Source organism: Nothobranchius furzeri, chromosome 4, assembly GCF_043380555.1.
Source record: "Nothobranchius furzeri strain GRZ-AD chromosome 4, NfurGRZ-RIMD1, whole genome shotgun sequence".
Taxonomy (NCBI): Eukaryota; Metazoa; Chordata; class Actinopteri; order Cyprinodontiformes; family Nothobranchiidae; genus Nothobranchius; species Nothobranchius furzeri.
Genome location: NC_091744.1, coordinates 50313811 through 50890526, shown reverse-complemented (window position 1 = coordinate 50890526; position 576716 = coordinate 50313811). Strand labels below are relative to the sequence as shown.

Sequence of the window (576716 nt, the reverse complement as noted above, 5' to 3'; positions counted from 1 at the left end):
GCTCGACTTCGTTCGTACTTGCGTGCCTGCTGGGGCCCTACGCAAGGACGGATAATGGAGTTGCGTGTCTCCGCACTGACGCAGGAGAAGCATGAATCAGGCTTAAGATCAACCGTCCTATATTCATGAAACCAAAGAAGTCCAATTGCCTTCTTTAAAAATCCATTTGATGTCATACTGAACAACTGTTGTATTTGATTCTAATTTTAATGATTCTGTTTCAGGTGGGAATGCTGTGTGATTCCTTTGCCATGTGGCCCATGACCTGTGTCAGCCCGGTTCTGGATGTGGCCTTGCTGAGTTCTCTGTAGCAAGGTTTTCTGGTGCTTGGGGCTGTTCCAGAGTGCACCTGATCCTTCGAGGTCTAACACTTCACATCCCAGCACACGCACGAACACATGCTTGTTGATGTTTGTTGTTCATGATGTTTGTGGTTCATGGTTTACATGTTTATAGTTGTTAATCCCACGTTTTCTTGATGACTCTTAGAAATGTTTCTTCACAGGTGCAGCTGCTGGTTTTATGTTGGTTCCCTAGTTGTATTAATTTTTCTCTTATTTACTTTTTATCCTCTATCAGCAGTCTTTATTCCAGATTGGTTCAGCATTTACATGCTGATGTGGCGATACATAACCCAAATCCATATTACTCAAAGGGAACCTCGAACACATTAAGGCTCCTCTTGATAGAGCAAATCTGTTCAGCACATTCTGACAGACAGACCACCATTCTTCTGTCATGTTGCTGTACAGGACATTTTTAGTTGTTCTATTCAAAAATAAGTAGTATTTCATTTAAAGAGCAATACTTTCACGTTATCATTTCCCCACACTTTCTGTATACCAGTATTTTGTTGTTTATTCAGTAAAGAACGACAAATTCTTTGTTTGTTTGTTTTTTGCACACAAATATCTATCTGTAAAAAATATCTACAAAGCGATAATTTACATAACAAGTATGATTTGGTTTTGCAATACAGCACTCTATTTTAGTAAGATTTTTAAACCAAGTAAAGTTAGTAAAGAACACATTTCTATTGGCTGCTAAGAAACTGTTGGGATTTAAAATGGGCCTGTTGTACAAATAACTTGTAAATGATTATTCCTCACTTTGTAGTCTTAACCAAAGAAATTCCAGTAATTGAGCAAAAACATTTATTTTTTACACTACATTTTATAAAACAACAGGGCACAAAGTGTCGACACATTAAAAAAAACGTAAAATATTAAAAGGTTGTCTCCGACGGTCTCTGCAGCTCTCTGGGCACCACGCCTCACGTAGCTGTCTCCAATGATCCAAATGGCTATGGAGAAAAAATAACAGGTTTGTCATAATTGTTTAAAGTACAAAACCACACATGAAGTGGTCAAGACAGGTACTTGGAACTTACACTTGCTGCGTTGTGTAGCTGATGTTGGAGGCACACAGGCTGCCATGGTGACCTTTTAACAGATCTAAGAAAAAAATGTAATAAAAGAATGAAACTTAAAAACTCCCAGAACTCATGTCATATTTACTAATCAGCTATGGCTGATTTATTGTTTGGATCACAGTGAGTTACACTAATTCTAATATGTTTTTTATTTCTATTACACATACATACTTTTTAACTGTTATTTTCACATGACTGTTATCAGGCTCTCTTGTTCTGGTTCTCATGATAATTCCCTGTCTTCCAGTGCTTGTGCTTTCTTCATCTGTATAATGTCTTTTTACTTTTGGTAAATTGTACTGAGTCCAGAATAAAGGCTACTTGGCTGTACAAGATACAAACAGGTATTACATTTTGGAAATATATGAAATGTATTTAGGCTGCTAATTTAGCTCGAATACTAATAACTGCCGTATTTTCCGGACCATAACTCACACTTTTTTACATAGTCTGGCCGGTCCTGCTACTTATACTCCGGAGCGACTTATATAACAAAATATGTAGGCTACACCGCGCTGCTGCGGGCCGACTCCGACCCGCCCAAGAATGAGTTCCCCGTCCCGCTGGGAGGGTTTCAAAAACCGCCTTCCTCGACTGGAGAATGTGGTGCGCTGCTGCGAGCCGACTCCGACCCAAGAATGATTTCCCCTGTCCCACTGGGAGGGTTTCAAACACCGCCAGCATCTGTTGGAGCCTGTGGTGGGGTGCTGAGGGCCGGCTCCAGCCCAGGAATGAGCTCTCCTCGCCGGCCGGGAGGGTTTGAAACACCGCCATCCTCTCCTCTGCTGGCTGGAGACCATGGCGTGGTGCTGCGCCCGCGTTGTTCATTCTGTTATGGTTACCGGTGCTTGTCTTGCAATGTGAAACGCTTGGTCTCAGATTTTGTAAGAAAAATAATAAAATGTCCCCCCAAAATACGACTTAAATATATTTTCTCTTCTTCATTATACATTTAATGGCTGGTGCGACTCAGGAGCGATAGCCCGGAAAATACGGTACTGAAAACTTGCTCAAAGCAAAATGTTTTCATTACGGAAATAAATTATAAACTTACCGATTTAATACTTTTTTATTGTCCAGTATGTCTATGGTGTAAACTAGATAATTTAAACAAAAAACATGTTTCGGTACCAGGCTGTAAACATGTCTATTTCTGCTGTGAAATTGGTATTTTTAACATGGGAGTCAATGAGGATTTGATCGCTACTGACACCAGCCCCCAGCGGATGAGGGTGGAACTGCAATTTTTGGTACTTCTGCGTTGAGACCATTTTTAGAGTCGCATTGTGGGGCGCAGAGAGGTGTGAGATGCGCATGCGCTGACGGCCGATCACCGGACACAGCAGCGTTTGAAGTTGATGGCAGCTCGTTAGCAAACATCCACAAACAATTTAGATGCATTTTTGCCTAATTTAACCACTGACAACGAAAATATCATCTGGTAAGTATAACTCACTCAATCTGGAGGTAAGTGAAGGAAATTTAGAAAGTTTGTTAAATTATATTGACAAAGTTTTTGAGTTATTCGTTATGGGTCCGAAGAAATCAGCAGCTGAGGCTGAAACACCTGCTGGGACCAAGAGGAGACGTCCTCAGGACTCGCCTGAGGCCTCATCTCCCCGGAAGGACATATTAGAATTATTAGATTCTATTGATAAACAGCTTCTGGGATTTGAGGGGCGACTTCATCTGCTCGAGGTTCTACACCAGGAGTTTCAAAACCTCCGAACATCTCTGGAGTTCAGCCAGGAGCAGGTTGAGCGGCTCGCTGCTGAGAACGCGTCTCTGCGGGAGTCCGTTTCTTCCCTTGAAGAGGGAATGACGCAGATCACCCAGGACAACAAGATTCTGAAGAAGACGGTTTTGGACCTTCAGGCCCGCAGCATGAGGGATAATCTGGTGTTCGCAGGCCTGCCGGAGCAGGCGGGAGGGGCGGAGAACTTTGAGCAAACAATAAAGAACTTTCTCCAGACAGAAATGAAGGTACCCGAAGAAAAGGTACAAAACATCACCTTTCACTGGGTACATCGCCTTGGAGCTAAAAAAAGGGACAGCAGAAGACCTCGTCCCATCGTGGCTAAATTTGAACATTTTAAGCAGAAGGATCTTGTTAAAAGTCACGGAAGAGAGCTCAAAGGGAAAGATTTCAGCGTCAATGGTCAGTTCCCGAAGGAAATTCTGGATCGGCGCCGGGTCCTCTTTCCGCTGCGTAAAAAGTTTATCCAGGATCGGAAGAGAGCTGTCATCTCGGTGGATAAGCTTTATGTGGACAATAAGCTTTACAAGGAGCGAGGAGTGACTGACTGGCTGTATTAGCCCAACATCAGGTCAGACATTTATTATTCTTATCAGGATTCACTGGGTTTGATCACGTCAGGATTAAACAGCTGCTAAATCCGTATTGTTGATGATAAGATCACCTGTTCTTCACCACCTCACACCCCATCACCTTTTCTTTTTAGTTCTTTCTTCTTTTTTAACCTGTATCTGTATTTTCCCTTCCTTTTTACCTGCTTCTGCACCTTAACACCTGTACGGCACAACCACACAACTTTCCAACACTGCGTCAGACTCAACACACACACACGCACACACACACACACGCGCACACACACACACACACACACAGATATATTTAAATTCACAGCACAATAAATATCATAATTTATGCGTCAAATAAAACAACCACAAACACTGTTGGATCTTTATTATTATTATTATTATTTACTTTTCTGTTATTTATTAACATACTATTTTATTCATTTAGATACTTATTCCATCTTATTCACATGAAGGCGTCATAATTTAGCTACTCACACACACATCTATGGGTGCACTAAGATTTGTCTCATGGAACGTACATGGAGCTGGCTCCATAGAGAAAAGATTAAAGATTTTTGATCAGCTAAAGAGAGTGCAAGCAGACGTAATATTGTTACAAGAGACTCATAGATCTGCCACATCCGCAGATGAACTTAAAACACCTGAGTTTCCCAGCATGTTCTCTGCCTGCTATAACTCTAGGCAAAGAGGTGTAGCTATTTTAATACACAAAAACATCAATTTCACAGTACTGGACACAGTCTTTGATCCAGAGGGTAGATTTATAATGTTAAAAATATCTGTACAGAACCAAAGCTTATGTATTGTCAGCATATATTGTCCAAATATTGATGACCCTCCATTCTTTCATAATTTTTTCTCTGTACTCTCCGAACACTTGGACTGTCCACTTATACTTGGAGGTGATTTTAATTTTTGGATGAATTCCTTAACAGACAGGCTCAGTACAGCTGGGACTCAGCGCAATTGGCAATCCACTAATATAGTTAAACAGTACATGAGTGATTATGGGCTTTGTGATGCATGGCGATCTCTTCATCCTAACCGTAGAGAGTATACTTTTTTCTCGCACGTCCATCACTCTCATTCACGTTTGGATTATTTTCTAGTCAGCAGCTCATTGTTGGCTGACATTTCAGACACTGAGATACACCCCATAGTTGTCAGCGACCATGCTCCGGTTTCTTTAACTCTGGTAAATAAGAAGACAATCCCACCAAGCAGAAACTGGAGGTTTAATACATCACTGCTTAAAGACGAAGGTTTTATAGAATTTTTTTAAAAGGAGTGGGCTTTATATTTAGAACATAATGACCTGCCTGGAACATCAGCATATATTCTCCGGGAGGCAGGAAAGGCAGTGATGAGAGGTAAAATAATCTCTTTCTCATCACATAGGAAAAAAACAGAAAACAAACGTATTCAGGAGTTAGAGGAAATCATCAAGTCTTTAGAGGCATCCACAGAAGAAGAGTCAATGAGCAAATTACGTAAAGCTAAACTAGAACTTCATGGAATTATTGACAAAAAGACACAATTTTTAGCACAAAGACTACGAATAGAAAACTTCGAACATAGTAATAAATCAGGTAAATTCTTAGCTAGCCAATTAAAAATAAATAAAGAGAAAACTACCATATCTGCTGTTAAAGACTCAACCAGGAATATAGTTAATGACCCTGAAAGAATAAACAACACCTTCAGAGACTTTTACCAAACGTTGTACTCACCACAGATAAACCCATCAGATAATGAGATCAATGAGTTCCTTGACAGGATAACACTTCCTAAATTATCAGACAGCCAAGTTACAGTCCTGGACTCACCACTAACATCAGCGGAGCTCCAGGAAGCCCTTAAATCCATGAGTAATAGGAAAGCTCCAGGTCTAGACGGGTTCCCAGTAGAATTCTACAAAGAATTCTGGATCATTCTGGCTCCAACATTTTTCAGAATGGTGAGGAAAATCGAAGAGAGCGGCAAATTACAGCCAAACATGAATTCAGCCAATATTAGTCTCTTGTTAAAACCAGGCAAAGACCCAGCATTTCCAACCAGCTATCGCCCAATTTCTCTTATTAATGTTGATCTCAAAATAATTTGTAAAGCCCTGGCCAAAAGATTAGAGAAGGTAACCCCCTTCATAATACACCCTGACCAAACTGGTTTCATTAAGGGTAGACAGTCATCCACAAACTCACGTAGATTACTTAATTTGATTGATTTCTCTTACAGTAGAAACATAGAAACTAGTATTGTCGCGTGCCCGTCCCATTTCCCGGTTCCATTAAAACCCAGTTCCGTTAGAACTTATGAGACGGTGCATCCATCAGGGTTCGGGGGGATGTCGGCGAGTTTAATCGTACTAGACCCGGGTTTGGATTATCTAATTAGAATCTTGTCTTTTATTTAAAAGGTGAAATGACTTGTACGAATAGCCAGCCTCAGAGTACTCCACTTCTTTTAAACTCGTTACCTTTTGGTTAAGATACTAGAGAGAAGTCTGGAGGCAAGCCAAGCCTCTCAGCAATTGTTTGGATTACCCGGAATTAATTGCGCCTCTAACAGTTTATGTGGGAGATTGGTAACTATAAAATCATTTATGCTAGTTGATCAGGCTATCATAATTTTATCAATTTATTTATTAATCCAACCTTCCAGCTGATTAGAGACTTTTTCAACCTGCAATCAGAGCCAAAATAACCTCTAATATCCTGTTTTTATCGCCCTTAAGACAACTCGTTACTCGTAAGGAGGGGGAAGTTAAAACTTCCCTTATCTTAAGGTTTCTTTATATTATTCTATTATAAACTGTAAAGTAAGTCCTGACAATTCAGGGACCGATGATCGATATGCTTACCTCTGTGCAATTTATGGCCAGGGCTCCAAACGTGAAGCTTTAGAGAAAACCTGAAAGAATCAGAATTATGTTTCTTTTTCAAAAAAGGTTTATTACAAAATCAAAATACAAAAATGGGTAAATAAAAAACAACTGCTATCCCCCAAGGAGGAATTAGTTCAAAATGATTAAATAAGAGTTAGTTTACACCAGCTCTTGTCTTCTCAGAATCTCCCCAAAACTCTCCCAAATCTCCTCTTCCAAGAGTCCTGCCTCTAAGCTCTGCTTCTCTCCAAAAAACTGCCTGTCATCCCCCATCCTGGGGGACAGGGGATGACCCCTCCAAGCCTGCTCTGTCTTTTCTTGTCGCCTGCCCCAGCTGCTGTCGAATCTTTTTTTTGCTGTTCAGAGCTGTTCTTATATACCCTTCCTGGGCCAGCTTAAGGTCATGGGGTCATTTACCAGATACACACTTTGTAGCTCAACACAAAATATTTGGTGTCATTTTCACTACATGCAGCATTCTTCTTAACACAGGTCATTACATCATCTTTTGCAGCATTCTTCAGTTTCTCGCCAATGTTCCCGAGAGGGCTTCTGGATCTGATGGGCTTGTCTTCACTCTGTTCTCCTCCAATCCCATCTTTCCAAGCCAGGGGTGGGGCAAAGAGGTTGGGTCAGTCAACCTGACCTTTTGCCCAGTTCTGTCCTCTCGTCCCTGTGACCCTTGTGTGACCCTTGTTTCTGACCACAGTTTTTTTGACCTGCAGCCCAGCTCCTGTCGGCTGGCTGATTTTGCTCGCACAAGCCAGTCCAGTGTGGCTCACCTTTTGACCCCGTACTTGCCACTGTCTTTGGCATGTGGGGACTCGCAACAGTATATTATCTCTAGATGCAGAAAAAGCTTTTAATAGAGTTAACTGGAAGGTCTTATTTGCAACTTTACATAAATTTGGTTTTGGGAACTTCTTCATAAACTGGCTACAAACATTATACAGTTCACCAACAGCACGTGTCAGGACGAATGACCAAATATCAGCTAGATTCTGTCTTCAGAGGGGGACCAGGCAGGGATGCCCACTCTCCCCCTCACTATTTGCTATCTTTATTGAACCACTAGCAGCAGCAATTAGGCAAACAACAGATATTAAAGGGATAAAGTGTAAGAAAATAGAACATAAGATCAGTCTTTATGCAGATGATGTTTTACTCTTTCTCCAGAATTCTCAATCCTCTCTCTCCCAAGCAATATAACTGATAAACTCTTTTTCCAGAGTTTCAGATTACTCTGTAAACTGGTTAAAATCCACAGTTCTACCAATTAATTTCTCATTTGTCAATTTGCTTAATACACAATTGAAGTCAGGGAATATCACATACCTGGGAATTAATATCTCTCCCAAGTTAGCAGATCTAACCAAACTAAACTACATCCCACTTTTAAGGAAAGTGGAAGATGATCTTGCAAGATAGAAATCCTTACCAATATCACTCATGGGGAGAGTGGCTACAATTAAAATGATGGTCTTACCCAGAATAAATTACTCATTCTCGATGATCCCAAACAAACCACCAGCTGACTGGTTTAAATCTCTGGACTCCTCAATTACTAAATTCCTTTGGCAGGATAAACCTCCACGAATTAGCTTAAAAACGCATCAGAAGACCAAAGACAGAGGAGGACTGGATTTACCCAACTTTTATTATTATTTCTTAGCCAACAGGCTGCAATATATACCAAGATGGTTGCAAGATAACCCACTAGATGAGTCCTGGGTAGATATAGAACAGACACTTTGCAATACGATAGAGCTTTCAGACTTACCATTTATTAGCTCAAGCATAAGAAAACATGAAAGCTTCAAAAGTATTAGTATCAGCACTTCTCTGACGGCATGGTGGGAGTATCTTAAAATGACAGAGTCTTCACTAGTACCATGCAGACGCACACCTATCTGGAATAATCCTGACATTTTGCAAAACAACAAAATGATGAACCTTCCGGACTGGAAAAATAAAGGAATCCTATACCTGGAACACATATATGAAGGATTGGACTTCATTCCATTTAATCAAATAGTCTCCCAATTTGGAATGGATAAGAATAGCTTTTTAGAATATCACCAAATTAAATCTGTAGTCAAACAAAAATTTAAGCTCAATAAAATAGAATTACAAACACCACCAAGGGTATTAGACTTTTATAATCTCAAACCCCCCAAACTACTGTCTAAAGTATATAAGACACTGTCCAAAATAGACGATAAAATTGCAATCCCTATTGAAAAATGGGAGGTGGATCTATCAGTTAGCTTTGACCAGGACTTCTGGTCCCAAACTTGTTTAAAAACTTTTAAAATGATCAGACACCCCAATTTACAATTAATTCAGTACAAAATTCTACACAGAGTACACTATACAGGTCATCGGATGTTCAAGATGGGGTTTGTGTCGTCTGACACCTGTACACACTGCACAAACAACATTCCTGACAATTACATTCATGCACTGTGGTCCTGCCCACCTGTCCAGGAATTTTGGGGTAGAGTTTGTGAGGATCTGTCAAAATGTCTGAAATGTCATATCCCAACTTCCCCCTCTCTTTGTTTACTGGGAAACCTGGACGATGTCCCGATTGAAACATCTTTGGTTCACGTCGTTCTGACTGCCATATGCATCGCTAAGAAAACTATCCTCTTGAATTGGAAAACTAGAGAAACTCTCTGCATTAACCAGTATAGAAATCTTTTGTTAGATCATATTGCACTTGATATAGCCTCTGCTTCCACTTCAGATGAATCTCTCTGGGCTCCTTTGAATGGTTTCATCACATAGCGAGGGTGGGGGGTCGTTGATGTTGTCCTACGGGATGGTGTGGGTGGGGGGGTGTGGGGTCTGAGTTTGGAGTATCCGGATGTTCCCTGGAGGTGGGTTCACTGGGGGTGTCTGGGACTGGGGGGCCGTTGCCCCCCTCTGGAGGTGCTTGGGTTGCCTCGGGGGGTGGAATACTGGCAGTTGTGAGTGGGGCCCCTTGGGGGGCTTGGCGGCGGCCATGGGTCACTGCCTGGCGGCTGCAATGCCCCTGGGCGGGTCTGGGTGGGGGCCTGGGGGCTCGGGGTTTGGGGGTGGCCGGCCCCGTGTGGGGATCTGGGCGGGGCCTTGGGGGGTCGGGTCCTGACATGTATGCTGCCGGGAAGAAGGCAGGAACATGCAGCAGTGCCTGGCCCGGGTTCGGGGGCCTCAGGAAGACCTTGGCTCCTCTGCCGTTCCATCACAGGGGAGGGGGAGGTTCAGGAGGGGGAGGACCCAACCTTACCTGGATGTCCCATGTCTTATATATTCTGGAAGTTGTGCAAATGCAGGGATGGGCATAGATATTCTGATGGGGTGGGGCTGGGTTGGTGCCCTCGGACTCCGTGAGGCTCTGTAATGCTGCTGCTTTGGGTCCTGGCAGGATGGGCTGGGGTCTCCATGCCCTGGGTGGCAGTTTGACAACAGAGGTGCCTATTGGGGCCAGTAGGGGAGCTGGTTTCCTGGAGGGCTAAGCCCAGCCAGCCATTCCTCCCCATCCCCGCATATTTCTCTCCTCCTGCTCCCTCACATCATCACACAAACATACACATTGGACCTTGGGGGGTGGGCAAGTCAGGGAGTGTGGGTATGGACCCCATTTCCACATTCCTGTGGCAACCTGCCCCCCAATTTTATTTTCACCTTATACACTTCCACTGACGACATTCCACACAAACACACACTTAGGGCCTTGGGAGTGAGCACATTCAATGGCATTTGGCAGGGGGGTATTTCAGCCTCCTCCCGGGTGCCGGTGCCCACTTCCAATTTTAAACCGCACTTAGACACTGATGGCTGAGGGTGTAAGTGGGGTGGTGCGGTGGCACCAGCTGGCATAGGCCGGATGATGCCCGCACTGCCCACTCACCACAGCCATGGGATACACCTCATGATCACACAACACTATATTGGAGCAGGCTGAGGGAAACTAGGGGTCTTGGCCACCTCTGTTGTTGCTAGGCCTCCTGGGGCTGGAGGCTAGGAGGGAGATCTGGCCATCTGGTTGGGGTTTGGGGTGGTGGGTTGCTGTGCTCAGCGTTGGGCGGGGGAGCCTGCTCATCAGCACCCCAGCAGAAAGGGTCAAACTCTGGTTACCGGTGATGGTTTTACCCAGTGTGCAGCAGTACCGGGACCAGAGTGAATAGGGTGTGTATGGGGAGCATGAGTGGGTGTCCGGCGTGCATTTTTGTAAGTCTTGGGTTGTATGTGCATGTGTGAGCATGAGGGAGGGAGTGTGTGACTGTGTTTGTGTATGACTGTATATGTCAGGTGGGGCCTTTGACTCCTCCCTTCTCCTGGAACCTCTCTTGACGATATAGATCTTTGTCCCCCCTCCCCCTGACACACCTGGTGTGAGGGGTTGTGCCATGGTCTTCCTGAGTGTTCGTGGCAACCGGGTCTGGGGGTTTAAGTTTCAGGCATCTGCCTGATAGATCCCGGTGGCTGCCTGGTGGGGTCTGGGTCCCTGGGCTCTGCTGGCTCCCCGGCGGGGGTGGTCGCCCCTGGGTCCCGGGTCGCTGGGTCCCGGGCTCGGCCGGCTAGAGGGTGGGAGGCTGCGGGCGGGTCTGTGGGCTTGCCGCTGATATCTCCCGGGACTCTGCCGGCTGCTGGTTGTGGCCCCCCGGGGCGATCCTCTGTGCCTCTCGAGGGGGGGGGGGGCCTTCCTGGTTGCAGTCTCCTTGGGGTTCCTGTGTTCTGGGGCAGCGCCTGGATCTCTGGGACTTGGAGCTCCCCCCGTCTCCTGCGCATCTTTGGGGGGCGGATCTGTGGTCCCTCACACTCTCTGTTGGACGCTCCTATAGAGAAACCTTAAATAAACAAGTGCGTGTACACACACAGGTGCTCACATGGTGCTCTCAAAAGTATGGGCTTGGGAACGTTAAACACAGGTCTTAAGACTATGGTGGGCACTTAATGCACTGTGATTTATTATCGTGATTCTTCAGTTAAGCAATGTTGATTATATATTTTCTTCATCAAGTTGACGCAGTGATAGCTAGATCTTGTTGTATTGTTGTTGTGTCCCTTTTTTTTTGACTTTTTCTGCAGGTCTAGAAGCAGACTCTTGTTCATTGTTTATTTTTGTGGAACCCCCCCCTCCCCCCCTCCTCTCTCCCCACCTTTTCTTTTCCTTTCTCTTTCACCTCTGTCTCCGTGTCTGGTCGGAATTACAATGCATTCAACAACAATAACAATAAAGTTTTAAGTATCAGGCGTGACATTAAAAGCAAACGCTTTGATGCTCCACCTGAGAGTAAATCTGTAAGGCTTGTCACCAGCATTCAGACATCAATTCTGCTTGCTTCACAGCCAGACAGGACACGGTAAAAAAAATTTTAAAAAAAAAGAGTTGCATTGTGGGGGCTTGGTTTTAGCCAAAAATAGAAACACTACTCTAGTTTTGATACAGAAAACTGAGTGAAAAATGAATTGGTTTTGTTCACCGTGAAATGACTGGTAAACAGATTCCCGGAAAGCTGTATTGGCTTGGTATTCATTTTAGCCAAAATTGGAAATGCAACTCTGGTGTGAGAAATAAGTAGACCGGTGTGGTAACTAGAGGTGTGAATCTTCACTTGTCTCCCGATTCGATTCGATTACGATTATTGGATCAACGATTCAATTCGATTGGATATCCCGATGCATCACGATGCATCACGATTATTTCATATTGATTTGTTTTCATCGATAAATAGAATATGTCAGATAATTGCTTTTTTTATCTAAAACGTAATTGACACAACCTGCCATCCCTCAAAAGCTCTCCATTCACAACAGGTTAGGACAAAACATTTTAAACATTTAAGAAGATTTAACAAAGTAAAATGATCTGTTTCCTCGTTCAACACCACGCCTCACCCCAGCTTTCCACGGGAGCCGTCAGCAGCACGTTACTGCAGCAGCACGTCATAGCTGCTCATAGGAACCGCTGTGGTCAGCAGAACCTTTTCCACTAGAGCCGTCGGCAGCCGTCAGCAGCGCGAGTCGGCCGCGTCTCAGGAGCAGCATGTCGCGGCCTTTACGCGCCGGTTCTATTTTCTACGCGCGACGCCTCTGAAACGGGTCAAGTTCGACATTTTTGGGGAAGGAAAGACAGGAAATCGAACGCGGAAATGGGGAGAAGCTCCAGAGATTTTCAGAATAAAGAACGTACTGCCTTCCGGTTGCTTTATTTTTAAAAACAGTTACTAACTGTGCGGCCCCGTGAGAAGTTATCACACAGCTAGCGGTCTCCTTTGTTTTTCAGGTCCGTATTGGCGATTATAAAACGGACAGAACATAAAACACAAACCATGTTGTAGTTTTCTCCTGCTTGTTGTTGTGTTTACTGACGAAGTCACTCGTGTGACTTCGTGCTCGGTCGGTGACAGCTGCTCCCCTGCTGCTTCGCGTCTCGTGGGAAGGGCCAAGCAGCAGCTTACGCGAGCAAGACGTGCTGCTGCAGTAACATGCTGCTGACGACTCCCGTGGAAACCCGGGGTCAGTCTGAGAAAAACACGCTTTGCAAAAACTCACAAAATCTAAAAAAGTACTGAAAACCTACAGGACACATAATGTAATAATAAAATACATAATTGGTTCATATATGAGTGTTTAATGTCTCTGAGCAGCTCTAGAATCAAATATTTATGCTGCAGTTCAAGGGTGTCAGAAATAACACCAAATGAAATGTTTGACTTAATTTCATTTGAACCCAGTGGTTCGTTTCTGAAATGTTGGAGAATGAATCAAGTTCTGTTTGATGCAGAAAATAATAAAACATAAAACAAATTCTACACTTCCAATAATATTTAAGATGTGTGTATTCTTCCTGATAATAACCCCAGCAGGAGGCTGTGGGCTGGATTAGGATTAAATTACCCAGCTGATGGATCTCTTTCACTAAACAGCTAACTACAAACCTTTCCACTAACCTGTCCTGTGTAACCCTCGCCATGTAACCCTCATGTCCATGCTGTCTCTGGAGGAGCAGGTAGGAGACAAGTCTCCTGTAACCTAAAATGGACCAAAGCTTCCTCCCAGTTTCTCTTTAAGCTGAATTTAACATCAGTTTATCATCATGAAACAAAAGAATAAAGTGGAACAAGAATTCTATCTTCTATTTCTCTCTCCTTTTAACTTCTCCGTGACCCTAAATTAAAGAGACAGACGATCACGCTGCAGCCGCCGTCATTGACCCCTCCCCCTCCCCAAGACCGGATCTCCCTACATTACAACAAGCAGTCTGACTGAGCACTTCCAGGAGAAATAATAATTAAATTATGAAAATAATAACGCGTGTTTGGAGCATCGGTTTGGAGGAGCGTCCTCCGATCCTCTCTCTTGTGTGAGCAGACAGTGTCTCTCTCTCTCTCTCTCTCGGTCGCTGATAGAGCGAGCGGAGCGCGCCGCACAACAACCCGCTCAATTAACATAGTTCATGGCCCAAATCCAACAGAACCGGTCGGGCTGATTCGGTTCCGGTTTGGTCTCGGGTGACAACTCTAGCACTCAGCCCTACAATACCTCATTAAGGCGGAGGTAAATGTGGAGAACGCTCACTCTGACAGATTTGGATGCAGCGCTGGTGCCGCCGTTAAAAAAACAAAACTACATTCCACTATAATCGATTATGGCGTACTCTTCTACGATGCAGAATCGTTTATGTCCGCATCCCGATGCATCGATTATTTGATTATTTTCCTCAGCTCTAGAGGTAACTATGATGTTCTAAATTGGTTTCGTCTACCGTATTAGGACGGTTTTTGACAGATTCTCAGAATGGTGAAAGTGGTGATGGTTTTGACAGGTTCTTTGCATGCTGTCTGTATTTGGCTTGGTTTTAAATGTTATGCCGGAGAATTAGACACATGCTCTAGTTATCTTTGTTGTTTGTTATCTTAGATGTTGTCTGCTTTAACTGTTGTTTGAATGGATGAGAGTGTCTGGACTTGCTTATTCGTGTAGAAAGAAGGATATGGCAAATCATTTGCACACGTCTCAAGTTGGTGGTCAGACTTTTAAACAGTGAGTCCCACTGTGTTTAGAGACACAGTTGGAGGGCAGATTTGTGAGCCTAAATCTGACTTCATGCCGAAGAAGAGACAGTGTGGTTACTATATGGGGAAATTAGAACTCACAAAATACCTTTTGAGTAAATATTATACATTGATGGAAATGTCAATCCAGGAAACGTGGAAATGATCTGAAAATTATCAGAGGATTGATGGAAAACCTGTTTTTGATAACCGCTGACGTGTCACAAATGTATTATGCTGACGAGGAAGCACAGAGCGGTGGAGAGATAAAAGGGTCGAAGATGTGAAACAGAGAGAGAGAGAGCACAGCCAGGCTCAAAATAACCCAAACAAGAGCTGCTGTGCTCGGAGCTAATAAGGTCTTATAAGTCGAGGCCTCAAAGGTAACTTAAACTAGAACATAAAAATGAGAAATTACCGTAATTTCAGGACTATAGAGCGCACCTTAATATAAGCCGCACCAGGCTAAAAGCCGCAGATATCTACTGAATTGAAAATGTAGTTTAAGTGAACGTAACTGAACTGATCAGTATCAAACAAAACAAAAAAGTTATTGATTAGTTTATTCATCATCCTCCTGTGCACTGAAACCACTGAAGTCATCATCTACTTCAGTGTCGGAGTTGAACAGCCTCAAAAGAGCTTCGTCACATATCTTTTCATCTTTTCTGTGGCGATGTCAGTATCGCTCTCCGTGTTGCTGTCATCATCCCAGGGTGAAGCTGGGAAAACAAGCAGCGCCATTTTACTGTGAAAAAAAATCCTCCTGGGCGCTTTCGGTAGCACTCCTTTACCCATTTCCTCATTAGACTTTCTGGCATCCATCCTTTCTGATTGATTCAAGCCGCACTTCATTATAAGCCGCATGGTTCAAAGTGTGGGAAAAAGTAGCGGCTTATAGTCCAGAAAATACGGTTACTCCTTGATGCAAAGTGGTCATTACAGTGGACAGGTTCTCAAAATTGTAATTTACTTATTTGTTTTTGCTATCAAGCACAGCTGTTGAAGACTTTGTTGCATTTGAGCCCCTCCATGTGGACTTCAATAAGTCCAGCCAACATATTACATATTCAGAATGCACGCTGTCCACTGTGGTGGACATGTAGTAAATTATATGCAAATTATTAAATGTTACAAAAATATGTGTTGAAATTTGTTTCATTCACACCTGAAGATAAATGAAAGACATTGTTAAATAATCATGGTTGAAGATTTCATAATTCATTCATCAAAGGGTTAAGCACTGACCAAATATTTAATTCCTGGTATTCTGGTGACCAATATAATTTTAACTATAAACTGTGTCAGTATTGGTGGCTGAAAGGGAAAGGGTTTTAGTGAAACCCCTCAAACTGAGAAACTGACTGTTTATCAGTAATTGGTAGTAAAACAGAGCCCAAATAAAGGCTAACCCCCAAATTCCACTACCTCCGCTCCGGTCCGCCCCCGCCTTCCGCAGCCGCTCGCTTCCGAACTCAATTTTTACTGGTACCCGCTCTACAACGGCTCCGCTCCGGTGCGGAGACCTGAGGTGGGCAAACAAGCATGCGCGGGATTTTCGAGATCTTGCGATACAGTCCGAGCAGTAAACGCGGAAGTTAGATCCAAACACCCGTTGTGTGGGAGAAACATCGGCATGAGCTGTTTAATCTGCCCATCATTTGTGTTGACAGATCAGCAGTGTTTGGATCAACAAAGTGTGACTACTTTGATAGTAGAAACTGTGTTTATGGCTTACTTTTGTACATTTAAACTTCAGCCGCCATTGATAGTTGTTAAAAGTTGTTAAACCTGTGCATATGAAACAAAAAATGCCTTTTGTTTATCGATTTATTGTGAACAACGGAAATTGTGCTCGCTCCTTTTCCTGTTGGGCCATTGTGATTTCTGTCCATTTACTGCGGAGGTGCTCCGGCGTCCGGCGAAAATAGGATCGATTCTATTATTGCCGGACGCCGGAACAGAGGGTGGCGCACGGCGCCGCACGGCCGCAGTAGTGGAATTGCTCTGATTGACTACAACGGGACCGATTTTGCTCCGGCGTTCGTGTCGGAGCGGAGCGCAGCGGAGCGGAGGTAGTGGAATTTGGGGGTAAGAGTGTTTATTTTAGTCAAAACCTCTTGGACTGGGAGATTGACTGTGTGGTTAACAGTAATCCCAGACCAACAAAAACTAGTGACCATTGTCAAATTGCATTTTATCTCCTTATTTTATTTTTTTAAATCTTTGTCTCTGACATTTTAAATAAGACAAGGGAGTTCTCAGCGAATGACAACCGAGCCTGGGCAACAGCAGATTTGGTGTGCAGTATCTATTGAAGTCGAAAACTGCATTTTGAACACTAAAAAATATTGGTTGTCGTGAACTGAATCTCTTGGTGTCTGTCAAATGTAGGAACTTGTTCAAATCTCCGATTAGCGGACATTGTCATCAGAACAAGGGGGGAAACTGTCTGGAAGTAAAATAAAAATGAGACAGCAGATTAAAGCTGTTGTAGGGAATTCACATTTAAAAAGTTAAATGGGTTTCATTCTTCATGTATTCTCAGCTTGGGATCTTTGAAATGCTTTGACACAGATGTTCACGCTCCTCTGTGTCTGGGTTAAATGGCAAGGTCATGTCAAAAAGTTAACACTAGGGATGAGCGAGTACACCACTATCTGTATTTGTTCAACCAACTAAATTATCTGTATCTGTATCTGTACTCGGAAGTGGGTGTGGTTTACATCAATATATTATTTTAAGTCTGAAATTGATATGGATTGATCAGAAGTTGATATGTGTGTGGTTTATTTGAAAACTATTTACAGAGCAGCCTCAGAATAGAGATTAAATATTTTTGATCACAATAGTAAAGAAACTATTACAGAACAAGTGTTTCAATAAAATCAGAACATTAATATTTAAGTGCATGGATTAATACATCTGAACTCATGCAGTAGGAACTAGGAAATATGAAATGCTAGAACCAGACACAACTTTATGTATATTTTTTAATTTTAATTTGATTCAACAGATTTTTTTCTTAACGTTCTTGGCATTTTCCCACACAAAGTTAAACAAAACAATGTTGATTGAGGTGTGTGTGTGTGTGTGTGTGTGTGTGTGTGTGTGTGTGCGTGTGTGTGTGTGTGTGTGAGATAGAGGGAGTTAAATAAAATAAAAAACCCGACCAGAGCGGAGGTAGAGACACAGCACGTCAGCTCTGTCTTGTCAAATGCACCATGTAAGTTACGAAAAAAGTAACTAAATATTCAACCAAAAAAGAGGCGAGCTGAAGAAAACCTAGGGAAAACTGAAGAAACGTGAGCAACAGTGAAGCAATCACAGCGAGATCCGTTACTGTCTGTGTGTGTGCATGGATGAGCCGGACGGACTGCACTCTCGGCCAGCTAGAGAGTTTTTTGTGTAGGGAGGGGCGGGCGCTCTATGTGACTGGCCAATCACAGAGCGTGAAGACAGTCAGTTACCCAATGAGGATTTTCCTTCAGCACGATTACAGATATTTACGAGGTTTACTCGTTTCATGCTCGTATTTGTCAAAAATGCTTTATCCGTACCGCATACTCGTCTGAAACGAGTATCCGGCTCATCCCTAGTAAACACGCATATCCTAACAGCCTTGGTCTCAAGTAAGACAATATTCCATCAGTCATGCGATTCTTAAGCAGAAATCAGGAAAGGCTTCAAAATACAATTCCTGAAAGAAAAACAAAACCAAAACGTAAAGAGTAACTATGAAGCTGCTGAACAATGGATTTGTGTTCACCCGTCCTCTCTGGAATGTATACATTTGCCCATGTTTTGGGACCGTTTGAGATTAGGCTACAGTTGACACAGCTTGCGCAACCTTGTACACCTTAGAATCTAGAGAAATAAGTTATGTAGTTTCTGACTTATTGCTGAACACATCAAATAGTAAATTTTTGTCAATGCCCAAATATCTGATTCATTGATGGGGCATACAGTATGATCTTGACTACATTTCATAACTCGGATTCCAGAAAACATGATAGAATCTAAAAAGTCTGTTACACACCTAAATTTATTTTATAAATGGGATTTAGATGATGAATGTTCATTTGGCTTTACTGAGTGATTTGGCCGTTTCTTAGTATCATTTTTGGAATTTAAGTGTTGAAGATTCAGTTGTTTTTTCCTGTAACTGGGTGCCAAGACCTCACTGTTTCCTTATCTTAACCCAAACAACGGATAGGCTGCGCAGACCTATCCACGCACACAGAGTGTGGCCTGACATTTCCCAGAGTAAAATAATTAGCTGATTGCTGTAAATAATCTGCTAACTATCTGACGCTTGTGCGCCTGTTAAATACCAATAAAACTTGAGTATGAGAGTAAACAAAAATAATATTAAGCAGTAGGGATGAGCCGAATACTCGTTTCAGACGAGTATCCGGTACGGATAAAGCATTTTTGACGAATACGAGCATGACACGAGTAAACATCGGAAATATCTGTAATCGTGCTGAAGGAAAATCCTCATTGGGTAACAGACTGTCTTCACGCTCTGTGATTGGCCAGTCACATAGAGCGCCCACCCCTCCCTACACACAAAACTCTCTAGCCGGCCGGTTGCTCAGTCCGTCCGTCTCATGATCATCCACGCACACACACAGACAGTAACTGATCTCGCTGTGATCGCTTCGCTGTGATCGCTTCACTGTTGCTCACGTTTCCTCAGTTTTCCCTAGGTTTTCTTCAGCTTGCCTCTTTTTCGGTAGAATATTTACTTTTTTCGTAACTTACATGGTGCATTTGACAAGACAGAGCTGACGTGCTGTGTCTCTACCTCCGCTCCGGTCGGGTTTTTTTAACTCCCTCTCTCTCCCTCTCTCACTCTCACACACACACACACCTCAATCAACATTGTTTTGTTTAACTTTGTGTGGGAAAATGCCAAGAATGTTAAGAAAAAAATCTGTTTCATCAAATTAAAATTAAAAAAAATATATATAAAGTTGTGTCTGGTTCTAGCATTTCATATTTCCAAGTTCCTACTGCATGAGTTCAGATGTATTAATCCATGCACTTAAATATTAATGTTCTGATTTTATTGAAACACTTGTTTTGTAATAGTTCCTTTACTATTGTGATCAAAAATATTTAATCTCTATTCTGAGGCTTCTCTGTAAATAGTTTTCAAATAAACCACACACATATCAACTTCTGATCAATCCATATCAATTTCAGACTTAAAATAATATATTGATGTAAACCACACCCACTTCCGGTTAAACCACGCCCACTTCCGGGTTATGCCACGCCCATTCCGAGTACAGATACAGATAAAGATAATTTTGTTGGTTGAACAGATACAGATACAGATAGTGGTGTACTCGCTCATCCCTATTAAGCAGAATGTAACCCCTGTTAGGAGATTAGTGAACAAAATTGAAATGTCAAATTTAGGAGTGATGATAAATGATTGTTTTTTTTTTTATTCTGACTTACCTTATAATTAGGACATAAGGGATAATGTGTGATGTCCTAGACTTTCAAAAGTAGTGATTGTGCCTTTTTAAATGATCATCTATGAACAGTTTATTATATGGAGTTTCTACTGTTGGCCGGGTGCTATGATGTTACTGACAGTTAATTTTTAGGGTTGCCAACCTTCCCGTAAAAAAACCGAATCGGCGATATGAGTTGAAACAGAACGTGATTTGTCCTGTAGTTTAGCTAGACTGAAACAAAAAAAAAAAAAAGAGAGAGAGAGACAACGCTGTGGTGTCTTTATTTATGCTGCTCAGCCGGCCGTCTCCTCAGTCATTCCCCACCATTTTTTCCTTCTTTTTGTTTTACTGGCAATAAAGGTGGGTGACATCTAAACTCGGGTGCATTTGATCATCTGCGGATCCATTTATTAGCCGATGTTTGCTGTAAAAGCTGCTGGTCATGGTGTCAGTTTGGATCTGATGAGAGAGAAACATCGAGAAGAAATAGGAGATGTCCAGACTCAGTCCTCCGAGCAGCTGAACAGTTATTGGAGAAACTGTTTTCATTTTAGATTACACGAATGACTTGAAGAAAAGTTATGAACAAATGTCACCAGGGTTCTTTTTTACATAGCTGATAGAAGGCTGGTGACTGTGCAGGGGAGGCTCTAACAGTTTTGTCTGGGTGCAGGTATAAGGCAGAGGGGGGAGACAGAAATACTTTTATTTCTTATTTTCATTTTAAATGTGTAGAACTTAAATCGCCTGGCAGAAGAACCTGTCAAGACGGTCTTCAACTCCCACCTCCGGCAGAGCTTTGACCACGTCCCGAGAGCAGTGGGGGACATTGAGTCCGAGTGGGCCTTGTTCCACTCTGCGATTGTCGAGGCGGCTGTTGCTAGCTGTGGCCGTAAGGTGGCCGGTGCCAGTCGTGGTGGCAACCCCCGTACCCGCTGGTGGACACCAGAGGTTCGGGGAGCCGTCAGGCTGAAGAAGGAGGCCTACAGGGCGTGGCTGGTCTGTGGGTCTCCGGAGGCAGCAGACAGGTACCGGATAGCCAAGCGGGGTGCAGCAGTGGCAGTTGCCGAGGCAAAATCTCGGGCGTGGGAGGAGTTTGGTGAGGCCATGGAGAAAGACTATCGATCGGCTCCAAAGAGGTTCTGGCAAACTGTCCGGCGCCTCAGGAGAGGAAGGCAGCAACTCGCTCACACTGTTTACAGTGGGGATGGGGAGCTGCTGACGTCAACTGAGGCTATAGTCGGACGGTGGAAGGAATACTTTGAGGAGCTCCTCAATCCCACCAATGCGCATTCCGAGGAGGAACCAGAGCTGGGAGGCCTGGGGATGGACTGTCCGATCTCGGGGGCAGAAGTTGCTGAGGTAGTCAAACAACTACACAGCGGCGGAGCCCCGGGGGCGGATGAGGTTCGTCCTGGGTATCTCAAGGCTATGGATGTTGTAGGACTGTCATGGTTGACACGTTTCTACAACATTGCGTGGTCATCGGGGGCAGTTCCTAGGGAGTGGCAGACCGGGGTGGTGGTCCCCATCTTTAAGAAGGGTGACCTGAGGGTGTGTTCCAACTATAGGGGGATCACACTCCTCAGCCTCCCTGGAAAGGTCTACTCCAAGGTACTGGAGAAGAGGGTCAGATCGATAGTTGAATCTCAGATAGAGGAGGAGCAATGTGGTTTTCGTCCTGGCCGTGGAACTGTGGACCAGCTCTATACCCTTGCAAGGGTGATGGAGGGGGCATGGGAGTTTGCCCAACCAATCCACATGTGCTTTGTGGATTTGGAGAAGGCTTATGACCGTGTCCCCAGGGGCACCCTGTGGGGGACGCTCCAGGAGTATGGGGTGGGTGGCTTTCTGTTAAGGGCCATTCAGTCCCTTTACCAGAGGAGCGTGAGTTTGGTCCGCATAGCCGGTAGTAAGTCGGACCTGTTCCCAGTGAGGGTTGGACTCCGCCAGGGCTGCCCTTTGTCACCGTTTCTGTTCATCACTTTTATGGACAGAATTTCTAGACGCAGCCGTGGTGTGGAGTGTGTCGAGTTTGGTGGCAGGAGAATCTCGTCTCTGCTTTTTGCGGATGATGTGGTCCTCCTAGCTTCATCCAGCTCTGACCTTCAGCTCTTGCTGTGTAGGTTCGCGGCCGAATGTGAAGCGGCTGGGATGAGGATCAGCACCTCCAAATCTGAGACCATGGTTCTCGACCGGAAAAGGGTGGCTTGCCACCTCCGGGTCGGGGGAGAGGTCCTACCTCAAGTGGAGGAGTTTAAGTATCTCGGGGTCTTGTTCACGAGTGAGGGTAGGAGGGATCGGGAGATCGACAGGCGGATTGGTTCGGCGTCTGCAGTGATGCGGACGCTGAGCCGATCTGTCGTGGGGAAGAGGGAGCTGAGCCAGAAAGCCAGGCTCTCGATTTACCGGTCGATCTACGTCCCAATCCTCACCTATGGTCATGAGCTTTGGGTAATGACCGAAAGAACGAGATCGCGGATACAAGCGGCCGAAATGAGTTTCCTCCGTAGGGTGGCCGGGCTCAGCCTTAGAGATAGGGTGAGGAGCTCGGACATTCGGGAGGGACTCGGAGTAGAACCGCTGCTCCTCCGGATCGAAAGGAGCCAGTTGAGGTGGTTTGGGCATCTGGTCAGGATGCCTCCTGGACGCCTCCCTGGGGAGGTGTTTCGGGCATGTCCTGCCGGCAGAAGGCCCCCGGGTCGACCCAGGACACGTTGGAGAAGTTACATCTCCAATCTGGTCCGGGAACGCCTTGGGGTCCTGCCGGAGGAGCTGGTGGACAAGGCCGGGGAGAGGACGGCCTGGAGCTCCCTAGTTGGGATGCTGCCCCCGCGACCCGGACCCGGATAAGCGGAGGAAGACGAGACGAGACGAGAGAACTTAAATCAGGGATGTCAAATTCATTTTCACTTTTGGCCACATAAAGATCATGAATTTAAAGGGCCAGTTATGCAGAAAGTATTGAAAAAACTACTATTAATAGACTAGTAAAATATTAATAAATATGTATCTGCATTTTAGCAGTGCTACTTAAAATGAAATAATTGTGAAAATCTTCTCCCAATGATGTGATTTACGACTATTCAAATAAACACTAATTTGATTTGACTATAAATTGGACATAAATAGAACTTCAAAGTTCTATTTATATTGTCCTCCATGAGATGCTGTTTGTAAAGTTACACAGTTAAAATTAACAATAATTTAGGTTATTTAGCCTGTCATATGAGAAATTAAAAGGGAATTATTTTTTCGAAGTCATTGTTTATTCATTAAGAAATGTTTCAACTTCAAACTATTTGGTAAAACATTTAACACTTATAAAAAACATTTATACTTAGTTTACAAGTGAAATACTTAGTTAAAAAGTTAAATATTTTGGTAAGAAGATACATATTTGGTTTGTAAACTAAATATTTAGTTAAATAGTTAAATATTTCGTTTGGATGCTAAATATATATTTAAGAAGGTAAATATTTAGTTTGTAATCAAAGTATTTAGTTAAAAAGTTAAATACTTTGTTTGGATGATAAATATTTACGTAAAGTTAAATGTTTAGTTAAGAAGGTAAGAATTTCATTTGTAAACAAAATATTTCATAATTAATTATTAATAAATAATTATTTTTCAGAACACATTTTCAGAAATGTACAGTAGATTTAAATATAAATAATCATAAGTTCTATTTCGTCTAGTCTTAGCCCTTGAGCTAGCTGCTACTGGAAGGATGATCTCAGCATCAGCCAATCATGAAGACCTTAAATGTACGCCCGCCAATGGGGGGCACCCCTGTGGGTATATAAGTGGAGCGACTCCACTGTTCGCCTCCGTTATCTCTTCAAGCCAAGCTTAAGAGATTCCTTTGAAGAGTAATTATCTAAGAAGCATTCAACTCACCTACCATGTCCAGCAACGCCAGGAACTGCCCGGCCTGCCAGACGGGCTCCATCTCCAGCGGCGACCTTCACGCCAAGTGTGAGGTCTGTCACGGGGCTCATCACGCTGGCCTGGCTTTGACCCCCCAGTTCTCGTGCCCGTTTTGTGCCGCTCTGCACGTGGCTGAAAAGATCCGCCGGGTCAAGTACTTCACCCCCGCCGCCGACGAGGAATTTCCGGTGGCTGACACGTACTCGCTGGACAAGGCCTTACAGTTCTTCAACATCGGCCAGGAGCCGGCTGGCTTCAACCGACTGGACGATGTCATCGACAGTGAGGAGTACAACGAGGCTGGCTGCCATAGCCCTTCTTCCCTCCTGGACAACATGGAGGTCGATGAGCCTCACTCAGCGAGTCCTTCTGCTCCACTTACTTCTCGCTCCTCCCTGCAAGCAGTTAGAGCACTGCTCCAGGAGCTGCCTGCCATCATCTCCCGCGGTTGCGGTCCGCAAGGGGCTAGCCATGCCAGAAACGGCTTCGCCTGATGCAGATGATTTGGCGGGAATTTTTGGGGCAACACAGACGTGCTGTCCAGACCCCATCTGGCTGCGCTTCCCCGCTGCCATGAGCTGCTGGTCCGCCGCCTTCTCCGAACCTGCTAAGCTCAAGGCGCCAATTTCCACATATGAGCCCATTACGAAGGTTGAGGGCTTCTCCGACCAAGGTTGGCCATCCGTTCATCCACTGGAGCCGGACTTGGCCTCGCTGTTTGGAGCCAACAACCACCTCGCTGGCCCGCGAGCAGTTCCCGCTTCTAAGCATGACCAGCTGCTGACGCGGCTCACCGACCGCGCACACCAGTGCACATTCCAGACCGGCGCTGCAGGAAATAACATCGCCCTTCTTGCCTTTGGCGTTTCCAAAATGGTGGAAGAGCTTGACGCTCCTGACGAGTGAAAAATCATCATTACTAAAACTGCTGATGCCATTCTCAATCTGTGCGCTGCTGTACTCACCGGTTCTGCTCGCATTGCTGCCTGGCAGACCCTTATCCAGCAGGCCTTGTGGCTCAAGGCCCTGCCCTCCATTCCTGAACAGCTGCACAGGGAGATGCTGGAAGGCCCAATCACCTGTGGCGTTCTGTTTGGTCCCCATCTTAGGAGCGTCATCGAGAGGGCTCAGAAGACGGCTGAACTGTCAGCCACGGTGCGAGACCTGGTCCACCCTCGGTCCGCCTCTCACTCCAGCTGTTCCTCCAGAGGATGGGACGCACGGCGCGGAAACTTCAGGCACCCAGCTGCACCGCCCGCCCCGCGAAGCCGGCCTCCCGCTTCGGCTCAACCTCAGCTGGACCAGAGTTGGCGGCCAACGGTTCTGAAAGCAGCCAGCAGACACCGTCTTGGCAGTCACAGTCGCAGGAACCTCGCCGAAAGCAACCATGAAAATGACTCATTGGGGGAATGTGTGTTCTTCTGGCTGTAATGTTAACTCTGTGCATAATTTTGGTTTTGAAATAAAACCCAAAAACATCACATAGAGAGCACAATCCTACAGTCCTCTGCAGAATCCTCTGCCAAATCCTCACACATGTTCCCCACACCAAGCACTGCGACACATCTGCATGTTCCTGCAGTCATATTACACGGCCAGCTGTACAGGTGCGCTCCATTTGCGCACCGGCCCTAGCTTCCAGCCAGGCCTAACACATCCCACTCCCCCCACAACGTAGGGTGGGACGGGATGTCATGGCGCTGTCGCGACCACGCACGGCGACACAGTGCGCGGCTCCATCCGCTGGCACTTTGTCATCCCCATGCACAGGCCCGGCTCCCACTCGTCCTATATCTTTGGACTCCACGCTCCGCGGTGCGGATCAGCCTTTTCCAGCTGTTTCACACTCGCCCTTTCGAGCGCAGCCCTCCATGGGTCGCTCCCAGTTCTCTGGGGCGAGTGACGGTGGTAAGGGCACGAACCCAGTCCTCGATGTCGTTCACGTGACCTCGAACACGCGTCCGCTGTTGGAATGCGCGCAAGAATGGCGCTGCCTTTGTCTCATGAGCAAATGGATATCGGACACCATTCATTGCGGTCACATACTCCATTTTCAGTCCGCTCCTCCTCCCTTCAATGGGATCGTGGAGACGACGTTCACGTCACAGGAACAATCTCAGGCCCTGGAACTGGAGCTGCGGGAACTTTTGTCCAAGGACGCCATTTCCCAAGTCCCTTGCGGACAAGAGCTCTCGGGCTTCTACTCCCGCTACTTCTTAGTACCGAAGAAGTCGGGAGGAATGAGACCAATTCTCGACCTTTCCCTGTTCAACTGCTCCATAGCAGTGATGCATTTCCGCATTTTAACAATGAGGCAAGTCCTAGAATACGTACGCTCCGGGGACTGGTTCATGTCAATAGACCTGAAAGACACATAGTTCCACATCCCAGTAATTCCCAAACATCGGAAGTCCCTGCGCTTTTCATTCAAGAGAGTTCAATACCAGTTCAATCGTCTCCCTTTCGGCTACTCACTAACACCGCACACCTTCTCCAAATGTCTGGAGACCGCTCTGCAGCCATTGCGCACGGTGGAAATGAGGGTTTTATTTTAACTGGACGATCTGCTCCTATGCGCCCAGTCCAAGGACGAGGCGTCAGAGCAAACCAGTAAGTTAATAGAGCATCTGTCAACCCTGGGGTTTTCCATAAATGGTTGTTGGCTCTTTTATGAAAGATAAACCATTCTACATAATAATCTGGAATATTAATTTTTACAAATTAATAACCAAATGTTATAGAGATAAGAAGACTCAAAGGTTGTTTTCATCGATAAACTGACGATCATATCCGTTTGTCTGTGTTTCAGTTCAATGAAAAGACAAGTTTAAAATTTAAGAGTTTTAATTCTTCAATTTAAACTAACGATTTGAAATGACAATCATAGGAAAAACAATAAACATTGGCACCCTTGTTGGACAATCTTTAACAGTTGATATTTTAAGCTTGCACAAATAGACCTTGTGTTGGATGTGCTAAGATTGAGTATGATGTAATTATGAATGCGTGCATGTGTCTGAGATTGCTTCAGGGTGTAATGATTTGGCGTTGTATATTTATACACTGTAATTAGATAATTTAATGATCTGATTTTGTATATTTATACACTGTAATTAGATCTAAGTAATCAATCAGAAGTGGTTGTTTTTATCATCAGGGAGTTTACCTAAACACTGTATGGACTGAGAGACAAGAAAAGAGAGAATTGGGATCGTTTAAGAATCTTTAATTTCTATAATTATAAATTCTTACAATCTACCAGGACTATCTCAATGATGAATGAGTTCGGAATGTGAGGCTTTCTTATCGTAATAAGTTTTTCTGCCTTCAGACGACTTCTCCAGAGATGCCTGTGCGAAGAGAATGCTGCAAGCTGGTGAGTTCCCAGGTCCTGGTCGCAGTAGTGGTGGTGGTTTAGAAGAGTCTGTGTCATGATCGCAGGAAGCTTCCTGACCCACATGAAAGAATCACCACAAGACAGGAGGTAAGAAAATATGAATCTGATTTTATTAAATGAAAAAATAATATTAACGGAGGATGCAGCTCCAAACGGGTGCTGGAAAAGCCAACCGGAACTAAGGGCGAACTTAGACGAAGCGGAAACCGGGTCGGGGTCTAAAAATAGAAACAAACACACGGAGGTTAAACCAGGAACGAGAGAACCAGAAACAATAGAGGGAAGGGAGGTTTTACGGAGCCAGAACAGTGGATGAATGTGAGGAGAGGGTAGGTCAGGTCTGGTCGATGGAGAATTAGGTTGAGGCTGGATGGATGTGGTTGACGAATATCCAGAGCAGGTGAACGGCGGAGAGCAGATGACCAGGGAAGAATGAGTGGCGAGGCTGAGGTACACACTCCAGGACAGAAGAGAACTCAGGCTGAGACTTGGTAGTAGAACTGGGGAAGGCAGGACAGGTAATTAAACAGGACAAGCAGAGCAAGATTGCAAAAATTGTACAATTTCAGGACAAGGCTGGAAGCTACCCAGGTGAGAGTATCAACCGGCGCTGGAGTGTGGACACACCACTCCTTAAATCCCCTGGCCTTGCTGATGGGAAATCAGCAGCAGCTGAGGCTCTCCGACACGCCCACCTGCAATTAGACTCAGAGGGAAAAACAGCAGACTCATGACAGTCTGAGGGGGACTGGCTGGCGGGACTGACGCGATGGCGTCGTCCGAGCAGTGTTGGCACGCAGCCAAACCCATGCCAAGAGGGCTACGTCGATTCTGGGCGTAGCGCACCTCCATGTCGAAGCTTTGAAGAGCCAGCAGCCATGACGCGATCCGCGAATTGGTCACCACACCATCTCTGATGCGCTGACTGTTAAGGAAGGTCACCGGCTGGTGCTGTGTCTCAATGATGATTTTCTGGCCACCAATGTAGTTCACAAAGTACTTAACTGCCCACATGGTGGAAAGCAAAGCTTTTTCACAGTCTGAGTACTTCAACTCAGGCCCAGACAAGAGCTTACTAGCATAGACTACCACACGCCTGTCGCAGTCGTGAACTTGGTAGAGACCGGCACTCAAACAGTGAGCTGAGAAACCAACCTCAAGGTGGAACACCTTGTCACAGTCGGGGAGCGCCAAGCATGGAGCCGAGCACATCGCGGCCTTCAGATCATCCATGGCCCGCTGGTGCTGCTCTGCCCACTCGAATGCCACATCCTTCTTCAACAGATTAGTCAGAGGTCGTGCTATGTCAGCGTAATGTTCCACGAACTGACGCGAGTAGTTGCAGACCCCCAAGAAGCTCCGATGTTCGGAGACGTTTGTCGGAGGGGTGATGGTGGCAATGTCCTGAATTCTGCCAAGTTGAGGCTGCACTCCCTGTGGTCCCACCAGGAGGCCAACGTACTGAACTTGCAACCTGCACCACTGTCCTTTGGCGAGAGAGATCTTTGCACCCGCCGCCGCGAGCTGACCCATGACATGGTCCAGCTCGGACAGGTGGTCATCTAATGTACGCTGACGAACAAGAATATCGTCGACATAGATGAGGGTCCCTCGCTCTCGAGCATCGGGGCAGGCTTTGTTCAAGAAGATGTTGAACTCAGCAGGTGAGTTGGATTAACCAAAAGGACACCGGGTGAAGGTGTACTGCCGGTTGGCAAAGGAGAAGGCAAGTTTGTGTTGGTCCGATTCGTGGATGGGGATCGTCCAAAATCCGGACGCAATGTCAAGTGTGGAAAAGTACTTAGCATCTTTCACACGTGGAAGCTCCTGCTCCAGGCGTGCCATAGGCCACCTAGACAAGGGAACTTGTTTGTTGAGTTGCCGGTAGTCAATGGTTAGTCACCACTTACCATTAGGCTTCAGTACCGGCCACAACGGAGCCGAGTAGGTGCTGTTGCAGGGTCGAATGATCCCGTTAGCCAAGAGGCTGTCAATGATTTTCTGGACTGGTCCTTGGGACGCCAGGGGAATCTTGTATTGCCGCACAAAGGTCGGCGGTGCATCTGGCCTTGTAGGAATCCGGACTTCATGGATAGTGGTCAGACCACAGTCCAAGGAGTCAAGTTAAAGAAAATCCGAGTACTTCAGCAAAAGTTGTCGTAGTTTGTCTCGCTCGACCTCGTTGGTGAGAGCATCAGCCTGGTCCATGACATTCTCAATCTGGGACAGAACTTCAGGTGGCTTTCCGGGTGGCTTTGAGCATGGTGGTGAGCCCGTAGTCGCGGCCTCACCCGAAAGGCTTGCCACAGAGTAGCGGAAGTCCTTGTCAGGCGGCGGCTTGTACGGGTTAGGCTTTTTCACACGCGCAAACAGTTCCCTGGACTTGTAGCTGATTTTAGCGTTCAGGCGCTGTAGACAGTCCAACCCTATGAGCATGGGAATGGGCATGTTTTCATCGATGTACACGGGGTGTTTAAAGGACATGGCCCCTATCGAGATGTTCACCTCAGTCTTCGAAGTCGCGGTTGCTGGAGCGCCACCGAAATCAGTGAAAATCGTCGGGCCTGTAATGAGTGGGGGGGGGGGGGGGGTGAGAGACCCTCCCCCCTTTTGTCGTACATGCTGTTGTAAAAGTCCCCGCTCATGAGCGTAATGTCCGCACCTGTGTCCAGCAGCGCAACACAGCGATGTCCCTGATGTACAGTGACCTCAACTGCGGGCCTATCAGACCCCGTCCTCACGACCAGAGGTGCGAGGAAAACCTTGTCAGTCATGGCGATAGCGGTACCGGGGCCGTCACCCATGGGTGCATCGCCTAACATCGCCACGGATGGAACGACCGGTGAGGTGTTGTTGCTGTCCTTCGAGGTGTTGTTGTTTTCCTGCGAGTCAGAACCTGTGAAAACATCAGCCTGCAGCATCTTCGTCTCATCCGGCGGCGTCTCGGCCAAACACGGGGTTGCTGCTGTGTCGCCCGAAAATCACGCATAAACTGTTTGACGTCCTCGCCGTCTTTCTGAAGAGCGCAGATCATGTTCATCATGTTCCTCATCTCAGTCATCATCGGTAGGAAAGCGCTTTGCATCGCCGCCTGAAGTTGTGATGGAAATTGCATTGTTTCCTCCGAGCCCATCTTCCAAATCAGTAATGTGTTCTTTAATTTTTTAATTTCTCCAGAAACAACCTTACCTGTAGACTTATTAAAGAATTAGTTACAGGGAAGCTTGGCTTTTGAATGAATATTTTGGGCAAAATCGTTTAGTAATGCCAAAAATAACATTCTCTTTTGACCTACCCAAGATGGCGGGTCAAGCTACGTGTCGGGTTACCTAAGATGGCGGATCGCCGCGCATGCGCCGTCCGTCACTCGGCGTTTATCCCAGTAGCAATTCGCGGTGTTACACACCGGAGCGGTTGACAAGAATCACCGCTAATTGTACCGACTGTACTTTGTACCGGAAGGTCCAGCGGATTTTAGGACGCAGAATCGCTGCGTCGGGACGGTTTTGACAGCTTATCGGGACGCGTACCCGAGGCTAAACCGAGGCGGCTAGTTAGCTCTTCGGCTAATGCTAGCTAGTGTCTGGCGCGACCAGACCAAAATGCCCGAGTAACCAAACGTCTTCAGCGATGAGGTAATTAGGGACTTTAGCGACTGCACTTTGGTGTGCAGATGCGGTCCGCGGTCTCTAACCACGGCTTACAGCTTATAATATTAGCGAGTTAAGCTAACTATCATGCTAGCGAGGTTACCGGAAAGGAATAGGCTTTGATCAGTCGCCGCACCGAACGGAATTAAGTCCGACGGGGAGCAATATCTCAGATATCACAAAAAATGTTCACACAGTGTCACAAACACAGCGACAAACAATAAAACAGACAGTTTTCAACGTACCAAGACAGGAAAAATATACCTTCATATGTAGGCCCCAAGATGGCCGCTCGCCACGTCATCTTTAAGGTGTATTGATGAAACAGCGCCTCCTGTGGAGGGTGACGAATGTGCAACCCTCCTTCAAGATAAAAGCTGTCTCTAAGCTGAAGGAGGAAAGGCTCGCCTTTTCCTTTCTCTGAACTCACACTGAACAAAAATCCCAAATATGTCTCAAAATCGGCACAAAGTGTAACAAACTGTGCAGATATCAGGCTAAGCTCGCCAAATTGTAATGATTTGAAGTTGTATATTTATACACTGTTATTAGATAATTTAATGATCTGATTTTGTATATTTATACACTGTAATTAGATCTAAGTATTCAATCAGAAGTGGTTGTTTTTATCATCAGGGAGTTTACTTAAACACTCTGTATTGACTGAGAGACAAGAAAAGAGAGAATTGGGATCGTTTAAGAATCTTTAATTTCTATAATTATAAATTCTTACAATCTACCAGGACTATCTCAATGATGAATGCATATGGATTTAGATGTTTCGTGTTGGTGTGTGTGTGTGTGTGTTTTGTTCAGAATCTCTAGGCTGACATAGCGAATCTGGTTTGTTATGACTAGGCTACCACGAGGCTTCAGAAGCTGATGACATGAGCCGCCATATTGCCGTGACCACGTACCGTAGATGGAGTCTCCCGTGTAGATCAGGAATTGCCAGGTCCTAAGACCTCGGTTGTACTGGAGCTGGTGGAACAGCGGTCGCAGCACACAACGCCCGTCTGAGGATAGCTCCGGTAGCAGTCGGCAGGCGTCAGCAAGTTCACTCTTATTTTGAAGGAACGTCGTCTCAGTTGGTTCAAACGACGGAAATCTCCAGCTTGACAGTTCTCAGCTTAAAACAGAGAGTACAGCTGGCCAGCCTGTACTCCTCTTTAGCGGTCATGAATTGAGAGCTGGTTGAGAACAATGTTGAGAGTGTGATGTAACTCCTTTGGAGCTCGGATCGAACAGAGCTGATGTTAACGTGGAACTCTTAACGTGGAACTGAATATAAAATGGCGTTGCCTTCTTTTATATCTCCTAATTGTTTACCAATCTTAGTAAACCGGATTGGACACATTAAGTAAACATCCCAGATTCTCTCTACGACAGACGAAAGTTCTGATTGGTTGAGAATAATGTGTCATGCATTTCCATGGTAATGTATATCAGTCTGTCTGGTGCAGTCCTGTTTATTCATTTAAACACATAACTCATGACATCTTTATTTCACAGATCATTCACCTGATTATTAATGATCAACAAATGCTTTGATTAGCTTATCACAAATAAAGTACATTGATTAATCAATGAAAAGCGTTCTTCTGTTCTTCTGTCTCTTCTCCTGGAATGTAAACATACTGAACCAAGCGTCCGACCTTGGTGATGTTACTGTGTGAAGGGGCAGCTGTTAAGGGCAGACCATTATAAGCTTCATAACGCTACAAGGGAGAGAAAAGGTGTCTGAGTGAAAAGTGATGTTTTGCAATTAACTTTAGTTCTTATTGGAAAACCTGCATCAGAACGCTATCTATTGTGTTCTGCCTCACCGTACTTAGGACCCCCTTTCAGATTCGGACCTCAGAGGATGTTATATCCAAATGACACCTTGGCTGGCAGAGAAGACGAAGGTGTGCTGACGGTCCAGTCCAGAGTTGACCTCGGTACACATTGCTGAAGCGTTCGGCAGATGCGCTTTCTCAAGTTTAAATTAACTCAGAAACCAAAAGACTCTGGGACGAGTCTGCGTTAGCTGGTTGCATTTCAGCTATTCTGTCTGGCTTGACAGAAATAGCGTGGTGGGAGAAAAGAACCGGCAGGCTTCTTCCCCGTGGAGTTCATTCCGCACTTCCTCCCTCTTTCGTTCACACTCTCGTTCTGGTAACTTACCAAAACCACTTCTCTTCCCAAAGCAAACTTGTTGTGCGTCAGAGCAAATGTGTTTTGAGTTACTGTGAAGTGGGACCTGTGTGAGAAGTGTGAAGGTTGTAACGTGAGGAAATATGGGTTTTCTATCACAAAGGTGGTGCTGGACGCAGCTAGGTCAAAGCTGGGTCATTGAGAACTTTCACCCACAGATTAAGTCCTGAACGCCAGCGAGTCTGGGAGGAAACCATAACATCAGCCACCTGCAGTCTACCAGAAGATGTGTTTACATGAGTTGTACCCAGACCAAGTCAAAACATAAAGTTTAAACTTCTTTTTCTTGATTTTAATGTTAGAATAACCATAATCATTTTGCTCATTATAAATGTGTTTAATCAAATGAATGGTTCTTATGCTTTGGGGTAATTATAATGGCTTAATGAATCCATAATTAGATAGTGTTGAGAATGTTTGGTACTGACCTTCACACTCAAGCACACAAACATTCACACACACCCACACACACCTTCCCACAGTAAACTCCAGACACATTTGATGACGCACATGTTTTGCTTTGAGAAGAGAAAGGTTTTTGGTAAGTTTTCAGTCTTTTAGTGCAGTTCGTGTTGGGCAACGAGAGAGGAAGGACTTGTGAACAACCGCTAACGGGGAACGGAGCCCATGGGCTCAATCCCCCCCCCCCCCCCCCCTTTTCTCTCACGCTGTTTCTGCCACGCCAGGCAGAATAGCTGAATCGCAACTTCTAACGCAGACTCATTACCGAGTCTTTTGATTTCTGAGTGAATTAACTTAAGAAAGCGCGTCGACAAAACGCTTTACCATCAACGTGTACCGAGGACAACTCTGGACCGGTTCGCAGCGCATCTTTGTCTTCTTTGCCAGCCAAGGTGCCCTGGATGAAACATCCTAAGGTGACGTCCCGGGTCCAACAGAGGGTCCGATTTTCGGTGAGGCAAAACACGACAGATAGCGTTTTGATGCATCTTTTCCACTAAACCTAAGTTTATTCAAACCATCACTTTTCACACAGACACCTGTTTCTTCCTGAAGCAAAATCAGATGCACACACGCATCCATCTCATCTCATATCACCAGCACAAATCACAACATTCTCAATCTTCATAAATTCATCAGAAGGTCTATTTGAGCCAAAACAGCATATCAACTGTTAAAAAGATTGTCCCACAAAGTTACCAATGTTGATTGTATTTCCTGTTTGTCAATTTCAAAATCATTAGTTTAATTTGATGAATTAAAACTTTTAATTGTGAAACTGGTTTCCTCATTGAACTGAAACACAGACACTCAGATATTATCGTCAGTTTATCGATGAAAACAACCTTTGAGTCTTCTGAACAATATAAAATTTGGTTATTGATTTATTAAAATTAATATTCCGAATTAATACGTAGCATGGTTTCTCTTTCATAAAAGAGCATAAATCCATAACGCTACATTAATGGCGAGCGTATCCAGTCTTCTATATCTGCGATATGTCTGATTCCTAACGTCTAAAAGCTACAAACAACGCTTTTCTCTGTGTTTCACTTTGATATCTTATTTTGAAAAACCGGAAATTGTTCCGCTGAAGTCACTCTTCCGGGAGACGTCCGGGTGATAACTTGACGGAGAAGAACTCCGATCTCAAATTGACCGCAAATTACAGACCTAACTTTGATTTATCCCATCTTCGCCTTCGGAGCGAACGTGTGAGTTGTGCTTTTGACTAAATTCTGTCCATTTTGACGCGCCGCCGCGTCTCTAATCTAACCTCAGGTCGGAAAGCTACGTTTCCGCTCTGACCATTGCTGGGTGAGCTACCGTGAGCAGCTTATCCTCAGTTCCTAAAATTATCACTAAATTCTCCGAACCTCAGAACCGAGACTAAATTCTCGGACACCTTTCGTCTCAGTGTGTTGACACTGTGGGCGAGCTATTGTGGAAAATACTTCCATTGCATGGGCGACTGATAGAAGCCAAATCTAAACGGAATGCCCGGTGACACCTACCGTAGCTTGATCGCTAGGTAAACGTCGTAAAGCGAAGCATGGCCGTCACGCGTTACTGCATTCAGATTGCGTACGCTTTTTAAAGTCCGTATTAAAAGTGGAGCGAGATGCCTACTTGTTAATCGGGAAAATTTAAGTCTGGCCGCTACAGACAAAGAACGCTAGGCCTGGCCGGAGAGCTAAGCTAGCAAGCCACAGTTAGACAAATAGGGCACGCGTCCCGTTAAATTGTCAAACCATTTCTGGCACAGTCAGTCTGTGTCCTCACAAAACCCGCATTGGCGGTGATTCTTGTAAATCGCTACGGTGTGTAGAATCTACAGTTTGCTACGTTTGTCCGTCTGATACCAACACGGCAGCGTAGGGTTTATTTTTTTTTATTTTTTATTTTGGACCGGTGGACGGGTCGGCTTTCACAGCCTCCGTGCTCGGTTCCATGCCTTTTTCTTCCATCTTGTGAAGTTGTGTGTATTCATTTCTCTATCAACAATTCCTTGTTTTACCCTGTGTCATAAAGTTAAGTAGGCTACGGACAGTCCTTGTTTGTGTGAGACATATTAAGGAATCTGCCCGGAGTTTTACGTCGGCTCAGAAGGTAAAAACGCGAGTTGCTCTGAACTTAATGGGAGATGGACGGGACACGACAAAATCTTTCTTGCACTGTTACACCTGGTGTAAGGTTCTCTGACGTTCTGCTTCCAGAACATGCAGGAGACTGTTCACCGGCCAAGCATCGCTGGTCCCTCCGCCCGCCCGAACGGGCCCGTTTTAGGCGGGTGCCGCCGGTCGGGAGCAGTGGGGACTAGTGGCTGCGGTTCGGTGCCAGCTGCACTGGGTCGGAGGTGGTTCTGGTCTGCAATTCATGACGTGAATTCAAACAACATGCTGTTTACAGTCATAACGCTTTTTCTTTACTTTTATTTCTTCCAGGGGGTCAAAAACCCACCATCAACATCAAGGTTGGAAATAAACAACACTTTCTCTGCTACTTTTAAGCTGAATAAATCTCTTGATCCTATGGTTAACCTCTCTGACAAACAGGTTGTGCTTAACCCTTTGGTTCCTAATGCTTCTCCTCTGTCATTCATGTTAAAGGCTGAACATCTCTCCAGCATGGGTGTGAAATCTTCAGGCTGTGACCCACCGCTTCAGTCAGAGGTCTGTTTTACTCGTCTTTCCGCCTCATGCACAAACCAGCTTCTTTATCGGGACGTGATGGGAACGTCAGCCGCCGTGAAACACTTGTGGTCTCCGGACGGAGCTACCATGCCATTTAAGGGGTTTGTGCCCGGACATCTTGACCTTTATGTGAATGACCTTGTCACTTTTCAGTTTGTGACCTCTGCTAATACGGTGGCCAATTCCTTTCTCCTTTCACAGGGGTGTGACTTAGTCTCGGGCCTCTGTGCTCTCTTTCCTGTGATTTCTCTTACAGGTGACCACGACGACGCAGAAAACCCTGCGGTTTCCAGCAGTCCTGTGGTCAGTGGCGATATTAAAGGTGGCTCGGTGGTTGCTGCACACACCTCTCTCACGGGCTCGGGAAGGCAACCCAGCCCGGGAGGTGTAGGTGCGTGCAGTGATGCTCTGCTCGGGGCCCCTCCTGACAAAGGGGGGGTGCTGAGTGGCTCTGAGTTTTCCGTTGCGGACTTCAACCGGTTCGGGGGAACGCCTCCTCCGAGCGGGCGGGTCATTGCAGAACTCGACACTGACCTTCCTCCAATTCAGCTGACAACATTGACCTCCGACCCGGAGTTAGGTGCTGCACCTTCTACGGGGCGGAGTTCTAGTCAGTCTGTAAATACTCTGGTTAAACCGGGTTTTTCTGATTCAGTGTGGGAACCTCCATCATTCTTGGGAATGAAGTATTCTTGGCTTCAGTTTTCAGGACAGACCATGTTCCTAAAGCTAGTGTCATGTCTGTATCTGATTCTAAACATAGCTAGGTTTGCTTTGACACCCGTGACACAACCATCCTTGGATCACTCCTTTTCAGAACCTCCAAGTCCAACACCTCCAGGTCTTTGGACATCTGAACACCTACTCTTTCAGCACGATTCAGGTGACAATGTGCATCTTCTTGGTAATAGGGCTTTTAAGAGCTTAAGAACTGTTTGTTATGCTTCTCCTGTCTCACAGACATGGCATAGGTTTGAGCAACAAAAGGGGGGTGGAGAGCCTCCTCCTGCTTTGCGAGCATCATTTTCGCATTTCCAGTTCACTACTATTTCTGATCACAACAAAGTCGCCTCCGTAAAGCTGCAACACAACTTTGAGCAGGTAAAATCAGGTTCTGATCTAACAGCTAAACCATCAGCTTCGCTCCAGTTCCAAACGGGACCCTCAGGTAAATTCAAACAAGTTTCCCTGTGGGTTCGTAACACAAGATACAAACAGTTTGATAACCAAATCGCTTATGAGCCTGCTCCCACATCCAAACTCATGTCTCTGTGGGTCCGCAATACCAGATTCAAAACGCTTACTGCACAACTCTATTCTGACCGACTCTATTCTGACCGGATTCTTTCCACTGACTGGTGGACCGTTACAAATTCTCTCGTTTGTGGGATGAATTTTTAACACATGTGATATCCTTTGAGGTTTTTTTTTCAGGTTACCTGCCTCCAGCCAGGGTCCTGTTACTAACTCATATTTTTGGGGATTACTAACCTACTGATTTACATTTTTAGAACTGATTTACATCTCTATCTTTTTATTAGTGCTTTGTGTAGCATGATTATATTTGATTACAAATTTAATTTTATTTTGTTGCTGTTTCCCTTAAAGGGCCACAAGCCAATTTGCCCTTCATTTTCATGATTTTTTTTATATACATGCCTTTAATTGGTGCAGCCTGCTGAGTTTCACATATCAGTTAGGATTTGCTTTCTTTTATTTGTGTTTTCTCTACATCACGTTTTTACATGACACGTAGAACAGGGTGCAGTACATTTCTTCTTTAGATAATTCACAAAAGGCACCCACATTTTCCCAGAGGCACCCATAGATAGGTTTTGATTGATTTCTTTGTTTTGCATCAAATGCTATCTATCGTGTGGGCTGTCTCACTTTGTCTCCTTCTCCGAGCTCGTATGGACTACATTCCATCAGAGGGGTCGTCTTCACCATCCTTCAACTGGTTTCTATCGCATGGGGCTTCGGTCGTGGTTCGAGATGGGTCGAGGTCTGCGCTGGACTTCGCCTGGACTACGCCTGAGGAATACATCACCTGCCCAGCTCCGTGTAGCACACGAGCTGCTTATCCTTTGAATACCTTTGCATTATTGCTGATGAAAATTAACTGCTATTGAAATAGCTCTGCTTTCAAGATTCCCTAAGTGGATTACTTTACAATGATTGCAACAGTTTTGGCCTTAATCATCTGATCAGGATAGACTCCCTTCTACACGTGACCTGTGGTGACGCTTCATCGTTCCTGCCTTCATCTGGGATGTCTACCTTCACGAGTACATCACGTTATTGTGGTTGTGACGTCAGGTGGCCTCTGCTTGACCACCATGTCGTCACAAAAAGGGGGGACTGTAACGTGAGGAAATATGGGTTTTCTATCACAAAGGTGGTGCTGGACGCAGCTAGGTCAAAGCTGGGTCATTGAGAACTTTCACCCACAGATTAAGTCCTGAACGCCAGCGAGTCTGGGAGGAAACCATAACATCAGCCACCTGCAGTCTACCAGAAGATGTGTTTACATGAGTTGTACCCAGACCAAGTCAAAACATAAAGTTTAAACTTCTTTTTCTTGATTTTAATGTTAGAATAACCATTATCATTTTGCTCATTATAAATGTGTTTAATCAAATGAATGGTTCTTATGCTTTGGGGTAATTATAATGGCTTAATGAATCCATAATTAGATAGTGTTGAGAATGTTTGGTACTGACCTTCACACTCAAGCACACAAACATTCACACACACCCACACACACCTTCCCACAGTAAACTCCAGACACATTTGATGACGCACATGTTTTGCTTTGAGAAGAGAAAGGTTTTTGGTAAGTTTTCAGTCTTTTAGTGCAGTTCGTGTTGGGCAACGAGAGAGGAAGGACTTGTGAACAACCGCAAACGGGGAACGGAGCCCATGGGCTCAATCCCCCCCCCTTTCTCTCGCGCTGTTTCTGCCATGCCAGGCAGAATAGCTGAATCACAACTTCTAACGCAGACTCATTACCGAGTCTTTTGATTTCTGAGTGAATTAACTTAAGAAAGCGCGTCGACAAAACGCTTTACCATCAACGTGTACCGAGGACAACTCTGGACCGGTTCGCAGCGCATCTTTGTCTTCTTTGCCAGCCAAGGTGCCCTGGATGAAACATCCTAAGGTGACGTCCCGGGTCCAACAGAGGGTCCGATTTTCGGTGAGGCAAAACACGACAGATAGCGTTTTGATGCATCTTTTCCACTAAACCTAAGTTTATTCAAACCATCACTTTTCACTCAGACACCTGTTTCTTACTGAAGCAAAATCAGATGCACACACGCATCCATCTCATCTCATATCACCAGCACAAATCACAACATTCTCAATCTTCATAAATTCATCAGAAGGTCTATTTGAGCCAGAACAGCATATCAACTGTTAAAAAGATTGTCCCACAAAGTTACCAATGTTGATTGTATTTCCTGTTTGTCAATTTCAAAATCATTAGTTTAATTTGATGAATTAAAACTTTTAATTGTGAAACTGGTTTCCTCATTGAACTGAAACACAGACACTCAGATATTATCGTCAGTTTATCGATGAAAACAACCTTTGAGTCTTCTGAACAATATAAAATTTGGTTATTGATTTATTAAAATTAATATTCCGAATAAATACGTAGCATGGTTTCTCTTTCATAAAAGAGCATAAATCCATAACGCTACAAGGTCATTGCTAAACATCTTCAAAAACATTATTTAATTAAGTACTGATTCATTATAGTTCATTATGATTACCCAAAGCATAATAATCATTCATTTGATTAAAATACATTTATAATGAGCAAAGTGATCAAATGATTATTTAACTTTAATAATGAAGAAAGTTTAAGACTGTTTTATTATTATTAGACTGTGGAGAAGTCCTTCTTCTGAAGCCGCAGGTGTTGGATGTTGTGGAGTCCTTCAGACTTGCTGTCGGCTCAGGTCTTAATCTGTGGGTGAAAGTGCTGCGTGACCCAGCTCTGACCCAGCCGGGCAAATACGACCTTTGGCACAGAAAACCCATACTTCCTCACGTTACACTGGGAAAAGAGCTCCATCCTTCCATCCCAGTCGATTGTGTTTCTCAGGGTGGAGCTGAACGCCTCCCTAATGAGAGCATGTTTGTCTCCGGCGAGAGCGGCAAATCTCACCACGGTGATCTCCCGCGTGCAATCCCGCAAGATCGTGAGAGCCCTGTTAGTCATGAAACTTCTGGGCATGATGGCTGCAGCCCACACTGTGGTGCCGTTAGGTTTACTGCATACGGGACGCCTACAGCGTTGGTTCATCTGCCTCCGGGTACACCCGATACGTGAGAAGAGACGTATGTTGAGGGTTCCCCCTTCAGTGGGTGGGGACCTCGCTCACTGGGGGAATCCCTGCATCCTCTCACACGGGGTCCCCATCGGACGTCCTACGTCACACGTATCTGTGTTTACGAATGCGTCACTGTTGGGATGGGGGACATGTGCTTGTCCCATACGGTGGCAGATCGCTGGCCCTCCCACCTGCACGAGCACATAAATGTGTTGGAGCTTATGACAGTGAGGAATGTGATCAGACACTTCGCTGTCCTTCTCGAGGGCCGTCATGTCGAAGTTCACACAGACAACCAGGTGGCGGCAGCCTACATAAATCGCCAAGGGGGAGTTCGATCCCTCCCACTATTGCGCGTAACCACAGATTTACTGTGTTGGGCACATGTCCACCTGCTGTATATCAAAGCCACCTACATTCCGGGGGTCCTGAATGTGGCAGCAGACATCCTGTCGAGAGGGGGACCCCGCAACTCCGACTGGCGTCTGCATCCTGCACTGATATCACATATCTGGATCAGGTTCTGGGAACCATCTGTGGATCTGTTCCCGGCTCTCGGAAACGCACAGTGTCGCCTGTGGTTTTCCCTGAGTCCCCGGGACCACCCCCCACTCGGAGCGGACGCCTTCTCATACCAGCCCTGGCCTCAAATGCTCCTGTATGCGTTTCCGCCAGTCCCACTGATTCCCCGTCTCCTGGACCGAGTTCGGTCGGAATAGCTCTCGGTAATTCTGGTAGCTCCCAGACGCTTGTCCGCGTCATGGTTTCTGGACCTGCAAGCGCTTGTGTCCGGCTCCCCGTGGAGGCTCCAGTGGAGGGCAGGCGCCCTTCACCAGGCAGATGGGATAATCAAACATCCTCCGGAAATAGGCCAATGGCTGTGGGTCTGGCCGCTGAGCGGTCACGCTTAGAGGCTTCTGGGCTGCCGCATGATGTGGTCGCCACGATTCAGAGTGCGCGGGTGCCTTCTACCATCACATCTTATGCTGCTAAATGGGCAGCTTTCCAGAAATGGTGCACAGAGCGGAATGTTCAAGCGCTCTCCTGCCAGCTGGCGGATGTCCTATCGTTTCTGCAGATGCTGATGGACAGGGGCCTCACATTTAGCACTATTAAAACATATGCTGCAGCTATCTCATCCTGTCACCAGGATTTTGGAGATAGATCTGTTTCAATCATCCCCTCACAAAACGTTTTCTAAAAGGTGTCAGAAGGAACAGACCTGTGTCCCGCCCGCTATTCCCCCAGTGGGACCTAACGGTGGTTCTGCTCTGTTTATCTGAAGCCCCATTTGAACCCTTGGACCAGGTCTCACTCAAGTTCCTGTCACTCAAAACTGCCTTGCTGCTGGCGCTGGCATCAGTCAAGAGGGTGAGCGACCTAACCGCCCTCTCAGTGGCTCCCGCATGCCTCAGGATCAGGGAAGATGGCGGGTCCGCTGTTTTATGCCCCAACCCAGCCTTTGTGCCCAAAAACATTAATACTTCCTTCAAATCCAGGTCAATTTCATTGGCTGGACTTTTTCCTCCTCCCCATAATTCTGATGAGGAGGCGGCTTCCCACCTTCTCTGCCCGGTGCACGCGCTCGCACGATATGTGTCACACACTTCAGGGATTCGCCACTCACAAAGCCTGTTTGTGCACTACAGAGATTCTTCCCTTGGGCAAGCACTGTCGACCCAGCGTCTTTCACACTGGCTGTGTGACGCCATTTCACTCGCTTACACATCATCAGGGCGGGATCCTCCTGAGACACTCAGGGCTCACTCAGCCAGAGGGATTCCCTCTTCTGCTTGGACCTCAGCAGGCTGAGTGAAAGCATTATGGCACCACATCAGCCCTACCTGAATGAATTTTATCCTCTTGTGGATGATATTTTTAGTGGGGGCCCCACTCTTCTCTTTCTGCCTCAGCCTTTTAAGCCCTGGATTAAGGCTGAGCGACCCTCGCTAAAAGGAGACATGTTGGGTGTGTCCATTGGTTGAGCTAACCAGTGTGGCGTAAGCCCATCCAGCTGCACATTATTCCAATAGCAGCTAGCTTAAGGGCTAAGACTAGACTAGACTAAGCCAGTGGCCCCACTGGTTATGTTAGGACTAAGAGCCATCGAAGGCGAACAGTGGAGTCGCTCCACTTATATACCCACAGGGGTGCCCACCATTGGTGGGCGTACATTTAAGCTCTTCATGATTGGCTGATGCTGAGATCATCCTTCCAATAGCAGCTAGCTTAAGGGCTGCGACTAGAGTCATAGAATCTGGGGTTACAATACGTAACCAACGTTAGTGTTTGTGGAGACTTTAATATAGATATTCTAAATGCACACAATCATACACAAATAATCTATTAATTATGTGTTTTGTTAAAGATTCCGTCCAACAATTACACACCCTAACAGGATAGCTATAAATACTGCAACTCGTATTAACAATATATTAACAAATAGTTTTGGGCATTGATGTTATAACTATGGGGTCACTCAACTTGTAACCTTAAATAGTTAAACGTTCAACATGAAAGTATTGTATTTGGTATAATATTGTTATATTGATACTATTTCTTATTTATGTTTGATATTATCAAACTTGAAACTTAGTAATATCCTAAATAATTGTCATCCAGTCTCTGATCACCTTGTTGAGGTCCTCAAAATCTCATTAAATTGTCTCAACAGGAGAGTGACATCCAAGACAGATTGATGCAAGAGCAAGAAAATGAGATGCAAGACAGAGAGATGCAAGAGCAGGAGAGACTTGGAAGAGGAGAGTGAGAGCAAAGGCATAGATTACTTTGCTCACCCTGAACCTGCCATGTTACAAGCGTTCTTAGATTACCACCCACAGCAGAACACCAGCAATGCAGTTGCGATGAGGGTGTTCAGCCATAAAGATGGCTCCAGCAGGAAGTGGCTTACTTATTGCAAAGAACGGCATTTATTGTTCTGCTTTGTGTGTCTGGCATTTGAAAGGCGGACTGACACCAGCACATTTATAACAGGCATGAGTGGTTGGCGACATGTACATGTGCGTACAGAGGAGCATGAAAAGAGCACTACACACAAGACCTGTGCTGAAACTTTTTTCTTAAGGTGCTCAAAAGGCAACATCAACAGCTTGTTTGCTGGCAGTCAGTTGTCAGCTCACAGAGCACAAGTGAAAGACGACAAGTTTTGGAGCATATAGTGGATGTAGTCAAAGTACTAGGGAAGAGGGGGCTTAGCTATAGGCATGTGGAGAATGAGGCTGCATACACTTTGAGCGATAACACTGTTGATCATGGTAACTTTCTGGAACTGATTGTGCTATTAGGCAAATATGATGCATGCCTTAAAGAACATCTGAATGACTGCATTGAAGCAAGCAAAAAGTTGCATCAGTCCATTGGGTCAAGAGGTAGAGGATCTCTCATCACCCTACTTTCCAAAACAACTGTCAACTCTGTCATTGATGCACTTGGCCATCTCATTCAAGAGAGTATCACTAGTGATGTGAAGAAAGCTGGGATGTTTTCTATTCAGCTAGACATAACCCAATACATCACAGGGTATGATCAGTGTTCAGTAATCATTAGATATGTTACTGAGGCTGTGCAGGAGAGGCTTGTCTCCATTGTGAGGTGCGAAGCATTCACAGGGCAGTACTTTGTAAACTTGCTTTGTGGAGTTCTAGAGCATCTGAAACTGGACCACGCCATGTGCATTGGGAATGCAATAGACGGGGCTTCAAATATGCAGGGCCAGTATAAAGGCTTGTCAGCACTTATGGCTGCCCAGTCTCCAACTCATGTGCATATGTGGTGCTATGCCCACATACTGAATCTTGTGCTTGCTGACACAACACAAAGTGTCATTGAAAGTGGATCCCTCTTTAATTTACTGAATGACATAGCTGTGTTCATCAAGAAGTCCTATCACAGGGTTAATCTATGGGAGAAACAAACCCATGAAAAGGCAAGATGGTCCAATATGTGAAACACGGTGGTGGGTCAAGCATGATGCCCTACAAAAAATCTTGGCCTCTTCCTTGATGTAGTCCTCACACTGGAAGCTATTGAAAAGAGGGACAAAGAAAAGCCAGCTGTTCATGCCAAAGCCTGAAGCTTTAAAGAGTCTCTCTTGAAACACGAAACTGTGTTAACAGCACAGATATTTCTTAAGAGTGTTTGAGCAAACAGCTCTTTTGTCAAAGTACCTCCAGTCAAAGGGGATGGATATTCTCTCCGCCCATCATATGGTGACTGTCATACAAGATAGCCTCAAAAGTATCGTCAGGGACTTCCCAACTGTGAAGGAAGCTGCAGACAGATTTGTAAAACAGACAAATCAGAAACTCGAGGAGAAGGAGGAACACACAGACATGGAAGTGGAGGCTGCACTAACTGAAAAGAGAGTCAAGAAGAGAAAAAGCATGGCTGGTGAGATGTCTGAAGATGAGTCGCAAATTAATGCTGAGAAAACGTATGAGGTGAAAGTGCACAACATCATCCTAGACACAGTTATTGGGGCAATCCACAGATGTTTTGACACACATGGCCCCCTTCTTGTGGATTTGGCATGGTTGGACCCCAGAAAGTTTAGCCAAATAAGAACAGGTTCTCTTCCTAGAACTGCACTTCAGAACCTCAGCACATGTCTCCTCAAATTTGACAGCAGTGCTACAGTAAATAACCTTCAGTCAGAACTGATATGTTTTGCTGGACAGTGGGAAAGGCTGAAGACATCACTTGTAGATTACTACAGGACCAGAACAGCAAAAGACAGAAGAATTGGAAGACAGTGACGTTGTGACCAAAAGCTGTAAATCTTGCAAAGATTGCCCACTGTGCTGCTATCAAATTCTCAGGTGCTTCAACCTGCTGTCAGATGCTTATCATCTCCTTGGGCTGGCATACAAGTGTAGGAGCCAAAACTGTGTACGTGAGGTTTAACATCCTGTTTTTCAGTAGGAGCCAAGATGTGTTACATAATTTCCAGTAAGACTAACATTCAGGAGTGTTTACTGGACGCCAGCGCCAGATGGTCCTTGTCTTGTTGCATGGGAAAATCTCTCCAAACAGTTTCCAAATCATGTGTACGTGAGGCCCGTTTCCTGAAATATACAGGAGTGACGTCAGCAAAGAGTATAACTGAAATGCATTCTTGGTGTAAACAGGGCTTTTGCTGGAAGACTCAGCCAGAGGCTGTCTCAGATCCTAGCTGGACGCTGTTCCAAAACTGGTGTTGTATGAACCTGTGTTGCACAATAAAGCCCCACGCTGTTGAGGACAAAGTTGTCTCATTCTCTTGTGTTTTGACAAGGAAAAAAAACACACAAGTACCTGCTGACCCTCTCTCTCACTCAGGTTGCCTGTGAAAGAACATTCTCCACACTCAAGTTCATCAAAAGCAGACTACGAACCAGCCTGTCTGCAAACAAGCTGGAGATGTTTATACTGATGGCCACTGAGAAGGATATTCTTATGTCAATGGACTCTGACATGGTCATTGACAAGGTAGCTGAGAAGAGTGGCCTGCTGAGAAAGCTTCTTTTGTAACCTGGTAAGGGGGAAATAAAATTATCAAAACATTCCAAACTAATGCTGTGGTTTGATTCAAGTTTCAAGAATCAGTTCGAATCAATTCTGATTACCTGGAGTTAAAATCCATTACTGCAATCCCAATCAATTCAACCTGTTCAAATTGAATCATTGTAATCATCAGTCTTAATAAAAATATTTTGTTTGAGCAGTTACCTTAATGATATGGCTGTAATTCAATTATGCAACACCTCATAACAACACTTAATAAAAAACTTCATTAACCCTTTCAGAACTGCCATTAACTGTCTGCATGGAGTTATAATTCCAATTTTGCTGTAAAAACAGTTACACTGTGTTAAACAATTGAACCAGTTTTGGACGTGTGCACCAATTCGACTCTTAGAATTAATTTAGAATTGATTTTTTTCCCCAATACTGCAATGTTCCTAATTTATCAGTTAAAATTAAGTTCTGCTTTATAGTTGTTGTGTAAAGTACAGTCAGAAGAATAGGTGTAGTGTCTAGAGTATCTTCACTTCAAACAAGTCATATGGTCAGAAAATACAACCTAATACAGCCAGGGGTGGACTGGGACCAAAATTCGGCCCTGGAATTTTCTCTTCAGACCGGCCCACTACATTAGCCGCGGAAACTACATAGAAGTTGGCAAATTTTTCAGCATCTCCTCTCTGTATACTACAAAGGATAGTCATATTCTGTGATAGTTAACAAATAAAGAATGTAAATTAACTCATGGACTAAAATTGACACCTATATCAATCAATCAACCAATCAGTTTGTATTCATTATATTGTCAAATAACAATAGAGGTTGTGTCATCATGACTAAGGGTGGGGCAGCAAGACTAATGGGAAGAGCCCTGGTGCTACCTTTCAAGTTTTTAGTCTGTGACTGTAAAAATCTTGTAGTGTACACCCAGTGTTAAAAACAGACCCGGACAATAAAAACAAAATATCCTGATAAATGATCTAAATAAATAGCAGCATTAGACCTGAAACTTCTTTGATTTAGCGATGACTCAGTCATAAAGAAATCATCACTAGGGAACTGAAAGGAACGTGGGATGCATCATTAAGTCTCTAATCATCCCAGATTAAGTAGGATTTTATAGAACATTATAAACTTACCATTCAACAGCCAAACTATGGTACAGTGGAAGCAGAGAGAAAGCAGGTCCTCATACATGGATGAGGGGGACAACTCCTCAGGATTTCATGTGTCAAGAGGTTAAACTGTGAGGGACATGGCAAACATTGGTCTCTAATAATCCACAATTAAGTATGATTTCAAAAAGCAGTATAAACTTACCATTTGAAAGGAGACTCAACAGCCAAACTTTGGTACAGTGGAACCAGAAAGCAGGTTTTCGAACAAGTTCACAATGAACAGAGGGATAACGACTCCTCAAATATATCAGAACAGCCTGTAATAGTGATGGTAAATGGTCTGTATTTGATATAGCGCCTTCTAGAGTCCTGGAACCCTCAAGGCGCTTTACAACACAATCAGTCATTCACCCATTCACACACTGGTGGGGACGAGCTACAATGTAGCCACAGCTGCCCTGGGGCGCACTGACAGAGGCGAGGCTGCCGAGCACTGGCGCCACCGGTCCCTCCGACCACCACCAGCAGGCAACGTGGGTTAAGTGTCTTGCAAAAGGACACAACGACAGCGACAGACTGAGCGGGGCTCGAAACTGCAACCTTCCGATTACGGGGCGAGCACTTAACTCCTGTGCCACCATCGCCCCACAAAATCACACAAAATTAAGGATTAATACCCATGCACAATAAATCTGTTAAGGATCATTAAAACAACAAATAAGGAATTACAAAATCTATAATGTGTGATGATGACTTTATTAAATATTTCCCACCTTTTCAGTGGAGCAGCTTTTTAAGCAGCTCACTCTTCTCTGCTAGTCTATCCATCACAGAGTCAGAGTCCAAAGCCATGAGAATGTCTTTCTCCGAGGCCATCAACATAAATGCCTCCAGTTTATCGGATGAGAGGGTGCTTCTGAGCCTGTTTTTAATAAACTTTAAGATGGAAAATGTGCGCTCACAAGCCACCTGCGTAAGGGATAATGTGAGGAGGTATTCATAAGCAAGGCCTAGAACAGGGTATGCATCTGTTAGCATGTTGAAACAACGAAGTATTTGGTAGCAGCACAGAGGGCATTCTTTGCAGGAGCAACAGCTTATGGGAGTTATCTCAACCTCTTCTGTGTTGTCCTCTTCACCATCTAATCCATCTTGTACTGTTCTTGCCTTGTATTCTGCCAATGGGGATGCCTTCAACCTGTTCTGCTGGAGTGCAAAGCTTTTCAATTCAGCCTGTATATTTTCCTTAGTTGCCCTGCTGTCAAATCCTTGCAAGCACTTGCTCAAATCTTGAAGAGCAGACTGGGGAAGAGCATTGGTACAGAGCTGAGGGAAGTGTCTGGGATCCAGACATGCCAAGTCGTCATGTAGATTGCCATGCATTAAAAAGCATCTGAATGGCTTCAATTGCGGTGTCCATGATCTGGTTATGCACATTCACCTGATAGAATTTTTCTGCATCATCCAGGGTTTCATCTTGAGCCATCTCTCCAGGCAAGACTTTCTTCATCCTCTTCCTCTTTTGTGGCAATGTGGCCTCCACTTCAATGTCCATGTCATCTTTCTCTTGGATTTTTGTGTTTGTCCACTCGACAAATGTGTCTGCTGCTTTTTTTTTACAGATTCAAAATCTCTTCACAAGCTTTTCAGTGTATACTGTGTTGATACTACTGTTGGAGTTATTAGGAGCGAACAATTAGTAAGCTTCAACTTACTTTTGGATTCTTCAATAAATTCTGTAAATATGGGAATATTTACTGAGTTATTAATTAATTAAGATACAATTAAGTATATACGGGGCACCATTCCCTTCAAACGGGAAAAAATTGAATCCAAAACTCTTATCAGTCTTTCTTTAAGTTCGTAGAATCCTCGGAGCAGAGACTTCTCTTCGACACAACAAAGCTACTGGAGACGAAAATCTGAATTTTATAACGTTTAATTAACAATTTGTCAAATGAATAAACAGTGGCATAAATGAATAATAACCATGTGATATAATAAAAGGATGTATATTCAAAATAATGTTCAAGGTGTTTTGTGTGTATGTATGTGTGTGTGTGTGTTTCTAAAATGGAGTCTGTATACAAGATAGAAGACCCCTTTGTCTGGCTAAAGTGTGGGTGGCAACTTGCACTTTAACTTCCAAGGCACTTAGAATCATAAGTAACTTAACCTTAAATTCACTCAAAACATTTCAAAGGATCATGAAACAACACAAAAGATTAATCACGAATAATATCTTTTAGTTTAACCACGTGGCCAAGCAGAAAACATTTAAAGATACCAAACAATGATCAATAAGCAGTTTATTCTTTCAAAATGACCCGACGGACGTATTGGGAGCGAAAGAGGAAAACACGAAGCTACTTTTTAAGCAATAGCGTGGTTTTATTGCTTATTCTGGACTATAGAGGAAACGGAAGAAGGAAAGAGAGAGAAGGAGATGAGTTTCTGATCACCAGAACAGTGAAGCGTCCCTCCTCACTGTTTGATGGTTCTCCGTGTTTCTCCGCAGTTTGGCATCGTCCGTCGGTTTGATGGTTTTCTCCGTTGTTTCTCCCCACGAGTGTTTCTCCAACGGGCTGGACACAAAGAGAACGAAGTTTCTTTTGTGCTGAGTTTGACAACTTACGGCGTCTCTGAGAGCTGGATGGAGCTCCGCTCGTTCCCAGTCAGGTCCTGATGGAGTTGGAGTGGCTTTTTCCAGCGGTCCCGTGGGCTCAACTTGGGCACTTAGAGCTTCCGCGTGCTCAAGGGAGTCGGAGCGTTCGACAAGCGTGTCCTTACCGCCAGGTATCCTGGGCAAAAGAACGAGGTTTCTTTGTCTTTGCTGAAGATTTATGGTCTTAGTTCGCGGGAAAAGCTCCACGGCCTCCCGCACATGCGCAGAACGTGTTTCTGGTATTAGGCGGTGACATCATCACAATGCTTCCGTGTGCAAAGCATCATGGGAATGGAAGTTTCTTCTTATTTGCTTTTCAGAGCAATTTAAGCACAGTCATTTTGGAGAAAATCGCTGCATAGTAATTTCCTCATGAGGTCAGACCCTCAACACTACCATTCTGTGGGCAGAGAGGATGTCCAATCCTGCTGTCTGAAGGTACTTAGACAATGGAGAGGTATGCTCAAATATGCGAAGGAAGATTTGAGCCGTTAAGATCGTCTCACACTTCAGCAAAGACTCAGCATATCTTCTGGCCATGACACGGATGGAGGGTTTTACTGTTGCCCGTTTCTGGATGGCTGATAATGTCAACAGTACATCGACATACAGACCATTTTCCGGCTTTCCAAAGGAGCCATACACCTTCTCCAGGGCCTCGTGCTTGGCCCACCAACGTGTCTCACCAATAGGAGCAAGGATTCTCCCTCTTTTGTTTTGGCTGTCTCTTCCCACACATTCATCCTTTGATGTGACTCTTTGATAAATACAGCAATGCCATTGAGGAGCGCAAAAAGGGACACACTCTCAATAACAACCTGGGTTGTGTTTGCAAGCACCAGATTTAGCACATGTGCATAGCACCAGACATGCACCTGGTTTGGTGATTGTGCAGACAATAGTGAAGACAATCCTTTAAAATGGCCTTGCATGTTTGATGCCCCATCGGTCACATTTCCAATGCACATTGTCTTGCTGAGGCCCATTTTTTTTCAGAACATCTGACAGCATGTCAACAAAGGCCTGTCCAGTAGATGAACAACACTTCAGCACTGCAACAAGCCTCTCATTAACAACATCAGTAACATACCTCATAATAATAGAGCACTGGTCCTGAGAGGAGATGTCCTGTGTTGTGTCCAGCTGAACTGAAAACATTCCTGCTTTCTTGATCTCATGTGATACGTTTTCTTGAATCAGATGCTGAATTGCATCTATCACTGAGTTGACTGTGGTTTTGGAGAGAAAAGTTACAAGGGAACCTCTGCCTCTTGTGCCTCCAGACAAATGTAACTTTCCTCAATGCAGCTATCCAGGTGCTCTTTTAAACAGAAACCATACTTCCCCAGTAGAAGTATGAGTTCAAGGAAATTTCCATGGTCAACTGTGTGGTCTTCCAGGGTATATGCTGCCTCATTTTCTGACCCCCTCTTCCCAAGAACTTGATGACATCTATTATGCGCTCCAAAGCCTGTCATCTGTTTTTGACCTGCTCTCTGTGTGCGGTCATCTGACTGCCACGAAACAAACTGCTGATATCAGCACTGGCAGATTTCAAGAGGTATGCTTCAGCACAGTTTCTGTGTGCACTGCTTCTCTCATGTTCCTCGGTGCGCTGGTGTATATGCTTCCATTCTGACATTCCACTGACGAACAGACTACTATCAGTTCTCTTATCAAATGCCATGCAGATGAAGCAATACAGCATGTGACCCTCTGGACAGTACGTCAGCCACTTTCTGCTGGTACCATCTCTGCTACAGAACACTTTCTGCACCACAGGATTGGTACTTTTTTGCTGAGGATGGTAATTTAGAAACGATAGGAGATTTTTCTGATCAGGTTGTGAAAAAAAAATCTGTTATTTCACTGTCACATTCTTCGTGCTTTAGAGCTGTTTCCCTCTCAGGTGGTGCTGTCTTTGGGCTGGCATACTCCTCACTCTCTACTGTCTTTTCCTTCTCAGGTGGTGCGGTCTTTGGGTTGCCTGTATTGGTTTGGCCCTCTCCCTGAACTGACCAGCTGGACTTGCCCATGACCTGTGTCTGGGCAAATAAGAAAAGCATTTTGCATTGTAAGGGAAAATAACTTCAAACCACAGAATAATCCACAATAGAAATATTAGTCCATATTGAACTAAATGTTCATGTGCACAACAACACCAATGGCTGTCATGTTTTCATTATGACACCTAGGCCTACTAGTGCTTTCCTGTGCAAACAACTCGGATGCTGTGATGACAAAAAAAAAAACTTGAAAAAACGTTAAAAATTGATTCTGAAGTGATTCTTATAACACATTTTAACAACCAAAACAATTGATTCACGTGTCAGAATCAGTTTAATTATTTAACGTTGTTTGTCCTTTTCTTCACTAGAATGGGAGGGAAAAGGCTAGATAGCCACTTTAAGATTAAAAGGTTATTTTCCCAGTGAACAGTTACTCAGTGTTGGTTGCATTATTTCATATCAGACATATATTTAATGTAACAGCTCAAAAAGTGTTTTAAAAAAAGCATTGACCCATATCGATTTTAAATTAGAACAGATTGAATCAGACCGAATCAGATTATAATAATTGATTCATATTCCTAAGAATCAGAGTCAAATCACTTCTTGAACTTTAAATTGATACACAGCACAAATGTGACAGTACTTGAACATATTCAAGACCACACTATATGCATTCATTCAAACTGTAGTTCAAAGTAACACATTTACACAGAAATTAAAGTGATAAATACCAACAAAATAGTTCTTCCCTCAGTAAACAATAAATGAATTGAAACAATCAATTTCATACCAAATATTGGCTATTAAACTAATTATTCCCTACATGCGTACTTATATTTTGTGCTAAAATGCTAAGTATCTCATCTGTATTTACAATACAGCTGAGTCTGTATCTCTATTTACAGCTCATTGGTCGAGAAAATGTTTACTGTTGCTATGGCAACAGACAGCTGACATGTTGTTCAGTAAATCAATAGGTGGGTTTCACATTCTATAATACTATTGCAGTTAGAGGCCAGGTTCCAGGCTGTACAACTCAATGGGAGAAAAACTGTTTTTGGAAGAAATTTCCAAAAAGAAACTGTCCAAATGTTTTCCCTGAAGATTATTTTACAGTGATTGGATTCACAAACCTGCCATATTATTCATTCCTATGTTGCTGAAAGTCCTTTCTACTGGTCAACATCACACATGTTCTTTTGAATACTGTCTCCACTTGTACATCTTTAAGGGAAAATTTATTAGAGTTGTCCTCAGTCACCCCTGCTTTCCCCCCAAGTTTCTCCTCCAGCCTCGGGTGGCAGGAGAAGGAGAAACTGTGGCAGAAGGGAGAGTGACGGGCAGCGGGACAGTTCGACACACTTTTCCTCCATGATGCAACAAATAATAAATCAGTTGGCTCATCCTGCATTACCTAGAACAGGGATTCCCAAAGTGTGGTGCACGCACCCCCGGGGGTGCGCGAGCTGCCGCTAGGGGGTGCGCAAGGTAAAAAGTGTAATGGCTGCGGAGCTCAGAGAAGTCTGTCATATGTCACCATTAGGGTAGCCAAAAACTCATTTGTGGGTGGGCCAAAGAAAAAGTAAGTGGGCACAATAAATGTAATTGAAAACAAGTATATTTTTGCGCGCGCGCGTGTCCTCCACATGTGCCCTAGCTTCATAATAACAATGCGCCGAGCTTCAGCACTCTGGCCTGCGCACGCCGATATGTTCCGTATTTGATCATTTTTAACGATGTTGGAGAAATCTGAAGGTGGCGAGTCATTCTGGCAGATTGTAATTAAGTCTCAGGCAGGTGTTCTGACATTGTAAACCTCACACACAGAACATTGTGGATGTAACAAAATAAATCAAGAAATGATTCCCATTCAGGCTATTAACAGCGCGTTGAAGATCTGAAGTTCAGAGTGCGTCTGTCAGAGGTCAGACGCGTTCCAGCGGAACCACGGCTGACGGGTGCACAAGTGAGCACATCTGGGCTGGGCAGAAGTAATTTTACAACGTTGGTTTAAATAGCGCCAATAACGAGACACAGTGACTGGAGCGGCTCATGGAGCTGTGCCGCGCTCGCGCACACACACACACACACACACACAGATTCAATAAGCGTGCACGCTGCGCAAACTCCGGCGCGCAGTCAGACTGAAGGCAGAAATGAGCACTGCCTCCTCTGTGATAAAAACTTTTAAGAGGTTTTATAACAATATTTTTCATTCAAGGTCAAATTAAGATATTAGCTTCTATTTTGGGATGACGTATTAAAGTCGGGACCGCTCCAGCCAGTGACTCCGAACCTGAACTCATGTTACTGCAGCATTTGTTATTCCAGCCCGCGTGGCAGCGGATCGCAGATTCAGCCACACCATAAAACAGCAATAAGCCGGTCTGAGGCAAGAGTGAACCTCATGGCTTTTCCATATTTTCCCCTATAGACATTTGATTACGCACAAGTAGGTGATCAGCTCAGGTTTACGCAGAACAGAAGGAAGGAGAGCGCCCTGGCCGCACAAGTTAAACGTTCCTACTTTAAGAAAACCGTTAAATTGCATTGTTTATGTGCTACCTGGGCACTCTAGATATTTATTTAAAATTAAATCAAATGAAATTGTAAATTGTAATTGTAATGGTGTAATGCTTATTAATTTTCTATTTAAAAAATGAAAGTGACGGGGAAAAAGGTCAATCATATTTTTTTTACCCTGGCTGTTTAGCTTGACGTCTGAGATATATATATATATATATATATATATATATATATATATATATATATATATATATATATATATATATAGCCATGCCCTGATGTGGGGGCTGGGGGGTGCGTCGACATGGTCGAGACATAGAAGGGGGTGCGAGGCTAAATAAGTTTGGGAACCACTGGCCTAGAACAATGAGTTCTGATGATAATCCACGGAGTTTGAACATTAAATCGCTCCACCACAACCACGGAGGAGCTGTGAAAGAAATGGAGCAGAGCAGAGAAGAACAGGGGGCTGTTACCACAAATCCGCTTCATACAGCAGTGAATAAATGTGTCTGATCGCCATGCGTTAAGTAAAATAATAAGTGTTAATAATCTGTGCAGAGCATTAAAAGGATATTTTCTGATCTACCACGGGCGCTGTCGCGCTGCATTTGTGGCCAATGCACCTCTCATAAGCGCCCGGTAGAAAGGGACAAGCAGCAGAATATGCGAGAATGTGCTGCCCAGTAACACGCTGGCACTGCTGGTCCAGTCCGATGGAAAGGGGGTCACACTCACTGTTGAACTATGGGCTCTTTAGAATGTTGTGATGTCACATGAAACCAACCTAAAACTAAATCAACCCAAATATCAACACTCATGGCCTTTTTAGCTCATAATACATGATGACTGCTATAAATATGAAATGTTTTCTACTTGTTATTGAACACACACATCACGTTTTAAAATGTAACCTAGCCAGCCCTGTGCTAATGCTACTTACTGTAGTGTCACCCCTTCTTCTGGTGCACCAGCAGCACCTGCTGGGGTGGTGACTAAGGCTGGCCCAGGACCAAATAGGTCTGTCAACTTAGAACACTTAGCAGCTCCCACCTCTAAAGACTTCAATTTTTTTCGCCGCAACTTTTCTGCGCCACCCAAACGTTTCCTCGGCTTCTCCATTTTCCACATCAACTGTCCGACCTTAGCACTGTCCAACCACCACTCCCGCCGACTAGCGATGAGGCCCCGCCCACCCTGGTTTGTGCTGCCTGTGATTAACAGCCCTGTCGCAGCGCCCTGAACCAGTCTGCCCATGACAATGAGAAACAGACCAATAATACATCTTGATGTGGGCAACACACTGCTAGCCTCGATAACCTATTGGCCGGCCCAATTTGTAAGAAATCTGAGGGCAAGAGAGAAAGACGAACGCAACGAGTGGATGAATGAACGAATGAAATAATTAATAAATGCCAGACTGGCCCGGCGGCCCTGCCCACATTGTCGGCCCACCGGGACGCACCCGGTGCTCCAGAAAGTCAGTCCACCCCTGGGTGGACCTGATAGGGCCACTCCATTCTGATATATTTTTCTGTGAAAGACTTCTTTTAAACTCAGTTGATCTCAGAATTAAGCTGACAAGAGCCAGCGATGCTTTCTGCCTGATGGGGGCACGTGACTCCACCTACAAGCTGAAACTGCTGGGTGCATCACATTATGTGAAAAAAGTTAATATTTCACCCACCGTACGTTTGGGTCACAAATCTGCTTTACTAAAAGCAAACGCTTTGTATCCCCTTTCACGTGTTACCGTGAAAACTTCAAGGATATGCAGTCTGGAAAACCTCTTTCTCTGAGCCATCCCTAAATATGTAGTACTGGGATTAGTGGGTCATGAGGCCTATACGGGCAGAAGATACCTTTCTCCGTTTAATTTTCGCCACATGAATGTGGAATATCTTGCATTGTCCAGAGACGGCAAACAGATACCGTCAAAAACATTTCAGCCGACTTTTGATGAGGACATCCGTCAGAGAATTTTATAATCTGTTTACAGCCACCTCCAGACATTTGAAATATTTGCCTCTTGCGATTAACAGGTTAGATTATCAACAAGACTATATGTTGTTTGCCTTCAATCTGAACTCGCGGACGACGTGGAGGCATTGGCACCTGTTTCCAGTGACAACTTGAGAATGGAGATGCGCTTCAGCGCCCCGCTGAGAGACATGGCTACACTCATTGTGTATGCATGCTACGAATCCATTCTCGAGATAAACTCAAAGAGAGAGGTGCTGGTTGATTATTATTGATGGATTATCACGAACTGCACAGAATATTATCGAGCCTGCTGGGAGATCTTTTTTGTGGCGTGTATGCATCTGATCAGCTGTTTACAATCCCTAAAAAAATACAGCTCCCAGCCTATTTTGTGGTGAACACCCACACCTCTCATTTACTTGGCGAACAGTGGTTGGCGTTAGCTGTGGAGCAAGATGCCTTGGGACATTTTCGATTCTTACGTATTTTCACCAGAGTTTGAATATTACCCAAAAACCATCCTGAATTTTCTAAAAGAACGCTGCTCGGAAATACATTATCAGGATGACCAGCTGCAAAGTTTTGCATCCGACCGTTGCGGCCATCAATGTGTATTATTCCTGTGTCATAAAGCAAGCGGGGCTTCTCTCAAACAAATATGGATGAGCGAGTATACTACTATCTGTATCTGTTCAACTATCTAAATTATCTGTATCTGTACTCTGAGTGGGCGTGGCCTAACCCGGAAGTGGGTGTGGTTTAACCGGAAGTGGGTGTGGTTTACATCTACGTTATTTTAAGTCTGATCAGAAGTTGCTATGTGTATTGTTTATTTGAAAACTATTTACAGAGCAGCCTCAGAGTTGAGATTAAATGTTTTTAATCACAATAGTAAAGGAACTATTACAGAACAAGTTTTTCAATAAAATCAGAACATTACTATTTAAGTGCACGAATTACGAGAGACAGAAAGAGAGAGAGAGAGAGAGAGAGAGAGAGAGAGAGAGAGAGAGAGAGAGAGAGAAGAAAAGATTTTTTCTATAGTGCCTCTCAAGATAAAAATCACGGGGCGCTTCACAAAAACAAAACAAAATAGAAAAAAGAATTTAGAAAATTATTAAAATATATTTAAAATGGGCAAAAAATAGACTATTGTGATTAAAAAATGTAAAGAAAGAGAGAGAGAGTGAATGGGAAAGAGGGAGTGGATCCTGAGGAAGAAGAAAGAGAGGGGGGGGGGGGGGGAACCCGAACGGAGCGGAGGCAGTGACTGACTCAGCACGAGCCGTTTTCAGTTCTGTCTTGTTAAATGCATCACGTACGTTACGAAAAAAGTAACTTTAAAAAGAAGCAAACCGAAGAAAACATAGGGAGTACTGAAGAAACGTGAACAGTGAAGCAAGCACAGAGAGATCCATTACTGTCTGTCTGTGTGTGTGCGTGGATGGACCGGATGTGGACTGAGCTGTGAGCTCCCGGCTGCAGAATTTTGTGTGTAGGGAGGGGCGGGCGCTCTATTTGACTGGCCAATCACAGAGCGTGAAGACAGTTACCCAATGAGGATTTTCCTTCAGCACGATTACAGATATTTACGAGTTTTACTCGTTTCATGCTCGTACTCGTCAAAAATGCTTTATCCGTACCGGATACTCGTCTGAAACGAGTATCCAGCTCATCCCTACTAACAAATTTTGTCTAAATATCATAAAAATGTATTGATGAATGATGCTATGGTGGCGCAGTGGTTAGCACTGTTGCCTCGCAACACGAAGGTCGCAGGTTCGAAACTCGGCCGCGGCCTTTCTGCGTGGAGTTGCGTGTTCTCCCCATGCATGCGTGGGTTTTCTCCAGGTACTCCGGTCTCCCCCACAGATCACAACATGCCCTATAGGTTAAAAAAAAAATTGTAAGTCGCTTTGGGTAAAAGGGTCTGCTAAGCACATAAACATAAACATAACATATGGCTTATGATTTTGTTAAAAAACATAGAAATTGTATAAAATGTCATGATTTGCATTTTACACAGATGAATTGTACTCTCAAAATGTTTAAAGAATGTCATGGACTGTGAAATTTGTTTTGAATAAACGTTTTATTGAACAAACAAAAAAAAGTTGAACATGTGATTCATTTAAGGGGAAAAGCTGATCCATTTCTTCAAAGTGGGTAGATTGCTCCAACTTGGAGATAAAATTATTTGTCTCTTCTTTAAAGAGCAAGTAACGTCTAAATTAACTTTTTTTGCTGATGAACTGTATAAATGAGTGTCTAATAGTGCTTTAAATGTGTGTATTCATTATTTTAGCATTTTGGTGCATTTTCTTTAAAAATTAAAAATTCTGCCTAAATACCACAGTATAGCGCCACCTTCAGCTTAAAACATAGAATTTGACTCATTTTGAATAAATTTTAGCCAATGGCTAAAGAGTAAGATACTACGTAAACCAGTAGAGTACTACGTAGCAGCTCTGTGTCAAAGTTATAAAAGCAACGAGCGTCTCGGCCACGCCTTGTGGCGAGTTGGGAGTTGGATTTGCAAGCGAGCGTAGGACGGTTAGCGGTAGTTCAGCATTAGCATATAGCATTAGCATATCCTAGTCTTTAGCATAGCTTTTAGTGTTATACATACTTATTTAGTGTTAGCTTGGCTGTTGGATATTGTAGTTATTTAGTGTTTGGCTGTTAGTGTAATTAGGAAAGTAGTTCGGGTTTAGTGCTCCATATCGTGTTAGCATGGTGAGATGGTGTAGTGTAGTATGGTTGCGGTGGCTCTGTGGGCATTTTATCCGCGATTCTGTACGCCTCCATTTGAAGAAGGAGGCTGTGCCCACCGTGGCTCTTCCGCGATTTAGTTGCAGCCCACCGACTCTGCTCCCCCACCACGGCGGGCTCCAGTCTTAGGTGAGTCAGCTAAATAAAGTTTTAACATCTTCTAAAGACAATTCCCTACCTAAATGCAAAGTCCGAAAGACGTGGTTCACTTCATTTTGCTAGTCAGTCGGTAATTCTGCAACAGTGGCTCTAACGCAGCACTAGTTGACGGACAGCATTACAGCGTGAAATCCAGCTTGTGACCCGGTTTTGTGAGGAATTCTGTTCAGGAGGTCGCATTTCAGGCTCTCCACATCATATGTGACTGACTTTTACGTTATAACAACGATCACACACTAGGAATGTTATAAAGCGCCTATATAGGAGTTTCTTTTGTACATTATCTGACTTTATAAACTCCCAACAACAATGTGCTTCTATTTTTTTTTCAGGCTAAATCTACCCAAGACACTGGCTGTCAGACTGATTTAGCTGCAAGAATTCACTTGTCCAGGCTGACATGAAGAATTACCGGCGTAGCAAAGGTGAATTATTTTTAATAATCTTCTATGTAAACATTTTATTATTACCTTCTAGTTTTAATTTGTTTTACAGATTATTGTTACACGTGATTTTATGCTCTTTTAAACATTTATAAATGTGCTGCTTCTTTGTTTTTGTACATAGCCATCCAGAAGAGCTCACAGCCGCTGAGTGTCTTGTGACACGGGGACCATGACGGAAATTCACCTTCCAGAAAGTCCCAGAGCAGCGTCCACACCCCCTGAAAAGACCAAGATGTGAGGTGTCTGCTGTTGATTCCATCTTCCACCTCAGTGACAGTGAAAGCTCAGTGAACTGTTCAAGGTAAAAAAAATTAAAATATTTCAGAATTTTTAAGATATTAACAATTAAATTAGTATGTGATTACATCATGACATCATGAAGGAGGCTACTGATTGTGACCCTGTGACACTTGGTGGTGATGTGTGTGCTGATTCACCTGGTAAATAACTTTTACATTAAATATTTAGTTTTTGCTATCAAAAGTAAATTAACTAATAACCTGCATTATTGCAGGACACTCAGCAAAATATGGACTCTACACCATGAGGCAGGCACACGTTAATACTTATAAGAGCACATAAGGTGAGCAACACCACATATTACTGTACACTGTCCTGGATTTGTTTTCTTTCTGCATGATTTGTTTTCTTTCTGCATCTCATCATTAGCCTGGCTGATCACCTGATAACTCCTGTCATCTGGTTATGACAGCATGAGGATGTCCTCACACACCTGTAACCTATCAGCTCATCTGGCAGAATAGAGAGAGAAGAGACAACACCACATCTCCTGTTCCTGGAAAGCCTTCAGCCATCCTTCGATGACTGAGAACCTTCATCAGCTCTGTCTCCTGTCTGCCTACAATTATTATAATAAATATTGTGTTTGACAAGTTTTTTGTGCTCCCAAATATCTCATTTTGATTCCAGTTTTGATATTTTAATGGATATTTATAAATTACATTAATTGAATTATCACATTGTCACATGTTTAACTAGCTCTATTGTGATGAATTAAACTAGCACCTCACTGTTAAAAGCTCATTTTAATTTCAAGCATGTTTAAGTATTTATGGACATGAACAAAAATAGGAAATATATCAATTGAGATTTATTTAATTAATATAACAAATAAGGGGGAAAGAGTCATTGAAAGGCACATTCTTCTGGAAGCTCCTGATCCTGACGACACCAGCAGAGACCCGCTGCAGACACCAGAGGACCTAGAATCGAGAGAGCAGCTGTTATTAGTAAATAAAGAAATCAGTGCAGTTTTAGTGGGCTGAACACATTACAGAATAATTTTCTCATGGGGTATTTTCATAACTTTCTATGCAGTAGATTGTAACTTGAGCCCAAGGCTCCTGGAAACCTGCTATCCAGCACGTTTCAGTGATTTTCCTGCTTTAACAGGTTGGATAAGCTGTTAAGCAGCTCAGCTATTTGTTGCTGATTAAAACCAGGTGTGTTGAAGCAGATAAACCACTGAAACATGCTGAATACTAGCTCTCGGGCCGTGGAGACAAACCCTGCAGCTAATCTGATGCTATGGCTAACAGCTACTTACCATTCAGTGCTGGTTCTGTTGGGTCGGTCCACTAGTTTCAGGCAACTCACAAGCTCAAAACAATAAGGCTCAGGTCCGCTTGTCTCCTCCAAATAGACTTGGTCCCTTTCTTCTCGAGTGTCTGGGTAAGGAGGGGGAGAAACGTCCTCCACTTCTAATGACTGCTCACAGTGAAGGGAGCTAGCATCGTCTAGTTAACCGTCGTCTTCGTCACTGCCGCGGCTCCGCCCTCTCGGTCCTCCAGGCAACGCCTACTAATGTTGCATTTTTAAAAATTGATACGTGGGTGGAGTAAGACTCTGAGGGCGGAGTTACAACTTCTTTAAAATACTGGCCTGACAAGGCTTCTTCTTCTTCTTTTTTTCACCCGCAGCTGGAAGTAACCCCCCTTCGCTCCTGAGTTGTGTAATCTGCTGACGCACTAGTGGGTTTGTCACCGCTAAGAGCGGTACATTTTTCTCCACCAGAGTGTTTAGGAAATGAATCCACGCCATTGGTTGTTGTTGTTTTTTTAAAGGATTGGTAATGTTTCTAAACAAATCAAGAATGTGAGACCCTTTCTGCACATCGCCTTTATAGATAAATTCACCCGTTGGAGCCCAATTTAATCGTGTCATCTTCAGCAGATACTCAGCGTTTCTCCTGCCGCGTGCCGCAAACTCTGTAGCGCGTCTCAAATGACAACATCAGCTGGCTCAGCAGCGGGATCAGCTAATTCAGTATTCTGTTTGGTGTATGTGTGTGTGTGTGTGTGTGGGGGGGGGGGGGGGGGGGGACGACACTCTGTAAATCCTCTTTCAATCCGGTGTCGGTACAAGACCTGCTCGGGTGCAAGATCGGCTAGGGGTCCGTCCACTGCCGATGACATCAAAGTAGTTGATTGGCTGAACATGAACCTTACGGAATTACGTAATCACGTTACGTTGTTATCACGTTACGTTGGTCCAGGCAAATTTTTCTGTTGGAAAGATGGACAACTTTTACAAAGAAATCCATCATTATGTAAGGTTATGAAGTTCATTATTTTCAGCTCCACACAGCTGCCCCCTGTGCACAATAACACTGTGTAGAAAAGCCAAGGTCGGGTGTTCCTCAGACTGTTTACATTCCAGGAGAAGAGTCCGAAGGAGAAGAAGAAACTTTACTTAATCAAAGTACTTTATTTGTGATTAAAATTATTAAGCAAAACAGATGTTGATCAACAATAATCAAGTGAATGATCTGTGAAATAAATATGTCATGAATTATGTTTAATGAAAACAGGACTACGGCACAGACATACTGATCCTCATCTCCATAGAAACGCATGACACATTGTTCCAACCAATCAGAGCTTTCGGCTGCCGCAGGAGAATCTGGTGTTGACTTCAAGTGTCCAATCCACTTTACTACAACTTATCAACAATTCAGAGATATAAAACAAGGCAACGCCATTTTAAGTCAGTTCCATTTTGACTTCAGTTCTATTCACCGTCATCCTAAAGAAAAGCACAGCCTGGCCAGATGTGTTTCGTCTTTAAACTAAGAACTGTGAAGTTGGAGATTTTCGTCGTTTAACAACCAGACGACATCCTTTCAAAATAAGAGCACCTGCCAACGCCGCCGAACGGTACCGGGGTCGACCCTCCAGACGGGCTTTGAAATGTTATGATCGCTGCACCGACAGCTCCAGCGTACATCCGGGGTCTCCAGACCTGGCATTTCCTGATCTACCTGGGAGACCCCCACTGGGTACGTACACGGCAAAATAGCGGCTCATGTCATCACTTTATAAGCCTCGTGATATCTAGTCATAACAAAGACGACCAGATTCATTGACGTCAGCCTAGAGAGTCTGAACCAGACACACACACACACACACACACACACGCACCAACACAACATCCGAATCCATTTTCATCCATCACAGAGGTAGTCCTGGTAGATTGTTTAGAATTTATAATCCAGAAATTAAAGATTCTCAAACGATCCCATCTCTCTCTCTTTTCTTGTCTCAAAGTCAATACAGAGTGTTTAATTAAACTCCCTGATGATAAAAACAGCCTATTCTTCTGTTTATAAAAAGTGAACTACCTACAGTGTATTAAAATACAACTTTAGATAGTTACATCACTTCAATTGCGTTACAATTACCTCTTTGAAAATACACTTTTAGCATAGAGCTGCATGTATATTAGGGCTGAACGATTAACTGCATGTGCAATTAAATTGCGATGTGACAAAAGGAGATTTTCTAATCGCAAAGGCTGCAATTTGGCAGCGAGTGGTTAGCTCAATGCTAATATACACGGAAAAACCCATAGGAATGCTAATGCTAATATCACCGATTACATTCGTACAAATTATGAATTACAAACGTGCTAAATGATTACATTTGGAGTCTAATAGAAAGTAAAACTTCCATCAGTCAAATAAGTAAAGCCAGAAAACATTAAACTCCAGAGTTTTGGCTAGCAAATATGAGCGTAACTGAACTACGCATGGACAAGACGTCAAAACCTCTAAACACAAAATACTTCAATACACGGGACACACTTCTTTCCTGCAAATACAATTTCACAGGTGTTGCTAATACCTATGATCCTTCAAGGGATGTGCTCAAAGAGGAGTTCAACATTATGAATACAATATAGTGTTTTATTTTACAAATACCATATAAACACAAACTTACGTCTTAAGAAACAGTATTTTAACAACGAAACTGCTAAATTCTTTCCAACAGTATAGATGTGTAGTGTATTTTGTCTGAGTGGGTTTGCCGTACTTTGACGTCATCGGCAGTCGAAGGACCCCAAGCCGATCTTGCACCCGAGCAGATCCTGTACCGACACCGGCTCTCACCAGAACGAGATAATGCTGTAGCAGCGTGTTGTATTTTTTAATTTGCTCATACAGCGTTAGTCCGTCTCCTGCTTAATTAATTTCATATCGGAGTCGAGATCAGCTTCTGCCACGTCTCTGATTGTGGGCTTTGTGAGATGATGTAATTGTTGAGGCGTAACCATGAACATTTTTAGAGACGCCATAATCTATTTGTTTATTAACCCCTCAATGAGTTCTCCTATTTGAGGGGTGGCAGCTGCTAGGAGAATTGGCAGAAATCCGCCTTTTTGACTGATTAAAAGCTTTTTCTTTTTAAAAGCGCTAGTTTTGTTATCAGCAAACTTCCGCAGGAGCGTTTTGTTTTTAGATTATTTCTTATACTGGAGAGAAGAGAGCCGGATGTTGCCTTTCAGCACGTTTAAAGCAATCTCACACAGAGCATTCACAACATCAGTTTTAAAAACTCCTGATGTTTCCGTGGGTTCATGCGAGACAAAGCCTTGAGAATCCTGGTGTTGCGTTTTATCCTGGCCGACATTTCTCTATTTTAGGCAAATAGACCACCGGCATCTGACCCGGAAGTGCTCCGCTGCGCAGCCTTAGACGTTCTGGTGTTTCCTGTTTCAAATTCACTATTAAATAACTGTGAGGGTTCTGTGTTGCGTCTTGGAAACTCTCCAGAAAATATAGAGGGTAGATTTGATTTGCTAAAACATTTATGTGCAATTTATCTTGTAGATTTTTAAACAAAATCAAATAAGTAGTATTTAGTCTGAGTGATCTATTATTTTTTCCTTGATTAAAGACATTTTGTGTGAGTAAAAAAACACTCATATTCCGATGATGTCTGTACTGAGTGAATAATTTTACTACTTCCGGATGGTTGGACGTCTGCTGCATCCGGTCATCTAAAATGAGCAGATGAGTTTGCCCAGGTGGAAACTTTTTATAGTCATTGAATGAAGAAGGGAGACCTTGAAAAAATCTAATATTTTTATTACAAAGTTCAGATCATCATACATTTTCTGATAAGAAGTAAAAAACCAAATGATATTCTTAGGCATTTCAGTCATAAATTCCAGACATTTTTCCAAAATACTTTTTACAAAAAAAGTTTTCCCACAGCCTGATGGGCTTGCTTTCAGAGCGCTAAAAGGGACTTTCAGTCTGGGATCAAAATTAGTTTCCATTTTCACTAATCTAATAACCAAATGGCAAAGTTGATCCCTCAGGATATAACCTGCGTTTATCAAAAATCACATGAAACTTTTTCACAAATGAAGCACCACCAGCTGAACCAAGCTGTCAAAATTAATCAGATTAGATGATATAAAAGATTGAGTGATACCCTTAGCCTTTAGCACCACCTGCTGGCGATCCCAGGTTTTGTAAGCGTAGCTTTTGGGCCCAGAGGCGGCGAACTCTTGAATAGAGTCGCCTCCAAGTTCGTCAGTCAAATCCCCCAAAAAGGAACCTGTGGGTAGAACAGACTCACCCGGTTTTACAGCATAAATCACAGAATCTGTGTCAAAATAGAGCACACGGTTTTCCAATTTATTCAATTCTTTTAATAATTTGAGACATGCGTGGGCTGTTGTAAAGGCAGCGATAAAAACATTGTTACTTCTGCCAGGAGGTGACACACATCTCTCACTCAAGCTGTGCTGCACCAGAACCACTTCAGAAGTGATGAAGTGGAAAAATTTAACTTCATATTTATCTGAAAACAGAAGGTCAAAAAATCGATTAGGACTTTTAACGAAATTGGTCTGTTCAAGTTCATTTCGCTGTCCGAATTTTCCCCACAATGAATTGAGAGATAATTTTGAAATAGAACGTTTACCAGGATTGCCCTCAATTTTAGCCATATCTAAATGTATGCCCTGATGTCATTCATAGTCCTGTACATAATTTCCTTTTTGATTCATCGTCAGTCACGCCTTCAGGAAAACCCGAGGCGTGTTGCTTGTGTTTCAGAAATGTGTGAATGTAGCCGGCAAACACATCCGTACTGCTTTTGGCAAAATCCCATACCTCAATCATTTTTACCACCCGGTAGCCTGCATCCAGAGCGACATTGAATTCCACACCCACCCACACACCCATTAGCGCTCGCTGAGATGAGTTGTGCCTACAAAAGTCAGTCTGATTATTCACCTCAGCACAAGTGCGGCAGAGGGTAAAAACCAGTTTGTCCTTTGATGTTTTAAAAGGTAGAATAGGAAAAAACAGTTTTCTGGGTGGGCAAACCACAGCTTTAATGAAACAATAATAGGATTTTGGATCTCGGAAAATTTTCACATGAATTTGCGGATGACCGACGGGATAACTTTGAGTGGCGTTTACATAAGGGTAGAGACTTGTAAAGTCGACGTAGTAGACCTTTTCATCATTCTGAGCAGAATATCTGCGATGTACAGGGCATGTCCCCCCTCCGAACAGCGCTTCACGAGGTGAGAGCGGTGCTGGTGGGGGTTCAAATTGCTGCACAAACTGCTTCACCTCAGGATTTGTTTTCATCATCTCATGCCATTGGTGCTCCCAAATCACAGTCACTTTTAAACAGTGCACCGATTCCAGTGTCTGCAGTTTTTCAACGGGTTTGCTATAATTTTCACCAAAAGTGATTTTTCTTAGAAGACACATTGCAGACGGTAGGAAACATTTTGGACAGCCATGAAAAAAACACCCTAAAACTCAAACGCGTGTTCAACGCCAAAAATCATAGCATTTCCATCGAGAAAAAAACTCTCCAATTTTCCACTCCCCTGAAGGTTTCAAAGCGTGCTGAATCTCTACATTTTGACAATAAGATAGCCATTCCAACAACACTATACTCACTGCTGAATATGGTTTTTGTTGAGTGCGATAATTGAGTGGGCAAGGGATCGCCAACGTGTCGGGTTTTAGAAAATTAGCTCGAAAATACACGCATGCAAGCTGATGCTATGGTGACTGATTTAATAGGATCGATCCCCGTTTCAGTAAAACCTCCTCTCTGAAAATCGTACAAGCTTTACGCAGATTCTCCACATCATTCCTGCAGTAAAACAGCGCTTCGTTCTTAAAATCAAAAAGCTGCTGCTTACTCACTTCCGTGTACCATTCTAAAAATTAGGGATGAGCCACGGATAAAGCATTTTTGATGAATACGAGAATGAGTAAACCTCGTAAATATCTGTAATCGTGCTGAAGGAAAATCCTCACTGGGTAACTGACTGTCTTCACTCTCTGTGATTGGCCAGTCACATAGAGCGCCCGCCCCTCCCTACACACAAAACTCTCTAGCTGGGGGAGTGCAGTCCGTCCGGCTCATCCACGCACACACACAGACAGTAACGGATCTCGCTGTGATTGCTTCACTGTTGCTCATGTTTCTTCAGTTTTCCCTAGGTTTTCTTCAGCTCGCCTCTTTTTCGGTTGAATATTTAGTTACTTTTTTCGTAACTTACATGGTGCATTTGACAAGACAGAGCTGGCGTGCTGCGTCAGTCACTAACTCCGCTCCGGTCGGGGTTTTTTTTTTTTAACTCCATCTCTCTCCCTCTCACCCTCTCTATCTCTCTCAGACACACACACCTTAATCAACATTGTTTTGTTTAACTTTGTGTGGGGCAAAATGCCAAGAACGTTAAGAAAAAAATCTGTTTAATCAAATTAAAATTAAAAAATATACATAAAGTTGTGTCCGGTTCTAGCATTTCATATTTCCTAGTTCCTACTGCATGAGTTCAGATGTATTAATCCATGCACTTAAATATTAATGTTCTGATTTTATTGAAACACTTGTTCTGTAATAGTTCCTTTACTATTGTGATCAAAAATATTTAATCTCAATTCTGAGGCTGCTCTGTAAATAGTTTTCAAATAAACAATACACATATCAACTTCTGATCATTCCATATCAATTTCAGACTTAAATTAATATATTGATGTAAACCACACCCACTTCCGGTTAAACCACGCCCATTCCGAGTACAGATACAGATACAGATAATTTAGTTGGTTGAACAGATACAGATAGTGGTGTACTCGCTCATCCCTATTGCTTAGTATGAGGATTGCTGTAAAGTCACTGACACTAGTCAGTGACTTGATGCAATTTGCTGGGTTCCTTATAAAGGAAACATTTTTTCTGAGTGGCTTAATGAACTGGCCTGAATTGGAATATATTATATTATTTTGTGAAGTGCCTTGAGATGACTTGTCGTGATTGGTGCTATAGTAATAAAATTGAATTGAATTGAATGTACACAAGTAAATGTTACTTGATGTTCCTTTGCATTTATTACTCTTTTTTTTGGTAATTTTTTATGTATTTATTAAGTAATATTTATTATAATCTAGTTTATTTTAATCAACATATTTTACTATTTTAGTACAGGGATATTGCACCTCATAGTTAAATTTAATCTTTTTTCATATTTCCCAGAATTAGAGAAGTGTTAGAAAAAAATGGTAACCAGGTTGTAAGTGAATGGCAACTGTTTTCCCAATTCACTTTCATTTTTATGCTAAACTAAAGGAAATAAGATTGTTGTCAGATCAAGAGAATAACTGGGCTGGTTACAGTTCTTTTTTTTTTTTTTTTTTTTTTTACCGTGTCCTGTCTGGCTGTGAAGCAAGAAGAATTGATGTCTGAATGCTGGTAACAAGCCTTACCCCCAAATTCCACTACCTCCGCTCCGCTGCGCTCCGCACCGACACGAACGCCGGAGCAAAATCGGTCCCGTTGTAGTCAATCAGAGCAATTCCACTACTGCGGCCGTGCTCCGGCAATGCGGCGCCGTGTGCCGCCCTCTGTTCCGGCGTCCGGCAAAAATAGAATCGATCCTATTTTCGCCGGACGCCGGAGCACCTCCGCAGTCAATGGACAGAAATCACAATGGCCCAACAGGAAAAGGAGCAAGCACAATTTCCGTTTTTCACAATTAATCGATAAACAAAAGGCGTTTTTTGTTTCATATGCACAGGTTTAACAACTTTTAACAACTATCAATGGCGGCTGAAGTTTAAATGCACAAAAGTAAGCCATAAATACAGTTTCCACTATCAAAGTAGTCACACTTTGTTGATCCAAACACTGCTGATCTCTCAACACACATGATGGGCAGATTAAACAGCTCATGTCGATGCTTCTCCCACACAACGGGTGTTTGGATCTAACTTCCGCGTTTATTGCTCGGACTGTATCGCAAGATCTCGAAAATCTTGCGCATGCTTGTTTGCCCGCCTCAGGTCTCCACACCGGAGCGGAGCCGTTGTAGAGCGGGTACCAGTAAAAATTGAGTTCGGAAGCGAGCGGCTGCGGAGGGCGGGGGCGGAGCGGAGCGGAGCGGAGGTAGTGGAATTTGGGGGTTACAGATTTACTCTCAGGTGGAGCATCAAAGCATCTGCTTTTAATGTCACGCCTGATACTTAAAACTTTATTGTTATTGTTTTTGAATGCTTTGTAATTCCGACCAGACACGGAGACAGAGGTGAAAGAGAAAGGAAAAGAAAAGGGGGGGGGGGGTCCACAAAAATAAACAATAATGAAAAAAAGTCTGCTTCTAGACCTGCAGAAAAAGACACAAAAAAGCAAAAGGGCAAAAAAATGGGACACAACAACAATACAACAAGATCAAGCATTCACTGCGTCAACTTGATGAAGAAATATATAATCAACATTGCTTAACTGAAGAATCACGATAATAAATCACAGTGCATTAAGTGCCCACCATAGTCTTAAGACCTGTGTTTAACGTGCCCAAGCCCATACTTTTGAGAGCACCATGTGAGCACCTGTGTGTGTACACGCGCTTGCTTATGTAAGGTTTCTCTATAGGAGCGTCCAACAGAGAGTGTGAGGGACCACAGATCTGCCCCCCAAAGATGTGTAGGAGACGGGGGGAGTTCCAAGTCCCAGAGATCCAGGCGCTGCCCCAGAACACAGGAACCCCAAGGAGACTGCAACCAGAAAGGCCCCCGCCCCCCTCGAGAGGTAAAAATGATAAATGGCCTGTATTTGTTATAGCACCTTCTAGAGTCCTAGAACCCCCCAAGGTGCTTTACAACACAATCAGTCATTCACCCATTCACACACACATTCACACACTGGTGGGGATGAGTTACAATGTAGCCACAGCTGTCCTGGGGCGCACTGACAGAGGCAAGGCTGCCGAGCACTGGCGCCACCGGTCCCTCCGACCGGCACCAGCAGGCAATGTGGGTTAATTGTCTTGCCCAAGGACACAACGGTAGCGACAGACTGAGCGGGACTCGAACCTGCAACCTTCCGATTACGGGGCGAGCACTTAACTCCTGTGCCACTGTCGCCACGGAGGATCGTCCCGGGGGGCCACAACCAGCAGCCGGCAGAGTCCCGGGAGATATCAGTGGCAAGCCTACAGGCCCGCCTGAAGCCTCCCATCCCCTAGCCGGCCGAGCCCGGGACCCAGGGGCGACCAACCCCGCCGGGGACCCAGCAGAGCCCAGGGACCCAGACCCCACCAGGCAGCCACCGGGATTGATCAGGCAGATGCCAAAAATCTTAAACCCCCAGACCCGGTTGCCACGAACACTCAGGCAGACCAAGGCACAACCCCCCACACCAGGTTAGGCAGGGGGAGGGTGGGACGAAGATCTATATCATCAAAAGAAGTTCCAGGAGAGGGGAGGAGTCAAGGGCCCCACCTGACATATACAGTCATACACAAACACAGTCAAACACTCTCTCCCTCATGCTCGCACATGCACATACAACCCAAGACTTACAAAAATGCACGCTGGACACCCAATCATGCTCCCCATACACACCCTATTCACTCTGGTCCCGGTACTGCTGCACTGCTGCACATTGGGTACAACCATCACCGGTAACCAGAGTTTGACCCTTTCTGCTGGGGTGCTGATGAGCAGGCTCCCCTGCCCAACGCTTAGCACAGCAACCCACCACCCCAGACCCCAACCAGACAGCCAGATCTCCCTCCTAGCCTCCAGCCCCAGGAAGCCAAACGACAACAGAGGTGTGCTAAGACCCCTAGTCTCCCTCCGCCTGCTCCAATATAGTGTTGTGTGATCATGAGGTGTATTCCATGGCTGTGGTGAGCGGGCAGTGTGGGCATCATCTGACCTATGCCAGCTGATGCCACCGCACCACCCCACTTACACCCTCAGCCCTCGGTGTCTAAGTGCGGTTTAAAATTTGAAGTGGGCACCGGCACCCGGGAGGAGGCTGAGATATCCCCCTGCCAAATTCCGTTGAATGTGCTCACTCCCAAGGCTCTAAGTCTGTTTGTGTGGAATGTCGTCAGTGGAAGTGTATATGGTGCAAATAAAATTGGGGGGCAGTTTGCCACAGGAATGTGGAAATGGGGTCCATACCCGCACTCCCTGACTTGCCCATCCCCCAAGGTCCTATGTGTATGTTTGTGTGATGATGTGAGGGAATAGGAGGAGAGAAAATATGCGGGGATGGGGAGGAATGGCTGGTTGGGCTTAGCCCTCCAGGGAGCCAGCTCCCCTACTGGCCCCAATAGGCACCTCTGTTTTCAACTGCCACCCAGGGCATGGAGACCCCAGCCCATCCTGCCAGGGCCCAAAGCAGCAGCATTACAGAGCCTCACGGAGTCCGAGGGCACCAACCCAGCCCCACCCCAGCAGAATATCTATGTCCATCCCTCCAGGTAAGGTTGGGTCCTCCCCCTCCCCTGTGATGGAAAGGCAGAGGAGCCAAGGTCTGCCTGAGGCCCCCAAACCTGGGCCAGGCCCTGCTGCATGTTCCTACCTTCTTCCCAGCAGCATACATGTCAGGACCCGACTCCCAAGGCCCCGCCCAGATCCCCACACGGGGCCGGCCACCCCCAAACCCCGAGCCCCCAGGCCCCCACCCAGACCCGCCCAGGGGCAATGCAGCCGCCAGGCAGTGACCCGTGGTCGCCGCCAAGATCCCCAAGGGGCCCCACTCACAACCGCCAGTAGTCCACCCCCCGAGGCAACCCAAGCACCTCCAGAGGGGGGCAACGGTCCCTCAATCCCAGACACCCCCACTGAACCCACCTCGAGGGAACATCCGGATACTCCAAACTCACAAACCCACAAACCCCATCTTGAACATCCGATGACCTGTATAGTGTACTCTGTGTAGAATTTTGTACTGAATTAATTGTAAATTGGAGTGTCTGATCATTTTAAAAGTTTTTAAACAAGTTTGGGACCAGAAGTTCTGGTCAAAGCAGACTGATAGATCCACCTCCAAATTTTCAATAGGGATTGCTATTCTATCGTCTATTTTGGACAGTGTCTTATATACTTTAGACAGTAGTTTGGGGGGTTTGAGATTATAGAAGTCTAATACCCTTGGTGGTGTTTGTAATTCTTTTTTATTGAGCTTAAATTTTTGTTTGACTACAGATTTAATTTGGTGATATTCTAAAAAGCTATTCTTATCTTTTCCAAATTGGGAGACTATTCTATTAAATGGGATGAAGTCCAATCCTTCATATATGTGTTCCAGGTATAGGATTCCTTTATTTTTCCAGTCCGGAAGGTTCATCATTTTATTATTTTGCAAAATATCAGGATTATTCCAGATAGGTGTGCGTCTGCATGGTACTAGTGAAGACTCTGTCATTTTAAGATACTCCCACCATGCTGTCAGAGAGGTGCTGATACTAATACTTTTGAAGCCTTCATGTTTTCTTATGCTTAAGCTAATAAATGGTAAGTCTGAAAGCTCTATCGTATTGCAAAGTGTCTGTTCTATGTCTAACCAAGACTCATCTAGAGGGTTATCTTGCAACCATCTTGGTATATATTGCAGCCTGTTGGCTAAGAAATAATAATAAAAGTTGGGTAGATCCAGTCCTACTCTGTCTTTGGTCTTCTGAAGCGTTTTTAAGCTAATTCGTGGAGGTTTATCCTGCCAAAGGAATTTGGAAATTGAGGAGTCCAGAGATCTAAACCAGACAGCTGGTGGTTTGTTTGGGATAATTGAAAATAAGTAATTTATTCTGGGTAAGACCATCATTTTAATTGTAGCAACTCTCCCCATGAGTGATACTGGTAAGGATTTCCATCTTGCAAGATCATCTTCCACTTTCTTTAAAATTGGGATGTAGTTTAGTTTGGTTAGATCTGCTAACTTGGGAGAGACATTAATTCCCAGGTATGTGATATTCCCTGACTCCAATTGTGTATTAATTAAATTGACAAAAGAGAAATTAATTGGTAGAACTGTGGATTTTAACCAGTTTATAGAGTAATCTGAAACTTTTGAAAAAGAGTTTATCAGTTCTATTGAATGAGAGAGAGAGAGGATTGAGAATTCTGGAGAAACAGTAAAACATCATCTGCATAAAGACTGATCTTATGTTCTATTTTCTTACACTTTATCCCTTTAATACCTGTTGTTTGCCTAATTGCTGCTGCTAGTGGTTCAATGAAGATATCAAACAGTGAGGGGGAGAGTGGGCATCCCTGCCTGGTCCCCCTCTGAAGACAGAAGCTAGCTGATATTTGGTCGTTTGTCCTGACACGTTCAGTTGGCGAACTGTATAATGTTTGTAGCCAGTTTATGAAGAAGTTCCCAAAACCAAATTTTTGTAAAGCTGCAAATAAGAACTTCCAGTTAACTTGATCACCTCCCCATAATTCTGATGAGGAGGCAGCTTCCCACCTGTTGGGGTTATTAGGAGCGAACAATTAGTAAGCTTCAACTTACTTTTGGATTCTTCAATAAATTCTGTAAATATGTAAATATTTACTGATTTATTAATTAATTAAGATATTCTTAGATATACGGGGCACCATTCCCCTTTAACCGGGGAAAAATTGAATCCAAAACTCTTATCAGTCTTTCTTGAAATTCGTAGAATCCTTGGAGCAGAGACTTCTCTTCGACACAACAAAGCTACTGGAGACGAAAATCTGAATTTTATAACGTTTAATTAACAATTTGTCAAATGAATAAACAGTGGCATAAATGAATAATAACCATGTGATATAATAAAAGGATGTATATTCAAAATAATGTTCAAGGTGTTTTGTGTGTATGTATGTGTGTGTGTTTCTAAAATGGAGTCTGTATGCAAGATGGCTGACCCCTTTGTCTGGCTAAAGTGTGAGTGGCAGCTTGCACTTTAACTTCCAAGGCACTTAGAATCAGTAGTAACTTAACCTTAAATCACTCAAAACATTTCAAAGGATCATGAAACAACACAAAAGATTAATCACAAGTTAATATCCTTAGTTTATCAGCCTGGCCATGGCCGAAACATTTAAAGATACCAAACAATGATTAATAAGCAGTTTATTCTTTCAAAATGACCCGAAGGACGAATTGGGAGCGAAAGAGGAAAACACGAAGCTACTTTTTAAGGAATAGCGCGGTTTTATTGCTTATTCTGGACTATAGAGGAAACGGGAGAAGAAAAGGAGAGAGAGAAATGAGTTTTCTGATCACCAGATGAGCAGCAAGGCGTCCCCAGCTGTTTGATTTGACGGTTCTCCGTTTTCTCCGCAGTTTTCAGCGTCATCCGTCGGTTTAATGCTTTCTCCGTTGTTTGGCTCCACGAGTGTTTCTCCACGGGCTGGACACAAAGAGAACGAAGTTTCTTTTGTGCTGAGTTTGACAACTTACAGCGTCTCTGAGAGCTGAATGGAGCTCCGCTCGTTCCCAGTCAGGTCCCGATGGAGTTGAGTGGCTTCCAGCGGTTTCGTGGGCTCAACTTGGGCACTTAGAGCTTCCGCGTGCTCAAGTTGTCGGAGCGTTCGACAAGCGTGTCCTTATCGCCAGGTATCCTGGGCAAAAGAACGAGGTTTCTTTGTCTCTGCTGAAGATTTATGGTCTTAGTTCGCGGGAAAAGCTCCACGGCTTCCCGCACATGCGCAGAACGTGTTTCTGGTACTAGGCGGTGACATCACCCAATGCTTCCGTGTGCAAAGCATCATGGGAAATGAAGTTTCTTGGCGCTGATGTGATTATTTGCTTTTCAGAGCAATTTAAGCACAGTCATTTTGGAGAAAATCACTGCATAGTAATTTCCTCATGAGGTCAGACCCTCAACACACCTTTTCTGCCCGATTCGCGCGCTCGCATGATAGTGTCTCGCACTTCAGAGATTTGTTCCTCTCAGAGCCTGTACACTACAGAGACTCTTCCCTTGGGCAAGCGCTGTTGACCCAGCGTCTTTCACACTGGCTATGTGACACTGTTTCACTTGCTTACACATCATCAGGGCGGGATCTTCCTGAGACACTCAGGACTCACTCTGCCAGAGGTATTTCCTCTTCTGTGGGGCTCCACAGTGGTGTATCAGTGGAAGACATTTGTCATGCTGCTTCATGGGCTTCCCAATGTTCCTTTACTGGTTATTACTTATGAGATGTTTCTTCAGGATCCATCACTCGTTCAGTGCTTGTACCTCAACAGGCTGAGTGAAAACAGTACGGCCTCACATCGGCCCTTCTACAATAATACATATCCAGATAATAATAATAATAATACATTTTATTTCAAGTGCCTTTCAAAGCTCTCAAGGTCATTGTACAGGACAAAATATAACAAGCAAGCAATACAAACAACAAGAAATAAATGCTAAAAGTAATTCCCAAAGGTAGAGTCGGAGCAGTGCGATGGATAATAGACTAAAAAGAGTAGATGGAAGGAGGGCAGTAACAGTGAGTAAGCCAGGCGGAACATGTGAGTTCTATTTCGTCTAGTCTTAGCCCTTAAGCGAGCTGCTATTGGAAGGGTGATCTCAGCATCAGCCAATCATGAAGAGCTTAAATGTACACCCACCACGTGGGTACCCCTTGTGGGTTATATAAGTGGAACGACCCCACTGTTCGTCTCCGTTTTCTCTTCACGCCAAGCTTAAGAGCTTCTGTAACCCAGAAGCTAGAACCTTAATGAGGTATTAACTAATTGGCTTACTAATATGATCCATCCTCAATTTAGATAAAATATAAAATATAAATTAAGGAAATTAACAATACTAATTAATAGATATCTAATTAACTAATAGATAATTTCATAATGAATTATTGGAAGGGTGAATAACTAAAATAACGAGTTTAATATTAAACATCGGTTAAAACAAGAATCTTGAACATCACTAACAGAAACAGAAGAGGAAAGCTGTATACTATTGGTCCAGGTGGGAATCTGAAATTTCATTGGCTGAGAGAAATAAGTCCCGCCTCCGCGAAATAAAACCGTGCGACGCAGCTGAGCGAGAGGAGAGACAAACGGCTGTGCAGCACGCAGATACAGAAAGCAAAGACTGAGCGGTTAGAGAGAGAGAGAGAGAGAAAAAAAAACAACGGTCGAGGCCGTGAAGAACCCTGATTTGGGTGCCGCATAGATAGAGGGAGAGGCGGACTTGACTCCTTCTAATAAGAGCTAGGAACTTGGAGCCAACGCGGTGAGTAAAGAAAAAAGAAGAGAAAAAGCTAACGATGCAACTTAAAAAAAAAAAGGAAACTTAAATAGCTTATCAAATTAATTCCATTCTTATAGATTTGTGTGGAGACGACAGAGTGAACCAATCCTCTGTAGGAGGGAACCGTTGGAGCGCGTTGGTGAGTGAATGAGATTAAATTCAGTAAATTATTAAATTCAAAAAGCTAATTACAGCAACCGAGGTGACAGCAGTGGGCTGCTAGACGTTAGATCCCAGGAGTTAACATCTCAAACTACCAGTTAACGGTGGTAGGGCATATAGGAGTTAACGGCTCAAACCGCCAGTTAACGGCGGTAGGGCATATGGGATTCCCAGGAGTTAACGGCTCAAACCGCCAGTTAATGGTGGTACGGCCTAGATGTACAAGGTCCTCAGGGGCGTTATAGCTAACGCCATAGAATTAGCAATGCGTCCCTTAACCAAACATTTAATAATTAAAAAAAAATAGATAAATAAAAATAAATAAAAGCTAACTGATTAGGGAGGAATTATTTTACAAAGGTGGACCAAAGGACCAGAATTTATATTTTGTTGAATTTTGTTATAGAACATTTTATTTATTTATTTATTTATTTATTTATTTATTTATTGTGTTACAGATATACAAGGTGTCACAATGCTGTATAGAAACACAACTAAATGTATCCTTGTTGTCATGAATGTATTTCTTGTTGAATAGTGTAGAGTAATAGAATCTAACTGAGCCTATTGAGCTGAACAATTGTTGTCATATGTAATTATATTTCCAGAGCTACTGAGAATTATTTTAATAGACAATCAAATTGATGTTATGTTAGTTGAACTGTGAACCCAAACATGATTGGCTATGCCAATAGAGTGAAGCATTTGTTAAGTCTGTAAGACTTTATGCTGTGATGTGACGAGAAGGGTCGATGCCAACTCGCTAACAGTCCTGTTGTTTACAGGCTGGGTTTTTTTTTTTCCTTGGGTTTGATCCCGACTCCTATGATCACTCACTTGGAACGAGAACTGGATTTCTTCCTGACGAGGGAGATGGCGAGCCTTAACCACTGAACGAACCAGGACATCTCAAGTAACTGAAGAGCAGACTGCTCTCTTCTGTGAACAATCTCAACGGTGCGGTAGGAAAAAATCGCACCACCGGACTCTGACTTTCACCCCAAGCGTGGGGATTTGACTTGACGCCGGCTGACTTGTGACTCATATGATCAAATCTCATACCGAGCATTTTACTATTGTCGATTGTTTTCATCTGTTTTTGTGTGTTATCTTTATGTGTTATATTTCCCATTATTATTAAAATTTTGTATATAAACCGTTTCATGCTATACCCGTGACTCCAGTCATTCTTAAACAACCTCCAATTCTCCCCGAACCTAATTATTGGCCCATTTGTTTATTTTTTCTTTTAATTATCTTATTGTATCCTGTAATCCGGTTACATAAAACTTGGCGAGCCAGCCAGGAGAATTGTAGAGTTGTTACCTTAGCTAACCATTGACTGACATCATAAGAGTGCCTGGAGGTCACAGTGGTTTGCCATTTTGGCATTATTGGTACTTTTGAGTGTTTTAAAATGGAAGTTGTGAAAACAGAAAAGGTCAAAGTTTCAAATGCTGTTTTAATCAGTGGGTTAACTGATACAGACCTTGATAACGAAGTCTTTGGGTTTATGGAAGGATTCGGACCAGTTAACGGGCGCATTAAGTTACCAAACTGTGATCAGATTATTGTGGAGTTTCAACATGAAGCCACTGTTAAGGAATTAAAGAAACAATGTTTACCCTATGACAAACCTTGTACTAGGAACCCAGATGTTTTCTTTCATATTCAAGACCTAGCCAGCGCGTACAGTCTAGAAACTAGCACATCTGCCACTGATGCCTATCTGTCAGAGCTCAGGGACATAGCTGCGCGTAGCAATCAATCATTTAAAGACCTTCTAATGGAGGAACTGGCAAAAATTGGGGAATCTTTAGGAAGGGATACCCATGCATCTGAACCAGTCACTGAACCAGAGCCAATGCTCCATAGTGACCAAGTTACATATTCCCTGCCTTTAACACCAGAAGTTAACTATATGAACAACTCAAAGGACAATTGTCCACCTACAGAGACTGGAAAACAAAACCCTTGCATTCCACCAAATCTTTTAAACACACCTGAGGTTCAGCGAGTTATTGTGGAACACATTGTTAAAAGCAGTGAGGTTATCCCTCCGCCTACTTCACAATACAGACTAAAACCGTTCTCAGGGCGAGTTCCACACCCTTCTTTTGAAACTGACTATGATACTTGGCGTAGTAGTGTAGTGTTATGCATAAATGATCCTTCACTCACCAAGTCCCAAATTGTACGAAGAATCGTGGAGAGTCTGTCAGCCCCAGCAGCGAGCATCGTTAAAGCTCTTAGTCCAAAATCCGACCCGGAAACGTACCTTGAACATCTCGATTCAGCTTACGCAGCTGTCGAAGACGGCGACGAGCTCTTTCCTCGCTTCTTAAACACAAACCAGGACAGTGGTGAAAAACCTTCCGATTACTTTCAGAGGTTATACACCTTGTTAAACCTAGTTATTCAGAGGAATGGAATTTCCTCCAGTGACGCCGACCAGCAGCTGCTCAAGCAGTTTTGCAGAGGCTGTTGGGACAGCTCGCTGATTTCAAACCTGCAACTCGAACAAAAGAAAGACAACCCGCCTCATTTTACAGCACTTCTCCTCAAACTGCGCACTGAAGAAGACAAACAGGCTACTAAAGCAGCACGCATGAAACAACACTTAGGGGCACAACGAACTAGAGTGTATTCAAATGTGCAAACAACATGCTCTCAGAGTAAAAACACTTGTGAACTGGAAATAGATGATAACTGTGATGACTTACGCAAACAAATCGCTGAGCTCAGGAGCCAAATTGCACAGCTTAAGGTTAACAACACAGATAAAAAGGCAAAGAAAACTCAAAAAGAGTCAAAACCCCGTGTGGGGACTAAAATTCCAGATGAGCCCAAACAGATTCAGCAGATAACAGCAGTGGTGCCCAGACCAAAGCCTGGATACTGTTTTAAGTGCGGAGAAGATGGGCACATAGCTTCTAGCTGTAGCAACGAGCCAAATCCAGCACTAGTTGCAACTAAAAGACTTGCTCTTAGACAGAAGCAGCGCGAGTGGGAGATGTCAAAGCCAATTGCTCAGTCTCCTCCTTTAAACCGGTAGAAGCTCCTATCGTGGGACAGATAGGTGCTAAAGTAGAACCAAGTCCCTCTAAGGAAAGGACAGAGAGACTTTTTTGCAAGCCAGTTCATGCTCATTCAGTGCCAAAACTTCCCAAAAGATTAGTGGGTGGGCGATGCACAGCTACAGTCTCAGTTAACAGTGTTGAATGTAATTGTTTACTGGATTCAGGGTCCCAGGTAACCACCATTGCCAATTCTTTTTACCAAGAACACTTACCTGACCTCTCAATTAAACCCATCAGTAATCTGTTAGAAGTCGAGGGCGCAAACGGTCAAGCAGTTCCTTATTTAGGATACATAGAGATAAGTGTCACATTTCCAAAAGAGCTCGATCAGTCTGGACTTGAGTTACCTACCCTTGCGTTAGTGGTTCCGGATATAAGCTCAAACTCTGATACACCACTACTCATTGGCACAAACACACTCGATCCTTTGTATGAGCAATTGTCTGCCAATAACTTACCTGATTCCAAGGCACTCTCTTATGGGTACCAACACGTGCTAAAAGCCTTAGCAGTCAGAAAAAAACAAAGCAAAGATGGACGAGTTGGTGTGGTGAAGCTTCGAGGGAGAACCCAAGAAGTTCTCCCTGCAAATAAAAAACTGTTACTAGAAGGGTTTATGCAACCCAGCCAAAACAAGCATGAGCCTTATGCACTCATTGAACAACCCACCAATGGTTCTCTACCAGGGGGTATAATTGTAGACTGTTGCCTCATTTCCTTACCTTCACATGGTCCATACACTCTAAATAAAAGTGGTTCTTCATAAGTTCTCTAAAGCACTTTGAGTGCCCTGGAGAACCTTTTTCAGTTGAAGAACCTTTTCCTTGCTGTTTAAGGTTCTTTTGAGAACTGATTCATTTTTTGAAGAGAGGTTGTCACATTTATACTTACTTTTAGTGCTTTGAAGAACCTTTTTATTGTTTGAAGATCTTATGCCTAATCTTAATAACTCCTGGCTTTGTGTAACAATGCGCACAGGGCCCTTTTAATAGAGGGTGATTTTTTGTAATTACATTTTTTAAAGAAGAGTCAAAGAAATTTAATAATGTGAATTAATAATGTGTGGCTATACTTCATTACTTTGATACTGATACTGTAGTTGTACTCGTTAAAAGTTAACCAATGCTAGGACCCGATACCAATGCAGTTGTATGTTCTAATTAAAACTACTTCCTATAATATATTTCTAAACACTGATAAAAGGGTTGTAACCTACACTCACTTTAAAAGTTTATGCCTTTGTTTTGTTTTGTGCATGTTTCAATAAAGTTTGTGTAGCCACCCCTCCCCCACCTCCTCACAAACGTCACCATCGGTAGGTGGCGGTAAAATCCAGAAGAAACGTCACCATTTTGGTCTGCTGCTGCCGTTGCTTCTTGTTCCTTCCCGCCCTGACACGGAGTTGAAGATCGACCGTCAAGGTAAATTCAGTAGATTACATTTATAAAAATTATTATCTTGTTGTGAACTGTTCACTAAAGTTAGCTGTACAGAATCGCGGCGCCGATTTCTTCATTTGAAATGGCGGAATTTTTGCTAAACTGATAACTACTTAGCCACTTTAGCTTGTTAGCGTTAGCTAACACTATTCCTTGTAGGTAAATGAAACTCGGGACTGTATATTATGCTGCTTTTGGGGTAACAGAAAGCTGCGTTAGTATTGTAAGTTAGTTAGTAAAGCAGTTAAGTACTCCAACAGTTGTTTTTTTGTGCGCCACCTCCCTTATCAACTGGGGAATAGACTAGCTGCTCTGAGGCAAAAAAAAAAAAGATGCAGCCATCTTGAACAATGTGTGGTGTATTCCTGTTTAAATCGGCAGACTGTTGAAAGTAGGGCTAGATCACAGGTGCCCAATGCATGCCCTCGAGCCAAATTTAGCTCGCAGTCTATTTTTATTTGGCCCGCGAGATTAAATTAAAAAAATGTATTAAAACAGGCCCGCCGGTCTAATCTGCCGCGAAGACTTCAAATCCCACAGTGCTTTGCGGTGTTTTCGCGCCAGTCGAAGCGCCCCCCTATTTTCTGTTTACAGTCGTTAGCTTCAGTGATAGTAGTATCGGCATTGGCGTTACCCTCCGCAGTCTCGAACAAACTGAAAACAGTGCTCTTAGCTCCGAGTTTACTCAGCGACTTGCCGACTTTGAAACCCACAAACTGAGACCCCAACTGCTTAGTAGTCCTTTCGCGGTTGACATGGGAAGCGAACAACTTCCAGGCGGGGCTGACTCCAGCGTATTGACACGCTCAGGTCAGAGCCTGACATTGTTGCTGTTGCAGCATGTATCTTTCCTCTAATCCTCTTTGACACAGCCCTAGCTGCTGAAATGTTCTCCATGTGCACCAGCACTTATATATGTGAGCAACTGTCTTCTCTGATAAAGCTCAATTTAGAGCCTAACCTTCTGATGCAGGCATCTGGCTGGAACAGGTGAGCATCAGATTGGAGCTTGAATTATTGTGGTTTTTATGCACTTTTTCTGCTCCAAAGCATGCAAGTTAATAGCTGAGACTTTTCATTTAAGAGAATTACTTTTTTTCTTTTTGTTGGCATGTGAAAAAATATTGAATTCGGGGCTAACTTGGGGGGCTGTAGTGAGCTCGCGCATATTTGCCGCTTGCGCGCTGCGGAGCGGACAACGGGTTTCAACCTGGTTTCAACAGCAGAACCGACTAATCTAATTACGCTGGTACGACTCATCCCTCTAAATTACGCAAAAAGCTGCAGACACGTGAGTTTTGTAGCAAATATGCACGTGTGGTACCACTCATGTCTGACAAGGCGACTCAGCAGCGTGGTGAAGAAGTTTGATCCAATCTTTGTAGAAAAGGTGGAGGAAAAACAATTGTGCATAACCTATAGCAAATCGCCTCCTCCCTGCTCCTTCCCACATTCTGCCCAATGTTCTGCCGAGAATGGCATCCCCTCATTTCTTGAAGTAGTAGTGGATGCATATTTCGGCAGTGAAACATTTCAAGCTGCCGAATTATGCATCCCCATCTTTTAAAGTGTTACCAGCTATGCTCAAACCACAGAATGTATATAAATAAATATATATATTTAAAAAAACAAAACACAGAAATACCATAGCAGATCATTGAAAAATACATCTGGGACACAGTAAAGATTCTATTAACAGTCACGTACAAATTGTTAGGATAAAACCTGGTATTTCTGTGTTTATTTTAAACACAATGTTACCCAAGCAGCAATTTTCATGTGTGTCCCAGAAGCGGCATGCCGCGCTGCTAAATTTAGGATCAAGTTCTATTTTTTTCCCGTGAGCCGCTTCTGGGACACGTCAATTTCCACAGTTCACGTAGTGCGAGACAGGAAACCACACATGGTTTCAGTGTAAAATCCTCAGTTATTTTCAAAATAAAATGCAACGTTGCGATGTTGTATATAACTTACGTCAGCCCGTGTGACCAAACGGCTTTGTTTACCACCAGTTTCTTTCGAGAAGTGCAATGGTGTGATTCTCTGCATGGACGACGAGGCAAGTCGCGGGGGTTGTGATCTCTCGATGAGGAAGGATGGCTTAAATCTCGAGGGATTTTAGAACTCGCGAGTACAGCAAGGTGCAGCGAGGAAGCCATGCCGCGGCCAAGACTCCCAGTGTGAAAAGGACTGCTTTAAAGTTCGTAAGTGAGCCGCTCCGCTGCTGATCCGTTCCGCTGATGCTTGCAGTGTGAAACCGGGGTAAGCGGCAAAAACGCATGCGCTCACTACAAGCTCGCTCACGAGTTGCGCTGTGCTCACACAGTAGAACTGCAACCTCTGTGCAAATCAATATTTGATACTCGAGCTAATTCAATTGTTGAAGTTATGTGTACTAGGGGTGTGCATTGGTGAAATTTTGGCGATATGATATGAATCACGATACGGGGAGACTATACGATATATCGTGATATATTGTGATACATTTTGCCATAAGGTATTAGCGATTTCTTTAGACTGAATTTATTGCAGGGGTGGAAATTAACTACACAACCACCCGGCCAGCAGGGCCGGTAACTCAAAATAGTTAATGGCCCGGCTGAGAATCTACCGGCCCCGCAGGTCATCTGCTAAAAGGAGTAAAAATCACAACTGGGAAATAAAAATAAAATAAAATGAAAACTGAATAAAAAGGAAAGGTGAGGGGTTTTTTTTCAAACAGACATTTTAATAAAAATTTAAATCAACAAAAAAAAGAAAATTATGAAAGAAGCAAAAGATGGCAGTTAAAAAAATAAAAACAAAAAAAATTATAAAAATAAATGCAAAGATGACCTACTATACAAATCTCTTCGCAAATGGCTGCTTCCTTCAGGGCGTTGGAGTGATACAACAGATCAAATTTTTTACGGTTCAGATCACATCACGGTTTTTAGTCACGGATCAGATGGTTTTTGGATCAGCATAAAGAAAAAAAAACAAATAGCTTTACTCTCTCTTTTTATTATGTAGAAGTGCAACATTTTCTGCTCAATTTGAAACTTGCTATAAAAGCAGGAGTTACAGAGAAGTCCGATTGCTGTGCGTTTCTCCTTTAGATTGAACAGGTTACAGGTAGCGCATCCGCCCTCCACGTGACCGAACCGCGTGCGTGCCGAACTGTAGAGAGAGATTGTGGATCAATGATGATTTGTTGCACCCCTAGGGCGCGGCCACGATGTATCCCAAATGCGCGGACACAGGGGGAGGTAAACGATTGTGTGTAAATGACAAACAAAGCTTGGGTGCCACCCGAGCGGTAAGTTGTCAATTATTTACCGCCCGACAAGAAAATTTATCGCCATTGGCACTCGGGCAGTTTTAAGTTTCCACCCCTGTATTGTATTCAATAAACAGTCCAAACTGATGCGTAACTAACTAGCTGAGCTAACCCACAAAGCTAGATGGAGCTCTGGGGCAGCCGACCCACACGGCTGCCTGGTTTCCATGCAAGTCTGTTGTGCTGGTTGCATATGCATCTAAAATTTACAGTTAAAATACAAGCAGACCCTCAGACCTCTGCGATCAGAGCCACGCTACAGTGTAATGATTTAAAGTATTAGTTTGATTTAAAAGCTTATCTGCAAGAGTCATTTGTCTAACATAATGAACATTGTAAAATTCTGTAATATTACACAACTTCAACACGGATGAGCTGTAGGCTAATGGTTTCTATCTCATTCTCTTACAGGGATGGCAGATTTGTGGTCTGTAAACTGTGTCTGCTCATGGCTGAAGGTCAATGGATTTGAAAACTTCACAACATCATTCATTGGTGAGCTTTGGGTATGAATGACCGAGGTATTCCAGTGCCAGAGATGTCCTGTTAGGACCCCAACTCACACAAAGTGGCTGAAACATCTACAGCTTTACCATGAAGATGAGAGTGATTTTTCAGTAGTCTGTGGACTTGATGGTTGTCCTCGTCAGTATTCAAGAGTCAAATCTTTAAAAAATCATATTCGCCGGCATCATCACAGTGATGTGAACTGTGTGTCATCTTTTCAAGAAGAATCAAGTCAGTTTTCTGAGGAGACAGAGCCAGATTCTACTGCTGAGGGTTCAGTATCAACAGTGGGTAACATTGTTAACCAGCTCACAGACTCCATTCAAAAACAGTTGGCTTTATTCTGTCTGAAGTTGCAAGAGAAGCATATTGTTCAGAGAGCAGTACAGTCAGCTGTGATCAATGAGTTGGAGTTAATATTTAGTCATTTTCATCAAACCTATCAGGCTCTTGTTGCCACTTGTTTAGAGAATGTAAACATAGATGTCAATAATCCACAACTTGCTTTGCTCAGAGAGCCATTTTTGGTTGAACATTGCTTCAGTGCAGTCAGTAGTGTGTACAGGCTCGACAAGTATTGTCTTGAAACACTGTCATTAATTGAGCCGAAAGAGTATATTCTTGGTTGTGATTCTCGTGGAAAACACACTTTCCAATATGTTCCATTACTTGATGTGCTTAACCTAGTTCTGAGGAATAGTGCATATCAGAAACAAATTTTTGATTGTTCTCAAAAAAAGTGTGATGCTTTAACCAACTTCAGTGATGGAAGTATTTTTCAAGAATCTCAATTCTTTAATTGTGGCCACCCGTGTTTAACTCTTCAGTTATACAATGATGAATTTGAGATAGTGAACCCCTTGGGATCTAAGAGAACCTTGCATAAAGTTTCAGCTTTTTATTTTTCTTTGGGAAATCTGAAACCCCAATTTAGATCAGCTTTGAAAAACATACACCTTCTAATTCTTGTAAAACATAGTATTTTAAAACAGTATGGTGTAGCAAAAGTTTTAGAACCACTTTTAAGTGATGTCTTAACATTACAATCTGAAGGTGTAAGAGTTTGTTACAAGGATCAAGAATATTTTGTCAGAGGGACCATTGCAACTGTATGCGCAGATAATTTGTCAGCTCATGCCCTTGCAGGATTTTCTTGCTGCTTCAACAGTGGTAGAGTGTGCAGGTATTGCTTATGTCATTACAAGGACATTGCAGCAAAAACACTTGAGGAGGACTGTGTTCTGCGTACACGTGAAGTTCATGAATATCATTTGAAATGTGTTGCAGATGACTCTACAGCCACTACAGTGTATGGTGTAAATGGACCCTGTGCTTTCAGTGTTCTTCCTCATTTTGAAGTCACAAAGGCATTTCCTCCTGATGTTATGCATGATGTTTTAGAGGGGGTTATACCACTTACACTTAAGCTGGTGATCAAGACACTACACAAGGACAAAGTTGTGACTGTTGCGGAACTCCGTAATCTCCTGCAGGACTTTAGCTTTGGACAAAATGATATCAGGAACAAGCCACCTCCTTTTTCAGAAAAAGTTTCTGCCAATGGACATATAATTGGCAAAGCTGTTGAAAAGTGGACACTGTTTCGCCTGTTGTCTTTTGTAATCGGAGATAAGGTTCCCACTACTAATAAGGACTGGCAATTGTATATGCTTCTGCGTGAGATAACCGAAATACTCCTAGCTCCAACAATTGCAAAAAGCTGGATTAGCTACTTAGGTTTTTTAGTTGCGCAATTCATTGCTACTTTTAAAGACCTGTATCCTGGTGCTCTCACTCCAAAGGTGCATTATCTGTTGCACTATCCTCGTCTCATACTGGAATTTGGACCACCACGGTCCAATTGGTGTATGAGATATGAGTCAAAACATTTGTACTTCAAAAAAGTGGCCCAGGTTATGAATAATTTCAAAAACGTGTGTTACTCACTGGCCAAAAGACATCAACTCAGACAATGCTGGGAGTGGAACACATCAACATCATTTCTAACAGACACTGTACCTTATGAAACTACCAAAGTCAGTTCAGAAGAATTGCCTGATTCTGTGCTGACCTACTTCAGAAACCTGGGACTAACTGAGGAAGACGAACTCTGGATGACAAAAGCTGTGACAGTGAACACTACAAGGTATTGCACTGGGGACTTTTTCATCATCGACCTGTTGGAAGGTGAACAAATACCATTGTTTGTGCAGGTCTGTAAGATACTGCATTTTCGGGCAAACTGGTTTCTGGTGGCAAAAAGCTTTGCAACTGTTGCATTTTCCAGCCATCTACATGCTTTTCATGTGGAAGAAACTGATGGTACAGTCATACTGAAGCCTGGAGATGAAATTGACTTCCACCCACTTGACTGTTACCGCTGCGCAGGCAAAGACTATATTTCCCTCTTACATCGTCCATTCAAATCGCATGATTGAAGGTAATTTTACAGACTGGTACATCACACAGATATAAATTTACTGTAGGGACTGTTCTTTAGTTGCTCATCTCCTAACATTTTAACACCTGTGCTGTTTTTTTCTTTTATTTTTTTATTTTACTAACATTGGTATTAGGCTTGGGCAGTATCCAAATTTCAATACCGTCTATCTACCTCTACATTTTACCATGGTGTACGGTGTTACCGGGACTAATTTAAAATTTTCTGTTGGTCTTTCTCTTTTTATCTGTCTCAACCTGTCTTTTTGTACTTGTCTTTGTCTATTTTTTTTTCCCTAGAGAATGAAATTGATGGTGCAACACTGCTGGGATTATCGGAGCGGATGTGTGAACGGATATTTCCCAAAATAAATGACCAGGTGCGCTTTATGGCCATCCTCAGTACCCTGAAAGCGTAAGTTCAAATTCATTCTTTGACATTTTGTTTTTCCAAGAATAGGGAGTCTATTGGCGCTTACACATTAGTGTCGGCACAGTTGAGTATTGGGCCACACGGAACCGGAATTTGGTTTCACACATGGGTCAGATGTGCATTTTCTAGTCCAAGGCGAGTTTTTTTTTTCAGCCCTCCTCCCCAGCGGTCAGACTGGGACCAAGGTAACGCTACGGACTGATTGGCTGAAATTACGCCTACCACCTCCGATTAGCGAGTAGAATTAGCCAGCATGGGGTTACCGCATGTGCGATTCATTTTCATTCTGGATGCTGTTAAGTAAACTTCTCTGTCTGTTGCACATAGCTGCCGCTCAGTGGGAACGGGAAAAGCGAGAGAGAGCTGTGTATTTGCCTCTGCATCAGAGCTCTTGTCCCAGTAAAGCCGACAGACAGGTTTTAATTTTGAGATCCCTGCATATACCCTGAATAAGTGAAATTAGAAAATAGTTTTTAGCCCCACTGACTTGCATTAATTTTTTCGTTCTTCTGGGGGCACATTGTCCGGAAGCATACTGTTACACCCCTATACCTAACCAATCACGGAGAGTAACTGCTTAAAAAATGTTCTTTTTTTTCTTACACTAACAGAAAAGAAAAGAATATATCGCTACTGCATGATGAAGAACCAGATGTACCTGAAAATCCCACCGCAGGATGTTTTCAACTTCGGTTCCCTCAGTTCCTTGTCAGATCTTTGAACAACAAAGACCCAGACCTGAAGTCTCACCAGCGAAACAAATTGAAGAATGCACTCATACAGGCTCTCTATGATACACTGAGTGTTCAGACCATGTGAGTATTGGCCTGCATATTTTATTCGTTTTAAAACCAAATAGATAAATATTGAACATACTCCGTGGCGGCTGATGACTTTTTTGTCAGTGGGGCGCATTTTATCAGGTGCAAAAAAAAAGCATGCCAGCTGAGATTAGCATGATCTGAAGGTGCATATGAATAAAGACATTTTTTTAAAAATAAATTACCTTTCTAATCCATGTTTCTCCTGAAAAACCTTTGGTTTTGACTAGGGCTGCAGCTATCGAATATTTTTGTAATCGAGTACTCTATCGAATCTTTTTTTCGATTAATCGAGTACTCTAATAAATTACCCTTTTGTGTTTGTAAACCATTATATCAAATAGCATGTTATAATTATGAAAGACTCTAAAAATGAGCAAGCAATTGCCAGTTATTCTTCAAGTTTTATTCAAAATTAAGTTTGCAAAACTTCAGCACTTCAACTTAACTTCACAGTAAACAAATGGCTGTGCAAAAAATAAGTAAACAACCTGAGCCGATTTTCCCCTCGTGTGACAATCTACTAGCCTGCAAGCCAAAGGATAACTGTTGAAGTAGCGCTGCGAGCGGCTGCGGCCCAAACAGAACCAGAACCGCTCACGGCGCATGCGCAAACAGCTCGCCGGCTGTTTCCCTATTAACACACGTCCGTTTTAATTTCTACACTTTTTTCTCACACAATAACAAGGATTGTCAAAAGCATGTTTGCTGTGGTTTTGTCAAATTATACTGATCACAAAACATTTATTTACTTTCTTTCGTTTTCCTCCGCCACTCATAAAGACCCGTGTCCTCCTGCAGAAACCCCGAGGGACAACAGACATCAATAACACAATAAAAAGTCCGACGTGTTGTGTAAAACTGCTATTTTTAGCACATTTTAAGTTCGACGTGTTGCTACCAGATGTACGGTGTGAGCTGAAACAGTGCTACAAACGAAAAAGTCGCACAGTGTCTGCAGAATATATAGAAATACAGGCTAAAAAGCATTATCTTGTAGAGGCTCCGAGTCCAGTTGCAGAAGTGACGTTTACAGGTGCTGCAGCACGGAGGATGTGGTGTTGTGGTAGGCTAAATCCATTTTACAGTTTTTACACTGGGCTACGTTTTCCGCCTTACGACGTGAAAAATGGTCCCACACCTTTGACATTTTGTGTCTTTTTAGAACTTCACCGGGGTCCACGTTGTCCGCCATGGTTTAAGAGAAAGTTAAGTTACGTTCGCTACTCGCGTGTGCATTCAGTCCAGTGGACATGTGCGTCACTTATTTCGGTCCGGGTGAAACATGACCCCGGCGATTGCAAAGCCATGAATTAATTAAATATGAATTAAACGAATCCTCGAGGCAGAGAATTTGACTCGAGGATTTTTTGTACTCGAATTATTCGAGGTACTCGAGGAATCGTTTCAGCCCTAGTTTTGACTAGAAATGTGATGAAATAATGATGGAATATTAACAGATCATGCAAATGTCAGCTGGCATGCTATTTTTGGCACCTATTAAAATGCGCCCCTCCAAAATAAAAGTTCACCAGCCGCCACTGCAATCCAACTGAATGCTTGAAGTACTATAGGCAGAGAAGTCAGGTGTGCACACTGTTGTGTAATGTAGGGTGTTCACAGTGAAAATTTAACCTCACGGTTATTGTGACCAAAATTATCACGGTTTTCGGTATTGCGGTATTTTTTTAAACGTGCTACATTTTCAGACAGCTAAATAAACCCTGTATGTCAGGAAAATATTGTCCTCAGTTTGTGTCTAAATTTTGCCTAAAATGTGTTATTTTGTAATGATGTTGTTTATTTGTTTACATTTTTCCCTTTAGTCTTTAAAATACCAATATTTGCCCATAACTTCTTATTTTTTGTCTGTTTGATGTCATCATTTTAAAAATATTAGATCAGATGATACTCAGTACTCAAGTAGCCTTCTAATCAGATACTTTTTTACCCTTACTTGAGTAATAAACCCTATATCAGGAAAGTATTGTCCTCGGTTTGTGTCCTTCCAGTGAGCTTTGCAGATGTGGGAAAATGTCATCAGGCAGTAATCGTTGTTAAATTCATAATTATTCTCGGAGAGAGACCAACTCTTATCTGCCCCTGGGAGCCCCGTAATGCATAGTGTCATTTCAACATGGGGGTGTCTGCGACACGGTTTATATGCAGGTAGCGGCGCTGCGGCTGCTTTATATAGCGACTCATTGCATTCTCCCTCAACCCAAATCCTCGGATCACGCATTTTAGCTAAAACGCTAACGTTAGCTTGCCTTGCGTTGACTGTAGAGTTGTGGGTGATGGTCATGCAGAAGCGTTGCTGCCTGTCAGACACTTTTTCTGCACGTGCTGCAAACAGGATAGCCGTCTTCTATCAACTGTCCCTCGGCATTCTTCAAATATCCAAAAAATGTCCATACTTCCGACTTTGTCTTCTTTGAGGGATGGTAAATGTCCTGAGCCCTGCCGTCTCCTCCTTTGACCATTATTTCAGGTTGTAAGAAGCTAGCTTCAAGAAAGTTTTGGCTGAAATAACAAAGTGCGCATGTGCCGCCAGCAAATGATACGGTGGCTGGTAAGGGTCACCGCGCCTACACCACAGCCACAGTAATCCACCGAGATAATATATATAGTTTTTGAAAACAAGACGGTTATTATTATTGTCAGCTTTTTTTTTACCAGGGTTTACCGCTACACCAGTTACTGTGACAACCCTAGTGTGATGTAGCACTAGCTTAGTATGACCACCAAACACCCCAGAAAATGTATTTGTAATCTTTTTTCAAATTGCTGCTTCCAGGTATCCAACACATACCCAGTATGTGGATTTGATGCGAACGCTTCTCATGCAGTATCCATTTTTGCGTGAGAAATATGGATCAGGATATGTAAGTTTTCTTTGTCTATTCGTGTGTTTAATGCAATGTGGAAAATGCTGTTTTTGTCATTTCCACTTAGTGCAGGGGTGTCGAACTCATTTTAGCTCAGGGGCCACATTGAGGGAAATCTAGTCCCAAGTGGGCCGGACCGGTAAATTAAAAACAACTTCAGATTGTTTCCTTTGTTTTAATACAATCAATATAAAACAAAGCTGGAGCCTGCGGACAGTGTATCCAAAATAGTACAAGTACAAGTACCTGAAGTGTACTTGAAAATTTGAAGAAAAAAAATTAATTAATTAATTAAAAAAAACATTCCTTAGTGATTCAGAGCTTACAGATCACATGGCTAGATCAGTTTCATGCAGCACTTAAAGTATATTTGACTCATTTTACTTTAAATCTTTTAGCTTTCACCAGCACATCAATATCAGAAGTCACATCCTGAGTGGCGGCCAACTTCAGGATGTGATTCAAGATCTTGTGTGAGCCTTGGGTGCAGCTTTGTTTTATTTATACTCGTTACAGAGGAAACTTGCTCACAAAGATAAGTTTATTTTCACTCTACATTGTAAAGTATGAAAATAAAGTTTACATAACCATCTCGCGGCCCGAATTTAACTCATTTGCGAGCCGGATCCGGCCCGCGGGCCGCATGTTTGACACCCCTGACTTAGTGGTTAATGTCAGTCTTTTTATTATCACATTTCTGTCTGCATTTGGTCAGGATGCCCTGTTGGAGTCCCTGCGCAACAAATTCAAAAAGGAAAGAATTCCCCTGATCAGCAACAGTGAAGTAGCAAAAATGAGGAAGAAATTCTCATTACCAAATGGTGGAAGGAAGCTAAGAGCAGAGTCAGAGGGCAGTGACCCTTCTGTGAAAAAAATCAGGGCTGTAAGTCAGTTCAGATTTATATAAGAGTTTTTGAGCATAGGCTTATGAAAAAAAAATTAAACGCCTAAGTGGATTTGGGACATTTTCAATTAAGCTAAACACTAAATTTTGCTGTATAAAATTTAGATTTTTCTTGTTGATTTAGACCTTGGAGATGCACGATGGAGAAGCTGATGGAGAAGATGAGCACAGCATTCAACACCATAAAGAAGCAATGAAAAAAGAAGCTCTGAAACAGACGCCCAACTATGACCTCATAATTAATGGAATGGTTAAGACGCAAAAATACAGGGCAAACTTTATTCAGGAACACTCGACAGCTGCAGTCCTGGAGGAGTTCCCTTATCTACGCCATCCATTCTTGGTAAGGTCAATGCATACATGCTCAATTGTGAGCCATACCCATCCTTATAAAACACAAGTTTTACGTATGTCAACAAATGCACTAAACATAGTTTTGTAAATAAATGGCTATATTTTGTGTGTTTCTAACAACATATTTTGGTTCAACAGAAAAATATTGGCTTATTAGGGTAAACACGTCCTCATAGCTGGAGTTCCTTTTAAATTCTTGGTATCAATATCTTCTTCGTACTGTGTGTGTGTTTTAGATTCTAGAGGAAGTGAAGCTCATCAGCAAAGTGGACGTGGAGAAACGCATAGTCACCAACTTTGCCAAGATGTCCCAAAAAATTGTTGACAAGGCTCCTAAAAGTGCCCTCAAGGACAAGTGTTTGGCTGGGCTTGATGCCTCAGAGACAGAGGAGGAAAGAAGAGGTATGTTGTGCCTTTAACAACTTTACAGTTTAATAAATTGTTATGCATTTTACTTTACCATGCTCAATTACATGTTATTTGAGGCACTTATATTTTTCTTTACAATTCTTCTGTATATTTTTTAAGGTCAGATTGTCAACACTGCAGTGCTTCTACTACCTTCTGTCTTCAAAGAGGACCCACAGCAGCTATTTGTCATTGACAAGGTAAATATGACTTGCACTTGAACTCAGGCTTGCAACATCAGGACTTGAACTTGGACATGGACTCAGACTCCAACATGTGAAATTTCTATTGTTTGAATTAGGGCTGGACAATATAGGAAAAAAAAGCATATTGATAAAATTCATATTGATCCATATTAATAATTATTAAAAAATAGATATTTAAATAAAACTATAGAATTTATATTTTAAGTGCGGCCCTGGCCATTTTATGCTATTTGCTCATTAACTACTTTCAGTAAAGAACAGACAAAACCTGACTTAAATATATTATTCAAATATCTTTATTTTACTAGAACTAAACTATTTCAGGAAAATATTAAGTTGTGTTTATGTTTCTAGCACAAATTAAGATTTCTGTTGAATTTGTGATTTTAGTTTTCTAATCAAGGTTTAGCTGCAGCAGATTAGTCACAATTATAGTGAAATGTACAAACATACCATCCTGCTTTCACCAGGGCTGCCAGCTCGAACACAATGAGCATGAGACACATGCATCTGACCTTGTACACATGCTCTCACGCTACATCTCCAATACCTCCCGCTCTTGCGGACAAAGACTAAAGAGACTGCGCGCACCCCTCGACTCCCCCCTTTAACAAATGGTCAGGATTGACACACTTTGTTTTCATTTAGTTTTTAACCCTTTAACACCGATGCGTCACCATGCAGGATCACCGGTGACGCCTCGGCGCATGTGATTTCAAATAACTCCTCGCTACTTAAACTATAAAATTCTTAAAAAAAAATAAAGGAGAGGCCGTTTCATATTCTATTCAACTCTAATCAGGCAGTGATCGAGGTCGCTTTTGTAAGAGAGACCTGAATGAGAAATATTAACACAATCGGAGAAACACCTCCAAATGTCTGACTTGCCTTGCTTTGTTTTTGTGTCACAAAGACCTTGTTTCAGCTTCTTTTCAACATCAGTTGCCGACTCCATACTCATCCCGATCCTGCACTGTTTCTTTTAGCCGACCGTTCCCGCCCGCAGCAAAATTCACACCGCCCGCCCTCACAAGATTTGTGTTGGGTTCCGTGGGACCCATTCCCGATGCAGCCCTCTACTATGAAGTTTCGCTAGCTATGCTACACCATGGATTTCACACTTCACCATGGATGCCCTATCCTGGCAGCAGCCAGCCAGTGCCAGCTGGGCATTACCTTGCACGTCCTCGATCAATTCAAAATATTCTCTACCTGAGAGCCCTCCCTCTTTCAAACAGATTCTGCTGCAACCATTCCAGATCTCTGTGTAGACTCAACACGGGGCGGGGCTACTCAGATCTGGCTGCTGCCAGGTTAAAATATTTTCAACTTTGCTTAATTGGTCATTTTGTCTGACAAAGGGAGTCTTAAGAAATAGTCTTAGAGTCAGCAGTAGCTCAACAGGTTGAGCGGGTTGTCCAGTAATCGGAAGGTTGCAGGTTCGATCCCGGCTCCGGACAGAGAATTCTGCTGTTGTGTCCTTGGGCAAGACACTTAACCCACCTTGCCTGCTGGTGGTGGTCGGAGGGTCCGATGGCGCCTGTGCTCGGCAGCCTCGCCTCTGTCAGTGCGCCCCAGGGCAGCTGTGGCTACATCGTAGCTCATCACCATCAGTGTGTGAATGGATGAATGATACACTGTAGTGTAAAGCGCTTTGGAGTCCTTACTCTGAGAGGTGCTGTGCAAGTGCGGGTCATTATTTAAGGGCTTTTATATGATTGCATTTTACAGGATCCAGTGTTTCCAACACCAACTGTTGTCCTGACAGGCTGCAGGGACGAAAACCCACTGCAGAGTGAGGCCATCACTGTGAAGATGGATAATGAAGAGATACTCCTTGATGATGGCAGTGTGGACATCTCCCTTGCCCTGGCTGTTACTTTTTGTCTTTACCACATCTTCCAAGTTCAGTATCCCAAAAACTTGAGAAAGACTGTTGCCTTTCTGGAAACTTTTGTTTTCGAAATGAAGGGTTCTGTTCCAATTGCTGTGCAAAGGTTTTATAATTCACTGTGAAAAGCAAGCCTGGCACTGTCTGTTATGGTTTTCCGTTTGTTCTGTCAATGTGATTTTGCAAATGTGTTCAACTCGAGTTGCTCTTTACCGTCACTATTTTTCCAGCATTATAAAAAAAAAAATTCAGCACTTTATAATACCTTTTTGCCTTGCATAGGATTATATTATGCCTGCTTGTTTACACTGTTTGTTCGCAGTGCATGGCCCATGAAGTGACTTACATCACAAGACATTTAAGATGGCGTCTGTAAACTTGCGTGACAGAGCTTTCTTGCTTGAGAAGTTACTACTTTCCTGAAGCAAATAAATTGGCTGCATATTGGAACCTTGCAGTATGAGTTCTTTTTTTGACTTTCACCTGCTTAAGATTTTTGGTACAGATGTGGGTAGGGACTTTCTTTGAGAATGTCAATTTTATACATTTTTATGAAAAAATTAGATCGTTGTACCTTTTTTAATGGCACAGTTAAGCGATTTGCATTCAATTGTTTGCTTTGAAGGACATGTTATATGATCAGTTTTTGTTCTGGTGTTTAATTTTGTGGAAATAATTTTTTCAAGAAATGTAGAAACAAGAAACTTCCCTTTATAACCTCTAAAACAAAGTTTTGTCTGGGTGTAAATGAAAACATTTGACAGGAATGAAACAGTGATTTAATGTAATTGGGTCCAAAATTTCCTTTTTGGTTTAATTACTGCACTTAAATTGATAATTTCTGATTAAAACACCCAAAAAAACTTTTTCTGAAGCACCCAAATGAATTAGTTCTTCAGAGAACCCCTTGATAAATGGTTATTTAAGGAACCCTAAAAGGTTCTGATTTTAAGGTTCCACAGAGAATCTAATTATGTTCTTTAAAGAACTTTTTTCGGTTCTCTGAAGCACCCAATTGAATTAGTTCTTCATAGAACCTTTTGATAAATGGTTATTTGTGGAACCCTAAAAGGGTTCCACAAATAACCATATGTGAGGTTCCACAGAGAACCAAATAAAAGTTCCTCAAAGAACCCATTTATAAATGGTTCTTTAAAGAACCAATAGGCAAAAGGTTTCTTGGAGAACCGAAGAAGGTTCCCCTATGGCATCACTGTGAAGAACCGTCTTTGGTTCTAACTGGAACCTTTATTTTTAAGAGTGTACAAAGTACCTGTTGTACTAAGAAACGAAACTAACCATGACATCACATTACCCACTAACTGTGTGATCGCTGAGTTAGTTAAAGCCGATCGTGTTATGCCATATCCAGAACCTGACAAAAGTGATCAGAAAGTACTTGCGGCGTGTAGTTCGCAGCAACAGACTTCACCTTCAAACCCTCCTCTCAGTTTTGACTTCGGTACTTCGCCCTTGTCCGAAGAATGGAAAGGGAGGATCACCAACAAACTTAACACTTACTCCGATGTGTTTTCGCACCACGATCTTGATTTTGGTCATACACAACAGATAAGACATCACATCAACTTAAAAGACGAGACCCCATTCAAACAGAAATCTCGGCCGATCCATCCACATGATTATGAAGCCGTGAGAAAACATTTGGAAGCCCTCTTGGAAACCGGTATAATAAGAGAGTCGGAGTCTCCATTTGCCTCACCAATAGTGGTAGTTCGGAAAAAGAATGGTGAGGTACGTCTATGTATAGACTATAGAAAGCTTAATCTGCAAACCATTCGCGACGCATATGCCCTGCCTAACTTGGAGGAGTCCTTTTCTGCTCTCGCTGGATCACAGTGGTTTTCTGTGATGGACCTCAAGTCAGGTTACTATCAAATAGAGATGTGTGAAAAGGATAAACCTAAAACTGCTTTTGTTTGCCCGTTTGGGTTTTATGAATTTAACCGTATGCCACAAGGAATAACAAATGCTCCAAGCACTTTCCAACGGGTTATGGAAAAGTGTATGAAGGACATTAATCTGAAGGAAGTGTTAGTTTTCCTAGACGACTTGATCGTCTTTTCCAACTCCTTGGAAGAACACGAAACCAGACTTTCTCACGTTCTTGAACGGCTTAGAGAATACGGACTCAAGCTATCACCAGGTAAGTGTCGTTTTTTCCAGACATCTGTGCGTTATCTTGGACATATAGTATCTCGAGATGGCATAAAAACCGATCCAGATAAGGTGGAAGCACTCAAAACATGGCCGAAGCCTCAGACTTTGAAGGAACTCCAATCTTTCTTAGGATTTACCGGTTATTACCGACGCTTCGTTAAAGATTACTCAAATATTGTCAAGCCACTAACATCTCTCACGGCTGGTTATCCACCCAAACGGAAAAACTTTAAAACACCACCATGTAGATCAAAGTACTTGAACCCCAAAGAACCCTTTGGGAATCGTTGGAGCCAAGACTGTGAGAAGTCCTTTCAAACTATTATTGAAAAACTTACCACTTCGCCAGTTCTTGGCTACGCTGACGCAAAACTCCCATATCTAGTACACACAGATGCTAGTACGACCGGACTCGGTGCAGCGCTATACCAAGTGCAAAACGGTGTCACACAGGTAATCGCTTATGCAAGTCGCGGTTTAAGCTCTAGTGAAACTAGGTACCCTGCGCACAAGTTGGAGTTTCTAGCCTTAAAGTGGGCCATAACAGATAAGTTTCATGACTATTTGTATGGGAACACATTCACTGTCATTACTGATAATAATCCGTTAACTTACCTCTTAACAACGGCAAAACTCGATGCAACGAGCTATCGTTGGCTAGCTGCGTTGTCCACCTATAATTTTGACATCAGATACCGTGCAGGTACACAGAACGTTGACGCGGATGGCCTGTCTAGGAGGCTGCATGATAAACCTGAAGACAACTCAAAATTCACTGAGGAATGCCAACGACTAGATGAGTTCCGATCTCATCTTTTATCCTCTGTCAAAGAAGTCGAGCTTCAACTTCAAGCCGAAGCAGTGAAGGCAACATGCCAAAAGCACATGGTCTTGGATGAGACTGATTCTCCTTGTGGTTTAGTTCAGTCACTTGCCATGTCTGCAGCGGCCATTCCAGACCTATTCCAGTTGGAAGACAATAGTGACAGTTTCTTTGCTGTGCCCAAGTATAACCATGCTGACCTTGTCTCCTTGCAGAGGAAAGATCCAACCATTGGCCGAGTCATTCAGCTGCTTATGACTGACAATAAACCGCCAACTGATACTATTGCAGAACCCCCGGTGGTTCTTAACCTTTTGAGAGAGTGGAAACGGTTTGAGTTTCAAAATGATTTACTGTACCGGAGACGCCAATTAGGACCAGAGACATCATTGCAGTTAGTCTTGCCTGATTCATTACGTTCAACAGTCATGCAAAGCCTACATGATGATATGGGGCATCTTGGGGTTGAACGTACGACAGATCTCATTCGGTCCCGTTTTTACTGGCCAAGAATGGCTAGTGATATCGAAATCAAAGTTAAAACTTGCGAAAGATGTATCCGTCGGAAGGCCCTCCCTGACAAAGCTGCTCCAATGGTGAGTATTACCACCACCAGACCTATGGAGTTAGTTTGCATGGATTTTCTCTCCATAGAACCAGACAGTAAGAACACTAAAGATGTCTTAGTGATTACAGACCATTTTACAAAGTATGCAGTGTCCATCCCAACCAAAGATCAGAAAGCCACCACCGTCGCGAAGAACCTGTGGGAACATTTTTTAGTCCACTACGGGTTTCCTGAGCGTCTTCATAGTGATCAGGGACGGGATTTCGAATCACGTACAATCAAGGAACTTTGTTCTTTACTTGGTATCCGTAAAGTCAGAACGAGCCCTTATCACCCTCGTGGCAACCCCGTTGAACGGTACAATCGTACATTACTCAGCATGTTGGGAACTTTACAAGCCACTGAGAAACATCACTGGCGCGATTTTGTAAAACCACTTACTCACTCGTACAATTGTACAAAAAATGACGTGACGGGATACTCTCCCTACGAGCTAATGTTCGGTAGGCAGCCTCGGTTGCCTATAGATATTGCCTTTGGGTTACCGCATTTGAACAAGCCCTCTATAACTCATTCTCAGTATGTTAAAGAACTGAAGAGTCATCTGGAACAGAGTTATGACATTGTCATAAAAAACTCTCAAAAAACAGCGAGGAAGAACAAAGAACGGTTCGACAGAAACATTCGTGAGTCCACACTAGGTGTGGGAGATCGTGTTTTAGTCCGAAATCTTCGCTTAAGAGAAAAGCATAAATTAGCAGACAAATGGGAGCAAACAGTGTATATAGTTCTCAAACAGATGGAAAACTTGCCAGTATACACTGTAAAACCAGAGAACGGAGAAGGACCCAACAGAACACTCCACAGAGATCTTTTACTGCCTTGTGGTTTTCTCTCTTCATTAGAAAATGAAACAGAACGCGTTACGAAACCTAGCAGACCTCATACAAGACAGAGTTCAGCCTTAGAACCTGACCCAGATGAGCCACTTGACAAAGAGGTAGATGAGTTTTATTACTCTGATCTTCCACAAGTGCTAAACCGACCATCCTATCAAATAGCGGTCACCTTGCCAAATAGGGAACTCATAGCAGATTCAGGACCGGTAAATAATATTCAACAACAAAACACACTATCCTTACACACAGGGGATCGCAAGGAACCAACCTTAGCTGGTAATGAAAATGCTGAATTGTCCTTACTTGACAAAGGCATCAACACCGAAACATTCTTACCTGACAGAATGAGTGAAACTGTGACATTCTTACCTGAAAGAGTGAAAGAAGCAGCAACATACTTACCTGAAAAAACGAAAAAAAACGAAGTATACTTACCTGACGTAGAAACGGGGGATGAAACTAACACAAACCTACCTCAATTGGATGGTGTCCTAAAGTCGCAGCAACGTGATGTAAGTTTTGAACCCATCATACACGATCAGACACATACATCTGAAAAGACCAAAGTCTTAGAGAATAGCTCATCAGCTCTGTCGGAAACAGAGAGCTCACTTCGTCCTGTCTCAGTTGAGAATCAAACCGAAACGGATGAGCATGATACTGTGCAACCAGAGATGTATGTCAGGAGATCTGAACGAAGTAGTCAGCCTCCTCAAAGACTAACTTACTCTCAATTGGGCAATCCACTAGTGACCGTAGTTAGGTCCCTTTTCCAAGGACTTAATAAAGCTTTTATTGACTCTCTTACTCAAGAAGTTGTGTACCCCGTAGAAACAATGCACAGGGACGTGCATGATATTTAATGGGGGAGGATGTAACCCAGAAGCTAGAACCTTAATGAGGTATTAACTAATTGGCTTACTAATATGATCCATCCTCAATTTAGATAAAATATAAAATATAAATTAAGGAAATTAACAATACTAATTAATAGATATCTAATTAACTAATAGATAATTTCATAATGAATTATTGGAAGGGTGAATAACTAAAATAACGAGTTTAATATTAAACATCGGTTAAAACAAGAATCTTGAACATCACTAACAGAAACAGAAGAGGAAAGCTGTATACTATTGGTCCAGGTGGGAATCTGAAATTTCATTGGCTGAGAGAAATAAGTCCCGCCTCCGCGAAATAAAACCGTGCGACGCAGCTGAGCGAGAGGAGAGACAAACGGCTGTGCAGCACGCAGATACAGAAAGCAAAGACTGAGTGGTTAGAGAGAGAGAGAGAGAGAAAAAAAAACAACGGTCGAGGCCGTGAAGAACCCTGATTTGGGTGCCGCATAGATAGAGGGAGAGGCGGACTTGACTCCTTCTAATAAGAGCTAGGAACTTGGAACCAACGCGGTGAGTAAAGAAAAAAGAAGAGAAAAAGCTAACGATGCAACTTAAAAAAAAAAAGGAAACTTAAATAGCTTATCAAATTAATTCCATTCTTATAGATTTGTGTGGAGACGACAGAGTGAACCAATCCTCTGTAGGAGGGAACCGTTGGAGCGCGTTGGTGAGTGAATGAGATTAAATTCAGTAAATTATTAAATTCAAAAAGCTAATTACAGCAACCGAGGTGACAGCAGTGGGCTGCTAGACGTTAGATCCCAGGAGTTAACATCTCAAACTACCAGTTAACGGTGGTAGGGCATATAGGAGTTAACGGCTCAAACCGCCAGTTAACGGCGGTAGGGCATATGGGATTCCCAGGAGTTAACGGCTCAAACCGCCAGTTAATGGTGGTACGGCCTAGATGTACAAGGTCCTCAGGGGCGTTATAGCTAACGCCATAGAATTAGCAATGCGTCCCTTAACCAAACATTTAATAATAAAAAAAAATAGATAAATAAAAATAAATAAAAGCTAACTGATTAGGGAGGAATTATTTTACAAAGGTGGACCAAAGGACCAGAATTTATATTTTGTTGAATTTTGTTATAGAACATTTTATTTATTTATTTATTTATTTATTTATTTATTTATTGTGTTACAGATATACAAGGTGTCACAATGCTGTATAGAAACACAACTAAATGTATCCTTGTTGTCATGAATGTATTTCTTGTTGAATAGTGTAGAGTAATAGAATCTAACTGAGCCTATTGAGCTGAACAATTGTTGTCATATGTAATTATATTTCCAGAGCTACTGAGAATTATTTTAATAGACAATCAAATTGATGTTATGTTAGTTGAACTGTGAACCCAAACATGATTGGCTATGCCAATAGAGTGAAGCATTTGTTAAGTCTGTAAGACTTTATGCTGTGATGTGACGAGAAGGGTCGATGCCAACTCGCTAACAGTCCTGTTGTTTACAGGCTGGGTTTTTTTTTTTCCTTGGGTTTGATCCCGACTCCTATGATCACTCACTTGGAACGAGAACTGGATTTCTTCCTGACGAGGGAGATGGCGAGCCTTAACCACTGAACGAACCAGGACATCTCAAGTAACTGAAGAGCAGACTGCTCTCTTCTGTGAACAATCTCAACGGTGCGGTAGGAAAAAATCGCACCACCGGACTCTGACTTTCACCCCAAGCGTGGGGATTTGACTTGACGCCGGCTGACTTGTGACTCATATGATCAAATCTCATACCGAGCATTTTACTATTGTCGATTGTTTTCATCTGTTTTTGTGTGTTATCTTTATGTGTTATATTTCCCATTATTATTAAAATTTTGTATATAAACCGTTTCATGCTATACCCGTGACTCCAGTCATTCTTAAACAACCTCCAATTCTCCCCGAACCTAATTATTGGCCCATTTGTTTATTTTTTCTTTTAATTATCTTATTGTATCCTGTAATCCAGTTACACTTCCTTTAAGAGCAATTATACAAGAAAAATCTACTCACCGACCATGTCCAGCGATGCCAGGACCTGCCCGGCCTGCCAGACGGGCTCCATCGCCAGCGGCGACCTGCACGCCAAGTGTAAGGTCTGTCTCGGGGCTCACCACGCTGGCCTGGCCTTGACCCCCAGGCCTCGTGCCCGTTTTGTACCGCTCTGCCCGTGGCTGAAAAGGTCCGCCGGGTCACGTACTTCACCCCCACCACCGACGAGGAAATTCCGGTGGCTGGCACGTACTCGCTGGACAAGGCGTACAGTTCTTCAACATCGCCTTCTCGCCTTTGGCGTTTCCAAAATGGTGGAGGAGCTTGACGCTCCTGTCGTCAGAAACCATCATTAGTAAAACTGCTGATGCCATCCTCAATCTGTGCGTGGCTGTACTCACCGGTTCTGCTTGCATTGCTGCCTGGCAGACCCTTATCCAGCGGGCCTTGTGGCTCAAGGCCCTGCCCTCCATTCCTGAACACCTGCACAGGGAGATGCTGGAAGGCCCCATCACCTCTGACGTTCTGTTTGGTCCCCATCTTACGAGCGTTATCGAGAGGGCTCAGACGGCAGCTGAACTTTCAGCCACGGTGTGAGACCTGGTCCACTCTCGGTCAGCCTCGCACTCCGGCCGTTCTCCCAGAGGATGGGACGAATGGCGCGGAAACTCCAGGCGCCCAGCTGCACGGCCCGGCCCGCGGAGCCGGCCTCCCGCTGAGGCGGGACCAGGGAGTTGGCGGCCAACGGTTCCGAATAAGCCAGCAGACACAGCCTTGGCAGTCTCAGTCACAGGAACCTCACCGAAAACAACCACGAAAACGATTCGTTGGGGGGAATGTGTGCGCTTATGACTGTAATGTTAACTCTGTGAATGATTTTGGTTTTGAAATAAAACCCAAAAAACGTCACATCGAGAGCACAGTCCTACAGTCCTCTGCAGAACCCTCTGCCGAATCCTCACACATGATGTTCCCCGCACCAAGCACTGCAGCACATCTGCATGTTCACACAGTCGGACTCGGTCATGTTACACGGCTTGCTGTAAGGGTGCGCTCCATTTGCGCACCGGCCCCAGCCTATGGCCAGGCCCGACTCATCCCGCCATGACACCCCGACGGGATGTCATGGCGCTGTTGCGACCACGCGCAAAGTGCGCACGTTGCGCGGCTCCATCCGCTGGCACTTTGTCGTTCCCGTGCACGGGCCCGGCTCCCACTCGTCCTTCATCCTTGGACTCCACGCTCTGCGGTGCGGATCAGCCTTTTCCAGATGTTTCACACTCGCCCTTTCGAGCACAGCCCTCCATGGGTCGCTCCCAGTTCTCTGGTACGAGCGACGGCGGTAAGGGTGCGAACCCAATCCTCACGTGACCTTGAGCACACGTCCGCTGTCGGAACGTGCGCACGAATGCCTCCCTTTCGGCTACTCGCTAGCCCAGCGCACTTTCTCAAAATGTTTGGAGACCGCGCTGCAGCCACTGCACACGGCAGGAACGAGGGTTTTATTTTACCAGGACGATCTGCTCCGATGCGCCTGGTCCGAGGACGAGGCATCAGAGTAAACCAGGAAATTAACAGAGCATCTGTCAACCCTGAGGTTTTCTATAAACTGGGGGAAGAACTCCATCCTTCCACCCCAGTCGATTGTGCTTCTCGGGGTGGAGCTGAACGCCTCCCTAATGAGAGCACGTTTGTCGCCGCTGAGAGCGGCAGATCTCACCACGGTGATCTCCCACGTGCAAACCCACAAGATCGTGAGAGCCCTGTTAGTCATGAGACTTCTGGGCATGATGGCTGCAGCCCACTCAGCGGTGCTGCTAGGAATGTTGCGCTCGAGGTGCCTGCAACGCTGGTTCATCTGCCTCCGGGTACACCCGATACGTCAGAAGAGACGTATGTTGGGGGTTCCCCCTTCAGTGGGCGGGGACCTCGCTCACTGGGGGAATCCCTGCATCCTCTCACACGGGGTCCCCATCGGAAGTCCTACGTCACACGTATCTGTGTTTACGGATGCGTCACTGTCTGGGGTGGGGGTCACGTGCTTGTCCCATATGGCGGCAGATCGCTGGCCCTCCCACACGCACGAGCACATAAATGTGTTGGAGCTTATGACAGTGAGGAATGCGTTCAGACACTTCGCTGCCCTTCTCGATGGCCGTCATGTCAAAGTTCACACAGACAGCCAGGGGGCGGCAGCCTACATAAATCGCCAAAGGGGAGTTTGATCCCTCCCACTATTGCGCGTAGCCACAGGTTTACTGTGTTGGGCACATGTCCACCTGCTGTGCCACCTACATTCCGGGGATCCTGAATGTAGCGGCAAACATCCTGTCGAGAGGGGGTCCCCGCGACTCCGACTGGCGTCTGCATTCCGCACATCTGGATAAGGTTCGGTGAACCGTCTGTGGAGCTGTTCATGGCTCGCGAAAACGCTCAGTGTCGCCTGTGGTTTTCCCTGAGACCCGGGATCAACCCCCGCTCAGGGCGGACGCCTTCTTACACCTGGCCTTGAACGCTCCTTTATGCATTTCCACCAGTCCCTCTGATTCTCCGTCTCCTGGACCGAGTTTGGTCAGAACAGCTCTCGGTAATTCTGGTGGCTCCCAGACGCCTGTCCGCGTCATGGTTTCCGGAACTGCAAGCGCTACTGTCCGGCTCCCCGTGGAGACTCCCGCGAAGGGAGGACGCCCCTCCCCAGGCGGATGGGATAATCAAACATCCTCCAGGAATAGGCAAAAGGCTGTGGGTCTGGCCGCTGAGGGGTCACGCTTAGGGGTTTCTGGGCTGCAGCATGATGTGGTCACCACGATTCAGAGTGCGCGGGCGCTTTCTACCATCACATCTTATGCTGCTAAATGGGGAGCTTTCCAGAAATGGTGCACAGAGCGGAATGTTCAAGCGCTCTCCTGCCAGCTGGCGGATGTCCTATCGTTTCTGCAGATACGGACGGACAGGGGCCTCGCATTCAGCACTATTAAAACATATGCTGCAGCTATCTCATCCTGTCACCAGGATTTTGGTGATAGGTCTGTTTTCAGTCATCCCCTCACAAAACGTTTTCTAAAAGGTGTCAGAAGGAACAGACCTGTGTCCCACCCGCTAGTTCCCCAGTGGGATCTAACGGCGGTTCTGCGTGGCTTATTTGAAGCCCCATTTGAACCCTTGGACCAGGTCTCACTCAAGTTCCTGTCACTTACAACTGCCTTGCTGCTGGCACTGGCATCAGTCAAGAGAGTTAGCGACCTAACTCGCCCTCTCAGTGGCTCCCGCATGCCTCAGGATCCGGGAAGATGGTGGGTCTGCTGTTTTATGCCCCAGCCTTTGTGCCCAAAAACGTTAATGCTTCTGTAACGAGCTGACTGGCGGATCCGTAAAAACACCCAACACAGAATGACAGTTAAATGAGTTTATTAAAAGGAGAGAGGCAAAGGCAATGTCAGGAGGCAGTAGGTCGTTACCGGGAGATCTGAAACGGAGAATAATCCACAAGGGAATCCAGGAAGCGAAGTCGGGGACGGAGCAGAGTCGGAGCCAGAGGATCAGAACGGCAGTGGTGCAGATAACGTAATCCAAGAATCGGGGTCGGAGATGGAGCAGAGTCGGACCCAACAGGATAATCCAATAATCAAGGTCAGGGACGGAGGAAAGTCGGGATCAGGAGACAAGGTAAGAGAATGCTGGAGAATCTACTAGGAGAACGTTCGATAATCTGGCAATGGCTGGGTGGTTGAATGGATATTAAATAGCAGGAGGAGCAGGTGTGGTGAATAAGGTTGATGACGGAACAGGTGGAATGAATGGAGCTGATGAGGTGCGGCAGTGGTTGCTGTGGCAACAGGTTTTCGGCAGGAACAGGATCATGACAGCTTCCTTCAAATCCAGGTCAATTTTCATTGGCTGGACTTTTTCCTCCTCCCCATAATTCTGAGGAGGAGGCGGCTTCCCATCTTCTCCGCCCGGTGCGCGCGCTCGCGCGATATGTGTCACACACTTCAGGGATTCGCCGCTCACAAAGCATGTTTGTGCACTACAGGGAGTCTTCCCTTGGGCAAGCGCTGTTGGCCCAGCGCCTTTGACTCTGTCTATGTGACGCCATTTCACTCGCTTACACATCAGCAGGGCGGGATCCCCCTGAGACACTCAGGGCTCACTCAGACAGAGGGATTTCCTCTTCTGTGGCGCCCCACAGTGGTGTGTCAATGGAAGTCATCTGTCAGGCTGCTTCATGGGCTTCACCCTGTTCCTTTACTCGTTATTATTTACGAGATGTGTCTTCAGGATCCATCACTCGTTCAGTGCTTGGACCTCAGCAGGCTGAGTGAAAGCATTATGGCACCACATCAGCCTTACTTGAATGAATTTCATCCTCTTGTGGATGATATTTTTTAGTGGGGGCCTCACTCTTATCTCTGGCTGCCTCAGCCTTTTAAGCCCTGGGCTGAGGCTGAGCGACCCTCACTAAAAGGAGACTTGTTGGGTGTGTCCATTGGTTGTGTTAACCAGTGTGGCGTAAACCCATCCAGCTGCGCATTATTCCAATAGCAGCTCGCTTAAGGGCTAAGACTAGACGAAATAGAACGTTGGTTACATATTGTAACCCCAGATTCTATGAGTCTAGTCGCAGCCCTTAAGCCACTGGCCCCACTGGTTCTGTTAGGACTAAGAGCCATCGGAGGCGAACAGTGGGGTCGTTCCACTTATATAACCCACAAGGGGTGCCCACGTGGTGGGCGTACATTTAAGCTCTTCATGATTGGCTGATGCTGAGATCACCCTTCCAATAGCAGCTCGCTTAAGGGCTGCGACTAGACTCATAGAATCTGGGGTTACAATACGTAACCAACATTTTGAGTTGAGACTTGAAGGTTGAGAAGGAGTTTATATTGCGGAGGTCAGGCGGTAGAGTGTTCCAGATGGATATGTTCGTGATCACTACCTATGTTCCCCTCATTCAATTCAATTCAAGTTTATTTATATAGCGCCAAATCACGACAAGACGTGTCCCATTCAATCCATTGCCCTCTTGTCACCCCAGGCTCCTTATTATTGTATGGCCCCTCATGTATGAGCCGGTGATTACATCAATGAATTATTAAATTCATCCACTTGTGGATGATCATTTTAGTGGGAACCCCACTCATCTTTCTGGCTGCCTCAGCCTTCTAAGCCCTTAGGCTTAGGCTGAGCAACCCTTTCTAAGAAGAGAAATGTTGGATGTGTCCATTTGGTTTGAGCTAACCAGTGTGGTGTAAACTCATCCAGCTGTGCATTATTCCAATAGCAGCTAGCTTAAGGGCTTAGACTAAACGAAATAGAATGTTGGTTACATATTGTAACCCCAGATTCTACGAGTGTAGTCGCAGCCCTTAAGCCAATGGCCCCGCTGGTTCTGATAGGACCAAGAGCCATCGGAGGCGAACAGTGGAGTCGCTCCACTTATATACCCACGGGGGTGCCCACCATTGGTGGGCGTACATTTAAGTTCTTCATGACTGGCTGATGCTGAGATCACCCTTCCAATAGCAGCTAGTTTAAGGGCTGCGACTAGACTCATAGAATCTGGGTTTACAATACGTAACCAACGTTTTTTTTTCACTCATTTAATACTGGGGAATGTGACAAAATATTAAATTTAACTTGCAATATTCTTTTAAATAATACATTTTCCTGAAACAAATATCTGTTGCTTAAAGGAAAGTTCAAAGACATTTTTATTGAACATTAGAATTACGTTCTGATAAAACAGTGCACATGTACATACGTATAAAGCATTGTAGAACAAGAAAATCTATATTGCATCGTTCAAACAGCAGAACACCGACAAAATAATTTTTTTTTACCGTGTTCTGTCTGGCTGTAAAGTAAACAGAAGTAATGTGAATGCTGGTGACAAGCCTTACAGATTTTTCTCTCAGGTGGAGCATCAAAGCTTCTGTTTTTATTGTCACGCCTGATACTTAAAACTTTATTGTTATTGTTTTTTGATGCTTTGTAATTCCGACCAGACACAGAGACAAAGGTGAAAGAGAAAGGAATAAACAAAAGGGGAATGGGGGGTCCACAAAAATAAACAATCAATGATGAACAAAAGTCTGCTTCTAGACCTGCAGAAAAGGGACACACAACAGTACAACAGGAGCAAGCTATCACTGCGTCAACCTGATGAGGAAATATAAAATTAACATTGTTTTACTGAACAATCACACGATAATAAATCACAGTGCATTTAGTGCCAACCACAGCCTTAAGACATGTGTTGAACCTGCCCAAGTCCATACTTATGAGAGTACCATGTGAGCACCTGTGTGCGTACACGCACTTGTATATGTAAGGTTTCACTATAGGAGCGTCCAATAGAGAGTGTGAGGACCCACAGATCTGCCCCCAAAGATGCGTAGGAGATGGAGGGAGCTCCAAGTCCCAGAGACCCCAGGGAGACTGCAACCAGAAAAGCCCCTGCCCCCCTCTTAAATGTGTATTTAAGTTTCACTGGGTAACTTAGGTTGACTGCATAGATGACAAACAAACATAAAAAGTTTTACTTAAAACCTACTTTCGTTGTTCCCTTTTCACATTCCTTCCATCTCAGTCACAAATAGCTGTAGGAACGCACGTGGAACTTGTCTGATCCATTACGAAAGTGGGGAGGAGGGGCTTTGACGCCATGTTCCAAATACAGAGGAGGTTGTCAGATTCACACCTGTAACTCTATTAGATTTTACTTGAAATTATTAACTGATAAAGCCAATGAACTGGTTTAGTGAATATTACTTGGATTGAAAGATTCTATTTACATAAAAAAGTGAGGATACATAATTACAATGAACGAGTAATGCACTACATGAATACAAGCTCTTTTAAGGTACAACCGCTGAATTCCTTTTATTTTGTAAAATTTTATTTGATAATTGAAATAATAATCATAGAACCAAAAATCATTTTTATCAGTGGACCTTCACACTGTAAGGCAACAGCATTAACCACTGCACCATTGTGCAGCCCTTATAATAATAATAATAATAATAATGCTCCCACAACCCTGCTTGAACCAGTTCTTCAGAATGTTGCAGGTTTCCCAAAAAGCTTCTTGAAAATAACTTGAGAAGGTCTCTGTGTGACTGCAGATGGTAGACCTGAGAGTGCTGACAACAGCTACGGATCTGCACGTTTCACTGCCTGTTCTTTTCAAACATTGCTGCAGTTACTATAGTGGTCACCACTAAATGGCTTGGGAGATTCATCGAGTAAAGTTTTTACTTTGTGCCTCATCTTCTGTGCACACTCACCACTCAGATTTATTTGGATCTGCACTCTTTAATAATAATAATAATAATAATAATAATAATAATAATAATAATAATAGAAGCATGGATTGATTCTGGCACTTCAGTGAAAGCATACAAATATACAAAAAATATAACAATTATAATAATAATAGATAAACAATAATAAATGAAAAACTTCTGTCTTTTTCTTCTAAATACTCACCAACAACTTGTTTGTTGACTACTTCATTAATGCTTTCACGCCGAAGGAGTCTGAATAGTAGTTCCTGTCATCTGGATCCTAATAAAACATCACAAAATGAAGAAAACTCTAAAGATGATCTTCCTTGAATGTAAAGAGCTTAAAGGGCTTTGCGGGTCCACAAATGCTTATTGATGTCTCTGTTGTCAGTGCTCTTATGCTGCACATACATCCTACTATATGGATGTAACTTTCTGACAGCAATGTCTGTAGAGTATTTCAGAGAGAGACCTCCGGTCTCCAGTAAAAGACATGACAAGGCTGAACTCCTGCTGAGTCTGGGCTTGAAAAATAAAAGGCAAGAGACACGACAATGGGGAACATCTCTAAAGGCAGTTGAAGGCTGCGTCAGACTGTCAACTCTGAAATCTGCAGTTAAATAAAACTACGAGCACACCACAGAATTTTTACTGTAGTTGATAGAATGGGAAAAAGGGTCTGGTGTGCTTGTTCCAGTATAATTAATCCAGGGGAGAAAGTAGTTTCAGAAGGCAGGATTTGGAGTCTTAATTCCTGATATTTGGACATCTCACCTTGGACTGGCTTTTTTAGTTCTCCTTCCTCCTTAGATCATTAGTTATTTATCTTGCTCTTCTTGTCTTCAGGTTTTGTTTTTATTCTTAGGTCATGTTATTTTTCCCTCCTCAGCTCACTTTCCTCTCCCTGATTAGTTAATTGATTTCACTAGGTTTCTCTCCCCACGCACCTGCAGCTCATCTCCCAATCATCCTGCCCCAGTGTATTAGTGTGGTGTTGGTCCATTGTTCGTGTAGGCGTTGTTTTGACCTCCCCACCCCCACCGCACCCCCCCTAGGTCTCTAGGTTTTTTGGCTTCTGCCCTACTAGGTTTTCTTTGGCTCTGTCCTACTTGGTATTTTTGGCATCGTACTACGCTTGGTTTTCGTTGGGTAAAAACTGATTTTGCTGTGTAAACATCTGATGTTTTCTTTCAAACAGAGGTTCATCAAACTTATTTACATTTAAATTGTTGCAGGAAGGCTGACCTCTCTTCAGTACCTTTTATTATTATTAGAACTTCCTGAGAAGGCTAAAAGCCAGACCAATGTGTTGGTTATGACTAGCGCCTGCAGGCACCTTCTCTCGGTTGACTGTCTGTGAAGAATGTGTGTGTGTGTGCTTATCTTTAACTTTGTGTGTGTGTGTGTGTGTGTGTGTGTTCCTCCGTCTCTGGTGTGTATTTGATTTCTCTGACCCTTTGCAAAGTATTTGTTATTGTTTGTTGTCGGCTGATTACAATTTACCAAATTATCAATCTAATCCCTCTGTGTGTGCTTTGATCTTTCTTTGAGGTAATATGGGATCAATAAAAATTACCCAACAATCTTAATAAAGATGTTTCCTTTTACATCCTCTCCTGCTCTGTGTCGTTCTGAGTATCTGCACATCGGGTCCTACTCCTCCACGTCTCAACGTGACATAATGGACCAACCAACCCAGGACCCAGCAGCAACCCCAGGTAAACCAGACCTGAGCCAAGGAAAATACTCATTCAACGGTAACCCGGACACCTGTCGGGATTTTATTTGGGACTTTGTGCGCTTTATGGACATGGACTGTTTGGACATTGATTTAGTTATTTCTATGGTGTTCTGCTTAAAGGGTAGAGCCCTGCAATGGGCTGCTCGCTATCCCGAGCTTTACCCCATAGAGGAGATTAATTTTTGGTATTTCGCCAACTCTGCCAGACGCCTTCTGCAACCCACAACCACCCTCTTCACTCACCTCCACACCTTCATCTGGCCAAGGCAGCACTACTGACTATTCTCCGGTGGACTGCCATCTGTCAGCTGCCTCCATTTTATTAGGCGTCCTCTCTGCATCTCCCAGGGGCCTAACCTTCACACCTTCAACCGGTCCGGACAGCGCTGCCTCCTCGTCCCTGGTGGGCTGTTCTTCACCCTCGTCCTCTGCTTCTGACGGCGCCATCGCGGCACCTCCGATGGGCCGAGCCACCACACCCCCACCTGGTCCAGATAGCACTACCGGCGTCATCCCCGCACCTTCGATGAGCCGTACTCGTCAACAACGTTGCAACCATCGCCAGCTCCACCTACCATCACCTCCAGCTCAGTCCGAGCTCCAGCCTGTCCAAGAGGCTCCGGTCCAGCCTGTCCAAGAGGCTCCGGCCCAGCCTGTCCAAGAGGCTCCGGCCCAGCCTGTCCAAGAGGCTCCGGCCCAGCCTGTCCAAGAGGCTCCGGTTCAGCCTGTCCAAGAGGCTCCGGCTCAGCCTGTCCAAGAGGCTCCGGCCCAGCCTGTCCAAGAGGCTCCGGTTCAGCCTGTCCAAGAGGCTTCCCCTGCAGCGGCTCCGCCTCCAGTCAAGTCAGCCCCGCCTGTCCAAGAGGCTCCCCTGCAGCTGCTATGCCTCCAGTCAAGCCTGCAGCGGCTATGCCTCCAGTCAAGTCAGCACCGCCTGTCCAAGAGGCTCCGCCCCCGGCGCACCAGCCCGTCCAGGAGGTTTTGCCTGCAGAGTCTTCATCCCCTTCGCCTGCAGAGTCTTCGTCCCCTTCTCCTGCAGAGTCTTCGTCCCCTTCTCCTGCAGAGTCTTCGTCCCCTTCACCTGCAGAGTCTTCGTCCCCTTCTCCTCCAGAGTCTTCGTCCCCTAATCCTCCACAGACTTCGTCCCCTCCTCCTCCAGAGTCTTCGTCCCCTCATCCTCCAGAGTCTTCGTCCCCTCATCCTCCAGATTCTTCGTCCCAACATCATCCTCCAGAGTCTTCGTCCCTAAATCATCCTCCAGAGTCTTCGTCCCTAAATCATCCTCCAGAGTCTTCGTCCCTACATCATCCTCCAGAGTCTTCGTCCCTACATCATCCTCCAGAGTCTTCGTCCCTACATCATCCTCCTGAGTCCCTACATCATCCTCCTGAGTTCCTACATCATCCTCCTGAGTCCCTACATCATCCTCCTAAGTCCCCGTCTCCATTGTCCTCTCCAGTGTCCGCGTTTCCAGTGTCCCCTCATCATGCTCCGGCCTCTTCGTCCCTTCCTTGCCCTCCTCCAGAGTCTTCGTCCCTTCCTCGCCCTCATCCAGAGTCTTCGTCCCTTCCTCGCCCTCCTCCAGAGTCCCCTCTTCGTCCTCCTCCAGATTCCACGTCTCTTTTGGGCCATTCCCATCTGTACCTGGTCGGCCCGACCCGGATAGCATAGCTTGCTTACATATCTTGGTGGCCTGCCTTTTTTCAGGGTGCAACAAGACTGTTTTTCAGCCCTCTTTCTGAGGTGGTCTGCTTTAGGCTGACCAGGGCCAACACACCCACTGCTGACAGCAAATTCACACCTTCCATTAGAGCAAGCCTCTGATCGGTGGGTCAAATCAACCCACATGGGCTTAAAGCCGGGCATACACTGTGCGACTTTTTCACTTTTTTGAGCCGATTTTCCAGTCGTGCGAGAATCCACGAGATCGGGGCGAGTTTTGCGCCGAGCAGTCGTTAAGTGTACAGGGGGTTACGAGAGGCGATTAACACCACGTGACCAGCTGCCGATCAGCAGTCGTGAGGTTGCACGGACTTCTGGCATGTTTAATATTTCGCTTGTCCCTCGTGAGGGTATCACACTGTTGAAGCGGCGCTGCGAGCAGCTGCGACCCAAAATGTATCAGAACCGCTCACGGCGCATGCGCAATCCTGCATCAACACCGCTCCCCGCTATTTCCCTAATAACACACGCTGTTCGTTTTAATTTCTACACGTTTTTTACTCATAAAGATAGTCAAGAAAGCGTGTTTGTCGTGTTCATGTCAAATTAAACTGATCACAAAACACAGATTTACTTTCATTATTTCGTTTTCCTCATCCAACCCCCATAAATCCCTGTGTGTCCTCCTGCAGCACTCCCGAAGGACAACAGGCAAAACAAGAGCAAAAAGTCTAACGTGTTGAGTAAAAACTGCTCTTTTTAGCATATTTTTAGGGCCGACGTGTTGCTACCAGACGTACAGTGTGAGCAGTCAGGTCGCATCCGAGAACTGGGTCGTACAGTGTGAGCGCCTGGCTCGTGAGATCTGTCCTGCGAGGAAGTCATACAGTTTGAGCTGAAGCTGAGTGCCACGAGTGAAAAAGTCGCACAGTGTACGCCCGGCATAAGGCATGTTCAATTAATTATCATGCTGATTACCTAGAAGCTGAAAATGTCTCTGACTGCATTCCTTGCATACCTATGCAAGGATGTGTGGAATCAACCGGGCCAGGCTGGGGCCGACTGGAGCTATCCGGGCAGGGCCGACCAGGTAAAGATGGCGAGGAGCTGCGAACACACAGGCAGACCAAGGCACCACACTCATACAGATGGGAATGGCCCATTAGTCTCCCTCCTCCAGCGTTCCTCAGTCTTTCTCCTCCAGCATTCCTCAGTCTTCCTCCTCCAGAGTCGTCATTCCCCAGACTCCCCTGGTCCCGGTTCTTGGTTCCCTGCCCCTTGTGTGTGTGTGTGTGTGGGGGGGGGGGGGGGGGGGCATTAAAGAAGAAATAGATGAATTTTGATGGACTGAAGCATGTTTTAAAGGTGCAAAAACAAACTATAAACATGCAGCTTAAATTATTACAGTATTAATTTTATACAATCTATAATCTTAAGAAAGGATTTTAATAAAATGAAAACATTATTTTAAGTTTTGATCTTGCTTTATGCTCATTCAGGCTGTTATTGCCTCTGCTGAATCAGAAATTCTGTGTGAATTTTCTGAATGTGAACTTATTGTTTGTTATGCTATTTGAACATTAATAAAACATATTGGAAAAATAATTAATAAAACCAGCAACACTTACCAAGGAAACCATTTAGCATGCTCCACTCCAGAATAATATTCAGCCTTCCAGTATCACAGGCCTCAGTCACAGCAGAAACACGTCTAAAGAAATGTTCCTTGGTTAAGCTTCGGTTTATGTCTCCATATTTCCTCTGTGATGCAGAGAAATATCCAATATTTTGAGAGGGATGGTTTAGAGCAAAGTACTCACGCATCCTGTCATCAGTTTGGTACCACTTTGCAGGATCAGATGGGTAGCTTGTTAACACCCTTTCTGGGTCTAGAGACTCCTGCTGACAGCCTCTGCAGACCCTTGCAGCAGGCTGCTGTAAGACTATTTTGGGCTCACTTCTGGCTGGCTGCTGTTCTTCCAGTTCGTCCTTCTGTGGCGCCACAGCGTCTTCTGCTGCATCTTCGGGCCGTGTCTGCTCCGGGTCTGGCTCAGGCCCGGCCTCTGGCTCTGCTGACTTGTGCAGGTTCACAGCTGTCGGACAGCTGCCCGAGCAGCCCAACAGAAACTTCTGTAAAGCCCCCCGCTGTCTCTTCTTTTGTTCCTCTTCATTTTTTTTTCTTTTTACGTTTTACCACACCCGAAAGCATCAACCCCTGCTAGCTTTGTTGTGTCCCGCTCTGACTCTGACCGCTTCTCTGATGTCCTTAATTGGGTAGTGCCCAAGTTGTAGGCTACAGTCATGGGCTGGCGTTAATGTGACGTAGCTAATGTAACAGTCTATGGTTAAGATAAACATTATTTTTAGTTAATTAATACATATTGAAATAAATTGGAGATAGGAGTCCTATCCACAAATGCTGTCATAGGACATTGGTACATTTTATTTTCATTTATTTATTTTTAGTTTTGTCCCTTTGTCTGGGCCCCATCCAGCCAATCAGGCCCTAGGCACGTGGAAACTTTGCCTTTGCGTTAATCCGGCTCTACCGGCCACAGACCAGATGAGATGACAACAAAGTTGATCATCGAGCTGTGGTGTAAGGTATTCTGGTGCCAAGAGCACATGTGGACACCTTTACACCTGAACTCTTGATTATGAACAATCAATGACGAGCACAGAAGTCCAACAACAAAACTCCCACTTGAATTTAGGTCAAGATGCTGTTCCTCCCAACCACACCTCTTCAAGTCTTGCCCACCTGAGCATTAAAGTTAAAGTCCACCAGCAGAACAAGGAAGTCATCGGATAGATCGCTCTCCAGCACCCCCTCCAAGGACTCCAGAAATGGTGGGCAGTCTGAACTGCACTTTGGTGCATGATCACACACCACAGTCAGGACCCGTCCTCCCACATGTAGGCAGAAGGAGGCTACCCTTTTTCTCACTGGGGTAAACCCCAACATAGAAGATGGGGGTAACTAGTATGCCAGCCCCTGCTCTGCACGTCTCAGTAGTGGCAACTCCAGAGTGGGAATGTTCAGCCCCTCTCAAGGAAACTGGTAATGGAGCCAGAACCATATGGTAAGGTGAGTCCGACTATATCTAATCAGAACTTTTCAGCCTCACACACTAACTCAGGCTCCTTCCACACCAGAAAGGTGACATTCTATGTGCAAAGAGCCAGCTTCTGTAGCCAAGGATCAAACCATCAAGATCCCCTCCATCGGCTACCACCTGTTACACAATGCACCTAACCCCTTTAGCCCCTCACACGAGTGGTGAACCCATGGGAAGGAGGACCCATGTTCCCTTTTCGGGCTGTGCCCGGCCGGGCGAAATGGATATCGCGTCATACCCGTGTCAAAACCCGTGCACGCGCATTGGGTCCACAGCGCGCGTGTGAACGGGACTCGCGAGCGAAAATATACATGGCAGCGCGCGTGTGAACGGGACTCGCGAGCGGAAATATACATGGCGAGAGGTCATTTGTGCACTGAGAGGGAGCAAACTGTGTCTGTGAGCGCACAAGGATGTGCACAAGTGACAAACCTGCGTGCGCGCGTTGTCAACGAGCACACGGCAGAGGAAAACGTGCGCGCGCGGCAGCCTCTGTGCGCGCTCGGCAGCCTCTCTGCGCGCTCGGTTTCTGACTCCTGCTCGCTCGGCTGTAAGGGTTTTGGCACTCTGGAGGCGTGGCCTGTGGCAGATCTTCTCTGTCCTCTGATTGGTTAGTGTACCCCGCACTTTACCCTCTACCTATCTATACAAAAAAGTCTGCTATTCAAGCAGTTGCTGGCATAGCTCAGTTGGGAGAGCGGGTGACTCTCGCCCCGGAGGATCTGGGTTCGAGGCCAGGCAAGGAAAATGCAGTAGATGTCATGTTAATTTTTCTTAATTTCAGGTATTTTACAGTTGTGACCGTTCAACTGTCATTAAACGTCCGAATGTTTGCTGGGCAGTGTTTTAAAAAGTGCACATAAGCTAGATGGTTTTAACCATAGAAAATTACATTTTTTGTGATACTGGAAAAATACATACTGAAATAAAACTACTGATTGAAAACTTTATGACTGTGGTTGTACAATATATGACTCACTAATACACTGCAAACTCCCTTAGAGTGGGGCTTCCAGAGAGAGAGAGAGAGAGAGAGACAGAGAGAGAAAAGTTCTTGCCTCATTAATGAATTGTTTATTTTTTTCAGTATTTAATTGACAAATTATCCTTTCAAATAATTAATTGATGAGTTACATAATTGTCCATTTAGAATTGTTGAATGGACTGAGTCAAGTTTGGTGCACTTTATATATTTCAAAACATGTTTTTTTTAATGATGCATATAAATAATTTAAATGTTAATTTAATGAAATATTTCTATTTTTTCATTACCTCACCCTTGTTTTGACAAAAACGGGACCTTGCTGGATAATATCATGGAGAAACTATTTGTTCACAGTACATGGCTCAGTGAGGATCTGTGTACCAAAGGAGGAGATACTCAGAAATCTGTCTGCAGATTGTTACAACCCAGACTGGAAGTGGTGGGCTGTAATAAGAAAGGAGACCAAACAGAGCAGTGGGGGTTCAACAACTGATTTATTTAACAAAAGTAAGGATTTACTAAAGCAAGTTAGTGAACAGAAAATGGCCAGTGAGGACTCTCCACCACACAGGAGAGACCCAGTGAAAGCAGAAAAACAGTAGGCTTTGTAGGCAGCACCACACCCTGAGCCCAGGTGCCTCCAAGGCTGCTTAACCAGCTGCCTACAACAGAAGAAAAACACAATTAAACACAAATGAAAACCCAATGAGACGGTGGGGGCATCACAACACGTTCAGGACTACCCAAACACCAGTAAATCTTGACTGCACTGATCTGAGGTGTCAATGGCCATATTCCCCTCTCTTCCAGAGTCATATATTTTCCTCAAGTTCAACTGCACTCTGAAGAGGCTCATTTGGATTGTGCCACATAGGCCAGTGACCTTTGTCTCAGCACTGTATGCTGGAACTATCAGCGACCAACCTGGGAATCTGGTGTGATGAAAATGCTACAACTAGAGATGGTCATCTTGGTAGACAGGGGTTTCTTCATTGATGACATTGTGCCCTGCAAAGTGTACAGGCCAGCTTTCCTTTCTGGCAAACCTCAAATGTCTGCATGTAAAGTTATAGAAACAGAAGCCATAACATCTCTGAGTGCATGTGGAGCGCTCCATTCATCTGGTCCAAGAACACAAGCATTTTGATTGTTATTCCCCTCCTTGCATTTGTAAACAATCAGCTATATGCTGTGGTTTTTCTCCTTACCAACTTTTAAAATAGCCCACTAGTGAAGGCCTGGGCAAAGAAGCCTGATGTCTGAGAACCTCAACATATGTACGGCAACCATACTGTATATTTACACACTTTCATAAAGAAACTGCATATCAAGCTTTCATTCAGATGACCTTCAACAGTGCTGCACCCTGCTGAGGGACATCCGAGTAAAACCTTGAGATGGCCATTTTCTGTTCACTAACTTGCTTTAGTAAATCCTTACTTTTGTTAAATAAATCAGTTGTTGAACCCCCACTGCTCTGTTTGGTCTCCTTTCTTATTACAGCCCGCCACTTCCAGTCTGGGTTGTAACAATCTGCAGACAGATTTCTGAGTATCTCCTCCTTTGGTACACAGATCCTTACGGAGCCATGTACTGTGAACAAATAGTTTCTCCATGATATTATCCAGCAAGGTCCCGTTTTTGTCAAAACAAGGGTGAGGTAATGAAAAAATAGAAATATTTCATTAAATTAACATTTAAATTATTTATATGCATCATTAAAAAAAACATGTTTTGAAATATATAAAGTGCACCAAACTTGACTCAGTCCATTCAACAATTCTAAATGGACAATTATGTAACTCATCAATTAATTATTTGAAAGGATAATTTGTCAATTAAATACTGAAAAAAATAAACAATTCATTAATGAGGCAAGAACTTTTCTCTCTCTGTCTCTCTCTCTCTCTCTCTCTCTCTGGAAGCCCCACTCTAAGGGAGTTTGCAGTGTATTAGTGAGTCATATATTGTACAACCACAGTCATAAAGTTTTCAATCAGTAGTTTTATTTCAGTATGTATTTTTCCAGTATCACAAAAAATGTAATTTTCTATGGTTAAAACCATCTAGCTTATGTGCACTTTTTAAAACACTGCCCAGCAAACATTCGGACGTTTAATGACAGTTGAACGGTCACAACTGTAAAATACCTGAAATTAAGAAAAATTAACATGACATCTACTGCATTTTCCTTGCCCGGCCTCGAACCCGGATCCTCCGGGGCGAGAGTCACCCGCTCTCCCAACTGAGCTATGCCAGCAACTGCTTGAATAGCAGACTTTTTTGTATAGATAGGTAGAGGGTAAAGTGCGGGGTACACTAACCAATCAGAGGACAGAGAAGATCTGCCACAGGCCACGCCTCCAGAGTGCCAAAACCCTTACAGCCGAGCGAGCAGGAGTCAGAAACCGAGCGCGCAGAGAGGCTGCCGAGCGCGCACAGAGGCTGCCGCGCGCGCACGTTTTCCTCTGCCGTGTGCTCGTTGACAACGCGCGCACGCAGGTTTGTCACTTGTGCACAACCTTGTGCGCTCACAGACACAGTTTGCTCCCTCTCAGTGCACAAATGACCTCTCGCCATGTATATTTCCGCTCGCGAGTCCCGTTCACACGCGCGCTGTGGACCCAATGCGCGTGCACGGGTTGTGGCACGCTTTAAACGCCATAAATGGATGAAAGTTCAGGCGCCAGGCGCATGCGAGCAAGACCCACTGCCAGGCCTGGTTCCAGAGGGGGGGGGCCCGGTGACCCACGTCCAGGCAAGGGAATACGGTTTCCATTTATATTTGTCGTCATTAGAGGTCTTTGGGATGCACTATGTTTGATTCCTCCCCTAGGACAGTAATTATAATAATTACACAATTATATTAATAATAAATAATAATGACACTGTTGACCATCTCCTGCTACTGGAGAAGCTGAGAGACTGGGTAGGCCTATCAGGATCTGCTCTGGAGTGGTTCTCCTCTTATCTCTCTGAGCGCTCCTTTTCTGTGGCCGTCTCCAAGTTTAGGTCCTCCACCACCTCCCTTACCCATGGTGTTCCACAAGGTTCTGTGCTGGGGCCTCTGTTCTTCCTCCTCTATCTGCTTCCTCTTCAGCACATCCTGAGCTCCTTCAAAGGAATCTCCTACCATCTTTATGCAGATTACATCCAACTGCACATCTCCTTTAAGCCCCATGAGATGTCTAAGCTGCAGCTGTTACAGACCTGCTTAGACTCTATCAAAACCTGGATGGCTGGGAGCTTTCTACAGCTGAATGAAGATAAGACTGAGATCCTCATCTGTGCCCCAGACAAGCTGGTTCCCAAAGTCAGAGACTCTCTTGGTCTGCTTGCTTCTCACACCAAAGCTTCCGTCAGGAATCTTGGCGTGACCTTTGACCCAGCTCTCACCCTGGATTCTCATGTCAGTTCTCTTGTTCACTCTTCCTTCTTCCATCTCAGGAACATTGCTAAGCTGAGTCCCATTCTGTCTCGCTCTGAACTTGAGACAGTTATCCACACCTTCATCTCCTCATGCTTAGACTACTGTAACTCTCTTTTCACGTGTCTGAGCAGAACCTCCCTGAACCGTCTACAGGTGGTTCAGAATGCCTGTGCTCGGCTTCTGACCAAGTCCTCCAAACACACCCACATCACCCCGCTTCTCCTCCAGCTTCATTGGTTGCCAGTCAATGTCAGGGTTCATTTCAAGATCCTGGTTCTGGTCTATAGGGCCTTACATGGAAAAGCACCATCTTACATTGGTGATCTTCTTAGTCCCTACACCCCCAGCACGTCCCTGAGGTCCAGTGATCAAAGCCTACTGGTTGTGCAGCTCACCAGGCTAAAGACCAAAGGTGACAGATCATTTGCTGCTGTGGCCCCCAGACTCTGGACCTCTCTCCCCCTGAGCCTGACATCAGTGGACTCAGTGGTCTCTTTTAAAAAGCAGCTGAAAACTCACCATCACCCTCTCCTTGTTCTGCACTCCCTACATATTCCACCTTCCAACAACGGTAGTTTCTGGATCCTACTTCAGCCCTCTCCCCCCTCCCCCTGCGCAGCAGCTGCAAACTCACTGATGCGCCTGCAGCCTTTCCTGCTGCTCTAAACATTAAAATAATTATTTCATTTTTGTCATGAACTCCTCCTCTTGACCTCCTCCGCTGGCCTGGAGGGTGCTGCACTCCATCTCTCAGCATCCCCGTCACTGACGCAACACGGTGACGTCATCCCGCTGGACCTATTTAAGAACCTCTCACAGCTGAGCCGGCACTCAGTCATCATCTAACGATAGATGCCAACCCATTCTAAGAACTAAAACACTAACTCTACGAACTCTGAAAACCACACGGGAAGAGAACTTCCCACGCTGCCACAGAACAGTCACCATCCAACACCAGTCTCTCCGCGCCTGGGTCTCATAGCCACACTCCAGCTCAGCCCACCGTACCTGACAATTTTCTGTTCCTCACTTCTGATTACCTTCAATGGTGTCTGTTTGTTGCAACCACCTGGTACAAAAACTAACTTGTTTTTATTTGACTATTTTTCTGTCCTGCCTGTTTATTATCTTCCTGCATCTCCTCTCAATCCTAAAGAAAAACTGCTACCTGGGTTCATATATATTCACCTTATGAGTTACCTTTGAACTGCAGTTCTAAAAGATCTACCGACCGCAAAAACAGCGGAGTGCCGCTGCTCGCCGGCCGACTACAACGGGACCGTTTTTGCTGCGGAGTTCGTGCCGGAGCAGAACGGAGCGGGGATAGTGGAATTTTGGGGGTGCGTCACCGGAGAACAAAACAGGTGATGCGCCTCGCTCCGCAGCAGCGAAACGCATCAGGCACGAATAACAGACAGAAAACATTAAAGGAAATGAGCCGACATGAACGATTGCATGTTTTTTTTTTTTAACTTTTTATTTATCAACTTTTACTTTACAAACACATTCCCCTTCGTACTCAGCATTCATCATATTTTTAACATTGAGTTCTGTTCATTTCCCCTCGTTCGTTTTCTAGAAGTCTTTCTTTGTTTGTGCTCTTCCGCCGTTATTCTGTCCATTCTGTACCTTTGTCTTCTTGTCTTCTCATTCCCTTCCGTGTCCGTTGTTCTTCCTTCCCCGATTAACCTGTTTTTCTATTTCTATCTTCTTGGCTTGTTTTCTCTTTCTAATCATTCATTTTTCTTCTCCTTCTTTTGAGTACTTACAATGCATACAAAACGAAAAGAAAAAAAAGACGATAGAAAAACAAAATAAATAAAAAAGAAAAAATAATAATAATAAAAAGATTTAAAAAAAAAAAAAAAAAAAAAAAACATATATAAATAAATCAAAAGGTCGGCTCATCTGCAGATTTCTTCTTTCTCTCCAGTTCTATATATCTGTATGTCTCCATTTAGCCCATCGTTTATGCATTTGTTCCCCTTTCAGTCTTAGTCTAAATGTCAGCTTCTCCATTTCCTGTATTTCTCCAACAATTGTCTTCCATTCTTCTATTGTTGGGGTCTCTGGTCTGGACCATTTTCTAGTGATGGCTTTCTTGGCTGCTATCATGAGTATCCTCATCAGATATTGGTCTCCCCCCGCTATTTCTTCCCGTATGGATCCTAGGTACATTAATTTAAATGTCTGTGGAAAATAATATCCTAATATTATTTTGGTGTTCTCATATATTTGATTCCAAAAAGGTTTTATGTTCTTGCATTCCCAAAATATGTGGGCGTGATTGGATTCTATATTTCCACAATTCCTCCAACATCTCGTTTGTTTTTGTATTTGTTTACTTATGATTTTCGGTGTGCTGAAGTATCGTATTTGGTTCTGCCAGGCAAATTCCCTCCATTTTTGTGATTGTGTTGTCCTATTTTGTGTTTTCCACATCTCCTCCCATTCCCCGTCCAGTATTTCTTCCCTAATTTCTTTTGCCCATTTTTCTTTGATATACTGTGTTGAGTGGTTTTCTATCGTCAATAATGTTTTATATATTATGGATAATTTCCGTTTAGGTGCTGGATTTGTATATGTTTGGATCATCATTGTTATTATTTGATTATTCCCTCGAATTTTCCTTTGAATTCTATTAGTGTAGTAATCTCTTAGTTGTAAATATCTAAACATATCCTTATTTTCCACGTCAAATTTTTCTTTCAATTCTTGGAAACTGTTTATCATCCCTTCTTTCTGAATTATTCCTAATGCTGTCATTCCTGTCTCATTCCATTTTTTGAATCTATTATCCCTTTTTCCAGGTTCAAAGTCCGAGTCCCACCCTATCCATCTTAGCAATCTTAGCTCTCCCTCTATTTTTAGTTTCTTGCTTATGTTCCACCAGGTTTCTAAACTAAACTTAGTTATCGGGTCCAGTTTTTCAATATTTTTCGTCCAGTATTCTTTTCTGGTATTTTCCCCCAGTAATGTTTGGATTGGTATTTCCTTTCTCTTTGTCTCTATTATTTTCCAGTGGTTCAAGTTTTGCGGGTCACACCAATCAATGAGTGGTGCTATTTGTGCTGCCTGATAGTAATGGTATATATTTGGCACAGCCCTCCCTCCCTGTTCTTTTGCTAGTTGTAGGGTAGACCTTCTAATTCTTGGTTTTTTGCTTTTCCAAATAAATCTTGATAATTGTTTATTCCATTTATTGAATTGTATTGTTGGTATTTGTATTGGGAGGGATTGAAACATATATAAGAGTCGTGGCAAGATATTCATTTTGATAATGTTTATTCTGTCGTATAGTTGTAATGGGTAGGATGTCCATCTGTTTAGGTCTGCGTTAATCGTTTGATTTAATTCCTCATAATTTTGTTGAAATAGATTCTTCAGGTCTTTAGTTATGTTGACTCCTAAGTACTTAATGTGGGTATTATCCCATTTAATCTTATATTTGATCAATTCTGTTTTTAGTGTGTGATCATATAACAATGCCTGTGTTTTATGTATGTTAATCTTATATCCTGAGTGTTCCCCATAGGCTCTCATTAGTCCCAATAGGTTCCTTAGGTTATTAGTCGGACTGTTTATGTATATTAATATATCGTCTGCAAAGAGGCTTATGGTATGTTCCTTATTATTAATTTCTATTCCTTTTATTTCATCCTCCTGTCTAATTGCCTGTGCTAAAGGTTCAATATATAGCGCGAATAGAGTAGGGCTGAGACAACAGCCCTGTCTTGTTCCTCTTGTTATCTGTATCTCATCTGTTATTGATCCATTTATTTTAATTCGTGCTCTTGGTTCTGTATACAGGGCCTTAATACAGTTTACTGTCTGTTCATTAAATCCAAATTTTTTTAATGTTGCATATAGGAATTCCCAGTTTACCCTATCAAATGCCTTTTCTGCATCAAAGCTTATTATAGTTGCCGGTATTCTTTTGGAATTAATTTCTTGTATTATGTGCAGTGTTCGTCGTATGTTATCTTGCGTTTTTCTCTCTACAACAAAGCCACATTGATCCTCATTGATTATATCTGGAAGAAATCCTTTAATTCTATTAGTTATTATTGTTGTATATATTTTGTAGTCTATATTAAGAATTGAAATCGGTCTATAGTTTGTTGCTTCTTCTTTGTTTTTCTGTGGCTTAGGTATTACAGAGATAATAGCTTCTTGCCATGTTGGTGGTATTTTATTGTTGGTCATAATCCAGTTGTATGTTTTATGCATTATTGGTACAAGTTCCTGCTTTAATTTTTTATACCATTCTGCTGGGTATCCATCGCTTCCTGGTGCCTTATTTGTTTTAAGTTTATTTATTGCTTCTATTATTTCTTTTTCTGTTATTGTCTTTGTAATATTCTTATTCTGTTCTGTCCCTATTGATGGTAAATCTAAATTTTGTAAGAATTCTTCTATTTTGTTATTGTTGCTTCCTAGCGGTTGCGTATATAGTTCCTTATAATATTCCCTAAATATTTCTTCAATCTCTTTAGGTTCGTGTGTTATTTTTTTTGTCTTCGGGTTGCATATTTTACTTATGTTATTTTGTTCTTGTTGTTTTCTTATTCTTCTTGCTAGTAGCCTCATTGCTTTCGGCCCTGCTTCATAGTAGTTTTGTTTTAAATATTTTGCCTTAATTTCTATTTCATTTTGGTGCATTTCATTTATTTTGTTCCTGATGTTTTTTATTTGTTCCCGTGTCTTTGTTTCTGTTTTCTGTTTGTCTTTCTTTTCCATTTCTTCTAGTTCCTTTGTAAGTTTTTCATATTGTTTAGTCTTATCCCTTTTCATTTTGCTTGTAATCGCAATTAATTTCCCTCTGATCACTGCTTTCATCGCATCCCACAGTATATCTGGCTGTACTTCTCCATTATCATTTTCTCTCAAATATTCCTTAATATTTTTACTGATCTGTGTTGTCATTATTGTATTATTAAGTATTCCTGTATTCATTTTCCATAAAGTTTTCCTTTTAATTTTGTTGTTTAGTTGAATTTTGAGATATATTGCATTATGATCTGATAGATCCGACCCGCCTATTTCGCATTCCTTTATTTTATATCTATGTTCTTTTTGTATTAAAAAATAGTCAATTCTCGAGTAGGTTTTATAATGAGCAGAGTAGTGGGTATAGTTCTTTTGCGCTGGATTAATTTCTCTCCATATATCTATAAGTCCCATTTCTTTAGTTATTGTATTTATTAATTTGGTTAGTGTTTTTTTATATGTTGCAGTACTTGTTGTATCGAGTTGGGAATTCATTATTAAATTAAAGTCTCCCCCACATATACAAACCCCCTCCATTTCCATTGCTAACATATTTAGTATATATTCATAAAATTGTTTATTACTTTCTGGTGGTGCGTATACATTGGCTAGTGTTACCATCTCATTTTCTATCTTTCCTTTGATTATGATAAATCGGCCTTCTTTATCTCGGACCTCTTTTACATTTTCATAGTTCTGTGAATTAGATATTAAGATTGCCACCCCTCTTTTCCGGCTATTGGGACATGAACTATAGTATGTATTTTTAAACCCAAGTTTTTTAAGTTTTTCGTGTTCTTTCTGTGATAGGTGGGTTTCTTGTAGAAAACTAATTTGTATTTTTTCTTTTTTGATTTTATTTATTATTTTCGCTCTTTTTATTGGATTGCCCAGCCCATTTACATTCAGTGACATTATTTTGATTTCCTGGTTTTTATCATACATCATTTCTTATTCTTCTTGTGTCTTGCCCTTTCTCTCAGTAAGTTCTCCCTTTTGTCCTTGCAGATGGCCTTTCTAGTCTTGAGATACATAAAAAGAAAGAAAAAAATAAAAAAAATACTGATACAGAATAAGTAAATAAAGTACCCCCGCCCCCCTTTAAGAACCCCCTCCTTGTAACAACCAAACTTAGAACCTGTTGCTACAAGGTAACTGCCTTTGAACTTCCATGTTGAGATGCCCTCTTGTGACTCTCTACCCCTCCTCTGGGGGGAATACCTTCCTTTCCAGAAGGGCCCCCCTACCTCCCTTTCTGTCTCAGTCATTCCACTCTAAACCGTGCCTAGTGACACTCGTTAACCAACATTTTTAAACTTTTTACCTTTATACATGTTCGCCTCATTTTCCTAGAGCGATACTTCCCCTTATTTATTCCCCTCCCTCTGTCTTTTTTCTCCTAAGTTCGTATTCTTGCAGACGTTCTCTGACTCTGTTCTTCAGCATTCCGTTATCCCCCACCTTTTTCCAGCTCGCCGGCCCCTTCGCATTAGCCTCTTTATTCTTTTGCATTTCTTCCTCTGCCATCTGGAGTCCTTCCACTGCGCATCCTCGTGACTTCAGGTCCCTCACCGCCTCCTCCGCGCTGTTGTAGCTCTTCATTCCGTCTTCCCAGAAGATGCGCATTTTAGTGTAGGGCGTTTGGAATCGAATTTTCATGCTTTTTAATTTCTTCTTTATTGGGAGATACGCCTTTCTCTGTTGCAGTACTTTTGCAGTGTAATCATGATCGAAATACACTCCCTCTCCCTCAAACATAATTTTTTCCCCCTTCTCCCAGGCTTTGTTCAGAATCATGTCTTTCGTTTTACTTTGCTGGAATTGTATTATTATGGATCTGGGTGCCTGCCCTTCCTTCGGCTTGGGCGCCTGCGCTCTGTGTGCGCTTTGTATTTGCAGATCTTCTTCTAATCCTAGTTCTTTCTTGAGCCATTCTTCTATTGTCTCCTTCAATTCGGATGGTTTAACTTCCTTACTTTCTTTGATTCCATACACCCTTAAGTTGTTCCTCCTTGCTCTTGCTTCGATGTCCTCTAGTTTGTCTCCGATGTATTTCTGTTGTTGTAACATGTGCTGTATGGCCTCGTTAGCTTCACAGCTCCATTGTTCGAGCTCTTCCGTTCGTGTTTCTCCGTCTTGTATCCTTTTCGTTTGTTCTTTAATTTCTTTGTCCATATTATCAAGTAGCTTATTAATATCTCTCTTGAAGTCGGTCAACTCCTTTCTCATTTCTGTTGTAATCTCCTCTTTGTTCGCCTGGAGTTCGGTCTTCATTTCGGCAGTTAGTGTTCGTATCTGGAGGCTAATGCTATCCAAACTAGCTACTCGTGTTAGCTCTCCTGTAGCCCCCACTGTTAGCATCTGCTTTGTGTCCTTACTTGGATCTTCTGGCTGCTTTTTGCTCTTCCCTTTATTCGTTGTACCTCCGCTCATTGTTGCTTTTCCTTTTCCTTATTTTTCCCTTTACAGTTCAGGCGTTTTCTAGTTCGTGTTTATGTTGGTTATACGGAGCTCTTGTCACTTGCGTCTGTTTCACTCTGTCGCCATACCGGAAGTCTCGAACGATTGCATGTTTAATTTGTTTTTGAGGTGGTGACACCTGATTTGGCGGTGCTCAGGATGCAGATGTCTGCAGGGCTTCAACGATCAGAGCTTTGCATGAGCAAAATGGTTAAGATTAGGATGGGGGTGAGGGGAAGGTAAAATTGCAAGAGGGAAAAGGTCACAGTTTGGTTAAATGTCCGTTTTACCGCCGGTGTCAGTACCGACGCTCTGGCACAGCGCGTCGCCTCCGCCTCCCGACGCAGGGGCTCATCACCTGCTGTCTTTTCCGAGGACTGCATCTTGTCAGTCATTATCAGTGTTGGGAATGTTACTTTAAAAAAGTAATTAGTTATAGTTACTGATTACTTTGTCAAAAAAGTAACTCAGTTACTAACTGAGTTACAAGATCATAAAAGTAACTAATTACCAACAAAAGTAACTACTTAGTTACTTTTTTCATTAAAGCATGCAAGAATTACTACAATAGTAAAATATAAATGACTAATGACTGAACATAATAAAATGTATGTCCAAATGTTTTATATAAACCTGAATAATTTAAACAAATAAGCACTTAACAGGAGGAACTACTAATAGGAACAATTACACTAATCTAGACTATTAAAAGGTCACTGTGTGATATTTAACAAAAACCCAATCAGCTAAAATTTAAAATTGCAAATAGAAACACCTGTAAAGGTTCCCGAGCCTTTAAATGGTCTCTCAGTCTAGTTAAATTACAGAAATAAATGTAATTTTGCACAGCATTCTAATTTCTACAGCTTCACATAATTGTGTCTTTTTAGTAGCATTTCTGTTGCTACTGGTAACGGTTAAATAAATAAATAAATATCCTTTAAAATGACACTAGAAGAGGCACAAGCCTGATGGAGGACTTAAATGTACTAACATGGGTCAGACCCAAACACAGAAGAGCTGAAGCTGGGTGGTAAAGACACACAGGTCGTTCTGATAACACCTGAGCTCCATGCCGTCTGAGACTGATGCATCAGTGTTACAGCGGGACTAAAGACATGATCAGAAACAGGTTACAGCTGGATGATCTAGGAAGGTAGAAGATCAGGACGTCTGAGCGGTGAACAGGTGAGCGGACCTTCGGGACGTCGCGCTGTCACGCTAAGGGCACGGCTGCAGACCCGCAGATTCGCTGCTGCAGCAACAAATCTGCGGGTCTGCAGCCGTAGATATTCATCACGTCTTCCTCGTTCTTCACGGGCCGTGATGCTCTTAAACATCTGCCTCTTTAGCTCCTGATCAGCTGACGACAGCTTCAACACACCGCACTGCTTAACGCACGCATTTCCTTACCAGTAACAGGAACGACGTTTTGATAAAAGAAGACGTGATTAATTAGTTTGCTTGTTACAGAAAGACATATTTTTTATTAACGCGGTTATTTTAAACGGAGTTATTCCCGTTGTGTCTACAGAATGCAGCGACTGAGACGGTGAGGGTCTCCGCCCACCCGGCCAATCATCATCGTGTTTGTAAGCGCGTTACCGACACCTCTCTCTCCCTGGCTGCAGCTGAAGTGTAGCGGTCGGAAAGCCAACGTTCGACAAGCACATAGTAACGCACAGCGTTCCGTCCCCAGTAACGGTAACGGCGTTGCAACGGCGGAGAAGTAATTAATTAGATTATTCCGTTACCTATAAAAGAACGCCGTTAGAAACGCCGTTATACTTAAACGGCGTTACTCCCAACACTGGTCATTATCACATGACAGCGACTAGTCGATGACAGGCATAGAAAGTCACTACAGAGCCGTGAAGTGGACTAGTTCATACAACCCCTAGTGGTAGTATTGTCATAGCTATTTATTTATTTATTTATTTATTTTTTAATGGCCTGTATTTGATACAGTGCCTTCTAGAGTCCTGGAACCCCTCAAGGCGCTTTACAACACAATCCGTCTTTCACACATTCACAACCTGGTGGGGATCAATCAAATCAAATCAAAGACACTTTATCAATCCCAGAGGGAAATTAGAGTTTCAGTACACACAATTCAGAGATCAGACATACATGGGCAAGACACATGACAAGAATTGGTGACTGTGGTCATTCGCAACCCTGAGTCGTGCTACCTTAATAGAGATAAGAGGGTTACATGAGGGTTGGTTCAGGTGGAGGGGGGAAAAAAGGCACTTCAGAGCTACCCTCCACTGGGAGGGCAGCTTTGCTCTGCAAAAAAAAAAAATAAACACCTCAGACAGATATGTAACAGACTTCAGACAACACAACATAAGTTATGTTGGGTGGGCTGCATGGTGGCGCAGTGGTTAGCACTGTTGCCTCGCAGCACGAAGGTTGCAGGTACGAAACTCGGCTGCGGCCTTTCCGCGTGGAGTTGCGTGTTCTCCCCATGCATGCGTGGGTTTCCTCCGGGTACTCCGGTTTCCCCCACAGATCACAGCATGCCCTATAGGTTATAAATTGTAAGTCGCTTTATATATATATAAATAATGAAGAATACTGACTGTGACTCAATCATTTAATTAAAGTACTAAAGGCCTCTTATTCTCGAGTCTCCTATTTTATATAACTGGATAAAGAATGCGTGCATGCTGTAATGAAACCACCATTTATTTACTCACCATGATTTGACAACTAATGCTTCACATATATATTAAAATGCTTTTGACGTGTTTTTTTTATTAAAGCTGCTAATATGGTCACACTTTAAGTTGAAAGTAAAGTACATGTTTAAAAGCTGCATGAGAAGTTACACTCTTGAACTCAGCGGAAAGGACCACTAGAGCCCTACATGAGTTAGTGGTGGCCCAGGTCAATGTGCACAAAGAGATAGGGCATCAGACCCCATAAGGGTCTGGGAGACTTACGACCCTGTTTCATCAAAACACCAGGAAACAAAACAATTCAGGTTTTTCCCTCAGATTTGCCCTAATGTGCATCCCTAGACTTGTTCTTCTCCCATTACCCTGCCTGATCACTGCCTGAACCATCTCTTTAATTTGTTGCAGGTTTTCCAGAAATCTTCTTTAAAATAACTTGAGATGGTCTCTGTGTGAATGCAGATGGTAGACCTGGGAGTGCTGACATCAGCTACGGACCCACACGTTTCACTGCCTGTTCTTTTCAAACAATACTGTAGTTACTAAAATGATCACCATTAAATGGCTTTGGGAGATTTATCATGTGGAGTTTTTACTTTGTGTCCCATCTCCTGTGCACACTCACCACTCAGGTTTCTTTAGAATCACAAGAATGTGCCTGCACTCTGTGGAGGGCATATTTTAAGTGTGGATAAAGTGACACCTCACCAAATCTAACTCCTCTGCAGACATTCTGTTAGAGCCTTGGAAACGTGTTCTATTTTCCCTTTGGAAGTTATTTCTACATATTTATCTAAAAGATGGTTTTGTCATCATGTCTGGATCAACTTATAATTAGGACTCATGAGACAAAATATGGCAGCCTTTTGACCAGAAACATTAACACACACACACACACACACACACACACACACACACACACACACACACACACACACACAACACAAACATCCAACTGAAAATTGCAATATCTGCAGTTTTCTACCAGCAACATGTGCCTGGTGTGCTAGAATAGAAACCTATTGTTTTTTCACCCTTTTGCTCTTGAAAAATGTATATTCTATACAGAAATGTACAGTTTCATATCCGTAATAGTGTCATCAACAATCACAGAAAAAAATTTGAATTTTGTCCAATAGGTGGCACTGTTATACTTAAAAATTGTTTTGGGCCATTTTCTCCCCATTTCTTTGTTCAAGAAACAAATGATCTTATCCTGTATGTTCCTTGAGTCAGTCCGATTTAGAATATTATTTTGAAAAAAAAAGTACATTTATGCAAATTTGTAGAAAATTGCATAATATGTAAAACATACTTTTGTTAACTCCTCCCGGCCGTCAAACCCAATCAAATCAAAACTTTGCCTGACAAGAGGGGACGAGTGGCTGACCAAACAATGTGGACTGTTTTTTATATTGTCATGACTCCTACTCTTTCACCCTCCTCTGCCTCTGCTGCCACCTCATCAAGCCTTCAGCCACTTCATTCATCTCACCTGTCCCTGTCATCAGCTCATTACACACACCTGCTCCCCCTGCTATATATTCACCAGCCAGCCACCAGTCCCCTGCCAGATTATTGAACGCTCTTTGCCAGTAACTCTTCCAGCCTTTCACCTAGCCTGATCACAGCCTCCGGACCTCGTTTTCACGCCTGACCTCTGCCTTGAACTCTGCCTGCCACCACGATCCTTGCCTGTCTTCTACCACGTCTCCAGCCTGTTCCCTGTACCTGCTTGTCCCGATCTGGTTTTTGACCCACGCCTCCTCTCCGACTGTCTCCTGCCTCGCCCTCTTCGGGTAATGACACATCTAATAAAGACCTTTTATTGAACTTTTACTGTGTTTGGTGTCATCACGGGTCTTCCAAGTTCTGGTCGTGACAGATATATTATTTATTTTAGCAAATATGACCCTTTAAAATATTTTTTTAAATGAAAACGTTTTTTTAGTATAACTTTGAAAGATTTTGACATTTTTCAAAGCTCTTCATATCAACAGTATCTAAGGTCACTTCAAGTGTATGTGTTGATTTTCAGCTTCATCCAACAATAGGGGGCGCTATAAAGAGGAATAATTTATACTGTTGAACTGGCTAAATGGATCTGCATGAAACTTTGTGGATGTCATCATTATACAGTCTTAAGACAATAATAGCACAAAAATAAATAATGAACAAGAGTCTGCTTCTAGACCTGCAGAAAAAAACAAAAAAAGCAAAAGGACGAAAAAAAGGGACACAACAACAATACAACAAGATCTAGCTATCACTGCGTCAACTTGATGAAAAATATATAATCAACATTGCTTAACTGAAGAATCACGATAATAAATCACAGTGCATTAAGTGCCCACAATAGTCTTAAGACCTGTGTTTAACGTGCCCAAGCCCATACTTTTGAGAGCACCATGTGAGCACCTGTGTGTGTACACACGCTTGTTTAGTTAAGGTTTCTCAATATTAGCGTCCAACAGAGAGTGTGAGGGACCACAGATCCGCCCCCCAAAGATGCGCAGGAGACGGGGGGAGCTCAAAGTCCCAGAGATCCAGGCGTTGCCCCAGAACACAGGAACCCCAAGGAGACTGCAACCAGAAGGGCCCCCGCCCCCCTCGAGAGGCACAGAGGATCGCCCCGGGGGGTCACAACCAGCAGCCGGCAGAGTCCCGGGAGACATCAACGGCAAGCCCACAGGCCCGCCCGCAGCCTCCCACCCCCTAGCCGGCCGAGCCCGGGACCCAGGGGCGACCACCCCCGACGGGGACCCAGCAGAGCCCAGGGACCTAGACCCCACCAGGCAGCCACCGGGATCTATCAGGCAGATGCCAAAATCTTAAACCCCCAGACCCGGTTGCCACGAACACTCAGGCAGACCAAGGCACAACCCCTAACACCAGGTGTGGCAGGGGGAGGGGGGACAAAGATCTATATCATCAAGAGAAGTTCCAGGAGAGGGGAGGAGTCAAAGGCCCCACCTGACATATACAGTCATACACAAACACAGTCACACACTCCCTCCCTCATGCTCACACATGCACATACAACCCAAGACTTACAAAAATGCACGCCGGACACCCACTCATGCTCCCCATACACACCCTATTCACTCTGGTCCCAGTACTGCTGCACATTGGGTACAACCATCACCGGTAACCAGAGTTTGACCCTTTCTGCTGGGGTGCTGATGAGCAGGCTCCCCTGCCCAACGCTGAGCACAGCAACCTACCACCCCAGACCCCAACCAGACGGCCAGATCTCTCTCCTAGCCTCCAGCCCCAGGAAGCCAAGCAACAACAGAAGTGGCTAAGACCCCTAGTCTCCCTCTGCCTGTTCCAATATAGTGTTGTGTGATCATGAGGTGTATTCCATGGCTATGGTGAGCGGGCAGTGTGGGCATCATCCGACCTATGCCAGCTGATGCCACCGCACCACCCCACTTACACTGCGGGTTGCCGACCCCCGCCTTAGGTGGTTTATGAAACACATAAAATATAGTCCTGATTTGAGCACCCCCTTGTGTTTAATATTAGGACTTACTTTTATTGACAGCCACTAATGCAAATACAATTTTATTTTAAGATAAGTTTAACATTTATGATCCTTATAAAAATATAGGCAAATGTCACACATCATAAAGATCCAGGAATACTTAGAGATTTTTACAGTTTTAGTAATGATGGTTTTCGACTCGTCAGGAACGTCAAGCTCTTCCACCATTTTGGAAACGCCAAAGGCAAGAAGGGCGATGTTATTTCCTGCAGCGCCGGTCTGGAAGGCGCACTGGTGTGCGCGATCGGTGAGCCGCGTCAGCAGCTGGTCATGCTTAGAAGCGGGAACTGCTTGCGGGCCAGTGAGGTGGTTCTTGGCGCCAAACAGTGAGGCCAAGTCCGACTCCAGTGGAGGAACGGATGGCCAGCCCTGGTCGGAGAAGCACTCGACCTTGGTAATGGGCGCATATGTGGACATTGGCGCCTTGAGCTTAGCAGGTTCGGGGAAGGCGGCGGACCAGCAGCTCATGGCAGCGGGGAAGCGCGGCCAGATGGGGTCTGGACAGCGCGTTTGTGTTGCCCCGAAAATTCCCGCCAAATCATCTGCTTCAGGCGGAGCCAGTTCTGGCATGGCTAGCCCCTTGCGGACCGCAGCCGCGGAGATGATGGCAGGTAGCTCCTGGAGCAGTGCTCTAACTGCTGGCAGGGAGGAGCAAGAAGGCGCTGGAGCAGAGGAGCCCGCTGAGGGAGGCTTGTCGACCTCCGTGTTGTCCAGGAGGGAAGAAGGGCTATGGCAGCCAGCCTCGCCGTACTCCTCGCTGTCGATGACATCGTCCAGTCGGTAGGAGCCAGCTGGCAGACCTCACATTTGACGTGCAGGTTGCCGCTGGAGATGGAGCCCGTCTGGCAGGCCGGGCAGGTCCTGGCATCACTGGACATGGCTGGTGAGTTGAATGTTGTTTTTAGATAATTTGCTCTTTAAAGAAAGCTCTTAAGCTTGGCTTGAAGAGATAACGGAGGTGAACAGTGGAGTCGCTCCACTTATATACCCACAAGGGTGCCCACCATTGGTGGGCATACATTTAAGCTCTTCATGATTGGCTGATGCTGAGATCATCCTTCCAATAGCAGCTAGCTTAAGGGCTAAGACTAGATTAAATAGAACTTTAATTCATTAAAGTGCGAGAAATGCTAGTATTTTAATAGTTTTGACCGGCGTCATGCTGGTGATGTGATGCCACCATCCCTGGCAATCTCTGAGGATGGCTAGAGCTACTAGCTGAAACATGTAAAGTAAATACATAGGTTTCACTAAACTGTGTAAGAAAATAACTAAAAATGGATTAAAACACAGGATGCATGCACAAAAGACTTAAATTAGAGTCACATAAATGGGGTGGTGTGTTCTTGGTTTTGGCAAATTTACAATTGGCTGGCTGAAAAATCATTCTAGGGTGAATTTTAAGCTGCTTGTCTTTGATTTTATGTCCCTACAGTGTAGTGCTCCAACCTAACCCTCTGACCTGCTCACCAGAGATATCCCCTCATGTGCACTGATCATCACAACAGTTTTTAGGTGTTCCACATGTGAAAAGTATGACTAGAGGAGGCAGGGCCTTTTTGGTCTTGTTCCCTAACCTGTGGAAAGATCTTCCACTGGAGGTGGCTTAGGGATGATAGCCAACGGGAGGGTGAGAGTTCTGTAACCTTGTTTGTGTTTAAAAGCTAGCCTGTTTTGCAGATTTGCCATTGCAGCTTTAAAGAGACCATGTGTAGTTTTTACCGTTAAGCTCTGCAAACATCCATCAAAATGTTGTTGAAAATGAATTAAATGATGCCCACCGGACATGACAATGATGCCACTGGAGCTGCAACTACTGAGCAACTAACCAACCATAGATAACTTCTTTGGATCTTAAAAAAACATTTAAAATTAGTTGACTTACTTTTAAACTTGAAATGTGCCTCCGAAGTGGCTGCCTGCTTCTGATCCATTATCCTTTCGAAAATACTGCGGTGTATTCTGGGAAATTTTTGACCAAGGCTAGGCTACAAGACACCTCCCGTGCATCCTTGCTCGGCTAGCTAAACGGCTAATAAACAGAAAACACACACCTTGGTAGAACATGAACATTAGAAGACGTCTTGGCGGTTCCTGATGACCACAGGCGTCATTTTAACCGGGGACGCCGGGGACATGTCCCCGGCAAAATTTGTGATTGGCAGCTGTGTCCCCCCCCACTTTAAAAAAAGCCTGCTGATGAGGATTTTTGTTTTACCAGCTCAGATCTTATACCAGGGGTCGGCAACCTGTTCCCATCTATTATTACCCATTTCCCACAGTAAAGAAAACACCGCAGCATTCGCAGCGTTGTGGGCGGGGCCTACCCTCAGACAGCAGAGAGCTGCTCACAACAGGTGACAGCAGCAGGTACCGGTCGCTCGCATGGACATCGCACCCGTGGGGGATTCAACACCCACACTTTTCCAGCTGTTTTGCTCACCTCCACACCAGTCTGGTTTCTTTGGTCGCACTCACTCTGTTTGCCTCATCTCCTTCTTCACCTCCCGCTTCTGACAGCCGATGTCGGGTTTCCAGGAGAGCAGGAGAGGGAGGGACGGAAGAGCTCGACTGAATTCATAATTTTACATCTTGACATTAGCTGTACAAAGTCTGAGTTTGATAAAGTGAAGAACAACAATTTGCAGAGGTTACAGGCGCGGTGCCAGGTTTTCATTTTTGGGTGGGCTACGGTAATTTTGGACGGACCTTAATAAGCAGTGACTTAAGTGAAGCAGGCAGGTCGATCTAGAAAATTTTGTTTAAAAATACGTCATAAATGTTTTACCCCGTCATTTTTATTTATAAAATATGAAGTAAAAACTCCCAGTTTAATTTTCATTCATTTGTCATTAATATGTGGTCTACACCCGTGCGTTAAGTGGACCATCTTCCAGTGAAAGCAAAGCATCCAGCCCATCTCTCCAAATGCGTAAAATGTGCACCACAGCCGTTAGGCGCGCCGCGCGCACCATCAGCTACATCAGCCCAGACAAGAGCAGAGCAAATAGAGAAAGAATAGAGGATAATTGTGTCTGGATGTGGATGGAGATTACATTTTACAGCAGCCTGATCATCATTTAAATAAAACCATCACCTGTCTTCTAGTCCATGCTATCAGCATTATTTTAATTGTTGTGTGTGTGTGTGTGTGTGTGTGTGTGTGTGTGTGTGTGTGTGTGTGTGTGTGTGTGTGTGTGTGTGTGTGTGTGTATGTGTATGTGTATGTGTGTGTGTGTGTGTGTGTGTGTTTTCCACTTCAAACACTGGTCTAACCAACCAGACCAGCATGTCCAGTAACATATTAATGTTACAATTAAACAGTTTCACTTCATGTAGGCTACGTTTCACCTGCCGTGGCCCGACCGCTTCTGCTCCACATAAACTTTGTGCGTAATCAAATGTCTCTACAGGAGCTTTCTGAGCTGCTATTCTGCCTCAGACTGGATGCGTCATGCGTCTCCATATTAGAGACGGGAAAAAGCGCTGTTCAGCCAAAGTTTAATAATTTCATAAAAAGAACATTTTTCCAAGCTCATCCATGCGCATCAGTGTGCGTCGGGGTAATTCTTTCAAAACAGCCAGCATCCTTGAGTTTATCCATCAAAATAAACAGTCAAATGGAAATATCTGTAACCTGCCATTTAACTGTTTTGCCTTCTTGTGAAGATTGTTGCAAAGAGAAACAACTAAACTTGATTAACCCCAGAGCCATGCGCACTGCGCTGTACGTCGTGACTGTAAATGAGGGGAAATGATTTAATCGGATCCTTTTCTTTTCAACATGGTTTAATGTAAAGTTTCATTCAGTACAAACTTTAGTTACACCAATCTAACTAGACAGAGCCTCGATTTGTATTCTGAACAGTTTAAACATGTTTAAAACGGAGACATGCGTGACGCGTCTAAAATTTGCACCTGCTCCGCTATTATGGAAATTAAACTAACAAGGTGAATAACATCAAATTATTTTAGGCACAGACAACATCTCCCACACTTTTGAAAATCTTGCAACGCGCCTGGTCGCTCGTGTACGTCAAAGTTATCTTTCATAAGAAGATAATCAATAAAACGATTTATATAAAGATGATCCAGAAGTTGTAGCCCGTCTCTGCCTACAATATTTTGATATTTTTCACCTTGTTGGTGGTTTTACTGAGCAGGTACCACTTTTGTCATACGTTTCTTTTAAAAACATGTTTAGACTGTTCAGAATACAAATCCAGGCTCTCAGAACCAGAGCGCATGTGAGAAGGTTCCTCCCACTGAAGCGAGTGTTTTCCAAACCCTGTCTCTCAGAGACTTGTCACTTAGAAAATGTTCCCTGATTATGAAACTTTGGCTGAAAAGTGCTTGTTCCTGTCTCCAATGTGGCGACGCATCCAGGAGCCTGTCTGAGGAGAATCCCAGAATCTGACATCCTCCAGCTCAGGAAGCGCATATGATTACGCACAAGCGTGACGCGTCAACCCGGTCTCACAGTAAGACCGGGTTGGACCTGTTCAGGTTTACGCAGACAATCTTTACATTTAGAATTAGCATACAGATGTAAAATTAATGCAGTAAAATATAAAACTTTTTATTTAAATATCCATTCATTATTTTATAAGCACAGAGAGCCGCATCAGATGGATGGAAGAGCCGCATGCGGCTACAGAGCCGCCGACCCCTGTGCTAGCCTATATTGTCCCCAGCAGTTTTTAAACCCCACTCAAGTGTATGGTTATTGTCCCCAGCAATTCTGACAACAAACTGACGTCCTTGCTGATGACGTATCTCCTTGGCAACCAGGGCGGGGCCAAGACATCAAGGCGAGGTTCCTTGGCACTGCGAAACACCCTAAGTCTCTGGGCGACGCCATATTAGACAACATGTTTCCTTTTACAGCAGCCCTTGAGGACAAAATGTGTTCACTGATTTGTAACAGTTACAAAACTTTCGCCATTCAAAAAAATTGTTTTACACGTTTACCTCTTCACTTGTTGCCAGTGATGAAAGGGAGTTTGATGTGGTTGCCATTTTGCTGAAGGTTGCGCTCCCAGGGATTTTTGATCCTAATGGCCGTCTGTTGGTAAGGTCACTCTCAAACACAAAAATACCTCTTGCTTGCAATGATTTAGGTATGTACTGCCCCCTATCACCAGGAAAAACACACATAGTCACTTTTAATTCATGTGGTGTACAGCACTTGGTTTGACCTCTGTTCGATGGAAAGTGTTTTCTACATAAAGATGATGATGATTTGGCTTATACAGACAATGAAACCTCTGCTGAAAAGAAATTATCTTAACCAGTCTTAACATATATGCTGGAGCTGACAAAAATCTTCTAAAACACATTATAAAATGAATTATATTCAAAACAAACAGTGTTGTGGAGTACCGGAGTACTAGTACCGCCGTTACGTATTTAGAATACTAATTACGATGAACTGTTTTCCGGTACAGTTACTATTTTTTAAATGTGGTATTTAGAATCGATTTACATTCGTAATTTCATTGGAATACTTGGAATACTTGTGTGATTTTCACTTTTCACCCGAAAGATGAATAAAAAATTCAATAAATAAAGAAATTGTCGGGCAGTGTCTACTGTCCATTGATGGCTCTCAGCTCTCTTTCTAGTCTCTGCTCTAAGCGTGGGGTGGGACCCATGGTCTTTCTCCGCATGCTATTGGATACCAAACAACCAGACTACTCATGGCTACGGATGTCAAGTCAACAATGTGGTCTGCCCTACTCTGTCAAAAAAGATGCAGACACGTCCTTTTCTAAATAAACTTAAGTACCTCCATCTCCCCTTGACTCAAAGAAAACCCTAAGTCAGAAATAATAAAGTTGATGCCAACGCCATTTCAAATGATCCACCACTATCTTTATAACAGTAACATCCAGTCCACCAACAGAGTGCTGTGATTGGCCCACCAAACCAAAACAATGCTGTGATTAAACCACTACAGAGCAGCGGTCATCTTGGTTTGCTAACTTGCAGGTACATCCCGCCCATTTGGCTGAAGAGTGCTATGATTGGCCCATCAAACATATAGAGCACTGTGATTGGACTGCTTTGGATGTCTGTAAATGAGGTAGTCCACCATTCCATCATGGAAAAACTACAAAACACATAAAAAATAAAAATAATACATCGTTTTTTCTAAATAAATGCGCTGTGATTGGCCAGCCCCAATTATTTTGAAGTGTTTTTTCTAGATTACATTTTCTTGCAGAAAGTAACGCTGTGCAATGGTCAAGCACTTTCTCACAGAAACAGAAGTATATTTTCTATTGACTGTTTGATAAATAAAGTAACAAAAAAAATGTAATTGTTTTATTTTTACATGATATTTAGCATTAATATGCCCTGCTTTCCTGCGGGAGTAGCTATCAACACATATTGTGACATTTAATAGACCTAAATGCTGTTTTTATGGGAAAGTGTTCTAAGTATTCTGAATACAGTACCAAGATTAAACAAAGTAAGGGAATACATTACAGAATACATTTTAAAGCAAGTATCCAGTATTCTGTAACTAAATACATTTACAAAGTATTCTTCCCAACACTGAAAACAAATTTGTGTTTTCTTTCATTTCATAACTTGAAAAAGAAACAGACGGGCTGTAGCACCAAAATTGCTGTTGAAAACACTGATACCTCCTATGCCTGGAGTAATTCAGCACCATTGCCATGACCTGTCATTTGTGCCATCTAACTAGTAATGGGCTCGACACACGGGAGGCGACATCGCCTCTCCTCCATTCATTTTCAATGAGACATATGCAGGGGCGGATTTAGCAATTTGGGGGCCCAAGGCGAACACAGACATGGGGCCCCTTACACTAAATTTTCGACAATCTTACCTTTAACTGGATTTGCGAAACTCTCCCCTCTTCTGACATGAGTTATTTTCCCTTTTTATTAGTCCTCCTCTTTTTTCCTGTACTTCCCTCCCTTTGAGTGCCTTCAATATTTGCTCTGCTTTCTTCTTCCTGTCAGTGCTCCTGTGCTTTAGCCTTAGTTTTTTTTTTCAATTTTCCATTTTGGTCTATGTTTTCCTCCCTTTAAACATTTTCCATTGTCTTTCCTTTTCTGCTTCCTTTTGATGTTGACATCGAAAAACGACGTCACTTTCAGAAGTGAAAATAAAAGCTTTCATGAAGCATGATGCTTCTTTCTCTTATTGGAGCCACTAGGATAACTTTATGTCATGCTTAATGTTTTGACTATCACTTTGCGTTTGTTACGAACACTCCTGCCTCTCTTCTTCTTATTATTTGTGGTCTTATGGCACTTGGCAAACAACAATTTGGTGCATTACCGCCACCAACTGAATTGGAGTGGAATGACTACCAATCACTTCCTTGTTGGCAAAAGGAGATCTGAGGCACTCAGGAGGTACAAAAATAAAAAGCCTTTATTAGTACATGGCTTAAATTGTTAAAAACATCAATGCCAACGCGTTTCAGCCCACAGGGCCTTCGTCAGGGCTCAAAATGTTTGTATACTCACTCACCCCCATGTTAAAAAGGCCAATCAATGACACCTGCCAAAGCTGGGCAGGTAGACTGCATTCTGATTGGATGGCCAGTACAACACAAAAACTTTTTACATCTAAACAATCCTATTGTAAGGATGAATACTTACAAATATGAAATTTCACTTCTAGAATTTGAGAAAAAATTATAAATATGGTACACAAATTGTAAGAAAACATGAGATTATAAATAAGGAGCTAAATCTAATTCTCCATTAAGACCTGGGAAATTAGTAGCTTTTAGTGTGTAAATCCAAAATGATTCTCTTTGCAAGAGTTTTTTAAGCCTATCTCCTCCTCTAATTGAATTTTTTATATGTTCAATCCCTGTGATTTTAAGAGAGTTACAGCTTCCATGATTTGTGTCTTTATAATGCACTGCCATAGGATATAAAGGATTACCAGATCTGATTGCTTGTTTGTGCTCTGCAAGTCTTGCTTTTAACTTGCGTTTAGTTCTTCCAATATAGAAGCAACCACACGGGCATTCTAGTCTGTAGACCACAAACGAAGTATTACAGTTGATGAATGTATTAATGTAAAAAGTACGTCCTGTGAAAACATCAGCAAAACAGTTAGTGTTAGTCATGTTGTCACAGTGAACACAATTTCCACATTTATAGTTGCCTTTTCGAGTTGATAACCAGGTTTTTTGTTGCTGTGGAGGAAGGTGACTTTGAACAAGTTGATCATTTAATGTTGGGGCTCGTCTGAAGCTGATAGTAGGAGTATCTGGGAGAGCTTCCCTAAGAACACTGTCACTTTTCAGTATGTCCCAGTTTTTTGTAATTATTTTTTTGATCTTGTGGGCTTGATCACTGAATTGGGTCACAAAATAAACACCATCTGATCTTTGTTGGTTCTTCTCTTTAGGTACCAATAGCTGTTCTCTTGGCAGGCTTTTAGTCTTATTATACGCTTTGAGTATCGTTCTTTGCTGGTATCCTCTTGTTGTAAAGCTCTGGCCCATAACTGTAGCATTTCTTTCAAATTCTTCTTCTGTGTCACAAATACGTCTATGTCTTTGAAACTGACCAGTGGGAATGTTGTTTATTAACCATGATGGATGGAAACTGTCTGCTCTGAGGATTGTATTACGGTCAGTAGGTTTTCTAAAAATAGAAGTGTGTAAATCTCCATTATCAGATTTTGAGATTTTTGGATTTAGAAAAATTACAAAGGGAAGTTAAACAAGAAAAGCTGAGGAAATTCAATAGAGACGTATCAAACTACAAAGAAAATAAAGTTTACATGTGGAAACAAAGACAAAGCTTTCAAACTCAGTCACAACGAAGAAGAACTGTTTCCTTCCAACTGCCTAGCAGTGATGAGGATCACCCGGAGACATTAGAATCCTCACCATCTACTTTTTTAGGCACCAGATCCCAAAGAAACAAGCAGAGACAAAAAAACGTAAGACAAGAAGAGGGAGAAGCAAGTCATCAAGGATTCACAAGTTACAGTCGACATACCAGAAGCAGAGACAAGATGAAGATCAACAAGTAATTAACATTTCAGGGGTTCCTCTTTCAACCTGTCAGATCTCTGTTTTATCAAAAGGTCTCACGTTTGCTCCTAAGAACACGGCTAAATAATTCCAGACCAAAATAGATTTGTTCAAGTTTCACCGTAATCTTCAGCTGAAAGTCTGGTACCATACGAATCCAAGTCAAGCAGCTTCTCGAGACCATATACAGCAAGATGGTGGGAGAACCCCATTCAGACCCAAGTCCACCTTTATACCCAACATATGTAATCAGACTCTGAATGTCTTCTAAAAAAAAGTTACACAAGAAGTTGATCAACTCTTTGCATCTAAAAATAAAACGAAGCATAATCTCACAAACAAAGAAAGAGATGCAATTAAGAGGTTATCAGCTAATGAAGACATCATCATCAAGAGAGCTGATAAAGGAGGAGCGGTAGTTGTGTGGGGCAGAGACCAATATGTCACAGAAGCTAAGAGACAGTTGGATAACAGTGAATACTATGAACACATTCAAATGAATCCAACAGAGCAAATAAAGACTGAACTTAAGGAGATGCTTTTACACGCTAAAAATGAACAATGGATCTCACAAAAAGAACATGACTTTCTACTGAATGAGCACCCAAGAATTCCTTCCTTCTACATGCTCCCTAAAATCCATAAGAACTTGGAGAATCCACCAGGCAGACCAATAATTAGTGGCAATGAATCAATCACAGAACCAGCCTCACAGTTTGTAGATTTTTTCATTAAACCATTTGTTTCTGAACTGCCTTCTTTTGTTCAAGACACTACTCAAGTACTGAACAAACTGAATGATATAAGGAACATAGGACCTGGACTTCTTGTTACTATGGATGTGGAGGCGCTATACACTAACATTGACCACACAGAAGGACTAGAAGCACTAACCTATTACCTGGACCAAAGACATTCAGAAGATATGCCTCCTTCTTCTTTCATCCTTCAGCTGGCGAAGTGGACTCTATGTAACAATGTGTTTCTGTTTCAGAACCAATTTTTTAGACAGAAAAAAGGTACAGCAATGGGAGCATGCTTTGCACCCAATTACTCTAATCTTTTTATGGGACTTTGGGAAGAAACATATGTATACTCTGATCGTAATGTCTATGCTGATAAGATGATGTGGTGGGGAAGATACATTGACGACATTATTCTGCTGTGGTCTGGTTCAGAATCAGAACTACTTCAATTCCATTCATATCTTAACAAAACTAACAAAAGTTTGAAACTCAGCCTAGACTTCTCCTCATCAGAAATTAATTTCCTAGATATAAAAATCTCAAAATCTGATAATGGAGATTTACACACTTCTATTTTTAGAAAACCTACTGACCGTAATACAATCCTCAGAGCAGACAGTTTCCATCCATCATGGTTAATAAACAACATTCCCACTGGTCAGTTTCAAAGACTTAGACGTATTTGTGACACAGAAGAAGAATTTGAAAGAAATGCTACAGTTATGGGCCAGAGCTTTACAACAAGAGGATACCAGCAAAGAATGATACTCAAAGCGTATAATAAGACTAAAAGCCTGCCAAGAGAACAGCTATTGGTACCTAAAGAGAAGAACCAACAAAGATCAGATGGTGTTTATTTTGTGACCCAATTCAGTGATCAAGCCCACAAGATCAAAAAAATAATTACAAAAAACTGGGACATACTGAAAAGTGACAGTGTTCTTAGGGAAGCTCTCCCAGATACTCCTACTATCAGCTCCAGACGAGCCCCAACATTAAATGATCAACTTGTTCAAAGTCACCTTCCTCCACAGCAACAAAAAACCTGGTTATCAACTCGAAAAGGCAACTATAAATGTGGAAATTGTGTTCACTGTGACAACATGACTAACACTAACTGTTTTGCTGATGTTTTCACAGGACGTACTTTTTACATTAATACATTCATCAACTGTAATACTTCGTTTGTGGTCTACAGACTAGAATGCCCGTGTGGTTGCTTCTATATTGGAAGAACTAAACGCAAGTTAAAAGCAAGACTTGCAGAGCACAAACAAGCAATCAGATCTGGTAATCCTTTATATCCTATGGCAGTGCATTATAAAGACACAAATCATGGAAGCTGTAACTCTCTTAAAATCACAGGGATTGAACATATAAAAATTTCAATTAGAGGAGGAGATAGGCTTAAAAAACTCTTGCAAAGAGAATCATTTTGGATTTACACACTAAAAGCTACTAATTTCCCAGGTCTTAATGGAGAATTAGATTTAGCTCCTTATTTATAATCTCATGTTTTCTTACAATTTGTGTACCATATTTATAATTTTTTCTCAAATTCTAGAAGTGAAATTTCATATTTGTAAGTATTCATCCTTACAATAGGATTGTTTAGATGTAAAAAGTTTTTGTGTTGTACTGGCCATCCAATCAGAATGCAATCTACCTGCCCAGCTTTGGCAGGTGTCATTGATTGGCCTTTTTAACATGGGGGTGAGTGAGTATACAAACATTTTGAGCCCTGACGAAGGCCCTGTGGGCTGAAACGCGTTGGCATTGATGTTTTTAACAATTTAAGCCATGTACTAATAAAGGCTTTTTATTTTTGTACCTCCTGAGTGCCTCAGATCTCCTTTTGCCAACATTTATGTGGATCCCTTGGCTGAAGAGCACCAGTGAGAGCACCAGATAAGATTTCTCACACCCCTGCAGCACTTCCAGCATTTTTTCTATTTACCAATCACTTCCTGTTTGTGCATCACCGTCTTAATAACCCTCTTATGACCATAATTATAACAGGGCCGCCTGGTGTTTTTTTAATCTTATGGCTGTAAAATTGTAATAAAAAGTGCAAAGTGTGTGTAACTCTTCTCCTTTTTCAGAACAACCTCAGCTTTCAGTGTATGGTTTGTAGTTCCAAACCACTTCAACATTTCATGAAAAGAAACGTGAAGCCACTTCTCCTCCAGCTTCATTGGCTGCCAGTCAACTTTAGGATTCATTTCTTAATCCTGGTTCTGGTCTATAGGGCCTTACATGGACAAGCACCATCTTACATTGGTGATCTTCTTAGTCCCTACACCCCCAGTAGGTCCCTGAGGTCCAGTGATCAAAGCCTACTGGTTGTGCAGCACCAGGCTAAAGACCAAAGGTGACAGATCATTTGCTGCTGTGACCCCCAGACTCTGGACCTCTCTCTCCCTGAGCCTGAGATCAGTGGATTCAGTGGTCTCTTTCAAAAAGCAGCTGAAGACTCACTTGTTCAAGCTGGCTTTTGTATGACCTTCTTCACCCCTCTCTCTTTTTTCTGCTCTCCCCACCTATTCCACCTTCCTCAGGGTCCACTGATTTCCCTCTTTCCTATTCACTCTCTCTCTTTTTTAACATTTTTTCTTTTAAATCACAATTGCCTATTTTTTGCTCATTTTAAATATATTTTTAAACATTTTCTAAATGCTTTTTTATATATATTTTTTTGTTTATGTGAAGCGTCTCGTGATTTTTATCTGGAGGCGCTATAGAAATGATATTTTCTTCTTCTATTTAGAATTTATTTCTATTAAAGCCTTTAAAAATCAGCTTAAAAGTGAAAAAAGCAAAAAACGGATTTGAATTTTTTACAGTTATTACTGTAAATGAACTTCAAAATGACTGGGCAAACAATTTAAACTTTGAAATGTAATGCATCTATTCTTAAAAAAGTGTGAACCTTGGTATCTTTTTTAGCAGATTTTAAGACCATTTATTTTTGTAAACTTTCAGACGTTTTTGTTTGATGTGGTAGACCTTGAAGCAGTTTCTCTCCAGCTGCAGGCAGAGTGCTGCACACCTCACACCGCCATGGGGTGCTTCTCTGGCACACCGTGCACTGCTATACCAAAAACTTTTGTTTTAGCAAAAATAATTATTTATTGTAAAAAGATAAATAATGCTGGAATGAAGCTGAATCTTACAATTAGCAAATAGTTGAGGGTTGTTCAAATAAAAAAAAATAAAAAATAAAGACTGAACAAACGTTCATATCCTGGTTCACCGGAGATCTGTCTTTCTTCGTGGTCACTGTCTTCAGATATAAGCCTTCTGGGACACCTAACAGATCGTGTTGATTTTCTTTGAGGCATTTCCATAATTTCATGCTGGTTTTTATGCTGATTAGCTTCCCCGTTCCGTTATCCGCTTTCACCGCGGCGCTGCGCTTCGTTTCAATCAGGCTGTACAGCAGGATTTCCCCTCGTAGCAATATTTTCCCTAACTCTGATTGCTTCATGCTATAGATCGTTGGAAAGCTGCTTTTATGTACTTTTAGGAACCGTTTGAATTTCTTGGATCAGGTCAGACATTCAAAAGTTATAAACGTGAACATTTTGGATGACTAACTCAGCACGTCTCTCAGTCTGTGTTGTGATTCGTTGCGCTCAAAACAGGGAATCCCGGTGGCTACCGTAATGTATTGTATATGCACGAAAAGCCCCACTTTTAATCTTTTCAGCACTTTTGGAATTTTAATGATATCTTCAACGGTTCAGGAATTATGGTAATGAGAAGTGCGCATGTCCAATCCCGTCTGTGGCCACAGGTTGGTAATAATGTTGTGGCGTTAACAGAGGGGCGCCGGTGGTCAGGGCTAGGGGGCCCCCCAACACATGGGGGGCCCCCAGGCGGCCGCCTACCTATGCCTAATGGTAAAACCGCCTCTGGACATATGCAACAAAGCGATAATTGCGGGTCTCTCTCCTACTAAGCGAAACACAAAAAAACGTGCGTGTGAAATTTTGTGCTCGTGCACGTGTCGTGCACGGACGACCCAGCGACGTGATCCCAGAAAGTTGAAACATTTTCAACTTTTCATCGCTGTCGCTCGGATGAGGACCAATCAACGGAGGTTTCATTCACTGACCAATGAGCGGACAGGATGCTCCGCACATCTCCGAGCAAACATGAAGGAGAAGTTGATTATTATTATGTTTTATATTGTAAAATCAGAAGTAAGATTTCACATAACTCTAGCAGCACCTTGTGAAACATATCTACCACTTTATTAACTCTGAACCGCTTAAATAACCTTAATTCCCTCCAACCTGACACAGCCAAACAAAACAACGGAAGTTTCAATTTCGCCATGGAACAGAATGCGTAGACGGCTTTGCCGCTGGCCGCGGATTGCCTCCCGTGTGTCAGGTAATGAAAGCGACAGCGACAAATTTCGCTGATCGCGGTCATTTGTCGCCTCCCGTGTGTCGAGCCCATTATCAGCTACCTGACACAGAAGCATCTGTAAATAAATTATTGCAATGGGAATAGCGAAGACTACTGAGACGAAGTGGCCTTGCCACTGAATAAACTGTCGCTGTCTATGCCAAACGTTCATTGAAAGTATTCAAAAGCTGTAGGAAATGATGAGTTCCTTCCCTGACTGGGCATCAAGAAGAGCAGCAGTCAGGGGCTGTGACTAAGATGCATCTTTGTGACGAACGTCTTTCAAACCCAAACAAAGATAATTTAAGCTTCTGTGACTAGCCTGTTGAGCATCAGGACTTCAGCAGGCACAGAGCTAAGAGACAGGACACACGTGTGGATGAAACACTGAGGTAATGCCACAGTCTGGCTTTCTTACCCTTCACACAACCTACTCAGAAATTTTCATTTGTGTTGGGCATATTTGGTCTACAATTTCAAGGGTTTCTGGTAACATTGTGATGAACAAACACAGGCAGTTGTGGGCTGTATGTCGTTATCTACATGACCATATATTTTCATTAAGAAAGCAAATTGACCAGTTGAAATTTCGTTGGACGATTGCCATGACACAAAGGATGATGTGTGAGAGCCAGACATCAACAAACCTCCTTTTGATTTATATTCAAATGAGCTTCACTGAAGGAATTGAATTTTATGTTATCTCTCCAGAGAGGAGGGTGGGATGTCAATATTTCAGCTGATGGTTTCCAGTCTGATAAATGTTCATCTGTTCTTAGAATAGAAAGGGTGGAAGTGCAAGAGATGTTAACATAGATGGCAGCTTTGGGCCAAATTGTGGATTTAGCTTGTAAATACTTATGAATTATGATGCTGATTTTACACTTTTTCAGGATATAATGTCAGATTGATTTGAATAAAATGCAAAAAGATCAGGCATCTCTTGGTCAAGTGTTTCCAATTTTCTGTAGTTTTAAAGGCAAATGGCCTTCAGCAACTATCAAGTAGAAGTTTGGATGAAAACACATAAAGCTGGCTATTTTTGTGTTTTTAACATACCTTAAGAGGAAGAACATCTTGAGATGACCCCTGTAACTTTCAAGGAGGTCCTCAAATTAAATTTAAAACATCTTAACAGCAGAGCAGCACAACAAAGCATAAGAGTTCAAAACACACCCACACAACTGCTCACAATGTTCACCTCTCCCTACAGTTTCAAGACTTTACTAAGTCATTTTATGGTTGTGTAAATTAAAAATATGAATCTTCACACTAAAATTGTTTATCATAGAAAAACAAACAGATTGGGTGAGAAGCTCGGTCGTCAGGGAGGGGCTCCGAGTAGATCCGCTGCTCCTCCACATCGAGAGGACCCAGTTGAGGTGGTTCGGGCATCTAGGAAGCCTCTCTGATGAGGTTTTCTGGGCACGATGAACTAAGAGGAGACCTAAAGGGAGACCCATAGGGGGACCAGCACCCTAGTCTGCCAATCCAGTGGAACTGCCCCTGATGCCCATGCGATATTGCAGAGCTGCATCAGCCAACACAACCCTACAACATCCAAAGTCTTAAGGAACTTTGGGCGGATCTCCCAGAGCCTTGCTACAAGAAGCTTTTTGATGTGACCTCAGCACCAGAGATCAGAGAGCCCAACCCAATGTCCCCGGACTCTGCCTCCTCACTGGAAGACCTGCCGGTGGGATTGAGGAGGTCTTCGAAATCCTCTGCCCACCGATCCACAACGTCCTGAGAAGAGGTCTGCAGCACACCTTCCCCACTATAAACAGCACACTGCTTTCCCCTCCTGAGTCGTAGATGGTGGACCAAAATCTCATTGTTGTATAAAGTCTTGCTCTATGGTCTCACAAAATTCCTCCCACACCCTGGTTTTTGCTTCTGTGACCACCCAGGTGACATTGCACTTAGCCTGCCAGTACCCATCACCTGCCATTGGTGTCCCACAAGCCAAAATTGATAGGACTCTTTCTTCAGCTTGATGGCATCCCTGTCCACCAGTGGGTTTGGGGATTGCCACCTTGACATGCACCAAGGTCCCTGCCTCGACAATGGGGACATGGAACAGGGCGCATTTGGACTCAATGTCTCCGGCCTTCCCACGGAATGTTTTGGAAGTTCTGTCGGAGGTGAGAATTGAAGCTCCTTCTGACTGAAGACTGTTCCAGATGTTCCCAGCAGACCCTCACAAAACGTTTGGGACTGCCAGGTCTGACCGGCATCCTCCCCCACCATCAAAGACAAATCACCACCAGGTAGTGGTCAATTGACAGCTCCGCCCCTCTCTTCACCTGAGTGTCCAAGACATGCGGCCGCAGATCAGGTAAAACGACAACAAAGTCATCTAACTGTGACCTAAGGTATCCTGGTTCCAAGAACACATATGGACACCTTTATGTCTGAACATGGTGTTCATTATGGACAATCCATGGCAGGGGTATTCAATTCTGGTCCTGGAGGTCAAGGTATCCAGCATGTTTTAGTGGTTTCTCTGATTCAACACACTTGATTCACCTGTGCAGCAGCTCATCACACTCATCACACTCTGCAGAAGCCTGTCAACCTGCTGATTGAAGTCAGGTGTGTTGAAAAAGAGTTAAAACTAAAACGTGCTGGATACTTTCAGAGGAGCCAGGTTCTCCCCAGCTCCCCCATATTTCAAAACCTGAACACAGCTTTTAAATGGAACACATGATCTCTGATTTTCACTGAACATATAATTGAAATGTTGTTTTAAAAATGTACTTGAAATGTCTTGAAATTTGAAGTTTCCGGCTTGACTTGAAACTTGCTTGTCATGACTTGAGACTTGACACGATTTGATGAATGACTTGAGATTTACTTTAGACTTACAAAACAACGACTTCCCCCTCTGCAATTAAGACTTTATGCTACTTGCTAACATATTGTTGTTTAGGCTCTTTGCTGCATAACAAGCATTAGGAAACATTTGGAAGAAGTAATTCCACCCTGTCTGGGTTGGGTCCTCGTAGAGAGGGACATGCCCGAGTGGCTGTCATATGGGTGTAATTAAGATGTGAAACCACGATAAGAAATCTCTCAAAAAGTATACAAATTGAGGCAACATGAAACAGTACGGTTTAATTAATGAGTGTGCCTTTCACCGTCCAAAGATGTCCTCAGATGTTCTTTGAGAAGAAAAACACACAACTCACCATGCAAATGAGCAGACAACACAAACAAATACGTTAGTCTCCTGGATCAGCGCGTATCACACCACACCAGACGCTCAGATTATCCCAACGTCTGAACAAACATCCCCTCCTCTTCTTTATTCATTGCTTTTCTCTTTAGTTTGTTGCCTTGTTTGTTTGTGTAGAGTTTAATTCTGTTCCAACAGTGATCACGCCCATATTTTCAACTTGCAGCTAGCTCAAACAGGAAGTCGACGGTTGTGGAGGCTTTGAAAGATGTGATTTGATTCAAACTGAATGACATTTACTTGTCATTAACCTTCTACGACAACTGAGGAAATTGAATGCCTCTATTTGGCTTGAAAAGGTGTGATAGGAGAAAAGATAATCTTAACTGCCTCAGTGACAGATCGTTGGCCTTGGGGAATCATTGTTCTTCAATCTTGTTTGTAATTAGGAGATGAAGAAGCCGCTGATTAGTTAGTGAAATGGTTAATGGGAGACACTGCAGAGATTATGGTTGAGCTGCTGTTTGCACCATTAGTATCACGAAGTTTTAACCCTAACTTTTCTGATTACTGTGTCTTTTTAGGTACATTTTCTTTTTCTACTCACTTGCAGTCCCAAATAAATGTGTTCCCTGCACAGACACTCTGTCAGCACAATACCTTGCAGCAGCACTGCTGTCACCGGCTTCACCTGCAGACAGAATAGCAAATGAATCCCTTCTTCTCTATGGTTTCTATTGTTTACCAGTCCCAGAAACCTTTTAATTCAGTACCAACAAACCTGGCATAGCAATGGAGGCCAACATAATAGATTCCAGAGGGATTCTGAAGAATGAAGTGTTGAATCCTGTAGATCATCCCTGCTGAGACCACAAAGGGCTTGTTATGTTTGTGCTGCACAAATAAAGTTGGACTTGTGGTTTAATCAGAAGGAAATGGCTCAGGCAGGGCTAATTACAGCTCAAAAACTGGGTTGCAAAACCTCAAAGCAGAGAAGTAAGTAAAAAATAATGAGTAAGAGAAGACTGTCTCCTAAATGTTTTTACACATTTACGGCAGTGAAGTAATGCACTGAAGATATTTCATGCTTTTTCAAAGGTTGGGCAGAAAGGGGGACAACATGGAATGTGACACAGGGATAACAAAGGCATCGGTCTCATGTGACGTCTTTTAAATATTCAAATTTTAATGCACATTCTCTGTTTCAGAGCTGCAAAACATCTGTAAAATAGTAGAACTGAATCAAATTTGAGGTCTTAATCAGGGGTGCACATATGTTTTTCCAGCTCCATACCGACAAACTACTTTTAACAATAGTTTGTCCAAAATCACATTTTGCACATGCAAGATAAAGCTATGGGAAAAGGCTGAGTTTCTTGGACCCATGTTTTCTAGATTGGACTGGAGAACTCAGCAAGTGGAAACTCTTTGCTTTTGGAATTGAGGGAGGTCCAAGAAAATCTAAGTTAGTTACTCTACATTATCATCTCTAAAGAGAAAATTCATACGTTCTCTTAAAATAGGATCCTGTTGAAAAGTAACCAAGTATTCTCTTTTACTTATGGTGGATCTAAATGACCTTAGATTAGAGATACAAGATTTAGTTCTGACCAAACACAGAAGCCTATAACTAGTAAAAGCATAGTAGATTTCTGACATGGTTTAACACCCGAACGTATATATATATATATATATATATATATATATATATATATATATATATATATATATATATATATATATGCTTTTACACTTCTCTAAATCCTACTTTAGTTGTTTTGACAATGATGTCTGACCGTTGCTACACCGACCATGGTGTTACCTTGAGCTACGTCTGATGGAAATTTGCTACCACCAAAAAACAGAACAATAAATAATTCTGTTTTAAAAGATTTTTGGGCTGTGTCGTGGTTTCTAAAATAGAGCTCTCACAGACTGTTATGGTATCATGATTGTATGTCCCATCAAACAAAATCTCCACTTCTCCAAACTGAGAACATTTGAAGATCTTTAACAACAGCTGTGAGATTATTTTAATCATTTTAAAGAACCCCTGATCTGAGTCCTGTTGCTGCAAAATGATGGAGGCTCTCCTAACAGGACGATGACCAATCATTGTCGCTTTAAAGGGATATTCGGCAGTTTAGGCTTGCCTTTAGCACCACCAACTGTCCATTTAGTAGAACCAAAAGTGAAACCTTTCTCCTTGCTATGCGTTTGTCTTTTCAACACCTTAATCTAACAGCTGAAATGTCTCCCCAGCAGGTTAGATCCCGACTCTGACCAGAGAATGCTGCCTCACCTCTCAGTGCGCCCAATGGCAGCTGTGGCTACATTGTAGCTCATTCCCACCAGCGGATGACTGTGCGTGTGAATGGTTGAAAGACTGATTGTGTTGTTAAGTGCCTTGGTGGGTTGTAGAACCCTAAAAAGGCACTACACAAATACAGGTCATTTACCATTTCAATATTATTGACCATGTTTATTAAATTAATTAAAAATCTATTCTTTAAAAAAAAATCCAAAATATTTTTGGTTCATCGTAGGGTCATGAAAAATCAGGTTTTGTAATTTTATTGTTTCTAAATAAAAAAAATATTTCAATAAAAGTATATTGAGATTTATGATTAAACTGACCAAAATAAACACTTTATTATAAAATCCATATTTGGTCGAAAGATTACCAAACAATAATCTGATCATCAATATAATATTGAGAATAATATTAATACTTAATTTATCTAGATTTAATGGAATTTCAACAAAAACTATGAGTTTCATTTTATGACTTACTGATCAAATGATTTAAAAAAAACATAAAAATCCATAAATCACAAAATTACCAAAATGTTCTCACATGGCAATGTCAACTTGTGAAATTCAATGCTCTTGTTTTTGAATCAGTAGATTCAAAGCTTTTTTCAAGAAAAAATGGTACATATAATTTTAGGGTCACGCCCAAAATTAAAATATTCATAAATTTTTTTTCATAAAATTAGTAGGAATTTCACAGATCACCATAGGTACATGTGGCATGTTATATATGGTTTATATTTAGTCTAAAAAAGCATTCTAACAAATTATTTACATTTTTATTCAACAATACTGAAAAACTTACATGAAGTAAAAAAATTCATTAAAAATCTATGCTTTGTAAAAAAATCTCTAAGTTCCTGTCGCTCAAAACTGCCTTGCTGCTGGCGCTGGCATCAGTCAAGAGGGTGAGCAACCTAACCGCCCTCTCAGTGGCTCCCACATGCCTCAGGATCCGGTAAGATGGCGGGTCTGCTGTTTTATGCCCCAACCCAGCCTTTGTGCCCAAAAACATTAATACTTCCTTCAAATAATTCCTCCTCCCCATAATTCTGATGAGGAGGAGGCTTCCCACCTTCTCTAACTGGGGCGCGCGCTCACACGATATGTGTCACGCACTTCAGGGAATTGCCGCTCACAAAGCCTGTTTGTGCACTACAGAGACTCTTCCCTTGGGCAAGCACTGTCGACCCAGCATCTTTCAAACTGGCTATGTGACGCCATTTCACTCGCTTACACATCATCAGGGCGGGATCCTCCTGAGACTCTCAGGGCTCACTCAGCCAGAGGGATTTCCTCTTCTATGGAGCTCCACAGTGGTGTGTCGATGGATGACATTTGTCAGGCTGCTTCATGGGCTTTCCCATGTTCCTTTACTCGTTATTATTTACGAGATGTGTCTTCAGGATCCATCACTCATTCAGTACATGGACCTCAGCAGGCTGAGTGAAAGCATTATGGCAGCACATCAGCCCTACTTGAATGAATTTCATCCTCTTGTGGATGATATTTTAGTGGGAACCCCACTCTTCTCTCTGGCTGCCTCAGCCTTTTAAGCCCTGGGCTGAGGCTGAGCGACCCTCGCTAAAAGGAGACATGTTGGGTGTGTCCATTGGTTGAGCTAACCAGTGTGGCGTAAACCCATCCAGCTGCGCATTATTCCAATAGCAGCTAGCTTAAGGGCTAAGACTAGACGAAATAGAAAGTTGGTTACGTATTGTAACCCCAGATTCTATGAGTCTAGTCACAGCCCTTAAGCCAATGGCCCCACTGGTTCTGTTAGGATCAAGAGCCATCGGAGGCGAAAAGTGGAGTTGCTCCACTTATATACCCACAAGGGGTGCCCACCATTGGTGGGCGTACATTTAAGCTCTTCATGATTGGCTGATGCTGAGATCATCCTTCCAATAGCAGCTAGCTTAAGGGCTGCGAATAGACTCATAGAATCTGGGGTTACAATACGTAACCAACGTTTCTTTTTCATCAGAGTAGACCTATGGTGCTTTTATTTTGATAGTGGGTTAGCTAATTAGCATTTTGAAGGATCGTGAAGAGTAAAATCCAAACACAGACTGCAACATTTACAGTTTACGCATGATTATTTACAATAACAGACAACTTTAGAATATTTTTATTTATATTTCTAATATAAAACATTACAGGTGTTAGCTTTCTTCTCTGACGTTTGGAGTTTAACGGTTTGCGACACAATGCATTGTGGGAAACTTTGCTGTCCCAAGTTCGCAGAAGGATGATGCATCCTCGATACAATGGGTGGGGCAGAAACACATCCGGGAACTTTGAACTGGTATGGTCCATGGGCCATCGCTGATGACGTTTCACAAGGACGTGAGTACGCAAGTTCTGACAAGTATGCATATTGAGAAACGGCCTCTGTGTCTAGAATATTGAACCTTTTCACAATATTCTATTTGTCTGAGATTATGAATTTGGGGTTTTTGTAAACTGTGAGCCATAATCATCACAATTATAACAAAGGATTGAAATATCTGGCTTTGCATGAAATGAGTCTGTCTCATTAGTTTCACCTTTAAGGTTAACTTGTGGAAATTAATGAACTTTTGCATCATATTCTATGTTTTCAAGTTTAAATGTCTTGAAAAGAGTTTACATTCATATTGTTAAAATTTAATTCTATTCTCAGCACATCACTTTGTCCAAATTTTCTGTAACAGCCTCATTCCTAAATGGATTATATTACTTGTTTCACTAAAAATTTGTTCAATAACACCCCATACTGACAACATAAGAATTGAAACTGAGAAATTACATAAGTATCACAGCCTTTGCTCAATATTTTGTTGATTCACCTTTGGTAGAAATTACAGCCTCAAGTCTTTTTTATGGTGCTACAAGCTTGGCACACTTATCTTTGGGCAGTTTGGTCCATTCCTCTTGGCATCACCTCCCAAACTCCGTCAGGTTGGATGGGAAGCATCAGTGCACAGTCGTTAAAAGGTTTCTCCAGAGATTTTGAATTGAACTGAAGTCTGGGCTCTGTTTTTTCCACTCAAGAAAATTCACGGCCATGTGTTCACGGTCACTGTCCTGAACCCACTTTTTTGATATCTTGACTGTGTACTTAAACCTGTTGTCTTGCAGAAAGATGAACCACTGCACCAGTTTGAGGTCAATAATGCTCTGGAGCAGGATTTCATTCAGCAATGTCTCTGTACAAAGTTGAATTAATCTTTTCCTCTATCCTGACAAGTCTCCAATTTCGGCTGCTGAGAAAAATCCCTACAGCATAATACTGCCACCACCATGCCTCACTGTAGGGATGGTATAGGGAGCCTAAGCCCCCCCCTTCTGGTAAACTCCTGATCCCAGCAAAAATAAACAAAGCTATAAAAGTTATTTTCTGGTCCGTTTAGCCTTACACCCTGAATTACACATATGTCGTTCTTCAATTTAAATGATAAATAATTATGAGTTATTAGTTAGTCCATCATGTACTTTGAGATGTATTAACTTGTAAAATGTTATCATTTAAATGCCTCCAAATCAGGCGTCGCATATAGTATGACATCACCACAGAATCTCTTCTCCCCCACCATAGCTTCTAATCACTATGGCCAGATTTATGGTGGTGTTCTCCATGTTTAATGCTCCTTCTGTCAACCTGGAAGAGATGTGAACCTCATTAAACTTACAGCCTTGTTCTCTTTGTCTAGTTTCATTATATAAATTTGGTGAAACACGCAGTTATAGTCCATACGTCTTTTCACACAAAACCTAAAATACTTTTGCTGCCTGTCGAAAATAAGCATTCTCTTGGCACCTATTGACTCCCATTCCTTTTTATTTATTTTTTGGCAATAGAGGACTTGTGGACCACAAGTAGGTGGGCCTGACTTATGCCACTTACACATTGGCATCGGCTCTGCTCCGCCCTGCCCGCCCCAGCCCTGCTGTTTCTTCCACACTGCCTTAAGGCTGCCGCAAATGAGAGCAATCTGCTGAGCAAACGCCTTGAATGACCGTTTGCTCAGCAGATACCTCGCCGTGTGCACTCAATTTTCACTGAGTTTTCCGCCTCACGAGACGCTGAGTCGAATGTCTGACCAGTTAGATATTTTTTGCCTCATGGGGTGTAGAAACTCACCATGTGTGAATTAAACAGAGGACGAGTCTGGCAGGCAGGCTAAGGACGTAAGGCAGGGGTGCCCAATCCTGGTCCTCGAGGGCCGGTATCCATTATGTTTTAGTTTTAATTCTGCTTCAACACACCTGATTTCAATCAGCAGGTAATTAACAGGCTTCTGCAGGGCCTGATGAGAGTCTGCACAGGTGATTCAACCAGTTAATCAAGTGTAATGGAGCAGGAAAACCTGCTGGATACCGGCCCTCCAGGACCAGGATTGGGCACCCCTGGCGTAAGGCAAAGCGGATTAGAAATTTTGTTTACGAAGTCCCATGCAAACTCTGCAATAAAACATACATAGGAGAAACCGGATGCCAACTCAACACGCGAACAATAGAACATAGAAAGGAGTGTGAGAAAGAAACAAGTTGAAGACACACAAGAGCAGCAAAAGAAGAAGCAGAAAGCACAATAAAGAAGTCAGCCGTAACAGATCACTGCTTAAGAGAAGAGCATATAATGGACTGGGACAACACAAGGATCAAAAACACTGAACAACAGAAATACCAAAGATGAATAAAGGAAGCTATAGTGATAAGGAGACGTGGATGTGGGACCATGAAAAGAGACGGGGTTTACACATTGGACCGCGCATGGGACTGCATCATCGGAGAGGGGAGAGCGGGCAGCAGAGGGCGACAACGTCCTCTGCTGCCCGCGGATAAACGGAGAAGGAAGTGACGCCACCATCAGTGTCAGCTCTAAGGATGTTTGCAGCCGCAAATGAAACTGTTAGCAAGGTAAAGAAAAACCTTATCTGTGTTTTAAAAAAGAACCAAAAACGGAATTAGAAGCCAAACACAAAGAACGTACCAAAGATGGTAGCAGATTTATTTTAGACTTGTAATGGAGAAACGGCCCGTGGGCACCTTATACAGTTCCTGGGGGCACCAGGTTGATGACCCCTGCTTTATGGGCACCTTTCAGAAAACTAAAGTACAATAACTAAAAAGGTGATTAAACAATAATAAAATATATTAGTTTTTTTTTAAGTTTCAGAATTTAAAAAAGGAAACGTTTTAATGAGGTGGGTTTTGAGCGATGGTTTTGAAACGGAGGTGGGTACTCCAAAATATAATCAGATAAAAAATTCAAAATACAATTCAACCACATAAAGGTAAACTTTCTGTGGCCCATTTAAATGTGAATGAATATTTACTGCTAAGTCTACAAAGTCCCAAAGAGAGTGAAGCTTTCTCAGCCAAAATCTCATGGCTATGTATGAAATTCCATGCTGTAGTTCTTTTTTAAACACAGAACAGTTTTGTTACCTGTTTTCCCGCTACGTTTCGTTTGCGGCTGCAAACTTCCTCAGGCTGACGCTGATCTGTGTTTTAAAAAAGAACTACAGCATGGAATTAGAAATACGACACAGCAAGAACACACCAAAGATATGTATGAAATTGTCGCAGTTTTGTTGCAAATCGTGTCTACATTGTATGACAGCCTGCACCCAGAAGCACGCTCTTTTCTGTCCAACTGCAGGTGTTGTATGGAGCTAGGATTGGGACAATATTTTTTCCCAAAGCTGTAAAGAAAGCAGCAAATCAGAAACTGTGATGAAAACAGAAAACTAACAGGTGGACAATAGTTTTAAAGGTCCTTCAGCAGCAGAGCATTTTCTTCAGCCAGTAGCGATCTGTCTAGTGGGATAGTTCTGCTTCAAAAAAAGTGGTTGAACATCCAAGAAGCACAATTCAAATGAAACACCTTCTGCATGTGTGCTGTTGTCTGCCTTCTTTTCTTTCTTTCTTTCTTTGGAGCATCTTGTGTTTACAGCGAAAAATCCAACTTTGGATGAGCTACTGAAATGATTTATTTCTGCCTCATTTGTCCATTTCCGCAGAATACCTTTTAACAACACTCTGGTGTTTGGTGTGAAGTTGTGTGAGTGTAAGGAGATGACTGAAATCTGCCTTTAAACAACAAAAAGACTCAAATCTCTAAGAATCCTGAGGTCCAGCTCAATGTTTTCTACAAGAATGCTGCATTAAGCTGTTGGAAATGAACATTTTTAAGTAAGTATCATACGAAACATAATAAATCTGAATAAAGCTGAAAAAAGCTGAAAACAATAAGTGCAATCAGGGGCTGTGAACGAGCTGTTTCTCCCCTCCCTGAAAACACTCATCAGGTGATCTAGGTGGGCTGTCCTCTCACCTGAAGCAAAGCTTAAAAAGCAACTGCAAGCACTTTCAAACAGACTTGAATCTGCACCGAAGGGCCTTGAGTGTCTGTTAGTGCTTGCTTTTGTCTTCTTAAACTTTTGCTTTGGACTATCTTCCATTGTGAAAGAGAAGGAAACTCATCTGTGGGTAATCCTGTTGTCTAGTCGCTCCGGTTTGGGCCAACTGAAAACAATAAGTGCAATTAGGGGCTGTGAACAAGCTGTTTCTCCCCTCCCTGAAAACACACATCAGGTGGTCTAGGTCTCAATCATTGCAGTTGTTTCCAACTAGTAGCACAGCATAAGTTTGGTGGCATAACTGAAGCATCAGCCCTTGTGTCTCAGCCCCTCTGGTGTGAAGACACTCCGGGGTAAAGACATACGTGCCTACCTGCATGTGTCCACAGAGCAGGTACACAGAGCAAACAAACTTGACCCAGATGCTGCTCCATCGACACCTTGCAAAATGTGCCATTATCCTATACCTGTGATCACTGGTTTCAGAGGAAGGTCACACACAGCAAACCGCTTTCGCAACCTTCAAAACCTCCGCTCGCTAAAACCAACTCCCCCTGAACACATCCACCTGTCTATGGGACTGTGGAACTGCCAATCAGCTGTAAACAAAGCAGACTTCATTACCGCATATGCAAACCACCTGTCACTTGATGCACTGGCTCTCACTGAGACCTGGATCAAACCATGTGACAATGCTACCCCATCTGCTCTCTCAATTAACCACACTTTCTCCCACACTTCTCGTGCATCTGGCTGAGGTGGTGGAACGGGCATGTTACTTTCCAACAAATGGATATACAGTCAGTTGCTACCCATCACTAAATACAACTCCTTTGAATACCATGCCATCCAGGTAACTGTACCAAAAAAATTCTTTTTAGTTGTCATATATCGACAACCAGGTCAACTCGTAGACTTTCTTGATGAACTCGACACCCTGCTCTCCTCCATTCCTGAGCACGACTGTCCTACATTGGTCCTTGGAGACATGAATATTCACCTGGACAATCCCAGCTCATCAGGCTTCCTGTCACTAATGTCATCATTTGATCTAAAACTAGTACAAAGTCCTCCAACTCACAAAGCTGGAAAAGCACTTGACCTCATTTTCACCAGAAACTGTCATAGACACAACCTCTGTCACACCGCTACGTCTTTCTGATCATTACTTCATGCGTTTCAGCATGACTCAACAAGGGATGTCCACTGCCCCCCCCCACCCCCACCCACCCCCAATGGTCTCATTCCACCGCAACCTCCGCAATCTGGCACCCAACCACTTATCCTCTCTTGTTGCCTCCACTCTTCCATCTCCCAGCACATTCTCTGCTTATGAAGTGAATGAAGCCACCGAGTCACTCTGCTCTTGTCTTAATAACTTGTGCCCTTTAGCCACTAGACCTGCTAGATCCTCTCAGTCGCACCCTTGGCTAAAAGATACCCTCCGGTCTCTACGCACCAATCTTAGAGCTGCGGAACGGAAATGGCGCAAAACAAAAGATCCTGGTGATCTATTGAAATTTCATGATTTACTGTCCTCATTCTCTGCCAGCATCACTGATGCAAAGAAAGCTTTCTACACTGACAAAATTCTCAGCTCTACTGACTCTCAGAAACTATTTTCAACATTCAAAACTCTGCTCAACCCTCCGTCTCCACCTCCAACCAACAATCTATCAGCTGACACCTTTGCCTCATTCTTCACTGACAAAGTGGTGGCTATAAACAGTTTACTCAACTGGCCACTCCTGAACATTCGCTACCACAAACTCCTTCTAGCCCAACCATCTCAAGCCCTACTGCTTCATTTTCCTCCTTTTCCCCTCTCACTGATAACTGTGTGTCCAAGCTTCTCACGTGCAGCCGCCCTACTACATGCCCACTGGACCCCATTCCGACAAAGCTGCTCCAAGCTATTGCTCCTACGATAGCCGCAGCAGTCACACATGTGATCAACGCTTCACTAACATCCGGTACATTTCCCATCTCTCTCAAGCATGCTCAGGTTAAACCGCTGCTATAAAAAAAACATCTCTTCCTCCAAATCATGTGGAGAACTACCGACCTATCTCTCTCCTCCCTTTTCTGTCCAAAATCATTGAAAGGGTGGCTTTCAAGCAGATCACAGAATACCTCTCACAAAACTGTCTGCTAAACCCTTACCAATCTGGGTTCAAAAAGGGCCACTCCACTGAAATTGCTCTGTTAGCAGTGACGGAATCCTTAAAATAAGCTAGAGCGACTGCCAAATCCTCAGTGCTTCTCCTCCTTGACTTATCAGCTGCATTTGACACTGTCAACCATGGCTTCCTTTTGTCCACACTCTCTAGCATGGGCATCACAGAGAAAGCACACACCTGGTTTGAACTGTACCTCACAGGACGATCATTCAGTGCATCTTGGCTTGGACAATCCTCTACCGTGCACCATCTTGCCACAGGAGTTCCCCAGGGCTCTGTACTAGGACCTCTTCTCTTTGCCATATACACCACCTCACTGGGTGAGATCATTCGATCACATGGCGTCTCCTACCACTGCTATGCAGACGACACCCAGCTCTATCTGTCATTTCCACCGGACGACCACACTGTCTCTGCATGAATATCAAACTGTCTCTCTGACATATCAAAATGGATGAAATCCCACCATCTCCAACTCAACGTCTCTAAAACTGAACTACTTGCCATCCCAACAAAACCATCCATACAGCACAATATCTCAATCCAAAATGACTTCCCATCTCTGGCTCCTTCAAAGGCAGTTCGAAATCTGGGTGTTGTGATTGATGAACACCTGACCTTTAAAGATCATTCTGCCTCTGTTGCTCGTTCATGCCGCTTTGCGCTGTATAACATACGAAAGATCAGACCATACCTAACACAACATGCCACCCAGCTCCTGGTGCAATCTACTGTCATCTCCCTCCTCGATTACTGCAATGCCCTTCTAACTGGTCTTCCAGCCTGTACTGTGAGACCTCTTCAAATGGTCCAGAACGCAGCAGCGCGTCTGGTCTTCAATCAGCCAAAAAGAGCACACATCACCCCTCTGTTCATTGAGCTCCACTGGCTACCGCTAGCTGCATGCATCAAATTCAAATTGCTAACACTAGCATACAATGTCCTGGATGGTACGGCTCCCATCTACCTCTGTTCATTGAGCTCCACTGGCTACCGCTAGCTGCATGCATCAAATTCAAATGGCTAACACTAGCATACAATGTCCTGGATGGTACGGCTCCCATCTACCTGAATCCTCTTGCAAAGGCTTACGTCTCGGCCCGGCCGCTCCGGTCATCACAGGATCGTTGGCTAGCAGTGCCTACACCATGCTCAGAACAATCCAGACTCTTCTCATGCATTGTTCCACAAATGTGAAATGACCTACCAAGCACTACAAGAACAAGGGCTTCCTTTTCGACTTTCAAGAAACTCCTGAAGACCCTGCTCTTCAGAGAGCATCTTCTGAACTAGCACCCTCCCTGCACCTGTCCCCCCTCTCTACCGTCCACTCCTTGTTCCCTCCTCTCCATGATTCATCATGCTGCCTCATAGCCACCTACGACTGACTGGAAATTGGTTGTTGTTGTTGTTGTTATTGTTATTTTTAGCCTCAAGGGCAACATGCCGATTATCTCTTGTAAGTCGCTTTGGACAAAAGCATCTGCTAAATACATAAACATAAACATAAATATAAAATCTGTTTTACCAGAGCTAAATGAAGTGCTCTCTCATAAAACCTTACAGGCTATCATCACAGCCCCTTTTCTGCATGAAGAAATGTCTTTTTTCTGAATGTTGTCTAAAGGCAGAGTTTTTAGAGCTGAAAAAACTGGCACACAGCATGTTCCTTTGATAAATAGAGGCTTCAAAATGTGTAAGAAAGGTTATACCCATCTCAAAGGGAGACCAAAGGAGTATTTCATTCATATCTGACTGGATGTTTTCTGAAGGTCTGGGGTGAAACACAGGAGAAGCTAACAGGTAAACCTATTATAAATAGCTGATGTGGAAAGGTTTGAAATACGACCTTGTAAGTCCCTGGATAATTACAATACTAGAGCAAACATAATTATGTTGCTGTGGTCCAGCTTGAGTTATGGACAGCCCTCTATTTCTATGACCACATTGTTAATAAAGATACATACAGCAAAAAGGATTGATTAGGAAATGTACACAGAGATGTACCATAAAGGGCCAGACGTTTGGCCTCCTTCACTCAAAACAAGGTAGAAACAGAAGAAAAGTCACATGGCTGTAATTCTTGAAGCATCGGCCCTCCTTGTGCAGATTTGAAGCAAACTGGTTATTTCAAATGCTCTTTCTTACCCTGTCAAAAAGAATACACGCATGAAAAACAAATACCGATGCGTATACGTGTTTTTACTGTCAGTGTATAGCTACGCTTCTGTTGGTGCATTTAGTTTGTGAATGCAAACACCTTTAAACAGCCCCTGGAGCATGGTTTTAGCTGCAACAAAGAATAAAAGAATGCTTTCTTGTTTAATTTTTGTTAGAATCAGAATCAGAAGGTTATATTGCCATATGTGCGAGAACAACAACATTACGAAATTGCTGCAGTACTTGGTGCAAGAAAAATTAATGATAAGCAAAAATTATAATTAAGAAATAAACACAAATAAATGATAATGGTATAGGGAGGCAAGAATTAGAGAAGCAGCTACTATATGCAAGTCAGTGCAGATACTGGTCAGTGTGGGTCAGTTCAGCTGCAAACACAACTAATAAGCTAGAGATCCTTTCACCACTGTCATCTACACTGCAGTGATTTTGTCACACTTAACATAACCCAAATAAATTCAAGATGCTGTTTTCAAATGATGATTTCCTTAAATAAAGGAACAAACCCACCCTGGCTCAGGCCCAACATTAAAAAATCATTTCACTGAAGTAAGCCAAAAGATCAACACGCTGTGACTGAAGCCTGATTTATACTTCTCCCTCAGCTCGAGTGCGGAGTCGAGCACATGCATTGATGGAGACGTTTTCTTTTCAGACTTCTCTGTTCCCTGGAGAGTGTTGCAAAGCAATTCCCCGTCAGGACAACTGAGGGCTAGCACTTTCCTGAGGCTCCCTGGTCCACAATAGCTTATTTACTACTGTGTGTTTATAATGTGTTTATGTATTCAGAGACTTTTAGACAAGGTCATCTTTGTCCCTCATTCTCCTCTTTCCATACTTTCTTCTCCACCTTCAAACCCATGTTTCACCTAATTTCCTTCAGAGAATAAAAGTCTACCTTTGCTCTTCAGTCACTTCTGCATTAACATTTACATCGTCTGTCTTTTTCCTGAGTTGTTCTTCCATCTACTCTTGAATAACTCTGCTTCGAGATATCTTTGGCACTCGTTTTACATTAACATTGGGGGGGGGGGGCTGTTGATGAATTTAAATGAAGAGCCTTGCTTCCCTATCACAGGCTTTCACCCTTTGTAATTTTTCATGGACAGATTAAAATAGGGCCAATCTCTGTCTTCCTCTACAGGCCTGCTGCAGAGACCTTGCGTCGACACATCATGGCAATGAGTCTCTGTACACACGCAGACAGAAAGTTTAAATCAGCCTTCACCCTGTAAAGACATTCCAAAGGCAGAAAATAACATAGAAAAATGGCCTCCATGGGGAGTTCCAAGATTAAAACCAGACCTGCCCTTTTTAAAAATGTCTCAATCATCCAAAAGACTTCTGGATAACACATGGTGGTGGTAGTGTGATGGTTTGGGACTGATCTGCTGCTTCAATACCACTTGCTATAACTGATGGAGCCATGAATTCTGCTCTCTAGCAGAACGTCCTGAAGGAAAATACCATACCATTTCAGTTTATAGCACATTTAAAAATAGCATAGCAGCTAACCAAAGTGCTGTACAGGAGAGCGAAAGACACACACAACAGCAAAGACAGCATAGGAGCAGAATATAAATATAAAGCTAAAAACATATAACACATAAAAGCAGCACATAAAGCCAAGGCATACAGTTACATTAAAGATTTAACCATAAAACAAGTAAAAGCACTAAAATGAAAGAGAAACAGGTAAAAACTAACTGAGCAACGTTAATGAGATAAAAAGTACGGAGGAATGTCTGAAGCTGCCACTAATAGAGAAGCATCACACTGACGACTGAAGACAGTCATGTGGGAAAAGCCAGGCTAAAGTTGTGTGTTTTGAGGGCAGACTTAAACCTACAGAGGGAAGGTGTCTGACACATGGAGGGGCAGAGAGTTCCAGAGTTTGGGGGCAGTGTGTGAGAAGGCACGCTCACCCCGAGATTTATAGCGAACCTTCGGTACAATGAGCAGCAGCTGATCAGCTGAACAAAGGGCCCGAGTGGGTGTGTAGAAATGCAACAGGTCGGCCGAGTAAGAGGGTAATGGGCAGTTCAAAGCCTTATAGACAAACAGCAGGGTTTTGAATTGAATTCTGAATTTGACCGGGAGCCAGTGTAAGTCTGCAAGAATGGAAGAGATGTGTGTGTCTGTGTTGGTGTTGGTTAAGAATCTGGCAGCAGCATTTTGAATCTTCTGTAGTCTGCCCAAGGTGGAAGCACTAATCCCAATCAGGACTGCATTTGCATAATCTAGACGGGAGGTAATGAACGCGAGGATGACTGACTCGAGATGCGGGTGTTTGAGAATGGGCTGAAGGCGAGTGATCCAGCAAAGTTGGAAAATGTCTGACCTTTGACCTTAAACAGGCTGTCCATGCTGGAAAACCCTCCAGTGGGGCTGGATTCAAACCATCTCCATAGTGATGACAAACGTATCATGGGTTATCACAGACAGTGGGTCCAGTCACCTGTGAGGTAAAACCTGTTAGTAGGCAGGGCCAGATTAAGACTTTGTTGTACCCTGGGCAACAATATTCAAGGGCCCCATCATCACGACCCAAGGATCACCATAATATGGTCACATACAGAATATTTTACTGTAATATGCAGTAAATATACTCAATACTTGAATGCCTGACTTCACGTAACCCGCTCAGGGTAACCTTTGACCCACCTTGTGTGGAATGACCAATGAGGAGAGAGTCTTACCTTGAGGCCCTCTCTTCATTGGTCAGTCTGCATGAGACTGACTCTCAACTGACGTTCAGTCATAGGCAGCGAAGCGTCTTTGTGCAGCGCAAAAGCCCGGGTGGACAGTTTGTTTAATATAGGGTGATCATATTTCCATTTCCAAACAAGAGGACAGGGGATCTGTGCCTATGACATAACACTATGGCAACGCCACACAACGCTGGCACCCATTTTTTTGTAAGAACTAAATTAATATCAGATTCTGCCAATAAAAGGGCTCTAAAACAATAAATATTTAGCATATTTACTGCAAAATCTCATTTTTCTGCTTTAGTGCTGCAACAAGGTTTTATTAATAATAAATTATACCTTTTGTTTTACTACAGCATCGGTACGCTTCCTGTGCACAGATTATCAAGGATGCTTGTTTCAGCTGTGAGATTAGACGATAGGATCAATGATAAAATAAGTTGTTACACACTCCATGGAAACTTTCAGAGAATCCACAAATGGTGGCTTTCAGATGATTTTGTTACTTTTATTAAGTTTAGAAAAGAAGCAGATGAGACAGCATGTCTGATAATTTAGTTTTTCATCTGATAGCATTAGAACATGTCAGTAATATCTGAGGGGCTTTTATAAACACTGTATAACTAATACTCCTGGAGAGGGTATGGATTACACAGAGGCTTCTGGGGAGCCCAGCTATGGGGGTGGGGTGGTGGTGGTGGTGGTGGGGGGGGGGGGGGGTCATTTTACCTTGGCCCCCAAAATGTCTTGAAACGGCCCTGGGTGTGTGACTGAGATTTGAAGGTGATCTGAATTGTATCAGATGTATAAATATGACATTTGAATAACTTATTGTTTTATAAGGGGTAAAAACTTGTAGTGGAGATAAATCTATACGTACATTTTACTTTTCAACACTTTGTTTTGTTTTCTTGTTTTTATTTAACTATATTTTCCTGTCCTGTCTGTCTCTCTTCTTCCTGCATCTCCTCTAAACTCTCCAGAAAATCTGCTGCCTGGATTCTTACTTTTTCACCTCATCAGTTACTTTTGAGCAGATCAAAGGGATTTCCTGACCGCAAAGCGGAGAGCGCGTTTCGATGCGTCAGTGAGGTGAAATCACCGCAGCACAGGTGATGAGCTCTGCAGCGGCAGAGCGCTTCAGGCACAAATAAGACAGAAAATAGAGAACATGTGCGGACATGAACGATCGTGTGCTAATTATAGTTTTTTGGTTGCGCCACTTTGAGAATGGACCGTGCGCTGGACGCGGCAGCCTGGAGCGCTGCGCACCGATCATCGCTCTGCCGCTCTCTGCTGAAAAGAGTCCATGAATGATAATATAGTAATATAGGTAGAAAACTTTTTTCCGGCTCCCCTGGATGTGTAGGATATACAGCCCCCCCATCCCTGCTCCTGGATGAAAAGCCGGACATTTTCATCAATACAAAAACCCAGACATCCAGGATAGTGTGAAAAGCGGACATGTCTGGGGAAAACAAGACGTACGGTCACACTAGTTTTATATAAAGCGTGAGATTACAGATACAGTAATTTGCTCGTGCCCTTGCTGCCCTTGGCCCTTTAGAGTTTGTGGGCCCTGGGCAATTGCCCAGTTGCCCATATGGTTAATCCGGCCTTGCTAGTAGGTTTAAGGTCAATGAAATTTTCACTCAGGACCAGGTTGGCTCGGAGATATTTGTTTCTGTAGGAAATAAAATCAAAATTTGGAAATTACCGTACATTTTATATTTACTCAGGTTAACTTTTAGCCTGGCAATTCTAGATTTCTAGACTATTTAACTTCGGCTCATTTGAAACATTGAAATGTGACCAGATTTTTAAAATAAACACCTGATAAAATTTGTAAGGAAGAACATTTTTTTTCAGGTCTGTATGGTGTCTGATCTGCAGCTCAGAGACGTTTAAAAACGGAACCAAATGCAGATCTGGAGTTCTGCTGCGATCCTTATATCACAAGGTAAACACTCTGCTCAGCTTTAATGTCTGCTGAAAACATCTTGTTGCTAGTTTTTCAGCAGCAACAAACGTTCATTTTCACCCGCAAGATGAACATTTTCCTCAACAAAGCAATAATAAAGACAGAAACTGAAAAAGAGGTCAGAGAGAACAACATGATAGTGTTGTCATGGGTGAAACACACAGGTGTTTCATTCTGTCAGCAGGTTTTGAAGTTTGTGGTAATGAAAGGGGAAGGAAATGGGTTCCAGGAGGGTTCTGGACTCAGAAGACATCCTGAAGGATGAATAGAGCTGCAGACTCCAGCGGCAGGCTCATTCTGCCCTCTAGTGGAGAGATTAACCAACTAATATTCAAAGGCTGAGACCAAGTTTATGGGACCATAGGTGACCATCTTCTCACCAAGCACTCCAGTGGGACATGAAGATGTTCTAAGGTCAGCCTAGACACGTGATCTCTTTAGATGATGTGAAGATGTGCCATGGCTTTGGCTGGGTTTTTATACTAAAGATATTTAAGTAGTGCTAATAGCATTTCAATTTTTATTAATATGTTATAGATCATGGCTTTTTCATAGGTCACAAAAAGGATGCTGTAACTAACCATATATTGTTAGGAATCAATCACAGTAACCAAAATAGTTAACTTTTGACTCATTCAAGAGTGCTACATTTTATTCTTTCCTTTTCAGATGCCAGCAGAGCTTCATATTGTGCTTTATTTGTGGCGTTTGAGCCAGGAGGAGGTCAGGACCCAAGATGCAGAAACCCAGAACGACACAAGGCAGGAGCGTAGTAAAACGTAAAATCCTTTTATTAGGAGTCAATGTTCAAAAATCCAAGAAGGGGCAGGAAGCCAAGCCTAAAGTCAGTAACCTGACTGACAAAAACAAAAATCTCTTTGATAAGCAAAACCTAGAGTTTCACAAGGAGGAACAGAACAATACTGACAACAGCAATGGACCGACAAACACTAAGAGACACAGACAGGGTTATATACACAGGGCTGGGTGATAGGAGACAAGGAGCAGCTGCGTGGGCACAGGTGAAACTAATGAACTGAGGGAAGAAGCAGAAATAAGCAGGGGAGAAAACCAAATCTAAAGCCCTGTCCACGCGTAGCCGGGAATCTGCCAAAACGTAGATATTTTTCTACGTTTTGGCCTGTCATCCACACGAAAATGGAGTTTTTTCACACGAAAACAGATCTTTTTAAAAACTCTGGCCAAAATGAAGATCTGTGTTTTCTCCGTTTTGGGTGTCTGCGTGTGGACGGACAAAACCGATGTTTTAAGGTCCGCAACGTCACTTTCCGCGACAAAAAAATGCTGACATCACGTGTGCGACCTGTGTTTACACAAGCCAACAGCATGGATGCCCTCAGAGCTGCGCTCGCTTTATCAATTGTCCAAGCGCTTTTTGCTTGTTTGTTTTTGCAAGAGGAATTACTGCTCCTTACGGAAGACCACAGACGAAGGACGAGGTTAAGAACGGGGGAAGTACTGCCGCCTACAGGTCTGGCATGTCCTTAACAACGTATTTATCCGGGTACGTGTGGACAGTTTTTTTTTTTAAACGAGGTGGTGTGGATGCAAGTTTCTGGAGGGGTGGATATTCGTTTAAAAAAAACTGGCTACGTGTGGACTAGGCCTCAGACAAAACCTGAGTGTCAATGAATTTTGGGTGTGGCTGATATGGCTCTCTCCACTGTCCCTTGACTTCAGTGGCTCTCAGCTGTGTGTCCCTGCTCTGAACATCCTAAAAAGAAAAACAGTAACAATGTCACACAAGGCAAAGAGACTGCAGTTGCTACAAGCAGGAACCTCTATTTTTCCTTTTTTGGTTAAATATGAGTATTTGTCTACTCTCTGTGATCTAACTCAGATGAGTGCAGGAGTTATCATGAATCTATCCGCAGTAACTGTATGGAGAGCAATGAGCATTACTGTATGTTCACATTTACTCGGTTATATTAATGCCAATTGACTTTCAAAAACAAAATCTACCAAGTGGTGAAAAGGTAGCTTTTCAAAACATTTAGCATACTATTTTCTCATTTTCTCAGCTATCTAAAAGCACCTTGCTTCATTGAAGTACCTACCTGTAACTCAGCAGGTCTGGTTCTCCTTGTCTCACTGTCAGCTGTTTCCTGCTTCATCTGCTCTTGCTCTCTAATATGAAAACAGTGAACATGAATAAGAAGTTAAAAAAATACTGATTTAATAATTAAATTTTACAAGCTAATAAATCTCATATTATGTGACAGACAGTTGAAAGACACAAAAGTATCATTTAAATTGAAGTACAACGTATGTGTGACTCAGGGCGTAAGGCGAAGCCCAGAAAGACAAGAAAATAACTTTTATAGCCCTGTTCACTAACATTTTTTTTTTGATCAGGGAAAAAAGTGGCCATAATTACAGTCTAAAAGCACCAGAATGCAGAGTTTAACACTTATTTTTTCAAATATTTCTAAGGAAGCATGTACACAATTTATTTTATTCTGAAGCCGTACTGCCCAGCCCTACTTGTTATGGGATTAAATAAATTTAGCTGTGTTCACTTATCACATTCAAATCTCTCATCAGCAACCTAAAATCATCTCACTCTTCACTGTAGCACCTACCTAAACCTCAGCAGGTCTGGCTCTCACTGTCTCACCCTCAGCGGGTTCCTCCTAAACTTGATCTGATCTCTAATATAGAAACAGTGGACATGAATAAGGTGTAGAAATACTGTTGGGGGACCGGTGCAATATTAAAATCATGCTTGTTATCGTATTATTTAGCCGTGTTCAATTGTTATCATGCTTGAATCTTCCTCTCATCGTGGCATCAACCATCTAAAATCATCTCACTCTTCACTGTAGCACCTACCTGCACCTCAGTGGGTCTGGTGCTCTCTGTCTCACCTTCTTCAGCTTCCTCTGATCTCTTACATGAAAAAAGGGACATGAATAAGGTTTGAAAATAAAATGTGATGAGAATGTCACAAACAAGCAACAATCAATCTTACAAACTCCATTTTTATGTGGAGATTCTTCTTTTTTATGCATTTCGTGTCAAATGGTTTTTGTCTATTACTGTCAAATTCGCCATTTTTTGTTGACTAGTAGTGTTGTTTAATGTTTAATGCTACATAGCAAGATGTTTACGTTAGTCAGCCAGTCTAACGTTTGACCAAAAATACATTTATTCTCTTGGTCAAAAAAAAATTACCAACTCACATTTCCTTTCTTTCTTCTGTTGACCGTGAGAAAGAACGTTGGTTACGTATTGTAACCCCAGATTCTATGAGTCTAGTCTTAGCCCTTAAGCTAGCTGCTATTGGAAGGATGATCTCAGCATCAGCCAATCATGAAGAGCTTAAATGTACGCCCACCAATGGTGGGCAACCCTTGTGGGTATATAAGTGGAGCGACTCCACTGTTCGCCTCCGTTATCTCTTCAAGCCAAGCTTAAGAGCTTTCTTTAAAGAGCAAATTATCTAAAAACAACATTCAACTCACCAGCCATGTCCAGCGACGCCAGGACCTGCCTGGCCTGCCAGATGGGCTCCATCTCCAGCTGCAACCTGCACGTCAACTGTGAGGTTTGTCTCGGGGCTCATCATGCTGGCCTGCAGACTCCAATGTGTAATTTTTTCATGAGTGATTAACAAGTGCTGAAAAGATCCGCCGGGTCGAGTACTTCACCCCCGCCGCTGACGAGGAATTTCTGGTGGCTAACACGTACTCGCTGGACAAGGACTTACAGTTCTTCAATGTCGGCCAGTAGCCGGCTGGCTCCTACCGACTGGACGATGTCATCGACAGCGAGGAGTACGGCGAGGCTGGCTGCCATAGCCCTTCTTCCCTCCTGGACAACACGGAGGTCGACGAGCCTCCCTCAGCGCGCTCCTCTGCTCCAGTGCCTTCTCGCTCTCCCTGCCAGCAGTTAGAGCACTGCTCCAGGAGCTACCTGCCATCATCTCTGCGGCTGCAGTCCGCAAGGGGCTAGCCATGCCAGAATCTGCTCCGCCTGAAGCAGATGATTTGGCGGTAATTTTCGGGGCAACACAAACGCGCCGTCCAGTCTAGGGCTGCAACAACGAATCGATAAATTCGATGAAAATCGATTAGTAAAAGCGTTGGCAACGAATTGCTTCATCGATTCGTTGTGTTGCACAACTCTTCCAACCCCCCCCCCCCCACCACCACCCCCACCCAAACCCCCACCACCCCACCCCACCCGCCGTTGCCAGAGCAAGTCAGATCAGCGCGAGGGAGAGCGGCAGATCAGCGCAAGGGAGAGCCGGCAGACTTGCGCTGCTGCGAACCGGTTCCGCCCAAGGCCGGATTAACTGGGCAATTGCCCAGGGCCCACGAACTCTAAAGGGCCCAGGGCACGAGCAAAATACTGTATCTATAATTTCCCGCTTTATGAGGACTATGGTGACCGTACGTTCCGTTATCCGCGGACATGTCCACTTTTCACTCTCTGTCCGGGCGTCCGGACTGCGGGTTCTTGTATTGATGAAAATGTCCGGCTTTTCATCCAGGAGCAGGGATCGAATTATGGGGGAGCTGGATATCCTACACATCCAGGGAAGCCGGAAAAAAGTTTTCTATATTATAGCATTTTTGGACTCTTTTGAGCAGAGAGCGGCACAGCGCATTGTTGCGCAGCAATCCAGCTGCTTCCAGCGCACGGTCCATTCTCAAAGTGGCGCAACCAAAAAACTATAATTAGCACACGATCGTTCATGTCCGCACATGTTCTCTATTTTCTGTCTTATTTGTGCCTGAAGCTCGCTACTGCGGAGCTCATCACCTGTGCTGTGGTGATGTCACCTCACGCAGCATCGAAAACGCGCTCTGCGCTTTGCGGTCAGGAGATCCCTTTGATCTGCTCAAAAGTAACTGATGAGGTGAAAAGGTAAGAATCCAGGCAACAGATTTTCTGGAGAATTAAGAGGAGATGCAGGAAGATGAGAGACGGACAGGACAGGAAAATAGTTAAATAAAAACAAGAAAACAAAACAAAGTGTTGAAAAGTAAAATGTAGGTAGATTTATCTCCACTACACGTTTTTACCAGTAAAAAACAATAAGTTATAAACATGTCATATTTATACATCTGATACAATTCAGATCACCTTCAAAACTCAGTCACACACCCAGGGCCGTTTCAAGACATTTTGGGGGCCAAGGCAAAAAGCCCCCCCCCCCCCCCCCCCCCATAACTGGGCTCCCCAGAAGCCTCTGTGTAATTCATACCCTCTCCAGTAGTGTTAGTTATACAGTGTTTATAAAAGCCCCTCAGACATTACTGACATGTTCTAATATTATCAGATGAAAAACTAAATTATCAGACATGCTGTCTCACCTGCTTCTTTTCTAAACTTGCAAAAAGTAACAAAACTATTTGAAAGCCACTATTTGTGGATTCTCTGAAAGTTTCCATGGAGTCTGTAACAACTTATTTTTTCATTGATCCTATCGTCTAATCTCACAGCTGAAACAAGCATCCTTAATCATCTGTGCACAGGAAGCTTACCAATGCTGTAGTAAAACAAAAGGTATAATAATTTATTATTAATAAAACCTGGTTGCAGCACTAAAGCAGAAAAATGAGATTTTGCATTAAATATGCAAAATATTTACATATGAATTGTTTTAGAGCCCTTTTATTGGCAGAATCTGATATTAATTTAGTTCTTACAAAAAATGGGTCCCAACATGGTTTGTGTGGCGTTGCCATAGTGTGACGTCATAGGCACAGATCCCCTGTCCTCTTGTTTGGAAATGGAAATATGGTCACCAGTGTTGGGAGTAACGCTGTTTAAGTATAACGGCGTTTCTAACGGCGTTCTTTTATAGGTAACGGAATAATCTAATTAATTACTTTTCCCGCCGTTGCAACGCCGTTACCGTTACTGGGGACGGAACGTTGCGCGTTACTATGTGCTTGTCGAACGTTGAGCAGCAGCGTGAGGCTTTCTGACCGCCACGCTTCAGCTGCAGCCAGGGAGAGAGAGGTGTCGGTAATGCACTTACAAACACGATGATGATTGGCCGGGTGGGCGGAGACCCTCACGGTCTCAGTCGCTGCATGCTGTAGACACAACGGGAATAACTCTGTTTAAAATAACCGCGTTAATAAAAAATATTTCTTTCTGTAACGAGCAAACTAATTAATTACGTCTTCTTTTATCAAAACGTTGTTCCTGTTACTAGTAAGAAAATGCGTGCGTTAAGCAGCGCGGTGTGTTGAAGCTGTCATCAGCTGATCAGGAGCTAAAGAGGCAGATATTTAAGAGCATCACGGCCCGTGAAGAACGAGGAAGACGTGATGAATAGTCTACGGCTGCAGACCCCCCGCAGATTTGTTGCTGCAGCAGCGAATCTGCGGGTCTGCAGCCGTGCCCTTAGCGTGACAGCGGGACGTCCCGAAGGTCCGCTCACCTGTTCACCGCTCAGACGTCCTGATCTTCACCTTCCTAGATCATCCAGCTGTAACCTGTTCCTGATCATGTCTTTAGTCCCGCTGTAACACTGATGCATCAGTCTCAGACGGCATGGAGCTCAGGTGTTATTAGAACTACCTGTGTGTGTTTACCACCCAGCTTCAGCTCTTCTGTGGTTGGGTCTGACCCACGTTAGTAAATGTAAGCCCTCCATCAGGCTTGTGCCTCTTCTAGTGTAATTTTAAAGGATTTTATTTATTTATTTAACCGTTACTAGATTACCAGCAACAGAAATGCTACTAAAAACACACAATTATGTGAAGCTGGAAAAATTAGAATGCTGTGCAAAATTACATTTATTTCTGTAATTTAACTAGACTGAGAGACCATTTAAAGGCTCGGGAACCTTTACAGGTGTTTCTATTTGCAATTTTAAATTTTAGCTGATTGGGTTTTTGTTAAATATCACACAGTGACCTTTTAATAGTCTAGATTAGTGTAATGTTCCTATTAGTAGTTCCTCCTGTTAAGTGCTTATTTGTTTAAATTATTCAGGTTTATATAAAACATTTGGACATACATTTTATTATGTTCAGTCATTAGTCATTTATATTTTACTATTGTAGTAATTCTTGCATTCTTTAATGAAAAAAGTAACTAAGTAGTTACTTTTGTTGGTAATTAGTTACTTTTATGATCTTGTAACTCAGTTAGTAACTGAGTTACTTTTTTGACAAAGTAATCAGTAACTATAACTAATTACTTTTTTAAAGTAACGTTCCCAACACTGATGGTCACCCTATATTAAACAAACTGTCCACCCGGGCTTTTGCGCTGCACAGAGACGCTTCGCTGCCTATGACTGAACGTCAGTTGAGAGTCAGTCTCATGCAGACTGACCAATGAAGAGAGGGCCTCAAGTTAAGACCGTCTCCTCATTGGTCAGTCCACACGAGGTGGGTCAAAGGTTACTCTGGGCGGGTTACGTGATGTCAGGCATTCAAGTATTGAGTACATTTACTGCATATTACAGTAAAATATTCTGTATGTGACCACATTATGGTGATCCTCGGGTCGTGATGATGGAGGCCTTGAATATTGTTGCCCAGGGTACAACAAAGTGTTAATCTGGCCCTGGTTCCGCCATCACATTCCCGCAGAAACTGGTTGATCACACCGGGGCCAGACTACTAGCATGTGGTTTTACAACCACAATGTCCTCGGAAGCAAAAACGCTTTTAAAAGGGAGGGAGGAGTCCTAACTGCAGGCGTATGGTGTGAGAGTGCAGTTATATACTGGTTAATATAATTTTGGGTTCAGTTGCTTTCCTGTGGCCTAATGTGAGTCTATTTGGGATCATTGGAATGATCAGCAGCATTTCTTGATGGCAGTTGCCCAGGGCATCATCACAAGGAGGATGGCATTCATTTACTTTTGTTTTATTTGGTATTTTTTCAGTCATTTTTGGAAATAGTGATCAATTTTGATTAATTCACAGCCTATGTTTAATTACATTTAAAAATTAGTTGTTTGACATCCCCAGTTATAATAAATGTCAACAGATGAGATCAAACAAAACAGATGAGAATTGCCCTTAAGCTGTTTAACTTGGACCAAGCATTTTAGGCCACAGATAGATGTAGCTTAGGGTCTCTGTCTATACACCTTATAAGACAATTTAGGTGATGGCATGTTGTTTTTCTGCTATTGAACTGTTTTCTAATAATGTTGTGTTAAATAAAGTGAAGGAAGGAGAGAAATAACGTTTCCCTAGCAGTTTTTAAAAATTTCCCCATGTAATCCGATTAATCGATTAATCGTGTCGAGACCCCATCCGATTCATCGATTATCCAAATAATCGTTTGTTGCAGCCCTAGTCCAGTCCCCATCTGGCCGCGTTTCCCCGCTGCCATGACCTGCTGGTCCGCCGCCTTCTCTGAACCTGCTAAGCTCAAGGCGCCAATTTCCACATATGCGCCCATTACCAAGGTCGAGTGCTTCTTTGACTAGGGCTGGCCATCCGTTCATCCACTGGAGCCGGACTTGGCCTCGCTGTTTGGCGTCAAGAACCACCTCACTGGCCCACGAGCAGTTCCCGCTTCTAAGCATGACCAGCTGCTGACGCGGCTCACCGATCGCGCACACCAGTGCGCCTTTCAGACCGGCGCTGCAGGAAATAACATCGCCCTTCTTGCCTTTGGCGTTTCCAAAATGGTGGAAGAGCTTGACGTTCCTGACGAGTCGAAAACCCTCATTACTAAAACTGCTAATGCCATTCTCAATCTGTGTGCTGCTGTACTCACCGGTTCTGCTCGCATTGCTGCCTGGCAGACCCTTATCCAGCGGGCCTTGTGGCTCAAGGCCCTGCCCTCCAATCCTAAACACCTGCACAGAGAGATGCTGGAAGGCCCCATCACCTCTGACTCCACTGTTCGCCTCCGATGGCTCTTGATCCTAACAGAACCAGTGGGGCCATTGGCTTAAGGGCTACGACTAGACTCATTGAATCTGGACACACCCAACAGGTCTCCTTTTAGCGAGGGTCACTCAGCCTCAGCCCAGGGCTTAAAAGGCTGAGGCAGCCAGAGAGACGAGTGGGGTTCCCACTAAAATATCATCCACAAGAGGATGAAATTCATTCAAGTAAGGCTGATGTGGTCCCATAATGCTTTCACTCAGCCTGCTGAGGTCCAAGCACTGAACGAGTGATGGAACCTGAAGACACATCTCATAAATAATAACGAGTAAAGGAACATGGGGAAGCCCATGAAGCAGCCTGACAAATGTCTTCCATCGACACACCACTGTGGAGCGTCATAGAAGAGGAAATCCCTCTGGCGGAGTGAGCCCTGAGTGTCTCAGGAGGATCCTGCTGTGATGATGTGTAAGCGAGTGAAACAGCGTCACATAGCCAGTGTGAAAGACGCTGGGTCGACAGCGCTTGCCCAGAGTCTCTGTGGTGCAGAAACAGGCTTTGTGAGCGGCGAATCCCTGAAGTGCGTGACACATATCGTGCGAGCGCGCACACCGGGCAGAGAAGGTGGGAAGCCGCCTCCTCATCAGAATTATGGGGAGGAGGAAAAAGTCCAGCCAATGAAATTGACCTGGACTTGAAGGAAGTATTAATATTTTTGGGCACAAAGGCTGGGTTGGGGCATAAAACAGCAGACCCGCCATCTTCCTGGATCCTGAGGCATGCGGGAGACACTGAGAGGGCGGTTAGGTCGCTCACCCTCTTGACTGATGCCAGCGCCAGCAGCAAGGCAGTTTTGAGTGACAGGAACTTAAGTGAGACCTGGTCCAAGGGTTCAAATGGGGCTTCAGATAAGCCGCGCAGAACCACCGTTAGGTCCCACTGGGGAAATAGCGGGTGGGACACAGGTCTTTTCCTTCTGACACCTTTTAGAAAATGTTTTGTGAGGGGATAATTAAAAACAGATCTATCTCCAAACCCTTGGTGACAGGATGAGATAGCTGCAGCATATGATTTAATAGTGCTGAATGCGAGGCCCCTGTCCATCAGCATCTGCAGAAACGATAGGACATCCGCCAGCTGGCAGGAGAGTGCTTGAACATTCCGCTCTGTGCACCATTTCTGAAAAGCTGCCCATCTAGCAGCATAAGACGCGACGGTAGAAGGCGCCCGCGCACTCTGAATCGTGGTGACCACATCATGCTGCAGCCCAGAAGCCTCTAAGCGTGACCGCTCAGCGGCCAGACCCACAGCCGCTGGCCTATTTCTGGAGGATGTTTGATTATCCCATCCGCCTGGAGAAGGGCGTCCACCCTCCACGGGGAGCCGGACACTAGCGCTTGCAGGTCCGGAAACCATGACGCGGACAAGCGTCTGGGAGCTACCAGAATTATCGAGAGCTGTTCCGACCGAACTCGGTCCAGGAGACGGAGAATCAGTGGGACTGGCAGAAACGCATACAGGAGAGTCTGAGGCCAGGGCTGGCGTGAGAAGGCGTGCGCTCCGAGCGGGGGTGGTCCTGGGGACTCAGGGAAAACAACAGGCGACACTGAGCGTTTTCGCGAGCCGCGAACAGATCCAAAGAGGGTTCCCCGAACTCGATCCAGATCTGTGATATCAGTGCGGGATGCAGACGCCAGTTGGAGTTGCGGGGTCCCCCTCTCGACAGGATGTCTGCTTCCACATTCAGGACCCCCGGAATGTAGGTGGCTTCGATGGACAGCAGGTGGACATGTGCCCAACACAGTAAATCTGTGGCTACGCGCAATAGTAGGAGGGATCGAACTCCCCCTTGGCGATTTATGTAGGCTGCCGCCACCTGGTTGTCTGTGTGAACAACCAGGTTTGGAGAAGGCGGCGGACCAGCAGGTCATGGCAGCGGGGACGTGCGGCCAGATGGGGACTGGACAGCGCGCTTGTGTTGCCCCGAAAATTCCCGCCAAATCATCTGCATCAGGCGGAGCTGGTTCCGGCACGGCTAGCCCCTTGCGGCCCGCAGACGCGGAGATGATGGCAGGTAGCTCCTGCAGCAGTGCTCTAACTGCTGGCAGGGAGGAGCGAGAAGGCACTGGAGCAGAAGGACCCGCTGAGCATGGCTCGTCGACCTCCGTGTTGTCCAGGAGGGAAGAAGGGCTATGGCAGCCAGCCTCGCCGTACTCCTCACTGTCGATGACATTGTCCAGTCGGTAGGAGCCAGCTGGCTCCTGGCCGACGTTGAAGAACTGTAAGGCCTTGTCCAGCGAGTACGTGTTAGCCACCGGAAATTCCTCGTCAGCGGCGGGGGTGAAGTACTCGACCCAGCGGATCTTTTCAGCCATGGGCAGAGCGGCACAAAATGGGCACGAGGCTTGGGGGGTCAAGGCCAGGCCAGCGTGATGAGCCCCGAGACAGACCTCACATTTGACGTGCAGGTCGCCGCTGGAGATGGAGCCCGTCTGGCAGGCCGGGCAGGTCCTGGCGTCGCTGGACATGGCTGGTGAGTTGAATGTTGTTTTTAGATAATTTGCTCTTTAAAGAAAGCTCTTAAGCTTGGCTTGAAGAGATAACGGAGGCAAACAGTGGAGTCACTCCACTTATATACCCACAAGGGGTGCCCACCATTGGTGGGCGTACATTTAAGCTCTTCATGATTGGCTGATGCTGAGATCATCCTTCCAATAGCAGCTAGCTTAAGGGCTAAGACTAGACTAAATAGAACTCGCTAAGCTGCTGCTGCTGTCTCATCTCTGACACCTGCGCTGTGTATCCGTGCCCCGCCTCCGACTCCCTGAGGGGAGGGGCTGTGTCGGCGAGAAGTCCGCGGTGTCTTTCAAAATAAAGGCTCGCGAGTCAAATATTTCAAAATCAAGTTTGTTTTCATCTCCACATTATTGGGGATGGGGGGTGGGTGGGGGGGGACAAGTGTTTGTCCAATATTGGAGGGGACATGTCCCACCCGCCCCCCCGGTTCCTATGCCCTTGATGGAATAAACAGTCTGTTGTGAAGCAATCAAAGATGAAAGAACAAACCCTGGCAGATGAACACATGCATTTGACCTCCCTAACACTACTAAAGATGCATTTGCACTTACTTTTTATGGGACAAACGCATCAGAATGTATTCGTAATACAATTTTAAATATTTTCTTTTCTTTTTTCTTTTTGTGTGGTACTGCACAGAAAAAAAAATTCAAGATTATTCACATTTTCAATCCTTATCATCAATCTCACATGACAACCAAGTAATGTACAAAGTACTGAAATAGTATTTTTTATTGAAAAGCATATAAAATAGTTATTGTGTTAATGTATGAATTATACAACTATCACTGAGTGAACGTTATCTAAGTATCAGCTAAGTTTTGTCATTTTGAGCTATTTTGTCACAAGTAATGCTTTCTGTTTGGTCCCTGTATTGGGAACTAGTCTTTTATCAGGAAAATAGATTAAAAATTCTTTACCTAATCGGTGTGTTTTTTCTTTTGTACTCTATACGAGTCTTTGTGTCAATCAACGAAAGAGGGCGGTTATTATTGTGTAATGATGCGTCTCATTGGGTCAAATGCAATAACGTCAACGCCCTAAAACAAATCTTTGCCGTGATTGGTCAGCAATTACATAGCAACAAAATAACGACCAATGGAAATAGTTGAATTCCACGTAACTCCACCCCCACAAGGCTGCAAGCTAGTTGCTCTTTACTAGCCTGCTAACGCAAACAAACCTGCCAACCTTCGCAGTGTAGAATTGTGTTTGCAGGTATTCTTTCACGTTTAGCTCTCCTTGCATTCGTAGCAAAATTCGCTTATTTTGTCCAACCCATTCATTTCTTCTTGGGTAGTTACACAGCAAAACAAAACTGAAGTTGCTTAAGTGAAGGTAAGGTGTTTCATTTTTCTTCCCAACTCAACCGCACCGGCTCATCCAAAATGGCCTCTGCTAGCTAGCTGGCATTCAAGTGAATTCAGCATCAGCCTCTGTTAAGCTAACTAGCGCATATTAGCTTAGAAGCCGGCAGTTGTACCAGTTTACAGATGCTTTGACTGGTTTATATTCATGCAGAAAATGGCGTCGCCTCTTTACTGCTATGTGCTTTAATATCCGTTATATGTTATGTTGTTGCGAAAATGAGCTAGCACAAGAAATTTCGCTCAAAAACGGGCAATAGACCCATGTTGGCCTTACTACAGCAGTTGTAGGGTGGCAGTCGGACCACTGTCGAGTGGAAGGTCGACAGTCAGCCACGCTGCCCAGCCCCCGTACTTATGCGTCGCAGAGTGACTGAATTGTCGGTTTTGTTTTCTATCCACAGTTTCAAATCAGTGGATAACAACCAGAATCTAAACATCCAACCGCAAAACAGTTAAACTACAAGTATTCATCCTCCTCAAAACATCACAACTGACTGAATTCAGTCGGTCCTATTTTTACTGGTGGGATTGTCTCGATATTACGTGACATTGCCAATGTGTGGATTTAGCAACATAGTAATGTAGCTAATTATTTACTGGTAGCTTTAGCCGGTTAGATGACGCACCATTCGCTTTAAAAAGACCTGCACAGATTTTCACTCGATGTTGAATCGATGTAGTCTGTATGTGTTTATCCCTTTGTCTCCATACTAATTGCATCCCTTTTTTATCTTCCTCAGCACCGTTTCCCCCATCCCTTCCTATTATTCTTATTCTTTTGAATATTCTTCATTGTCAAGCCGCCAAAGTGGAGAGTGTGATTGAGGAAGGGGGTGCTTCTCGTTTCAGGTAATAATCCAACGCTGTTGCAGAGCATAGATGGATGAAACTCATTTTTATTTAGTCTAGAGTTACCCTCATGCTAGCGTTTTTGTCTGGAACTTCCGGCGTTTAGAACAAAGCAGGATGTTGGAATGCTTAAAATGGCTGTCAGGCACTTTTCTTTGTGAGACCTTTTGCAAAGGGGGGTTGGGTGCATGCACTGAGCCCTGGGAGGGCTTCAGCCTTCTTGGTTGGTTGTTACAAAATACAGAACATCAGAATTTCACCAGCAAGTTCTTGTTGGTTTTTCTTGGGTGTTAAAAGGTGTTGTAGAGTGGTTCATCCACACGTGGATCATACTGGCTAGTGACTGTTAACAGTTCCTGTGACATCAAGCCAACTGTATTTAGTTACATCTCTATTCGTGCTGTGCAAATTCATAGATCAAGTAGTCTTTGGTCAAGCAGTGACAGCAGAGTCTATTTAAAAATGATTTCCTCTGCACCCACTTCATGTTAGCTTTTGTTGATTGTATTTTTTTGGCCTTTGACCAACTCGCTGTCCAGCTGGATTCAATAAGGGGATGTAATGGTACAAAAATAAAGTGTGAACAAATCATTTGTAGGTGTGCATTAAGTGGGAGTGTTGCTTCCCTTTTATATGAGCAAATGCCAGTATGATAGTCATACATTGAAGCATTAAATGCAGTGGGGGTATGATTAACCTCCATCCAAGGTTAAAAGTAGCATTTCTGTCTGCTCTTATATTTTAAGCTGATTGGTTCTCAATTACTAACTTATTTTACCTCTGACCGTGAGTGCAGAATTATCAGATGCTGGGCAGCTGCTTGTGAAATAACCACTTTACTCAGATTGGTATAACCTACATTGTTTTCATCTCACCTCTTTGAGGGTTCATAACTGTTTATATGTTAGGACAGTGGTAGCTCAGAAGGTAGAGTGGGTTGTTCCACAAAAATAAACAATCAATGGTGAACAAGAATCTGCATCTAGACTTGCAGAAAGAGAAAAATAAACTAAAAAAGGGACACACAACAATACAATAAGAGCAAGCTATCACTGTGTCAACCTGATGAGGAAATATAAAATCAACATTGTTTTACTGAACAATCACATGATAATAAATGAGTGCATTTTGTGTCAACCACAGCCTTAAGACACGTGTTGAAAATGCTTAAGTCCATATTTGAGAGCACCTGTGTGCATACACGCGCTTGTATATGGAAGGTTTCTCTATAGTAGCGTCCAATAGTGAGTGTGAGGGGGCACAGATCCGCCCCCAAAGATGCATAAAAGATGGAGGGAGCTCCAAGTCCCAGAGATCCAGGAGTCGGTTTCCCCCAGCGCTTTATAAGCCAGGCGGCCCGCCAGGCTGGGCCAAGCATCATGCCCCTCCCCGACCCTACCGTGTCTGCTGACATGAACGGCGCAATGAAACTAGAGCCCTCCATCAGCTGATACTGGTGAGAAACAGCAGCGGAACGTGTGTGTGTGTGTGCGCGCGCGCGTCAGCAGGCGGAACAATAACCTGTAGAATATTTAAGAGGTTGTCAAGCCTGCCTCAAAGTCCTTTTTCACCCACATGTCAATTTAAAAAAATTGCAACATTAGTAGGCGTTGCCTGGCGGACCGAGAGGGCGGAGCCGCTGCTGTGACGAAGACGATGGGTAACGAGATGAAGCTAGCTTTTTTCATTCTGAGCAGTCATTAGAAGTAGAGGGTGTTTCTCCCCCTCCTTACCCAGACAGTCAAGAAGAAAGGGACCAAGTCTATTTGGAGGAGACAAGCGGACGTGAGCCTTATTTTGAGCTTGTGAGTTGCCTGAAACTCCCGGAACCGACCCAACAGAACCAGCTCTGAATGGTAAGTAGTCATTAGCCATAGCATTAGATTAGCTGCAGGGTTTGGCTCCACGGCCCTAGAGAGCTAGTATTCAGCATGTTTAAGAGATTTATCTGCTTCAACACACCTGGTTTTAATCAGCAGCAAGTAGCTGAGCTGCTGAACAGCTAATCTAACATGTTAGCAGGAAAACCACTGAAACGTGCTGAATAGCAGCTTTCTAGGACACGGCCACCTACCGTGGGCTAAAGTTACTGTCTGCTGTAAAGAAAGTTATAAAAATACCCCTTGAGAAAATTATCCTGTAATGTGTCCATTTATGTTATACAATCACAAACAGACCCCTAAAATATCCCTGATTTCATTATTTATTTACTGATACCAGCTGCTCTCTTGGTCGTAGGTGATCTTCGGTGTCAGCAGCTGGTGTCCTCTGGTGGTGTCGTCAGGATCAGGAGCTTCCAGAAGAATGTGCCTTTGAATGACTCTTTCCTCCTGTAAACCGTCATTTGTTATATTAATTAAATAAATCTCAGTTTATATATTTCCTGTTTTTGTTCATGTCCATAAATACTTAAACATGCTTGAAATTAAAACGAGCTTTTAACAGTGAGGTGCTAGTTTAGTTCATCACAATAGAGCTAGTTAAACATGCAACAATGTGATAATTCAATTAATGTCATTTATAAATATCCATAAAAATATTAAAACTGGAATCAAAATGAGACATTTGGCAGCACAAAAAACTTGTCAAACACAATATTTATTATAATAATTGTAGGCAGACAGGAGACAGAGCTGATGGAGGTTCTCAGTATCGAAGGATGGCTGAAGGCTTTCCAGGAACAGGAGATGTGGTGTTGTCTCTTCTCTCTCTCTATTCTGCCAGATGAGCTGATAGGTTACAGGTGTGTGAGGACATCCTCATGCTGTCATAACCAGATGACAGGAGTTATCAGGTGATCAGCCAGGCTAATGATGAGATGCAGAAAGAAAACAAATCCAGGACAGTGTACAATAATAACAATAATCTGTGGTGTTGCTCACCTTAAGTGCTCTTATAGAGTTAACGTGTGCCTGCCTCATGGTGTAGAGTCCCTATTTTGCTGAGTGTCCTGCAATAATGCAACTTAAGTTACTTTTGATAGCAAAAACCAAAATATTTAATGTAAAAGTTATTTACCAGGTGAATCAGCTCACACGTCACCACCAAGTGTCACAGGCAGGGCCAGATTAACACTTTGTTGTACCCTGGGCAACAATATTCAAGGGCCCCATCATCACGATCCAAGGATCACTATAATATGGTCACATACAGAATATTTTACTGTAATATGCAGTAAATATACTGAATGCCTGACATCACGTAACCCGCTCAGGGTAACCTTTGACCCACCTCGTGTGGACTTACCAATGAGGAGATGGTCTTAACTTGAGGCCCTCTCTTCATTGGTCAGTCTGCATGAGACTGACTCTGAACTGACGTTCAGTCATAGGCAGCAAAGCGTCTCTGTGCAGCGCAAAAGCCCGGGTGGACAGTTTGTTTAATATAGGGTGATCATATTTCCATTTCCAAAAAAGAGGACAGGGGATCTGTGCCTATGACATAACACTATGGCAACGCCACACAACACTGGCACCCATTTTTTTGTAAGAACTAAATTAATATCAGATTCTGCCAATAAAAGGGCTCTAAAACAATAAATACTTAGCATATTTACTGCAAAATCTCATTTTTCTGCTTTAGTGCTGCAACAAGGTTTTATTAATAATAAATTATTATACCTTTTGTTTTACTACAGCATTGGTACGCTTCCTGTGCACAGATTATTAAGGATGCTTGTTTCAGCTGTGAGATTAGACGATAGGATCAATGAAAAAATAAGTTGTCACACTGGAAACTTTCAGAGAGTCCACAAATAGTGGCTTTCAAGTGGTTTTGTTACTTTTAGCAAGTTTAGAAAAGCAGCAGATGAGACAGCATGTCTGATAATTTAGTTTTTCATCTGGTAATATTAGAACATGTCAGTAATATCTGAGGTTTTTTTTTAATAAACACTGTATAACTAATACTACTGGAGAGGGTTTGGATTACACAGAGGCTTCTGGGGAGCCCAGTGACAGGAGTGGGGGGTGTTCTGTTTTGCCTTGGCCCCCCAAATGTCTTGAAACGGCCCTGGGTGTGTGACTGAGTTTTGAATGTGATCTGAATTATATCAGATGTATAAATATGACATGCGTATAACTTATTGTTTTATACAGGTAAAAACGTGTAGTGGAGATTAATCTACCTACATTTTACTTTTCAACACTTTTGTTGTGTTTTCTTGTTTTTATTTAACTATTTCCTGTCCTGTGTCTCTCACCTTCCTGCATCTCCTCTAAACTCTCCAGAAAATCTGCTGCCTGGATTCTTACCCCCAAATTCCACTACCTCCGCTCCGACACGAACGCCAGAGCAAAATCGGTCCCGTTGTAGTCAATCAGAGCAATTCCACTACTGTGGCCGTGCTCCAGCAGTGTGGCGCCGTGCGCCGCCCTCTGTTCCGTTGTCCGGCAAAAATAGAATCGATCCTATTTTTGCCGGACGCCGGAGCACCTCCGCAGTAAATGGACAGGAATCACAACCGTCCAACAGGAAAAGGAGCAAGCACACTTTCCATTTTTCACTATATTTCAATAAATCGATAAACAAAAGGCGTTTTTTGTTTCATATGTACAGGTTTAACAACTTTTAACAACTATCAATGGCGGCTGAAGTTTAAATGCACAAAATTAAGCCATAAATACAGTTTCCACTATCAAAGTAGTCACACTTTGTTGATCCAAAACACTGCTGATCTCTCAACACAAATGATGGGCAGTTCATTTCGATGCTTCTCCCACACAACGGGTGTTTGGATCTAACTTCCGCGTTTATTGCTCGGACTGTATCGCAAGATCTCGAAAATCCCGCGCATGCTTGTTTGCTCCCCTCAGGTCTCCGCACCGGAGCGGAGCCGTTGTAGAGCGGGTACCAGTAAAAATTGAGTTCGGAAGCGAGCGGCTGCGGAAGGCGGGGGCGGACCGGTGTGGAGCGGAGGTAGTGGAATTTGGGGGTTACTTTTTCACCTCAGCAGTTACTTCTGAGCAGATCAAAGGGATCTCCTGACCGCAAAGCAGAGAGCGCGTTTCGATGCTGCGTCAGTGAGGTGAAATCACTGCAGCACAGGTGATGAGCTCCGCAGTAGCAAAGCGCTTCAGGCACAAATAAGACAGAAAATAGGGAAAATGTGCAGACATGAACAATCGTGTTAATTATCGTTTTTTGGTTGCGCCACTTTGAGAATGTATCGTGCGCTGGACGCAGCAGCCTGGAGCTCCCCAACAATGAGCGCTCTGCCGCTCTCTGTGCTCTCTGCTCAAAAGAACCCCCGGTACGCTGAGAGTCCATAAATGACGTAATATAGGCAGAAACCTTTTTTTCTGGCTCTCCCTGGATGTGTAGGATATACAGCTCCCCCATAATTTGATCCCTTCTCCTGGGTGAAAAACCGGACATTTTCATCAATACATGAAACACCCCGGACAGATAGTGAAAAGTGGACATATCCGGTGAAAAGAGTACGTATGGTCACCCTAGATACAGTATTTTGCTGGTGCTCTTGCTGCCCTGGGCCTGGGCCTTTTAGAGTTTGTGGACCCCTGGGCAATTGCCCAGTTGCCCATATGGTTAATCCAGCTTTGGTCACAGGGCCAGAATCAGTAGCCTCCTTCATGATGTAATCTAGCTCCAAGCTCACAGCAGTAACACACGTGTAGCAATAAGCTATGAAACAAAAATGTAGATGATGTTAAAACTCAAATGCTGTAATGAAGATTACATGATGATTAAAACAACTCACCTTTACTACACCTGCAAGGCTTCATGTTAATCTGGACCATTTGTAGCTGCAACCATCAGTCTGACAGCAGATTACTTGGGTTCATTTAGCCTGAAAGAAACTAATTATATATATAACATCAATGTTGTGGGAGGAAGCTTCCAGAGATGAGAAACATGTGGAGAACGGAGTGAGGATGGAGCTACAGGTGTTTGTTAGAAGATCAGGAGGCCCTGAGTTAAAATGGGATGTTAGTGTGAGTTTGGGAAGCTACTCCTCTCCAGTGGTGGTGGAGTAGCAGTGGGTCTGCTAGGCTGAGATGTGAGAAAAAAACAGAATACAGAGTACAATATTATTATAAAATTATTATTTAGAATGTTTTTACCTGGATCAGTTCATAGAGCTTGTCCTGTCATTCAGACGGAAGCTGCTCAGAAGCTCTCCACCACACCTGGGTCTGTTCAGGAGTGTAGAAGCTGCTCTGGGTGGAATTCCCATCATGGTCCCAGTGTCAGACACACAGCTGCTGGGAGGCTATGTGAAATATAAAGAAACAGCAAATATATTTATAGTTGTTTTTAAGAGCAGCACACACGTAAAATAGCCTAAAATAATTACATAATGTCAAAACTAGAAGGTGAAGAAAGACAGATGGTTAAAAATAACTCATCTAGCCTGGACCGGTGCAGACTGGTGGAGGACTACATCAGTCTGACTGACTCTGACAGCAGATTTATTGGGCAGATTTAGCCTGAAAATGGTAAAAAATGACATCACGTTGTTGTGGGAGTTTAGTAACTTAGGTTATGTACAAAACAAACTGTCTAATTGATGTACTTTATAACATTGCTGGTGAGTGATCTGACTGCTCTCAGAGCTAACTCCAGGTCCAGAATCAGACATGTTCTAATGAGAACCGGACTCTGCACCATGCAGTTCAGAGCCGGGTCAGGTCTGCTGCAGGAGGATTTCTCCTCAGGGTGCCTCCTGCTCTGCATCATCGCTGATATTACTAACTGGAACAAAAACTCAACCTGAACCCATCTATAACATTCACACACACAACACTCCGAGCTTGCTGCAGTGACTGATTACGTCTCTCTTCCTTTGCATTTATAAATATAGTAAATATAGCTGCAAAATTACAGGTAGGGAACGGTCTTTAGAAGCTGTTAAAAGTAATTATTTGGCTTACTCACCTCAGATTGGGCCCAAAATCTGTTTTGGGGAAGCGGCAGTCGGATCAGGCTAATTACTGGAATGGCTTGGCCTAATTTGAAACGCTATTGAAATAACCCGGTTCAAACTCCGTCCCGGTTAAAACTTCAAGTTGGTGAAAGAGTAACATGTAATAAACACTAAACTACAATATTAACAGCCAAGCTACTGGAACTAAATAATTATAATACTAGAAGCTTTGCTGGGACCCTGACTCAATGCTAATGCTAACTACATCTAAGCTACAGCATAATCACTCACTTGCGGCTAATCCGAGTCCACTACTACAATCCTGGCTGAGACCGCGATGCTTTTATAACCTATAGCCACAGGCTGTGACACCTTACATGGGACCTTTCACCCATTGGTCAGACAGATTTCAAACTGCTGTTGTAAATTTGTGTAGAATTATTTTGAGCTGAAAAGGTCGCTGGACTGAAGATTTTAGGCTGATTTTTAAGTTTTTAAAGAAAATGCAAAAATAACTACACATGTTTACAACACTGTAATGTACTTATTTATACAAATTATCAGCAAAAAATAAGTTGATTTTGGTGTGACTTACTCTTTAAAGTCATCATGCTAGAGCAGCTTCTCTGGGCGACCACACCAGCTTCTGCCACAATAAATAATAATAAATCACACACAAAGTTGTGAACATTTTAATTTCCTTTCTGAACTATTTCTGTTGAGAGTTTTAATGTTTAAAATCTGTTAGATTGTTACTGACAGCAGCTACATTTACGTTTCACTTCCTGTTGTGACTGAATGCTACTGCAGCATGGAGGTGTAGTTCTCAGTCATCCTGGACATGATCATCCTGAGAGTTTTAGCTGAAAACAGCTGGACGTTTCTGGATGTGTTGGAGACATTTAGCCTCTCATTCCAGAGGCTTGTTCCAGACTTTGGTTGTGGTCAGAAACAAACACACTGGTTGTGCTGCAAGTCTTTTTCTTTTTTTCTCCAAAACATGTTTTTGTCTGAAGGTGATGTTATTGTTCATAGAATTAAAATTCATGTTGAAGTTAAGATTATTTCATCAAGTAGGACCTGTGGTTAACTAGCTCATGTAAAACATGTCATGTCTTCAAAGAATCGGAATCGGGAATCAATAGGAACCGGAATCAAATCGAGGAATTGGAATCAGAATCGTTCAAAATCAAACGATGCCCAACCCTAGTTGCTGGCTGTCGGAGGGGTGCCTGGTTAAAAGCAGGATTTTTCTGCAGTTATACTAGTAAGCACTTGCTCAGGACTCCCTGGAGGAAGAGATAATAATATATCAGAATTGAGCCTTCCTGGTGCAACAAAGGGTGAATGAAGGCAACAGATTGTGTTGAGCTTGTCTCAGATGTTGGACTGAATGGCAGCTCTATGTTGATGTCAACTTGTTTACAACAAAAACAATCCTCAAATTCAACTTAAGCTTTAAGCAATTTGCTTGATTCAACAGGTTCTACCAAAACTACAGTCCGTAAACACCAGTAATGGTCTTTGAAAAGCTGTGTTTCTCAAATCGTGATTTTTTTTTGTTTGTTTAGTCAGATTTTACCACACAGAGGCAGATTACTCAAACATTGAGAAACTTTAGAAATAAAATGGTAATAAAATGATCTCAATAGTTAAAGCTTCCTTCCGAAGTATTTCTCTTATCCAGTGACACCATCTAGTGGCTGAAAAACGTATCGCACAAAATCACTGTTCCTCTTGTTTTTTTAAGATGGCGACTTCACGTTTCTGTTTATAAATGCGCTTCTGTAGCAGACAAAACGGAGCTAAAACATGGCTTATGAGTATTATTCTCATGTCATGCTGTCTTTTCATATATTTATATTTTAGAGACTTATTTGTCCGTGAAAAGTTCATCAACTCTGCATCAGCCGAGGTATTCCTTAAATTTGAAGCGTCTAGCGGTAGTCTAACGCTATTGGTTAGTTCTCGTCGGCGCTCAGTTTCCTATTGCACGGAGTTCTGCCAGGCAGGGGGCGTGCTTAGCAAAAATAAACAAATAAATAAAGATGTGTTGCTTATATTATATCATATTATATATAAGATAATCACTTTTACGGATTTCTGACAAATCATGCATAATTTCTGAAAGAGGAAAACTCGGAAAGCAGCTTTAACTGGGATCTAACAATCATCCAGTGGGGAAAATATGGCATCAACAGTGACAATACCAAGAACTGGATATCCCTCCAAAATTGATGAAAAGGCAAAGACAACTGGTCAGGGTGGTGACAAACGGAGCTCAGACGTTTCATTACCGCTGAAAATGTATCACTTGAGTAAATGTAGCACTACGTCAGCCTATTTATAATCAAGTAAAAAGTAGCCATCCAAAACATTACTCCACTAACGCAGGCGCTGCGCCTGGTTTTATTTCTGTATGGGCCATAAACAAGTTATTATCAATATAAGTTACAAGCAGATACAGAAACAATACCTACATGCTGAGGTTGTGCTAGTCATGTTTGTTTTCATTTTGACCGACAGTTTAAAAAACGGTCATGACCATTTCCTCCCGTCATTTTTATTTTTCATATTATAATAAACAAATATTGACGATTTCATTTTCATTAATGTAATTCTAAACAAGCTGACCAGAGTGTCCAACATTGTAATGATTTTACAATTAAATAATTTCACCTAAAGTAGGAACATTTTACCCGCTGCTTTCTGGTTCTGGTTCTGCTGCTGGGCTGTTACCCACAGACTCACCTTGAGCTGCTCTCACAGCTCCTCAGCGCGCCAATAGCGAGCTGCGCTGATCATGATGTCCAGGTCTGAGAAAATTGCTGTGATGTTCTGATGGGAATCGTTTTTGATAGATCTTGTTTCCTCCGTGATGTTTTCTCTGTGCGTAACTTTTAAAATGTCTGCACACCTGTATGCCTCAGAGTAATTCCTGGTTGTCAGAATGACCAACAGCCGTGAGATTTTTCTGCCAAAATAAACAGTCAACAAAGCAAAATATCCGGTTAACGCGATTCCTGCCTACACTGAACTTTTTTGCCTTCTAGTGAAAATAGCATGGCATCATACATTCTACGTCCTTCATACATCAGGAGTGAACCATTTTCTGCAGGTTTATAATCTTGACACACAAAGTGACCGGTGCCTCCTTTGTTTATACACCTAGCTATCCCATCATGCAACGTGCTACAGCACCCGTCACTTGACAGGGACTGATTGGGTAGGCTTGTGGTCAGAAACAAACACACCGATTGTCATTTTCTTAAAAGTAAAATCATGTTTTTGTCTAAATTAAGGTGATGTTATTTTTCATACAAATAAGATCCATGAAGAATTTCAGACTATATCACCAAGACCTCTGATTAGCTGACTCATTTAAAACATGTAAAGTGTAGAACCCTTTCTTTTGAAATAATCTAAATCGAGAATCGATAGGAACCAGAATTGAAACAAGGAATTGGAATTAGAACCAAATCATCAATCAATCAAATTCAAACTATGTCCAACTGTAATGGAGAGTTGTGCATGGACGCCCCTGTTCTGGTAGTGCTTGGTAAGTCATTCCACATCTGTGGAACAACACGTGAAGAGTCTGGATTGTCCTGAGCATGATGTAGGCGCCGCTAGCTGATGATCCTTTGATGACCGGAGTGGCCGATTGTGTTTAACAGGGACAAATTTTTTCCCCTCATTCTCCTTCACCTCTTCATGACACCTCTAAACTCATATTTCCTGTCATTTTCATCTATGAATAAAACACTTGCTGCATATCTTTTTACTTCTCCAGTCATGGGTGAATAAACATTCATATTTTTAGAGTTTTTCTGCGTGGTATTCTTAAAGCTGCTCTGTGTCTGCCGCTACATATCGTCAGCTCTTTATTTATTTGTTTATTTATTTTGAGGGCGCAGTGGCAGTTCTCTTGACTAATATAAAGGAAGCGGTGTCCTGACCAGTCACAAGCGATTGTGCTCCGTCTTGTTTGACGGATGTTAAGTAAAAAAAAAAGATACGTAGCACAACTCAGCCTGTCCTTGCGAGCCTGCCGGAGGGCCCTCTCAAGGACGGACCAAAGCAATGCGTGTCTCCGTACCAATGCAGAAGCATAAACCAGACAAAACCGCTCCAGCTGGTAGAACATTTAGAAAATTTTAATTGTAGGCCACTGTTGTGATTAAGGGTAAATATCTCAGCAATGTCCATTTTAATCCTTCAATTTTACATAAAATAAGTTTGTAGACTTGGAATGAAACAAAATAAATTTCCTAAAAACCGGGGCTGGGAGCTCAGCAGTTGCAGCGTATGACTGGCGTGGCGCCGGAGTGGTGGCAGGATGCACTCTCCTAGACAAACCTAGCTTCAGGGCCTCATCATCCCTCGAGCATAATCCACACCCTAGCAAGCAGCACGCATGAGGTGAGTATCCCACAAGGAGATTTTGTTCCCGCAGGGGCAGAGCTTGGGGCTCTCCTTGGCAATGTCAGCTGTAGTTGCAGTGGCCATTTTCGGCTACCACTAGTAAGCTGTGTCAGTGTTCTCAAAACTTGTGCAACTAATGAAAAATAAAATAATTCAATTCAATTTTATTTATATAGCGCCAAATCACGACAAGAGTTGTCTCAAGGCACTTCACATAGCAAACATTCCAATTCAGGTCAGTTCATTAAGCCAATCAGAAATAATGTTTCCTATATAAGGAACCCAGCAAATTGCATCAAGTCACTGACTAGTGTCAGAGTCTTTACAGCAATCCTCATACTAAGCAAGCATATAGCAACAGTGGAGAGGAAAACTCCCCTTTAAACAGGAAGAAAACCTCCAGAGAATCCTGGCTCAGTATAAGCAGCCATCCTCCACGACTCACTGGGGATCGAGAAGACAGAGCACGCACACACACACTTACACTCACACAACATATATACCAAGTAGCATATCTATGGTTGCATTCTGATTTCGTAGTAAATATTCTATTGAGAGATAAACTTTATTATATTTATCGTAGTGAATCTATAATTAAACAGATAAACTAGTAGTAGCAAATTAAATGTCAAAGAAAGTAAAAAGTTATCAGGAGAGGGAGAATGATTAAGTGGTTAGCAGCAGTGTGCTAGCCGATGGCCCCCTCCATGAGGCCACAGCTCAGCAGAACATCAGTGTAGCTTCTTCTGGGGAGAAAAACACTTAGAGAAAAAATAAAGTTAACAGCTAAAATTGCAGAAAATAATACAGTTAAAGAGCAGATTGTAGAAGAAAGTGTTGTAGAAAGTGTGGAAAGTGGTCAGTGTATCCTCCAGCAGTCTAAGCCTGTAGCAGCATAACTACAGAGATAACTCTGGATAACCTAGCCTTTTAGATGGAGGCATGTTGGAGGCAGGGCAAGGGAGAGTCGTCTTTACCGACTGTATTATCCACCTCCCTCTACTCCCCCACTTGTCCAGATGTAGGCTAACATCATATTTTAACCATAGGCCCTATCAAATAAAAATGTTTTAAGCCTAGTCTTAAAAGTAGACAAGGTGTCTGCCTCATGGACTAAGGCTGGGAGTTGGTTCCACAAGAGAGGAGCCTGATAGCTAAAAGATCTCCCTCCCATCATATTTTTAGATATTTACACCAGTAAACCTGCAGTCTGAGAGCGAAGTGCTCGGTTAGGAACATATGGAACAATCAGATCACTGATGTATGATGGAGCTTGATTATTAAGAGCTTTGTATGTGAGAAGAAGGATCTTAAAATCTATTCTGAATTTAACAGGTAGCCAATGTAGGGAAGCTAAGACAGGAGAGATATGATCTCTCTTTGTAATTATCATCAGAACTCTAGCTGCAGCATTTTGGACAAGCTGAAGACTTTTAACTACATTCTGTGGACTTCCTGAGAGTAATGAATTACAGTAATCCAGTCTTGATGTAATAAATGCATGAACTAGTTTTTCAGTATCACTCCTGGAAAGGATGCTTCTAATCTTAGCAATATTCCGAAGGTGGAAAAAGGAAATCCTACAAACCTGCTTAACATGGAATTTGAATGAAATGTCCTGGTCAAAGATGACACCAAAGTTCCTTACTTTTTTCTCTGAGATTAATGCCATTCAGGTCAGGTGATTGACTAAGCAATTTCCTTTTCTGAATTTCAGTATTACTATTTCACCCTGTTAATATACGATATTTCTACCAGAGTGTGTCGGGTATTGCTACTCGAAAATGAATTGTGTGGCTAGTCTAAAGGAGTATTGCTACTTCTATGAGCTAGCGTGCAACCGTATGGTTGAGAACTAGTGACAGAGTTGTGCACTCAGGCCCTGTCCACACGTAGCCGGGGATCTGCCAAAACGTAGATATTTTCCTACATTTTGGCCTGTCATCCACACGAAAACAGAGTTTTTTCACACGAAAACGGATCTTTTTAAAAACTCCGGCCAAAGTGAAGATCTGTGTTTTCTCCGTTTTGGGTGTCTGCATGTGGACGGACAAAACCGGAGTTTTAAGGTCCGCAATGTCACTTTCCGTGACAAAAAATGCTGACATCACGTGTGCGACCTGTGTTTACACTAGCCGGCATCATGGAAGCCTTCAGAGCTGCGCTCTGTCACTATCCGATCCATCAATTGTCCAAGCGCTTTCTGCTTGTTTGTTTTTGCAAGCGGAATTACTGCTCCTTGTGGAAGACCACAGACGAAGGACGAGGTTAAGAACGGGGGAAGTACTGCCGCCTACAGGTCTGGCATGTCCTTAACAACGTATTTATCCGGGTACGTGTGGACAGAGTTTTTTTTTAAAACGCTGTGGTGTGGATGCAAGTTTTTGGAGGGGCGGATATTCATTTTTAAAAAATCCCGGCTACGTGTGGACTAGGCCTCAGTCTACGGAAATTTCAGCTTAGCTCCCAGTGGTACAGTTGCATAAAGGCTTCTGAGAGAAGTGGGAAGAGGAATTTGAATGATGAGTGACACTATGTTAGCCCTATTTAGGGTGAGGGTCTGACTCCTCCTGTCATAGACGTCACCTACGCCAGCCAACTACAGCTGGAGTAATGATATTTAAGCTTCTGACGAGGTCACACAGGAGGCGTTCCCCACAGTGAGACACGAAATGAATGCTGTGAAAGAACTAGCATCAGCATTGCATTCCCTTGATGGAATGAACTAGCCTGGCAAGCCAGACTAAATAAATGCATTATTTAGTCTGGCAACGCTCCATTGACGGCTCTTGGTTGTGGGGCGGGATCTACCGTTGTCTTTCAAATGATCTCCGCATTCCACTGGACAATGAATGTGTCATACTCTTGTTTCACTCTATTGCATCATCCCACCCACCAGGCATATAGAGTGCCCTGATTGGCCCACAAAGCTGATAAAGCTCTGTGATTTGTTCACTAAGCAGATAGAGCACTATGATTAGCCCACCATTATGGACCAATCACAGCTCTTTATGTATTTGAAACCCCTCCAGAGAGCTGTGATTTGCCAGCCAGAGTCCTGGTAGGAGCTGCTGAGGTTCCAATGGAGCATGCCTAGACCAAACTTTGCAAAGCAAGAATTTGGTCTAGTTCACTAGGCTAGGAATTAACTGAAGGATCATCAAAGTCTGAGGAGTCATGCTGAGGCTGCATGCTTTCTGCTCCACATGTAACAACATTCATCATAATGTGTTTTTGAGCTAGCGATAGTCACATCAATACGGTGCCAACCTACCCTGAAATGTATGTATTGCCCCCCTAGCTACACACTGCCACTTTAACCATCGGACATCGCCAACTCTAGTCGTTACTATGCAGTGGGTTTGTTGGTTAGAAACACAGAATTCCTAGTGTGTGTGTGTGTGTGGGGGGGGGGGGGGACTGGTGAAATTCATGTCCACATTTGATTCATCCCTGTGGGGAGCTGTGGCTGCACCCGGGAATTATCTGGTGGTTTAATCCTCTTAAAGCTCAGTGTCAAGCAGGGAGGCATTGGGTCCCATTTTTAAAGTCTTTGGTATGATCCAAACGGGATTTGAACCCTGATCTTCCAGTCCCAGAGAGGACACTCTACTACTAGGCCACTGAGAAGGTGCTCCATTACAAGATCTGATAACTTTAAATAAATATTTATACTGAATTTAAATTAGGTTAATTACACAGATAGAACTAAAGTGAACTTGTGGGACTGTGTTTAGGTTTAGTGACTATTGCAAGGCGTGTCCTTCTGTATCAACCTCATTGTTGTCAGGCTGACTCTGACTGTCTCTCTGCAGCGAGTTCCTGGGGAAAACCCCAGGGCAAAGCGTTCAGAGATGGGTTCCTTCACGAAGCACTAGACGAGATGTCAACTCCAGCAACGAAAAAGAGCGACACGATGCAATCTTCAGGAAAGTGAGGGGGTAAGGTTGGCAAATCATTTCTAGTGGTAACTTAATAGAAAAAACCAGAACTTGTGTGCTTATCAAGAAGATACCAAGCAGCTTTTGGTGAAGCCATTCAAATCCTCGTGTGAGGCCAGAGAAACGTTTCTGTTGCTCTCTGCTGTTGTGTTTGCTAAACAAAGTTAAGGCTAGTCATTATAGCTGGCTCTGCTGAAGGCCCTTTAGTCCTTGTCTGCATCAGGGCATGTTTACCAACAGCAATGATGAGAGGAGTTTCCTCAGGAATGTAGCTCACCTCTGAAGACAGAACCATGTCGCTATGGACAAACCAGAGTATTTGGATCAGGTTAAGCATTTTTACATGCAGTTTCTTAACCCCTGCTGCTCCACCCTTCCCCTCCTGTTTTTGTTCATCCAGCATACTCAACAAACTCACGCCTGAGAAGTTTGACAAGCTATGCCTTGAGCTCCTGAATGTGGGCGTAGATTCAAAACTCGTCCTTAAAGGAATCATCTTGCTGGTGAGAGCAGAGTTCTGCTAAGTGGTGTATCTGTCTCTCCTTGGCAGGCTGTGCTGCGTGACTCATTCCCTCGTAATGGCCTCTGTGGCTGCGTTCTGATTTGTTTCAGATTGTAGACAAAGCCCTAGAAGAGCCGAAGTATAGCTCGCTCTATGCTCAGCTATGTCTGCGCTTGGCAGAGGACGCTCCAAACTTTGATGGCCCTTCATCTGAGATCCAAACATCCCAAAAGCAGAGCACAGTGAGTTCAGGAGCCAGGGTCGTGTTGCAGTAGCATGTTTTTTTTCCATGTTAACACCTTCTTTTAATTTGTTTTATTTTGTAGACCTTCAGGAGACTGCTGATTTCCAAGCTTCAAGATGAATTTGAAAACCGCACCAGAAATGTTGAAAGTATGATCTGAAAGTTATTTATGATGAATAAACATTAGAAAATTCTCAGTTAAACTCAGTATTTCAGTGCTAACATGCTTCACTGATGGAAACCATTTCAGTTCATCCTACATAATTATGTTGTTTCTGTTCCTACTCGACTGCTGCAGGTCAAACACCCAAAATAATAGTTTCAGTTACGTAACAAACATGATGTGTAAAGTCAGTCTAAACATGGACTACTGGGTTTCCTGCTGAGTGAGGACTTGTATTTTAAGGTTTAAGGTTTAGAAAAATCAGCTGAGCTGACATGGTAGAGTTAGCGCGGTGCCCTAGCTGTGGGGGCTAACCGCATCACGTCCTCAACAACTGTACTATTAAGGTTTTTGCTGTTCCTCTTTTCTCCCAGTCTATGACAAACATGACAACCCTCTCACCTCTGAGGAGGAGGAGCAGCGCGCTATCGCCAAGATCAAGATGCTTGGCAACATTAAATTCATCGGGGAACTTGGCAAGCTCGACCTCATCCATGAATCTATCCTTCATAAGTGCATCAAAACAGTGAGTTCTTCTTGTGTGTCAGCATACATCAAAGTAATGAATGTAGGAAGTGTTAGTCGGACTGACCTGGTGTGACCTTTTGTCTCAATGTTTGTGAAGCTTCTGGAAAAGAAGAAGAGAGTCCAGCTCAAAGACATGGGGGAGGATCTGGAATGCCTCTGTCAGATAATGAGAACTGTGGGGCCGAGACTCGACCACGAGAAAGCAAAGGTAGGGGAACCACCTGAGGTCCTTCTGGTTGGGTGAACTGTGTCTTAGTTTCAGGTTAGGTTAGCACTTGCTTAGCTTACCCTCTGAACTACTTGGGTCATTACTAATATCAGTTTAACTAGCACTTACTCCCTCCGTCTTCCTGTCCTTTCAGTCTTTAATGGATCAGTACTTTGGCCGTATGCGATCCTTAATGAACAACAAGGAGTTGCCTGCAAGGATCCGCTTCCTGCTGCAAGACACAGTGGAACTGCGTGAAAACAACTGGGTCCCCCGCAAGGCCTTCATTGATAACGGACCAAAGACGATTAATCAAATCCGTCAGGATGCAGTGAGGGTGAGTCTGGTCCTTCTCAACAACAGAGAGGTAGTTGGATCCAACAGAGATCCACAAAATAGAACAAAGATTATCTTTCCTAAAGTCTTTGGACTTGGTTTGTTTACACAGATTCTTATTTCTCTACTTAGGATTTGGGTGTTTTCATCCCAGCACCCATGTCTCAGGGGATGAGGATGGATTTCTTCCTTGAAAGCCCTTTCATGCCCAACAGAATGAAATTGGACAGGGAGACTCTGGGAGGATTGGCCGACATGTTTGGACAGATGCCAGGTACGTATGTGTGTTCCCTTTGGTCACGCTACACGAGAGGTCTGCAGCCTGTTTACCATTTCAAATCAAGTTAAGTTGATATCCAGACTCTTCATTTTCATTTTAAGTGTTGACCTAAAATAAACTAGCAACGTGTTCCTTTTGAAACTCATCTCTGCCTTGAAACTTCTAGTCATCAAGAAGTGAAACTAGAGAGTGATTCTGTGGTGGGAAAACTGCTAAATATAACCTCCTGAGTAACAAAGAGCTGAACCTTTGTTTTCTCAGGCAGTGGGATTGGAACTGGCCCGGGCGTTATTCAGGACAGGTACTCTCCCACGATGGGACGCCATCGCACCAATCCGCTCTTCAACGGCCACATCGCGCCACCTCCTCAGTCACAGTTCGACGTGGGGCCCAAGCCTTTCGTTAAGTCCAATCAGGTGAGCCACTTGTGGTTGTTTTAAAAAATAGATTTAGTTTTTATTTATCTTGGGAAACCCCTCCCACCAGACAGCTCCTTCAGAAGCAGACAGAGACATCCCACATGTAAACTGGAACGCTACTGTAGGTCATTCACCCCCTCTGCAGTAGGAGCGTACAACTCCTCAGGTTAACTGGTACTGGCATTATCCTGTTACGCAATAACATCAGCTATATTCAGTATGTGTTCAGTAGCTGGATTGTGTCTGTCCGGTATGTGATTCCTTCTTGGAAATGCAGTTTTCTACTTTTATTCATATTTTATTTGCTGAAGGTAACAATAACAGCTTTTGTGTATTTACCTGTACAAGTTGTCCTGCTCTCTGAGTGTGTGTGCTGCATTAACGTGAGTTTCGCCACTGTGGGATTCTTTTTTTAACCCCCCCCCCCCACACACACACACACACACACCCTCTACCCCCGCTGTTACTTTCTACAGGTTCAGAACCAGCATTTCCTTAACCAGAACCAGAGCCATATGAGCCAGTCGCAGGTGCAGTCCAAGGACATGCCTCCACGTTTCAGCAAGAAAGGACAGCTCAATGCCGACGAGGTGAAACGGCTAACAGCCTTTTCTTTTCCTGAGTCTGAATGCCCGGTGATTATAAAAAGACGCGTTATTCTGAGGAACAAAACCTGCTATTAGTGCTTCTCTCCTCTCTCCTCTTCCATTTCTTCTCCTTTACCCCTCCTCTTCCTTCCTAACTAGTAGCAGGTCCAATGATTGCGATTATGAGATATGAGGGCGTTAAGTCTATCAGCAACAAAAACTCTGAATGTTTGACTTTCTGCCACCTGAAGCCATGTTTTGCTGTTTGGTGGGTCCAGATCAGCCTCAGGCCAGCACAGTCATTCCTTCTCAACAAGAACCAGGTCCCAAAGCTTCAGCCTCAGATTCCAACCATGATGCCTCCCAGTTCTCAGCCTCCCCGCACCCAGACCCCTCCTCTAGGACAGGTGGGAGACACGAACAGAATCGATGCAGCTCATTTCAGACGTGAACATGAATCACATTGTAAAACCTTGTTTTGGGACACTTAATTCACGTTACATCTAAAGGAGTTCCATGACCTTTGCCCTCAGCCTCCACAGCTTGGCCTGAAGACCAACCCTCCTCCCATCCAAGAGAAACCTCAGAAAACGAGCAAGAAGCCACCTCCTGCCAAGGAGGAACTGTTGAAAACCACAGTGAGTCATTATTTGGTCTCCCTTGAAACACAAGATCCAACCCTGATTCCTTTCTCTGCACTTTCATCTCCAGGAGGCGGTAGTGACGGAGTTTTTGAACACGAAGAACCTGACTGAGGCTGTGAACGGCGTGCGGGAGATGAAGGCACCAAAGCATTTCCTGCCAGAGATGCTCAGCAAGATTGTGGTGTGTTCCCTGGACCGGCCAGATGAAGACAAGGAGCACGCCAGCACTCTGATCCACACTCTCCGTACTGAGGGTCTAATCACTGGAGAGAACTTCATGCAGGTCCGTTTAGCCACGGTTCTCCCACAACATACTCGTTCAGATACCTAAGTAGTCCCATTTTAGGTCTAGTCCGTTTCTGAACTATCCTCCTAATGCTGACAGGTTTTATAAGCTAAAATGTTCCAGATAATTAAACGCTACGGAGTTTCAGATCATTTTATAGGTTGTAAAGAACTGAAAATGGGCGTTGGAATTTGCAGCATGAAGTCTTGTTTTGAGTTTCAGCTCCCACCGCTGCTGTTTGGGTTTACTGCCAACATTCTGGTTCTCTTCAGGCTTTCCTCAACGTCCTGGACCAGTGCCCTAAGATTGAGGTGGCTGTGCCCCTGGTGAAGTCCTACCTGGCCCAGTTTGCTGCCCGGGCCATCATAGCCGAGCTGGTGAGCGTAACGGAGCTAGCTCATCCCCTGGAGAATGGAACCCACTTCCCCCTCTTCCTGCTCTGCCTGCAGCAGACAGCCAAGCTGAAGGACCGCGAGTGGCTCACGGAGCTCTTCCAGTTCAGCAAGGTCAACATGCAGAAGATGCTACCAGGTAAAAGCATAGTGGTGGTCAGTGTCACAACCATCAGACTCTAGTTTTATTGATTCACCATCTGTCTCTGTCTGACAGAAATCGATCAGAACAAGGACCGTATGCTGGAGATTCTGGAAGGGAAGGGGCTGAGCTTCTTGTTCCCGCTGCTGAAGCTGGAGAAGGAGCTGCTCAAGCAGATAACGTCAGACCCCTCTCCACAGTCCATCTACAAGTGGATTAAAGACAACATCTCGCCCAAGCTGCACACCGATAAAGGCTTCGTCAACATCCTCATGACAAGGTAAGTGATGTCAGGAAGGCTCGACCAGTCCAGGGTGCCCTGGTTTGTTCTGGTTAGATGTAGCTGGTGTGGGTTTGGTCCAAACTCCAGAGGTTTAACCAACCAACGTGATTGTTTCCCAGTTTCCTGCAGTACATCTCCCAGGAGCTGGGTGTGGCAGAGGGCGATGATCAGCTGGCAGCCCCCCCCAAAGAACATCTGGAGCAGGAAAAGCAGCTGCTGCTGGCCTTCAAGCCTGTCATGCAGAAGTTCCTGCACAACCACACCGAGCTGCAGGTCAGCGCCCTCTACGCATTGCAGGTGCACTGCAACGCCAACGGGTTTCCAAAAGGTACACCTCATATCCTCTAGGCTGCTCGGCTTGCTTTGATTGGGTTTGTTCCGTGTTTTTTATTTTTTGTAGTTTTTCGTCTTCACAGAGCAAATAGAGCTTGTTTTTACTTTTGCTGACATGTTTCAACATCCACCGCCGCCTTCGTTAGAGCAACCGCCGACGTTGGTGGTGTCACTTCTGTTTATGGATCAGAGAAGCGTGGACCCAGGACCGTGAACGGGGACGAAGAGTTTACACGCTGGACCACTCATGGGACTCGGTGATCAACAGAGAAGGCCCTCGTCCTCTGCTGCCCACAGATAAGCGGAAGTGATGCCACCAACATCGGTGGTTGCTCAGACGACGGTGGCAGTAGACGTCGAAACGTGTCAGCAAAGGTAAAAACAAGCTCTATTTGCTCTGTGTGATGAAGATCCACAGAAAATGAAACCAGGTTTTGTTTGTGTATATTAAGTGATGTAAGATGTGCGTTTGTAGAAAACGGCACTTTTTAAAATTCCTGTTTGTGTAAAATGATTTTTTCCAACCAGGCATGCTGCTGCGTTATTTTGTCAACTTCTACGACATGGAGATCATTGAAGAAGAAGCCTTCCTTGCATGGAAAGAAGACATCACCCAAGAATTCCCTGGAAAAGGAAAAGCTTTATTCCAGGTAGTCGCTGACACTTGTAGCCTGGGGACTTCATGTCTGAGTGAAACCTTTCCTGACCATCTGAATGATTTTCCTGCAGGTAAACCAGTGGCTCACCTGGCTTGAGACGGCGGAGGAGGAGGAGTCTGAGGACGAAGCAGACTGAATCATTGTGGCATATATCGACGTTGTTAACTCGCCTTTCCTTTTCTTGAACATCATACTTAATGTAACCACTAGCAGGTGGTGCTAGGCTGCTTCTGTTCTGTTGATGCAAACGGCTGCAGGGCCTGGTGAGTCCAGCGTCACCGCTGGGCCCAGAGGCATCGATCTGCTGCATCTCATCTGATCACACATGGTTCTTTTGTTTTCATACTTTTTCACTCCGCATGTTTTTCATGAAATAGTTCCTAACCTGAATCTGCTGTTTTAGGAAACTGCTTTATTTAAGGATGCGTCAGACTTCCCCTAATGGTTATCTTAACTAATGATGGTTAAGTCAGCAGCAAAGCAAAAGTAAAAATCAGGACTTTGAACCTGAGATCAGATGGAAACAGCTTGATAGTTTCTGGCCAGGATCTTCTCTTCTTGTTTTCTGATCCAGTTCGTCTCTGAGTGGCTGCACCCTCCAGATGTCACAACTTCAAACAAATTGACATCAGTGTGCCACTAACATTTCAAAATGGCCTGTTTCTACCTCTTAGTTAGATGGGCTTTTTGAGTTTGGGGTTTTATGCTGGGATGATAATGAAACAGAAGAACTGCGAGTCCAAACTGAAGATTTGAGTATGTTGTTTTGTCCTTTGATTGCACATGTGAGTGAAGCAGATGCGTTCAGAGGAGCTTCCTGTGGTTTACAAGTATTAATATTCACGAGTGAAAGGTTTTTAATTCGGCAGCTTAGCACCCTCGTAGAAACTGACCCTCTAACTGGAGTTTTGTTGCTCTGTTTGGAACGATCATTACCCAAGTGGCTTATTTTATTTGGATGTAGAAAAGGAGATGCGATTGTTAAAATGGTGATATGAAAATTAGAAACATTGTGTAATAACTTGTGATTCCCTAATCGTAACAGCAAAATAATTCAATAATGCTTAAGATTTGTGCTCACAAGTCTTTTTATGTGTCGGGCAGTGGATTTGGACCTTATAGTATGGTATTCAGAATTATTGTACACCTATTGCTTTAATGTCAATAAAGTCCAGTACATGAGCACCAGAACTGTTTCTTCTCTCATTCACAAATTTTCCCTCTCCTCTGCTCCTGATGGGTCTGAGTAGATGGGATGGAGGCATCACTCCTGGTCTGTTGGGATCCAGAAGTAATCCACCACCTTTCTGCTTCTCCGTTGATGAGCGGAGTCAGGCCGCTCTCCTCCAAAAGCAGGCAGCTCGTCAAAGTGACTCGGACCCACATCCCTCCCTACTTGTGGGGCAGAAATCCTCAACATGGTCCTGAAAATGGGAATTTTGTTAAAATCCAGTTTGTATTTCTGTAACAAACCATCCCAGTTAACAAATAATCTGAAGCTCCTTGGTGTCTGCAGGCTTGCTTACCTGGATGAACTCCTGTCGGCTTCCTTAGGACCAGACTCAGGAGTGCTGATGTAAACCGGATCTCCCTCCTGAGTTAAAGTGGCACAACAAAAGAAGTTAAATGGTACAGTTTCAAACCCATTCCAAGTGATTCAGTGATTCTCACCGTAAAATTCTTTGGACTACCATCTGGGTTTTTAAGGATTTTAACACGCTGGTCGCTTTCTGTCATACATAAGAAGTAGCTCTTGATGTTCACTTGACACTGTTAGGAAAAATATCGTAACGTTTAACTGAACAGAAGCAGAACACTTAAGACAAAAACTATTTTTTAAGTTCATGAATGGGAAAAGGTGAGACTGAATATGCTAACTGAATAACAAGTGTATATACATGTGCGGGTCATAAAATTAGAATGAAAAAGTTATCCCTTCATGACCACCATGTACCCATCCTCTGATGGCTACTTCCAGCAGGATAATGCACCATGTCATAAAGCTCCAATCATTTCAAACTGGTTTCTTGAACGTGACAATGAGTTCACTGTACTGCAACGGCCCCCACGCTCACCAGATCTCATCCTGATAGAGCATCTTTGGGATGTGGTGGAACGGGAGCTTCGTTGCCTGGATGTGCATCCCACACATCTCCATCAGCTGCAAGATGCTATCCTATCAAAATGGCTGACATTTCTAAAGATATTTTCAGCACTTTGTTCAATCAACGCCACATAGAATTAAGGCAGTTCTGAAGGTGACAGGGGGTCAAACACCGTATTGGTATGGTGTTCCTGGTAATCCTTTGGGTGAGTGTAAATTGGATTCATTCATTACACAGACTGATATATTTCAAATGTTTATTTTGTTAATGTTTAATTATACCTGACAAGTAATGAAAGTCCCAAATCCAGTATCTCAGAATATTAGAAAATCAGTTTAAGACCAATGCAAAAAGTAAAGATTATTAGAAATGTTGGCTGACTGAAAAGCATGAACATTAATAGTATGAGCATGTACAGCACTCGGTATTAAGTTGGGTCTTTCACCTGATTACTGAGCAATGCAGCGTGGCATGGAGTCCATCAGTCTGTGGTTCTAAGAGCCCGTGCTGCTCTGATAGTGGCCTTCAGCTCTTCTGAATTGTTGGGTCTGGATTATTGCATCTTCCTCTTCTCAATACCACACAGATGTTCTATGGCGTTTTGGTCAGGTGGGTTTGCTGGCCAATCAAGAACAGGGATACCCTGGTTCTTAATCCAGGCGGTTGCTTTGGCACTGTGTGCAGGTGTCAAGTCCTGTTGGAAAATTAAATCTGCATCTCCATAAAGTTGGTCAGCAGCAGGAAACATGAAGTAATCTAAAACTTCCTGGTAGATGGCTGCGTTGACCTTGGACCTCAGAAAACACAATGGACCAACACCAGTAGATGACATGGCACCCCAAACCATCACTGACTGGAAACCTCAAGCAAGGTTATGTGCCTCTAATCTTGATTTCCAAAAGAAATGTAAAATTTACTTTAATCAGAGAACATAACTTTTGAACACTCGGCAGCAGTCCAGTCCTGTTCGTCTTTAGACCAGGCGAGACGCTGTCTTTCGTTCAAGAGTGGCTTGACACAAGGAATGTGACCGCTGAAACCATGTCTTGCACAGTGGTTTCTGAAGCAACACGTTGAATGGGTTTTCTTTCACAGTCCTCTCCAGGGTGAGGTTATCTCTATTGTTGTACACTTTTTTTCTACCGCATCTTGTCCTTCCCTTCACCTCTCTATTTGGACCTTGGACACAGAGCTCTGTGAACAGCCAACCTCTTCAGCTTTCTCTGAGGTAATCCTGGAGTGATAAAATTACCCAACACCAGTGGTGAATTTTTGCTTTTTGGCTCGTGGCGGGGGCAGCAGTGTTTTTTTACCTTTACTCAGGATGTTGTGGATCAGTGGGCAGAGTAGAATACTTCGAAGACCTCCTCAATCCCACCGGCACATCTTCCAGTGAGGAAGCAGAGTCTGGGGACTTTGAGTTGGGCTCTCCAATCTCTGGTGCTGAGGTCACTGAGGTGGTCAAAAAGCTCCTCTGTGGCAAGGCTCCAGGGGTGAATGAGATCCGTCCGGAGTTCCTTAAGGCTTTGGATGAAGCAGGGATGCATTGGCTGACACGGCTCTGCAATATTGCGTGGACATCAGGGGCAGTTCCACTGGACTAGCAGACCCGGGTGATGGTTCAACTACAGGGGGATTACACTCCTGAGCCTCCCTTGTAAGGTCTATTCAGCGGATCTGGAGAGGAGGGTTCATCGGATTGTTGAACCTCAGGAGGAACAATGTGGTTTTCTTCCTGGCCGTGGAACACTGGACCATCTCTATACCCTTAGGGGGGTCCTGGGGTGGGAGTTTGCCCAACCAATCTACATGTGTTTATGGATTTGGAGAAGGTATTAGACCGCGTCCCTCGGGGGGCCCTGTGGGGGGTACTCTGGGAGTATGGGGTACAAGGCCCTCTGATACAGGCTGTTACAGTGGGGCAAAAAAGTATTTAGTCAGCCACAGATTGTGCAAGTTCTCCCACTTAAAATGACGACAGAGGTCAGTAATTTTCATCATAGGTACACTTCAACTGTGAGAGACAGAATGTGAAAAAAAATCCTGAATTCACATGGCAGGATTTTTAAAGAATTTATTTGTAAATCAGGGTGGAAAATAAGTATTTGGTCAATAACAAAAATTCAACTCAATACTTTGTAACATAACCTTTGTTGGCAATAACAGAGGTCAAATGATTACTATAGGTCTTTACCAGGTTTGCACACACAGTAGCTGGTATTTTGGCCCATCCCTCCATGCAGATCTTCTCGAGAGCAGTGATGTTTTGGGGCTGTCGCTGAGCAACAAGGACTTTCAACTCCCTCCACAGATTTTCTATGGGGTTGAGGTCTGGAGACTGGCTAGGCCTCTCCAGGACTTTCAAATGCTTCTTACGGAGCCACTCCTTTGTTGTCCGGGCGGTGTATTTGGGATCATTGTCGTGTTGGAAGACCCAGCCACGTATCATCTTCAAAGCTCTCACTGATGGGAGGAGGTTTTGGCTCAAAATCTCACGATACAGGGCCCCATTCATTCTGTCCTTAACACGGATCAGTCGTCCTGTCCCCTTAGCAGAAAAACAGCCCCAAAGCATGATGTTCCCAACCCCATGCTTCACAGTAGGTATGGTGTTCTTGGGATACAACTCAATATTCTTCTTCCTCCAAACACGACGAGTTGAGTTTATACCAAAAAGTTCTACTTTGGTTTCATCTGACCACATGACATTCTCCCAATCCTCTGCTGTATCATCCATGTGCTCTATGGCAAACTTCAGATGGGCCTGGACATGCACTGGCTTCAGCAGCGGAACACATCTGGCACTGCAGGATTTGATTCCCTGTAGTGTAGTAGTGTGTTACTGATGGTGACCTTTGTTACTGTGGTCCCAGCTCTCTGCAGGTCATTCACCAGGTCCCCCCGTGTGGTTCTGGGATTCTTGCTCACCGTTCTCATGATCATTTTGACCCCACGGGATGAGATCTTGCGTGGAGCCCCAGATCGAGGGAGATTATCAGTGGTCTTGTATGTCTTCCATTTTTTGATAATTGCTCCCACAGTTGATTTTTTCACACCAAGCTGCTTGCCTATTGTAGATTCACTCTTCCCAGTCTGGTGCAGGTCTACAATTCTTTTCCTGGTGTCCTTCAAAAGCTCTTTGGTCTTGGCCATAGTGGAGTTTGGAGTCTGACTGTTTGAGGCTGTGGACAGGTGTCTTTTATACAGATAGTGTGTTCAAACAGGTGCCATTAATACAGGTAATGAGTGGGGGACAGAAAAGCTTCTTAAAGAAGACGTTACAGGTCTGTGGGAGCCAGAGATTTTCCTTGTTTGAAGTGACCAAATACTTAATTTCCACCCTGATTTACAAATAAATTCTTTAAAAATCCTGCCATGTGAATTCATGGATTTTTTTTCACATTCTGTCTCTCACAGTTGAAGTGTACCTATGATGAAAATTACTGACCTCTGTCATCATTTTAAGTGGGAGAACTTGCACAATCGGTGGCTGACTAAATACTTTTTTGCCCCACTGTAGGTCCCTGTATGACCGGTGTCAGAGCTTGGTCTGCCTTACCAGCAGTAAGTTGAGCTCATTCCCATTGAGAGTTGGACTCCGCCAAGGCTGCCCTTTGTCACCGATTCTGTTCAAAATTTTATGGACAGGATTTCTAGGTGCAGCCAAGGTGTTGAGGGGAACCTTTTTGGCGGCCTGAGGATCAGGTCTCTGCTTTTTGCAGATGATGTGGTCCTGTTGGCTTCATCAGAACGTGATTTCCAGCTTTCGCTGCAGCGGTTTGCAGCCGAGTGTGAAGCAGCTGGGATGAGATTCAGCTCCTCTAAATCTGAGACCATGGTCTTGAGTCGGAAAAGGGTAGAATGCCTTCTTCTGGTCAGGGATGAGGTCCTGCCCCAAGGGGAGGAGTTTAAGTATCTAGAGGTTCACGAGTGAGAGAAAGCTGGAGCGCGAGATCGATAGGTGGATTGGTGCTGAATCTGCGGTGATGCGGGTGTTGTACCGGTCTGTCGTGGTGAAGAGAGAGCTGAGTCAGAAGGCGATAAGAGTAGATTCGCTCTACATCGAGAGGAGCCAGTTGAGGTGGCTCGGGCATCTGATTAGGATGTCTCCTGGACGCCTCCCTGGTGAGGTTTTCCGGGCACGTCCAACTGGGAGGAGGCCTAAATGAAGACCCAGGACACGGTGGAGGGACTATGTCTCTCATCTGGCCAGGGAACGCCTTGGGATTCCCCCGGAAGAGCTGACCCAAGTGACTGGGGAGAGGGAAGTTTGGGCCTCTCGATTTAGGCTGCTGCCCCCGCGACCCGATAAGTGGGAGAAAATGGATGCATGGATGGATGGATGGATATCAGTCTTTGTGTAGTGAATGAAACTAATAGACAAGTTTCACTTTTTGAATTGAATTACTGAAATAATAATCTTTAATTTTATATTCTAATTTTATGACCAGCACCTGTCTTAGAAGTTTCAAAGTCAATTTTATAACTGAATTTCAGTTCTGTAATGAAAAAGCTTCTGGCATGTCCACAGCTCCATTCTTACTGCTTTGTTGCGCCTCTGAGCTTTCAGGTCCTCCTGAATCCGGAAGACGTTTGCTAACTCGTGGTGCTTCTCTCTCCAGCTGAGGCACTCGGACATCTTTTCTTGCTTCTCCTTCTCTGACAGACGTCTCTGGTCCTCGGCCTCCTGCTGAGCCTGGTTTGCTCTTTTGCTTTCCTCCTCTGCTGCTGTTGCTCTGCGCTTCAGATTCATCTCACTGTGAAAACAATGCTAAGAATCAGTTTCAACAACAAATATGCATGATTAAACTTTTGGACTTTGTTGATCCACTCTCACTTCCTTATAGCTCCAGCAGTGAGCAGCAATGAACATTGTGGCATGAATTCATTAACTGAGCAGATAAGCAGAGGAGCCCTGAGGTGGACCCACAGGAAACAGACTGACTGTTCAAACAGTCATTAGTTCAGTCCTTTTGCTAGGGCTACAAGAGCATGGCTAGACCAACCGGCAGTGCAAACACTTTTGCTTTTACTACAATTATTGCTTCAGTCTATATTTGTAGGCTAAGAATGGTAAATGACCTGTATTTGATATAGCGCCTTCTAGAGTCCCGGACCCCCCCCCCCCCCCCCTCCAAGGTGCTTTAGAACACAATCAGATATTTACCCATTCACACCCTGGTGGGGACGAGCTATACCACAGCTGCCCTGGAGCACACTAATGGGCCATTCCCATCTGTACCGGGTCGGCCCGGGCCGGGTAGCCCCAGTCGGCCCCAGCCTGGCCCGGTTGATTCCACACATCCTTGTCTTAAGCCCATGTGGGCTGATTCTACCCACCAATCAGAGGCTTGCTCTAATGGAAGGTGTGAATGGGCTGATTCTACCCACCAATCAGAGGCTTGCTCTAATGGAAGGTGTGAATTTGCTGTCAGCAGTGGGTGTGTTGGCCCTGGTCGGCCTGAAGCAGACCCCCTCGAGAAGAGGGCTGAGAATGAGCCTTGGTTGGCCCGGAAAAATACCAGGCCACCCAGATATGTAAACAACCTACGCTACCCGGCCCGGGCCGACCCGGTACAGATGGGAATGGCCCATAACAGAGGGCGCCACCGGTCCCTCCGACCAGCAGGCAAGGTGGGTTAAGTGTTTTGCCCAAGGAAACAACGACAGCGACAGACTGAGCGAGCTTCAAACCTGCAATCTTCTGATTAAGGGGTAAGCATTTAACTCCCGTGCCATCGTCGCCCCAAGGATAGCCATGATCCCATAAAAAAGCCCAATTTCTCCTGCTGAAATGTATTTTGGAGCAGTGCATATAGCACCATTGTTTATGAATCTGATACTGAGCAGAAACTGATTGCATGAACAAATGATGTGCATAAAATGCTGCACAAGACAGGTGCAGTGCATTCTTGGTGAATCTGGACCTTAAATGTGTTATTGCCTCCACAAAACAGCTGATGGCATAGAGAACAAGTTTGCATTTCTTTCAACAAACCAAACCAACCTCTCCTTAATCTGAGCATTTTCTTGGGTGACTTGTCTGAGCCTGAGTCTCAGATCATCTCGGTCTCCCTCCAGACTTTTGTTCTCCTGCAGCAGGGCTTGCTTCTCACCAGAGACTCGGTCCAGCTTCAGCTTTGTTTCAAAGTAGTTCTTCTCTGCTTGTGCCAGTGAAAGCTGCAGATCGGTGTGCTGCAGAAGGAGGAGGTGGGTGTCAGAGATCATGACTGATTAGATTTCACTCACTGGTGATGCATGATGTTTACGCCTGAGGCTAATTCAGGGAAAATAATTCTGATTACAGCGAGCATCCGAAAACCCCACATCTGTTCTGTCTAAAGGCAGCTCCACATCAACGTATCATTATGAAGATGATCGTTTTACATAACTACTTCATATTTGTTCCTCACTATGACCCCACCCAGTTCTTTAGATTAATCTGCCATCATTTACCCCTGATTTTATTTCAGACATGCTGCAAATACTGCTAGTTGTTTCCGTTAATTATACAAGAAAATACATTTTCTGTCCAGCGATTTAATCCACATTTCACATCTGTTTTAATAGAAAGCATCTAAGTTGTATCCTCCCTTGCCCAGGGCACAAAGGTGCAGATCTGCTTATGTACCTCCTTTTTGAGCAGCTGCAGCTCCTCACTCAGCTGTCTCCTGTCAGCCTCAGCTGTCTCCTTGTCCCTCTGACAGCCAAGGGCCCGAGCCTCAGCCAAGGCCCTGCTCTTCTCAGCCTCCCCTCTGGTCTCCTCCGCCTCGGCTGCAACTCGAGAACATAACGTCGCCCTCTGCTGGCTCTGATGCAGCGTCTGCTTTAGCTGGAGACAAAACAGGGGGAGGGGTGAGTAAGCTGATTGTTTCAGGAAACTATAGAGGCCTGCCTTTGTTTTTGTCTGTAACACAACTCTGTCAGCTTTAGTGCATTCAGAGATGTAGCACACTGAACGATTTTAGTGTCTTTAACTAGAGTTAGTGTAAAAAACTGGTGAACCCCAGTTTCCCTGCAGACGACCTTGAAACTAATGTGTAATGGCTGGGGATCAGTGGGAGTCATTTTTATGCTGCTCTGTGACAAATAGCAACAACCAGAGAGAGAGCCAGGAAAGTGGAGCCCAATCAACCACTCATTCAACTGAAATCAATTGAACTTTGTACGTTTACTTTGTGTGTGCATGTGTGTGTTTGTGTGTGTACTTGTACAAATATCCTGCTTAGGACCAAAACCGGCATATTCATTAATCTTCTGGAGACCGATGGGCCTTATAGGACCAAAATCCAGTCCTAATAAGGCGGACCCCTGTTTCAAGGTGGGTGGTGTTTAGAGGTAAGATGTGGTTTGGACTACACTGGTTAGGGTTAGGCATAAATGCAGCTACTAAAATGAATGGAAATCCACAAAAATAAACAATCAATGATGAACAAGAGTCTGCTTCTAGACCTGCAGAAAAGGGACACACAACAATACAACAGGAGCAAACTATCACTGCGTCAACCTGATGAGGAAATATAAAATCAACATTGTTTTACTGAACAATCGCCATAATAAACCATAGTGCATTTAGTGCCAACCACATCCTTAAGACATGTGTTGAACGTGCCCAAGTCCATACTTATGAGAGCACCATGTGAGCACCTGTGTGTGTACACGCGCTTGTTTATGTAAGGTTTCTCTATAGGAGCGTCCAATAGAGAGTGTGAGGGGCCACAGATCTGCCCCCAAAGACGTGTAGGAGATAGAAGGAGCTCCAAGTCCCAGAGATCCAGGAGTTGCCCCAGAGCACAGGAACCCCGGGGGGACTGCGACCAGAAAAGCCCCCGCCCCCTCGAGAGGCGCAGAGGATTGCCCTGGGGGCCCACAACCAGCAGCCGGCAGAGCCCCGGGGGATATCAGCGGCAAGCCCACAGGCCCGCCCGCACCCTCCCACGCCCAAGCCGGCCGAGCCCGGAACCCAGCGACCCGGAACCCAACGACCCGGGACCCAGGGGCGACCAGCCCCGCCGGGGACCCAGTAGAGCTCAGGGACCCAGACCCCACCAGGCAGCCACCTGGATTTATCAGTCAGAGTCCAAAAATCTTAAACCCCCTGACCCAGGAGCCGCGAACACTCAGGCAGACCAAGGCACCACACTCCACACCAGGTGTGACGGGTGAGGAGAGTCGAAGAGAGTCAAAGGTCATATAATATTGATTCTTGACAATAATAAACTATAATGAGTGTTTGTCAGCTGTTTCATACTCGTTAATATCTGTTTGTCATGTCTGCGTCTGTGACTTCCCCATGTGTCTCCTTATGTCCTCCATCCCTCTTTAGATTCCCCTTTTGTTGTCCTCTAGCGCCCTCATGTGTCCTTTGTCTGCGTCCATTATGTGTCTTAAGTTGGTAGTCCTTTAAGTCTATTCCTCCCAGGTCTTGGTCTCATTTACATTCTGTGTCCTTGTAGTCCCCAGCTTCTTTGTCCCCAGCTCTGTGTGTGTAGTTCTGATGGTGTGTGTGTTAGTCCTTCCCGCAGCCTCTTGGTTTAGTTTTGTGTCTTAGTGTTTAGGTTATTTGGCCCTCCTCTGTTTCTGTTTGCCCATTTTGATTATTAGGTTCACCTGTCTTCCCTCCATCCCTCACTTCACACACCTGCCGCCATTTTCCCTAATCACTTCTCCCTGTGTATATAAGCTCTGTCTTGTCTGTGTCTGGTGTCGGATCATTGTCGTTTGTGCATGTTCGTTCGTCCTGTTGCTCCCAGTCTACGATTAAACATCTTTTTATTTTTTCATCCGTCTGCCTGATCTTCTGCCTCCTGAAACCCACCACCACACATGGTCTGCCATCTCCACCCGCAGAACATGACACTGTTCACGTAACGTAGCTTAGCGCGTTAGAGAGAAAGAGAGAGACATCTGTCATCCAAGAGAGGGTGGGTAGATCTGAGCCAGTTCCGACCCAGAAACCAGCGTCCCTGGTCCAGTAGGAATTTTTTTAAAACATCCCCTTCTGGAGGTTGGGGTGTGGGGGTTCTGAGCTGGTTCTGATCCAGAAACCAGATTCTCTGGCCTGCTAGGAGTTTTTTAAGCTGCCTATCTTCTTCTGGAGCTCAGCACAGACCTTCCTGAGCTGGATCAGACACTGATCTGGGCTCTAGGAGCTTGCAGGTATTTTTCAAAACTCTGCCACGGGGCTCTTGAGGCCAGCACAGACTTCCCTGTTCTGGTTCTACTCAAATCCCCTCGTGGATTTCTGAGCTTCTTAACTTCTCCCAGCCTGAGCAGGGAATGTGTGTGCGTGGCCAACTCCAGCCTGTTGTCTTAAAGTGACAGAGCCCTAAAACGGCTCATTCTGGAAGGTACGGAAAACGTCAAGAATCAAACTGCTAAAATTGCTTTTTGTGAGAGGGGTTTAGGGCAAAAAACATTTTTCATATTGATTATAGAACTCTCCTCCTTGAACCGTCACCTTATCGTGGTGGAGGAGTTTGAGTGCCCTAATGATCCTAGGAGCTATGTTGTCTGGGGCACTTAGTGCCCCTGGTAGGGTCTCCCATGACAAATTGGTCTTAGGTGAAGGGTGAGACAAAGAACGGTTCGAAGGATCTTTCATGGCGGTTAAAACGAAGAGTCGGAGTACCCGGCCCGGAGGGTTACCGGGGTCCCACCCTGGAGCCAGGCCTGGGGTTGGGGCCCGTGAGCGAGCGCCTGGTGGCCGGGCTTTCGCCCATGGGGCCCGGCCGGGCCCAGCCCGAACCGGATACATGGGCTCGTCCAACTGTGGACCCACCACCCGCAGGAGGAACATGAAGGGTCCGGTGCAATGCGAATCGGGTGGCAGACCAAGGCGGGAGCCTTGGCGGTCCAATCCCTGGACAAGAAAACTAGTTTTTGGGACATGGAACGTCACCTCGCTGGCGGGGAAGGAGCCGGAGCTTGTGGCAGAGGTTGAGCGGTACCGGCTAGATATAGTCGGACTCACCTCGACACATTGCATTGGCTCTGGAACCCGAGACCTGGAGAGGGGTTGGACACTCTACTTTGCTGGAGTTGCTCTGGGTGAGAGGCGGAGGGCTGGGGTTGGCTTTTTGTTAGCCCCGAGACTCTCTGCCTGTGTGTTGGGGTTTACCCCGGGGGACAAGAGGGTAGCTTCCTTGTGCCTTCGGGTCGGGGAACGGGTCCTGACTGTTGTTTGTGCTTATGGGCCAAATATCAGTTCAGAGTACCCACCCTTTTTGGAGTCCCTGGGACGAGTGCTAGATAGTGCTCCATCAGGGGACTCCATTGTCCTGCTGGGGGACTTCAATGCTCACGTGGGCAATGACAGCTTGACCTGGAGGGGTGTGATTGGGAGGAAGGGCCCACCTAATCTGAACTCGAGCGGTGTTTTGTTATTGGACTTCTGTGCAAGCCGCAGTTTGGCCATAACGAACACCATGTTCGAACATAAGGATGCCCACCGGTACACTTGGTACCAGGGCAGCCTAGGTCACAGGTCGATGATAGATTTTGTAGTCGTATCATCTGACCTGCGGCCGTATGTTTTGGACACCCGAGTGAAGAGAGGGGCGGAGCTGTCAACTGATCACCACCTGGTGGTGAGTTGGATCAGATGGCAAGGGAACATGCCGCGTAGACCTGGCAGACCCAAACGCATAGTGAGGGTCTGCTGGGAACGCCTGGCAGAAGAACCTGTCAACTCCCACCTCCGGCAGAGCTTTGACCACGTCCCGAGAGCAGTGGGGGACATTGAGTCCGAGTGGGCCTTGTTCCACTCTGCGATTGTCGAGGCGGCTGTTGCTAGCTGTGGTCGTAAGGTGGCCGGTGCCAGTCGTGGTGGCAACCCCCGTACCCGCTGGTGGACACCAGAGGTTCGGGGAGCCGTCAGGCTGAAGAAGGAGGCCTACAGGGCGTGGCTGGTCTGTGGGTCTCCGGAGGCAGCAGACAGGTACCGGATAGCCAAGCGGGGTGCAGCAGTGGCAGTTGCCGAGGCAAAATCTCGGGCGTGGGAGGAGTTTGGTGAGGCCATGGAGAAAGACTATCGATTGGCTCCAAAGAGGTTCTGGCAAACTGTCCGGCGCCTCAGGAGAGGAAGGCAGCAACTCGCTCACACTGTTTACAGTGGGGATGGGGAGCTGCTGACGTCAACTGATGCTATAGTCGGACGGTGGAAGGAATACTTTGAGGAGCTCCTCAATCCCACCAATGCGCATTTCGAGGAGGAACCAGAGCTGGGAGGCCTGGGGATGGACTGTCCGATCTCTTTGGCAGAAGTTGCTGAGGTAGTCAAACAACTACACAGCGGCGGAGCCCCGGGGGCGGATGAGGTTCGTCCTGGGTATCTCAAGGCTATGGATGTTGTAGGGCTGTCATGGTTGACACGTCTCTACAACATTGCGTGGTCTTCGGGGGCAGTTCCTAGGGAGTGGCAGACCGGGGTGGTGGTCCCCATCTTTAAGAAGGGTGACCTGAGGGTGTGTTCCAACTATAGGGGGATCACACTCCTCAGCCTCCCTGGAAAGGTCTACGCCAAGGTACTGGAGAGGAGGGTCCGATCGATAGTTGAATCTCAGATAGAGGAGGAGCAATGTGGTTTTCGTCCTGGCCGTGGAACTGTGGACCAGCTCTATACCCTTGCAAGGGTGATGGAGGGGGCATGGGAGTTTGCCCAACCAATCCACATGTTCTTTGTGGATTTGGAGAAGGCTTATGACCGTGTCCCCAGGGGCACCCTGTGGGGGACGCTCCAGGAGTATGGGGTGGGTGGCTTTCTGTTAAGGGCCATTCAGTCCCTTTACCAGAGGAGCGTGAGTTTGGTCCGCATAGCTGGTAGTAAGTCGGACCTGTTCCCAGTGAGGGTTGGACTCCGCCAGGGCTGCCCTTTGTCACCGGTTCTGTTCATCACTTTTATGGACAGAATTTCTAGACGCAGCCGTGGTGTGGAGTGTGTCGAGTTTGGTGGCAGGAGAATCTCGTCTCTGCTTTTTGCGGATGATGTGGTCCTCCTAGCTTCATCCAGCTCTGACCTTATGCTCTTGCTGGGTAGGTTCGCGGCCGAATGTGAAGCGGCTGGGATGAGGATCAGCACCTCCAAATCTGAGACCATGGTTCTCGACCGGAAAAGGGTGGCTTGCCACCTCCGGGTCGGGGGAGAGGTCCTACCTCAAGTGGAGGAGTTTAAGTATCTCGGGGTCTTGTTCACGAGTGAGGGTAGGAGGGATCGGGAGATCGACAGGCGGATTGGTTCGGCGTCTGCAGTGATGCGGACGCTGAGCCGATCTGTCGTGGGGAAGAGGGAGCTGAGCCAGAAAGCCAGGCTCTCGATTTACCGGTCGATCTACGTCCCAATCCTCACCTATGGTCATGAGCTTTGGGTAATGACCGAAAGAACGAGATCGCGGATACAAGCGGCCGAAATGAGTTTCCTCCGTAGGGTGGCCGGGCTCAGCCTTAGAGATAGGGTGAGGAGCTCGGACACTCGGGAGGGACTCGGAGTAGAACCGCTGCTCCTCCGGATCGAAAGGAGCCAGTTGAGGTGGTTTGGGCATCTGGTCAGGATGCCTCCTGGACGCCTCCCCGGGGAGGTGTTTCGGGCATGTCCTGCCGGCAGAAGGCCCCCGGGTCGACCCAGGACACGTTGGAGAGGTTACATCTCCAATCTGGTCCGGGAACGCCTTGGGGTCCTGCCGGAGGAGCTGGTGGACAAGGCCGGGGAGAGGACGGCCTGGAGCTCCCTAAATGGGATGCTGCCCCCGCGACCCGGACCCGGATAAGCGGAGGAAGACGAAGACGAAGACGAAGAAGATTATAGAACTGTTATAACTTAGAAGAAAGTCATAATATGTCCCCATTAAATAAGATTTGGTGACTCAAACTGTTGCATTAAAGAACAGACAATGCATTTGTTTTTATCGTGTTTTTGTACCTCTTAGAGCTTTGAAAACAAATCAACATGGACCGCTCCCATCATCACCATGTACTGAGGGTCATGTGAGGGTGTGTTTTAGTCTGTTGATTGATTTGCTGTTGGAGACCATGTGCAGTGTACAAACAGACCTCCTTGACTTGCATCTGCAGCTCCTGGTTCAGGTTCCTGAGGTTCCTCATGGTCAGCTCGTTCTCCGAACGCATCACGATCCGCTCCATGTGGATCTCATTTGATAAGTACTTGTTTTCCTTCTTCAGGTCTTCACATTCCTGAGGGAAGTGGATATCATCGGTGATGTGTGATAAGGAGCAAAAGCTGCTGAGTTTTATTTAGAAAATAGAAAATACATAAACGAATAAACTGATAAACCTTCAACTTCAATAAATCTCTATTTCAATTATATTCTTCATTCCATCCATTAGTTGACTTTAATCTCCCTACAGATTTAAAGCCATTTGTGTTTCTTGATCCTAACTACTCTGAAGCTTGAGGTGCATTCCAGACTGGCAGTAAGACGTCAACGCTCATCCCGCGGGTCTGGTTCACAAACCAGCATCATCTTCAGGACTTCTGCTTTTCTGTGGCACCTGGAGCAAATGAAAATCTCAGTAAAACCACAGTAACCTTTGTGAGGAGACTGAGACCTCGATGGCCTCCGGCTCAGAAGCAAAAGCCTGCAGATTGTTTCAAACACGAAGGCTGTCAGCTGTTAGGAGACTCTGCTCTCTCTCGTCTGAGAAGTCAGGATGACCTAACCCGGAAAATCCTGAGGGAAAGCAATAATGGGATTTGTCTTTCTGGAATGTTGATAAATGATTTAGCTGTGTTGGTACTGCCATCGTGGAACTGCTATTAACAGCGTATCCCGATAAAAGCCATGAAACCGTTCATCATTGGCATTCTCTGATTAGGAGGGATTCAGCTGGAGATAAAGAAACATTTAAAAGTTGTTTTTTTTTCTGTTAGTGTTGAGAGAAACAGAAAACTCTCAGAATGTTCAGACTGGAATCTCAGTTCTCACCTTCCTTTTTCGGACCAGCTCTCCTTGGAGGTGATTCAGCTGGAGGAATGAGCCACCAGAGCTGATGGCGCTGATGGGCCGGACCGCCCGCATGGGCCGCCTGGGGGTCCTGGGGAGAACTTTGACCTCTTCTGTGATCCCATACCCAAAGCGCCCACCTCGGTTTAAGCCACTGCTGCTCATGGAGAATGACGTGTGCAAGCTGTCGTCTCCTGAGGGCTTCCCGGCTGTCTGCAGGTCCGTGTGGGACCGGGACCTGTTTGGCATGTCTACATCTACAGGTCACAGCTCCACCAGAATGTCTTCGTTGTTTTTGTGAGGCTGCTCACAAAGACAGAAGACAGCTTCTTGTTTGTCGGTCCACCGACCATCAAACTGAACGGTGTTCTCAGTTTCATCTGGAGTTCACCGGGTGTATCAGATCACCAGCCAGGGCTCATTTATTAGTCATGAGGTAATGTGATCGCTCAAATGTGTGTGGATCAGAGCCAAAACATTCCATCTGCCATGGAAAAAGGAAAACTTCGGTAGCAGTTAAGAAATAAAAGACTTCTCAAGAAATCTTAAAATATTTATTCAAACGAAATATTTATTATAAAACATGTAAAATATTTTACCTGAGAGCAAAAATCTGAATTATCTTCAAAAAGTGAATTTGAATTCAGTTGTTTTAAATACACCAGTTCATTTTTGAAGCACAAAACCAAAACAAAGTTACATCAGGTCCAGATTCAAGCCAGTCTTCTCAATACAAACAAGACTAAGCTAATGTTTCAAACTCTAAGTATGTCCTCAGGGACCTCTGCTGAGGGGAACATCAATTCAAGTTTATTTATATAGCGCCAAATCACGACAAGAGTCGTCTCAAGGCACTTCACATAATAAATATTCCAATTCAGGTCAGTTCATTAAGTCAATCAGTAATAAGTTTCCTATATAAGGAACCCAGCAGGTTGCATCAAGTCACTGACTAGTGTCTGCGACTTTACAGCAATCCTCATTATAAGCAAGCATTTAGCGACAGTGGAGAGGAAAACTCCCTTTTAACAGGAAGAAACCTCCAGAGAATCCTGGCTCAGTATAAGCAGCCATCCTCCACGACTCACTGGGGATGGAGAAGACAGAGCAGACACACACACACACACACACACACACACACACACACACACACACACACACGCACACACGCACACACGCACACACGCACACACACACACACACACACACACACAGACATACACGCACACACACACGCACGCACGCACACACACACACACACAACATATATACCAAGTAATGTGTCTATAGTTATATTGTGATTTCTTAGTAAATATTCTATTTGGTGAGAGATAAACTTTATTGTATTTATCCTAGTGGATCTATAATTAAACGAGTAAACTAGTAGTAGCACATCCAACGTCAAAGAGAGTAAAATGTTATCAGGAGAGGGAAAATGATTAAATGGTTAACAACAGTGTTCAAGCCGATGGCCCCCTCCATGAGGCCACCACAGCTCAGCAGAACATCATTGTAGCTTCTTCTGGGGAGAAAAACACTTAGAGAAAAAATAAAGTTAACAGCTGAAATTGCAGAAAATAATACAGTTAAAGAGCAGATGGTAGAAAAAAGTAGCCGAGTGTGAAAAGTGGTCAGTGTATCCTCCAGCAGTCTAAGCCTATAGCAGCATAACTACAGAGATAACACTGAATAATCTAGCCTTTTAGATGGAGGCATGTTGGAGTCAGGGCAAGGGAGAGCCGTCTTTACCGACTGTACACTCCACCTCCCTCTACTCCCCCACTTGTCCAGATCTAGAACAACATCAGATTTTAACCATAGGCCCTATCAAATAAAAATTTTTTAAGCCTAGTCTTAAAAGTAGACAAGGTGTCTGCCTCACGGACTAACGCTGGGAGCTGGTTCCACAGGAGAGGAGCCTGATAACTAAAAGATCTGCCTCCCATCCTAATTTTAGATATTCTGGGAACCACCAGTAAACCTGCAGTCTGAGAGCGAAGTGCTCGGTTAGGAACATATGGAACAATCAGATCACTGATGTATGATGGAGCTTGATTATTAAGAGCTTTATATGTGAGAAGGAGGATCTTAAAATGTATTCTGAATTTAACAGGTAGCCAATGTAGGGAAGCTAGGACAGGAGAGATATGATCTCTCTTTTTAATTCTCATCAGAACTCTAGCTGCAGCATTTTGGACAAGCTGAAGACTTTTAACTACATTCTGTGGACTTCCTGAGAGTAATGAATTACAGTAATCCAGTCTTGATGTAATAAATGCATGAACTAGTTTTTCAGCATCACTCCTGGAAAGGATGCTTCTAATCTTAGCAATATTCCGAAGGTGGAAAAAGGAAATCCTACAAACCTGTTTAACCTGGGATTTGAATGACATGTCCTGATCAAAGATAACACCAAGGTTCCTTGCTTTGTTCTCGGAGATTAATTTAATGCCGTTCGAGTCAGGTGATTGGCTAAGCAATTTCCTTTTCTGGATTTCTGATCCAAAGATGAGAACTTCCATCTTGTCTTGATTTAAAAGCAAAAAGTTTAGAGTCATCCAATTTTTTATGTCCTCAAGACAAGCCTGTGATCTACCCAACCGATTAGGTTCATCAGGGTTAATGGATAAATATAACTGAGTATCGTCAGCATAACAGTGGAAGTGTATCCCATGCTGTCTAATGATTTTACCAATTGGGAGCATATATATAGTAAAAAGAATTGGTCCAAGCGCTGAACCCTGTGGTACTCCACAAGTAACCCTGGAGTATGAAGACGATTTGTCATATACATTTACAAAATGAAATCTGTCAGACAGGTAGGATTTAAACCAGCCTAACGCTGTACCTTTGATCCCTACAACATGTTCAAGTCTTTCTAAAAGAACATTGTGATCAACTATGTCAAAGGCAGCACTGAGATCTAACAAGACTAGAACAGACACAAGATTCTTATCTGAGGCCATGAGAACATCATTTGTAACTCTCACTAACGCAGTTTCAGTGCTGTGATACTCTCTAAAACCAGACTGAAATTCCTCAAACAGAGCATTAGTGTTTAAATGAGGTCAGAATCATAGAGGTGGTCCTTGGTGTCAGTCTCGATGACTGTCTCCTTCTAGCCCCACAGAGATAATCTTGTGAAGAAACTCAAATTCAGAAGGGGCTGCTATTTTTAAATAATAGTGTTCTTCTTTTGAGGTGATAAAACATTTTTGTCTGTTCTGGAGGAGACCATTTGTACATGAATGCCTCAGCACAGTGTCTTCGTAAGATTGGTGTGGTTCATCTTGCCTTGCTGAGATTCATTAATACCTACACCCTTCCTTCCCCCTGTGTAGTCTGGGTGTCATCCTCGACAGCACTCTGTCATTCAAAGCCCACATCAACATCATTCGCTCTGCCTATTGTCATGATCTCTGTGTTTTCCTGTCTCCCTGCAGCAGCAGTAATCTAGCTGATTTATTCCACCTGTGCTGCTCCCTATTTAAGCACCTGGCTCCTGCTGCTCAGTGCGAGATCGTCAGCTATCCTGTTACAGTCATTCGAGCGTTTGAACCTGTCTGTCTGTCTGCCTGCCTGCCTGCCTGCTCATTACTGACCCCTGCCTGCCTAACTACGGAGCCCGTCTGCCTGTTGCCCGACCTCAGTCTGTCTGACCACGGAACCCGTCTATTGCCTCAGTTCCAGCCTGAATCTGAGTACTCACCTTCATCGGCGTCCCTCACCACTGAACAGCGCTGCTGTTTTCAGAAGGCCACGCCACCCGGAACTGACTCCAGCTGGTCCCGATCGCTTTAACAAGGCCTTAAATAAACTCTTTAAAACTTTCTGTGTTTGGCTGTTGTTGGATCTGGCTGATCGTCACTAGGTCTGACCATTACACATATTTTCACTTATGCAATACTACTCAGTCATATTTAAGTCCACGGGGTTGCCGTCATTCAGTATCAGCACATCTAAATCGATGAGGAGCAGAGTTTTACCCTGAAGATGGTGACATAATTATGGTTTTGGGCTGAAATATTAAATTTAAAGTAAGTTGCACAAAACTGCCAAAATAATGATTACACATGTGTACAGCACTACTAGGCAGTCGTCATCAGCAAAAAAGTTAATTTAGGCGTTACTCGCTGTTCAAGATAGCCTGGTCTGCCAGACTCGTCCAATGTTTCATTCTGAACAGAGAACTAGGAAGCATGGAGCTGGTCAGGCTACTGGTTAGCAGCAACGGATGTAAATGACAAAGTGAAAGAAAGCTGATGATACAAAGGAGATAGGCTGCTTTTGGTTTGTGTGCAGTCAAGCAAAGGTTTGCTGTGGAAAAACAGAGGAACAGGAAAGGTGTACCACTTTTCTACAAACCTGATAAAGCAGAGGTTGTCAACGTCTAATAAGCACGTTTTTGAGGTGTTCTGTAAAAGTAAGCTCCTTTGTTTAGTTTCCTGTTCCTTTAAGCAAAACCTGTCATATTTCTGGTAAATCCTCCATATTCTCCGGACCAGACCTGGACGTGCTTGTTTCTGCTGACCAGCTGTTCCTACCGGCGATGGATGTGTGGACTGGGACAGGTCATCAGGCAGAGCTGACCTCGGTGTTCCTGTTTCCTCCACATCTCACTGGGTATCAGGCAGCACTGTCTCAGCACACTCAGCACAGACTCCTCATGTTTACCAGCTTTATGTAGACCTCACAGAACAACATGGCCAGATTTTACTGTTTGACCCTTTTTCTCATCCTCTCCAGTCCTGCTTTGATGCAGTTCTCTGAATCCAGTCTGAGTAAAGGTAAGAATTTGCTTTAAATCTACTTTTTCCAAATTTGATCTAGTGCTTCCATCTCTACTGTTTTGTGGTACGTCACCTTTGATGTGATCAGCTCACATTCTGCTTCCATATTCTGACAAAACTGAAACTAAATGTACAAATGAGTTTCTCATTGCAAAACTAGATGATGTTTTCTGGATGCTAACAGTATTTATCTCCTCTAACACCCCTGTGAGGCACATAAATCATGCCTGTTGTGTGCGTTTATTTCTTTTAACATTCTAGAAAAACATCAGTAAAAGTTATGAATAATTACAGCTGTAGTAGATGACTTTCTGAAAGGCCTCTGTTAAAAAATAGTGTTTACATCTCTCAGCACCGATAAGCTAACGGCTAGTCCATGTGCAGTCGAGATCAAAGTGTTTTGCCACCATCTTGAATAGTTTAAATCTTTTAAAATTTAAAACTGCTGTAAATTTGACATAATGTGATTATTTACAGAGATTAAGTGTGACAGTGTGAGTGTCCGGTCACTGTATCCTGATTGATCATGTGCCCTGGCTACTTGTCCCTTTGGCTGACTGGTCAGCGTGCATGACTCTCACCTGGGAGTCCGAGAATCGCATCCTGCCCGTGCCCTCGTTTCTCCACCTTACCACATCAGTATAAAGACAGCAATCTCCAAATGTTCTGAGAATAATACAAACAGTAGTTACCATAAAAAGATCCAATAATACACTTTGCAAAAACAATTTCTTTGTCACTCTTGAGACTTTTGGTGTCTACTGTGGCACTTCCTGTTCATCCAGAGGTCAGGTCCTGTCGGAATTCTGTTATCTTCCTGCAGCAATGACCACCATGTTGAGGTTTATAACATGATATGACATGACCTGCTATACAATTTATTTGTTTAATCTGGTTCAAACTAGTCAAAAGTTTATCAATCCTGCTGGACTTTAAAGGATCACTTGGAGCTTTGGCTTGCTTTTGGCACCCCACCAAGTACATTTTAATTCACCGTCGTAAAACCGAAACTGAAACTCTCCTCCTCGCTGTGCGTTTGTTTTTAACACCTTATGGGCTCAACACACGGGAGGCAACTTCGCCTCTCCTCCATTCATTTTAAATGAGACATGTGCGACAAAGCAATAATAGCAGGTCTCTCTCCGTCTAAGCGAAACGTGAAAAACATGCAAGTGAAATTTTGCGCTCGTACATGTGTCGTGCACAGGTGAGCCAGCAACGCAGTCCCAGAAAGTTAAAAAATATTAACTTTTCATTGCTGTTGCTCAGACAAGGATTAATCAGCATAGGTTTCATTGACTGACCAATGAGCAAACAGGATGCTTCTCTGTACATCTCCGGGCAAACATGAAGGAACAGTTGTTTTCTGCTGCTGATCACAGTCGTTTGTCGCCTGCTGTGTGTCGAGCTCTTTAGTCTAATTGGCTCGACACATGGGAGGCGACCCGCGGCGGCGGCCAGCGGCAAAGCCGTCTACGCGTTCTGTTCCATGGCAAAATCGAATCTTCCGTTGTTATGTTTGGCTGTGTCACGTTGGAGGGAATTAAGGTTAATTAAGCGGTTCAGAGTTAAAAAAAGTGGTAGGTATGATGTTTCACAAGGTGCTGCTAGAGTTATCTGAAATCTTACTTCTGATTTTACTATATAACCCCCCCCCCCCCCCCCCCCCCCCCCCCGAGAATGGGTTCTTTGGTAGAAATATTGTTAAGTTCTGGAAAATCCGTCACAGCAAGTATCAACCTCTCCTTCATGTTTGCTCGGAGATGTACGCTCATTGATCAGTGAATGAAACCTCCGTTGATTGGTCCACGTCCGAGCGACAGCGATGAAAAGTTGAAAATATTTCAACTTTCTGGGATAGCGTCGCTCGGTCGCCTGTTCATGACACGTGCACGAGCGCAAAATTTCACATGCATGTTTTTCGCGTTTCGTTTAGTTGGAGGGAGACCCGCGATTATCGTTGTCGCACATGTCTCATTGAAAATGAATGGAGGAGAGGCGATGTTGCCTCCTGTGTATCGAGGCCATTACTGCTGAATGTCTCTTCAGCTTTCATTAGTTTCTGTAGGAGTGGTTCATCACCAAATCGAACAAATCAGCATTGCTCATGATCTAAAATATGCAGGAGACAAGCTGGAAGAAGACTCCCACGATAGCATGTCGGCTCGGCTTTACTAACAGAGTTCCTGGTAAATATGACCAAGATTCTGAAAGGAGGAATCATGTGACCACGGGAAAAGGCTGTTCCATGTCAGCAGAGCGCTGGGTGATCACAGACATACATTTTATTATACAAGTTTTAAGCGGCTAGCCGACAGGACCACAGCCAGGAGCGGCAGCCGGATGGCAGGCAATGCTGCTCAGTGGCTGTCAGGGTCTGTGCTGATCTGAGGACTCGATGTTATGTGAGGATACCGAGACCTTGGACAGAGACAAGAAAGCGTCCATAACTGTGTGTTTGTCCGGTAAAGCAGGTGTGTGCTAAGGTGAGTGTATGATCGGTAATGGAACGAGGCATAATCACAAACATATTTAGAAGCATACAAACCCGAGGAAATCTAAAACATGGACAAACAAAACATACAAAAGTCGTAGCTACTGACAATCACAATAGGATGATTGTTAGACCTGTATCCAGTTTAAACCCATAATTGTCTCAGAGCTCTCGTGATTCACAAAAGTTCTGATGTTGCCTCATGTTTGGCCTCTATTGTGGTCAGATGCTCTTTTTCTTTTTATTTAAAATATCAATATTTTCTTTGTTTTGAGGCTCCACTGTGATAATAATAATCATCATAATAATCAAAGTGTTTTTATTGAGTTTTCAAAAAGCATATCATTCACACAGAAAAGCTCGAACTCAAGTCCTACAACACAATGCAAGATAAAACTATACCCAGACAAAAAAAAGAAAGAAAAAAAAAGGGTGGGGGTGGGGGTGGGGGGGGGGGGGGTAAAAAGTTGCCAGTTATGGAGTAGACGGAAACTCATCTTCAAAATAGGAAATGAAAGGCTGCCAGACCTTAGAGACTTTTTTGGTGTTGCCCTGAATAGTAAATCTGAGATGTTCTAATTTGAGGTGTGCCATCACTTCTTCCAACCAGCGTTTGTGGGATGGCGGTGTTGCCTTTATCCAGTTAAATAGAATCAGTCTCCTGGCCAACAATGAGGTAAATGCTATTGCCGTCCTCTGAGAGGCTGTTAGCCGAGTTTCCCTCGGTGCCACACCAAAGATGGCTGTCAGAGGCATTGGTTCCATGTCTTCATTATAAATGAGTGAGAACGTTCTAAAGATGTTAGCCCAAAAGTCTTTCAGCTTGGGACAAGACCAAAACATGTGGCATAAGTTGGCTGGCACCTGTTTACATCTGGGGCAGGTCGGATCGGACCCCTGGTACATTCTTGCCAGTTTCTCCTTTGACAAGTGGAGTCTGTGTAACACCTTGAACTGTTATCAATCCATGTCTTACACATACAGAAGCATAGTGTACTAGATCTACTGCCCCTCCCCAGTCAACCTCTGAAATGTCCAGCCCCAATTCTTCCTCCCATTTCCTTCTTACGTTGTCCAGGGAGGGGGAAGCCACATTCTGAATGCTTGCATATAACATGGAGATTGGACCCTTAGCGGTCAGATCTGTGCCCATCAGCTCATCTATCCATCCGCTTTGTGGAAGCTCGAGGGAGGGGCTGAATGACTTTTTCACAAAGTCCCGAACCTGGAGATATCTGAAGGAGTCCTTTTCCAGTTGAGCAGCAGACATAAAAGTACCATTTTTAAAAAGATGTTTGAAGCATTCCACCCCAGCTCTGTGCCATTCCCTAAAGGCTGTTCCCCCAAGGGCTGGGGAAAACAAGTGATTTCCATAGATGGGAGCAGCTAGGAGGGCATTCCTTTTTCCAAAATGTAATCTGAATTGAGTCCAAATTTTCAAAGAGTTAGATATCACCGGGTTATTTGTGTAAAGATGTTTGCTCAAGGGTAGAGGAGCGCAGACCAGGGAGCGCAGGGACACTGGGCTAGAGACATACCTTTCCATATGAACCCATATTGGGGTTTCATCCTCATCTAACCCTTTGACCCAAAATAACAACTTATGTATATTAGCAGCAAAATAATAGTGCATGTAATTCAGCAGAGCCAGGCCCCCTTCTTCTTTCTGTCTCTCCAGAAACTCTCTTCTTATCCTGGGGACAGTTTTTTTTTCCAGATAAAGGCAGATGTACATTTTTTCAATTCCTTAAAAAATGATTTAGTAATGAAAATTGGTATCGTCTGAAATAAATAGAGGAACCGTGGCATTATATTCATTTTAACAGAAATTATCTTCCCTGCTAATGATAAGGGGAGCGATGCCCACCTTTCCATATCTAATTTTGCTTTGTCCAGTGTAACCTTAAAGTTATTGTCCAGTAAATCTTTATATTTACTAGTTACATTAACACCTAAATATGTGAATTTGTCCTTATGTATTGCCAAGGGATAGGCCCGGAAAGAAAGTTTCCTCGCCTGTTTATTAATGGGGAAAAGAACACTTTTGTCTAAATTAATTTTATAGCCCGACACCCCCCCCCAAAACCCTTGATAATACCAAGTGCCTCCGGGATACTAATGTCAGGGTTTGACAGGAAGAGGGGGAGATCGTCCGCATACAAGGATAGCCTATGATTTTGCATCCCCCTTTGTATCCCCACCAATTCAGCAGCCTGTCTCAGCTTTATCGCAAGAGGTTCAATTGCCACATCAAAGAGCAGGGGTGACAAATGGCACCCCTGTCTTGTTCCCCGGAGTAGAGAGAAGGGTTAGATATGATATTATGTGTTCTCACCCTAGCCTGGGGGCTCAAATAAATTATTTTAATCCACAAGCAAAATGTTGGACCAAAGCCAAATCTTTCAAGAGCCATAAATAGATAGTAATATTCTATTCTGTCAAAGGCTTTGTGGGCATCAAGGGATATCACAATCTCTGGTACATTGTTATCTTCAGCAGTATATATTACATTGAACAGACGGCGGAGATTGCTGGAGAGTTGTCAACCTGTAACAAACCCTGTCTGATCAGGATGTATTTTCTTATTTATAATAAGCTCAATTCTAGCTGCCAGAACTTTAGTCAGTATTTTATAATCACATCCAAGTAAACTTACTGGGCGATACGACTCACATTTAAGTGGGTCCTTATTCTTCTTAAGGAGTACAGAGATCAAAGCTTGCGACATTGTTTGGGGCAAAGCTTTTTTATCAAGAGCTTCCATAAATACTCTGCAAAGCAAGGGTATCAGTTTGGGAGCAAATGCTTTGTAAAACTCACTTGGGTAGCCATTAGGGCCCGCCGCTTTTCCTGTCTTCATACTCCGAATTGCTTTGTCCATCTCCATGGTCGATATGGGTTCCTCCAACCTATCTCTATCAGCTGCCTCTATTGGTGATATTTCAAGGTTTTAAAAAAAAATTCTTCACTCGGTCCCTATCATTTATTTCTGAGGTGTACAAGTCCTCATAGAAAGATTTAAATTGATTATTAATACCCATCTGATCTATAATTTTATTACCCATATTATCTCCTATCTCTACTATCCTACCAGCAGTTGCTGATTGTTTCAGTTGGTAGCTCAGGAGTTTACCAGCGCGCTCTCCATGCTCGTGGAGAACTTGGCTTAAGATATGAGTCCTCCTCATGCTGACTTGTCAGGATATAATATTCAGTCTGGAGCAGAATCCTTTTTCTATGCAGCTCCTCTGATGGAGTCATAGAATTTGCCCGGTCAACTTCTTTTATTGCTTTCATTAATTCTGTGGTACGTTTCATTTTTCTTTTCCTTTCACTAGCACTGTATGAAATGATTTGTCCGCGTATATACGCTTTCAATGATTCCCATAAAGTGCCACTGCTTATATCAGAAGTATCGTTAAGATCCAGGAAAAAAACTATTTGCGAATTAATGAATTCTTTAAAATCCTCATCAGCCAATAATCTACTATTAAGGCGCCACATCCTCTGAGGTGGTGTATACTCAGGGAATTTAAGTTTCAGTGTGACCGGGCAATGGTCAGATAATACTATACCAGGGTATTCTACATTCATTACCATAGGGGTCAATTTATTGTCTAACAAAAAATAATCAATCCTAGTATAAGTTTGGTGTGGCGGGGAATAAAAGGAGTACTGTCTGGCAGTCGGATTTGCATATCTCCATGGATCGAATATACCATATGTTTTACAAAAGGAATTAATGCATTGAGCAGATTTACTTGACACATTAAGTGTTGGGCTAGAGCGGTCCATAGTTAAATCTAGGACACAATTCAGGTCTCCCCCCAAAATCAGATTATGTGTGTCCAAATTAGGTAGAAGTGAAAACAAATCCTTAAAAAATTGAACATTATCCCAGTTGGGTGCGTATATATTTGCCAACACTACCGGCATATTGAATAATTTCCCAGCTACAATAACATATTGACCATGTTTGTCTTTTATGGCAGATGTTTCTATGAATTGTACATTCCTGTGTATAAGGATGGCCACTCCTCGACTCTTACTATCAAAATTTGAATGATAAATCTAATTACCCCCCCCCCCCCCCCCCCACACACACACACACACACACACACACAGTTTGAGGTGATCCCTGTTTAACAGGTGTGTCTCTTGCAAATATACTATCTCTGCTCCCTGGTCTCTTAAATACGAAAGATCTTACTCCGTTTTGCCGGCTTATTGATCGCCCTTACGTTCCAGCTCATCAAATTTGTGCCCATTCTGCTCACATCCATGTTTGGTGCCATGCCAGGAGTCCCCAGCCCAACATGCCCACTACGCTCCTATGCCGTCCACTATCTGGATCACACCATGAGGATCTGGCAGCTAAAACAAAAAAAATAAAAGGGGGATGTCTGGGGAAAAACGGGGAAGCAACACACACACATATACAAGTAACATAACACAATACATATATGAACTTGAACCCAAACGCAGTGATCTTTAACAAGCACTCTCGTGGCCAGCCGGTCCACCTTCTCCTACACACCAAGCCTACCGTGTGTGGCTCCGAGCAAAATATCCCATGGTTCCAAAAATATAATATCACCCCAGTAGGGGGAGCTTGTAACAAAAAAAAAACCTTTGAGAAGAAAATACAGTAATGCAAAAATAACTTGTACTAGTGGCGGCCCTTTAGCTCCCCCTTCTTTTCTTTCATTAATAGTATAAAGCAGGGCCACAGCATTTCTTAAACTAAATATTCAAATGTAAAGCAAGAGAATGAGATATTACTTTGTCAGCATTGTAAAATCTAACCAACAATATCTTTCCTAAGAGTTTTAAGTCCTTACACCAGTGTAAACCTTATACTTAGCCAAACTCAGACCAGCCCATACACTTCACCCAGAGTTCAGTGTCTTCTTGATGAACTCCATGGCTTCTTTTGGGCTCTCAAAAGTTTCCGTTTGTCCTCCCTCTGGTGTAATCACCAGTGTTGCCGGGTAACGGAGCCCATATCTCACCCCCCCCCAACCCCCCCCCACCCACCCACAGGTACGCTTGAGGTTCCGTGCTTCTTTGGAGGCTGTTCTCCTGTCGTTTACTTCCTGGGTGTAGTCTGGAAAGATGTGAATCTGTCCGTTCCGACCTTCTGGTGTTCTCTCCATTTCCCTCGCCTTCTTCAATATCTCCTCCTTCTCCACATAGTAGTGGCATCTCACCATGAATGCTCTCGGTGGAGCCCCGGCTCCGTCTCGTCTCGCACCGAGTGTTCGGTGTGCTCGGTCAAGCGTCGGTGTCACTAATAGCCCCAGTTTTTCTTTCAGCAGTCCAGCTATGAACTCCGATGGCTTCTTGCCTATCTCAGCCCCTTCCCTTAGCCCCACGATGCGTATGTTGTTGTGTCGCGATCTCGCTTCGAGGTCTTCACTCCGTCTCCTCAGCTTCAGTATTTCCTTCTCCATTTCCTTCAGTTTCGTCTCCATGCTGGTTATACTATCAGACTGGCCGTTCAGTGTGTCATCCACTTCTTTCTTCCGTGCTTCCATCTCGTTAGCCAGACTGATGTTCGACTCTCTTATCAGCCTCACCTCCTCACATAGCAACTCAAATTGAGCTTTAGTGTTATCTTCCACTGTCTTAGCCCACTTTTCCATCTCGGCTTTTGCCTCTGTTCTTCCTTTATCTATTTCCTCTTTGCATCTCATGATCTCGGTTTTTGTCTCATCTCTGTATTTTGTAATCCCAGCATTAGTTTTTTTGATCTCAGACATCATGTCTTGAGTCCACTGAGGCATGTCGTCGGTGTGTGCTGGGCTAGCATTAGCTTTGCTAGCCGCGACGGCAGAATTGCTGTCCGCGTGCAACTTTTCCATGCCGGCACTTGTCTGTCGGTTGGACATTCTCTATCCTAAATTGCCCCGTGAGCACCTTCGTTCACTTCAAAGCACGAATAGCAGTACACGAGCTCCTCAAAAATGGTAACAAACTGACATTATCACTATTTTGACCACTTTTGCACGGAGCCTCCGCACGCACGTCCTCACATGGCCAAGCACATCCGGAAGTCCGAGGCTCCACCATGATAAACACGTTACAATGAATGCTAACAAGGTATAGTGTGATGGGAGTGGTTACATTTATCAATTTATCAATAAGATGTGATATTCCATTTAAATATGAATTATACATCTTATTGGTCTTTGAACATTTTACCTTATGTTCTTTGGGCTACCAGGGAAATGCACACTTCATATCAATACAGACAGAGTCAAGAATATAGTTTATAAAAATGAATTTAATTCTAAACAATGTCTGTCAGGTTTGGTGGCAGAGCTGAAGCGTGGCTGAGAAGGTCTGTTGCCCAGACGCGGAGTGGTGGAGATAAACAGTGTGGTTTAGATCCTTAAGGTTAGGTTTGAGGGCTGGTAAGCCTGGGAACTCGATACAAAGTCTGGTAGGAACGATGACAGAGTAATGAATGAATGCCGGCACTTCCGTTTATAGTGTCGGCGTGATGACATCGGCGGCCACGTAGGTGGCGGGAATGATGGGAAGTGGTGGCGAGAATGCCGGGAAATGGAGTCAGCTGGAGGAGTTTGTGACAGACCGGGTGGATCCGGAGAGCAGCCGGGAGGCGCAGACGGTAAGTGACTGGATTGATGACCCTGAGGACAGGGAATGGACCCAGGAAGCGAGGAGTGAGCTTCCTGGAGCCAGCCGGCATCCTCAGATTGGCGGAGGGGAGCCACACCTGGTTGCCAGACTGGAAGACGGGGCCAGGCCGGTGGCGGCGGCGATGTTGACAGGCATACTCCTTGGATTGCTCCAAAGGCCTTTGGAGGGAGGCCAGGAAGCGTTGAGTCAGCAGAATGGTCAGAGGCTCCGGGGGGTTTGAATCTGGAGCGAAATGCCGAGAGAGAGCGTCCGCCTTGAGGTTCTTGGAGCCGGGCCGGTAGGCAATATGAAAGTTGTACGGCTCGAAAAAAAGGGCCCACCGAGCCTGACTAGGGTTGAGTTGGTGGGCAGTTTGTAGATGGATGAGATTCTGGTGGTCGGTCTAGATCAGAAAAGGGTCGGTGGTCCCCAAGAGCCACTGCCGCCATTCCTCCAGAGCCCATTTTATTGCCAGCAGTTCTCTGTCGCCGACCCCATAGTTCTGCTGTGTGGGGGAGAACTTCCGGGAGAAGTAGGCTCATGGGTGGAGCTTAGAGTCCAGACCCCGTTGCGAGAGGACGGCCCCCGCTCCCACATCAGAGGCATCCACCTCCACGACGAAGGGCCGGGTTTGGTCCGGGTGGAGGAGGATGGGTTCCTTAATAAAATGCCCGACCAGCTCATGGAAAGCACGGACAGCCTCTGCAGTAAGGCAGAAAGGGCGAGGCTGGTTGGCGGTTTTAGTGAGTGAGGTCAGAGGCGCTGCGAGGGAGCTGAAGTTGCGTATGAACCTCCGGTAAAAGTTCGAGAAACCCAGGAAGCTCTGTAACTGCTTCAGGGTCGTGGGTAGAGGCCACTGAGCTACTGCCTGAACCTTCTGAGGGTCCATCTTCAGGCCCCGGGAGGAGATGGTAAAACCCAGGAAGGAGGTGAACTCCTGGTGAAACGCACACTTCTCCAGTTTGCAGTACAGCCCATGATCCAGAAGGCAGGACAGAACAGCCCGAACATGCCGGTTGTGCTCTTCGGCCGTGCGGGAGTAGATGAGGATGTCATCTAGATATACAAAGACCCAGTGACCCAACATGTCTCTTAGCACATCTGTAATAAACCACTGGAAGACGGCAGGGCTGTTGCAGAGGCCAAAAGGCATCACTAAATATTCATAGTGGCCAGTGGCCGTGATAAACGCGTCTTCCACTCCTCCCCCTCCTTGATACGGATCAGGTTGTAAGCGCTGCGCAGGTCCAGTTTGGTGAATACGGCAGCTTGGGTGATGGCGTCCAGGGCAGTGCCCATGAGAGGAAGAGGGTGACGGTCCCGGATCGTTATCTTATTTAACCCTCGATAGTCAATGCCAGGCCGGAGATCTCCCTCCTTCTTCTTTACAAAGAAAAACCCTGCTGCACCGGGGGATGTAGAGGGACGGATGAACCCCTTCTGGAGGGCATCCGTTATGTAATTGTCCATAGCCCGGGTCTCCGCCAGAGAGAGAGAGTACAGGCGACCCTGAGGGGGTGGGGTGGGGGGTGGGGGTGCCGGGCTGGAGCCTGATCTCCAGGTCATAGGTTCGATGAGGAGGCAGCCTGGTAGTGGGCTCTTTAGCGAAGACCTGAGCGAGGTTGTGGTATTGAGGAGGAACGAACGTCAGGTCTACGTCCTTGGGTGGAGTTACTCCAGTCTGCGGTGAGGGGGAGCCATGGTGGTTCTGGCAAACCGTGCCCCAGGCCGGGACCTTGCTGGTGGACCAGGAGATGTGAGGCTCATGACTGCAGAACCAGGAATGACCCAGGATGAGTGGTGTAGCCGGAGCCTGGATGACCAGGAAGTGGAGGGTCTCCAGGTGTTGGTCAATAGTCATGTGGAGACCCTGGGTTCGGTGGGTGAGAGGGTACGGCATGATTGGCCGGCCGTCCACGCAGGTCACAGGGATGGGTCGGTCGAGGGCAGTGAGGGGTATTTTGAGCTGAGTAACCAGTCCTTGATCGATAAAACACTCTGCGGCCCCAGTGTCTAAAAGAGCCTCCAGTCTGGTCGGACCTTGGTCCAGGTGGAGGGAGACCGGGAGAGTGGTGCGGTGTGGAGCCGGAAAAGTGGAGACTCCGGGCGGGACAGCCCCTACTCTGACCCGGAGGGACCGTTTCCCAGTCTTTTTGGGCACGTGCCACGGTGGTGACCCAAATCCCCACAGTACGCGCATCGTCCCTCCTGATAGTGCCCTGCCCGTTCCTCAAGGGGGAGATGTCCGAGCTGCATCGGCTCCTCAATCGGTTGGTGAGCCGGACGACGGGGTGACATTCTGGTGTGGATGGGAGCTGACGTGGTGCTCGGCCTGTTCAGGATGCAGTGGTCCAGCTGGAGAGCCAGATCCACTGCCAGGTCCAGGGAGGTTGGGGCCTCGTGTCCGATCATGCCCTCCCGGATTCTAGGTGACAGCCCCTCCAGATAAACGGCCTTTAGGGCGGCGTCATCCCACCTCAACCGAGCGGCTGTCATCCGGAAGCTAGAGGTGTACTGACCTGCCGTCTGGGAGCCCTGGCGAAGCTGAAGCAGCCGAGTCTCGTCTGAGACCTTGCTGCTGGGGTGAACAAATGTCTTTTTCATCTCCTGCACAAAAGTCTCATAGCCATTGCAGGCAGGAGATTTTTGATTATAAAGAGCCGCTGCCCATTCACCGGCTCGCCCCATCAGCAGTGAGGTCAGCAGGGTGACACGAGAGCAGGAAGTGGGGTAGTGTGCCGGCTGGCACTCAAAAGTCATTGCCAGGGTCGCTAGCATGCCCTCCGGGGACCCCCTGGTTCCGTCCCACTTATCTGGAAGGCTGAGGCGTGGCTCCATTGGCTAAGAGACGGCCGAGGTCCGTCGTTGCAGGGCAGTAGTAAGCTGGAGAACTAGCTCGGTGAGTGACTCGATCTTTGTGGCTTGGCGATCAGTTACGGCACGGAGCTGGCTCATTTCTGCCGTATGCTGATCCATAGCTGCGCGCAGTTGAACCACTTCAACACGCAGACAAGCGAACTCCGCTGGGTCAACTTGGGACTCTGTCATCCTGTCAGGTTTGGTGGCAGAGCTGAAGCGTGGCTGAGAAGGTCTGTTGCCCAGACGCGGAGTGGTGGACATAAACAGCGTGGTTTAGATCCATAAGGTTAAGTTTGAGGGCTGGTAAGCCTGGGAACTCGATACAAAGTCGGGTAGGAACGATGACAGAGTAATGAATGAACGCTGGCACTTCCGTCAATAGTGTCGACATGATGACGTCGGCGGTCACGTAGGTGGCGGGAATGATGGGAAGTGGTGGCGAGAATGCCGGGAAATTGAGTCAGCTGGAGGAGTTCGTGACAATGTCACTGAGGCAATGAATGAAATGATTGATGTAAGCTTAGATGTTACTTAGAAAAACCTTGTTAAGTATCTGAGAAATTTGTGATGTCTGGGTTGTAAAATCAGTCTGACTGTATAGTTTAACAAGCTATCCATTATTCATAATGGTGGCTTTCAAGCAGATAACAGAATACCTCTCACAAAACTGTCTGCTTGACCCTTACCAATCTGGGTTCAAAAAGTGCCACTCCACTGAAACTGCTCTGTTAGCAGTGATGGAATCCTTAAAAGAAGCTAGAGCGACTGCCAAATCCTCAGTGCTTATCCTGCTCGACTTATCGGCTGCATTTGATACTGTCAACCATGGCTTCCTTTTGTCGACACTCTCTACCATGGGCATCGCAGAGAAAGCACACTGCCTGGTTTGAATTGTACCTCACAGGACGATCATTCAGTGTATCTTGGCTTGGACAATCCTCTACCGTGCGCCATCTTGCCACAGGAGTACCCCAGGGCTCTGTACTAGGACCTCTTCTCTTTGCCATATACACCACCTCACTGGGTGAGCGATCACATGGCTTCTCCCACCACTGCTATGCAGATGACACCCAGCTCTATCTGTCATTTCCACCAGACGACCACACTGTCTCTGCACGAATATCAAACTGTCTCTCTGACATATCAAAATGGATGAAATCCCACCATCTCCAACTCAACGTCTTTAAAACTGAACTACTTGTCATCCCAGCAAAACCATCCATACAGCACAATATCTCAATCCAAAATCTGTGGCTCTTTCAAAGGTAATTCGAAATCTGGGTGTTGTGATTGATGAACACCTGACCTTTAAAGATCACGTTGCCTCTGTTGCTCATTCATGCCGCTTTGCGCTGTATAACATACGAAAGATCTGACCATGCCTAACAACATGCTACCCAGCTCCTGGTGCAATCTACTGTCATTTCCTGCCTCGATTACTGCAATGCCCTTCTAAATGGTCTTCCAGGCAGTACTGTGAGACCTCTTCAAATGGTCCAGAACGCTGCAGCGCGTCTGGTCTTCAATCAGCCAAAAAGAGCACGTCACCCCTCTATTCATTGAGCTCCACTGGCTACCGCTAGCAGCACGCATCAAATTCAAATTGTTAACACTAGCATATAAAGTCTGAGATGGTACGGCTCGCATCTACCTGAATCCTCTTGCGAAGGCTTACGTCCCTACCCGGCCGCTCCGGTCATCACAGGATTGTCGGCTAGCAGTGCCTACACCACGCTCAGGACAATCCAGACTCTTCTCATGCATCGTTCCACAAATGTGTAATGACCTACCAAGCACTACCAGAACAGGGGCTTCCTTTTCAATTTTCAAGAAACACCTGAAGACCCTGCTCTTCAGAGAGCATCTTCTTAACTAGCACCCTCCCTGCACCCATCCCCCCTCTCTACCCTCCACTCCTTGTTCCCTCCTCTCCATGATTGATGTCAAGTTGTTGTATTGTTATTGTTAGCCTCAAAGGCAACATGCCGATTATCACTTGTAAGTCGCTTTGGACAAAAGCATCTACTAAATACATAAACAGAAACATAAATAAAACCATCCGACGCCGGTGTGCAGGTCTACGATACCCTTGTTAGAGGCTCTCGGTGGTCCGGAGGAAAGGCAGCCAGGTTGGTGATGTCACTGGATGGATTGGCTCTGGTCGTAGTTCCCTTTGAATTCAATTACCACCGGCCATAAGATGCTACCAGGGTCTGCTAGCATGATGTTCCAAGTGTGATGAGTTGTTGCATCTGAACAGCTTGCAAGTGTTGCCAAGAAGCTTTGACCTTGGGCAAAACAGAGGATGGTTTCTTGTGCTTTGCTTACCCCGTTAGTCAAACCGGGAAGCTGGTTTAGAACTGGTTAGTTCAGGAAGTGAACATTACTAAAATACCTCAGACCTTCACTTAGGTAGGGGGTTTATATTCTTAATGTGAAGTAAAATCTTGTTAAACATAAATGTTAAACATTCATAATAATATTATTAATGTGTGAGTATACTGATAGATTAACATTAAATGCAACATTACTAATCTGGTGTTATTTAAGATCTGAAATGTCCATTCAACAAAATATGATTACATAAAACTTAAAAAAATTATAAAGTCATTTCATGAGCTAGGAAATATAAACTTTGTTCAAAGAGGATACTTAAGAGCTCCTGCAGCTTTGATGACTTCTGACATACCACAGGATAAGTTAAGAATATTGGGTCAAGTTCATAGACTTCGTATCGGCACCATGGTGTCAGATTGACCAATATGAAGAATATTTTTGGTCATACTGATGAAAACCTTGGCCATTTTATACGCTACAGGTGTAAACTTGGATTGCGTAAAGCGTTTTTTAAAACAATTGAAAAATATGAAAAAGTTGCATAGTTTCCCTTTAAGGTAATTTTTGTAAACAAGAGGCTGCTCAGGGAGCCATCTACAACAGGTAAGATGGTAATTATTTATGAATTTTACACAGAAGTCTTTCAAAATGGTCATAACAATAATTAACTGCTATTTTTTAAGTTTAGTGTCTTGATAAACACTCATTTAGAGTAATCATTGTAAAAAAGAGAAACTTTGCAACATTTCAGTTGTGCCTCAGACTCACAAACCCACCGGAGTCTTCATGCTCATCGATGGAGGGAAGTATACCTTGAACTTCAGCGATGCAAGAGCTGCCTGCCTATTTCTGAATGTCACCATGGCAACCAGGCATCAGATGGAGCGAGCAGTCCAGCATGGCCTGGAGACATGCAAGTAGGCTGAACTACGAATATACAAAGTCAGATTGTTCACATCAGACTTAAAATAGCCAACTGAAAATGTTTCAAGTAAACATCTACAAAAATGAACAATGTGCAGAGACGGAGGTGTAAATGATGCTTCTCCTGCCCTTTGAAGCAAAACTATCAGGAAAATGTAGCTAAAAAGAAAAACTTTTATGGCTCTTGTGAAACCAACTTCTCTGGCCCCACTGTAAGTTTGTAAGGGTAAAACAAAGACGGGAGATCAAACGTATCCATTACATAATCCAGCCTACTTTTGAATCAGTTTTTCAAGGCAACATTGGATTGGATTAATTTGATCCGGATGGAAACTTTTCAGAATCATCAAATCTGGATAACCAGCTCAAACAGGACAGGAAATCACAATGTAGAACTGTAGATATGTAAAGAGCAACAAGTAGAATGGCCAGCGTGGGTCAATATAAGTTTATTTTTATTTGAAACGAAAACACAGATTTAAAAAAAATAACTAAAAACAAGAAAACACCCACACCATCCTCTTCCAGCAGTCCGCTCATCTGAGACCTACAACACAAACACTGTATGAGGATATTTTTAACAAGTTTCAAATATAGATGTATTGAATAATAAAAAAAAAACTTAATGTCATACATATATATATATATATATATATATGTATATATATATATGTATATATATACATACATATATATATATTAACACTTCGGAACCCAAATTAAAAATTAGTCTGATTTCTTACCGATTGGCTGATGGACACTACCTCTCCGAGTTGAGGCGATCCTTCTGGGTGTGGACTAATTTCTGTAGTTTAATCATTATTCTAATCTATTGCTTACCTGGAGCCATGTTTATTCTTTATAACAGGCAGACAAAAGGGCCAGACTTTAACATCATGTCATCCCCTGCTCTTACAGGAGGGGGCCTCTGAGAACTTCACTTCCTCTGTGTCTTTCTAATGAAGGGTCTCCCACACATAAGGTTGTTGGAATACAGCCTACAAAGCTTGAGACTTTTTCATAAATGTTATCCCATGAACAGACGGCTGAAGCCATGTCTCTCTTAAGGAAATCTTTTTAACATCCACTCTTTTTTTTCTCAATAAATTTAAAGTGGTCTCCAGTACAAATGAACGCCTTGTGAGATGTTTTCTATGGGAAAAAAAACTCTGGCACTCCTATTTCAGGACGTTGCAGTTAGCTGGAGAAGTGGGGGCAGAAAACAGCAGGATCTGGTGTCCTATTCATTAATGTCTATTGGATTCTAATATCGTTACCCTGCAGTGGCGGCTGGTGAAAAATATTTTTGGTGGGGCTGTGCTATTTTTTTTAAAACAAACTTGTGCTTTTTGAGCTTTGTGCACAACTCCACTATTTCCTGAATTAAGCACAGCTCTTTTATTTCCTGTCTTACATCATTGGACAAACTGATTAATCCAGGTGTGTCTGACTATTGGCACGCTGCCTTGCGGACCAAGGTTGAAAAATACTGCATTAAATTGCACATAAAATAACACGACCATAAATGGTAAATAGGCAATGCAAGAGGCAAGTAACAAAAACATTTTGTTTAATTTCAACATTTGAGTGAACACGAAAAATTATGAGCAGGTCACTGTTACAGTAATGGTAGTAAACACTACTTAGACAAAATGCCAGAAATTTACACTGTTAAGACTTATGGAAAGTGGAAACACTTTCATAGGAAATAATGTCATCAGTATCCTCTTACAAATGTCATATTTCCCACTTTTTGGGACAATAAAACATTTCTGGTTCTCATTGAGATGTGTTTACTTCAAATGTAAAAACATCTCATTGAGAATCAGAAATGTTTTATTGTCCCAAAAGCTGGGAAATTTGTTTGCTGCAGCAGAAGTGTAACAAGTAAAATGGAATCAGATTGATGTATGTACAAATTTACTTGAAATACACATTTACATGATTAAATATGTATAATAAGTATGTGTGTTGAAATGAGTTTTTACAGTTATTGCACATTAAACATGTTATTAAACAAATGTCCCGGGTTGTGGGACAACCAAGGATTTCTGATTCTGATTGTCTTGTTTACAGAAATGTAATGTACAGCTTACCTCTGCACCCAGCTACTGTTCTCCCTGTCCAAACGTCCTCCGTTTCTTTGTTGGCTGCTGCACTGATGCGCTGCATTCCTCAGTCAGAGAATGAATGGAGTCCCCAATAAGACACAAGTTCCACATCCACCTTCTGTGGATCCCAGCCATTTTGAATAACAAACACAGAAAGCAAAATAACGCATTAGCGTGATTGCATCCAGCTAGCCACTGCTTCCTGGTGTACCAATTTTGGGAGAAGCGTCGTGTGTACAGTTTACCCTTCTCCTTGTCCTGTTGGCTTATCTTTACATCGGGCTGATCTGGTCCAAGCTCTTTGACATTAAGTTTTTCCACCATAGTTCTCCTCTCGAACGGATACTGGAGAAGAGACCGAACTGAATTCAGTGGCTGCTGAGATCCGGTATCCATGATATAGGCGCACTGGCGTCCATGTCTACGTCTGCGTCATGACCGTCACGAGTCACGACCAAAAACGTGCTGGAGTCGAGACTCTCCGAGTTCTATCGAACACCAACGAAAGCCTTGGCGGTAGCTCGATCGCCCATCATGCTTCTGAAACGTTCTGAAACAACGTCGACGCTGATTGGATACATTCCCATTCCTACCCTTTGATTTTCTTGTCAGCAATTGGACAACTGGTCCCGTCTTGTTTGGGCGATTGAAAAACAGCACACAGCCTCCACCGCTCGGCAGAGACCGGCAGAGGTCGGCAGAGACCAATATATATATATATATGATTTATTTTTGTTACAAAACACACAATTAACTTAGAATATGTGATTATTGTTAATTTTATTTATTTATTTTTTTAAATAAAAATTAAAAACACAGGGGAAACTGGGAGGGCGGCGCCCTATTGCCCTCTACTGGCCAGCTGCCACTGTTACTCTGATTGGCTAACAGCAACATCAGTCTTCCACTGCCTCCGTTTGCTTTGCAGCGTTGTGGCAAACGCCAAAACACAGTTGTTTTTTATTTTGAAAGGATTTACAGGAAGTGATTCTACTAACTATTGTAACTTTATTAAGAGCAGTTCCCTAGATCAGCGTTTCTCAACCCTGGTCCTCAGCGCCCCCGTCCTGCATGTATCTCTGATGCCATACACCTGACTTAAATGAAAGAGTGATTAATAGGCTTCTGCAGCACTTGATGTCATCCTAAAGAGGAAATGCAAGTCTGTGAACCAGGTGTGCTGTAGCAGAGACATGGAAAACATGCAGTACAGGCGGGCGCTGAGGACCAGGGTCAAGAAACCCTGCCCTAGATTCTCAATCTCCTCCTCATTCTTCTCATTAATATTAATATTCACAAGAGGACAAAAACATCAGGATTGTTTCCAGTGTGTCGAGGAGGAGAGAAGAAAACGGCAGCAGCCACAGAGTTATACTCTGACTTGAGCATGTCGCTAAATTGGAGTTAAATGAGCTCCGACTACTGAGCGGTTCAAATCTCGATTTCTGGACTTCAAAGTCGGCAAATCGCTGAGTAAACTCAGCGCTTAGAGGAGTTTTAGGATTGACCAGGACTAGAGTTTAATTCTAGCCTTTCACTGCTGGAGGGCATCAATTCCCCCTTCTTGCTTATGTAGGGAGCCAAAGTCTTCTCCCTTTCCAGTTGGCTCATGGGCCCCCAGAAGAACAAAAAAAAACATTGTAAGTGTAATGAAATAGATTACAGTTATTTAATTAGCCAAAAGGCGTGGGATTCCATAAGAAATATGGAATTCACCTTACAGATCGCAGGGTTATTTAAACCAGAAGATTAGAACTTTTTATTGCAGAGATTAGATAACGGCTTCGTATTCACTCAGAGACAACAGAAGAGAGAGAGTCAAGTTTAAAAGTTAAAAATTTTATTACTAACAAATTAAACTAGACTGACTTTAAAACTAAATATATAGTGTAACTAAAATGGATGAGGCAGTGAAGGGATGATGTGTGATGTTAAATCAGAACCAACAAATCCAAAGAAGCGATTGTTCTGACGGGAACTGAAGATGTTGTTTTCGCATTAAGCTTTGGTTCGGAAGTTCAGAAACACATGAGACACCATCATGCCGGTCTACCTACCCTTGGTGGAAGTCCTCTGTAGATCAGGAATATCGAGGTCCAGTGAACCCTCTCTGGAACCGAGCCGGTAGGAAAAGCCGCGGTTCTGATCAAACCCATCTTGAGTTACTTCCGGGTACACGAAAAGTTATTGGCGTCTGGTGAGACCCAAGCCGGGGTCCGGATGGTTGAGCTTTTGTTCTGAAAGCAACTGCTGCCGTTGTTGGAATAGCGAAAAAATTTTCAGCTTGCCGTTGTTCTTTCGTTTGTGTTGGGTACACAAAACTAAACAATCAATGATGAACAAGAGTCTGCTTCTAGACCTGCAGAAAGAGAAAAACAGAAAATAAATAAATAAAAAAGGGACACACAACAATACAAGAGGAGCAAGCTATCATTGCGTCAACTTGATGAAGAAACATATAATCAACATTGTTTTACTGAACAATCGCACGATAATAAATCACAGTGCATTAAGTGCCCACCACAGCCTTAAGACCTGTGTTGAACGTGTCCAAGTCCATACTTATGAGAGCACCATGTGAGCACCTGTGTGCGTTCATGGGCTTGTATGTGTAAGGTTTCTCTATAGGACCGTCCAGTAGAGAGTGTGAGGGGCCACAGATCTGCCCCCCAAAGACGTGTAGGAGATGGAAGGAGCTCCAAGTCCCAGAGATCCAGGAGCTGCCCCAGAGCACATGGAACCCAGGGAGACTGCAACCAGAAATGCCCACGCCCCCTCTCGAGAGGCGCAGAGGATTGCCCCGTGGGGCCACAACCAGCAGCCAGCAGAGTCCCGGGAGATAACAGCGGCAAGCCCACAGGCACGCCTGCAGCCTCCCACGCCCAAGCCGGCCGAGCCCAGGACCCAGTGCCGCGGGACTCAGGGGCGACCGGCCCCGCCAGGGACCCAACTGAAACCAGGGACACAGATCCCACCAGGCAGCCACCGGGAGCAACCACACAGATGCCAAAAAACTTAAGTCCCCCGAACCGAGGAGCGCCAATACGCAGGCAGTCCAAGGCTCCACACTCAACAGCAAATGTGGCAGGGAGAGGGCAGGCGAAGATGTGTAGCAGCACAAGAAATCCGAGGAGAGGGGAGGAGTCCAAAACGCCACCTGACATATACAGTCATACACACTCCCCCCCTCATGCTCCCACATACACATACAACCTAATACTTACAAAAATTATTACTAGACACCCACTCATGCACAAGGAGTGCAACCATCACCGGTTCCCAGAGTTTGCCCCTTTCGGCTGGGGGTGATTATGAGCAGGCACCCCCCGCCCAACGCCGAGCACAGCAACCCACCACCCCAGACCCCAACATGACGGCCAGCTCCCCCTCCTAGCCTCCAGCCCCGGGAAGCCAAGCAACAACAGAGGTGTGCTAAGACCCCTATTCTCCCTCCGCCTGTGCCAGTACAGTGTTAGTGCATGTTGATGAGGTGTATTCCATGGCTGTGGTGAGCGGGCAGTACAGGCATCATCTGGCCAGCGCCAGCTGATGCCCTTACACAACCCCACATCCCCCCACAGCCCTCTGTGTCTAACTGCTGTTTAAAATTGGAAGTGGGCACCAGCTCTCGGGATGAGGCTGAAAGATCCCCTTGCCAAATGCCGTTGAATGTGCTCACTCCCAAGGCCCCAAGTGTGTGTTTGCATGGAATGTCATTGGTGGAAGCGTTTAAGGTGCAAATAAAATTGGGGGGCAGGTTGCCACAGGAATGCGGAAATGGGATCCATACCCACACCCCTGACATGTCCACCCCCCAAGGTCCTATGTGCATGTTTGTGTGATGATGTGAGGGAGCAGGAGGAGAAAAATGTCTGGGGATGGGGAGGAATGGCTGGTTGGTCTAAGCCCTCCAGGGAGCCAGGTCCCCCACTGGCCCCGATAGGCACCTCCATTCCCAAAATGGCCCCCAGGGCATGGAGACCCCAGCCCATCTAGCCAGGGCCCAAAGCAACAGCATCGCAGAGCCCTACGGAGTCCGAAGGCACCAACCCAGCCCCACCCCAGCAGACTATCTACTCCTATCCCTGCATTTGCACAGCTTCCAGAATATTTCAGACATGAGACATCCATGTAAGGTTGGGTCCCCCCCCCTTCCTGGACATCCCCCTCCCCCATGATGGGACAGAGTAGTTATTATTCCAGAGGAGCCAAGGTCCACTTGAGGCCCTTGAGCCTGGGCCATGCACTGCCACTTGTTCCTGCCTTCTTCCCAGCAGCTTACGAGTCAGGACCTCATCCCCAACTCCCCGCACAGATCCCCACACGGGGATAAAAGAGCTATTTTCTAATCCACTTTGCCTTACGCCCTTAGCCTGGTCTGCCAAACTCGTCCTCTGTTTAATTCTGCACAGAGTCTGGTAACTCAGAGGCAGAGAGGCACTTGAGGGGCAGGACTAGGCAGCTCAAAAATAACAGAAAAAAGACAGAAATGCCAACTGTAGTTTTTTTAGCTGTAGTCAAAAATACCGTCTGGCGACAGCGCAAACATCTTTTATTGTTTTAGAAGAAAGGCTTTTAGCACTTCTACTTGTTGTGGTATTAAATACATTCAAGTCATTTAGAACAAAAGAAAGAGCCTCAGCAAAACCAGCCGCTGTCTTTGTTGTTTATGATGTGGCAGTGAGTGTCCTGTCACAATGTCCAGATTGATCATGCGCCCTGGCTACTTGGCCAAAGGGATGTCCCTTTGGATGACTGGTTAGAGCGTATGACTCTCACCCGGGAGTCTGGGGGATCGAATCCTGCCCGGGCCCTCGTTTATCCACCTTGCCACATTTGGTGTTGTTGGCAGGATCCATGTAGTACTGTCAAGTAGGTCCATGGATGTGAAGTTTGTGGCAGCCTGCGCAGGAGCACGAGGACGTGCTTGTGGAAAGAGGGGGGAAGATGTGGCAGTGAGTGTCCTGTCACAATGTCCCGATTGATCATGCGCCCTGGCTACTTGGCCAAAGGGATGTCCCTTTGGCTGACTGGTTAGAGCGTATGACTCTCACCCAGGAGTCTGGGGGATCGAATCCCGCCCGGGCCCTCGTTTATCCACCTTGCCACAATGAGAAACTGGGTGTCGCTGTAGTTTTATAGCTGTAGTCAAAAATGGCGTCTGCCAACAGCGCAAACATCTTTCTTTAGAAGAAATGTTTTTAGCGCTTCTACTTGTTGTAGTTTTAAAGACATGTTCAAGTCATTTAGAACAAAGGAAAGAGCCCCAGCGAACTCCGCTTCAGTCGCCGTGGTCGACAAACTCTGCGTTGTGGTGTGTGACGTACGATACTCAGCGCTGATTGGCTCAGTTAGAACTCTCAGGGGGTGGGGTTACTTGAATAGGAGAATTCCCAGAAACCTTTCTCTGTGCAGAATTAAACAGAGGAGGAGTCTGACAGGCCAGGCTAGGATGCCTTTATGCCACAATTGTTGTACTTCAATTTAAATGAAAGGTAATGATGTGTGTTTCGACCACACCTGTTACATACTTTGAGATTTTTCAGCTTGTAAAAGGTCATAAATCGTATGACTACAAATCAGACATTGGGATGCCGCATATGTGACGTCACCACATAATCTCCTCTCCCCTAGCATAGCTGCTACTTACCATATGGCCAGATTTTTGGTGGTTCTTTCCTCCTGAAGGAAGGATTTGAAGTTTGCTGAACATACCTTTTGTCCTCAGTTTTTCTCCGTGTGTGTGATTCAGTGACATCACTTTGGTGATGCTCAATTGTTGTCATGGACAAATTTTCACACAAAACCTAAAATAAAGTGTCCCCCCCCCCATTGGAAAATAAGCACTGTCTTGGTATCAAAATGTGTCTGTAAATTCACGGACATCATATGTGAAACTCATGTCACATAACAAGCAGAATTAGAAAACAGCGTTTTTAGCCCCGTTGACTTGCACTTCCCTTACCAAAAAGAAGTACACTGAAGTATACTTGAAGTATACTAAAAATGAATACAGTATACTTCCAAGTTTACTTTCAATGTACTTATCAGAAGTATAGTTATCCGAGTACATTTTTTAAATACTACTAAGTATACTTTAATACATACTTACATTAAAGTTTACTTACATTTAGACTATACTTGTACTTGACTCTATCAGAAGTATATTTCACCAAGTAATGTATAAGTATACTTAATATATATATATACTTATATAATATAATAAATATCTAAGTATATATATATAATATATATATATACTTATATATATAATATATAAGTATATATATATATATATATATATATATATACTTATATATTATATATATAAGTATATATATATATATATATATATATATATATACTTATATATATATAATATATAAGTATATATATATATATATATATATATATATATATATACTTATATATTATATATATAAGTGTATATATATATATATATATATATATATACACTTATATATATAATATATAAGTATATATATACAGGTGCTGGCCAGTAAATTAGAATATCATCAAAAGGTTGAAAATATTTCAGTAATTCCATTCAAAACGTGAAACTTGTACATTATATTCATGCAATGCACACAGACCAATGTATTTCCAATGTTTATTACGTTTAATTTTGATATTTATAGGTGACAACCAATGAAAACATCAAATCTGGTATCTCAGAAAATTAGAATATTCTAAAGGCCAATGAAAAAATGTTTGTTTCTCTAATGTTGGCCAACTGAAAAGAATGAACATGAAAAGAATGTGCATGTATAGCACTCAATACTTAGTCGGGGCTCCTTTTGCCTCAATAACTGCAGTAATGCGGCGTGGCATGGACTCGATCAGTCTGTGGCACTGCTCAGGTGTTATGAGAGCCCAGGTTGCTCTGATAGTCGTCTTCAGCTCCTCTGCATTGTTGGGTCTAGCGTATTGCATCCTCCGCTTCACAATACCCCATAGATTTTCTATGGGGTTAAGGTCAGGCGAGTTTGCTGGCCAATCAAGGACAGGGATACCATGGTCCTTGAACCAGGTGCTGGTGGTTTTGGCACTGTGTGCAGGTGCCAAGTCCTGTTGAAAGGTGAAGTCTGCATCCCCATAAAGTTGGTCAGCAGCAGGAAGCATGAAGTGCTCTAAAACTTCCTGGTAGACGGCTGCATTGACCCTGGACCTCAGGAAACAGAGTGGGCCAACACCGGCAGATGACATGGCACCCCACACCATCACTGACGGTGGAAACTTTACACTGGACCTCATGCAACGTGGATTCTGTGCTTCTCCGCTCTTCCTCCAGACTCTGGGTCCTTGATTTCCAAAGGAAATGCAGAACTTGCTTTCATCAGAAAACATAACTTTGGACCACTCAGCATCAGTCCAGTCCTTTTTGTCCTTGGCCCAGGCGAGACGCTTCTTGCGCTGTTTCTTGTTCAAGAGTGGCTTGACACACGGAATGCGACACCTGAATCCCATGTCTTTCATGAGTCTCCTCGTGGTGGTTCTTGAAGCGCTGACTCCAGCTGCAGTCCACTCTTTGTGGATCTCCCCCACATTTTTGAATGGGTTTGTCGTCACAATTCTCTGCAGGGTGCGGTTATCCCTAGAGCTTGTACACTTTTTTCTACCACATTTTTTCCGTCCCTTCGCCTGTCTGTTAATGTGCTTGGACACAGAGCTCTGCGAACAGCCAGCTTCTTTAGCAATCACCTTTTGTGTATTGCCCTCCTTGTGCAAGGTGTCAATGATTGTCTTTTGGACAGCTGTTAAGTCAGAAGTCTTCCCCATGATTGTGGTGCCTTCCAAACAAGACTGAGGGACCTTTTAAAGGCCTTTGCAGGTGTTTTGAGTAAATCAGCTGATTAGAGTGGCAGCAGGTGTCTTCTATATTCAGCCTTTTCAGAATATTCTAATTTTTTGAGATACCAAATTCGGAGTTTTCATTAGTTGTCACTTATGAATATCAAATTTAAATGTAATGAACATTGGAAATACATTGGTCTGTGTGCATTGCATGAATATAATGTACAAGTTTCACGTTTTGAATGGAATTACTGAAATATTTTCAACCTTTTGATGATATTCTAATTTACTGGCCAGCACCTGTATATATATATATATATATATATATATATATATATATATATATATATATATATATATATATATATACTTATATATTATATATATAAGTGTATATATATATATATATATATATATATATATATATATATATATATATATATATATATATACTTATATATATATATAAGTATATATATATATACTTATATTATATATAAGTATATATATATATATATATATGTATATATATATATATATATATGTATATATATATATATATGTATATATATATATATATATATATATATATATATATATATATATATATATATATATATATATATATATATATATATATATATATATATATGGAACTTTTTATTTTTGAATTAGAACAACAACATTTACATGGAGATGCATTTGAGTTTCTTCTTCCCTTCTCCAGGGCAGTGTTTCCCTGAACAAAGTTTGAATTTCCTTGTGGCCATAAGATCTATCCAACTTAACCAAATCACCAATCAGTACATATAGTTCTGACAAGCTTTCTCTGTATTCATCTTATCTGCTCTCTACTACATTCCACATTTTACTTTGATCTAGCTAAATAACTCACCCAAAAGACAAAAATACATAAATAAATAAAAAATAAAAATTAATAATAATAATTTTCACATGAGAGTACTATCTTTCTAACATTTGTTTTATTGGTTCCCAAATTTTTTCAAATTTCCATAGTCCCAGTCTTGCATTAATTTGTTCCATTTTGTAGACCTGTCTAACTCTGTCTCTCCACTGTGCCACCCTTGGGGGTTCTGTGTCCAGCCATAAAACTGTAATACACTTCTTGGCAGTCATAAGCAGAATTCTGATTACATATGTCTCCATTATGTGTGTATGATTTTTGGTACAGCATTCCCAGTACAAACCATTTTAACTTAAATTGTAATTTCACCTTCAAGGTTCTTTCAATTTCTCCCTAACACCTTCCCAGAATGGTATGAATTTAGGGCAGTCCAAAAGTGTATGTGAAAAGTCTCCCACTAGCCCGCATTTTCTCCAACATAAATTTGAAACATTACTATTTAGACATGATAAGTGGAGTTTTAAAGCATGCATCTTCACCTTCCGTTCAAATTCCCTCCAAGACGGACTATTAGTTAGTTTATGGCCTGCTTCAAGTGTTTCCTCCCATTCCTCATCTGTTATCATTATGTTCACTTCCAGTTCCCATTTTTCTTTAATATCTATATTCTTAACAATCAAATCCTGTTGTAAAGCTTTATATATTTTGAAATCAGTCCTTTTTGACATGTCCTTTCTGTTTAACATAATCACTTCCTCCATATTAAGTTTATCCTTGCTTGAAACTTTGCCTTATTTTGAAATAACTACTCTGTCTGTCTGTCCTAAATAACATATTAAGCATGAAATTACGAATTATTGTGAAATTACACGCACAGGAAGTGCTTTTATTTTGTAGCATTTGCTCAGTCAGCTCTCGAAGCTTCTCAGCAGACCGAGAAGAAGAGCGAGGGTCGGAGGTGCATTAACCGTCGGAGGTCGCGCTTCTGTTCTGCATCTGCACTTGACAGTCACTGGTTCTGCACAACTGAGCTAAATGTAAGTAGCCGCCATAAAAGTTGCTTAAATGTTGTAAATGTTTTTAAGACGGACATGGTGAGTAATGTTGGCCATGTAGCAAGCTAATATGCTAAGTCATTGCATGAGTTAGCTGTGTTATTAACTTTGTGTGTGACTAAAGTCCGTTTATTAAATTAAATGAGCAGCGCTATCTCATTATTAAAGGTTAGCATTACTTTAGATACTTTTTTATTAGACTTCTAGAGACTTATTCCCTCCATTTTTTGTCCCCTCCATCGTAATTTTTTAAACGTGACGTTCTGAGAAAAAAATAAAAGCGGGAGCTCAGCGCCACCAAGTCAAACTTAAACGTCCACTTATTAAAAGTAAATGAGCAGTGGTCTCTTGTACAGTGATGAAAAAATCAGTCTGTGTTGTAAACTATTTCCCCGTAGCACCTGTGTGATAGCTTTGCAAGCAGCCTGCTTTTTTAACCTTAGAAGAGGATTGTGACCGCAAGAGACGAAGCGGTGCTGTATCTCGATGCTATGTTCCCTCCTTCCCTCCATGTTTGTCCCCTCCATAGTTTTTTTAAAAGGTGATGTTCTGAGGACAAAAAAACAAAAAAACGTTAAGTTCAGTTAGCTCGCGGGAGTTTGTCAGTTTTTGTGAAAAGTTTTATTTAATACACGCATAGACATACACATTTTGTTAATGTTTTTATCATCAAATTAAATAGTGCTCAGTTGCACATATCTTGAATCGCAGAACGCTGTTTCTATTAATTTCACAGTATTTTAGTGTTGTAATTTTGTCCTTACTGTACACTGTTACTCCAGATTCTTTTCTTCAAATGTTATGTTTTTAGCTTTGTGTGGATAAGTCAAATTACACTTGAATCTCCTCACACACACACACACACACACATATATATATATAATTTAGATGATTTAGCTTCATATATAGTGGAGGACTGCCTAAATTTTGCAGACTAACACAGATCTACCTTGTGATTCACAATGTTTGTTTTCTCTACTGATTATGCTTCCTGGTGTAGATGTGCATTCCTATGAGCTGTCAGCCACACCGGGAAGCCTGTCTATGAATCTGCAGTCAGACTTCAATGATCCAACCCCACTCTCTGCACACAAGATTGATGGCATGCTGCTGTTGACCCCCAAGAGGTTCATACAAGTGAGACCACTGGTGAGTAATTCTCACAATCTGCATTTTTGATGGCGCATCCTAAATAACATGACTACATATGCATGTATGTATATAAGTTTACAGATTAGGGCTGTCGCGGTTGAGGAATTCCCCCTGCGGTGAGTAGGGCTGTCGCGGTAACCGCAAAAATGAAATATCGCGATATGAAGAAGCCCACCGCGCTGCATCATGCGCCACCGCGATTACTGAACTTGGTTCAACTCAATGATGCATGTTGAGAAGCATGGCTGCACTGGTATCAAAACGAAACGTTACTTCGCTCCTGTGGGAGCGCTTTGGTTTTCAGTACGTCAGCTGCTGCGCAGCCAGAGTCCTTGGCCGAGACAGAGCTGCCACCAGCGGCAAATAAATAAATAAACAAACGCTCGGAGACCTGCTGAAGTCCCGGACAAGCACTGCTTCTGCAGCCGTCCCAAAGAGAGTTTGAGCCGAGCTGGAGCTCACTCGCTACCTGCAGGAGGAATGCATCCACCCTAAAGAAAACCCCCGTGACATGGTGGAGCAACAAACGGGAGATTCCCTTTGCTCGCCAGAGTCGCACGCAAGTACGTGTGTGTTAGTGCAACGAGCGCATCATCTGAGAGGGTTTTCAGTGTTGCTGCAAATGTTGCCGCCCCTCTCAGATCCTCTCTCAAACCGTAGTTAACATGCTGGTTTTCCTTGTAGGTAACAAGGACGTGACCGAGCTATAAATCACCGTCATTCGTGTGTGTGAAAGTGAAATGATAGTGCGCCCGGCGCGCGCGCGCGCGCCCGGTACATGTAATTTTTTATGCTTGATTTTAAACAACTAAACAAAATGGGGACTTGTTTCTTATTTGTTAGATGCTGCAGCCAAATTTGCATTTAAAAGTTTAACCTCCTGAATTTTGTTGTTTTTAAGTTCAGTCGGACTCCGACTGTCGGAGAAACAAGCGTTACTGCGATCTGTGTTGTTACTGCCCTTTGATCTGCATTCAGTAAAGTGTTATTAAAGAAGGCACGGCAATTTTTAACCTTTTTTAAATGTGTAAACATTATGTTTAGATAGTACTGCAATAAAAAAGTGCTGCAATAATATCGCACACCGCAATATTAAGCCACCCTGAATCACCGCAGGGGGAATTCCTCAACCGCGACAGCCCTAGCGGTGAGTCAGGGCAGCTCAATATTGCGTTATGCGATATTATTGCACCCCGTTTTTATTTATGTACTTAGCAAATTTGTTTGTTGATTACTAAACTCATGTCAATATTTCCTTTGAAACATTGTGCTTACATATTTAAAAAATGTTAGAAAAAATACATGGCCATTTTTAACACTTTATTGAATGCAGATCGAAGGGCAGTTACGGCATTTTCTGACTGAACTTAAAAACAACATTCAGGAGGTTTAACTTTGAAATGCAAATTTGGCTGCAACATATAACAGAAATAAAAAAGTGGCTGTTTTGTTTTGTAGTTTAAAATAAAGTATACAAAATGAGATGTCCTAGGCACTGTCATTTCACTTTCACACACAAGAATAACATAACTCGGTCATGTCCTTGTTATGCGCAAGGAAAACCAGCATGTTAACCTTATGCGGTTTGAGAGAGGATCTGAGAGGGGTGACATTTCCAGCGACACTAAAAACCCTCTCGGATGGTGCGCTTGTTGCTCAAATACACATGTACTTACGTGCGACTTTGGAGAGCAATAGAAATCTCCTATGTTTGTTGCGCCACCATGTCAGAGGGTTTTCATTAGGGTCAATGGGTTCCTCCTGCAGGTAGCGAGTGAGCTCCAGCTCGGCTCTAATTCTCTTCAGGACGGTTACAGATGACGTGCTTGTCCGTGACTTCAGCAGGTCTCCCAAGCGTTTTTTTCTTTGCCGCTGGTGGCAGCACTGCCTGCTCCAAGGTCTCTGGCTGGGCTGCAGCTGACGCACTGACACCGCTCCCTCCATCTTCCATGTGTACTATCTCCTCGATCAGCGCGGACTTTACCTCTCAGCATGCGCTGTCGCGAGATTTAATCAAGTGCGGTAATGGTGGTGGCACGTCCTGCAGCGCGGTGGTTTTCTTAATATCGCGATATTTTCTTCTTGCGGTTACCGCGACAGCCCTAATACAGATTTGTCTTTTAAAACTGGTGAATATACAATTTACAGGTAATGCCTTTATGCTATGAGTATTAGAGCCACTGATGGAAAAAAAATGTAGAATTTGAGAAAATAAGTCATAAATCTGAGTTTAATCTCAGAGTTCTGACTGGTACCTAAAACAAAAAAAAAAAAGGGAAATTGGGGAAGATTATGAGGGGGGATCAGAATTCTGACTTAAATCTTAAAATTCAGGCTTTTTTTTTTTTTTTTTTGTTCGTTTGTTTTGATTTTTTTTTTAACAAAAAAAATTCCTAAATAGTTTTTTGTTTGTTTGGTTTTAGGTTCATGAAAAAAGTCAGAATTCTGACTTTAATCCCAGAATTTTGAAATTATCTGACTTTTTTTCTCAATTGTTTTCTTTTTGTTCAGTTACTCTAATACTCTTAGGCAATAAGGCAGTATTAGGGCCACTGAAGGAAACAATTGAATACTGAGATAAATGTCAGAGTTCTGACTTTATTTATTTTAAGAATTTTTTCTTCTTCAGTGGCCCTAATACCCCTCCGTATTATGTAATGTTAAACAATTCAAATTAACTTTTGAATTCAGCAGTTTATCATTGGATTTAGATGCAGATATCACTGTCTTGGAAAATTGGTCAGAGCAGTTTGGCATTAAGTTTGATTAGTAAACTTGACAGTATTTACACTCTTAATAATCTTCTTAGGAATTACATGATGTCCACACAAGGCGTACCACTGTTCTCCATGCCCTTCCTGTCTATCTACGTGAGGAAACCTCTGGGTTTTTGAGGACATGTGTGGTAAGTCCCAGTATTGTAAATTTGAACAAATCATTCTATTTATTTATGCATAAAGACAACACAAGGACAACGCACATGAACATTTTGGAAAATGTGCCATTGTTTCAACTACAAACCTTTGGCAAGATGTTTAAGCCTGCCACACACGAGAGCAATCAGCTGAGCAAACAGCCTCGAATGACTGTTTGCTCAGCAGATACCTCGCCATGTGCGCCTGATTTTCACTGAGTTTTCTGCCTCACGAGACGCTGAGGTGAATATCTGACCAGTTAGATATTTTCCGCCTCACAGGGGTAAAAACTCACCATGTGTGCACTACTGAGCTGCTGGCTGAGCTGAAATATTCTAGTGGCCAATCAAAGCACTTTCTCCGCTCACATGACCCCAAGATGTATTCAGATGCAGCCCCTTACCTTGTCTGCGTGTCTGAAAAATAAACAAAATGGTACCTTGTGGATCGATGGGCCCACTGTTTCCATTACCCTTTCGGAAGGATTCTGGGTCTTCCAGGTGCATCTCTTGGAGTAAATTGGCATAAACTCCTTGCCTGGTCCATCTTTCCAGCTACTGTACCCATATTTTCCTAACCTTGAAATGCCGGTGGCGGCGACGTTTCATCAACAAAAAAGGATAGGCATTTCCTCCGTTTCCAGCTCTGTCTCTGTGTTGTTTCTTTTCTGACATGCAGACAGGGGGCTGCCATCTTGGGGTCATGTGAGCGGAGAACGTGCTTTGGTTGGCCACTAGAATATTTCAGCTCAACCAGCAGCTCAGTAATGTGCACATGGCGAGTTTTTACCCCTTTGAGGCGAAAAATATCTTAACTGGTCAGATATTCACCTCAGCGTCTCGTGAGGCGGAAAACTCTGTGAAAATCAGGCGCCTATGGCGAGGTATCTGCTGAGCAAGCGGTCATTCGAGGCCGTTTGCTCAGCAGATGGCCCTCATGTGTGGCAGGCTTTAAGGCACTGAGAAAAATCAACAATCACTGCAAAGAATTCAAGCAGCTTTCATTAGCGTAACGCTGGCACACACGGAAGCCATCTCACTTTATTCGTAAATGAGAGCACAAAGCAACAGAATGAACAGGAGTAGGGCTGGGCGATATGGCCTAAAATCAATATCACCATATATTGAAGATCTCACCTTGATAACGATAAGTAGACGATAACTACAGGAATGCGTAGCAACAATATTTGTCCACTAGATGGGGCTGTCTCATGTATTACATTGACTAAAATTTTACATGACTCAAGGTGCTACAGCTTCTTAAGGGGACATAAATGTGGCCAACTTACACATCTTTTCATATTTTTATTATCAAATTTATTGACATGGGAAAAATTATCTGGATGAGAGACAAGAACTTGGATAACGATAAATCTTTGACATGTTGCCCAGCCCTAAACAGGAGTCTATCAGACTGCATTTATTGTTATTTACATGACAATCTACTGAAATAAAAATGGCCACAGTCAGAGTTTCAGTTCAGATGTGATTAGTGTATGATCTCCCTTTCATTTTTGTAAGGATGATACCAATGAGCCGGACCTCAGGGATGCAGCAGTTGTCCTCCTGACAACCATCACAGATGATGCCGAGAGTCCAGTTACGTACGACCCAGTGAGAATCTGTTATCCTCGAGGGTGATGTGATTGTCAACCTCTCCAGGCTTCCTGATGCCTTCCTGGTAATGTTCGGCCTCATCTATGCCTTACATCTAGATTATCCGAAGGGACTGACCAACACATTTGAGTTCACGCAGAAAATCTTACTTGGTCTTGATGAGTCTAAACTATCACCCAAGCTGCAGAGTCAAACATGACCTGATGTTACATGTGTAACTCAAAATCTGAAAGAGTGGTGGATTCAGATGACTCACTCTGTTAGAGCATTGTCCACATCCACAATGTAATTTACTATTTGTCTGCTCTTTAATTGTTGATGTTAAAGTAACACACCACCATTTGGGCAAATATGTTCATTTTCCACTTCTTGAGTTAACCCTCCCACTGTCCTAATGGGTGTGACCCCGCGAGGAAAGTTGACCATTGAGCAGGGTTGATGGTTCATCCCTTGGGTCCACGTGGCAGGAGTGAGCACCACCTCACCCCTGCCACGTGGACCTCAAGGAATAAACCATCAATCCTGCTCAATGGTCAACTTTCCTCGCGGGGTCACCCATAAAGACAGTGGGAGGAACAGTTGAGTTTTACCTTTTCTCTGTTCGTCCAGCCGTTCTGAGTCTGGCAACTCTCATTTGTGGCTTTAGTTTAGCGTGAATAATTGAATCGGATTAGCCCATAGGCTAATCCGATTCAATACTCAACTGGTTTTATGCCAAATGGCATAAAGTACTCACTGACTTACTTGATAGTGGTTAGTGTAATTCATATTTTGTTAATGTTGAATTGATGTGCATCCTGATATTGCTTTAAACCACCTACTCAAAGAAAGACTACACACTGCCGTTGTCCAGTTTTCAAAAGTGTGAGTTTGTAATTGTTTCTTTCAAATTTTGTTTTATTTTCTGTTTGAGTTGGCTTAATCGGTAACTTTAATTTGATCATAATTTGAAAATATATTTAATATAAACTCCAAATATTTAAGTTTATTTATGGTCTGATATACTCAAATATCTGAGTTTATAAACTCAGAAAATATGAGGCAACTGATTGCCTTACATTTTTTGAGTTCTGCCTACTTATTCGGGTTTACAGTGTACGAACTGTAAAGATTTTGTGGTGTCAGAGTTCACCTAACAGTTCAAGTGTTCATTTTTTTGCTTTGTGTGTTCACAGGGCATGCTCAGTTGAAGTTTCCATCTCTGCGCGTTCAAGATGTAAGAAAAATAATACGAAAGAAATGCAACAACGAAAACTTCAAAAAGGCATCAACAACCAAGCAAGTGGATCCATAAAATTGACTGATTTTTTTAAAGGCATTTAAAAAAAGTCTTTCAAAATGGACAGAATTAACGCGTTAAACATGTTCAGAACAGTTTGTGTTCTCATCTTTGATTAATCCTGGTAAACAGGTCTGTTTTTGTTCTGTTCTAATTCTCTCTGTTTAATAAATTTAAACAACATGACTTAGCTATTTTATTTTACTTTTTTTCTCTGCATAAAGACGAAGTATCAGTAAATAGTGGAAATTAAATGTATTGGTAGTAAGCAAATAGCAGATGTTAAATGTTACTTGCAGTATGTGTTTATAGAAAAAATAGAGATACTTAAATGTACTAAAAGAATATTACGTCAAGTTTACTGTAAAGTGTACTTTCAAAACTGTAAGTATACTCAATTATATAAGAAGTACACTACAAGTAAACATATATTATTACTTTAAGTATAATTTTAAGTATACATTCAAAGAGAAAAGTATACTCAATTATTTCAGAAGTACACTACAAGTAAACTTATAATGTTACTTAAAGTTTATTTTTAAGTATACTTTCAAGGGCAAAAGTTTACTCAATTTTATTAGAAGAAAACTTATACTGTTACTTTTAAGTATACTTTCAATGAGAAAAGTATACTCAACTATATCAGGAGTACACTACAAGTAAACTTATATTGTTACTTTTAAGTATACTTCCAAGGAGAAAAGTATACTCGATTATATCAGAAGTACACTACAAGTAAACTTATAAGTATACTTCCAAGGAGAAAAGTATACTCAATTATATCAGAAGTACACTACAAGTAAACTTATAAGTATACTTTCAAGGAGAAAAGTATACTCAATTATATCTGAAGTACACTCCAAGTAGACTTGTGAGGTTACTTTAAGTATACTTTCAAAGAGAAAAGTATACTTAATTATATCAGAAGTACACTACAAGTAAACTTATAAGTATACTTTCAAGGAGAAAAGTATACTCAACTATATCAGGAGTACACTACAAGTAAACTTATATTGTTACTTTTAAGTACACTTCCAAGGAGAAAAGTATACTCAATTATATCAGGAGTACACTACAAGTAAACTTATATTGTTACTTTTAAGTATACTTCCAAGGAGAAAAGTATACTCAATTATATCAGAAGTACACTACAAGTAAACTTATAAGTATACTTCCAAGGAGAAAAGTATACTCAATTATATCAGAAGTACACTACAAGTAAACTTATAAGTATACTTTCAAGGAGAAAAGTATACTCAATTATATCTGAAGTACACTCCAAGTAGACTTGTGAGGTTACTTTAAGTATACTTTCAAAGAGAAAAGTATACTCAATTATATCAGAAGTACACTACAAGTAAACTTATAAGTATACTTTCAAGGAGAAAAGTATACTCAACTATATCAGGAGTACACTACAAGTAAACTTATATTGTTACTTTTAAGTACACTTCCAAGGAGAAAAGTATACTCAATTATATCAGAAGTACACTACAAGTAAACTTATAAGTATACTTTCAAGGAGAAAAGTATACTCAATTATATCTGAAGTACACTCCCAAGTACACTTGTGAGGTTACTTTAAGTATACTTTCAAAGAGAAAAGTATACTCAATTATATCAGAAGTACACTACAAATAAACTTAAATTATTACTTTGAAGTATACTTGCAGTATACTTCAAGTATACTTTTAGTGGCCCAATTTAGTCCCAAGGAGTATACTTCTAAGTAAACTTTAAGAACAAGTATGCAAATAAACTTCTGTACACTTAAGTATACTTGAAATTATATACTTAAAGTATACTTCTTTTTCGTAAGGGTTATTTTTTCACTCTTCCGGGGATCCGTGGTCCAATAGTAGATGGGTGTGAATTAAGCTCCCTGTATGGTCAATTTAAAACGGAACTTGTAGCGCTGTAGCTAGCTAGTACAGTAGAGTGACACAATGTGTAGCTCGAATGGATTAGCTTTTCTTTCAGCGTGAGACATTGGGTGTGTGGTGTGAGGGTGTATGAAGACAGTAAAATGTGTGTGTCTCGCGCTCATTGAACGAGAGTTGAAGGGCTGCCATCTCTCACGCACTGAGGGTGAGACACATACATTTGAATATGTTCACACACTCATCCCACACCTCCAATATATCATGCTGATATTTTCTCTGTACTAGGATATCTCTGAGTTATTGTAGCACATAAGCACGCTTAAACACACATTTTCTGTTGTTCCACCTAGCTTTTAAGGAACCATTTGAGTTCGCACGCAGTTTATTTGGTGTTGAAAAGTTTGCTCGTCCAGTTAGCTTAGCCTCAGCAGGGCTATGGCTACTTCTGTCTCTACGTCTCCGTCTCCTATCTCTTGCTCTCTGTGTCAGATGTTTAGTTACTCCTCTGCCTCCTTAAGTGATAATGGTACGTGTAATAAATGTAGCATTTTTGTAGCTTTGGAGGCGAGGGTGTCGGAATTGGAGGCCCGGCTCCGCGCTGTTGAAAAGCCCGTAAACAGCCGTAGCTACTTAGCTAGCGTGGAGCTAACTAGCTTAGAACCTCTCCGTAGTGATTCTCCAGCAGAACCCGAGCAGCCGGGACCTCAGGCCGGCTGGGTGACGGTACGCAGGAAGCATAGAACCCAGCCCGTGGGCCACCACCAACCCATCCACGTTTCTAATAGATTGTCCCCGCTCAGTGACGCACCCACTGACAAGCCGACTCTAATAATTGGCAGCTCCATAGTCAGAAACGTGGCATTAGAGACTCCAGCAACCATAGTTAAATGTTTACCTGGGGCCAGAGCGGGTGACATTAAATCTTATCTGAAACTGCTGGCTAAGGATAAGCGTAAATACAGTAAGATTGTTATTCACGCTGGCGGTAACGACACCCGGTTACACCAATCGGTCACTAAAATTAATGCTGCTTCGGTGTGTAAGTTTGCCAAAACAATGTCGGACTCCGTAATTTTCTCTGGCCCCCTGGCTGATTGGACCAGTGATGACATGGTTAGACGCATGCTGTCCTTCAACCGCTGGTTGTCTAGGTGGTGTCCTGAAAACAACGTGGGCTACATTGATAATTGGAAAACTTTTTGGGGAAAACCTGGTCTGATGCGAAGAAACTGCATCCATCCCGCTTTGGATGGAGCAGATCTTTCCAGTTTTATTAGTCCTCCATGACAACCCAGGGTCCAGACCAGGAAGCAGAGTCATAGTTTAACCCACCCCTCTGCAGCTTCAGTACTGTTACCCACCCAAAGACAGTGTCCTGCCTGTTGGATTGGTCATAATGTTTGTACTCCGTACTTATTGTCCTGTGTGTTTTGCCGTAGGGGCAGCTGGGAGTGGGTGTGGTTATGCTGAACCGACGAGCGGCAAATAAAGTAAAACGGTGGCTCATGAAGCAGGCTAGGAATGTTTATTCATAAGTTTGAGAGCGGAACATTACATGGTGTCAGAGTAAATGGAACTAAACGCCCACTGTCAGCGCGAAATGGATTCGTCAATAGTTCCTGCACCACGAATGGACTGGGATTCAGCTAAACTTCCCGATGCCTGGCGGAGGTTCGTACAACATGTGAAGCTAATGTTTAGTGGCCCGCTAAGCAGCAAGCCTGAGGAGACCCAGTGCAGCTATCTTCTTCTGTGGGTAGGAAAAAGAGGCAGAGACATTTACAACACATGGCAGCTATCTGAGGAAGAAGCTAAAAAGCTGACCACCTACCTCGACAGGTTTGAACAGTACCTCATGCCTAAAACGAACACCATTTTTGCCAGATACAAGTTTAATGAAAGGCTCCAAGGTGAAGGGGAGTCATTTGAACACTTTGTGACAGAGTTAAAGTTACTCGTCAAGCAGTGCGGCTATGTGAACAGTGATGAAATGGTCCGAGACAGGATTGTCTTTGTAACCAGTTTCCCACAAGTCAGAGAAAAACTGCTGAGCCAAGGGTCAGATTTAACTCTAGAAAAAGCCCTAGACATTGCACGCTCCTATGAGATCGCACAAACCCAATAGAAAGCCATGGTCGACCCACACGCAAGCCTGCAGGGAGCAGCGCCTGCGCATGCAGTATCCACTAAGCGCCAGAGTACGCAGCAGAAACATAGGATGGCACCTCATCACAATAATATGGGAAAAGTGTGTGGAAGATGTGCACGTGCACACAGCCAGAAGGAGGAGTGCCCTGCAAAATGGAGGAGGTGCAAAAAGTGCAACAAAATGAACCACTTTGCCAAAGCATGCGTTCAGAAGCACCAAACCAACGCAACCCGGTGTGTTCTATCAACCCTGACACTCCAAGCGATGAAGCGGAGCTATTCATAGATTCCATAACAAAGTGCAATGAAGGGGAGGCTGATGACCAGGCTTACGCTGGCGTAGAAGTAGGCTCACTTCATCACACCGTGAGTTTTAAGCTTGACACAGGAGCCACTGCCAACATCATCCCTGCCCGATTGTTTAAGAAGCATTTCAAGCAGGTCAGCTTGGCACCGCCCACATGCACACTATCTGGCTATGGAGGAGAAAAACTCAACATCAAAAGCACCTGCGAGTTGAAGTGCAGATGGAAAGACATTCACAAGGTGCTGACCTTTGATATAGTAGAAACTGCAGCGCCTCTCATCCTAGGGTTGAGAGCATGCCTAGATCTAAACCTAGTCAAGCTGGTCATGTCAGTACAGATCACAGGCGTCATGGAGGAGTTTGCTGATGTGTTTAAAGGCATAGGGAAATTCCCAGGAGAATGCGACTTACACATTGACCCAGATGCCATGCCCGTCGTGTGCCCCCCATGGAGGATCCCTTTCGCACTGCGGGAAAGACTGAAACAGGAGTTGGACGACATGGAGAAAAACAGCATAATCATCAAGGTAAAAGAACCCATAGAATGGGTAAATGGACTGGTGGTCGCAGAGAGGCGTAATGGGAATCTTAGAGTGTGCCTTGATCCTCGCGATTTAAACAAAGCCTTCAAAAGCCCCCATTACCCGCTTCCAACACTGGATGACATCACACCAAAGCTGGCAGGAGCTCAGTACTTTAGTGTCATGGATGCTCGCTCCGGCTATTGGGCCATCCAGTTAACCACCAAGTCAACGCTCCTCACCACCTTCAACACAACCTTTGGCAGGTACCGCTTTCTGCGCCTTCCTTTTGGGATAATATCAGCACAGGAAATTTTCCAAAGGAAAATCGATGAGACATATGAAGGGCTCAATGGGGTGTCAGCCATCGTGGATGACATCCTCGTGTTTGGCAGGACAAAGGAGGAACACGACGACAACCTCCGTGCCATGCTCGAGCGCACGAGGGAGCGAGGAGTGCGTCTCAATCCAGAGAAATGTGTCATAGGAGCCACAGAAGTGAGTTACTTTGGACACAAACTCACCCGCGAGGGCATCCAGCCAGACCCAAGGAAACTGCAGGCCATAAAAGACATGCCACCGCCTGAGAACAAGAACGAGCTCGAGACAATTCTTGGAATGGCTGATTACCTGTCCAGATTTGCACCACGGCTATCAGAAGTAAATGCACCGCTGCGTCAGCTGCTCAAGCAAGATTCGGAGTTCATATGGGATCAGAATCACGACAGAGTCTTCCAGCAAATGAAAGACCTCATAATCAGAGAACCAGGCCCCATACTGGCATACTACGACACGACCAAGAAGTTATGGCTACAGGTAGATGCATCGAAGTATGGTTTGGGAGCTGTGTTGATGCAGGACGGACACCCAATAGCATATGCTTCAAAGACACTGACCCCAACAGAGATTAACTATGCACAGATTGAAAAAGAGCTCTTTGCAGTGTTGTTTGGATGCAAGCGTTTCCACACCTACATATACGGCAGAAGAGTCCTCGTCGAGTCAGACCACAAGACTTTGGAGCACATACTGAAGAAGCCAATCTCTGTAGACCCTGCTCGTCTGCAGCGCATGCTGTTACAGCTGCAGAGATACGACATAGAGATCGTGCACCGGCCTGGAAAAGACATACTTGTGGCCGACACATTGTCTAGGAAACCATTGCTCGACCAAGACAGCACGCTGAGTGAAGGCATGGAAGACCAGATCCACTCAGTGATGAACAGCCTCCCAGTAAGTGACCAAAAGCTCTCAGAGATACAGGCTGCAACAAGATGCGACCCGCAGCTCACCCTGCTGAGGCAAACCGTGTATGATGGCTGGCCTGAGGACAGAAAAAAATGCCCCAAAACCCTGTTGGACTTCTGGAATTTCAGAGATGAAATTTCGCACTTCCATGGCATCATCTTCAAAGATGACAAAATCATAGTGCCCACAGCCCTAAGAAACAATTTGCTGGAGAGAATCCACACTGGGCACATGGGGATTGAGAGGAGTAAGCAGAGAGCGAGGGACGCCCTCTTCTGGCCAGGCATGGGAAGGGACATAACTGCCATGGTGGAAAACTGTTCCATATGTCAGGAGCGGCACGCAGCAAATCCCAAAGAACCTTTCATTCCACACCAGATTCCTGAGAGACCATGGCAGGTCAGATCTCTTCACATAGGGTGGACAGGACTACTTAGTAATTGTGGACTATTACAGCCGCTACTTTGTGGTTGAAAGGCTATTCTCTACCACCACAGGGTTCGTCACCAAAAAGCTCAAGGCCATATTCGCCAGGCATGGTATACCAGGGAAGCTTGTCTCGGATAACGGCCCATAGTATAGCTCTCGAGAGTTCAAGGATTTTACAGTCACATGGGACTTTGTCCACACGACCTCAAGCACTTTGTACCCACAAAGCAACGGCCTTGCTGAAAGAACGGTTCAAACGGCCAAATCAGTTCTGGATAAAGCTCATGCACAGGGAGTAGATCCATACCTGTCTCTATTGGAGCAAAGGAACACGCCAGTCGACGGCTTTAGATCACCAGTGCAGCTCCTCATGTGTCGACGTCTGTGCTCAGTGATTCCCATCACTGGACACCAGCTGTCACCTCGCATCATAAGCCAGACGGTCGTGCAAAAAAAACATGGATGGAAAGGCAAGAGCGTCAGAGGCACTACTACAATCGCAATGCCACACCACTACCGAGGCTGCAGCAGGGTGACCACATTCGCTTTCAGCACGAGTCTGGAAACTGGAAACCGGCTGTCATCATCCAACCTGCAGAGACTCTTTCCTGATCCGCACTGGCGAAGGACAGACTATACAACGTAACCGACGGCACCTGAGAGGCACCGGCACCTCCAGCACCAATATCCGATCTGGTAACCCAGCCAGATAGTGCAGCTCAACAACAAGCAGAGCCCCTGTCGCCATCCAGAGACACTACAACACCAACCAGGGACACTAGCTCTGCCCTGACCACCAGATCAGGACGAGTGGTCAAACCAAGGGTTATTCTTGACCTGTGATTGTAAAGGGTGTAGGCGGATCGCTGCCCTAAAAAGAGAAAAAACAGAAAAGAAAAAAAAAGCATGTCAAGTGGATGTACCAATGTGTGCATATCCTTTGTTGCATGGTTATTGTTAGTTTTATGTCGCAGTACCTTTACATATTACCGTGTTGAGCAGACTGTTCCGTATCCTCATGTTCAAGATGTTCCATTTCGAAATGCATGCCAGCTGTGTCACTGGCAGACATGAAAAATAAATAAATAAAAAAGGGAGATGTTGGATTGTTCATAACATTTGCACTCTGTACTTATTGTCCTGTGTGTTTTGCCGTAGTGGCAGCTGGGAGTGGGGGTGGTTATTGTAATGTTTCTGGAAGTATGCACCAAGTTTCAGGTTCTTCACAAAAGATGTTTATTGTGTTCTTTCTCCAGCTGTACATCATTCTCTCATCAGTGCTCACCTCTACCCTTAAATAGATTATCTAATACTGCCCCCTTGTGGGCAGAGCCACCATAGGTATCACTACGAGGACTGTTGGACCGACGAGCGGCAAATAAAGTAAAATGGTGGCTCATGAAGCAGGCTAGGAATATTTATTCATAAGTTTGAGAGCGGAACATTACACTGCCCATGGCCAAAATCACACAGATTAAATATCAGGCTTAATAAAGCAAATCATGGAAATCTCATAAATATTAGAACAAATTCAACTGAGCAGAAAATTGGAAAAATTAAATGTGGGTTATTGAACATTAGGTCTATTTTTTTCTAAGACTTTGTTAGTTAATGACTTGATTTGTGATAATCAGATTTATTTGCTCTCTCTCACAGAATCCTGGCTGCAGCAAGAGGACTATGTTAGTTTAAACGAGTCGACTCCTAATTATTTAAATCATCATATTGCTCGATGTACAGGGCGAGGAGGAGGAGTAGCAACCATTTTTCATTTGGACTTATTAATCAATCCCTTACCAATTAATAGCTACAGTTTGTTTGAACATCTTATCCTTAGTTTTCCTAATCCAGATTGCAAAACTGTCCACAGAATGTAGTTAAAAGTCTTCAGCTTGTCCAAAATGCTGCAGCTAGAGTTCTGATGAGAATTAAAAAGGGAGATCATATCTCTCCTGTCTTAGCTTCCCTACATTGGCTACCTGTTAAATTCAGAATAGATTTTAAGATCCTTCTCACATATAAAGCTCTTAATAATCAAGCTCCATCATACATTAGTGATCTGATTGTTCCATTTGTTCCTAACCGAGCACTTCGCTCTCAGACTGCAGGTCTACTGGTGGTTCCCAGAGTATCTAAAATTAGGATGGGAGGCAGATCTTTTAGTTATCAGGCTCCTGTCCTGTGGAACCAGCTCCCAGCTTTAGTCCGTGAGGCAGACACTTTGTCTACTTTTAAGAATAGGCTTAAAACATTTTTATTTGATAGGGCCTATGGTTAAAATCTGATGTTATGTCAGGAACTGAACTCAGAAGACCCGTGAAGACGCCAACACAGTAAAAATCTATATAAAAAAGTCTTTATTTCAAGCAGAGTTACCAGATGGTCGAGGCTGGAGACAGAGTCGGAGACAGGCTAAGGTCAAAATGGCAGGCAGGATACAAGGCAGGGGTCAGGCAAAAAACAAGGTCCAGAGGCAAAGATCAGGCAGGGTGGATGGCTGGAGAACTACTGGCAAGGCTGTAATAATCTGGCCGGGAGCTGGTGGTTTGCTGGTGAATATATAGTAGGGGAAGCAGGTGTGTAAGATGAGCTGATGAGTGAGGAGCAGGTGAAGTGGATGAAGCTGATGAGGTGTAGGTCAGGTTGCTGTGGAAACCAGGGCTTGGCTTGAGCTTGGTGAAGGGACCAGGTGAGCTGAATGAAGGTATAATGAGGAAGTGGAGGAGGGTGAAGGACGGGAGTCATGACATGTAAGCCTTAATCTGGACAAGTGGGGGAGTACAGGGAGGTGGAATGTACAGTCGGTAAAGGCGGCTCTCCCTTGCCCTGCCTCCAACATGCCTCCATCTAAATAGGATAGATTATCGCTGTAGTTATGCTGCTATAGGCTTAGACTGCTGGAGGACACACTGACCACTTTTCACACACTACTGCTTTCTTTTACAGTCTGCTTTTTAACTGTATTATTTTCTGCAATTTCAGCTGTTAACTTTATTTTCTCTGTAAGTGTTTTTCTCCCCAGAAGAAGCTACAACAATGTTCTACTGAGCTGTGGTGGCCTCATGGAGGGGGCCATCGTCTAGCACACTGCTGCTAACCACTAAAACATTCTCCCTCTCCTGATAATAACTTTTTGCTTTCTTTGACGTTGGATGTGCTACTGCTAGTTTATCCGTTTAATTATCGATTCACTAGGATAAATACAATAAAGTTTATCTTTCACCAAATAGAATATTTACTAAGACATCACAATATAACTATAGACACATTACTTGTCTTTGTGTGTGTGTGTGTGTGTGTGTGTGTTTGTGTGTGTTGTGTGTGTGTGTGTGTGTGTGTGTGTGTGTGTGTGTGTGTGTGTGTGTGTGTGTGTGTGTGTGTGTGTGTGTGTGTGTGTGTGTGTGTGTCTGCTCTGTCTTCTCAATCCCCAGTGAGTCGTGGATGATGGCTGCTCATACTGAGCCAGGATTCTCTGGAGGTTTCTTCCTGTTAAAAGGGAGTTTTCCTCTCCACTGTCGCTTTATGCTTGCTTAGTATGAGGATTGCTGTATAGTCACTGACACTAGTCAGTGACTTGATACAATTTGCTGGGTTCCTTATATAGGAAACATTATTTCTGATTGGCTTAATGAACTGACCTGAATTGGAATGTTTATTATGTGAAGTGCCTTGAGATGACTCTTGTCGTGATTTGGCGCTATATAAATAAACTTGAATTGAATTGAATTGAAAAACTGTAAAACCACTCTTGTTTGTAGTTTTATATCGTCCACCAGGCCCTTACTCTGAGTTTTTGGATCAGATCTCTGATTTTGTATCTGATTAGGTGCTAAGTACTGATAAGGTCATTATAGTGGGGGATTTTAATATTCATGTGGACATTGAAAATGATTGCCTCAATGTAGCCTTTAGTAATATGTCTCAACTGGTTTTACCCAAAGAATACATAGCTCCACCCACTCCTGCCATCATACATTAGACCTTGTGCTGACTTATGGCATAGAGTGTGAGGAAATAACAATCTTTCCACATAATCCAGTCCTCTCGGACCACTTTCTGATAACCTTTGAGTTTTTTTTTACAACTGAGTTCTCGAGACATGAAAGTAAATTTCACTATAGTCGGTCTCTATCTGACAACGCTGTTGCATCTTTTAAATCAACTGTTCCATCTTTACTGTCCTCAGCATCTCAGAGGCATGTAGCAGAGGGCAATATTTTCAGTTCTAGCCCCTCACAAATTGATGTCTTAGTTCATAATGTTACTTCCTCTTTACGTGTGGCATTAGATGATGTTGCCCCTTTAAAAAAGAAGGTAATTAGGGACAGGAAGTTGGCTCCCTGGTTTAATTCTCATTTACGAGCTTTAAAACAAAACTCGGAGAGAACATGGCGCTCTACGCACCAGGAGGAGTCCTACTTATCCTGGAAAAATAGTATTGTGCTTTATAAAAATAAGTTTCGTCAAACTAGAACTGCTTATTTGTCATCGCTAATTGAGGAGAATAAGAATAATCCTAAATTTCTTTTCAGTACAGTTGCTAAACTTACACAGAATCATAGCTCTGAGCCATCTATTCCCTTAGCCCTCAGCAGCAATGACTTTATGGGATTTTTTACAAGTAAAATTATTCTATTAGAAACAAAATCTTTAGCATCCTCCCTAATGTGATTTCTTCTTCCTCAGTAAGTGAGGCAGCATCAGAGGTGACTGTAGAACCTCATCTGTGCTTGAACCATTTTGATCCAGTTGAGCTTTCAGATTTGTCAAAAATATTAGCTTCATCTAAACCTTCAACTTGCATTTTAGATCCAATCCCAACCAAATTATTTAAAGAATCATTTCCTTTGGTTACTGCTCCTATTCTAGATATAATCAATCTATCCTTAGTAAATGGATATGTACCACAGGATTTTAAGGTTGCTGTAATCAAACCTTCACTTAAGAAGCCTTCTCTGGATCCAGATGACCCAATGAATTATAGACCAATATCTAACCTTCCATTTTTATCCAAAGTCCTGGAGAGAATGGTGGCCATCCAAGTATGTGAGCATTTAAACACTAATGCTCTGTTTGATGAATTTCAGTCTGGTTTTAGAGAGTATCACAGCACTGAAACTGCATTAGTGAGAGTTACAAATGATATTCTCATGGCCTCAGATAAGAATCTTGTGTCTGTTCTACTCTTGTTAGATCTCAGTGCTGCCTTTGACACAGTAGATCACAATGTTCTTTTAGAAAGACTTGAACATGTTGTAGGGATCAAAGAAACAGTGCTAGGCTGGTTTAAATCCTACCTGTCTGACAGATTTCATTTTGTAAATGTACATGACAAATCTTCTTCATACTCCAGGGTTACTTGCGGAGTACCACAGGGTTCAGTGCTTGGACCAATTCTTTTTACTATATATATGCTCCCAATTGGTAAAATCATTAGACAGCATAGGATAAACTTCCTCTGTTATGCTGACGATACTCAGTTATACTTATCCATTAACCCTGATGAACCTAATCGGTTAGGTAGATTACAGGCTTGTCTTGAGGACATAAAAAATTGGATGACTCTATTTTTTTTGCTTTTAAATCAAGACAAGATCTTTGGACCAGAAATCCAGAAAAGGAAATTGCAGATGCTAATATTTTTCATGTTTAACTCAGAGGGACTGGCAATATTTAATAAATAAGTAATAAGCAGTTCCTCAGTGAACTTGCTCTTTAATAAATTTGAATGAAGTATTTTACTAGTTGTAGTTAAAGTCTCGCTTAAGTCTCGCTCTGTCCCACACAGGTAAACTCTTTCCTTTTTTCTCATAATGTTTAAAGCTTCTCTTTACTTTGTGGTGAACAGATTCGGTTGGCTAGCAGAACAGATTGCAGTCATCCCACGGGTCAAACCAGAGAAAAATTGTGGCTCAGGGAAAACTGGAGCTGTGACCTGGAGCGCATCACCTGAAAAACAATTTGGTGTCTTCTGCTTTAATGACTCAGGTACTGGTACCTTACAGCTCGGTAAAAGATTTGTTTCATAATGAAGCCGACACTGCTGAATCTGTTTTACCAACCTGTAACAAACGTGTCATAAAGGCAGTCATTTTTAGCTCTATCAGATCAGGACGAGACAGTGACAACGTTAGCAGCCGGCCTGCCATCATCCCCAGCCACCAGCTCACAGGCGGCGCTGACCCGGTCTTCATCCCCTCTCACAACTTTGGTCACATCAACAAGGTCTCCACCATCAACAGAAGTAACCACTCGCCCTAAGGAGACATCCTTAGATTTTAAACTCCTGATGGAGACAACAAGAACTTCCTCCCCCTCCTCCCCATCACCTAAAACCGATCCTCCACATCACCTTATAACCTCCAAAAAGGCTGAGGTCAGTTTGGAGTTCCTGACTTCCCCTCAGGCAGCAAAGCCTCCACTAGGAGGTTAGTCACCATTCTTTAGTAGTAGGTTTTTATACTTAAACAATAAACAATAGCAGAGTTTAGGATCAGGTTTTAAGTGATTTGCTAGCCACCACCTCACTAACTTCTACTCTGGTTGTACTTTTAATCAGCTGGACCTACAGCGCTGCTCAGTGTCGGGCTTGTTCTGCTGCTCCTGATAGCAGCAGGTGTCGGGTGGTACTGCAGACCGTAAGTCATGTTTGCCTTTAATCAAATGATTCAAAATGTGAATGTCATTAAAAGACCCAAACATTTATCCTTAAGGTGCAGGGCCGATGCAGGGCCAAGTAAAAAGTCACAAAAATGTGACTTTACACTGTAAACAAAGAAATGTTTTGGTGATGTTTTTATTTGTGCAGCTGAAAAAGAGCTAAAACAGACGTGTTAGTAAAAGTCTGAACATAAGTGTTTTAATGGCTGATGAACATCAGCAGACTGCTGACGATGGCGAGGCATGAAGAGAAGGGTAGAGCAGAGAGAGTTTGTGGAGTTAGGTGTTTATGTCTTTGGGTCAGGTTTGGTCAAGAACATGGATCAGTATGGAACTAGGATTGGGACAATATTCAGCGTAACTTGTACCAAGTTTTGTAACTTCGAACATGTTTCATCACATGTAACTTTGGATTCGTAACTTGTAACTTTGGATTCGTAACTTGTAATTCTCAATTCGTACTTGTATTCTTGTTTTGTAACAGGAACATTGTATTTTGTACATGTATTTTTTATTTTGTAAAATCAAACATTCATTCAGAAGCATGAAACTTTTGTTTTGTAACTAGCAGACTTCCAAATTGAAAAAAATCAAGGTACAAGTTTGAAATCAAAGCTCCCAAAACACACATTTCATTCTACAGGTACAAACCTCAAATCCTACAGTGTTACGAATCTTTTTGTCTCGATTCTAGCGTCAGTGGGAGGAACTTGGGTGGAACCAATGAGAGCACGAGTCTTGGCTACCAATCACGTTTCTCGAATTCCTGTCCAATCATTGGGAGAGGAGGGCAGGGTTTTGTCAGAGCTGTAGAGAGTTACAACACTCCAATAGACTCCTATGGAATGGGGAAGTCACGTGGTTCATGTGGTTTCGAATAGTTCCAAACAGCCCCGCTGCTGCATTGACTGCAGTTCATTTTCGGTGTTTCGGAAGGATTTTCTCCGGTAAGTTGATGAAATGTCATCATTTTGTTGCATTGTGAAGCGTTAGCTAACCGCTTCGTTGTCTCCTCACAGAACAAGGCTATCCCAGCATGCTTTGCGCACCGGCTGTGGATTTTAAACAGGCAGAGAAAATGGGGAGAGCTACGAAGTTTTAAACGTAAGTTTGTTAAAAACTAGCCGTAGAAATCTAAAAAGCTTACAGCGGTTCAGTTTATAGACATTTTTCGTTTGTTTATTTGTTTTTAAATTACATTTTAAGCAGAAATCAGCCAGAATGAGTTTGTATCGCGGGTCCCAGTTATTCCCGTGTGTGTGTGTGTGTGTGTGTGTGTGTGTGTGTGTGTGTGTGTGTCGAATTAAACATGTCAAGCGTTTTTATTCAGCTTAGAGGTGAAGAGTGAAGCTGTTTACACACACAACCACAGTAGTTCTGCTGTGAAAAGTAGTTTTACATTCAGGGATTTACACAGTTGACACGTTAGAATGAAGTAAAAAGTTTGTGTGAAGAATATAATTTTTTATCTTCTCATGTGGATAAATGTAAAAATGTGTTTATTGCCTTTTTGTCACCTGTGGTCTCTGATTTTCTCTGTAGGACTGCAGGTGTCCAGGGTCAGGAGAGGCTTTACCTGGTTGTCATCCTGGGAGAGAGGCCTTCTACTGTCATCATGTTAATGTTATTTAGCTGTTTGATATTTGAACATGTTTATTAAAACAAATACTAACTGATAACTCTTTCTGGTCATTGGTTTTATCACCAGTTTTATTATTACAGATGTTTTTGAACATGTTACATGAACAGAAAATGAAAAGATGATAAGGAGACAACATTATTTATAATATGTTACACTTATTTACAGATCAAAACCAGTATGGACCAGTTTTGTACAGTTAAAGCAGGATTAACCTGAGTGACTCTTCCTGGATCATTTATTTAAACTGAGTGAGCAGGAAGTCTTTAACAGTGCAGCTGGATCTGCTGCAGGAGGATCCAGACGTGGATGGAGGGCTGGAGCAGACCCGTGGCTGGACGTTTCTGGTCAGAGGAACATCATACAGGACGGTCTGCAGAGAGAGCTTTGGGACGCTTCTTCTCACTGTCCACTCCATCGTCCAACTACAGGGCCTGCTGGGCTGGCTCAGACGACGGCTGTTACGTCTCTGTGAATGACTTGCCTGTTAACAGTAGTGGTGGTCTGCTGGTACCTCCTGCAGGACAGAGCACCACTGACCTCCTCCATTCACATCTTCCTGACGCTCATCCTCCAGACCCACAACTTCACCAGCACAAAGGCAGATGTGCAGCACAGTGCATGCTGACCTGTAATAGATTAAATAAGAGTTAGTTTTTTTTATAGAAAAATGTAAAACAAAACATAACCTGCAGTACACTGGTTCTGTTCAGTTTAAAGAAAAGCAGCAGGGAAAACTACAGAGAATTTACATTTTTAAGACAGATCTAATCATTATTAGGCTTAAGTTGAATAAACAAATGCACATTGAAAACTGTTCATTTTATTAAAAAGCCTGTTTTTAAAGCATTTTACCCTCATTTGATGCAAAATAAGTTCTAAGGTCCAATTTACATTAGAAAACATCCTGCTGCATTCAACATTTATAATGCATTTGGTTTATTTTAATTACCTACATGATAATACTCTGTAGTAATGTGTTGTGTACGTTTAACAAGTTCATTCTGTAGCTTAAAACATACATGAAACCATCTAAAGTTAACAAGTAAGTCCTGAAAGCTTCTAGAATAAACAAAGTTACTTTACCTGAAAACGGCTGTGAACAAACACTGCTGATGGACGTGAAGCTGCTCTAGCTCCTTAATATTCCTGCTCCATTTTCGCTAGCTTTAGCATTTTTCCTTTGCGTGTAGCTGCCGCCACGGCTGTGACGGGACCTACGGGCCACCGTAGAGGTGAAGGCTAGACTGTCCGAATTCAGAGCCGCTGACTTCCGGTTTTAGCGGTCTTCAAGGACCCGGCCTTGCTAGACCGGCGAGGATCCGTACTCATAAGCACCTTTCCTGTGGATTCGGACATTCGGGAGTGTCGTCTCTACAGCTCTGCCCTCCTCTCCCAATGATTGGACAGGAATACGAGAAACGTGATTGGTAGCTAAGACTCGTGCTCTCATTGGTTCCACCCAAGTTCCTCCCACTGACGCTAGAATCAATACAAAAAGATCTGTAACACTGTAGGATTTTGGTTTGTACCTGTAGAATGAAATGTGTGTTTTGAGAGTTTTGATTTCAAACTTGTAACTTGATTTTTTTCAATTTGGAAGTCTGCTAGTTACAAAACAAAAGTTTCATGTTTCTGAATGAATTTTTGATTTTACAAAATAAAAAATACATGTACAAAATACAATGTTCCTGTTACAAATTAAGAATACAAGTACGAATTGAGAATTACAAGTTATGAATCCAAAGTTACAAGTTACGAATCCAAAGTTACATGTGATGAAACATGTTCGAAGTTACAAAACTTGGTACAAGTTACGCTGAATATTGTACAAGTTACGCTAAATATTGTCCCAATCCTAGTTCCATAGATCAGGAGCTCATGCATGAAGGACACATGATGACTGAGAGATGTCTGAGTCGTTCGTACTGTTTGGGAAGCGAGTATCCGCCCAGCAGGAGGTTCTGACAAGGATAAGGAAGTCCAGTTGACCTTTTTCTAGAACTTTGACAAATAACTATTTGTTTTATGTATCTTTTGCCTGCTTTCAGAAGACCTTTTGGTTGGCGTGGCAGACTGCTGAATGATGACACAGAGACAGAGATGTGGAAGAAAACTGACATATACTGTGAACCTGAAGCAGACCTAGATGAAGATGAAGTAGACAAAACATACTCAAGCAACATCACCCTGTGTGTGGATCCGTGTTTAAATCAAACTCTGGATTAGCTGACATTTCTGTGGAGGTTTGATGGTGTAATCATGTCTTTGCAGCACTGAGGATAAAAGGTCTCAGACGTGATGCAGCAGTAAACACTTGGTTTCCACAGACACAAGTCTCTTATTTAGTTGATTTCACAGTAAAATGGTAGTTTGCTGAGGTCAGCTGCATTAACGGCAGAAAAAACAGAAAAAACTTGTCTTTGTCCCAGATTCAGAGGAAACTGTCAACAGCCAGATTTTTACAAAACACGTCTGTAACATCTGACGCATTTTAGCCAACACTATATATAATAAAACAATTCCCCCTCTCACCCTCCGCGGGTGGTCTCATCCTTCCAGGCTCGGGTCCTCCACCAGAGGCCTGGGAGCTTGAGGGTCCTGCAGTATCTTAGCTGTTCCTAGATCTGCTCTTTTCTGGACTGAGATGTCTGATGTTTTATCTGGGATCTGCTTTAGCCACTCCTCCAGTCTGGGGGTTACTGCCCCAAGTGACCCGATGACCACGGGCACCGATGTCTTCACTCTTCAGGCTTTCTCAAGTTCTTCTTTCTTGTTGTAATTCTCACCATTCGCCACCGTACTTCTCTAGTTTCTCCTGTTCCTTTTTCCTGATGTTACATCACTTGGTATTGCCACATCAACCACAACGGCTGTTATCTGTTGTTTGTCCACCACCACAATGTCCGGTTGGTCCACCATCACCATTTTGTCATTCTGGATCTGAAAGTCCCACAGGAGCTTGGCTCTCTTGTTCTCAGACACCTTAGGGGGTGTTACCCGCTTTGACCTCGGGGCTTCCAGTACATACTCTGCACAGATGTTTCTGTGCATGATGCCAGCCACTTGGTTGTGGCGTTCCATGTATGCTTTCCCTGCCAGCATCTTACACCCTGCAGATGTGGTGGATTATCTCATAGCCTACACCTTGGGTCTTGTCTGGTGTGGTAGATCTTGGCCTCTGTTGCTCTGCTGTTCAGGGCCTGTTCCTGTGCAGCCATGATGAGTGTCTCTGACACAGCTTCAGAGAGGTCTTCAGACCAGCTCTTACAGAATGTCAGTAATTCAGCTCAGACTGGGAGACCATCTAAAGGAACACTTTGCAGGTGTTTTGCATTCATTAGCTGATTAGAGTGTGACACTTTGAGTCTAGAATATTGAACCTTTTCATAATATTCTAATTGTCTGAGATTTTGAATTTGGGGTTTTCCGTCAGCTGTAAGCCTGAAGACCTGTTGATTCTTCATCCTTACATTTTCTTCATGCTGCTGTTTCTACCAATTCTGTCTTCCTTCACACCTTTAATCTTTTCCTTTTCCTCATTTGTAATTCAAACTGTTTCTCTTTGTTGTTCTTGTGAAGCACCTGTGATTTTTATCTTGAGACACTATAAAGAAAACTGTTTCCTCTTCTTTACAATTATAACAAATAAAGGTTTGAAACATCAGGCTTTGCATGTCATGAGTCTAATTAATATATTAGTTTCACATTTTAAGACAAATAAATGAAATTTTGCACCATATTCTTAGCCTGGCAAGCCAGACTAAATAAATGTATTATTTAGTCTGGCAACGCTCCATTGACGGCTCTTGGTTGTGGGGCGGGTTCTACCGTTGTCTTTCAAATGATCTCCGCATTCCACTGGACAATGAATGTGATTCAGGCTGCCTCAATTCAGGGTCTGCATCCTTCGTCGGCCGGATTCGTCATAGCGCCGCGACCAGGCCTGTCCCAATTTGAAGACTCCTTCAAATGCGGTCGACGAATCCGGCCTTCTTTTTGCCTGTATGAAGGATGGGTCCGGTGTATCCTTCAGTGGTTCACATTTCCCAAGATGCCTTGCGGGCCGGACGGCAGAACTTTTAAAAACAATGGCGGACAGTGAAGCGGGAGCTGTCGGAGAGGATTGCGCATATAAATGTAAGTATAAACTTGAAAACTGTTAGGTTAAGGGCTTTTTGTGATACGCGAACGTTATTTTAGTCAGAAATGTTACAGTAAAAGTGCTTGTATTGCGGTCTCGGCTCGTATGTTCGGCCGCTCGGTGTCGCACTTCTCCCACTATGTTTCTCTCCTGATTTTAATGGGAGTTTGTATTTTAGGGACAAAAGAGAAAACCAGGGAATTTATTAAGCTTAGGGCGGAGATGGACCACATGATCACTGGAGCAAAGTATTCGGCGGCTGTGGCATGGAGGTACAATAACATCTCATATTTTAAAAACTCATTTGAATTTAGTTTTTTCTGCGAAAACATGAAAGGAATAACCCGTTGTCCTCTTTTCTCTTCCTGTTTCTTTTCTTACATGTTTGTTAAGACTATTCTGGAGAAAATGGGCATCCAGGGGAAGGTGCCAGCGATGACCAGCTTCTGGAGCTGATCAGGGAGGACATGAGGCTGCAGAGGGAGGCAGAGCAGCAGAGGGCACAGGAGAGAAGGGAGAACTTTGACAGCTTTTTACTTTGCTAGAAAGAAATGATTAATAAAGATTAAACATGTACATATAAAAGAAATATCTAAATAAAATCAGTTCTGTATTAAACTCTTGAGTTTTATTTTTGCTTACAAATGAGAATTGTTTACTAGAGGGTATCCCGCTGGGTCTTAAAGTCTTAAAAGGTGATAAATCGGTTTTGGTCAAATTAAGACCCTTAGAAAGTATTAAAAACTATAATCACTATAATCATCTGAGCTCAGGCTCAGCTTGTCAAAAGTATTTTCTCTGAATTAGCTCTCCAACAGTCAAGGAAACGATTAAAAAGCTAAAACTTCGGGCTCCATCGTTTAAAGTTCCTTCTGCTCAGCGGTTCCACGGTTGCTAGGCGACGGAACGTTTGCCGAAGGAGTGGCGGGAATTCATGAAGGCTAGGCCTGTCAAAATGGCTGCGTCTGCAGCTAGACCTTACTCAAATTCACAGCCGTTAACATCCGGTCTATGGGGAGGACCCAGCCCACGTCGGCCGAGTAGGCTGGGTCCTTGAAGGATGCAGACCCTGAATTGAGACCTGAGACACAGCCTTTGAAACCCCTCTAGAGAGCTGTGATTGGCTAGCCAGTCCTGGTAGGAGCTGCGGAGGTTCCAATGGAGCGTGCCTAGACTAACTTTGCAAAGCAAGAATTTGGTCTAGTTCACTAGGCTACCATATTATACTTTATAGCTTCAACTGATAGTGTTGTTGTAATTCTCACCATTCGCCACCGTGGCGCTGTTGAGTCTCGTGAACCGCGGTAGGTCACATGGTCACACCAAAGAAGACCCACATCCACCTTCAGCTAGCAGGAGCTGGCATGTTGTCATTTCTGCTCTTCGTGTTATTTTCTAATTGAACGAGTTAACCAGCGTAAAACCCTGAAAATGCGCCGTCTGGGCTCCGTTCAGCAGAAGATACCGTGCGTGTTCCTCACCGACGTGAAGCCAGAACCGTCCAGTAAACGGGACCGTCAGGTGAGTGCAGCAGCCTCTTATTTATAAACCGTAACGCCACACGGTTAACAAACATGACTTTTTCTTAAATCAATATCATGCTTATGCCAGTCCGTTCTTGTGATCGTCTGTGTTGCATAAATGACTTCATCATCATCCAGCCCATCTGTCTCACCAGTGATCCGACCCGCTTTGCAGCCAGGAGGACTAGGACCTCATCACGGTCCGATACCTGAGAGAAAGGACTAGTCAGCATCTCCTCTGGACCAATCCAGAACAAATTTATTATTGCAGATGACACCTTTTAGATGACATGAGTGAAGGTATCTGCAGCGTCATTTCTGGCGGTGCAGACTCAGCAGCGCGTCCTGCTGCTCAGATAGCGCAAGGCAACACAAATTATGAAAAATGCACAACTAATTCAAACTTCTGAACCTATTATTTGGTTTTAAAACCACTGACGCTGTGTGCTGTCTAACATTATTAAAGCTAGATAATTGTGGCGTCCACGCCCACGGTGAGAAACTGAACATAGAATATTTTTATCAGCCCTGAATGACACATTTCTGTCTTCAGCAATTTCAGGTCATCGCCACCGAAAACGTGAACCCGGTTGCTGTGGAGGCTAACATAGACGGTGCAGTAGCCACAGAGAAACTGGATGGGACCTGCTGCTACGTCACCCTGCATCAAGGTGAGCAGATACAGCCTTCTTGTCTCAGTGTGAAAACTGAAATGGCTGAATTCTCTTTGCTTCAGGTCGATTGTACCTCTGGGCCAGACTCGACAGGAAACCCAACAAGCAGGCAGACAAGAGGTTTAAGAAGCACCAGCACACTCACCAAAGCAGTAAAGGTACCAGGTGTAGCTGATGACACACTCCTGGGCAGACCAGCGGCAGGTCAGACAGCTGTTGGCTTCTGTTCCAGATTTCACATGGAATGTGGAGGAAGACTTCAAAGCAGTGTCAGAAATGTGGATCCCAGCTCACAAAGTCAGACACCACAACGGCCACCCGATGCCTGACGAGCACGGACACATTCCAGGTCTGTTGGGTTTGCGGCTGATGAAACCTGGAAGATGAGACCTCTGATTGTGTTCCCGTTGAACCTGCAGGCTGGGTTCCGGTGGAGAAGAGCAACAAGCAGTACTGCTGGCACTCCTCTGTGGTGGATTATGAAGTCGGGTCAGCTCTTGTTCTTCGGCCAAGCTCTGATGAAGAGGTGTTAGAAATCACAGCCGTCCCACTGGCGGACCTCCAGGAACACACTCTGGAGCTGGTTGGAACCAGCATCAATGGAAACCCTTATGGTACGACCCTGACCTGTTCCTCAGTATCACCACGAATACAAGGGTTTCACACACACAGGGCAGATGTTCTCCATCACAGCTGAGTAACCTTCTACATGCAGGGCTGGGGAGTAAGAAGCAGCCTGTTCACTGCCTGGTTCCACATGGCAGCATCCCAGTAACCAACCCTCCACCAGTGGACTTCCAGCAGCTTTGCTCCTGGTTCCAGGAGAGCCCAGCAGGCCGAGTGGAGGGCATCGTGTGGCACTGTAAGGACGGCACCCTTGTCAAGGTGTGGAGTCTCTATGTGCCGTCAGACTGACGCATTCAAACCAATAATTTACATTTGAGTGTACGGAGGAGCTGAGTGGTTCCATCTAAAACAACTTATCTACACAGATGTGTGTGTGTGTGTGTGTGTGTGTGCAGGTTCATCGTCACCACCTGGGTCTCCGGTGGCCAGTTGGGGACACCCACCTCTCCAGCAGGTCGGTGGTGGTTCGGGTCGATGCCTACAGCTCCACCAACACCTTGTTCACAGCTCTTTCAGCTCTAAATGGACACAGCTTCAGACGGCTTCAGGATGTCCAGTTAGAGTCGTAACCGGGGTATTCGCTCTGCTGAACCTGACACTTGAGGAACCAGAAGTCTCATGAGAGTGGTCTTTAAGGGACGAGGTGTCCCCGTCCTACAAGCTCCGACCTGAAGGACTTGCCAGCTGGGTGAGAAAATCTTTGTGTGAAGAGTAAATGGCAGATTTGACAGATTAAGGCAGTTCCTTTATTGACACACTTATAAATACGTTACATGAGAAATGACTGTAAACCTACGAGTTAAGAAAAGACAAAAGCTGCTGTATAGAAAACATAAAAGAACCAGTTTAATATTAAACCCTCATTGTTTTATTGTGGAACAAACAGGATAAGGGCTGCGTTTTAACCTACGTTAGTGTGCCAGACCCTCAGTTAACTGATGGACACGCTGGGCATCTCAGCCTGGACCCCAAACTGGTCACACACCTTCTTCAGCTGCTCCTCCAGCAGGATGTTCTTCTTCACCTCCAGGTTGTAGTTATACTTCAGATCCTCCAGCTCGTCCAAGAGTGTTGGGTCAAAGCTCTCCAGCTCCTTCTTCAACCTCCTGACCTCCGCTTGAAGGCTGCTCTTCTCCGTTTCTGCTGCCTGCAGGAGGGTGTTCACTTTTCTGTAATCTGAAAATAAAACTAATGATGCAACATCCACCACTGACAGGTTTATTTTCTGTATACAATTAAACTACAGTGCTTTAAAATACTCACTAGGAGTGTGAACTGGCAAGTATCCAGTGGTTTGATGCATTGTGACGCCAAAAGTCAGACAATATTTTTAAGTCTGAATTAAAAACGCTTCTAAGACTCAAGAGTTACCCCGTGATCTCGTTCCATCAGGATAAAGGCGGTAAACCCTGCTGCCACCTAGCAGTCAGAGTGTGAATTGCACTACACAAAATAAATAGTTAACATTTGCATGAAAGTGCTCAATAAAAAAACACTTTTCCAGTGCATCGCTATTTTCTCTCATCAGAAGCTTAAACCCATCGATGAAATGAGCTACAGAGAATCGTGGAACCAGAAACGAGTAGCTAGTGTTAAAAACTAAACATAAACAATAAAAACCCAAAGCCTCCACTGGTTCATGCTGAAGGAAGGGCTGACTCTCTCACCTGATGAGGAAGCCGTCTCCCCGTCTGGCTCAGCGCTCTTCAGCCTTCAGACAGATCGTAGCTACAGTCAGGATCTCCAGAATTTAAAGTTATAAGTTCTGAACGTAGGGCTGGACAATATAGACAACAAGCTCATCGATAAAAATGTCAAAAATACATTTTACGCGCAGCCCTGGGCCCCTGGCCATCTTAGGCCATTACTTCATGTTAAAACACGTTGGTTGCATTACCAGACTTGTTTTTATCAATTCTGTGTTGCAAACCACCATTGTTTGTTTGTTTGTTTGGTTAAGTACTTTAATCTATTTTGGGACAATTTCTTCCTCCTCTCCTTGCTGCAACATCTTGTATAAATCACACTGCTGTCTGTTTAGGTTTGAGAGGGGATTGGCTGGGTGTAAGTAGTGACTAGTATGAAGCTATCCAATAGGCTGTAATGGAAAAAGGAACATTTTATTGATCCATTTGTTTTCTATTGAACCACATGTCTATTGGTTATATATATATATATATATATATATAATTGTCCAGCCCTATCTGTACGTTTCCACAGTAAAATCTAAAGTCAGATGGAGCGGAAGTGCAGACAACAAAACGGCAGCATAAAATTGTTGGAAACTAAAGTCATTTTTGACAACCTCCCCTCGTTTCAGAGGCTTTAACATGATTGGACAAGACAGAATACCTGCTAAATAAATGTTCAGTTCTAATAATGAGTAGAAAGTGGTGGCCTAACGTACCTGGTAGTAGTCTGGACCCCACTGGAGGCACCTGCATCAGCCTTTAAAGCAGGAAACCTTTTTAACACGTCAACCTGAAGGAACACATCAGTGACACTCATGCACCACTCTGTTAAATATTCAACACCTGTTGGTCACGCTAACCACATGTCATCAGTTCATGTTTTTACGTTCAGACCCTGAGACTGGGGACAGAAAACAGAAGCAGGAAGTGGTGGAACCTACACAGTTGCTACTGGAAGACTTTAATATTCACATCTGCTGTCCTGGAAGTTTCTTTAGTCTCTGATTTCATCAACCTAGTGAACTCTTAGTTTTACGCAGTGGGTTAATGTGGCCACACACTGGATCTTGTGTTATCACTGGGGTGTTCAGTAGACAATCTGACTACTAAGGATGCAGTTTTTTCAGACCATAATCCGATATTTACCCCCAGTAGGTATAGTCGTCATGTGAACTCTGACACTGCAACTCATTTCACTTCGCTGTTTGAACAAGCCTTCTTTGATTCATCAGACGAGTCCTCACTGGATGGATTGCTTACTTGTTTTAATGAGACCTGTGAGGCTATCCTTAACACTGTTGCGCCGTTAAGGCCCAGGAGGGGAAAGCGTACGGTAAATTTATGGTCAACGGACGCTACTCGTGCCACAAGAAGGACATGTAGAAGGTACGAGAGACAGTGGAAGAAGGATAATCTGCATGTTATGTGACAGTTGGAAATCTCACCAAGAGGCAGATCTGCGAGATTTGCATATTATCCAATCTCATTTCCTTAAACTCAAATAACCCCAGAGTACTTTATACAGCAATTAACTCCGTTTTGAAAGTGAATGATCACCATGTGGTGCAGGCTTCAGATAAAATGTGTGATGAGTTCCTTGACTTTTTTATGGGGAAAGTCGCTGCGCTCCGGGCTACCATGCCTAGGGCACCGGAATGCCGCCCTTCTGTGACTTCTATCAGAGGTTTGGTAGCATTTCAACCAATTAGTTTAGATGACTTGGATCAAGATCGTTGGGGAGGCTAAGCCGAGCGGCTCACCAGACGAAGTGATGCCAACGCTCCTCTTTAAAGAAGTCTTTCCAGTCGTCGCCCCTCTAATATTGCACATAATTAACATGAGCCTAAGCTCTGGCATATTCCCGACGATTTTAAAAAGGCGGTTATTCAACCTTTACTCAAAAAGCCTGGACTGGATGCTTCGCTGGCTGCAAACTACAGGCCCATTTTGAAATTTCCATTCTTAAGGTACTAGAGAAATGTGTTTACCACCAGCTCTTGGTTTTCATGGATGAGAATGCCACTGTGAGACTTTCCAGTCTGGCTTCAGAGCTCTACACAGCACGGAGACTGCACTGGTTAGAGTGCTCAATGACATTCATCTAGCGACTGATAGCGGTAATTCTGTGTTGATACTTCTGCTGGACCTTACGGCTGCCTTAGACACGATAGATCATGAAGTGCTGCTTCACCGTCTACTCAGGGATTCCCTAAGTGTGGTGCAGGGGTGTGCGAGCTGCCACTAGGGGGTGTGCGAGGTGAAAAGTGTGATGGCTGTGGAGCTCAGAGAAGTCTGTCATATGTCACCATTAGCGTAGCCAGAAACTCATTTGTGGGTGGGCCTAAGAAAAAGTAAGTGGGCCCAATAAATGTAATTGAAAACAAGTATATTTTGCGCGTGTGTCCTCCGCATGTGCCCTAGCTTCATAATAACAATGCGTCGAGCTTCAGCGTTCTGGCCTGCGCACGCCGATATGTTCCGTGTTTGATCATTTTTATCGGTGTTGGAGAAATCTGAAGGTGGTGAGTCATTCTGGCAGATTGTAATTAACACCTGTCTCATGCAGGTGTTCTGACATTGTAAACCTCACACACAGAACATTGTGGATGTAACTAAATAAATCAAGAAATGATTCCCATCTGAGCATTTTAGCATTATTATATTATTATATTAGCACACTGACTGTGGGACAGCATTCTAAACGTGTCGGGCTATTAACAGCGCGCTGAAGATCTGAAGTTCAGAGTGCTTCTGTCAGAGGTCAGACGCGTTCCAGCGGAACCACGGCTCACGGGTGCACATGTGAGCACATCAGTGCTGGGCAGAAGTAATTTTACAACATTGGTTTAAACAGCGCCAATAACGAGACACGGTGACTGGAGCGGCTCATGGAGCTGTGCCGCACACACACAAACACACACACGCGCACACAGATTCAATAAGCACACGCTGCGCCGTCAGACTGAAGGCAGAAATGAGCACTGCCTCCTCCGTGATAAAAACTTTTAAGAGGTTTTATAACAACATTTTTCATTCCAGGTCAAATTAAGATATTAGCTTCTATTTTGGGATGACGTATTAAAGTCGGGTCCGCTCCAGCCAGTGACTCCTCATGAACCTGACCACAACTTCTGTTACTGCAGCATTTGTTATTCCAGTCCGCTTGGCAGCGGATCGCAGATTCAGCCACACCAATAAACCGCAGTAAGTCGGTCTGAGGCAAAAGTGAACCTCATGGCTATAGCTTTTCCATCTTTTCCCCTATAGACATTTGATTACGCACAAGTAGGTGACCAGTTCAGGTTTACGCAGAGCAGAAGGAAGGAGAGAACTCTGGTTAAACATTCGTGCTTTAAGAAAACCGTTAATTGCATTGTTTATGTGCTACCTGGGCACTCTAAATATTTATTTGAAATTAAATCAAAGGAAATTGTAATGGTGTCGAATGTTTATTAATTACTATTTAAAAAAATGAAAGTGATGGGGAAAAGGTCGATCGTATTTTTTTAACCCTGTCTGTTTAGCTTGACGTCTGATATATATATATATATATATATATATATATATATATATATATATATATATATATATATATATAGAGCCATGCCCTGATGTGGGGCTGGGGGGTGCGTCAACACGGTCGGGACATAGAAGGGGGTGCGCGGCTAAATAAGTTTGGGAACTGCTGGTCTACATCATTATGTTGGGATTTCAGGGTTAGCCCTGGATAGCTGGCCATTAAATGACCCACAGTCAATTAGAGGAGAGTCAGAATGTCTGCTTGGAGCAAACAATATAGCCTCTGTTTTCTGATCATTTAAGCTCAGAAAAATTTCACTCATCCAGGTCTTGATCTCCGTCAAACAATTGGAAAGAATAGAAATAGACAGACCTCCTGACGTGTTCAGAGGCAGGTACAACTGACAATCATCAGCATAAAGGTGAAAGTGAACTCCAAGCTCACGACAGATGTCACCTAAGGGCAGAATGTAAATAGAAAACAACATCGAGCCCTGTGGTACCCCCCAGGTTAAATCAGAGTACTCTGAGGAACAACTTCCCATCCTTACACACATCTTTCTATTTGTCACGTATGATCTGAACCAATCCAGTGCTTCAGTGACTAATCTTGGTGTTAAACTAGATAGCACCCTTTGTTTTGACACCCACATTAATGGAGTGATCTCCTCCTTTTTCCACCTTTGTCGGCTGGCAAAGATCAAACCTTTCCTGTCACGACATGATCTTGTGACGGTAGTCCATGCTTTTATTATGGTGCGATTGGACTACTGCAACTCTGTTTTATTCGTTGTGATGAAGGGCTCAATAGCCAGGTTACAAATGGTGCAGAATGCTGCTGCCAGATGTTTTGAGGGCATGCGCAAGTATGACCACATAACTCCTGTCCTGGCTGCATTTCATTGGCTGCCCATTGATGTAAGGATTCGTTTTAGGATACTTTTGCTGGCTTTTAAAACATTAAATGGTCTGGCCCCTCCTTACTTGGTGTCACTGCTTCAACCGTACACCCCTGCACGGTCACTCCGCTCGGAGAACCTCATGCTCCTCTCAGTCCCAAGAACGCGCCTAAAGACACATGGTGATAGGGCCTTTGCTGTGGCAGGTCCTAAGCTTTGGAACGAGCTTCCTCTCAGCATAAAGGCCTCCACCTCTGTGGCGGTTTTTAAGGCAAGGCTAGAAACCTACTTTTATGATCTGTCTTTTAGTCTTTCTAACTAGTTTTTATTGTTTTACTTAAAGTGATCCGTGCATTCACTGTGTTTTTTGTCTGTATCATGTGATCCAATGTTTTTATTTTCTGGACCTAATGCTTTATGTTTTTACTTGGTCTGTGTAGCGCCTTGGTGGCATGTTTTTGCCTGTAAGGTGCGATTTATAGATAAAGTTGAGTAGAGTTGAGTTACAGTCTGAAAGAGCTTAAAAGTCTTTTGAATGACTGAAAAACAGCTAAAAATACCTCAGTTATACTTAGTAGGTACAGTTGATGTGTTATTATCCTTTATAATTATAATACCTGAAACCTATGTGCTAGATCTGGTCTTTGTTATGATCAGTACAGGACCCTCATGCTCCTATATTTCTTCCTACAAACGGTCAAAATCCTGATTAGGAAATTTTCACTCTTTGTTATATTGCAGCCATTTGTTAAAACCAGGGCTTATTTGAGCTGGATCTTGCCGGAACAAGATCCGGGAGCTATCTTATTTTGAAAGGACCGTTCTGGCAACTGTCTGCTAGGATCCGGCAACTCGTGACAAACTTGTGCTATACGCAGGATTCGAATAACGGGTGAGCTAGGGAGCTCCTGGAAGTCCTCAACACACCCAGGGGGAGCCCAAAACCATCCTGGTTCTACTTATATTACATTATCTATGTGGACTCTCAGGGGATTATTTAGAGCTGAGAGGCGCAGAGCTCTGATCGTTGATGCGCTCCAGACAGATGCGTCCTGAGCACGGCCGCAGTAACATCCTCAAAGTGTCGCCACCTCAAAAACAAAGTTAACACGCGATTATTTATGTCGGCTCATACAGTGGTGTGAAAAACTATTTGCCCCCTTCCTGATTTCTTATTCTTTTGCATGTTTGTCACACAAAATGTTTCTGATCATCAAAAACATTTAACCGTTAGTCAAAGATAACACAAGTAAACACAAAATGCAGTTTTGAAATGATGGTTTTTATTATTTAGGGAGAGAACAAAATCCAAACCTACATTGCCCTGTGTGAAAAAGTAATTGCCCCTGAACCTAACAACTGGTTGGACCTCCCTTAGCAGCAATAACTGCAATCAAGCGTTTGCGATAACTTGCTACGAGTCTTTCACAGCGCTCTGGAGGAATTTTGGCCCACTCATCTTGGCACAATAGTTGTAATTCAGCTTTATTTGAGGGTTTTCTAGCATGAACCGCCTTTTTAAGGTCATGCCATAGCATCTCAATAGGATTCAGGTCAGGACTTTGACTAGGCCACTCCAAAGTCTTCATTTTGTTGTTCTTCAGCCATTCAGAGGTAGATTTGCTGGTGTGTTTTGGGTCATTGTCCTGCTGCAGCACCCAAGATGGCTTCAGCTTTAGTTGACGAACAGATGGCCGGACGTTCTCCTTCAGGATGTTTTGGTAGACAGTAGAATTCATGGTTCCATTTATCACAGCAAGCCTTCCAGTTCCTGAAGCAGCAAAACACCCCCAGACCATCACACTACCACCACCATATTTTACTGTTGGTATGATGTTCTTTGTCTGAAATGCTGTGTTACTTCTACGCCAGATGTAACGGGACATTTGCCTTCCAAAAAGTTCAACTTTTGTCTCATCAGTCCACGAGGTATTTTCCCAAAAGTCTTGGCAATCATTGAGATGTTTCTTAGCAAAATTGAGACGAGCCCTAATGTTCTTTCTGCTTAACTGTGGTTTACGTCTTGGAAATCTGCCATGCAGGCCTTTTTTGCCCAGTCCCTTTCTTAAGTGGAGTTGTGAACTTTGACCTTAATTGAGGCAAGTGAGGCCTGCAGTTCTTTAGAAGTTGTCCTGGGGTCTTTGGTGACCTCTCGGATGAGTTGTCTCTGCGCTCTTGGGGTAATATTGGTCGGCCGCCCACTCCTGGGAAGGTTCACCACTGTTCCATGTTGTTGCCATTTGTGGATAATGGCTCTCACTGTGGTTCGCTGGAGTCCCAAAGCTTTAGAAATGGCTTTATAACCTTTACCAGACTGATAGATCTCAGTTACTTTTGTTCTTGAATTTCTTTGGATCTTGGCGTGATGTCTAGCTTTTGAGGTGCTTTTGGTCTACTTCTCTGTGTCAGGCAGCTCATATTTAAGTGATGTCTTGATTGAAACAGGTGTGGCAGTAATCAGGCTTGGGGGTGGCTACAGAAATTGAACTCAGGTGTGAAACACCAGAGTTGGGTTACTTTTTAACAAGGGGGGCAATTACTTTTTCACACAGGGCAATGTAGGTTTGGATTTTGTTCTCTCCCTAAATAATAAAAACAATCATTTCAAAACTGCATTTTGTGTTTACTTGTGTTATCTTTGACTAATGGTTAAATGTGTTTGATGATCAGAAACATTTTGTGTGACAAACATGCAAAAGAATAAGAAATCAGGAAGGGGGCAAATAGTTTTTCACACCACTGTATTTCCTTTTATATTTTCTGTCTTTTATTTGTGCCTGATGTGTTTCGCTGCTGCGGAGCGCATCACCTGTTTCGTCCTCCAGTGAATTCACCTCACCAGTGCGGTCAGCGCGCACTCCGCTGTTTTTGCGGTCGGTAGATCTTTTAGAACTGCAGCTCAAAGGTAACTCATGAGGTGAATATATATGAACCCAGGTAGCAGTTTCTCTTTAGGATTGAGAGGAGATGCAGGAAGATAATAAACAGACAGGACAGAAAAATAGTCAAATAAAAACAAGTTAGTTTTTGTACCTGGTGGTTGCAACAAACAGACACCATTGAAGGTAATCATAAGTGAGGAACAGAAAATGAAATAATTATTTTAATGTTTAGAGCAGCAGGAACTCAGAGAGGCTGCAGGCGCATCAGTGAGTTTGCGGCTGCTGCGCAGGGGGAGGGGGTGGGGGGGACGTGACGGGACTGGGACATTAATTCAGACAGGGAATTTTGAAACCATCCCATGCCACCGCCCAAGTCATGATAAACACTAAAAGTGGGTCAGGTTGGGCGCCTACTGATCTAAAAGTGTAAAACAAGTGTTTTAAGTGTTTTTAAATTGTATAGTGTTACTTGTTTTACTTAGTTATCTTGTTGACGGACTACAGATGCTAATTAGCAACTATGCTATAATCTGGTCCATTTACGATCAATACAATGTCTTTGATTGTTTATTAATGTGCTTTGTCCTGATAAAGAATTGAATTGAACTAAACTAAAACTTCACGTGTCCTGATTCTTTCCTCTAAAATATAAATGTTTGTGTTCTGCTGCTATAATTTGTGCTTATGTTGCATAAACTGAAATTCTATTTTATTCAGTTAAACGTGCCTCCTGCTCATTGGATGAAATAGGCCAGACACCATCATCCACCTGAATTTAAGACCAACAGGTACCAGACTACATGTCTGGGTCAAAAGAATCACACCACAAGCAGAGACATAAACAAGTGTGTGTGTGTGTGTGGGGGGGGGGGGGGGGGGGGGTCTCACCATTGCTAAATGACTGCATCATTAGAGTCATTTAGGTTTACAATGTAGTTGGCACAGATTAAATGGACAGCCTCAACAATGGAAGAAGCCTTTTGCAGATGCACATATCTCTGACATCCATATATACTGACAGACCAGCATATATGGATGTTTTCCTCATACTATTCATATGAACACCACTAATAATAATACTAGGGGTTTAAAGGCTTTGGACCAAAGACAAAATAAGCCAGAAGTGAAGGTTTATGCATTTAACTAGAAATGTCATAAATGATCATCAGGGCTGATGAAATCTAATCCAGATTAGTCCAGGTCAGAATTATCATCTCATCCGTCTCATGATCAGCAGCAGCTGGATGTTCATGGCCACAACATTCCAAGTGAAGCACACCCCTTTTATGTCTTGTGTTTGCTCACGATCCATATTTCTGTTTAGAAACCGCCTCTCCTCCATGGATGTACCTGCCTGTCAGAGTGTCTAACCACTGGTTGGTCAGCTGATGCTGCTGTCGGTCATTGCAGGAATGTGTACGGTGTGAGGAAACAGTTTTAATTTCTCTCCTCTGCCTGAGCTGATAGTGATGGGCAGCGCGCCTCGCGGCAGTGATGCACCTTTTGCGCAAAATGCGGCCCTTCCTGGAGCGCGTGCCAGACCGTGGATGACTCATGTTAGAGGACACACAGATATATTTTCAAAAATCTCTGAGATTTTGACTAATGAATCCCTGGAAATTTTACCGGTGTGCACTGTGCCCGAGAAAACGTGCTGGCATGCTGAAAGGTTATATTTAGAAGTGGCGGCGGTGCTGGTACCGGGCCAGAGCTCTGCTCTCTGTCCCTAAAGGATGAGTCTGATGATCTGATCATCAGAACCTGATCATCATGATCCGTTCCTGACAGCCGCTGTCTCTCCCTCCCCAACCTGCCCCACGTGCCCAGCACTGCACGCTGCGCAATAATTAAACTGGCCCAAAAACTCCGCCTTAAACCGGTTCTCCCAACATGACCACACACAGCCAGCCTGGACATGCTTCTGTGGGCAGAGCTTTCTTCTTTTTCAATCTCTCCTTTTCTGCTCCACCTTTCCTGGTCCGTCTAGGTCCATTTTGCCTCTGGGGCCAAAGGTGCGGTGGTGCTAGCCGCTCTGGGGTGGTGGGTGTCTGCAGCGCTTTGCCAGACCCCGACAAAGTGAGAGGAGGGGGTGTCTTTGTGCCCAGTTTGCTCCGTTTGTGCGAGCATCAGGACAGCAGATGCCCTAGTGAGCTGCATGACGGATTGCTCGTTTAGATGTTACGCACGTCATGACCGGCAACCACTGAGCGGGCCAGTTTAACGGCCAGGCCACCGGGAAACCTCCCGTTTCTCCCGATTACCGACCCGCCACTGAAGAGCACTCCCCCCCAGATCCTGAGCATGGAATACGCACAGATCTGTGCGTAAGTACGACTGATAAATGAGGCCCCAGGGCTGTGAGGTAATAGGAGTCCTGCACAAGGCTGTAGATGTTGTTCTTGAATATCTAAAGAGCAGGAAAAGATAGGCTCCTCTTTGAGCCTTCTTCATGCTGTCTCAGGTTCTGTTGGTATCCTTAATTCTACTTGAGAAGAAACATTTAATTGGGACAACAAGTAAGACTGAAGAAATCCATGAAAGGGTGAATACTTTTTCCCAGAACTGTTCCTCAGTTTCTGGAAACTAAACCTGCTATCTTGAAGTCTCCCCGTCCCTCCTGAGTCCAGCAGGAGCTAAGCTAGTGAGCTAGCCGGATTCTGGTTTGTGTGATGAATGTTCACCTGATCTTCCCGTTGTCTGACCAGCATCTCAGCTCTTTCCTCGCGCTCCTTCGCCTCCTTCAGTTGCAGTTTGAGCTCGGAGAGGCTGGATGTCTTTAGAGATAACTCCTTCTCCAACTCCTTCATCTTGTTCTCAAACATTCTGCACGACACCAAACTCAGACTCACATGCTGCCCGTTCTGCTTCATGTCACGGAGCTGTGGGTAGCAGTGCTGACCTGGTTACGACAGAAGCCTTCCAGGCCTTGCCTGTGCCCTCTGTGACGGGTTTACACAGAGCTTCTCGAAGTCTTTGTTTGGTTTCTTCCAGCTCTGCCTCGAGCTTCTCATTGGTCACTTCCAGGCTTGTCTTGGTGACTCTCATCTTCTCTGCTGCTCCCATTTCCTGTTAGAATAGACGGGAACGTTTATTACAAACAACCATCAGCCTTGTTCCTGTTTTCCCCGCTGGAACATGAATAAACGTTGATACCCGTTTGATCTCCTTACGCAGACGCTCATTTTCCACCATTATCTTCTCCAGGCCTTTAGTTTTGGATTCCAGTTTTGAAATCAGCTCAGCTTCACTTTGACTCTTTAGAGTCTGAAAGTCAGCCTGATGAAAAACACAAGCTTTCATTAGTAAACAGCACTGATGCACCACACGAAGGACGGCCACCACAATGCTTACACCTTTAGTTGTTCATTTTCTTTCTCCAAAGCAGCGACTCGGTCCAGATCTGGAGGCCTGCTAGACTTCTTCAGAGTGTTGTTCTCCCTCTGAACCCTCTCCACCACCTTCTTCATCAGCCCGATGGTCTTCTCTAGCTCGGGTACTGTTTTACCGCTGTTTCCAGCCTGGTGAGGAACACAATCATCAAAAAGACAAACGGACTCGATGGAGTCCTTGCAGTCGCCACGGTTAACCTACTCCACGTATGTGGACCAGCCTCTTCTCTACTTCAGCCTTTTCCTTTTTCAGTGCAGCGCAGAACTCCTTAAGGTTGGAGACTTGATCCTGTGGAGAACAGAGAGCAGGGCCTATAGAGCTGCTCTATAAATGTGGACGTTCTAGGGTGGTACCTTGAGTCTCGGTAAATCTCTGTTGGTCTGTTCCAGCTGAAAACGCAGCTCCAGATTCTCGGAGGCCAACCTGAGATTTTCTTTAGAAAGGTCCAGATCTCTCTGTGACGGCGTCCCCGTGCCTCGGCCTGAAGTCTAGAGACAGAATCATGTCAGAACAAGACCACAGCTGAAGGGTTTAGAGAACAGCTCCACTACATCATCAGAGGCAGATGGTGCAGAGGAGTTCACCACTGATTGGTCACTAGAGCCTGACTGTAGCACATCTATCACTACCACAGCACTACCACTTCAGCAGAGTGGCTACGGAAAGCCTGGAGTACCTTCAGGTAACGCTGAGCTCGACTGTCCTTTTTAGTGTCAACAAAACTCTCTGGGCCTTTGCTCAGTTTGATGCTGGAGTCAGCATCCTCCTTTTCCTCCAACTCAGCTGCTTCCTGCATCTCAGATGCGACTGTGACATCAACGTCGTCAGCATCATCTGGGTCTGAATCACCTTCACTCACAGCTTGACTCATTTCATCTTCTGCTGTTGCGTCGGACTCAGACAGAGTTGATCCAGTCCTCTCTGATGGAGCCGACTCACTGCCTTGTGCAGGTTGTGCTCCTTCCTGCTCAGGCGCAGTCATTTCAGGGCTAACGGTGACCTCTTCTGTAACATCTAGGACATCTCCTCCCTTCTGCCCTTCCTCCTCTTGAACCTGATCTGAGCTATCTTCAGGGTTTGATAGCTCCAGGTCAGGACAAGCATCTTCTGCTCCACTTTCTCTATCTGTCTGGCTTTGCTTTAGCTCCCCCTGGTGGCCACAGCCCTCCTCTGCAGTCTCAGGGCTACGTGGGTGGCTGCAGGGCTCAGCGGGTGGGGCTGCAGCGTTCCCTTCACACGACCCATCCTCGACATCAAAAGTGACAGAACAAATTCCTCTAAAAGCACGGGAGGAAATTCCTCTCCCCTTCTCAGGCTATAAATCCGATCAAATCCAGTGACAAAGGAGAGAAATGGAGAAAGAGTCTGATGAATGCACAGTTAAACATCTCAAGTCCTTCAACAGAACAGAGGCCAAGTAATATATCTGTTATAAATATTAGATGTTGCCATTTGGATAAAATATAATAATCATTTAAAAGTCTTCAAACTGAGCTCTTAAACCCAAAGCCTTCAGTAAATACAGCACCAGTGTTCCTTATTTGCTGGCTAAATGAGACTATTACATTTCCATTTAACTACTTACTCACATAGTAGTCATCACTATGATAGTTACTTCATGTTATAAAATGTTGGAGAAATGATCTTTTTCATCATTTAAAGCCTTAAAAATGTACTTTTCTACCTCTACTTCTGTTATTTAGGTACCAAAACTAAGAAAAAAGCAAATTTCACGTAATAAAAGCTTTCATCATGTTTCATGAATTTACTTGTGATCCTTCTGATCAATGCACCGATGTAACAGCTGATCTAAAGATGGACGGGTTGGCTTACGGAGGGTCTGGACGGAGACTCTTTGGGGGTCTGGTTCTCCTCCAGGATGTGGTTTCGTAACACCAGATTCTCCGTGGCATCATCACAAGGTGCGGCCTGCTGTTGTCTGGGAGTTCAGAGAGAAAACAGCAGTCTGGGTGTGCGTTACAATGTGAGCTGGCGTTTTCAAAGTAAACATTAATGTTTGGGGCCCGGCCCGCTTGTGTGATAAAGGTTCTGTGTGTTTTAGTGTTTTGTTTCACTCGTCTCCTCATTTTCCCCACACGAGGTGATATCAGCTATCGGCTCCATTTACAAACTAGCTCGTTTGAAAAGTGTGCTGTGATGACACACACACACGAGACACAAAGGTGTTTTTGGTTAAGTTTGGAAGTGGTCTGTTTAAAGCAGGGTGTGAAGGCCGCTGTCCTGCATGTTTTAGTTGTTGCTCTGCTCCAAAACACCAGTTCAGCCTCTCTAATTTCTACAGAATCCCCACTGGACCAGGTCAGGTGTGCAGGAGTCTGGAGAGCTAACAAACACCATCCGACAGGCCTTACATGTCTGGGAACCCCCACTAAGTTATTATCAAAGTAAAAGGACAAAAACAATAAATACTCATATTTAATGCCCATGTTTACTTCTGACCACTCAGACACACTTTAAAGTTGTGATTTGTGTCTCCAGCTCTGAGTTTTTCCTCCTCAGATCCTCTAGTTCCCTCTCCATCTCAGTGGATCGCACCCCCACCACCGGGTCCACAGCCACACCCCGAGCCTTTAGTTTCTTCTGAAGTGCAGCCTTTTCCTGCTCTAGTCTGCAAACACGGGAAAAAGCAAAAGGAAAATGAATATAAAACAAGACACAAGGGCATGACAGCTCCACTGACTTATGCACAGCTGTGCAGGAGCGTCTTTTGATTCTGGACGAGAAGAATGAAAAGGAAGTAAATCAGTCATGAGCAACATCATCGAGCAAAATCTAAGAAAGCTGTGCAAACCCGCTAGCGTGATCTACACACTGACCTGGCATAAAGGTCTCTGAGAGTGCCGAGCTGCTTTGACAACGATTCATTATCTCGTTCTCTCTCCTTCAGTGAATTCTTCACTTTTTCCATCCTGGCTTGCCATTTTTTGCTCTCCTCCCACCGCACAATTTCTTCTTTAGTCTATCAAAAAGACAAGTGATGCATCAGCTGAGTATGTAATAAATACTGAGCCAGTGGAAAACAGTGGGCCCGTTCCCGGGATGTTCGGGGCCCACCTGTTACAGAAATGTGGCTGGGCTACAACAAAAACTGTTATCGGTGTTAGTTGCACATGTTAGCATCACATCTAAATATGAAAGGTCAGCGCTAAATGCTAGTCACAAACAGACTCTTTCTCATTCTCTGTGCAACATAATAAAGAAAATACTGGTGGTTTGAATATTTAGTTTCATGAACTGATTTTCTACATCTGTGTGTTGCTGATTCGTGGATCTTTGTGATGAAAACCACCCAACCAAAGAAAACTGGATGATTGAATAATATCCTGTATGGCTGCAGAAGCTCAACGAGAGATGCTTGGATACTGAAAAAAAATCATCATCACAAATATTTTGGCCAGTAAATAAATGATGTAACACAGTCACTCATCTGGTTTGAAAATGCTGCATTTATTTATCCTGTCAGCAAACAACACATCAGACCAAACTCATATAACACACAGCACGTTCTCCGACCATCGACGGGATGTCTCTGCATGGTGCACTAGCTCGTTTATTATGGTCTGTGGTCATATTCATCAAGTTTTACATCCGTTTGGAACCCTATTTGATTCGATTTTGGATGAACAATTACAGAAATCTATGCTTTGACCACATATTTTGTCATGAAAACAAACGTTTTCTGATCAAACACCTAAAACATGCAGAGTTCACATTTCAAGGAGACAGCAGACACAGATTTGTGTTTAGTGGTGAATAAAACGTATGAAAGTCTGAATTCAGAGGTAAAATAACTTTTATCACGTTAAAATAATAAACAGTAAAGACTTCCATTAGGCCGGATTAGGATACGGTTATTTTTGTTACAATCAGATGTACGTTTAAAACACACACACACACGCACGCACAATATCTAATGAAGCTACTTGATCAATCAGTCACATAAAGAACACACACGAGCAGGCAGCGCTGCTGTAAAAGCAGAGAAGAGCTGCTACGGGGGCCTGGAGGTTCAAGCAGGACGTCGGTGTTTGAAAAAATGTTTTTTAGGAGCATCGATGCTTGGAGGTAGAATTATCAGTTAGATAAGTCTAACTGATAATTAGACTTCTCTAGTAGACAAGATACTGTAACTTATTAGTTAGACTTTCAGTTATCATCTTGGAGTGTGTGTGTGTGTGTGTGTGAGGGGGTCATAGTGGAGAATAACCAAAGCGTATTTTTGAATAGATAAACTCCGGTGGTGTGTTTTGCTCTCATTCTGTCAGCTTTTCTAAAGTTGACTTTTTAAAACACCACAGAAATGCAGATTTGACCTCAGAGGGAGTGGAAACTATAACAAAATAATTCTACAATCATTTTTTATTTTCTTAATTATATTGTTTTTGGAGCCAAATGGACACTGAGATAATTTCATAGCTGCGTTCTGAAAGCCACTCTGATCGTTCTAACCAGCTTTAACTCAGTTAAACATCAGATGATCTTATTCTGAAGCTCTGGCCGTGGCAGGATTCCCTTTTTATTGTAGTGATGTTGCAAATAGAAGTGTAAGTTGTGTTTTATAGGATGGAACAGACCGCCTCAGAGGGAGGAAGGGACCACACCACAGGCTAACATCATTTTAATTTAAGATGAAGTAATACTGAATGTAAATGATGGTGAAACTCCTGACTGTGACACACACTCATCCATCCCTGAGCCGTGGTTAACACACCAGCATCTGCACAGAGGATGTCCCACACTCAGCTACTAGAACAACACCCACACTCCTATAATCATTCATGGATAATGGTAGCAGCGTTAGAGCTGTGTATCATGTGTGGTATGATGATGATGTGAAGTACCTGCTGGTCCTGACCCTTTTCTTAAGCGGACCTTCTAGCTGACTGCTTCCTCCCAACACTAAACTAAACACCTCCGGCTGTTCTGATGCTTCTGCTACCACCGATCAGTCTGATGATGCTCAAACCTTTCCGGGATCCTCTTTGACTTCGGCTCTTTTCTCCAGGTCAGACTCCAGCCTCCTGATCTTCCGCTGTAGGTTCTCGATGGTGGGCCCTTTGCTAGCTGCCTCTGAGTGAATCTAGACGACAAACACAAAAGTCTCATTTTTCATACCAGACAGCTTTTTTCTGTTAACACTCATCTAAGAAGGAGGGATGCAGCGGGTTAAATATACGAGCTGAGAAACGCAACAATAAACCAGGTGGTCTGTTGGGATACGCTACAGGAATACCCAAATAATTAAATCAGCTCAGAAATTCCTCACGAGTTCATCTTAAATCCCAGCAGACAGAGATTTCCCTCTCGATGCATTCCTCCGCCCTCTCCTAATGGGCTTGGTATGTCTCGCATCCCAACCTTTTATCATATTTCAAGGTCTGACTGGAATCACGCGTCCACATGATGTTATGCTGGTGAGGCTGCGTCATGTGGCTGACCATGAATGCATCGATCTGCAGCTTGTGTCACAACAACCAAATGAACCACGCTCCTTCCCAAACCAGCGAGCAGGTGTGTGGTTGCACACGCTCGTATACACACCTGTAAGGCGGTGGTGAGCCTCTTGACTTGCTGCTTCAGTTCCAGGACTTCTTGTTCCCGCTCCTCCTTTTCAGCCTGCAGTCGCTTCTGGGTCTTTTGAGATCTCTGGATGTCTTGATTCAGCCCCTCCACTTCCTCTTTCAGGTTGTTCTCTCGACTTCTGGATGACTTAGTGAAGTCCTTTGCAGCTTGAAGCTCTTCCTTAAGTTCATGTACTTGTGCCTTTGAATGAAATAACAAGTACTTGAGATCAGTAAGCAAGTTGAAAAAGTGTATTTTTATGCAATCAAATGAAAGCTATAAGTGGACAAAAACAAGTCCTGAGCAGAGTGCACCAGCAGGTCCTAACTTAAACCAGTCATAACCCGTAATCTGACTGGAGTTAGAGCCGAGTGCACCAACTCAGACTAGAACCAGCCACAGCTGCAAGCGTTGCTGTGCTGCTTGCCTAGCGACGCATCGGCCCCAGCGCAGCGAGAATGGAGGAGGGAGGCACATTTCTACTACATTAATAACACAAATACAAACAAACAAAAAGGCGCTGTTTGAGAGACGATCTCGGCTGCCATCCGCCCGCGCATACAGTTGAGAAGATAAGAAAAAAAGGAAAAGATCTCCTGTCATGAGTAAAAAATGACCAGTCTGCTGTTAAAAATCCCCAGACCGGAGGGGTCCTCTATCTTCATGCCTGCTTTTGGAGTGGATCTGACAGCAAGGTCACTCGCAAAGAAGCCCTAAATAACACTAACGTCTACGTAGGGCTGGGAAATACATCAAACATTTATCGTTATCAAAGTTTCTGACTCTTATCGAGATAATTTTTCCCATGTCAGTAAATTTGATAATAAAAAAAGAAAAGATGTGTGCAGGTTGGCAACGTTCATGTCCCTCTCAGAAGCTGCAGCACCCTGAATCACGTAAAAATACATGTGACAGCCCCATCTAGTGGACAACTTGCAGTTATCATCCATTTATCGTTACCGAGGGGAAATCCTCAACATATGGTGATAGTGATTTTAGGCCGAATCGCCCAGCCCTACATCTACATTTCATTAACGATATTAAACATGAGAGACGGGAGGATTTGCCATAAAAATGTGTACAGTAAGCATGAACCCTGTTAAAACGGCGTCCAGACAAATAGGGAAAGCTGGCCAGACCCCGATGGTGCCCGAGGGTTAATGGGACCTTTTAGAAGATCAGAGAGCTGCAGGAATCATCACGTGGCTTCAGATTTGTGACCTACATGATGAAGTGCTGGGTTCCTCCAGGCCTCCTCAGGTTTCTGTTTAAATACATTTTAATTTAAAAAATATTGTAAAAGTGTGAGTAACTGTTGAATGTTGCTGCTCCACACGCGTCTCTCTGGCTGTCTGTGCTTTGTGTCATTAACACGACGTTTAATCACGTCATTAAACTGTTACATGGACATGTGGCAGCGATGTCTGGCTGCATGCTCGCAGTCACAGGCCCATTAGATATGACTGAGCTGAAACAGCTGCAGCATAAGTGTATCTGCCTACACCTTGTGATGAATTATTTTTTCATGTGATCAACTCTTCCAGTTCATTTACAGTGCTGATGAGAGGGTGAGCCTCCGGAGAGCAGGCGAGTGAGAGAGGACGATGAACGACAAACATGAGTCAGCTGAGCTCTGCCAGATTGGAGGTCAGCTGTTTTTATGAGCGGTCCTGATGTCGCTGCTCCACTTGTGTGGTTGCTTTTTGCTGCTGAATCCTTTTCAATTCAATTCAATTGAAAAACACTTTATTAATCCCAGAGGGAAATTGATTTCCTGCTGAGTAGTCAGCCAAATCTGCACAGAGCGATGTGAAAGCTAACCAGTGCGGAGCTTATTACCTGCTCTTCACTCACGGATTCAAGCGAGGAGAGAACAGCGTCCCTCCAGGACCGGGACTGGACACCACTGGTTTAACAGAAACCAGCTAGCAGTGCTTCACCCAGAGGTGATTAATGACCGTAAAACTGAAACAGAGTAGAGAAACCAGAACACGTTCACCTTCAGGTCTTTGGTGTGTCTGTCGACAAGCAGCTGCACATTGAGGCTCTCCTCTCTCTGGGCAGCATTTGCTATGACCTGCTGCTCTGCTGCAGCCGTCATCTCCGCCCGCAGTTCCAGCAGCGCCTTACTGAGAGCCTGTGAAAAGACGAAACAAAGAGCATGGTGCACACAGGTACAGCTGACACTCAATCATGCATCTCTCTGGGATTACTTCCTCTCTGCTCCCACAGTTAGCTCAGCTGTCAACATCTTTTAGAAACTGTTTTTGGACAAAACTTTTTCAGTCATTGTAACTTTTATTATTGATGAAGCGTCGATCTGATTAAAACCTTCAGCTGCTTTTCTTTTTGGGCGAGTTGTGCTTTGAGCCGTTCCACCAGGTTCTTCATGGTGTTGCTCGGGGAGCGGACCGTGGCCTCTTTCTGGGCCTCCAGGTCCATACGGAGGTTGTTCATCTCCTTCTCCATCTGAGTCATCTGACTCCTCTGGTCCTCAGTTTCACCAGTCAGAGCTTTCAGCTGGACGACGTACCTCTCTTCCAGCCTGCAACGAATCGCTTTTATCAGGTCTGTTGAAACCAGGATACCTAAAACCAGCATCACTTTAACCGATACAACATCTAAGATGGTTTAGGAGCTGTAAATCGTATGTTCTAGGGCAAAATCAGAGATCAGATCTAGCTGATTAATCTCCCCACAATAACTGGGATGATTGTAGTTTAAAACTCTGATAAGAAAGGCAGCAGGTGGTATGTAGTCATCAAATATTTAATTATTAGTCTGTCTGGACACCCGATGTTGTGAAAATGCAATTAACCTCCATCTGTTTGAGTTTCAATAAAGAATCATTGATGAGACTTCTCAGCTCTCCTGAAACTCATAAAGGTGTTTCTCTAAAACATGAGCTGGTGTTGTCGTCTGTCACTCGTGTGTGTGTTGTGCCACAGACACACACCTACCACCCAGTGCACTGTTGAACTTTTCAAAACCCCTTTAATCTGATTTACCTTTGACCCCTTAAACCCAGTCTCCTTTAATTCACCCTAAGTAACCGTTTGTTCGCTAGATTAATATTTTTCCTTGAAGTCTGACAGTATTGACCCGTTCGATTACTTTACTGGAGCTGTGAAGTTTACACTGAGCAGAAAATCCAAACCCAAGCTCTCACAACAGCCCCTGGTGGAACACAACAAACGAGCCCTGTGATTAGAGCGCGGCAGAAGGAACACAGTAAACAAGGGTAAACAACAAAACCAAGAATAAATACTTCTGTGGAGTCCTACTTTCGTTTCCCACACCTGTACCCGGTTCACTGTACTAAAACGTATCAAATCCCAAACTTTAAGACGTACGTCTAAACCGCAGACTCCACCCCATGACTGAGCTCGGCCAAGGGCCGTAGCCAGACTAAATATTTACATGCAAAGACATGCTTGCTAGGCTACGCTCTTCTTTTTGGAGTTGAACATTAATGCTGTCGAAGATTCTGGAGATGTTTTTATTTGCTGATAACATTTGGGATTTTGCTGCAAAGCTACACAACATTTTAGAAGCTTGGAAGGTTTAGATGTGTAGGGTTCTCACACCAGTTCTCATCGCTCCTCTAAGATGAAGGAGACTGGTTTGGCCTGAGAAGGCTGAGGGGACCAACACAGAACTTCCTTTTTGAAAAGAGACACCATCAGGTTGAGCTGGAAATCTGCAGCTCCTACACACATGACTGTGATCGTTTATTAACTTTATACAGACATGCACAGCTATAACTTCTATATGGAGTTTTGGTTGTACTGTAGGATGCGGTGTTGGGATTTTATAAATGTGATTTGACAGATTAAACATTGCTAACCTCAACACAGACAACCTTCCTTCTTCCTCTAAATTTTTTAAAAATTTCTCAGAGGTTCCCAAAGCTGGGGTCTGGACCCCATTGTAGGCCACTAAGAGCTACACAGGGAGTCCTGAGGTGATTTCCAGAAATGAAAAGAAGATTGAAAAACAATGCTGAAGCTATGGATATGGGTGAAAATGAGCTGAGGAGGCGTTCTTAATGCCCTGGGTTTTTAGCGTTTTAAGCATGTTTGTGTAGTTAAATCAGAGATTTCTGGGGTCACATATCTTGACATCACTGGGAACCACCGAGCTAGATGGCTGAAACCTGGACCCAGCTGGGTCTTCTAACAGGACCACAACCCCAGTCCCACAACAGATGGATGAATTAGGCCCATTGTTCTGGCCATAACCTTTTCTTCAGAGCTGAGTCCATGCCAGAACATTGGTCCACAATGGGCTAGAAGCTCACTAGAGACTCATGGTTCAGGTCCAACTCAGACAGACATTAGTGTGGGTGCAGGTAGCTATTGGAGAGGTTTTGAATTGTGAAAGGTCACATGAACATGAGCAGTTTTTTCTGTGTTTTATATAAATCCATAACCTGATGTAAAGGATTGCTGTGGATTATGTGAGTTTGAAAGAGCTGCAGTTTCTCAGGTTGATCAGGAGCCTGTAGACACGGTTGGTCACCATTGTCTGGGATGTGCAGAACCTCTGAGCGCTTGTTTGATACTGCTAATCTCACACTAATGACGACCCTTCTACCACTGCTTGTTCAAATAAATATCAGTTCTTCACCCTAAAAAAGTAAACAGAGAAGTCTATTCACTTTTCCAGTTTGTTAGCGTGTTCCTTAGCTTGAGCTTCCGTGATGCTCCTCTGTCGCTCCAGCGCCGCTGTGGTCAGCTTCAGCTTCTCTTTAATGGAGGAGAGAGAGATGTCCTGCTCAGCCACCGTCTGCTCCAACTCAGCCAGGCGCTCTAGATGCTTGGATGTCTGCACCCTGATGGTGGGCTTCTTCATCAGCTCCTAAACGCCAAACCCCACAACAGTTAGCAGCATCAAATAAACCTGTTTGAACTGGTGCTGTGATGGTTCTCTAGTTGAGCCGGGAGTCTCTAAAGAGGGCAGGGGTTCGATAATATTTTATTACGTTTAACTTGGAACTCTTTTATATTATTTAGGGACTGGATTTAATTCTAATTTGAGTTTAACTTTAATATTTTATCATTTTTAGAAACATTTTCAATGTTTTTGCTAAATATACTTAACTATTAAACATTGAAAAACTGTATTTGTTTAATGGCCTGCTAGTCGCTACTAGCTGAAACTAGCTGGTGGAAATAAAAGTTCACACCCAAAAACAAAAGGTCAGGTCTCAGGAGGATATGGGGGTTGTCTGCTGGAGATAAGCACGGGTAGGGTCACGTTAGACACGTGTTTTTGTCAGATCATCCCAGAACCAAGCAAGGAGACGGTACCATTGCTGTCTGCTTGAAGCGGTCCAGTGAGATGTCCGAGTGCACGTCCAACTTCTCATGCAACACTCTCAACTCTTCCTGATGTCTCCTGATCATTTCCTCTTGACCCTGGTCCCGACAGAGGAAATGCAACGCAGAGAGACAGTAGAAGGTTTAACAGGAGGAAAACAGCTCTGAGCTTCTGAGACTTTAAACATGGCGTTCAGGTTTGCACTGGTTCTTGGTCTCCTGGAGCCTGCCTCTTGCCATTATGGTTCCTCTCTACAGCCCAGTAAACAGGCTGGTGAGGACACAACACCAGCTTTAGTTCTCTGAAGTGGAACCAGAAGGACCTGCTACTAACGGAGCTCTGGCTCTGGTTTAACACGAATGACAGTCTCTGACGGTTAGAAACAGGATCTCCGTACCTGTCGGACCTGAACCAGCTGGTTCTGGCACTTCTTTAGCATTTCTTCTTTTTTATCAAGTCGAGCTTGGAGGTCTTTGATGGTCTGGTGGGCCACCTTGAGGGCAGGTTGACTCTCCCGCTGGTTTTCCTCGTGCTTGGACAGATCTGCCAGCAGGTGCTCCCTGGCAACAGAATCTGGGAGTCGGAGACGCAGCTCATTGATCACCTTATCCCTGGAGAGGATGTTCTGTTCTGCCTTCCGCAGAGACTCTTCTGTCTCCTTCAGCTTCTGTAGATCAAACATGTCACTGGATTAATGGTTTCACTGTTTACCTGAGAAGATGTGATGAATGCATGAACAGCGAGGAGATACTATGCCTTGTCCAGACTTTTGCACGCGGCCTGAACGTCCAAGATGGTGCGGATGTGCTCTCTGTTTTTACCCAAAGCGAACTCTAACTGATGAGCCAGAGGCAGAGCTGGGTCTGGGAGGGATCCTGTTGCTTCATCACACTGGAAATCATCATCAAACAGGTCACAAGCTCAAAAACAACACGTCTCAGACATGCTGTCTGGTTTGGTGAACTCTGTTGTACTTTAAAAAGTACATGGCTCCAAATGAAGACCTGACAACATTCAGATGCTCCTCAGTGTCACATCAGCTGCCTCTCCATGTCCAGATGGCTGTGCAACTTGGGATGGAGGTAGCAATAAAACTCTTCTGCTACCCACCCAGGCTTTGAGCCGTGGCTCAGTGAGATGCTATCTGCTCTACAAATGGAAATGCTTCGACAAAAGCATCGCATTAAGACAAATTTAGGAGGATATGTGGACCTTGTTTTATCAAACCAGACCCATAAGAACATTTTATGACTTCCCAGTTTCTCATTATGATTCTGTGTTATTTACCCAGAGGTTCCTTCACTCATTGTCAATACTTTGAATTTGAATTTATTGAATGTGAATTTCTTTGACTACTATTTTGAAGTATGAAACATATTTCTTTACCTTGTTTTGGTCATTTAAGTTTCTCAGGGCTGGCAGCCAATATGTTCTTTTTGTGAAAAAATACAAAAAAATAATATTACAAAACAAATATGATCCAAGCCATTAAAGCTCGCTGGGCTGAGGCTGTTGGCGACTAGTTGGAGACTCAAAGTTGGGAGAAAAGAAGCAGATTTGAATCTCACTGAAAATGTGGGTGAGAGATTTTGGTCCATGTTTGAAAACATGGTTGCAAAACGTGTCTCAGTTTGTTACCTTAGATGTTTTTGTCATTAAAGCAAGTGTCTGACGACCTTTAACACGCTATAGGGACGAGAAAATGCTGTAACTAGCATTTGATTTGCCAGTTAAAGAGTTAAAAAATCAATCGCCCAAGCCTGCACACATACACCACTTATAGTTTATGTACGTGAATGATTGTGTTTGTTCCCCTGCTTCAGATTTCACACTCGTCACACATAATTGTCATCTCCAAGAGATCCCAGCAGCATTTACACAACAACTCCAAGAAATATGTGACAGAAAGTCTGTCTGGGAGTTCATGAGAGATTCCTGCAGCACTCATAAGAAAGACGCACGTGTAATGAGTACAAATTCAGTCAGACTGCAAATGAAAATGGGAGAATTGTTTTATAACATTCCTGCAAATTATAGTTTCTAACTAGATCGCTGCAGGCCAGTAAGATCCTGGCTTTGGTCACCAAGGTTGTCTTTATGTTTATGTTTATTCACTTAGCAGATGCTTTTGTCCAAAGCGACTCACAATTTCTAACTTGTTTAGGGTTAACCTTGTCTTTAATTTAAGAGCTTTAGATAAGTTCGTCCAGGTCTCCTCTATTCTTGGAGAACGTTTGTTTTTAGATTGTAAGAGGCCCTGTGACTTGTATTTGCAGGAAAACTGAGAACACCCATGAGTGACTCTGGCTTTAAGGAAAAAGCAGCAACGTTTCACCTTTTCTGTGCTGCTGAGAATCTCGTTTTGCTGCTTCTCGTAGCCCTCCAGTCGTCTCTCCAGCTCGACTTCTCGTTGATCCCAGCTCAGCTGGCGTTCTTCTTGCAGCTTGGCAAGGGAAAGAGAAGATTTGTCTAAAAAATAACCACCATATAGACACATTCTGAAGCTCCCTCTGCCTGCTGTGTCAGGGTTAGGGTTATAGCGCCTTTGGCCACTCAGACAAAAACAGGGAGGAAGATGAAATATTATTTCCATAAATAACAACCTTTTCGTACAGAAACCATGTCTGACATCTGGAGCGGAGAAAAAGAGCTCCCAGGAGTTTGGGGTCCAGCACGAGTTTTACCATAAACTATTTTATAACCGTCAGATGTTCAGACGGTATTTTCAGGTGTGTGTTTGACACTCCTACAGTGAAGGACTGAAGGAAGTTCTGATCTACAACGGCTCCTCAGACAGGTTCTAGAGGCAATACCTTGAGTTATTAATGTTTAAGTTTGTGATTGGGTTCATTTCCTCTCCTTACAGTGTTTAGCTGAACAATGTCCTCCTCCAGAGAGCTGATGGTTCGGTCCTGCTCCTTCACGAGCTTCTTCAGGTATGAGATCTCCTCCTTCTGCACTACCAGCTCCCTAGCCTTCCTCAGCTCCTGGAGGCGAGCCTCCTCCATCCTCCTGTGCCACTCAGTGACCTGTCCAGGTTAGATTTGGTTTAGTAGGAAATAAAACATCAGCTCAGAAATATCTGAAACACAACAATCGCCTCTGACCTTCTGGGCACCTTTAATGTCCTTCAGTGTTAATATGAGCTCCTCCAGCCCTCGCAGTCTCAGCTCCAGCTCCTCAGCTCTTCCCTCTGCGCCCCTCCTCTCCTCCTCTGCCTTCCTCCTCTCCTCCTGAGCTTTTGTTCTGTCCTCCTGGAGTTTCATTAGAGTCACAGAAAACTTCTCCTGCTGAGGTAGAGGCAGAGCTCCGGCAAACTGCCGGCGCAGGGACTGGATGGTTTTCCGAAGGTGCATGGAGCGGCTCCTGCCCTCCTGGCGGGCGAGAAACAGAGCTCGCTCGCTAGTGTCCAGTCGCTGCTCGGCACGCAGCTTGTAGGCCTCCAGCGCCTGGATGTGGGTGGCGGAGGCCTCCAGCCTCCCCACAGCAGACGACTCACTGAGCTGCAGGGCTACAATGTGCTGGTGGAGCTTTGCAATGAGGGCCTTCTCGTCGGACTGGGACTAAAAACACAGATGCAGAGCATCGAGCATTTACATTATCATCCTACCTGTTGCAGATGGCTTCCTGAACAGCCTCAGTTCGAAGAAACAGCCTTTCTGTCCTACAGAACTGAAGTGCAAATCTGGCGGGAATCGTCAGCTCGTCAGTTCTGAAAACTCCATTTCTCTGATCTGAGGCTGTTCAAGAACAGGTAGATGGGATTTACTCCCAACTTCAAAATGGCCTCAACTAAGGTGAGCAGCAATGTGGAACGGCAAGAGGAACTGTTCTGGGTTAAAAGTGAACAAATGTTCTGTTTTTGTTTTTCCTTTTGAAGAACAGCCTCTAATGAAGCTAGCCGAGCTTTGCTGTAAACTGAAATGTGTTCATCCAGTGTGGGATTGTGCTTCCATTCAGCGTGTCCACAGACAACGTTTCTTATTGTTTCAGAGTAGACCAGCCTGAAAAACATGTAGATGAGGTGTGAAACTCATTCATTCGGTTATTTTTAGTCTCAGGGCGACTTGTTCAAGTGCTGTGAGAGAAAGTAAAGGAACTAAACAAGAGTTTTAAGCTGTTTCAGATTCAGTCTGGAGGTTTAAAACAAGGCCGGTACTTAGTGGTGGTCAGAGGGGCCGACGGCGCCAAATGGCAGCCTCGCCTCTGTCAGACCTCCCCAGGGCGGCTGTGGCTACAAGTAGCTTACCATCACTAGCAGTGTGTGAATGTGAGAGTGTGTGAAAGCGTCTTTGGGTGTCTAGAAAAGCGCTATATAAGTTCAATGCATTATTATTATTATTATTATTATTATTATTATTATTATTAAAGCAGCAGAAATAATCACAGGGTGTGATTTGAAATGTAACACGTCCAAACGCAATAATGAAAAACAAGTACACTTGTTTTTGGGGAGAAGGGACTTGTGAATAACCGTGGGGTGTAGAAAATGAGACGTGATCTTTTTGACACGGAGCAGGACCTCTTGACACAACAGCACGATGACTGGGCGACCTGAGGTGAGGGAGGGAGTCTCTTAAACTCATCTCCAGTGGTCTCTAGTATAAATGAATCCCTTTAGAGTCGATCTCTGTGGAAAAAAAGCTCTAGCGCTCCTCTTTCAGAAACTAGAAGTGATTCAGAGGAGAGGTGAGCAGAAGATGGCAGGAAATGGAGTCTTACTTCCAGATTTTGATATATCTCTCCTCTGACTGGCTAACAGCAATGTGACTCTACCTCTGACTGTTTGTTCTGCAACACTGATGTTTTATCTCCACAAATAGCTCAAGCATGAAGTTCTGCTGTGTGGTGAAGTTGCTAATGCTAACAGTTAGCTTCTGCTAGCCCAAATGTGTTCTGCTCTCTCCTGGACACTAAACCAACAACAGCCCTTCCTGTCGTGAGCCAAGATGGGTCCATGAACGTTAGCTTTCAGTGTGACATAGATCTGTGAGGCTTTTCTAATCTGAGCGTTTTCCTGTTTAACACAAGTTTCTCTTCTGTTCAATCAATTTATCAAGCAATCCTGCTTTATATCTTCTACATCTATAGTCACTGATGAAGGTGCTACCATCTACAAATAGAAACTAACAAATAAAACAATAAAACAAGCAACACTGGTATTTGCTGGAATCCCCTACACAAGGACCCTGGCAGTTACCTGTAAGTCCAGTAATTGTCTCCTTAAAGCTTCTACTTCTGTATCTTTGGACTTCTGTCGGGCCTGCAGAGCAGACACCTGAGCCATCGCCACATCAGACACCTCCTGCAGCCTGTTAAAATAAACACACACACACACACACACACACACACACACACACACACACACACACACACACACACACACTTACACTATACATTTCTCTAAAGACGATCGTTAAAGTTTTTATTTGTAAAATCCACAACAACAGGAACAGATCATTCATGTTTCTAAAATATTGATGTTACTCCCTGCCCATGAAAAACGGTTGAATTTCAGTCATCATTCCTGTGAAAACATTCTTGTCTCTATAATCCATCACCAGGGTTGTGTTTGAAGATAGCGGAGTATCGGGACAGCGTGAAACGTACTTGGAGACTTCGAAGCGGAGCTCGGCCTCCGCCTTCTCCAGCTCTGAGATCCTGGCTCGATCTGCATCGCTCACAGCTTTGCTGACGCTGTCTGCCAACTCATCTCTTAGCTCCCGCTCGGTCTTCTGGGCCTCCGCATTCATCTTTGTGAGCTGAAGGAAAACAAAACCACAAAACTATTTGGTAAAAGAAAATATTAATAGATGAGAGGAGATCAAGCAGCCAAGGGTCAGCAATTATAAAGCGAACTGGTCTTTCCACACAGGCTGTGTGTGAGGTGAAACCCCGTTCTGCACCTGGAAATGTAAGATAGCACTGTCTGTATGTTTTCAGATGGACCAAAGCTCACTGTGATGCTGATGCCCACGCCTTTAGAGCCTGACAGAAGAAAACAAATCCTCCGTGATTTCTTTGGCGTCTTACTTCTGCAAACTTGGACTCCAGCTCGGCGTTGCGCTCCTCCACCTGTCTGAGGGAGTTCCTCGTGTGCTCGTACATTTTCTGGGCATGCTCGGCTCTCTGTCTCTCATTCAGCTCCTTCATCTCTGAGGTAGTGATTTGTCTTGCTGCAGATAGCATCTCGTTGTTGATGGACGCCTTGTCTGACTTGGCCATGCCAGGTTCCACACCTAACCAAAAATAAAACATCGTGTTCAGGGTGGAATCCACCAAACCAGGTCTGTGGCTGTGTCCATGTCAGACCTAGAGGTCTAAATGGAACTACTCTGACTCAGATGTGAGAGCTCTAGAGTAGCGCTGATGGCACCATTTGGTCGGAGCACAATGAAACATCATCCCAGTCAGAACAATGCTAGCCACAATACCATGAAGCTAAGGCTGTGATACTCATCTACTGCAACATGCTCAGGAGCGGGGTCTGACACCGTACAGATGTAAACAAACCTCTGTCCCACTTGAAGCCTGAGCCCCAGGCGGTGTCTCGTAGCATCACTAAAGCCCTGAAAATCTGCTGATTATAACAGTGATGGCATCAAATTATCCCTGTAAACAACTTTCTCTGAGCAATCCTGATTGCTGAATGTCTCGATTGTACTCGTTTCATGACACGTTTCTATAATCAAGGTAAACAAAACACCACACGCTGCTTGTTTACCAGCCGGGCCAGCGCTCTCCCACGCTTGCTCTAACGTGTTCAGTTTCTCCTTCGTGATCTCCAGTTCTTTAATCATGGAGGAGATTTGTTCTCGAAGGGAGTCGTTTTCACCCTAAAAGATGGAGCAAGTCCGTCAGCTACCAAACATAAGCTAACAGACATATTGAGTGAGTAACGGAGATACTTGGGTATTATATTAATACCTGTAAATGTTCGAGGTTGGTGGTTCTCTGTATGAGACAGCTGTCTCTCTGGAGCATGTCTCTGTATTTGACTGTTAGCTCGGTGTACTGCTTATTAGCCTTCTCCAGCTCTGACGCAGGGACGCTGTCATCCAAGGCCTTCTGCAGAGCAGACATCTTGTAAGCAGCCATTTCCTGTAGAAAACACAAGACATGAGGATAAAGTAGACCTGATGAGGGTTGAAATGTGTCTTTCTGAGGACACTGTACTCATATTTGTGATGGGACTAATTTCCAGTAAACAGATGAGGATAGAAGGGATGTTACATGTTTAAATACGTGGTTGGTATTTCAACTATCTGTCCTGGTAACTTTGACTTATTCAGCTAAAAAATAGTCAAAACCAATGAAGCTGATAAAAAAGACCTGGAGATGGACAAGAAAAACAAGGACTGGTACAAATACAGGCCCCATCAAAAGTATTAGACTACTTGAAAATCGGCCAAAAATCACATTTTGCAAGGTTGGATCTTAACAAGGTCCCACGTAGAGTTGAGACAGGAAGAAATACGAGTGAGGCAAAACATTTTCTGAGCAGCGATTTATTAAAAACAACACTTAAACTGAAACTGGTCGTTGTTTTATAGTTGATCAAAAGTTTAAGACCACAGCTCCCAAAAACACCCGTAACTCCTCCAAAACACTAACATCAAAGCTCCAAACAGCAGCTCCACCGTCGTCGTCAATCACTTCACAAATTTTTTGCACACGCTTGATGCAGTGGTTTCCATACGGGGAGTGGGAAACATTTCTCCAAGTGGTGAAGACGACTGCACGGAGGGCCTCTACTGTCAGGAACTGGTGTCCATTTTTGTAAATGTCCCTTGCCATTCATCCCCAATAAGCATTACAACAGCCTGTTTCAGTTTAAGCCTTGTTTACAAAACATAATGCTCAGAACATCTTCTGTCTCACTCCCATTTCTTCTCGTTACAAGTTGAAGCTCCACCTTGTTAGGATCCAACTATGCAAAATATGAGTTTTGGCCATTTTCAAGTGGTCTTAAGACTTTTGATCGAGACTGAAAGAATGCTCAGCGAGATGAGGAAAACAAACTCAAACCTTCACCCATGAACAATCTCTTCTTATCTGCATCTCATCTTTAGGTTACAGCCGAGTTAAAACTGACAAAGGTCGTGTTGACTGTAGTGTCCATTTACTCTCCCTGCGTTGTTTCTTTTACTTCTACTGGTGCTTTATTGCACTTAACAAATCAAAAGAAATAAAGAGAAGACTTCTGTTTTATGGCATTTACCATTGGGACAAAAGAACGGATCCAGATTTGATAAACGTCATCATATCTACATCTACAACGAATTAACTTTTGAATGGCCTCCGCAGCTACACCTTAGTGTCAATGGAAAAGATAAACAAGACTAAACTGAGTGGATTAGGTCCTGATCTCAAACTGGCACGTTAGTTGACTCTTACACAACACAAGCCCTGAGCTGTAACAGATCATGAGAGATTTCTGCAACATTAAATGAGACGAGAGTTGACGGGAACTTAGACACGAGAGGTGGAAAGTGATACGCACTTCTGCCTGGAATGTTCTAAAACTGTTCCTGGGCAGAGTGGGCGGACGCTGTGTTTGTTGGAAAGTTAAAGATCCAACACAAGTTGTGAAAAGTTTGGCTGGTTAAAATGTTTATTTGTGTAACGAACTGCTGGACCTGATGAACCAACCTTCGTGTCTAGTATTTTGTACTCTTATCGGCTGTGTCTGTGGATTTTGCTGCTGCAGGGATGAATGTTTTCTCCAGTCTTGATAAAAAGCAGACAGACATTAGCAGTTTTTGATAGAGAGGTTTATCTCTGTGTGTTCATTAGAGCACAATCTTGAAAGTGTGCAGAGCTCCTGCAGAGAGCAGACGGACTTGGGCGTCTGATGATAGCACATCTGCCCAACATTCCTGTGTCGTTCTCTGCGTCTGTAGAGCATTTACACACACCCTCCCGTACTACGACGGATGATGAATTCAGCACCTTTCACTGATAAATGTCTTCTTCCTCGTTGATGGTATGTGAAATTCATCCTAAACAGCTAAAGTTTGGACTCCTGTGACATACGTCTGATTGTCTTTCTGCGCATCTGGGATGAACCTGTGACCAAAGAAGTCAGCGGCAGGTTTGATGAATGGCTTCCTCCTTGTATGAGAAAGTTTCAGCAGCAGCAGACGGTGTTGAGTGACCGAGTTGTTTTGGTTATCCTGAACATATACAGCAGCACCTCTCTTTCTCACCCAGGATTCATGACCCGCCTGGTCTTTAAGGCTCTGAGATCCCCCTGACCTCCAGATTATCACACAGTCATTTATTCCTGGTGTTAAAACACTAAACTTATCTACAGATAGCTGAGAATGCCTTCAATTTGTTTTATGGTTGACTGTTATCTGGTGAAGTTTAGAACAAAGTGATTTGTCACAAACTACTCTTACATGGGAATGACGTGTTTTATTTCTGTGGATGCTCCTTTTACGGCTAACCGGTTAATCTCACAGTTTTTGCATCTCTCCTATAATCTTTTCTGTCTTGTTGGCATTATATAAAATATATAAAAACATTTCCTGTTATGTTTGTGCAAATACATGTTATTGAACAAAATAAAGTCTTTTAACTTTTCTGAAAGAGGTTCAACCTGTATTTGGACCCGTGGAAACTCAGCTAGAGGACTAATCATTAAAACCATAAAACGACACTAGAGCAGCGGTGGCCATCCTTCTAAAACAGATAATTAACTGACGTATTGGTAGAAATGAGAGTTTCTGCTTTATTGGATTTAAATATGGAGACAACCGTCTTCATGGTGCCTATCAGGTTTAGTGTGGACCTGCCCAGGTCCAACTGTAGTGTGGCTCAGTGGTTTGAGTCTCATGATCGACAGCTTTAAGCTTGGTTTATGCTTGACGCATTCACTTTCCGCTTGGTGATGCGGATGGAACGTGCTTCACAACTCGCAGCGTTTATGGTTCATGCGGCTTGTCTCTGCGGTAAGCCAATATTCTCCCAAACTGTAGGGGGCGGCATGGAGCTCTACACGCATGCATCCAACACTTCACCATAGTAGAAGTAAAAATTACTGTTGTTTACAACATGGCATTTCAGCATTTTTAACAGCGTCCTCGTCTTTTCCGACAGTGCGAGCTATTTCTCTCCAAGAATTATTAAAAACATGTTGATCACGGTGATCTTTGAGAGCTGAATCATACAAATGTCTGTATTTATGAACCTCTGCCATACTAGTTCTTGTCGGTCCACCATGTTTTTCTACGTCCGACCGTCCGCGTGGGTAGAAAATTTCCTAGGTGTGCAGTGCGGAAACTTTGGGCCTTGCGGAGGTGCGGTGGAGGGGCGTGGTTGTTAAAATGACGCAATTTTGCCGTGCGGACCTTGCGGATGCGTCAACCATGAACGGAAGTTACGGTGTAACTATGGTTCTGTGAGTTCCTGGATGACTGCCAGTAGCAGTAAACAGAGTGGACGTATCTCCTCGCGCTCTGCGCAGGTCGAGCACTAATGTAAACCAAGTCACGCACGTGACACGTAGCGCACCTGGTCGCGAGTCTATAAATTACGCGCCGATAGCTACGTTCAGGTCTCCCGGGATCTTCTCGCCCGAGAAGTTCCGAGTGACCCCTGTGACTGGCAGCCATCCAGGAACTCACAGAACCATAGTTACACCGTAACTTCCGTTCTGTTTCGTTCCCTCCTGACTCCCAGTGGCAGTAAACAGAGTGGATGACTCATGCCAGCAGTGTCACGAGGAACATAAAACTCACCTTCACTCAGGAGGTAGCCGCCAGAGGCAGCACAGCTGAAGCGAGTGTGGACCCGTGGCCAACGTTGAGGCGGTAGAAGCGTGCAAACGTGCACGGAGTTGCCCAGGACGCCGCAGCACAGACGTACGACAGTGGCACACCTCTCATCGCCGCCCAGGATGTAGCAACACTCCTGGTGGAATGGCACACGATCCCAGGGGGAGCCACTGCACCCACTGCCACATAAGCCATTGCAATGGCATCCACGACCCAATGCGACAGCCTCTGCTTCGAAAGGGCCCGACCCCTGTTCACTCCTCCGTGACTAACAGCTGGTTCGACTGCCGGACAGTGTTTGTGGCCACAATATAGAGCTGCAGTGCCCGGACCGGGCACAGCAAATTCGTCCGCCGTTGTTCCTCCGAATGAAATGGGGGAGGGAAATACGCCCCCAGCTCGATTGCGGCATTCACGTAGCCAGAGGGCAGAACTTTGGGAAGAAAGGCAACGTTGGGCCACAGCATCTCCCCCGACCCATCTGCCTTCACCGCAGGCAGGCGGGGCTGATGTCCAGTGAGTGCAGCTCACTGACCCGTTTAGCCGACGTCACTTCCAAGAGAAAGGCGGTTTTCACAGACACCACTGCCAACGGGGAGGTAGTCATCGGCTCAAAGGGCAGCCCACACAGGGCCTGCAGGACCAGGGGAAGGTCCCAAGCAGGTGCCGGCCTGCACAAGGCAGGACGCAACCTTCTCACGCCCCGCAGAAACTGGGTCACCAAACAGTGAGCCCCAATGCTCCTGCCATCCACCAAGAGGTGGTTGGCCGAAATAGCCGCCAGGTGTACCTAAAGGGTTAAGGCGGCCCGGCCCTTGTCAAACAGGTGCCGGAGGTATCACAGAACCTCATGCAGGGAACAAGAACCAGGGTCCACGTCCCTGCCGGAACACCAGGTAGAGAACCGCTGCCAACAGCGAGCGTACATGGCCCTTGTAGACGGAACCCTGGCGCTATCCAGCACCTGCTGGATGGAGGGCTCTAAGCCGACTGGGGGCTGCCTGCTCCCTTCAATGGCCACACCGTGAGCCGAAGATGATCTGGGGACGGATGCCAAATCCTCCCCTCCATCTGAGACAGGAGGTCCCGTCTAGCCGGCAACCGCCACGGCTCCCCGTTCAGCAGACTGAGAAGCAAAGGAAACCAGACCCTCATGGGCCAGTCTGGCGCCACCAGAAGGACCTCGTGTGACGAGTCCCTCACCCGATGGAGGGTTGGTAAGATCAACGGGAAAGGTGGGAAAGCGTACAGGCGAACCAACGGCCAGGTATTGGCGAGGGCATGCATCCCCAGAGGGGCGTCGGCCTCTGCCAGGGAGAACCACAAGGGGCAATGCGTGCTGCTCCTTGGGGTGAACAGATCCACCTGGGCCTCTCCGAACTGATGCCACACCCTCTGCACCACCTGAGGGTGCAACCTCCATTCCCCCGGGGGAAGACCCCGCCGGGACAGGCAATCCGCCACTGAGTTCCTCCACCCCGGAAGGTGCAGCGCTCTGACGGAGGCCAAGCGAGGATAAGCCCAGGTCAACAGCGTCTGAGCCTCCCTCAACGATCGCAATGACCTGGTGCTCCCCTGATGGTTTATGTGGAACACCGCCGAGGTGCTGTCCATTCGGACAAGCACGTGCTTGCCCAGCAGAAAGGGCAAGAAGCGCCTCAGCGCCAGGTAGACGGTCTTCAATTCCAGGACATTGATGTGAAGCCATGCCTGACGGGTCTCCACAACTCCTGGACTGACCTGCACTGCCAATGCGCCCCCCACCCCGGGGGTGATGCATCCGCCGTGACCACCTCCCATCTGGCGGGAACCGCGCCAAGCGGGACGCCGTGACTCAGGTAGGCGACATCGTCCCAACGACGCAAAAGAGCCACACAGCTGCTCGTGACCTCCAGCTCAACCCGTCGGGTGTTGCCGGGGATCCAGGCGGAAGCCGTTGAACCACCTCTGCAAGGGCCGAAGGTGGAGCAGCCTGAGAGGCACCAGTGCAGAAGCCGAGACCAGCATCCCCAACAGTCGTAGCCACACCTGGACCGGGGGTGCTGCCCCAAGGCGAAAGGCCCGGAGCAAAGACCAAATCCAGACCCTCCTCTGCTCGGTCAGCCTCGCCCGCATGGCCACAGAATCTATGGCAATGCCAATAACATCCACCCGCTGAGTCGGAACCAGAGAACTCTTCTGCAGGTTCACCGTCATCCCCAGCGCCTCGACGTGGGCAAGGACCCTGGCCGTGGCCAGACCCACTTCGCGACACGACGGCGCGCAGACGAGCCAGTCGTCAAGATATGGCAGAACCTTCAACCCCGACCGACACAGGGGGCTCAGGGCTGCCTTCACGCACCGCATGAAAACTCGGAGGGCGAGAGACAGGCCGAATGGCAGAACCAGAAACTGGTACACCCTCCCGAGGAAAGAAAACCACAGGTACTTCCTGTGCCCCGAATGGATCGGGACATGAAAGTATGCTTCCTTGAGATCTATGGTCGTAAACCACTCTCCCGGACAAACCACCTGAAGGACATCGCGAGTCCGAAGCATGCGGAAGGGCAGCACCTTCAGGAACCGATTGAGACCCCTGAGGTCCAGTACCGGCCGCAGGGGCCCGTCCTTCTTCGGCACCAAGAAATACGTCGAATAAAAGCCATCTGCCTACGAATGCGGCGGAACAACCTCTATGGCCCGTTTGTCCAGGAGAACATCTATTTCCTGCATCAGGATGCTGACCCGTGCAGGATCTGTGACCGAAGTCACCCTGTCTCCCGAAGGGGGTGGGGGCCGACGGCGTAACTGCAACCTGTAGCCTTGGGACATGGTACGAACCAGCCAAGCGTCTCCGCATTGTGCCTCCCAGAAGGCCAGGTGCTGTAGTGTAAATCTGCCCGCCGCCGGCCCACAGCCCTCAGGCCGTGTCCTGACACCTGTTTGGGGCCCTGGGGGGGGCGGCGGCCCCTGTCCTGCCCCGAGGATCCCCGGGGGGGTGCCTGAGCTGCCCCCCGAGCGTCTCCAAGTCCCTGCTGCAGCCGCAGTCTGCTGGGTGACCTGCAAGGGGGCGGCCGGACAAAACCGGCGCCGAGGGTCCCGTGCACCTCGTGGCCTGGACTGTGGCACGGGGAGGATCCCTGCCCCGCTACGCCCACTCCAGGCCTCTGCGGCCTGTCTGGACTGCCGCCGACGTTCCAATGCCCTCTCAGCCTCGGGCCCGAACAACTAGCCCGGCACCACGGGCAGTCCGCGCAGGCTCTGTCGGCAGTCATCCGACACCGGGGCCTGCGCCAACCAGACCTGACGGCTAGCCACTACCAGTGTGCCCAACAATTGACCAAGCTCCCTGGACATCAGCCCAAACGCGTGCAGGGCTGCGTCGTTTGTATTGCCCAGTGCCATCCCCGCTGCGCCCAACTGCAGCATCTGGGACTGGGCTAGCAACAGCACCGACAGCGAATTGCTGGTGCGTGCCATCCTTGCCCCGATGTCGTAAGCCCGGCACAGTAAGCTGTCGGTCACCCGACACTGGGTGCTCGGACAGCGGACCCTGTCCCTCAATGCCTCATCCGGGGAGAGCACCAAAGAAGCAATGCAGTGGTCCACCGGGGGCATGCGGTCCAACCCATAGGTTCCTGCCTCCCGCATCGATGCCAGGGTCCTGGCATCCCTACCGTGGTGGGAGAGCATTCTCGGGTCCCCCCAGCACCGCTGCAGCTCCTCCACAATGGCCAGCGATGGTGGGACCTGAAACGGGGGCGCCGCCGGAGCCCGGCGGAAGAAGGGATTCCCCGCCGGACGGGCCACCGGCACGTCGTCCAGTCCAATCCTGGACAGTGCTGCTCGCAAAATCGCCCGCAACTGACAGGAGTCCTCCGCCAGCTCCGAGCTTGCTGAGCTATGGAGGGACATCCCAGAGTCTCCGGGACTTCCCAGGCCCAGGGGCTCCACTACCAGCCCATGACTACAACCCAGAGAGGGGCCCTCCTCCTCGAGGGACTGAAACTCGGAATTTGAGGCCCTCATAGAGATCAGGTCGTCCAAGCCCCCCTCGTCCGGGGCTCTGGTCAGCAGCGCGTTGAGCTGTTCCACCTCCGCCGGCAAAGTGTCCACTTCCTGGCAAGAGGGGTGCGTCACACGCCGCTTCTTGTGCCTCGGGCTGCCGAGTTCCTCAGCCGGTCTATCCCTTCGTCTCCCGGAACACGGATGAGGGATACCAGAGGGCGGCAGGTCTGACTCAAACAGGAGGCACTCTACTTGACGTAGCCTGTCCTCCCGCACCGCCAGCGGCAAAATGCTGCAGTTCATGCATGGGTCAGTCAGCGCCTCTCTGAGGTGACCGACGCCCAGGCACTTTGGACACAGGTCGTGGCCGTCCTCCACCTGGAGGGGAGCCCCGCATGACGTACACGCCAACATCCCTACCGGTGTGGGAGACGCCAGCGACTCCACAGGAACTGAGCGAGGACTTCGAGGAAAACTGAAGAACGCGATTCAGTCCTGGAGTTGTAAAACAACACACGTGTGTGTGTCGGCTGGGTAATCTGAGCGTGCCACCTCCACGGTCAGAACATCCAGCCCCACCCCCCTCCCCTTTCCACAGGGGAAAACCTGCGACCGCCAGCGAGCCCTATCCAAGCCGGCAGCGGCGGTCCGAACGGCGCCGGCCGCACCGCCCGCTCTCTGTAACAAATGACAGATAACAGCGTCAATCCACCGCCCCAGAGGGCTCCTTTGAGCGCTCTGACCACACGGTCCCGGGCAGGAAGATGCCAAGTAGAAAAAGTACTCACCTCTAGACCGATAAGATCCGAATCACGGACTTAGGGAGTGATTGACCAGCGAAGCACGCCAGGTCAACAGTAAGAAGATCAAAGAGACCCGAACGTAGCTATTGGCGCGTAATTTATAGACTCGCGACCAGGTGCACTACGTGTCACGTGCGTGACTTTGTTTACATTAGTACTCGACCTGCGCAGAGCGCGAGGAGATACATCCACTCTGTTTACTGCCACTGGCAGTCAGGAGGGAACGAAACAGAACCAACCTTAACAGTGACAGATGGAGCGGGAATGTGAAAGAAGAAGAAAAGCCAGGGAGACATGGTAGATGTGAAACTGAATGTAAAAAGTGAGTCACATAATTGATATGAGTAATCGATCGTGATGAAGCAGAATTACTAAAAGACTTTTCACACCAGTACGAGCGTACGGTTTTTATGACGCAAAGAGCAAGTTGAGGGCGGAGCGAGATGAAAGAAAACAGGGTTCACCTGACGGCCTTCTTCGGCTGTACTGTTTTGGTGATTTAGGTGATTAGATGTTTAGGTGAAAATGCCCTTTTGGGTCATTTTCGGTGCATCCCTACTGTAAAGTCAAAACAAATCAGTTGCCACGTTTACATGGACACAGTTAATCGGACTGAACGCCCAATAAGGTCAAAAATTCTGCATGTAAACATGCCAATCGTAATGTTCTGATCTGATTCGGCCTGATCAAAATGAAATTTCTATCTGATAGAGAGTGGTGGTTTTGTCCGATCCTCATTCCGATTGACGTGCATGTACACAGCCATTTGGATTGTTGGAGTAAAATAATGCCCACTGCGCATGTGTGCAACAGCTAGCGAGCCACACCGCTGTCATTTAGACTACCTGACTAAAAAATGACGGCCTAATTACCGAGCGTCAGCTTTTAAATATGAAGGCGAACCGTCTCCGTTTCTGTAATATCTAACCCAGAATTTGCATTTTGTGGAAGTAAAATAATAATCTGATTATTGCACAAATCATTCGACAAACGTGTTCAAGTCTGTAGTGGAAACACGCAGATTGATTTCGGGTTTGCAGCACGGATCTCCGTTTCTGTGAACGCAGCAGCTGTTCCTGCAGCCGGTGGATGGAGACGTGCTCGTGAAGAAGACCGGGTAACGTTGGTTACACAGACCTGGTTTGAGTTTAAGGAGGCTGATGCTGAGTAGAAAAACATCCTCAGTTAAATATTCTGGGTGACGATCTGTGCAAAAACACGTTAACACAGATGAGATGAGATGCGGTTCGTTTAACATGATGAACACAGGCTTCCAGACTTTTACTTTGTGGGTCCAAAACTGTAAATCAGCTTCAGGAATTGGAGCTAGAGGAGGTGGATTACCTTGTACCGCAGCAGGTAGCCCATCCTCTGGATGACTGAGGCTTGCATGCAGCCACTCTCATCCCTCAGCTTGCTGTTTTCCCTACGGAGGTGCTGCTCTTGCTCCAGCAGGATGGTGTAGCGCCGCATGAGTTTCTTCTCGTTAACCTTCAGGACGGTCAGCTTGCGAAAGGCTTCGCTCAGCTGTCTCTTGATTTCCTCTGGGTCCCTTTGAAGAGTGTCCAGCAGGTCCTGATGAAGGAAACGCATGGGTTCTAAGAAAACGCCTCTATACAAACGTCCCTCTTCTTCTGAGAGTTCATCCCTTCTTTTCTGTAATTATTATTTAAACATAAAGTTGAAGCTGTTGAAAGTTTGTTACTGAACAGCCTAGCATTTTTAACACATTTTTTGGTTGGGTGTGAAGTTTTATTTTTGTTGGACTTACATTGAACTGCTGGATTTTGACACCATCCACCTGCTTTTGCTCCTCCAACGTATTCTTAATCTCTGAGAATGTCTCAGTCTCCTTCTGCCACACTGTTTTCTCACTAAGAAAATCACAAAAAGCCCTTTAAACATGGATTTCTTTATCAAACCTCCCTTCTCCCGTTACCACACCTAAGAAATTCTTTGTATAGGAGTCCCTGCTGATGGCTGATGACAGCAAATTTCTCCTTGTATTCTTCCAAGCTTCTTGTGAGAGTTTTGCTTTTTTCCTCCTTGTTTCTGAGCTCCTGAAATCAGAAATGTTGCAGGATTCTTTAAATGGCAAACACATTTTTTATTATAGTATTTTCAGTCTAGTAATGCTGACCTGGAGCAGACGGACAGCATATTCATTTAAGGAGCTGATGACCTCAGTGCTGCTGGGCCCCAGACCCTCAGGGAGGGTCAAAGGTCGTGGGAGGACTCCACTGCCACCCAACTTTCTGAGCAGCTCTAATTCATCTTCAAGTTGGTTCACCTGGCAGACAAAAGTGATAGAAAATCCATCAGTTTCACTAAAAAATGTCATTTGTACATCAAAGCAGCTTCTTTGTTGACATCAACTGAGAAATCTGATGACTTAAATAAATGCTTTGAAGACAACTAATGTTTATGTTTATGTTTATTTATTTGGCAGACACTTTTATCCAAAGCGACTTACAATTTATAACCTATAGGGCATGTTGTGATCTGTGGGGGAAACCGGAGGAAACCCACGCATGCATGGGGAGAACACGCAACTCCACGCAGAAAGGCCGCAGCCCAGTTTTGAACCTGCAACTTTCGTGCTGCGAGGCAACAGTGCTAACCACTGTGCCACCATGCAGCCAACAACTTATGTGCCAGCGTGTCCTCTAAAGTTATATGATGGACAATCATAGAAGAAGATGATTCTTATTATTCGTAGACAAAACGTGTGCTCTAATCCTCTGTGCGTTTGACTTCTCTTAAGGTAACCTGGTTTTAATAAAAATAACCCAACAGATGTGACAAACAGGAATTTGATATTTCAACTCATCCTGAACCGCTTTCCTGCTAAAAGAGACGATGCAGATAAAAAAAATATCTAACTGATTCACCACAATCATTTTTCATCCTGACACACACGAATGTACCTTCTCCTTGGCTCTGACGAGCTGACTGAAGCTGCCGGTCGCTTCTTCACGAGCCGACTTCAGCTCCCGTCTCAGCTCTTCGTTTCTCCCCACCAGCTGATGAATCTGGGACTTCAGGTCTGAGGCGGGCTGCCCACCCATGATCCTCACATCAACAGCCTGAGACCAGAGGCACAAAGACGAGTCAAATGGGGTTCAAGCAAAAAACAAAAACAATGCTGATAAGTAACAGATGCAGCCTGTGAGAGAGGAAATATCAATCAGGATTCAGCCTGCTCCTCACGCCAAGTTTATCACATTAACAATAATTACTAACACACTCTAAAGCCACATTTAGTCCAACATCAAACTGTTTATATGTTATGGTGCAGCTGCTTCATGGATGTGTCTGTAGCTTCTACCACTGCTGATGTGGCTTCTTAACTGGATCTGACCTGTTGGGTGTTGCGTTGCCAGGTAATGGAAACAACAAAGAGTGAAGATTTATGTAGTTTTCAGCTTAACAATACGCTCAATAAAGGTTAAAGGTGCGGGGCACTCATTTAATCAATACATCTGCAGTGATCTCTAGTAGGAAGGAATGCCTTGCAAGTCGTACTCTGGGGAAAAAAGCCCTGGTGCATGACTATTTTCATGTTCAGCCTGCATGAAAAAACTCAGAGTGAGGAATAATAATCAGAATAAAATCAATAAAAATTGTTCAGTGTTCCACACCTTTAAACTAACAGCCACCGTAAACATGTCCTACAGGCATCACAGAATAGGACAGAATAGACTTTATTGATCTCACCGTGAGGAAATTCACTTAGTAAAGCAACAGTTTTTCACACTTTAAGCTGTTGCTTTCAAACTAGTTTCAGTGATTCTTGAGTCAAAAACTTGAGCAACTTTCCATTGGACAGCACTCTGTAGCCCTCTGCTGACCAGAGAGCGGTTCATTAGAACTGCCAATCAGAGGCTTCTACTAGTAGGTAGGTGTGAACTTCAGTTGGCCAATCATTTGGTAGTGGGTGTGTTGGGTCAACTCTGCGCGAAGCTGACCGCTGGAGAGCTGGTCCCAAAAAACCCCAGATGTGAACACAGTTAACCTACCAGGGCTGGTCTGGGCCGATTCAGATGAGAATGCACCACAACAGTTTTGTGGTTCGGGTAGGAACACTAGAGAGAGGTCTGGGCCTGTTTTAAGGCAACAGCTGTAAACCAGTCTCATTTTCTTTAGCTCTTCGGTAAACACAGGGGGGTTTGGGTTTGTTGTTACCTTTCCTGTTTATGTTTCTTAGCTGTTTACCATGTCGGAAAAAATATAAAGGCTAGCAGTTTGCTTTTTCAGTTTGCCGACCAATAAAAGGCACTAGAAGAATTTAGCTTTCATTGTTGGCATTATGGTGGAGCCTCGAAGTAAAAGTAAGAAAGTACATTCTTTGAATGTGAAGTAAAGAGCTAAAAGACAGCAGTCAACATCGGCCCGGCCTTCACTGCTTTGAGGGGCTGACGGAGGCCACGAAATGACAGACATATAGTGACCAGGCTTTGTTGCAACTGGACTTGTAAGTAATAATGTTTTTTTGTCCAACAGTGTTTAACTTTGTGGCTTATTTAGTATCAGTTGGCTTGTGTTAGCATTAGCTCATTGTTAGCATGAGCTACGGCAGGCGGTGGAAGGGTTGTTTATAATAGTTTCTGCTTTCAACCAGAAGGACTGAGAAACAGCAAACTTACAAAGTTTTGCTTTAAGCATATGAACTTGTTTTGTTGTCTCATACGACTGGGTTAAAGCCACCCAGTTAGCTCAATAATTGCATAACAATTATAGGACAGTCCTAACAAGATGAATTGAAAAGAACAGGATTTTTAAAATTTAGTTCTTTTAGTATCAAGCTTTGATAAATTAATGCAAAAAGCACAATGTTCCACTGCTTCTTTTGACTAAAACACCTGCTTGATCCCTGTGAGGGAATCTGTTCAAATATGGAACCTTGCCCATCTACCAGAACAAGACGTTCTGGTAAATAGAATATCATCTAAACCTCTAACTTCTCAGGGTTAATAAAAAACAACATCAACTATGAGTCACAATTAGAAGAAGAAACACTTGCATTAGGCAGCATTTTCAGATTAGAAACAGAGACAGCATCATCACTCGTCTCCTGATTAATCTTCAGAGCTTGAAGAACATCTTTCAGCGTGGCCTCCAGATCCCTCTGCACCTTTGACAGTTCTTCCACTGTGAGGTAACACATAGGTATGAATGGTAAAGCAAAGCAATGGGTTCTGGGATTTTAAACTCATGTCATGAGTTAAGGTTTGACAATCCAAAAATAATCAGTCAACTAAACATCTGACTGGTATCAAACAAGTGTGTGGTTTATGAAAGTGATTTAGTCTCTACCTCTGAGCCCAGATCATACTTACCTTTAACCTGAAACTCAGTCTTGTGGCACTCCAGCTCTCTCTCTTTACTGCTCAGCTGCTTTTCAAGGTATTCATTCTGCAATGTGGACCAAAAACAATGTAAACATTGACATGATAGAATCAAATTATCTACAAAACAATCAGATGTTTGGAAAAGATTAACTTTGTTCCTCTGAAAAGATCACAAATCAAAACTCTTGAGCAGCTAACGTGTGCTAAACTACCAGCACTGCTGCTGGCCAAGAAACAAAACCTCTGGAGTGGGATTAACTAGCAGAGATCACCGAGAGCTTTCACATGGCCTAAAGAAGTTGAGCCGAACTGGACCCATTGAGAGTTGTATCCCAGTAATATCTCAGACCTGCAATCATGAATAACAAGAACTTTATTGTCCCGAGGGAAATTATTTTGCCATGGACACACTCAGGGAAACAAGAAGACAGTAAAACAGTAATAAAAAAAAAACAGAACAACAAATTGTAACAAATAAGTATAACTAGCAGCGTGGAATGAGGGATGCGACAAACAACACGCAAAATCAATCACCTACAGAGGGAGGAAGAGTCATAGCTACAGGCATCAAGGATTTCTGCATTTGGAGGCTATCAGTCTTTGATGTGTGAGCTCTGATGGCTCATTATGGAGGTATGCATTAGGAGGGCTCGTTCCTAAGAAGCTTCTTCAGCATTCTCCTCTCAGAGACCTCCATCAACAGCAAAAGAACAAGATCCTAAATACAAGCAGCTTTCTTCGTAAGGTGGCTCAATTATTTCCCTTTTCCAACAGCCTACTCAGCGTGACTCAAATCGATTCGGTCTAGGTGGGCGACCTTTCCATCAGTAACTGTGTTAGCCAATTACAGACCTATCTCACATCTACCTTAATTATCTAAACTGCTTGAGAGGGTTGTATATTTACAGTTGGTTGCATTTTTAGACACTCACAAACTCTGGGAGATCTTTCAGTCAGGGTTCAGAGCAGGTCACAGTACCGAGACTGCACTTTTAATGGTTCTTGATGTTTTTTTAGCTTGTGACGGGGGGATGCTGTTATTCCTTTGATGTTAGATTTGTCTGCGGCCTTTGACACGGTCGATCATGACATACTTTTGGATCAGCTACAACATTGGGCGGGAATTACCGGTGCAGCCCTACAATGGCTACACTCCTACTTATCCGACAGGAGTTTTTGTGTCAGTGTAGGTGAAACCTCCTCGACCTGGGTGGGACTCAAGTGGGGTGTGCCACAGGGGTCTGTACTGGGTTCGCTTCTTTTTGCTGTCTACTTACTGGAATCTTCTTCGGCGGTTCGGCATGCGTTTTCATTTTTATGCTGACGACTGTCAGATCTACCTCCCCCTTCAGCGGAGGGTCGATGGGTCAATATCAAAGCTTGTAGATGCCTTAGAGGATGTGAATCCTGGATGGCTACAAACTTTTTACATCTGAATGACACTAAAGCCTGATTTATGCTTCTCCGTCTGCGTCAGTGCGGAGCACACGCAAGTACGTACGGAGTCAAGCCCACTTTTTTAAACATCCGTCGAATGAGACGGATTACACAAGCTTGTGATTGGTCAGGACGCCGCTGTTGTTTACAGCGCCGCCATTGCAAAAAGAGCCGAGGATAACTAGCGGCAGACACGGAGAAGCTTGAAGAATACCTCGCGAAAAAACTCTAAAAATATGAACGTTTCATCCTCCCGTGACTGGAGGAGTGAAAAGATGCGCAGCAAGCGTTTTATTTGTGGACGGAAATGACAGGAAACGTGGGTTTAGAGGTGGGGAGCGCATGAAGCAGTGGGAGAATGAGAGACAAATATGTCCGTGTTAAAAGTCTCTTATATACACAAAAACCACAATATAAACAAACGATCTTGGACCGACACATGAGAGGATACCACAGAACAGCGCTATGTCCTCTGTGGTCCTGCCGGGCAATTGCTTTGCAACACTCCCCAGGAGATGGAGAAGTAAAAGAGCAAAACGCTTCCGTCAATCCGTGCGTGTCTGTCCCTTGCGGAGCTGACGGAGAAGCATAAACCAGGCTTAAGACTGAAGTAATTGTACTTAGCCCTGGCATGTCTACACGCCCATGCAATGCTGTGAATCTGGGCCCTTTAGCATCCAACATGAAGACCACCATCCGAAATTTGGGAGTGCAACTGGACTCAGCCCTTAAATTCGACGCGCAAATCAACCAGGTTGTGCTATCGTGTTATTTTAACTTACACCGACTAGCCAGAATTAAGCCCCTGCTGTCCAGAATACATTTACAGACTGTCACACATGCTTTTGTTCTTTCAAGGCTCGACTACTGCAATGCACTGTATGCCGGCCTTAGTCAGGGTGCGGTAGCACGCTTGCAGTTAGTACAAAACTCAGCCGCTAGGTTCGTGACAGGCACTAGGTGCAGGGAACATATCACCCCTGTGTTGGCATCCCTTCATTGGCTGCCTGTGCAATACAGGGCAAAATTCAAGGTCTTGGTACTGGCATACAAGGCCTTACAAGAAACTGCTCCAGCATATCTTGGCAACCATTTGCATAGACATGCCCCCTCGCGGGCCCTTCACTCAGCCGGCAGGGAGTTGTTGATCGTTCCACGCACTAAGTGCAGGTCACAGGGGTACTGTGCGTTCTCGGTGTTGGCACCTGCACTTTGGAACCAGTTGCCTTTGGTGGTGCGTCAGTCAACCTCATTGGGGTTTTTTAAGACTCTCCTTAAGACCTATTTTTGTGTCGAGGCTTTTCAGGTTTAGCTAATTTTACCCGGTTTCGATGCCCCAGCCTGTTAATCTTTTTCAGGATTTTATTTTTTGCTTTTAACTCTCCTCTTTTAATTGATTTTATGTTGGTTTTACGATTGTTATATTTTATTATGATGGTTTTATGTTTTTATTGTGTTGTGTTCAGCACCTTGGGCGTCTGCCTTGGATGCAGAAGGGGCTTTATAAATGAAGGAAATGAAATGAAAGTGGTCTGCGGTAGCTGCCAACTTTCAGTATCTGTCTCATTGTGGTTTCAAGAGCCTCTTTCAGAAAAGAATGCCGCACCACAGTGGCGGCATCAGAGAGCTTTAGGTCTTTTATAAGTGGTCACATCGTGACGATAATGTTGCGCAATCGTGTCCTTTTTTACAAAACATTACACAATGGTGGTATAAAAGGGGTATGAGGGCGGTCTCTGCGCTGCCGTGGACTTCTGTTTATCTTGGACATAATTTGTTTTTTTTTGTTTTTTTGGCGATGAGATCTGCGATCGCTGAGTTTTTTTCACAAGCTGCTCCTAAAGGTGTCGGTCCTCCACAGTCCCCGTGCAGTCTCTGGTGATCTAATGGAGGGAAGCTCCTGGAGCTCTGCATTGCTCCAGTTTATCATCTCAGCTGATTCTGTTTCCAAAAGTGAAACTTGCAGCCCGCGTTTACTTTAATTTTCAATACAGTTGCTGGTTGGAGCTCGGCAGTAACTCTCCAATTGATCATGACATCTCCCTATTTTGAGCCAAGGCGTAAAATGCATTCACAAGTTCGGCGTTGCAGTAATATTGCCGCCACGACGCGTACATAAGATACATCGAGGCGGCAGTATTACGCTGATTTGCTGACATGAAGTGTCTTCTAAAACGGGCTCTTGTTACCGATTGTACTGATTGGCGTGGGTAGAATCAGCCACCAGCAGCTTTCTACTTGCTTGATTCATTACTAATCTGGATGCAGTGAGGCAAACATATTCTCTGACTGCGGCTCGGACCGGCCGCTCCAGCATGATGGCTGTCTGTCTGCTTGTATGGGAGATGAGCCCACGGCAGCATTATTGCTCAGTGAGAAAGTAGGAAGATGTGTGCTTCATGTCAGAGTCGCCAAAAGCAACACTGTCAATGCCCACTTTGTTTACCAACTTCTGGTGCTTGAGGAAAGCCTCCACAGACTTCTCTTCTTCAGCGACAAGCCCACGTGCTTGGAGACATTTGCATTCCTGAGAACAAAACCTAGGCAAGTGGGAGTGGGCTGTCCCCACCCGGCCCAGGCCGAACTGACCTAAGTACGAATGAGGCATAAAATAGTAAATTATCCTTTCTGACCTGGAAAAACCTTGGGATCTCTCAGGAGGAGCTGGACAGCGTCGCTAGAGGAGAGGGAGTCTGGGTTTCCCTCCTGGACCCTATTATGTCCTCTCTGGACATATAACTTATGTTATATCTGATCCTGGACAAAAGGACTGGTTCCAGTCTGACCAATATCAGTTACCCAGATTCGCTTCACAGATCACTGTAATGCCTAACTCTCACTGATATGCAATATTGAATTCATACCTCAATAAATATTCAACCAGGTGTTAATGATTCAACTTAACAGCTACAGAAGAAATGTAGTAATAGTAATATTTTTGCTGTAGCTGAGCGGTGAGAAGTGCAGTTATTACTCAGAGTCTTACCTTGAGTTGGAGCTCTTCATCAGTGTAAACTCCTGGTTTGAGCGGCATCTTTCTGCTGAGTCTGACATCTTCATCCAGCGGCACTGGGATGCCTGCAGAGACAGATGTAATGTATTTAAGTGTGATTTCACTAAATCAAACACTAAAAGCTTTAATATTGGGTTCAACACAGAGACTCAGCATAAAATAAAGATTGTCAAATTATTTTGAAATCTACTAAATCGTAGCGCAAATCATTCAACCTTTTTTCCCCCCATGTCCTGTCTGGCTGTGAAGCAAACAGAATTGATGTCTGAATGTTGGTGACAAGCCTTGCAGATTTACTCTCAGATGGAGCATCAAAGCTTCTGCTTTAATGTCACGCCTGATACTTAAAACTTTATTGGTATTGTTTTTTGAATGCTCTGTAATTCAATTAAATTTCAATTCAATTCAAGTTTATTCATACAGCACCTAATCACAACACGAGTCGTCTCAAGACACTTCACATAATAAAACATTCCAATACATTTCCGACCAGACATGGAGACAGAGGTGAAAGAGAAAGGAAGGAACAAAAGCAAGAGATTGGGGGGGGGGGGGGGGGGGGGGATTCCACAAAAATAAACAATCAATGATGAACAACAGTCTGCTTCTAGACCTGCAGAAAGAGAAAAACAAACCAAAAAAGGGGGACACACAACAACACAACTAGAGCAAACTATCACTGTGTCAACCTGATGAGGAAAAATACAATCAATATTGTTTTACTGAACAATCACATGATAATAAATCAGTGCATTTAGTGCCAACCACAGCCTTAAGACATGTGTTGAACGTGCCCAAGTCCATACTTAATAGAGCATCATGTGAGCACCTGTGTGTGTACATGCACTTGTTTATGTAAGGTTTCTCTACAGGAGCGTCCAATAGAAAGTGTGAGGGGCCACAGATCTGCCCCCAAAGATGTGTAGGAGACGGGGGGAGCTCCAAGTCCCAGAGATCCAGAAGCTGCCCCAGAGCACAGGGACCCCAGGGGGACTGTAACCAGAAAGCCCCAGCCCCCTCTCGAGAGGCACAGAGGGTTGCCCCAGGGGGTCACAACCAGCAGCCGGCAGTCTCGAGAGATAACAGCGGCAAGCCCAAAGGCCCGCCCGCAGCCTCCCACGCCCAAGCCAGCTGAGCCCGGGACCCAGTGCCCCGGGACCCAGGGGCGACCAGCCCCGCCGGGGACCCAACAGTGCCCAGGGACACAGATCCCACCAGGCAGCCACCGGGAGCAACCACACAGATGCCAAAAATCTTAAGCCCCCTGAACCGAGGAGCTGCGAACACACAGGCAGACCAAGGCATCACACTCAGCAGCAAATGTGGCGGGGGAGGGCAGGTGAAGATGTGTAGCAGCACAAGACGTCCCAAGAGATGGGAGGAGACCAAACCCCACCTGATCAGCCATCTTGCCCACACCAGCTGATGCCATCACACAGTTCCGTCTGTCCCTGTGGACTGTGGGAATGGGATCCATACCCACACCCCCTGACTTCCCCACCCCTCCCAATTTGTCACGCTGCCTCCTTCACAACCCTCGACATCCTCCCCCAGAGGATCCCAAACTCACTCAGACCAACCGAACTCCACTGCCCAGCATTCCCAGCGCCAGTCTTCTGGCCCACGTCACCCGCCACATCTACATAAGGAAGTGCAGCTCAACGCCAAACCACTCAGTCATCATTCTAACCAAACTGTGCTCCGAGTTCCGACCAGATCCAACCCGATCACTCAGCCGTTCCTGACCAGATCAGCCCGAGCTACTCACCCTGCCGACTCAAAGTAAGTCAGCTTGTTACCTTTTGGAGCCGCCGTGCTCTCCAGTCATTGTACGGTTTGACTCCTAGAACAAACCGCGTGTGAATCTGCCCGGCGTCAGTCACTCCGTGTTTGGGTCTAAAAACACGCTACATTCCGAACTCTCGCGCCGGTCCAGCTCAGCTCGAGTCAGGCCTTACACAATTTGGGATAGACAGAAATAATTTTTTAGAATATAACCAAATTAAATCTGTAACTAAACACATTTTTAATCTTAAAAAAGTGGAATTCCAAACACCTACAAGGGTATTGGACTTCTGTAATCTCAACACCCCAAACTACTGTCTAAAGTATATGACACTGTTCAAAATTGAAAATACAATAGTAATTCCTACAGAAAAATGGGAGGTGGATTTATCAGTCAGCTTTGATCAGATTTTTTGGTTTCATACTCGTTTAAAAACTTTTGAAATGATCAGAAACCCCAATTTGCAATTAATTCAGTACAAAATTCTGCACAGAGTACACCATACAGGTCATCGGATGTTCAGAATGGGGTTTGTGTCGTCTGACACCAGTACACACTGCACAAACAACATTCTTGACAATTATGTCCACACACTGTGGTTCTGTCCACCAGTTCAGGGTGTTTGGGGTAGAGAATGTGAAGACCTGTCAAAGTGTCAGAAATGTCATATCCCAACTTCACCCTCATTTTGTTTACTGGGAAACCTGGATGATGTCCCGATTGAAACACCTTTGGTTCACGTGGATCTGACTGCCATATGCATCGCTAAGAAAACTATCCTCATAAATTGGAAAAATAGAGATACTCTTTGCATTAACCAGTATAAAATCTTTTGTTAGATCATATAACATTTGGGGCGGGGGTCTGGGGCTGCTGTCCTGCTCTGGGGGTGCTTGGGTTGCCTCGTGGGGTGGACTACTGGCGGTTTAGAGTGGGCCTTGGGGGGCCTTAGTAGGGGCCACGGGTTGCTGCCTGGTGGCTGCATTACCCCTGGGTGGGTCTGGGTGGGGGCCTGGGGGTTCGGGATGTGGGGGCGGCCGGCCCCGTGCGGGGATCTGGGCGGGATCCTGGGGATTGGGTCCTAACTTGAAGGCTGCCGGGAGGAAGGCGTAAACACACATGGCTCATGGGATCCCAGGTGGACCTTGGATACTCTGAAATATTGGTAACAATTCTGTTCCATCATGGAGGAGGTGGATGTCCAGAAGGGAGAGGACCCAGTCTTACATGGATGTCATATGTCTTAACTATTCTGGAAGTTGGGCAAATGCAGGGATGGGAGTAGATATTTTGCTGGGATGGGGCTGGTTTGGTGCCCTCGGACTCCGTGGGGCTCTGTGATGCTGCTGTTTTGGGCTTTGGTGAGATGGGCTGGGGTCTCCATGCCCTGGGTGGTATTTTGGGAACGGAGGTGCCTATTGGGGCCAGCGGGGGAGCTGACTCCCTGAAGGGCTTATGGCCCCCCAGCCATTCCTCCCCATCCCCTGACATTTTCCTCCTACTGCTCCCTCACATCATCACACAAACAAATCATTCAACCTTAATGTTTTTCTGTTTCCAGAAAAGATTAAAAACCAGAAAAGTAGCTTTTCAACATGAGAGAATTTTTTTGCAAAAAAGAAGAAAAAACTAAAACAAAATAATGATTTGATGCTTCTGCTTCAGGTACTGTACGAACAGTCAGAGCTTTTGTTGATGCATCACGATGGATTCATCTGAATATTTAAAACCTCTGACGAGTGTTTCGCTACAGTACAGCTAATAATAGGTCTATTCAAAGAGGAAACAACAATTATTAACACCCCTTTCACCACATACACAACAATCAGAGCGAACCAGAAAGGGATTTTACTATAAAAGTGGATTAAAGAGTATAAAGGACAGTCAGGCCACAAAAAACAAATAAAAAAACTCCTTGATGTTTATTGTTTCAAAGCTGTTAGGTTGTAAGAATACCCAAAGATGAAGGCACCACGAGCCCTTTATTTGCGTGAGAACAGTTAATGTGCTGCTGAATTCTGTCCTATGTTGTCTAATGGATGTAAAAATGTGTTTCATGAATTCACTGTGCATCTGCAACAGCAGAGAAACAGCATTATTCTCTTTTGATTGAAGCCCAAATAGCTAATGCACTAAGCTTTTATTTCTTCTTAAATTAGGTCAAAGTGCACAACATCAGTTTGTTACAATGGTTTTAAATGTGTGAAACACTGAAAAACAATTTTTTTATAATTATTTCTGATTATAATTAGTCACTTAGTTTTTCATGCAGGCTGAACATGAACATGGTCTCCTACACCTATCTCCTGCGTTAGCTTCTGATTAGAAGGTGAAATTCTAGGATTAGAAAAGCCAGACAGATCTACATCACGCTGTCACTTAACATTCACGGATTTACCCATCTTGACTCACGACGAGGAAGGCTGTTGTTTGTTTAGCTTCCAGAAAATAGCAGAGAAAGTCTCAGCTTTTGCTAACTGTTAGCTTTAACAACTCCACCACACAGCAGAACTCCTCCAGACATGTGTTATTTGTGGGGATAAAACATCAACGTTGCACAGCAAACTGAGTCAGTCGTAGAGCAACGTTGCTGTTAGCCAATCAGAAGCGAGATGTCCAAATATCAGGAAATAAGACTCGTGCAAGCGGTGCACACAAGCTTTTTTCCCTACAGTACGACTTACAAGGTATTCATTCCTACTAGAGACCACTGCAAATGTGTTGACTAAATGAGTAAACCACACTTTTAAATATATTGTTCAGATAAAACACTTGAGAGGGGACCAGTAAAAGTTTAAGTGCACTGAAACACTGAAGAAACAAGGCTGCCTTAAAGCAACTGATATGGTACTGAATGCACACACGATTGTGGTGTGATTTAAATTTGTGAATTCACCTCTTTCCTTCGCCATACGACGTATTTGTTTCTTTAGCTCTAGTCTCTCCTCTTCTAGTCGTTCAATCTAGAGAGAAAGAACAAACATCAGCGAGTTCTTCAGTTATAAAACAACTTCTGGAACCTTTGTGAGCTCAGTGTACCTCTTTTGCAAGAACTTGATTTTCTGCTTTGTACTGGCGCTGCCTGAGAGTTTTGGCCCGCCTGAATTCTGTCAGATCCACTTCCTGTTTTGGTTCCAGACCTGAAAGCAGAAAAAAATCAAGCAAAATTGCTTGTTTGAATATCACAGCTTCAGGGGATGCACTCAGTTTAAAACACACTGAGTAACAAAAACAAGAAGTATTTTTCAAGGATTCTGACCCAGTTTTTCGCGAAAATCCTCGTTTTCATCCAGGAGGTCATTGATTCTCAGCTCAAGCTGGTTGATCTCTATGGTCATGGCCTCTGCCTCTTGATCTCTCACTCTAATTTGATTGTTACACTCTTTGATCTCAGCAATGGCAGCTTCCAGGCCATAAGTACCCTGCCATGCACAAACAGGACAGTTCATACACACCTGTACTCCCTCAGCTCTGGGTCTTTTTGTCTCAAATACTTTTTGATTAGATTTGGTGAAAAACAGACATGTAAACTCAGAAACCATGTTGCTCACACCACAGTCATGCTGGCATTTAAGCATCACTTTAACAAACAAGCCATATAAGTTAAAAAAAATCACAAGCCTCATTTCCAGGAAATTAAAAGCCAGTTAATTTGATTTTGGATGCTGCGGTTGTCAAAGTCAAACACAAAGGCGAGAGGGTATTGGTAGACTCACAGACTCATATTGGCTCAAGCGGTTTGAAGCCTCAATGAGGGCTTTGTCCTTCTCCTCAGCATCAGCTTCTGCTTGTCTTAACACTCGCTCTGCTTCCACGGCTCTTCTCTCTGCAGCACTCAGCTTTGACTTCAGCTCCTCTGTCCTCTTCTGCTGTGAGGTTAAAGGCCCGCCTTGGGACAGCAGAGCGAAACAATAGCTTATACTTTTGTAAAGAAACCCTCCTCTGGCTTTGCAACTGCTTCTACCAGCCAAACAGCTGCTAGAAGTATAACAGTGAATAGATCAGAAAATCATTTGGTTAAATACTCGTAATTAGTAAAACAGGAAAAAGAAACGACAAATGCTAAATTGTTATCTATGTACAATAACTCTCCTAAAAACATGCCAGTCTTGCTTGAAGGGTGGCTCTAAACAGGACATTTATACCAACGCAGGGCTGGGCAATATGGGAAAAAAATACAGAAAATATTTATCATTTCCATCTATGTCAATATGTAGCAGTATAAGACAAATCACTATTTTTGTTCATTTAATGTTCCCTGGTGAGATCTGGCAATATTAGAAGGTTATTTTTTTTATTAAAATTTCTTTTCAAAGGCTGAAAAAAGCTGTCATCAGTCATGTCAGTGGGTTTTTGAGTGTGTGAATTAAAATCCTTTTGGCTTTCCATACATTTACTTCTTGCTCTCAGAGGTTCTACATGATTGAGAACATACAATGATCACTATGAGTACACCTGACTACATTTGTCAGAAAGCCTTAAGTTTCCTTTCAGAATAAACATTTTCTATGGGATACCATACTACAAAATCATCATCATCATTTTCTTTATAGAGCACAATTAAAATCCAGCATGAGAGCTGACCAAAGTGCTTCACAGGCTAATAGAGAAAAGTAAAAACTATAAAACCAAAATAAAGCAATAAAAACACAGATAAAACATTAAAACAAAAGCAATAAAACAAATCATGGACTAAAAGTCAATCCATTGAAGTGAGTCTTTAAACGAGATTTAAAAACCGCCAGAGAAGGAGCCTGCCTTACACTAAAGCCCTTTTCAAATTGACATTCTGGAATATGTGTAGACAATTCAGTCCAGTTTTTAACCAGAACTGTGTTTTCAGACACACCACTTTTGCACCTGAACTTGTCCTTTCGGCTGCCTTCGCACAGCAGTGAAAAGTTCCAGATGTCCGAGGGGGAGGGGGTGGGAAGGCTGTACCCAGATATTGCGTAAGCATAGTGCGGAGGGCGTACATGCGTCATTTACCCAAACAAAGCTATTCAGTCAAACGTGGCCGATGAAGAGATAGAATTCCTCACACTGATCGGACTTATGTTAAGCATAATTCTGCGCACACAAAGACGCATCAGAGACCTGGATGATGAAGCTCAATGGTTAAAGGAATCACGGAAGTGGTGTGAGGCGCTCCGTCGCGCGTCTAGGAGACGGTACCGTCAGAGGCGAGCTGCCATGGTTCGCCGCATGCTACAGGAGCGAGCTATCTAGGTGTGCACAGCGTCCCCCGGTCCCCTCCTCCTCCTCCCTCTCCGGAACTTGACCTCACTGTCTGAAGCAGCCACCCTGTCCGTGACAAATCTGGTTCTGTTACTAGGGACTTCGTCCGGCTTAATTACGGAAACGATTATCTGGATGTTTGTATTCAGACACAAAGGTCTTAAGGACAGAGTCCCGAACATTTCAGTTTTTCATGGCCTGTCTTAAGGGGGCTCAAGAGGCAGTGCATTCCACAGCAGAGGGGGGCATAGATAAATGCTCGCACTCGCCGTGATTTATAACACATTCTGGGAGTGCAGAGGACGAGGGGATCTGCTGACCTCAATGAAAGGAATATATCGATATGGCAATATATCATGATATTATTATATTGATATTCAAAAGCTGTGTATCAAATTTTTGGAAGAACTGACATGCAAACATTTGTGTTTCTTTTGGTACAATTCAAACACCAACCGTTAGATGGCATCATTGTGCATTGGTTTTTGTTTCCACCACTGAAATGTAAATCTCTCTATTATGGTTCAGATACCTCCTGTTAAACCGGTTACTATCAGTTTGGAATGTTTTTTAAATTTTCCTACGATAACTTCAGTTTAAACAAAATTGCTAACATCACATATCGCAATATATATCGTATCGTACCTAGGGATGAGTACCGAATTCGGTACTTTTTAAGGTACCGACCGAATTCCATAGTACCGACCGAACACCGATTCACGTCATTTCAAACGGTGCCTCGTTTCGGTACTGCCAAGACAGTTGCGCATGCGCAAGAGCGTTATGTCGCCGGTCCCTGCGAGCCCGTTGTAAACAGGGCAAGCATGGTAGAAAGAACGCACGCTAAAGCTTGGGTCCACTTCACTAAATGTGATGGGTAACTGGGTGATGAAACTAGCGACAGACAACAATCTAAGTGAGACATCCTCATCTTAATCTGCTCCAGTAGGTAAATAAAATGTTTAAGATAACGTTACCTTGATTTGTTAGCTTCCGTTTCGCTAATGGTGCGTTCGCTTTCTCCTCGGAACTCCGATTTTCCGACTACAAGAACATGAACGCGCTCTAAAGTTTGGCTTTACTTTACTAAATGCGACGGGTGATTGGGTGAAGGTAAAACCAGTGACAACGATCTAAGTTTGAGGCATCATCGTTTTAATCTGCTCCAGCAGCTAAATAAACTGTTAAAGATAACGTTAGCTTGATATGTTAGCTTCCATTGCCACAGTTATCAGCTAATGGTGCGTTCGCTTTCTCCTCGGAAATTCTAACTTCCCAGTAGGAAAAATCAAATGAAAAAGGACGGCAAAAGGAATGAAGATACACAGTAAATTTAGTTCACAGTAAAGATGTTTGCTTCAGTTTAATTATCAGCTTATAAAACTACAAGGACGATGTTAAATTACAAACTTGTATGTTATTTATCGTGATATTTATCAAATATGGTTATATATTGAGAAAAATATATATTTAATTATAAAAGAGAATTAAAATAATAAACACTCAAAAGTATCGAAAATTGGTACCGTTAAGTACCGGTATCGACTCGTAGGTACCGGGAATTAGTACCGGATCGATTCAAATGTCAAAGGTACCCATCCCTAATCGTATCCCCTTTATACGTATCGTATCGCCCGAATGTCGATTATACACATCCGTATAGGGGTGAGCAGATCGGAAAGATACACAGGTGCCAGGTCATTTAAAGCCTTGTACACAAATGTCAGAAGCTCGAACACAACCGGAAGCCAATGTATACTCCCACAAATGTGAGCCATTGATTGCAAACAAGATTTGTTAATTTGAACACACAATAATGTGATTTCCCTAACAAATCCATTCAAGCCCATGTTGCAAAAATGAGCACACCCCAATTACAATCTTAGGAGAAAAGTCACAACTAAATTCACATTACCAGGCATTAAACCACTAGTGAGTCTAATGATTCATTTAAGAGATAGGTGACCTGCCAACAGCTGACTAAAAAAGGGCATTACTTAACACAGAAAAGCCCTTCCCATTTCATGCTGTCAGCAATGGCTCCACATCAAAGAGAAATGTCACAAAATATGAGAAAGGAAATGATGTCCCAATCTCCTGGTGGACAAAGATGGCCATCCCATTTGAGAATACAATTCACAATGGTGGGTCAGTGGTCGACAGTTAGTAAAAAACCTCAGTGAGGCATGACAAACCACATCAATCTCACCAAGACACTGTGCTGAGGCATTCATATACAAAAGGTCTCCATAATACAGAATAGACAGAAATGTTGCAGTAACTTGTTGTTTTATTGCCTCAAAAGAAAAACACTGTTTTATTTTCGAAAAAAGAAACCCAGTCTGAGTTTGACTTTCTTCACAAGATTATCTATATGGGGCTTGATGGAGAGGGACTCATTGAGCCAGACATCAGGATCCTCTGGAGGTTTTCTTCCTGTTAAAAAAGAGTTTTTCTCTCCACTGTCGCTAAATGCTTGCTTAGCATGAGGATTGCTGTGAAGTCACAGGCACTTGATGCAATTTGCTGGGTTCCTTATATAGGAAACTTTTACTGATTGGCTTAATGAACTGACCTGTATTGGAATGTTTACTATGTGAAGTGCCTTGAGACGACTCTTGTCGTGATTTGGCGCTATATAAATAAACTTGAATTGAATAGAAATTAAATCTAAATCACACCAAGAGAAATCTTAAACAATTCAGTGAACAGGCTTATCATTAGGATTTGTTTTTGGTTACTTGGAGGCAAATAGATTTGTTACCAGATGTCGAGCTAGCATGAGCATTCACCAAGGGGACTTTCATGGAAATTTTAAATAAGCACGCCCCCTCAGGAAACTCAGAATCAAAGGAAATCCCTGGTTCTCCCCCAAACTGTCAAATATTATCAGCGTAATATGTCATGGGCCACAGCCAAAAAAGGAAATCTCCTCTCTGATTGAGCAATCTTTAGGCAACTAAGAAATAAATGTACTTCTCTCATCAAAAAGGCCAAATCAGGCTATTACCTATCTGTCACAACAGAAAACCTGAAAAACACACATAAATTTTGGAAAGTGATTAAGTCTTTATCTGTCAGCTTACCTTCTCATGCTCTTCCAAAATTTGTCCTAAACAACTCCGCCCCAGTGTCTGATAAAAATGAGGTTTTAAACTGTTTTAACCCTCCCACTGTCCTAATGGGTGTGACCTCACAAGGACAGTTGACCATTGAGCAGGATTAATGGTTTATCACTTGGGTCCACGTGGCAGGGGTGAGGAGTGAGCACCACCTCACCCCAGTGAACAAGAGGGGTACCAAAACTGAACCCTGTGGTACTCCCATGTGGGCACCCAAAAATTCTAAGGACAACCCATCACATTTAACACACTGAGTTCTGTCCTTCAAGGTGTCTGTGAGATTGCGTGTTCGGACAATCCCACAAAAACAAGCTTTTGTTTTATAACAGCATGGTCTACAGTGTCAAATGCCTTTGACAGATCAATAAAAAGTGTGGCACAGTACCGCTTTTTATCCAGAGCAACAAGTATGTCATGGATCACCTTTGTAGCTGAGGTGATGGTGGTGTGCTTTTTTCTGAAAGCTGATTGCAGAATTGAGAGAAGGTCATTTGAATATAAAGTCTTACAATTATTCACTTACTTATGTCTATAGAATTTTTGCAAGGACACACAGATTAGATATTAATCTGTAATTTGTTAATAAAGCTGGGTCACCACCTTTTAGTAAAGGAGACAGAAAAGAAGACTTCCAAACTGATGGTATTAGTTTGTTTTTAATAGAAGGTTAAAGAGAACTGTAAGAGGCTTTGCTATGAAATCAGCAGCCATTAAAAAAATAGGGTTCTATCATGTCTGGACCAGAGGGTTTTCTGGGATCCAGACGTCTAATAATTTTATGTACTTGCTCTACAGGTGTTCCAGTAGAAGTCGACACAGAACCTGATGAAATAAAATGTTTGTTAACCCTCCCACTGTCTTTATGGGTGACCCCGCGAGGAAAGTTGACCATTGAGCAGGATTGATGGTTTATCCCTTGAGGTCCACGTGGCGTCGTCGGTCTCTGGACTGGAGGTGGCGTCGTCGGCCTCTGGGCTGGAGGCGTCGTCGTCGGCCTCTGGGCTGGAGGCGGCGTCGTCGACCACTGGACTGGAGATGGCGTCGACCACGGGACTGGAGACGGCGTTGACCACGGGACTGGAGACGGCGTTGACCACTGGACTGGAGATGGCAGAGACGTTGGACTAGAGGGGACGTCGACCTCTGGACACAAGGGAGCGTCGACCTCTGGACACGAGGGAGCGTCGACCTCTGGACACGAGGGAGCGTCGACCTCTGGACTGGAGAGAGCGTCGACCTCTGGACTGGAGAGAGCGTCGACCTCTGGACTGGAGAGAGCGTCGACCTCTGGACTGGAGAGAGCGTCGACCTCTGGACTGGAGAGAGCGTCGACCTCTGGACTGGAGAGAGCGTCGACCTCTGGACTGGAAAGAGCGTCGACCTCCGGACTGGAGAGAGCGTTGACCTCCGGACTTGACCTCCAGAGCGGATGAGGCGTCGACCTCTGGAGCGGATGAGGCGTCGACCTCTGGAGCAGATGAGGCATCGACCTCTGGAGCAGATGAGGCATTGACCTCTGGAGCGGATGAGGCGTCGACCTCTGGAGTGGATGAGGCGTCAACTTCAGAACACGAGGAGGCGTCGACTTCAGAACACGAGAAGCGTCGACACGAGGAGGCGTCGACCACAGGACTGGAGGAGGTGTCGACCACAGGACTGGAGGAGGCGTCGACCACAGGACTGGAGGAGGCGTCGACCACAGGACTGGAAGAGGCGTCGACCACAGGACTGGAAGAGGCGTCGACCACAGGACTGGAGGAGGCGTCGACCACAGGACTGGAGGAGGCGTCGACCACAGGACTGGAAGAGGCGTCGACCACAGGACTGGAAGAGGCGTCGACCACAGGACTGGAAGAGGCGTCGACCACAAGACTGGAAGAGGCGTCGGCCACCATCGACTTCTGGTCCGGGGGCGTTGGTTCCTGGTCCGGAGGCGTCGACTTCTGGTCCGTCGACTTCTGGTCCATCGACTTCTGGACCCTCAACTTCTGGTCCGGGGGCGTCGACTTCTGGACCGTCGACTTCTGGCCTGGGGGCGTCGACTTCTGGTCCGGGAGCATTGACTTCTGGAGTGGAGGAGGAGTTGCTGCAGATGGGATCGCTTGGACAGGCTGGACCGGATGCGGTGCGACCTCCGGGACCACCGCTGGAACTGGATGCGATTGAACTGGTGGTGCTGGAAACTGGGAAAGGAGGGAGGATAGAGTGTCCAGTTGGAGCTCCTGGAGACTAAGGCTCTGATGGAGTTGGGCCAGCTCAGCTCGGAGACCGGCAAGCTCTGCTGGGTGGACTGCAGGCTTGCTCCTCTGGCTCTGAGACGAGGGAGCTGCTGGCTGGACTGAAACCCTCTCGTGGTGATTTGGGGAGGACAGGGTGTCCAGGTGGGACTCCTTGAGGCTGACGAGCTGACGGATCCGGCCAAGCTCCGCCTGGAGACCTGCGAGCTCTGTCAGCTGGGCTGTGGGTGTGGTTCCTCCGCCTGCAGATGACGGAGGCGCGGATTGGACCGGAGACGGGACTGTTGGTCTGACTGGGGGCGGGTCCAAGCAGGTGCACCGAGCCGGGGCAGCGGCGAGCTCGCGGCTCCATCCTGGGACACAGGATTGCGGTGAAGCCCGGCATCCTTCCCCACGCCGTGGGCCAGCTCCGGGGGAGCACACAGCCAGTCTGGTGCCCATGAAGCTGGAGCGATCCGGAAGCGTCTCCCTGTCCAACCTCTCATCTGGCTCCGGGAGGGTGGAGAGGAACGCCGAGGCTGAGGGTCGGTGACGGCGTTGGCAGCGAGGCCAGAGTTGGAGAAGCCGGCCGGTGGTCGGAGGATAGGAACTGGAGCAGGCACTCCCAGGGGAGAATCTCCCTGCTGGATCCTTTAATGGGTTGGATCATTCTGTCAGACGCGTGCCGGTGAGTGAAGCGAAGGCAAGGATCCAAACGCGGGTGAAGAAGGCAGGTAGGCAGAAACGGTTTACAAAGGCTTTAATATAGAAACAATGATCCAACATGAGACACAAAACAGAAGGGGTTTAAATACAGGAGGGCTGGGAGTAGGGCTGGGCGATATGGCAAAAATAGAATATCACGATTTTTCCAATATTTTATCACGATTTCGATTTTATCACGATTTTTTATCCATGAATAGCATAACTTCAATTGCGTATTAAAGAAGAGAAACATTGAATAAATAAACATTTAATCATATTAGGGATAATCAACACAGTAATAACACACTTATATTTTAAACTCACACCAGAGATGATAAAAGCCCCGAGAGAAACAATTAGAAAAATCAGTTTTTCTCGTTTTTTAAGTAACTTAACATAAATTAAAATCGTAAACATATTTAAAGTGCAAACATGTCAATTGCAAACGTATTGTGCAAACATTAACTTGTTCAAAATACTATGTAGCTCCCAGTTGCTCATGTAGTGAATAGTTAAGCTCAAATACGGCTCTGATGTGCGGCTGGACCAGAGATCGCTTGTGGTAGCAAATAACTGCGCATTTTCTGCAACTCTCACTTTGCATTCTGCGTACATGCGTGGAATGGCAGTGTTCGAAAAATACTTGCGGCTGGAAAACTCGTAGCGCAGATCCAATGTTTTTATCGTGTTCTTAAATCCCACTCCTACTGTTCGCACGGGACACAAATCTTTAACCAAGTGGTACGTCACTGCATCTGTCACGCTGTTCCATCGTCTGCTGTCTCTGTCATAAGGAGTGAGTTTTGTGAGTGTTTCTGTTAGCGTTTGCTGCCTGGAAGAAGCACTAGCCGCTGCCGCTGTAGCCGCAGGCTTTTTAGCTTTAGCTGCCAGCTAGCTCTCATTGTATTGTTTGGGATGGCTTCTTTTCAAGTGATTAAACAAGTTTCTGGTGTTGCCATCACTTGCCTTGACGCTCTCCTTGCAAACTTTGCAAATGACGTTTCGCTGCTCTTTGTCATCTGGTGAAAAACCAAACCAGTTCCATATGACGAACGAGGCGTTCCTCTTTGGAACGAAAACCTCGTTGTCGCTCTCAGCCGCGGCCGAAGCCATGTTTGTTCACACACAGGTGAAAACAAGCGGGGCACTAATTTATTACCGTGACTCACTCTGATTGGTTAAGGGTCAAACAAAGGCGTGTCATTCGCCGGAGGTAAGTTCCCTTTTCATTCAGAGGCAGAATTTCAACAGCAGAGCTGTGAATCGTGATAAAAAGGTCTCTCAAAAATGACAGACCGTCAGATGTGTAGATCGTAAAACGGTCTAAAATCGTCATATCGCCCAGCCCTAGCTGGGAGCTTGGGTGATTGGGAAACGAGAGGCAGGTGGGAGCAATTAACAGAGACACAGGACTAAACCAAAAGGGGAGACAGGACAAGGTGTGACATCAAAACCTTTTTAGACCTTTTTTACACCTGCGAAGCTGAGAACAACAAGATAGTTCCTGCAGAACAAAGCTGACGCAAACTCCTTCAGAGTTAATTTTAAGACGCTCTGTTCCATCTATCGTGACCCGGAGACATTTCAGAACTGATTTGGTCGCATCGAGGTTTCTCTACGAACCACGTGCATTGGGGTCATCAGCTCCTTGACATCTCGGATCCAAATGGGGGTCTCCAGAATGGGGAGGTAGAGCACAGCAAGATAGCGTCTGTATGTGGTTTCGATAACAACTTTATAGCTTATTTGCAAACCAAATTTTTCCATCTGGAACTCAGCTTTCTGAGATACGGAGATTCTGAATACATTATATTCACACATAGGTTCCAGACACACCTTTAGTTCCATCCATCACAGTAAATGCTTAGTTAATCTGTCAAGTTTTAATTGTTTGTAAAATAAATTCTTACTTTTATAACCCTGACTCTTTCTTGAATCAAAACGAAGTGTGTACAATCCCTTAATGAATAAAAGAATCCTAGAATCTTCTGACTAATCATCCTAAGACCAAGCGGGGGATATTCTATATTTATCTAGAGTATCACAGCTTTTGGTCACAAGTGGTGTTAATAAAAATAAATAGCTTAAAGCAATTTACTTAACCCAACATACTATTTATTAACATTACAATTTCATTGATGGTATCATGAACTCAACAATGTACTGCTCTATACTGAAGGACAAGATGCTGCCATCACTCCATGCACTTGGTCATTGAGCACTTTTCAATCAATCAATCAATCAATCAAATTTTATTTGTATAGCACCTTCTACAACATTATCGGAAGCCCAAGGTGCTGAACAACATCATTAAAGGAAAAACATTCCCAGTACATGGGCATAAAAGCAGGATAAAAACATAAAATCATAAAATACCAAGCAAACACTATTACAGATAAAAAGAGATATCGGAATAAGACTAATCGATAAAAAACAAATGTTGGACAAAATAAAATCAAGCATCTGGGTTAAAAAGAATAGTTAAAACCATAATGTCAGGGCAATTCAAATGACCCTAACGCTAAAACGCAATCAAATAAAAGTGAGTCTTTAAATGAGACTTAAAGACTTGAAGGGATGGTGCCTGCCTAATGCTCAGTGGCAATTCGTTCCACAGAGTTGGAGCCAAAATAGAAAAAGCACGACAACCCCTCGATCGATATTTCGACCGGGGGACCACCAGAATTTCCTGCTCGGCTGAGCGAAGAGACCGAGATGGAGCATACCTGTTCAAAAGCGCAGTAATGTACAAGGGGGCACTGCCCTGGACGGCCTTCTAAACGAGAGTTAAGATTTTAAACTTAGCTCGATATTTTACCGGGAGCCAGTGCAGAGCACTAAGCACTGGGGTAATGTGCTCTTGACATCTAGTGCCTGTCAGGAACCTAGCCACAGAGTTCTGCACAAACTGGAGCCGTGCAACCGTGCACTGGGCCAGACCAGCATACAGAGCGTTGCAGTAGTCCAGCCGGGACAGGATGAAGGCATGCAACACAGACTCCAGATGAGCTCTGGACAACAGAGGCCTGACCCTGGATAGTCTTTTCAGGTTAAAGAAACAGGACCTCACCACTGTATTTACATGAGTGTCAAGATTAAGTGATGAGTCGATTTTAATCCCCAAATTACTGACCATTTTCTTTTCATAGGGTGTCAATGGGCCAAGGTCAATATCAGCACCAGAGCCATTTCTTCTGCCAGGACTAAGTATTATGACTTCCGTTTTGCTCTCATTTAGGTGCAAAAAATTAGAGGCCATCCAACATTTTATGTAAAGGAGAAACAGATCTACCCTCCCCACGTCGAAGAGGGAGATAGATCTGGCAGTCATCAGCAAAAAAATGAAATTTCATATTATGCTGGCGAAGGAGGACTCCAAGAGGAAGCAAATACACTGCAAATAGGAGAGGACCAAGGACAGAGCCCTGTGGCACACCCCAACAAAGTTTCACGCTGGGTGACATTACCTCACCCATCTGAACACTAAATGTTCTGTCTTGAAGATAAGAGCGAAGCCATTGGAGGGCCTGCCCAGTTATCCCCACCCAATGCTGTAGTCGGTCCAGAAGGACTTCGTGGTTGACTGTATCGAAAGCTGCAGATAAGTCCAGCAATAGCAGGACAACATCGTTGTCCATATCACAGGCTAAAAACGTGTCATTAAAAACCATTAAAAGAGCAGATTCAGTGCTGTGACCTTTCCTGAACCCTGACTGAAAGGTTTCCCATAAATCATTTGTGTCCAAAAAGTCAACCAATTGTGAATACACGACCTTCTCCAGCAGTTTTGAAAGAAAAGGGAGTTTTGAGATGGGCCTGTAATTAGCTAAGGTTGTCACATCCAGCCCCGTTTTTTTTTAACATAGGATGAATAACAGCCTTCTTAAACGAGGACGGAACCATACTAGAAGTAAGACTGCCATTTATGATTGCCAACAGCAAAGGGCCTATCACTGGAAAGAGTTCTTTATAAATTCTAGGGGGCAGCACATCACAAGGAGAGCCAGAAGGTTTGAGCTGAGCGACCAGTTTTTACAAGTCTGATAATCAATCAATCAATCAAACTTTATTTCAGACAAGGGATATGTCCATAACAAGAATAAAAAAAATAAAAAAATAAATAAAAAAAATAAAATACAAACACATTCTAATTACAAACCGTATAGGCAGTTGCTCCAATGTTTAAAAAGGACTGAGGAGTACCTCGTGTCACTGTAAGATAAAGATGACAGAGCTCTAACAACCGCGTTAGCTGACAAACTCAGTCGGCAGATGAATTTGTACATGAAGAGCCTCAGAAGCGCATGAAAAGTTGGGATGTTACTCGTAACAAACATGTGACTTGCCGAAGTCCATCTAGGGAGCTTCATGAGGATTCTAAAAGCATCCTGATAAGCCACTTGAAGCTTCTTCATTACTACCTTACTATAGTTGCACCACAAGTGGGCTGTATAGAGAGGAGTACAAAAGGAACGAAAGAGGGACACTTTAACAGGATCTGAGCACATGCCAAAGTTACGTGCCAGTGTGTTAGCCTGCATGTACAGCTTACCACACTGCCTCTTAATGTCCTCGTCATCACAGAGGTCACTTCTTAAAATGTGCCCCAAATATTTTACTTTGCTTACCACTTCCAGGACCTGATTTGTTAAGTTAAAAGATGGAAAATTAAGCTTCAGGTCCCCTTTAGTAGCAGCAATCATAACCACACTCTTTTTAGGGTTAAACAGGATGTCAAATTGCTCACCATACTTAGCACATGCCCTGAGCAGCTGCTGCAGGCCTGCGCTATAGGGAGACATGAGAACTAGGTCATCTGCATATATTAAATGATTTACCAGTCGGTCACCCACCAAGCATCCAGTCTTACTATCATTCAGAGTAACAGACAACTCGTCAAGGTACAGGTTAAAAAGGACAGGTGACAGAATCCCGCCTTGTCTGACTCCATTTGATACGGAGAAAGGTTCGGACACTTCTGTCCCCCACTTTACCTGCATTAGTTGATGAGAGTACCAGAAGTGCAAAATCCTAACTAGATAAGAAGGGACCCCTCTGTTTTGTAGCTTGATGAATAATTTCTGATGATTGACTCTGTCAAAGGCCTTAGAGGCATCTAAAAAACACATAAAAACAGAAGTATTATGCCTCATGTATTTGCTTACAGTTTCTTTTAAAGCATAGATACACAAGTCAGTACTAAGTTTACCTTTAAAACCAAACTGATTCTCTGTCGTAGTTATAAAATTTTGCAGTCTTTCCAGCAAAATATGCTCAAACACCTTGGACAACACACTAGCCATAGCAATAGGCCTGTAGTTATCAATACAGGAGATTTTTCCAGTTTTCTCTTTGACTATAGGGACTAAGAGAACAGATAACATATGGTCAGGCAAGATTCCATGCTTCAAAAAGCCGGTAAAGCACAATGAAAGTAACACCTGAGCTCTACAGCTAGCATACTTCATGTGCTCTGCTGATAGTTGATCCGGGCCGCAAGCTTTGTTTAAAGACATTTTCTCTATGGCGAGACGGACTTCATCAGCTCTGACAATCATACCATGATTGTAGTCAGTGTTGCCGACATTGAACCTTTCACTATTTACACAGTTAAAAATTCTGCTAAAGTGATTCCTCCAGGCTTCAACAATGTTCTTGTCTCCTGATACCCCAATTATAGATGCAGGTAGCAGCTGCTTACTGATACAGGAGCGTTTTAACTCCTTCCAGAACTCTGAAACATCATTATTCTTTAGTTTGTTCGCTAAGGAGTTTGCCCGCATTGTTTGCTCATTTCTTTTAATATAGCGAACAGCATTCTTGAACTTAACGTTCGCGGCTTTCTTAGACTCCAATATTGAACCGGATTTTGGTTTACCAGCAGCTGCCCAGACTTTATAGGCTGCTCTGGACTCAGCATGTAACGCATAAGCATGCTCACTCCATCCTGGAAGCGGTTTAAATTTTGTTGCTCCTTTTTGGCAGAGGAACTCGCTGGCAATAATCAAGCTGTCCACAATATTTTGATACAAAGTGCATAAGTGCAGCCTGTGCTCCATATGTTCACAGTTAACATCTCTACACTGTAACGTTTCTTTGTGGACACTAACAGATCTCAGACTACAATCTGACAGTAATGAATATTTCCTAATATCCTCGACTGACACTTTAGCCCAAGTAAGCTTCTCTGTGTGTGAGGGGCTCTGGTGTTGGAGCAGCACAGGCAAAGATTCACAGTTTACCACTAAGGAAACAGGGATGTGATCAGTTGTTGCCAGGGAGTATAAGATTTCCACCCTGGATATGCATTCATGTGCATCCTCAGTGCATATACAGTGATCAAGCCAGGAAGTTGAGTGCCATGCCTCACTGACATACGTGTGGCTGTCTGCTGGCAGTCTCTCTTTGCTAGTTAAAACCAAGTTATTATTTACACAAAACTGAATCAGATGTTGCCCAAAGGTGGAGCGAGTGTCTGAAATATCAGCATTCATATCACCAACAATAAAAACACAATTAAACTCACACTGACTGATAAATGAGCTTAAAAAACCAAGTTTCGCCAGATATTCATCTTCATTCTGCTGACTCTCATATGGCATATAAATATTTAAGATCATGAATACCTTCTCATCCATAACAATCTTTACTGCTATGCACCAGTCCACATTTAGCCTGACAACAGAAATAAAAGGATCATAATCCTTGTGCCATAGGATGGCCACGCCTCCAGGTATCCTTCCTTGAATAATTCCAGATGACAGATCAGTAGTGGACTCCCCAGCACCAAAAAAATTGCAGTGAAAGGAGTTTAACCGATCCAGGTTCTGTTTGGGCAGCATTGTCTCTTGCAGACATAAAATGTCAACATCTTCCAAAAGTTTATCGACAACAATACGACGTGCCCTATCCCCAGCCCCGTTACCGAGGCGCAGGCCACGGGAGTTATATGACACAATTCTCATGCTTTACTGGGTACTTCCTGAGTAAGCGGCTCCCCACTGGGCCCACCCGCAGCTCCATCTGCAGCCACAGCTCTGCGCTTCTCATAGAAACGCCTCACGAAGGTTCCTTCAGGCCACAGTTGAGGATCATACAGTTCAGATACCTCCTCACATTCTGCCGAAACTTTAAAGGAACTACATCGGCTCTGGTTGTTGTTAATCTTTTCACACCGCACCTCACGATGTAGTTTTTCTTTAAGATAGTCAGCCAGCACACTCGGCATAAGATCAGGGCAGAACTTCGTTGCGAAGACACTCACCAGTTTCGTTTTTAAAACTTTGATCCTTCCTCCGGCACAGGATCCCACGACAACATGCCTCTTAGCGAAATTCCGTTTAGGCCTTAGTTGAGCAGGGCCTTCATCTGGAGCCCGCTTTGGACGGCGTCCTTCCTTAACAACTTGACTCCAGGCAGGTGAAGCGTTACTCGGATCCAAACCCCCCACATTATTTGAAACCACCGGATCCCTCCTCACCGTTCGGGCACCAGCCCCACCGCCCGAAGCAGGTGATGAAGCCGTTTGCACCTCAGCAGTAGCTCCGATCTGCCGCGCCGTCTTCTCCATCCTTTGACACGTCACCAGCTGATCGGAACAAGGCGGGTTGCCTCCGCCGTTCACGCCAAGTTGCTCTACCGCGCCCAGGCGATCACTCATGTTAGCTGTCACCACACGGAGATTTTCGCAGACACTCGTCTGGGTAGACATCGCTTGCGTCAACAGAGAAACATCAGTGCTTAGCTTCTCAATTTTACCAAGCAGGCAGGAGACATCCATACTGCTAAAAGTAATTGTGGGAAGCTCGTCCAGATGATGCGACACAAAGCGGGGGATGTTTTCGCCGGCCTCATTAAGAAGCTTCAAGCAGCTCTTCACGTTGTTAACGTCCTTTTGAGGGCCTTTGTGCGTTACTAGACGCAGCGTTGGGCTCGGGCATAAATCATGGAGGACCTTCTTTGAGGCCTCAATCCACTCCGAACCAAAGTGTTTCACAGCAAGCAAAATGATGTCATCATGGCATAACGTTTTCATCTTAACAACAAGAAAATTTAAAAACTCGTCTTCAACAAGAGTCTTGCCGTCAGAAGTGTTATAAATCACTGGTTTAGCTCTGGGTCCACCAAAGGCTTTCAAGCCTGCTGGAGCTGAAGAGCCACCAGCCTGCACTCCCGCCATCTTCCCAAAAGTTTGATTTATGGTTCTTAAAGTTAGCACCCAGATTAATGTGGATTTGGCTGATTTTCGTGGAATAAAAAAAAAATGATACAGTCTCAAATGTTACCAGTGTAGCCTTGAGCGGCTCTAGGAGTAGGGAGTCAGGTGGTGAGTTTGTAATGGCAGCTCGAATAGCTGTAACCTTATCAACAAAAAAGTGCCAATGATCCAGAACACATCTAAAGCTACTGTTGCATTTCTGAAGAAGAGCAGTGTGAAGGTGATTGAATGGCCAAGTGTGTCTCCTGATCTGTCTCTTCGTCTTCGTCTTCCTCCGCTTATCCGGGTCCGGGTCGCGGGGGCAGCATCCCAACTAGGGAGCTCCAGGCCGTCCTCTCCCCGGCCTTGTCCACCAGCTCCTCCGGCAGGACCCCAAGGCGTTCCCGGACCAGATTGGAGATGTAACCTCTCCAACGTGTCCTGGGTCGACCCGGGGGCCTTCTGCCGGCAGGACATTCCCGAAACACCTCCCCGGGGAGGCATCCAGGAGGCATCCTGACCAGATGCCCAAACCACCTCAACTGGCTCCTTTCGATCCGGAGGAGCAGCGGTTCTACTCCGAGTCCCTCCCGAATGTCCGAGCTCCTCACCCTATCTCTAAGGCTGAGCCCGGCCACCCTACGGAGGAAACTCATTTCGGCCGCTTGTATCCGCGATCTCATTCTTTCGGTCATTACCCAAAGCTCATGACCATAGGTGAGGATTGGGACGTAGATCGATCGGTAAATCGAGAGCCTGGCCTTCTGGCTCAGCTCCCTCTTCCCCACGACAGATCGGCTCAGCGTCCGCATCACTGCAGACGCCGAACCAATCCGCCTGTCGATCTCCCGATCCCTCCTACCCTCACTCGTGAACAAGACCCCGAGATACTTAAACTCCTCCACTTGAGGTAGGACCTCTCCCCCGACCCGGAGGTGGCAAGCCACCCTTTTCCGGTCGAGAACCATGGTCTCAGATTTGGAGGTGCTGATCCTCATCCCAGCCGCTTCACATTCGGCCGCGAACCTACCCAGCAAGAGCTGAAGGTCAGAGCTGGATGAAGCTAGGAGGACCACATCATCCGCAAAAAGCAGAGACGAGATTCTCCTGCCACCAAACTCGACACACTCCACACCACGGCTGCGTCTAGAAATTCTGTCCATAAAAGTGATGAACAGAACCGGTGACAAAGGGCAGCCATGGCGGAGTCCAACCCTCACTGGGAACAGGTCCGACTTACTACCGGCTATGCGGACCAAACTCACGCTCCTCTGGTAAAGGGACTGAATGGCCCTTAACAGAAAGCCACCCACCCCATACTCCTGGAGCGTCCCCCACAGGGTGCCCCTGGGGACACGGTCATAAGCCTTCTCCAAATCCACAAAGCACATGTGGATTGGTTGGGCAAACTCCCATGCCCCCTCCATCACCCTTGCAAGGGTATAGAGCTGGTCCACAGTTCCACGGCCAGGACGAAAACCACATTGCTCCTCCTCTATCTGAGATTCAACTATCGATCGGACCCTCCTCTCCAGTACCTTGGCGTAGACCTTTCCAGGGAGGCTGAGGAGTGTGATCCCCCTATAGTTGGAACACACCCTCAGGTCACCCTTCTTAAAGATGGGGACCACCACCCCGGTCTGCCACTCCCTAGGAACTGCCCCCGATGACCACGCAATGTTGTAGAGACGTGTCAACCATGACAGCCCTACAACATCCATAGCCTTGAGATACCCAGGACGAACCTCATCCGCCCCCGGGGCTCCGCCGCTGTGTAGTTGTTTGACTACCTCAGCAACTTCTGCCCCCGAGATCGGACAGTCCATCCCCAGGCCTCCCAGCTCTGGTTCCTCCTCGGAATGCGCATTGGTGGGATTGAGGAGCTCCTCAAAGTATTCCTTCCACCGTCCGACTATAGCCTCAGTTGACGTCAGCAGCTCCCCATCCCCACTGTAAACAGTGTGAGCGAGTTGCTGCCTTCCTCTCCTGAGGCGCCGGACAGTTTGCCAGAACCTCTTTGGAGCCGATCGATAGTCTTTCTCCATGGCCTCACCAAACTCCTCCCACGCCCGAGATTTTGCTTCCTGATCTGAACCCAATCAAACACCTGTAGGCAACTCCGAAGCAGCAAGCTGAGCATCACTCTCCATCCAGGCTCTAAAAGAGGTTATTCTTGGAGAATGGAAAAGGGTAAATGTTGCAATATATCGCTAACTTGTTCATTTCATTCCTAGAAGACTTTGTGCTGTCCTTGAAAATCATGGTGGTCATGCAAAATACTAGATGTAGTAGTTTTGTTGTGGGGTGTATTCATTTGTGATTCAACCAATTTTAGAATAACTTAAGATTTTGGAATCTAAATTATTTTATTAACCTTAATTTCATGTTCTAGAGTTAAACAAGTGTTCAATAAAACCCAGCCTTCTGAAATTTTTGGAAATGTTTCTTTTGTTCATTGAGCTACTGATTAAATTTGTAATTTTAAAGGGGGTTTACGCATTTATGCAGAGCACTGCAAATCTTCCACATTGATTTATAACCGCTGACGAACATAACACCTAAATAGATGAATGAAAAGAAGACTTTGGAGCCAACACTCCAGTTTTAAAGTGGCCGATTTTTTTTCAACCTTTTGGCAACTGAAAGCATTTTTATATTATTGGGGTTAGTCTTGAGTCACGTTGCCACTATTTTAAGTCAACACATCAGAGAATTGCTTACATATTCATCATGCAGGGCATTAGCATTAATGTGGTTCACCTTCAACAAGCACTTCAACTCCAATATGTCGTCTTGACAACTGTGTTTGGGTTTCCACCACCTTCTAAGGAAACATCTGGCTTTTTACTATTTAAGTCTTTCAAGTAGAAACAGGTGTGGCAGAGCATGACAACAAGTCAGCAGTCAGCCTAAACCAAAAAGGTAAGCCCTGAAACAAATAGCTTGCCAGTTATTGCATTCATGACAGGCATTTTTAATGAAACCAAATATGCTTTCATGACTATAAACTCATCTTAGGGCCACTACCCATTCCCAGTTTGTTTTATTCTGCCTAATGTCCTAGTTTCAGGAAACACCTTAAAACATTGGTACCATTTTCTGGCTATTTGGTTCCACTGATGTTCTCCATGAAATGGTAAAAGGTAAAGAAACACCTTGTATATGAAGTATTATTAACAAATAGTCATGGTCAGAAGGGCTCCACCAACCTCTTTCTTTGCTCGTGGATGTCTTGAGCTCCTCGATGAGCCGGGCTTGTTGTTCCATCTCTCCTGTGTACTGCTCCACCTGCTCGCTCAGCATCTTGATTTGACTATCTCGCTCCTGGACAGCCTTTAGAGAATTCACCAACATTTCCAAATAATGAGAATTTATGCTCAACACTAAACACAGCTGTGACCCACTAAATTACCCATACTTTCAAAAATAGGTAAACATATAAAAAGAAAACAAGAAGAGTCTAAGGATGAAGAGACACATGGATGAGACTTACACCGCAGAGCTCATGTATGACCTGGCCTCGAGCAGCGAGACAGATGAAAGGGTGGACAGGTTGGTGAGAAACAAAAAGGTAAGAAAAAGCAAAAAGAAAAAGGAAAGCCAAAAGAGCAAAAAGACATTTAAGCAAATGAACAGATAAACAGTCATGTTAGATTTAACTTTAAGCTGTAATCATTTCTCTTTTATCATGAATTTACATGAATTCAATGAATTGTTTTAAAGACACTTTAAAAATGTATACATGACAGCAACAATCACCTAGATATAAAGGATGAACATATTCAGATTACAACTGCTGTAGAAAAGAAGCCTGGCCTGCCACACTCCTCCTCTGTTTAATTCTGCACAGAGAAAGGTTTCTGGGAGCTCTTCTATTCAAATAACCCCGCCCCCTGAGAATTCTAACCGAGCCAATCAGCGCTGAGTATCGTACATCACACACCATAACGCCGAGTTAGTCATAAACATGGCGACTGAAGCGGAGTTCGCTGCAGCTCTTTCCTCTGTTCCAAATGACTTGAACATGTCTTTAAAACCACAACAAGTAGAAGCGCTAAAAGCCTTTTCTCTAAAAAATAAAAGATGTTTACGCCGTTGCCAGACCCCATTTTTGACTACGGCGTAAAAAAGTACAGCGTCGCGCTTCTGTCTTTTTTCTGATTGGTTATTTTTGAGCTGGCTAGTCCCGCCCCTCAAGTGCTCTCTGCCAGTGAGTTACAAGACTCATTCTCTGTGCAGAATTAAACAGCGGTCGAGTCTGGCAGGCCAGGCTAGTAGAAAAGTCCCAACTATCCCAGATGGCCACTAGAGACAGGCTCCGTAACATCACCCAGATGAGTCCTACAAGTTCTGGTAAGATTGTTACTGACCATGTTTTCAGGGTGTTTGGTTCTTTGATTTTTCCACAGTGGTGGAACTAGCTAATTGTGGTTTAAAATCTGCAAAAATGTGATTTAGAGCAAGAGCTTTCTAGCCTAGTGAACTAGACTAAACTCTTGCTTTGCAAAGTTTGGTCTAGGAACGCTCCAGTGAAACCTTCGCTGCCCCTAGCAGCATTCTGATAGACCAATTGCAGCTCTCTATCGGGGTTTCATACCGATAGAGCGCTGTGATTGGTCTACAATTGTGGGTCAATCAAGATGCCATTATGGAGCAGACAGATGTAATTAAGTCCTTTATTTACAAAAAGGATGTATTTTTGCCTTCTTCAACAGCCGACTGCCTCATTGACCGACATCCGTTGCGGTGATTAAGTCATATTGTTTACTGTCTAGTAGCATGTGGAGATCATTTAAAAGACAATGGTAGAATCCACCCCACAACCGGGAGCCGTCAATTGCAGTTACATATTTTACTCTGTATGCAGATGAGTAAATTAATCATGTATGAGTTTTTTTTGGCAAAACAAAATATTCTTGATTTTAATCTAACAGTCTCCAGATCTTGTCACCCTGAAATAATAATTTGACTATATTCATGACCATCTCCTTAAAAAGCAGCTGAAAACTCACCTGTTCAAGCTGGTTTTTGCATGACCTTCGTCACCACCCTCTCCTTATTCTGTTCTTATGCCGCCTTTCCCGGGATCTATTGATTTCCCTCTTTCCAATTCATTTTCTATCTCCTTTTCCTTACATATTTTTTCCTTTCTCCTTTTAAAAATATTTGTAATTATTTTATAAATATTTTTATACTGTAATTTATGTTTTTGTGAAGCACTTTGTGATTTTTATCTTGAGAAGCGCCATATAAAAGATCAATTTCTTTCTTTTCTTTTGTTTCTGTATTTGTAAATGGCTCATTTTTGTATAGCGCCTTCTTAGGGTTCTAAACCCCCCCAAGGCGCCTCACAACACACTCAGTCGTTCACCCATTCACAAACACATTCACTCGCTGGTGGGGATGAGCTACGATGTAGCCACAGCTGCCCACTGACAGAAGTAAGGCCGTTCAAATACTGGCGCCACGGGTCCCTGACCACCATCAGCAGACAAGGTGGGTTAAGTGTCCTGACACCCTACATTTATGACCTTGTACAAAACCTTCTACTTTAAGTCCCTAAACTAAAATAAACCATGTTTAGAAGATGAGCAGACTGACTCTGTGGTGTTTAAGACCCAGTGTGAAAAATCTGGATTCATTAATAAGTTTTTATGGAATAAAATTAATCAATTTTGTCCAGTAAATGGAAGGTTGCAGGTTCGATTCTGGCTCCATCCAGAGAATGCTGCTGTTGTGTCCTTGGGCAAGACACTTAATCCGACTTGCCTGCTGGTGGTGGTCGGAGCGACCGGTGGCGCCTGTATTCAGCAGACATTGCCTCTGTCAGTGCGTCCCAGGGCAGCTGTGGCTACATCGTAGCTCATCACAACCAGCGTATGAATGTGTGTGTGAATGAAGCGCCTTGGGGGGTTGTAGAACTACAAGAAGGCAATAAACAAATACAAGCCATTTACCATCTTTGTGAACTTTAAAGGCCTCTTGGAAACATGGTACCAAACTTTGAAACAATCCAGCCTGTTCATACATGGTTACACATTAGGCTAAAAGGCAGGGGGGAAAACACTTTGTATGAACAAATACCAAAATCAGTCTCATTACTTTGGGACTTTTAAAACCTGGTAAGTGGTGTCAGAGTGGATTCAGTGTATCACCTCTTTGCTATATGAAATATAAAATCAAGTCAACTGAAGCTTTTGCATCATAGTTGTTGGAGTTTATCTATGAAAAAGTTAAAAGAGTGTCCTGCAGGCCCTGCCCTGGGAGTAAAGGTATCAGGGGAATGGGGGTCTGCTCACTGAGGAGATTCATTGAGGAGGAACCTCACAAACCTAAAACATCAGGGGTCAGAAGAATCAAATAGCAAGGTTTTAGTCTTTCTTATTTAGAACAGACCTGCTGCAAAGCAATAACGTTGCTTTTGTCCAAGTCCAGCTGGGCAGAGCGCAACTTCTCCCTCAGGTCATGGATCATCTGCTGATACACCAGAAGTTCTTCATCCTTCATGGAGAGCACCCTCTGTGTGAGAAAAGCATCATGTCACCATATTTCATAACCACTAAGAAGGGAGGAACACCATATCTGAAGAAATTCTGCAGTCTAGAATCTAGACGAGCAGACTTCAGAGACTTCTGTTTTCACCTGCTTCTCTGAGTCTGGGTTACGAGGTAGCAGAGGCCCAAACTTACATCACTTTCACTGGCAAGATTCCCAGGCAATCTCTGGCCAATGTGGAGTTAATTCCTCCAATATGTCCAGGGATGAATAAGGGGCCTCCTGCTGACTGGACCTGCCTGAAACACCTCTCCCGAGAGGCATCAAGGATGCACCCTTACCAATTGCCCAAACCATCTCAGCTGGCTCCTCTTGGCTTTACTCTGTCTCTCACAAATGTCAGTGCTTTTCACCCAATCTCTAAGGATGAACCTGGCCTCCAGACAGGGGAAACGTGTTACCCCAAGTAACTGTGAGACTAGATTCAGAACTCAAATTTGATTCCCACATCAGCATGGCTGTGAAAGCCTGCTTCTTTCACTTGCGACGGTTGGCCAAAATCAAGCCAATGCTGTCTAGAGCACATCTTAAGTCTGTTATGCATGCATTTGTTTTATCCAGGCTTGATTATTGTAATAAGCCACATGCTGGGCTTAATCAGGCAGCATTGAAACAGTTACATCTGGTTCAGAATTTGGTAGCTAGATTCCAGACAGCAACAAGGAAAATCGCATATTTATACACATGTGCTGACTTCACTACACTGGCCCTCAGTAGGTTATTGGGCCAAGTTTAAAATTCTGTTGTATGTCTTCCGGTCTCTTCATCATAGTGTCACACTGTACCTGGCTGGGTTACTACAACGGCATACCCCTTCATGCTCCCTGTGCTCGGCTGAGCAGGAGCTGCTGACTGCCCTACAATCTAGGTAAAGGTCCAGGGCTGATCAGGCTTTTGCTGTCTTGACTCCTACTCTTTAATGAGCTACCACTTGCTATCAAACAGTCACCATCACTACAGGTCTTTAAGAGTCACTTGAAGACTCATTTTTATCTTTAGGTTTTTATATAATATGGTATTTACATTTTTATTATCTCTGTTTTATCTGTTTTTACCCTCCCTGGACTGCCACCTTACCGTCACGGAGGTGTTTGAGTGTCCCAATGATCCTAGGAGCTAAGTTATCCGAGGCATCATGCCTCAGGTAGGGTCATCCATTGCAAACAGGCTCTAGGTGAGGGATTAGACAAAGAGCAGCTCAAAGACCTATTATGATGAAAAATAGACATGCAAAAAGTGTACCCTTGTCTGGGCGCGAGTCACCGGGGCCTCCCTGTGGAGCCAGGCCTCGAGGTGGGGCACACTGGCGAGCACCTGGTGGCCGGGCTTTTACCTATGAGCCCAGCCGGGCAAAGCCCGAAGAGGATACCTTGGCCCCCCTTCCCACAAGCTCACCACTCATGGGAAGGGCCAAAGGGGTCAGGTGCAGTGTGGGACAAGTGGTAGCCGAAGGCGGGGACCTTGGCGATCTGATCCTTGGCTATAGAAGCTGGCTCTTGGCATGTGGAATGTCACCTCTTTGGTGGGGAAGTTGCTGTGCGAGGTTGAGAAGTTCAGAATAGATATAGTTGGAGTCATCTCAATGCATGGCTCTGGAACCAGTTTCCTTGAGAGGGGTTGGACAATCTAACACTCTGGAGTTGCTCCCACTGAGAGGTGCCAAGCAGGGGTGGACATACTAGTTGCCCCCATCTTAGTGCCTGTACATTGGGATTTACCTTGGTGAACGAGAGGGTAGCCTCCCTCCGCCCTAGTGTGGGGTCCTGACTGTGGTTTGAGCTTATGCACCAAAGTACAGCCCAGACTACCAACCCTTTTTGAAGACCTTGGAGGTGGTGCTGGAGAGTGATCCTTCCAGTGACTTCCTTGTTCTGCTGGGGGACTTTAACGCTCATGTTGGCAATGACAGTGAAACCTGAAGAGGTGTGGTTGGAAGGAACGACCCCCCAATCTGAATTTGAGCTGCATTTTGTTATTGGACTTCTGTGCTAGTCATGGTTTGTCCATAATGAACACCATGTTCAGACATAAAGATGTCCATATGTGCTTTTGGCACCAGGACACCATAGGCCGCTGCTCAATGACTGAGTTCGGCGATTGCTTTTTGCCTTTCTGTTAAGCTACCGCTTTAGCTCCGAGGCGCATGCGCAGTAGTGACTTTCCAGCTCAGCCTTCACCACTGGAGAAAGAAAACATGGCGTGTCGAGCTATGCCTTTAATGTTATTAACGGTACTGTGGACGCTTTTTGGCGCTGATCAATGACATTACTCACTGCCAAAGCAGTCGTGATTTGCTGACGTCTGTGCAAAGTTCTGAAAGGGCTGAATTTGCATGGAGACACAACAACTGAGAAGAGTGAGACATCGTATCACCCGGTCGATTACCCTGTCCCAGATTTTACCCTGAAGTTCCGGCAATGGAAACACAGCTATTGTCCCCAATGCTCCCTGGATGTGATCAAAACTCTGCCAAAGGTATAGTTAAAGACCATTCGGACAGATTCTTTAAGACTGCTCGCGGACCACAGTGGTGATTAAGTTCTTGGTCAGCAATCCACATGCAAATGAGGGTTGACGTGAGCCGTGGACATGGCAGAGCCTGTTGGTCTGTGGACTCCGAGATGTAGTGGTGGAGATGGCGAGTAGAGACCACGACCACTAGCCACTGACTATGGGAATCTGGCTGGACTTAATGGGAGTGAAGTGGGTGTATTAGAGAGGAGAAGACACTCGGTAGCAATTGAAGAGTCAGGATATGCACAATGGCTGAAGGAATGCAAGACAATGCTGCAGCACAGCTTATTTGGTGCAACTGTCCTGTTTTATGGTTTTACTTAAGTTGCTGAACGTGAGCGGTTCAGTTCGGATGACCTATTTACATGCAGAATGTAATCATAAAGCTATCGCATTACGTATCTGGATGCTTCAGCTTGATTAGAACCAGTTCACCTTCAGCCAGACTAATACATTTACATGCAATAACAAAAAATGAACGTGAGTCTTTTCAGGGCAATACTTTGGTTTTCTGATGTGCATGTAAACGCACTGATAAATAGCTTATTTCACTCTTCTTTCAGACCATATATATTTCTGTCAAGAATGTGTGCTTCGTCATCTTCAAAAATGTGTCCCAGCACAGTCCAAAACGGGAAGTTTGTTGCTGTGTGCCTCCTCCCTGGTGAACTTGATGTTCTTGTCCACGGCATTAATGTGCCTGGTGAAGCCTTCTACTTACTGCCTGAGAATTTTGACCCAAATGTCATCTACATACCTGAACCAGTGACATGGTATTGTTTTGTTGTAGGAGTTTAATACTTGTTCAGTGTTTCCACTTCCTCCATATAGATAGGGCTGCTCAATTAATTGAATTTTAATCACAATTACGATCTGAGTTTTGAACGATTATACAAACAAAACAAGACGATTATTTGCTTCTCCCGCTTGCGCTGCCCTGAGTTGCAACTGAAGCGCTCCTCCCACAGTGTTGCCAACTTGGCAACTTCGACGCTATTTCCAACGGCGTTTCAGACCCCCTTCTTGACTTTTTAAATCTTAAAAGTACCTAGCGAACACCTCAGAAACATCTCTGGTAACCCTTAGCTACTTTCTGGATAACTGTCGTCGACATTTCCTGCAGGTTAGCTAAACACTCCGCCTGCGCTCCGGACCGTTCTTCAGGACCTTAGAAAGGGAACGATGCAGTGATGTGTCGGTCGCTACAGAAACGACTCTCGGAGCCGGCTCCCTGTTGGAGTAACCAGAGTGAGTGACACACACACCCCACCTGCGGACTCCTGAGCCGCTAAAAACGGCTAAATGTGCGCGTGCGGCACGCAAAACACACGTGCAGCTTGCCACTGATTGCTGTGAAACCGGGTTGGGGGGTGCAGCTGTGGTTGGCACAATTATTACATTAACTGATGGACTTGTAAATACATAGTTTATAAATAAGGTATAAATAAGTTCCTCACGCTGATAACTAATAACTAACCCTTTGGGTTAAGGTCTGTGACCAGCACAGATATCCAATAAGAGAACACCGCTCTATACAGTATGGGGTCAGGTGGGCTGTTTCTCCCAATAACGGCCTTCCAGGTCACACTCTCATTGGACATTGAAGTCCCCCAGCAAAACTTTAAGGCGCATTCACATCTGGGTGGGCCCAGGCCCGGTAGGCCCATCCACAACGCCGCAGCTGCTGGGGCTCCCAGTGTTTTCTTTACTGTGGGAAAAGGGTAATAACGGCTCTTTGATGGGAAAAGGCTGCCAACCCCTGTCCTAGGATTATCCTGGCACTCAGTCTCCTCCACCATTGTATGGTGGCAGTTCAAGGGGGAATAAAAAATATTTTTCCCATTTTCCAAACTGTTTAATGCTCGCTTTAAGTGTTTTATTTTATATATTTTGTATAAAAGAAACAAAAATCACTTCTTGGACCCAAAATAGTAAAGTATGAGAAGCAATCCGTTGTTTAGACCCAACTGGAAAGATTCTCCTGTTTCTTTCTCTTGTATTGCCAAAACAACAGTTTTTTATGCCACGTTCCTACAAGTTTTATTCCTGGTTACCACCTACGTCTGACTTTATTTCACCAGACAAATCCAGTGTATCCTGTAACAACAGCTCCATGACTAAACTTGGCTTTGTTTATGTTGTCCAAGCATGTTAGTGGAAATGAACCTGTTTCAGATGATCTGTGACACAGCATTAGAAAACTTCCACCATCATAATGAAACCTACTGAACCCATTTTCAATGGATGAATCACAAAGTTAGCAAATCACGTTTAAAAAATCAAGCATCCTAAATGATGGGACCCTCAGTTTTCTGGTCTCTGCCCTCATGCTATCACTATCTGGTCTGATGGTCATTGAGCTGAGAGTGAAGTTTCTGAGATGAAAGCAGCTTCCATGGGCTCCCCTATGAGTTCAAACAATCGAAACACTTCGTAAAAGCACACCAGAATAATATCTATCGGGAAACATGCTCAAATTATGCTTGAAAGCCATAACTCTTGAGCATAACTGGATGAAAGAAAGAGAAAAATAAAAGGGTGAGCTTTCACAGTTGCCTACATTTAAAGCTTACCTTCCACTCCTCCACTTTGGTGTTGACTGCTGCCATAATTGGGTCATTTTCTTCAGTCATGTTATGAATCTTGTCGGTTAACTCTCTAACCTGCAAACCAATTAAAAGAAAAAGCACACTCTCAGGGGCCTGCTTTAATATCTTGCATCACACACGTATTTAAAACAAGGAAAAGTCAAGTAGATTTAACATCTTTTGTGATGATTTTCCCCTTTTTCTGTGCAAAAACATTACTGAGGAAGAATAAATTTATCAGACGACCCATCTCAGCACAAAAACATATTTCCCTTACTACCAACAGCCTTAGGATGGAGTCAGAATACAGACATAAAATAACAAAAAGCAGTCTTTACTTGAAGTTTTGTGTGATCCCTCTCTTTCCTGAGCTGGTCCATAATCGAGTCAGTCTGCTGCACAACAATCTTCATCTTGTTGTACTCATCTGTCATCTTCTCCATCTCCTTTACAGATTCCTCCAGGCTCTTCTGCATTTGCTCATTCTGTGTCTTCAGGTGTGCATTCTCATCTTCAACTCGCTTTTGGACACAAATAATACAGTAAATTACATTTGTGGATGCATACCTAGAAAATTAACACATGTTGCAAATCAGCAGTGGAAAGAGCAGGTAATAAAAGCTGACAAAAGCCATAAAGAGAAGCCATAAAGCAGACAATTACTCCATGAAAACAGCACTGATCTTGCACATTTTGGCAGTGTGCAGTTTAGGAACAACTTTGTTGCCAGGGACCTTAACTTTTAAGTGATCACTAAATTCTTAAGTATGACACTACAGTCAGGACTGATGAATAATTCACCTGTTGCCTCATTCAGCAGATGAGAATGTTAACAAATACGAAAAAAAACCTGAAGGTCTTCCAAGTACTGGTAAAGCTGGCGGTTGGCCAAGGTGAGCTTCCTCTGAGTCTCAGCGTTCTCGTCTCTGGAGGAGAGCGGCTCCCTCTGATCCAGCTCACTGCGATAGAAGTCAACATCCTGCTGGAGCTGCTCATTCTGATGCCATACAGAAAGGATGGAATTAATTTCAGGAGGATTGGCAGATTGGACATTGAAGAACTGTTTTCAGTCATATTTCAGCCTTCTGACTCTGTGATCTGGTGGTTCAGGATGTCAGCTTTGGTTTCTTTCAGAGAAACACAGGGTCATGGTAACACTGATAAAAGCACAAATGCTAGCAGAGGTTTTTCATGGAAGGAAAATGCTAAAACACTCATACCTTAGCCTCATTTAATAGATGCTGAGCTAAAGTTTGGTGTCACATGATCAAATTCTGATGTTAGCCCAGATCTGGACAAGTGGGGGAGTAGAGGGAGGTGGATAATACAGTCGGTAAAGACGGCTCTCCCTTGCCCTGACTCCAACATGCCTCCATCTAAAAGGCTAGGTTATCCAGAGTTATCTCTGTAGTTATGCTGCTATAGGCTTAGACTGCTGGAGGATACACTGACCACTTTCCATACTCTACTGCTTTCTTCTGCTCTTTAACTGTATTATTTCCTGCTATTTCAGCTGTTAACTTTATTTTTTCTCTAAGTGTTTATATCCCCAGAAGAAGCTACAACGATGTTCTGCTGAGCTGTGGTGGCCTCATGGAGGGGGCCATCGTCTAGCACGCTGCTGCTAACCACTTAAACATTCTCCCTCTCCTGATAACTTTTTGCTTTCCTTGACGTTGGATGTGCTACTACTAGTTTACCTGCTGAATTGATTATAGATTCACTAAGATAAAGATAATAAAGTTAATATCTTACTTAATAGAATATTTACTAACAAATCACAATGTAGCCATAAAAATACTACTTGGTTTGTATGTTGTGTGTGTCTGTCTCCTCCCTTTCCGGTCGACTCATGGGTCCCCGGAAGAATTAAAAAGTCAATGCAAGTCAACAGGGCTAAAAATTTTCTAATCCACTTTGCCTTAGACCCTGGATCGCACATATGTTGTACTGCAATTTAAATGAAAAGTAGTGATGGGTGTATCAACCACGCCTGTCATGTACTTTGAGATTTATCTGCTTGTAAAAGTTCGTAATTAGCATGACTACATCGGCATGTCGCATATGTACGTCACCACATAATATCCCCCCCCCCCCCCCTAGCATAGCTGCTACTTACCACATGGCCAGATTTACTGTGGTTAATTCCACCTGAAGGAAGGGTTTGACGTTTGCTAAACTTACAGCCATTTTCCCCGTTTTTCTCCGTGTCTGGTTCAATGACGTCACTTTCGTGAAGCACATTTGTAGTCCTGGACTTATTTTCACACAAAACCTAAAATATCGTTCCACCTGTTCGAAAATAAACGCCTTCTTGGTATCAAAAAGCTTCTTTAAAATTCATGGACATCATATGTAAAATCCATGGAACATAGCAAGTGGAAATGGAAAATAGCGTTTTTAGCCCCGCTGAATTGCATTAATTTTTTCGTTCTTCCGCGGACCCATGATGCGGAAGTAGATGGGCGTGACCTAGGCTCCCTATACTGAGCCAGGATCCTCTGGAGGTTTCTTCTTGTTAAAAGGGAGTTTTCCTCTCCACTGCCACTACATGCTTGCTTAATATGAAGATTGCTGTGACAGTGACTTTATGCAAATTGTTTGCTAATTGAGAGGGTTCCTTATATAGGAAATTTTTTACTGATTGGCTTAATGAACTGAACTCTATTGGAATGTTTACTGCATGAAGTGCCTTGAGACGACTCTGGTCGTGATTTCTGAATTGAATTGAATCACAACAGCAGATTTGCTCACAGCACATATTCTGGGTGATAAACATTTCACAAGATCTTTGCCTAAACCTTTGGTATTAAACTGTTGGGACTCAACCCAGTTATCAAGATATCTGATGAACCCGTGGATGGATTTTATCGAACTCCATTTACAACTGATCCACTTTCATATGGAGTAGCTTTGTCTCAATGGGAACAGCGGCTGTCCGCTGATCAGGAGGTGAGTGGTTTGATACCAGGATAATTTGGCATGATAATTAAACAGCTGTAAAACACCGACTTCCCTGTTTAAACATGACAATCCAAATCCACAACACACTCTGACAGTTGAGCTAAAGCTTGATGATGTAATAGCTGATTATTGATCAGAAAACTAACTGGGTGGAAACAGAAGGCTTAAGAATTTGCAATTTTCTATGAGATTTTAGATTTGACCAAAGCAACTGTACCTCCATCACTTCCAAATAAAGGATGAAAGGTGGTGGATGACACTGACTATTGTGAGGAGTAATAGGACTTTTATTTGTTATGTTGTTGCTTTTCAAAATAATTCTACAGGAAAAAATAAACACAAAACTACAGTACATTTGTATTTAAACAATATAAATTTCAACAAACATTTATTCTACACCCACTACTCTTACCTCACTAAACTTCCTACATTTCTTACCTTCTTTTTATTTTTTTTCAACTATCCAACAGTACAGAAACAGATAAAAATATGAGAAAACAGAAAGGAAAAGCTCATTAAACTATTCAGGACTGAAATAAAGTTACAGTGGAAACAGAAGGATGATGTCTGTTAAGTACCTCTCTTTTTAGCTTCTTCACCTCGTCCTTGGCCTCCTCCAGGCGCACGATTAGCTAAAAAACACACCAAAACACAAACCCCACACTGTCTTTTAATAATGTGCACTCACACCCCTGTATTAAAATGAGGATTAATGAACAAAAACTTTGGGATATTAATGCAGACAATGACTAATATATTTAGTGCAACTACAATAGTAATTTGGCTGTGCAATGAACATTTTCATGGTTGTCCCTCTTCTAAACCAGTTCATGCTTAAAGGGACTTTAGGGAGTTTTGAAATTTTATGCTCGCGATTGCCCCCTCTGGCCAAAAGCGTAACGGCAGCTTCAATAGGAGGCTCGTGAACGAGGCGCGCATGCTGTACGTGCACACTCCTTACCCCCAAATTCCACTACCTCCGCTCCGGCACGAACTCCGGAGCAAAATCGGTCCCGTTGTAGTCAATCAGAGCAATTCCACTCCTGCGGCTCTGCTCCGGCTGTGCTCCGGCTGTGCTCCGGCAGTGCGGCGCAGTGCGCCGCCCTCTGTTCCGGCGTCCGGCAAAAATAGAATCGATCCTATTTTTGCCGGATGCCGGAGCACCTTCGCAGTAAATGGACAGAAATCACAACCGCCCAACAGGAAAAGGAGCAAGCACAACTTCAGTTTTTCACAATAAATCGATAAACAAAAAGCGTTTTTTGCTTCATATGCACAGGTTGAACAACCTTTAACAACTATCAATGGCAGCTGAACTTTAAATGCACAAAAGTAAGCCATAAATACAGTTTCCACTATCAAAGTAGTCACACTTTGTTGATCCAAACACTGCTGATCTCTCAACACAAATGATGGACAGATTAAACAGTTCATGCCGATGCTTCTCCCACACAACGGGTGTTTGGATCTAACTTCCGCGTTTATTGCTCGGACTGTATCGCAAGATCTCGAAAATCCCGCGCACGCCTGTTTGCCCACCTCAGGTCTCCGCACCGGAGCGGAGCCGTTGTAGAGCGGGTACCAGTAAAAATTGAGTTCGGAAGCGAGCGGCTGCGGAAGGCGGGGGCGGAGCGGAGCGGAGGTAGTGGAATTTGGGGGTTAATGAAAATAACAGCTGAGACGAAGCTCTGTGAAGCTGACAGTCCCTTGTGAAAGATCTTGAAAAAGCTCCCGTTATGTCTATTGCTGTAGATGAGTCCACAGACAGAAGCAACACGGCCCAGTTGTGTGTGTGTGTGTGTGTGTGTGTGTGTGTGTGCGTGTGTGTGTGTGTGTGTGTGTGTGTGTGTGTGTGTGTGTGTGTGTGTGTGTGGCCCGGAGGACAGGAGAACGCGCAGCTAATTAATTAAATAATTTGGTTCTGTACCTTTCTCTTCAGCACAGCCGACAAAGGTTTATGATGGGTCAGTCCTCCTGCATGCTCAGATCATTCCCTTCCCTTGCTTGAAAAATTGTTCCAAAATGAAAGTTGAACCCACATCTTTTTTATCTGTGAATTCAATGCCGTTCGGCGAGTCTCAAATAAAAATTTGGGCATCTTACTGTAAAAAAATATACCATTAATGTGAAAAATAAATTCTGAAACAACCCTGTTCACGTCAAGAATCGAACCCGGCTCTTCTGCACGAAAGTCTGAAATCTTACTAGGCTAGCTAAATCACCAGTGGCATCTTCTGTATCTGTAACATTTATATCCTGAAGACAGCTGAAAAAACGTTCAAAGAACGGTTCAGAGGGCTATGCCTGAGCGTGAACACGCATGAAGCAGCCTGCTCGACCCGAGCAGCTCTCTTTTTCTGTGATTTTACAGAAAAACAGGCAATCACAGTAAAAATGCCAGGGCTCATTCTACAGGACCAGGGCATTGCAGGAGAATGTATGAAGAAGAAATTACATGTTTTGTCTGTCAAACTTCCATAATGCCCCTTTAACACCAGAGTTTAGTCAAAATAAAATAACTTATTGTTTTAAGGAGTATAATTTTGTTGTGTAAAACCTAACACTCATAAATCTTTTAAACAGTTAATTAGCTGAGAACGTGAGAGCACTACGGGTGGCACACTCATACCTCTTCCTTGGTTGTCTTTTCCTTTCCCATTTCTCTCTTTAACTGGGTCAGCTCCTTCTCCCTTTGCTCCAGCTGGGCCTCGAGCTCACGGATCTCATCCCTGAGTAGGCGGCTTTCTGGCCCGGTGCCGAGATGCTGAGCCTCATGGATCAGAAACAAGACACACAAAAACCCAAACAGCCCCCACCAGGAAACCCCTTAGTCTTGCATCACCTCCATCTGTTTACAAAGCCAAACTGTGTGTTAGCTGTCATTTAGAGGTTCTCAGAGGACTCATTCACTACAGAGAAAACAGTGGTAATGTAAATCCTCACAACCTTAGGAAGATAAAACAATCAAAGCAATAATGAGCATGAAACTAGAAGCAACTGCTGTGAGTGTGTATGGAATTAGCAGTAATCTTCTTAGATACTCCATTCTCTTGTCACTACAGCCAATCCCATCCCAGGGTTACGCTCAGTGATTGGCTAAAGGTTTGGCACTATTACTGGTAATAACTAAGCATGAAAAGTGATTACCAGTCACACACACAACAGCGTTGTTTACATGTCTAAGTGGTCCCGTTTCTTTTGTAACAAGGAAAGCATGGCAGTACTTATACAAGCGACACAACAAACATCTTCCTGTGCCTGACTTTCCACACAAACAAAATAAGGAACAGATCCAGTAAGATAAGAACGCTCATTCAGTTCTAAGGTTTTATGTAAAAGGAGATTATTCTATTTGATTGCAGAAAATGAGACGTATTAGACCGCGTCATTATTATTTAAGAAAAACTGACTCAGTGTAGGAGCTTGTAATGGTTTTCAGGTTTTGCTTTATTGACTAAATGAATATGGACGTTGGGCGCCAGTCAGGTCTCCATCCTGACACATGGGATAAAACAAACAAACAAAAAACAGCATACAAGTTGCAATGGTAAATAAAATAAAAACTCCTGTTACACAAGGAAATATATTACCAGACATATACCCTTATATTAAGTTGTCTGACCAAGAAATGAACGGAGGTAATAGTCCAGAAGAAAATCAGGTTTGGGCAATTTCACAGATGCAGTTTATTTAGCTGACTTTGTCCGTAAAGGAGAAGCGGTGCTTTCAGGTGAGTGCAGAATTTTACTCTCGCATAGGAAAAGTTGACAGGGGTCGTTTAACAAATCAGAGTGATGAGCAGTTTGAAAAACGCGTTCTCAGTTTTAGTAGATCATTTACGTGAAGGAAGAATATCTTCAATTGGCAATCCGGTGACATTAAGCAATCCATCAGTTGTTAAGTTGCAGTGAATATGGTGCATCCCGATGATGACATCGCAGTTGAAAATAGCAAATTTATAAACTTGTTTGTTGAGTGTTTCTTCCGTCTTCCAGATCTGTCTGTCTCAATCCTTGAGGGATTAACAGCCTCTTTGATTAGAAAAACAGCCCGTTTACTCGGTAGAAATCACTGTGCACCTGTGTTCACACCACTCTGTTCACAGGTGGAGAGAAAGTCCGTGGAGCTTGGAGGCGCTTTCTATTTTTCTGTTAGGGTGCGGCAGCCGAGTGCGCACAGGTGCAGCGGATTTATAATCAGGAAAGTGAAGGTGAGGAGCGGTGGAGTGCTTAGCTCTATGTTGTCATGACAATTTCAGATTTGTTACATCCCTCCCCCCCATGAATACCAGCATGGTAGGTGGAAAATTCAAAATACCATGTCTGTGTACATTTTGATTTGGTTTTGATTTTTTTCCTTTTTTTTTTCCCATTAAGATTTTTGATCAATGGGAGGAAATCCAGTTAAATCTTCCTCATCACTGTCTTCTTGAAAAATCTTAATGATTTTTTGTTTCTGTAGCCTGTCCCATTCTCTTGCCGTAGGATAACAAGGTTTCATTTGTGATACGTGGATTATTCTATGGTCTTCTCCAGTATCTTCCAGCACAATTTCATAATTTACAGGCCCAGTCTTTTTGATGACTCGATATGGTCCTTTCCATCGAGGTGCAAGTTTTGCTGTGAACGATTTATCTCCTTTTGATAAATGATGCGTGCGTATCCAGACGCGAGCTTGGTTGGAGTACTTGTCATCACGGTGTCTTTTGTCATAGTTTCTCTTCTGGTTCTGTTTTGCCTTTTCCAGGTGGTCTATTGCGAATTTTTGCAGTTCAGCCAAGTGTTTGCTTATAGAATAGGCAGCAGTATCGGGATTACTTAGATTTCGGATTGAGTTCGGCATCTAGAGGTCCTCGAAGATGGCGTCCAGTATTCAGTTCGGCTGGAGTGATTCCAGTGGATTCATGAACGGCGGTGTTTATGGCAAAATGAAATTCAGGTAAGAATTTGTCCCAAGTTTTGTGTTTTGCATCTACATATGAGGCCAACATGGTTTTAATGTTGCGATTGACTCTTTCCGTCAAATTCGTTTGTGGGTGATATGCAGAAGTTCTTTTAGGTGTCACGTTCCATTTTTTGCAAAGTTCATTATAAAGAGAAGAAACTAATTGAGGTCCTTGATCAGAGAGTATGTATGTAGGTACACCCCAGCGAGTCAATATTTCCTTTATTAAGTGTTGTCCTACAACTTCAGCGGTGGCTTTCCGTAAAGAAAAAATTTTGACCCACCGGCTGTAATAGTCAACAAATACTAGCAAGTATATGTTACCATTGTTGCTGCGAGGAAAGGGGCCCATGAGATCTACTCCGAGCATTTCCCATGGTTTGTTTATGGTGGGCTGTTGAAGCTTACCAGGAGGCTTTCTGGTTTCGGGTTTGCACACTTGACAAATTTGGCAACAGCGCACATAGTCTCTGACATCTAAACTCATTTTTGGCCAAAAGACAAGAGGTGCAGTCTTTTATAAGTTTTATATCTACCTAAATGTCCTGATAAGGGATTATTATGGTAGTGGTATAGAAGTTGTGATCGGAGAGAAGGCGGTATGTAGACTTGATAAGTGGTTTTGTGAGGCAGTTTAACCACTCGGTAAACCTTGTCTTCCAATACTGTATAAGTGATTACTTGACTCTCCTTTCTTTCACCTTTTTCCATTATTTCAGTATATAATTTTTGGGCAAAGGGGTCTGTTTGTTGTTCTCTCCAGATGTTTTCATCTGTAATTTGTAAAGGATCAGCTGTGTGTCGTTTTGATCTCAGTACAACAGCACAAGAGGAAAAAGAATGTTCTGAGTCCATGAGTGGAGCTCGTGAAAGGGCATCTGGTACTGTGTTGTATCTCCCTTTCCTGTATTCCACAGTGAAAGTGAATTATTGTAGATATAGGGCCCATCGGATTAATCTGGTGCTTGGTTTTTGTGTTTTGAATACCCAGATAAATGAAGAATGGTCGGTTACTACAGTAAATGGTTTTCCTTCCAGGTAATATCTCCATTTTTCTAATGCCCATACCACAGCGAGACATTCCTGTTCTGTCGTAGAGTAATTTCTTTCTGCTCTGTTTAGAGTTCGACTGGCAAAGGCGAGAACTTGCTCCGTACCTAACCCAGTTTGTTGGGCTAAGACTGCCCCAAGACCTGCACCGCTGGCATCTGTGTACACAATGAAAGGTAAGTTGAAATTTGGATGTCCAAATACAGGAGGAGAGGTAAGCAGTTGTTTAATAGTTTCAAAGGATGTTTGACATTGAGGAGTCCAATTGAATTTTTTTCCTTTTCTTTTCAGTGCATTCAATGGTTCAGTGAGGTGAGAAAATCGAGGTACAAAGCAGTGGTACCATCCCGCCATTCCAAGAAACCTTTGTAACTGTTTGAGGTTTGTTGGAACAGGGAAGTCTTGTACAGCTTTGCTCTTTTCTTCATCCACAGTTATCCCTTCTGAGGAAACAGTGTGCCCAAGAAACTTCAGGTGTGTACGGAAAAACTGACTTTTGTCCATATTCACAGTTAAGTTACCTTCACGTAGTTTATCCAATACAGCTTGAATGTCCTGTTGATGTTGTGTATGGGAGGAAGAGTAAATGATGATATCATCAAGATATACGAAACAATTTTTTCCTTTGAGTTCCCCAAGGACGATTTCCATCAACCTTTGGAAAGTAGCTGGTGCGTTCTTCAATCCAAAGGGCATTACTTGGAATTGGTATAATCCAATGGGGCATACAAAAGCAGTTTTCTCTTTGTCTGTGGGGTTCATTTTGACTTGCCAATATCCACTATTGAGGTCTAAGGTGGTGAATATGGTTGCTCCAGCGAGAGATTCTAGGATTTCTTGTATGTTTGGTAGTGGGTACGAGTCTGTGTGGGTAGCAGCGTTGAGTTTGCGGTAGTCTACACAGAAACGTAGTTTAGGGTCATTTTTTTTGTACCAGTACAACTGGGGCGGCATATGAGGAAGTAGAAGGCTCAATGATTCCTTGTTCCAGAATTTCAGATACATGTTCCTTTATTATTTGCAGTTTTGTGGGCGAGACTCTGTATGGTTTTTGTTTTATGGGTACATCGTTAGACGAGTAGATTTTGTGTGTGAGTACATCCGTACATCCCAGTGAGTTTGAACACACATCCGAATTTGTTTCCAATTGCCAATGTAATGAACTTTTCCCAAAAATCGTCAAGGTGTGCTTTGTCAATGATGTTTTGGAAAATATTTTTATTCAACAGAACAGCTGGTGAATGAGCTGGGTTTATTGCAGTGAAAAGAGCAAGTTGGGGCTGGTTAATTGATGAGTTCTGCCCAAATGCATACTGTTGTTCTGGTTCCGACTTAAACCAATATTTAAGTTCTGCTACATTCAGTTGTAGTCCTGAGAGAGAGAGAGATAAAGTCTAGGCCAAGAACTGCTGAAAAAACAAGACTGTGTGTCGGTAGAATAACACAAGGTAATGTGATTACTTGAGTCTTCACTGTAATGGTCAAGTCGCTCCATCCAAGTGGTTGTTGACTTCTACCATCGGCCAAGTATAGGGGTCCTCTTTCCCAAGAGTTCATGTTTTTGTTTATTTTTGACCATACATTCTCATTGATGAGGGTGTATGAAGAACCAGTGTCAAGAATTCCTGTTCCTTTCCAAGATCCAATGTTTAATGATACTAATAGTTGTGACGGTAATGGGCTGCTATAGGTAGAAACAGTAGTACAGGTTTCTGGAGGTCCAAAGGTAATAGGAATTCCTGTAGTCATCGGTTGAGTCGGTTGATTTTCAGGGATAGATGGTGAAAAGGTACGATGTTGTGTGGGCAGGTAGCAGGTGAATGGTTACTTTTGCAGTGCCAACAAAATGCCTGCGTTTGATTGCGTGATCTAGACCTTGTGTTCTCCAAATTCGGAGCTCGGTAAGAAGATGGTTTTGTTGAGGTAGTTTCTTTTTTCCGGCTTTCATAATGATGCTGTTATTTCTGTCTTTCTCCAGTTGTTGTCCCATCCGTACAAGTTCATCTACAGTACTCACTCTGCTACTACGTAGTTGACTAGCCAAGTTTGGATTGATATTTTTCAGAATCAGTTTTATTATTTCTTCTTCTGTGATTTTTGGTTTCCAACGTTTACACAAGGATTGGTACATATAAGCAAAATCTCTGATGCTTTCATTGTCTCCTTGTGTTCTTGTTCTGATTCTTTCAGCTAGTTCATCTTCATAGTCTTCTGTGAGAAAAGCAGATCTGAGGCCTTTTTGAAATTCGGTCCAAGTTCGAATTTTTTTGTCTGGCAACATCCCACCAGTCTCTAGCTGTGCTGTACAACACATTCCTCAAGGTTGCCATTAGCTCTTCACCAGTTAGAGGATTAAGGGCTAAGTAGTCTTCACATCTTTCCAGGTAACGAAGAGGATCGGGGTTATCTTCCATCTTCCCATACGTTGGAAACTGTAGCTTTATTGGACTTTTTCCTAGATGGCTACGGTTTGCAGGTATTGTAGAAAACTCAGGTGTAGTAGTTTGAGCCACAGGTCTTGCAGTAGACACCATCCGGGGTCTACTTATGACATCTGTGGTATCTGGTAAGTTGTAATATGCGGATTGAGTTGTTTTGATCTAATATAGCCTGCTGAACTTGATGTACAGATTTTACATTTGTTGAAATGTCCTCACACATATGTCTTAGTGTGGGTCTTTGATCCGTCAGCTCCCTCTGCAGGTTGGTGACGTCCGTTTGCAGGTTAGCAATACTGGCAGTGATTGGGGTTAACTTCAGTTTGCTGGTGTTTCATTCTCCACCCAAAAGAAGCTTTTATTTGCGACAGGAAGTATTCAAATTGTGCATCAATGTGCCCATAGATTTCCTGTGTTTGTTCTTTAACTCCTTCACTTTTGTTTCCATTTGCTTAGTTTGATCTCCATGTTTTGATTTAAATACTTCATTATCAATTTCAGTTCTGACCTCTGTGTATGATCTCCAGACTGACCTTGTGAGGGACAAGGATGTATTGTGGGAGGTAATCTTGCAGGTGAAGAATTCTGGAGAGTAGAAGATGGCTGATCAATTAATGGAGGACCAAGCAAATCCAGCCCTGTCAACTCCATGTCCAGAAGAGTGCGTGTTGTGGTACACCTGATTGCAGAAATTGCAGGAGAAGTAGTCCGTCCCATTAAATCCATCATTTCCTCATTATGGTCTTGCGTGCTCATTTTTATTTTGTTTCTCTGACCAAACAAATACGTTCGGGCCCCACGTTGGGCGCCACTATTTTATGTAACGGTTTTCAGGTTTTGCTTTATTGACTAAATGAATATGGACGTTGGGCACCAGTCAGGTCTCCCTCCTGACACATGGGATAAAACAAACAAACAAAAAACAGCGTACAAGTTGCAATGGTAAATAAAATAAAAACTCCTGTTACACAAGGAAATATATTACCAGACATATACCCTTATATTAAGTTGTCTGACCAAGAAATGAACGGAGGTAATAGTCCAGAAGAAAATCAGGTTTGGGCAATTTCACAGATGCAGTTTATTTAGCTGACTTTGTCCGTAAAGGAGAAGCGGTGCTTTCAGGTGAGTGCAGAATTTTACTCTCGCATAGGAAAAGTTGACAGGGGTTGTTTAACAAATCAGAGTGATGAGCAGTTTGAAAAACGCGTTCTCAATTTTAGTAGATCATTTACGTGACGGAAGAATCTCTTCAATTGGCAATCCGGTGACATTAAGCAATCCATCAGTTGTTAAGTTGCAGTGAATATGGTGCATCCCGATGATGACATCGCGGTTGAAAATAGCGAATTTATAAACTTGTTTGTTGAGTGTTTCTTCCGTCTTCCAGATCTGTCTGTCTCAATCCTTGAGGGATTAACAGCCTCTTTGATTAGAAAAACAGCCCGTTTACTCGGTAGAAATCACTGTGCACCTGTGTTCACACCACTCTGTTCACAGGTGGAGAGAAAGTCCGTGGAGCTTGGAGGCGCTTTCTATTTTTCTGTTGGGTGCGGCAGCCGAGTGCGCACAGGTGCAGCGGATTTATAATCAGGAAAGTGAAGGTGAGGAGCGGTGGAGTGCTTAGCTCTATGTTGTCATGACAATTTCAGATTTGTTACACGCTTTGTTTGAAAAACTAAACATACTTAATTATTCCAGAAGGTAGCTTGTCATCTGTGTGGCCATCTCAGTAAAAGCTGGAGTTTTAGGGAGTTTGCTGGTCTGGAGCATATGAGTGTGTGTTAACACAATGGCAAGGAGGAAGCAGCTTTTGGGAATCTGATTATTTATGAGTTTAAATTGTTTTATAGTGAAAAACATTTACAACATCTTCCAGTCTGAGATAAGTGTATATGTCAGCAAGTTCAGCTTGACATCAGACCAAAAAAAAACACTAAGAGGCACTGTAAAAACCCAAGAGCTGCATCTCAGACTAATGAAAGGTTCAACACGACGATTAGAAACACTGAAAAAGTGCAACTTGTTTTAAAGGGCTGCCGAGGGGAAGATCACGGCAGCAACGCCCTAAAGCCAAAATAATTTTGCAACAATGTCTTTTAGACAGATGAGATCAACATGGATTTTTCCTTAGCTTTAAATTCCTGTTGATAAAAATGAGATACAGCTCATAGGCACCAACTGCACATACCAGCTGTCAGCAGGGTGGTGGAGGCTGATGATGTGGGCTGGCTTTGCAGCCACTGAGGCTTCCATCAACAACTCCAATTTACTTTCGTTGATTTAAATAGTGCCACATAAGGGAAACCGTGCAAAATGAACTCAAGACGTTACTTCATTTATGAACTGAAATGTAGAACTGTAAATTTAACAGACTGAACATTCATCTTTGCTGTGACTGCAAACAGATCCATCTGACATTGGGCTGGGACTCACCCTGAGCTCCTGCTCCAGCCTGGACACCTTTTCCAGCAGATCGTCCTCTGGGGTACAGAAGGGTTAAAAACAACAACTCGGGTTTTGCATAGAGAGTATTTGTCTGGCAAACATATCTTGTTTACTGACCAACTTTGGCTTGCTTAACCATATTTTCTTCGAAGAATGCTTCTGCAATGGTAACTTGCTGATCTTTAATCTAGCAGGTGGGAAAAAAGACAAGACGCAAGTCAATGACACATGTAAATCATCTCGACACTGCTGTGGACTATACATGAAATGTTTTTTTTTCTTAAAATAAATTGTGCCTGTAAGGTAGTCGGTTAACAGATGTGCACAAAAATAATCAGTGCAGAAATAACAAAACCTGAGACCTTCAACAGCGCCTGACCCACTCGCAGGACTTGAATAATGTTCTCTGGTGTTTTATCCTTCACCACCCATTCTTCTGTCTGCATAAAAAACAACGTTTCAAATAGAACATCTGTCAACGGTAGGGTCATTTATGCTCATAAAAACAATGAAGGAGTTCAAGACCCCATCTAGATCAGCAAGAGGTGGAACTTAAACGATGTATGTGTATGTATATAAGATTAAAGCTGCACACACAGAATTCCTAACGAAGCTGAGCACAGATTGCCAGTGATATATGGCAGAAGTGGGAAACTCCGGTTGTTGAAGGCTGCTGTTCAGCATGTTTTATTTGTTTCCATGCTCCATAACATTTATTCATATGCTCAGCAGCTCTTCAAGGTCTGCAAAAGCCTGTTAATCACCTGATGACTAAAATCAGGTGTGTCGAAACAGGGAAAAACCTAAACATGCTGGAAAGCAGCCCTTAAGGACAATGATTGCTCACCTGTGAAATAGGGGACATAGAGTCAAAACTATCTAAGAGCTACAGTGGGGAACAACGTATTTGGCAGCCACCGATTGTACAAGAAGTCCCACTTCAACTGTGAGAGACAGGATTGGAGGATTTTAAAGAAATTATTTGTGCAATGGTGCAGAAAATAAGTATTTGGTCTATAACAAAATGTCACCTCTATACTTATGACAGAGGTCACGTTTCCTGTAGGTCCTCATCAGGTTTGGACACAGTAGCTGGAATTTCCAGCCACGTTTCAGCTTCAGTGCCTTTACTGATGGAGGAATTTTTTTGCCCAGAATCTCACTGTTGATGGTCCTTTTATCCCTTTCATTAATACAGATCAGTCGCCCGTCCCCTTAACTGAAGAGCATCACAAAACATGATGTTTCCACCCCCATGCTTCACACAGGGTGTGATACTATTGGGATGCATCTCAGCATTATGGCCCCTCTAAACATGGCAATTGGTGTTTATACCAAATAATTCTATTTTGCACTCATCTGGTCACATGACATTCTCCCAGTCCTCCTCTTGATCATCCAGATGGCCTCCAGCAAATCTTATTTATCTTCAAATTATTCTCTTCAGTGTTGGTGCTGCAGCAACAAGTGAATTTTCCCTCTGTGGGATCAATAAAGTCTATTGTATTCTATTTGACAGGCCTGGACATGCTGGCATAAGAAGGGAGACCTTACGGGCGCTGCAGGGTGTTCCAGCTCTTTTCAGGTCAGTGACCATTTCCCCTCATATAGTTTTGAGCTGTTCTCAAGATCATTTGTACCCCACTAATTAAGATCTTGCATGGAGCCCCAAGTCAATGGAGATGTCCAGTGACCCTGCATGTATTCCATTTTCTAATAATTGCTCCAAGTGGATCTCTTCTCACCAAACTGCTTGCCTATTGTAGATTCTTGTGCAGGTGTACAATCTTGTCCCTGGAGTCCTTAGACAACTCTGGTCTTGGCCATGGTGGAGGTTGGTGTCTAACTGTTTGAAGGTGTGAACAGAGGTCTTTTATACAGTTAACAAGTTCAAACAGCTGCCATTAACACATGCAGCAATTGGGGGACAGAAGAGCATAGAAGACAGGTGAAGTAATGGGTTTGTTAGGGATTCTTGCTTGTTTGTAGGTGCTAAATACTTATTTTTTGCACCATTATACAAATAAACAAAATAAATCATACAATGTGATTTCCAGGATTTTTTTTACATTATCTTTCTCTCACAGTTGAGGTGTACATTTCATGAAAAGTACTCTTTCATCTTTTTAAAGGTGTGGTTGACTGAAAAAAAACATTTTTTTAATGAATCGGTCACTGTGAGTTTTTCATGCAGGCTGAACATGAAAAACGTCTCCTACACTAATCTCCTGCATTAGCGTTCTATCAGCTTTGTGGGCCAATCGGTCTGGTGGGCAGGATGATGCGACAGAGTGGAACAAAATGGCGACCGCTCATTTGAAACAACTTCTACATCAATTTTGGACTATTTGGACTTGGGCTTCATTAGAATCAGGAGCAGATAGATGTATTTAAGTCCTTTAATTAGAAAAAAGGATTTATTTTTGCCAGCGGACCGCCTCATTTACCGGCATCCGTTGCGGTGAGTACGTCACTTTGTTCGTTGTCCAGTTGCATACGGAGATCCTTTGAAAGACATGGTAGAAACTGCCCCACAACCAAGAACAGTCAATGGAGCATTGCCAAACTAAGATATTTATTAAGTATAGCTTGCCAGGCTACTAGTATATTGACTTACAAGGCATTTATTCCTACTAGAGACCACTACAAATAGATTGATAAAATAAGTCACCCACACCACACAAGTGGGACACCTAGTAAAATCAGTGGCTGCCAAATACTTTTTGCCCCAAAGTACATTTTGTTGAAAAGAATTGCAATAATATTTTCTGTATTTTACAAACAAAACAAAATGCTGTCCAGTTAATCATAACCAATTACTCGTCCCTTACTTGAATTTATTTCATTCTGTGCTATTTTATGAAGTTATTCTGCTAAACAGGCTTTTCTTAAACATATGACAGCTATTCATTTTTAAAATGAAAGATCTTTACAAAAATGTATGCATTAAACCTCAAATTACTCCCAAATGTATTTAAAAATATAGATATTTAACAAAAAAAGGACTTGATAAAAAGTGAAAATATGAGTTTTGTTATGGGAGCTTGTTTTCCCCCCATCTCTTCTCTCATTGCACTGGCTCTAAATACAATGATGTGAAAAATATTTACAGATGTATTCACAGTGAATTCATTATTAATAAATAAAATATTCAGTTGAAATCTGTATTCTGAAAGTACTTGGGTTATATTTAATAATAACAATTGTGTTCCTGAAAGATTAGTCTAAAAACAGCAACAACAACAACAACAAAAAAACAGAAGTAGCTCAAGTAGGACAATTCATGCAACCGTTTTAGTAATAATGAGGTTTAACGCTTGTTTCCTCCACTCGCTTCGAATTAACTCGTTTTCTATTGTTTAAAATAAAGCATTAGTCTGACAGAGCACATCTGGAGAGTTCATATGATTTAAGAGTGGACAAATACCGAAATAAATGTGCGGACAACATCGTCCACTTCGTCCTTTTTCCATTCATGCACGTTCCAGGGGTCAAATCTTGACACTTTATTCCACACATGGCCGGCTGGCAGCATTTTGGACAACTGCTGTGGTTATCAATGTTTTCACGAGACAACGACTAAAAGGCTACTGCAGCCGTCAGGTGTACCAAATAACTCTACTCAGCTCCGCTGTAACCTCATATAAAACGTAGATTTTGGTAGGCTGCTTTAAACACGTCGTGTAAACGTTTCTGAAGTTTTGAAGCAAAAAGGTCAGTAAACTCTCATCCTAACTCCTGAGGTCTCTGTGAGGCTTTGGCTGCTAGGTTACGCTTCACAACTGCTACAGCTAGGAAGTAAAACTCACAAAAATCTTCAAGTGCTACAAAACGTCAACGAAAACACAACGAAACAATAAACGGGACCCTATAATAAAGGAATACCGCACTATAACGTTTCCGAAGAGTCTGTAAAGTGAGTTTCATCCATCAAAACGGGTTTAGCAGCTCTGTTGTTTAGCTAAAGTTTGACCTGCGCAGTCACCTCTGACCCGGAAGTACTATCGAAGAAGCGTTTAAGCTAGTTTGCACAAATGGAAAACAGTTTGATGAACTATGTTGTCCGAATTTACGCTACTATTTCTTGATTTTGATATAAGATTTGGTGTTGCTGCCGTCTGTCCTGTAATCACTTGGTAAGATAGACCTTAATGCGCATATTTAGACATTTCAGAACATAAAGACGGGTAACGAGCTAGTTAGCATTAGCGGATGAAGTATCTAGCTGTTCAGTTTCAGCTGTCAAACTGAGTTTCTCTTACTGCTCTTTTAGTGGTGTCTCGTCACTGTGAATACACAAGAACCACCTCGTTTTCCGTCATACTGTATTTTAAAGTAGATGTTAATGAGCGAGTTATATTGCTAATGATGTTGTTACTGACAAATGTCACAGCTCCGGGTCGTGGTTTGACCGGATAAGCTTAAAAGCCAACGGTCAGTCTCCATGCATACCTTTACTTGCTGTGCCATTAAAATACCTTACTTTTAATTATAGGCTAGAATAAATAATCCAGTCAATCAGAGAAGAAAATACTGTTGAAATTGCAGTTTGTTGCCATAACAGGGCTCAAGTTAGACAGAAAACATTTGATGTAATTGGCTTCATGACCTGTTCTAACCTCGGAACACAAAGTTTTAAAAGTTTAATTCTGTTTAATCAGCTTGGTAATGTAAGTACAATACAAGCGTTTTAAACTAAATCAAACTGTGCTTATTAATTTTGATTTCTGCCAACCCCTCCTTCCCTGCAGTGATCAATGAGGGCTTTGGCCAGCCATGGCTGTCGTGTCATGGAAGGAGATTTTATTTCTGACTGGACTGGTGGTGGGATGTTACTGGAACAGTCTCTCGTGTGGCTTTGTGTTTGATGATGTCTCAGCTATCCTCGACAACAAGGACCTCCGGCCCACCACCCCCATTCGCAACCTGTTTCTCAATGACTTTTGGGGCACCCCCATGGCTGAGGCAAGTCATGGTCCTATTTGGATACAGGCTTATTTTTCTCTTCAGAGATTGTATGTTTTACAGCAGGTGTGTTTAATTCCGGTCCTCAAGGGCAATTTGCCTGCTTGTTTTAGTTGTTTCTCTGCTCACACATTTGAACCAATGTGAGATAATGAAACCATTGAATCAGGTGTGCTAAAATGTGAATACCCCAGCTTAAGAGGATCTTAACATCATGCTTTGACCTATTTGCCATTTAATATTCCTAAAAGTGGCTGTCACTGTATGTAATAAGCAAGACTGTATATTTAATGCGAAGAATTTCTCCCACCTAAGCTTTTATTCTGTGGATGACCTGCATCTGACAGCACAATCGTGTTCTTTACAGGAGCGGAGCCATAAATCTTACAGACCCCTGACGGTGCTCACATTCCGACTGAACTACCTCGTCAGTGAACTCAGCGCAGCTTCCTACCACCTGTTAAATATTGTTTTACATGGCGTTGTCTGTGTGCTTTTCCTGCGGGTTTGCCGGTTGTTCCTGGACAAGACCTCCAGCTTAGTGGCAGCGCTGCTGTTTGCTGTGCACCCCATCCACACCGAGGCTGTAAGTGTGCAATTGAGTGGTGACAAAATGTTATTTAATATTTTGCATTTACTAAGTGTTATTGTAGAATATAGATTGGGATGCTTTGGACTTGAATGTCCACTTTTTGAGGTCTAAGAAAAACATTCAGGTTCAGCAGAAAGCTGTCATTCCATCCATCATCTGGGGCTCTTGGGACACTGTATTTGAACAAGTTGAGCTGAGTCCTCAGTTTGGCTGTCTTAGTTGGTTTTGACCCAAGTGCTTTTATGTTTTCTCTTCTCTCTGTCTCCCACAACTGTCTGGTTACTTGCAAAGACCAGTATTGTTTTAAATGAGGCTGCTTCTAAAGTTAGCGTTGACATGTTTTGAGGAGTGTTCCTGTGAAAATGTTATGAACAATTAATGCAGGGTTTTTCCTGCGTTTAAAGTAGCGTGGCGGCCACCTCCAGCTATTTTTGTGCCGCCCCAGCCTGATTTCACTCTGCCCCCAGCTATATGGATGTTGCGTCACTACAGGCGCGCTGTATCAGCAGCGGTGCACCGAATGCGCTAAAACCGCTGCAGAAAAAGATTAAAAATTGCTTTTCTCGCTAGCTGGTACGTATCAATGGTTGGTGCTATTGTAGGGTGACCATACGACCTCTTTGCCTCAGACATGTCCACTTTTCACTCTCTGCCCGGGGCGTCCGGTGGGGTTTCCTACATGGAATAAAATGTCCAGTTTTTCATCCAGGAGCAGGGATCGAACTATGGGGGCTAGATATCTTTCAGGGAAAGATCCAGTTTCTGCCTATATTACATTATTTATGAACTCTCAGCGTAGCGAAATTCTGCTGAGCGGAGAGGACGCAGAGCGCTGATCGTTGGCGCGCTCGCTGCGTCCGGCGTACAATACATTCTCAAAGTGGCGCAACAAAACATTATTATTAACACATGATTGTTCATATCTGTTTATATCCTCTGATATTCTGTCTTTTAATCGTTCCTGACGCGCCGCTCATCGTGTGCTGCGCTGATTTCACCTCACTGACGCAGCATCGAAAACGAGCACTCCGCTTTGCGGTCAGGAGATCCCTTTGATCTGCTCAAAAGTAAGTGATGAGGTGAAAGAATCCCGGCAGCAGTTTTTCTGGAGACTTTAGAGGAGATGCAGGAAGATGAGAGACAGACGGGACAGTAAAATAGTTGCATAAAAACAAGAAAACAAAGCTCGAAAGTAAAATGCAGGTAGATTTATCTCCACTACACGTTTTTACCTGTATAAAACAATAAGTTACACACATGTAATATTCATACATCTGATACAATTCAGATCACCTTCAAAACTCAGTCACACACCCAGGGCCGTTTCAAGACATTTTGGGGGCCAAGGCAAAATGACCCCCAACCCTAACCTGTACATAATAGACATGCCACCGTTACATTGTTAGCATCAGAAATTAAATGTTATTAGCATTTCCAATACAAATGCATGTTAATGAAATGCATTATATTTTACTGGATATATTTATGTGTTATTTTGACTAAGATGAGTGTTATTAATACAAACCTTAAATGTTACTGGAATGTAGGTGAAATATTTAAAAATATTTTAACTACAAATATCAGATGGGAAAAAGGAACTAAACACCAATCTAATGCTTATTATTGAGCCTTTTATAATATTTTGCCTTTAAAAAGGTGAGGCAGTTGAATGCACAGAGTATACATGTGCTGGCGCATGGTCAGGATGGTATCACCTCTGCCTCAGATTGAGCCAGGAAACCCTGCATTAATGTCACAGCAGTCATACACAGCTCTTTGATTGGCTTCAGTCACAACAGAGGCATTTACAAAGTGTTTTAAAACACCTCCGGCTGAATTTTTTTAGATACACTTACAGCCATTTTTCCTCTGCTCTTCTGTGTCTGCTTCAATTATGTCTCTATAGTGAGACACATTTGTAGTTCTACATGTAGTTTCACACATAACCTAAAATAACTTTTGCCACTGTTCGTATTTCTGAGGACTCATGGTCCAGAAGTAGATGGGTGTTACTTCGGCTACGTATAGGCAGTGACGGTCCAAGCTGAGTCTACATACATGATGTCTGTGGTAAAGTCACATTTCTGTTAGTAAATCGGAGGCGAGATGTCAGAATTTCAGGAGAAAGGGATTTCCCGATACAACCTTTTGACTTCCGATATGATACTGATATTGCAGCCTTCAGTATTGACCAGTACCGATACGATATCAGTAACAAATCATACATACTTTTACCTACACAGCTCACAAAAATTAAAGGAACACTTTAGATACATCAGATCTCAACATGAAGTTGGATATCTATACAAATAAGGACAGGGCAATGTCTTAGGAACAAAAGGATGCCAAGTCTGTTAATGGAAATAAAAGTTATCAGCCTACAGAGGGCTCAGTTGTGTAGACACCCTAAAATCGGAGTGAAATGAAGATGTGGCAGGCTAGTCCATTATTTCAAAAACTTAATTTCTGCAACTCAAATTGCTTTTCAGTATCTTGTGTGGCCCCATGAGCTTGTGTGCATGCTTGACAACGCCGGGTCATGCTGCTAATGAGACAACGGATGGTGTCTTGTGGCATTTCCTCCCAGATCTGTGTGAGGGCATCCCTGAGCTCTTGTAACCTGGTGCCGCCTAATGGACCGAAACATAATGTCCCACAGATGTTCTGTTGGGTTTAAGTCAGGGGATCGTGAAGGCCATTCAATTGTTTCAGTTCCTTCATCCTGCAGGTACCGCCTGCATACTCTTGCCACATGAGGCCGGGCATTGTCGTGCATTAGGAGATAACCAGGACCTACAGCATCAGCGTAGGGTCTGACGAAGGGTTCAAGGACTTCATCTCCATACCTAATGGCAGTCAGAGCACCATTTCTAGGCAGTAGTCTGTGCGTCCCTCCATGGATATACCTCCCCAGACCATCGTTGCAGGCAGCATAGCGTTCTCCTTGTCTTCTCCAGACTCTTTCACGTCTATCACAGGTGCTCAGGGTGAATCTGCTCTCGTCTGTAAAAAGTACAGGGCACCAGTGGCGGACTTGCCAATTCTGGTGTTCTTGAACAAATGCCAGTTGAGCTCTACGGTGCTGGGCAGTGACACAGGGCCCACTACAGGACGTCGGGCCCTCAGGCCATCTTCATGAAGTCTGTTCCTGATTGTTTGGGTAGAGACTTTCACCCCAGTGGCCCTCTGGAGGTTATTCTGTAGGGCACGAGCAGTGCTCAGCCTGTTCCGCCTTGCACAAAGGAGCAGGTATCGGTCCTGCTGATGGGTTGTGAACCTTCTACGGCCCTGTCCAGCTCTCCGAGAATAACCACCAGCCTCCTGAAATCTCCTCCATGTCCTGGAGATTGTGCTGGGAGACACGTTAAACCTTCTTGCTGCAGCATGTGTGGATGTGCCATCCTGGAGAAGTTGGACAACCTGTGCACTTCTGTAGGGTTAAGGAATCTCCTCATACTGCCAGTAGAGAGCCAAAACTAGCACGAGTGGAAAACCAGCCGACAAAGATCAACAGGGAGAAACTTGAAAAGACCTCTACATGTTAAACCAGTCATGTTTTAGGGCTGGGCGATATGACGATTTTAGACCGTTTTACGATCTATACATCTGACGGTCTGTCATTTTTGAGAGACCTTTTTATCACGATTCACAGCTCTGCTGTTGAAATTCTGCCTCTGAATGAAAAGGGAACTTACCTCAGGCGAATGGTACCGACCGAATTCCATAGTACCGACCGAGCACCGATTCACATCATTTCAAACGGTGCCTCGTTTCGGTACCCGTGCTTCATAACGAGAACTTGCCAAGACAGCTGCGCATGTGCAAGAGCGTTATGTCGTCGGTCCCTGATCCCTGCGAGCGAGTTGTAAACAGAGCAGCATGGTAGAAAGAATGCACGCTAACGCTTCGGTCCACTTCATACTTAACTAAATGTGATGGGTAACTGGGTGATGATCCAGCGACAGACAACGATCTAAGTGAGACATCCTCATCTTAATCTGCTCCAGTAGGTAAATATAATGTTTAAGATAACGTTACCTTGATATGTTAGCTTCCGTTTCGCTAATGGTGTGTTTGCTTTCTCCTCGGAACTCCGAATTTCCGACTAGAAGAACATGAACGCGCTCTAAAGTTTGGCTTCACTTTACCAAATGCGACAGGTGATTGGGTGAAGATGAAACCAGTGACAACGATCTAAGTGTGAGGCATCATCGTTTTAATCTGCTCCAGCAGTTAAATAAACTGCTAAAGATAACGTTAGCTTGATATGTTAGCTTCCATTGCCACCTTTGTTATCATCTGATGGTGCGTTCGCTTTCTCCTCGGAAATTCTATCTTCCCAGTAGGAAAAATCAAATGAAAAAGGACGGCAAAAGGAATGAAGATACACAGTAAATATAGTTCACAGTAAAGATGTTTTCTTCAGTTTAATTATCAGCTTATAAAACTACAAGGACGATGTTAAAATACAAACAGTTGTATGTTATTTATCGTGATATATATCAAATATTGTTATATATTGAGAAAAATATATATTTAATTATAAAAGAGAATTAAAATAATAAACACTCTAAAGTATCAAAAATTGGTACCGTTAAGTACCGGTATCGATTCCTAGGTACCGGGAATTAGTACCGGATCGATTCAAATGTCAAAGGTACCCGTCCCTAAACACGCCTTTGTTTGACCCTTAACCAATCAGAGTGAGTCATAGTAATGTCATATTAGTGCCCCGCTTGTTTTCACCTGTGTTTGAACAAACATGGCTTCGGCTGCGGCTGAGAGCGACAACGAAGTTTTCGTTCTGAAGAGGAACGCCTCGTCCATTATATGGAACTGGTTTGGTTTTTCACCAGATGACAAAGAGCAGCGAAACGTCATTTACAAGGAGAGCGTCAAGGCAAGTGATGGCAACACCACAAACTTATTTATTCACTTGAAAAGAAGCCATCCCAAACAATACAATGAGAGCTAGCTGGCAGCTAAAGCTAAAAAGCCTGCGGCTACAGCGGCAGCGGCTAGTGCTTCTTCCAGGCAGCAAACGCTAACAGAAACACACACAACACTCACTCCCTACGACAGAGACAGCAGACGATGGAACAGCGTGACAGATGCAGTGACGTACCACTTGGTTAAAGATTTGTGTCCCGTGCGAACAGTAGGAGTGGTATTTAAGAAAATGATAAAAACATTGGGTCCGCGTTACGAGTTTTCCAGCCGCAAGTATTTTTTGAACACAGCCATTCCACGCATGTACGCTGAATGCAAAGTGAGAGTTGCAGAAAATATTCAGAATGCGCAGTTATTTTGCAGAAAATATTCAGAATGCGCAGTTATTTGCTACCTCAAGCGATCTCTGGTCCAGCTGCACATCAGAGCCATATTTGAGCTTAACTCTCCACTACATGAGCAACTGGGAGCTACATAGTATTTTGAACAAGTTAATGTTTGCACAATACGTTTGCAATTGACATGTTTGCACTTTAAATATGTTTACGATTTTAATTTATGTTAAGTTACTTGAAAAACGAGAAAAACTGATTTTTGTAATTGTTTCTCTCAGGGCTTTTATCATCTCTGGTGTGAGTTTAAAATATAAGTGTGGTAGCACTGTGTTGATTATCCCTAATATGAATAAATGTTTGTTTATTCAATGTTTCTCTTCTTTAATACGCAATTGAAGTTATGCTATTCATGGATAAAAAATCGTGATAAAATCGAAATCGTGATAAAGTATTGGAAAAATCGTGATATTCTATTTTTGCCATATTGCCCAGCCCTATCCTGTTTTGAGGGTTTTGTAATTGTTGCCACTTTAGTGCACCTGTCATTAAGTCCATGAACACCAATACAGCTGAAAGTGATCATCAATGCCCTCAGCTGCTTAATCAACCAGGAAATTATCACACAGGTTTAATTGATTTCATGCCAGGCCCAATAAAAAAAAGTGTTCCTTTAATTCTTGTGAGCAGTGTAGTTCGTAGTGTGGAATGTCTGAAAGGCTTGATCAGTGATATTACTCAATCGAAGAACAAGAGCCAATAACAGTAATTATGAAAAAAATGATGATATTTTTTAACCACTGGTTGCAAAAATGTGAACTTTAATGGACTGCTGATATTGGAGATGATAAATGACAAATGACTCGCACTTGTATAGCGCCTCTCAGAGTAAGGACTCCAAAGCGCTTTACACTACAGTGTATCATTCATCCATTCACACACACATTCACACACTGATGGGGATGAGCTACGATATAGCCACAGCTGCCCTGGGGCGCACTGACAGAGGCGAGGCTGCCGAGCACAGGCGCCACCGGTCCCTCTGACCACCACCAGCAGGCAAGGTGGGTTAAGTGTCTTGCCCAAGGACTTAACAGAATTGTCTGTCTGGAGCCGGGATCGAACCTGCAACCATCCGATTACTGGACAACCCGCTCCACCTGTTGAGCTACTGCTGCCCCCGATGATGCAGTGCGATATAATCCCATATAGGGCTGCAACAACGAATCGATAAATTCGATGAAAATCGATTACTAAAAGCGTTGGCAACGAATTGCGTCATCGATTCGTTGTGTCGCACAACTCTTCCAAAAGCGCCCCCCCTTCCCGCCCGCCATTGCGCGCAGACAGATCAGCGCGAGGGAGAGCCGGCAGTTGTTTGGAAGAGGAACATGGCAGAAGCAGCGAGAGTCAAAAAAGTAAAAGCTTTTTAAGTTTGGGAGCATTTTCAGTTAAATCAGGCAAAGACATGCGTTACCTGCAACGTTTAGGTCAGACTTAGCATGGCACGGGATGATGCAGCGTCTTAAACGCAAGCATGTCGGGATCATCAGCGAGGAAGGAGAGAACTCTGTGTCCGGGTAAATTAAAAACTTTTCAAAAGTGATTCATCCAAGTCCCGGATTATTACACAGGCTAGACATGCCCTAAGCTCGTAAAAAAAAGAGTCTAAAGTCATGAGCGCGTCGCTTATTAGATGAGCGGGGGGACTCGCGCTGCTGCGAACCGGTTCCGCCCAAGGCCGGATTAACTGGGCAATTGCCCAGGGCCCACGAACTCTAAAGGGCCCAGGGCACGAGCAAAATACTGTATCTATAATTTCCCGCTTTATGAGGACTATGGTGACCGTACGTTCCGTTTTCCCCGGACGTGTCCACTTTTCACTCTCTGTCCGGCGCGTCCGGACTGTGGGTTCTTGTATTGATGAAAATGTCCGGCTTTTCATCCAGGAGCAGGGATCGAATTATGGGGGAGCTGTATATCCTACACATCCAGGGAGCCGGAAAAAAGTTTTCTATATTATATCATTTTTGGACTCTTTTGAGCAGAGAGCGGCACAGCGCATTGTTGCGCAGCGATCCAGGCAGCTGCGTCCAGCGCACGGTCCATTCTCAAAGTGGCGCAACCAAAAGACTATAATTAGCACACGATCGTTCATGTCTGCACATGTTCTCTATTTTCTGTCTTATTTGTGCCTGCAGCGCTCTGCTACTGCGGAGCTCATCACCTGTGCTGCGGTGATTTCACCTCACGCAGCATCGAAAACGCGCTCTGCACTTTGCGGTCAGGAGATCCCTTTGATCTGCTCAGAAGTAACTGATGAGGTGAAAAAGTAAGAATCCAGGCAACAGATTTTCTGGAGAATTAAGAGGAGATGCAGGAAGATGAGAGACAGACAGGACAGGAAAATAGTTCAATAAAAACAACAAAACAAAACAAAGTGTTGAAAAGTAAAATGTAGATAAATTTATCTCCACTACATGTTTTTACCTGTATAAAACAATAAGTTACACACATGTAGTATTTATAAATTTGATACTATTCAGGTCACATTCAACACCCAGGGCCGTTTCAAGACCTTTTGGGGGCCAAGGCAAAATCCCCCCATAACTGGGCTCCCCAGAAGCCTCTGTGTAATTCATACCCTCTCCTATAGTGTTAGTTATACAGTGTTTATAAAAGCCCCTCAGGCATTACTGACATGTTCTAATATTATCAGATGAAAAACTAAATTATCAGACATGCTGTCTCATCTGCTGCTTTTATAAACTTGCAGAAAGTAACAAAACCATTTGAAAGCCACTATTTGTGGATTCTCTGAAAGTTTCCATGGAGTGTGACAACTTATTTTTTCAGTCATTTTTGGAAATAGTGATCAATTTTGATTAATTCACAGCCTATGTTTAATTACATTTAAAAATTAGTTGTTTGACATCCCCAGTTATAATAAATGTCTACAGATGAGATCAAACAAAACAGATGAGAATTGCCTTTAAGCTGTTTAATTGGACCAAGCATTTTAGGTCACAGATAGATGTAGCTTAGGGTCTCTGTCTATACACCTTATAAGACAATTTAGGTGATGGCATGTTGTTTTTCTGCTATTGAACTGTTTTCTAATAATGTTGTGTTAAATAAAGTGAAGGAAGGAGAGAAATAACGTTTCCCTAGCAGTTTTTAAAAATTTCCCCATGTAATCCGATTAATCGATTAATCGTGTCGAGACCCCATCCGATTCATCGATTATCCAAATAATCGTTTGTTGCAGCCCTAATCCCATACACTGCTTTTGGACCGACATGAAATTAGTTCTGATATTGGAATGGGACATCCCTGTCAGGAAATAAGACTCCATATCCAGCCACTGAATTCACCTCTCATCTGGCTATTCTAGTCCCTGAAACAGGAGTGCCAGAGATTTTTCCCCTCAGGGATCAACTCACAAGGCATATGAATATAAATGTATGAGTGAACTAGTTCTTTAATGAAACATGTGACTTGAGTTATTAGGATGACAGAAGTACACCACTGAGATTGGCCAGTTGCTTTCTGTGTGGCGCTGGCATGTTCTCTACTACCAAGATTAGGGTTTCTCCAGGTACTTAGGTTTCCTCCCACAAACCAAAAACCTGCATGTTTGGTTAATTGGAGACTTGCAATTGTCCCCGAGTGATGTCCAGGGTGTCCCCTGCCTTTCACCTGACAAACACTGGAGGTGGACACCAGCTTCCCACAACCCTACTGAGTATGAAGTGGTATAGTTTTTTAATTGATGGATGTATATTTAATATATTATTGTCATTGATTAGTTCATCAGTTTAAGTCCCATAGTCATCGTCACACACTGGTGAAATGACATCTTCGCATTTGACCCATTCCTGTGGAGAGTGGTGAGCTGCAATCAGGAACTATTTTGTGGTTAAACCCTCCAATCCAACCCTTTAAACCTGAGAGTCAAGCAGGGAGGCACTTTTTAAAAATCTTTGGTATGACCCAACCGGGATTCAAATCCTGACCTCCCTGTCCTGGGCAGACACTCTACCACTAGACCACTGAGAACGGTAACTTAACATCTTTTAGTTGTTGTTGATAACTTGAACTTGATATCATCTTTTTGTCCATAAAGATTATTTCTCTATCAGAATGTTGAATTAATCCTATTCATACAGCTGAACAGAAGCACCAACGGATTCTGACAAGTCGAAAAACAAAGAAAACATTCTGCTCGGCGGGGTGGAGCACTACTGTTACACATCTTTCTCCTCCTCCCGCGCTCTAGTCTATGCAGAGGCTCTCAGCGTTCTTGAATGGAAACAACTTGCCTCACAAATGAGCCCTTAGAGTTAGTCCAGCAAATGCCCCCTCTGTAATCGCCTTCTGGAATCTCCTTCTGAACAGATCATTTGTTTTGCCGTAATGGTCCAAGCACTGAAGCTCCCTTCACCCTAAATGTGTACAAAGTATTTCAGTGTTTTCTGGTTCTTACTTTTTGGATGTTTTTGAGTATTTTCAATTACAAATTGTTTAACTACTCCTCATCAGCTTTTTAAGGCTTTGGAAATGTCCGGGTGGTGGAATGGTCTGAGTGGTTCAGACAAATTGAGCTAATTCTGTCTAACTTGGCAACTATTTAGAGAAATGAACTTTTGTAGACTGAGAAGCTGATTTTAGGAGTTTAGAGCAGCTTGTTTTTTTTACTAAACACTCACCAAATAAGCCTGTGTGTGTGTGCGTGCGTGCGGGGGTGTGTGTGTGTGTGTGCGTGTGTGTGTGTGTGTGTGTGTGTGTGTGTGTGTGTGTGTGTGTGTGTGTGTGTGTGTTGTGTGTGTGTGTGTGTGTGTGTGTGTGTGTGTGTGTGTGTGTGTGTGTGTGTGTGTGTGTGTGTGTGTGTGTGTGTGTGTGTGTGTGTGTGTGTGTGTGTGTGTGTGTGTGATAAGAACTGCCATGTGTGGGACCCTGTTTAGGGTTGTCTATGATGTATTGCTCTGAATAGGAGTAAGAATGTGGATTCTTCCACACGAGGGCAGTCATCATTTACAAAAATGACAAGTCTGTGTCAGCGAGGCACTTTAGAAGAGATCTAAGATGTTCTCTGTATCTGTTGAGATGATTTACCTGAACAGGCTTGTTTTCACAGCTGGGATCAGTCACAGGCAGTGTTGTCAGCACCATCAGTGATGCAGTGTTTTCTGTGTTAAGTATTCTTTTGAGCAATGTGTCCCTACACTTCTGTCAGTGAGTCGCCCTCACACAGGATTTATTTTAATTGGATGTTATGACACCTGGGAGTCTGGAGGGCTGTATTAAATTCCACCAGGCCTGTTAGATTGCTATTCATCAGGCAGAAATAAACAAACTGTAAAGTGTAATAAACCACACGTTTATTTTCAGTGCTGCCATTTTTTTCCATTCTTCCGTCCTCCTCCTTTCACACTCCCGCTTCTCGCAGCGCCTCGCGATAGAACAAGAAATGAGAAACTACCTGAATATATACATTTACAGTGAGTTAACAATTTCACTCTTACACAAAAAAATATATTTTTTAAATGTTTAAAACATTTTGCTTAAACATACTCATACAAACTGTAACATCAAAACAGGAATATTTTACATGTGAATATGCGTACATAGTGCAAGCTCTTGTTTTTGTTTTATTGCCACCACACACCCTCATCTAGTGCTCTTAGGAGTGCAAGAGAAGATGCACCCTTTTTTGTTAAACAGTCAGCAAGTTGTGACTTTGCATCTGCCCAACGCACCTCTCTATTTTTGTTGGACTGTATGAGTTCTTTAATATCACTCATTTCTAGTCTGAGTCTCTTTTCTGTGACTTGTTTTGTAGATTTGAGAGCAGCAAACAGTGAGCGGTTATCAGCGACACATAATGGGCAACATGTTCAGGTCAGCTTTACCGGCAGTAAGTTCAGAATGAGTGTGGTTAAAAACATGGCATTATCAATACCATCTGATATGGCAAGAGTTTCTCCTGCTACTGTACTTCTTACAACACGTCTGATGTTCTTAGACTGCCAAAACAGAGGAGAGAATCCTCCAGTTTTCCCCATTAAAGCAATGAAAACCTCTCCCTGTGTGCCTCCATGTGGTAGGTTGCCCAACAATGCATCACTGAAGACAACCAAGCACAAATCATCACTACTGATGTGTTGAAACTTCAGTGTGACCTTCTCTGACTTGAGTTCCCGAATCACTTTGTTCACCTCATGTCTGGACTGAACAGTAGCATTTTTTATGTTGAATGCCAGGCTACCAATATCAAACATAACATCTGGTCCTGTTTGTTTAGCAACCCATAAAACCTGTCCTATTTTGGATCTGAGCTGTTCTCTCTGTCTCATTTAGTGGGCCGTTTCTCTGGGTGGCACGTACTGCTTGTAACTGAACAGGTTGTAAGTTGTCAACGTAGCTGTGCTGATGCACCTGTATAATGTTTCTCACAGTAGAAATGTCCATGCCTACATGTGGGAAGCTCTCATGTTCTTCACGTCCCACATGGAAAGTAGACTTGAGTACAGGAATAACATTACTCTCAGACTGTTCTGATCCTGCTCAAAAAAAAATCATCAACATGACATGCCGGTACACCCGTTATTTCAGCCTGCTCCTTCTGCCAGTAGAACACTTCAGGATCAACTTGTGATATTTACCACCAGTGTTTAACAGGATTTCCTTGACTTTGTTATACCAGTAGAGAGAAGCGTCTGCAAGTCCAGAATCTTAATTTTTTTTCTTGGAGAACACCGCTTGGCCATCTCCAAATCTGAAGGACTTGCAGCTTGGAGATTCTGCGTTTAGTAGCTTGTGAATCTGGTTTTCACTGAGATCATTTACATAACTTTCCAGCCACTTCTCGCCACAATCAGTTATAGTGCATGCAGTATCAATGATGGCTGATCCCCGTGCTTCGGTTAGAAAAATCTCACCGTCTGCTATAGCCTCTTTAGTGAACAACGTAATGTTGCATTCTTCTACGCCTTTGTCTTCTGTCAATTTGACATCATTTTTCCAATGAGGACAGTCTTTAGCCCAATGGTACGTACTTTGGCAGATAGCGCATTTAGTGCGCTTCCCGTATCTATCTAGAGGATTTGTACCTTGTTGTGGCTGTGGTGTTCCATTCTGTGGTGGGCCATTACTCCGTCTGTACTTGCTGGTTGACCTTTTTCCGTGTAAAAAAACTGCAATTTGCATATTTCAGCCGATGCTTGTCCCGATGGATTTTCCTCCAAAAATCCGCTTCAGTGCTGATTTCATTGATGAAAATGTCAGATCCGTGCACGCCGTATGTGCTAGCTGTCTGTTCTTCTCCTCGAGACAGGCTGTGTCCAGGAGCTTGAACGCTAGTACAGTGTCATGTAGAGTTATATCATACTTTTTTATACGGTTTTATCTTTGTTCAAACTCTATAATGTAGTCCGCCACTGACATTGCATTGTCTCTAGATATCGAGTCAAAGTGAGAATATGCTTCATAAGCTCGATCTTTTTCTTCTCTCAAGAAAACGGTGTCCAATTTTGTAAGCAAGGTTTCCATACCGTCATCTTTGTTAAGATCCTCCGCGGATATCTCTAAAGCAGTCTCTCTGGCTCATCCTTCGAGCCCCAGCGCCACCGCCAGCGCTTGTTTCTTCTTTTCCAGATCCGTAACAAGTCTCCACATACTAACTTCATTTTTCCAGCATTCGTACGGCCTGGTTTTGTCGAGTTTAGGCGGCGTTCTATAGTTGGTAACCATCCTCTGCTAAGACCACACGTTTATTTTTCAGTGTTGCCATTTTTTCCATTCTTCCATCCTCCCTTTTTCACACTCCCGCTTCTCGCAGCACCTCGCAATAGAACAAGAAACGAATCTTGCGATGGAACGAGAAGCTCCCCGAATACACATGGCTGATACATTTACAGTGAGTTAACACAAACAACATTTTATTTGATGAGTTTATTTCTGTAAGGATAAATAACCTCTGGTTCCGAGTCCTTTAGTCTTCAAGTTAAACAAACTTCAGTGCCACAATCCTCAGTTGGTCCATTTGTGCAGCAGGGAAAAATGAGTATTTGACACGTCAGCATTTTAAGGGTGTTTCTAAATGGGCTATTTACAGAAACTTTCATGTCAGTAATATAGTATTTAATTCATGCAAATACATCTAAACTTTTAAAGGTTGAATATTCAGCAGTTTAAAAAACGCTGTATATATTTAAATAATACCTTCACGGGGTGTTTAGAGGTGTGCAGAATGAAGGTACTGTATTTCCTTTTAAAGTAAATTTTAATAAAAAATAATCAAATATTTATTTTGATGGGCATGAAACTGGGTTTATGTTTACATCTACCAGCCAATAGAGGGCACTGTTGTGGGTTGTTAAACCGTCTGCTCGGCACAGCGAGGATGGCACTGTAGAAAATGGCAGATTTGTTCTAAATGACTTGAATGTCTTTAAAACAACAAGTAGAAGCGCTAAAAGCATTTCTTCTAAAAAAAAAGAAGATGTTTGCTCCGTTGCCAGATGCCTTTTTTAACTACAGCTAAAAAACTACTGCGTCACACGTTACAGTTGGCATATCCGTCTTTTTTCTGATTGGTTATTTTTGAGATGCCTTGTCCCGCCCCTCAAGTGCCTCTCTGCCTGTGAGTTACTAGACTCTCTGTGTGCAGAGTGAATCAGGGGATGAGTCTGGTAGGCCAGCCTAAGAGGATGCTTGACATGAGGATGAATTTAGCTAAATATGATGGATTTTTTTTTCTCTGGAGAAGAAATAATTAATATTTTTATTAATAATCTAATATTAATGATTTTGGATGATAGGATATGAGCCACATCTAGATATAATTTAAATTATTTTACATTAATTTTAAACATATAATTAAATGAAAATGCCTGTGCGACATTTGAGACATGTATGTCTAGCCAACACATTCTCATACTCAAAGCGTCAAAATTTGACAAATTGGGATGCCCCAGCACGTCAGGAGAGGACGCGCAGGGACACGTGTCAACGCTGGCATCCGTGTTTGACGCCCACGGTGACACGGACATTATTCCTCGATTTAACCTTCCCCTCACCCTAATCCTAACCTTAACTCAGTAACTCAGCTGAGTTAAGGTTAGAATGGGGGTGAGGGGAAGGTTAAGTAGTTCACAAGTCGGTCAAATGTCCGTCTCACCGCGGGCGTTGGATACCGACGCTCTGGGACAGTGCATCCTCTCCTGATGCACTGGGGCATCCCAATTCGTCATATTTTGACGCTTTGGGTGTGAGAATGTGTTGATCTGTAGCTCTCAACTGTAGGTAGAGAGATGGAGAAATAGAGAGAGAGACAGAGAAAGAGAGAGACAGTGGAAGAGATAAATAGATAATGGAATTTGAAGATTGTTTATTTAGGATTCTGAAATATTTTATCCTATATTTTCTTTGAAAGGTTATGATTTAAAATGTGTGCATTTTACTGGTAAAGAACTTACAAACATCTGAATTGTCAAAATAGAAAAAATCGTGATCGTGATTTTTAAAAAACAACATCATGATATGATTTTTTTTTTTCCATATCGCCCACCCCTGTTTGAAACCCTTATAGAGAGCTGTGAACGACAAGCCAGAATGCTGCTAGGGGCTGTGGAGCTTCCAATGGAGCATTCCTAGACCAAACTATGCAAGACAAGACTTTAGTTACACTAGGCTTCTTATGTGTGGTATCATGCCATCATTACACTCCTGTATCCGGTCCACAATAGTGTATTTACTTATGTGTTTATCCATCATTACACTCTTGTATCCGGTCCACAATAGTGTATTTACTTATGTGTTTATCCATCATTACACTCTTGTATCCGGTCCACAATAGTGTATTTACTTATGTTTTTATATATTTCAGAGACATTATAACGTGGACAAATTTGTCCTTCATACTCCTCCACCTTTTCATGCAGTCGCCACCTCTAAACCATGCTCTAAACCCACATTTCCCATCATTTCCATCCACGATTAAATTGTTAGTTCTGTTTTCTTTTTTGTTCTCCTTCAGTCACGGGTGAATTAACATTCATTATTTTTTACTTTTTCTGCGATGCATTCTTCAATCTGTTCTGGGTCTGCTGCTAAATATCTTTCTATGTTTTAACAGTGTTGTTGACAAATTTACAGGAAGCAGCATCTTGATCAATCACAAGCTTGCGGCCTCTGTTATTTTCCACAGATGGTTAACAAATTGGGCATGTCTCTGTCACCCTCTGTAAGCTAGCTTGAGAGCTCTGGCGCAGACACATAATGGCAATTGTATGTATTGTATAATGCAATAATTGTGTGTGTCTGCACTGATGTAGATGGAGAAGTATAAATTAGGCTTTACGCCAGTCTGTTGTTGTATTGTTCTTGGTAGTCCAGTGCTTTAAGTAACTGCATTTCAGCTTGTTTTACCATGTTCTGAAATGGGTTCGAATCCCAGTGGTGTTGGCAGTAATTTATTTAGCTAGCTGAAGCAGATTTGATCTTTTTTCTATTTTAATTTAATTATTTTTGTGCAAAATATTTTGTGTGTCTTAAGATCTTTAAATGTACCATATTTTCCGGAGTATAAGTCGCACCAGCCATAAAATGTATAATGAAGAAGAAAATAACCATATATAAGTCGCACTTTACTATAAGTTGCATTTTGGGGGGAAATTTTATTATTTTTCTTACAAAATCTGAGACCAAGCATTTCACATTGCAAGACAAGTACAGTTAAAAATTACAGAATAAACAACCAGGGCGCAGCAGCGCGCCACGGTCTCCAACAGAGGATGGCGGTGTTTCAAACCCTCCCAGCAGGACAGGGGAGCTCATTCCTGGGTCGGAGCCGGCCCGCAGCAGCTCACCACAGGTGATGGCGGGGCAGAGGAGCTGAAACCTGGGCCGGAACCGGCCCGCAGCAACGCGGTATACATAATTGGGTATATGTCACTTTGGTACATAAGTAGCAGGACCAGCCAGACTATAAAAAAAGTGCGACTTATAGTCCGGAAAATACGGTTGTCATTTCCAAGCTATATTTTAGTTGTTTTACTCAGCTCACTCCACATAAAATATTCTTAGACTTCAGCAGCTTTGTCCACAGCAATGGTTTAGCTTGGACCAAGTTGAGTGGCATCATCGCAGAGCAGCCTATAAGGGTCAGATAAAAGGCAACAGGACTTAAATTTAGTTTCCTTGAAAACAGTTTGCTTTTCATCTGAGGAAAGTTCAAGCAGATTGGTGCAGAGTACCTAGTTTTTAACTTCTGGTGATCTGTTAGTGGGAGCTGGTGTGCAATTACACCTCTTCATCTCCTCCAGAGGGACTGCTTCAGCGAAAGCTGGAGATCACTGTCTGATGAAGCCAACAGGACTACATCATCTGCAAAAGCAGAGACCTGATCCTTAGGCCACCAAAACAGATCCCCTCAACACCTTGGCTGTTATGAACAGAATCGGTGACCAAGGGCAGCCTTGGCGGAGTCCAACTCTCACTGGGAACGAGCCCGACTTACTGCCGGCAATGCGGCCCAAGCTCTGACACCAGCCTTCTAACCAAACCTTACAGCCCTTATCAAAGGGCCTGGTACTCCATGCTCCTGGTGTACCCCCAACAGGGCCCCCTTGAGGAACATTATCGAACGCCTTCTCCAAATCCACAAAACACATGTAGATTGGTTGGGCAAACTCCCATGCACTCTCCAGGACCCCCCTAAGGATATAGAGCTGGTCCAGTATTCCCCGGCCAGGATGAAAAACACATTGCTCCTCCTGAATCCGAGTTTTGACAGTCCAATTGACACTCCTCTCCAGAACCCCGGAACAGACCTTACCAGGGAGGCTCAGTAGTGTGATTCCTCTGTAGTTGGAACACACTCTGCTGCCCCCCCCTTTTTAAATAGGGGTCCACCCCAGTCTGCCAATCCAGTGGAACTGTCCCCGATGTCCACGCGATGTTGCAGAGCCATTACAGCCGCACAACATCCAGAGCCTTAAGCAGCTCTGGGTGGATCTTATCCACCCCCGGGGCCTTGCCACCAATGAGCTTTTTGACCTCCTCATTGACCTCAGCTCCAGAGATTAGAGAGTCCAACCCAAAGTCCCCAGACTCTGCTTCCTCACTAGAAGACTGGATTGAGGAGGTCTTCGAAATATTCCTCCCACCGATCCACAACGTCCTGAGTAGAGGTCAGCAAAACACCGTCACTACTGTAAACAGTGTTGGTAGCGCACTGCTTTTCCCTCCTGGGACGCCGGATGGACAGAATCTCCTCTAAGCCGGACAGAAGTCTTGCTCTATATCCTCACCAAACTCCTCCCATGCCTGGGTTTTTGCCTCTGCAACCACCCGAGCTGCATTCCGCTTGGACTGCCAGTACCCATCAGCTGCCTCTAGAGTCCCACAGGCCAAAAAGACTCTATAAAACTCTTTCTTCAGCTTGACAGTGTCCGTAACTGCCAGTGTCCACCAGCGGGTTTGGGGGTTGCCACCATGACAGGCACCGACAACCCTGCGACCGCAGCTTTGGTCAGCCGCCTCAAAAATAGAAGCACGGAACATGGCCCACTTGACCTCAATGTCCCCCGCTTCCCTCTGAACGTGTTCGAAATTCTGTCAGAGGTGGGAATTGAAGCTCCTTCTGACAATGGACTCCGCCAGACATTCCCAGCAGACCCTCACAATACGTTTAGGCCTGCCAGGTCTGACGGGCTTCCTCCCCCATCACTTGACAGCTGCCCCTCTCTTCACCAGAGTGTCCAAGACACGAGGCCGCAGATCAGATGAAATGACTACAAAGTCAATCATCCAACTGTGGCCTAAGGTATCCTGGTGCCAAGAGCACAAATGGACACCTTTATGCTTAAACATGGTGTTCGTTATGGACAATCCATGACATGCACAGAAGTCCAGTAACAAAACACCCCTCAGATTCAGATCGGGGGGGCATTCCTCCCAATCACACCTCTCAAGGTCTCACTGTCGTTGCCCACATAAGTGTTAAAGTCCCCCAGCAGAATGGGGGTGCCAGTGCATTAAAGCATTATGCATGTTTTTGTCAATTTAGTATTAATCTGTCTACCTTATCTACTCTGCAGCTAATAGAAGCCATTATAGCCTATAATTTTGTTTACATCACAGGTGTCAGGGCATGTGGTTAAGTTAAGCGCCAATAAGTGCAATTGCTTCATCATTTGAAGACGTAAGTATGAATGTTCTTACATATCCTAAATCAGCATATTTGTTTCTGTGTGTGCATGTGTGAGGGACTGCAAGTCTGTAAATGTGGCTAAAATTCACCTTTTTACCATCTCACCTGCTGCGCTACCATTTCCAAAACATGCTCATGCCGGGTTTTTTTAATGAATGACCAATATTGCACGGGACGTTTCTTACGCCAATTTCAGACCCTGTTTTCTAAGTAAGCAAGCATTTTGAACAAGGCCTCTGGTCTTTGTACTGAAAAGGCCTTGTGGACTCAAATCAGGATAGATGCCTTTGCTTTACTCCCTGCCTCTTGTTTGGTAGTTTCCGCAGGCCATTGCTGATCCAGACCTTTTTACAAGAGAAGTAAAGCACTGTAGGATGGTGTCCTCCATTCTGAGATCAATGTAGTCTAGCTCATGTTCCATCATGTTATCAGTGTTTGGCTCAGAAGAGTGCATTCCTTTCTTTGGCCTCACACAAGTTTCCTGAGCTTTCTGTGTTGACCTCTTCACAGTTTTTTTTTTTTTTTGTCAAAGTTTCCCACTGAATTGGTGGGGATGATCTGACATGCTTTACATATAATGAGCACTTGGGTGGATTAAAAACAATAAGTTCTGTAAGGATAGAGCTAGTAACTGACTGTTGTCACTTTCTCTCATCAGGTTACTGGTGTGGTTGGTAGAGCTGAACTTCTTTCTTCAATTTTCCTCCTGGCTGCTTTTTTGGCATACACTAAATCCACTGGCACTGACCACTCCATTGGTAAGTCTAATGTAAGAGGTTTTCTAATTTTTGTTCATTAAACAAGACATACAGTGGGGCAAAAAAGTATTTAGTCAGCCACCGATTGTGCAAATTCTCCCACTTAAAATAACGACAGAGGTCAGTAATTTTCATCATAGGTACACTTCAACTGTGAGAGACAGAATGTGACAAAAAAATCCATGAATTCACATGGCAGGATTTTTAAAGAATTTATTTGTAAATCAGGTTGTAAAATAAGTATTTGGTCACTTCAAACAAGGAAAATCTCTGGCTCTCACAGACCTGTAACGTCTTCTTTAAGACGCTTTTCTGTCCTCCACTCGTTACCTGTATTAATGGCACCTGTTTGAAGACATTATCTGTATAAAAGACACCTGTCCACAGCCTCAGTCAGACTCCAAACTCCACTATGGCCAAGACCAAAGAGCTTTCGAAGGACACCAGGAAAAGAATTGTAGACCTGCACCAGACTGGGATGAGTGATTCTACAATAGGCAAGCAGCTTGGTGTGAAAATTCATCTGTGGGAGCAATTATCAGAAAATGGAAGACATACAAGACCACTGATAATCTCCCTCGATCTGGGGCTCCACGCAAGATCTCATCCCGTGGGGTCAAAATGATCATGAGAACGGTGAGCAAGAATCCCAGAACCACATGGGGGGACCTGGTGAATGACCTGCAGAGAGCTGGGACCACAGTAACAAAGGTCACCATCAGTAACACACTACAACGGCAGGGAATCAAATGCTGCAGTGCCAGACGTGTTCCGCTGCTGAAGCCAGTGCATGTCCAGGCCCGTCTGAAGTTTGCCAGAGAGCACATGGATGATACAGCAGAGGATTGGGAGAATGTCATGTGGTCAGATGAAACCAAAGTAGAACTTTTTGGTATAAACTCAACTCGTCGTGTTTGGAGGAAGAAGAATACTGAGTTGCATCCCAAAAACACCATACCTACTGTGAAGCATGGGGGTGGGAACATCATGCTTTGGGGCTGTTTTTCTGCTAAGGGGACAGGACGACTGATCTGTGTTAAGGACAGAATGAATGGGGCCATGTATCATGAGATTCTGAGCCAAAACCTCCTTCCATCAGTGAGAGCTTTGAAGATGAAACGTGGCTGGGTCTTCCAACACGACAATGATCCCAAACACACCGCCCGGGCAACAAAGGAGTGGCTCCGTAAGAAGCATTTGAAAGTCCTGCAGTGGCCTAGCCAGTCTCCAGACCTCAACCCCATAGAAAATCTGTGGAGGGAGTTGAAAGTCTGTGTTGCTAGGCAACAGCCCCAAAACATCACTGCACTCGAGAAGATCTGCATGGAGGAATGGGCCAAAATACCAGCTACTGTGTGTGCAAACCTGGTAAATGCCTATAGTAATCGTTTGACCTCTGTTATTGCCAACAAAGGTTATGTTACAAAGCATTGAGTTGAATTTTTGTTATTGACCAAATACTTATTTTCCACCCTGATTTACAAATAAATTCTTTAAAAATCCTGCCATGTGATTTCTTGGATTTTTTTTTTCACATTCTGTCTCTCACAGTTGAAGTGTACCTATGATGAAAATTACTGACCTCTGTCATCATTTTAAGTGGGAGAACTTGCACAATCGGTGGCTGACTAAATACTTTTTTGCCCCACTGTATAGGGTTACTTAGGAATGATTTTCTGTTGTTAAGCATCAACTTTAAACAGTTGAATGCATTTTTTTACTCGGGGACTTTCTGGTATTAATGGGTAGTGCTGATCAGAATAGGAATTACATGTTTGAATTTTCAGTGGACATTTACAAACATTAATATCGGCAGCAGTACAAAAATGTAGCACTCAACTAACTAAAAACTTAACTAAATGAAACAACTTGGTTTGCATGTGACACGTTTAAAATGACCAAACAAATTGTTGTAATAATGTATAATTGTATTGCTAATTTTATCTTGTTGCGGTCAATCACAACCCAGTAGGATACTGGTTTTAGAACGTCTCTTACCAATTTTTTGTTCATGCGTATACAAACCTGGAGTAAAGACCTAATGACTAATTCTGTATATAATGAAGCATCCATCTACAATAAAACTATGTTTTCTGTCTGCTTTTATTTCCTTTCCAGTTTGGGCTCCCATCGCACTGACTGTAGTCCTGGTAGCTGCAGCAACACTGTGTAAAGAGCAGGGAATAACTGTGGTCGGCATCTGCTGTGTCCATGAAGTGTTCGTTGCACAAGGGGTACGGTCATAGAACGTTCTTTGCCTTTGAGGTCACAGAGTTTAATTCATTTAAATCTGTTTATTTGTTTGTCCTGTATTTCGCCAGGAAAGTCTCATAAAATATATCAGAATCAAAACGAACTTGGAAAACAATCACGTTGAGTTCCTTTTTGACACAAAAAGGTAATTTTTAAAAAAAGACATCTGCCATTCCAGATTTCTTTATTCAACACATTTTTGTCCTATCAATCAGTTTAATACATTTTCTTTAGACCTTGTGAAAAAAATAACTTCAATGTATTGGAGAAGTTTAGTGTTTAATGAAAATTACTCAATATCAAGGAAATGTAAAATGATAAGGAAGTTCAACCAGTTCTTGGTGCACCCTGGGGACATTTGAAAGTATTCTATTTACACTCACAGTACTAGAAACCTCAGGTGTGTGTGAAAATAATTAACTCTTTAAATGACAAACTTCTAAAAATACATTAAGTTTTTCATTTTAAGGAATAAGACCGTAATAAAGATTTCCCCAATATCCCTTTATTCACCTTTATTGGGAACCATGTCTTGTATAATTTAACTGGAAAAGCAAATGTGTGGGTGTGGGTGTGGGTGTGTGTGTGTGTGTGTGGGTGTGTGTGTGTGGGTGTGGGTGTGGGTGTGTGTGTGGGGGGGGGGGGGTGAAAAGAAAAAGGTGCAGTACACTGATCACTCCCTTAAAATATTTCGTTGTTGTATCTCTTGATTTAATGACAGTCTGCTGTCTTCTTAGGTAAGAGTTTATCAGAACGCCACACCTTAACAACTTAGCGGTCTACTGTTATTGTAAAAGTGCTCCAGATCTCCAGGACATCAAACACAACCTTCCTCAGGCCTCTGGCTATACACCATTCAAAATCTTGAGTTACCTTCTCAGCTGGCAGGAACACTTCTGCTCCATCACAGGGTGAGCAGTCTCCAGGAGGGGGAGGATCTAACTCTGCCTGAGGGGTTGTTGAGGTTGTGTGCTGACACCAGCCAATGTAGGCCGAACGATGTCTGTGCTACCCCATCCCACCCCCAACTGCTGAATAACAACATGCTTCAACACAACATTGGAGCAGTCGGAGGGGACTAGGGGTCTTCTCACACCTCTGTTCTCGGTTCGGTACCCAGGGCTGGAGGCTAGGAGTGGGAGCTGGCCGTCTGGTTGGGGTCTGGGGTGGTGAGTTGCTTCGCTCTGTGTTGAGCAGGGATGCTTGCTCATCATTACCCCAGTAAGAACGGGACCATCTCTGGTGTCTGGGAATTAGGGATGCACGTTTACCAAGATTTCTTTAACTGGCCATTGACGCCCCTTAATGGTTAATAGCCAGTTAGCCGGAAAACAACCTACCCACACATGTACTGTTTAACCATGAAATTTAAATGTAATAGGGTAAACCCCCATGCATTTAACATAATGCTGCATTATCGAAAATGAGTTTAAATATGAGATGTTGGTGGAGCTGGGTTCCTTCTATTGGTATGGTCTCCATCCCCTCAGTGGCAGCCCGGCGTATCTCTGACTCAGAAGCTCCGGTGTTGTGCACAGTTAGCTCCGGTTGTAGCTAGGTAGCTACCTCCGTTGCTTAGCTCTCACTTCCGCGTTAGCTTTGGGTTAGCTTGTAGCTACATCGCTTCAGTTCGATGGGTGTCCACATTTGATCCCAGTATTACAGCCCCTCAGCTCCACCTCTTTTTCCTTTTTTGGAATTGTCTGGGCTTGACGGAACCTGTGACATGGTCAAAATGGCGGTGGTGGGAACCTCCCATTTTGGCACAAAAACGTATAATTGGAGCCTATGGACAGGAATTGTCCGGTATATATGTAGATGGGCAAGGTCTTTGGCCCCTCATACTCACTATTGGACACTCCTATAGAGACACCTTTTTTTTTTATTATTATTTTTTTTTTACCGTGTCCTGTCTGGCTGTGAAGCAAACAGAATTGATGTCTGAATGCTGGTGACAAGCCTTACAGATTTACTCTCAGGTGGAGCATCAAAGTGTCTGCTTTTAATGTCACTTAAAACTTTATTGTTATTGTTTTTGAATGCTTTGTAATTCCGACCAGACACGGAGACAGAGGTGAAAGAGAAAGGAAAAGAAAAAGTGGGGGGGGGGGGGGTCCACAAAAATAAACAATAATGAACAAGAGTCTGCTTCTAGACCTGCAGAAAAAGACAAAAAAAGCAAAAGGACAAAAAATAATGGGACACAACAACAATACAACAAGATCTAGCTATCACTGCGTCAACTTCATGAAGAAAATATATAATCAACATTGCTTAACTGAAGAATCACGATAATAAATCACAGTGCATTAAGTGCCCACCATAGTCTTAAGACCTGTGTTTAACGTGCCCAAGCCCATACTTTTGAGAGCACCATGTGAGCACCTGTGTGTGTACACGCGCTTGTTTATGTAAGGTTTCTCTATAGGAGCGTCCAACAGAGAGTGTGAAGGACCACAGATCCGCCCCCCCAAAGATGCGCAGGAGATGGGGGGAGCTCCAAGTCCCAGAGATCCAGGCGCTGCCCCAGAACACAGGAACCCCAAGGAGACTGCAACCAGAAACCTTACATACACAAGCGCCTGTACACACATAAGTCCTCACATGGCCCTCAGCCTGCAGCTGACAAACACCCCCACAGCATGATGCTGCCACTGCCATGTTTCACTGTGGGGGCTGTATTGAAGAAGTGATGAGCTGTGCCTGGTTTTCTTCAATCATACTGCATAGAATTAAGGCCAAAAAGTTCTGTCTTGGGTTCATCAGACCAAACAATCTTGTTTCTCACCATCTCAGGGTCTTTCAGGTGTGTTTTAGCAAACTTTACACAGGCTTTCATGTGTCTTGCACTTAGGCGAGACTTCCGATGGGCCACTCTGCCATAAATCCCTGACTAGTGGAAGGCTGCAGTGATGGTTGACTTATGGGATGCACAATATATCGGCGTCAATATCGGTACTGGCCGATGTTGGTCATCTTTTAATAGATTTGTATTGGTCCGACTAGTTAAACTGGGCTGATATTTACAACAGATATTTTTTCCATCTTGTTTTTGTTTGTCTATGTGTTTCAGAGAGGGAGGGGGATGGTGATGTGTAACTGTTTGGTCATGTGACAGTGATGGTAATCATCTCAGAAGCAGCAATGTGTGTAATAAAGTAAATTCATACACATGCGCGCGCACACACACACACACATATATGGATGGATGGATAGATAGATAAAGTTTGCCTTATATAGAAAATAAGCAAGACATTCAGAAATTCAGCTTGCACAATTTTCAATCTATACAAAATCCGATGGTTTCAGAAGCATGCATCTATAAAACAAATTGCCAATATTGAGCATCCCTACTTATTTATTATTTTTGCACCAAGTACCGCAGCAATTTCTGAATGGTGTCAACCTGCTTACTCCTCTGGCAATACAAAGATTCTGATTCAGTTCAGTTAGAACAATAATGTTCTTTCAAACAAGTGTGACGTAGATCTGTCAGGCTTCTCTAATCTTTGAGTTTCACTGTCTATTTTCTATCAGAAGCTAATGCAGGTGATAAGTGTAGGAGACTTTTTTCCTGTTCAGCTGGAAGATTTATTATCAGCAGTAGGATTTGAAGTGGTTTTAGTGTTCCATACTTTAAAAAAAGGAATGAAAATATGTAGATGAATGAATATAATTATCATCATCACTAGATTATAACTCATATTGCCCCAGATGTATAAAAAATTCAAAGAAAACAGATTTTCCTGTATCTTTTAGTTCTTTTTCTTAGCATGTGAGAGTGTTTTAACTGATTGGCTTAATGAACTGAACTCTATTGTAATGTTTACTTTGTGAAGTCCTTTTAGACGACTTGTAGGGATTTGGCGCTATGTAAATAAACTGAATCTGATACCTGACCCAGATGATGAGCATTTAACACAACAGCGGCTACTATCCATTTCTTCTGAGCATTTTTTATAGTCATCACTGGTCATTGTAGGTTTATACAATGGCACACCCTGTAAAAAAGAATAATAAAACTGATGTAATAAGTCCTTTTATTTATTTTTTATTGCCTTGACCTATTTTTCTCCTTTTGTGCTGTCTTTTCCACTCGTAGTTCACCCTGCCAATGCTGCTGGACACTTTACGGCAAGTCTTGCAGGGTAAAGATGGGTTCCCGTATGCTGTCCTGCAAACGCTCCTGAAGCTAATTGTCCTCGTCATCAGCACTCTGCTGCTTGTCATCATCAGGGTTCAAGTCATCCAGTCCCAGCTTCCTGTCTTCACCAGGTAGTGTCACAACAAACTGATGTGATAGTTTTTCAGACAGACTGAAATCTAAAATTTAAATGGAATTTGTATTGTGATTAATTCCTGTTGTATATTTTTGTGTGATTTGGAAAATTTTTTCAGCTGCACTGTCTTTAAAACCTTTACACAAAGTAGTATCTGTTCCTATTGATTAATCTTTGCAAACAATTTAAATCTTAATTTTCTTTTGACATTTTTCTCCAAATTTCTTTTAGACTAAATCTTTTATTAAAAATCAAGACGAAAAGGTTTACAGTTCCTGACTGAAGTCTTTTCGCTTGTGTATGTTGTAGAAACTTCTGCTATTAACCTGACTTTTAATTGATCAACTGGTGTTAGAAATGGCTCATATGAAAAGTTAAAGCCCTCCCAAATAATGTTAAATGTACTGAAAAAAAAAGTTTCACTGAAAGAGATGTATCATTTAATCAAGACAGAAAGGTCAAAATCTGGTAAGACAAAAAGTGGTGTCGCCTATAAAATGATCAGTTTTACAGCAAATCCAAAAATATATCAGCAAAATCTTGTTTGACTTCCATGAGCTTGAAGGACAGCATCCATGCGGTTTGGCAAGGATTCGTACAATTTATTGATGAAGTCATCAGGAATAGCAAAGAAAACAGTCTTGCATGCCTCCCAGAGTTCATCAATATTCTTTTGTTTCGTCTTCCCCGCTTCCTCTTTCATCCTACCCCACATATGCTCAATGATGTTTATGTCTGGTGACTGGGCTGGCCAATCCTGGGCCGGAGAGAGACAGCCAGCTGTTCGACAGAGTGGTGAAAACACTGGCTGAGCGGGGCGTCAAGCGGGACATAAAGCAGGTCACATCAAAGCTAAAGGCCCTGGAAAAGAAATGTCATCAGTCTGACGTGTCTTCCGTCTGACGCTGAATGCACGACCCTGTGCGTCACATGCGGGGGGGGGGGGGGGGGGCTGCCCAGCGACCTCCCTATATCCCCTCTTGGTTTGAGAGGTGCCTGATGGCAGTTTATTCTAGCTTCAGCTTTGCTACTATAAATGCTAAAATCCTCCCCAGGGAGCCGCGGCTAATCCCGTTTTGAAAACGCTACGGTCCTGTAAAAACAGCTTAGATGAGTGTCTGTGGTTGCGGTCTCCTTGAGGCGTGGTATGGTTTGCTTCCTCTTCCTGATTTTACAGATGCAGCAGCACTACAGGTGTTTTGTAGAAAGGAGTGATGCTGCTGCTGACCGTCGTGTTCTGTGCCATCCCTGTTGTTCATAACAGCAGCACACTGAGTAAACAACATGAAATACGAGCGACAAGGCTCATTGTTAAAATGAACATGTTTCTTATCAATATATTTCTCAAACAAGCATGTTTTATGGCAGATAAAAGAAATTATATAAATACAGAAAGAAAGAAGAGTGTAAATTATTTTAAAAAACTTCCAAGGACAACTGTGGTGCGTTGTCCTTTTTTCTTATTACATTTCTGAAGTATCGGATCAGGACTCTGTAATGGCAGATTCTTAAAATCAAATTACTCGGACTCGGATCTGGAGCAAAAAACTGTGATGGGACACCCCTGGTTTATTTATTTCAGACCTCGTATTATTCAGATCTGGTTTGTAATCTCCTGAGTTTACATGGAAAGTAGATTTAGAAGTAGGGCTGAAACTAACAACTATTTTAATACTACTACTACTACCAAACTTTATTTATATAGCGCCTTCACATGGCCCAAGGACCAAACAAAGTGCTGCACAGCAGAAATGAACATAAAAAATAAAAATATATAAAACCATTTAAAAACCAACAAAAACATGCAGATAAAATCTAGATGGGGCAGCAAAAAAGTACAAAGCCATCTGTTAACGAGACTCTTCTTGAGTAAAAGCTAAAGAATAAACGTGTGTTTTCAGCTGGCTCTTAAACTTGCCAAGCGTGGTGGCCTGTTTGACACATGTAGGTAGCTCATTCCAGAGCCTCGGCCCCAGCACCGAAAAAGCACGAACCCCTCAGGATTTCAGTCTGTGTTTAGGAACGACCAACAGTCCTTGCTGTGCTGCTGACCGAAGGTTCCCTGCGGGAACATAAGGACGGATCAGATCCGACAGATAACGTGGAGCACACTCATTTAAACATTTAAAAACAAACACCAGGACTTTAAATGAAATTCTAAAAGAGACTGAAAGCCAGTGTAGGGATGCCAAGATGGGCGTGATGTGTTCAGATCTCCTGGTACCAGTCAGTAACCTGGCTGCCGCATTTTGGACCTTCTGCAGTTTTGCTATGGAGGCCTGCTTGATGCCTGCATAAAGCGAGTTACAGTAGTCCATTCTGGTGGTAATAGTCGACTAGTCACCGACTTGACACGATTAGTCGACTAATCGGATAATTATGAAATTTTTCTTAAATTTAGCATGAGATTGCTGTAATTATGTGAAAAAATTATAATAAACACAAGAAAGATGGGTACTTCAATGGAAAATGCATACCGTAAATCCTCTAATATTGGCCTGTATTTAATTAACTGCCGGGTATCATATTTTGGCCGGAGTCGACGGAGGTGAATAATGGCCGTTTTTTATTGTGGCCGGGTGGAATGTGGTAACAAGCAAGTACGGGGGGGCGTTGTGTCATCCGTCTCACTTTTGATTTGCCAGAGATAGACCGCGAGGGTAACTTTAACCAAACGGAGACGAAGAGGCAAAAATTTGATATCAAGTTCATAGAGAACGTGCTGGTTATGCTGCAGAACACTCTGGGGAGCAGTAGCAGGGGTTGTATGAACTAGTCACTAGTCGACTTCACCGCTCTATAGTGACTTTTTATGCCTGTCGTCGACTAGTCGCTGTCACATGATAATGACCGGCAAGATGCAGTCCTCGGAAAAGACAGCAGCCTGCTGTCAGCAGGTGACAAGCTCCTGCGCGTCGGGGGGGGGGGGGGGGGGGGGGGCAACGCGCTGTGCCAGAGCATCGGTACTGACACGCGATCGTTCATGTCGGCTCATTTCCTTTGATGTTTTCTGTCTTTTATTTGCGCCTGATGTGTTTCGCTGTGGAGCGGGGCACATCACCTTGTCCTCCGACGCACCGATCACTGATGCGGCTGCCAAACAGCGAGCACTCCGCTGTTTTTGCGGTCGGTAGATCTTTTAGAACTGCAGTTCAAAGGTAACTCATAAGGTGAATATATATGAACCCAGGTAGCAGTTTTTCTTTAGGATTGAGAGGAGATGCAGGAAGATAATAAACAGGCAGGACAGAAAAATAGTCAAATAAAAACAAGTTAGTTTTTGTAACTGGTGGTTGCAACAAACAGACACCATTGAAGGTCATCAGAAGTGAGAAACAGAAAATGAAATAATTATTTTAATGTTTAGAGCAGCAGGAACTCCGAGAGGCTGCAGGCGCATCAGTGAGTTTGCGGCCACTGCGCAGAGGGAGGGGGGAGAGGGCTGAAGCAGAAACTACCGTTGTTAAAAGAAATGTGTTTAACTTTGAAAATGTGGGCGCAATTTTAATTGTCAAAAACTCCAGCGAACCATTAGTTCATTTTGCTCAAATAGAAATAGAGGCCTGCCTCTAATTCTGGCCCTCCTTCCAATAAAGGCCTGGAGCTTGATGAGCTTGAGTCAAATACAGGCCCGGGCCTGTATTAGAGGATTTACGGTATTAGCATAAAGTAAATGCATAAAGTAAATAAAAAATACCCTATCTAACACCAATTAGGCACAGTGCCCAGTCAGTATAGACATTAATGCATGAATAAAATTAAAATACTTTTGTCAGGCACAGTCGGGCATAACATTAAATCTCTCAAAAATACGTTTAAAAAAATGTACATCCAAAACAAAACGTATTGGCTTTCGTGTTATTTCAATCTTACCGAGGTGAGTCAGACTCTGTTTCATTCAACTGTCTTTAAGTGTTCCAGCATCACCGAGGTGCTGCTGTGATACGCGAGGACTGCTTTGCAAATAATGCAGGTCATCTTTTTATTCGCCGAATCCAGGCTAGAATGCTCCCAAACTTTACACCGGGGACACACCGGCCGCGGAAGCGCCGCGAAAATGGGGCCGCCTTCATTCGGCGCCCTTGTTGAGCTATTCTATAGACCACATGGGCCGCCGAAGCGCCGCGAATCGCCTCGCGCCGGCGCCCCAGCCCGCGCCGTGCAGCGATCATTTCGGCGTCGGCTCTATTTTTTTCGCGAGCCGCGGGTGAATCGCGTCAATTCTGGCAGGAAGTCAAACCTAGACATAAGAGGCAGGCCGGTAAAGTTAACAAAATAAAGCATTTCAAAATAAAATTCCACAATAGTCAAATGTGTTCGCAAACAGACACTAAAGAAAAACCACACGAACACACACACACACATCGAACTTGTGTGCGTGTGTGACCACGTGAAGGGGGGTGTGGTTTTGGGTGTCTTTTCACCAGAGCAAACAGGACAGAGAGGCAGAAAGTCTGAGGCAAGCAGTTAAGATGGATGACTTTAAATTAATTATGGAGGTTGAGAAACACAAGGAGCTGTACGACCCTCGAAAAACATGATTATTTACGTACCCATTTCGGAAGAAACTGCTAGGATACAGCCGCAGAATTGGAGCGGGTTCCAAGAGATTCAACTGGCAGAAACAACTCATACCATAGGTTCACACACACACACACACACGCACGCACATGCGCGCGCGCGCACACGTAGAGGAAAATAGCTGAGAAAAGGCAGAGAGGAAATTGAGGACACCAAGTGTTTTAAAAGAAAAACTACAGCTGAGCCGAGGCGCGCCTCGACTGGGGCGCGTCTGATCTGAAATGAGGAGCGGCGAGCAGCGGCCGAATTTCGTGAGCGATTCGCTTCTCGGCGCTTTGCGGCGCTTCCGCGGCCGGTGTGTCCCTGGCCTTAGATGTTTTGGTACGCGTAGCTGCTGTGTCGGACGCCGCCATTTCTGTTAGTTGACACTCAGCAGAGAAGCTATTGCGCATGTGCGACTCTCGGCAGAGATTGTAATGAAGTGAGATGCCTCACTCGGTCGGAAAAAACACGTCTGGCGACAACATCGACAATGAAATTCATTATCGACTATTTCTATTGTCGATATTTGTCGACAACGCCCTATTTAGAATAATCTGTACCAGGAAGTATTGTAAAGCATTTTTAAGTGATTTATTCCTCTGTAGTTTTTTTTTCAGACATACTGTAGTAAAGAGTCATCAAAGACTGTTTAAAATGAATATATATGCAAACAAGCTGCAGCCTCACTGGCAGAAATGTATCAGACATGTCTGAAGTTGTATTGTTATTTAGTTGGATTCTGGTGTTCCATTTAACAGATCTTTCTTTGGAGTATGTGGAAAAACAGCACACCCTTCCCCATCAATATCTCAGTTAGGTGGGTGGGGGGGGGGGGGGGGGGGCTGCAAAGAGGGGGCCCGTGGGCCGCCTATTGAGGACCACTGATCTATAGAGCTCTGGACCCCACGTGACTCTCAGTTAGTGGACGCCATTTTGGCATGCAAAAAAGGTAAACAAACACGGATGTAACCATGAACATGAACGGGATCCGCTTGGATTTTACTTCGTCGGAGTTTACTTCACACTTTAAAACAGAAGAAATCGTTTTATATAGTCAGAAATTAAATAGACTGAACATCTTCGACCCTTACCGTGCCCCTGGGATACTTTTTAAAAACGCCAGAAGCTGTCGGTGCGGGCTTCTTACTGGCACAACACCGGACCTGGCCGGGGGAACCCCTTGGGATTTACCCGGAGGAGCTGGCTCCGGCGGCTGGGGAGAGGGAAGTCACGCTACTGCCCCCGCAACCCGATTCCGGATACGCGGATGAAAATGGATGGATGGACGGACAAATAACAGATTTACACGTAAGTAGTCTCGGTGAGACAGATAATAGCAATCCAAAGTGCTTTTTATGTGTGATCTGACAATTGATCAACCATTGCTTAAAAATTAAATACAGCTTAGCCGGTTAATTGCTGTCATCATAAAACACGTAAACGGCAGCACGCAGAACTCACGAGGCAACATTTTCCGTGATGTTTACTTGTTACTATGAGTAATGGGGCGACGGTGGCACAGGAGTTAAGTGCTCGCCCCGTAATCAGAAGGTTGCAGGTTCGAGCCCCGCTCAGTCTGTCTCTGTCGTTGTGTCCTTGGGCAAGACACTTAACCCACATTGCCTGCTGGTGGTGGTCGGAGGGACCGGTGGCGCCAGTGCTCGGCAGCCTCGCCTCTGTCAGTGCGCCCCAGGGCAGCTGTGGCTACATTGTAGCTCATCCCCACCAGTGTGTGAATGTGTGTGTGAATGGGTGAATGACTGATTGTGTTGTAAAGCGCCTTGGGGGGTTCCAGGACTCTATAAGGCGCTATATCAAATACAGGCCATTTACCATTTAATAAGACAGAAAAAGCCATGCCAAAATAAGTTTAGGAAGCCCACTAAGAATCATAATAAAAGCATTTAAAATAAACACCATACACAGTTGAGGAAACGTTGGTTTAAGTACCTGATATGAAGTGGTCGCTGCATAAGTGAAAACCTTTACTCTCGGTATCCCACAGCTTCATTTTAGCCCGGTCACTAGCGCGTTTTATTACAATGATCCAACGTTTGCGGCGCTCCGGATCTTGGGGAATCCTGTAGATGGCTCATTCCTTATGTCGTCCGTGTCTGTTCTGCATCCTGGGGCACAACAGGAATCTACCATATTTCCCGTTTGATTGAGTTTTCTGACAATAACAAATAGTCCAGCTGCCGGCTTCTGCATGCCAATATGGCGCCGTTTCGATTTGAACTGTTGCATGCCGGGAGAAGTGACGTCAACTCCCGGAGCTCTATAGCATGCTATGTTAAACCTTTCAGGGCAATGAAAGGCTCATAGATTATACAATATTACCATTTGCACAATGTAAGTAAATTTCATTTTATTGACAGAAACTGAATCACAAAGTGCTTCACAAAAACAAAAACACATCATTAAGCTATTGAATCATAATACTCTTAAACAAAATAGAAATAAATTTAAATCAGAAAAACAGTCATAAAATTACAGATCATACAGTTTAGATCATAAATATCATAAAATAAAAGAAAGATGATTACAAATTAAAGTAAAAAATAACAAGAAAACAAAAGGTTTAGGTAAAAGCAGCTTTAAATGAGAGTCTTCAGCTGGTGTCCAGACTGTCAATACTATGTAAGAATAAAGGAAGATCATTCCAAAGTCGGGGTTCAATAGCCTTGAAAGTGTGATCACCTCAACTTTCATATCTGGTCTTTGCAACTTCTAGAAGGTTATGGCTTGTGAACCTAAGGGCTTGGGTTGGAGCATAAGGCTTTAACAGTTCATTATATAGGGAGGGTCTTGACCATGTAGAGCATTGAAAGTTATAGTCAGGCTTCTAAATGGAACTCTAAAGGATAACCAGTGCAGACATAAGAATAGGGGTGGTGTGTGCTTTTCTGTTTACTTCAGGTAGACAGGAGCCTTGCTGCAGAGTTCTGGACCACATGAAGGCGGTAGAGGTGTGAATCTTCACTTGTGTCCCGATTCAATTCGATTACGATTATTGGGTCAACGATTCGATTCGATATCCCGATGCATCACACAGCATCACGATTATTTCATATTGATTTGTTTTCATCGATAAATAGAAGATGTCAGATAATTGCTTTATATTTTTATTTATTTTTATCAAAAACGTGACACAACCTGCCATCCCTCAAAAGCTCCATTCACAACAGGTTTGGACAAAACATTTTAAACATTTAAGAAGATTTAACAAAGTAAAACATCTGTTTCCTCATTCAACACCACGCCTCAGGCTGAGAAAAACAGGCTTTGCAAAAACTCACAAAATCTAAAAAAGTACTGAAAACCTAAAGGACACATAATGTAATAACACAATCAAAAATGGTTTCATATATGAGTGTTTAATGTCTCTGAGCAGCTCTAGAGTCAAATTATGCCACAGTTGAAGGGTGTCAGAAATAACACCAAATGAAATGTTTGACTTAGTTTGTTATTTTATTTGAACCCAGTGGTTCGTTTCTGAAATGTTGGAGAATGAATCAAATTCTGTTTGATGCAGAAAATAATAAAACATATAACAAATTCTACACTTCCAATCATATTTAAGATGTGCGTTTTATTCTTTCTGATAATAACACCAGCAGAAGGCTGTGGGCTGGATTAGGATTAAATTACCCAGCTGATGGATCTCCTTCACTAACCAGCTAACTACAAACCTTTCCACTAACCTGTCCTGTGTGACCCTCACCATGTAACCCTCATGTCCATGCTGTCTCTGGAGGAGCAGATAGGAGACAAGACCTCCTGTAACTTAAAATGAACCAAAGCTTCCTCCCAGTCTCTCTTTAAGCTGAATTTAACATCAGTTTATCATCATGAAACAAAAGAATAAAGTGGAACAAGAACTTCTATCTTCTATTTCTCTCTCCTTTTAACTTCTCCGTGACCCTAAATAAAAGAGACATGATCACGCTGCAGCCGCCGTCATTGACCCCGCCCCCTCCCCAAGACCGGATCTCCCTACATTACAACAAGCAGTCTGACTGAGCGCTTCCAGGAGAAATAATAATTAAATTATGAATATAATAACGTGTGTTTGGAGCATCGGTTTGGAGGAGCGTTCTCCAATCCTCTTGAGTGAGCAGACAGTCTCTCTCTCTCATTCGCTGATCGAGCGAGTGGAGCGCGCCACATGACAACCCGCTCAATTAACATAATTCACGGCCCAAATTCAACAGAACCGGTCGGGCAGATTCGGTTCCGGTTCGGTCTCAGGTTACAACTCTAGGCTCAGCCCTGCAATACCACATTAAGGCGGAGGTAAATGTGGAGGACGCTCACTCTGACAGATTTGGATGGTGCGCTGGTGCCGCCGTTAAGAAAACAAAACTACATTCCACTATAATCGATTATGGTGTACTCTTCTACGATGCAGAATCGTTTATGTCCGCATCCCGATGCATCGATTATTTGATTATTTTCCTCAGCTCTAGAAGGCGGTCAAGGGCCTTTGTGTTAAGACGTGAAAAGTGTTTAACAGTAATCTAGATGAGAGGGGATAATCACGTGGATAATAGGGATGCGTATTAGTGAAATTTTGGTGATACGATCCGTATCACGATGCAATGTATCACTGAATAACTTATTCAGTCAGATGTCATGAGCAATTTTAGACTGAATTTGTTGTAGTAATATTCAATAAACAGTCCAAACTGATACTTAACATGTTTAACGTGATCCCCAGTGAGTCGTGGAGGATGGCTGCTTATACTGACCCAGGATCCTCTGGAGGTTTCTTCCTGTTAAAAGGGAGTTCTCTGTTGCTGTATGCTTGCTTAAGCCTGGTTTATGCTTCTCCGTCAGCTCCGCAAGGGACAGACACGCACGGATTGACGGAAGCATTTTGCTCTTTTACTTCTCCGTCTCCTGGAGAGCGTTGCAAAGCAATTGCCCGGCAGGACAACAGAGGGCGTAGCACTGTTCTGTGGTATCCTGTCATGTATCGGTCCAAGATAGTGTGTTTATATTGTGTTTTTGTGTATATAAGAGACTTTTAACACGGACATATTTGTCTCTCATTCTCCCACCGCTTAATACGCTCCCCACCTCTAAACCGACGTTTCCTGTAAGTTCCGTCCACAAATAAAACGCTTGCTGCGCATCTTTTCACTCCTCCAGTCACGGGGGAATTAAACGTTCATATTTTTAGAGTTTTTTCGCGAGATATTCTTCAAGCTTCTCCGTGTCTGCCGCTAGTTATCCTCGGCTCTCTTTGCAATGGCGGCACTGTAAACAACAGCCAATCACAAGCTTGCGTAATCCGTCTCGTTCGACGGATGTTTAAAAAAGTGGGCTCGACTCCGTAAGTACTTGCGTGCCTGTCGGATCCCTACGCAAGGACGGATAATGGCGTTGCGTGTCTCCGCACTGACGCAGACTGAGAAGCATAAATCAGGCTTTAGTATGAGGGTTGCAGTAAAGACTCTGACACTAGTCAGTGACTCGATGCAATTTGCTGGGTTCCTTATATAGGAAACTCTTTACTGATTGGCTTAATGAACTGACCTGAATTGGAATGTTTACCATGTGAAGTGCCTTGAGACGAGGCTTGTCGTGATTTGGCGCTATCTAAATAAACTTGAATTGAATTGTATCTGAGCCATAACTGAGAGATTTACATTTCAATGGTAGAAACAAACCCATTGCACACTGCTGCCAACTAGCGGTCTGCGTTTGAATTGCACCAAAAGAAAAGAAAATTACTATAAACTTAACTAAAAACTTTAAGTGAAACTGTTTCTGTTGAGTGCTTTTCATGAAAACCAGATTGGAATGCAGACATTAGTATGTACTTTTTAGGCTGAGAGGAGTCCTAACTGGGTTTTTAAGGATCAGTTCAACAACAGCATGTTTTAAAACATAGTGAACAGAGCCAGGTTGTAGAGATAAACAAAATCCACAATGCATGTGCCAATTTGATCAAAAATCCTAAGTAGCCAAGTGGTTGGGGTTATATCAACAGGGCATGAAGTTGGTTTCATGTTTTTCTGATTGAGGCACATGCCATGGAAATTTACATGAGTAAATGGGAGGAAGGTGGTTAGATGGGTGAATAGGAAGTGGATGGGGGTGATCTCAATAGAGGGATCATCTGTTCTGAAGGGAGGTTCAGCAAGTTGTCATCTGTGAATTCACATTCTAGGCATTATCTCAGGGCATGTAAAACTGTTAAATCATTTAAAAAAAATGTACGTCAAGAAGATGATGTCATACTACCATGATGACCGTATGTGAGCTAGTGTGTCTGATAGATGTGAATGAAAATGTAATGTTCTTGCACAAGTTATAGTATTTAAATCTCTGTTTTGATCATTATCATACACTAACTTATTAAGATTACTGGTAGTTTTGTGTAGTTCTGTCTTTAGTTCTGGTATTTTTCCTCTTGCTGAATTATGGTTGTTGTTGCTCAATGTATTTTAATTATTATTATCATAATTATTATTTTTATCTCACTCTCATTTTTTATTACCTTACTTTTATCTTATTATTGTCTTTTTTTTTGAGACGTAATGTGATTGGGTAAATAGGGTAGGCATAAAAAGCTAGGCTTCAGCCTACACCTTTTTGATTACTATAATCGAGATTCTGTATTACTGTGTTCTTTCTTTTCCGTTTAAATGACCAAAATAAAACATAAAAAATAATAAAAATCTCCTTTCCAAAGATCAAAATAAATGCAACAAAAGTAAAACTAAAGCATCAGCTGAAGGTGGCAAATGTCTGGGAGGTCATCAGCGGGTTAATAAACAATCAGCTCCCTATCAGCTCTCAACAGACTGAGGAGACTGAAAACTTCAGTATGTGGTTTTAAATCAACTTGGTGACCTTTGTGAAAACCATGTTGCTGTCTGAAGGCATTTGTTGATTATAATCTATTTTTTAAATTGTCTGCACAAGATTCTACCTAATGACATTTAAGCTTGCAGATAAAATTCCTCACAATTAGCCTGGAAAGGCTAATCCTCTTCCTGTAATCCTTAAGCTGTCTCCAGATTGTCTGAGAGACTGTCATGAAGCCATAACAATATGTACATCATATGTAGGTTATAACTTCCTTAGTGATTATTGGAGTTTACAGAATGACTTCTGAAAAACAAGTTAGGACCCACGTCACAGCAGTTCTTAAACTAATACAAGCTTTAGGTGCTTGACTGGGACAACAAAGAGAAGCTGATTACGAGTTAGGGATGTGGGAATATCACAGGAAACTAAAAAGGCAAAACAGATTCATTGTGACCGCAGGATTAAACCTGTCTCAGGGCATTTGGAGAGCAAATATTTTTTTATCTTGTCATCATCTTTTTCAGATGGATAAAACTTTTATTTTTTAAATATAATTGTAATGTTGGCTCTCATTGCAGATTAGGGTAAAATTCTTAATAACTGCCACTGAGCAGCAGATGGATGCCAATGACCACACGTCTCTGACATTTTCTCAGCTGCTCCATTTTAGGGTAAAAATTAGACTTATTAGATGCACTGCAATCGAATTTACCTTTACAACAGCACTCTTCAGAGTTCAGCCGCTTTCAACTTTTGACATTCTCTTATCCATTCCTTATCAAATTCAAGCAGGACACACAGGACATCTCATTGTTCAATAGTAATATTGTTTTTTTTTTGTTTGTTTGTTAGTAAGTTTATTAGTTTATTTATTTTTCTTATGGAACCAATAACATATTTTTTATTTTAGGCAAACTATTAACCTTTTCTCAAGCAGTCCAAGAGCAGAATGGCAGTCAGAATCAAGTTGGAGGATTTTCCCCATAAAAGACAAAGTAAGATTTTATCTGACCAACCGTTTTGCTTGGATTAGGTTTTTTGTGAAATTTTAGAATGCATGAATTTTGGTAAAAGGACATCTCCTGAGTTGGATTAAAAGGGAAAAAAATGCAAACCTGAGATACATCTGTCATTTCAGACTAAACTTCAATAGTTGCTTCTTCTTTCCAAGCAAATATTTCCTCCTCTTTTAGTACTTGCCCTCAGAGAAAAGTAGCCTTCTCAAAATACAGTTGAATGGATAAGATGGTAAAGATAATGGTAAAAATATGATGAATTATGAAAAGGTTTCCAGGAGAACACACCTCATGTTTTCAAAATGATCAAAAATTAAAGCTGATGATCTCCTTCAAGCAAGTTTAAAAATTTTAGTATCGAAAAAAAACCTAAGGAAAACTATAGGATCCCAAAAAACAACAGACAAGCATTGCTGTCAGAGGCTTACATCCACCAAATTATTTCATAAGTGGTGCTGAAGATTTTAGAAGTGCTTTTACCTCAACAAGACAAAAACTTATTAACTTCTCAACCGTGATCAGGATTGATTTGTTGAACAGCTCTCATTGGATTTAACACTAGTTATCTGTCACAATTGGTTGAAAGGCATTTGGTTAGGATGTTCAGGAACACCCCAGAAAACAACAGGGCCTATTCGCTAGAAACTTCTAAAGACCACAGGCAAAGACCAAAAAAAAAACACAATGTCAACCTCAGCTTTAATCTATAGCTGTTCAAATGCATAAGGCAAAAGTCTTCTGTAGAAACCCGTTACAGTCAGATGGCACAAACATTAGCATATTTGACCACAAAGATGAAAAGGATGCTTAGAGGAGTTGAGGTGAGGCTTTCAAACATAAAAACACCAAACCAGCAATCAGGCACGCTGGTGGTAGCATTATTCTGTGGTTCTGTTACACTGCAAAACACGAATACGATGACACACTTCTCCTAAAATCATCAGGTGAGCAATTTGAGCACTGTTGGATGTTCTATCTGGACATTGACCCCAATCATTCTATGTAAATTTGTTCTGCCAAGAAAAGTGATGAAATATTCAGAAATATACCAGAAGTTTGTTGATCTAAACAAAAACATTTGGTTAAAATTCAAGATGCAATCACTTTGGTCACTGGTTTGATTTATCTTTTTTGTTTAATTGTTATTAGCTTATCCATTATTTGGCTAGTTTTAAATTATTTGACTAATCAGTGTGGGAGATTATTTAAATGGAAGGGTACCAACAATTTTATCTACACCTCTTACAAAAATTAGACCTGTAGCACACGGTTGCACCACAAAACATGCCCAGTGTTTCCACATCTGTTGGATTTTGTGAAGAACATCATGGGTTCTACATTTTCAGGACTGAATATGAGGACTAACTTCTGTGTCTGGTAATGCCTGTACCCAGGATATGGCTGATTGTGTGTTAAAGTACTAATGCAGACAAATGAGTCGCATGGCTTCATAGACATCTTCACCAGTACCTAGTGTAACTCGACTTGGTTTCACCTGGTTCATTTTGTATGTATACACACAAATGTCAATCATACATTAATGCAGAGGTCCCCAATCCCCGGGCCATGGACCGGTACCGGTCCTTGGGTCATTTGATACCGGGCCGCACAGTGTTTTCGCACGGGGAAAAAAAATTTACACAGTGAATTTTATTTTGAAAAACGACCGGATTCACTTCATTACACCCACGTTCCTCTCACTCTTGACGCATGCGTAGAAGCTTGCCCGGGTCACGTTGTACGGAACCGCTCAAAACACAACACACCCTTATGCTAGCAAAATGAGTAAAAAACAAGCATCTCTTGAAAGTTTTTTTGTGAAGGGGAAAAGGCCCAGTGAAGAGACAAAAGAAGAGGAGACTACGACTCCCAAAAAGAAGAAAGCCGTATTTAACAGACAATACCAGGAGTCCTACTTGAAATATGGATTCATCGCGGCAGTTGATTTCCAGGCTCCAAGCCCGCTCTGCGTTATATGTGGCAAACAGGTCTCTAATGAGGCAATGAAGCCTTCAAAACTGCTTCGCCACTTGGAGACCAAACACCCAGCATTAAAAGGCAAGCCTTTGGAGTATTTTGAAAGAAAAAAACATGAGCAAGAAGGGCAGGAGAAATTACTGAGAGCCACCACATCAACAAACGTAAGTGCATTAAAAGCATCATACTTGGTGGCTAACCGAATTGCTAAGGCTAAAAAGCCTTTCACTATTGGTGAATATTTGATCCTCCCTGCCACTAAAGACATTTGTCGTGAACTTTTTGGAGAAGCTGCCGTAAAAAAAATAGCACAGGTGCCTCTTTCAGCCAGCACCATCACTCGACGCATTGAGGAAATAGCAGATGACATTAATTCACAACTGTTGGAGAGGATAAATGCATCACCATGGTATGCACTCCAGGTAGATGAATCTACAGATATTGAAAACAAAGCATTTCTACTTGTTTATGTTCGATATCTGTATCAGGAGGACCTGCATGAGGATATGTTATGTGCACTATCGTTGCTGGCAAAAACCACAGGCGAAGAACTATTCAAGTCACTGGATGATTATGTATCAGGAAAACTGAAATGGTCCTATTGTGTCGGCATATGCACAGATGGCGCTGCTGCCATGACCGGACAGCTGTCTGGTTTAACTGCTCGGATTAAAGAAGTTGCCCCTGAATGCGAGTTTACGCATTGTATCATTCACAGGGAAATGTTGGCTAGCCGAAAAATGCCACCAGAACTTAGCTGTGTATTGAATGATGTTAAAGTTATTAACCACATCAAAGCACATGCCCTTAACTCGCGCCTGTTCGAGCAGCTTTGTGAGGAGATGGATGCAGAGCACAGACGCCTTCTTTTATACACAGAAATAAGATGGTTATCCCGAGGGAGATCGCTGACCAGAGTGTTTGAATTACGAGAGATGCTGCAGAGATTTCTCTCAGAAAAAAAGTCACCGCTAGCAGCGCATTTCAGTGATGAGCAATGGGTTGCAAAACTTGCTTACTTATGCGACATATTCAGCGCTCTCAATGAACTAAATCTGTCACTTCAAGGGAAAATGACAACTGTCTTCAAGTTGGCAGATAAAGTAGCTGCATTTAAAGCAAAACTGGATCTGTGGGGATGGCGTGTGAACAGGGGGATATTTGACATGTTTCCAACATTATCAGGACAGTTGAAAGCGACGGAGCCTGAGCCGTCATGCTCCCAGCTGATGCAGGATCACCTGTCTGTGCTTTTAAAAGAGTTTGATCGCTACTTTCCAACCACAAAAGACCCACGCATGACCAAGGAATGGGTTTGTGACCCATTTGTCAACAAACCAGATGAATCAAGCCTCTCTGTGCAAGAAGATCAACTGCTGGAGATCACAAATGATGGCGGACTGAAAAGAATGTTTGAGACAACGGCTCTGCTAGTTTTTTGGATTGAAGTCATGACTGGAATATCCTGAAATCGCCACAACAGCATTGAAAACCCTGTTACCATTTCCAACATCCTACCTGTGTGAAACAGGGTTTTCTGCAATGACAGCAACTAAAACCAAATTACGGAATAAACTGGACATAAGTAACACACTTTGGGTTTCATTATCTCCCATTGTAGCAAGTTCCAGCAGGTCAAGACTCAGAAACAGTGGTCAGAAGGACAAGAGTTCAGAACTTGCTGTCGGGGACAGAACTAGGCAAAAGGTCAAGAGGCAGGCTGGTTTCTCTGGTTCCACCCCTGGCCCCACCCCTGGATCCACCTCTGGCGGGAAAAGAAGGATTGGAGCAGAGTGAAGACAGCCAGTTTGGATTCAGAAGTCCTCTCAGGAATGCTGAAGGAAGACCTACAATTTGCTACAAACATGAAGATTTATGACCTGTGCTCTCATGAAGAGTGCTGCATGTAACGATTTGTGCCCTCATGTGAATGCTGCATGAAGTGATAATGACACCAGATGTCTTGTGTTGAGCAAAAAAGTGTGTGTCTGGTAAATGACCTCATGACCTCACCGTCATGAGATAATGATATATGTGACTTTAACATTGTCTAAGCTGACCCAGGAATGGTATAAAAGAGCAGCTCGGAGAGAGCTGGGGAGATTGGACAGAGCTGGGGCAGACGACAGAGAGAGACAGAGCAGATTTGGAGGGGTCATCCCCCGTCCTCTGGATGGGGATGACAAATCAGTTTTTTGGAGAGATTCCAAGAGAGTTTGGGGCGATTCTCAGAAGAACCGAGTTGATGTAAATCAACTCTTTATTTCTTAAAGTTAATCATTAGAACTAATCTCTCCTTGGGGGAAGCATTTGTTTTTATATTTACTCATTTTTGTATTTTTTGATTTTGTAATAAACTTTTTTGAAAAAGAAACATAATCCTGATTCTTTCAGGTTTTCTCTAAAGCTTCACGGTTGGGGCCCTAACCATTAATTGCACAGAGGTAAGCACATTAATTATGGGTTCCTGAATTATCAGGACTTACTTTACGATTTGTGACGAATTAATATAAAGAAACCTTAAGATAAGAGGAGCTTGCCTCCTCCCTCACCCGCGAGTAACGAGTTGTCTTAAGGATGATAAAACCAGAACATTAGTGGTTAATTTTGGCTCTGATTCGCAAGTTGAAAAAGTCTCTATCAGCTGGAGGGTTGGATTAATTAAATAAATTGATAAATCTGTGTTAGCCTGATCAACTAACAGGAATCATTTTATAGTTACCAACCATCCACATAAGCTGATAGGGACGCAATTAATCCAAATAACCCAAAGAATTGCCAGTCGGGTTGGCCTCCCGGTGGGCTTCGTCCCCAGTATTTTAACCAAAAAATTACGGGATTGCTTAAAAAGAAGTGAGTTACTACAAAAGGAAAAGTCTTGCATATCATTTCACCTTTAAAATAGAAGATATGATTCTTACTTAGGACGTCCAAACCAGGGTCTAGTACGATAATACTCACCGACACCCCCACCGAACCCTGATAGATGCACAGTCTCATAAGTTCTAACGGAACTGGGTTTTAACGGAACCGGCAAATGGGACGTGCACGCGACACCATTACTCCTAGATGGGACCGTCTCGTCACACAGAAACAAGCTCAAGGCTCCCATTGATGCAGCCTTGGTGAGTTGTAATTTTCATTCACTTTATAATTGTTTTTGGTGAATCTTACCTTGAAAGCATGTTTTTAAATTGCCATGTAAACCAAGGCCATTAGGGAGAGTGGAAATGCAATGTTGGTTAAGACTTAACTTAACTGGTTAAAACTTAACCAACATAACCGTTAAGAAGATAGTAGTGTGTGTTCATGCTGATGAGGTTACAAGTGCACATTGGATTCACATTTATTGTTGCATTTAAAAAATACCACAGTGTTTAAGCTGGTCATATGATATTAATTTGTATTTATCTGCTACATGTTAAAGACCGGTCCGTGAAAATATTGCTTGATGCGAAACCGGTCCCTGGTGCAAAAAAGGTTGGGGACCACTGCATTAATGTGTGCTCTGCTTCACAAAGGATGAAGTATCTGCTTGGTTGGATATTTCAGGAATCAATCAACATGACCCTATATGATGTGCAATGTGCTTGTATACTTGTATACACTGTTGTTCTCCTGACTTATTAGATGTTGTTACAGACAGATGCAGAGACAGTAACTCTTTGTTTCAGAATTTATCAACGTTACAGATGTAAAGCTATCTCTGATAATACGTACAGATTGTACAGTAGATAACGCCTGATAAACTAAATGTGTTGGAAATGATCAGGTTCACATTCTGTTGGCAGTAGCATGAAAGTATCACTGAACTTGCTTACTTAAAGTAGCATAGTGAGTGATTTGAGATGGGTGAGATGGTTTTTAAACTGCAGGTCATTTACAACAAATAAAACTTGATATATTAAAGGGATGTTCAGTGTATCAAATTTATAGTTCAACTGCAGCTTCAAGCAATCATGAAAGCCATTCAGAGCAAAGGTGGCTCAGGGGCTTGTAGTGTGCCTTCTAATCTATCCTTGTCAGTCGCATCTTTTGGCAAAACACTTCACCCTCCTTGCCTACTGGTGAGACCAGTGATGCTGATTGTGTGGCAGCCTCGTTTCTGTCAGTGTGTCCCAGTGCAGCTGAGGGTACAATGTAAATTATCACAATCAGTGTGTCAGTGGGTGAATGACTGACTAGTATATAGCACTTTGAAGTACTCTGACTTAAAAAAGCACTATACCAGTACAGGCCTTTTACCATTCATCAGTGTAATCACCATTCTACTATATAACCTTCTCAAAAAGCCTTACTGTGCAACTTGTTCATATGGTTAAATCATTTTCTTGAGCCAGTTGTGCTAAAACAACTCTTTACATGGTTAATGAAATGTCATTCAGACCCCCACCGCCCTCTGTGGCCAGAATACCGCATTTGCAAATTCGGAGTGCCGGCCCGGCACCTGTTACACTTAAAAAAACTAAGCGTACATATCTGGAACTGCTGTCTGCTTCCAGCATATTTCCTGCTTGTTTTAGATCATAACATGAGATCCAAGATGGCGCTGAGGAAGGACGACCTGGTGCTATGTGTGTCGTGTTTTGTTTGTTTTTGTCTGTAAATTGTGTGTCAGCGTGCTCTTACACCCGTGAAGAGCTTCTAAACATCAGAACATCAACACCGATGGACCTACTGCCAGTTTTTTTAGCGGGCGTGGCGGATTTGGTCCACTTTTTAACTAAGAAAGTGAGACGCCGTAGGAGAGGGAAATGTGCGGGAGTGCTCGTGCGTCTACGACGACTCGGCTCACGCACGCCCTTACCTGGGATCTTCCTCTCCAATGTCCGCTCACTTAGCAACAAGACGGACGAACTGGCGCTGCTGATGCGACGAAACAAAGACTTTTCTTCCTCTTCTGTCTTGTGCTTCACGGAGACGTGGCTCAACGAGCAGATCCCGGATTGCGCGCTCCATTTGGAGGGATTCCAGCTCCTCCGCGCAGACAGACAGTGGGTCTTATCCGGAGGAAAGACAAAAGGTGGAGGTGTCTGCTTCTACATCAACAATGCCTGGTGTTCGGATATGACTGTGATCTCCCAGTACTGCTCTCCTGCCCTGGAATTCCTCTTCATAAACTGTAAGCCATTCTACTCCCCACGTGAGTTCGCTTCATTCATTCTGGCCGCTGTTTACATCCCGCCTAGCGCGGACGTGCACGAGGCTCAACGTGCGCTCGCGGAGCAGATCCTAAGTGTGGAACAGACCTTTCCGGACTCTCTAGTTATTATCCTCGGCGACTTTAACAAGGGAAATCTGAGCCAGGAATTGCCTAAGTACAGACAGTTTGTTAAATGCCCGACAAGAGAGCAGTACATGTTGGACCATTGCTACACTACAGTCAGTGGAACTTATCGAGCCGTGCAGCGAGCTGCTCTCGGCTTCTCGGACCATGCCATGATTCACCTCATCCCCTCATATAGGCAGATGCTGAAGCTCTCCAAACCTGCAGTGAGGACTTCTAAGAAGTGGACCTGCGAGGCTGTGGAGGAGCTTCGCATGTGTCTGGACACAACAGACTGGAACATGTTTGGATCTGCCACAGACAACTTGGATGAATATACAAACACTGTGACGTCATAAATGAAATTCTGTGAGGACAGCATTATTCCAACAAAAAACAGGGTCACTTTTAACAACGATAAGCCCTGGTTCACACCCAAACTGAGACAGCTGAGGAGGGAGAAAGAAGCAGCCCACAGAGCCAAGGACAGAGAACGCTACAAGGGTGCTAAGTACCAGTTCTCAATAGAGTTGAAGAAGGCGAGATCTCAGTACAATAAACGTCTAAAGGAGCAGTTTTCTGACAATGACACTGCCTCTGTCTGGAGAGCGCTCAGGCAAATCACAAATTACAAGCCTAGAGCCCAACATGCTGCTGACGACCTACAACTGGCTGAAAAACTTAACTCCTTCTATGCCAGGTTTGAAGTCCCCCCCCCCCCCCCCCCCCCCCACTGCACAGGTTTCTTCAGCCACTCTGGTGCCACATGCCTCCCCCACCACCTTCACCACTGTGAACAGTACGGTCCCCGCTGACCACCCCTCCCCCTCCACTGCCTTCTCAGTGACAGAAGAGGATGTGCTTAGGCTTTTCCATAAGCAAAACCCAGGGAAATCCCCAGGCCCGGACGGTGTCTCCCCCGCAACCCTGAGACACTGCGCAGAGGAACTGTCTTCGATCTTCACGGACATCTTTCACATCTCCTTGGAGTCCTGCCATGTTCCAGCCTGCTTTAAGCTGTCCACCATTGTCCCTGTCCCAAAGAAACCCCGTATCACTGGACTGAATGATTACAGGCCTGTGGCGCTGACATCTGTAGTCATGAAGCCATTTGAGCGCCTGGTCTTCCCTCATCTCAAGTCCTTCACCTCCCCCCTCCTGGACCCTCTGCAGTTCATCTACAGAGCCAACAGGTCTGTAGACGACGCCATCAACCTGGCCCTCCACTTCATCCTGCAGCACCTGGAGTCCCCGGGAACCTATGCTAGGATCCTGTTTGTGGACTTCAGCTCTGCGTTCAACACCATGATCAAAAAGGCCCAGCAGAGGATGTACTTTCTGCGGCAGTTGAAAAAGGCCAAGCTGCCGGCCCAGATGATGGTGCAGTTTTACGCGGCCATTATTGAGTCCATCCTCACCTCCTCCATTGCTGTGTGGTACGCTGGAGCCACAGTTAGGGACAAACATAGACTGCAGCGCATTGTGCGCTCTGCTGAGAAGGTGATTGGCTGCAGCCTTCCATCTCTCCAGGACCTGTACGTCTCCAGGACTCGGGGGCATGCAGGTCGGATAGCAGCTGACCCTTCTCACTCGGGACACAGACTTTTTGAGCCGCTTCCCTCAGGCAGGAGGTTCTGGTCCATCCGGACCAGAACCTCCCGCCACAAGAACAGTTTCTTTCCATCTGCCGTTGGACTTGTGAACAGCTTATAAACATGCAACCATGCTGGTCTTCTGTACTCGTCACATCGTCACGTTATTGGCCATGTTACCATTACCTGCCATTTTTTTAGCTGGTTGTTTTATTCTATTTTTATTCTTATTGCATGTTCATGTTATATGTAGCACATTAGAACCAAAGCAAGTTCCTAGTTTGTGAATTGTTTGTTCACTGACAATGGCAATAAACCTTTTTCTGATTCTGATAAAGACAGCTGATTTATTTGATTTAGGGACAAATCACTCCTGTAGACAGGCTGGGGAGACATTTCGGCTCTTAGATTAATTCAGTTCGATTCCATTCTAGTTTATTTCTATAGCACCCAAATCACGACAAGAGTCGTCTCAAGGCACTTCACATAGTAAACATTCCAATACAGGTCAGTTCATGAAGCCAATCAGCCAATCAGTAAAAAAACTCCCTTTTAACAGGAAGAAACCTCCAGAGGATTTTGGCTCAGTATAAGCAACCATCTACCACGGCTCACTGGGGATCAAGAAGACAGAGCAGACACACACACTCACACACACACACAACATCAGGCTTGGGCGGTATTACGGTATTACCGTATACACGCAGTATTACAAAATAGCGACGGTGTCAGTTCCAATACCGTCATGAAAAACAGCTGTGCGACTTACCAGTTCCTCTATCCTCCCCATACTCCAGCTCTGCAGGGAGAGCGTGTTGGCTGTGTCAGAAAACGACCTCCAGCTTACAAAGTCAATAAAAACCACAATTCTAAAAAAGCTGGAGGCCAAGTATGAATCTGATTCAGTGCGCAAATTAATGCGAAAATGCACTTTCCTCGACCCTCGTTACCGTGGCAGATATGAGCTTGATGACAACACACTGGCTGAAATCAAAGCTGAATTACAGGCTGAGATCGTGAGCTTAGAGGGGCAAACAGCACCAGAAGCAGTGGCCATCCGAACCATAGAGGAACGAGCACAACCTGAACCCCCACGCAAAAAGATGTCTCTGGGGGCTCTCCTGCAAAAACAAGCCGCTGACGCTGCGCCGGAGGATCCCGTCAGCGCAGAGCAACGAGCTGGAGCTGAAATAACAGCGTACTGTTTGGAACCTGTTATTCAAGGGGACAAAGACCCTCTTCTCTGGTGGAAATATGCTGGCAGTCGTTTTCCCCAGATGTCACGACTGGCCCGGAGGTATCTATGTATTTGTGCCACCAGCTCACCATCGGAGCGGGTTTTCAGCACCGCAGGTAAAGTTGTTGGTCCACAACGTGCAAACCTGAACCCAGAAAAAGTAAACATGCTGGTTTTTCTGGCGAGAAGTCTTAACTAGATTTGCTGCAACATGCCGTAATGTTCAGACTCCTGTGTGTGTGTGTGCGCGCGTGGCCGTGTGACGGAGTTTTCTTTTTATAATTTTAATGCAGTTGTTTTGGTTGCAATGATTTTTATAATTTCAATGTTTATGATTATTCAACTGTTGTTGACTGTTACAGCCTATTTGCACTGTTTCATGCTGCTCATTGATAAGTTGTTCACTTGGTTTGCGCACAACAGCTGTCCTGGGTTTTATGTTGATTTATTGCTGTTGGACTGTTGACTCTTTGCACTTGTTTATAAGCTGCATTTTTTGTGTTAATAAATGTTGTCAATAGTATGTGAGTTGTGTTGTTATTTTTTTAGTAATTGTTTGGTATTCGGATTCAGAAAGGTGAAGGTCCACTTGAGGCTTACGTTATACTTTTTAAGTATTCACGGTAATACCGTATACCGGGGTAAAATTAAGTGGAAGTTAGACAGTATTCAAATTTGGATACCGCCCAAGCCTACACAACATATATACTAAGTAGTGTTTCTATGGTTACACTGTGATTTCTTAGTAAATATTTTATTTGTTAAGAGATAAACTTTATTGTATTTATCCTAGTTAATCTATAATTAAACGGGTAAACTATTAGTAGCACATTCAATGTCAAAGAGAGTAAAGTGTTGTCAGGAGAGGGAGAATGTTTTAGTGGTTAGCAGCTAGATGATGGCCCCCTCTATGAGGCCACCACAGCTCAGCAGAACATCATTGTAGCTTCTTCTGGGGAGAAAAACACTTAGAGAGAAAATAAAGTTAACAGCTGAAATTGCAGAAAATAATACAGTGAAAGAGTAGATTGTAGAAGAAAGTAGTAGAGTATGGAAAGTGGTCAGTAGGTCCTCCAGCAGTCTAAGCCTATAGCAGCATAACTACAGAGATAACTCTGGATAACCTAGTCCTTTAGATGGAGGCATGTTGGAGGCAGGGCAAGGGAGAGCCGTCTTTACAGACTGTACACTCCACCTCCTTCTACTCCCCCACTTGTCCAGATTTAGGCTAACATCAGATTTTAACCATCGGCCCTATCAAACAATAATGGTTTAAGCCTAGTCTTAAAAGTAGACAAAGTGTCTCTCATGGACTAAAGCTGGGAGCTGGTTCCACAAGAGAGGAGCCTGATAGCTAAAAAATCTGCCTCCCATCCTATTTTTAGATGTTCTCGAAATCACCAGTAAACCTGCTGTCTGAGAGTGAAGTGCTCGTTTAGGAACTTATGGAACAATTAGGTCACTGATGTATGATGGAGCTTGATTAATGAGAGCTTAATATGTGAGAAGGAGGATCTTAAAATCTATTCTGAATTTAAGATTAAGGTGTTGAAAAGTTAAATGCACTGCGAGGGGTTTCACTTTCGCTTTAACTACACATAAGTAACAGACACTAGTGGGTGCTAAAAACAAGCAAAACTGCCAAGTGTGCCTTTAAAGGTTGATATGTGGATTGATTTAATTAAAAGCTATATTTTAAAAAATTATACCTCCAAGGAGCATTAAGAGATGTGCAGAAGGAAGGTATAGTATTTCCTTTAAAAGCCATATTTTATTTAAAAAAATAATCAAATATCACTGAATTTATCTTTACATCTACCAGCCAATAGAGGGTACTATTATGTATTTCCAGACATTTCGCTCGACACAGCGAGGCTGGCACTGTGTAAAATGGTGGACTTGTCAAGCAGCTGCTTCTGAGCCCAGAAGATGTCGTTATCCTTCTCAGAAGAGGCGCAACCATAGGAGATCTAAAACTCGAGTTTAGGTGAAGTCTACAACAGATGGACCCAAATAAAACATTTTACATATCAGCAGCAAACCTGGTCTCCCAACGGCTGGACACCTTGTTCTATTGCTGCAACTACAACCTTCACACACTAGATGTTTTGGTGTTTGTGTTCCATATTCAACCAATCAGGAGATGGAGGAAGTTGTAGAAATTCAACCATCACTGCAGCCCTCCACCAGTCAGGACTTTATGACAGAGTGGCCCGTCAGAAGCCTCTCCTCAGTGCAAGACACATGAAAGCCTGCATGGAGTTTGCTAAAAGACACCTGAAGGACCCTGAGATGGTGAGAAATAAAATTCTCTGGTCTGATAAAACCAAGATAGAACTTTTTGGCCTTAATTCTAATCGGTTTGTGTGGAGAAAATCAGGCACTGCTCATCACTTGTCCAATACAGTCCCCATAGTGAAGCATGGCGGTGGCCACATAGTGCTGTGGGGGTGTTTTTCAACTGCAGGGACATGTCGACTGATTGTAATCGAGCGAACGATGAATGCGGACAAGTACCTTCTCCAGAGTGCTCAGGACGTCAGACTGGGCCGAAGGTTTACCTTCCAACCTGACAACGGCCCAAAGCAAGCAGCTAAAATAACGAAGGAGTGGCCCAGCCAGAGCCCTGACTTACACCCAATTGAGCATCTCTGGAGAGACCTAAAACTGGCTGTCCACCAACGTTCACCATTCCAATCTGACAGAGCCGGGGTCTCATTTATAAAGCTTGCTTACGCACAAAACGGGGTCGGAAAACTGCGTAAGCAACTTTCCACGCAAACTTTGGGATTAAAAAAAAATGGAGAGGAAAAATGTGTGCAACTTCAAGGTGACTAACGACCTGGCTTACGCACATTTTGGACGTAGAGAGCACCTGCAATGTTGCTGCTGAGAAGGATACAATTATGAATTCCAGCAGCATTATCACTTGTACCACTTTGTGCTCACACAGAATAAGCCACCCCACACACACACAGCCTGAAGCGCAGCCCCTGCCCCGACGTACGGAATATCAGCGGGGGGGCCTGCGTCAGACCAACACAGAAGGCATGATTTTCATCTTTTGTTTTCTTAACAATTATTTAAGTGTTCCTGAACTTTCAGTCAGGACATCACCTATTCTGTGCAGTTCTTCTCGCACTTCATTCACCATACCAGTCATGTCCCTCTGTGCCTGCAGGACGGTGTCAAGTAGCTTCCGGCCACTTCCAGGTGCGCCATGCGCCTGAGGCGCACTGGTGGGACAGGCTGACCTTGCAGACACATCTTCGTTCGCCGCCCGGGTGCTTCGTTGGACGCTTTGTCCAGAGTCACTGGGGCGACACATCAAGATTTGATTTTGTTTAATATTTTAAAGATGGACACATTTGATTTGTATTAATAAAAGGCTTAAACGTTACCAGTCACCTCTGCATGGTCAGTGTCTCCCTCCTTCTTTGGCACGATGACACACACGCTCGCCGGTCCAAGTACTGCTGAGATCCTAACGGCGAGCGGTGGGGGACCAGAGGTAGGGTTGGGCATCGTTTGATTTTGAACGATTCCAATTCCTCATTTCGATTCCGGTTCCTATCGATTCCCGATTCAGATTCTTTCAAGACATGACATGTTTTACATGAGCCAGCTAACCACGGGTCCTACTTGAAATAATCTTAACTTCAACATGAATTTAAATTCTATGAACAACAACATCACCTTCATTTAGACAAAAACATGTTTTGGAAAAAAAAGAAAAAGACTTGCAGCACAACCAGTGTGTTTGTTTCTGACCACAACCAAAGTGTGGAAGAAGCCTCTGGGATGAGAGGCTAAATGTCTCCAACACATCCAGAAACGTCCAGCTGTTTTCAGCTAAAACTCTCAGGATGATCATGTCCAGGATGACTGAGAACTACACCTCCATGCTGCAGCAGCTTCAGTCAGAACAGGAAGGGAAACTTAAATGTGGCTGTTGGCAGTAACAATCTAACAGATTTAAACATTAAAACTCAACAGAAATAGTTCAGAAAGGAAATAAAAAATGTTATTTATTATAATTATTTATTGTGGCAGAAGCTGGTGTCGTCCACCACAGAGAAAGCTTCTCTAGCATGATGACTTTAATTATTCTACAGGTTATTGTTCAGCCTTCTGACGCTCAAGCGGCTGTGTCTGACTGCTGACGCTCCGTGTGCGTTTTTATTTCTGCAGTGAGACAAACTCACCTCATACCATCCAGAGTTTTTTCTTTAAAGCTTCTACTAAATCCACAGTGTTGACGTATTTTAACAAGTTTCCTCTACGCTGCAGGAGTTAAAGTTTACATTACGGAGTAAAAGTTAGGCAGACACGTTTGTTTATATTTGGCCGCTGCGCACCGGGTGGGGGGAGGGGGGACTCGGTGCTGCACACAGACAGCAGGTGTGACCAGCTCTGAAAAGCGTTGATCACAATTTACAGATCACATTTATTTTTCATGGAGATCGGCCGCGGATTCCTCTTCTGGTCAGCATTTTAGGAATCGAAATAAAAAACTTTGAAGGAATCCGGGAAAAAGTAACAGTTTGTCCCGGTTCAAATCGATGCTCGATACCCTAATCAGAGGTGCCAGGGCCTCCGCCAGTGGCAGACACACTCTATCGGTGGGAAAACATCTTCATTTTTGTTTTTGTTTTTGCCTCCACCTTCAGATCTGCCGCAGATCTCTCTGAAGAATTCACAGCATTGACGGCTTCAGCAACGCTGGGCCACTCTGTGGATTTTCTCTTATTTGTTTTGCAAAAGCATTTCCTTTCATTTCTCCACCTCACCCACAAGTAGCTCAACTTCTGCTTTGGTGAAATTGCGCTTCCTTGATCTGCGGTCGTCATCATTAAGGGTGGAGTGTTGCAACGAGCCGGCTTATGTATGTGCATGAGATCCACAAGGCACTTTGCATTGACTATTTATGGCAGAAAGTGGGCGTGTTGAGGGCGGTATGTGATCAAGAAACACCTGAGAACATTTCTAGGTAGTTTGTGATTTATAAAGCAGAGATTGCATGAAGCTGTGCGTACTCCATGTTTTATAGGTCACAAGCTTACTTGGCGTGAGTAAATTTTTTTGCTGAGCTTAAGTACGGTTTTAGTAAGGATTCTGTGCAATGTTTTATAAATGAAACCCCTGGAGAGGATCTGCAAGGAGGAATAGCAGATGATCCCCAAATCCAGGTGTAAGAAACTTGTTGCATCTTTACCAAGAAGACTCATGGCTGTATTAGCTCAAAAGGGTGCTTCTAAATTCTGAGCAAAGGGTCTGAATACCTAGAACCATGTGATTTTTCAGTTTTTCCATTAGAAAAAATATGCATACATTTCTAAAATTCTGTGTTTTTCTTTAAATATAGGGTGCTGTGTGTACATTAATGAGGGCAACAAGGAATTTAATGTATTTTAGCAAATGGCTGCAATATAGCGGAGTGAAAAATTGATGGGGGTCTGAATACTTTTCGTACCTACTGTAAATACAACCATTCATTCACTGAATGATCTTCGTTCCTTCTTTTGTCAAGCTGTTATTTATTTTACTTATTAAAAATGGCTCTTTCATTATACATTACACCTTTTTCTCTTCCTACATTAATGAATAAATTAGAATCTGTCTTTTTGTAGATTTGATAACCCAGCAGCAGTCAGTCCCACTCCATCAAGACAACTGACTTTCAACTTCCTGCTTCCTGTGAATGCATGGCTTCTGCTGAATCCATCAGAGCTCTGCTGTGACTGGACTATGGGTACCATCCCCCTGGTAGAATCACTTCTGGACTTTCGAAACCTGGCCACCTTGATGCTCTACACATTTCTGGGACTACTGGCCCACCACAGCCTGCGCTACAGGCATACCTCAGCCAAGACAGTCATCATGGTGAGTTCTCTAAATAGTCTGGGGAATTTTTTAATGCATTTTTATTTTTTCAAAGGGGCTAACTGAACCGTAAAGAGTGTTCCTCTTGATGAAAGTAGAGCTTAATGCAAAAGTCTGAAGATTGACAGATGACTCTCTGCCTTCAGTAGTTATAGACTCTGGAAGTGACCATCTACTGTTTTTCATTTTTATTACAACTTATGTGGTTGCCACAAATCTGAAGATTTAGTTTTTATTAGAAAGTCTTTCCAAAATCCAAATCAATTTGCTGGTATTTAATAGCTGACTCACAACATTTTTTAACATGAGTTCTTTCTAAGGATGCTTGATAAGTAATTTTTGTTTACTGATATCCGATATATACCAAAATTGACTGAATCTTTATTTCCAATACAGGTGCTGGCCAGTAAATTAGAATATCATCAAAAGGTTGAAAATATTTCAGTAATTCCATTCAAAACGTGAAACTTGTACATTATATTCATGCAATGCACACAGACCAATGTATTTCCAATGTTCATTACATTTAAATTTGATATTCATAAGTGACAACTAATGAAAACTCCAAATTTGGTATCTCAAAAAATTAGAATATTCTGAAAAGGCTCAATATAGAAGACACCTGCTGCCACTCTAATCAGCTGATTTACTCAAAACACCTGCAAAGGCCTTTAAAAGGTCCCTCAGTCTTGTTTTGAAGGCACCACAATCATGGGGAAGACTTCTGACTTAACAGCTGTCCAAAAGACAATCATTGACACCTTGCACAAGGAGGGCAAGACACAAAAGGTGATTGCTAAAGAAGCTGGCTGTTCGCAGAGCTCTGTGTCCAAGCACATTAACAGACAGGCGAAGGGACGGAAAAAATGTGGTAGAAAAAAGTGTACAAGCTCTAGGGATAACCGCACCCTGCAGAGAATTGTGACGACAAACCCATTCAAAAATGTGGGGGAGATCCACAAAGAGTGGACTGCAGCTGGAGTCAGCGCTTCAAGAACCACCACGAGGAGACTCATGAAAGACATGGGATTCAGGTGTCGCATTCCGTGTGTCAAGCCACTCTTGAACATGAAACAGCGCAAGAAGCGTCTCGCCTGGGCCAAGGACAAAAAGGACTGGACTGATGCTGAGTGGTCCAAAGTTATGTTTTCTGATGAAAGCAAGTTCTGCATTTCCTTTGGAAATCAAGGACCCAGAGTCTGGAGGAAGAGCGGAGAAGCACAGAATCCACGTTGCATGAGGTCCAGTGTAAAGTTTCCACCGTCAGTGACGGTGTGGGGTGCCATGTCATCTGCCGGTGTTGGCCCACTCTGTTTCCTGAGGTCCAGGGTCAATGCAGCCGTCTACCAGGAATTTTTAGAGCACTTCATGCTTCCTGCTGCTGACCAACTTTATGGGGATGCAGACTTCACCTTTCAACAGGACTTGGCACCTGCACACAGTGCCAAAACCACCAGCACCTGGTTCAAGGACCATGGTATCCCTGTCCTTGATTGGCCAGCAAACTCGCCTGACCTTAACCCCATAGAAAATCTATGGGGTATTGTGAAGCGGAGGATGCAATACGCTAGACCCAACAATGCAGAGGAGCTGAAGACGACTATCAGAGCAACCTGGGCTCTCATAACACCTGAGCAGTGCCACAGACTGATCGAGTCCATGCCACGCCGCATTACTGCAGTTATTGAGGCAAAAGGAGCCCCGACTAAGTATTGAGTGCTATACATGCACATTCTTTTCATGTTCATTCTTTTCAGTTGGCCAACATTAGAGAAACAAACATTTTTTCATTGGCCTTTAGAATATTCTAATTTTCTGAGATACCAGATTTGATGTTTTCATTGGTTGTCACCTATAAATATCAAAATTAAACGTAATAAACATCGGAAATACATTGGTCTGTGTGCATTGCATGAATATAATGTACAAGTTTCACGTTTTGAATGGAATTACTGAAATATTTTCAACCTTTTGATGATATTCTAATTTACTGGCCAGCACCTGTATGCTGTCTCCTCTCATAATAAAAGAAAAACTAAAATATTACCAAAACCACATTTCTTCTTTCATGCATGCTTAAATTGTAAACATTGTCTTTGCAAAATTACATTTACTTCAATTTAAGTCTCATTCTCCCTAAGCGTGATGCTAAGATATCTTCGGATAAGAATAGCAAGCCTTGGTGCAGTGGCATGTCCAGATATTTTAAAATGGGATGGCCCAGGTGAGGCACAACTTTGTGCATGGGTGGCACCAATGGTTATGCTTTTTTGTTGTACCCCCAAGCCTTTTGTGAACAATGAAAAGCCTATTTAATGGTAAATTAGTGTGGTGGCACCTGGGGTGGCCAATCAGATTCCAAGGGTGGCATGTGCTACCCCAGGCCACCCCCTGTACACACCCCTGCATCTATGCCAGGTATTCTGTTGAGTGAAATGTTTGCGAACCACAGTTCTAATACACACGAATCTTCTTGCTTCCATCTTAATTCTGCTGTATTGTACATTTTGTGTTGCGGCGAAGAGATTTCATCTATCAATAACCCGTAGCATGCATGCTTTTCTCTGCAAACACTTAATGAATTCTGAAGAACTACGTAAGGATCTTTTTCTTTGGACTTTGGCTTCTTTTTCACCAACTTTCAGTTCAGTCTTTGTACCAGCATTGTGCCATATTCAAAGGAAAGTGAGCAAGTTCCAGAGCCGTGTCCAGGACTTTTAAAATGGGGTGGCCCATGTGGGGCACTTGTTCATGCATGGGTGACACCAATGATTATGCTTATTTATTTATTTGCACAAATCGTTTATTTAGGTTTTTTTTTGTTTTACTTTCTAGTGAATTTTTGAGTTTCACATTGCACAGTCACCATTTTTTCCTCTTCATCTTCTAGTTTTGTGGTGATTAGCAAGTCACTTCTTGTTGCATTACTGCCACCAACTAGAGTTGAGTGGGACTCTAAATACTATTTACGTAAATATGAAAAAATAATAAATAATATTAATACTACAGAAATGTTCTGTAGGCCTGGGCTAGTAAACAATGTTAAAGGTGCATGCTACCACACTATATTGGAGTTTTCAACCCAAGCCTTTTGTCGACAATGTAAAGTCAATTTAAACTGGAACTTGGTAGGGTGGCACCTGGGGGTGGCCAATCAGATTCTAAGGGTGGCATGTGCTACCCCAGGCCAATCCCTGGACACGCCCCTGCCTTGTTGCTACACGTAGCTACGTGATCTGAGGACACTGTACAATAATCACAAAGGGCTAATTTCTACTTCACAAGTTGTGCCAAATAAACTAAAATATCTCAAAAACTTTTACATCACATCTGTCATGTTTAGATATTTTGAGAAAGAGCGAGGGAGAGAGGAGAAGTAGCTGAAGAGTTTGATATTTAATATGTGTATGGAATGTAAAAGTAGGGTTATTAAGAGACTGAAAACCAGTCTGGCTGTTATTAGCCAAAATTAATGGTAGACCAATAATATCAGATATCCATAGTTCTTTCCTTCTGCTTTTATATACACTAAGTTTGTCCCGTGTCTGCACAACATATTGAAAGTACATCATAACTGTGCACATCATAAATATTGCAAATAATTGAAGAAATTGTTTATATAGTAAGTACATTTTATTTATATAGCACTTATCACAAAGTGCTTCACAAAGATCAAAACAAAATAAAACAGTCATAAAATTGTAATGATCTCAAACAGAAATAGATTAACATCAGAAAAATAAAGGCATACAATTATTAAATTTCATAAACAGATGAAAGATTACAATTTTGAGTTAAAAATAAGAAAATAACAGGTTTAGTTAAAAGCAGCTTTAAATAAAAGGGTCTTTAGCCATTTTTTTAAAGTGTCCAGACTGTCAACGCTGCGTAAGGATAAAGGAAGATCATTCCAAAGTCGGGGTGCAACAGTGAAAGGAGCGATCACCTCGACTTTTATATCTGGTCTTGGGAACTTCTAGAAGGTTCTGGTGGGTGGACGTGAGGGTTGGAGCATAAGGCTTTAACAGTTCAGTAATATAAGGAGGAGCTTGACCATGTAGAGCCCTGAAAGTTATAGTCAGGACTCTAAAATGAACTCTCAAGTTAACGGGTAACCAGTGCAGAGACATCAGAACGGGAGTGATGTGAGTTCTTCTGTTTGCTCCAGTTATGAGCGTCGCTGCAGAATTCTGGACCAACTGAAGGCGGTCAGGGATTTTTTGTTAAAACGTGTGAAGAGTGTTACAGTAATCTAGACGGGAGGAGATAAAGGCATGGAGAACCCTTTCAAGTTCATGTTTTTGACACCAACCTTCGCAGTTTGGAGATATTTCTTAAATGATAAAAACCGTTTCGGACCAACGTTTTTGAATGGCCTTCAAGAGACATTGACTGGTCAAAAACGACACCCAAATTCCTTAAGTTCATCTTGACCATATAGTCCCTCTCAAGATAATAATCACGAGGGGCTTCACAAGAGCAATAAATGATTATTTTTTTTAATAAATAGCAGCCCCTGATTGTATGCCAAAACTTAGTTAGATGCAGTTAGATGACCATCTGCTGTCCTAAAATGTCCAGATGATAAAATATATTTGCATAAATGCTAAACCACAAAGACAGTGTTGTGATAGATACAGATTATCACAATCCATCAGTCCATTTTCCTCTGCTTTACCAGGGTCAGGTCGGTAAGGCAGCAGCCTAAGCCCAGAGAATTTCCTTTTCCCGGCCACTGGGGCTAGCTTCTCCGGGGAAATCCCAAGGTGTTCACAGGCCAGATGAGAAACATTGTCCCTCCTGCGTGTTCTGGGTCTTTCCTTAGGTCTCCTCCTGGTTGGACGTGCCTGGAAAACCTCACAAAGGAGGCATCCTAACCAGATGCCCGAGCCACCTACTCTCAATGTGGAGGAGCAGTGGATCAACTCCGACCCCCTCCCAGATGACCAAGCTTCTCACCCTATCTCTAAGGGAGAGCCCAGCCACCCCCAGAGAAAACTCACTTGTATCCGCAATCTCATTCTTTCGGTCACTACCCAAAGCTCAAGACTTTAGGGAAGGGTAGGAACATAGATCGACCAGTAAATTGAGAGTTCCTCCTTCTGGCTCAGCTTTTTCTTCACCACGACAGACTGGTACAACGCCCACAGATAATTATAGTAACAATAATAATAATAATAATACTAATGCATTTTATTTAAAAGTGCCTTTCAAGGGACACAATGACACTTTACAGCAATAAAATAACAGCAAAGATTCAACACCAATCCGCCTATTGATCTCGCGCTCCATCTTTCCCTAACTCCGAGATACTTAAACCCCTTCACTTGAGGCATGACCTCACCCATGACCCGGAGAAGGCATTCTACCTTTTTCTGACACAAGAACATGGTCTCAAATTTAGAGTAGCTGATTCTCATCCCAGCCACTTCACACTTGGCTGTGAACCGCCAGAGATCACGTTCTGATGAAGCCAACAGGATCACATCCTCTGCAAAATACAGAGACCTGATCCTTAAGTTACCAGAACAAATGCCCTCAACACTTTTGTTGCTCCTAGATGTAGAATTGGTGACAAAGGGCAGCCTTGGCAGAGTCCAGCTCTCACCGGGAACAAGCTGACTTACTGCATTTTTAAGTTCTTTTTTTAACACAGAAAAGGTTTTTTTTTTTTTTTTACCTTGCTGACCATTTTGACCACTCCTGCGGTCCTCATCAGAGCTAGCCACTAATGGCGGTGTCACTTCCTTCTCCATTAAGAAGAAACACACAGAAGGAATATACAAAGGAAGCCTGACTTACTGCTGGCAATGCGGACGAAGCTCTTACACCAATCATACAGGGACCTAACAGCCGTATTGAGGAGCCTGGTACTAGGGGTAGACAAATAAATAGGTCGACCCAGGCTGATATTTACCATTTTTGGTGCATCGGCCAATATTCGTCTTTGCTAAAGCCGATTTACAGACAGGCGCATCCTCGGGCAGCCCGTTGTTGTTGCAGAATTGAATTTAAATGTATTTTTATGTTCACTAATAACATCTGCATCATTTATTTAGATGTCTGACTTTAACACTGAGCAGTGCAAAAAGTTAAAATTTCACAGTTGGTTAAATTCAAAGTTCAAAAACTGATTCAGCTTCAGAAACGCTGTACGTCAACCGAAGTTATTAATGACAGTTTAGCCTGAAAATAAGGTGGAAAAAGTCTAGATATTGGCCCTGAACATCTGCCCGTAAACATTTGCAGTACATATTGGCAATAAAAAAAAAACATCGGTCCACCTCTGCCTGGTATCCCATACTACCGGAGTACCATAGTATTAAACAATGTTTCAATTTGCTTTATTCTCAAGGGGATTTTTCAGCCATTTTCAAGTGTTTGGGTTTTTTCTGTGCGAAAAATAGAAACAATGTATAATTAATCGTATACGTTGTATAATTCCTGAGTAAACTCAGTGTTCTGAAACTAGTGCAGCTCAGACGGGTGTGAGTTTCTGTGACTGATGTGATGTTATTTCATAACTTTTTACATCTCTATCTGTTTTGCATTACACTGCTTTTACTTTCAAATTCAGTTTTCTGTTTTTATTCTGACTGCAGTAAAAGATTGTATGCATGTTACTTACTAAAACTTTGTATGACTCTTGGATAGAACCCTTTTAGTTTAATTTAAGGCCCACATGATAGATAGTGGTTTAGAAGGTGGGCATTGCATTAACTAGACAAAGGGCAGTAGTCAGGTAAATTCATGTTTATTACAGCAGAAGATTACATCAAATTCTGCATATTTTTTTACTGGAATGTCATGTTTTCCTAACATAATGCATCCCGGATTTGGTATCTTGTGAAACGGCTATGCTAGTGAGCAGTGTTCCGTGAATCCCTAACAAATAGCTGTAATAATGACAAATTAACAAGCTGATTCACTTCAACAAACTTCTGATGAGTAGATCAAATCCACCTGAAAGTCATCTAAAAACACGCTGTTGCTTGACAGAGGCAGGGAGGATGAACTGCCGCATTCTTCAGTATACAGTCGAGTGATGGCATTGTGACAATTTTTACATTCACATGCTTCCATTTCCTCATATGATACAAATTAAGGCTCTTCAATGAGTGAGTTTAATATCTTCATTTATAAATTTCCGTTTGCTATGTAAACACTGTGGCTCTGTTTTACTCCCCAGCTCTGACACAAGACGTTCTTTAAGCCCCTCAGAATGATTTGAAAAGGCTCCTAGGATGTAACCAGTTTAGCAATGAAAGAACCCGTTGTGTTTTTACACAACCTCATTTCAGGGGCAGAGAACTGGCAATACCAGATACAGCAGAGGACGTGGTTTCGTTCCAGCAGGCACGTCCACTTCTTCATGGACACGGCAAACACAATTATGGTTTCTCCTGCTAAATAATATTCCGGATCAGCATATTAGCTAACGATGAAAGCAACCATTATTCTTGTCCCGGCTTTCATCTCTGGACAGGCTAGATTAAATTTTTTTTTTCAGCTCTCTGGTTCACATAGTAACAAATCATCAGACAACAAAAGTAAATCAAGGTAATTACCACCAACAAAACGCAGAGCTTCAGCTTAACATTTGAGGGAGAACATGGGTGGTTTTTGCTCACAGTGGGACGCAGAAACAAATTAGCATCTGTTGTGCAACAGGCTAGTAGTTGTCAGAGGCCAGTGAACGTCCTCGCAGCCTTTCTCTAAAGCTTTCATTTGCAGAAAGAGCAACGCGAGATAAAGTCCGCTATGGGTTGAGCAGTGTTTAAGCCTGATTTATGCTTCTCCGTCTGCGTCAGTGCGGAGACACGCAACGCCATTATCCGTCCTTGCGTAGGGCTCCGGCAGGCACGCAAGTACGTACGGAGTCGCGCCCACTTTTTTAAACATCCGTCGAAAGAGACGGATTACACAAGCTTGTGATTGGTCAGGACGCCGCTGTTGTTTACAGCGCCGCCATTGCAAAGAGAGCCGAGGATAACTAGCGGCAGACACGGAGAAGCTTGAAGAATACCTCGCGAAAAAACTCTAAAAATATGAACGTTTAATTCTCCCGTGACTGGAGGAGTGAAAAGATGCGCAGCAAGCGTTTTATTTGTGGACGGAAATGACAGGAAACGTGGGTTTAGAGGTGGGGAGCGCATGAAGAGGTGGGAGAATGAGAGACAAATATGTCCGTGTTAAAAGTCTCTTATATACACAAAAAACACAATATAAACACACTATCTTGGACCGATACATGACAGGATACCACAGAACAGCGCTACGCCCTCTGTTGACCTGCCGGGCACTTGCTTTGCAACACTCTCCAGGTGACGGAGAAGTATGAGAGCAAAACGCTTCCGTCAATCCGTGCGTGTCTGTCCCTTGCGGAGCTGACGGAGAAGCATGAACCAGGCTTTACTCTGTTTGCAGGAAACCTTTTATAATATGTTGCTTAAGGTTAGCGTGTCACCTAAACCTACTTAAAAAGAGTTTGACGTGTAGCTTCGGATAAATGGTTTCCACTGGGAAACCCTGCTTACAGTGGCTACTGGTTTTATATGAAAACAAAGTGGTATGACCACAGGTAGTTCAACATGAAACTTCTCAAAGTAATCATGCAAGCTGCCGCAGAATGTAGCTCAAGACAAATGTACTTTCTAAGTTATTAATCTTAAAGATGGATGTCTTCCTTCCACTAAGTTTTTCCAATTACTCACACATCCTCAACACCCACTTATTTCGCCCATTTTTCAAAACATATTTATTTCTGAAATGAATTTGTTATTTTTCAACTCCTCCTCCAGTTAACTTCATTATCAAATTATTACTCTATCACTAATATCATTTCTGACATTTTGTATGTTCAGAGGGAATTTCACACATATGCAAAATCAGTTAGATCTGTTTTACTGTGTTTCATCTCCAGAGTAAAGAAATTCATGACAGCTGATTATGTTTATTTCACTCATGCAGCATCAGGATTAGGCCTGAAGTGTTGCATGTAACAAGAACTCTAGTATGTAGGTTTTCTCTGCTCGCTTAATAAACCTCTGAGACAAGATCAGTAAGTTTTGTGTTTTGGTGCTTATTGAAAGGAACATTTTTTGGCAGCAGAATATTTTTATTAGTACTTTATTGCTCATTTTTTAAGCAAGTATTCTGAACTCTCTTTTCCCTTCATTGTTTCTTCTTCAGGCGTTGTCTTTGATCGTCCTGCCTTTTGTTCCAGCGTCCAACCTCTTCTTCCCAGTGGGTTTTGTTGTGGCCGAGAGGGTTCTTTATGTTCCCAGTATGGGATTCTGTGTTCTCATAGCACATGGATTCAAGATTGTCTCTCACACTGGGTAAGTGTTTGCGTAGAATAATGGTTGCACAAAAAATTGCAATGCTAGAATCATTGCTTTGTTTCAAAAAATGTTTTCTAGTAAACTTCCAGCATCTGCCAAAACATCTGCAATGTTGTGCTGGCAGCTAATTTTAACAAAATCATCACCCAGTCTTTAAAAATATTTTAATTCATAGGGCAGCTGTGGTTACAATGTAGCTCATCATCACCAGGGTGTGAATGTGTGTGTGAATGGGTGAATGACTGATTGTGTTGTAAAGCACCTTGGGGGGTTTCAGGACTCTAGAAGGCGCTATATTAAATACAGGCCATTTACCATTCTGGTGGTGTTTGCACGACTGCAGGGGAGAGGGAGACAGTAGCACTGTCTATGGCAAGCCGTTCTAACATTTACTATACCATACCATTTATTTATATAGCAGTTGTAAACACAGTATGGGAGCTGACTAAGCACTGTACAGCACAAAGTACGACAAATCAGATCAAAACAATGGATAAGAACAGTTCAGCAATAAAACCACGGTACAAAACATAACGTTCACCAACCGAAGGCCAAGTGGGTCTTTAGACAGGGTTTAATGCATGAAGCCTGTCCGACTAACAGAGGAAGTGAGCTCTAGAGTGAAGGGGCAGCATACTAAATCCGTTCCCCTACTATTTATCTCATCTGAATGCCTTAGCATCCCAACATCCCACCCATGGAACAAGACCCCATTGGATTCATTAAACCTGGAAATTTAGGGGTTAATGAAAAGATATTGCCACATCTTTTTTAAGAGAAGCATTGCTAGAACATTCTAGTTATCTGAATTAACCCACCTAAGCCAGATACTAAATGTCTGTTTGTAGGAGTGTTTCATGAATTTGATGTAGGTTCTGATGAGATGCGGTTTGTATTGGATAGCCACACAAATTGAATGTCAGAGACTCCAAGACATTCTCTCTTAAAAAAAATTAAAATGCCTTTCTTTACCTTTATGGAATAGTCATCTGGACTAATAAAACTCCCAACGCATTTCTGCATGCAAGCCTTCTTCAGGGATTCAACCAGGTTTGTGTAGCATTTGTGTGGGCTGTGACCATTGTTGTAGAGCAGTATTAATGCCCAGCCCTGTTGCATTTGAGCCATCAGGTTCACCCTCGCAGGTGGAGCTCTCCTGGTGCACCATTGCTGTAACTTGAGATTGATTGAAATCTCTTTGACTCTGATGAAGGCTTGTTGAGATTTTACTAGTCCAGATGATGAAGCCATGGAAATAAGGGAATGCAAATCGTTTTTAAACAAGACTGTTGTGGAGTCTTTAAAGTTCCACTTAATCCAGCGTTTAAGCAGAAACTGATGAGTTTACAGCATTCTAACATTCGCATCATCAACATCATTAGTGCATTAAACCGATCACAACCCAGTGCTAAAGTGGGCCGTGGGTGAAACATAGCCTTGTTATTTTAAATATAAAAACTCCTACTAATTGGTAGATGTATAAGCACATGACTTGACAAATCATTGTTGCTTTTTGGTTGCTGTTTATATTTAAACTTATCAATACTCATGAAATGTGGCATATTTCTCCAAGTAACTGTTGAAACTAAAATAATCTTACAAGACTAAAAGGCCCCTTCCAGTAAACGTTAGATCCTCTGAGTTTCTGTAGAGGATCACAGAGCAGGGAGACGTTTATCGGTACAGATCACATTATTCCTGCTAACAGGTAAGCTAATATCACCACATTTATAAAGGTCTTAGCAGCGTAGTTTATAAGTGCAGTTTCAAACAACAGTTGGAATCTGGTATTGTTCCTTATTGATCAATTATTTTAAACACTAATGTGAACTGGAGATGCGTAGGGTGCCTCGTGTAGGATGTATAAACACCTGCTGGCGATATTCATAGAATCAACTATACTTATAAATGGTGTTTCAAAGGAATTCAGATTCAAACAGCCATTGTGAAGTTAGCTCTCGTGGCCTGCAGGATGGATTCATATTGCACATTTTCACAAGTATAGTCTGGCCATTCTTGCAGTTACATCTCTGGTTGAAGGTATTTAGTTTTGTGTATTTGTATTTGTGTAATGGGCCAGTGGTTGTGAACCGGTCACCGACTTACAGCACTAGGGTCAGAGCATATAGTGTCACTGTTTCCTTTTTGATTTGTGGGAACAAGGCTGAGTCTGTCATAAAGGCTTCAAATGACCTTTTTTCAGACCATTAAAGAAGATTTCTTGGCTGATGATCGGAGTGCTGCTAACTACACATGCAGTGAAAACATTCAACAGAAACTGGGACTGGGAGTCAGAATACACTTTGTTCACTTCTGCCCTGAAGGTAAGCTCTCTAGACTGTGACCATGTTGCTAAAATAATCTCTGTTTGCCTGTGTTAAAGAAGCGTATTTATTTCTTCATGAAGAACTTCTCTAAATAATCTTAATGGCTAACTCGGCTTTGACAGATCAGCCTTTTACAAAGCAGATTGAAGTGTTTATTAAGTGTTGTGTCATTTCAGGTTAACAAGAACAATGCCAAACTATGGAATAATGTTGGCCACGCTTTAGAGAACCAGAATAATTATGCAATGGCCCTGCGGTATTTTCTCCAGGCTACTCATGTCCAGCCAGGTGAGAGACTTCAATCAAACACACATAAGATGAAGTGATGGTATTCTACAGCTGGTGGAAAGTGTGCTGCGGTTACTGGATTGAAAAGATTTGGATTTGGATTTTTTGTGGGACATCACAGAATGTTTTCGGTGGTTGGGTGCTCTGTGTGCGATCTCACCTTCAGAGAAACTCCCTGATATGGTGCCAGTGTGGGAAGCAGCCTGAAGATCAGGCCGTTCTGGAGCCAGCATGAACAGAAACAAACTACAGCTGTGGCCAGAGGTTTCACGGATGATGGCAGGATTGTGTCTATGAATTAGAATAAAGTATCATAACATTATGGGGCATATGTAAACTGTCATCATAAAAACCAAGGCAGCAAACTTTGTGATCATATATGTGTTCTACAACACTGTGGTCGCAGCTTTGTCACGCTTCTGTAAAACGCCTTGATCAAAATTCTTCTAGAAACACGAGGAAGTTCACAAAAGGCCACGTCGTCTCAATGTTCCAGCAACAATCATAAAAACTGGCATGGCATGCAGTAAACAAATACTTTCACCTAAAAACAGGCTGCATGTGGAATAACAACAGCCATCATTTCTTCTTTACGCAACCAGCTTCTGTTACTGCCCTTGTTAGATTTCCTGTTGCCCTTGATAAAAGGGTAACAGAAGATGGGATTAAAAAAACAGGAAAAACAAACAAACAAAAGTGTGTCATTTAAAAAAATCCAGGACAAATGAGCAGAATCAAGGACAGGTTAAATTTAGTCTGTACATAATGGAGCATAACCTCACACATAACAGTGTTTTGTGCAGGCAGGATGAAATTGAATGAGTTCATTCTGGATGAAAGGGATGACTGTTGGAGCATTACATACTTGTGTAGTGGCTCTTGATCTTCACTCATCACATGGTTAAAAGCCAACCCGTTGTTCCGAGTCCATCCATTAAACACTGTGATCTCATGACTGCTCTCACTTAAAGCAAAGTTCTGTCACTTTATTACGTAAAGCGGGCAGCAGCTTAGGCCCCTCCCAGGTTTCAGGATTCCTGTCATTCCACAGTTTTCAGGAAGCCTGTCATCAGTGTTTCCCCAAGATAACCAGTGTAAACACACCAACCCAGCGGGGTTTCACTCTATAATAACCAAGAACCAGCTCTTCATGCCCCGGATGACCTGCTGCAATGCTTCGCTGCCTTTGGCTCTCAGCAGGATTTATTTGCTTCTAGTCTGCTACAACTCAAGCCTTTTCCTGTTAAATATACAAAGAAGTCAAATGTATTTATTTAGACTTGGTATGAGCCTGGTCTAACAAGATCAAATGATGTGTAAAAACTGTCTCTTCTGTCTGTGTTCTTGTTTTTCATTCTGTAGATGACATTGGCGCTCACATGAATGTCGGTAGAACCTATAAGAACCTGAACAGGTCCAAAGAGGCAGAAGAAGCTTATTTGGTTGCCAAATCCCTGATGCCACAGGTATCTAATCATTTTACATGCAGTTCAAACAGCCCACGGCTCCATGGAGGCTCATCTGTCATCCAAAGCTTTTCATAGTTTCAGCTTGATTTGTTTGTAGTGCTTGTTTTTGTAGCCCCATAGAAGAAGGTATATTTGCATAAATGTCACCACACTCATCAACGTGACTCCACCCGTGAGCAAGTTGTGGCACGAATGAACTATTTTAGATTGCATGGCACTGTTCACTAGTCGTTTACTTCCAGTAGCCACCTCTCCCACCTCAATGCATTTAGCATTTGAAGCTAACTTTGATATCTAGCTGTCAAAAAACGCTGCCATGTTCAAGTTGTGGTTACATAAAAGACTCACGGCTGGAGCCAGAAATATCACACATGTTTGATATTCTTTGAAACAAGCTGCTACATCAAAGAAAAACATTCACTTTAAATAAATGAGATTAGACTACTTTTGTACTATTTTCTACTTTGTTTTCCACTATGGACTCTCTAAGACTAATGACATATCTGTCCATAACGCAGGTTATTCCAGGAAAGAAGTATGCAACACGTGTGGCACCAAATCACCTCAATGTTTATATAAACCTGGCTAATCTGATCCGGGCCAACAACTCACGGCTGGAGGAGGCTGATCAGCTCTACAGACAGGCAATCAGCATGAGGCCAGACTTCAAACAAGCCTACATCAGCAGGTAGGAGCTTCTGAACCCTGGACTATTGGATAAAGGCTTAGTTTAGTCATTATGAAGTGTGTCTCAGTGTTTATAAGTGATTAATAGTTGCCTTTTTATTCATTGTACATAGCTTTCCATTAGGAAAATGAAAGTTTACATCATCCAGCACTGATGAGCTAAAAGCTGGTCTAAACCATCGACATATATACTGGACAATTCGTGTCCGTAGGCTCCAATTATAATTTTTTGTGCCAAAATGGGAGGTGGCCACCACCGCCATTTTGACCGTGTCACAGATTCCGTCAAACCCAGACAATTCCAAAAAAGGGAAAAGAGGTGGAGCTGAGGGTGGGGCTGTAAGGCTGGGATCAACTGACAACACCCGTCGAACTGAAGCGATGTAGCTACAAGCTAACCCAAAGCTAACGCTGAGGTGGGAGCTAAGCTAACGGAGGTAGCAACCTAGCTACAACCGGAGTTAACTGTGCACAACACCAGAGCTTCTGAGTCAGAGATACGCCGGGCTGATCGCTGGGTAAAACCGGGTGGAACACAGAGGTCTCCGAGATCTCCACAAGCCGGCAGCCGCACAGCAGACAAGCGCCGCTGCGATCTGAGATGCGCCGAGCTGCCGCCGAGGGGAAGGAGACATACCGATAGTCGGAACCCAGCTCCACCAACATGTTATATTTCAACCCATTTTCTAAAGTGCAGCATTATGTTAAATGCACTGGGTTTTACCCTATTACATTTAAATTTCATGGTTAAACAGTACATGTTAAAATCTAAGCTCAGCTCGGCAGTGACCTAAAATACATAAATATAATTTTACTTACCGAAAAAAATAAAGTGGAGACTCCTTGGACGCTCTAATAGTGCAATTAATGCCACAGCAAGTCATTTTGTCCAACAATTGCACAAATAATATCCAAAAAAGAATACACACACACAGAGACTCAAAATCCCGGAGCAGTTTCCAAGCCAGACCGAGGCTCTACTGAGGCCTTTCCACGGAGCTAGCTCTGTGGTCACGTGGGTCGGATGCTCATTAATTATACAGAATTTTAGGCTTTTAATACACTTAAACAGAAGAGTGAGAAAAAAATTCACCCCCGTCAGAGTTGTCATGAGTGTAAACTAGATCATTTAAACCAAAAACATGTTTTGGTACCAGGCTGTAAACATGTTTATTTCTGCTGTGAAATTGGTGTTTTTAACATGGGAGTCAATGAGGATTTGCTCGCTTCTGACACCAGCCCCCAGCGGATGAGGGTGGAACTGCAATTTTTCTTACTTCTGTGTTGGCTTCATTTTCAGACCCGAATTATGGGGGCTTGGTCTAAGCTAATCAGATCCAAAGTGTATTGTTTCTGTTTTCTAACAGTTTTTGTATAAAACTTTATTTTCCAGTACGAGTTGTTGTTTTTCCTGAATTTCAGTTTGGGTTTTTTTTGTAAAGAGCTGCATGACCCCAGAGGGGCTTCACCTTCATAGATAGAAATGTAAGAAAAACCAAGGATGAAAACGGCAATAACACCAGATATACCAGAAGTTCAAATCAGATTAAAAAGGAAGATAAAAAGAGGAAGTTCTGGCACAACCACAACACTCTTGGTTATTTAAATGTCTTGGAACTTCCCCGTTTCCCTCTGAGATTAATAAAGTATCTTTGAAAATACTGACCAGATGAATAGAATATAATTCCTTTTATTGTCTGTTTATGCAAATACAGAGATTAAAAACTGCCAAACACAAAGAGTAAAAACCACCAATAAACCTTGCGTCTCTCTTCTGTTTGTGCAAAGAAAGAATGTCAGACAACAAAAACAGGCAGGGGCGGATTAAGGACTGAAGAACATCCGGGGCTTAACACACGCACACACACGCGCGCACGCACACGTGCACGCACACACACACACACACACACGTGACACGCACTAGTCAACATCATATATGTCTTGTACCACATAATTTTTAATCTGAAGCTACATATTAAGCATATTCAGGGCAGAGTATTGTTCCTGTTAGTGTTTAGTGTGAGATGATTGTAAATATTCCCTTTCTTTCTCCATCAACTTTACCGGATAGTAAGCTAACTTTAGGCAAACCAGCAGCACAACAAATATTTTTAAATAAGACTCACAAACCTGAGTCAGCACCAGTCTCATCAAAGCTGGGGTTCTGTCGCCGTACTTCGTGTCTAAAAAAACGTCCTTATGTCCATCTTCACACATACGTTTCAGGCAGAGAGTGTAGAAGAAGCCTGCTGCTGAAGGGCTTCTTCTTCAGTGGTGGAGGCTCAGGCAGGCTGTATACAAACTACTGCCAGCTGCTCCCTCTCTGTTGGACTTTGGTACTGCATGTTACTTCCGCGATTTAGATCCGGGGCTTCCTATGAAACATCCGGGGCTTCAGCCCAAGTAGCCGGGCCTAACGCCGCCCCTGAAAACAGTTAGGGCCACGAATAACTAAAAAAACTAACAGGAAGTGAAATAAGCTTTCAGCTCAACACTCTTGTTTCTCTGAACTGAGGCTCTTCAGTCATTGTTGATAACTTTTATACCAAAACAAGCTTTAAAATAAATTAACGCATTTACTGCCAGCCGTTTTCTCTACAGGAAGCCCTCACTGCCAGTGTTTTTGTAGCAGTTTTGCAGGGTTTTTTGAAGAGTCACAGAACATTGTGCTCTTTGACCATGTAAACACAAAACTACCAAAAGAAAGAGTAGACTAACTTCTTACATCAGGAAGAATCAGGGTGTTTCTAGCTTTTCCCGTTTTTTCACAATCCGTTGTTTGCTGTGTGTGAGCTGCAGAAGCGTTTCCGGTTAGCGCCTCGCTGTAGGCATAGCGGCGTCCCAAATTGATCTCCTAATTCATGGATTGTTTGCTTCCTGATGACGTGAAGTGTGACACACGTGTATGAAAATCAACTTTTGAGGCGTGTTGTTTACTTTCAAGATGCCATGCCCTCCCCACCTTAAAACGCAATTGGCAACTTTAGTCATCAGTGGCAGTGAATGAGATAAATAGGCCTTTAAAGTCTTTAAAATGCTTGATGGCTCACGTTCCTTAACTAAATAAAAGCTTATATCCAGGCTAGGACAGCACAGTAAATCAAACCTTATCGCTAACAAAATTTCTGACTAACTTATATTGTTTTTCCCATATCGAATATAAAAAGCAAAAAGGTGTGTAGGTTGGCGACGCTCATGTCCCTTTAAGAAGCTGTACCAACGTAGTACACGTGACAGCCCCATCTAATGGACGACTTTCGTTTCTGCGCATACCTGTAGTTTTTTTATACCGTATTGACCCAAATATAGGACGACCCCCCTTTCAAGACTAATCTTCAGGAAAAGACAAAAATAATCACTTTTTAAATAAACTAGTTTTATAGAAATTTTGAGAACAAATACTGAGCAAAAACTACTATTTTAACGCAAACTGTCAGAACTTTGCTGAAATGTGACATCAAATGCCCTCTGCATCGCCCTCACTCTCATTCTCACTCATCAGACCGCTACACCTGCTGACTCCTCCCAGAACGTCATCCTCACTGACCTTTTAAGGCATCCATGCGTTCATTGTTTGACGCCTCTGCTGAATAGACCGCCGTCATCTCAAATTTTGCATAACTCTGCCTTTTAGCTTGTTAACGTGCCACATTTTCAGACCTCTCATCTCCATTTTTTCTCCTGTTGAGAACATACAGCCTGGCGCCCTTTGCTGTTACGGGCGTGTAAGGGTTAGACCCCGATTATAAGACGACCCCACATTTTAAAATTATTTTCAATAAAAAAAACCTCTTCTCATTTTCGGGTCAATACGGTATTTACTTCAGGCCATATTGCCCGGCCCTAATCCAGGCGATGTCAAATTAAATTTACCAACGCAAAACAACCAGTGTCATAAAACACCGAACCTACACCCAGCTGTAAAAGAGATTAAATGTTGCTGTTTCAGCCATTTTGCTTTTTGAGCAGAGGGGAGCTGCTGCTAAAGATGAACAAGCTATCTGAAGCTCGTGATGCCTACCTACGAGCTTTGGAGCTCGATGGCACCAACGCAGACCTTTGGTACAACCTGGCCATCGTCAACATCGAGATGAAAGACCCGTCTGAGGCACTAAAGAATTTCAACCACGCCCTGGAACTCAACCCGCGCCACAAGCTAGCACTCTTCAACTCAGCGCTGCTCATGCAGGAGTTGGGTGAGTTATGAGACAATGAAAACTAAATCTAGCTGCTAATCCAGAAAATCCTGGATGTTTTTTCAGTGCATTTATCAATTGCAACACTGCAATTGATAAATGTGATCATTGTTGTGTATCTAAACGGACTAGAGATATGAAAATGAACACACACGCATGCACACACACACAAACACACATAGCAGAGAAACATAGCATTTCCATAAGTTTAAATGCAGTTTTTACAGCAAAAGATGGATTTAATTTAATTAATTAATCTAATAATGGTTTGGAAAACCGTAGGTGTGAGCAGAAGCGCTCGTTGAAAATTCTCGCCTGATGTGAACAGAGGACGAGCGGACAGCGCACAAATTTCGTGAGCGATCCACTTCCCGGCGCTTTGCAGCTGGTGTGAAGAAGAAGAAAAGAAGAAAATATCATTTCTATAGTGCCTTTCAAGATAAAAATCACGAGGTGCTTCACAAAAACAAAAAATGTAAAAATATAAAAAAGCATTTAGAAAATGTTTAAAAACATATTTAAAATGAGCAAAAAATACACAATTGTGATATAAAAAAATATTAAGAAAGAGAGAGAGTGAACAGGAAAGAGGGAAATCAGTGGATCCTGAGGAAGGTGGAATAGGTGGGGAGAGCAGAATAAAGAGAGAGTGGTGAAGAAGGTCATACAAAAGTTAGCTTGAACAAGTGAGTCTTCAGCTGCTTTTTAAAGGAGACCACTGAGTCCACTGATCTCAGGTTCAGGGGGAGAGAGTTCCAGAGTCTGGGGACCACAGCAGCAGATGATCTGTCACCTTTGGTCTTTAGCCTGGTGCTGCACAACCAATAGGCTTTGATCACTGGACCTAAGGGACCTGCTGGGGGTGTAGGGACTAAGAAGATCACCAATGTAAGATGGTGCTTGTCCATGTAAGGCCCTATAGACCAGAACCAGGATCTTGAAATGAACCCTGAAGTTGACTGGCAGCCAGTGAAGCTGGAGGAGAAGCGGGGTGATGTGGGTGTGTTTGGAGGAGTTGGTCAGAAGCCGAGCACAGGCGTTCTGAACCACCTGTAGATGGTTCAGGGAGGTTCTGCTCAGACACGTGAAAAGAGTTACAGTAGTCTAAGCATGAGGAGAGGAAGGTGTGGAGAACTGTCTCAAGTTCAGAACGAGACAGAATGGGACTCAGCTTAGCAATGTTCCTGAGATGGAAGAAGGAAGAGCGAACAAGAGAACTGACATGAGAATCCAGGGTGAGAGCTGGGTCAAAGGTCACGCCAAGATTCCTGACAGAAGGTTTGGTGTGGGAAGCAAGCTGACCAAGAGAGTCTCTGACTTTGGGAATCAGCTTGTCTGGGGCACAGATGAGGATCTCAGTCTTATCTTCATTCAGCTGAAGAAAGCTCCCAGCCATCCAGGTTTTGATAGAGTCTAAGCAGGTGTGTAACAGCTGCAGCTTAGACATCTCATGGGGCTTAAAGGAGATGTACAGTTGGATGTCATCTGCATAAAGATGGTAGGAGATTCCTTTGAAGGAGCTCAGGAAGAGGAAGCAGATAGAGGAGGAAGAGCAGAGGCCCCAGCTCAGAACCTTGTGGGACACCATGGGTAAGAGAGGTGGTGGAGGACCTAAACTTGGAGTCAGCCACAGAAAAGGAGCGCTCAGAGAGATAAGAGGAGAACCACTCCAGAGCAGATCCTGATAGGCCTACCCAGTCTCTCAGCCTCTCCAGTAGCAGGTGATGGTCAACAGTGTCAAAGGCTGCAGTCAGGTCCAGCAGGACCAGAACAGAGCAGTCCCTGCATCACTGTGAGTCAGAAGGTCATTAGAGACCCTAAGAAGAGCTGTTTCAGTAGAATGAGCTCTACGAAAACCTGACTGGAAGCTATCATAGATGTTATGTTCATCAAGAGCAGCTGTGAGTTGTTTATCCACAACCTTTTCCAAGATCTTGGAGATGAACAGAAGTTTAGAGATGGGTCTGAAGCTGTTATGGAGAGAGGGGTCGAGACTCTGTTTTTTAAGAAGCGGGTGGATTACAGCATTCTTAAAGTAAGCAGGGACCTGACCAGAAACCAGAGAAGCATTAATTATAGAGAGCACGCTGGGACCGATGGACTGAAAAGCACTTTTAAAAAAAGATGAGGGTAAGATGTGGAGGGGGCATGCAGAGGTCTTCATAGAGTTAACTAGTTTGGTTAACTCAGGCAAAGAAACAGGAGCAAAGCTATCTAGGATGATGGGTCTGGTTGGAGTCAGGAGAGGCGGCGATAAGGCTGAAGGAGAGATGCTAGATCTAACCTTATTGACTTTGTCCACAAAGAAAGACAGAAAGTTCTCACAGTCTGCAACAGAGTGGATGGAGGCTGTAAGAGAGGCAGGAGAGACGATGCTGCTGATGGTGTTAAACAGCACCTTGGGGTTCCCTTTGCTCTGGGACACCAGGTTGGAGAAATAGGAAACCCTAGCGTCTCTGACTGCAGAGTTAAAGGATGACAGAACATCCTTTAGGTGCAGCAGATGGATGTGGAGATGGGTTTTCTTCCACAAACGCTCAATTTTTCTGCATTGGCACTTCAGGCTGCGAAGGTTGTCATTAAACCAGGGAGTAGGGTTCACTGCAGGAACTGATCTGGTTCTGACAGGACAGATGTTGTCCAGAATGGAGAGGCAGTGCTCGTTAAACTGAGAAGTTAAGGAATCTGGGTCGTTATCAGAAGAACAGGGTGGATCAAAAGCAGCAGAAAAAATGTGTGTTCCGGGTGTTGATCAACTTCTGAATGAGACTTGGCGCTGCTGAGAGGAAAGTAACCTTATATTACCTTTAAGGCGGAACTGGGCTCCTGAGGACTTTCCCTTATCTCAACATAAAGTTTGTGTGCACCAACACAACGTTCACAGCCAAGTTTCTTTGTCTCCACGCCTCACCAACATTGTGACAGGAAAAACAGGAGCAGTTTCACTAACAGCAGGTTTAACTGGAGCTTTGGCACTTTGTGTTTGCTTTTATTGGCTGAGCAGGAACCTAAAGGTGTTCAGGTGTGAAGATAAAGCCTGAACAAAAACATGTTCATTTCATTTACATTAAGGACTTTACATTGCAGTAATGAAATAGTGCAGAGAGCATCATAGTGTTATTATCTCAAAGCTTCATTCAGTTACCATGAATGTAAACGCAATTAGCAATTCATGGTAATAATATATTCACTTGCAGCAGCTTATAAATATTACATCTGCTTTTCAGCTAAAAAAGTCAATGTCAAAAATCCGGGTTTGGAAATTTTAAGAGAAAAAAGAAAATTCCTCATTTTTGACTGTGTTGCTGCAACGTTTCTCTAGAAGTTCAAAGGAACAAGCAGTAATAGGGAATGATGATCTGAGTCTCTCAAGTCAAACAGTATTCAGTCTAATCTGGCCCTTTTGGTCATGTGATGCCGTTTGGTTGTATAAATTCAGCTGACAAACCTGGATGAACACTTTTAACTTGGAAGAAAAAAAACAGTAAAATATTTGACAATAAAAAAGTGTGAAATAGTTTTTCAGGAGGATTTTCCCCATCTTTGTTTACAGCTATTTTTATTAGAAAATCCCAAAATATTCCTTCTAGGAAAAAGAAGATTCATTCTAACCTGAGTTAAAGGTATATTCCACACAAAATTGAAATTTCCAGAGTTAGATGAGTGGGAAAAAACTATTTTTAACCAGCTCAGGAATTCCCCTGACCCGGCTGTGCTCCTTTAGCTGGGACATAAAACACACACACACAATGACAGCGATTGGAGTGCGTGCGTGCGTGCGTGTGTGTGTGTGTTTTCTGCCAGTTTGCTAACGACGTATGCATCTGTGTTAACAGTAGCAGGTGTCTTTGGGGCTGCCAGCGGAGGCTTACAGCTGTGCTTTGTCATAAAGTAGTCCCAAGTAATTCCTTTGTTACTTATTACTTTCGCTTGCAGTCAGCCTGATTATTTAGCTCACCAAGCAGAATTGGTTGGAATTTACTACTGAGGGATTTTAAGAATGTTTTTTTTCTCACAATGCTAGCGGGATTCATTCACTTACAGTGTTTATGCTAAGCTAAAGCTAAAGGAGTACAGCCGGGTCAGCAGAATAACTGAACTGGTTCAAATGAATGTTTTCCCACCCATCTAACTCTAAGAAAAATGTCAGGAAATGTTTAGTTTTGGGTGTAATATCCCTTTAAGATTCGAACCCAAGTTAGTTTAAAACGTGAAGTCGCTGAAGTCCCTTTGTGTTGATTTTGCAGTCGTGGCAGAAATCATGCCTCGGGTTCCTGTCATTCTTACTTTTGTTAGTCTTTCTTCACTCTTATCACAGCACGTATTCATCCATATCAACCGTCAGAAAGTTCTCTCATAATTCTTCTCCATTCTGCATGTTAGAGGCCAAAATGGCTGAGAGTCTGATTTTTTAGATCCTTAATGTTTTGTATTACTTTCTCTGCATAAAGTTTTTGTTATAAATATAAAACCTCTTTCACTTTATCATTTGAACCCTTTAAATGCCCATCTGTCTGCTATTGTGTATGCTGGCTTTGACAGGAGAGCCAAAGTTCTGGCCTGAAGCCAACCGGCGTTTCCTCACCTACGTGGAGGAGGAGCCTGACGACGCCAACGGCTACTTCAACCTCGGCATGCTGGCCATGGACGCCGCTGAGAATGCAGCTGCTGAGCACTGGATGCGTAAAGCCATCGGCTTGCAGGCTGGCTTCCGCAGCGCCCTCTTTAACCTGGCCTTGCTTTACTCTCAGTCCAAGCGCGAGGTGGACGCGCTGCCCGTGCTGGACGAGCTGCTGCACCACCACCCGGAGCACATTAAAGGCCTGATCCTTAAAGGCGACATCCTCATGAACCACAAGAAGGACACAAAAGGGGCCAAAGTCTGCTTCGAGCGCATTCTGCGCATGGACCCCACCAACGTCCAAGGCAAGCACAATTTGTGTGTTGTTTATTTTGAAGAGCGGGACTTGCCACGGGCCGAGCGGTGCCTCGAGGAGACCCTGGCCCTGGCACCAAACGAGGAGTATGTGCGTCGGCATTTGAGCATCGTACGCAGTAAAATGGCAGCCATGAGTGCCGCTGGACAGCCGATATCAGGAGAAAGAGTCAGAACATCAGATGAGGAAGTGAAGCCACAGGGAGTCAACGAAGGAGCAGAGGAGGTTGCTGAGAGTGAGAAGGAAGGGAGGGGTGCTGATGTTGGAAAGGAGGCCGTTGGTGAGAAGAATGAGCGGAAATCCTTAGCAGAAAGCCTCGGAGGTGGGGGGGCAGAGCAGCCAAAATCTGTAGACAGTAGGCAGACTGAGCAGCAGACGAGGGGTAAGTCCACTAAAGAGATTAAAGACATCGAGGAGAAAAGGGCCGCTGCCTTAAAGAGACTGGAGGAGATCGAGCGCATATTGAGCGGTGACTAACACTTTATAGTTGGGTTGGACTACTTCTCTAGAACCTTTCAGTACTCCATAGGACTGCAGCGCCACCTCCACACACCATCACTACAAATGTTCCTCATCCCTTTTTCTCTTTGCACCTGCTCCACTTCCATCAGCAAGGTCCTGGTTCATCACCAACTGTGTGAAAAAGTTGTGTTCAGCAAATTAGGTTCACTTAGCAACAAGCACAAAGCCAATCTGGGGTTGTCTGAAGCTCGGGTGTGTGTGTGTGTGTGTTTATGTGGGGGGGTGCGTGCGAGAGCTGCACCTGGTCGTTGTTTTTACTTTTGAATCTGCATTTATATTTTTGTTATCACGTTTAGTCTTTGTTTATCACTGGATTTCTCCTTGAATAAGATGTGAGTCACTCTTCTGTTGGTGTTTTTGAAAACAGAACGATTGTAACGTGCACAATTAAAGGAAATGACACCCCTCCCCCAGAGGCAGGATGATATGAGAGCAGCTCGGGGCTCTAAATAAAACAACCCTCCACAGTTCCACTACAACAAGCTTCACCACCCCACCTTATACTCGTTGATCTCAGTTCCTGTCATTACATCATCATCATCTTCACTTCAGTTTTACTGTGAGCCCATTTACAGACTTTAGTCACGTCCATGTCTGCTTCATCCAGCAGATGCTACATCCTCACTGAAGTTTATTTTTTTGGTTGAACTACCCCATTCACATAGCTCTGACATTAGCAACACCCAGTTTTATACGCTGATCAACGACTCACACCCCACCTCCATAAAAACATTTTTATTTTCCAAAGCTCCTTCCAAATGAAGTTGGGGGAGTTTTCACTGCACAACAACAAAACCTGAGCTTCCTCTCCTCACAATACGATGATGTAAGTAAGTCATTATGAACAAAGCAGCAGTGGGGTGTGAAGAATTCACTTTAGACTTGCTTTAAAAATCTCTAAATCCAATAAGGATCGTTGGATGGCCTACGGGGAACAGACTTCCCATCATGTCACATTTAGTTCCACTAGACATTTGCTGCACAACAGTCTGATTTACCAATGGAAAGTGGAAATCAGAATGATGAAACAACTTGCTCAACATTCTTTAAAGCTCATATTTTTGACACTACAGGACTAAAATAACACATAATGAGGAGGTTGTTTATAGTTGAATGTCAATCAAACATGTTCAGTAGTGGGACATTAAAGAGCAAGTCACCCCCTACCAAAGTATTACTCCACTCCCGCTTCCTGTTTGAAAAATGCAACAAATGCTGTTGCCTGGCAGATGAAGAGGGCGGAGCCGCTAACAAATACACACACAGGCTCGTGACATTGTGACATCACAATGTACCAGCTAACGTCAATTGTACCTCTTAGCCAATGGTGATGGCAGATTTAAATTTAGATGCAGTGCAGAGTTTTTACCTGAAGAGGGCGCAACACTGACAGTTTTAGGCAGAATATTTAAATTTTAACTAAGATGCACTAAAGTGCCAAATTATTAACTACACGTCTACAGCACGATTAGACACTCATTTAAACCAATTTCCCTCCAGGATTAATACAGTATTTTTGAATTGAATTGAATATCATTTATCAGCAAAAACAAAATGATTTGGGTGTGACTTGCTCTTTAAAATATGGTGAAGCCACATAAAACAGGTTCCAAAAAAGCCAAGTAGGCTGTTTTGTAGTAAAACTTTAAAATTGTACTCACTTTTCTGTCAAAGATAAATAGCTGTTCGCTATTAGCTGAGCTTTGATTACTCGTTAATATCTTTGGTGAATTGTGTTTGACAAAGAACATGAACAGGGTTACAGACATTCCCCAAGGTGAACGTTGACTTTCATAATCCATTACTTAGTTGGTTTTTTTACACAGTTTAGTAAAAAAAAAAAAAAAGGTTCTTTAGCTGACATGTTTCAGCTAATGCCTATAGTCATCATCAGAGTTCGCCGGTATTGGTGGCGTTACTTCCGTTTATCCATTTATTGCTAAACTGTGTAAAAAAAGAACAAAGTAAAGGATTACGAAGTTAAAGAGCAAGTCAACCCCAAATCAACTTTTTTTTCTGATAAACTATATAAATGTGTGTCTAATCGTGCTGCAGACACGTGTGGTCAATAGTTTTGCACTTCAGTGCATTTTAGTTAAAATTTAAATCTTCTGCCGTTGCCGGGTAAAAACTCTGCACTGCATTTGAATTTAAATCTGTCATCGCTATTGGCTAAGAGGTACCCTAGAACGTTAGCTGGTACCATATGATGTCACAATGTCGTTGTGAGCCTGTGTGTGTGTGTATTTGTTAGCGGCTCCGCCTTCTTGGTCTGCTAGGCAACAGTATTTGTTGCATTTTTCAAACAGGAAGTGGGAGTTGAGTAAGAATCTGGTAGGGGGCAACTTGCTCTTTAAACACAGAACAAACATACAAAAGAGTTGACTTTAGGAGTTTTGTTTTGGGAAATGCGTAAGAGTCGCATTATTCATGTATAGCAACCAGTTGCTCAAAGTTCTTAAGGTTTTTGCTCTTCTGTGCGTGCTTATTATTAGTAGTAGTAGTAGCATTAATATTATTATTCTTGTTAATGCTGGAATAAAATAAGACTGTTGATAAGGGGCAGTAGGGCGGTACGGATAAACCTTGCTATGCATTGACCTCGTCTGACCCTGGAAGATCTTTGTAAATATGTTTTAGGGGTTTTAATTTCCAGTGTTATTTTCTCCATACTGTATTAAACCTGTGTCAGTATACGTCATGGTGCTTCACTTTGTGTCCATTAATGTTTTGAAGTGTTTTGCAGATGACTGCGCCCAAGCAGGAAGTACGGCTCTGAACGGTGAAGTGTCTGGTGTTCTACATTTCTTCTCTCACCTCAAATCCCTGTTTATTTCAGTTGTATTTTTACACTTGAAGACATTTTAATGTGGCATCTCTTGGTGGTTGGGGTCTTGGTTATTAAATAAAGTGAAATGAAAACACATGGTTTGGTTTGATGTGTCTGTCTCTGAGGCTTATTGCAGACCTATCTACAGCCAGGATTAGATATGTGTCACAGGATGCCGCTTTTAGTGCCAAGACAGCGTGAGACTCCACTCGTGTAATCCATTTTTCCAGCATCAAAACGAACTAATTCCTGGCTGTTTTTGCCGTGTTTTGCTCCCTACAGGTTAGAAGTCCGCAACGCCATCTTACCCAGAAGATTGGCTCACCCCTTAGGGGCTCGTGGTCTTTTTGTTTCAATCTGGACACAATGAAATGCAACACCACACGATTCCATTGGCTCAGAGCTTTAAGGCGTGATTTGAACCAGAGCTATAGAGAAAGGAGCCTTTGGCTATAATCTGGCATGTTTACATTCATGTAAGCTGCTTTTACATTTATGTTCATTAACATGCACTGTCCTAAATAAATAAAAAAAAACATAGAAAGTGGATTTATGCTGTACATGAAAGGTCACTATGTTGGTCAATGTAGATGTTGAATAACTGACCCTTTTGGTGCGTTACAAAAGACCGGGTCGTGGAAAAGGGTCCGATCATTGGCATCAAGCAGAGAAATCATCTAAGGAGATTGTAGAAACGACTAAAATTGGGTAAGGAACTGTCCAATGCATTATTAAAACTGGTTTAATGAGTCCAGATGGACCCTGTTCCAGAGTGATGGTGCGTGCATCAGAGAGGCAGATGAAGTGATGCAGCCATCATGCCTAGTGCCTACTGTACAAGCCTGTTGGGTCAGTGTTATGATCTGGGCTTGCTGCAGTTGGTCAGGCCTAGGTTCAGCAACAGGATGTGCTCCAAGAATGAGGTCAGCTGAATGTACTGAATGTGTCATGCCACCGCTCCAGCCAGGCCCAGTTTCCCCAGCAACCATAACCAGCTTATCATCAACCTCATCCAAACCACCTGTCTCACATTAACTCATCAGCTCTACCTGCAACACTCTATACAACACCAGGACCAACACCAAGCAGTGCAAGATTATTGAAAGCTCACGCCAGTAAATTCTCCAGCATTCCAAACTCTGCCTGTACCATAGATCCTGACCTTGTTTCTGTTCCTTGACCAACCCACATGCCTGCTCCCTGTCTGGATTGTTTTCTCTGCCTCTGACCACCTGGATTCTCGACCTTGGACCATTCTCTGGATTCTGCCTCCTGCCTGCCCCTTGTAGCATTCATGGATCTCTCTGGATTTGACCCACGCTTCCTCCTGACTGCCTCAGCCTTGTCCACCTCGGGTAACACCTTGTTGTGTTTTCCTTTTAATAAATACATTAATTAGCGCCTTACTTTGTGTCCTCACAGGTGCTCAAGTTTTGTTCATACCAGAATGACCAGGTTATTCCATCTTCCCTGATAGCATGGACATATTCCAAGATGATGTTAGGATTCATTAGGTTCAGATGATGAACAAGAGTCTGCTTCTAGACCTGCAGAAACACAACAATACAAGAGCCAGCTATCACCGTGTCATCCTGATGAGGAAATATAAAATCAACATTGTTTTACTGAACAATCACACGATAATAAATCACAGTGCATTTAGTGCCAACCACAGACCTAAGATGTGTTGAAATTGCCCAAGTCCATACTTATGAGAGCACCTGTGTGTGTACACATGCTTGTATATGCAAAATTTCTCTATAGGGGTGTCCAGTAGAGTGTGTGAGGGGCCACAGATCTGCCCCCCAAAGATGTGTATGAGATGGAAGGAGCTCCAAGTCCCAGAGATCCAGGCGCTGCCCCCGAGCACAGGGACCCCAGGGAGACTGCGACCAGAAAAGCCCCTGCCCCTCTCGAGAGGCACAGAGGATTGCCCCCCCCCCCCCCGGGGGGGGGGGGGGGTGTCACAACCAGCTACGGCAGAGTCCCGGGAGCTAACAGCGGCAAGCCCACAGGCCCGCCCGCAGCCTCCCACCCCCAAGCTGGCTGAGCCCAGAACCCAGCGAACCGGGACCCAGGGGCGACCACCCCCGCTGGTGACCCAACAGAGCCAAGGGACTCAGATCCCACCAGGCAGCCACCGGGATCGATCAGGCAGATGCCAGAAATCTTTAACCCCTTGACCCGGGAGCTGCAAACACTCAAGGCACCTCACTCCACACCAAATGTGGCAGGGGGAGAGGAGGCGAAGATGTGTAGCAGCACAAGAAGTCCCAGGAGAGGGGAGGAGTCCAAGACCCCACCTGACATATACAGTCATATACAGACAGTCACACACTCCCTCCCTCATGCTCACACACATACAACCTATCTGGTCCCGGTACTGCAGCACAGAGGGTACAACCATCACCGGTCGCCTGAGTTTGCTCCTTTTCTTTAGGTTTCTGATATTTAAGAGTTGCTGCTGATGCTCAAACTCCTAATAATAAAACTATCCCATCTGCAACACAGTTGTCTTTATAAATGTATATTCTAAGGATTTTTGTAAAAGTGTAAGTCACGTAATGTGTTCCTTATGTAAGTGAATTGTTTGCTTTTGTGATCATGGATCTGCTGTAGATCAAACATGCTTGAAGAGATGGAATCCAGAACTTTATTGGCTCGTTGTCACACCTGATTGATCTCAGTAAGAGAACTTTTAATGTTTGATCTGATGAAGATCATGTGGGGATCCTGCCATCTTAATTACGTAGAATAAAAATGGTCGTGTGCTGTGTGCAAGCCTACCTCAATATGCACATTTTATACAGATAGAGGTGATTTAGTGTGTTAGCCTCAATAATCATCAAAGTAATTACATGTTAGTGTTCAGTAAACTCATAGCTCTTATTTTTGTTCTTTTTCTGTTGTAACAAAAGCAAATTTCCCACATGAGGGGCTAGTAAAGTTTTATTTTGTCTGATGGTCCCAGTGTAAAAATTTTTCTCAAACAGTGGACAAATACATGACTAACCAGCTGAGTTACAGAGTTTATGTATAGTAGAGCCGCAGCAGCTAACTGCTGGAGAACTTCATTTTTCTCTGGGAAGTATTTTTGAATTTAAATTAATCAAGATAACAAAAACTACATAATATGGCATATTAAAACAATTACTGTAAAAAAAACTATAGAAGGCTTTTCTTATTGCATTTTATAATAATTTGTGGCAATAAAATTATATAATGTTATGTAATGTAATATAATATAATAAAGTAATGAGCTGACAGAAAATGTTTCATTTATCTCTTATTAATTTTGAAGCCAACTTTACCATCAAAACAACCGTCATCAAACTGCATAACAGATCCAGCTCGATCTAATGACCCATGCATGCAGTGACTAGTTGGCCAAACAGGCTATTAGTTGCAGAAACTCTTTAACCTTTGTTCTTGCTGTCTTGGTCCTCTACCAGAATGCTCATGTTCTTTATGATTTAGTCTCAATCCATTTAATTTGGGACCATATGTGAATGCTACAAACCCATTCATGCTTTTGTTATGGAAGGTTTTCCTGCAGGAACCTGCTCCAAAAAATCATTACATGCATTTTAGTTATTACACTGGGACTTCTAGAGGAAGCACACTCTGTGTGAGTCATTGAAGAGTTCTGGGACATGGGGGTGAACTTTTGAAGATTGGTGGTAGGAAACGTGACCTAAATGATTTCTGATTGATGTGATGAGTGAATCTCAGAAAAGCTGGATCAGACTTTGGTCCTCTGAGTGTTTGCTTTCTGTGTGAACTCAACCAAAGACAAAGCATACACTTGATAAAATCTGTGGTTGTGGATTGCTAATCTATGTTTGAACTGATTGCAGAATTCACTGGAAAAACAACAGAAGATTTATCAAAATATTATCAGCTAGGGGTGGAATGATGGCTTGGCTGTTTGTCTACGATATTATCTACAACAGGTGATTGTGTTGCTTTAACACGCTGACCTAATAGGGGCGCTGGAGGTATTTGATACATATATTTTCTGCCTGTAAAAACTTTAGGTATTATTTGGATTTTCATGCAAAATTAGGAGCAAAGCTACTTTCAGAAACACTTTAACTGGACAGCAGATCTTCACTGCTGCTCTTTTTGAGGGACAAATACTCTTTTTGCCAATGAATTTGGTACCATCTCCGCATTAGTCTGTTATGCTAAGTAATCATGTCTATAATAAATTAGAATAACTCACAAACTAAATCAGTTTAAATGACATTTTTGCTGAGTTTTCTGACCTGAATAGGCTTTTATTTTGGAACCTTCACAGAATTTCTACCTGCGTCTTACTTTCTCCAGATGCTAATTAACCTCTGTAGTAAATTCCAATCCAGAACAAATAAAAGGAACCCATAACTTTAGCTTTGAATTCCTGGTGACTAAATGATGATTAAAGATCTCTGAAGCTGCAGTGTGCACTTGATGCCATTACGTTCAAAGCAACTCAGCCACTTGTCATAAAGATCTTCAAGATGTTTGGTTTTTTGTATTCATGACAACAAATCATTACATCCACGTGTGGCCAGGAGTCACTTCCTTTCCAGACCTTGGCCAGTGGGCTGTCCTGACAAACTTCCCTTTTATGGGAAATCGCTCCATCAGATGTGGCATCTGGCTGCATGAATTCACCATTATTTCCTTCTTACACTGACTTTGATGGGTAATGATCAAGCAGGCCCACTAAACAACATCATGTTCCAGTTTAACCTGAAGATGCTGCATGAGTTTGGAAGGATTTTTGTTGCATGCCTCAATAAAGTCTAGTCGTGCTGAGTTAGGAAACGTAATACAAGTCACATCATTTAGTGGACTGCATAGTGATCAAAACATTGACTCAAGAAATTTGACTCGAGTAATGTGTTGTTCTGTGTGTGATATCTCTTTGGTATGCATTTGCTTTCTTTTGAAGGGTGTCATGTTGGTTTAGTGGCATTTTCATGTTTTCACTATGGGAATGGGACCAAACTTATTGCCAGGGCACAAATTTACCCAAAACAGCCCAGGTACAGAGGCTGGAACTGTGGAGGTGGTTGGGTTGGGATGTAAGGATAATCCAAATCAATTCAGTCAAGAATCTCTGGGATGTGATGGAACAGAAGACTCACATTAAGGAATTCAACAGTGTGATGCTGTCATGTTGGACCTGAACCTCTGTGACTTGTAGAATTGAAGAGCAGGTTCACTGAGAAACCGTGTCACATACAGGCTGAACATGAAAATAGTCTTCTACACTTATTTCCTGCATTAGCTTCTGATACAAAATAGACGGTCAATGGTGGAGTCGAGTTGCTGTTATCCAATCAGAAGTGAGGTGTCTAAATATCAGGAAATAAGACTAAATCCTGTTTTCTTAAGCTATTTTTTCCTCCAGCTGAATTATATCCTCAAACAGGCACAAAAGAGCTTTATTTCCCCAGAGAATGACTTACAAGGCATTCATTCCTAATAGAGACCAATGTAAATGTATTAAAAGATGAGTAATGTAGATTTTTAAGGCAGTTCCGAAGGCAAAAATGGGTTCCAACCAGATGTTAGTAAGGTGTACCTAATAAAACGGCAAACTGGATAAAATCTGAAAAGGATTTTAAAGTTGGTTTCCTTCGACCAGCTGTAGTCTGTTTACCTTTCTGCATCCCTCTCATCCCCCCCGCTGTTCTGGGATCAAGGCTGAAGGTCACTGCTTCTAAATCTGGACCCAGGCCTCTTGACTGCATGGCTAAATGCCAGCAAAGGTTCTTTAACAAATTTCATTTTCTTTCTCTTCTAAAAATACCACCACTAATATATCTAATACTGTTCAGAGTCTAATAAAAAAGCCCCATTAATGAGTAAATCACATCTAAACAGCCAGCACTGTGTCCTTTGTGAGGTTTTTCTGGGCACGTCCAACAGGGAGGAGGCTTAAAGGAAGACCCAGGACATGATGTTTCTCGGCTAGCCTGGGAACGCCATATTGCCATACTTAAAACTCTTAATTCCTCAAGTGGAATTTCTTGCTGGTATTTTTGACAAGTTTTTTTTTTAGGTTTCAGTAAATTAGTCTTCTCTTGTTCAACCTCATACAAAGGATTTAGACTGGAGATATTGTTTATCCTTTAATGTCACCCTTGGTTGTGTAACCAGCCTCTCTCCTCACCATTGGTTTCCTACCAAATACGCCACCACACATTTCTGTTTTGTGGCGTACCCCAAGGCTCTGTCTGGGTCCACCCTTGTTTCTGCTGTACATACATCCTCTTGGACAGAAAATGGATTCTTTTCATTATGTCTATATCACCTATATGCAGATGCTATTCAGCTGCACTGCTCCTTCAAGGATTCTGAGCTTTACAAACTGTCTGAATTACTAGAGTGTCTATCAGCTATCACCAGCTGGCTAGAAGATAACTTCCGTCGGTTAAACTCTGAAATAACTGAATATCTGATCATTGCCCCTGAGAGCATGGTTACCCTGATTAGTCTAAAACTTGGTAATTTATCCTCTGCCATCAAGATGAACTTAAGGAATTTGGGTGTTTTTGACCAATCAATGTCTCTTGAAGGCCATTCAAAAACGTTGGTCCGAAACTGTTTATGTTACTTAAGAAATATCTCCAAACTGCGAAGGTTGGTGTCAAAACATGAACTTGAAATGGTTCTCCATGCCTTTATCTCCTCCCGTCTAGATTACTGTAACACACTCTTCACACATTTTAACAAAAAAGCCCCTGACCGCCTTCGGTTGGTCCAGAACTCTGCAGCGAGGCTCCTAACTGGAGCAAACATCACTCCTGTTCTGATGTCTCTGCACTGGTTACCCATTAACTTTGGAGTTCATTTTAGAGTCCTGACTAGAACTTTCAATGCTCTACATGGTCAAGCTCCTCCCTATATTACTGAACTGTTAAAGCCTTCTGCTCCAACCTGAGCCCTCACGTCCACCCACCAGAACATTCTAGAAGGTCCAAAGACCAGATATAAAAGTCGAGGTGATCGCTCCTTCCAGACGGTTGCACCCCGACTCTGGAATGATCTTCCTTTATCCTTACCAGCACTGACAGTCTGGACACTTTTTAAAAACAGCTGAAGACCCTTTTATTTAAAGCTGCTTTTACCTAAATCTTTTATTTTCTTATTTTTAACTCAAATTAGTAATTATATTTAATCTGTTTATGAAATTTAATAATTTTATGACTTTTTTCGGATGTTAATCTATTTCTGGTTTGAGATCATTACAATTTTATGAATTAATGTTTTATTTTGTTTTGATCTTTGTGAATCACTTTGTGATTCTGTCTGTGATAAGTGTTATGTACATAAATTGTACTTACTTACTACATTGCCATCTGTCTCTCCCTGTTAATACAACCACTTGAGAGTCCTAATTGAGAGGCTCTTCAGATTTAAGTGTTTATGACTTAACATGGGTGTAACAAACTGGTTTTGGGTCACAGCAGATTAAAGGATCAAACCAGGATTAGCTGACAGGGAGTCTCCTTGGAGGCCTTCCATCAAGTTTCCCATCAATTTTATCTGAATGGTGAAAGGCCGAGTCTGTCACCTGTTTATTTACGAGTCCCGACCTGCTTTGACACCTGCATGTTTTAGGTCAGGTGTCACAGTTCCCTCCCACCTAAGAGAAAATATGACCCCATCAAATCTCTATGTGCCACCTGGGTGCCCCCACCCCCACCTGACCATGTGGTAAACTTCACACTGTAATGTGGAGATTTCTGAATAAGCTGACTCAGAAGAGCCCATATCAACATCATCCAACACTTTAAATATGTGCCCCCAGCCAGGACAGCATTTCAGTTGTTTTCTTTCATAAGTATTATTGTTTGTTTGTTTTGTACTGCAGTTGTACAGGATAAACAACACCAATCACATGCTCATCAATGAAACCTTTTTCTTATCAGTAGCCTGTGAGATGGAACTAGAAGAAGCTGCAGAGCTTTTCTTTTTTTTTTTTTTTGTTTCTCAAATTTCCTGGAATGTCAGTCAATGCACATGGTGCCCAGAAGTCTGAGTCATTCAGTCACATGGATCTGTTACCAGTGGAACTGACACACTTTCTGTTTTAGACAGATTTATTTTAAACCTAAAGACCAGCCAGGCACAGAGATGCTACCTGAACAAAGAGTTTGTCAAAGAGAAGTAAATGTCACGCAGCCGCACTTTTGCTAATGTCACTTATTTTATTATGCTGTGCAAATTTGGCTTCTGTCTGTCAGCAAATATTCTCTTTGAATGACGTCCTACTTGGACCCCACTGGTCTCACTGTCTGAAGGGAACAGGCTAAAATAAACCTTGTACCAACAGCTGGAGGTTATGGTGAAGTTTTCAGGGTATGGAAAGCAAAAGAAGATCCAAGAATCTGAGGCAGAAATAGATCCACTTTTAGAAACTAGCCCTACAACAGGGGTGTCCAATGTACAGCTCATGGGCCATTTTTGGCCCTCAGAGTGATGTTGAGTGGCCCTCGACTTACAATGCAGATAAAAAAAATAGAATGTAAAGTGTTTGTCTTTTCTTAACCTCATTTTTTCTTTCAATGTTATTCCACATTGAAAAGAGCCATAAAACCGCAAAGACAAAAAACCAGAATCATTTATTTTTAAGATGTGGTTCACTTGTTTAATCGATGTATTTTCAGTCTAGTAGGAATGAATGCCTTGTAAGTCGTGCTCAGATGAAACATTTTCAGGAATTAGAAGTGAGCAACATTGGAACTGAGCGTCAGACGACATCCACAAATCAGGTGCCCTCTCAGACCGAGAAACACCAAATCTGGGTTGGAGTAGGGAGGATTCCTCCCGGAGCCAGTAACTTTTCCTCTCCGAACCATACTTTTCTCCCTATCACCCTCCACCTTGATCAGGGTCCTGTGCAGCTGGAGGCCCTTCTCGACACAGGTGCTGCAGAAAGTTTAATGGATCAACACCTTGCCACCTAGATCGGGTAATTCCAGTCACCGCAGTGGACGGCCACCTGATACACCCTTACCCTCTCTGGCAACAAACCACCGACCTGCGCATGAGCACCCATCAGCACTCGGAAACCCTTCGCTTCCTTATCATTCAGGCCTCCTCATCTACTCTCACCCTTAAGCCTAATTGATACTTCTCCGTCTGCGTCGGGACAGAGACACGCAACGCCATTATCCATCCTTGTGAGCCCTCGCAAGGACAGGCGCAGTTGAGCTCTCTTTTCTAAAAATCCGTCCGACGAGACGGAGAATGCAGGCTTGTGATTGGTTAAAAAAACTTAGTCAAGTACCTGGGACAGGACTGAGTTCCCCAAAGCTCAGGAAACATTTGCAGGAGTACTGAATTCATTAGCTGATTAGTGACACTTTGAGTCTATAAAGTTGAACCTTTTCACAATACTCTAATAGTCTGAGATTCTGAATTTGGGGTTTTAATAAGCTGTGAGCCATAATTATATTTAAAAAAACAAAGGCTTGAAAATATCTGGCCTTGCATAGAATGAGCCTATCTCATATATTAGTTTCACCTTTAACTCATTCACTGCCAATGATGACTAAAGTTGTTATTTTAGATCCAACCTTTCACTAAAGTCATCATTTGCATTTTTTTACTGTTTGGGCATCGGAACGAGCCCCCGTGCCGTAAGAACAAACATCCCAGCTCTAAAGCCTCTCTTCATCCACATACGTCACATGTCACATGATCAAGAAGCAGAAAAATCATGTGTTAGGAGATCGTTTTGGGCCGTTCCTGTAAAAAAAAGTGAGGCGCGAACCAGAGAAGCATCTGCCAATCACAATTCAACAACAGATTATGAAAGAACGGATAAACATGCGGATTCTTCCTGATGTAAGAGGTGAGTCTCCGCTTTATTTTGGTAGTTTTGGCGTCAACATCATCCTAGCGAGCAGCGTTCTGTGACTCTTAAATAGACAGTAAAAACGGCAAGAAACGCTGGCAGCGAATGAGTTAAGTTAAATGAACTGTTGCACCATATTTTCCTTTTAATTTTATCGTATTTAATGGTTCATGTGGTCCAATGACACCATGAGGCTATCATGACCTAAAAGCCCATTGTAAAATTTGCCACACATCTCTTAGGACATAGTCAGCTTACTGAAACTGTGCATTGAGTTCAGTTTATTATTCCAATCAGTTAAAATCTTCTAATTCTATGTAAGGAAACCCAGCAGATTGCATTGAGTGACTGACTTTACAGCAATCCCCATGCTAAGCAAGCACGTAGTGACAGTGGAGAGGAAACATCCCCTTTAACAGGAAGAAACCTCCAACAGAACCTGGCTGAGTATGAGCAGCCATCTGTCATGACTCACTGAGGGTTTGAGAAGACAGAGCAGACACACACACACACACACACACACACAACCACAGTGGTCTGACAATTTATAGAATCTCATTTGTACAGGGAGTGCAGAATTATTAAGCAAGTTGTATTTTTGAGGAATAATTTTATTATTGAACAACAGCCATGTTCTCAATGAACCCAAACAACTCATTAATATCAAAGCTGAATGTTTTTGGAAGTAGTTTTTAGTTTGTTTTTAGTTTTAGCTATTTTAGGGGGATATCTGTGTGTGCAGGTGACGATTACTGTGCATAATTATTAGGCAACTTAACAAAAAACAAATATATACTCATTTCAATTATTTATTTTTACCAGTGAAACCAATATAACACCTCCACATTCCCAAATATACATTTCTGACATTCAAAAACAATACAAAAACAAATCAGCGACCAATTTAGCCACCTTTCTTTGCAAGGACACTCAAAAGCCTGCCATCCATGGATTCTGTCAGTGTTTTGATCTGTTCACCATCAACATTGCGTGCAGTAGCAACCACAGCCTCCCAGACACTGTTCAGTGAGGTGTACTGTTTTCCCTCCTTGTAAATCTCACATTTGATGATGGACCACAGGTTCTCAATTGGGTTCATTAGTTTTTCTTCTTTTATACCCTTTCTTGCCAACCACGCTGTGGAGTACTTGGACACGTGTGATGGAGCATTGTCCTGCATGAAAACCATGTTTTTCTTGAAGGATGCAGACTTCTTCCTGTACCACTGCTTGAAGAAGGTGTCTTCCAGAAACTGGCAGTAGGACTGGGAGTTGAGCATGACTCCATGCTCAACCCGAAAAGGCCCCACAAGCTCATCTTTGATGATACCAGCCCAAACCAGTACTCCACCTCCACCTTGCTGGCATCTGAGTCGGACTGGAGCTCTCTGCCCTTTACCAATCCAGCCACGGGCCCATCCATCTGGCCCATCAAGACTCACTCTCATTTCATCAGTCCTTAAAACCTTGGAAAAGTCAGTCTTGAGATATTTCTTGGCCCAGTCTTGACGTTTCAGCTTGTGTGTCTTGTTCAGTGGTGGTCGTCTTTCAGCCTTACCTTGGCCATGTCTCTGAGTATTGCACACCTTGTGCTTTTGGGCACTCCAGTGATGTTGCAGCTCTGAAATATGGCCAAACTGGTGGCAAGTGGCATCTTGGCAGCTGCACGCTTGACTTTTCTCAGTTCATGGGCAGTTATTTTACACCTTGGTTTGTCCACACGCTCCTTGCGACCCTGTTGACTATTTTGAATGAAACGCTTGATTGTTCGATGATCACGCTTCAGAAGCTTTGCAATTTTAAGACTGCTGCATCCCTCTGCAAGATATCTCACTATTTTTGACTTTTCTGAGCCTGTCAAGTCCTTCTTTTGACCCATTTTGCCAAAGGAAAGGAAGTTGCCTAATAAGTATGCACACCTGATATAGGGTGTTGATGTCATTAGACCACACCCCTTCTCATTACAGAGATGCACATCACCTAATATGCTTAATTGGTAGTAGGCTTTCGAGCCTATACAGCTTGGAGTAAGACAACATGCATGAAGAGGATGATGTGGACAAAATACTCATTTGCCTAATAATTCTGCACTCCCTGTATGAACATTTGTGAAATTCTAGGATTAGATTTCTTTTGGGACAAAGTCCCTTTCATATAATTCACATATATAATTCACACACACACACACACACACACACACACACACACACACACACACACACACACACACACACACACACACACACACTTATATATATAGTATATATGTATATATAGTATATATATATATATATATATATATATATATATATATATATATATATATATATATATATATATATATACACAATATATGGTGTATATATACAATGTATATATAGTATATATATATATATATATTGTATATACATATATATATATATATATATATATATACATATATATGTATTATATATATATATATGTGTGTGTGTGTATATATTGTATATATACATATATATATATATATATATATATATTGTATATATACAATATATATATAGTATATTATATAAATATATATTGTATATATATATATATATATATATATATATATATATATATATATATATATATATATATATATATAATAAAGTTGAAGTCCCATCAGTTGTCACACACTGATGTGTGCAACATTTGTTCTCCACATTTGACCCGTCCCCTGAGGCAGCGGGGAGGTGCAGACACAGCCACGCTCAGGAACTATTTGGTGGTTTAACCCTCCAATCCAACCCCTTAATGCTGAGTGTCATGCAGGGAGGCATTGGGTCCTATTTTTACAAAGTCTTTATTATGACCCGACCAGGAATCGAACCCTGATCTCCCAGTGTCAGGGCGGATGAACACTGGGCCACTGAGCTGCTGTATATTGTACGTGTGTGTGTGTGTGTGTGTGTGTGTGTGTGTGTGTGTGTGTGTGTGTGTGTGTGTGTGTGTGTGTGTGTGTGTGTATTCACACGCAACATTTTGGCACTATTTGAAGCATCAACATAGTTTCGTCATACTAAATGAAAATCAAACACATTTCACTAGTGTTTTAGTGATCACATTGTCCGAAATAACCTGTGACGAGCAGCTTTACTGCAGAAATAATGGGTTCATTGCTTCCAGGTTCTTTTTTACATTGGCAAAGACAAGAGAGCTGTCAAAAAGCATCAGAAAAGCCATCATCACATCCACAACAAGTCCAAAACATACGAAGCAAAAGCCCAAGAACCTAAAACACGTTTTAGTATCACGGAAAGCTATCACAAGGTTTTAGAGACGTAAAACAGTTTATAACATTTTGAACCTGAGGTAGAAGGAGGGAATCAATGAAAAAAAGCCTGTGAAGATACATGCAGATTCCTTAACAAATTCCCAACGTGTCTTTGCTTGGACTGCAGCCATAGGGAGTGGCGGGTTCAGCCTGAACCACTCGTTGACCACGAAATCAACAAATGCCAGTAATAACAGCAGAACAGAAACACAGCCCATTGACGATGAATGTCAGAACCTTTCAGCAGGACAACAACCATAATCCATCTAAGCATCATTCATGTAGTTGCATCTACTCAGCCAAGCGAGTGTTTAGCGCCAGAACAACCGTGAACAACGACATCATCCCAGAGGAACTCCTCAAAACGTCCAGCGATGACTTGGTGATGAATAAAGCATTCAGCATGAGCGAGCACTGCGCCAAAAAGATAAAGCCAGAGCTAAGATTATCACAAAACAGAATATCAACCAGTTGGGTCCAGGTCTAGGAAACTGCCCTGACCTTAATCCCACTGAGAACTTGTAGCCAATCAGAACCTAAGAAAATACAAACACTGATGATGAAAGAGTGAGCTGTTTCAGTCTGGCTCTGGAGTAGAAGATAACCGACAACCAGTCGGTGTAAACTCAGGTCTAGAAAAAGGACCAACAATTGTGTATTGACACATTGATGCAACTGGGCTTCACTGGATGTTTGTAACAATGAAAACAGAAAATAACCTGACAAATGTAATTCACGTTTAATGATGTTAAAGATGGTCTGTAAATTATACAAAAAATGTTGTTGTTGTTATATTCAGTGGCCATTAGTGCAGGTCATCCCAGTTTACAACAGAGTTCTTAGAAAACATGAAAGGGAAACAGTTCATGGCGCAGCTGATGCAAGCTTGGAATCAGATGACGTACCAAGATGTGGTTTCAGCCTATTTCATGGCCTGAATCAATGCAGCACAGTATTCTTTCTAGGTATAAGACCCATATTTTGGCAGTCCATGACCAAAGGTTTGTGAACCATTTGCACAGAATTGCAAATGACATCAGTTTCAAAGAATAAACCGACCGAGTGAAGAGAAGTCAGGAGAAGAGGAAGCCCACGGAACTAAAAAATGCACGTAGCTGTTATTAAAGCAAACAGAAAACACACTTTAGGACAACAGAAATACGTTTATACTCATTTAAAAATCTTCAAAATAAACAGATTCTCTATGGAAGACAAAAAATCAAAAGAGATCCATGAGAAAAACCCAAAACACAAATCTAAAGTACACGGGGTCGTCATCAAAAAAACATTCCATCCTGATGGTAATCTGAAAATAAAACAATGATAAAAACGCTTGAGTCCTATTTTGTTTCACCAAATATGTCTAAATGTTCTAACACCAGCTGAGAACACTTTCCTTCCCACGGATAGATGCTGCTCTTTGAACAGTTTTCATTGGAAATGCTTCCACTGAAGAGAGTAGATCCAATTAAAACTGCACGCAGAGCGCTCCGTGAATTATCATGGTTACACTCCAAACATTTAAAAAGATAAGAGGAAATGAATTTCCCACAAAATAGATAAACAGGACAAAGTGATTTATTAAATTTCAGAAACCAGCAAGAAACATTTTCCCACTTCCTGTCTTGTAAAGCTAATTCAGAGGCACCTGCTTGGTGTTTCATACAGGTTTGTGTGTTTAACACTTCCTTCATTGCTGCTTATCCCTACAAATTCCACAACACCACCAAACAGAACGAGCCCTGACCCAGTCTGGACCGAGACCAGGTTACACAGTCAATAAAACACACAGGAGCCGGTCTATGGGCGTAATCAGTTTAATTCACACCCAACTGAAGTCACCTTTAAACAATTATTTTAAATGTCTGAACTTCAAAACCCTTTTGACCCTCCCACCTCACCCCACCACATGGACCTCAAGGGATGAACCATCAATCGTGCTCAGTGGTCAGCTTTCCTTGTGGGGTCACACCCATTAGGACAGTGGGAGAGTTAAATGTGTTTTCAGGATGTTCTGAAAAATGTTCTCCTGGCATGTGTTTAGAACCAGAAGATAAGTCTTGTGTTTCTCCACAACTAATGTCCACCCTTCTCACAACTGCTTTATTTACAAGAGGGACTCTGCTTGTTTTCGTACATTTTGCTTTTAGTTTGTTCTTACTTACATGTTGAGATTAGATATTTTTCTTCAAACAAAGTGAAGTGAGGGATTATCCATCAGTCCATTTGTTTTGCTTTGCTTATCCAAGTTAGGGTCATGATGTAGCAGGATCAGGAGGGAAACCCAAACATCCATTTCTACATCTACAACACTGTGATTGATACCAAAGAACTGGGTTGTAAGGAGCTCAACTCTTGGAACTGGCCTAAGAGGAAGGGTCTGACCAAACACAAATTAAACTGCTAGTGAAGAAAGAAATCTTTTGCCATTGGGTTCAGCCAGACTTAAGACTCCTTTACACCAAATGTGGAGCAGATGTTGATCGTAATCTGTGCAACTTCTGCAAAGACAGAAAATAATTGAGTCCAATCAGAGCATTGCACCGACTGCAGAACGGTGTAAAACTGGATGCGGAGCTGCAAAATGTTTCTGCATGGTTCTGTTTTTCTTGGATGACGTATGTGAATCGTGATTAAGTTGAAGATTAGCCGGACAAAAAGTGAGACGCGTGCCAGTGAGGCACATCTGGTTTATTTAAAGATAAAACCCATGTTGCATCATTCTGTCATGCTGGTCATGCTGGAGACAGCAGAACATTCTCCATGGCGTTTCCAGACTCTGTCACATCCGTCATGTGCTCAGTGTGAACCTGCTGCTATCTGTGAAGAGCACAGGGCACCAGTGGTTGTGAACACCCACCCCACCAATGGGCTGACCCTCATGCCACCCTGATGGAGTCTGATTCTGGCCATTTGAGCAGGCACATGCACATTTGTGATCTGGAGGCAGTGCTCCTGCAATTCCTTCTTGCTCAAAGGCGGTGGTAGTGGTACTGCTGCTGGGTTGTTGCCCTCCTACGGTCTCCTCCATATCACCTGATATACTGGCCCTCTCCTGGTAGCACCTCCATGTTCTGGACACTACGCTGACAGACACAGCAAACCATCTCACCACAGCTCGCATTAACCCTCTGGGGTCCAGGGTGTAATTTGCCGTTTTTGACTAATTTAGAGTTTTCCTTTGTATTTACAAAATAAAAACCATAACCACTGCCTTATGTGGTATCAATCTTTTCAGCACAACCTGGACTTTATGAATTTATACTTATTTTTTATATTTGGACATAAAGGGGTTGCATATTAGACCTTAAATCACTCAAAAACATAAAATCTGAATTGGAAAAAAGTTGTTTATTTTACTGTGAAACCAACAAACATTTATGACGAATGTTTTTTATAATTTAGAATGGCAATCTAGACTGTACATTTATAAAAAATATGACTAAATATAGCAAATGACAAATTAAAAAATATATATATTAGCCCTCTGGGGGTCCAGGGTGGAAATCACCGTTTTTGACTCATTTTGGTTTTCTTTTCTATTTTCTAATAAAAACAACAAATATTGCCTCATGGGGTATCATTTTTTTCAGGACAACCTGGACTATCTGAATTTAAACTTATTTTATTAATTTGGCAATAATGTACATGCATTTTGGAGTGGGGAGTGGCTTTGTCTCACGCCGAGATCTGACAGTTGCGTGCCGCCCACTCCTCTTGTTGGAGCTGGATCTCTGCCTTCATCCTCTTCCTCATCAACTCTTCTGTGAGGAAGGATGGATCCGCCACATCGTCATCAACATCCTCGCTATTTGCCTCAGACTCCGGCTGCGAGTCTCCGTCCACTTCCTCTGCTTCCAGTTCAAAAAACAGCCGTACTATCTGAACTGCCTGGTGGACATTTATCCTTCTCATCATCCTTTATTAAAGCCTAATAAAAGCCTACTAAACTGCAGAGACAATATATCTGTCCGGATCGCACCAAAATATGAAGTTTACCGTCAATATCTGTCTAATTGTTTGTTACTCCGTTCGCGCCACTCCTTTCCCCGCGAAGCGGCTCCTTTTTGCGCAAATCTCGTTAGTCGTGCAGCCTTCCTCTCTCTCTCAGCTACATAATGATACTTTTTATCAGCTGAATATGTGAGACGTCCACCAACAGCAAGAGGATCTCATGTTTTTGTGGGTCTTCATGTTCACAAGCACATTCCCTCTCACAGATTACTAAACTGCTGTTTTGACAAATTATCAGATTGTCTAAAAATAGGTCGTTTTTAGTTTAGTATAACTCCGCTTTTACGTTGCCTATTAACAAAATTTCAAAACTGGGGTGTAGTTTATAATCTCCTTTTTAAAGCTGAATTGAAACCGAAACTCAGAGAGGCGTAGTCTTGCTTCTACAGCGTCCCAAATCAGACCTGTTCAAAAGACGCGTATACCATGGACCCCAGAGGGTTAATGTGCCATCCTGGATGAGCTGCACTACATGAGCCACTTGTGTGGGTTATAGACTGTGTCCCATTTTAAAGCACTACCAGCATTCAAAAATGACCATTTTCGGAGCAGTGTATGTCCTGGTTTCACCTCATCTAGAATCCAGGTCATGGGAATCACAGTCAGCATTGGTTTGTTTTTCCTTAACTCAGACTCTCCAGTTTGCCCCTGATGACAGCCTGTAAGCTGCGTTAAAGCCGGAACGAGTTTTTCCAACCCTGTAAGTGAAATAAAAATAATTATATTTTCTACTCTGTCACATTTCTTTGCAACACAAATGATCCACATCCACATGAACAATGTCACATCTTCTAGAACCCTCATGTGCGCACACACACACACACACACACACACACACACACACACACACACACACACACACACACACACACACACACACACACACACGAGAAATGTATCATTTTCTTCACAAATCTGGTGAGATGCTACTAAAACTCATGCAAACATCCTTCTTAAAGTCAATAATTCCCAGATTGAAAGAGCCATATGCAGTTTATTCTGTTACAAGATCTGAGTCATTATTTCACTTTGAAGTCAACTCACCTTGTTATTCTTTTAATAAAGACCTTTCACTCTGAGACACATGCTGGTTATGTTTTTACCTTCACAACCCGGGGCTACAATACATTTTAAAATGGGTTATTTGGTATGACTCAGTATCTGTGGTTCAGCTGACTCACTGACTATCTCACAAAGAACATCGGAAGTACGGTAAGCAGTAAGCTGCAAATCCATCACCAAAAGATCATAAAGATTTTTATCTGCAGAGAATTACTGAAGATTAAATAATAGATACCTTGGCAATAATTACACAAAAACCTGTTGAAATGTTGTAGGCTGTCATTTATTTGACACCTTTCACCAACAGTCAGGCAACTGGCAAATGTCAATCACACGATGAAAAGGGTAAAGGTGCTGTTCTTCCCACGATCACCACCTGTATCCGATTCAGACAGTTGATCAGCCGGCCAACAAGATGAGATTTTACCTCGCAGCTTTTTCACAACAGCTACGTTTATTTAAGATCAGATACCTCCCAAAGCGAACTGTTCTATGTCATGCAGACCCGAGGGTTGCTCTCAGCTTGTTGAATCATTCTTTGATGAGACGTTTTATCTTGTTTGTCATTTAAATGTATGTGTATAAATAATCATATTCAACAGGTGTCTTCTTGCTGCCATTCATGAAGAAAAGAGACATTCAATCAGTCAATCAAACTTTATTTGTATAGCACTTTTCATACAAAAGATGATGCAGGTGCTCAAAGGGAACTCCGGCTATGAGGACGTGTATACCCTAATAAGCCACAAGTTTTCTGTTATTTATGAATCTGTAATATCTAGTACATTTTTGACATGTGTAGGACGCCATGTTTTACACACACAATGCACTCTGGGGGTGATGACGTATATTGGTTGCTCTTGGAAGAACAGCTATTGACGTTGGTGTTTGTTTACGCGCTCACCGTATTAATAATGAAGTAAAATGCTGCATTGTGCTGCTTTTGGATGTAATTTCCAGTCAGAGGGTAACAAGGGGAGTGATGTGAGTTTACACAGCTTTCCCACTGGCAAGAAGAGGAGAAAGCAGTGGGAAGATGCCTGTGGACGGACACAACTTCCCAAAGATCCACGGCTGTGTTCCCAACATTTTCTCCTGATGCGTTTGAGGCTTATAGTCGACCACAACTACTTAAAGATCTCACCAGAGCCGCTGGGTATAAGAGAAGGCAGAAACTAAATGCTTTACCGACCATTTTCCCACACAAGGAACCTAAACGCCATTGGAGAGACGAGAGACGCTGGACGCTCTCCTGAGCCGACAACCCGCTCCTGCAGCTGCCGCTCCTGTCACGTTTAGCCAACCATCGGACACGCCACTCGTCACGGATGAAGCTGAACATTCACCTCTCCCGTCAGTAAAACAAGCAGTAAGTGTAGCAACAGTGTTCTCCACATATATAATACCTGCAACGATGATTAAAGTGGTTTCACTGAATATCCTAATCATCTATAAAGCACACGACAGCTCTGGATGCTGAAATTCTCCTAAATCATTCATCATTGAATAAGTTTGATCACATGATAGTTTACCGCTAACTTCTGCTGACTAAAATGTGAGCTCTTGACAATAAACACTCTCCCTCTCTGTTACCACGGAGACGCATTTGCTGCACACACACCACTGGTTTTGTCCTGCTCTTGCTTCATCCTGCCCTTCTTGCTCTTCATGCTGATGCTCGTTTTGTGAAACATGGTCAGTGATGTCATCATTAATGTTTTACTCTGGTTAAACTTGAAAAGGCTGAACAGATGACATGTTGATGTCGCTGAACAGTCACTACAGGGTCCCAAAGCCGGCTGGTGCAACCGAGGTATAACCACATGATGTCACTTCCCAGAGTGCATTGCGACGCTAACAACAATGGCGACCTACAAATTAAACAATTTTTAACAAATTATATACAAATGAAGACAAGACTGTTAAGACACTTAAAAACCATTAAGAGAACCTTAAAAATTGATCCTGAAACATACGGGGAGCCAATGCAGTGATTCTAAAACTGGTGTAATGCGCTCACCGCCTCCTGGTCTTCATCAGGACACGTGCTGTACAGTTTTGTAAAAGTTGTAAGCCTGAAATGCTCTTTTTAGGAAGACCAGAAAGCAGGACATAACAGTAGTGTATTCTGCTGGTGATAAAAGCATGCATCAGCGTCTCAGGATTGGCCCGAGAGAGAATAGGGCGGACTCTGGCAATGTTCTTTACATGATAAAAAACTATTTTAGTAATGTTTTTCATGTGTGGGATAAAAGTAAGCACAGAGTCGAAAGTCACACCCAGGTTCTTCACTTGTTCAGAAGGATTAAAAGACAAAGATTGTATTTTTTGGTAAAAATGGTTTAGATATTTGGATAATATGTTTTGCCTTTTTCAGGGGGATTATGATGAAGTGGTAAACTTTGTATCTTTTCTGAACAGTTGCAACCCAGATTTGAATTTCTCCCTTCTGTATGATCCAGTACGGGTGCCTTCCCTTGACATGTGGGTGGAGATAAAAAATGGTGGCTTAATCACCTCATTATACAAGAAACCAACAGATCGTAACACCCTGTTACTCGCATCCAGCGCTCACTCAGGTTCCTTAAAAAATGGTCTTCCTAAAAGCCAATTCTTTAGATTGAGGCGACTCTGCCATTCGGATGAAGACTATGTAGAGAAGAGTTTGGAAATGAAGCAACGCTTTCAAGACAGAGGCTACTCTAATCAGTGCAGTGAGGAAGCATGTGTCTCTGCACTATCCAAACCCAGATCTGAACTTTTGAAACAAGAGTACTAACAAAGAAAAACACCACTCTGTAACATGTATCACTACCTTTACTCCCCATGCATATACAAATAAGCAAACTATTCTAAAACATTGGCACATTTTGGCTGGAGATCCAGCACTGAAAGGGGCTTTTCAACATCCACCCCTTTTTGTCTACAAAAGGGTCCCAACCTACAGGACAAAGTAGTGAAAGCCAATAGTTTGCCACCTCCAAAACAGTCAACTCTCGCTCCTCTGCAGCAAGGAAACTATCCCTGTGGAAACTGTGCTCAGTGCCACAGTACTGTTAAAACATCTGAGTTTCGGCATCCGAGAACAGGAAAAAGATTTCTGATTAAGGGCATAATTACTTGTAATTCAAAGAATGTCATTTATTTGTTTAAATGCCCCTGCGACAAAATTTGTATTGGAAAAACAACAAGGCTGCTCAGCGGATCAGTGAACACAAGAGTTCAAGTAGGAGAAAAGACTTGACCTATCCAGTAGCACGCCATTTCAATGACTTTTCACACCCAGTGTCTTCACTCAGATTCCAGGGGATTGAACATATTTCACTACATAGAGGAGGTGATATAGATTAAAAAAACTCTGCCAAAGGGAACAATTCTGGATTTACACATTGAAAACACTTCAACCACTAGGTTTAAATGAGGACTTTGAGATGTCTGTTTCTTTAAAGATAGCATACACTGCTGTGTTTTTATACTTCTCTGCCTTGCTGTATGACGGCTTTTTTAGCGTGATGTTTGCAATGTACAAACCTCTCACTTCCTGAGCTGATTTAGAATGTTTTAATGTTAAGTGGAATGTTTTCATTGTCTAAGACTACATTTCCCATGATACTTTGCTATATTCAGCCACACAGGTGTTTTAAATCAAATGACCTGTTTAACTAAGGATTGTTTGGTGTGAACCTTCACAATTCCTGATGAAGGCCTCTGACCGAAAGCTTGACCAATAAACTCCTACATCGCAGGTTGAAGTGTGCAGATTCCCGTTTTGTTAATGCCCTAACTCTATGAAAACCTTGAGAACGGGTTGAAAGTGATTTAGTGTCTGCACGCTCGCCTGACATTTCCTGACTGGGCCTCATTAGCACGTTTGGTGTTTGCAATGTACACTTGCACTTAACCAGTGTGTCTGCCTCAGGCAGTAATGCAGTGTGACTCTGTCTTAGACAAGAATGGGACTCCTTAAAGGCATTTCAACATGAAACCAGGTTTTGCATGCAGCGACTCAGTTCCTTGTCGTCCTAGAAAGCCAATCAAAGGGCATTTGTATAACAAACAGTTGTTTTAACAGATCGAATAACATTCCAAAAGAATACTTAAAGAAAACACTTCTTTTGTGAAACGGCTGTGAAATTCCCCTGCAAAAGTGCAAAGGGTTACACCACAGGAACAACTCGGGTTCATTTGTTGTCACTCAGCAGCATGTGCTAACACATGACAGGTTCGGCCATCCTCTCCGTTAACTCTAATCTCAACAGAGCTCGATTAAATTAGCTCAGGTTTGTTTTTTAATCCCTGTGGAAATCATTAAAAAATCCATCAGCCATTTTACCTCATTCATGCTGACAGACCTGTAATACAACACTAAATTTAATGTTTTTGCAGAGCTGCCAAGTCATTTTAGGCATTAACCCAACACTGTCTCCAGTTAATCTGCTTTAAGATGTTCTTCTGCCGGTCATGCCTGAAACATCTTCCTTAGAAGGCACCAAAACCAATCATCCTTGCAAGATGCCTGAACCATTTCAAATCTCTGACAGCAAATTGATCAATAGTACCCTCACTCACGTAACAGAATCCAAGCTACTTGAACTCCTCCACCTTGCCCGTGATATCTCTTCCAAGCATATGGAATTGCCTCTGTGTAGGAAATGTGCTATACAAATAAAGTTTCCTTGCCTTGCCAAAAGTGAGGCCATGGACCCCCTCTGGCTAATCTCTATCTCAGCTGCTTCTCATTTGGCTCCAAATATTTCAATAGTCTGTTGGAGGTCCTGACTTAAGGCGACAATAAGTGAGTTTCCAGCTTCTTCCTCCTACTGGTTAATAGCAGAACTACAACTCACGTTAACAACCATGCAGCAGCTTGTTGTAGCTAGCACTAATAACAAGCTAATGCTAACACAAGTAATCTGATACTAAACAAGCCACAATGCAAAAAGATCCACACTGTTGGTTAAAAAATATTACCAGTAGCAGCACGGCCAGGTCACTATCGGCCCGTGATTTTGTAGCCTCCTTTAGCTCTCTCAAACTAGTGTAGGCTGTGCTGGTGTTTACTCTGGCTTTAGCTCCTTGCTTCGCCTCCAATGACACTCTCTTGTGTTTACTTCCAGGGTACGCCATGGTGCCAACAAAAAGTATAATTCCTTTTCTTCTTCTTCTTGTACTTTTGTTGAGGGTCAGCAAACTGAAAAAAGCTAATTGCTAGCCTTTACATGAGCTATTGGCACGGTAAACAGAGCGTCATTAAGCAGTAGAGACATCCCACTAGTGTTTCTTCCTGAACCACAAACCTGTTATGCACATTTTCTGGTCAGCAGAGGGCTACAGATAACTGTCTCATTTGAAGTTGCTCAAGTTTCTGACTCAAGAACCACTGAAACTAACATGAAGGCAACTGCCTAAAAACTCTCTAATGTTGGTTTGATGACGACAAAACCACACTGGTATTGATGCATTTTGGAGTCCTCCAAATCTGAGATGGTTCAGAAGTAACACATCTCCTTTACTCAAGACAAAGTTATTTTATAATTGTCTTTGTAAGACACAGATAAATGTATGCAGTTTATCATAGCACTTCTAGGGTGATGGTGTGTGAGGCCCTCCTGTTCACACTGTTCACGTAGGATAGTTCTTCAAGAAATCCAAGCGATGTCAGTTTGATCTCCAACAATGATGGGCCTATGTGTAGAAGGGAGGTAGAGAAAAAATAACACTGAAGACCAGCTTTTTCCCCCAGGCTGTAAGGCTGGTGAACTCTGACCCTCACATGCTGCTGAGTGACAACAAATGAACCTGAGTTGTTCCTGTGGTGTAACCTAATTTAAATCCATAACTAGCTGTAGTCGTCTGCTTTGATAGCGATAATGTCATAAACCAATCACACCAGCCGCCTGAGCAGTCTGGAAATTAGACTCAGTATCGCCATATTGAACCGTATCAAGTTGAGCTTCAGATTCTTGTCTCTGAAGGAGGAGGCCAGTGGAAACAAACCCAGGACCCATAATATGTAACCATGACCACATGTTGTGTTATGGTTAGTTAAGTCCTTCCAGTGGAAAAATACAGCTATTGTGTTGTAAGGGAAAGCTGATATGACTGAAAATGTGCAAGTGATAAACAAATAATTAAAATTTACAAGTCTGTTTTAAAAGCCAAGAAAACAAACCAAGCTCAAAAAGACAACAATACTTTCATGTTGCTTTAAGAGATTTCAGGTGGTTGTTACTCCCTTTAGACACCAAAAGATTTGTGGAGAATTCATCCCAAAAACACAGATTCCACAGAAACAGAGTAAATCTAAAGTTATATACATAAACACAGTTTAAAATACTTTTACTTCTTTGGCCTGAAACAGCAAATAAAATAGACGCAGATTGCTCAAAGTCGAGCCCAGAGGAGTTGGGCTGAAAAGTTTGAACCTTGATTCACATCTTGATGCATGCCAAACACTGCTGCTTCATTTTGAAACGACCTCTGTCAAAGTCAATATTCTTTTTGGTGTGTCATGGGCTGAAAGGAACATTAAGGCCTTCGTTTGTAGCTATAAGTAATTTTTTATAGACTGATGTTTCCTTTGTTGATTCATTGAGAAAGTGTTGTATGGTGAACAACCTGCATGTGTGCTGGTGAAGGTTCTCAGTCACCCAGGTCACGGTAATCCAAACGGGTATGAATGAAGGCAACTGGACTTCGGTTTCTTGAAAAATGGCACTGTAACTTTTGACTTTAAGAGTGAAACTCATCGTGGGAAGAGTGATGTTTCTGCTTTGAACTGAGGATGAGCTGGGCAAAGGGCGAAGAAAGCATGTGATGTTACTATGTTTCAGTGTTTTGTTGTTGTTTTGTGTAATGGTTTGCAGTTTATACATGGTTTGTACTTTCATTTGAAAACATTTCTTTCCTGTGTCTTGTTTTACCTCAAATGTTGAGGGTATTGAAACATAACTAATGTCTTGTCACCTATATTTGACTTAGTGAGTCCACATGAGTTCTGACTTCATCCTGATGTTCCAACATTTGCTGTTCAGCTCTTTGGATTTCTTTTGTCATATCAAGAAGGGTGAGTGTTTGTTTCCTGGTCCGAGAAAACTCCAACATTTCCACGGATTCAATTTTATAGTTGAATTTACAATTTGGCACAAGCGGGTTTTTCCATTTAAAGTGGGAGCACTGATCTAGAGAAATTCTGGATGTGTTGACAATTTAAACGTTTTTACAGTAAAGGTCACATTCACTCAAACTGATAAAGCAATTTTTGGTCTTTTACCATACCATACCATACCATACCATACCATACCATACCATACCATACCATACCACACCATACCATACCATACCATACCACCTTTATTTATATAGCACTTTAAAAACACAGCCATACGGCTGACCAAAGTGCTGAACAGTCGCACAATAACAGAGATAGAAAACATAAAACAGTACTATGAAATACAACCAACAATAAAAAAGACAAGCCGATAAAAAAAAAACAAGGAGTGATTTTACAACGTATTTTACACAAGGTGAGAAGTTTTGAGGAACACAAATTATTATCACAATAATCACAATATTGCAAAAAATATCATCAAAATCACTGAGTCTGCTGCCTCTGTTTTCACGACAGTTTGCTTGAACTCCACAATGTTCCTAAAACTACATTTCATTAACAAGTCTCTCTTATCTGTAACACGCCTAGTTTCCCACCAGGTCTCCATCAATTCCCTCTTGCTTTGGGAGGAGCTTCAGGGTGCCCAAGAAAGTCCAGCAGCACCAGGCCCATCTCCAGGGCCGGATTTAGCCAGCCCTACAAAGGGGGGCAGGTAGATTTTCAGGGGTGCAGGTCTGGGAAATAATTCTTCGGGTGTCACATACCCCCAAACAGGGGCGTAGCACCAAATTCTGGGCCCTAGGTACAAGTCTTCTAGGTGGGCCCCCATGCTCAATTACTTAATATCTCTCTTACACATTTTTTGTCATGCTATAAGACAAGATAATAAATATGATCTTAGTTTAACCTCTATATTGAGCAAATACAAATGCCAGCATAATAAAAGTGAAATGCCCAGACTTCACATATAATTATTTTTATTTGCCAACGTGTTCAAACAAAAATCTTGGAATTTATTTTCCAGTAAATGCCCACTGACGGGTCTTCATGTTAGCAAAATCACTTATGAGATCTTTAAAGTCCAATCCTTTGGCTAATTGGCTTTCAATATAAAGAATAGCTAGGCTGTTCAGTCTATCCTGGGACATTGTTGATCTCAAATAATTTTTCACCAGTTTCAGTTTGCTAAAAGCCCGTTCACCCCCAGCAACAGTCACAGGTAGTGTGCAAAATATCCTCAGTCCAATACAAACTTCTCCAAAAATGCTCTGTAATTGCATCCTGTAGATGGCATTAAGCAGCTCAAGAGGAGACCGAATGTGTGGAAATGTGGCACCATATATTGTTCTCAGGTGTAGCATCTCATTCTCAAATTCAGCTGTGAGATCCTTGTAATATTTTCTCATCAGTGCCTGGCATGATATCTTCATCTGCTCTTCGGTCATGTCTGTCATGGTTCATGATGTTAAGCTTTGCTAATAAATATTGATATATTAAATACATATGACATGAAATAAACCAGGTTCTCTCTGTGAATGTAATGTACTCTAAATTTTATAATCCCTGCATTATCAGCCAAATTATAAGATTGTCCGTTTTCAAGATCAAATATAAAGAAATTTAAAATAGGCTTAAAATATCTAACCAAGTCAATAACAATCCTCCAACACCAGTGTCATCATGCTATACGAAAAACAGTGGCAGCTTCACATTCCTGAGATTACCACAAATCCATCGATACCAAGTTTGTCCTGGTCCATGACTGGGAAGGAGCTGAAATATCCACACAGAGTGAACCTATTTTTACTGCGAGGTCCGCGAATTAATTGGCGGCGGCCGCCCGTGATAATAATTCTGATTAATATATATATATTAATTAGTGTTATCACTGATAACACTAATTAATATATATTTGATCTTGATGGTGAAACTAAAGGCGTTTAACACTGAACACCTAACATGATTGCAGCTTCTGAGAGCTAGCTAATATCAGCTAAAACTGTGTTCTGCTGCTGCTCACCTTCCTTCTACTTGCTTCTGTTTAATTAACTTTTTCTCCTTCTTCTTTTCTTTTCTTTTCTGGAAGCCAGATTTCCCTTTCTTGGGAAAAGACATGACTGACTCTCCTGCCTCCAGCTCTGGCTGTCGGCATCTGCGATGTTTCATTAGCTGTACATGCAGCCGTGCAGCCCCTGGCCGCAGGTGTGGACTAAACCACTTTGCACATTTTTAAGGGGTGATAGATGCCTCAGAGATTATTCAGTTATTATTTTTAAGGCGAAATTCTGTTTCTTAACCTCTTTATCCAGGTAAAGGGAAGTTTATTAAGACATTAAGTAAGTTGGGGGGAAAAAACAACAACAATAAAACATTTTTATTCAAAGCTGTCTCAGGGCCCCTCCCTGCAGTGGGCCCTGGGTAAACGGTACCCTTTCCCCCCCCAGTCCGACGCCCCTGCCCCCAAATCCCTAAAATGCATAGAGAACTATGCTATCATCATTACAGTTCTTCTATCCATATACTGTATCGATCGATTCCTTTGATCCATTCCTTACACTACCCTCTGCTTTTTCCCGGGCTTGGGACCGGCACAAATGGGACACTGGCTTTTTCTGTCTGTCTGTCTGTCTGTCTTCTTTTAATTTTTTATGTTTTTTATCTTTTTTATGTCTTTAATCTATTTTATCTATCTTATCTGTCTATCCCTCCATTTCCTATTTTACTTATATATTTTTATTTTATTTTTTATTTTACTTATATATTTTTCTCCTTCTTGAACCGTCACCTTATCGTGGTGGAGGAGTTTGAGTTCCCTAATGATCCTAGGAGCTATGTTGTCAGGGGCACTTTGTGCCCCTGGTAGGGTCTCCCATGACAAATGGGTCTTAGGTGAAGGGTGAGACAAAGAACGGTTCAGAGGATCTTTCAAAGAGTCGGAGTACCCGGCCCGGAGGGTTACCGGGATCCCACCCTGGAGCCAGGCCTGGGGTTGGGGCCCGTGGGAGAGCGCCTGGTGGCCGGGCTTTCACCCATGGGGCCCGGCCGGGCCCAGCCCAAACCGGATACATAGGCTCATCCAACTGTGGACCCACCACCCGCAGGACGAATATGAAGGGTCCGATGCAATGTGGATCGGGTGGCAGACCAAGGCGGGAGCCTTGGCGGTCCGATCCCCGGACAAGAAAACTGGTTTTTGGGACATGGAACGTCACCTCGCTGGCGGGGAAGGAGCAGGAGCTTGTGGCAGAGGTTGAGCGATACCGGCTAGATATAGTCGGACTCACCTTGACACATAGCATTGGCTCTGGAACCCAAGTCCTTGAGGGGGTAGGACACTCTTCTTTGCTGGAGTTGCTCCGGGTGAGAGGCGGAGGGCTGGGTTTGGCTTTTTTTTAGCCCCAAGACTCTCTGCCTGTGTGTTGGGGTTTACCTCGGGGGATGAGAGGGTAGCTTCCCTGCGCCTTTGGGTCGGAGAATGGGTCCTGACTGTTGTTTGTGCTTATGGGCCAAATATCAGTTCAGATTACCCACCATTTTTGGAGTCCCTGGGACGAGTGCTAGGTAGTGCTCCATCAGGGGACTCCATTGTCCTTCTGGGGGACTTCAATGCTCACATGGGCAATGACAGCATGACCTGGAGGGGTGTGATTGGGAGGAACGGCCCGCCTGATCTGAACTCGAGTGGTGTTTCGTTATTGGACTTCTGTGCAAGCCGCAGTTTGGCCATAACGAACACCATGTTCGAACATAAGGATGCCCATCGGTACACTTGGTACCAGGGCAGCCTAGGTCCCAGGTCGATGATAGACTTTGTAGTCGTATCATCTGACCTGCGGCCATATGGTTTGGACACCCGAGTGAAGAGAGGAGCGTAGCTGTCAACTGATCACCACCTGTTGGTGAGTTGGATCAGATGGCAGGGGAAGATGCCGCGTAGACCTGGCAGACCCAAACGCATAGTGAGGGTCTGCTGGGAACGCCTGGCAGAAGAACCTGTCAAGACGATCTTCAACTCCCACCTCCGGCAGAGCTTTGACCGCGTCCCGAGAGCAGTGGGGGACATTGACTCCGAGTGGGCCTTGTTCCACTCTGCAATTGTTGAGGTGGCTGTTGCTAACTGTGGTCACAAGGTGGCCGGTGCCAGTGGTAGTGGCAACCCCCGTATCCGCTGGTGGACACCAGAGTTTCGGGGAGCCGTCAGGCTGAAGAAGGAGGCCTACAGAGCGTGGCTGGTCTGTGGGTCTCCGGAGGCAGCAGACAGGCACCGGATAGCCAAGCGGGGTGCAGCAGTGGGAGTTGCCGAGGCAAAATCTCGGGCGTGGGAGGAGTTCGGTGAGGCCATGGAGAAGGACTATCGATCAGCTCCAAAGAGGTTCTGGCAAACTGTCCGGCGCCTCAGGAGAGGGAGGCAGCAACTCGCTCACACTGTTTACAGTGGGAATGGGGAGCTGCTGATGTCAACTGGGGCTATAGTCAGACAGTGGAAGGAATATTTTGAGGAGCTCCTCAATCCCACCTACACACATTCCGAGGAGGAACCAGAGCCGGGAGACCTGGGGATGGACTGTCCAATCTCTGGGGCAGAAGTTGCTGAGGTAGTCAAGCAACTACACAGCAGCGGAGCCCCGGGGGCGGATGAGATTTGTCCTGCGTATCTCAAGGCTATGGATGTTGTAGGGCTGTCGTGGTTGACACGTCTCTGCAACATTGCGTGGTCATCGGATTGAGGAGGAGCAATGTGGTTTTCGTCCTGGCCGTGGAACTGTGGACCAGCTCTATACCCTTGCAAGGGTGATGGAGAGGGCATGGGAGTTTGCCCAACCAATCCATGTGTGTTTTGTGGATTTGGAGAAGGCTTATGACCGTGTCCCCAGGGGTACCCTGTGGTGGACGCTCCAGGAGTATGGGATGGGTGGCTTTCTGTTAAGGGCCATTCAGTCCCTTTACCAGAGGAGTGTGAGTTTAGTCCGCATAGCCGGTAGGAAGTCGGACCTGTTCCCGGTGAGGGTTGGACTCCGCCCTTTGTCACCGGTTCTGTTCATTACCTTTATGGACAGAATTTCTAGGCACAGCTGTGGTGTGGAGTGTGTCAAGTTTGGTGGCAGGAGAATCTCTTCTCTGCTATTTGCGGATGATGTGGTCCTCTTGGCTTCATCCAGCTCTGACCTTCAGCTCTTGCTGGGTAGGTTCGCAGCCGAGTGTGAACCGGCTGGGATGAGGATCAGCACCTCCAAATCTGAGACCATGGTTCTCGTCTGGAAAAGGGTGGCTTGCCAACTCCGGGTCGGGGGAGATGTCCTACCTCAAGTGGAGGAGTTTAAGTATCTCGGGGTCTTGTTCACAAGTGAGGGTAGGAGGGATCGGGAGATCGACAGGCGGATTGGTTCAGCATCTGCAGTGATGCGGACGCTGAGCCGATCTGTCGTGGTGAAGACGGAGCTGAGCCAGAAAGCCAGGCTCTCGACTTACCGGTCGATCTACGTCCCAATCCTCACCTATGGTCATGAGCTTTGGGAAATGGTAAATGGTAAATGGCCTGTATTTGATATAGCACCTTCTAGAGTCCTGAAACCCCCCAAGGTGCTTTACAAAACAACCAGTCATTCACCCATTCACACACACATTCACATACTGGTGGGGATGAGCTACAATGTAGCCACAGCTGCCCTGGAGCGCACTGACAGAGGCGAGGCTGCCGAGCACTGGCGCCACTGGTCCCTCCGACCACCACCAGCAGGCAACGTGGGTTAAGTGTCTTGCCCAAGGACACAACGACAGCGACAGACTGAGCGGGGCTCGAACCTGCAACCTTCCGATTACGGGGCGAGCATTTAACTCCTGTGCCACCGTCGCCCCGAAAGAACGAGATTGCGGATACAAGCGGCCAAAATGAGTTTCCTCCGTAGGGTGGCCGGGCTCAGCCTTAGAGATAGGGTGAGGAGCTCGGACATTTGGGAGGGACTCTGAGTAGAACAACTGCTCCTCCGGATCGAAAGGAGTCAGTTGAGATGGTTTGGGCATCTGGTCAGGATGTCTCCTGGACACCTCCCTGGGGAGGTGTTTCGGGCATGTCCTGCCGGCAGGAGGCCCCCGGGTCGACCCAGGACACGTTGGAGAGGTTACATCTCCAATCTGGTCCGGGAACGCCTTGGGGTCCTGCCGGAGGAGGTGGTGGAGGTGGCTAGGGAGAGGACGGTCTGGAGCTCCCTAGTTGTGATGCTGCCCCCGCGACCCGGGTCCGGATAAGCGGAGGAAGACGACGACAACAACTTCTATATTTTTATTCGATTTTTTTATTTTACTTGTATATTTTTATTTATTTTTTTTTAGAATTGTTGTTGTTTTTCTTTCTTTTTTTGTGTGTGTGTGTCCTGTCTGGCTGTGAAGCAAACAGAATTGATGTCTGAATGCTGGTGACAAGCCTTACAGATTTACTCTCAGGTGAAGCATCAAAGCGTCTGCTTTTAATGTCACGCCTGATACTTAAAACTTTATTGTTATTGTTTTTGAATGCATTGTAATTCTGACCAGACACGGAGACAGAGGTGAAAAAGAAAGGAAGAGACAAAAGATGGGGGAGTGGGGGGATTTCACAAAAATAAACAATAATGAACAAGAATCTGCTTCTAGACCTGCAGAAAGAGAGAAGCAAAAAAAGCAACAAAAAAATTGGACACATCAACAATGCAACAAGATCAAGCTATCACTGCATCAACTTGATGAAGAAATATAAAATCAACATTGTTTAACTGAACAATCACACGATAATAAATTACAGTGCATTAAGTGCCCACCATAGTCTTAAGACCTGTGTTGAACATGCCCAAGTCCATACTTATGAGAGCACCATGTGAGCACCTGTGTGTGTACACGCGCTTGTATGTGTAAGGTTTCTCTATAGGAGCGTCCAATTGAGAGTGTGAGGGGCCACAGATCTGCCCCCTAAAGATGTGCAGGAGATGGAGGGAGCTCCAAGTCCCAGAGATCCAGGAGTTGCCCCAGAGCACAGGAACTCCAGGGAGACTGCGACCAGAAAAGCCCCCTCCCCCCTCGAGAGGCGCAGAGGATCGCCCCGGGGGCCACATTCAGCAGCCGGCAGAGTCCCAGAAGATATCGGCTGCAAGCCCACAGGCCCGCCCGTAGCATCCCACCCCCTAGCCGGCTGAGCCGGGACCCGATGACCCGGGACCCAGGGGCGACCACCCCCGCCGGGGACCCAGCAGAGCCCAGGAACCCAGATCCCACCAGGCAGCCACCGGGATTGATCAGGCAGATGCCAAAAATCTTAAACTCCCTGACCCAGGAGGCCCGACCCAGGCAGACCAAGGCACCGCACTCCACACCAGGTGTGGCAGGGAGAGGGGAAACGAAGATCTATATCACCAAAGAAGTCCCAGGAGAAGGGAGGAGTCAAAGGCCCCACCTGACATACAGTCATACACAAACACAGTCGCACACTCCCTCCCTCATGCTCACACATACACATACAACCAAAACCTTACAAAAATGCACGCCGGACACCCACTCATGCTCCCCACACACACCCTATTCACTCTGGTCCCGGTACTGCTGTACATGGGGTACAACCAATACCGCTTCCAGGAGTTTGACCCTTTCTGCTGAGGTGCTGATGAGCAGGCTCCCCCGCCCAACGCTGAGCACAGCAATTCACCACCCTCAGACCCTAACCGGACGGCCGGATCTCCCTCCTAGCCTCCAGCCCCAGGAAGTCAAGCGACAACAGAGGTGTGCTAAGACCCCTAGTCTCCCTCCGCCTGCTCCAATATGGCATTAGAGATTGTTGATGAGGTGTATTCCATGGCTGTGGTGAGCGGGCAGTGCAGGCATCGTCTGGTCTATGCCAGCTGATGCCACCACACCACCCCATTTGCACCCACAGCCCTCGGTGTCTAACCCCCAAATTCCACTAACTCCGCTCCGCTCCGCTGCAGTCCGCCCCCGCCTTCCGCAGCCGCTCGCTTCCGAACTCAATTTTTACTGGTATGCGCTCTACAACGGCTCCGCTCCGGTGCGTAGACCTGAGGTGGGCAAACAAGCATGCGCGGGATTTTCAAGATCTTGCGATACAGTCCGAGCAATAAACGCGGAAGTTAGATCCAAACACCCGTTGTGTGGGAGAAGCATCGGCATGAACTGTTTAATCTGCCCATCATTTGTGTAGAGATCAGCAGTGTTTGGATCAACAAAGTGTGAGTACTTTGATAGTGGAAACTGTATTTATGGCTTACTTTTGTGCATTTAAAGTTCAGCCGCCATTGATATTTGTTAAAAGTTGTTAAACCTGTGCATATGAAACAAAAAACGCCTTTTGTTTATCGATTTATTGTGAAAAACGGAAATTGTGCTTGCTCCTTTTCCTGTTGGGCGGTTGTGATTTCTGTCCATTGACTGCGGAGGTGCTCCGGCGTCCGGCGAAAATAGGATCGATTCTATTTTTGCCGGACGCCGGAACAGAGGGCGGCGCATGGCGCCGCACTGCCGCAGTAGTGGAATTGCTCTGACTGACTACAACGGGACCGATTTTGCTCCGGCGTTCGTGTCGGAGCGGAGCGCAGCGGAGCGGAGGTAGTGGAATTTGGGGGTAAGTGCAGTTTAAAATTGGAAGTGGGCACTGGCACTTGGGATGAGGCTGAGAAATCCCCCTGCCAAATGTCGTTGGATGTGCTCACTCCCAAGGCCCTAAGTGTGTGTTTGCGTGGAATGTCGTTGGTGGAAGTGTTTAAGGTGCGGATAAAATTGGGGGGCAGGTTGCCACAGGAATGCGGAAATTATGTTGTTTTTATTTCTTTATGGCTTTATCAGTCATTACAGCATCAGCCGTCTGCTTTTCTGTGCAAAAGTCCTAACTAATCCATCCATATCTAGGCCTGTTGTTATGGCCTTCTCGTGAGCCAGAATGACTGCATTTCTTTTTCTCTCATGTAGCGTAGTACGGCGGAATGGGGTAAGAACACGAGACAAAGTGGAGAAAGAGCTCTCGCATGATGCTGCTGATATTCCAATCACAAGAGAGGTCACATAGATGCGATAGAGTTGAGGAAAGGCATTAGGCATGTAGATATTTGGTCTACAAACTCTACACTGTTATCATCATCAGTCTTTTTGAATTCTTTCTCCAACATTATTTTTGCAACAAGAATCTCATTGGAAAGTTTGTCACTTCCTGTCATTTTCTGCAGAGGACTTATGTCAGGATCCAGAAGAGAGGAAGACTGAGGTTGAAGGCAGTTCACTGCTTTCATGAGATGGAGATTGCTCTTGGAGAATCTTGTCTCCATCTCTAGAATGACTATGTCCAAAATGTTGAGAAGAGCCCTCTTCAGAGCCTGACTAGGAGTTGTGGAGTCTTCTGGCCCACAGTGGACATTACAACACTACCTGCTAGCAGTGAGCTTGTTGTTTTGTCTTTTAGCAGCTGGTGCAGGTATGCTGGTTAATGTCTCCCTAGGATAGATGATCCTAAATCAGAGTATCATAGACAGACGATAGCTGAGTTCGATCACACTAGTGCAATGCATTCCTTAAACCGTCTTTTGCCACTCACAATCCAAAGCTCTGCTTAACCCAAAGTTTTATTCAAAATTAAGAGTTTAGCTGAGTTGTAAGCAGCAAATGCGCGGAATGTTACCAGAACATACATGAAACAACTATCTCAAATGGCCAACTTGAGTGGACATTCACTAGAGAAAATGCTAAAAGAGGAGTTAGCTAACCTTACTGTGTCCCCTCAACCGATTCAGCTCCCAGTTTCTATTCCTGTAAATAGCAGTGAAAAAAGTTCACAGGCACAGGATGAATATCTTCGTGATCAACTTCCTGTTGATTCTTCACAGCCTAATGATCAGAACCAAGCCTTAAATCAAAACCTGACTGATACAAATGTGCTGAAACAACTCAATTCCTCGCTTGACCTTAACCCACAGAGTATTCAACGAGTAGTGGTAGAACATGTGGTGTGCAGTAGTAAGATGCCTTCACACTCACCACTGCCAAGTAGATTCAGAGCCTTCTCTGGATGTGTTCCCCGTCCAAATAACGAAGCAGATTATGATACATGGCGAACAAGTATCGAAGTTCTCATGAATGGTCAATCTGACTTTATTTGCAGTCAAAGAATACTTGACAGTCTTTTACCACCAGCTACAGATATCTCAAAATATCTAGGGCCAGACGCTAAACCATCTGAGTACCTGAAATGGAGCAGGAAATGCATATGGAGCAGTCGAAGATGGAGATGAGCTCTTTGCACGTTTTATGAACACACTTCAGAATGAAGGACAAAGACTATCGGCTTACCTGCAAAGACTGCATGTTTGTCTGACAAAAGCCTTGCGACGTGATGGTGTCAGTATATCAGAGTTTGACAAACTGTTGTTTAGGCAGTTCCTTCGCAGAGGTGGAAAGAGTACTAAAATTTCCTACGTAAGTACCAGTACTTTGATAATTTTTTAATCAAGTACAACTAAAAGTACTTACCTAAATTTTTACTCAAGTAAAAGTAAAACGTATCGTCAAGGGCGTCAGTTTGTTTTCAGAATTGCTGGGGACAATAACCATACACTTGAGTGGGGTTTAAAAACTGCTGGGGACATAGGCTAGCACAGGGGTCGGCGGCTCTGGAGCCGCATGCGGCTCTTCCATCCATCTGATGCGGCTCTGTGCTTGTAAAATAATGAATGGATATTTAAATAAAATGCTTTATATTTTACTGCATTAATTTTACATCTGTATGCTAATTCTAAATGTAAAGATTGTCTGCGTAAACCTGAACAGGTCCAACCCGGTCTTACTGTGAGACCGGGTTGACGCGTCACGCTTGTGCGTAATCATATGCGCTTCCTGAGCTGGAGGATGTCACATTCTGGGATTCTCCTCAGACGGCTACTGGATGCGTCGCCACATTGGAGACAGGAACAAGCACTATTCAGCCAAAGTTTTATAATCAGGGAACATTTTCTAAGTGACAAGTCTCTGAGAGACAGGGTTTGGAAAACACTCGCTTCAGTGGGAGGAACCTTCTCACATGCGCTCTGGTTCTGAGAGCCTGGATTTGTATCCTGAACAGTCTAAACATGTTTTTAAAAGAAACGTATGACAAAAGTGGCACCTGCTCAGTAAAACCACCAACAGGGTGAAAAATATCAATATATTGTAGGCAGAGTCGAGCTACAACTTCTGGATCATCTTTATATAAATCGTTTTATTGATTATCTTCTTGTGAAAGATAACTTTGACGTACACGAGCGACGAGGCACGTTGCAAGATTTTCAAAAGTGTGGGAGATGTTGTCTGTGCCTAAAATAATTTGATGTTATTCACCTTGTTAGTTTAATTTCCATAATAGCGGAGCAGGTGCGAATATTAGACGCGTCACGCATGTCTCCATTTTAAACATGTTTAAACTGTTCAGAATACAAATCCAGGCTCTGTCTCGTTAGATTGGTGTAACTAAAGTTTGTACTGAATGAAACTTTACATTAAACCATGTTGAAAAGAAAAGGATCCGATTAAATCATTTCCCCTCATTTACAGTCACGACGTACAGCGCAGTGCGCGTGGCTCTGGGGTTAATCAAGTTTATTGTTTCTCTTTGCAACAATCTTCACAAGAAGGCAAAACAGTTAAATGGCAGGTTACAGATATTTCCATTTGACTGTAAGAGAGGATTATAAGATACCTTTCGTCAAACATTTTGACAGGTCTATTGTTCTTTGACCTTTTAGACCTTTCAGTCCTATTGTTCATTTTGACCCTTGACCTTGCCCCCCTTTCCTATCATTAATCAAATGGACAGGTGTATTGTTCAATCTTTGCCCCCCCTTCCGTATCATTAATCAAATGGACATGTGTATTGTTGATCGTCCAGATGGCCTAGACCCCCCACGCCGCATCATCAATGGCGTATTGTTGAGCGTCCAGATGTCCATGATCCCCCACGTCATAGGCTAATGTGTGTAATGGCGCATGAAGTTTCTTATTGTTTTACCCAGCGGTTCCCACAGCCCCCCTCCCTTCTGAGTGTAATCCTATTGTGTATAACTCTTTAAAAGCTCAGATCTGTCCGAATGGTGAAAAGCCGAGCTCTAAGAAAAAATGATGAACCACGAGGAGATGCATGAAGCACCAAGCCACGAGGAAGAGGTGCCTACTACATCCGACGCTTCAACTTCAACTCAAAAAGTGAAAGAAGAGAGCGTGGATACGCCGCTGTCAAAAACCATGCTTTGTGAAAAATCCATCGCTATACATCAGATGCCGGCTGGAATTGGTGCTCCCCGCAAATCTACATTTTACATCTGCAGACTGTAGGTTCCTCCTTTCGGTGGTAAAGAGATCTTGGAGCAAATATGGCAGTTGGAACCTTACGGCTATTCCGGTAGTTTTGGGTACCGGTTCAGCTACGCCACTAAGGAACTGTGTTTAATCCAAGATGTGGCTGAGGGGCAACCTCTTAAATCCTATTTATCAAACTCACCAGCGGTTCTCTCCTACAACGATTGGGCTGTGCTCAGGCTGGCTGTTCCACGCAAGGTGCACAGAGATGATGAAGAGAGACCTCGTCCGCCAGTCAATCGCAGCGGGCCGCAAGCTCTTCCAACGTTGGATGAAATCCAGAACGCTGTGACAGCATTCAGCGCTTCATGGGAGGGGGAAGAGGATGCTGATGGAGAGTGGATGTTCAAGGCCTCGGTCCATGTGAGAGGATTTGAGCTCTTTTTTGTGCTGGAGAATGTGCATTCTGTATGCGGAATTTACCGCCTTCTACAGGTTGTACCTTTCGAAGCCTGGTGTGAAAAAATAAATGAAGTGGAGGATCGTATTACTTCACTTTTTCGTACCAGCCGCTGTTGGAACGACATTCTGACAGTGCGAAAAAAGCTGGAGTTCTAAGACCTGCCTTAGGAGGAGGAGGAGGAGGTTGCATCATCATACCACGCCTCCCACCCAGCACTAGTTATAAAGAGCTTACAGTTAGAAACCATTTCATCCAGACGATCTAGGCATCAGCATGACGGGGTTCTACAATCAGACGACCCTTAAAGACCTTTGGAGCCCACCACCGAGCTGGGTACTAACGGATTCATCACCACCGAGATACAACACCAGTCCGAGGTCCAGATCGCTACCATCACCACCACCGCCGAGATACAACGGCAGTCCGAGGCCCGCATCGGCACCATCGTGTTTTCCAGAGGATAACCTACCACGACTCCCCACCATCATGGAGGTTCCCGAGAACGTACCATTCAGGCCCTGGGTCGACGGGGCTGATCCACCTTTGGTGACATCAAATCCTGAGCCGCCGCCAGGTCATGAGGAGGAGGAGGATGTGCAACCCCTCGACATCCAGAGCACCGATGAGGAGCCTCACCGTCTGCCTGACTGGGTGCTTTCAGAAGACAAAGTAGACCGTGTGAAAATGGGTCTTCTTCACTTGGTCAACATGGCGATCAAAGCTCACTTACCAACCATCTGCCACGGATGCAAGATCGATCACCCCAGTCAACGGCAACACGAATGTCTTTACGTAGCTGAAAATGAATTATTTTACGATTTTCACTTTACGGACATTATTCGCAGGGTTTTAACACCTAAACTGATTCCGGCTCTTCAAAGTTTTCTCAGTCTGCACGGCTTCCAGCCTCTGGACACTGAGATTCTGTTCACCATGGCTGTGACGCAGCTGCACGGATTCAGGGCTGTGATGCCCATTCACAAAGACATTTTTCCGGTGTACGATCGCCTGTCCAAAGCTGACCTGGACGCGCTGTCCGGGGTGGTGATGGAGTGAGCGAGCTGCGGAGGGTCTCTTCTACAACTTTATTATTATATTTGACGACAGTATGATTAGATTTTAGTTCTGACTAGTGTTTAGATTAGACTGTGTGATTTTATTCATTATATTTGACGACTGTTTTTAGTTCTGACTAGTGTTTAGATTATATTTGACGGTTGTTTTTTACAGTATGATTAGACTGTGTGATTTTATTCATTATATTTGACGACTGTTTTTAGTTCTGACTAGTGTTTAGATTATATTTGACGACAGTATGATTAGACTGTGTGATTTTATTCATTATATTTGACGACTGCTGTTTTTACAGTATGATTAGACTGTGTGATTATATTTGATGACTGCTGTTTTTTACAGTATGATTAGATTTTATTTCTGACGGTAGCGTCATTAGATTGTGTGTACAATTTATGAAATAAAAAGAACTAATGAAAACAATTATGCATCATTTTTGCCAACCATTCATCAGAGATGGAGGAGGTAATGAAAAAGGTTTATTTTACACCAGAACATCAGGGTAGTTACGGTGGTGTGGAAAGGTTTAGAACCGGTTTACAACAAGATATTGGGGAGAAAGTTTCATCGGATAAGGCTCGCGATTTTCTCTCAGAACAAGACGCCTATACACTTCACAAACCTGCAAGAGTTCATTTTCCGAGAAATAAGGTTTTTGTCTCAGGGCCGCTAAAACAGTTTCAAGCTGACTTATGCGACATGCAGGCCTTGTCAAAATCAAACGACGGCTTTAATTACCTATTAACCGTCATAGATGTATTTTCAAAGAAAGCCTATGTACGAGCCCTGAAAAACAAATCGGGGAAAGATGTTACAGAAGCTTTTGCTTCAGTTTTGAAAGACAGCGGTGTCCCTAAAAAATTGCAAACGGATTCCGGTAAAGAATTTTTTAATAAGAAATTTGAAGCCCTCATGAAGAAACACGAAATTGTGCATTTTGCCACAGCCAGCAGCGTAAAGGCCAGCGTTGTGGAGAGATTTAACAGGACTCTAAAAGGTAGAATGTGGAGATATTTCACAGCCAAAAACACCCATCGCTACATAGATGTGATTCAAGATTTGGTGAAAGGTTATAATCATAGCTACCACACTTCTATCAAAATGGCCCCCTTTGAAGTTAACACGGAAAATCAATGGCAAGTGTTTCGCAACCTTTACAGGACCACCGCACCGAAGCCTGCAAAGAAAATGAAGTTTAACAGGGGTGACGTTGTGAGAATTTCCAAACTCAGAGGTGTTTTTGATAAAAAAATATGAGCAGAGTTTCACGCACGAGCTGTTCACAGTGGACCAGTGTCTTCATCGAGCACCGCCGGTTTATAAACTCAAAGATTTTGATGGGGAAAAAATTGAAGGGTCATTTTATGAACCCGAATTGCAGAAAGTAAACTTATCGACCGAACGATCCTTCCACGTTGAAAAAATTTTAAAGCGCAGAACTTACAGAGGCCAGAAGCAAGTTTTTGTTAAATGGCTTGGCTGGCCTCAAAAATTTTCCAGTTGGATTAAAGCCTCAGACCTGCACGACGTTTAAAAAAACAGATACAATAAAAAAATGGATCTGAGACAAGAGGAGGGTTTTTATATCACATTGCCCTCTAACGCCAGTAACGAAGTGTTTAAAAATAACACGATTGCCAGTTACAGAACCGATCTAGCCCGTCACATCAATCTCAATGGCAGGTGGCAAGTGGGACTGTCTGAAATCACTTACGTGCACTCGTGGTTTAATTTACCGAACGATCGTGCGTTTGTTGAATGGCGACAAGTGAAAGAACCTAAGAAAATCAACAGAGCTCCGATTACTCCCGGATATTATAAAGCTATCCAAACACTTAGAATGGAATGTGAGACTGCTATGAGAAAGATTGATCCTGATTTCTATCTCATTCACAGATTCCCCGACCCCATTCTCAAATATCAGATCGGTGATGAAATAGAATTTAGATTTTTAGCGCCTCTGGCCTATCTGTTAGGTTTCAACGCGGGTGAGTGGTTGACGCCTGAAGGTACTTCAGGCCTCGATGAACCGATCAAATCGGCGCCTCACCCACCCGATTTAACAGGCGGTTTATATCAGTTTTACTGCTACACGGATGTCGTGACCGAGCAGTTGGTCGGGGACGTCTTTGCGCCTTTATTACGTACGGTGAAAGTTGAAGGGACCTTCGGTCACACGGTCACTCATGTGTTTAATCCTGTGGATTACATCAGCGTTTCTACGAATCATATAGAAAGCATTCATATCGAAATAAAATCTGATCAGAATGAGCCGATTCACTTCTTATACGGAAAAACAACGGTGAGGCTTCATTTCAGGCCCGCACATCAGAGAAATACAATAATATAACGCTCGTGAAACAGGGTGAGAGAGTCAGTTACGCTCGTACGTCTTGCAGACATGATTTATCACCTGCAGAGAAACGATCCCAACCGTTTTATCAATTATTACGTCACTCAGGCCAGTCATGGTTTACCAGGTTTTAGCGGTGTTCCTTATATGTACGGACGTGGCTTTGGATCGATATTTTCGACTGTTTCGATTCATATCACCTTTTGTTAAAAAAGGATTTGCTCTGGCTAAACCGCATCTCAAAAAGGCCGCTACAGGAATCGTGTCAGATGTGTTGACGAGAGCCGTCGGTAAAATCAATGACCCTAATGCCCAAGAGGGGTCAGGCCTCATGGTTCTGTCGAGGCGTGTTCGCAAAAGACCCCCCGGCAGGCGTTTAAAGACATCTACATCACGAAGCGACCGGCGCATCAAAGCTCCAGTTACAAAACGCAAGCAAAAGAGGAAGAAGTCTCGCCAGACGGGCTCTGATATTTTTTAATCATGTCACTGCTCCACAGCAAATCGTCAGAATGTACGCTGAGTGAACTGGATCTCTTCACCGTACCCATGACGCAGTTGTCTATCGAAGATAAGATCTACAGCGAAATTTTACCCATAGCGGCCCTGACGGACGGCGGGCCTGTAGAATTTTTTGTCCCCGGAGATGGAGAAAAATATTTGGATTTAAACGACACTCTTCTATTTTTGCGGGTGAAAATTACAAACGATGACGGCAGCCCGCTAGATGATGGTGCTGCCACCGGTCTGATTAATTACCCGATAAACACGATTTTCTCACAATGTGACGTGGTTCTCGGCGATCGTCTGATTTCACAGTCCAGTGCCACGCACCCCTACAGAGCGATCATCGAAACCCTGCTGAACTTTTCTGAAGCGAGTTTGAATTCTCAATTCAGCGCGGGATTGTTCTTCAAAGACACCGCAGGCGCGCACGATTCCGCCGTTGTAATTAACGGACGCAATTTAGGCCTTAATCAACGAGCGACTTTTACAGAAAACTCCAGAGAAGTGGATCTGATAGGACCCCTGCATTCTGATATATTTTTCTGTGAAAGACTTCTTTTAAATTCTGTCGATCTCAGAATTAAACTGACACGCGCGTGTGATGCTTTTTGCCTGATGGGGGCGCGTGATTCCACCTACAAGCTGAAACTGCTGGGTGCATCGCTTTTTGTGAAGAAAGTTAATATTTCACCCGCCGTACGTTTGGGTCACGAGTCTGCTTTACTAAAAGCAAACGCCATGTACCCGCTCTCACGCGTGACCGTCAAAACTTATTCCATTCCACAAAATTCGAGGATATGTAATCTGGAGAACCTCTTTCCCGGCGCCATTCCTAAATATATCGTCTTAGGATTAGTGGATCACGAAGCTTACACAGGACGTCGAGATCTTTCGCCTTTTAATTTTCGCCACATGAATGTGGAATATCTGGCGTTGTCCAGAGACGGAAAACAGATTCCATCGAAAGCCTTCCAACCTACTTTTTACCAGGGAACATCGGTCAGAGAATTTTATAATCTGTTTACAGCCACTTCAAGACAATTGAAAGATTTGCCTCTATCGATTAATAGGTTGGAATATCAACAGGGGTATACACTCTTTGCCTTTAATCTGAACACAGCGGATGACTCGGAGGCGCTTTCAACCGTTTCCACCGGCAACCTGAGGATGGAGATGCGCTTTGGAGAACCTCTGAGAGCCACGGCTACACTCATTGTGTATGCGTGTTACGACTCCATTCTGGAGATAAACTCAAAGAGAGAGGTATTGGTGGATTATTATTAATGGATAATCACGAATTGGACGGCATATTATCGAGCCTGCTGGGAGATTATTTTGGTGGTGTGTACGCGTCTGATCAGCTGTCTACCGTCCCAAAAAACATTCGACTACCGGCCTACTTTGTGGTAAACACTCATCCTGTCCATTTACCCGGTGAACACTGGTTGGCGCTAGCTGTGGAACAAAATGGCCTCGGGACATTTTTTGACTCTTACGGTCTATCGCCTGAATTTAAATATTACCCTGAAAACATCCTGAATTTTCTAACAGAACGTTGTTCACGAATACAATATCAGGATCGTCAGCTACAGAGTTTTGCATCCGACCGTTGTGGCCAGCATTGTGTTTTTTTCCTGTGTCATAAGGCTTGTGGACTTTCTCTGAAACAAATTCTGTCTAAATATCATAAAAATGTAGATAAAAATGATGCTATGGTTTATCATTTTGTTAAAAAATTTTCAAATTGCATCAAACGTCATGATGTATACTTCACACAGGTGAATTGTACTCTTGAAATGTTTAAAGAATGTCACGGACTGTGAAATTTGTTTTGAATAAAGTTTTATTGAACAAACAAGAGAGTTAAGGTGTAAAGCTGATCCATTTCTTCAAAGTGGGGACATTGCTCCAGCTTGGTGATAAAATGATATTTCTCCTCGGTTTTTTCTTTTTTTTCTTCAAAACACCGTCTTCAGAATCCGGAAGCACAACCCCTCCGTTCCTGAGTTGCGTAATCTGACGTTTCGCTAGCGGATTGGACACTATAGATAAGGGCACATTTTTTTCTACTAGAGTTTTTAGGAAAGGAGTCCAACCCGTCGGTTCTGATTGTGGATGTTTTTTTAACGGGTTGCCGATGCTTTTAATCAAGTCAAGGATGTGCGATCCTTTCTGCACATCGCCTTTATATTTAAATTCCCCCGTCGGAGTCCAGTTTAATCGTGTCATTTTCAGCAGGTACTCGGCGTTTTTTCTTCCGCGTACAGGAAGATTCTGTAGCGTTTCATTAATGAGTGTGTCAGCTGCTGTTTCTACAGCTGACGTAGGCTCAGCCGTCACAGTGGGCGGTTCAGTGGGAGGTGCGCTTTCGTGTAATCCGCTTCTCAACAACTTTAAATAACGCTGTAGCAGCGCATTGTATTTTTTAATTTTCTCATACGGCGTTAATCCCGTCTCCTGCATAATTAATTTCATTTCAGAGTCAAGATTCTCTTCAGCCACGTCCCGTATCGTAGGTTTAACAAGCTAACGTAATTGTTGGGGGGTCACCATAAACATTTTTTGAGAAGCCATCGTTTATTTCCTTATTAAGCCACCTATCAGTTCGCCGATCAGAGGCGCAGCGGCTGCTAGTAGTATGGGTAGAAATCCGCCTTTCTGGCCGACTAAAAGCTTCTTTTTTTTTAAAAGGCTAGTTTTGTTATGAGTCAACTGTCTGAGCAATTCTTTGCTTTTAGACAACTTTTGAAATTGACGCGGCAACAGACGTATATTTCCTTTGATCACGTTTAAAGCTATCTCGCACAAAGCCTTCAGAACGTCCTCGGAGCACCCTTTTAAAAACTCCTGACGTTGGCGAGGCTTCATACGTGACAAAGCACGTAGAATCTTGGCGTTGCGTTTTATCCGGGCTGACATGGCTCTGTTTTAGACAAATACACCGCAGTGAGCTGATCCGGAAGTAAACCCGTACGGAGACGGAAAGATTCTGGCATTTCCGCTTTTAAATCCACAATTAAATAACCGTACGGTTCTGACGTAGCGTCTTGAAAACTCTCCATGAAATATCTTTTTTGGGTAGGATATATTTGATTTGCTAAAACATTGATTTGCAATTTGTCTCGAGGGTTTTTAAACAAAATCAAATAATTGGTGTTTAAGCTGATGGAACGACTATGTTTTCCTTGATGAAAAACATTTTGAGTGATTAAAATGACGCTCATATTTCTGTGATGTCTCAGCTGCGTAAATAATTTTAGCACACCAGGATGGCTGGACGTTTGAGACATCATGTCATCCAAGATCACCAAGTGGTTTTGACCCGATGGAAATAAATCATCATCCTCGAATGAAAGCGGGAGACCTTGAACGAATCTAATACTTTTATTACAAAGATCATCATACATAGGTTGATAAGATGTAAAAAACCACACGATGTTTTTTGGCATTTCAGTTAAACATTGCATACAATTTTCCAAAATACTTTTTACAAAAAAGGTTTTTCCACAGCCTGACGGACCAGCAATTTGTGCACTGAATGGAGATTTTAGTCTAGCGTCAAAATCAGTTTCCATTTTTAATACCCAAATGGTTCTGTACAGCCGTCAGCAAATAACCTCCGCTTATCAAAAATCACACGAAACCTTTTCACAAATGAAACATTCGAGAGAGTGAGACCTTTTTTATCCCTCTTGACAATCTCCTGCCGAGTTTGCAAAAATCTTCCCCTTTCTCCAGCCACGTACCCCTCAACCAGCAGCGCTAAGCTGTCAAAATTGATGTGATCAGATGAAATGAATGACTGTGTGATACCCTTAGCCTTTAGCACCACCTGCTGGCGGTCCCGGGTTTTGTAAGCATACGTTTTTGGACCGGATGAAGCAAATTCCGTGATGGAATCGCCGTGCAGTTCATCGGTTAAATCCCCCAGCAGCGGTCCTGTTGGTAAAACACACTCATTCTCTTTGACAGAATAAATTATAGAATCTGTATCGTAATAAATGACGCGATTTCCCAGTTTGTTCAACGCATTTAATAATTTCAGTCTGGCATAAGTTGTGGTGAAAGCGGCTATAAATATGTTGTTGCTTCTGCCAGGAGTCGTTAGGCATTTTTCTGTCAAACTGTGCTGCACCAGAACGGCTCCTGAAGTGACAAAGCTGAAGAATTTAACTTTGTATTTCCCTGAAAACAGAATGTCAAAAAATTCATCAGGTTTTTGAACAAATGTGGTTTGTACAAGATCATCTCTTTGGCCAAACTTTCCCCAGAGTGAATTGAGACATAATTTTGAAATGGCACGCTTAGCAGGATTGTGCTGAATCTTAGACACATCTAATTGTATTCCCTGATGAAGTTCGTAGTCCTGAATGTATTTTCTTTTCGACTCATCGTCAATCAATCCTTCAGGAAAACCAGACGCTTGTTGTTTCTGCTTCAAAAACGTGTTAATGTAACCTGCGAACACATCTTTACTGCTTTTCTCAAAATCCCAGACTTCAATCATTTTCACCAGACGGTAACCTGACTCCAAAGAGTAATTGAACTCTACACTCACCCAAACGCCCGTCAAAGCACGTTGAGACGCGCTGTGTGAACAAGAATCAGATTGATTATTCATTTCAGCGCATGTGCGACATAGTGTAAAAACAAGTTTACCTTTGGATGTTTTAAAAGGCAGAACAGGGAAAAACAGTTTTCTGGGTGGCAAAACAACAGCTTTAATCAAGCCAAAATAGTGACTTGGATCTCTGAAATTTTTAACATGAATTTTGGGATGGCCTATGGGATAAGCCTGTGTGACATTTACATAAGGGTACAGGCTCGTAAAATCCACATAGTGGATTTTTTCACCGCTCTGAGCCGAATGCCTCAGCCGAACCGGACAAGTTCTGCCTCCATACAGGGCTTCACGAGGTAAAAGAGGAGCTGGCGGGGGGTCAAATCTTGAGACAAACTGTTTCACGTCCGGATCAGTTTTTACCATCTCCTGCCAATCATGTTCCCAAATTACATTCATTTTTAATCGATGCACAGTTTCCAACGACTGAAGCTTTTCGACGGTTTTGTCATAAATTTCACCAAAAGTGATTTTTCTCAGAGGACATATGGATGACTGTAAGAAACATTTTGGACAGCCGTGGAAAAAACAACCCATATACTCAAACCCTTGTTCGACGCCTGAAATCACAGCATATCCGTCGAGATAAAAATCTCCCACTTTATACTCCCCCAAAGGCGTTAAAGCGTGTTGAATGTCTACATTTTGACTGCGTGAAACCCATTCCAGCCACACGATGCTTGAACTTGAAAATGGTTTTTGTTGCGGTCGATAGCCGAGCGGACATGGAATGGCCAATGTGTCTGGTTTTAGGAATTTTGATCTAAACACGCGCATGCAAGCTGAAGCGATCGTGACAGATTTCAGCGGGTCGATACCTGTTTCATTAAAAAACTCCTCTCTGAAAATACCGCATGCTTTACGCAGAATTTCCACATCGTTTCTACAATAAAACACGGCCTCCTTTCTGAAATCAAACAGCTGCTGTTTAGACACACCGGTGTACCATTCTAAAAATATTTTTTTATGCTCCGGAGACATTTGTTCAATCCCATAATGGCTGACATCTGGATAAGGCCCTTTATAATTCAGATGTTCAAGCGATGAAAATCTGTGAGGAAAATAACCTTTAGTTTTATCTGTAAAGCCCAAAGCAGCTGGAAGGTTGGCTAATTTCATCATGAGAAAACTTAAGGAATCTATGAATCTCAACCCGAAATCTGGATCGTGAAAACTCAGGATTTTACAGCCTTGCATGAGTATATTTTTGGGAACAATTTTTAATTGACACATAGCTCTCAAAATTATATAAGCATCAAATCCGCGCGCATTGTGTGCAACAAATGTATAATTGCTGAATTTAGGACGACGCATCTGCATAATAAAATCTTTAATGCAATCTAAACCAAATTTCTCCCAAACGTCGCCTGAATCGGATTTTGCACAGATTAAAAAAGGTGTATGCACACCGTTCTGATCCGTAAACGTTTCAGTGTCGTAATAAATAACCTTTTCCGTTAAACCGTCATCTTTTTTTTTCAAGCTGAATAAAACAGCGATGATCATCCGTGACCACCGACTGTTTGCAAACGATGCATTTGGTCGCTGAGCAAACGTGCTGTGAACCATTTCCACCCATGGCGATGTAATAAGTTTGTTTACAAATGGTGCATTTTTTAAACATTTCGCAAGGAGAAACTAACCTGTTTGCTTGAGGCCTTAAAACAGGTGTTTTGTGAGTTTGAAAACATATTACATTTTGGCATATTCGATTACAATCAGAACATGTGATGAGAGACGTTTCTGTTCGTTTGCATAAATCGGTATTACACACGCGACAGAACCATTTACAATTATGTCCGTTCATGTTATTATAAGCGGAAAAGCACCATGAACAAAAATATTTGGCTCCTAAGAAACCTTTAAAATTTTTATGCCGTAATAATGTTGATTCAGTAGCAAAATGAACAACGGATTTGACCGATCGCTAAAATCTGTTTCAAATTTAGAAATGATTCTGTCGGATCTGTAAAAAATGATTATTTTTCTTTGAACAATATTTTCAAATCGAATCACGTCGCTAAATGAAACGGTTGATTGCTCCTGAAGCCCTGCCTGTTGATGAATATTTTTAGCCACATTCAATAATTCTGTATCTCTCGCTGAGGGATTTAACAGTCCGGCTATGCTTAGCGCAAAACACAACGGCTGATTGGCCTCTGGAGGGCAAATGAGATGGTTTCGTTTTTTATTGACTAATTCGTGATCCAGAATGGTTTCGATTTTTCGTTTCCCACCGCCGGAAGGATTATTTATCACTTGCAGTCTGAAATTAAATTCGTTGTCGGCCTCTAATGCTTCATTTGATTGGACTAACAGATCCAGTAAATACTGAAGCTGATTTAACATATTTGATCCGTCATAATTAAAATTAACGTGGTGCGTCGTGTGCAAAGTATTAATTTCAAACTGGACTCTATCGTTGGGACGCGCGATCTGGCTTCCTCTTTCAGCAAACCTGTTTAATATTTCCATCAGATTAATATAAAACTCGGCTGGGTCGTTGATTGCTTGAAAAGACACTCTCTCTCTAATTTCACGCTGGTTAAAAGCTGCGTTTACGCTCCCTCCGATCTGCCGGTGTTCTATTTGTCTCAAAATTTCATCTACAGCTTGTGGAGATGGGTCATCTGAATTTGCCAGTATTTGATCGATCTCGTTTACGCGCTGCTGCTGTTCTATTTGTCTCAAAATTTCATCTACAGCTTGTGGAGAAGGGTCATCTGAATTTGCCAGTATTTGATCGATCTCGTTTACGCTCTGCTGGTGTTCTATTTGTCTGAAAATTTCGTTTATTGCTTCTGATGAAGGCTCATCTGAATTTGCTAGAATTTGATCGACCTCGTTTGAAACGGCTTGGGATGCTAAAATATCGTCTAAGATCTCACTATCTGAAGCTAATTCATCTACTTCACTCAGTCCGCTTACATCAAACCAGTCAGTTCACAGATTTTCGCAGGATGGATGAAGAGGGGGGGTTTCATTATCTAAAATTCGATCTAACAAATCTACGTTTAATTCATCATCTACTTCAAACAAATCTGAAAGGTCATCAAACCAATTTTCACTCATGATACAAAAGACATTAAAAACCTACTAAAAATGAAGAAAAAAAATCTGCGTCCTCCTTTTACATAGCCAGCACTTGTTGGACCACTTCGACCAGGCCTGAGTTCACTTGCAGAAGCAAGTACGCCATCTTCATTCTGTTTAGCCGTTGAATCGGTGAAAGACGGATGTTTTTCTTCTTCTTCAACCGTTTTTCTGATGAAAAAATAAATAAAAATAAATAAAATGAACGAACTTTTAATAAATTATATATATAAATTTAACTTACTCTGTACAGGTGCAGGAGGTGGTGCGTTCTCTTCGTCGGTCGTGGGTTGTTCTGAAAGGATAAAAAACATCATCTTTTTTACTTCAAAATTTAATATACTCTGCGGAGCTTTTTGTGAAACAGCTTACCGGCTGGCTGCTCAGGACCACGTTCAGCGGTTTCAGAGTCGTTGTCGGATTGTTCTGAAAGAATAAAAATAATGAAAAATATGAACGAATCATCTTTGAAGTAAATAACCACCTTTTTATATATCTCTTACCCTGTGCAGGAGAAGGGGGAGGAGGAGGAGGAGGAGGAGGTGTGGGCGGAGATATGGAAGCGGCTGTCGGATGTTGTTCTGAAAGGATAAAAAACAACGGTAAATGTGAACGAGTCATCTTTGACTTATTAATCAGTTGTTTTTTTATCGTTACCATCCGTCTGCGCATGAGAAGGGGTTGGAGGTGGTGGGGGCTGAGATATTGGGGGTGCGTAGGCCGTCGGCCGTTGCTCTGGAGAATAAAAACGATAAATATGAACGACACATCTCTGACTTATTAATCGCTATTTTGTAATCACTTACCAGCTTCGAGGATCGTCTGTGGCGTGATGGTCCTGTAACGAACAGCTTTCGCGTTCGCGTGTGATCTGACGGTCTGGCTGGGCTGATACGAATGTAAGACGGTTCGGCTGGTGGATGGAGGCGTGGTTGGGTAAAAGTTATCACTTCCGGGGTAAGGTTGAACCCCCTCCTTTTCTGTAAAATGAGATATTTCTCAGCTGAAGAAAAGAACGTTACGTATATATTTATAAAATCCACTCACTCAGATTGTCGACCGCACGATTAATTTTAGACAAATCATCCAGGTGGACCGGAGTTTTACAAGTTAATTCCTCAATAGGAATTTCTTCCCACTCGCCGTCCGATATGACAATAGCGTCTGAAAATAAAGATGTTAAACCAGAAAGAGAAAAAAAGATTTGCGTCTTAAGTTAAAAACTTACCCGTCATCTTAGCTTGTTACACCTCAAATCACGACTCCGAAAATGCGGTTTTACATTTTATACAGCTGTTTAAAAAAATCTTGAATAGAAAACGGTTGCGACTGGTCGAAAAAAAAAATGTTTATAAACAATACATAGTCATTTGCTTTGTTGTATAGGTAGACAAATGTCTGAATGGGTGTTTAGAGTTGTGTGTGTGTGTGTGTGTGTGTGTGTGTGTGTGTGTGTGTGTGTGTGTGTGCGTGCGTGCGTGCGTGCGTGCAGATCCAAAAAATAATACCGGACCGGTTTTGTACCGGACATTTCTTCCTGAAATCGCTTATGAAAAATCTGTTGCGTTGTCAAGCCAATCTCATCATGTCTCAATTCGAACGTTGTTTTTAGCAGAGGAAGCTATATTCAAAACACGTATCCATCGGTTCTTCTTCTTCTTCTTCTTCGCTCGTGTGTAAATCCGTTTACGACATGCATGTGCCTTAGTTTAACTATTCTGAGAGGTATGACATTAAAGGTTTGACCAGAGGTACGTCTGCTCTGAGACTTTACTAATCCACCCCTCCCAAAAAACAAACCTCATAAACAGCTTTTTATTTATTTCAGCTGTTATAGGTCCTACAAAAAGGATCAAATCTTTTCTCTGAGGCAGGAAGCAATGTGTGTGTGTGTGTGTGTGTGTGTGTGTGTGTGTGTGTGTGTGTGTGTGTGTGTGTGTGACAGTGAAAACAAAATGTGACACTAAAGGCAGGAGGCGATGGTTAAGCTTTCACTGCTGATGATGACGAACCAAAGATGCTGTTCACCTAAATAGCTCTTTGAAACAATAGCAAGTCATTTGCTTTTGTGAATTGTTTCCATGCCGACTTGGTTAGAATGAACCAGATCTTTGTTTTAAAACTTTCCCGCCACCTGCAAAAAAAAAAGGAAGTCAATTGCTTTGTCAGAAGTCGCTGGCCGTGCAAAATTGTTTAGAATGAACTTTAAGAAAGCTCAACAGATCTTAAAAGCGTCACGCTGAGGTAAGGATCAACTTTTGTTCTTATAGGCTTGAGTATGCAGGGTGGTTTACAACAGAACCATAAATGGTTTAGGATGGTAAACCATTGCTTTTGTGAAGTGAGAGAAATGTCTGAATGGATGTTTAGAGTTGGTAACACAGAGAGTCAGACATTTTCTGAAAGGTGTGTGTGTGTGTGTGTGTGTGTGCGTGCGTGCGTGCGTGCGCGCGGGCGTGTGTGTGTGTGTGTATGTGTGCTTACAGCCATTAATTTGATGTGCTGCTGGACAGAGAGTTTTACACAATAGTTTTAGTTCTGGTCAAAAAGTGTCAGTGAGCTGCATGTAAATAACACATTTAAACACAAAGTTTAAGACTGAACATACGAAATCCAACGTGAACATCTGCCAGATGGCTGAGTAAATCAAAGAGAGTATTAATGACATAGACAATGTGTCACTCTGAAGAGTTTGTGTGTGTGTGTGTGTGTGTGTGTGTGTGTGTGTGTGTGTGTGTGTGTGTGTGTGTGTGTGTGTTTACAGCCTCTGATGATTCATCCATTATTTGAGGTGCTGCTGGACAGAAAGTTTTACACAATAGTTTTAGTTCTGGTCAAAAAGTGTCAGTGAGCTGCATGTAAATAACACATTTAAACACAAAGTTTAAGACTGAACATACGAAATCCAACGTGAACATCTGCCAGATGGCTGAGTAAATCAAAGAGAGTATTAATGACATAGACAATGTGTCACTCTGAAGAGTTTGTGTGTGTGTGTTCAGTAAAAGGCTGCAAAAGTTCTTGCATTGACCTCAGCTTCTGTCACTCACTCGAGAGCAAGCAGACCATCCCATCTTGTTTGCTACTCCAAAAACAGATTCTTTAACTTTGAGGAGACGTACAACCATTTCATAAGTACTTGACCAGCGTGTGGGGCTGTCATTCACAGCAGTTATGCCGCACTCATCCACTGTCAGTGAGCCATGTCATGTTTGATATAAAAAGTCCCACGAGGTTAGACTGATATGGTGTGCCAGTAAGGGCTGGTAAATGCATGATAACGGCTGCAGCGTCAGACTGATGTGGTTCTGCTCACTGGTGAGGCTGGCCTTCTTTTTCTTGCTTCTCTGCATTTGCAGTACAATTTAGATGTCAAAACTTTCTGTGTGTTGAATTTAGGTGATGAACATATCTGAGAGGTAAGACATTCCTCTTCCTCGTGGCTTGGTGCTTCATGCATCTCCTCGTGGTTCATCATTTTTTCTTAGAGCTCGGCTTTTCACCATTCGGACAGATCTGAGCTTTTAAAGAGTTATACACAATAGGATTACACTCAGAAGGGAGGGGGGCTGTGGGAACCGCTGGGTAACACAATAAGAAACTTCATGCGCCATTACACACATTAGCCTATGACGTGGGGGATCATGGACATCTGGACGCTCAACAATACGCCATTGATGATGCGGCGTGGGGGGTCTAGGCCATCTGGACGATCAACAATACACATGTCCATTTGATTAATGATACGGAAGGGGGGGCAAAGATTGAACAATACACCTGTCCATTTGATTAATGATAGGAAAGGGGGGCAAGGTCAAGGGTCAAAATGAACAATAGGACTGAAAGGTCTAAAAGGTCAAAGAACAATAGACCTGTCAAAATGTTTGACGAAAGGTATCTTATAATCCTCTCTCTACTGTATTTTGATGGATAAACTCAAGGATGCTGGCTGTTTTGAAAGAATTACTCCGACGCACACTGATGCGCATGGATGAGCTTGGAAAATGTTCTTTTTATGAAATTATTAAACTTTGGCTGAACAGCGCTTGTTCCCGTCTCTAATATGGAGACGCATGACGCATCCAGTCTGAGGCAGAATAGCAGCTCAGAAAGCACCTGTAGAGACATTTGATCACTCACAAAGTTTATGTGGAGCAGAAGCGGTCGGGCCACGGCAGGTGAAACGTTCCTAGCCTACATGAAGTGAAACTGTTTAATTGTAACATTAATATGTTACTGGACATGCTGGTCTGGTTGGTTAGACCAGTGTTTGAAGTGGAAAACACACAAACACACACACACACACACACACACACCAATTAAAATAATGCTGATAGCGTGGACTAGAAGACAGGTGATGGTTTTATTTAAATGATGATCAGGCGGCTGTAAAATGTAATCTCAATCCACATCCAGACACAATTATCCTCTATTCTATTTGCTCTGCTCTTGTCTGGGCTGATGCTGACGGTGCGCGCGGCGCGCCTAACGGCTGTGGTGCACATTTTACGCATTTGGAGAGATGGGCTGGATGCTTTGCTTTCACTGGAAGATGGTCCACTTAACGCACTGGTGTAGACTACATATTAATGACAAATGAATGAAAATTAAATTGGGAGTTTTTACTTCATATTTTAGAAACAAAAATGACGGGGGAACACATTTATGACGTCTTTTTAAACGAAATTTTCTAGAGCGACCTGCCTGCTTCACTTAAGTCACTGCTTATTAAGGTCCGTCCAAAATTACCGTGGCCCACCCAAAAATGAAAACCTGGCGCCGCGCCTGTTATAAACCTCTGCGAATTGTTGCTCTTCACTTGATCAAACTCAGACTTTGTACAGCTAATGTCAATATGTAAAATTATGAATTCAGTCGAGCTCTTCCGTCCCTCCCTCTTCTGCTCTCCTGGAAACCCGACATTGGCTGTCAGAAGCAGAGGTGAAGAAGGAGATGAGGCAAACAGAGTGAGTGTGACATAAAGAAACCAGACTGGTGTGGAGGTGAGCAAAACAGCTGGAAAAGTGTGGGTGTTGAATCCCCCACGGGTGCGATGCCCATGCGAGCGACCGGTACCTGCTGCTGTCACCTGGTTGTAAGCAGCTCTCTGCTGTCTGAGGGTAGGCCCCGCCCACAACGCTGCGGCTACTGCGGTGTTTTCTTTACTGTGGGAAACGGGTAATAATGGCTCTTTGATGGGAACAGGTTGCCGACCCCTGGTATAAGATCTGAGCTGGTAAAACAAAAGTCCTCATCAGCAGGCTTTTTTGAAAGTGGGGGGGACACAGCTGTCAATCACAAATTTTGCCGGGGACATGTCCCCGGCGTCCCCGGTTAAAATGACGCCTATGCGTATCGTAAATAAAATGTACTCAAAGTAAAAGTTACTTAGTTACATTTTTGTCAGCATAAAGATGGTTACTTCAGTGCAAAACCACAACACCAGTTCACAACACGCCCGTGTGTGCACGCACACACACGGACACACACACAGTTTAATGGAAGGATTTCTATCCAATCAGTGAGAACAGGACGTGCACATTGATTGGACGAGGTTTTTCTAGGATTGTACATTTCAATTGTGATTAAAATTATTCTTTATTTTGAAAAAAAAAAACAAGTTAATTTTTAGATGCCATCAGTATGTGAGGTATCTCAATGTTCTCATGACAAAACTCTAACATGAGACTGTGCTCTAACCTGTCACATAACAAGCTACACGAAAGTCAAACATTTCAGATGGACCGTATGACAGCTGCTAACGTTGGCCCTGCCCTACTTTACCTCTACATTACAGTTCCTTTATCCATGTCCATCCTAGAGCTCCTCTCTGACCTTCATGCTTATTTAGAGCAGCTGATTTTTAAAGTTAGCAGAGTTCATCCTTGGTAGTGGGGCCACTCACTCATTTAAAGATATCGGCCAGAGGCAAAATTCGTTTGAACAGCATGTGTAAATGTGTATTAAAACCTTAGATGAAAAAGGTTTTTGGATTTTGACGTCTGGAATTGTAAGAAAATCTGATGTTTGTGACCGGCGAGGGAAAAATAGAAACTAACTTCCGGTCTAAGCCCTGGGCAGCTGGTGACGTTTCACATGGAGCTCTGCTGAAACAGCTGTAGTAAACAACGCCTGACTCCGGTGTTTCTGCGTTAGCATTATAGCAGAGAACATTGTGTCATCAGTCAGATGTAGCTTCTGAAGCCTCTACTGGTCGGTCAGATTTGTTTTTTCTCTGGGATACGGCGACGAGGACGGATATTGGATTACCGAAGTTCAACCGAACTCCGACCCCGCCAGCTGGATATCACTACCAGAGGTGCAGACATGTTTTAGACCGTTTGACTCAGAAGACCTGCGATCCGATTTGGACATAGAGGATTCTGTTCATCTTCAGAACCAAAATCGGTACAGTTTGTTTACTTTTCTTAAATATTTCATTTCTGTGCTCCACTGGGAGCTCTAAGCTGACAAGTTCTCAGCTGGTCGTAGCTCCATCATGTGTCCCATTATAGTTCAGTAATCTACAGTTTTACTGCTGTGTGTATTTATTGATATAACTCTGGAGAATATTTAACCGACAATTTACCAGAATAAATCTTCCTGATGCTGGAGTAACTCCTCAGCTCAACTCGTTGTTTGTACTAATCCAGGATGTCATGGAGGTTCTAATGTTGAAATATAGAGATCATCTTTATGATTATATCTGTGTGTGTGTGTGTGTGTGTGTGTGTGTGTGTGTGTGTGTGTGTGTGTGTGTGTGTGTCATAGCTTTCCCAAAGGACTTGTTCTTTCCTTACCGGAGCGAACACGGTTAGCAGTGTTGCTGCAGTCATGCTAACGGGACTCGTCTAGAGTAGAGCCCTGCACTGAAGCCCTAGGCCCTCGGGCCGGGCTTCGGGCCAACGTCTGTGCAATTACCTCGGACACGGGCCGGGCCGGGCGCCTTTATTTTTAATCAAATTCATTTTTAAAAAATTGAAACACAAACGCAGCAGTAGAGCCCTGCGTGGGACTGTTTTCTTCATCCCGTTCCTGCCTGCTCCCGCTGAATTTCTGACCATTACCGCCTGCAACTGCAACGTGTGTTACACTCCCGCCCGCACCTGCAGCGTGCATGTCTACTCCCACCCGCAACCGCAAAACTCGGAGAAATTATTACCTCACAATAAAAGAGATGTATTGAGTTTGCGTCCTTTCTGGTCCTGGAGAAAACATGTCACAACCCGCGGCTCTTCCATCCATCTGATGCGGCTCTCTGTGCTTGTAAATTAATATATGGATATTTAAATAAAATGCTTTATATTTTACTGAATTAATTTTATATCTGTAAGTCAATTCTATGTAAAGATTGTCTGCGTAAACTTGAACAGGTCCAACCCAGTCTTACTGTGAGACCGGGTTGACGCGTCACGCTTGTGCGTAATATAAGCTGTCTGAGCTGAAGAGATTCTGGGATTCTTCTCCTGGATGTGTCTCCACATTGGAGACAGGAACAAGCACTATTCAGCCAAAGTTTCATAATCAGGGAACATTTTCTAAGTGACAAGTCTCTCTGAGCGACAGGGTTTGGAAAACACTCGCTTCAGTGGGAGGAATCTTCCCGCATGTGCTCTGGTTCCGCGATGCGCTCCAAACCCCTCTCCACAACTTCAGCTCCCTGTGCACATATGCGCTGACAGCGAGCTGCGCTGAGCAGCTCAGATGTTCAGATGGGAATCTTTTCTTGGGTGATTTAGCTACATTTGCGATGTGTGTAACGAATAAAATGTCAGTTCGTCTGCATGCGTCGGGGTAATTCTTTCTATTCTGGAACTATTCGGTCAACACAAGCCCTGCTTTTGACTGTTCTGTTTTCTTGTGAAAATTGTTGGAAAGAGATCAAATTTAACTTGATAACCACCAGAGCCAGTGCGCCGTCATCTCCGTGACGGTAAACGAGGGAAAAACAAATTGATCGGATCCTGCACGTCTTTTAACACATTGGTCAGGATTGACGCACTTTGTTTTCATTTAGCTGGTTAAAAAAAATCGGGCTCGGGCCGGGCCAGAGAATCCTGAAAACCTTTTCGGGCCGGGTCGGGCTGGGGCTCCACCCCCTCGGGCCGGGCCGGACACGGGCTCAGATTTTAGGCCCGTGCAGGGCTCTAGTCTAGAGTCCAGAAGTAGCGGTGCAGTTCTAGATGGATTTATAGATGTAGGTTATTATTTATAGGTGTAGGTTATTATTTTAGATCAGACCTGTTATTTAAAAATGCATGTAGGACACAGACACATGGCTCAGACCTTTTGCTGCAGCTGTAAACACAATTTTACGTAATAATTAGGAGCATTAAAGTAAACAAATAACTAGCATCAGCAGCTAGCTTGTTTTATGTGCTGGAGTGACGTATGCGAAACACAGTTCTTCACTGTCTGGAGGAGATGATTTGGATTTTCTGTAATGATTTATGACAAAAGTCCTTAACAAAATAAAAAACTGAACCCAGTACATGTTTATATAGATTGTGTGTGGACCTGAGGGCTCAGGTTGGAGCATAAGGCTTTAACCCTCCCACTGTCTACATGGGTGACCCTGCGAGGAAAGTTGACCATTGAGCAGGATCCTCCAATCATCCAACTGGAATCCTTAAGGGTCCCGTTACATCCATCCTGTCAGAATAGGCCTTGGGAGCCCAGGAGTTACTAGAACTAATGGTGTCTCCTCACCAGTGTGAGCCTCCAAACTGTGAAGGTTGGTCTCCAAACATAAACTTTAAATTCATGCATTTATCTCCTCTTGTAACACTTTAACATGTTTTAAAAGGCTAGTATCATGATAAGTTACACCTCCCAGACCAAAGATCGGTACAATATAAGATAAAACATTATCGTAGACACTGTAGAGATGTCATTATTTATGAAATATAAGTTATTTTCCTGAGCCATTACTTCAGCCAAGAAATAAGATGCATGGATTTGTTGAAACCATGCTGTCTCATGCAGTCCTATATGTGTAACACACACACACACACACACACACACACACACACACACACACACACACACACACACACACACACACACACACACACACACACACACACACACACACACACACACACAAAGACAAAGTAATGTGTCTATAGTTATATTGTGATTTCTTAGTAAATATTCTATTTGGTGAGAGATAAACTTTATTGTATTTATCCTAGTGGATCTATAATTAAACGGATCAACTAGCAGTAGCACATCCAACGTCAAGGAAAGCAAAAAGTTATTATCAGGAGAGGGAGAATGTTTGTGGTTAGCAGCAGTGTGCTAGACGATAGCCCCCTCCATGAGGCCACCGCAGCTCAGCAGAACATCCTTGTAACTTCTTCTGGGGAGAAAAACACTTAAGAGAGATAATAAAGTTAACAGCTGAAATAGCAGAAAATAATACAGTTAAAGAGCAGATTGTAGAAGAAAGTAGTCGAGTGTGAAAAGTGGTCAGTGTATCCTCCAGCAGTCTAAGCCTATAGCAGCATAACTACAGAGATAACTCTGGAAAATCTATCCTATTTAGATGGAGGCATGTTGGAGGCAGGGCAAGGGAGAGCCGCCTTTACCGACTGTACACTCCACCTCCCTCTACTCCCCCACTTGTCCAGATTTAGGCTAACATCAGATTTTAACCAAAGGCCCAATCAAATAAAAATGTTTTAAGCCTAGTCTTAAAAGTAGACAAGGTGTCTGCCTCACGGACTAAAGTTGGGAGCTGGTTCCACAGGAGAGGAGCCTGATAACTAAAAGATCTGCCTCCCATCCTAATTTTAGATATTCTGGGAACCACCAGTAGACCTGCAGTCTGAGAGCGAAGTGCTCGGTTAGGAACATATGGAACAATCAGATCACTAATGTATGATTGACCTTGATTATTAAGATCTTTATATGTGAGAAGAAGGATCTTAAAATCTATTCTGAATTTAACAGGTAGCCAATGTAGGGAAGCTAAGACAGGAGAGATATGATCTCTCTTTTTAATTCTCATCAGAACTCTAGCTGCAGCATTTTGGACAAGCTGAAGACTTTTAACTACATTCTGTGGACTTCCTGAGAGTAATGAATTACAGTAATCCAGTCTTGATGTAATAAATGCATGAACTAGTTTTTCAGCATCACTCCTGGAAAGGATGCTTCTAATCTTAGCAATATTCCGAAGGTGGAAAAAGGAAATCCTGCAAACCTGTTTAACCTGGCATTTGAATGACATGTCCTGGTCAAAAATAACACCAAGGTTCCTTACTTTGTTCTCAGAGATTAATGTAATACCATTCAGGTCAGGTGATTGACTAAGCAATTTCCTTTTCTGGATTTCTGGTCCAAAGATGAGAACTTCTGTCTTGTCTTGATTTAAAAGCAAAAAGTTTAGAGTCATCCAATTTTTTATGTCCTCAAGACAAGCCTGTAATCTACCCAACCGATTAGGTTCATCAGGGTTAATGGATAAATATAACTGAGTATCGTCAGCATAACAGTGGAAGTTTATCCCATGCTGTTTAATGATTTTACCAATTGGGAGCATATATAGTAAAAAGAATTGGTCCAAGCACTGAACCATGTGGTACTCCACAAGTAACCCTGGAGTATGAAGACGATTTGTCATGTACATTTACAAAATGAAATCTGTCAGACAGGTAGGATTTAAACCAGCCTAGCGCTGTTCCTTTGATCCCTACAATACGTTCAAGTCTTTCTAAAAGAACATTGTGATCAACTGTGTCAAAAGCAGCACTGAGATCTAACCAGACTAGAACAGACACAAGAACAGGCGATCGGGAGGACACTGGTGAGGCACAGGATACTGCTGGTGCGCCTGTCGTAGTTGATTCTCCAGCTCCAATCTGGATGCTCCAAGCAATACTCTTTGTGGGAGAATCAGAGTGTCGGGGTTGTAGTCCTGGTTGGTTATTGTGGGTTCCATAGATCTGGACAGGGCATCGGGTTTTGTGTTCTTTTCTCCTGGACAATAAGACAGAGTGAAGTTGAAACGACTGAAAAATATAGCCCACCTGGCTTGTCGAGCATTGAGTCTTTTAGCTGTTTTGATGTATTCCAAGTTCCTATGATTGGTCCACACAATGAATGGTGTAACAGCCCCCTCCAGCCAATGCCGCCATTCCTCCAGTGCGAGTTTGATGGCCAAAAGTTCCCGATCTCCGACATCATAATTGCGCTCTGTGGATGAAAGAGTCTTGGAGAAAAATGCACATGGATGTACTTTATCATCCTTGGACCTCTGACTGAGGACAGCCCCAACTCCAAAGGCAGAGGCATCAACTTCCACAATAAATTGTCTTGTGGTATCGGGTAAATGCAGGACTGGTGCGGACGTAAACATGTCTTTGAGTTTTTGAAATGAGTCTTGGGCTGACTTATTCCATAAAAAACTGACCTTGTTGGAAGTGAGGGCATGCAGAGGTGTAGAGATCTTACTGTATCCCTTGATGAATCTCCGATAGAAGTTGGCGAATCCTAGGAACCGTTGGAGCTGTTTGCGGGTTGTGGGAATGGGCCAGTTGACGACGGCAGAAGTTTTGGCAGGATCCATGGCAATCTGATTGGGAGAGATAGTGAAACCAAGAAAAGAGACAGTGGTACAATGGAATTCACACTTTTCAGCTTTGACAGACAGGTTATTCTGGAGGAGGCGGAGAAGTACGGCATGTACATGTTTCTGGTGGGTCTCTGGATCAGGAGAAAATACCAAAACATCATCGAGATAGACGAACACATAACTGCCCACCATGTCTCTAAGAACATCATTTATGAGGGCCTGAAAAACAGCAGGTGCATTAGTTAGTCCAAATGGCATCACGAGATACTCATAATGTCCTGTGGGGGTGTTAAAAGCAGTCTTCCATTCATCTCCTTCACGTACACGAACCAAGTGGTAGGCATTTTGTAGATCTAGTTTAGTGAATATTCGGGCTCCGTGAAGAGAGTCAAAAGCAGTGTTTATGAGTGGTAAGGGATAATGATTTTTTATGGTTGTCATTCAGGGCACGATAGTCAATACAAGGCCTGAGGGATCCATCTTTCTTTTCCACAAAGAAAAACCCAGCTCCGGCTGCGGAGGAGGATGGTCGGATAAGTCCTGCCTGAAGTGATTCCTGAATATATTTGGTCATGGCCGTTTGTTCGGGAATAGAGAGGGAAAACAAACGGCCCCTAGGAGGAAAGGTACCAGGTAATAAGTCAATAGCACAGTCATATGGGCGGTGAGGTGGAAGAGAGGTGGCACGATGTTTACTGAAAACCTCTTTCAGATCATGGTATGCCTTGGGTACTTTAGAAAGGTCAGGGTAGATTTCCTGGGAATCCTGCACGTACTGAGTAGATGGAGAGGCATAGTTTAAACAGTTATGATGGCAGTGAGAAGACCATTGAAGAATCTTTCCTTTGCACCAGTCAATTTGTGGGTTGTGTTTTTGTAACCAGGTGTTGCCCAAAATGATGGGAAGGCTAGGAGATTTAATAATCAGAAATTTTAGAGTCTCTGTGTGGTTACCTTCAATCCTCATGTTTATAGGTTTCGTCTCCTGGGTAGCACGATACATAGTATGGCCGTCAATAGCCAGAATCTCCTGAGTCTCAGACATGGGTTGAAGCTCCAATCCCAAAGTCTTGGCCGTGTTATAATCCATAAACTCTGTGTCAGTGCCAGAGTCAATGAATACTGGTAGCTTAGTTTCCTGATTTGCTTAGGAAAATATGGCAGTGATTGGAGGTCTGGACGAGGACTTAGGATTAATGTGACCCAGCAGACGCCTCTGGATATCTACTGGGTCTGTCCTTTTAACGGGCAGTTCCGAATTATGTGCCCCGGGTTGCCGCAATACAGACATAGATTCAGATTCCTCCTTCTGGTCTTCTCTTCAGGTGATAATTGTGACCTGCCCAGTTGCATGGGTTCCTCAGTCCGGATGGGAGTAGAAGAACAACCAGTATTAGATAATTCACCTGAGAATGACTGACGAGCAGGACGGTAAGGGGTTGATGCAGGCTGATTAATATTCCGGGTTGTTCTGTCTCTCCTGTATTCCAAGAGTCGAAGATCAATCCTTGTAGCGAGGTTCTCCAGTTCTACCAAGGTCTTAGGGAATTCCCGGGTGGCCATCTCATCTTTGATTCTGTCAGAAAGACCTTGGTAAAACATGTCCATTAGAGCGGGCTCATTCCAGTCACTGGTGGCAGAAATAGCATGGAAGTCAATGATGTAATCCGTGACCCTTCTGTTATTCTGTTTTAATGTCGTGAGTTTGCGGGTGGCTTCAAGACCAGGTAATAGTGGATCAAAAATCCTTATAAGTTCATGAGCAAAATCATGGTAATTGTAACAGATTCCAGAGTTCCTTGCCAATTCTCCAGTTCCCCAAACACGGGCTTGTCCCGACAACAAGGAAATGACGTATGCCACTCGTGATCGCTCCGTGGGAAACGAGGAAGGCTGTAGATCAAACTGGATCTCACATTGTGTAAGAAATGCGCGGCAGTTTTTCGATTCACCTCGGAATACTTCAGGCGGAACCAGACGTGGCTCATGAATAGGAGAATTCAATTCAATTCAATTCAAGTTTATTTATATAGCGCCAAATCACGACAAGAGTCGTCTCAAGGCACTTCACATAATAAACATTCCAATTCACAGTTCATTAAGCCAATCAGAAATAATGTTTCCTATATAAGGAACCCAGCAAATTGCATCAAGTCACTGACTAGTGTCAGTGACTATACAGCAATCCTCATACTAAGCAAGCATGCAGCGGCAGTGGAGAGGAAAACTCCCTTTTAACAGGAAGAAACCTCCAGAGAATCCTGGCTCAGTATAAGCAGCCATCCTCCACGACTCACTGGGGATCGAGAAGACAGAGCAGGCACACACACACACACACACACACACACACACACACACACACACACACACACACACACACACACACACACACACACACACACACACACACACACACACACACACACAAGTAATGTGTCTATAGTTATATTGTGATGTCTTAGTAAATACTGTATTTGGTGAAAGATAAACTTTATTGTATTTATCCTAGTGGATCTATAATTAAACGGATAAATTAGTATTAGCACATCAAAAGTCAATGAAAACAAAAAGTTATTATCAGGAGAGAGAGAATGTATTAGTGGTTAGCAGCAGTGTGCTAAACGATGGCCCCCTCCATGAGGCCACCACAGCTCAGCAGAACGTCATCGCAGCTTCTTCTGGGGAGAAAAACACTCACAGAGAAAATAAAGTTAACAGCTGAAATTGCACAAAATAGTACAGTTAAAGAGCAGACTGTAGAAGAAAGCAGTAGAGTGTGAAAAGTGGTCAGTGTGTCCTCCAGCAGTCTAAGCCTATAGCAGCATAACTACAGAGTTAACTCTGGATAACCTATCCTATTTAGATGTAGGCATGTTGGAGGCAGGGCAAGGGAGAGCCGTCTTTACCGACTGTACACTCCACCTCCCTGTAATCCCCCACTTGTCCAGATTTAGGCTAACATCAGATTTTAACTATAAGCCCTATCAAATAAAAATGTTTTAAGCCTATTCTTAAAAGTAGACAAAGTGTCTGCCTCACGGACTAAAGCTGGGAGCTGGTTCCACAGGAGAGGAGCCTGATAACTAAATGATCTGCCTCCCATCCTAAGTTTAGATATTCTTGGAACCACCAGTAGACCTGCAGTCTGAGAGTGAAGTGCTCGGTTAGGAACATATGGAACAATCAGATTACTGATGTATGATGGACCTTGATTATTAAGAGCTTCATATGTGAGAAGAAGGATCTTAAAATCTATTCTGAATTTAACAGGTAGCCAATGTAGGGAAGCTAAGACAGGAGAGATATGATCTCTCTTTTTAATTCTCATCAGAACTCTAGCTGCAGCATTTTGGACAAGCTGAAGACTTTTAACTACATTCTGTGGACTTCCTGAGAGTAATGAATTACAGTAATCCAGTCTTGATGTAATAAAAGCATGAACTAGTTTTTCAGCATCACTCCTGGAAAGTATGCTTCTAATCTTAGCAATATTCCGAAGGTGGAAAAAGGAAATCCGACAAACTTGTGAAACCTGGGATTTGAATGACATGTCCTGGTCAAAGATAACACCAAGGTTCCTTGCTTTGTTCTCGGAGATTAATGTAATGCCATTAAGGTCAGGCGATTGGCTAAGCAATTTCCTTTTCTGGATTTCTGGTCCAAAGATGAGAACTTCCGTCTTGTCTTGATTTAAAAGCAAGAAGTTAAGAGTCATCCAATTTTTTATGTCCTCAAGACAAGCCTGTAATCTACCCAACCGATTAGGTTCATCAGGGTTAATGGATAAATATAACTGAGTATCGAACTTCGGGGCAGGAGGGTAGGGTCTGGCGTTAAACCGGGAGCAGCTGGCTGCGATCTCTGTTGGTTAGCTCGTAGCAAGTTTAGCATTTCCTCTGTCTTATTTTCCAGTTTGTTTATTGCCGTCACAACACTAACACGCCACTCTGATGTTGGGTTCGGATCCATTGTGGCCAGATTATTCTGTAACGAGCTGACTGGCGGATCCGTAAAAACACCCAACACAGAATGACAGTTAAACGAGTTTATTAAAAGGAGAGAGGCAAAGGCAATGTCAGGAGGCAGGAGGTCGTTACCAGGAGATCTGAAACAGAGAATAATCCACAAGGGAGATCCAGGAAGCGAAGTCGGGGACGGAGCAGAGTCGGAGCCAGAGGATCAGAACGGCAGTGGTGCAGATAACGTAATCCAAGAATCGGGGTCGGAGACGGAGCAGAGTCGGAGCCAACAGGATAATCCAATAATCAAGGTCAGGGACGGAGCAAAGTCGGGATCAGGAGACAAGGTAAGAGAATGCTGGAGAATCTACTAGGAGAACGTTTGATAATCTGGCAATGGCTGGGTGGCTGAATGGATATTAAATAGCAGGAGGAGCAGGTGTGGTGAATAAGGTTGATGACGGAACAGGTGGAATGAATGGAGCTGACACAAACAAAGGTTTAGGCATGCAGTGAATAACATGACAGAATCAGCGAGGACCTGGAGTAAGACACTGGTTGAAACCTGAGACCGGGATCTGCCGACAACTCACGCAGCATCCTGTTCACCGCACCAACCCGGACCATGGTCGGACCTCTGAACGTAACATGATCCACCGTAGCTGGAGAAAGAGCAAAGGAGATGTCATCATAAAAAGGAGAAAACTCCACAACAGACTTATGCTCACCAGGATCCAAGTAATATAGAGACTCACCTACATGGACCGTAGCACTACGTGGAACTGTCACCCATAGGGGTTTTGACGGAAGCACAACACGTGTGGACACACCATGAAGCTCAAAGAAAACATCAGCTTCATGAGCAGGGGTATTAACTAATCAACGTTCACCTACAACAACAGCAGTAGTTTGAACAACAAGCAAACGTGGAGTCGCAGTCATAGGACATTTAGATTCACCCGACAACTCATCAATGCCACACACATACCAGTGGCTCCACCACGCAGAAAAGGTATGCCTGGACACAAGAAGTGTAGGCCACGTGTGAGCGAAAACACGCGCAGATCCGGAACCAACTGGACGTGCGGCATGTCCTCATTGAACGTGACGACTGGAGGCTTATGTAACCTGACATGAGTGTCGTCAATCCAGTTACCTACATTTACCACATCTTTTAATCTATAGATGTCATCTGGAGATACAATAGGAAAGTTGATGATGAAAGCTAGCTCTCTAGCATCTGGATTGACACTTAACAGGATAGCACTGCCCAATGAGAAAGCTAAGTGAGTCTGAAGGGCCATCGGGTCCTTCGATGTCACTCGAGTAATCGCAGACCAGACGATGGCCAGGGACATGAGGCATGGAGAGATCCTCCTCATGAGGAGGGTGTCAGTCAAGGTGCTCACGTCCTGACCATAGTCGGACAGGCAAGTGGTCAGCATCTGTGTATGAGCATAATCCACAAAAGAATGTAATTTGTTCACAGCGGAAGTTGTTTAACGCAATATGTGGCTATGATTGTTGAGTACCACCATAGTCTGTTGTTCAGATGTGCCCAGCTGTCTCAAGGCACACTGTTGCTGCAGTACCTGCTTATGCAGAGCTGGATATTCTCTGTTAAGTTAATTAGCGTGTTGACGAACTGTGTTAATCTCGACTGAGTTGACTGAAGAGAATCCGAAATTTAAAAGAGAGCCAATTCTATTTGCTACTGAGAAAAATCCTTCTAGGAAACGATTTGGTCTAATGCTGGTACCGGAAAAATCACTGTTCAAAACCGTGAATTGAAGCGCCTGGACTAGTATGTGATGGATGTCAACTTCTGCATGCTGCATCAGGGTACTAGTCCAGCGGACTCCCATTTCCGAGAGGTTGCCAAAGGCATTCGTCATCTTATCAGTACATGCCATAGTGGGGTCGAATTTACCAAAAATCTTTTGTGTGAACAGATGACAGTTAGTCATTAGTAGACCTGGGCGGTCTCGGATTGTGATACCTGAAGAGGGCCCAGGTTCGTACAGACACGTCTGAGGAGGCTGAGAATGAATCTCAGCTGCGATCAATATCAGACCAATGCACGCAACTAACAAAACATATTTTATCAGACCTGGAAATGGAAACCAGGAGCGTTTTAGACTGTAAATTGGCACTGCCTTGCAAGGGTTCGGTGCAGGTGAGCGCTCTGGAGGGCCCTCGGTCGACGCGCAGGGGCAGTCAGAGAGATCAGTGTCAGCCAGTAGTGGTACAGTGTGCCATTCAACCTCCCCTTTGGTAGGAGAGTCACCAACCTCAGGGCTAGAGGTCACCAGCGTCAGCTGTAGTGCAGTAGGGTCAGTGATGTCAACAGCCCGTCCTTCGGCAGGTGGAGTCCCCACCACAAGGTGCTGGGCTTCAGCCGGAGTATCATCGCCACCATCAATCCCCCCTTTGGCAGGTGGTGTTCCCACCGCAGGGTGCGGAGTCTCAGGTGGTGTGTCACTGCAACCGCCAACTCCCCCTAGGGTAGGTGGTTTTCCCACCGCAGGGTGGAGTGGTCCTGCTGCGGAGACGACGCAGACACTGTGGATGTCACTGACCTCACTGGTACTGGATCGACTGGTCAGACTGGCTACGCTGTTGTGGTTATTAACGCCTAAAGAGGGAATGAGGTCCTCAAGAGATTCCAAGGGCGTCGGTTGAGTCAGCCGAGTTCGGAGTGTCCAATCACCGAATGAAACGACAGCCTTAAAGAGTCAGAGCAGGTCCCCTCCCAACAGTAAAGGAAAAGCGTCGACGTTAGCTACAAACACTGGGTGGCTCACGGACATGTCTCCCACTGTAAAGTTGAGGAACACCACGTTCGACAAGGTCATTTGGCCTGACAAGTAAGGATGGATGTTCTTGGCATAGGGCATGAGTCCTAAGACGCGACCCTGTGCAGCTGCAGCCATGCGGACCTGCTCCCAGGGAGAGCTGGACACGATGGTGAAATCTGAACCAGAGTCAAGATGTCCTCACAGTTAAGCGCCCCCTGCAGGCTCACCGGAATGTGAGGTTTCTCATTAGGACCCTCACAGATGATTTTGCAGAGAAACCTCAGTGGAAATCTGATCGGTGAGCTAGGCTCACCAAGTCTGGTGACAGGTTCTTTGGGTGCTAGAGGACCAGTGCTGACAGAAGCGACCACACCAGACCTCGCAGAGGTCTCAGGTGTCAGCGGACTCACTGTTGTGGCAGGCTTTGCCTCTGCAGGACCTGCTTCTATGACCAAGTCACATGCTGGTTCAGGAGGCCAAAGAGTGACAGAACCGACTCACCTGCCAATGGATCGTTCAACAGTGACCGAAGTGCAGTACTCAATGTGGCGCGAGCTGGTTCAAAAGAATAGCTCCTAGAATCAGCTCTTGGCCTTGGGGCAGGACTGTAGTCTATGCGGCCACGGCACAGTGAGTACCGGTCAGAAGGAGATCGGCGCTCGCCTGAGCAAGGCGTCTCTCTCCTAGAGGAGTATGATGGACCCCCCTTTTCTCTAAAAGAAACACGATGTTTCTCACGACCAAGTCGTGATGACTTAGGGTCCCCCTCACCAGCTGGTGGGGGGTCCCGGGCTGTGGCAAAACTCTGAGACCTGTTAGTGGGTGTAACAGACGCTGTCTGTTTGGTGGCCACAAGGTGGCCTCATCGCCACTACTGGCCCTCCTGGCTCTAGCTGAGCCAGGTGCTGTTGATTTCAATCACTCAGCTCCCTGTTAAAAAGCAGCTCATTCTAACATTCAGGGGGGGGGGGGAAAGTTCAGAAGAGAACAGGCAGTAGTGTTTGCTCTCCTCTTTTCCCTCCTCGTCCAGACGTTAAAGCCTCGTTTTGGTTACCTGTGTGGTATTGGTAAACTCTTCCTAGTTTCTAGAGCTCATTAGTGTTTATTTGGCATTCTCTTTAAAGAGATCTAGCTCACCCTTCTGGTGGAGCTTTTTGTGTTGATCCTGCTTTTTCCTTACCCGGTTTCAACCCTGGCACTTTTTGTTTATTATTATCATTAACTTTAAACCCCAATTTTGGATTACTTTTTGTGTTTGTGACCTTTTATCCTTTTCCTGCTTAAAGCAGTGACCCTTTTAGTTAAATAAACTCCTTTAAGAGAGAGAATCTTGGTTTGTTTCTGTTCACAACCACCTTTCTTTACGCCCTCTAACCAACATCATCTCCTAGTTGAGCTGGGGGCCGTAAAAGTGTGGGGGCTCGTCCGGGATTTTTTATGTATTGTTTTGTACATTTATACCCAAAATTGCATTCTATGTGTGTTGTTTTCAGGACTAACCTTGTTTTTCTCTCTTGGAGGTGGAACAAAGGTCACCATGGCAACCTTTGATTTGCAGGCTTTTGTGGAGGCTCCTTCGCGCCAGCTGCTGGAGCGTTGCAGAAAAGCTGACCTGCAGGGAGTAGCCGCCCGCTTCGACCTGATTGTCCCAAAACAGCTGACAAAAGATGGTCTACGGAAGTCCGTATTGGAATACTTGGAGGAGCAGGGGATCCTTCTGCCTCTTTCTGAGACCGACTCACGCCCTTCGTCACCACTAGTGACTCCAGGAGAAGAGGATAAGATCAGACAACCAGAAGAGCCATCTTCAGGCTCCCCATCGCCAGGTCAAAGTCCTCCTACTTCTCCACACAGTAGAACCCGCTTGAAGCTCTGGCTCGCTTGCTTGCGCATCAAGGCAGATGAACGCGCCCTAGAACGGAAGCTACGTCATGAGTTGGACCTGAAAAGACTAGACGCTGAAACCCAGCTTAAAATACTCGATCTCGAGCTACGGAACAAGAAGCCCGTTCCTGCCGCTGCTTGGACTTCCTCTCAGGAACCCGATGGCTCGGACGCCTCCCTGGCGGGAGTTCGGCCAGATCCAGTAGCACCCGCCAGTCTGCCGTTGCGGACGACACCGTTTGACGTCAGTAAATGCATCCCGCTGCTGCCCCAGTTCCGGGAGACTGAAGTGGATGGCTACTTCCTCACATTTAAGCGGATCGCTGCGACACTGCAGTGGCCTCGCGAGGTCTGGTCTCTGCTCTTGACTTGCAAGTTAACAGGTAAGGCCCTTCACGTGGTACCCGCTCTGTCTCCAACAGATGGCGCAAATTATGACAAGGTAAAATCCTCTGTGCTCACGGCCTATGAACTTGTTCCTGAAGCCTACAGGCAACGGTTCAGATTTGAAAAACCTAAATCAAACCAATCGTATGTTGAGTATGCCCACTTAAAGACTGTTATTTGACAAATGGTGCACTGCTTCTCACATCTCCTCACTCACTGAACTGAAGGAGCTTATTCTGATAGAAGAGTTAAAAAGACATCTTCCTGAGAAACTGATTCATTACTTAAATGAACAGAAGGGTACTTCCTTCTCTGAGGCTGCTCTCCTGGCCGATGAGTTTTCACTCACGCACCGAGTCCGAGAGATTCGTTCTGAACCAAACTGTGGAATCAGATCCAGTGTAAGACCACCTCCAAATTCAAAATCTGAAAATCCAGAGTGTTTTTATTGTCATAAACTCGGCCATGTTATCCGTGATTGCTACGCATTAAAACTGAAAAACCGTAGAACTGGAAGTTCTCCAAATAAAGACAGAACTGAGATAGCTTGTTGTTTAGGAGCTAACGCTGAAAAGCCAAATCTCTGCTATCAGCCTTTCCTTTCAGAGGGTTTTGTGTCTCTTCCGGGTTCTGAAACCAACACCAAAGTTGTCATTTTGAGAGATACGGGAGCTTCCCAAACCTTAATAAGGAGGAACGTGCTGTCGTTCTCCGAAAACAGCCAAGCTGGCTACTCCGTGTGTTTGCAAGGTATTGAGATGGGAGCTAGCTCTGCGGAAATGCACACTATTAAACTGTCCTGTCCATTAGTCTCGGGTGATTTCGTGGTTGGGGTGTTGGATAAACTCCCAACAAAAGGAGTTGACCTAATCTTGGGAAATGACGCAGCTGGAGGCTTAGTCGTGCCTCTGCCTGAATTCATATTGGAACCAGAAGTTCATGCAAATGCCGTGCCTCTACCGGCCTGTGTGTTGACTCGAGCGCAAGCTAAAAGGGATCCAGAGATAACCCTCCATGATTCTGTTTTGCATCCTCTTCTGTCAGATGAAAACTCTACCTCAGATGCTGCTGTTTACAGGTGCTGGCCAGTAAATTAGAATATCATCAAAAGGTTGAAAATATTTCAGTAATTCCATTCAAAACGTGAAACTTGTACATTATATTCATGCAATGCACACAGACCAATGTATTTCCAATGTTCATTACATTTAAATTTGATATTCATAAGTGACAACTAATGAAAACTCCAAATTTGGTATCTCAAAAAATTAGAATATTCTGAAAAGGCTGAATATAGAAGACACCTGCTGCCACTCTAATCAGCTGATTTACTCAAAACACCTGCAAAGGCCTTTAAAAGGTCCCTCAGTCTTGTTTTGAAGGCACCACAATCATGGGGAAGACTTCTGACTTAACAGCTGTCCAAAAGACAATCATTGACACCTTGCACAAGGAGGGCAAGACACAAAAGGTGATTGCTAAAGAAGCTGGCTGTTCGCAGAGCTCTGTGTCCAAGCACATTAACAGACAGGCGAAGGGACGGAAAAAATGTGGTAGAAAAAAGTGTACAAGCTCTAGGGATAACCGCACCCTGCAGAGAATTGTGACGACAAACCCATTCAAAAATGTGGGGGAGATCCACAAAGAGTGGACTGCAGCTGGAGTCAGCGCTTCAAGAACCACCACGAGGAGACTCATGAAAGACATGGGATTCAGGTGTCGCATTCCGTGTGTCAAGCCACTCTTGAACAAGAAACAGCGCAAGAAGCGTCTCGCCTGGGCCAAGGACAAAAAGGACTGGACTGATGCTGAGTGGTCCAAAGTTATGTTTTCTGATGAAAGCAAGTTCTGCATTTCCTTTGGAAATCAAGGACCCAGAGTCTGGAGGAAGAGCGGAGAAGCACAGAATCCACGTTGCATGAGGTCCAGTGTAAAGTTTCCACCGTCAGTGATGGTGTGGGGTGCCATGTCATCTGCCGGTGTTGGCCCACTCTGTTTCCTGAGGTCCAGGGTCAATGCAGCCGTCTACCAGGAAGTTTTAGAGCACTTCATGCTTCCTGCTGCTGACCAACTTTATGGGGATGCAGACTTCACCTTTCAACAGGACTTGGCACCTGCACACAGTGCCAAAACCACCAGCACCTGGTTCAAGGACCATGGTATCCCTGTCCTTGATTGGCCAGCAAACTCGCCTGACCTTAACCCCATAGAAAATCTATGGGGTATTGTGAAGCGGAGGATGCAATACGCTAGACCCAACAATGCAGAGGAGCTGAAGACGACTATCAGAGCAACCTGGGCTCTCATAACACCTGAGCAGTGCCACAGACTGATCGAGTCCATGCCACGCCGCATTACTGCAGTTATTGAGGCAAAAGGAGCCCCGACTAAGTATTGAGTGCTATACATGCACATTCTTTTCATGTTCATTCTTTTCAGTTGGCCAACATTAGAGAAACAAACATTTTTTCATTGGCCTTTAGAATATTCTAATTTTCTGAGATACCAGATTTGATGTTTTCATTGGTTGTCACCTATAAATATCAAAATTAAACGTAATAAACATCGGAAATACATTGGTCTGTGTGCATTGCATGAATATAATGTACAAGTTTCACGTTTTGAATGGAATTACTGAAATATTTTCAACCTTTTGATGATATTCTAATTTACTGGCCAGCACCTGTATATAAAACCCCAGGTTTTTGTGAACTTTCCATTAAGCTATGATGCTTTAGTAACAGCTCAGAAATCTGACAAAACTCTCCAGCCCTATTTTGCTCTCACTGCTGGTGACGCTAAGCCCTCAACAGGACATGCTAGTTTTGTAACCGAAAACGAAGTTCTGCTCCGATGTTGGGCCCAGCCTTCCGCTGAGGGGGGCAACTGGGGAAAAATGAAGTAGATAGTTGTGCCTGAAAAGTTCCGCTCCCACATTTTATCGTTGGCTCATGAGTGTGAATGGTCTGGCCATTTAGGCATAAATAAAACATATGACGCCATATTGCGCCATTTCTTTTGGCCAGGATTAAGGAGAGAAGTCTCTGACTTTTGTAAAAGCTGCCCGACGTGTCAAACAGTAGGTAACCCGAATCAGGTCATTCGGCCTGCCCCGTTGCATCCTACTCCTGTCATTAAAACCCCTTTTGAGCACATAGTCATTGATTGTGTGGGACCCCTTCCTCCCTCCCGAACCAGAAAGAAATATCTCTTAACCATCATCTGTTCTGCTACTCGTTTTCCTGAAGCCATGCCTCTGTTATCCATTACTACAGCTAATGTTATTAAAGCTCTGACTGGTTTCTTTTCGGTGTTTGGTTTACTTAGAATAATTCAGTCAGATCAAGGCACCAATTTTACTTCACGTCTTTTTGCTCAGGTGACTAAGACTCTCCATATTCAGCACCTGAAATCCTCCAGTTATCACCCTGAAAGCCAGGGGGTTGTTGAAAGGTGGCATCAAACTCTCAAAAGCATGTTGAGAAAATATTGTCACTCCACCGGACAATCATGGGAAGATGGACTTCCTTTTGTATTGTTTGCCGCCAGAGACGCCGTTCAGTCCCCACCAGCTTGTGTTTGGTCACACTCCTCGGGGGCCCTTAAAGGCTCTAAAGGAAAAGTTTTTGTGGGCCGTTCCTCAAACCGGGACAAGTGTACCACTATATGTAGAAAACTTTCAGAATAGATTGAGAGAAGCAAATCTCTTTGCTCAACAGCACCTCCAAGACGCCAAACTGAAGATGAAAAGAGTCTTTGATAGAAAGGCTAAGACTAGAACATTGCAATCCAGGGACCTGGTCCTGCTTCTAAGTCCTGTTGTTGGATCTTCGCTAGCTCCAAATTTGATGGCCCTTTTGAGATTCACTCCAGACAAAATGAGTGCAATTATGTGATTAAAACTCCCCTTATGAGAAAAAAAACCATGGTCTGTCACATAAATAGATTGAAACTATTTCGTGGTCGACGTGATCCTGTGCTTCAGCCTTGTCTTTCCTCTGCGGAAGTCACTCCTTGGAAATGTGGGGCCTCCCCAGATGATCCTGTGCTGTGGAGCCCGGCTCCTCCAGTTACTCCGCGCCTCTGTAATTCTGAAGCGCTTGCTAACCTGACCTCCAGTTTGAGTCATCTCACCTCTTCCCAACAGGGGGAGCTATCGTACTTGATTCGTTCCTTCCCAGAACTGTTTTCTGATGTTCCCAGCCAGACTCACCTTATAACTCATGATATAACTCTGACTGATTTTGTCTGAGTTCGTTTGCATCCCTTCAGGGCTAGCCCATGAAAAGAGAATTAATGAAAGCTGAGATAAACTACCTCTTGGAACATGGCCTGGCCAAGAACAGTACCAGCTCCTGGAGCTTGCCCTGCTTATTGGAAAATAAGCCGGTTTATTACTGATTACAGAAAGCTTAATGCAAAAATGGTTCCTGATTCTTTCCCTCTGCCCCGTGTTGAGGATTGTGTTGATAGTGTTGGTTGTGCTTCTTTCGTTACTAAGCTTGACTTGCTGAAAGGTTATTGGCAGGTGCCTTTGACTCCAATATACGGTGCTACCTTTCGGTTTAAGGAACTCTCCAGCTACATTCCAGCGATTAGTCAACCGGGTTTTGTCTGACATCCCCCATTGCAGTGCTTATCTGGATGATATTGTTGTTTACACTTCTTCCTGGGTTCTCCACCTTCAGACCTTGGAGCGTGTGTTTGATAGGCTCAAGTTCGCTAATCTCACATTGAACCTCGCAACATGCGAATTTGTTAAAGCCACTGTCCAGTACCTAGGAAAAGAAGTGGGTCAAGGAAAAGTAAGGGCACTGACCGACAAAATCAAGGCCATCCTCTCCTTTCCTCCTCCTACCAGTCGGAGGGAACTCAGACGGTTCCTAGGCATGACTGGTTGTTACCAATGTTTTTGTAGAAACTTTTCGACCGTTGCAAAACCGTTAACCGACATGCTGTCCACTAACACTCCTTTCTCTTGGACCCCAGACTGTCACCAGGCTTTCCTTTCTCTTAGGGACCTGCTGTGTTGTGCTCCGATCCTGGCTGCCCCTGACCTGTCCCGGCCATTTAAAATCGAGGTTGACGTCTCTGACGCCGGAGCAGGAGCTGTTCTTCTCCAGGAGGATACCGATGGGCTTGATCACCCCGTCTGCTATTTCTCCCAGAAATTCAACCAGTCACAACGCGCATACTCCACAATAGGAAAGGAAACTTTGGCTTTAATTTGGTCCCTACAAAATTTTCATATTTATGTAAGCAATCATTTCACCACCGTTGTGTTTACAGATCACAACCCGCTGACCTTCCTCCACTGCATGTTTAACTCAAATCAGCGTCTGATGAGATGGGCTCTCCTCCTCCAGGAGTTCAACCTGGATGTCCGCCACAAGAAGGGGACGGACAACGTGATGGCTGACGCAGTATCTAGATGACCTGCAGACTGAGGCTCCCTTGTAGATAATTTTTTGTTGTTGTTGTTGTAGCTGTGAGGATCTCCTTTTAAGGCTAGTGTTGTTAGCGCAAGCTAACATCTTGGGGACACTCTGCAGCGCTGAGGATCTGCACCGCGTGATATTTAAGTGTTTAATCTGCCCGCCTTCCGAGATCCAGGGATTTGTAGTGAGTTGGCTAGTTTTCTGTGGTTAGTTAGCGGGAGCATTCGTAGCCTCATCAGCAACAACCATATAAATTAGTAGTTGTTGTTTTGAGGGGGGGTGTAACAAACGCTGTCTCTTTGGTGGCCGACATACGGTTTGAGCAGGTGCACATCACGATTCACTGGGTCACAGGCAGAGGCTTGGGTGCAGGGAAGCAGAAGAAGAGCGGGGAAACCGGTGTTCTGGAAATTTCTCCTACCTGGTAAACCGTCCTACCCGTTGTTCCTGAGCATGTGCGCGCATGCGCACAACACAAAAAGGGAATGCTACTCCGTTGTCATATTTGCAGGAAAATAGGTAAGTTGTAAGTATTAGTACTTTTTATTGACATTGATACTTGATTTTTTGGGTTAGGGTTAGCGTAAGGGTTAAGGTTAGGTTTTGTGTCATTTAAAACACCGTAAAATTACCCTATGGGTAGGACGTTTTGCCAAAGTAGGACATTTTCTCAGAACACCGGCCCTACCACCCCGGAGAATGTTGTCGTGTGTAGCCAAAGCTCCAGGATCTGCGGCTTCCATGGGAAAAACAGAACGGGGCGAAAACAGCAGGAGAGGAGAATGATCTTGACCACCCTGAGAACAGGTAGGATGCGCCAAAACCTCCCAGTGGGCTTGACCACCCCGAGAACAGGTATGATGCGCTGAAAAAAAAACCCTCAGGTCGAAATCTCCCTCCTCTGAAAAGGAGATAAAGCAAAAAAAATCCTCCAGGTAGATGACTAGAGCTCACCACAGGTCCAGGATGGTCGGATCATTCTGTCACATTGCGGGTGTGGATGGCGGCGGACCATGTGTGGTGGAGCAGATCAGGAGGCAGGAATGCAGGCACGGATGAAATAAAAGTAGTTTTAATGGCAGAGCGGGAACGACAGAACAAAAACAAAGCTGACAACAAACAATGATCCGACAAAGACTCAAACAAGACGGGAGGTATAAATACTCAAGGAAACAATCAAGAACACATGGGCAGGTAAACAAGGGGCAGGTGAAACCAATAGGGACTAATAAAGGGCAGGGGAGAGACACAGTCAGAGAGGCAGGAGCAGATTGTGACACTTTGTTCTGCTTTCCCCACCTATTCCACCTTCCTCAGGATCCACTGATTTCCCTCTTTCCTATTCACTCTCTCTCTTTCTTTACATTTTTTAAATCACAATCACAATTGTCTATTTTTGCTCATTTTAAATATATTTAAAAAAAATTCTAAATGCTTTTTTATATTTTTACATTTTTTGTTTTTGTGAAGCGCTTCGTGATTTTTATCTTGAGAGGCGCTATAGAAATGATATTTTCTTCTTTTTTCTTCTTCTTATTGGCCAAAGATGCAGGACTTGGTAGAGAAGATGATCAGTACGTGCGAGCAGTGTTGGGAGTAAAGCCGTTTAAGTATAACGGCGTTTCTAACAGCGTTCTTTTATAGGTAACGGAATAATCTAATTAATTACTTTTCCCGCCGTTGCAACGCCGTTACCGTTACTGGGGACGGAACGCTGTGCGTTACTATGTGCTTGTCGAACGTTGAGCAACAGTGTGAGGCTTTCCGACCGCCACACTTCAGCTGCAGCCAGGGAGAGAGAGGTGTCGGTAACGCACTTACAAACACGATGATGATTGGCCGGGTGGGCGGAGACCCTCACGGTCTCAGTCGCTGCCTGCTGTAGACACAACGGGAATAACTCCATTTAAAATAACCGCGTTAATAAAAAATATGTCTTTCTGTAACAAGCAAACTAATTAATTACGTCTTCTTTTATCAAAACGTTGTTCCTGTTACTGGTAAGGAAATGCGTGCGTTAAGCAGCGTGGTGTGTTGAAGCTGTCGTCAGCTGATCAGGAGCTAAAGAGGCAGATGTTTAAGAGCATCACGGCCAGTGAAGAACGAGGAAGACGTGATGAATAGTCTACGGCTGCAGACCCGCAGATTTGTTGCTGCAGCAGCGAATCTGCGGGTCTGCAGCCGTGCCCTAAGCGTGACAGCGGGACGTCCCGAAGGTCCGCTCACCTGTTCACCGCTTAGACGTCCTGATCTTCTGCCTTCCTAGATCATCCAGCTGTAACCTGTTTCTGATCATGTCTATAGTCACGCTGTAACACTGATGCATTAGTCTCAGACGGCATGGAGCTCAGGTGTTATTAGAACTGCCTGTGTGTGTTCACCACCCAGCTTCAGCTCTTCTGTGTTTGGGTCTGACCCATGTTAGTACATTTAAGTCCTAGGCTTGTGCCTCTTCTAGTGTCATTTTAAAGGATATTTATTTATTTATTTAACCGATACTAGATTAGTAGCAACAGAAATGCTACTAAAAAGACACAATTATGTGAAGCTGTAAAAATTAGAATGCTGTGCAAAATTACATTTATTTCTGTAATTTAACTAGACTGAGAGACCATTTAAAGCCTCGGGAACCTTTACAGGTGTTTCTATTTGCAATTTTAAATTTTAGCTGATTGGGTTTTTGTTAAATATCACACAGTGACCTTTTAATAGTCTAGATTAGTGTAATGTTCCTATTAGTAGTTCCTCCTGTTAAGTGCTTATTTGTTTAAATTATTCAGGTTTATATAAAACATTTGGACATACATTTTATTATGTTCAGTCATTAGTCATTTATATTTTACTATTGTAGTAATTCTTGCATGCTTTAATGAAAAAAGTAACTAAGTAGTTACTTTTGTTGGTAATTAGTTACTTTTATGATCTTGTAACTCAGTTAGTAACTGAGTTACTTTTTTGACAAAGTAATCAGTAACTATAACTAATTACTTTTTTAAAGTAATGTTCCCAACACTGCGTGCGAGTGTTGCATACGCCGGAAATGTAGGCCTGAAAGGGCAGCACCTCTCATGAACAAACAGACCAGTAAGCCTCTTGAGTTAGTCTGTATATCTGTCCATTGAACCAGACCAGTCTAATATAAAAGATGTGCTGGTTTGCGGTGGCCGTTCCTACACCCAACCAATGAGCCCGTACCATAGCAAAAGCCCTTTGGGAGGACTTTGTAGTTCATTATGGTGTCCCAGAGAGACTTTTGAGTGATCAAGGTCCTGATTTTGAATCGAAAACAATAAGTGAACTGTGTGAGAGTATTGGTATGGAAAAAATACGTACAATACCGTATCACCCCAGGTCCAACCCAGTTGAGCGGTTCAACAGAACACTCCTCCAAATGCTTGGTACATTGGGTGACAGTGAAAAACTACATTGGAAAGACTATGTCAAGCCTTTAGTACACACATATAACTGTACTAAGAATGATGTGACTGGGTATTCACCGTATGAACTCATGTTTGGGAGACAGCCGAGACTTCCCGTTGATCTAGTCTTTTGTTTGCCTGTTGCAGAGAGGGTGTAGCCCATATTTAGTTATGGCTAATACAAATGGAAGTGGTCCTTACTAAATAAATAGGGATGAATTAAAAGTAAACTATAATCCTAAAACAAGAATAAAAGGTAATTAGTCCAATGATTATATTCAAGGTTGATGAACAAATTCTGTACCAGCAATTAAACTCTGTGATTAAAACATAGGCGTCGCTTTTAGCAAATGAGCTGTAGCAAACGGTGTGTTGGTTAAGCCAATGAGATGCAGTAAAACAACGCATTGTTCCGCCCAGATCCACAGCAATCAAGCTCATCTTCAAGATCATCTTCAACCAGAGACACGCGTTTCAATTCAATTCAATTCAAAAATACTTTATTAATCCCAGAGGGAAACTGATTGCTGTAGTAGCTCAGAATAATAATAATAATCAAGTCATCAAAGAGTTGTTGTTGGCAGGAAGGATCTCCAGTAGTGGTCAGTGTTGCAGCCAAACTGATGTAGTGGAATATAGTTGTTTATTCTTACACTTTTATTAGGTCCAGATATTATAATCAGAAGAGGTTGTTTTTATCTTCAGGGAGTTTTATTTAAACACTTTGTATTGACTTAGAGACAAGAAAAGAGAGAGTTGGGATCGTTTAAGAATCTTTAATTTCTATAATTATAAATTCAAACAATGTCCCAGGACTAACTCTCTATGATGGATGCATATGGATTTGAATGTTGAAGTGTGTGTGTGTGTGTGTGTGTGTGTGTGTGTGTGTGTGTGTGTGTGTGTGTGTGTGTGTGTGTGTGTGTGTGTGTGTGTGTGTGTGTTCAGAATCTCCAGGCTGAGGCAGGCGGATCTGGTTGTCTGATGTTTTGACTAGGGATCACGAGGGCTTCAGAAGCTCATGACATGAAACGCCATCTTGCTGAGTCTACGTACAGTGTAGTAACTCCCGTGGTCAGATCGGGAATGTCAGGTCTCCGGAGCTTCGTGGTACTGGACTGATGAAACAGTGTGGCAGCACAACAAAAACCCGTCTACGGATAGCTCCAGGTAGTAGTGGCAGGTCTCAGCGCGTTCAGCTTTTATTTTGAAGGAACCGTCGTCTTGTTGTTCAAACAACAGAATTTCCAGCTTGACAGTTCTTAGCTTAAAAGTAGAAAAATACAGCTGGCCAGACTGTAATCTCCTTTAGCGATGATGATTTGAGAGCTGGTTGAAACTACGTTGAGTCTATGATGTAACTCCGTTGGAGCTGAGATGGAACTGCCTTAAAATGGCGTTGCCCTGCTTTATTAACTTAGTTGTTTATAAATCTTAGCAAATCGGAGTGGACAATTTAAGTAAACAGCCCAGATTCTGCCCTGCAACAGACGGAAGCTCTGGTTGGATGAAACAATGTGTCATGCGTTCTTATGTTCTGTGGATCAGTATGTCTGGTGCACAGTCCTGTTTTTTCATTAAACACATAAATCATGACATTTTGATTTCACAGACCAGTCACCTGATTATTATTGATCAACATATGTTTTGATTAGCTTTATTACAAATAAAGTTCTTTGATTAATTAATGAAAAGCGTTCTTCTTCCTTCTTCTGTCTCCTTTCCTGGAATGTAAACATTTAGAAACAAGCACCCGACCTTGGCGATTCATGCACACTGTTACTGTGTGAAGGGGCAGCTGTTAAGGGCAGACAATAGGATCTTAATAACGCTACACTGAAGAAGCCTCTGACTGAAGACACTCTTCCGTTGTCAGACAGTCTTGTGAAGAGAATCCTCAGGGTTGTCCATCATTTTCTTGATTCCCTGGAGAATCCTTCTTTGCATTATCTCCTCCAGTGATTTCACAGTCGTCCCCAGAACAGAACCAGCCTTTTTTATTAGTTTGTTGAGCCTTTTCGTCCCTGTTTCTGATGCTGCTACCCCAACAGACGATGGCTGAAGAGATTACACTCTCAACTACAGACTTGTAGAAGATCAGCAGCATCTTGCTATAGACATTGAAGGACCTAAGTGTCCTCAAGAAGTGCAGTCTGCTGTGCCCCTTCTTGTGAACGGCTTCGCTGTTCTTTCTCCAGTCCAGTCTGTTGTCCAGGTGAACTCCAAGGTATTTGTATTCCTCAACCACCTCCACTTCTTTTCCCATGATGGAAACAGTGTTTGACTCCACCCTGTTTCTTCTGAAGTCTAAAATCATCTCCTTTGTTTTGTTCAAGGTCAGATGATTGTTTCCACACCATGCCACAAAGTGCTCCACCAGCTCTCTGTGTCGCGAGCATGTCCCATTTGTCGGTTCCGTTAAAACCCAGTTCCGTTAGAACTTATAAGACTGTGCTACTTTCTCAGGATTCATAGGGATGTCGGTGAGTTTTATTGTATTAGACCCTGGTTTGGACTTCCTAATTAGAATCAGTCTTCTATTTTAAGGTAAAATGATATGCAATACTTGTTTCTTTGTGATAGCACACTTCCTTTTTAATTAATCCCGTTATCTATTGGTTTAGATACTAGGGCGAAGCCCAGCGGGTGGCCGTCCTTCGCTGGCAATTCTTTGGGTTATTAGGATTAATTGCGCCCCTGTCAGCTTATGTGGGCGGTTGGTAACTATAAAATGATTCTTGTTAGTTGATCAGGCTAACATAGATTTATCAATGTATCTAATTAATCCAACCTCCCAGCGCTGGCTGAGACTTTTTCACACTTGCAATCAGAGCCATAATTAGCCTACTAATGTTTTGGCTTTTTCATCCTTAAGACATCTCGTTACTCGCGGGAGAGGAGGAGACAAGCTCCTTTATCTTAAGGTTTCTTTTATTAATCTGTCACAAACCGTAAAGTAAATCCTGATAATTCAGGAACCTATAATGAATGTGCTTACCTCTCCTCAAGATATGGCCAGGGCTCCAATCTTAAGCTTTAAAAAAGAACCTGAAAGAATCAGGAATGTGAATCTTTTTTCCAAAAATTTATTACAAGATCAAAAAATACAAAAGGAGTAAATATAAAACTAACCACTTCCCCCAAGGAGAAATTAGTCCTAATGATTAATTAAGAATAATGAGTTGGCTTACACCAACTTTGTCTTCAAGATCTACTGTGTCTGTCGACTGCCCCAACTGTTGTCCAGCTCTGCTTCTAGCTGCTCCTTTTATCCTCTTCTTGGGAACATTCTAGACAAGGTAAAAAGTCTTCTAGTTACACATATATCATATTTCATGACAGTAAGATCATGGGGTCATTTACCAGATACACACTTTTTAGCTCATCACAAAACATTTGATATCATTTTTACTACATGCAGCATTCTTCATTAAGGCTTTTTTAGCTTAACACAAGTCATTAATCGTCATCTTTGTAGCAGATCTTCAGTTTCCTCCAAAGCCCAGCATTCCTGATGAAGGCTTCTTGATCCGATGAGCTGTTTTCCACTCTGTTCCTTCCAGTCCCTTCTTTCCTGCCAGAGGTTGGGTCCTCCTGACCTTTTGCCCAGTTCTGTCCTCAGAAGCAAGTTCTGACCTCTTGTCCCTGCGACCCTTCCGTGACCCTAGTTTCTCACCACAGTTTTGCTTCCAGCTTGGATGCTTGTTGTGCAGTTGGGCCCTTGTCTTCTGGCTGATTTTACTCACATAAGCAAGTTCAGTGTTTCAGTGTGGGTCCAATCTTATCTCTGTGGCCCACCTTTTGACCCCGTTTCTTGCCACTGTCTTTGGCATGTGGGGACTGGCAACATCTGTACTCAGCTTCCTGTCCATCTCTGATACACCCGACAACTGCAGAGTCATCTGAGTATTTCTGTAGATGACAGGTCTCTGATTTGTACTGGAAGTCTGAGCTGTACAGGGTGAAAAGGAATGGTGAGAGTACAGTCCCCTGTTGTGCTCCAATTTTACTGATCGCCTGGTTTGATGTGCAGTTCTTCAGCCTCACAAACTGTGGTCTGTATGTCAGGTAGTCTTTAATCCAGGTGATAGTTGAGGCCCCCACCTGTGTCTTCTGGAGCTTCTGGCAAAGTACATCAGGCTGGATTGTGTTAAATGCACTGGAGAAATCAAAGAACCCTGACAGCGCTGCCTGCTTTGTCCAGGTGACAATGGATTGGTTGAAGCAGCTGGATGATGGCATCTTCAACTCCAACTCCATGGCGATAAGCAAACTGCAGCAGGTCCTGATATGTTCTAGTTTGCTTATTCAGGTGGACCAACAGGAGTCTCTCCAGGACCTTCATGATGTGGGATGTCAGGGCAACCGGTCTGTAGTCGTCATTGACTGATGGGCGAGTTTTCTTTGGAACTGGAACAAGGCAGGATGTCTTCCACAGGACTGGAACCTTCTCCTGGGCCAGGCTGAGGTTGAAGAGGTGCTGCAGAATCCCACAGAGCTGCTCTGCACAGGCCTTCAGTACCCTGGGGCTGACACCATCTGGACCTGCAGCCTTGTTCCTGTTCAGTCTCTCCAGCTGCCTCTTCACCTGACTTCTAGAGACAGATAGGTGGGAGGGGGAGGTAAATGGGGCAGCAGCATCTCCTGACTTGGTTGAAGACAGATTTATAGAACCAGAGGAGGCCATGACTGCATTGCTTCTGTATACTCCTCAATAATTTCTTGTCTCCCTCCTTGAAGGCTCTTTTTCTCATTTAGCAGATTCTTCAGTTCACTGGTTATCCAGGGTTTGTTATTAGCGAAGCATCTCACTGTTCTGGTGGGTATTATATTGTCCACACAGAAGTTTATATAGTCAGTGACACATCCAGTCATGGCATTGATGTCCTCTTTATATCCTTGGCAGAGAGTCATCCAATCTCTGGTCTCAAAACAACTCTGCATGGCTTCTTCAGCATCCTGTGACCATTTTCTCACAATTCTTCTTGTCACAGGTTGCCTCTGAAAAAGTGGTTTGTATTCTGAGCAGAGAAAAACAAGATTGTGATCTGATTGTCCCAGAGGAGGTCTTGTTTTTGACATTTATGCATTCTTTACATTTGCATAACACAAATCCAATGTCTTGCTTTCTCTGGTGGAGCAGCTGACAAACTGTTGACATGTTGGAAGTGTACCAGAGAGCGAGGCATGATTAAAATCACCAGATATAGCCACAAATGCATTGGGGTGCTGGGTTTGTAGCTTAGCGACAACGGAACTGATGGCATCACATGCATTTTCAGCAGTGGCTGAAGGTGGAATATAAACGGTTGCCAAGACAACACTGGTGAACTCTCTTGGAAAATAATATGGGCGACAACTTACTGCCAATAGTTCAACATCTGGGCTGGAGAGACGACATTTCACTGAAACATGACCTGGATGGCATCATCTGTTGTTGACAAGCACTGCCACTGCCACTCCATCTCTTTTTCTTTTCCTGCTCCTCTTCAGATCTCTGTCTGCTCGTACAGTCAGGAATCCTGGCAGAGAGACGCTGGAATCAAGGATATGGTCCTGCAGCTATGTCTCAGTGAAACATAACACTACACTGCCGATACTCTGGCTGAGTCCTTGAAAGGGCTTGGACTTCATCCATCTTGTTGGCCAGTGATCTCACATTGCCCATTATGATCGATGGAAGAGATGGTTTGAATTTCCTCTTTCTCTCTCTCCGTTTTGCTCCCGCTCTGCACCCACGCTTCTTGCGTTTTAGCTCATTTGGGATTTGTGGCTTCAGTTGAGGCATTATTTCAGCCTTCCCAATGTTAATCAGCTGCTCCCGATTGTAAACCAGCTTGTTGCCATGGTTACACATCATAAAAAATGCTCAAAAAGTGAAAAAATAGCAGTAAAAATCCTCCAAGCTTCACAGCACCAGAAATGGAAAAGTAAAATGTCCAAAAACACAATTTTTCTTGAGAAACTAGGAGAAATGTCCAAGAAAAGACAAAACTTACATATAGTCAACAGAGCTACTCCAACATGCAGCCACCCAGAGCAGCGCAGTTCCGGAATTTCACCCACCGGCCTCCTACACCTCTGAGACAGACACACAGCAGGTTCTCACCCGACAAACCGTGGCAAAACGGTAGGCTCTACCGGGAAAGCAACCTGAAAGATACACCATCAGCCATTAGGCCCGGAAGCCCAGGATCTACTAAACACTAACTACCAGGCCAGCTGCAGCTACCAAGACACCACCAGGCCAGCAGCTGCTACCAAGCTAACACCAGGTAATTCTAGGATACACCATCGGCCACTAGGCCTGGAAGCCCAGTATCTACTAAACACTAACAACTAAAAAGGAAAAAACACCAGCAAACGGCATCTGGGTAAAGCCTGTTATGCTTCTCCGTCAGCTACGCAAGGGACAGACACGCACGGATTGACGGAAGCGTTTTGCTCTCATACTTCTCCGTCTCCTGGTGGGTGTTGCAAAGCAATTGCCCGGCAGGACAACAGAGGGCGTAGCGCTGTTCTGTGGTATCCTGTCATGTATTGGTCCAAGATAGTGTGTTTATATAGTGTTTTTTGTGTATATAAGAGACTTTTAACACAGACATATTTGTCTCTCATTCTCCCACCGCTTCATGCGCTCCCCACCTCTAAACCCACGTTTCCTGTCATTTCCGTCCACAAATAAAACGCTTGCTGCGCATCTTTTCACTCCTCCAGTCACGGGAGGATGAAACGTTCATATTTTTAGAGTTTTTTCGCGAGGTATTCTTCAAGCTTCTCCGTGTCTGCCGCTAGTTATCCTCGGCTTTCTTTGCAATGGCGGCACTGTAAACAACAGTGGCGTCCTGACCAATCACAAGCTTGCGTAATCCGTCTCGTTCGACGGATGTTTAAAAAAGTGGGCTCGACTCCGTACGTACTTGCGTGCCCTACGCAAGGACGGATAATGGTGTTGCGTGTCTCCGCACTGACGCAGACGGAGAAGCATAAATCAGGCTTTAGCCACAGGCTACAGGCATCAACTCAAGCAATTAGCAACCGGGTGAGTCATTGATTACAGGCCTCAACACAAGCTACCAGCTACAAGGAAACAGGCTTAATTGCTGATAGTAAAAGTTATTAAGATGGGACCAAAGAGGATTAGTAATGAGGAAGTGGATGAAAAAAAAAAATCACGACTTTTTGGCTGAATAATTTACAACAGTCAGGCAACAACAGAAAAGTATTATGGATTTGGTACAAGAGGTAAAAAATCTGACACAACAAAACATTGAGAAGGACAAACAAATCTACATTTTGCAAAAATGAATAGATGAACTGGAGCAATATTCAAGAATAAATGATGTTGTCATTACAGGAGTTGATGTAAAACCTTGATCCTATGCTTGAGCAGTAGCAAACAATAATGGAGAGGAACCAACTGAAACAGATATGAATCATGTGGAAAGGCAGGTGACAACTTTCTTTCACTCAAAGGTTATTGAAATAAGTGAGAACAACAATGAAGCATGTCATGTTTTGTCAAGTAGGAATAAGAAGGAAAAAGTGTGTGTGTTAACGAGATTTGTGAGCAGAAAGATGAAAAAGTCTCTCCTTAAACAAGCAAAAAAGTTTAAAGGAATTCATGTCTATGTAAATGAGCATCTGAAAAAGTATAATGCAGAAATTGCCAAGAAAAGATCCAGGGTACCCGGACTGCAAATTGTAAAATTTTTGTTAAACTGAATAGAACTCCAGAAGAAGCTAAGATACTGGGGCCTCATTTATCAAGCTTGCTTTCGCACAAAACAGGGTTGGAAAACTGCATCAGCAAGTTTCCATGCAAACTTTGGGATTTATGAAAGAAAACTTAGGGGAAAAATGTGTGCAACTTTAAGTTGACTAACATGTTGACATGTTGGACATGGAGAGCACCTGCAGTGCTGCTGCTGAGAAGGATACAATTAAGAAATCCTGCAGCATTATCACTTGTACTGCTTCGTTTTCACACAGAACAAGACCCCCCCACACTCACACACAGGCGCGTGCACACACACACAAACATACACACACAGCCTGAAGCGCAGAATACAGAATGCAGAATATCAGCAGGGGGACATATTGAGACAGAATGTCATGCATCCGTGACGGTGTGTGTCCTGTCACTGTGACCCGATTCATCATGTGCCCTGACTACTTGGACAAGGAAGATTTCCGTTTGGCTGACTGGTTACCGCGCATGACATTTAACCTGGAGTCTTGGGATCAAATCCCGATTGGATCATTGTTTTTATATCCGCCACAGATCTCTCTGAATAACCCACAGCATTGACGGCTTCAGCAACGCTGTGCCACTCCGTGGATTTTCTCTTATTTGTTTTGCAAAAACACTTCCTTTCATTTTTCCACCTCAACTTTTGCTTGTGAAATCTCATCGGGCTCATCTCTGACGATGATGAGTCCGCCTACAGGAGGGAGGTGGAACGGCTGGTGTACTGGTGCAGCAGCAACAACCTGGAGCTCAATGCTTAGAAGACAGTGGAGATGATTGTGGACTTCAGGAAAGTCACAGCCCCATCCCTCCCCGTCGTCCTGACGGACACCGCCGTCACCACTGTGGACTCCTTCCGCTTCCTCGGAACCACCATCACACATGACCTTAGGTGGGAGCCATCCATCAGCTTCCTGCTCAAAAAGGCCCAGCAGAAGATGTACTTTCTGCGGCAGTTGAAAAAGGCCAAGCTGCCGACCCAGATGATGGTGCAGTTTTACTCGGCCATCATTGAGTCCATCCTCACCTCCTCCATCGCTGTGTGGTACGCTGGAGCCACAGTTAGGGACAAACATAGACTGCAGTGCATTGTGCGCTCTGCTGAGAAGGTGATTGGCTGCAGCCTTCCATCTCTCCAGGACCTGTACGTCTCCAGGACTCGTGGGCATGCAGGTTGGATAGCAGCTGACCCTTCTCACCCGGGACACAGACTTTTTGAGCCGCTTCCCTCAGGCAGGAGGTTACGGTCCATCCAGACCAGAACCTCCCGCCACAAGAACAGCTTCTTTCCATCTGCCGTTGGACTTGTGAACAGCTTATAAACATGCAACCACACTGGTCTTCTGTACTCGTCACATCGTCACGTTATCGGCCATGTTACCATTAACTGCCATTTTTTTTAGCTGATAGTGTCATGACTCCCAATTCTTCACCCTCCTCAGCCTTCATGCAGCACACCTGGTCTCATCATCAAACCCCAGCCAAGCCCTGTTTCCCTGACTACCACAATCAGCTTCATCCACTTCACCTGCTTCTGACTCCTCAGCTCATCACTCACATCTGTTTCCCCTGCTACAAAAGAACCAGCCATCCAGTCATTCAGGGCCAGATTATTGAAGACTTCGTGCCAGTAAATTCTCCAGCAATTCACCCTGCCTGCCTCCACGACCTTCGCCTGTCCTCGACCTCGCCTCTTGCCTGTTCCCCGCATCTGCATGTCCGATCTGGTTTTCACTCTCGCCTCCTCTCCGACTCTGTCTCCAGCCTCGCCCAACTCTGGTAACTGTGCTTCAAATAAAGACTTTTTTCATATATTTTTACTGTGTTTGGCGTCTTCACGGGTCTTCCTAGTTCAGCTCATGACAGATAGTTTTATTCTATTTTTAATTCTTATTGCGTGTTCATGTTATATGTAGCACATAAGAACCAAAGCAAGTTCCTAGTTTGTGAATTGTTTGTTCACTGACAATAAACCTTTTTCTGATTCTGATACTGAAATAGCGCTTCCTTGATCTGCCTTGATCTACCGTCGCCATGTCATTGGTGGAGTGCTGCAACAAGCCAGCTTACGTATATGCATGAGATCCACAAGGCACTTTGCATTGACTATTTATGGCAGTAAGTGGGCGTGGTGAGGGTAGGATGTGACTAAAAAGTAGCTGAGAACATTTCTAGATAGTTTCCGATTTATGAAGCGGAGATTGCGTGCAGCTGTGCGTACTCCATGTTTGATAGATCACAAACCTACTTAGCGTAAGTACATTTTTTTTGCTGAGCTTAAGTACGGTTTTAGTAAGGATTCTACCAATGTTTGATAAATGAGACCCCAGGTGATTAAAAGTTTAGAAGAGTTGGATCAATATCAGTGAAAGAGATGATGTGATATACAAAGGCACTGTGTAGATTTAGGTGTGTGTGTGTGTGTGTGTGTGTGTGTGTGTGTGTGTGTGTGTGTGTGTGTGTGTGTGTGTGTGTGTGTGTGTGTATGTGTATGTATAAGTGTATAGGTAGGGACAGCTTACATCAACAAGTCCAGGAGTATACTGAGCAGTCAGAAATTAAGTTAAAATATGAGGAAAATGAAATTTCATTTAGAAACTGATCTTTTCAATAATTTGTATTTTGAAGCATGTTTAGTGCGAAGGAGATTAGAAAATTACAACTTACAGGATAACAAATGAACTACATATTGACATAAATACAGGTTGTAATGATAGGTTTTTAGAATTTGACAGCAATATTGATCCTGATTACAATTTCTTTAATAATAGTGGATGAATTCAACAAATATTTTGTAAACATAGGATCTAAATTGGAGGACAAAATAAAAGTTGTGGAGATACAAACGGATGCTACAGATTATGTTGAAAGAAATAAAAATTCTGCTTTTTTAACAGCAGTTGATGAGAAGGAGATTTACGATATAGTTAGAAATCTGAAGAATAAAACCTGTACAGACTGGAATGATATTGACATGATGACACTGAAAAGTGTTATTGAGTGCATTGTGAAACCATTAACACACATTTGTAATCTTTCTTTTCAAAATGGGGCTTTTCTGAATAAGATGAAAGTAGCAAGGGTAATTCCTATTTACAGAATAGAGCTCCGGGAGTTGACGTCACTTCTCCCGGCATGCAACAGTTCAAATCGAAACGGCGCCATATTGGCATGCAGAAGCCCACAGCTGGACTATTTGTTATTGTCAGAAAACTCTAACAGGAAATATGGTAGATTCCTGTTGTGCCCCAGGATGCAGAACAGACGCGGACGACATAAGGAATGAGCCTTCTACAGGATTCCCCAAGATCCGGAGCGCAGCAAACGTTGGATCATTGTAATAAAACGCGCTCGTGACCGGGCTAAATTGAAGCTGTGGGATCCCGAGAGTAAAGATTTTCACTTATGCAGCGACCACTTCATATCAGGTACTTAAACCGTTTCCTCAACTGTGTATGGTATTTATTTTAAATGCTTTTATTACGATTCTTAGTGGGCTTCCTAAACTTATTTTGGCGTGGCTTTTTCTGTCTTATTACTCATAGCAACAAGTAAACATCACGTAAAACGTTGCCTCGTGAGTTCTGCGTGCTGCCGTTTACGTGTTTTATGATCACAGCAATTAACCGGCTAAGTTGTATTAAATTTTTAAGCAATGGTTGATCAATTGTCAGATCACACATAAAAAGCACTTTGGATTGCTATTATCTGTCTCACCGAGATAGATCTCAGACAGATCCTGAGACGCTCCTGCCTGACATATTTATTTTATTCACGGAAAAAAAAATCAAACTAGTGATTTCTCTTGGTGTTCAGTTTATACATTCAAACAGCACAGCACTCTATTTAAACTACTTTCATGTAAATCTGTTATTTGTCCATCCATCCATCCATTTTCATCCACTTATCCGGAGTCGGGTTACGGGGGGCAGTAGCATCGAGAGGCCCTGACTTCCCTCTCCCCAGCCACTTGGGCCAGCTCCTCCGGGGGAATCCCAAGGGGTTCCCCGGCCAGGTCCGGTAAGAAGTCCGCTCCGACAGCTTCTGGCGTTTTAAAAAAGTATCCCAGGGGCACGGTAAGGGTTGGAGATGGTTAGTCTATTTAATTTCTGGCTATATAAAATGATTTCTTCGGTTTTAAAGTGTGAAGTAAACTCCGACGAAGTAAAATCCAAGCCGATCCCGTTCATTTTCATGTTTACGATCCGTGTTTGTTTACCTTCTTTGACTGCCAATATGGCGTCTACTAACTGAAAGTCACGTGGGGTCCGGAGCTCTATAGGAGATAAGCATCACTTTACAAATTATAGACCAGTCTCAATACTTTCACAATTTTCCAAAATATTAGAAAAACTATTTGTTAAAAGATTTGATAATTTTGTTGATCAATATGAGTTGCTGATGGAAAGTCGGTATGGCTTCAGGAATAATAGGTCAACAGTCCAGGCACTGATTGATCTTATTGAGGAAATAACAGAATGCATTGATAAAAAGAAGTATGCAATAGGGCTGTTTTTAGAGCTAAAGAAAGCATTCAATACAGTAAACCATGACATATTGATAAGAAAAATGGAAAACTATGGTTTCAGGGGTATAGTATTGGACTGGATAAAAAGCTATTTATCAAATAGGCAACAATTTGTACAAATAAATCAACATTAATCAGGACTAAGAGAGATACAATGTGGAGTACCTCAAGGATCAGTATTAGGGCCTAAGCTATTCATAATGTACATGAAGGATGTTTGTAGGTTTTCACAAGTATTGAAGTTTGTTTTGTTTGTAGATGACACAAATGTTTTTTGCTCGGGTGTGGAATTGCAACAGGTCCTGGATGTGGTCACACAGGAAATAAATACATTTGTAGGGTTAACTACATACTAGAATCACCCATACCTGACCAAAGCCCTCGCTGTACATTCTACCGCTACCAAGAAACAGTAAGCTCCGTCTCAAGATCAAATCTCCATAATTCCACCGGATATTCACTCTGTCTCCCTCCTCAGAACCTTCTCCTGGAATCCTGTTGCCAGTACAGAGCATCTTCGGTTCCCGTCTCTCCTTTAGCTCCTCATTTAAAATAAAACCTTTTTGTTACACACTTACTGTACCTGTTTCTGTGAGTGATTCTGCATGTCGTGGGTCAAGAAATTGCCACCCAACATGACATAGGGACATATAAGTTTCAACTTCAGCCTACTCCTTTTCAGACAGAAGAAAAGGATGATGATTTTATATATATATATATATATATATATATATATATATATATATATATATATATATATATATATATATATGTATATATATATATATATATATCTTTTATTTAAATGATGTATGTTTTCTTTGAAATAAAAAAATTTAATAAAATAAAAACATTTGCTATATAAAAGTTGTCCGGCCGGCATTTTCAAACTTCTCACCATTGTCTTGAGTGTCATTCATTTCCATCTTCTAAAGTAGCCGAACCTTCAGGTCCATGATTTTAAATTTACTTAACCTAATCTGGAAATTAGAAATCCTAGTAACACAAAGTGAAGAGTGCTACACTTCCTACAGGAAAGCATCCTGAGAACGTCAGGTGTGTGTGTGTGTGTGTCTGTGTGTGTGTGGAGGGGGGACTCGCTCACAGTTTAGCCCCGTAAGAGTCATGAATAAAGAATGGAACCTAAACATCCTCCTAGAGGAACTCCTAAAACCGTCCATCTACAGTTTGATGATGAACAGTGTCTTCTCCAGCACGATGATGCACCAGGCCAGAAGGATATCATCAGAACTAAGAGGATCAGGAACAAAATATCAACATGTTGGCTCAAAGACCTGGAAATTCCCCAGTTCTATGAGAACTTGCAATTCAACAACTTATTTATTTGACTTGTATTTTTCAGGAGGATAAACTGCTTAAGATGTGACATCTCGTTTTTGAGCAGGTCCTCCTAACAAATGAAGAATAAGATATTAGAGTCATTACACCAACCCTGGTCCTCAGCACACACTCACCTGAAAGTTTTCCATGTCTCCTCAGGAAGACATCAAGTCCTGCAGATGCCTGTTAATCTCTTTCATTTCAGTCAGGTGTGCGGCAGCAGGGAAGCACTGGTATTTGAAAGGGCAACATGGAAAGCATGCCATACAGTGGGCCCCGAGGACAATGGTTGGGAAACACTGCATTACACCATCATGAACTAAAAACAACAAACACAAAATCATTTTTTGACCAAATCCAAATACTGATGATAAAGATGAGCTCCATCAGTCAGCATCTGGTTGACAGCAGGTCAGGAAGGACTACAGAGGTCTTGAAAAACAAGGACCAACACTCCAAATACTGACTTGACATTCCTAAAATACTTTTAAATTCTGTAACCATTGAAACATCTAACAAAAAGATCTAAAAAACACTGAGATGGCAAACTTTGCTCAACCGTTAGTTAAACGTTCAGCCACACCTGCACACACACACACACTGATGACAGGACTCACCTGACAAAATGATTAGTAGAATGAGAAAGGTGTCAGAGAACTGTGAACTCTCACCCCGGCTTTCCACAGGAGCCGTCAGCAGCACGTTACTGCAGCAGCACGTCTTGCTCGCGTAAGCTGCTGCTTGGCCCTTCCCACGAGACGCAAAGCAGCAGGGGAGCAGCTGTCACCGACCAAGCACGAAGTCACACGAGTGACTTCGTCAGTAAACACAACAACAAGCAGGAGAAAATTACAACATGGTTTGTGTTTTATGTTCTGTCCTTTTTATAATCGCCAATACGGACCTGAAAAACAAAGGAGACCGCTAGCTAGGTGATAACTTCTCACGGGGCCACACAGTTAGTAATCTTTTTTAAAAGTAAAGCAACCGGAAGGCAGTACGTTCTTTATTCTGAAAATCTCGGGAGCTTCTCTCCATTTCCGCGTCCCGATTTCCTGTCTTTCCTTCCCCAAAAATGTCTAAATTGACCCGTTTCAGAGGCGTCGAGCGTGGAAAATAGAACCGGCGCGTACAGACCGCAACATGCTGCTCCTGAGATGCGGCCGACTCGCGCTGCTGACGGCTCCGGTGGAAAAGGTTCTGTTGACCACAGCGGTTCCTATCAGCAGCTATGACGTACTGCTGCAGTAACGTGCTGCTGACGGCTCCGGTGGAAAGCCGGGGTCAGAGCTCACAACAGACACCTCTGATCCCACTACTTTCTAAGAAGTAAATGACAGCTTGTGTTCCTCACTATTGTCACATTAAACGTCCTCATGACTTTGGTTTGCTCTGAATTGTGTGCTGTAGTGATGTGACGTTCACGAACGAATCAAATCTTTTAAATGGGTTTTCAAAGTGAAAGATGTGAGTCGAGTCCCTGTAGAGAGCCGTTCATCTTAACAAACCTCCCCGGAAGTCGGTCAAACGCAACCGCTTGAACCCCACCCACCGCTGTGACGGACGTAGGAGGAACCATAGATATGTATATAAACACGTGTTTATATACACGTGTCTATGGGAGGAATGCTAACCAACCCCGTGCGCCCTCATGGACACCGCAGGAAGATGTTGCCCCCCCCCCCCCCCCCGTTCTATTGGCTTCACTTCGTTCAAAGGAGCCAGTCTTTTGAACGGCTCATTGAGGTAAACGACCGACTAAAGAACGGCTCCCATGAAAGAGCCATGAATCCCATCACTAGTGTGCTGTGTTTAATTGTTACCAGTAGATTTCTATCTCTGTTTGTTTGTAAGTTGGCCAAACATTGGCAAAATGTTCCGATCCACCTTGTGGCTTCTTACCGCCTGCTGCAGCTGCACAAAGGAATCCCACATGAATAACATCAATGTGCAGTTTATGCTGTGCTGTGACAGAACACATCTTTAACAAGTTACAGTCAACATCAACTGCCGAAACACCTTGACTGTGAGTTTTGTAAGTCCCCAGTTTCACCAGATTTCAGCTTTAGTTGTATAAACTCCTCAGAAAGGCGAGGGGGGACAAGTGAAAACAAGCACAAATCTCATGACAACTGCCACATGCTAGACCGTGATTAGATAAGTTCCTGCTGTTGGAAATTACAGCTTGTCCTCACTCTGTTAAGAGCCAATCTGGAAGTAATAAATATACAAGGGATCAAAATAAAGTCCGAGTCCCTTGTAAAAGAACTGAGATGGGAATTAGAAGATGAAAAACATCCACTGGGGACATATTTCAACACAGCTCAGATGTGCCATCAACCCATTTAGATGAAACATAACACGTTCATGCGGAACCAATACCTTCGTTTTCCATGCAGGAGAGGTAGGCCTGTGCTTGCCTTTTATGTTTGTAGTATTTCTTTTAGCTGTTAAATTTGAATGATTTTTATAATCTCACCCATGAACTGGAATCTGTATTTACCCTCCTAAGTCTTTATGGGTTGTGTCTGCCTCTGATGAGCAGACCTGAAAAGACTTTAGGACAAGTACGCTCATCATCACTGAGGTTAGGCCTTTCTGGCTACAATGGGCATCCAACATGTTCACGAGGAAATGCATCAGACCAAGCATTTCCCTGTAAAGAAAAGGAGATATTGATGAAGTCATCACACTTTCAATCTTACCATCACGAGAATCTTATTTGCAAAGGTCGGTTTGATTTTCATCTCCTTCAGGGCACAACTCTTTTTATTTATCTTGACAAACGATGTTGTTGACCTATTTATCAGCCACTGTACAAACTATTAACCAACAGTTCTCAAGTTGGGATTAGGGAAAGGTTAGATGGATAAATGTTTCTCACCAGTAGTATAATCGCTCCAAGTGTAGCTGAGTTAGACTTGATCCTTGTTTTTAAAATCAAATAATTTGCTTTTTTTTCTGAAAGAGTAAACAAAAACAACAAAAGTTGAGGGATTGGAAGGAAAAAGGTCTGAAAGAAGAGTCTGGAATGTTCTGACATTCCTCTCTCTGATCCAGTTCCTACTACAGAGACTTGATGACATTCCTGACCTGACCCTGAGTTTCCTGCACAAGTTAGCGCTATCCTACAGAAAAGTTTAGTTTGTTGGGGCTCACAATGGGCGAGGAACCTGATTAATTGTCAAATACACCCCATAATGAAGCCCTCCACTGGAAAGACTAGTTTGCCCCGCCCACTTTGCAAGCACATAAATATTAAAGGAGCTGGTTTCCCCTGATGGCTCTATGTTCCCCTGAAGGTATGAACTCTGCTTACAGTTGTGTTCTTTATCCAAACAGCTAAACAGACAAACTATGGATCTATTTGGTATCCATCCAAAGACTGGGTATTTCCAGTACACTCTGGAACATGTGTGCTCAGACATTCTTCTTGGCTGTTTTCCTGTTGTCCAACAAGGAAGTTAGCAGCACAGACATTTATACGTAGATGCCTCATAGACTGGTGCTGCCTGTTGGAGCTGCCGTAGTGGCAGCTGCCGTAGTGGCCGCCTGCCATCCTGGGTGGGTCTCCATTCGCCCCCAGTGCATTAATTTCTAGTGAGGAAGGTGCTTACCTAACTAAAAAAAAAACATTTTATCAAGCTTTTTCACAAAATCAGACACAAGGTATGGCAAGATCATTTAAATATGAATATAATTAAACAAAATAAAAATATATTTAGATATAAAATCCTATCAGGTAGGCTAAAGTCAGTAGTAATCCCACGTGATCTGTTTTCAGTTGTACGAAGGTTGTTGTAACCGTAGGCTGCACAGAAACGGGCATAGTTGCTCATCCTGCATTGACTTGAGAGTGAGAAGACCATCCAATATGGCGGCAACACTGTTACGCTCTCCAGCGCCCAATGGGGGGTCTGCATAGTCATGTCTATGGTTAGCAGTGGCTTGAGCTAGCATTAGCGTAATTTTGATATGGGGTGCAAGGAGCAGCAATTCCGCTTTCAGAAACAAACAAGCAAAAAGCGCTTGGACAATTGATAAAGCGAGCGCAGCTCTGAGGGCATCCATGCTGTCGGCTGGTGTAAACACAGGTCGCACACGTGATGTCAGCATTTTTTGTCGCGGAAAGTGACGTTGTGGACCTTAAAACTCCGGTTTTGTCTGTCCACACTTAGACACCCAAAACGGAGAAAACGCAGATCTTCACTTTGGCCGGAGTTTTTAAAAAGATCCGTTTTCGTGTGAAAAAACTCAGTTTTCGTGTGGATGACAGGCCAAAACGTAGAAAAATATCTACATTTTGGCAGATCCCCGGCTACGTGTGGACAGGGCCTGAGAGACAAGACAGGGTTTTATACACAGAGGGAAGCAATCAGGGAAACAGGTAACAGGTGTGTGGGGCGTGAGAGCTGAAGGGATCAGGAGAGACTAATTAACTAAGGCCTAGTCCACACGAAGCCCGGGTTTTTTAAAAACGAATATCCGCCCCTCCAAAAACTTGCATCCACACCACCGCGTTTAAAAAAAAACTGTCCACACGTACCCGGATAAATACGTTGTTAAGGACATGCCAGACCTGTAGGCGGCAGTACTTCCCCCGTTCTTAACCTCGTCCTTCGTCTGTGGTCTTCCGCAAGGAGCAGTAATTCCGCTTGCAAAAAAAAAAAAAAGCAGAAAGCGCTTGGACAATTGATGGATCGGGTAGTGACAGAGTGCAGCTCTGAGGGCTTCCATGATGCCGGCTAGTGTAAACACAGGTCGCACACGTGATGTCAGCATTTTTTTGTCGCGGAAAGTGACGTTGCGGACCTTAAAACTCCAGTTTTGTCCGTCCACACGCAGACACCCAAAACGGAGAAAACGCAGATCTTCACTTTGGCCGGAGTTTTTAAAAAGATCCGTTTTCGTGTGAAAAAACTTCGTTTTCGTGTGGATGACAGGCCAAAATGTAGAAAAATATCTACGTTTTGGCAGATCCCCGGCTACGTGTGGACAGGGCCTAAGTGGGGAAGGAACACGTTGTACCAAAGGGGAATACTAACTAGATAATATAAATATACAGAGAACTAAAGATAAGTGAACTAATAAACCTGAAACTAGACACCAGAACAAACAAAAACACTAAATCTTCAACTTGGGAAACTAAAGAGACCAGAACCAAAAGAGAGGGAACTATGGGAAGACTAACACTAAATGGGATGGGATAACAAATGGGCCATTCCCATCTGTACCGAGCCGGCCCGGGCCGGGTAGCCCCAGTTGGCCCCAGCCTGGCTCGGTTGATTCCACACATCCTTGCCTTAAGCCCATGTGGGCTGATTCTACCCACCAATCAGAAGCTTGCTCTAATGGAAGGTGTGAATTTGCTGTCAGCAGTGGGTGTGTTGGCCCTGGTCGGCCTGAAGCAGACCCCCTCGAGAAGAGGGCTGAGAATGAGCCTTGGTTGGCCCGGAAAAATACCAGGCCACCCAGATATGTAAACAACCTACGCTACCCAGCCCGGGCCGACCCGGTACAGATGGGAATGGCCCATAAGTATGAAGTGACTAGGGGGAACATGAGGGAGACCTAGGAGGGAGCTGTGGACCAAAGGGGCACAGAAGATTTGGGGACAAATGAGGAAAACCTGAAGGGACACCTGGAAGAAAACCTAGAGGGGGCTGGGGACCAAAAGGACACAGAACATGACAGGGATGAATATACTCTATTAATTCTGTATTCTGATTCTTGCTATAATCATTCAGAAAAATGAAAGAAAAGGATCTTTTATATAGTGCCCCTCAAGAGGAAATTCACTTAACATTTAGCAGCTTCTTCACCATCTTTATTTTGGATTTTAAAATAATACACAGGATCAGTGGCGGCTGGCCAATAGAGGGCGATAGGGCGCCGCCCTCCCAGTTTCCCCACTGTTTTTAATTTTTATTTAAAAAAATAAATAAATAAAATTAACAATAATCACATATTCTAAGTTAATTGTGTGTTTTGTAACAAAAATAAATCATATATATATATATATATATATATCTATATTGGTCTCTGCCGGTCTCTGCCGAGCGGTGGAGGCTGTGTGCTGTTTTTCAATCGCCCAAACAAGACGAGACCAGTTGTCCAATTGCTGACAAGAAAATCAAAGGGTAGGAATGGGAATGTATCCAACCAGTGTCGACGTTGTTTCAGAACGTTTCAGAAGCATGATGGGCGATAGAGCTACCGCCAAGGCTTTCGTTGGTGTTCGTTAGAATTCGGAGAGTCTCGACTCCAGCACGTTTTTGGTCGTGACTCGTGACGCACATGGAGCAGACACAGACATGGATGCCAGTGAGCCTACAACCAGGATACCGGATCTCAGCAGCCACTGAATTCAGTTCGGTCTCTTCTCCAGTATCCGTTCGAGAGGAGAACTATGGTGGAAAAACTTAATGTCAAAGAGCTTGGACCAGATCAGCCCGACGTAAAGATAAGCCAGCAGGACAAGGAGAAGGGTAAACTGTACACATGACGCTTCTCCCAAAATTGGTACACCAGGAAGCAGTGGCTAGCTGGATGCAATCACGCTAATGCGTTATTTTGCTTTCTGTGTTTGTTATTCAAAACGGCTGGGATCCACAGAAGGTGGATGTGGAACTTGTGTCTCATTGGGGACTCCATTTATTCTCTGACTGAGGAATGCAGCGCATCAGTGCAGCAGCCAACAAAGAAACGGAGGACGTTTGGACAGGGAGAACAACAGCTGGGTGCAGAGGTAAGCTGTACATTACATTTCTGTAAACAAGACAATCAGAATCAGAAATCCTTGGTTGTCCCACAAACCGGGACATTTGTTTAATAACATGTACATTGTTTAATGTGCAATAACTGTAAAAACTAATTTCAACACACATACTTATTATACATATTTAATCATGTAAATGTGTATTTCAAGTAAATTTGTACATACATCAATCTAATTCCATTTTACTTGTTACACTTCTGCTGCAGCAAACAAATTTCCCAGCTTTTGGGACAATAAAACATTTCTGATTTGTCCCAAAAAGTGGGAAATATGACATTTGTAAGAGGATACTGATGACATGATTTCCTATGAAAGTGTTTCCACTTTTCATAAGTCCTAACAGTGTAAATTTCTGGCATTTTGTCTAAGTAGTGTTTACTACCATTACTGTAACAGTGACCTGCTCATAATTTTTCGTGTTCATTCAAATGTTGAAATTAAACAAAATGTTTTTGTTACTTGCCTCTTGCATTGCCTATTTACCATTTATGGTCATGTTATTTTATGTGCAATTTAATGCAGTATTTTTCAACCTTGGTCCGCAAGGCAGTGTGCCAATAGTCAGACACACCTGGATTAATCAGTTTGTCCAATGATGTAAGACAGGAAATAAAAGAGCTGTGCTTAATTCAGGAAATAGTGAAGTTGTGCACAAAGCTCAGAAAGCACAAGTTTGTTTAAAAAAAATAGCACAGCCCCACCAAAAATATTTTTCACCAGCCGCCACTGCACAGGATATCATCCATCCATCCATCCATCCATCCATCCATCCATCCATCCATCCATTCATTCATTCATTCATTCATTCATTCATTCAGTCATTCATTCGTTCATTCATTCATTCATTCAGTCATTCATTCATTCATTTTCGGCCACTTACCCGGGGTTGGCTCTCATTGGCAGCAGCCTAAGCCAAGAGGCCCAGACTTCCCTCTCCCCAGCCACTCTATCCAGTTCCTCTGGTGGAATCCTAAGGTGTTCCCTGATCAGCTGAGAGACAAAAATCCCTCTAGCGTGTCCTGGCTCTTCCTTTAGGTCTCCTCCCTGTTGGACATGCCCGAAAAACCTCACCAGGAAGGCGTCCAGGAGTACAAAACACCTACAACATAAACATACACTATGTAAATATGTGCAATAAAAGGTCCAAAACACATGCAGCTAAAAAGCATAAAAAGCATGTTGTATGAAACTTTTTTGTTTTCTCAAAGAGACGAATCGGAGCTGGTATCAAGTCGGTTTACTTTTATTTCTATCATTGTCAGAATAAAGGGACAGCCTTCCACGTCTGCAGTTCTTCATGGCATCCGTATAATCAGAACCTCACAGAAAAACCTCAGCGTGATGAAACGCTTTAACTCTGATTGGACTCAAAAGATGATGGCTAGTTTGAGTAAGGCAGGACTCGCTGCCATTATGCTTAAATCCCAAAAAGACCATAGAGGTCCATCTGATTTCTGGTTTAGAGATCTGCACATCACCATTCAATTCAATTCAATTCAAGTTTCTTTATATAGCGCCAAATCACGACAAGCGTCGTCTCAAGGCACTTCACATAATAAACATTCCAATCCAGGTCAGTTCATTAAGCCAATCAGAAATAATGTTTCCTATATAAGGAACCCAGCAGGTTGCATCAAGTCACTGACTAGTGTCAGTGACTATACAGCAATCCTCATACTAAGCAAGCATAAAGCGGCAGTGGAGAGGAAAACTCCCTTTTAACAGGAAGAAACCTCCAGAGAATCCCGGCTCAGTATAAGCAGCCGTCCTCCACGACTCACTGGGGATCAAGAAGACAGAACACACTCACACACGCACGCACGCACACACGCACGCACACACACACACACACACACACACACACACACACACACACACACACACACACACGTGTGTCTATAGTTATATTGTGATGTCTTGGTAAATATTCTATTTGGTGAGAGATAAACTTTATTGTATTTATCCTAGTGGATCTATAATTAAACGGATAAACTAGCAGTAACACGTCCAACGTCAAGGAAAGTAAAAAGTTATTATCAGGAGAGGGAGAATGTTTTAGTGGTTAGCAGCAGTGTGCTAGACGATGGCCCCCTCCATGAGGCCACCACAGCTCAGCAGAACATCCTTGTAGCTTCTTCTGGGGAGAAAAACACTTAGAGAGAAAATAAAGTTAACAGCTGAAATAGCTGGAAATAATACTGTTAGAGAGCAGATTGTAGAAGAAAGTAGTAGAGTGTGTCCTCCAGCAGTCTAAGCCTATAGGCAAGGGAGAGCCGTCTTTACCGACTGTACACTCCACCTCCCTCTACTCCCCCACTTGTCCAGATCTAGGCTAACATCAGATTTTAAGCGGTTCAGAGTTAATAAAGCGGTAGATATGATGTTTCACAAGGTGCTGCTAGAGTTATGTGAAATCTTACTTCTGATTTTACTATAAAACATAATAATAATCAACTTCTCTTCCATGTTTGCTCGGAGATGTGCGGAGCATCCTGTCCGCTCATTGGTCAGTGAATGAAACCTCCGTTGATTGGTCCTCGTCCGAGCGACAGCGATGAAAAGTTGAAAATGTTTCAACTTTCTGGGATCGAGTCGCTGGGTCGCCACGAGCGCAAAATTTCACACACACGTTTTTCGCGTTTCGCTTGGTAGGAGGGAGACACGCGATTATCGCTTTGTCGCGCATGTCTCATTGAAAATGAATGGAGGAGAGGCGATGTCGCCTCCCGTGTGTCGAGCCCATTACAGCTTAGGTCTGAAAGATCTCCCCCTTTAAAAAGTGGAGTGACAGATGCAAACTTCAAGTACTCCAGAAATGCACCAGTTTGTATGGCCAGATAAAATGGATGGGTAATAGGTGCAGCAATAACACATGATGCTATCTTCAGAAAAAAGGGTCAAGAGCAGGGCTTAATTTGAGCCGGATCTTGCCGGAACAAGATCCGGGAACTGTGTCCTAGGCTGTGGCAACCCACGCTACCAACTTGTGCAATATGCAGGAATCGAATTACGGGTGAGCTCAAGTGAGCCCGGCTCACCCAAAAAGGTGACGGGCTCCCCTGGGAGCCCTCAACTTACACACCCAGGTGGAGCCTGAAAAGGATCCTGGTTCTACTTATATTACATTATCTATGTGGACTCTCTGGGGATTATTTTGAGCTGAGAGGTGCAGAGCTCTGATCGTTGATGCGCTCCAGACTGCTACGTTCTGAGCACGGCCACAGTAACATTCTCAAAGTGTCGCCACCTCAAAAAAATATTTAACACGCAATTGTTCATGTCGGCTCATTTCCTTTTATGCTTTCTGTTTTTCATTTGTGCTTGATGCGTTTCGCTACTGCGGAGTGGAGCACATCACCTTTTTTGTCCTCCGGTGACTTAACCTCACCGGTGCGGCTGGTGCAGCATGCACTACGCTAATTTTGCGGTCAGTAGATCTTTTGGAATTGCAGTTCATTTTTGGAAGGTCCTGCTGAGAGACAGCAACTTTCTTTTTGTTTATTTTTTAATCCGGTGAAATTTCTGTGTTTTTCTGAGACAACTTACATGTGCTGCCGTGTTGGGCATTTGTTTTTGTACCTGCTGGTTGCAGCAAACAGACACCATTGAAAGTAGTCATTTCCACAGAAGTGAGGAACAGCGCTGGTCAAGAGTATCCAGTCCAGCTGATTTATGGGAATCTAACCTGAGTAACTTGTCAAGTACCTCATTTACCTGAAACAACTGAATGGCGAAACAGGAAATGTATGTGGGGAGGGAATCGTTGCATATAACTGAGTCTAAACAACAGTGGTTGACAATCATCAATTCCCCTGCTGTTGTGTAAATGGAAAGACAACAGTGGAAATTATAAGCAATTAGCAAGACATCCCCAACAAAGGAGTGGTTCTGCAGGTGACCACAGACCACTTCTCAGTTCTTATGATATCTGGCTGATGTTTTGGTCACTTCTGAATGCCCGCGGTGACGAAGTCTACAACCCACACAAGTGGATCAGGCAGTGCAGCTCATTCAGGATGGGACATCAATGTGAGAAGGTTTGCTGTGTCTGTCAGCGTAGTCTCCAGAACATGGAGGTGCTACCAGAAGACAGGCCAGTACATCAGGAGGTGTTGAGGAGGCCAAAGGAAAGCAACAACCTAGCTGGTCCTGTCTTCAGCTCATCATCTCATACCTGTCCCACATGTGTAATCAGCTCACCTGTCTGTTGACAGTAATTACCTTCCCCAGTATTTATGCTATGTGTTCCCTTGTTCAGTCATGTTAATTTAGTTACTGTTTTCGGCCTCCTGTGGTTTCCTGCTGGTCCTTTACAGTAATCATTATAGCCTGGCTTTGCTAAGGGGTGAGAATGCTTTCGTCTGTATTCATATTTGTAGCTACAATGATGTTCTGCTGAGCTGTGGTGGCCTCATGGAGGGGTCCATCAGTTTGAACACTGCTGCTAACCACTAAAACATTCTCCCTCTCCTGATAATAACATTTTACTCTCTTTGACATTGGATGTGCTACTACTAGTTTACCTGTTTAATTATAGATTCACTAGGATAAATACAATAAAATTTATCTCTCACCAAACAGAATACTTACTAAGAAACCACAATGTAACCATAGAAACATTACTTTGTGTGTGTGTGCGTGTGCGTGTGCGTGCGTGCGTGCGTGCGTGCGTGCGTGCGTGTGTGTGTGTGTGTGTGTGTGTGTGTGTGTGTGTGTGTGTGTGTGTGTGTGTGTGTGTGTGTGTGTGTGTGTGTGTGTGTGTGTGTGTCTGCCTGCTCTGTCTTCTCGATCCCCAGTGAGTCGTGGTGGATGGCTGCTTATACTGAGCCAGGATTCTCTGGAGGTTTCTTCCTGTTAAAAGAGAGTTTTCCTCTCCCCTGTCGCTACATGCTTGCTTAGTATGAGGATTGCTGTAAAGTCACTAACACTAGTCAGTGACTTGATGCAACCTGCTGAGTTTCTTATATAGGAAAATTTGTACTGATTGGCTTAATGAACTGACCTGAATTGGAATGTTTACTGTGTGAGGTGTCTTGAGACGACTCTTGTCGTGATTTGGTGATATAAAAATAAACTTGAACTCAATTGAATTCAATTCAGTTAACGGTAGCTAAATATCACAACAATCAGAGGTAAATGCAGATAAAAAGCTGTTCTGGCTCATTTGGAAATACTGGTTTGTCAAATGTAAAAAAAAAACTACTATGTTGCCAACTAAGAAAAGTCCTCAAAGTTAATACGTTTAATTTATTTAAAAGTGCTGTACAAAGTAACACATCTTGGCCCAAACTATTTTCAGTATTCAAGTTTTTGAGTTGAGGGGATGTGTTTTGTCAGGTCTCTGCTGCTTGTCTTGAATCAGAAAAGGGTATACCTTCTCCAGGTCAGGGTCGAGGTCCTACTTTAAGTGGAGGAGTTTAAGTATCTTGGAGTCTTGTTTGTGAATGAGGGAAAGATGGAGCATGAGATCGCTAGGTGGGCTGGTGCTGGGTCTGCAGTGGTACAGGTGTTGTACTGATCTGTCATGGTGAAGAGAGAGCTGAGCTGGAAGGCGAAGCTCTTAATTTATCAGTCGATCTACGTTCCTACCCTGACCTATGGTCATGAGCTTTGGGCAGTGATCGAAAGAACAAGATCGTGGATACAAGCAGGCAAAATTAGTTTTCTCCGCAGAGTGTCTGGGCTCTTCTTTAGAGATAAGGTGAGAATCTCGGTCATCAGGGAGGGGCTCGGAGTAGACCTGCTGCTCTTCCACATTGAGAGGATTCAGTTGAGGTGGCTCAGGCATCTGGTCAGGATGCCTCCCTGGTGAGGTTCTGGCCAACTAGGAAGAGACCTAAAGGAAGACCCAGGACTATGGCAAGCCAAATGAGCATTTATTCTGATATCAGGATATCAGCCAGAATTGTCATGAACATGTAAGCCATTTCTGTCCACTAGTTAACTAGTTAGACATGTTTGTGTCAACTAGTTAAATATCGAGGGTGAAAATGTGCCCACTAGTTAACTAGTGACAGCAGAAATGCGCACTAGTTAACTAGTGAACACATTTAGGCTTCAGTAGTTAACTAGTTGACACAAAAACTGCTCACTAGTTAACTAGTAAAAGCAGAAATGCATAGCAGTCAGCTACTTGAAGGTATTTGTCTCACTAGTTAACTAGTGAGGGTCAAAATGTGCACACTAGTTAACTTGTGGTAGACATAAATGCGCACTAGTTAACTAGTGAACATATTTTGGCTTCACTAGTTAACTAGTTGACACATAAATGGCTCACTAGTTAACTAGTAAAGACCAAAATGCATACCAGTCAGCTAGTTGAAGGTTTTTGTGTCTCACTAGTTAACTAGTGATGGCCAAAATGTGCACACTAGTTAACTTGTGGTAGACATAAATGTGCACTAGTTAACTAGTGAACACATTTTGGCTTCACTAGTTAACTAGTTGTCACATAAATGGCTCACTAGTTAACTAGTAAAGGCCAAAGTGCATACCAGTCAGCTAGTTGAAGGTTTTTTGTGTCTCACTAGTTAACTATTGATGGCCAAAATGTGCACACTAGTTAACTAGTGAAGGCTTAACTCCTAACTAGTTAACTAGTTGGAGTAGGTCAGTGCCACTAGTTAACTAGTGAACCATTAATGGCTCACTAGCTAGCTAGTTGATGGCAGCAGGCTCACTAGTTACCTAGTTGATGCATCCATTGTCCAAACTAGTTAACTAGTGAGGACATAAATGTATACTAGTAAACTAGTTCAAGTCTACATTCACACTAGCTAGCTAGTTGCGCAGAATTCTAATTAGGAGGTGGATAATTTCTCAAATTAAGACTCTCTATTGGCTCCCTGTGTCAAAATAAAATATGACAACCAATCACAGTGCGGAATTTCGTAAAATCCCACCCCAAACATTTGCATGCGGCACACAAGTTAACATGCTGGCCAGAGGAACCTCAGCTAGTGAACTAGTAGTGGCTTCAGTGTGACACTTACATGTAAACTTGTGAAGGCAGAACTGCTCACTAGTTAACTAGAGAGGGTACAAATGTCCACTAGTTAACTAGTGAGGTGCAAAATAAGTGTCACTAGTTCACTAGTGGGCCCCAAATCGCCCACAAGTTAACTAGTAAGGTGCGGATATGCTCACTAGTTAACTAGTGAGGTGCAGATTTGCTCACTAGTTAACTAGTGCGCCCTAAAGCGCCCACTAGTTAACTAGTAAGGTGCAAAAAAGCATCACTAGTTAACTTGTAAAGTGCAGATATGCTCACTAGTTAACTAGTGGGCCCCAAAATGTCAACAAGTTAACTAGTAGGGTGCGGATTTGCTCACTAGTTAACTAGTGAGGCACAGATATGCTCACTAGTTAACTAGTGATGTGCGGATTTGTTCACTAGTTAACTAGTGAGGTGCAGATTTGCTCACTAGTTAACTAGTGTGCCCTAAAGCACCCACTAGTTAACTAGTAAGGTGCAAAAAAGCATCACTAGTTAACTTGTAAAGTGCAGATATGCTCACTAGTTAACTAGTGGGCCCCAAAACACCAACTAGTTAACTAGTAGGGTGCGGATTTGCTCACTAGTTAACTAGTGAGGCACAGATATGCTCACTAGTTAACTAGTGAAGTGCGGATTTGCTTACTAGCTAACTAGTGAGGCGCGGATTTGCTCACTAGTTAACTAGTGAAGTGCGGATTTGCTCACTAGTTAACTAGTGAGGTGCGGATTTGCTCACTAGTTAACTAGTGAGGTGCGGATTTGCTCACTAGTTAACTAGTGAGGTGCAGATATGCTCACTAGTTAACTAGTGAGGTGCAGATATGCTCACTAGTTAACTAGTGCGCACAAGACGCACACTAGTTGCTGTTTTTGGAGCAATCTACCGTAAATCCTCCAATACAGGCCGGTATTCAATTAAAGGCCGGGTCTCCAATTGTGGCCGGTGTCAAAGTCGGTTGAGGTAAATAATGGCCGGTCTCTTATTGTGGCCGGGTGGAATGTAGTAACAAGCAAGTTTGAGCGTCCCAGCGGCAGGGTTATAGTCCCCAAATCAACCAGCAGGAGGCAGTAGAGGTTCAAGCAGACCTTTATTAGGCTTTTTCTTCAACGCTTTGTAACGCTACAGACACGATCCTCTATCACGCTCCTACCACACAGAGTCACGGTGTCAGTTAACCATGCTAATTCAACCCACTCCACAGAACACACATCAACTTCCCTGTGGCTTACATAACACTCACACAACACGCAAATCAGCACATAGGAACTAGCAGAACGATAGGAAACACATATAACACAATACCCAGAATGCACCTGGCTTACAACCCCAGCCAGGTCATTACACTATCAAGTTCAAAGAGAACGTGCTGATTATGCTGCAGAACACTCTGGAGAGCAGCAGTAGGGGGTGTATGAACTAGTCAACTTCACTATAGGGACTTTTTATGCCTGTCGTCGACTAGTCGCTGTCACGTGATAATGACCGGCAAGATGCAGCCCTCGGAAAAGACAGCAGTCTGCTGTCAGCAGGTGACAAGCTCCTGCGCTCGGGGGTGGGGGGGTGGGGAGTGGGGGCAACGCGCTGTGCCAGACCGTAGGTACTGACACGCGATCGTTCATGTTGGTTCATTTCCTTTAATGTTTTCTGTCTTTTATTTGCGCCTGATGCGTTTCGCTGCATGCTGTGGAGCGGGGCGCTGCGCGCATCACTTTGTCCTCCGACGCACTGATCACTGATACGGCCGACAAACAGCGAGCACTCCGCTGTTTTTGTGGTCGGTAGATCTTTTAGAACTGCAGTTCAAAGGTAACTCATGAGGTGAATATATATGAACCCAGGTAGCAGTTTTTCTTAAGAATTGAGAGGAGATGAAGGAAGATAATAAACAGACAGGACAGAAAAATAGTCAAATAAAAACAAGTTAGTTTTTGTACCTGCTGTTGCAACAAACAGCCACCATTGAAGGTCATCAGAAGTGAGGAACAGAAAATGAAATAATTATTTTAATGTTTAGAGCAGCAGGAACTCCGAGAGGCTGCAGGCGCATCAGTGAGTTTGCGGCCGCTGCGCAGGGGGAGGGGGGGAGAGGGCTAAAGCAGGGGGAGGGGGGAGAGGGCTAAAGCAGGGGGAGGGGGGAGAGGGCTAAAGCAGGGGGAGGGGGGAGATGGCTGAAGCAGAAACTACCGTTGTTAAAAGAAATGTGTTTAACTTTGAAAATGTGGGCGCAATTTTAATTGTCAAAAACTCCAAGGAACATTAGTTCATTTTGCTCAAATGGAAATAGAGGCCTGCCTCTAATACTGGCCCTCCTTCCAATAAAGGCCTGGAGCTTGATGAGCTTGAGTCAAATAGAGGCCCGGGCCTGTATTAGAGGATTTACGGTAGTTTACTTGTTATGTAAAAATGTGTTCTTACTAGTTAACTAGTGACAAATTTACCTTCACTAGTTAACTAGTTGACATATTTGGCCTTTCTAGTTCACTTGTAATGGGACAGGAAGCACTCACTAGTTAACTAGTGAGCATATCTGCATTATAATTTTTTCTCACTAGCTTATAGAGGGCAAACTGAGCCTTACATGTTAAGTAGTGAACACAAAACACTGTCACTAGTTAACTAGCTGCAGAAAAATGCCCCTAAAACTAGTAAATTTGTGGAATTTGAATAAATACACACTTGGCTGGCATTCTGTGTAACATGTTAACTAGTTCGACCGCTGTACTGCTCACTAGTTAGCTAGTGAGCAAATCCGGCCTTTACATGCAAATGAAGAAATGCAGAACAGCTATGTGATTGGTCCATGTAGGACTGAGAAACAGAGAAAGTATGGCGGACTCTGTTCAGGCTGTTCTAAGAGAAAATTTGATAAACTAAGATCGTTTGAGCACATAAATATGTTTTGACGATATTTGTAGCGAGAAAGTTGTGGTGTATTGCTGTAATCTTTGTTCAGTTAACGTGTGCAGTCTTTAGTTTTCAGTTATTAGTCTGAAAAAGCCTGGAGGCGGAAGGCAGCGGCAGACAGCATGTCTGTTTCTGTTGACAGGAAAGTGCAGAAACTCCGCAGAAATCTCCGTCAGATATATTGTTTCACATTTGTACGGAAGCGACAAGTTTATAATAATAAAAAAGGCTCTATTTTACATACGTTGCTGTAAAGCCTGCCAGCACTCATAGTGTTTTAAAGGTATGAATTTGCGAGGAGATGTAGCACCTACTGCTGGTGGTCTAGTGACTAATGCGTTCGCCTGCAATGGTGAAGGTCGCGGGTTCGATACTGGATCATACACTTTAGTTTTGTACATTATTTCACTTCTTTTCTTTTGCATAATTTTTGTATTTATGTCAACAAGAAACAAAATACGTAACGGATTAGTGGGCAGAGTTACACACACACACACACACACACACACACACACACACACACACACACACAAAACATGTAAACAAGTATTTTATGAGTATGAATCTGATTATTGCCGACAGTCGATATTTAAGCATGTGTGTCCCCCTTCCTCAATCCATCCTCGCAAAATAAAATCATCGGCACAGCACAGCAGGCTTTCTCTTGATCCAGAACTAGCACTTCGAAATTGATCATGTCCGCGGCCATCTGCTGCACAATCAGCTGCTCGCATCGCGGGAAACATTGAAAACAGCTTCATGAACTGAGACACAACAGGGTTAACATCGACAAAAAAATCCACAAATAAATCTAAATAATTAATGCCATTTCCGTCTTTTTCGTTGAAATATACAAATAGCAGATCATAAATCTAGAGCAGAAAAAGCTGCTGCAGGAAGCAGGGTCTGTAGTTATTCATGCACCAATTCATCAGTGTGATTATTGATCAAGATCAGGTAAACTGATATTAATGTTGCAACATTTCATTTGATCATCTGAATGATACCACACAACTGAATGACCTGTTGAGTCTCTGCATATTCAGGTATTTACTACGGAAAACAAACAACAGCAGGCAGCAGCAGGACTCCCCATGTTATTTCTCGGGTCGCTGGCCCGCGGTCGTCGGGGCCGCTGCGGTCAGCTCTTAGCCGGGAAGCCCTCGTTCGGCTGCGTGGGCTGCTTCACCGTGGACCAGCTCCCAGCAGCCGCTGGTCGGGAGAAACGCTCTGGCTGCAGCTCCGATCAGACCCTACCAACACCTCGCCACAGACAGCACCGCATTAAAAGCCCACAATTACGACCCGCTCCCCAAAGTTACAGTTCTCAAGCACTGATGAACACATACATAACCCACAACAGCTATGAAATGTGTGTTATTTACGGCAAAAAGGAGATATTTTTCAAGCCGACGTGCCAATGTTAACCGCAGTTGGCTTGGAAATGTGCTGATTTTATTATTTTTGTCAATTAAAATCCCCCTTGTTTGCTCTTACGTTTTACGAAAACGCAATATTAATTAAAGCACGCTTTAGTGATCAGCATGTAAAGCAAAGAAGAAATGTGAACATTTCAACCCATTTCGAACCAACCAGTAATATGATTTCTTAATACGGTGCAGCGGCAGCATTTAAAAACCAAAATATAGTTTTTACTCTCCAAAAAAAGGAGAAGACAGTCACGGTGCAGCAACCCATTTTAGTCCATTAATCTCCACAATAAATATCCAGACAGAGAATTTCTACGGCCTCGCTGTAAACTCCAATGTCACCCAGGACCAGTCTTAAAGAGACAACGCGCTTAAAGGGAAAGTGTGTAGATTTCTGGCAATAGGGGGTAGTAAATACCAAAGTCACTGCAAACAAGCTGTATTTTTTGTTCAAGTGAGGACCTTACTAACTAATGCTCATAAAGCCAACAAAACTCTCTGGACTCTAGCTGTAACTCTCAAATTAGGATATGAGATTAATGACTCAGGTTCACGCTCCAATACATTAATTGTTTGAGAAATGCATCTTTTTATGTTGAGTGCCATCCGCCAAATAACACACGAGAAAAGGAAGAAGAAGAGTGCTGTTGCACAGTTTTCAAAGGAGTCAAAAACCACCAGCAAAACCATAAATACAGCTAAATAAACATAAAATCCAACATGGTGTCCTCCAGAGAGTCGGACCCTCGCCTGTGTATTTTATTACTATGAAGGGTACATGAACTGATTAGGAACACAATGTCATAGGGTCAAAGGTCAAGGTTGTGTGAGGTCATATATATATCAAAAATTGCCTGAACGGGTTGAATGATTTTGACCAAATCAGAGGTGATAGCTCCCTATCAAAGGTAGATAAACTGATCAGGTCACAACCTCATAGGGTCAAAGGTAAAGGTCGTGTGAGGCCGTATATATGAAAAATTGGTTTTTGTGTGCAATATCTTCTGAACAGGTTGAAATACTTTGACCAAATCGCAGGTGAGAACTCCCTATCTAAGGTAAATAAACTCATGAGGTACAAAACCTCATAGGGTCAAAGGTCAAGGTTGTGTGAGGCCGTATATATGAAAATGTGGCTTTTGTGTGCAATATCTCCTGAACGGGTTGAAGGATTTTGACAAAATCAGAGGTCATAACTCCCTATCAAAGGTAAATAAACTCATCACATACACAAGTTCATAGGGTCAGAGGTCAGTGTCATGAGAGGTAATATATATGACCAGTCAGGCATATCCCGCGACACTCTGCATCGATTTCCAGGGCTTTCTTGTTTCTACAGAGTTTATGTAGGGTGCTGCTGGTTTGGGGTGTTATGTCAGCAGGCAGAGTTTAGGAGTCTGACAGCTGTGGGGAAGAAACTGTTTCGGGACCTGGTAGTCTTAGTCCATAGGCTCCTGTAGCGCTTCCCAGAGGGCAGGAGGGTGAAGAGTCCATTCGATGGGTGACTGGAGTCTGATGGTTTTCCCTGCCCTTTTCAGACACCAAGAAAAAAGGAGAGTAACTTTATTTTGTTTGTGTGATTTTATTTTGTTGTGTGACTACTGGTTGCAGTTCCCTGTTCAATTGATTGCTGTTCCCTGTTAAATTTAAAAAAGAAAAAAGTCTAAAGTTTTGTTTTGACTGGAGAGAACTAAAAAAGGTTACACTGTCTTCTGGAACTAGCTCAAAATAACAAGTGGTGCTTGCTGCAGAACCACAAAGGCGGAGCTGCACCAGAAGGTGGAGCTGCACCAGAGTCAGCCCCGCCCATTCCAGAATCAGCCCCGCCCATTCCATTAGAGTCAGTCTAATTCCTTCCAGTTGTCAGACTTGATAGCATTCTGGAACCAAAGAGGGTGTTGTAGCTAAAAAATGCGAGATTGAGGACGGAGTTGAGAAGTTAATTGAACAGTTTTTGTAAAGGTTCCATATAATTAAAAATCTAACTTTTGGAACTTTCAATCATGTTATATTGTCATTTCCTCATAAGAAACACGCCAAAGCCATTTTTAGCCTCATTCATGCATTTTCCTCCCATCTCAGCTTCAATTTGGTCTCCTCCCCCGAAGCGGGTCTGGTCTTGGTTCTCAAATCTGGATATTCTGTGAATTTTCTGACAAATTATTTCTGAAATGACTTCTACTGAGACACCGCCAATAAACCATACATCCCATCTCAGAGACACACTGGGCAGCACAATTACATGTAACGCCACTTGATTTATAACAGATGTGGTGGTGTAGTGGTTATGGAGTCAGGTTGACATGCTGTTTCGCCTCCCAGTAGTGTAAGTTTTAGGTAGTTTACAACCGCTTTTCTTCATTTCTAGCTACACTTGCCAGTACTATGTTTACAACAATTTACTGGTATACCGTTTAACATATAATGTGTTTATTTATTTATTTATTCGTTTATTTAGCCAGTGTGAGTCCATTTGTGAGCAGAGTTTCAACTAAAATGCTGTTTAGGAACGACCAAATTCAAAGAACTTTTAGCGACATAAATATTTTGCTGAAAAGAAACATTACAACTAAAATA

At 43.6% G+C, this 576716-nt stretch overlaps 9 protein-coding genes, 1 long non-coding RNA gene and 1 other non-coding gene across 17 annotated transcripts; 9 read left to right on the top strand and 2 right to left on the bottom strand.

Moving 5' to 3' along the window:
- The first annotated feature begins 87097 nt into the window (after positions 1 to 87097).
- On the top strand, positions 87098 to 93305 carry LOC129153248 (sterile alpha motif domain-containing protein 3-like). The gene is made up of 5 exons (XM_070550740.1): positions 87098 to 88232; positions 88862 to 89065; positions 91869 to 91956; positions 92675 to 92842; positions 92988 to 93305. The coding sequence occupies exons 1-5, from the start codon at positions 88162 to 88164 to the stop codon at positions 93303 to 93305; spliced, it is 849 nt and encodes a 282-aa protein (XP_070406841.1). The 5' UTR covers positions 87098 to 88161.
- A 184-nt stretch (positions 93306 to 93489) lies between these two features.
- Positions 93490 to 95944, top strand: LOC129152325 (sterile alpha motif domain-containing protein 3-like). Its single transcript, XM_070550650.1, has 3 exons — positions 93490 to 93619; positions 93746 to 93825; positions 95563 to 95944. The coding sequence occupies exons 1-3, from the start codon at positions 93523 to 93525 to the stop codon at positions 95845 to 95847; spliced, it is 462 nt and encodes a 153-aa protein (XP_070406751.1). The 5' UTR covers positions 93490 to 93522; the 3' UTR covers positions 95848 to 95944.
- Positions 95945 to 158046: 62102 nt separating this feature from the next.
- On the top strand, positions 158047 to 164049 carry LOC139069788 (uncharacterized; the record flags this gene model as incomplete). Its single annotated transcript, XM_070550739.1, has 7 exons — positions 158047 to 158108; positions 158471 to 158542; positions 161132 to 161198; positions 161988 to 162042; positions 163062 to 163208; positions 163404 to 163882; positions 163966 to 164049. Coding segments are annotated over exons 1-7 (966 nt in total), but the record flags the coding sequence as incomplete, so codon positions are not given.
- A 9785-nt stretch (positions 164050 to 173834) lies between these two features.
- eif4g2b (eukaryotic translation initiation factor 4, gamma 2b) lies at positions 173835 to 205601 on the top strand. Its single transcript, XM_070550738.1, has 25 exons — positions 173835 to 173873; positions 177602 to 177621; positions 178153 to 178270; positions 178819 to 178924; positions 180598 to 180771; positions 182924 to 183010; positions 183385 to 183493; positions 198620 to 198745; positions 199146 to 199248; positions 199358 to 199489; positions 199574 to 199640; positions 200029 to 200180; positions 200280 to 200390; positions 200545 to 200727; positions 200859 to 201000; positions 201268 to 201422; positions 201902 to 202015; positions 202291 to 202419; positions 202546 to 202650; positions 202724 to 202939; positions 203215 to 203473; positions 203552 to 203756; positions 203879 to 204087; positions 204621 to 204742; positions 204822 to 205601. Exons 1-25 carry the CDS (start codon positions 173835 to 173837, stop codon positions 204885 to 204887), a joined length of 3249 nt encoding a protein of 1082 aa, XP_070406839.1. The 3' UTR covers positions 204888 to 205601.
- On the top strand, positions 202054 to 202211 carry LOC129153705 (small nucleolar RNA SNORD97). Its single transcript, XR_008559680.1, has one exon. It is a non-coding gene; the product is annotated as a small nucleolar RNA SNORD97 (small nucleolar RNA).
- A 218-nt stretch (positions 205602 to 205819) lies between the features above and the next one.
- LOC107388320 (M protein, serotype 6) lies at positions 205820 to 221237 on the bottom strand. The gene is made up of 8 exons (XM_015963788.3): positions 220797 to 221237; positions 219904 to 220044; positions 213488 to 213688; positions 212864 to 213051; positions 211400 to 211613; positions 206423 to 206521; positions 206278 to 206345; positions 205820 to 206175 (listed from the first exon to the last, which is right to left on the bottom strand). Exons 1-8 carry the CDS (start codon positions 221061 to 221063, stop codon positions 206016 to 206018), a joined length of 1338 nt encoding a protein of 445 aa, XP_015819274.1. The 5' UTR covers positions 221064 to 221237; the 3' UTR covers positions 205820 to 206015.
- Positions 221238 to 225466: 4229 nt separating this feature from the next.
- lyve1b (lymphatic vessel endothelial hyaluronic receptor 1b) lies at positions 225467 to 276881 on the top strand. Its single transcript, XM_015963809.3, has 6 exons — positions 225467 to 225601; positions 240691 to 240856; positions 272056 to 272195; positions 272306 to 272635; positions 272767 to 272845; positions 276558 to 276881. The coding sequence occupies exons 1-6, from the start codon at positions 225517 to 225519 to the stop codon at positions 276733 to 276735; spliced, it is 978 nt and encodes a 325-aa protein (XP_015819295.3). The 5' UTR covers positions 225467 to 225516; the 3' UTR covers positions 276736 to 276881.
- LOC129153505 (uncharacterized) lies at positions 273715 to 274543 on the top strand. Its single transcript, XR_008559492.2, has 3 exons — positions 273715 to 273814; positions 273887 to 273971; positions 274410 to 274543. It is a non-coding gene; the product is annotated as an uncharacterized lncRNA (long non-coding RNA).
- Positions 276882 to 279908: 3027 nt separating the features above from the next.
- rlig1 (RNA 5'-phosphate and 3'-OH ligase 1) lies at positions 279909 to 282680 on the top strand. Of its 2 annotated transcripts, XR_001573307.3 has the most exons (8): positions 279909 to 280171; positions 280727 to 280844; positions 280910 to 281005; positions 281080 to 281196; positions 281267 to 281461; positions 281563 to 281732; positions 281870 to 282162; positions 282361 to 282499. XR_001573307.3 is itself a non-coding variant. In XM_015963807.3 (7 exons), the coding sequence occupies exons 1-7, from the start codon at positions 280082 to 280084 to the stop codon at positions 282041 to 282043; spliced, it is 960 nt and encodes a 319-aa protein (XP_015819293.1). In that variant the 5' UTR covers positions 279909 to 280081; the 3' UTR covers positions 282044 to 282680. The 2 variants fall into 2 exon arrangements, 1 of the variants encoding a protein (XP_015819293.1); XM_015963807.3 differs by having other exon boundaries at positions 281870 to 282680.
- On the bottom strand, positions 282198 to 380640 carry cep290 (centrosomal protein 290). Of its 6 annotated transcripts, XM_070550240.1 has the most exons (53): positions 380325 to 380640; positions 377260 to 377337; positions 377015 to 377084; positions 376886 to 376932; positions 368647 to 368787; positions 366596 to 366649; positions 363904 to 364050; positions 363392 to 363574; positions 363039 to 363128; positions 357793 to 357915; positions 354890 to 354910; positions 354606 to 354729; positions 335635 to 335807; positions 335178 to 335340; positions 334958 to 335058; positions 334815 to 334881; positions 330106 to 330197; positions 325671 to 325746; positions 325355 to 325482; positions 323259 to 323417; positions 322472 to 322621; positions 322276 to 322391; positions 322103 to 322205; positions 321676 to 321906; positions 311688 to 311861; positions 311485 to 311596; positions 310794 to 310999; positions 310371 to 310522; positions 309961 to 310072; positions 307868 to 308323; positions 307625 to 307789; positions 307096 to 307203; positions 305517 to 305651; positions 305158 to 305427; positions 304751 to 304858; positions 304099 to 304298; positions 301770 to 301983; positions 301438 to 301575; positions 299418 to 299639; positions 298843 to 298956; positions 296693 to 296835; positions 296329 to 296484; positions 295689 to 295794; positions 294532 to 295170; positions 294209 to 294343; positions 294057 to 294143; positions 293819 to 293983; positions 293619 to 293741; positions 293365 to 293531; positions 293147 to 293288; positions 283882 to 283955; positions 283142 to 283185; positions 282198 to 282650 (listed from the first exon to the last, which is right to left on the bottom strand). In XM_070550240.1, exons 1-53 carry the CDS (start codon positions 380430 to 380432, stop codon positions 282406 to 282408), a joined length of 7857 nt encoding a protein of 2618 aa, XP_070406341.1. In that variant the 5' UTR covers positions 380433 to 380640; the 3' UTR covers positions 282198 to 282405. The 6 variants fall into 6 exon arrangements, 5 of the variants coding, with proteins under 5 accessions (XP_070406341.1, XP_070406343.1, XP_054588710.1 ...); XM_070550242.1 differs by lacking the exon at positions 294532 to 295170; XM_054732735.2 differs by lacking the exon at positions 354890 to 354910.
- Positions 380641 to 380888: 248 nt separating this feature from the next.
- Positions 380889 to 460540, top strand: tmtc3 (transmembrane O-mannosyltransferase targeting cadherins 3). The gene is made up of 14 exons (XM_015963806.3): positions 380889 to 381033; positions 381649 to 381862; positions 382230 to 382448; positions 401611 to 401710; positions 403829 to 403944; positions 408066 to 408238; positions 436347 to 436599; positions 445792 to 445940; positions 448147 to 448267; positions 448447 to 448558; positions 449921 to 450024; positions 450546 to 450715; positions 454684 to 454910; positions 459453 to 460540. The coding sequence occupies exons 2-14, from the start codon at positions 381674 to 381676 to the stop codon at positions 460322 to 460324; spliced, it is 2805 nt and encodes a 934-aa protein (XP_015819292.1). The 5' UTR covers positions 380889 to 381033; positions 381649 to 381673; the 3' UTR covers positions 460325 to 460540.
- Positions 460541 to 576716: the final 116176 nt, after the last annotated feature.

Excerpts from the sequence above, each read along its gene's own strand:
- eif4g2b (XM_070550738.1), top strand. The coding sequence starts at position 173,835 with ATGCCAGAATCTGCTCCGCCTGAAGCAGATGATTTGGCG. Across the intron at positions 201,001-201,267 it reads CATGTTTGGACAGATGCCAG|GCAGTGGGATTGGAACTGGC; the intron begins GTACGTATGTGT and ends TTGTTTTCTCAG. Across the intron at positions 203,757-203,878 it reads GTCAACATCCTCATGACAAG|TTTCCTGCAGTACATCTCCC; the intron begins GTAAGTGATGTC and ends ATTGTTTCCCAG.
- LOC107388320 (XM_015963788.3), bottom strand. The coding sequence starts at position 221,063 with ATGCCAAACAGGTCCCGGTCCCACACGGACCTGCAGACAGCCGGGAAG. Across the intron at positions 206,522-211,399 it reads CTCAGAGGCGCAACAAAGCA|TGTCAAGTGAACATCAAGAG; the intron begins GTAAGAATGGAG and ends TTTTCCTAACAG. Across the intron at positions 206,346-206,422 it reads GTAGTCCAAAGAATTTTACG|GAGGGAGATCCGGTTTACAT; the intron begins GTGAGAATCACT and ends ACTTTAACTCAG.
- tmtc3 (XM_015963806.3), top strand. The coding sequence starts at position 381,674 with ATGGCTGTCGTGTCATGGAAGGAGATTTTATTTCTGACTGGACTGGTG. Across the intron at positions 382,449-401,610 it reads ACCCCATCCACACCGAGGCT|GTTACTGGTGTGGTTGGTAG; the intron begins GTAAGTGTGCAA and ends TTCTCTCATCAG. Across the intron at positions 436,600-445,791 it reads CAGCCAAGACAGTCATCATG|GCGTTGTCTTTGATCGTCCT; the intron begins GTGAGTTCTCTA and ends TTTCTTCTTCAG.
- LOC129153248 (XM_070550740.1), top strand. The coding sequence starts at position 88,162 with ATGTGTGAACGGATATTTCCCAAAATAAATGACCAGGTGCGCTTTATG. Across the intron at positions 91,957-92,674 it reads AGAAATATGGATCAGGATAT|GATGCCCTGTTGGAGTCCCT; the intron begins GTAAGTTTTCTT and ends GCATTTGGTCAG. Across the intron at positions 92,843-92,987 it reads CTGTGAAAAAAATCAGGGCT|ACCTTGGAGATGCACGATGG; the intron begins GTAAGTCAGTTC and ends TTGTTGATTTAG.
- cep290 (XM_070550240.1), bottom strand. The coding sequence starts at position 380,432 with ATGCTGCCAGCCGGCCATGTGTGGAATAAAGTGTCAAGATTTGACCCC. Across the intron at positions 325,747-330,105 it reads ATGAAGAGCTCCAACTCAAG|AATGAATACCTTGAAAAGCA; the intron begins GTAAGACTCTGA and ends TCCACATTGCAG. Across the intron at positions 294,144-294,208 it reads GAGATTTACCGAGACTCAAG|GATCAAGTCTCCAACCTTAA; the intron begins GTACCACCCTAG and ends TGTTCTCCACAG.
- lyve1b (XM_015963809.3), top strand. The coding sequence starts at position 225,517 with ATGGCCAGATTTTACTGTTTGACCCTTTTTCTCATCCTCTCCAGTCCT. Across the intron at positions 225,602-240,690 it reads TGAATCCAGTCTGAGTAAAG|TTGTGCCTCAGACTCACAAA; the intron begins GTAAGAATTTGC and ends GCAACATTTCAG. Across the intron at positions 272,846-276,557 it reads GTCGGGTGGTACTGCAGACC|AAGACCTTTTGGTTGGCGTG; the intron begins GTAAGTCATGTT and ends GCCTGCTTTCAG.
- rlig1 (XM_015963807.3), top strand. The coding sequence starts at position 280,082 with ATGCGCCGTCTGGGCTCCGTTCAGCAGAAGATACCGTGCGTGTTCCTC. Across the intron at positions 280,845-280,909 it reads CTACGTCACCCTGCATCAAG|GTCGATTGTACCTCTGGGCC; the intron begins GTGAGCAGATAC and ends TCTTTGCTTCAG. Across the intron at positions 281,006-281,079 it reads CACTCACCAAAGCAGTAAAG|ATTTCACATGGAATGTGGAG; the intron begins GTACCAGGTGTA and ends CTTCTGTTCCAG.
- LOC129152325 (XM_070550650.1), top strand. The coding sequence starts at position 93,523 with ATGTCCCAAAAAATTGTTGACAAGGCTCCTAAAAGTGCCCTCAAGGAC. Across the intron at positions 93,620-93,745 it reads GACAGAGGAGGAAAGAAGAG|GTCAGATTGTCAACACTGCA; the intron begins GTATGTTGTGCC and ends ATATTTTTTAAG. Across the intron at positions 93,826-95,562 it reads AGCTATTTGTCATTGACAAG|GATCCAGTGTTTCCAACACC; the intron begins GTAAATATGACT and ends TGCATTTTACAG.